The 576716-nt window shown below is 44.6% G+C and overlaps 1 protein-coding gene, 1 long non-coding RNA gene and 1 other non-coding gene across 3 annotated transcripts; 2 read left to right on the top strand and 1 right to left on the bottom strand.

The window, feature by feature from the left end:
- Nucleotides 1-148707: 148707 nt before the first annotated feature.
- Nucleotides 148708-155421, bottom strand: LOC143804641 (uncharacterized). Its single transcript, XR_013221072.1, has 3 exons — nucleotides 154944-155421; nucleotides 150767-150910; nucleotides 148708-150411 (listed from the first exon to the last, which is right to left on the bottom strand). It is a non-coding gene; the product is annotated as an uncharacterized LOC143804641 (long non-coding RNA).
- Nucleotides 155422-286961: 131540 nt separating this feature from the next.
- On the top strand, nucleotides 286962-287077 carry LOC143810434 (U5 spliceosomal RNA). Its single transcript, XR_013222889.1, has one exon. It is a non-coding gene; the product is annotated as a U5 spliceosomal RNA (small nuclear RNA).
- Nucleotides 287078-297319: 10242 nt separating this feature from the next.
- Nucleotides 297320-572140, top strand: TMEM178A (transmembrane protein 178A). Its single transcript, XM_077282917.1, has 4 exons — nucleotides 297320-298395; nucleotides 555297-555410; nucleotides 566478-566615; nucleotides 571197-572140. Exons 1-4 carry the CDS (start codon nucleotides 297975-297977, stop codon nucleotides 571436-571438), a joined length of 915 nt encoding a protein of 304 aa, XP_077139032.1. The 5' UTR covers nucleotides 297320-297974; the 3' UTR covers nucleotides 571439-572140.
- Nucleotides 572141-576716: the final 4576 nt, after the last annotated feature.

Here is a 576716-nt window from a genome sequence, read left to right as displayed (position 1 = left end):
GTCAATAACACCTTTAGAAATGTGTTTCCCTAGAAAATTGGTGATGTGTTTAATACTTATTTCACCTGCTGTATATCTTAAGGAAACATTTCAGGTTCCCTCCTACTTAAAGAATTATTCCTATCTGTTACATTTATAAAAGTAGTGGACAACCTCTATAATACTTCGTACAAAAGCCTTTGTTGGTGACACCTCCTGTATGAAGAAACTAGTCTCATACATTGCTCAGGTGTGTTTTTAACCCATTATTCCATACAAACACTCTTCAAATTCAGACGGTTCCTTGGGCTCCATATATGAACTCTGAGCTGTGGAATTCCAATGTAGTTTTTTTTTAACCATGTTAAACTGACATGCCATGAGCTGTGGAATTCCAATGTAGTTTTTTTTTTTAACCATGTTATAACTGACATGCCATTTTTATTCTCCAAGTCATTACCAGCTCACAGACACCAAACATGTATAAGTTTTTTTTTAGTGGTAAACAAAAAATCCAAAATTTGTTTTAAAAAAATGACGCCTTTTTCTGAGACCTGTAGCATCTCCATTTTTTGTGATCTGAGGCTAGGCGAGGTCTTATTTTCTGCATGTCGAGCTGATGTTTTTATTGATACAATTTTGTTGTAGGTGCAATGTTTTGATAGCCCGTTATTGCATTTTATTGCAATGTAGCAGCAACCAAAAAAACATAATTCTGGCATTTTTAATTTTTTTCTTGTTACACCTTTTAGAGATCGGGTTAATTCTTTTTTTATATTGATAGGTCAGGCAATTCTGAACATGGCGATACCAAATATGTGTTTATTTGATTTTTTTTTTTTTTATTTTGAATAGAGCGATTTGAAATTTTATATATATATATATATATATATATATATATATATATATATATATTTTAATATTTTTTAAAACTTTTTTAAACTTTTTGCATGCTTCACTAGTCTCCATGGGAGACTATAAGTTGCAGTACTCTGCCTGTGTGTTGATGCAGACCTCTAGTTGTCATGCCGACCCATTGGTGACCCACAATCATGTGACGTGGTCACCGATGGGAGGAGCCAGTGAAACGCTTCCTGTAAGCGCGAGTTAAATGCCGCTGTCAGAGATTGACAGTGGCATTTTACAAGTTGACATTCGCGGGTGGATCGCAATTCAAAATGCGGCTGTTGCGTGCACATGTCAGCTGTATAGATCAGCTGTCATGTGCCCGGAAAGGTGCAGGCTCATTGTCGCAGCCCATGCCAAACAGGGGGAATCTGACATGTGCGTATTATTATGGCACATGTTGGAAAGGGATTAATCTCATAAGCCTAATTTATGGATATCTATTGTTTGATTTCTTTGCCTGTGGCTTGGATCTGTTGTTAGCGACATCTGGTTAGAATTTCATATCAATAACATCTTTAGAAACATATTTATTTAGAAAATTGGTGACTTGTAATAATAACGATCTAGCCATTTAGACCTTTACAATTCTTCAATTATTGCAGGTTATCTTAATTCATTTTTATGTACCATTAAATGAATACAGCACTATAAGATGTCTAGTTGTGATAATTTACATAGTACAAAACTCAAGAGAAACACAAATTGAGCAAATACCCTGTAGTAAATAAACAGTAACAGTGCATGAAAGTAATATAGGGTACCTGGTTAACATATTTTTGACTAAAGAAAATGTGAAGGCCATCCCACCATGTCACGGGGACCCTATTCGAGATGGTCCTAAACTCTAGTATTAAAACCTTACAATATGTCTGATGACATTTGTGTAAAAAAGGGCTGAGAAGGACCAAAGCCTCGACTAATGGACACACAGCAGTGGGGAGCTTTTTAAATGTAATGTCCAGCTCAAAGAAAAGGGAGACCATGGTCTTTTTCAGCCCTTATTCACACAAATGTCATTAGAAACATGGTAAGGTTTTAATACTAGAGGTTAGGATGTTTCAAATAGGGTCACCGTCACATGGTGGGATGGCTTTTATATATTTTTTTTTATCAAAAATATGTTAACCAAGTACCCTATATTATTTTTTTGTACTGCTGCTATTTATTTGTTTACTGCAGGGTATGTGCTCATTTTGTTTTTCTCTCGGGTTTTGTCTGTTTAGTGGCCAGTGTGATCATGCACTTACATGCTACATGCACACCAACATACATTCCAGCTCATTGCTTTTGCTTTCCATTTACACAGTACAGTTAGATAATTGTAATTTTTGTGAACTTTTTGCATTGTTTTGTTTAGAATTTTTTTTTCTCTGCTGGACAGTTATTTATAAATTGCATGTATATATTTGTATACAAATGAACAGGCTTTTATTTTCTAGTATTTTAACCCATATAACTTTTTTGCTAGCCAGAACCAAAGTACGTCTAATTGGACCCTCTGCTTTCTTTAGTGATTTCCTGCTAGGAAATGTTAAGCTAAAAGAATCATTTGTGCCCTTAAGGAATTGAGTTCAGCTAGAAATGAGGAAATCGATCTGCTGTAAATTGATTTTCAAATCTAATTTCTTGAAATTTGCAGGTCTCTGTGAATTCAAATAATTTGTGAGTAGTGTTGAGCATTCCGATACCGCAAGTATCGGGTATCGGCTGATACTTGCGGTATCGGAATTCCGATACCGGGATTCCGATACTTGCCGCGTATCGGATACCGGAATCGGAAGTTCCCAGATTCAAAATTCCGAAATTCAGCCAATGAGAATGATTCCAAGTGTGGGCACATCCTGTTTAGCATGGAGGGCATGAAACTACGGGCAAGGCTGTGATTGGCTGCTGAAATGATGTCATGCTGCAGTTTAAAATTCGCTGGCGCCATTTTGCGATCACTCTGCTGTGAATTCAGTTAGTGACAGGACGCTGTTTGCTGACTGAGGGACAGTTTAGAGATAGCGATTTGCTTCTTTGTGCTTTCCAAAGGCTAATTTAGCAACCGCTGTGTTCACCTACTATTCACCTTGCTTTTGCCTTGTAGCGCTGTTTTCACAGCGATCTGCAAGGTCTGTGTGTGTGTGTGTGTGTGAGTGCAGCCCACTCTCTAGTCTGAGTGCAGCCACATAGGCCATCCATAGCTGGTTGTATTCAGTTCAGGGAGGGTCGTTCATTGCCTCATACTGTTCTTTTTTTTTTTTTTTTTTTTTCAAGTAGTGTAGTCTGCTGCTAATTTATTCAAAAAAATCCTATTAGTGTCTTTCCACCCGTCTCCAGCTAATTTGTGGAAAAACACTACATAGGATAAAGTAGAGGAGGGTTTTTGGGCCTTGCAGCGCCGTTTACGGCTGTCTGCACGGTCTCCGTGTGACTGCAGCTCGCCCTGTAGTCTGTGAGCAGCCGTAGCCTGGTTGTCTCCAGCTCAGGGTTGTTCACTGCGTCATACCGCCAAATCAATTTTAATTTTTTGTTCAAGTAGTGTAGTCTGCTGCTAATTAATTAAAAAAAATCCTATTAGTGTCTTTCCACCCGTCTCCAGCTAATTTGTGGAAAAACACTACATAGGATAAAGTAGAGGAGGGTTTTTGGGCCTTGCAGCGCCGTTTACGGCTGTCTGCACGGTCTCCGTGTGACTGCAGCTCGCCCTGTAGTCTGTGAGCAGCCATAGCCTGGTTGTCTCCAGCTCAGGGTTGTTCACTGCGTCATACCGCCAAATCAATTTTAATTTTTTTTCAAGTAGTGTAGTCTGCTGCTAATTAATTTAAAAAAATCCTATTAGTGTCTTTCCACCCGTCTCCAGCTAATTTGTGGAAAAACACTACATAGGATAAAGTAGAGGAGGGTTTTTGGGCCTTGCAGCGCCGTTTACGGCTGTCTGCACGGTCTCCGTGTGACTGCAGCTCGCCCTGTAGTCTGTGAGCAGCCGTAGCCTTGTTGTCTCCAGCTCAGGGTTGTTCACTGCGTCATACCGCCAAATCAATTTTAATTTTTTTTCAAGTAGTGTAGTCTGCTGCTAATTAATTTAAAAAAATCCTATTAGTGTCTTTCCACCCGTCTCCAGCTAATTTGTGGAAAAACACTACATAGGATAAAGTAGAGGAGGGTTTTTGGGCCTTGCAGCGCCGTTTACGTCTGTCTGCACGGTCTCTGTGTGACTGCAGCTCTATCTGTTGTCAGTTCAGCCCCCAAAAAAGAAATAAATAATAAAGTTCACCAAACACACCAGTTACACCACTTTACATTTGTGTAGGCCACATTAGCTCATATTAAAGTCTAGTCCACACTTTAGAAAATTAGTGTTTCTTATACCTGTTAGGAGGAGTTGCTCAGGAATAAGCACACAAATCCGTTAGTACTTTTCTGCTTATCTTTATCAGTCAACCAAGATGAAGAAGGCAGTGAGTAAGGCACGTGGGCGTGGGCGTGGGCGCGGAGCAGGGAGGGGACGTGGGGATTCTGTGCCTGCTGCGGGCACCGGTGACTCATCAGCACCCACTTTCACCAGGCAACAGTCGTTCATGCGCAGCTTTGTGTCAGAGCGCCGTACACCGCTGCTGCGTCAAGAACAAATTGAAGCTGTTGTCGGATGGATGGCAGCTAATGCATCAACTTCCATTAGTGCCACATCCTCTCAGACACAGAGCACTGGAGAGCAGCCATCTGTCTCTTCACCACCTGCCAAATTGCCCAGGCAGACAGAGAGCCCAGGACAGGAGCCGTCTCTACTTCTGTTCTCTGAATCTCTTGGCTTGGAAACAGGGGGCCAGCCAAGCAGCATTGGAGAAATGGAAGAAGAGGCAGGGTGCAGTGATGCCCAACAGCTTTTTCTGTCTTCCTCTGAAGAGGCGGGTGGGCCAGTGGCTCCGGTCACCACATCGCAGGCCGCATCAGCTGATGATGACACTCAGGTGCCACTTACTGGTGCGTGCTCTGCTGCTGAGACTACCCAGGAGGAGCAGTTGGGGGCAGAGGGTAGTGTAGATGATGAGGTCCTCGACCCATCTTGGCGTGAGGGACAGGAAGGTGGTGGGAGCAGCTCTGAGGAAGAGATTCCCCGTACGGCCCAAAGAGGGAGAGGGAGGGGGAAGACTGCGGATCCTGCAGCCTCCGCTTTGGCACCCGTTAGGAGCATGTCTCTTCCAAAAGCCAAAAAGGGCGCTCCCAAGACTTGCAGTGCCTGGTCCTTTTTTGACACAGTTGCAGATGACATTTGCTATGTCAGATGCAACGTGTGTCATCAAAAAGTCAAAAGAGGGAAAAATGTCAGCAACCTCAATACCTCCAACATGTGGAAACATGTGCGCAACAGGCACCCGGCGGAGTTAGAAAAACACACTGAAGAGGTAGGCCAACCAACAGCGGCAGCTACCACCTCTTCAGCTCGTGTTGCCTCTTCCTCTAGCTCACACGCAGCTGGTTCGGCTTCCTCCCAGGATCGCCGTGGACGAACCTCTGGCCCTGTTGTCCAGAGACCCGCTGTAATTCCACCCGCAGCACCACTTTCCCAGTCATCCACACACTCCCAGCCCAGTCTACAGCCATCGGTAGTACAGGCATGGGAGAAAAGGCGGCCTTTCTCGTCAAACCACCCACGAGCACAGGCTCTGACTGCAGGCATTGCCAAACTTCTGTCACTGGAAATGCTGTCATTCAGGCTGGTGGAGACTGACAGCTTCCGTGACTTGATGTCATTGGCAGTCCCACAGTACAATGTGCCCAGCCGCTTTTACTTCAGCAGACAAGCCGTCCCTGCCCTGCACAAGCATGTGGAGGGACACATAAAACACGCGCTACTGAACGCCGTCAGTAGCAAGGTCCACCTCACCACCGATGCGTGGACCAGTCAACATGGACAGGGGCGATACCTTTCCCTCACTGCCCATTGGGTTAATGTCGTTGAGCCGGGTACAGACCGTGCGAGTGGCGCAGGACGTGTCCTGCCCACTCCAAGGATTGCAGGAATCCATTCTGAACGCATTGACTCCTCCTCTTACACCAGTTCCTCAGAATCATCGCTGCAGGAGCCGTCACAGTCCACCTCCACATGGACCCGTGATGAACGTGTACCTGTTACGACCGACATGAGCACAGCCGTGGCCAAACGTCAACAGGCCGTCTTGAAATTAATTTTTTTGGGGAATCGTAGCCACACAGCGCAGGAGCTCTGGAATGCCATCAAGCAGGAGAGCGATGTGTGGTTTGTGCCAGCGAATCTCCAGCCAGGCATGGTAGTGTGTGATAATGGCCGAAATCTGGTGGCAGCTCTGGGCCTCGGCAACCTCACTCACATCCCATGTCTGGCACATGTGCTCAATTTGGTCGTGCAGAGCTTTTTGAGGGACTATCCGGATCTTGATGCACTGCTGCACAAGGTCCGCCTAGAGTGTGCTCACTTGCGGCGTTCCAGCACGGCAAAAGCGCGCATTGCGGCTCTGCAGCGCCGACACCGCCTGCCGGAACATCGCATCATATGTGACCTACCTACCAGGTGGAATTCCACGTTACATATGTTGGAGCGGTTGTGTGAGCAGCAGCAAGCTGTAATGGAGTACCAGCTGCTTCAGGCGCAAAAAAGTCGCAGTCAGCGCCGTACAGACTTCACAACCACAGAGTGGGCCACTATGAATGACGTCTGCCAGGTTTTGCGTCCCTTTGATTATTCCACGCGGATGGCGAGTGCAGATGATGCACTAGTCAGCATGACTGTCCCCCTTATCTGCCTGCTTGAAAAATCACTGCAAGCGCTAAGGGATGATGTTGTGGAAGAGGTGGAGGATGAGGATTCACCATTTCCATCATCTTCTGGACAGTCAGCGCCACGTGGTTCCTCACAAACGCGTAGGCAGGGGACAGTTTGTGAGGAGGATGAGGAGGAGTCAATGGAGGAGGAAGACATCCGTCCAGAGGAGGGAGTTACCGAATTGTCCAGTACTCAGTGTGTACAGCGAGGGTGGGGTGATGACGAGCAGGCAGAGATCACGCCTCCAGCAGGGGACAGCGTTTCTTGGGCAGTTGGCAGTCTGCAGCACATGGTGGATTACATGCTGCAGTGCCTGAGAAACGACCGCCGCATCGCCCACATTCTCAACATGTCTGATTATTGGGTGTTCACCCTCCTCGATCCTCGCTACCGGGACAACGTAGAAAGCCTCATCACACTGTTGAACCGGGAGCGAAAAATGCGGGAGTACCAAGACACACTGGTCAATTCCATCATCTTCTCCATTCCAACTGAGAGAAGTGCTGCTAGTGCATTCCAAAGCAGCTCAGTGCGTCCAGGCAGTGGTGGAGGCTCTGCACAAAGAGGGAGCAGAAGCAGTGCCTCTGCCCAAGGCAAGACCAGTATGGCCCAACTGTGGCACAGTTTTCTGTGCCCCCGACAAAAGTCTACACCATCACAGACGGCTCCAGTCAGCAGGAGGCAACGGTTCCGTCAGATGGTGACAGACTACATGTCTTGCCCTCTTGCTGTACTCCCAGACGGCTCTTCCCCTTTCAAGTTTTGGGTCTCAAAGCTGGATACATGGCCAGAGCTAAGCCAGTATGCATTGGAGGTGCTGTCTTGCCCTGCGGCCAGTGTATTATCGGAACGTGTCTTTAGTGCTGCAGGTGGTGTACTAACTGACCGTCGCATGCGACTATCCTCCGATAACGTTGACCGGCTTACTTTCCTGAAAATGAACAAGGCCTGGATCTCGCAGGAATTTTCCACTCCTCCTCCTGATTAAATAATTAGGTCACTGTATACGTTATCCAGGTCTCCTGTTGTGTTCATCTTTCTACCACCTGAACTTAAATTCCTGGGCTCCAACACCGCCAGTTGAGGCTCAGAAGTGCCGTCTGCACAGTCAAAACATACGACCCAGTGTTATTGGGTTTCAGTAACGTCAGCTGATCCCCAGCTGTGTAGCCGGCAATGTGTCATGCGACCGCCACGCTGACACAACAACTGAAATGTAAGGGAATCTGTCCCCCCCCCCAAGGCGTTTGTTACTGAAAGAGCCACCTTGTGCAGCAGTAATGCTGCACAAGGAAAAGGTAGCTATTTTTGTTTAGCTCCTTGCACACGCAGAACTTAACACTTATAAAATGTGTCCACTGATACCGTAAAACCGTCCCGGAGGTGGGACTTTCCTTCGTAATGTGACGCAGCACAGCCGTCATTCCTACCCCCCCGGCGCCGCGCACCGGCTCCTCAGCGTTGTTTTATTCCGTCCCGGAGCCTGCGCTGTTATGTTATCCCGTGGCCAGGCACACTTAGCGCTGCCCGTCTTCTGGCATCATTTGGTGTCAGGATGGCTGCGCCTGTGCGGCCGCGCTGGCCGAGAGCCCGCCTCGCAGTGTCTTCTGATTTAATCCCACTGGGGGCCTGGGATCCATGGACATGCGCAGTGCTTATCTGAACCTCCACCTCTCACTCATCTCCCTATGGCTTCTTCAGACTGTTCGGTGTCAGCTGGTCCCTAATAGCATGCCACGGCCGTGACACCGCACAGTCTTAAGAAGCCGTAGGGAGGGGAGTGAGAGGCGAGGATATGCACTGCGCATGTCCATGGATCCCAGGCCCCCAGTGGGATTAAATCAGAAGACACTGCGAGGCGGGCTCTCGGCCAGCGCGGCCGCACAGGCGCAGCCATCCTGACACCAAATGATGCCAGAAGACGGGCAGCGCTAAGTGTGCCTGGCCACGGGATAACATAACAGCGCAGGCTCCGGGACGGAATAAAACAACGCTGAGGAGCCGGTGCGCGGCGCCGGGGGGGTAGGAATGACGGCTGTGCTGCGTCACATTACGAAGGAAAGTCCCACCTCCGGGACGGTTTTACGGTTGCAGGGGACACATTTTATAAGTGTTTAGTTCTGTGTTTGCAAGGAGCATGATGAAAAGAGCCACCTTTTCCTTTTGCATCTTTTGTGCTGCACAAGCTGGCTCTTTCAGCTACAAACGCCTTGGGGGGGGGGGTTAAAGGTTCCCTTTCGACTTTCTCAGGCTTCGGCCTACATTGTGTTCCTCTGCTTTTCCACCTGTCCCTGGGCTCCAACACCGCCAGTTGCCGTCCAGAAGTGCTGTACGCACAGTCAACAGTCGCTCCTCTGTTATTGGGGTTCAGTAACGTCAGCTGTTCCCCTGCTGTGTGTGTGGCAATCCCTCCTACCTCCTCCAACCTCCTCCTCCTCCACCTGTCCCTGGGCTCAAACACCGCCAGTTGCCGTCCAGAAGTGCTGTACGCACAGTCAACAGTCCCTCCTCTGTTATTGGGGTTCAGTAACGTCAGCTGTTCCCCTGCTGTGTGTGTGGCAATCCCTCCTACCTCCTCCAACCTCCTCCTCCTCCACCTGTCCCTGGGCTCCAACACCGCCAGTTGCCGTCCAGAAGTGCTGTACGCACAGTCAACAGTCGCTCCTCTGTTATTGGGGTTCAGTAACGTCAGCTGTTCCCCTGCTGTGTGTGTGGCAATCCCTCCTACCTCCTCCAACCTCCTCCTCCTCCACCTGTCCCTGGGCTCCAACACCGCCAGTTGCCGTCCAGAAGTGCTGTACGCACAGTCAACAGTCCCTCCTCTGTTATTGGGGTTCAGTAACGTCAGCTGTTCCCCTGCTGTGTGTGTGGCAATCCCTCCTACCTCCTCCAACCTCCTCCTCCTCCACCTGTCCCTGGGCTCCAACACCGCCAGTTGCCGTCCAGAAGTGCTGTACGCACAGTCAACAGTCGCTCCTCTGTTATTGGGGTTCAGTAACGTCAGCTGTTCCCCTGCTGTGTGTGTGGCAATCCCTCCTACCTCCTCCAACCTCCTCCTCCTCCACCTGTCCCTGGGCTCCAACAACGCCAGTTGCTGTCCAGAAGTGCTGTACGCACAGTCAACAGTCCCTCCTCTGTTATTGGGGTTCAGTAACGTCAGCTGTTCCCCTGCTGTGTGTGTGGCAATCCCTCCTACCTCCTCCAACCTCCTCCTCCTCCACCTGTCCCTGGGCTCCAACACCGCCAGTTGCCGTCCAGAAGTGCTGTACGCACAGTCAACAGTCGCTCCTCTGTTATTGGGGTTCAGTAACGTCAGCTGTTCCCCTGCTGTGTCTGTGGCAATCCCTCCTACCTCCTCCAACCTCCTCCTCCTCCACCTGTCCCTGGGCTCCAACAACGCCAGTTGCCGTCCAGAAGTGCTGTACGCACAGAGCCAAACACCTCGCCAATGTGTTAGTGGGGTTCAGTAACGTCAGCTGTTCCCCTGCTGTGTGTGTGGCAATCCCTCCTACCTCCTCCAACCTCCTCCTCCTCCACCTGTCCCTGGGCTCCAACAACGCCAGTTGCCGTCCAGAAGTGCTGTACGCACAGTCAACAGTCCCTCCTCTGTTATTGGGGTTCAGTAACGTCAGCTGTTCCCCTGCTGTGTGTGTGGCAATCCCTCCTACCTCCTCCAACCTCCTCCTCCTCCACCTGTCCCTGGGCTCCAACACCGCCAGTTGCCGTCCAGAAGTGCTGTACGCACAGTCAACAGTCGCTCCTCTGTTATTGGGGTTCAGTAACGTCAGCTGTTCCCCTGCTGTGTGTGTGGCAATCCCTCCTACCTCCTCCAACCTCCTCCTCCTCCACCTGTCCCTGGGCTCCAACACCGCCAGTTGCCGTCCAGAAGTGCTGTACGCACAGTCAACAGTCCCTCCTCTGTTATTGGGGTTCAGTAACGTCAGCTGTTCCCCTGCTGTGTGTGTGGCAATCCCTCCTACCTCCTCCAACCTCCTCCTCCACCTGTCCCTGGGCTCCAACACCGCCAGTTGCCGTCCAGAAGTGCTGTACGCACAGTCAACAGTCGCTCCTCTGTTATTGGGGTTCAGTAACGTCAGCTGTTCCCCTGCTGTGTGTGTGGCAATCCCTCCTACCTCCTCCAACCTCCTCCTCCTCCACCTGTCCCTGGGCTCCAACAACGCCAGTTGCCGTCCAGAAGTGCTGTACGCACAGTCAACAGTCCCTCCTCTGTTATTGGGGTTCAGTAACGTCAGCTGTTCCCCTGCTGTGTGTGTGGCAATCCCTCCTACCTCCTCCAACCTTCTCCTCCTCCACCTGTCCCTGGGCTCCAACACCGCCAGTTGCCGTCCAGAAGTGCTGTACGCACAGTCAACAGTCGCTCCTCTGTTATTGGGGTTCAGTAACGTCAGCTGTTCCCCTGCTGTGTGTGTGGCAATCCCTCCTACCTCCTCCAACCTCCTCCTCCTCCACCTGTCCCTGGGCTCCAACAACGCCAGTTGCCGTCCAGAAGTGCTGTACGCACAGAGCCAAACACCTCGCCAATGTGTTAGTGGGGTTCAGTAACGTCAGCTGTTCCCCTGCTGTGTGTGTGGCAATCCCTCCTACCTCCTCCAACCTCCTCCTCCTCCACCTGTCCCTGGGCTCCAACAACGCCAGTTGCCGTCCAGAAGTGCTGTACGCACAGTCAACAGTCCCTCCTCTGTTATTGGGGTTCAGTAACGTCAGCTGTTCCCCTGCTGTGTGTGTGGCAATCCCTCCTACCTCCTCCAACCTCCTCCTCCTCCACCTGTCCCTGGGCTTCAACACCGCCAGTTGCCGTCCAGAAGTGCTGTACGCACAGTCAACAGTCGCTCCTCTGTTATTGGGGTTCAGTAACGTCAGCTGTTCCCCTGCTGTGTGTGTGGCAATCCCTCCTACCTCCTCCAACCTCCTCCTCCTCCACCTGTCCCTGGGCTCCAACAACGCCAGTTGCCGTCCAGAAGTGCTGTACGCACAGAGCCAAACACCTCGCCAATGTGTTAGTGGGGTTCAGTAACGTCAGCTGTTCCCCTGCTGTGTGTGTGGCAATCCCTCCTACCTCCTCCAACCTCCTCCTCCTCCACCTGTCCCTGGGCTCCAACACCGCCAGTTGCCGTCCAGAAGTGCTGTACGCACAGTCAACAGTCCCTCCTCTGTTATTGGGGTTCAGTAACGTCAGCTGTTCCCCTGCTGTGTGTGTGGCAATCCCTCCTACCTCCTCCAACCTCCTCCTCCTCCACCTGTCCCTGGGCTCCAACACCGCCAGTTGCCGTCCAGAAGTGCTGTACGCACAGAGCCAAACACCTCGCCAATGTGTTAGTGGGGTTCAGCACCGCCAGCTGTTCCCCTGCTGTGTATACGGCAACGTGTACTGCGACCGCCACGCAGGCACAACAAGTTAAATTTAAGGGAACCTGTCCCCCCCCCCCAGGCGTTTGTTACTGAAGGAGCCACCTTGTGCAGCAGTAATGATGCAAAGGGAAAAAAGTGCCTCTTTTCATGGTGCTCCTTGCAGATGCTGAACCTAACACTTATGAAATGTGTCCCCTCACAGCGTTCCACCGTCTGGTAGGTGGAACTTTCCTTTGTCATGTGACGCAGCACAGCCGTCATTTTTACCCCCTTGGCGCCGTACGCTGCCTCCTCAGCGTTGTTTGAATCTGTCCCGGAGCCTGCGCTGTTAGGTTACCCCTTGGCCATGCACACATTTTGCGCTGCCCGTCTTCTGACATCATTTGCTGTCAGGCTGGCTGCGCCTGTGTGGGTGCGCTGTCCGAGATTCAGCCTCGCGGTGTCGTGTAATGTAATCCCACCGCGGGCCTGTGATCCGTGGACATGCGCAGTGCATATCCTCGCCTCTCACTCCCCTCCCTACGGCTTCTAAAGACTGTTCGTTGTCAGCTGGTCCCTAATAGCATGCCACGGCCGTGACACCGCACAGTCTTAAGAAGCCGTAGGGAGGGGAGTGAGAGGCGAGGATATGCACTGCGCATGTCCACGGATCACAGGCCCGCGGTGGGATTACATTACACGACACCGCGAGGCTGAATCTCGGACAGCGCACCCACACAGGCGCAGCCAGCCTGACAGCAAATGATGTCAGAAGACGGGCAGCGCAAAATGTGTGCATGGCCAAGGGGTAACCTAACAGCGCAGGCTCCGGGACAGATTCAAACAACGCTGAGGAGGCGGCGTACGGCGCCAAGGGGGTAAAAATGACGGCTGTGCTGCGTCACATGACAAAGGAAAGTTCCACCTACCGGACGGTTGAATGCTGTGAGGGGACACATTTCATAAGTGTTAGGTTCAGCATCTGCAAGGACCATAATTAAAAGAGCTAAGTTTACCTTTTCCAGCATTAGTGCTGTACACGATGGCTCTTCCAGCTACAAACGCCTGGGGGGGGGGGGTTAAAGGTTTCCTTTCAACTTGCTCCAGTGCAGGCTTCGGCCTACACTCCGCTCCCCCTGCTCCTCCTGCTGACCCTGGGCTCTAACACCGCCAGTTGGGGCCCGGTACTGCTAGCTGCACAGAGAAAAACACCAGCCAATGTGTCAGTGGGGTTCAGCACCGCCAGCTGTTCCCCTGCTGTGCAGCCGGCAACGTGTCCTGCAACTGCCACGCAGGCACAACAGACCCAAAAGCTGCCGCCAGTGCAGGCTTCGGCCTACACTCTGCTCCATCTCCTCCTCCTGCTGACCCCGGGCTCCAACACCGCCAGTTGGGGCCCGGTACTGCTAGCTGCACAGAGAAAAACACCAGCCAATGTGTCAGTGGGGTTCAGCACCGCCAGCTGTTCCCCTGCTGTGCAGCCGGCAACGTGTCCTGCAACTGCCACGCAGGCACAACAGACCCAAAAGCTGCCGCCAGTGCAGGCTTCGGCCTACACTCTGCTCCATCTCCTCCTCCTGCTGACCCCGGGCTCCAACACCACCAGTTGGGGCCCGGTACTGCTAGCTGCACAGAGAAAAACACCAGCCAATGTGTCAGTGGGGTTCAGCACCGCCAGCTGTTCCCCTGCTGTGCAGCCGGCATCGTGTCCTGCAAAAGCCACGCAGACACAAGAACTGAAATTGAAGGGAACCTGTCCCCCCTCCCCCAGGCGTTTGTACGTTTTAAAGGCCACATTGTACAGCGGTAATGCTGCATGTGTGCAAGGTGGCTCATAAACGTATTCTCCTCGCACATGTGGAACTGAAAACACGTCTAAAATGTGTCCTCTGTGTGACCATTTAACCGTCCCGGTGGTGTGACTTTCCTTTGTAATGACACGCTGCAACCCCCTTGGTAGCGCTGCCCATCTTCTGGCATCATGGTTTGGCTGCCTGCGCCTCTGCGGCCGCCCTGACCCACACAACGCCCCTCGTTGTCTTAGTTATTGGGACTGCGAGGGTGTGATTGATGGCATGATCAGTGCATCAGTTCGCCTGTCCCTCATCTCCTTCCGCCTTCTGCGGACTGTGCGGCTTCATGGCCGTGGCATGCGATAAGGGATCAGATGACGCCGCACAGTCTGAAGCGGGTGTAAGGACCCGAGTGTGAGAGGCGAACATATGTGCTGTGCCAGGCCCTGAATCCCAGCCCCGCAGTGTTTTAACAATGTTAAGACACTGCGGGGCTGGGATTCATGGTCATCGCGAAACGCACCGGTCGACATTAAATGATGCCAGAACATGGGCAGCGCTAACAGCGCTAGGCCAGGGGATAACACGACAGCGCAGACTCCTGTACAGCAAATAACAACGCTCAGGAGGCTGCACCCAGCACCAAGGTGGGATTCTTGACATCTGTGCTGCTTCTCATTACAAAGGGAACTCGCGCCTCCAACACAGTTTGACTGTATAAAGGGCTAAATGTTATACGTGTTTCACTCAGCGTGTGCAAGGAGCGAAATTAAAAGAGCAACCTTTGACTTGTGCAGCACTACTGCTGCATAAGCTGTGGCTCTTCTACTTTGTAACCCCTGAGGGGGGGTTAAAGGTTACCTTTGAAATTGGTTCAATTAGGCTTCGGCCTACACTCTGCTCCCCCTGCAGAGCCCTGGGCTCCAACACCGCCAGTTGGGGCCCGGTACTGCTAGCTGCACAGAGAAAAACACCAGCCAATGTGTCAGTGGGGTTCAGCACCGCCAGCTGTTCCCCTGCTGTGCAGCCGGCAACGTGTCCTGCAACTGCCACGCAGGCACAACAGACCCAAAAGCTGCCGCCAGTGCAGGCTTCGGCCTACACTCTGCTCCATCTCCTCCTCCTGCTGACCCCGGGCTCCAACACCGCCAGTTGGGGCCCGGTACTGCTAGCTGCACAGAGAAAAACACCAGCCAATGTGTCAGTGGGGTTCAGCACCGCCAGCTGTTCCCCTGCTGTGCAGCCGGCAACGTGTCCTGCAACTGCCACGCAGGCACAACAGACCCAAAAGCTGCCGCCAGTGCAGGCTTCGGCCTACACTCTGCTCCATCTCCTCCTCCTGCTGACCCCGGGCTCCAACACCGCCAGTTGGGGCCCGGTACTGCTAGCTGCACAGAGAAAAACACCAGCCAATGTGTCAGTGGGGTTCAGCACCGCCAGCTGTTCCCCTGCTGTGCAGCCGGCATCGTGTCCTGCAAAAGCCACGCAGACACTTGCTCTTGTACCTTCTGCTCCCCATCCTGGTTCCAGTACCGTCAGCTGGTTCCGGGCAGAGCCTTTGGCTTAGGTGCCTCCCTCTGGGTATCCGAGTTCCACCAACGTCAGGTGGTCCTTGGTAGTGCTTTCAGGCACGGGTACCTCCTGCTTAGTAACCGGGTTCCAGTAACGTCAGCTGGTCCTCGGTAGTTCCATTGGCTCTTGGACCTTCGGCTACCCATCCGGGTTCCAGCACCGTCAGCTGGTTCTCGGCACTGTCTTTTGCTCTTGTACCTTCTGCTCCCCATCCTGGTTCCAGTACCGTCAGCTGGTTCCGGGCAGAGCCTTTGGCTTAGGTGCCTCCCTCTGGGTATCCGAGTTCCACCAACGTCAGGTGGTCCTTGGTAGTGCTTTCAGGCATGGGTACCTCCTGCTTAGTAACCGGGTTCCAGTAACGTCAGCTGGTCCTCGGTAGTTCCATTGGCTCTTGGACCTTCGGGTAGCCATCCGAGTTCCAGTTCCATCAGCTGGTTCTCGGCATTTTCTCAGCCTTCTTGTACCTTCTGCTACATTTCCAAGTTCAAGAGACTAAACACGATGACCCGGAAGAACACCCCTAAGATGACGACGACACCAGAAACGACAACCACCGTGATGACGACGACCCTGGAGACGATGACCCTGAAGACCACCGTGATGACGACGACCCCGGAGACGACGACCCTGAAGACCACCCCGATGACGACGACCCCGGAGACGACGACCCTGGAGACGACGACGACCTGGAAGACCGAGAAGCAGAAGAACAAGAGGCTGCAGAACAAAGAGCAGAAGAACATTAAGCATAACACTAAATATCAGAGCAAAAAATATTATCTAAATTATAAGCAGAAGAAGACTAAGCAGTGTATGGGGGTGAGTCCGTTCCTCCTCGTGGTGCCCCTGGATAAAGCCTGATGCTGCAGGCCAAACTGAACGCGGACAAATGTAACTCTTTTGTGACAGGCAGAACGGAAGGTGTAATCTTCAAACTTTTATAGATAACAACTACGGGAATGCCTGTCACAAATAAGAATATGATGAAGAAGTAGAATATGATGAAGATAATAGTAAAATAAAAAGAATATGAACAATGTAACCCAAAAAATAATAGGTAGAAGATGAAGAAGAAGATGAATAAGGTGAAGAAGTTGATGTCAAAGAAGCTGATGATGAGGATAATGAAGAAGAAAGCGTGGGAGAAGTAAAAAAGAAGGTGAAGGGCGTTGAAGTAGTGAAACATCAATATGTGACATAAAAAAAAAAATAAATAACAGTCAAAATCTTTCTAACGCCGAACGTCATAAAAAAAAATAAAAATCCTGCTATTCTATTTGATTGGGCTAAACCTCTGTGCCTTTAATGTCTCCGCCACCTCCGCCAATACATCCTACATTATTCTTAGTTGTTTTCCTTCATGTAGAATGAACCTACAAGTGTATAAAGGGTTTATTTTAATTCCGATATTTTCGTCCCATTGACTTGCATTGGGATCGGGTATCGGTATCGGATTGGATCCGATATTTTGACGGTATCGGCCGATACTTTCCGATACCGATACTTTCCGATATCGGAAAGTATCGCTCAACACTATTTGTGAGTCAATTCTTGAAGATGGGAAAGAAAAAGGGATAATTTTTTGACCGTTTTAACAATTTAAGTAGCCTAAAAAGTATGATACTGCACTTTGTTTTTAATTAGACTGTTGTTTACCACTGGTTACCATCCGTTTATAGCCAGATAGGTTGAGGTCACTTGGACACTGTGCTTGGAAGCTGTGTTTGAGTAAAAGAGCTCAAAAGGGGTTCAATACTGTCCTTGGAGATGTCAGAGTGCTAAACATGCATTTTACAGGCAGTTAGAGTCTTTGCAGTTTTGATATTTGTGGGGAATTGATTTGCTGCAAATCAAATTTTGAAGGAAAAGTTGGCAAAGCTGGTGAATTCAATATTCAAAAGATCCGCTTATCTCTAGGTTCAATAGTACTTAAATGTTTATTTGTTGATAATCGACTATATGCCTAATTGGTCATTTTAATTATGAGTTCTTTCTTACTTTATTAGATGTGCAATATATTTATTATTTCCTCCAAAAAGATACTGATACTTTGAATTAAACATATCATAAAACATTTTTAAGTAAAATTATTTGTGTTTTGTGATTTCAGGAACAGTAGTATTGAAATCATAAAAGCAATTTAGACTGCTGTTGAATCTAAAAAAAGAATAAAATAGATGTTGACCTCAAAGATAAGTAAGGTAGACAACTGAGTTCACCGTGAAAGCCATTAAGGTTGAAAGCAGAAGTGAACAACTTACTTCCTCTAGTATTTTACTTATTTTATTTGTAGGATCTTTCACAATGAAATCCTGGCTGCAAACTGTGTCAGTAGCATGAAGCAGTCACACTGCTCAGCAGGGACTAGATGATCTGTAAATAATAAGAATTTTCTGCCAAAGAGACATGCAGAGCGTTGTGGTTAAATTGGTCAGGGAGCTTTTCAAAAAGTGGTTTACTAAGCTAATAGAAACTTATTTTATATATATTTATATATTTCACTAGATATTTTCTGAATTTCTCTGAATACAGCATGGAAGTTAGATCAACTTGGTTCTCATAGTACTGTTTTAGGAAAATTAATGTATTATACCTAATGGATATGTGAAATAAAGCCTGTCTCTAATATAATCACCATTTCTGTTTGTAGTGAAATATGTATATGTATGGATATATGACCAGCAGTAACTTAGCATCTGTTGTTGCAGGTCTTCACAAAGGTCATCCTGAGAAAAAGACAATCTTCCTAGTCTCACCCCAGGGGGGATATCCTGAGAACACACACAGAATTGGAAACATTTCACACCTCCTAGTGCCTTTGATGGGAAGATGCCAAATTGCACCTTGAGGGTATGTTATTATTATTATTATTTATTGTTATAGCGCCATTTATTCCATGGCGCTTTACATGTGAGGAGGGGTATGCATAATAAAAACAAGTACAATATTCTTAAACAATACAAGTCATTACTGGTACAGGAGGAGAGAGGACCCTGCCCGCGAAGGCTCACAATCTACAAGGGATGGGTGAGAATACAGTAGGTGAGGATAGAGCTGGTCATGCAGCGGTTTGGTTGATTGGTGGTTACTGCAGGTTGTAGGCTTTTCGGAAGAGGTGGGTCTTCAGGCTCTTTTTGAAGGTTTCGATGGTAGGCGAGAGTCTGATGTGTTGTGGTAGAGGGTTCCAGAGTAGGGGTTATACGCGAGAGAAATCTTGTATACGATTGTGGGAAGAGGAGATAAGAGGGGAGTAGAGAAGGAGATCTTGTGAGGATCGGAGGTTGCGTGTAGGTAAGTACCGGGAGACGAGGTCACAGATGTATGGAGGAGGCAGGTTGTGGATGGCTTTGCATGTCATGGTTAGGGTTTTGTACTGGAGTCTCTGGGCAATGGGGAGCAAGTGAAGGGATTGACAGAGGGGAGAGGCCGGGGAATAGCGGGGGGACAGGTGGATTAGTCGGGCAGCAGAGTTTAGAATAGATTGGAGGGGTGCGAGAGTGTTAGAGGGGAGGCCACAGAGCAGGAGGTTGCAGTAGTCAAGGCGAGAGATGATGAGGGCATGGACTAGGGTTTTTGCAGATTCTTGTTTGAGGAATGTACGGATTCGTGAAATATTTTTGAGTTGAAGTCGGCAGGAAGTGGAAAGGGCTTGGATATGTGGTTTGAAGGAGAGATCAGCGTCAAGGATTACCCCGAGGCAGCGAGCTTGTGGGACTGGGGAGAGTGGGCAGCCATGCACTGTAATGGATAGGTTCGTTGGGGGGGTCGCGTGAGATGGGGGAAAGATGATGAATTCTGTTTTGTCCATGTTAAGTTTCAGAAATCTAGCGGAGAAGAAGGATAAAATAGTGGACAGACATTGAGGGATTCTGGTTAGTAGGGAGGTGATATCTGGTCCAGAGATGTAGATCTGTGTGTCATCAGCATAGAGGTGATACTGGAAGCCATGAGATTCTATGAGCTGTCCCAGGCCAAAGGTGTAAATGGAGAAGAGCAGGGGCCCAAGGACTGAACCTTGTGGGACTCCGACAGATAAGGGGCGAAGTGAGGAGGTGGTGTGTGAGTGGGAGACGCTGAATGTCCGGTCTGTTAGGTATGATGAGATCTAGGATAGGGACAAGTCTGTGATGCCAAGGGATGAGAGGGTCTTTAATAATAGGGAATAGTCCACTGTGTCAAAGGCAGCCGACAGGTCGAGTAGGAGGAGGACAGAGTAGTGTCGCTTGCTCTTGGCGGTTAAGAGTTGGTATGTGCACACGTTCAGGTTTTTTCGCTTTTTTTCAAGATAAAAACGCTATAAAAACGTATTAAAAATGCATACATTATGCATCCTAGCATTTAGAATGCATTCTGCATGTTTTGTGCACATGATGTGTTTTTTTTCCGCGAAAAAAACGCATTGCGGTAAAAGAAAGCAGCATGTTCATTAATTTTGCGGATTTTCTGCATTTTTCCCGCTATTCTATGCATTTGGGAAAAAACGCACAAAAAATGAACAAAAAAACGAGTCAAAAACGCATGTAAAACCGCAAAAAAAAACGCATGCGGATTTCTGGCAGAAATGTCTGGTTTTTGTCAGGAAAATTTCTGCCAGAAATCCTGACGTGTGCACATACCCTGACACTGTATATTTACTCTGAGAAAGAAAGTGTTCAAAGAAAAATAATGTATTCATTGGTAAAATAGCCAGAATCCAGTCACAAACCAAGGATTAGAATATTAACCTGAGAGGCTTGTCTAGAAATCTGACCCCTGGGTTGACACTATAAATTAGGCCTTTACAAATAGAAACACATCACAGCCTGAGGGACAGCCAAGCTGGTGTGAACCATTCCATATTCATCCTCCCCTCAGGGAGCAGGAAACCAGACTGCAAAGTTCGATATGTCCATAAGTTTTCTCCCTTTTATTTTATCACTGTTTTTGCATATTTGTATGACTGTTTATTTCCATTTTTATATCCTTTTTTATTGTAAGCACTGTACCTTTTCTATTAAAGATTAAAACTTTAATAAGTCTGAACCTTGTATGCTCTAAAGAATCCATAGCCTTAAAGTGTGTAATCCTGGTGATTGGCAGACAGTAGTAGTACTTCCAGGACACATCACTAGTGTTGAGCATTCCGATACCGCAAGTATCGGGTATCGGCCGATACTTGCGGGTATCGGAATTCCGATACCGAGATCCGATACTTTTGTGGTATCGGGTATCGGTATCGAAACAACATTAATGTAAAAATGTGTAAAAGAGAGAATTAAAATAAAAAAATATTGCTATACTCACCTCTCCGACGCAGCCTGGACCTCAGCGAGGGAACCGGCAGCGTTGTTTGCTTAAAATTCGCGCTTTTCCTTCCTTACGTGAAGTCCCGGCTTGTGATTGGTCGCGTGCCGCCCATGTGGCCGCGACGCGACCAATCACAGCAAGCCGTGACGTAATTTTAGGTCCTTAAGGATTTTAAAATTACGTTCTGGCTTGTGATTGGTCGCGTCGCGGTCACATGAGCGATGCGACCAATCACAAGCCGTGACGTCACGGGAGGCTGGACACGCGCGCATTTTAAAATGCGCGCGTGTCCTGCCTCCCGTGATGTCCCGGCTTGTGATTGGTCGCGTCGCCCATGTGGCCGCGACGCGACCAATCACAGCAAGCCGTGACGTAATTTTAGGTCCTTCAGGATTTTAAAATTACGTTCTGGCTTGTGATTGGTCGCGTCGCGGTCACATGGGCGACGCGACCAATCACAAGCCGTGACGTCACGGGAGGCAGGACACGCGCGCATTTTAAGCAAACAACGCTGCCGGTTCCCTCGGAGAGGTGAGTATAGCAATATTTTTTATTTTAATTCTTTCTTTTACACATTAATATGGATCCCAGGGCCTGAAGGAGAGTTTCCTCTCCTTCAGACCCTGGGAACCATCAGGAATACCGTCCGATACTTGAGTCCCATTGACTTGTATTGGTATCGGGTATCGGTATCGGATTGGATCCGATACTTTGCCAGTATCGGCTGATACTTTCCGATACCGATACTTTCAAGTATCGGACGGTATCGCTCAACACTACACATCACCATTGTGTTCGGTGAGTGGTGGCAGCGCGTGTGAAATCGAGTGTGTGGTCCGTGATGGGGTGTGATTTATACTCCCATTGCAGAATAGGACAGAGGTTGAATGCTGGACTGAGTGAGAGGAGATAGATTAACCCTTGCAGGCGCAAACCCCAAGTCACGTGCTGAGAAATAGGTATGTGACACTGTTCTTTGTCTTTCTGACATTAGACATAATAATTCGTCCATGTGCCCTGGACCTATTTGACCAGGAATGGGGTGTGCGCGTGATCACCGCCGGATGACAGCTGATTATGACAGCTGACACCTGGCACTTTAACCCCCAAAATGCTATGATCAAACAAGATTGCAGTGTTCCGGGAGCCAGCAGAGGGCTGATAGCCCCTCTGCCTGTGGATCGGAGACCCCGTGTCGTGACAGGGGGTCCCGATCGTTGCCATGGTGACCCGATGTTGTCATGATGACAACTGGGTCACCAGACCTGCAAAACTTGCTGATCATGCCCAGCACATGATGAGCAAATTTGATTGTCAGTGCAGAGCTGACAGTTTCTACAGCATAGGGATTCTGTTGTATCCCAATAGCTGTAGAAATGATCATCCTTGCAAAAAATGATTGTCTCATAGTGGAAGAAAGTAAAAAAAAATAGAAAAAAGTAAAAAAAAATTTTTAAATAATTGTTTATAGAAATATATATATATATATATATATATATATATATATATATATATATATATATAAAATCAAAAATAATAATAAAAAAATCAAAAGGTATTGTATCTCTAAATAAGTATTTGAATGAAAAAAATATAAACAATAGAAGTACACATATTTGGTATTGCCGCGTACGCAATGACCTGACCTGTAAAACTGTCCCACTAGTTAACCCCTTTACTGAATGCTATAAAAAATAAAGATCAAAGCCATATACAATGCCTTATCATCATACTGTCGAACAAAAAGTGGAATAAAATGCGATCAGAAAGATGGATTTAAGTAAACATGGTACGGTTGAAAATGTCATCTTGTCCCGCAAAAACAAGCTGCGATACAGCTCCATCATCGGGAAAAATAAAAAAGTTATAGCTCTCAGAATAAAGCGATGCAAAAATAATAATTTTTTCTGTAAAATAGCTTTTACTGTATAAAAGCGTCAAAACATTAAAAAAATAAATAAATGAGGTATCGCTGCAATCGTACTGAAAAAAAAAGAATAAAATTGCCTTATCAATTTTAGCACACACAGAACAGCATACCCCCCAAAGAAATTTCTGAATTGCTGTTTTTTTTCATTCTGCCTCCTAAAAATGGGAATACTTGTAGTAAGCGATCAAAAAATGCCATGTGCCCAAAAATGGTACCAATAAAAATGTCAACTCGTCCCCAAAAAAAGAAGACCTCGCAAGACTCTGTGGGCCAAAATATGGAAAAATTATAGCTCTCAAAATGTGGTGAGGCAAAAACTGCTTTTTGCAATAAGAAGCATTTTTTAGTGTGTGACAGCTGCCAAACATAAAAACCAGATATAAATCTGGTATCGCTGTAATCGCACCGGCCCGAATAACAAAGACTAGGGTTGAGCGACTTTTACTTTTTTATTATCGAGTCGGGTTTTGTGAAACCCGACTTTGTCATAAGTCGAGTCGAGTGAAATTGGACGATTATCCCACAAAGTCGGGGATCGACCAAAACACAAAACCCAATGGGGATCCTCCTCCTCCTCCTCCCCACAGAAAGCAAGCTGGAACCTATGTCATAACGCTGCCCACACTCCTTCATTGGCTGAAAAAATGGGGGGGAAAGCATCATATGAAACACGACTTTGGCGCGAAGATCACCGACTGCATGGCCGGATCCCACAGTGGGATCGGGTCGGGTTTCATGAAACCCGACTTTGCTGAAAGTCGGCGATTTTTGAAAATGTCCGATCCGTTTCGCTCAACCCTAACAAAGACATCTAATTACTTATACCACATGAGGAACAAGGTAAAAAAATGAATAAAACCAATTTTTCACATGCTGTTGACTTTTTAATTCTGCCTCCTAAAGATTGCAGTAATGCTTGGTGCATATTTATCCTGCGCTCTGTGCTGACTGCTTACACTGGGGTTTCTGTGTAAATCTCTGAAATACATGAATCAGGTGGAACCCCCTGCAGAAGATTCCCTATAATGAGGCAGATGGAGGCACTGTGGATGCCATCTGACCTGTGATCCAGTGGTGTCTGTCTTTTAAGGATTGTATAAAAGTGCTGTTGGCCACAGTTTTGTGCACTTCTGAAAAGAAGGACACTGCTTAACAGAGGCCAGACGGAGTCCAGAGTAACTCTGCTGCCACATTATAGTGAATGGATCTTTCAGAGGTTTTATCTGAATGATGTGACTCAGAGATTTAGATGGAAACCCTAAAGTAAGTGCTCAGCATAGAGCGCCGGAAAATGTGATCCCAAACGTTATGTAAAATGTTCCCAATAAAAGCTTCAACTCAATCCACAAAAAAAGGAAGCCCTCACTCAGGTCTGTCATCTGTTAATAGAAATATAGGGGGCTTCCACGTTACTGGTAGAAAAATGGCTCTGGAAAAGCGAAATGGCTATGCCAAAAAAATCCAAATGCCCCCCCCCTGAGCCCCACAGTGTACTTAAACCACATATTGCAACCACATTTGGCATTTCTGAACCGATGGGAGCCCGCCTAACTTTCAGGTACATGCCTCCAGAAGCACGCGTTGGGCATAACGTACTGGTGACTGCAATTTACTGGTGACTGCAACGTACTGGTCACTAAAGCATACTGTTCACTACAGAATACTGGTCATGACAACGGTAGTTTGCAATCTTCACTCAACAAAATTCAGTGCTGCTTGTTTCTGGAAAATACCCATGGAGTCAAAATCGTCACTACAGCTGTAGATAAATTCCCCAAGGGGTATAATTTCCAAAATGTGATCACTTGAGAGGGGATTCTGCTCTTCTAGCAATTGGGGGATCTGTGGTGTCAATATGATCACTACACAACTAGATGAATTCATTGGGGAGTGTAGTTTGAAAAATGAGTTCATATATAGGGTTTCTCTTGTACTGGCACCTCAGGGGCTCTGCTAATGTGACATGGCACCATCAAACCTTTCCAGCAAAAACTGAACTCCAATATGGCGCCTCTTCCCTTCTGAGCTTTGCACTGTGCCTCAAATGTAGTATTTCCCCACATATTGGGTATCGGCATACTCAGGAGAAATTGAACAACAAATTGTATGGTGCAATTTCTCGTGTTACCCTTATGAAAATGTAAAATATGAGGCTAAAATAACATTTTTGTGAGGAAAATGTGATTTTATTATTTTCACGACTCAACGTTATAAATTTCTGTGAAGCACCTGGGGGTTAAAGGTGCTCACTATGCATCTAAATACATTCCTTGAGGAGTATAGTTTCCAATATGGGGTCACTTGTGGGGGTTTCCACTGTTTAGGCACATCAAGGGCTCTCTAAATGCGACATGACATCTACTAATGATTCCAGGAAATTTTACATTCAAAAAGTCAAATGACGCTCCTTCCCTTGCAAGCCCTACAGTGCACCCAGACAGTAGTTTTTTTTCCCTCATATGGGGTATCGGCATACTCAGGAGAAATTGTACAACAAACTGTATTGTGCAATTTCTCCTGTTACCCTTATGAAAATGCAATATTTTGTGCTAAGAACTTGGGGGAAAATTGTTATTTTTTTTTATTTTTACTGCTCAACGTCATAAACTTCTGTGAAGCACCTGAGATTCAATGTGCTCATCACACATCTAGATCAGTTCCCTGAGGGGTCTATTTTCCAAAAGGGTGTCTTTTGTTGGAGAATTTTTTACTGTTTAGGCACATCAGAGCTTCTCCAAATGCAACATGGCGTCCTCCAATTATTCCAGAAAATGTTGCATTCAAAAAGCCAAATGGTATTCCTTCCCTTCCGAGCTCTGCCGTGCGCCCAAACAGTGGTTTTTGTCCCTCATTTGGTGTATCTACATGCTCAAGAGAAATTACATAACAAATTTTGGGGTCCATTTTTTCCTATTACTCTTGTGAAAATGCAAAAAATTGGATCTGAAGTAAATTTTTTGTGAAAAAAGTTAAATGTTCATTTTTGTTCCCACATTCTAAAAATTCATGTGAAACACCTGAAGGATTAATAAACTACTTGAAAGTGATTTTGAGCACCATGAGGGATGCAGATTTTAGAATGGTGTAACTTTTGGGTATCTTCTATTATATAGACCAGTCAAAGTGACTTCAAATGTCATGTGGTCCGTAAAAAAAATGGTGTTGTAAAAATTAGAAATCGTTGGTCAACTTTTAACCCTTATAACTTCTTAACAAAAAAAAAAATGTGGTTCCTAAATTGTGCTGATGTAAAGTAGACATGTGGGAAATTAAGTATTTTCTGAGACATATCTCTGTGATTTAAGGGCATGAAAATTCAAAGTTGGAAAATTGTGAAATTTTCTAAATATTCGCAAAATTTCATTTTTTTTTTCACAAATAGACGCATGTTATATCAAAGAAATTTTACCACTATCATAAAGTACAATATGTCATGAAAAAGCAGAATCTCAGAATCACAGGGATCTGTTGAAGCGTTCCAGAGTTATTACCTCATAAAGGGACAGTGGCCAGAATTGTAATAATTGGTCTGCTGATTAATGTGCAAACTACCCTTGGGGGAAAAGGGGATGAAAGAGTTGTTTGGTCTTGAGCAACAAGTCTGCTGTCACTCTATGTGTCTGCAGACTTGTAAATCCTCAGATTGTGTGCACTACATGCTGCAAGAATTTTTCAATGCCAGGAACGTGTCCACAAATATGTGATTTGCATACATTAAAGGTTAAAGTTAGATCCGGTCAGCCACACTCAGGGGTTTGTCTATCAGGGTACTACGTTAAACCATCATCTATATTAAGAGCTGCCACCTACCGGTATACCAAATATACCAAAAAGTCAATACACCAGGGTCAGACGTAATTGTTCCAACATCGTGGACAACAACAGAGAAGCCAAACACCTAACACAACAATTTATGGATAAAGGCTACCCAAGACCCCCTATTGGAGAAGGCACAGTGCAATGTAGCCCTTCTACCAAGAGAATCTCTGCTGAAGAAAAATAGCACCAAAATTAGCAAGGGGATCACCAGTAATAAAAGTGACACTAATAATGGGAATCTGCAGGAACAGATTTCAAACTTACCATTTATTACACAATTCCATGTAAATCACAAAAAATGTGTTAATATTATACATAAACACTGGTCAGTTTTGAAAAAAGACAAAATAATAGGGGACTTCCTGCCCACCAACCCTAGGTTCATATAAAGAAAGTCCCAGTCACTGGGCCATCTTATAGCCCACACAACCAAAATGACCTGTACAAAAAAGCTGCATGACTCAAAAACATTGGCCAAACCAAAAACTGGGTTTGCACCCTGTGGGGTGTGTTTTGCTTGTATACACACTACTTTTAAGAAAGAAATGCAATTAACATTTTCAAACGCGGATGAAACGAAGGAGTTCACTATTAGAGAATACATATCTTGCAATTCAAAGAGTGTTATTTATATCATACAATGTCCGTGTAAAAATCTCTATGTGGGCCGTACAAAATGGCATCTCAGTATACGCTTAAAGGAGCATTTTAAGAACATTTTAAAAGGTTTTATGGGACACCCCCTCTCACGCCATTTCAAAGAAAAACATAGTATTTGAAAGATGTCTATTTTTGTGGTATTCAGATGGTACACCAAGTCGGAGGGGGGGGAGATTTTATTAAACAAATGTCCAGGAGGGAGTCCGAATGGATCTTTATGCTGGATAGTTTGGCCCCTAACAGCCTTAACCATGAGTTGGAGCTATACACTTTTTAATGCTATCCAGTATAGACGAAGATGTGCATTTAAATATATGTATACGAATGTGTGCATATAAATATATATATATAAACAGATATAGTCTCCCTTTTATTCCTTTTTTATTCTTCTTTTTTATTCCATTGTGCTAATGGTGCACCCCGTTTGCAGCTGGTTCCTAAAAGAACAATCGGTTTAAATTTTATTGAAAACAAGTTCTATTTTAACTTAATTTAATTTTCTCTCTTAACCTCACTTTTATTGTTATTTAATAAAATTATGTTTTTAAATACTATGAACATATAACTAACCTAATGTCCGATTCAATTATGGGCAGCATATTCAATATCTCTGGTCATTGCAGAGCTAAAAGGACAATTTGGTATGCGAAGGGTTAATGTGAAGAGGCAGAGATAGTGACCGATGGCAATATAAGCGGAATCGCACGCAGGGGCCCGTAAACCTGATGAAGAGGTGCGATCCACTTCAAAACGCGTTGGTTAATTCTGATTCTCCCGTGATTCCGTAGACCAGTGACATCACTCTTTGGTCGAGCGGCCGAGCAGCATCGGCCATCTTTCTTTCCTCCTCGTATAACCAGGGACGCCATCAGCCGGGGCACCTCTGGCTCTGCACTTTACGGCACTTCCTCTGTGCCTCACGCTCAATCCTACAAGCGGTACAGGAACCACGCATACTGTTATGACCTGGTGGTTAAGAGGCCACACTGATATGACCTGGTGGCTAAAACACAACATGGGACGAGCTCTGAGGAGGTGGTATCTCTACTGACTGCAGTTCCTAATCCTAACAACAACACTACTAATAGCCGTGGGATGTTCCTGACTCTCCCTAGACACCTCATCACAGCCTAAGAGCTAACTACCCCTAAAGTAGGAAATAGAAAGCTATCTTGCCTCAGAGAAAACCCCCAAAGGAAAGTCAGCCCCCCACAAATATTGACTGTGAGTGGAGAGGGAAATGACGTACACAGAAATGAAATCAGATTTCAGCAAAGGAGGCCAATACTAAACTTGATAGACAGAGAGAAAAGGATACTGTGCGGTGGGTATTAAAAACTACAAAATCCACGCAGAGCTTACAAAAATGAACTCCACACCGACTCACGGTGTGGAGGGGCAAATCTGCTTCCCAAGAGCTTCCAGCTAGCCTGAATATGACATAGTGACAAGCTGGACAAAAAGAGACATATTTGCAGAGCAATAGAGTCCAAACAAATGGACAAACAAGAACTAGCAAAAACTTATCTTTTGCTGACAAGGACAGGCCATATGAGAAATCCAAGGAGAGAACCAAATCCAACCAAGAACATTGACAGCTGGCATGAACTAAAGCCCAGAGCAGGTTTAAATAACAAACCCAGGCAAGGCGATCAGTGGAGGCAGCTGCTACAGCTACCTAAAGAAGCAGCAGTTCCACTCGAAACCACCAGAGGGAGCCCAAGGGCAGAACTCGCAAAAATACCATTAGCAACGACAGGAGGGAGCTCCAGAACGGAATTCACAACAGCATACCCGTCCAGCTCTATACAGAGTCTCAAGCACCAGCTGTCCACCCTGTGAACGACGGGGCATCTTCACGCAGCACCTTATCCTCTTCCCCACAGAATCTCCTCTAAAGGTATGTGAGATGTACAAATACTAGGTTGCGATCCTTAAATTGAATCACCAATTAAACCCTTATAAGGATGGTTTAACGTAGTACGCTGATAGACAAATCCCTGAGTGTGGCTGACCGGATCTAACGGATCCAAACCACCAGTCCTGATTAAATCCTCTTTAGCGCGGTATTTTTAACGATCACCCTTCATGTAAATATATCCGACAGAGGTCAGCACAGCTTCTGTCTAAATACCAGCAGCTTTTTCTTTACCCTTTTTCTCTTTTAGACACAAACACATGCAGCACCAGTGTGGTTTATTGGTGAATTATGATTTACATACATGCCGTAATGTACTGCTTAGATGGGTATGGCCTCTCTTAATTCAAGTGTGTATTGAGTGACGCCGGATACAGTCTATTTGGAATGTATAGGGAAATATGTAAATGTTAAGGTAGAATCTTGATAGTTCACAGAGCATGTGATGTGAGGATTCACAAGTCTGCAGTCACATAGAGTGAAATATGCTATGTTACGGATATAAGGGGCCTGTCTGGGACAATGAGCTCAAAACGGATTACTCGGACAGGCTTTGCAGCAGCCAATCTGTCTATCAGCTACTAGAGAAACCCCCGGCCTTCAACCTCTACAAAAGGATCCATATGTACAACAGGCTCCCAGGCTTGTGTTCACAGGGTAGTTGCAGATGAGTGATCCTTAGACAACAATAGTTAAACTAGCTGGGTCAGTAACTGAAGTGACAGAACCATGAACGTAATCAGATGGCAGTACCTATCTGAGGATTAGCCGGTGTCAGAAACTAAAACTATAGCGTGTGTTGGATACTAAAACCAAGGTCAGACAACTAAAGGTTATATCAACGGGGATTACCAATATAGATATAGTCAGGGTCAAAAGCTGGGTGAAAAAAAGGATCAGTACAACATATGAACCGGAACCAAAGTCCTGGGAGTGAATAACTGGGGACTCCAAGCAGTATGCTGAAGGTTAAATAGGGTTTGACACTGTCACATTGGCTAAAGCAGGCAACTGATTATGCTAGCTGAGCTGCTGGAGAGCACAAACACATAGTCTATGTATCTGGATGGCACTGCAGGTATCAGCCATACAAGTGAAGATACAGGTGCATCTCACAAAATTAGAATATCATCAATAAGTTAATTTGTTTCAGTTCTTCAATACAAAAGTGAAGCTCATATATTAGTCATAACAAATAGGGTGATGTATTTCAAGTGTTTATTTCTGTTAATGTTGATGATTATGGCTTACAGTCAATGAAAACCCAAAAGTCATTATCTTAGTAAATTAGAATACTTTATAACACTAGCTTGAAAAAATTATTTTAACATCCGAAATGTTGGCCTACTGAAACGTATGTTCGGTAAATGTACTCAATACTTGGTCGGGGCTCCTTTTGCATCAATTACTACATCAATGCAGCGTGGCATGGAGGCTATCAGCCTGTGGCATTGCTGAGGTGTTATGGAAGCCCAGGTTGCTTTGATAGCAGCCTTCAGCTCACCTGCATTGATGAGTTTGGTGTCTCTCATCTTCCTTTTGACAATACTCCATTGATTCTCTATGGGGTTAAGGTCAGATGAGTTTGCTGGCCAATCAAGTGCTGTGATTCTATTGTTTTTAGCCAAGGTATTGGTACTTTTGGCAGTGTGGACAGGTGCCAAGTTCTGCTAGAGAATTAAATTTCCATCTCCAAAAAGCTTGTCGGCAGAGGGAAACATGAAGTGGTCTAAAATTTCTTGATAGATGGCTGCACTGGCTTTGGTCTTGATAAAACACAGTGGACCTACACCAGCAGATGACATGGCTCCCCAAACCATCATTGATTGTGGAAACTCCAAACTAGACTTTGGAAATCAAGGTCCCAGAGTCTGGAGGAAGAGTGGAGAGACAGACAATCCAAGCTGCTTGATGTCTAGTGTGAAGTTTCCACAATCAGTGATGGTTTGGGAAGCTATGTCATCTGTTGGTATAGGTACACTGTGTTTTATCAAGACCAAAGTCAGTGCAGCCGTCTACCAGGAAATTTTAGAGCATTTCATGTTTTTCTCTACCGACTAGCTTTTTGGAGATGGAAATTTCATTCTCCAGCAGGCCTTGGCACCTGTCCACACTGCAAAAAGTACCAATACCTTGGTTAAAAACAACAGTATCACTGCGCTTGATTGGCCAGCAAACTTGTCTGACCTTAACCCAATAGAGAATCTATGGAGTATTGTCAAGAGGAAGATGAGACACCAGACCCAACAATGCAGATGAGCTGAAGTCTGCTATCAATGCAACATGGGTTTCCATAACACCTCAGCAGTGCCACAGACTGATCGCCTCCATGCCATGCCGCATTGATGCAGTAATTGTTGCAAAATACAGTTGTTGGAATGAGATGACATATGTCAGCAGAAGAAGTGTTTGATTAAACCCCCTATACACTTTAGATAGTTGTCCGATAATTTATCTGGCAGCTAACCCTCCGACTCTCACATACAGTAGAGCAGTTTCTGTGTCAAGTGCTTATGTATTTTCTATGAGAGAGCTGGCTCTTGCCATCTCTGGTAGTGACTTATCTATTAGAAAGCAAAAGGATTTGCAGTCCAAAATTGGGCATGCTAGATCCTTACCACCAGCAATAACCATCAGTCAGGGCACTCTTACATTAGACTGTCTGTGTAACCCAACAGTCATATCACACAATTTTAGTCTAATGTATATGGGGGCAAACCTAGCGTGACATTCAGAGAAAAAATGCTTCTTTTCAGGCAAAAGAAGCTGGTGTCTTTTGCCCTGAAGCATTTTTTGTGTGTTTTTCCAGTAGTTTTTTTTTATGATATCTTTTCGCTTACAGCTTTTTGTTAAACTGTATTGAATAATCTAGTGATTGCCTGCAAAAAGGTCAAGCTGCTTCTTTTAACTCCTTTGTGTCTTTGGAAACAGGAATTGGTTTAAAGAAGCTCAAAAGACTGACCGTATGCACATCAAGTCGTTTTTACATTGCAATGCATATGTTCAATCTTTTAGTGTTTGTTTAGCTCTTTTTCAGGTGGGTTAAGCATACTCACCATAAAAATACATCAAGTGCATGTACCCTTGGTATAAATTACTAGTCAGGAGGCATAACTATTTAGAGTGCCTAGGGCCAAATGAATGCCAAATACAGCCCTGTTTAAAGTCTCCGAATCTTTCCTTTCAGTAAAAGAATTAAATAATCTTGAATATAAAAAACAAAGTATATTGGAAGGATGGATAACTTTTATTTTAATAGAAGGAATTTGCTTCATTTAAATGATACCAGAAAACATTAACTGAATCCCTATGCAGTACTTGTTAAGATTTTGTTTTGAACCCATCATGATATCTTCAGTTGTCAAGTAAGAATGTTTTACGATACACCTGTATCTGCTTAAAATTGAAAAGGAAATTGTTAATCAAAGCTGATATGCTGATTCTGTAGTACAATGCAATTTTCTTTCTCTCTGAATACTATGTATAATAATTCTTCCCTAATTAAAATGCACTGATGTTGCAAACTGAATTCAGTCTGTCATGGACAGCATTGTAAATTAGAGTTTGCAATGCTGAAAAGACATCTAGTTTACTTGAAACTTTTATTTTTAAAGGGAATCTGTGAGCACGTTTTTGCCACCTAATCTGAGAGCAGCATAATGTAGCAGCATATTGTTAGGGCTGGTGGAATGCACCGAGTAAATATGGAGATAATATTGGTGCATTCGCAGCCCGGGGTCCACCGTGCAGGAGTGGAACCTGCTGCTAGTAAATGGTGGCACTATACGGCGGTATTACACCTGAACAGACATGGGTTCCGTCACCTGGTCTGTATAGGAGCAAACTCCTCTCCGGAGGTGCCAGAATTCTAGTGGCTATATGCCAGACCTGAATTCATACACACAAACTCCTCTCCGGAGGTGCCGGAATTCTAGTGGCTATACACCAGCCCTGAATTCATATACACAAACTCCTCTCTAGAGGTACTGGAATTCTAATGGCTTACAGCCGACCCTGAGCACATGCTGACACAGGCCACAAAGTAGCTAAGCTCATACACACATGAACTTAAGTTGATACCAGCGCATGGCAGTGTGGCCATGCGAACCTTTTATAAAGGAAACTCTCCAGGACCTTCCTAGTGGTCCAATAAGAACTAATTCAGGACCTGAGCATGTGACCACCGACCTCCAATGAGAGGTTGTCCCTTGAGCATGCCCAGTAGAGGAAAAGCAGGACTTAGTCCCAGGAGCACCTGCTCGCCGCAGAACAGTGCTGATTACAATGGCTGAGCCTGGAAGATCAGCACTAACCAAGTGCACAGTATCTGCCTGAGCGAGATGCTGGGACCGACGTCTCCGCTGAGCAGGCTCCACTGCAGCCGGAGAAGAATGGGAGACTGCAGTGGAGATGGTTCGAGATTTCCCCTGTGCAGCGGTGGGAACTCGACACCTAACACATATACATTAATTCCATGGATGTTTCACTTACTGGGCTGCTTAGTGTAGTTTTGATAAAATCACTGTTTTATCAGCCAGAGATTATCTAATAAACTAGCTGCCATACAGTCCTCCATATTCGTTGTCTCTGTATAACCCCGCCCACACCATTGATCGACAGCCTTCTGCCTATGCACAGTGTACACAGGAAGCTGTCAATAATTAGTGTGGGCGGGGTTATACAGAGCTCAGCTATCAGCGAACTGGTTGATCTACAGGAGATAACACAATAATTTTATAATAAACAACATGTAGGTCACAAATGCTGTTGATAATGGCTGTCCAAAGAATAGAAAAGACACTTAAGGTTCGGATACAGAGAACACATTCAGGTCACACATTTCAATACCAAATTTTGCCCTGCTGAAGAAGACACCATTTGGATATTGCTAAGTGTAGCTTTAATGTGTTACCAGTAAAGGAATCTTAACTACATTTTTCTTATGTTATCTCCAAAAAGGCATTCAAACAAATACCTATAACACTTCAAAATAACATACAACCAAATACGGACTTACGTACAGCACAGTTGAAGAAGAGAACCATATACTATAAAAACATTGCATAAAGCTTTATTTTAGTAACATTTAAAATACCGTATATACTTGAGTATAAGCCGAGATTTTCAGCCCACTTTTTTGGCTGAAAGTGACCCTCTCGGCTTATACTCGAGTCAGTGTTGGCGGGGGGGTCGGCGGGTGAGGGGGAATGGCGTTGTGACATACTTACCTGCTCCTGGCGCTGTCCCTGCATGTCCCATGGTCTCCGGGCAGCTCTTCCTGTGTTCAGCGGTCACGTGGTACCGCTCATTACAGTAATGAATATGCACGCATATCTTAGCTCAACCAAGGAGACCTGGTTAATAGTCTCAGGTTATTGCAAAGCAGAAACAGCTTGCATGTCCAGCAAATGCAGATGGAAGTAAACACGAACAGCAGATGAAGGAGGATTACTGGAAACTTGTGTATGCAGCAGGAACTCAGAGCAGAGTAGCAGTATCACCACACAGGTTCACAGGAGCAGGTGTATAGCCGGAGAGTAATCAGAGGTCAGGAGCTGGATGCAAGGCAAAATACTCTAGCACAGACTGAAGGCTGGGTTGGAGTTTTATAGCAGGAAGACACACTACACATGAGACCAAAGATGCCATCTTGGAAAAGGGCAGTAATGCACAAAAGGTAAAAAATGTTCAGAGTCCTGACAGCGTTTAAACAATTCTGGACTGCCCATATGATGATGTCATGTGCTTGGAAGCTGTTTCTGATAGGTTATTTAGCAACATTTGAGTTAATTAGAGACACCTATGGGTGTATTTTAATGAACACATGAAACACACCGCTTCTCTGTGTAGCATCATGGGAAAGACTCAAGAAATCAGCCAAGATATCAGGAAGAGAATTGTGGACTTGCACAAGTCTGGCACATCCTTGGGTGCAATTTCAAAATACCTGAAGGTGCCTCGTTCATCTGTACAAACAATTGTATGCAAATACAAACAAGGTGGGAATGTCCAGTCATCATACCACTCAGGAAGGAGAGGTGAACGTACTTTGGTCCAACATGTGCATTTCAATACAAGTACAAAATTAAAAGACTTTGTGAAGATGATGACGGAAGCTGGTAAGATTGTGTCAATAACCACAGTGAAACAAATACTGTATAAACATGGGCTGAAAGGCCACTTTGCCAGGAAGAAGCCATTACTACAAAAAGCCAGATTGATGTTTGCAAATACACACAGGAACAAAGACCTTAACTTTTGGACACATGTCCTGTAGTCTGATGAATCTAAAATTTAACTTTTTGGGCATAATGATCATTGTTACATTAGGAGGAAGAAGGGAGAAGATTGGAAGCCTAAGAACACCAACCAACTGTGAAACATAGGGGTGGCAGCATCATGTTGTGGGGTTGCTTTGCTGCTGGAGGAACTGGTGCACTTAACAAAATAGATGGCATCATGAGAAAAGAAGATTATGTGACAATACTGAAGCAACATCTCAAGACATCAGAATATAATTAAATAGATCAGAGCAACAGTTTATCCAAAATAAACCATGACAGAAACTCCCAGCATCATATATAATTAGAAAAATGGAGTAAAAAAAAACTGTCTTTTTTTGGTACTAAAATATAACATTTATTCAGTAGCAAAATAGAATCAAAGTATTAAAGTCACCATATACAAAATTGTAAAAAGCACATAGTCATTTAGAGGTCACTACAAAAGCGAAGGATACAGGTAACACCTCCACAATTCCACACTAGTAGCAAACAATCCGACCCGAGGTATCAGGTTCATAAAGTATATAGGCCGTAAAATAACAAGCACTATATGTCCCAACAGATGTCTAGTAGCATACACATGTATAAGACTGATCCTCAACCGTCAAGGTCATAGTGTGAAAGTGGAATGCCAGCCCCTACGTGCGTCTCGCGTAGGCTTCTTCGGGGGGCCGAGACATCTCAAGACATAAGCCAGGAAGTTAAAGCTTGGGCGGAAATGGGTCTTCCAAATGGACAATGACCCGAAGCATACTGCTAAAATGGTAACAAAGTGGCTGAAGGATAACATAGTCAATGCTTTGGAGTAGCTATCACAAAGCCCTCATCTCAATCCTATTTGTGGGCAAAGCTGAAAAAGCAGATGCGAGCAAGGCGACCTACAAACCTAGATCAATTACACCAGTTTTGTCTGGAGCAATGGGTCCAAATTTTGACCAACTATTGTGAGAAACTCTTGGAAGGATATACCAAACGTTTGAAACAAGTCATACACTTTAAGGGCAATGGTACCAAATATTAATGAAATGTACAGTGGGGAAAAAAGTATTTAGTCAGCCACCAATTGAGCAAGTTCTCCCACTTAAGAAGATGAGAGAGGTCTGTAATTAACATCATAGGTAAACCACAACTATGAGAGACAAAATGAGAAAAGAAATCCAGAAAATCACCTTGTCTGATTTGGCAAGATTTATTTTGAAAATTGTGGTGGAAAATAAGTATTTGTTAACCTAAAAACATGCAATATTTCTGGCTCTCACAGACCTGTAACTACTTCTTTAAGAGGCTCCTCTGTCCTCCACTCATTCCCTGTAGTAATGGCACCTGTTTGAATTTGTTATCAGTATAGAAGACACCTGTCCACAACCTCAAACGGACACACTCCAAACTCCACTATGGTGAAGACTAAAGAGCTGTCGAAGGATACCAGAAACAAAATTGTAGCCCTGCACCAGACTTGTCTACCTATGATGTCAATTACAGGCCTCTCTCATCTTTATAAGTGGGAGAACTTGCACAATTGGTGGCTGACTAAATACTTTTTTCCCCACTGTATGTAAACATTTGACTTTGCAGTAAGTAAGAAAAATGCCTTAAAATATTCTCTCTCTCTCATTATTCTGGCATTTGGCAAAAAATAATAATTATGGTAATCCTAATTGACCTAAAAAACGGGAAAGGCTTATTCTGATTTCATGACAGATATTGAGAAAAGTGTGCATATATGTCATTATGTATACAGTATTGTATGTGTGTGTATATATCTATATACATAATTGTCTAAGGGTTTTTCTGTCTGTCTGTCTGTCTGTCCTGGAAATCCCGCATCTCTAATTCTGTCTCTGGAAATCAGCGACGGGCACAGCATGGCGACGATGATGTCATAAAGGTTGCCTCGACCAATCAGCGCCGGGCACAGTCTGCCGCAAATTCACCTCGACCAATCAGCGACGGCCACAGTATCGACGTAGATGTCATAATGGTTGCCATGGCGACGATGATGTCATAAAGGTTGCCTCGACCAATCAGCGACTGGCACAGTCTGCCGCGAATTATGGAATCATCATTGTCCATATACTATGGGGACATGCATATTCTAGAATACCCGATGCGTTAGAATCGGGCTACAGTCTAGTATATATATATACTGTATATATATATATATATACAGGGTGGGCCATGTATATGGATACACCTAAATAAAATGGGAATGGTAGGTGATATCAACTTCCTGTTTGTGGCACATTAGTATATGGGAGGGGGGAATCTTTTCCGGATGGGTGGTGACCATGGCAGCCATTTTGAAGTTGGCTATTTTGTATACAACTTTATTTTTTCCAAAGGGAAGAGGGTCATGTGATACATCAAACTTATTGAGAATTTCACAAGAAAAACAATGGTGTGCTTGGTTTTAACTCGGGTTCAGCAAAACGGATCGGTCATTTTCATAAATCGATGACTTTTAGCAAAGTCGGGTTTCATGAAACCCGACCCGATCCCAGTGTGGGATCGGCCATGCGCTCGGCGATCTTCGCGCCAAAGTTGTGTTTCATATGACGCGTTCAGCGCCATTTCTCAGCCAATGAAGGTGGACGCAGAGTGTGGGCAGCGTGATGACATAGGTCCTGGTCCCCACCATCTTAGAGAAGGGCATGGCAGTGATTGCTTGCTTTCTGCGGCATCACAGGGGCTATAATTGGGCGTGCAAGCCGACCGCCATCTTACTGCTGCCGAGCTGAGCATAGGGAGAGGTTGCTGCCGCTTCGTCAGAAGCAAGGATAGCGTTAGGCAGGGTACATTAACCCCCAAACAGCTTGTGCTGTAGCGATTTCCACTGTCCAACACCACCTTTTCTTTGCAGGGACAGTGGAGGCTAGATTTTTCTTCATCAGCTCTGTAGCTTATTGGGCTGCCCTAGAAGGCTCCCTGATAGCTGCATTGCTGTTTGTACACCGCTGTGCAAACCAACTGCTTTTTTAAAAGCACAAATCCTGTTGCACCTTCCTTTCTGCACAGCTATCTTGTTTGTTTGTCCACACTTTTGTGTGCAGCAGTCCTTTTTATTGCTGCCTGCCATACTTTTCTGAGATTATTGTAGGGAGATAGTAATTGTAGTACAGTCCCTTTTTTTTTTTTATATATATATCTTCAAGCCACTTTCTGCCCCTGAAACTGTGTAGTGTAAAACAGTGGGCCTGTAATATTGGCAAATCTGTGCATCTGCGCCAGTCCTGTCTGTGGTATCTGTCAGTCATTTTCTGCCACAGAAACTATACTGTAATACAGTGGGCCTGATTTATTGACTAGTCTCCAATATAAAAAAAAAAGGGAGATTAATATTGGCAAATCTGTGCATCTGCGCCAGTCCTGTCTGTGGTATCTGTTAGTCATTTTCTGCCACAGAAACTATACTGTCATACAGTGGGCCTGATTTATTCACTAGTCTCCCATATAAAAAAAGGGAGATTAATATTGGCAAATCTGTGCATCTGTGCCAGTCCTGTCTGTGGTATCTCTGTCAGTCATTTTCTGCCACAGAAACTATACTGTAAAACAGTGGGCCTGATTTATTCACTAGTCTCCCATATTAAAAAAAAGGGAGAATAACATTGCCAAATCTGTGCATCTGTGCCAGTCCTGTCTGTGGTATCTCTGTCAGTCATTTTCTGCCACAGAAACGATACTGTCATACAGTGGGCCTGATTTATTCAGCACTCACCCACACATAAAAAGGGAGATTTATATTCACAACAAGTTAACATACACCTTCTACCTTGTTTTTCAGTACCATATAACGGTTGTTAGTTTGGTTACATTTTCCCAAGAATGAGGAAGGCTGGTGGAAGAGGTCGTTGCCGTGGGCGGTCATTGCCATCTGGTAATGCTGATGGTGGTGGTGGTGGTGCTGGTGGAGCATCGGGTGGTAGAGGGAAAATCAAAATAGCACCTAAGTCTCGAGTTGTTGAGCCAGCGTCATCGTTTGGATACACAAGGCCTCGAACGCTAACTTTTCTGGGAGTAGGAAAACCGCTGTTAAAGCTGGAGCAGAAGGAAAAAGTTTTGGCTTTCCTTGCCTCTATCTCTTTCGCCTCCTCTTCGGATAGTTCAAAATTGAGAAGTAGCCAGTCGTCGGTGGATGCTCCCGGTAAGGAACTAGTTGATTCCTTGTGTCCTTCCCCCAAAACAACAGTGAAGGATGCGTCAGGCGACACAACAGGTTACTCCATGGAGCTCTTTACACATACCGTGCCTGGGTTAGAAAGGGAAATTGTTAACAGGCCATGCCCATTACAAGATGAATCGGACATGGAGTGCACAGATGCACAGCCACAGCTAGATTATTATGCTGTTCCATTGACTCAGATCACAACATTGCCCTCGCAGTGTACCGAGCCAGAATTTGACCCTGATGAGATTATGGTGCCCAGTCCCGAACGCTATAGCACCAGCTCACACGGTGACACAGAGGGAGGTGCACAGGACATAGAAGAGGAGGTGATAGATGACCCAGTTGTTGACCCCGATTGGCAGCCATTGGGGGAACAGAGTGCCACTGGCAGTAGCTCTGAAGCGGAGGAGGAGGAGCCGCAGCAGGCATCAACATCATAACAGCTTTCATCTGGCAGGCCCGTATCTGGCCAAAAACGTGTGTCAAAACCAAAAACAGTTGTAGGACAGCGTGGCAATCTGGTTAAAGTAGCACAGTGTGCAATGCCTGAAAAGGTATTCGATAGTAGGAAGAGTGCAGTCTGGCACTTTTTTAACCAAGATCCGAATGATCAGTGCAAAGTGATCTGTAAGAAATGCTCAAGGACCTTTAGCAGAGGTCAGAATTTAAATACAACTTGCATGCGTAGACATTTAACCGCCATGCACTTGCAAGCCTGGACTAACTACCAAACGTCCCGTAACGTTGTTGCACCCGCTCACAATGAAGCTAGTCAGCAACGCAACATTCCTTCCCTCACTGTAAGCCCACCGTTTACGACACCACCTGCAGCAAATGTGGAGGTATTGTCGCAAGGCCAAAGCAGTCAGGGAATCACCAGGTTCTTGGTAGGAAACACTGTATGTAGGTCAACAGCAAGAATACCATCACCAACCCTCTCTCAGTCTGCCATGTCCACCACCACCCCCGCTAGTTCCACCATATGCAGCTCTCCAGTCCAGCTCACCCCACAAGAGACTCTCGTTAGGAAAAGGAAGTACTCAGCCTCTCATCCGCATACACAGGGTTTGAACGCCCACATTGCTAGAATAATCTCGTTAGAGATGATGCCCTACCGGTTGGTTGAAAGCAAAGCTTTCAAAGCCCTGATGGCCTACGCAGTATCACGCTATGACCTACCCAGTCGACACTTCTTTGCGAGGAAAGCCATCCCAGCCCTCCACCAGCATGTGAAAGACCGCATTGTCCATGCACTCAGGCAATCTGTCAGTAGAAAGGTGCACCTCACAACAGATGCATGGACCAGTAGGCATGGCCAGGGACTTTACGTGTCCATCACGGCACACTGGGTTAATGTGGTGGATGCAGGGTCCACAGGGGACAGCCCCAGTGGGACAGTTCTGCCTAGCCCACAGTCTAGGAAACAGTTGGCTGTAGGCGTTCGCCAACCCTCCTCCTCCTCGTCCTTCAGCAAAAGCGAGAGCTCGTCCACAGACCGCAGTCGCACGACCACTCCATCCGCAGCTGCCAGTGTTGCACACGAGGTGTCCCATTATGGAACAGCTTGTGGTAAGCGTGAGCAGGCTGTGTTGGAAATGAAGTGTTTTGGCGACAACAGACACACTGCGGAAGTTCTGGCCGAGTTCTTGCGGCAAGAAACTCAGTCATGGCTGGGCACTGTACATCTTGAGGCAGGCAAGGTAGACAGTGATAACGGAAGGAATTTTATGGCTGCTATAGCCCTTTCACAACTGAAACACATTGCTTGCCTGGCTCACACCTTGAACCTGGTGGTGCAGTGCTTCCTGAAAAGTTATCCGTGGTTACCCACCTTGCTTCTGAAGGTGCGAAGACTTTGTTCGCACATCCGCCGTTCGCCTGTACACTCCAGACGTATGCAGAACCATCAGCCATCTTTGAAGCTTCCCCAGCACCGCCTCATAATCGACATTGCAACAAGGTGGAACTCCACACTGCACATGCTTCAAAGGCTGTGCGAACAGAGGCGTGCTGTTATGTATTTGTGGGAGGATACACATACACGGGCAGGCAGTTGGATGGCAGACATGGAGTTGTCAGGTGTGCAGTGATCAAAGCTACAAGACCTGTGTCAAGTCCTTCAGTGTTTTGAGGAATGCACATGCCTGGTTAGTGCAGACGACGCCATCATACGCATGAGCATCCCCCTAATGCGTCTGCTGATGCAAAGTTTGACGCACATAAAGGAGCAGGCATCTGCAGCCGAGGAGGAGGGAAGCCTTGATGACAGTCAGCCATTGTCTGCTCAGAGAAGTCTCCTGGACGAGGTGGCGGACGAAGAGGAGGAGGACGAGGACGAGGAGGATGATGGGGATGGATATTTATGGGAGGAGGAAGCTTCTCAGGGGGCAATTGAAAGTGGTGGCGTTGCAAGGTCAGGTACAGGGTTTTTGAGGGAGACAAGTGATGTTGATTTGCCAGAAAGTGCTCCATAACCCAGCACAGCAGTGACTTGTTACCTGGAACATTGGCCCACATGGCGGATTATGCCTTGCGTTTCCTAAAAAGGGACCCACGCATTATCAAAATGATGACCGATGACGATTACTGGTTGGCCTGCCTCCTGGATCCACGCTATAAAGGGAAATTGCAAAATATCATGCCACATGAGAACCTTGAGCAAATAATGGCTACCAAACAAGCAACTCTTGTAGTCCGCTGGGTTCAGGCATTCCCAGCACACAGCGGCGGCGATGGTTCTCACACGAGCTGCAGGGGGCAACATGGCAGAGGTGTTAGAGGTGCACAAATCAGAAGTGGCGTTGGACAGAGGGGTTTTATGACCAGGTTGTGGAGTGATTTCGCAATGACCGCAGACCACACTAATGCTGCCTGTGTACCCCTGTAGCCTATTTAAAACTGCATAGAGCCTGCATTTTTATTTTAGGCCTAGGAAGTCTGTCTGCGGTCCCTCCTTGCAATTGTCCTCCGCTGACCACACCAATGCTGCCTGCGCACCCCTGCAGCCTATTTAAAACTGCATAGAGCCTGCTTTTTTATTTTAGGCCTAGGAAGTCTGTCTGCGGTCCCTCCTTGCAATCGTCCTCCGTTGACCACACCAATGCTGCCTGTGTACCCCTGTAGCCTATTTAAAACTGCATATAGCCTGCTTTTTTATTTTAGGCCTAGGAAGTCTGTCTGCGGTCCCTCCTTGCAATCGTCCTCCGCTGACCACACCAATGCTGCCTGTGTACCCCTGTAGCCTATTTAAAACTGCATAGAGCCTGTTTTTTTATTTTAGGCCTAGGAAGTCTGTCTGCAGTCCCTCCTTGCAATCGTCCTCCGCTGACCACACCAATGCTGCCTGTGTACCCCTGAAGCCTATTTAAAACTGCATAGAGCCTGCTTTTTTATTTTAGGCCTAAGAAGTCTGTCTGTGGTCCCTCCTTGCAATCGTCCTCCACTGACCACACCAATGCTGCCTGTGTACCCCTGTACTCTATTTAAAACTGCATAGAGCCTGCTTTTTTATTTTAGTGCTAGGAAGTCTGTCTGCGGTGCCTCCTTGCAATCGTCCTCCACTGACCACAACAATGCTGCCTGTGTACCCCTGTAGCCTATTTAAAACTGCATAGAGCCTGCTTTTTTATTTTAAGCCTAGGCAGTCTGTCTGTGGTCCCTCCTTGCAATCGTCCTCTGCTGACCACACCAATGCTGCCTGTGTACCGCTGTAGCCTATTTAAAACTGCATAGAGCCTGCATTTTTATTTCAGGCCTAGGAAGTCTGTCTGCGGTCCCTCCTTGCAATCGTCCTCCGCTGACCACACCAATGCTGCCTGCGCACCCCTGCAGCCTATTTAAAACTGCATAGAGCCTGCTTTTTTATTTTAGGCCTAGGAAGTCTGTCTGTGGTCCCTCCTTGCAATCGTCCTCCGCTGACCACACCAATGCTGCCTGTGTACCCCTGTAGTTTATTTAAAACTGCATAGAGCCTGCTTTTTTATTTTAGGGCTAGGAAGTCTGTCTGCGGTCCCTCCTTGCAATCGTCCTCCACTGACCACACCAATGCTGCCTGTGTACCCCTGCAGCCTATTTAAAACTGCATAGAGCCTGCTTTTTTATTTTAGGCCTAGGAAGTCTGTCTGCGGTCCCTCCTTGCAATCGTCCTACGCTGACCACACCAATGCTGCCTGTGTACCCCTGTAGCCTATTTAAAACTGCATAGAGCCTGCAATTTTATTTTAGGCCTAGGAAGTCTGTCTGCGGTCCCTCGTTTCAATTGTCCTCCGCTCACCACACCAATGCTGCCTGTGTACCCCTGTAGCCTATTTAAAACTGCATAGAGCCTGCTTTTTTATTTTAGGCCTAGGAAGTCTGTCTGCGGTCCCTCCTTGCAATCGTCCTCCGTTGACCACACCAATGCTGCCTGTGTACCCCTGTAGCCTATTTAAAACTGCATATAGCCTGCTTTTTTATTTTAGGCCTAGGAAGTCTGTCTGCGGTCCCTCCTTTCAATCGTCCTCCGCTGACCACACCAATGCTGCCTGTGTACCCCTGTAGCCTATTTAAAACTGCATAGAGCCTGTTTTTTTATTTTAGGCCTAGGAAGTCTGTCTGCAGTCCCTCCTTGCAATCGTCCTCCGCTGACCACACCAATGCTGCCTGTGTACCCCTGAAGCCTATTTAAAACTGCATAGAGCCTGCTTTTTTATTTTAGGCCTAAGAAGTCTGTCTGTGGTCCCTCCTTTCAATCGTCCTCCGCTGACCACACCAATGCTGCCTGTGTACCCCTGTAGCCTATTTAAAACTGCATAGAGCCTGCTTTTTATTTTAGGCCTAGGAAGTCTGTCTGCGGTCCCTCCTTGCAATCGTCCTCCGCTGACCACACCAATGCTGCCTGTGTTCCCCTGTAGCCTATTTAAAACTGCATAGAGCCTGCTTTTTTATTTTAGGCCTAGGAAGTCTGTCTGCGGTCCCTCCTTGCAATCGTCCTCTGCTGACCACACCAATGCTGCCTGTGTACCCCTGTAGCCTATTTAAAACTGCATAGAGCCTGCTTTTTTATTTTAGGCCTAGGAAGTCTGTCTGCGGTCCCTCCTTGCAATCGTCCTCCGCTGACCACACCAATGCTGCCTGTGTACCCCTGTAGCCTATTTAAAACTGCATAGAGCCTGCTTTTTTATTTTAGGCCTAGGAAGTCTGTCTGCGGTCCCTCCTTGCAATCGTCCTCCGCTGACCACACCAATGCTGCCTGTGTACCCCTGTAGCCTATTTAAAACTGCATAGAGCCTGCTTTTTTATTTTAGGCCTAGGAAGTCTATCTGCAGTCCCTCCTTGCAATCGTCCTCCGCTGACCACACCAATACTGCCTGTGTACCCCTGTAGCCTATTTAAAACTGCATAGAGCCTGTTTTTTTATTTTAGGCCTAGGAAGCCTGTCTGCGGTCCCTCCTTGCAATCGTCCTCCGCTGACCACACCAATGCTGCCTGTGTACCCCTGTAGCCTATTTAAAACTGCATATAGCCTGCTTTTTTATTTTAGGCCTAGGAAGTCTGTCTGCGGTCCCTCCTTGCAATCGTCCTCCGCTGACCACACCAATGCTGCCTGTGTACCCCTGTAGCCTATTTAAAACTGCATAGAGCCTGCTTTTTTATTTTAGGCCTAGGAAGTCTGTCTGCAGTCCCTCCTTGCAATCGTCGTCCGCTGACCACACCAATGCTGCCTGTGTACCCCTGAAGCCTATTTAAAACTGCATAGAGCCTGCTTTTTTTATTTTAGGCCTAAGAAGTCTGTCTGTGGTCCCTCCTTTCAATCGTCCTCCACTGACCACACCAATGCTGCCTGTTTCCCCCTGTAGCCTATTTAAAACTGCATAGAGCCTGCTTTTTATTTTAGGCCAAGGAAGTCTGTCTGCGGTCCCTCCTTTCAATCGTCCTCCGCTGACCACAACAATACTGCATGTGTTCCCCTGTAGCCTATTTAAAACTGCATAGAGCCTGCTTTTTTATTTTAGGCCTAGGAAGTCTGTCTGCGGTCCCTCCTTGCAATCGTCCTCTGCTGACCACACCAATGCTGCCTGTGTACCCCTGTAGCCTATTTAAAACTGCATAGAGCCTGCATTTTTATTTTAGGCCTAGGAAGTCTGTCTGCGGTCCCTCCTTGCAATTGTCCTCCGCTGACCACACCAATGCTGCCTGCGCACCCCTGCAGCCTATTTAAAACTGCATAGAGCCTGCTTTTTTATTTTAGGCCTAGGAAGTCTGTCTGCGGTCCCTCCTTGCAATCGTCCTCCGTTGACCACACCAATGCTGCCTGTGTACCCCTGTAGCCTATTTAAAACTGCATATAGCCTGCTTTTTTATTTTAGGCCTAGGAAGTCTGTCTGCGGTCCCTCCTTGCAATTGTCCTCCGCTGACCACACCAATGCTGCCTGCGCACCCCTGCAGCCTATTTAAAACTGCATAGAGCCTGCTTTTTTATTTTAGGCCTAGGAAGTCTGTCTGCGGTCCCTCCTTGCAATCGTCCTCCGTTGACCACACCAATGCTGCCTGTGTACCCCTGTAGCCTATTTAAAACTGCATATAGCCTGCTTTTTTATTTTAGGCCTAGGAAGTCTGTCTGCGGTCCCTCCTTGCAATCGTCCTCCGCTGACCACACCAATGCTGCCTGTGTACCCCTGTAGCCTATTTAAAACTGCATAGAGCCTGTTTTTTTATTTTAGGCCTAGGAAGTCTGTCTGCAGTCCCTCCTTGCAATCGTCCTCCGCTGACCACACCAATGCTGCCTGTGTACCCCTGAAGCCTATTTAAAACTGCATAGAGCCTGCTTTTTTATTTTAGGCCTAAGAAGTCTGTCTGTGGTCCCTCCTTGCAATCGTCCTCCGCTGACCACACCAATGCTGCCTGTGTACCCCTGTACTCTATTTAAAACTGCATAGAGCCTGCTTTTTTATTTTAGTGCTAGGAAGTCTGTCTGCGGTGCCTCCTTGCAATCGTCCTCCACTGACCACAACAATGCTGCCTGTGTACCCCTGTAGCCTATTTAAAACTGCATAGAGCCTGCTTTTTTATTTTAAGCCTAGGCAGTCTGTCTGTGGTCCCTCCTTGCAATCGTCCTCTGCTGACCACACCAATGCTGCCTGTGTACCGCTGTAGCCTATTTAAAACTGCATAGAGCCTGCATTTTTATTTCAGGCCTAGGAAGTCTGTCTGCGGTCCCTCCTTGCAATCGTCCTCCGCTGACCACACCAATGCTGCCTGCGCACCCCTGCAGCCTATTTAAAACTGCATAGAGCCTGCTTTTTTATTTTAGGCCTAGGAAGTCTGTCTGTGGTCCCTCCTTGCAATCGTCCTCCGCTGACCACACCAATGCTGCCTGTGTACCCCTGTAGTTTATTTAAAACTGCATAGAGCCTGCTTTTTTATTTTAGGGCTAGGAAGTCTGTCTGCGGTCCCTCCTTGCAATCGTCCTCCACTGACCACACCAATGCTGCCTGTGTACCCCTGCAGCCTATTTAAAACTGCATAGAGCCTGCTTTTTTATTTTAGGCCTAGGAAGTCTGTCTGCGGTCCCTCCTTGCAATCGTCCTACGCTGACCACACCAATGCTGCCTGTGTACCCCTGTAGCCTATTTAAAACTGCATAGAGCCTGCAATTTTATTTTAGGCCTAGGAAGTCTGTCTGCGGTCCCTCGTTTCAATTGTCCTCCGCTCACCACACCAATGCTGCCTGTGTACCCCTGTAGCCTATTTAAAACTGCATAGAGCCTGCTTTTTTATTTTAGGCCTAGGAAGTCTGTCTGCGGTCCCTCCTTGCAATCGTCCTCCGTTGACCACACCAATGCTGCCTGTGTACCCCTGTAGCCTATTTAAAACTGCATATAGCCTGCTTTTTTATTTTAGGCCTAGGAAGTCTGTCTGCGGTCCCTCCTTTCAATCGTCCTCCGCTGACCACACCAATGCTGCCTGTGTACCCCTGTAGCCTATTTAAAACTGCATAGAGCCTGTTTTTTTATTTTAGGCCTAGGAAGTCTGTCTGCAGTCCCTCCTTGCAATCGTCCTCCGCTGACCACACCAATGCTGCCTGTGTACCCCTGAAGCCTATTTAAAACTGCATAGAGCCTGCTTTTTTATTTTAGGCCTAAGAAGTCTGTCTGTGGTCCCTCCTTTCAATCGTCCTCCGCTGACCACACCAATGCTGCCTGTGTACCCCTGTAGCCTATTTAAAACTGCATAGAGCCTGCTTTTTATTTTAGGCCTAGGAAGTCTGTCTGCGGTCCCTCCTTGCAATCGTCCTCCGCTGACCACACCAATGCTGCCTGTGTTCCCCTGTAGCCTATTTAAAACTGCATAGAGCCTGCTTTTTTATTTTAGGCCTAGGAAGTCTGTCTGCGGTCCCTCCTTGCAATCGTCCTCTGCTGACCACACCAATGCTGCCTGTGTACCCCTGTAGCCTATTTAAAACTGCATAGAGCCTGCTTTTTTATTTTAGGCCTAGGAAGTCTGTCTGCGGTCCCTCCTTGCAATCGTCCTCCGCTGACCACACCAATGCTGCCTGTGTACCCCTGTAGCCTATTTAAAACTGCATATAGCCTGCTTTTTTATTTTAGGCCTAGGAAGTCTGTCTGCGGTCCCTCCTTGCAATCGTCCTCCGCTGACCACACCAATGCTGCCTGTGTACCCCTGTAGCCTATTTAAAACTGCATAGAGCCTGCTTTTTTATTTTAGGCCTAGGAAGTCTATCTGCAGTCCCTCCTTGCAATCGTCCTCCGCTGACCACACCAATACTGCCTGTGTACCCCGGTAGCCTATTTAAAACTGCATAGAGCCTGTTTTTTTATTTTAGGCCTAGGAAGCCTGTCTGCGGTCCCTCCTTGCAATCGTCCTCCGCTGACCACACCAATGCTGCCTGTGTACCCCTGTAGCCTATTTAAAACTGCATATAGCCTGCTTTTTTATTTTAGGCCTAGGAAGTCTGTCTGCGGTCCCTCCTTGCAATCGTCCTCTGCTGACCACACCAATGCTGCCTGTGTACCCCTGTAGCCTATTTAAAACTGCATAGAGCCTGCTTTTTTATTTTAGGCCTAGGAAGTCTGTCTGCAGTCCCTCCTTGCAATCGTCGTCCGCTGACCACACCAATGCTGCCTGTGTACCCCTGAAGCCTATTTAAAACTGCATAGAGCCTGCTTTTTTTATTTTAGGCCTAAGAAGTCTGTCTGTGGTCCCTCCTTTCAATCGTCCTCCGCTGACCACACCAATGCTGCCTGTTTCCCCCTGTAGCCTATTTAAAACTGCATAGAGCCTGCTTTTTATTTTAGGCCAAGGAAGTCTGTCTGCGGTCCCTCCTTTCAATCGTCCTCCGCTGACCACAACAATACTGCATGTGTTCCCCTGTAGCCTATTTAAAACTGCATAGAGCCTGCTTTTTTATTTTAGGCCTAGGAAGTCTGTCTGCGGTCCCTCCTTGCAATCGTCCTCTGCTGACCACACCAATGCTGCCTGTGTACCCCTGTAGCCTATTTAAAACTGCATAGAGCCTGCTTTTTTATTTTAGGCCTAGGAAGTCTGTCTGCGGTCCCTCCTTGCAATCGTCCTCCGCTGACCACACCAATGCTGCCTGTGTACCCCTGTAGCCTATTTAAAACTGCATAGAGCCTGCTTTTTTATTTTAGGCCTAGGAAGTCTGTCTGCGGTCCCTCCTTGCAATCGTCCTCCGCTGACCACACCAATGCTGCCTGTGTACCCCTGTAGCCTATTTAAAACTGCATAGAGCCTGCTTTTTTATTTTAGGCCTAGGAAGTCTATCTGCAGTCCCTCCTTGCAATCGTCCTCCGCTGACCACACCAATACTGCCTGTGTACCCCGGTAGCCTATTTAAAACTGCATAGAGCCTGTTTTTTTATTTTAGGCCTAGGAAGCCTGTCTGCGGTCCCTCCTTGCAATCGTCCTCCGCTGACCACACCAATGCTGCCTGTGTACCCCTGTAGCCTATTTAAAACTGCATATAGCCTGCTTTTTTATTTTAGGCCTAGGAAGTCTGTCTGCGGTCCCTCCTTGCAATCGTCCTCCGCTGACCACACCAATGCTGCCTGTGTACCCCTGTAGCCTATTTAAAACTGCATAGAGCCTGCTTTTTTATTTTAGGCCTAGGAAGTCTGTCTGCAGTCCCTCCTTGCAATCGTCGTCCGCTGACCACACCAATGCTGCCTGTGTACCCCTGAAGCCTATTTAAAACTGCATAGAGCCTGCTTTTTTTATTTTAGGCCTAAGAAGTCTGTCTGTGGTCCCTCCTTTCAATCGTCCTCCGCTGACCACACCAATGCTGCCTGTTTCCCCCTGTAGCCTATTTAAAACTGCATAGAGCCTGCTTTTTATTTTAGGCCAAGGAAGTCTGTCTGCGGTCCCTCCTTTCAATCGTCCTCCGCTGACCACAACAATACTGCATGTGTTCCCCTGTAGCCTATTTAAAACTGCATAGAGCCTGCTTTTTTATTTTAGGCCTAGGAAGTCTGTCTGCGGTCCCTCCTTGCAATCGTCCTCTGCTGACCACACCAATGCTGCCTGTGTACCCCTGTAGCCTATTTAAAACTGCATAGAGCCTGCATTTTTATTTTAGGCCTAGGAAGTCTGTCTGCGGTCCCTCCTTGCAATTGTCCTCCGCTGACCACACCAATGCTGCCTGTGTACCCCTGTAGCCTATTTAAAACTGCATAGAGCCTGCTTTTTTATTTTAGGCCTAGGAAGTCTGTCTGCGGTCCCTCTTTGCAATCGTCCTCCGCTGACCACACCAATGCTGCCTGTGTACCCCTGTAGCCTATTTAAAACTGCATAGAGCCTGCTTTTTTATTTTAGGCCTAGGAAGTCTATCTGCAGTCCCTCCTTGCAATCGTCCTCCGCTGACCACACCAATACTGCCTGTGTACCCCTGTAGCCTATTTAAAACTGCATAGAGCCTGCTTTTTTATTTTAGGCCTAGGAAGTCTGTCTTCGGTCCCCCCTTGCAATCATCCTCCGCTGACCACTCCAATGCTGCCTGTGTACCCCTGTAGCCTATTTAAAACTGCATAGAGCCTGCTTTTATATTTTAGGCCTAGGAAGTCTGTCTGCGGTCCCTCCTTGCAATCGTCCTCCGCTGACCACACCAATGCTGCCTGTGTACCCCTGTAGCCTATTTAAAACTGCATAAAGCCTGCTTTTTTATTTTAGGCCAAGGAAGTCTGTCTGCGGTCCCTCCTTTCAATCGTCCTCCGCTGACCACACCAATGCTGCCCGTGTACCCCTGTAGCCTATTTAAAACTGCATAGAGCCTGCTTTTTTATTTTAGGCCTAGGAAGTCTGTCTGCGGTCCCTCCTTGCCATCGTCCTCCGCTGACCACACCAATGCTGCCTGTGTACCCCTGTAGCCTATTTAACACTGCATAGAGCCTGCTTTTTTATTTTAGGCCTAATATGTCTGTCTGTGGTCCCTCCTTGCAATCGTCCTCCGCTGACCACACCAATGCTGCCTGCGCACCCCTGTAGCCTATTTAAAACTGCATAGAGCCTGCTTTTTTATTTTTGGCCTAGGAAGTCTGTCTGCGGTCCCTCCTTGCAATCGTCCTCCGCTGACCACACCAATACTGCCTGTGTACCCCTGTAGCCTATTTAAAACTGCATAGAGCCTGCTTTTTTATTTTTGGCCTAGGAAGTCTGTCTGCGGTCCCTCCTTGCAATCGTCCTCCGCTGACCACACCAATGCTGCCTGCGCACCCCTGTAGCCTATTTAAAACTGCATAGAGCCTGCTTTTTTATTTTTGGCCTAGGAAGTCTGTCTGCGGTCCCTCCTTGCAATCGTCCTCCGCTGACCACACCAATACTGCCTGTGTACCCCTGTAGCCTATTTAAAACTGCATAGAGCCTGCTTTTTTATTTTTGGCCTAGGAAGTCTGTCTGCGGTCCCTCCTTGCAATCGTCCTCCGCTGACCACTCCAATGCTGCCTGTGTACACCTGTAGCCTATTTAAAACTGCATAGAGCCTGCCTTTATATTTTAGGCCTAGGAAGTCTGTCTGCGGTCCCTCCTTGCAATCGTCCTCCGCTGACCACACCAATGCTGCCTGCGCACCCCTGCAGCCTATTTAAAACTGCATAGAGCCTGCTTTTTTATGTTAGGCCTAGGAAGTCTGTCTGCGGTCCCTCCTTGCAATCGTCCTCCGCTGACCACACCAATGCTGCCTGTGTACCCCTGTAGTCTATTTAAAACTGCATAGAGCCTGCTTTTTTATTTTAGGGCTAGGAAGTCTGTCTGCGGTCCCTCCTTGCAATCGTCCTCCACTGACCACACCAATGCTGCCTGTGTACCCCTGCAGCCTATTTAAAACTGCATAGAGCCTGCTTTTATATTTTAGGCCTAGGAAGTCTGTCTGCGGTCCCTCCTTGCAATCGTCCTCCGCTGACCACACCAATGCTGCCTGCGCACCCCTGCAGCCTATTTAAAACTGCATAGAGCCTGCTTTTTTATGTTAGGCCTAGGAAGTCTGTCTGCGGTCCCTCCTTGCAATCGTCCTCCGCTGACCACACCAATGCTGCCTGTGTACCCCTGTAGTCTATTTAAAACTGCATAGAGCCTGCTTTTTTATTTTAGGGCTAGGAAGTCTGTCTGCGGTCCCTCCTTGCAATCGTCCTCCACTGACCACACCAATGCTGCCTGTGTACCCCTGCAGCCTATTTAAAACTGCATAGAGCCTGCTTTTTTATTTTAGGCCTAGGAAGTCTGTCTGCGGTCCCTCCTTGCAATCGTCCTACGCTGACCACACCAATACTGCCTGTGTACCCCTGAAGCCTATTTAAAACTGCATAGAGCCTGCATTTTTATTTCAGGCCTAGGAAGTCTGTCTGCGGTCCCTCCTTGCAATCGTCCTCCGCTGACCACACCAATGCTGCCTGCGCACCCCTGCAGCCTATTTAAAACTGCATAGAGCCTGCTTTTTTATTTTAGGCCTAGGAAGTCTGTCTGTGGTCCCTCCTTGCAATCGTCCTCCGCTGACCACACCAATGCTGCCTGTGTACCCCTGTAGTTTATTTAAAACTGCATAGAGCCTGCTTTTTTATTTTAGGGCTAGGAAGTCTGTCTGCGGTCCCTCCTTGCAATCGTCCTCCACTGACCACACCAATGCTGCCTGTGTACCCCTGCAGCCTATTTAAAACTGCATAGAGCCTGCTTTTTTATTTTAGGCCTAGGAAGTCTGTCTGCGGTCCCTCCTTGCAATCGTCCTACGCTGACCACACCAATGCTGCCTGTGTACCCCTGTAGCCTATTTAAAACTGCATAGAGCCTGCAATTTTATTTTAGGCCTAGGAAGTCTGTCTGCGGTCCCTCGTTTCAATTGTCCTCCGCTCACCACACCAATGCTGCCTGTGTACCCCTGTAGCCTATTTAAAACTGCATAGAGCCTGCTTTTTTATTTTAGGCCTAGGAAGTCTGTCTGCGGTCCCTCCTTGCAATCGTCCTCCGTTGACCACACCAATGCTGCCTGTGTACCCCTGTAGCCTATTTAAAACTGCATATAGCCTGCTTTTTTATTTTAGGCCTAGGAAGTCTGTCTGCGGTCCCTCCTTTCAATCGTCCTCCGCTGACCACACCAATGCTGCCTGTGTACCCCTGTAGCCTATTTAAAACTGCATAGAGCCTGTTTTTTTATTTTAGGCCTAGGAAGTCTGTCTGCAGTCCCTCCTTGCAATCGTCCTCCGCTGACCACACCAATGCTGCCTGTGTACCCCTGAAGCCTATTTAAAACTGCATAGAGCCTGCTTTTTTATTTTAGGCCTAAGAAGTCTGTCTGTGGTCCCTCCTTTCAATCGTCCTCCGCTGACCACACCAATGCTGCCTGTGTACCCCTGTAGCCTATTTAAAACTGCATAGAGCCTGCTTTTTATTTTAGGCCTAGGAAGTCTGTCTGCGGTCCCTCCTTGCAATCGTCCTCCGCTGACCACACCAATGCTGCCTGTGTTCCCCTGTAGCCTATTTAAAACTGCATAGAGCCTGCTTTTTTATTTTAGGCCTAGGAAGTCTGTCTGCGGTCCCTCCTTGCAATCGTCCTCTGCTGACCACACCAATGCTGCCTGTGTACCCCTGTAGCCTATTTAAAACTGCATAGAGCCTGCTTTTTTATTTTAGGCCTAGGAAGTCTGTCTGCGGTCCCTCCTTGCAATCGTCCTCCGCTGACCACACCAATGCTGCCTGTGTACCCCTGTAGCCTATTTAAAACTGCATAGAGCCTGCTTTTTTATTTTAGGCCTAGGAAGTCTGTCTGCGGTCCCTCCTTGCAATCGTCCTCCGCTGACCACACCAATGCTGCCTGTGTACCCCTGTAGCCTATTTAAAACTGCATAGAGCCTGCTTTTTTATTTTAGGCCTAGGAAGTCTATCTGCAGTCCCTCCTTGCAATCGTCCTCCGCTGACCACACCAATACTGCCTGTGTACCCCGGTAGCCTATTTAAAACTGCATAGAGCCTGTTTTTTTATTTTAGGCCTAGGAAGCCTGTCTGCGGTCCCTCCTTGCAATCGTCCTCCGCTGACCACACCAATGCTGCCTGTGTACCCCTGTAGCCTATTTAAAACTGCATATAGCCTGCTTTTTTATTTTAGGCCTAGGAAGTCTGTCTGCGGTCCCTCCTTGCAATCGTCCTCCGCTGACCACACCAATGCTGCCTGTGTACCCCTGTAGCCTATTTAAAACTGCATAGAGCCTGCTTTTTTATTTTAGGCCTAGGAAGTCTGTCTGCAGTCCCTCCTTGCAATCGTCGTCCGCTGACCACACCAATGCTGCCTGTGTACCCCTGAAGCCTATTTAAAACTGCATAGAGCCTGCTTTTTTTATTTTAGGCCTAAGAAGTCTGTCTGTGGTCCCTCCTTTCAATCGTCCTCCGCTGACCACACCAATGCTGCCTGTTTCCCCCTGTAGCCTATTTAAAACTGCATAGAGCCTGCTTTTTATTTTAGGCCAAGGAAGTCTGTCTGCGGTCCCTCCTTTCAATCGTCCTCCGCTGACCACAACAATACTGCATGTGTTCCCCTGTAGCCTATTTAAAACTGCATAGAGCCTGCTTTTTTATTTTAGGCCTAGGAAGTCTGTCTGCGGTCCCTCCTTGCAATCGTCCTCTGCTGACCACACCAATGCTGCCTGTGTACCCCTGTAGCCTATTTAAAACTGCATAGAGCCTGCTTTTTTATTTTAGGCCTAGGAAGTCTGTCTGCGGTCCCTCCTTGCAATCGTCCTCCGCTGACCACACCAATGCTGCCTGTGTACCCCTGTAGCCTATTTAAAACTGCATAGAGCCTGCTTTTTTATTTTAGGCCTAGGAAGTCTGTCTGCGGTCCCTCCTTGCAATCGTCCTCCGCTGACCACACCAATGCTGCCTGTGTACCCCTGTAGCCTATTTAAAACTGCATAGAGCCTGCTTTTTTATTTTAGGCCTAGGAAGTCTATCTGCAGTCCCTCCTTGCAATCGTCCTCCGCTGACCACACCAATACTGCCTGTGTACCCCGGTAGCCTATTTAAAACTGCATAGAGCCTGTTTTTTTATTTTAGGCCTAGGAAGCCTGTCTGCGGTCCCTCCTTGCAATCGTCCTCCGCTGACCACACCAATGCTGCCTGTGTACCCCTGTAGCCTATTTAAAACTGCATATAGCCTGCTTTTTTATTTTAGGCCTAGGAAGTCTGTCTGCGGTCCCTCCTTGCAATCGTCCTCCGCTGACCACACCAATGCTGCCTGTGTACCCCTGTAGCCTATTTAAAACTGCATAGAGCCTGCTTTTTTATTTTAGGCCTAGGAAGTCTGTCTGCAGTCCCTCCTTGCAATCGTCGTCCGCTGACCACACCAATGCTGCCTGTGTACCCCTGAAGCCTATTTAAAACTGCATAGAGCCTGCTTTTTTTATTTTAGGCCTAAGAAGTCTGTCTGTGGTCCCTCCTTTCAATCGTCCTCCGCTGACCACACCAATGCTGCCTGTTTCCCCCTGTAGCCTATTTAAAACTGCATAGAGCCTGCTTTTTATTTTAGGCCAAGGAAGTCTGTCTGCGGTCCCTCCTTTCAATCGTCCTCCGCTGACCACAACAATACTGCATGTGTTCCCCTGTAGCCTATTTAAAACTGCATAGAGCCTGCTTTTTTATTTTAGGCCTAGGAAGTCTGTCTGCGGTCCCTCCTTGCAATCGTCCTCTGCTGACCACACCAATGCTGCCTGTGTACCCCTGTAGCCTATTTAAAACTGCATAGAGCCTGCATTTTTATTTTAGGCCTAGGAAGTCTGTCTGCGGTCCCTCCTTGCAATTGTCCTCCGCTGACCACACCAATGCTGCCTGTGTACCCCTGTAGCCTATTTAAAACTGCATAGAGCCTGCTTTTTTATTTTAGGCCTAGGAAGTCTGTCTGCGGTCCCTCTTTGCAATCGTCCTCCGCTGACCACACCAATGCTGCCTGTGTACCCCTGTAGCCTATTTAAAACTGCATAGAGCCTGCTTTTTTATTTTAGGCCTAGGAAGTCTATCTGCAGTCCCTCCTTGCAATCGTCCTCCGCTGACCACACCAATACTGCCTGTGTACCCCTGTAGCCTATTTAAAACTGCATAGAGCCTGCTTTTTTATTTTAGGCCTAGGAAGTCTGTCTTCGGTCCCCCCTTGCAATCATCCTCCGCTGACCACTCCAATGCTGCCTGTGTACCCCTGTAGCCTATTTAAAACTGCATAGAGCCTGCTTTTATATTTTAGGCCTAGGAAGTCTGTCTGCGGTCCCTCTTTGCAATCGTCCTCCGCTGACCACACCAATGCTGCCTGTGTACCCCTGTAGCCTATTTAAAACTGCATAAAGCCTGCTTTTTTATTTTAGGCCAAGGAAGTCTGTCTGCGGTCCCTCCTTTCAATCGTCCTCCGCTGACCACACCAATGCTGCCCGTGTACCCCTGTAGCCTATTTAAAACTGCATAGAGCCTGCTTTTTTATTTTAGGCCTAGGAAGTCTGTCTGCGGTCCCTCCTTGCCATCGTCCTCCGCTGACCACACCAATGCTGCCTGTGTACCCCTGTAGCCTATTTAACACTGCATAGAGCCTGCTTTTTTATTTTAGGCCTAATATGTCTGTCTGTGGTCCCTCCTTGCAATCGTCCTCCGCTGACCACACCAATGCTGCCTGCGCACCCCTGTAGCCTATTTAAAACTGCATAGAGCCTGCTTTTTTATTTTTGGCCTAGGAAGTCTGTCTGCGGTCCCTCCTTGCAATCGTCCTCCGCTGACCACACCAATACTGCCTGTGTACCCCTGTAGCCTATTTAAAACTGCATAGAGCCTGCTTTTTTATTTTTGGCCTAGGAAGTCTGTCTGCGGTCCCTCCTTGCAATCGTCCTCCGCTGACCACACCAATGCTGCCTGCGCACCCCTGTAGCCTATTTAAAACTGCATAGAGCCTGCTTTTTTATTTTTGGCCTAGGAAGTCTGTCTGCGGTCCCTCCTTGCAATCGTCCTCCGCTGACCACACCAATACTGCCTGTGTACCCCTGTAGCCTATTTAAAACTGCATAGAGCCTGCTTTTTTTATTTTAGGCCTAAGAAGTCTGTCTGTGGTCCCTCCTTTCAATCGTCCTCCGCTGACCACACCAATGCTGCCTGTTTCCCCCTGTAGCCTATTTAAAACTGCATAGAGCCTGCTTTTTATTTTAGGCCAAGGAAGTCTGTCTGCGGTCCCTCCTTTCAATCGTCCTCCGCTGACCACAACAATACTGCATGTGTTCCCCTGTAGCCTATTTAAAACTGCATAGAGCCTGCTTTTTTATTTTAGGCCTAGGAAGTCTGTCTGCGGTCCCTCCTTGCAATCGTCCTCTGCTGACCACACCAATGCTGCCTGTGTACCCCTGTAGCCTATTTAAAACTGCATAGAGCCTGCATTTTTATTTTAGGCCTAGGAAGTCTGTCTGCGGTCCCTCCTTGCAATTGTCCTCCGCTGACCACACCAATGCTGCCTGTGTACCCCTGTAGCCTATTTAAAACTGCATAGAGCCTGCTTTTTTATTTTAGGCCTAGGAAGTCTGTCTGCGGTCCCTCTTTGCAATCGTCCTCCGCTGACCACACCAATGCTGCCTGTGTACCCCTGTAGCCTATTTAAAACTGCATAGAGCCTGCTTTTTTATTTTAGGCCTAGGAAGTCTATCTGCAGTCCCTCCTTGCAATCGTCCTCCGCTGACCACACCAATACTGCCTGTGTACCCCTGTAGCCTATTTAAAACTGCATAGAGCCTGCTTTTTTATTTTAGGCCTAGGAAGTCTGTCTTCGGTCCCCCCTTGCAATCATCCTCCGCTGACCACTCCAATGCTGCCTGTGTACCCCTGTAGCCTATTTAAAACTGCATAGAGCCTGCTTTTATATTTTAGGCCTAGGAAGTCTGTCTGCGGTCCCTCTTTGCAATCGTCCTCCGCTGACCACACCAATGCTGCCTGTGTACCCCTGTAGCCTATTTAAAACTGCATAAAGCCTGCTTTTTTATTTTAGGCCAAGGAAGTCTGTCTGCGGTCCCTCCTTTCAATCGTCCTCCGCTGACCACACCAATGCTGCCCGTGTACCCCTGTAGCCTATTTAAAACTGCATAGAGCCTGCTTTTTTATTTTAGGCCTAGGAAGTCTGTCTGCGGTCCCTCCTTGCCATCGTCCTCCGCTGACCACACCAATGCTGCCTGTGTACCCCTGTAGCCTATTTAACACTGCATAGAGCCTGCTTTTTTATTTTAGGCCTAATATGTCTGTCTGTGGTCCCTCCTTGCAATCGTCCTCCGCTGACCACACCAATGCTGCCTGCGCACCCCTGTAGCCTATTTAAAACTGCATAGAGCCTGCTTTTTTATTTTTGGCCTAGGAAGTCTGTCTGCGGTCCCTCTTTGCAATCGTCCTCCGCTGACCACACCAATGCTGCCTGTGTACCCCTGTAGCCTATTTAAAACTGCATAGAGCCTGCTTTTTTATTTTAGGCCTAGGAAGTCTATCTGCAGTCCCTCCTTGCAATCGTCCTCCGCTGACCACACCAATACTGCCTGTGTACCCCTGTAGCCTATTTAAAACTGCATAGAGCCTGCTTTTTTATTTTAGGCCTAGGAAGTCTGTCTTCGGTCCCCCCTTGCAATCATCCTCCGCTGACCACTCCAATGCTGCCTGTGTACCCCTGTAGCCTATTTAAAACTGCATAGAGCCTGCTTTTATATTTTAGGCCTAGGAAGTCTGTCTGCGGTCCCTCTTTGCAATCGTCCTCCGCTGACCACACCAATGCTGCCTGTGTACCCCTGTAGCCTATTTAAAACTGCATAAAGCCTGCTTTTTTATTTTAGGCCAAGGAAGTCTGTCTGCGGTCCCTCCTTTCAATCGTCCTCCGCTGACCACACCAATGCTGCCCGTGTACCCCTGTAGCCTATTTAAAACTGCATAGAGCCTGCTTTTTTATTTTAGGCCTAGGAAGTCTGTCTGCGGTCCCTCCTTGCCATCGTCCTCCGCTGACCACACCAATGCTGCCTGTGTACCCCTGTAGCCTATTTAACACTGCATAGAGCCTGCTTTTTTATTTTAGGCCTAATATGTCTGTCTGTGGTCCCTCCTTGCAATCGTCCTCCGCTGACCACACCAATGCTGCCTGCGCACCCCTGTAGCCTATTTAAAACTGCATAGAGCCTGCTTTTTTATTTTTGGCCTAGGAAGTCTGTCTGCGGTCCCTCCTTGCAATCGTCCTCCGCTGACCACACCAATACTGCCTGTGTACCCCTGTAGCCTATTTAAAACTGCATAGAGCCTGCTTTTTTATTTTTGGCCTAGGAAGTCTGTCTGCGGTCCCTCCTTGCAATCGTCCTCCGCTGACCACACCAATGCTGCCTGCGCACCCCTGTAGCCTATTTAAAACTGCATAGAGCCTGCTTTTTTATTTTTGGCCTAGGAAGTCTGTCTGCGGTCCCTCCTTGCAATCGTCCTCCGCTGACCACACCAATACTGCCTGTGTACCCCTGTAGCCTATTTAAAACTGCATAGAGCCTGCTTTTTTATTTTTGGCCTAGGAAGTCTGTCTGCGGTCCCTCCTTGCAATCGTCCTCCGCTGACCACTCCAATGCTGCCTGTGTACACCTGTAGCCTATTTAAAACTGCATAGAGCCTGCCTTTATATTTTAGGCCTAGGAAGTCTGTCTGCGGTCCCTCCTTGCAATCGTCCTCCGCTGACCACACCAATGCTGCCTGCGCACCCCTGCAGCCTATTTAAAACTGCATAGAGCCTGCTTTTTTATGTTAGGCCTAGGAAGTCTGTCTGCGGTCCCTCCTTGCAATCGTCCTCCGCTGACCACACCAATGCTGCCTGTGTACCCCTGTAGTCTATTTAAAACTGCATAGAGCCTGCTTTTTTATTTTAGGGCTAGGAAGTCTGTCTGCGGTCCCTCCTTGCAATCGTCCTCCACTGACCACACCAATGCTGCCTGTGTACCCCTGCAGCCTATTTAAAACTGCATAGAGCCTGCTTTTATATTTTAGGCCTAGGAAGTCTGTCTGCGGTCCCTCCTTGCAATCGTCCTCCGCTGACCACACCAATGCTGCCTGCGCACCCCTGCAGCCTATTTAAAACTGCATAGAGCCTGCTTTTTTATGTTAGGCCTAGGAAGTCTGTCTGCGGTCCCTCCTTGCAATCGTCCTCCGCTGACCACACCAATGCTGCCTGTGTACCCCTGTAGTCTATTTAAAACTGCATAGAGCCTGCTTTTTTATTTTAGGGCTAGGAAGTCTGTCTGCGGTCCCTCCTTGCAATCGTCCTCCACTGACCACACCAATGCTGCCTGTGTACCCCTGCAGCCTATTTAAAACTGCATAGAGCCTGCTTTTTTATTTTAGGCCTAGGAAGTCTGTCTGCGGTCCCTCCTTGCAATCGTCCTACGCTGACCACACCAATGCTGCCTGTGTACCCCTGTAGCCTATTTAAACCTGCATAGAGCCTGCATTTTTATTTTAGGCCTAGGAAGTCTGTCTGCGGTCCCTCGTTTCAATTGTCCTCCGCTCACCACACCAATGCTGCCTGTGTACCCCTGTAGCCTATTTAAAACTGCATAGAGCCTGCTTTTTTATTTTAGGCCTAGGAAGTCTGTCTGCGGTCCCTCCTTGCAATCGTCCTCCGTTGACCACACCAATGCTGCCTGTGTACCCCTGTAGCCTATTTAAAACTGCATATAGCCTGCTTTTTTATTTTAGGCCTAGGAAGTCTGTCTGCGGTCCCTCCTTGCAATCGTCTTCCGCTGACCACACCAATGCTGCCTGTGTACCCCTGTAGCCTATTTAAAACTGCATAGAGCCTGCTTTTTTATTTTAGGCCTAGGAAGTCTGTCTGCAGTCCCTCCTTGCAATCGTCCTCCGCTGACCACACCAATGCTGCCTGTGTACCCCTGAAGCCTATTTAAAACTGCATAGAGCCTGCTTTTTTATTTTAGGCCTAAGAAGTCTGTCTGTGGTCCCTCCTTTCAATCGTCCTCCGCTGACCACACCAATGCTGCCTGTTTCCCCCTGTAGCCTATTTAAAACTGCATAGAGCCTGCTTTTTATTTTAGGCCTAGGAAGTCTGTCTGCGGTCCCTCCTTGCAATCGTCCTCTGCTGACCACACCAATGCTGCCTGTGTACCCCTGTAGCCTATTTAAAACTGCATAGAGCCTGCTTTTTTATTTTAGGCCTAGGAAGTCTGTCTGCGGTCCCTCCTTGCAATCGTCCTCCGCTGACCACACTAATGCTGCCTGTGTACCCCTGTAGCCTATTTAACACTGCATAGAGCCTGCTTTTTTATTTTAGGCCTAGGAAGTCTGTCTGTGGTCCCTCCTTGCAATCGTCCTCCGCTGACCACACCAATGCTGCCTGCGCACCCCTGTAGCCTATTTAAAACTGCATAGAGCCTGCTTTTTTATTTTAGGCCTAGGAAGTCTATCTGCAGTCCCTCCTTGCAATCGTCCTCCGCTGACCACACCAATGCTGCCTGTGTACCCCTGTAGCCTATTTAAAACTGCATAGAGCCTGCTTTTTTATTTTAGGCCTAGGAAGTCTGTCTTCGGTCCCCCCTTGCAATCGTCCTCCGCTGACCACTCCAATGCTGCCTGTGTACCCCTGTAGCCTATTTAAAACTGCATAGAGCCTGCTTTTATATTTTAGGCCTAGGAAGTCTGTCTGCGGTCCCTCCTTGCAATTGTCCTCCGCTGACCACACCAATGCTGCCTGTGTACCCCTGTAGCCTATTTAAAACTGCATAAAGCCTGCTTTTTTATTTTAGGCCAAGGAAGTCTGTCTGCGGTCCCTCCTTTCAATCGTCCTCCGCTGACCACACCAATGCTGCCTGTGTACCCCTGTAGCCTATTTAAAACTGCATAGAGCCTGCTTTTTTATTTTAGGCCTAGGAAGTCTGTCTGCGGTCCCTCCTTGCCATCGTCCTCCGCTGACCACACCAATGCTGGCTGTGTACCCCTGTAGCCTATTTAAAACTATTTGAACCTGCTTTTATCTGTGAAGAGCACAGGGCGCCAGTGGCAAATTTGCCAATCCTGGTGTTCTGGGCCAAGCGTCCAATGCCAAGCGTCCTGCATGGTGTTGGGCCATGAACACAACCCCCATCTGTGGACATCGGGCACTCAGACCATCCTCTTGGAATTCGGTTTCTAACCATTCGTGCAGACACATGCACATTTGTGGGCTGCTGGAGGTCATTTTGCAGGTCTCTGGCAGTGTTCCTCCTGTTCCTCATTGCACAAAGGCTGAGGTAGCGGTCCTGCTGCTCAGTTGTTGCCCTCTTACGGTCCCCTCCACATCTCCTGGTTTTCTGGCCTGTCTCCTGGTAGCTCCACACAGCTAACCATCTTGCCACAGCTTGCATTGCTGTGCCATCCTGGATGAGCTGCACTATCTGAGCCACTTGTGTGGTTTGTAGAGACCTTCTCATGCTACCACGAGTGTGAAAGCACAACAAACATTCAAAAGTGACCAAAACATCAGCCAGATGTTACTGAGATGTGGTCTGTGGTCTCCACCTGCAGAACCACTCCTTTATTGAGTGTGTCTTGATAATTGCCAATAATTTCCATCTGTTGTCTATAACATTTGCACAACAGCATGTGAAATTGATTGTCAAACAGTGTTGCTTGGAGGTACCAGTAGCTTCAAATAACTGTTTGCTGCTTTGTTACGGTATTTAGGCAGCTGCTCTCTTAATGCAATGAATTTGTCTGGCAGAAACCTTCCTCATTATGCCTTTATCTGCATTAACTCTGTCTGTGCTCTGTTTCAGTCACAAATCTCTTCACAGTATGATGATCACTCTTAATTTTTCGTGAAATATCTAATGTTTTCATACCTTGTGCAAGGCGTTGAACTATTTAACGCTTTTCAGCAGCAGAGAGATCCTTTTAATTTTCCATATTGCTTGAAACCTGTGGCCTGCTTAATAATGTGGAACATCATTTTTAAGTAGTTTTCCATTAATTAGAATCACCTGGAAAACTAATTATCACATGTTTAAGATTGATGTCAGTGATCCATTGAGCCCTGAGACACAATACCATCCACGAGTTTATTTGAAAAACAAAACAATTAAATCTTTATGACACTTAAATCCAATTTGCATAATAATTTGGAACATGGTGTATTGTCATCCATACAGTTTAAAGTGCTTTGTGTTAATTAATCAAAGAAACTTGGTTTCCAAACCCCTAGCAATTACAAAATGCGTAAGGAGTACGGTAAGGGACGTGGAAGTGCTGAAGATGGTGCACTCAGATGGCAAGGATGTGCAGCAGGTACAACTTGGCCTGTTGCTGGAGCACAAGAAACATGCCTATCCACGAAAAATAGCTTCTTGTCCCACTTTGCAGGGAGGCACGGGACAGTACTTCTGAAGCCACACCAATGTGAACAGGTGGTCGTTAGATAGCAGATAGTGTTTCCAGCATGCTTGCCAGCACCACACAGTCTTCCACACGGTCCAGTCTCGCCTCCCAAAAATCTGAATCGCTTAATCCTCACCCTGATCCACCCTGAGATCTCTACATCATCATTTCTTGATTGTGGCCTCTCACCCTTCATGTTCCAAGAGGGACAAGAGGACATGCTGTTTAGTGATGAACAAAACTTAGAGCAGCCACTGTCACAAGAAGGTAATGGTGGGGAATGGCAAGTTTTGTCTAAGGAGGTATATTATGATGAGACACAGTTGCCTATAACTCAGGTTGTCGTTAAGTCATTAATTCAGGAGGACCAGGGTGTGGTGGAAGATGGGATGGTGGACGATGAAGTCACTGACCCATCCTGGGAAGCTGGCATGCAGAGGGAGGCCAGCAGTACTGAGGGGGAGAGATCTGCAGCACCAAGACAGGCAGGAAGAGAAAGTGGGGTGACCAGAGGAAGAAAGTGGGCAACTGTTCCCTAGAGCACTAACACTAGTAAATTTATTTGTCAAAGAGTTAGGTGTTCCTCAGTGTAGGACTTTTTTAAAGAGAGTTTGGAGACAAAAAAAATGTTTATTTGCAACCTGTGTCATGCCAAGATTAGCAGGGGCCTGACCAGTAAAAGCTAAACTACCACTGGCTTGATCAGGCACATATCATCTAAGCACCCGACTCTGTGCTCTGAACAACTGCGTCTACAATTGATGCCAATGGGTGATACCACTCCCTCTTTCCCTGTGCCATGACAATGGCGCAGATGCCTTCCACCCTGCACCTGTTCTTGCACATTCTGAGGCACCATCTGAAGGCACTTCTAAATCCTTGTTTCAGCACTGTGTTCAGCTGTCCCTATCCCAGTCCTTGGAAGGAAAAAGAACGTTCCCAACCACCCACCCACAGGCCCAAACGCTAAACCTGCACGTTTCCAGGCTGCTTGCTGTGGAAATGTTGTTGTTTAAACATGTGTACCCCGAGGATTTCTGCAGACTCACCTTGATCCCCAGGATTTTTGCCATGGTACTCGGTCCCCAGCCACCACTATTTCTATTCCTCTTGGTGTGGAGTCCCTGCCTCGCACCAGCATGTGTCCAGGAACATCTCCTATGCACTTACCAACACACTTACTGGGATCATCCACTTAACAAACAACACATGGACAAGCACTTTTGGCAAGGGAAGCTACATTTTCTAGATGACACAATGTGTAAATGCTGGCACGGCACATGTGCTACCAACACTAAGAATTGCATGTCCTACTTTTAACAGGGATTCCTCCACCTCCTACACCAATTCCTGCACCACATCCTGCTCCTCCTCCATACTCCTCAACCATCTCTGATGTGTTATCTCAGAGCATGTCATCCAGATGAGCTGAACCTGGAAACTCTGCAACATTGGCTCAGCAAAGCAGCAACAGGCTCTGCTGAAGCTAATTTGTCTCTGGGACAAACTGCACATGGCTGCAGAGTTATTTAAAGGAATAACAAACTAGACAGATCTCTGCCTCTCGCAGCTGAACCTACAACCTGACATGGACATATGTGATAATGGCCGTAACCTGATGGCTGCTGTGAAGCTTGGCAAACTTACTCACGTACCACGCTTGATCCACTTGCTCAGCTTGGTAGTTCAGCAGTTTCTGAAAACCTACCCAGATTTGCCAGAGCTTCAGGTCAAGGTACTCACTTGAATGCCCATTCCTGTAAGTCAGTTACTACTGCTGCTGCTCTGGCAGTGCTGATGCAAGTGCCAACTCATAAACTGGAGTGCGACATTACCAAGTGCTGTAACTCTACACTGCACATGCTGGCAAAACTTTATGATCAGCAGTGGCTAGTTGTGTAACACCAACACGCCCTCAGTATTCTGGTCAGCCTCCCACATAACAACTGAAGAGTGGGCATGGATGTCTGACATTTATGCAGTTCCCCAAGAGTTTGAGAACTCCACAAATATGTTGAGAGGCTATGACGCTATAATCAGCACAATGATCCCACTTCAATGCCTACTTAAACAGTTGCTGCTGACAATTAAACATGAATGTGTCCATGCGGACCAAGTGGAGATGTAGGAAGACATGCATCGGGGAGATACTACCAAGCCTGGCCCCATCTCATACCTTGGAGGTGTTGTGCTGTCCTGCCGCTAGCGTTTTGTCTGAGAGGATTTTTAGTGCTGTCAGGGGGCGGAGGGCATAACAGACTGGTGCTTTCACTTATCAACAGAAATTGCTGACAGGCTCACTCTGATAAAAATAAACAAAGACTGGATAAACCCAGCTTTTCCACAAAACCAGATGATGCCAACATATAAAGTGTTTTTACTGTTCAATATTTGAATAAGGCCCTCCAGTTGTTTCCTTCAAGGGTATAGATGTAGAAGGGAGGACCGGGCTGCTGCCACTGCTGAAGCGTCTGGTCTGGAACTTCTGGGGGGGACGAGATTGAAGCTGGAGTGACCCAGTAACCAGGGTGAAGGAGCGTGGCCAGTCAGTGTGAGGTAAAATGCGTTGTGCGGCAACTGGGCTGTCATTCATGCCAGAACACCGATGAGGGGCAGACCACAACCGCTGTGAGGGGATAGACTGTTATGACCCCATGGCAGAGGGTCTCAGAAGTAAATACCAAGTCTGCAAACACAAAAAACCAGCTCATAGGGCAGTGGTAACTGGGCTGACCATATATCTAATCCTAGCACCACAAATAGCAGCAGCCGGGGAACGTGCCTACGTTGGTTCTAGACGTCTCGCGCCAGCCGGAGAACTAACTAACCCTAGAAGGGAAAAGATAGACCTTTCTTGCCTCCAGAGAAAAGACCCCAAAAGTTGGATACAAGCCCCCAACAAATAATAACGGTGAGGTAAGAAGAAAAGACAAACGTAAGAATGAACTAGGTATTTAGCAAAGAGAAGCCCACTGACTAATAGCAGAATATAGTAAGATGACTTATACGGTCAGCAAAAACCCTATCAAAATTTCCACGCTGGATATTCAAGAACCCCCGATCCGTCTAACGGCCCGTGGGGAGAATACCAGCCCCCTAGAGCTTCCAGCAAAATCAGGAATCACATTTAGTACAAGCTGGACAAAAAATAAGAGCAATGCAAATAACCAAAAAACAAGGAAGCAGGACTTAGCTTAATTTTGCAAGAACCAGGACCAGCAGACAGGAGCAAACAGAAAGGACTGATTACAACGATGCCAGGCACCAGACTGAGGATTCAGGAAGTTCATATAGCAACACCCCTGGACTAACGACCCAGGTGGGTGCCAAACTGAGAAAAGACAATCCCAGATTCATATCACTAGTGACCACAAGAGGGAGCCAAAAAAGTCTAATTCACAACAGTACCCCCCCTTTAAGGAGGGGTCACCGAACCCTCACCAAGACCACCAGGGCGATCAGGATGAGCAGCGTGAAAGGCACGAATTAAATCGGCCGCATGCACATCAGAGGCAACCACCCAGGAATTATCCTCCTGACCATAGCCCTTCCACTTGACCAGATACTGAAGCCTCCGTCTGGAGAGACGAGAATCCAAGATCTTCTCCACCACGTACTCCAACTCGCCCTCAACCAACACCGGAGCAGGAGGCTCAACAGAAGGAACCACAGGTACAACGTACCGCCGCAACAAAGACCTATGGAACACGTTGTGAATGGCAAACGAGGCCGGAAGATCCAAGCGAAAGGACACAGGATTAAGGATTTCCAATATCTTGTAAGGACCGATAAAGCGAGGCTTAAATTTAGGAGAGGAGACCTTCATAGGAACAAATCGAGAAGACAGCCATACCAAATCCCCAACACGAAGTCTGGGACCCACACCGCGGCGGCGGTTGGCAAAACGCTGAGCCTTCTCCTGTGACAACTTTAAGTTGTCCACCACATGATTCCAAATCTGCTGCAACCTATCCACCACAGAATCCACCCCAGGACAGTCAGAAGGTTCCACATGTCCCGAGGAAAAACGAGGATGGAAACCAGAGTTGCAGAAAAATGGCGAAACCAAAGTAGCGGAACTAGCCCGATTATTAAGGGCAAACTCAGCCAACGGCAAGAAGGTCACCCAATCATCCTGATCTGCAGAAACAAAACACCTCAAATAAGCCTCCAGAGTCTGATTAGTTCGCTCCGTTTGTCCATTAGTCTGAGGATGAAAGGCAGACGAAAATGACAAATCAATGCCCATCTTAGCACAAAAGGATCGCCAGAACCTGGAAACAAACTGGGATCCTCTGTCAGACACGATATTCTCAGGAATGCCGTGCAAGCGAACCACATTCTGAAAGAACAAAGGAACCAGATCGGAAGAGGAAGGCAGCTTAGGCAAAGATACCAAATGGACCATCTTGGTAAAGCGATCACATACCACCCAGATGACAGACATGCCCTCAGACACCGGAAGATCTGAAATGAAATCCATGGAAATGTGTGTCCAAGGCCTCTTCGGGACAGGCAAGGGCAAGAGCAACCCGCTGGCACGAGAACAGCAAGGCTTAGCTCGAGCACAAGTCCCACAGGACTGCACAAATGACCGCACATCCCGTGACAAGGAAGGCCACCAGAAGGACCTAGCCACCAAATCTCTGGTGCCAAAAATTCCCGGATGCCCTGCCAACACCGAGGAATGAACCTCGGAAATGACTCTGCTGGTCCACTTATCAGGAACAAACAGTCTGTCAGGTGGACAAGAGTCAGGTCTACCAGCCTGAAATCTCTGCAACACACGTCGCAAATCCGGAGAAATGGCTGACAAGATTACTCCCTCTTTAAGAATACCAACTGGTTCTGCGACTCCAGGAGAGTCAGGCACAAAGCTCCTTGAAAGAGCATCAGCCTTCACATTCTTTGAACCTGGTAAATACGAGACCACAAAGTCAAAACGGGAGAAAAACAATGACCAATGGGCCTGTCTAGGATTCAGGCGTTTAGCAGACTCGAGATACATCAGATTTTTGTGATCTGTCAAGACCACCACACGATGCTTAGCACCCTCGAGCCAATGACGCCACTCCTCAAATGCCCACTTCATGGCCAACAACTCCCGATTGCCAACATCATAATTCCGCTCAGCAGGCGAAAACTTCCTAGAGAAAAAAGCACATGGTCTCATTACAGAGCAACCAGGGCCTCTCTGCGACAAAACGGCCCCTGCCCCAATCTCAGAAGCATCCACTTCAACCTGAAAGGGAAGTGAGACATCAGGCTGGCACAAAACAGGCGCCGAAGTAAACCGGCGCTTCAACTCTTGGAAAGCTTCCACGGCTGCAGGAGCCCAGTTCGCAACATCAGAACCTTTCTTGGTCATATCCGTCAAAGGTTTAACAACGCTAGAAAAATTAGCGATAAAACGACGGTAGAAGTTAGCAAACCCCAAGAACTTCTGAAGACTCTTAACTGACGTGGGTTGAGTCCAATCATGAATAGCTCGGACCTTGACTGGGTCCATCTCCACCGCAGAAGGGGAAAAAATAAAACCCAAAAAGGGAACCTTCTGTACTCCAAAGAGACACTTTGAGCCCTTAATAAACAAAGCATTCTCACGCAAAACCTGAAACACCATCCTGACCTGCTCCACATGCGAGTCCCAATCATCAGAAAAAACCAGAATATCATCCAGATAAACAATCATAAATTTATCCAGATACTTCCGGAAAATATCATGCATAAAGGACTGAAACACTGAAGGAGCATTAGAGAGCCCAAAAGGCATCACCAAGTACTCAAAATGACCTTTGGGCGTATTAAATGCAGTTTTCCATTCATCTCCTTGCTTAATGCGCACAAGGTTGTACGCACCACGAAGATCTATCTTGGTGAACCACTTGGCACCTTTAATCCGGGCAAACAAGTCCGACAACAGAGGCAAAGGATACTGAAATTTAACAGTGATTTTATTCAGAAGCCGATATTCAATACAAGGTCTCAAAGATCCATCCTTCTTGGCCACAAAAAAGAATCCCGCACCAAGAGGGGAAGAGGATGGATGGATATGCCCCTTCTCCAGAGATTCCTTGATATACGAACGCATTGCGGTATGCTCAAGTACAGACAGATTAAATAATCTTCCCTTAGGAAATTTACTTCCTGGAATCAAATCTATAGCGCAGTCACAGTCCCTATGAGGAGGAAGAGCACTGGACCTGGACTCGCTGAATACATCCTGATAATCAGACAAATACTCAGGAACTTCCGAAGGAGTAGAGGAAGCAATAGACACCGGCGGGGAATCACCATGAATTCCCTGACAGCCCCAACTTGACACAGACATTGCCTTCCAATCCAAGACTGGATTATGGGTCTGTAACCATGGCAGACCCAAAACGACCAAATCATGCATTTTATGCAGAACAAGAAAACGAATCACCTCCCGATGTTCAGGAGTCATGCACATGGTTACCTGCGTCCAAAACTGCGGTTTATTTTCCGCCAATGGCGTAGCATCAATACCTCTAAGAGGGATAGGATTTACCAACGGCTCAAGAACAAAACCACAGCGCTTGGCAAATGACAGATCCATAAGACTCGGGGCAGCACCTGAATCCACAAACGCCATAACAGGGTAGGAAGACAATGAGCAAATTAAAGTCACAGACAAAATAAATTTAGGTTGCAAATTACCAATGGCGACAGGACTAACAACCCTTGTTAGGCGTTTAGAGCATGCTGATATAACATGTGTAGAATCACCACAGTAAAAACACAACCCATTCTGACGTCTATGATTTTTCCGTTCATTTCTAGTCTGAATTCTACCACATTGCATTAAATCAGGTGTTTGTTCAGACAACACCACCAGAGGATTAGCAGTTTTGCGCTCCCGCAAACGCCGGTCAATTTGAATAGCCAGTGCCATGGAATCATTCAGACTTGTAGGAATGGAGAAACCCACCATCACATTCTTAATGGCTTCAGAAAGGCCATTTCTGAAATTTGCGGCCAGAGCACACTCATTCCACTGAGTAAGCACAGACCATTTCCGAAATTTTTGGCAATACACTTCAGCTTCATCCTGGCCCTGAGAAATAGCCAGCAAGGCTTTTTCTGCCTGAATTTCAAGATTGGGTTCCTCGTAAAGCAATCCGAGCGCCAGAAAAAACGCATCAATATTCGCCAATGCCGGATCTCCTGGCGCTAGCGAGAAAGCCCAATCCTGAGGGTCGCCCCGCAAGAAAGAGATAACAATTTTAACTTGCTGAGCTGAGTCTCCAGATGAACGGGGTCTCAGAGATAGAAACAATTTACAATTATTCCTGAAATTCCTAAACTTAAATCGGTCTCCAGAGAACAGTTCAGGAATAGGTATTTTAGGTTCAGACATTGGACTACTGGTAACACAATCTTGTATGCCCTGCACACGAGCAGCAAGCTGATCCACACTTGTAATCAAGGTCTGGACATTCATGTCTGCAGCAAGCTCAAGCCACTCAGAGGTAAAGGGGAGGAAGAAAGAGAGGAAAAAAAAAAAAAAAACCTCAGAATTTCCTTTCTTATTATCCCACTTCTGCAATGCATTAAACATTCAACTTTGGCCTTGCATACTGTTATGACCCCAATGGCAGAGGGTCTCAGAAGTAAATACCAAGTCTGCAAACACAAAAAACCAGCTCATAGGGCAGTGGTAACTGGGCTGACCATATATCTAATCCTAGCACCACAAATAGCAGCAGCCGGGGAACGTGCCTACGTTGGTTCTAGACGTCTCGCGCCAGCCGGAGAACTAACTAACCCTAGAAGGGAAAAGATAGACCTTTCTTGCCTCCAGAGAAAAGACCCCACAAGTTGGATACAAGCCCCCAACAAATAATAACGGTGAGGTAAGAAGAAAAGACAAACGTAAGAATGAACTAGGTATTTAGCAAAGAGAGGCCCACTGACTAATAGCAGAATATAGTAAGATGACTTATACGGTCAGCAAAAACCCTATCAAAATTTCCACGCTGGATATTCAAGAACCCCCGAACCGTCTAACGGCCCGGGGGGAGAATACCAGCCCCCTAGAGCTTCCAGCAAAATCAGGAATCACATTTAGTACAAGCTGGACAAAAAATAAGAGCAATGCAAATAACCAAAAAACAAGGAAGCAGGACTTAGCTTAATTTTGCAAGAACCAGGACCAGCAGACAGGAGCAAACAGAAAGGACTGATTACAACGATGCCAGGCACCAGACTGAGGATTCAGGAAGTTCATATAGCAACACCCCTGGACTAACGACCCAGGTGGGTGCCAAACTGAGAAAAGACAATCCCAGATTCATATCACTAGTGACCACAAGAGGGAGCCAAAAAAGTCTAATTCACAACAATAGACAGGCCATGGCATGAAGAGAAAGGGCTGCTTAGTGAGGGACTCACCGAAACCGGCGGGTGCGCAGGAGAGCGTGCGAATGACAGAGCATCGCAGTACGAACGCCCAGGTAAAGCATTGCAGCACAGCCCTTCAAGTCATGGTGGCTGCTCAAGGAGACCTGTGCTGATAGGAATCTTGTGGGGAGCTCTACTCTCTTACTCCACAAATATATGGAATTGTAGCTCAGCAGGCAAAACCAGAAATTGCCTGCTGCTGCCAGAAGAAGGACCGTGTGCTAGGTGAGGACGCCAGCAGACATTACACAGAGCACTGCCGGCATTCTGCTACCCACGGAGTCTTCAGAGAGTGACAGGCTGTGGAGTCATGATAAGTGAAACCATTAGCAAGAGACTGTTGAGTTATCCAACTTTTATTTAGTTTAACTCTTTGTATCCCCTGCTAACTCCCTGCGAGGAGTACTCCCACTGTTAAATAATTAAGTATAGTTGATCTCTGCTCTGCAGCATTTGTGGTACTGCATCCTTAGAATTTTTTAAGGCTTTGCACTGTGTGCAGAGCCTTTATGAATGCAGAAGTACCACAACTACACTTTCTTAATTTTTTTTATAAGGCCCTCCAGTTTTTTCCTTCAAGGATGTATGGGTGACCCTCCTTAGAATTTTTTTCTGTCTGTGCACTTTGTGCAGAGCCTTTATGAGTGTAGAAGTACCACAACTACACTTTCTTAACTTTTTGAGTCTAGGAGTAACTAGACAATTTGAACAAAATGTATACAAGGCCCTCCTTTATGTCTAATACAGGGTGTATCTGAGTCCCTCTTCCATCAAATTTTTGGCAGTACTTGCTTCCTGCATAATTTACACTGAAATTTACAATTTTTTACTAAAAAATAAAATTTTGCTTTACTTCCATTATTTGTTTTGAATCCTTTTTAAATTTTGCATTATATGCAAGTCATTACACAGTAAAGAATGTTTCTTGACATTTTTTCATGTAAACTCCAATTTCTCTTTGATTTTGAATGTTTTATTGTCAGTCTATAAATTGGAGTAAAAATGTGACACCATTTTTATCAGCTTTTCAACATTTTCACTGTTCCCTGACCTGCTTGTAGGGTCTGCTTGTAAAATTCACGGATTTCCCATTGACTCTCATTATACTTGTCACTCAAAATGAGCATCTGAGCATTAAGAATTGCTCGGTTTGAGTAAGGAGCATCTGAGCATTTTAGTGCTCGCTCTACCCTAGTCCCAAGTTCACTGGTCCTGAAGATGTTATTGAATTGGTCCATCCAGTAGCCTTCCATTTGAAACATTTCAACTCATTCCAAAGTTCCAATGTTTTTCATATATCCTTGCTAAAAATAAATCATTTGCCGATGCACTCTGTTTATAACCTACCTCCTCCTGTGTTGGTTTGCGGTAGCTTCAAATGTGAAGTGTAAAAAATCCTTGACTACAGCACAGGAAAATGATCCTTGAGTGCCTTGTGCATTGGAAAGGCTATGGACAAGAGAAAAGATTGTGGGTGTCCGCTAATAACATCAATGCTGACAATATTATCAGAGAGTTCCCTCAGTTTCTCCCAAGTAAGACTGATTCTAAGTGTACAAAGGTCACTTATAACAGAGGCGAAGGGGTATTGTAACATCTCTAACAACCTCTTCATTGTCAAAAGTGTTGGGACCCTTGAAATTGTTCCAGAAAATTAAGTATTTCTCCCAGGAACTTATTGGAATTACACATGTTTTGTTATACACATGTTTATTTCCTTTGTGTGTATTGAAATAAAACAAAAATATAGCAAAAAAGGCATACTGAACACCATTTCACACAAAACCCCCAAAATGGACTGGACAAAATTGTTGGCACCTTTACATCTGAGCAAGAAATAGAAAAATTACAATCGTATAGAATCTTCAGGGGATATTGACATCTTGAGAGGTATGAGCATAGCTATGGTTCCCTTCCATCTACTCGCCTTATATATGCTTTGCTTTACTCCTTGTGGCCGCATGTTTCCGGACGCCTGCAATAGCGCTTCTGGTATTTTGGACCTCGTGCGTCATAGACTTGGGCCGCTCGTGTCACATCCAGATGCTGGAACTCAAGCAGTAAACTTTGAACCGCCAGCATCAGGGAACCATAGCTATGCTCATACCTCTCAAGATGGCAATATCCCCTGAAGATTCAATACGATGAAATGCGTTGGGAGACACAATATGATGAAGGGACCACATGGCGGCACTATATGAAAAAATTATCGCCGTAGATGGTACTTCTGTAACTTAGTGGTGAATTCCATCGGATACTCCTGGTTGCCCAGATGAGTATAATAATATATATATGATACAATGAACCCAGCTTTATAACAATAAGAACGTATGCCAAAAAGTATAATTCAATAAGAAGGCATAGATGCATTCAGGTTATAATCTGGGATAAGTAGTATGATAAAATAACTTGGAGAACGAAATAGCTCCTTCCAACATTTATTAATGAGCGTACTGTTACATACTGTCATTTGTTCAGACAGAACAACAGCGCACATAAGCGGAGGATACTAGGGGCAAATGATAAGTAATGACTTTTTATTATGCCAGTTTCGCTGTTGTTCACTGTATTGAAATATTATGAGATATAATGATATAACACTGCTTTAAGGGAAAGTATACCCTATCAGAGTATCTCTTTAAATGTGAGGAAATCAATAAGAGGACTTGATGGGATATAAGTCCAAAAGTTGGAAAAAGAAAATCCATCTGTGAAAAAAATCCGAATACCTGGAGTACGGGGGTAAAGGAAAATATATAGGGGATCACACTGGTTGTGAAACAATTTCCCTATTCGCCCCATTGGTACTACATGCTTTTATTGGTACTTTTTCATTTCTTGCACTGAGCACTTTATTTCTCACAGTTTGTTATGCACTTTAGATGATATGTGGTTGTTTTTAAAGTAGTAGGAGTAAAAGTTATGTTTTATTGAAATCCAAACCTGCTTATTTCCTATATGTCATATTACATTCTTGTTCCTCAGGAATCGAGGCACACATGGTGGGGATAATAATTCCTCTCCTTCAGGGTGACCCCAAGGGCATTCTCTCTCCTGCCTGACTCCCAGTCGCTCCTGATGGTGGAGGAATTTTTTCTGGAGCTGGGTCATATACATGACGATAACGACCACGTCTCCCTGGCTGAGTCTACACTACATCAGCTTCAGCAGGGAGACTGGCTTGGGGGAGGAATGACTCCATGTTCCGTAGTCAGAATGGGTGAAGGGTGCCTTAGCCCTGTAAAGACTCCAGTTTCCACTGAGGCGGCCATGTGTGTCTATATGGGTGCATCGCCGTCTTCACCAGAGACAAAAAGAGACACCCCAATGTGCAGGAGGTCCGGGGCCAAAGGAAACCTGGTCTGAGGCATCTGCGGAATCCATTGAAGAACCCATGCAATTGGGTGGGACGATATGTTCTGTTACTCAAATTGCAGTTCAGCACAAAATGGGAGTGTGTTTTTACTCTAGGAAAATTGGCCATTTCGTGGGTGCAAATCCTTCCCTTTCTCACTGTAAACAGCAGGGTTGTGGGAAGGTTAGCAACCTGGGTGAACATACTGTACCTCTTCCATGGGTAGGACACGATTTTTTCTACCTGCTGAAATCCATCTGGGCAAAAAAAAGTGGTTATTTTTGTCTTTCTGGACAGTGGGACGGGGTTTAATTTGATCGTCGCTAGGATTGTCCAGGTCCACGGGCTCACACCACGAACACTGTCCAGACCAATACCCAAAATAGCCATCGACTTGAGACAGGGGTATTTTACTCAAGTCTTCCGAGGGTTACATCTACAGGTAGGGACCATGAAATCAGAAGGTATTGACTGTTATGTGCTAAAGGGTCTGCCCTCTCCTGTGGTTCTTGGACTAACCTTGGCTCTCACTGTACAACCCTGTGGTAGGTTGGCAGACTTGGGAGGTGGTAAAGTGGAGTGAATTTTGTCAAGGACACTGCTTGGGCACCCAGATTGCAAGGGTGAATACTCATTTTGGGTGCCTAAATACCTGTCTTACTTTGGGGACGTGTTTTTGAAGCCGAGGTGCCAAGAGCTTCCTCCCCATTGTCCCTGGGGCCAAGCTGCCAAAGAGCACACTATATAATATATCTGTTTCAGAGACGTAGGCCATGAAGGATTATATTGCGGAAAGTTTGGCAAAGGGTCATATTAGACCATCGTCATCCCCATTGCTGCAGGGTTTTTCTTTGTAAAGAAGAAAGACAGGGGGTTATGACTCTGTCTAGATTTCCTGCGAACTCAATCAGATCACAGTTCGGGATCCATATCTCATATGGGCTCCCTCTCATCCCGGACCTCTTTAATTAGATTGTAAAAGCAAAATGGTTTTCTAAACTGGATCTCAGAGGGTAGTATAATCTCATTCATATTAAAGAGGGGGATAAGTGGGAACAGCTTTTAATAAGCCTGAGAGATGCTATGAGAATCATGAAATGCCATGTGGGTTGAATAAAGTTCCCGCCGTCTTTCAGCATTTTGTAAATGACATCTTTAGTCACTTAGTAAGTAGATTTGTTGTAAACTATCTTGATGACATATTAATTTATTCACCTGACCTTGAGTCACATCCGGTACATGTCAGTCAGGTCTTACAGAAATTCAGAGACAAATTATTTGTCAAACCAGGGAAATGTATGTTCTCAGTTTAAGAGATCTCTTTTCTAGGATATGTTTTATCGTCCACCGGTTTTTACATGGAAAGTCTGGGCAGTAATGGATTGGGATTGTCTTGAGGATTTGATGGCATTACAAAGGTTTTTGGATTTCACCAGTTACTATCGTAAGTTCATTAAAAACTTTTCAGTAGTGGCCAAACCTCTGACGGATGTGGAAAGGTGCCGGTTTTTCCAAATGGTCCAGTCTCACGAGGGAGGCATTTGATACCTTGAAGTAGTGTTTTGCATCTGTGCCAAATCTCATACAGCATGATGTCACTCGTGCTTTTATAGTAGAAGTTGATGCATCTGAAGTGGGGTTAGGCGCTGTATTGTCACAGGATACATCTCCAGGTAAATGGTGTTCATGTGCATACTTTTCAAAAAAGCTGTCATCTGCGGAGGAAAATTACGACATTGGTAACAGGGAACTCTTGACAATGAAGTGGGCCTTTAAAGAGTGGCATTATTTTCTGGAGGGGGTAGTTCATCCAGTTTTGGTAATCAGAGATCACAAAAATCTAATATATCTTGAGTCTGCGAAATGTCTAATGCCTAGACAGGTAAGATGGGCCTTGTTCCTCACTCATTGTTACATATAAGCCGGGGAAATGAACATTAAGGCGGATGATTTATCTCATTGGTTTCCTGGGGATGGAGATAATTGTGAACAGGTTCTGAAACTACAAAAAGGTGGTTATTGCTTCCATATGCTCTGATCTTGAGAAAGAGGTTGCTGAGGCTCAAAGCGATGGCCTCTGTTGCCTGTCCGTTAGGCAACCTGTTTGAACCTGTGAATCTTTTTTGGGGCATACTAGTTTCATCCTCAGTTCAGCTCATTTAATATTAATCATTCTTCTGGAATACCTGAAGAACGGTTTTCATAATCAATTACGTCTGTATGGCAAGGGGTTCTTGATAATTTGAGGAAGACGGGGTCCAAATATAAGAGTGTGGCTGATTGTGGCTGATTTGGTGGGTCCGGACCTGTGAGTTGGTGACTTGGTATGGTTGTCTTCAAGGAACATTAAGTTGAAGGTTCTCTCTTGGAACAGGGTCCCAAGTTCATCGTTCCTTAAAAGATTGTGACCGGTATCAATCCTGAAGCACTCCGCTTTGCTTTGCCACCTACCTTTAGGGTTCATAATGTGTTTCATTGATCTCTACTCAAAAAAAATTGCGTCCTCTGTACCGACACTGTTACCGCCATCTCTGGTCATTGTGAATGGACATTTTGAATTTCAAATTGATTCTCGCTTAGTTCATCAGTCGCTTCAGTATCTGGTACACTGGAAGGGATACAGTTCTGAACAGAGGATGTGGGTACCAGCATCTGATGTACATGTGGCCAGGTTGATACGGTCTTTTCATGTGGAACACCCTGATAGACCAGTTTCTGAGGTTCTATAGTTCCCTCGTATAAGGGGGTACTGTCATGGATTTACCGCGACAGAGAGGAGCCAGAAGACTGCAGAGTATGATTTATCCAACTCCTTCACTGTTTAGAAGCACTTCACCTTCATAGTAAATGGTGTAGGTTTTTTGTAGCAGTGCAGGGGTTAATCTGCTCAGTTAAGAGCTCTTGGAAGCTTTGCTGCATTAGGGCTTTCAACCATTCACTGTTAGTCACTCCCATCTCCTACATAATCTGGCCCTGGTTTGCTTATGTTGTATGAATAAGATTGTTGTTGTTGGAGAATGTGTTTGGTGGATTTTTTTAAAACTGTTGCTAGGTTTTGGGTGTGTGCTAATTCCCCTCCTTCTCTTACTTTGCTTTTACACCATCTTCCACTACCCAGTGTTTACCTCTGTTGTTTCTGTGAATATGTCTGTATGATTGGTATTTTTCTTTATCCCTGTTTGTATTACCTTGTTAATCTGGTTGGTGTATTTCGGTACACTACTACTTCCCTCTTCCCTGGGTGGGGGAAGGGTACAGACTGAGGGTGGATTCAGGAGCTAAGGCAAGGTACGTGGCCCTGGTTTCTTCACCATCATTAATAATCTGGTGAACAGAGAGAGCTACTGTGCCCCTAGCATTTGGACAGAGAAGGAGCCCCTGGTCCAGGGACACCCAACAACAGAATCGTGACAAACACAGTTTGTATTAAGAGAAGCATAGAGTCTAGATCACGTGAAGTAATTATTCCCCTCTAGTCCTCCTTAGTCAGACCTCATCTGGAATACTGTGTTCAGTTCTGGGCACTACATTTAAAAAAAACACATTGAAAAACTAGAGCAAGTTCAGAGAAGAGCTACCTGGATGGTGAGCAAACTGCAAATTATGACCTACAAGTTTCACAACTCAGCTGTTAGGTGACCCAGGACCAGGGGCTTCTTCCCTGTCCCTACCACTAGGGGGAACCCTAGCTCGCCATATTCCCTGTTATGACCCCAATGGCGAGGGTCTCAGAGATATCAGCCAGTCTGCGAAGTACGAAAATCCAGCTCATAGGGCAGTGGTAACTGGGTTGACCATATATCTACTCCTAACGCCAACACTAGAAGTAGCCGGGGAACATGCCTACGTTGGTCGCTAGATGTCTCGCGCCAGCCGGAGAGCTAACTACCCCTAGAAGATGAAAACAAAGACCTCTCTTGCCTCCAGAGAAAGGACCCCAAAAGTAGGATACAAGCCCCCCACAAATAATAACGGTGAGGTAAGAGGAAATGACAAACACAGAGATGAACTAGGTTTAGCAAAGAGAGGCCCACTTACTAATAGCAGAATGTAGTAAGATAACTTATATGGTCAACAAAAACCCTATCAAAAATCCACGCTGGAGATTCAAGAACCCCCGAACCGTCTAACGGCCCGGGGGGAGAACACCAGCCACCCTAGAGCTTCCAGCAAGGTCAGGATACAGATTATATACAAGCTGGACAAAAATGCAAACAAAAACAAATAGCAAAAAGCAAGAAAGCAGACTTAGCTTAATACAAACAGGAACCAGGATCAGAAGACAAGAGCACTACAGATTAGCTCTGATATCAACGTTGCCAGGCATTGAACTGAAGGTCCAGGGAGCTTATATAGCAACACCCCTGACCTAACGACCCAGGTGAGCATACAAGGGATGAATGACATACCCAGAGTCAAATCACTAGTAGCCACTAGAGGGAGCCAAAAGGTAAATTCACAACAATTCCCCATGATACTTTTTAAGGTGAAGCCTTTGGGGCTGACACCATTGCCTTATCTCTTAAGTTAGCCATCTGTCTGTCCCCCACCCAGGGAACAGTGGGGCTATGCACCGCAGTACACCAACCCAAGAAACAAGGCTAAACAAAAAAGGGGGTAACTAAAAATACCAGGCACACAAATATTCACTGACATACAGCTCTGGCAAAAATTAAGAGACCACCACATTAAACCCTGTCATGAGCAGCCCAATCTCCAGACCTGAACCCCATTGAAAACCTCTGGAATGCAATCAAGAGGATGATGGATAGTCACAACCATCAAACAAAGAAGAACTGCTTAAATTTTTGCGCCAGAAGAATTTTTGCCAGAGCTGTACAAAAGAGGATGGCACTGAGGAGTGGAGGATAGGGAAAAACCAAAGCAAGAGGAGGGAAAGGAATTACCACACTTACAAACACTTACAGTCACAGATAACTCCTCCAAAATTCCTTCTCATATGAGCACCTCTCCTCCTAATCCATGCAGCAAATGCTAGCTCTGACAATTGATTTAAATCAGAACTCAGATTATGAAGGGGAAGGGAGTGGCTAGCTAAGCTCATCTGAGAGTTCAGAGCTTCCAACATGGCCTATTAACCCCTTTTCTGCCAAAAGAATTAAACACCATTAAAATGAAGGAGAAGTGCTTCTTAGCGCAGGAGAAGGAGCAATCAGATGCTGCAGTCTTCTGGCTCCTCTCTGTTATGGTAACGTGACAACGAGAAACCATTAAACGACATAGGAATTTATAGCTTGCAAAAAAGTAGGCAAAGAGGAGACTTAAAGGGCCACTGTCACCCCCCTCCAGCCGTTATAGACTAAAAGAGCCACCTTGTGCAGCAGTAATGCTGCATTCTAACAAGGTAGCTCTTTTAGTTTTTGGTTCAAGTATTCCCAAAATAAAGCGCTTTGAAACTTAGCCAAAATACCTGTCTTTAGCCAGGGAGGCGGGTCCTCACTCCCCAGCTTGAACCACTACTCCTTGCAGCATCTGTATACTGTATTCAGCTGATCGTGCCTCCTCATACAGTATACAGTACAGTATACAGTTCAGTACAGTACAGTATACAGACGCTGTAAGGCGGGGGACCTGGGTGACAGGCTGACACACACAGTGCGCATGCCCAGGAATCCTAGCCCCGCACTGTGCATAATGCATAACACACTGCGGGGCTGGGATTCCCAAGGTGGGTGGCCGCAATGCCCGCACAGACACAGTCTGCAAGCCTGGCTGGGACGTCACACGGCCAGTGCTTGCACACAGCGCAGGCGCCGGTTTTGAAGAGAAAAAAGCGCAGAGGGGGTGGCGCCGAAAGCCACTGAAGATTGGAGTGACGGCAGAGTAGCGGTTCAAGCTGGGGAGTGAGGACCCGCCTCCCTGGCTAAAGACAGGTATTTTGGCTAAGTTTCAAAACACTTTATTTTGGGAATACTTGAACCAAAAACTAAAAGAGCCACCTTGTTAGAATGCAGCATTACTGCTGCACAAGGTGGCTCTTTTAGTTTATAACGGCTGCAGGGGGGTGACAGTGGCCCTTTAATAACTGTTTACAAATATCTAAAAGGATGTCACAGTACAGAGGGATCATCCTTATTCTCATTTGAACATGGAAGCACAAGAAGCAATGGAATGAAACTGAAAGAGAGAAGATACAGATTTAGATATTAAAAAAACTTTTTCACAGTGAAGGTGATCAATGAGTGGAACAGTCTGCCACGAGAGGTGATGAGTTCTCCTTCAATGAAAATCTTCAAACAAAGGCTGGACAGAAATCTGTCTGAGATAGTTTAGGGAATCCTGCATTGAGCAGAGGGTTGGACACGATGATTCTAGATGTCGCTTCAAACTATAACATTCTATATATTCTATATTCTATGAAAAATGGGAGAAGTTGACTCAATCTTTACATTTTGTGTATGTGTGTGCCACACTAAGCATGGAGAACAGAAAGAGGAGATGAGAACTATCTGAAGGCTCAAGAACTAAATTTTTTTTTAAATATCAACAATCTCAAGGTCACAAGTCCATCTCCAGAGACCTTGATGTTCATGTCTTTGTCCATGGTGCTAAACATAATTTTCATGTTCCACCAAGGAGCTAGACGGCGCACAAAGAGATGGATGGGAAGGGAAGCACTGCCACTAACTAGGGAAAGATTTGTTTGGCAACTCATGAAACATGCACTGCACACCCCAGAGCTGTCTGACATCCCTAGACGGATTCTTTCACACCCTGTGGCAATCACGTACCTATCTGTATCTTGTCCTTAGCACAGCCTTGGCTAGTGCATGGGGCAGCAGCAACGCTAGTCCTTCTCTATAATAAAGACACAAAGGGGAACAAACAAGGGTAACAGAAAGCAGCAATCACTCAACGTGCACTCAAAATATAGAATGGGAAATAAAAACAGAGGGAAGGGAGAGGAAAACCAAAAGGGAAATAATGAAAAAGAAGATGCCAGACAAATTTCCAAACGGCAATCTACGGAGACGACTCCTAAATGAGTTCTCTTTCCATGAGTCACATTTCCAAACGAATCTCAAGGTTCCAAAATATAGCAAGCTATCACTGCCAACTACTTAGGCTAAAAGGTGAGTACTTATACCAAAGGTTAGTGGAGAAAATAAGAACAGCTGAGATAACTCAGGACCGAAAGGTTTAGGAGTGCATCAGTGTCAGTGTGGACTTTCAGTAAACATTTGAATATAATTAAACTCTATGGCAGAAGACACAGGAGGTCCTCACTGTTGACAGAAACATAAAAAAGCTACACTGCAGTTTGCCAAATGTACATGAGTAAGACAATATCCTTCTGGGAAAGTGTCTTTTTACAAATGAGACCATGATAAAGTTTTTTGGTAAAGCACATCATTCTACTGTTTACCAAAAATGGTATGAGGCCTACAAAGAAAAGAATACAGTCCCTACTATCAAATATGGTGAAGGTTCAAAGATGTTTTGGGGTTGTTTTGCTGCCTCTGACACTGGTTGCCTTGAGTGTGTGCAAGGCATCATGAAATCTCAAGATTACCAACAGATTTGGGGTCACTATGTAGTGACCAGTGTCAGAAAGCTGGGTTTGCTTGTTAGGTCATGGGTCTTCCAGCAAGACAATGACCCCCAAACATACTTCAAGAAGCACCCAGAAATGGATGGAAGCAAAGTGCTGGAGAGTTCGAAAGTGGTCAGCAACGAGTACAGATGTAATTCCCATTGAATAACTTTGGAGAGATTGTAAAATGGCTGTTTGGAGAAGGCTTGGTGACCGGGTCACTGGCAATATACGTGAGGGGAGACATGTATCTCGAAGATTACTATCTTCCGTGATATGAAATTCAGATATTTCTCTACAGCATGTTTTGTGCTGAGGGCTAATCAGCTATGATAGGGTTTTTTTTTGTAAGAGAAGGGTGTAACGGCTACTCACTATGTCTCCACCTTAAAGGTGGGGTTTGGCAGGTTAAATGTCCAGCCAATGAGTTTTTTTTCCTGTCTGTGAGTCTGGACGCAAGAGATGAGTAGTGTTTATGTTAGACTGTGCTGAACTGTGTTATTGTACTCTGAGAGGGCAGATCCTGGCAGACATATGGACTCTGCTATACGTTATAGTTTGATTTCCCATTTTTTGCCAGAAAGGACCATGCTTATTTTGCTGAACCCCACGCTGGTTTATGCTGTGTTTAACCCCTTCCCGACCTGTGATGCCATGTAGGCGTCATGAAAGTCGGTGCCAATCTGACCTGTGATGCCTATGTGGCGTCATGGAGGGATCACGTCCCTGCAGATCGGGTGAATGGGTTAAATCCAATTTCACCCAATCTGCAGGGACAGGGGGAGTGGTACTTCAGCCCAGGGGGGGTGGCTTCACCCCCCGTGGCTACGATCGCTCTGATTGGCTGTTAAAAGTGAAACAGCCAATCGGAGCAATTTGTAATATTTCACCTATGAAAAGTGGTGAAATATTACAATCCCGCCATGGCCGATGCTGCAATATCATCGGCCATGGCTGGAAACCCTGATCTGCCCCCCCGCCACCACCACCAATCTCCTCCCCAGTCTTTCTTTCTGCCCCGTACTGTGGTCCGCTCCCTTCCATCCTCCTGTCCGCTCCCCCGTCCTCCTGTCCGCTCCCCCGTGCTCCGATCCACCCCCCGGTGCTCGTTTCCCCCCCCGTGCTCCGATCTCCCCCTCATACTTACCTAGCCTCCCGGTGTCCATCCGTCTTCTTCATGGGCACCGCCATCTTCCAAAATGGCGGGCGCATGCGCAGTGTGCCCGCCAAATCTGCCGGCCGGCAGATTCGTTCCAGGTACATTTTGATCACTGTGATAAAACCTATCACAGTGATCAAAATAATAAAAATAGTAAATGAACCCCCCCTTTATCACCCCCATAGGTAGGGACAATAATAAAATAAAGACATTTTTTTTTCTTCCCCCACTAGGGTTAGGATTAGGGTTAGGGCAAGGGTTAGGGCTAGGGTTAGGGTTAGGATTAGGGTTAGGGCTAGGGTTAGGGCTAGGGTTAGGGCTAGAGTTAGAATTAGGGTTAGAACTAGAGTTAGGGTTAGAATTAGGCTATGTGCACATGGTGTGGATTTGGCTGCGGATCCTGTTGTGAATTCTGCTTTTGGGTTCCCTCTGGTGGTGGTAGGTGGTAATGCAGTTGTCCCTGAGTTGCAGTCCTGGTCAGGTGTTTCTGCTGATTGCAGTTCTGACTGGGGTATTTAGGTGTGCAGGATCCATTAGTCCTTGCCAGTTGTCAATTGTTGTTGGGAGGTGTTGGACCTCTGCCTGGTTCCTCCTGCCTTTCTGCCAAATCAGCAAAGATAAGTGTCTGGTTTTTTTTCTGTGGCACACATGCTGTGTGCTTCATGATTCAGTGCTATTCTTTTGTGTTTTCTTGTCCAGCTTAGATTGTGTCAGTATTTTCTCAGTCTTGTTGGATTCTCTGGGGTTGCAGATATTCATTCCACGTCTTTAGTTAGATTGTGGAATTTTTTGTATTATCTGCTGTGGATATTTTTTGAAGTGTTTTAATACTGACCGCCTAGTATTCTGTCCTATCCTTTCCTATTTAGCTAGAGTGGCCTCTTTTGCTAAATCTTGTTTTCTGCCTGCGTGTGTCTTTTCTTCTCCTACTCACAGTCAATATTCGTGGGAGCTGCCTATCCTTTGGGGTTCTGCTCTGAGGCAAGGTAGTAATCCTATTTCCATCTATAGGGGTATTTAGTCCTCCGGCTGTGTCGAGGTGTCTAGGGTTTGTTAGGCACACCCCACGGCTACTTCTAGTTGCGGTGTTAGTTCAGGATCTGCGGTCAGTATAGTTTCCACCTACTCCAGAGAAAGCTCCATGCGGCTCCAAGGTCACCGGATCATAACAGGATCCGCAGGGGATTGGCCGCTGCGGTTTCGTAGCAGTTTTCCACCAGGTTTACAGTACCATGTAAACCTATGGAAAACCAAATCTGCTGTGCCCATGGTGTGGAAAATACCACGCGGAAACGCTGTCTTGTATTTTCCACAGCATGTCAATTCTTTGTGCGGATTCCGTTTTACACCTGTTCCTCTATAGGAATCCGCAGGTGAAATCCGCACAAAAAACACTGGAAATCAGCTGTAAATTTGCAGATAAAACGCAGTGCTTTTTACCTGCAGATTTTTCAAAAATGGTGCGAAAAAATCTCACACGAATCCGCAATGTGGGCACATAGCTTTAGGGTTAGGGTTGGAATTAGAGTTAGGGTTGGAATTAGGGCTAGAGTTGGAAATAGGGTTAAGATTAGGCTTGTGGTTAGGGTTAGGGGTGTGTTGGGGTTAGGGTTGAGGTTAGGGTTGGGATTAGGGTTAGGCGTGTGTTGGGGTTAGGGTTGTGATTAGGGTTATATCTAGAGTTGGGATTAGGGTTTGGGGTGTGTTGGGGTTAGTGTTGGAGTTATAATAGAGGGGTTTCCACTGTTTAGGCACATCAGGGGTCTCCAAACGCAACATGGCGCCACCATTGATTCCAGCTAATCAGCCATGACTGTCTGGGCTTAAAGGGAACATGTCACCCCCAAAATCGAAGGTGAGCTAAGTCCACCGGCATCAGGGGCTTATGTACAACATTCTGGAATGCTGTAGATAAGCTCCCAATGTATCCTGAAAGATGAGAAAAAGAGGTTAGATTATACTCACCCAAGGGCGGTCCCGCTGCGATCCGATCCAGCACATCCCATCTTCTTACGATGATGTCCTCTTCTTGTCTTCATGCTGCGGCTCCGGCTCAGGTGTACTTTGTCTGCCCTGTTGAGGGCAGAGCAAAGTACTGCAGTGCGCAGGCAATGGAAAAGGTCAGAGAGGCCTGGAGCCTGCGCACTGCAGTACTTTGCTCTGCCCTCAACAGGGCAGACAAAAGTACCCCTGCGCCAGAGCCACAGCATGAAGACAAGAAGAGGACGTCATCGTAAGAAGATGGGAGGCCCTGGACCGGACCGTGACGCCCATCGGATCGGACTGCTCGCCCAGGTGAGTATAATCTAACCTCTTCTTCTCATCTTTCAGGTTACATCGGGGGCTTATCTACAGCATTCCAGAATGCTGTAGATAAGCCCCTGAAGCCGGTGGGCTTAGCTCACCTTCTATTTTGGGGGTGACAGGTTCCCTGTAACCCCATCATAACCTAGCCTATTTTGACCTTAATGACCAGGCCATTTTTTCAATTCTGACCAGTGTCCCTTTATGATGTAATAACTCAGGAACACTTCAAAGGATCCTAGCGGTTCTGAGACTGTTTTTTCATGACATATTGGGTTTCATGTTAGTGGTATATTTAGGTTGATAATTTTTGCGTTATTTGTGAAAAAAATGGAAATTTGGCAAACATTTTGAAAAATTCGCAATATTCAAATTTTGAATTTTTATTCTGTTAAACCAGAGAGTTACGTGACACATAATAAATCACATTACCTACATGTCTACTTTACATCAGCACAATTTTGGAAACAAATTTTTTTTTTGCTAGGAAGTTATAAGGGTTAAAATTTGACCAGCGATTTCTCATTTTTACAACAAAATTTACAAAACCATTTTTTTAGGGACCACCTCACAATTGAAATCAGTTTGAGGGGTCTACATGAATGAAAATACCCAAAAGTGACACCATTCTAAAACCTGCACCCCTCATGGTGCTCAAAACCACATTCAAGAAGTTTATTAACCCTTCAGGTGCTTCACAGCAGCAGAAGCAACATGGAAGGAAAAAATGAACATTTCACTTTTTAGTCACAAAAATGATCTTTTAGCAACAATTTTTTAATTTTTCCAAGGGTAAAAGGAGAAACTGGACCCCGAAAGTTATTGTAGAATTTGTTGTGAGTACGCCGATGACCCATATGTGGGGGGGAACCACTGTTTGGGCACACAACAAGGCTCGGAAGGGAAGGAGCGCCATTTGACTTTTTGAATGAAAAATTGGCTCCAATCTTTAGCGGACACCATGTCGCATTTGGAGAGCCCCTGTGTGCCTAAACATTGGAGCTTCCCCACAAATGACCCCATTTTGGAAACTAGATCCCCAAAGGCACTTATCTGGATGCATAGTGAGCACTTTGAACCCCCAGGTGTTTCACAAGTTGATCCGTAAAAATGAAAAAGTACTTTTTTTTCCCCAAAAAATTTTTAAGCCTCAATTTTTTCATTTTCATATGGGCAACAGGATAAAATGGATCCTAACATTTGTTGGGCAATTTCTCCTGAGTACACCGATACCTCACATGTGGGGGTAAACCACTGTTTGGGCACACGGCACAGCTCGGAAGCGAAGGAGCGCCATTTGACTTTTTGAATGAAAACTTAGCTTCAATCGTTAGCGGACACCATGCCGCGTTTGGAGAGCCCCTGTGTGCATAAACATTGGAGCTCCCCCACAAGTGACCCCATTTTGGGAACTGGAGCTCCCATTGAACTAATCTAGATGTGCGGCGACCACTTTAAACCCCCAAATGCTTCACAGAAGTTTATAACGCAGAGCCATAAAAATAAAAAATCATTTTTCTTTCCTCAAAAATTATTTTTTAGCAAGCAATTTTTTATTTTCACGAGGGTATCAGGAGAAATTGGACCTAAAACATTGTTGTCCAGTTTGTCCTGAGTAAGCTGATACCCCATATGTGGGGGGAACAACTGTTTGGGCACACGTCGGGGCTCGGAAGGGAACTAGTGACATTTTGAAATGCAGACTTAGATGGATTGATCTGCGGAAGTCATGTTACGTTTGCAGAGCCCCTGATGTGCCTAAACAGTAGAAACCCCCCACAAGTGACCCCATTTTGGAAATTAGACCCCCCAATGAACTTATGTAGATGTGTAGTGAGCACTTTGAACCCCAAGGTGCTTCACAGAAGTTTATAACGCAGAGCCATGAAAATAAAAAATCATTTTTCTGTCCTCAAAAATTATTTTTTATCAAGCAATTTTTTTATTTTCACAAGGGTAGCAGGAGAAATTGGACCCCAAAAATTGTTGTCCAGTTTGTCCTGAGTACGCTGATACCCCACATATGAGGAGGAACCACTGTTTCGGCACACGTCGGGGCTCGGAAGGGAAGTAGTGACGTTTTGAAATGCAGACTTAGATGGATTGGTCTGCCTGCGTCACATTGCCTTTGCAGAGCCCCTGATGTGCCCAAACAGTAGAAACCCCCCACAAGTGACCCCATTTTGGAAACTAGACCCCCCATGGAACTTATCTAGATGTTTGGTGAGCTGTTGTGAAATTGGATTTTGGGCTCCCCCGGTGGCCACTGGTGGAATTGAACTGGTGTGCATCATCCCCTCTGTTCACCTGTTCCCATCAGGATGTGGGAGTCGCTATTTAACCTTGCTCCTCTGTCACTTCCATGCCGGTCAACATTGTAATCAGAAGCCTTTCTGTGCTTGTTCCTGCTGCTAGACAACTCCCAGCTAAGTTGGACTTTAGTCCTCGTTTGTTTTTGCATTTTGTTCCAGTTCACAGCTGTAGTTTCGTTTCTGTGTCTGGAAAGCTCTTGTGATCTGAAATTGCCACTCTGATGTTATGAGTTAATACTAGAGTCTTAAAGTAATTTCAGGATGGTATTTTGATAGGGTTTTCAGCTGACCATGAAAGTGCCCTTTCTGTCTTCTTGCTATCTAGTAAGCGGACCTCAATTTTGCTAAACCTATTTTCATACTACGTTTGTCATTTCATCTAAAATCACCGCCAATATATGTGGGGGCCTCTGTCTGCCTATCGGGGAAATTTCTCTAGAGGTGAGCCAGGACTATATTTTCCTCTGCCAGGATTAGTTAGTCCTCCAGCCGGCGCTGGGCGTCTAGGGATAAAAAACGTAGGCAACGCTACCTGGCTACTGTTAGTTGTGCGGCAGGTTTAGTTCATGGTCAGTTTAGTTTCCATCTTTCCAAGAGCTAGTACTTATGTTTGCTGGGCTATGTTCTCTTGCCATTGAGAACCATAACAGTTTGACCGGCCCTAAAGGGTTAAATTAATTGACAGAGAAAGGAGAGAAAAGAGAAGTCTGCTGAAGATTTTTTTTTTTTTTTTTTTCTCCCCTTCCCTTCAGTTCTGAGTGTGCTTGTAATTGAATCTCTTGCAAGTCTGCCTATATTGCAGCCTTTCTCTCTCTCTCTCTCCTTCTAATCTTGGAATGGCTCTGTGTTCACCTGTTTAAAATGGATATTCAGAGTTTAGCTGCAGGTTTGAATAATCTCACCACGAAAGTTCAAAATTTACAAGATTTTGTTGTTCATGTTCCTATATCTGAACCTAGAATTCCTTTGCCTGAATTTTTCTCGGGGAATAGATCTTGCTTTCAAAATTTCAAAAATAATTGCAAGTTGTTTTTGTCCCTGAAAGCTCGCTCTGCTGGAGATCCTGCTCAGCAGGTCAGGATTGTGATTTCCTTGCTCCGGGGTGACCCTCAGGATTGGGCTTTTGCATTGGCTCCAGGGGATCCTGCGTTGCTCAGTGTGGATGCGTTTTTTCTGGCCTTGGGGTTGCTTTATGAGGAACCTCAGTTAGAGCTTCAGGCGGAAAAGGCCTTGATGTCCCTATCTCAGGGGCAAGACGAAGCTGAAATATACTGCCAGAAATTCCGTAAATGGGCTGTGCTTACTCAGTGGAATGAGTGCGCCCTGGCGGCGAATTTCAGAGAGGGTCTCTCTGATGCCATTAAGGATGTTATGGTGGGGTTTCCTGTGCCTGCGGGTCTGAATGAGTCCATGACAATGGCTATCCAGATCGATAGGCATCTGCGGGAGCGCAAACCTGTGCACCATTTGGCGGTGTCTACTGAGAAGACGCCAGAGAATATGCAATGTGATAGAATTCTGTCCAGAAGTGAACGGCAGAATTTAAGACGAAAAAATGGGTTGTGCTTCTATTGCGGTGATTCAACTCATGTTATATCAGCATGCTCTAAGCGTACTAAGAAGCTTGATAAGTCTGTTTCAATTGGCACTTTACAGTCTAAGTTTATTCTTTCTGTGACCCTGATTTGTTCTTTATCATCTATTACCGCGGATGCCTATGTCGACTCTGGCGCCGCTTTGAGTCTTATGGATTGGTCCTTTGCCAAACGCTGTGGGTATGATTTGGAGCCTCTTGAAACCCCTATACCCCTGAAGGGGATTGACTCCACCCCATTGGCTAGTAATAAACCACAATACTGGACACAAGTAACTATGCGGATTAATCCGGATCATCAGGAGATTATTCGCTTTCTTGTGCTGTATAACCTACATGATGTGTTGGTGCTTGGATTGCCATGGCTGCAATCTCATAACCCAGTCCTTGACTGGAAAGCTATGTCTGTGTTAAGCTGGGGATGTAAGGGGACGCATGGGGACGTACCTGTGGTTTCCATTTCATCATCTATTCCCTCTGAGATTCCTGAATTCTTGACTGAATATCGTGACGTTTTTGAAGAACCTAAGCTTGGTTCATTACCTCCGCACCGGGAGTGCGATTGTGCCATAGATTTGATTCCGGGTAGTAAATACCCTAAGGGTCGTTTATTTAATCTGTCTGTGCCTGAACATGCTGCTATGCGAGAATATATAAAGGAGTCCTTGGAAAAGGGACATATTCGTCCCTCGTCATCTCCCTTAGGAGCCGGTTTTTTCTTTGTGGCTAAGAAAGATGGCTCTTTGAGACCGTGTATTGATTATCGGCTTTTGAATAAAATCACGGTTAAATATCAATATCCGTTGCCACTGCTGACTGATTTGTTTGCTCGCATAAAGGGGGCCAAGTGGTTCTCTAAGATAGATCTCCGTGGGGCGTATAATTTGGTGCGAATTAAGCAGGGGGATGAGTGGAAGACCGCATTTAATACGCCCGAGGGCCACTTTGAGTATTTGGTGATGCCTTTTCGTCTTTCAAATGCCCCTTCAGTCTTTCAGTCCTTTATGCATGACATTTTCCGTGATTATTTGGATAAATTTATGATTGTGTATCTGGATGATATTTTGATTTTTTCGGATGACTGGGACTCTCATTTCCAGCAGGTCAGGAGGGTTTTTCAGGTTTTGCGGTCTAATTCCTTGTGTGTGAAGGGTTCTAAGTGCGTTTTTGGGGTTCAAAAGATTTCCTTTTTGGGATATATTTTTTCCCCCTCTTCCATCGAGATGGATCCTGTCAAGGTTCAGGCTATTTGTGATTGGACGCAACCCTCTTCTCTTAAGAGTCTTCAGAAATTTTTGGGCTTTGCTAACTTTTATCGTCGATTTATTGCTGGTTTTTCTGATGTTGTTAAACCATTGACTGATTTGACTAAGAAGGGTGCTGATGTTGCTGATTGGTCCCCTGCTGCTGTGGAGGCCTTTCGGGAGCTTAAGCGCCGCTTTTCTTCCGCCCCTGTGTTGCGTCAGCCTGATGTTGCTCTTCCTTTTCAGGTTGAGGTCGACGCTTCTGAAATCGGAGCTGGGGCAGTTTTGTCGCAGAGAAGTTCCGATTGTTCCGTGATGAGACCTTGTGCCTTTTTCTCGCGTAAATTTTCGCCCGCCGAGCGGAATTATGATGTTGGGAATCGGGAGCTTTTGGCCATGAAGTGGGCTTTTGAGAAGTGGCGTCATTGGCTTGAGGGGGCTAGACATCAGGTGGTGGTATTGACTGACCACAAAAATCTAATTTATCTTGAGTCCGCCAGACGCCTGAATCCTAGACAGGCGCGCTGGTCGTTGTTTTTCTCTCGGTTTAATTTTGTGGTGTCCTACTTGCCGGGTTCTAAGAATGTTAAGGCGGATGCCCTTTCTAGGAGTTTTGAGCCTGACTCCCCTGGTAACTCTGAACCTACAGGTATCCTTAAGGATGGAGTGATATTGTCTGCCGTTTCTCCAGACCTGCGGCGGGCCTTGCAGGAGTTTCAGGCGGATAGACCTGATCGTTGCCCACCTGGTAGACTGTTTGTTCCTGATGATTGGACCAGTAAAGTCATCTCTGAGGTTCATTCTTCTGCGTTGACAGGTCATCCTGGAATCTTTGGTACCAGGGATTTGGTGGCAAGGTCCTTCTGGTGGCCTTCCCTGTCTCGAGATGTGCGAGGCTTTGTGCAGTCTTGTGACGTTTGTGCTCGGGCCAAGCCTTGTTGTTCTCGGGCTAGTGGATTGTTGTTGCCCTTGCCTATCCCGAAGGGGCCCTGGACGCACATCTCGATGGATTTTATTTCGGATCTTCCTGTTTCTCAGAAGATGTCTGTCATCTGGGTGGTGTGTGACCGTTTCTCTAAGATGGTCCATTTGGTTCCCCTGCCTAAGTTGCCTTCTTCTTCCGAGTTGGTTCCTCTGTTTTTTCAAAATGTGGTCCGTTTGCATGGTATTCCGGAGAATATCGTTTCTGACAGAGGAACCCAATTCGTGTCTAGATTTTGGCGAGCATTCTGTGCTAGGATGGGCATAGATTTGTCTTTCTCGTCTGCTTTCCATCCTCAGACTAATGGCCAGACCGAGCGGACGAATCAGACCTTGGAGACATATTTGAGGTGTTTTGTGTCTGCAGATCAGGATGATTGGGTTGCTTTTTTGCCTTTAGCGGAGTTTGCCCTCAATAATCGGGCCAGCTCTGCCACCTTGGTGTCTCCTTTTTTCTGTAATTCGGGGTTTCATCCTCGATTTTCTTCTGGTCAGGTGGAATCTTCGGATTGTCCTGGAGTGGATGCTGTGGTGGAGAGGTTGCATCAGATTTGGGGGCAGGTAGTGGACAATTTGAAGTTGTCCCAGGAGAAGACTCAGCTTTTTGCCAACCGCCGGCGTCGGGTTGGTCCTCGGCTTTGTGTTGGGGACTTGGTGTGGTTGTCTTCTCGTTTTGTCCCTATGAGGGTTTCTTCTCCTAAGTTTAAGCCTCGGTTCATCGGCCCGTACAAGATATTGGAGATTCTTAACCCTGTGTCCTTCCGTTTGGACCTCCCTGCATCTTTTTCTATTCATAATGTTTTTCATCGGTCATTGTTGCGCAGGTATGAGGTACCGGTTGTGCCTTCCGTTGAGCCTCCTGCTCCGGTGTTGGTTGAGGGCGAGTTGGAGTACGTTGTGGAAAAAATCTTGGACTCCCGTGTTTCCAGACGGAAACTCCAGTATCTGGTCAAATGGAAGGGATACGGTCAGGAGGATAATTCTTGGGTGACTGCCTCTGATGTTCATGCCTCCGATCTGGTCCGTGCCTTTCATAGGGCTCATCCTGATCGCCCTGGTGGTTCTGGTGAGGGTTCGGTGCCCCCTCCTTGAGGGGGGGGTACTGTTGTGAAATTGGATTTTGGGCTCCCCCGGTGGCCACTGGTGGAATTGAACTGGTGTGCATCATCCCCTCTGTTCACCTGTTCCCATCAGGATGTGGGAGTCGCTATTTAACCTTGCTCCTCTGTCACTTCCATGCCGGTCAACATTGTAATCAGAAGCCTTTCTGTGCTTGTTCCTGCTGCTAGACAACTCCCAGCTAAGTTGGACTTTAGTCCTCGTTTGTTTTTGCATTTTGTTCCAGTTCACAGCTGTAGTTTCGTTTCTGTGTCTGGAAAGCTCTTGTGATCTGAAATTGCCACTCTGATGTTATGAGTTAATACTAGAGTCTTAAAGTAATTTCAGGATGGTATTTTGATAGGGTTTTCAGCTGACCATGAAAGTGCCCTTTCTGTCTTCTTGCTATCTAGTAAGCGGACCTCAATTTTGCTAAACCTATTTTCATACTACGTTTGTCATTTCATCTAAAATCACCGCCAATATATGTGGGGGCCTCTGTCTGCCTATCGGGGAAATTTCTCTAGAGGTGAGCCAGGACTATATTTTCCTCTGCCAGGATTAGTTAGTCCTCCGGCCGGCGCTGGGCGTCTAGGGATAAAAAACGTAGGCAACGCTACCTGGCTACTGTTAGTTGTGCGGCAGGTTTAGTTCATGGTCAGTTTAGTTTCCATCTTTCCAAGAGCTAGTACTTATGTTTGCTGGGCTATGTTCTCTTGCCATTGAGAACCATAACAGTGAGCACTTTGAACCCCCAAGTACTTTACAGAATTTTATAACGCAGAGCCGTGAAAATAAAAAATCTACTTTTTTTCCCACAAAAATAATTTTTTAGCCCCATTTTTTTATTTTCTCAAAGGTAACAGGAAAAATTAGACCCCCAAAGTTGTTGTGCAATTTTTCCTGAGTACGCTTATGCCCCATATGTTTGGGTAAACTACTGTTTGGGTGCACATCAGGGCTCGGAAGGAAGGGAGCACCATTTGAGTTTTTGAACGCAACATTGGCTGGAATCAATGGTGGCTCCATGTCGTGTTTGGAGACCCCGATGTGCCTAAACAGTGGAAACCCCTCAATTCTTTCTCCACCACTAACCCCAACACACGCCTAACTCTAATCCCAACTCTAGCCATAACCCTAATCACAACCCTAAACCCAACACACCCCTAACCATAACCCTAACCCCAATGCACCCCTAACCCTAATCCCAACCCTAACCCTAACCACAACCCTAACCCCAACACACCTCTAACCCTAATCCCAACCCTAACCACAACCCTAACACACCCCTAACCCTAATCTTAACCCTATTTCCAACGCTAACCCTAATTCCAACCCTAACTCTAATTCCAACCCTAACCATAATTGCAACCCTATCCCTAACCCTAATTGAACCCTAACCCTAGTTCTAACCCTAACCCTAGTTCTAAGCCTAACCCTAGTGGAAAAATAAAAGTAAATATATTTTCTTTATTTTATTATTGTCCCTACCTATGGGGATGATAAAGGGGGGGTTTATTTACTATTTTTTTATTTTGATCACTGTGATAGGTTCTATCACAGTGATCAAAGTGTACTTGGAATGAATCTGCAGGCCGGCAGATTTGGCGAGCGCACTGTGCATGCGCTCGCCATTTTGTAAGATGGCGGCACCCGTGCAGAAGACAGACGGACACTGGGAGGGGCACCAGAGGTCGGTAAGTATGGGGGTGGGATCAGAGCATGGGGGGTGGGATCGGATCGGAGCATGGGGGAGCGGACAGGAGGATGAAGGGGAGCAGAGGACAGTATATGACAGGATGGAGGGGAGGAAATCAGTGGCGGTGGCGGGGGCAGATCGTGGTCTCCAGCCATGGCCGATGATATTGCAGCATCGGCCATGGCTGGATTGTAATATTTCACCAATTTTCATTGGTGAAATATTACGACTGCTCTGATTGAAAGTGAAACAGTCAGTTTTAACAGCCAATCAGAGCGATTGTAGCCATGGGGGGTGAAGCCACCCTCCCTGGGCTGAAGTACCACTCCCTCAGTCCCTGCAGGTTGGGTGGAATTACAGTTAACCCTTTCACCCAACCTGCAGGAACACGATCATTCTGTGACGCAGCATATGCACCACAGGTCGGATTGGCAGCGACTTTCATGATGCATACGTACGTCACAGGTCGGGAAGGGGTTAATTCTACTTGTTTCTTCCTATTGACAGCACTGGGAGGGGCTGTGCACTACATAAACCCCTGACAGCTAGTTTACGCTGCCAGGCAATGTTTGTGCTACATGGATTTACCTGTGTTACCAGTGCATCTAGTGTTTTATCTTGGTTTATTCTGTTCCCTGACCTCTGCTAGTTTAATGATGTTTTTCCTGCTTGATAATTTTGTGCTTGTTTATGCTAATAGTGTGGTGAAGGCAGGAGGCCACATTTCCTATTCTAAATCATTTGTGCTAATATTGTGGTGCAGGCAGGAGGCCATATTTTCTAGTCCAGCTTGCTTGTGCTTATAGTGTGGGGGCAGACAGGAGTCCACATTTTCTAATCGAAATCTTTTGTGCTAATATTGTGTTGCGGGCAGGAGGCCACACTTCCTAATCTAACTAGTTTGTGCTAATATTGTGGCACAGTCAGGGGGCCACACTTCCTAATTTAAATTGTTTGTACTAATACTGTGGTGCAGAAAGGAGGCCACATTTACTAATCTAACTAATTTGTGCTAATATTGTGGTGTAGGCAGGAGGCCACATTTCCTGATCTATATCATTTGTATTAATGTTGTAGTGCAGGCAGGAGGTCATATTTCCTAATCTAACTCATTTTTGCCAATAGTGTGGAGAACGTAAGAGGCCACATTTCCTAATCAAAATTGTTTGTGCTAATATTGTGTTGCAGGAAGGAGGCTACATTTCCTAATCTAACTAGTGTGTGCTAAAATCATGACGCAGACAGGAGGCCACATTTCATATTCTAAATTATTTGTGCTAATACTGTGGTGCAGGCAGGAGGCCACATTTCCTAATCTCCTCATTTGTGCAAATATTTTGGTGTAGGCAGGAGGCCACATTTCCTAATTTAAATCATTTGTGCTAGTACTGTGGTGCAGGCAGGAGACCACATTTCCTAATCTAAATCGTTTTGGCTAATACTGTAGTGCAGGCACCATGCCGCATTTCTTAATCTAAATTGTTTGTGCTAATACCGTGGTGCATGCATCAGGTCACATTTTATAACCTAAATCATTTGTGCTAGTACTGCGGTGCAATTGAGAGATAATTGACATGCACTCTAGCTTAACGTATAGGTGCAGGCTGAACTTGGACTTAGTCCAGCAACAGTAATCAGAAAAGGAAGCAGCCACACTCAAAAATCCTATGTGAGTGCAAAGGAAAAGTTATGTACTGCGCAGCTATGTGACGCACTACAAGCCTCACTCCCGTCACACCTGAGACCACTGCACATGCCCCGACAACACTTTTACTCTAAGCCTCATTTCCTTTACTTACCTGCTTCTGGTCGCCACATGCCGCATCATTATACTCCCAAGGGTATTTATACCCACACTGCCACCAATGAGTGACCGATTCACCACAAAGTCCTGACCCCACACTACATATGGATTAAGGTCTGTATATATATTGATATACTTCTTTCTTGAAACCTATGATGCCACTAGAACTGTTATGACCCCAATGGCGAGGGTCTCAGAGGAACATGGAAGTCTGCAGAATACAAAAATCCAGCTCATAGGGCAGTGGTAACTGGGTTGACCATATATCTACTCCTAACGCCAACAGTAGAAGTAGCCGGGGATCATTCCTACGTTGATTCTAGATGACACGCGCCAGCCGGAGAATCTAGCTACCCCTAGTAGAGGAAAACAAAGACCTTTCTTGCCTCCAGAGAAGGGGACCCCAAAGCTGGATAGAAGCCCCCCACAAATAATAACGGTGAGGTAAGAGGAAATGACAAACACAGAAATGAACCAGGTTTAGCACAGAGAGGCCCGCTTACTGATAGCAGAATAAAGAAAGGTAACTTATATGGTCAACAAAAACCCTATCAAAATCCACACTGGAAATTCAAGAACCCCCGAACCGTCTAACGGTCCGGGGGGAGAACACCAGCCCCCTAGAGCTTCCAGCAAAGGTCAGGATATAGATTTGGAACAAGCTGGACAAAAATACAAAACCAAAACAAATAGCAAAAAGCAAAAGGCAGACTTAGCTGATATAACTGGAACCAGGATCAGTAGACAAGAGCACAGCAGACTAGCTCTGATAACTACGTTGCCAGGCATTGAACTGAAGGTCCAGGGAGCTTATATAGCAACACCCCTAACTAACGACCCAGGTGCGGATAAAAGGAATGACAGAAAAACCAGAGTCAAAAAACTAGTAACCACTAGAGGGAGCAAAAAGCAAATTCACAACAGTACCCCCCCCTTAGTGAGGGGTCACCGAACCCTCACCACGACCACCAGGGCGATCAGGATGAGCGGCATGAAAGGCACGAACTAAATCGGCCGCATGAACATCAGAGGCGACCACCCAGGAATTATCCTCCTGACCATAGCCCTTCCACTTGACCAGGTACTGAAGCCTCCGCCTGGAGAGGCGAGAATCCAAGATCTTCTCCACCACGTACTCCAACTCGCCCTCAACCAACACCGGAGCAGGAGGCTCAGCAGAAGGAACTACAGGCACAATGTACCGCCGCAACAAGGACCTATGAAATACATTGTGAATAGCAAACGACACAGGAAGATCCAGACGAAAAGATACAGGATTAAGGATTTCCAATATCTTGTAAGGCCCAATAAAACGAGGTTTAAATTTGGGAGAGGAGACCTTCATAGGAACAAAGCGGGAAGAAAGCCATACCAAATCCCCAACGCGTAGTCGGGGACCCACACCGCGGCGGCGGTTGGCAAAGAGCTGAGCCCTCTCCTGTGACAACTTCAAGTTGTCCACCACATGATTCCAGATCCGCTGCAACCTATCCACCACAGAATCCACCCCAGGACAGTCAGAAGGCTCCACATGACCCGAAGAAAAGCGAGGATGGAAACCAGAGTTGCAGAAAAAAGGCGAAACCAAGGTGGCGGAACTAGCCCGATTGTTAAGGGCAAACTCAGCCAACGGCAAGAATGTCACCCAATCGTCCTGATCAGCAGAGACAAAACACCTCAAATAAGCCTCCAAAGTCTGATTGGTTCGCTCCGTCTGTCCATTAGTCTGAGGATGGAAAGCAGACGAAAACGACAAATCAATGCCCATCCTACTACAAAAGGATCGCCAGAACCTGGAAACGAACTGGGATCCTCTGTCTGACACAATATTCTCAGGGATGCCGTGCAAACGAACCACGTTCTGGAAAAACACAGGAACCAGATCGGAAGAGGAAGGCAGCTTAGCCAAAGGAACCAAATGGACCATCTTGGAGAAGCGATCACATATCACCCAGATAACGGACATGCCCTGAGATAGCGGAAGATCAGAAATGAAATCCATGGAGATATGTGTCCAAGGTCTCTTCGGGACAGGCAAGGGCAAGAGCAAACCGCTGGCACGAGAACAGCAAGGCTTAGCTCGAGCACAAGTCCCACAGGACTGCACAAATGACCGCACATCCCTTGACAAGGAAGGCCACCAAAAGGACCTGGCCACCAGATCTCTGGTGCCAAAAATTCCCGGGTGACCTGCCAACACCGAGGAATGAACCTCGGAAATGACTCTGCTGGTCCACTTATCCGGGACAAACAGTCTGTCAGGTGGACAAGACTCAGGCCTATCAGCCTGAAATCTCTGCAACACACGTCGCAGATCCGGAGAAATAGCTGACAAGATAACTCCATCTTTAAGAATACCAACAGGATCAGCGACTTCAGGAGCATCAGGCACAAAGCTCCTAGAAAGAGCATCGGCCTTCACATTCTTTGAACCTGGTAAATACGAGACAACAAAATCAAAGCGGGAGAAAAACAATGACCAGCGGGCCTGTCTCGGATTAAGGCGTTTAGCAGACTCGAGATACATCAGATTTTTGTGATCAGTCAAGACCACCACACGATGCTTAGCACCCTCGAGCCAATGACGCCACTCCTCAAATGCCCATTTCATGGCCAACAACTCCCGATTGCCCACATCATAATTTCGCTCGGCAGGCGAAAACTTCCTAGAGAAAAAGGCACAAGGTTTCATAACAGAGCAACCAGGGCCTCTCTGCGACAAAATGGCCCCTGCTCCAATCTCCGAAGCATCCACCTCAACCTGAAAGGGAAGTGAGACATCGGGCTGGCACAAAACAGGCGCCGAAGTAAACCGGCGTTTCAACTCCTGGAAAGCCTCCACGGCAGCAGGAGCCCAGTTAGCTACATCGGAGCCCTTCTTGGTCATATCCGTCAAAGGTTTCACAATGCTAGAAAAATTAGCGATAAAACGACGGTAGAAGTTAGCGAAACCCAAGAACTTCTGAAGACTCTTAACTGACGAGGGCTGAGTCCAATCAAGAATAGCTCGGACCTTGACTGGGTCCATCTCCACAGCAGAAGGGGAAAAAATGAACCCCAAAAAGGGAACCTTCTGTACACCAAAGAGACACTTTGAGCCCTTGACAAACAAAGAATTTTCACGCAAAATTTTAAAGACCAACCTGACCTGCTCCACATGCGAATCCCAATTATCAGAAAAAACCAAAATATCATCCAGATAAACAATCAAAAATTTATCCAGATACTTCCGGAAAATGTCATGCATAAAGGATTGAAAAACTGAAGGCGCATTGGAGAGCCCAAAAGGCATCACCAAGTACTCAAAATGACCTTCGGGCGTATTGAATGCGGTTTTCCATTCATCACCTTGCTTAATGCGCACAAGGTTGTACGCACCACGAAGGTCTATCTTGGTGAACCACTTGGCACCTTTAATCCGGGCAAACAAGTCAGACAACAGCGGTAAAGGATACTGAAATTTGACAGTGATCTTATTTAAAAGCCGATAATCAATACAAGGCCTCAAAGATCCGTCCTTTTTTGCCACAAAAAAGAATCCCGCACCAAGAGGGGAAGAAGACGGACGAATATGTCCTTTCTCCAGAGACTCCTTGATATATGAACGCATAGCGGTATGTTCAGGTACCGACAGATTAAACAGTCTTCCCTTAGGAAATTTACTGCCTGGGATCAAATCTATAGCACAGTCACAGTCCCTATGAGGAGGCAGTGCACTGGACTCAGACTCACTGAAGACATCCTGATAATCAGACAAATACTCAGGAACTTCCGAAGGCGTAGAAGAAGCAATAGACACAGGCAGAGAATCCCCATGAATACCACGACAGCCCCAACTAGAGATTGACATAGCCTTCCAGTCCAGGACTGGATTATGGGTCTGTAACCATGGCAGCCCTAAAACAACCAAATCATGCATTTTATGTAAAACCAGGAAACGTATCACCTCGCGGTGTTCAGGAGTCATGCACATGGTAACCTGTGTCCAATACTGCGGTTTATTTGCTGCCAATGGCGTAGCATCAATACCCCTAAGAGGAATAGGATTTTCTAATGGTTCAAGAGTAAAACCACAGCGCTTAGCAAATGACAGATCCATAAGACTCAGGGCAGCACCTGAATCAACAAACGCCATGACAGGATAAGACGACAGTGAGCAAATCAAAGTTACAGACAGAATAAATTTAGGTTGCAAATTACCAACGGTGACAGGACTAACAACCTTAGCTATACGTTTAGAGCATGCTGAGATAACATGTGTAGAATCACCACAGTAGTAGCACAAGCCATTCCGGCGTCTATGAATTTTCCGCTCATTTCTAGTCAGGATTCTATCACATTGCATTAAATCAGGTGTCTGTTCAGACAACACCATGAGGGAATTTGCGGTTTTTCTATCACATTGCACCGAATTAGGTGTCTGTTCAGACAACACCATGAGGGAATTTGCGGTTTTGCGCTCCCGCAACCGCCGGTCAATTTGAATTGCCAGGGCCATAGTATCATTCAGACCTGTGGGAATGGGAAAACCCACCATAACATTCTTAATGGCTTCAGAAAGGCCATTTCTAAAATTAGCGGCCAGTGCACACTCGTTCCAATGTGTCAGCACGGACCATTTCCGAAATTTTTGGCAATACACTTCAGCCTCGTCCTGCCCCTGAGACATAGCCAGCAAGGCCTTTTCTGCCTGAATCTCAAGATTGGGTTCCTCATAAAGTAAACCGAGCGCCAGAAAAAACGCATCAATATCAGCCAATGCCGGATCTCCTGGCGCCAGCGAAAAAGCCCAATCCTGAGGGTCGCCCCGTAAGAACGAAATAACAATTTTTACTTGCTGAGCAGAGTCTCCAGATGAACAGGGTCTCAGGGACAAAAACAATTTACAATTATTCCTGAAATTCCTAAACTTAAACCTGTCTCCGGAAAACAGTTCAGGAATCGGTATTTTAGGTTCTGACCTAGGATTTCTGATAACATAGTCTTGTATGCCCTGCACACGAGTAGCCAGCTGGTCCACACTTGTAATCAAGGTCTGGACATTCATGTCTGCAGCAAGCATAGCCACTCTGAGGTAAAGGGGAAGAAGAAAAAAAAAAAAAAAACTCAGAATCTTCTTTCTTATAATCCCTCTTCTGCAATGCATTAAACATTTAATACCGGCCTGGCAAACTGTTATGACCCCAATGGCGAGGGTCTCAGAGGAACGTGGAAGTCTGCAGAATACAAAAATCCAGCTCATAGGGCAGTGGTAACTGGGTTGACCATATATCTACTCCTAACGCCAACACTAGAAGTAGCCGGGGATCATTCCTACGTTGATTCTAGATGACACGCGCCAGCCGGAGAATCTAGCTACCCCTAGTAGAGGAAAACAAAGACCTTTCTTGCCTCCAGAGAAGGGGACCCCAAAGCTGGATAGAAGCCCCCCACAAATAATAACGGTGAGGTAAGAGGAAATGACAAACACAGAAATGAACCAGGTTTAGCACAGAGAGGCCCGCTTACTGATAGCAGAATAAAGAAAGGTAACTTATATGGTCAACAAAAACCCTATCAAAATCCACACTGGAAATTCAAGAACCCCCGAACCGTCTAACGGTCCGGGGGGAGAACACCAGCCCCCTAGAGCTTCCAGCAAAGGTCAGGATATAGATTTGGAACAAGCTGGACAAAAATACAAAACCAAAACAAATAGCAAAAAGCAAAAGGCAGACTTAGCTGATATAACTGGAACCAGGATCAGTAGACAAGAGCACAGCAGACTAGCTCTGATAACTACGTTGCCAGGCATTGAACTGAAGGTCCAGGGAGCTTATATAGCAACACCCCTAACTAACGACCCAGGTGCGGATAAAAGGAATGACAGAAAAACCAGAGTCAAAAAACTAGTAACCACTAGAGGGAGCAAAAAGCAAATTCACAACATAGAACCTTACAAGTACATTGCCGCATATTATTAACTTACTGATCTGATCTCCTCCACAGCCCCAAATGGGACTTCTGTGTTCTACTCTTACCTATCTACTATTTATCTTCTTCTCAAGGTTAGTAATACCCCTGTACTTGTCAGCTTTTTTTCAGCATGCTCCCACCACCCACTAAGATCTGAATAAGTTCCATACTTCTCACCTTAGTATTTTCGTATTATTTTTTAGGTAACCTGGATAGTCTTTGAATGATCTATTGACATACACATATGCAAGATGTCCTAATTATAAGGGATTACTGTTTATTGTTTTTATGTTCGATTCTCGTGTATATACTTGTACAGCACATAACTTTTGTATGTTTGCTTTACAGTGAGGTTTGAAAAAGACCCAGGATAGGGTCGAAACATCACCTTCTTTCCTTTGGCAACATTATTGTGGTGGTCATTTTGTTAATGAAATAAACACAAACTTTTCCTTTGCAACCACATGAGATTTTTGAGTGCAGCTGCTTCCTTTCCCAAATACTGTGGTGCAGGCAGGAGGCCACATTTCTGAATCTGAATCTTCTCTGATAATAGTGTGGTATCACACTTTATCAGCAAATAAGTACTGATTGTTAATTCAATGAAAGGTGAATGACAGGTCTGAGCCTAGGGTTGTGAAACAGCTGGCTAAAAGAGGGGAAAGGTACATCCAATATGTGGGGAAAAAGCAATGTCGAGGTGGAAGGGGGAATAGACTTGGTGTTCGCTGTGCACGTGGGTTAGGTGGTAATGTTATTGAAAGGTCTACAGAACAAACACCATCTTGTCCTATCCAAAGACAATTGACAACATCTGTTACTTGACGGGCTACTCTACTCCCTTTCTTTGGCAGCTGCACAGCAGTCCGCCTTGTAGATGAGCCTTAGAAAGACCATGTGCTCCAGTGGATGGCAAGCGCTGCATCAAGTGGCCTCTCCTCCTCTTCTTCCACCTTAACATCACACACAGTACAATCCTGAGCGGTGGCACCTCAGTTACCCTTGTTGCCTCCCATGTCACAATTCTTCAACCGTCCAACAAACTGTGGGTAACCACAGATGTACAAGTCGGCAGAGCTGTTCACACACTCTAGTTCATGGGATCAGATGTCTGCTCCAAAGATTCACAGAATAAAGAGGAGAAAGGCATCTGCACTGGGGCTGGACGAAGTATGGCCCGAGCAGAGTCCAGACTCTCATTAACAGACATTAACCCCTGGGGGTGGAGGTGATCCTGATGAGACTCAGATACTTGAGGCGCACATGTACTGTGCTGTCAGGTCAGGAAGAGGAGGAGGGTGACTCTCAGGGCGAGGACTGGGAGAGCAGAGATGATGATAATGAGGTTGCAGATCCCACTTGATGTGAACTCAGAGGCATGCAGCTGAGTAGCTAAGCAGAGGAGGTTGAGGAGGAGGAAGATGAGGAGGTTACGTTGTAGCTTGCTGCACAGACATGGAGTGCAACCACGACAAGCACTACATCCTGAGCCAAAACTGTCACCAGCAGCGTTTGTGGGTCTGCAGTTCACAGGTGCTGCAAGGTTTGCCTAGCCTGGGCCATTTTTGAGACTAAAAAGAATGACCCAACTCACGATATCTGCCAACTTTGCAAAAAACAACTCAATAGAGGCACAAAATCTGTGAATCTCACTGAGCTAAAATTCAGACTAGCGGGCCTCACCAACCACCGGCTGTCCCATCAATTGCATTTGCTGGTTCATGCTCCTCTGTCACGTGACAAGAATTCTTATACAGGTCTCCAGCCGCAGAACCTCCACTTGTTTACCCCTTACAGTCAGGGTGAGTGAGAGCCCGTTAGATGTTACAGAAGTGGAGATGCCTGCCATGTTTGTTTCACAGAGCACACCACATCTTTCTCAATCCATCATAACATCTCCACCTGCACCTCACTCACAGTCCAGCAGCTTGTCGTGTTCACCCTACTCCACCCTCTCTTAGTACAGCAGCCAGCACTCCGTTCTGCAGTAGTCATCGCATAAAAGAATGTTTCCTCCTACACATGCCAATGCTAAGAGCTTGAACTCCACCATTTCCTATCTGTTGGCCATGGAAATGCTGCCTTTCCACCTGGTGGATACAGAAGGTTTACGAAAGCTGATTGCTGTCGCATTCCCCCAGTACCAGTTGCCGACTTGACATTACTCCTCCAAGAAAGCTGTGCCTGCACCACACCAGCGTGTCGCTGTTCCTTGAAAAAAATCTATGTTTGCCAGGTTGCATTTCACCACTGACAACTGGATGAGCAAATATAGGCAGAGGCGTTACATCTCGCTGACTGGGCACTGGGTGACTCTGGTGGCTGTGGGGACAGGCGGTCAAGGGTCTTCTCCACAAGTATTAGAATCCCCAAAGCTTGCGGGATAAACCTCTGTATCTAACACTTTCTCCACTGCCTCTGTCTCCTTATTCTCTATGGCCTCCACCTGCACCCTCAACTTCTTCCTCAATGTAACACACATTCCAATAGTGCAGAAAGAATCCTCCCCACCTCTGTACTGCACAGCCAGGGCACACCGCAATCATGCAGTATTTAAATTAATATGCCTTGGAGATCGTAGTCATGGAGGGATCACGTCCCTGCAGATCGGGTGAATGGGTTAACTCCAATTTCACCCATTCTGCAGGGACAGGGGGAGTGGTACTTCAGCCCAAGGGGGGTGGCTTCACCCTCGTGGCTACGATCGCTCTGATTGGCTGTTGAAAGTGAAACAGCCAATCGGAGCAATTTGTAATATTTCACCTATGAAAAGTGGTGAAATATTACAATCCAGCCATGGCCGATGCTGCAATATCATCGGCCATGGCTGGAAACCCTGATCTGCTCCCCCGCCACCACCACCGATCTCCTCCCCAGTCTTTCTTTCTGCCCCGTACTGTGGTCCGCTCCCTTCCATCCTCCTGTCCGCTCCCCCATCCTCCTGTCCGCTCCCCCATGCTCCAATCCACCCCCCGGTGCTCGTTTCCCCCCCATGCTCTGATCTCCCCCCCCATACTTACCTAGCCTCCCGGTGTCCATCTGTCTTCTTCATGGGCGCCGCCATCTTCCAAAATGGCAGGCGCATGCGCAGTGCGCCCGCCAAATCTGCCGGACGGCAGATTCGTTCCAGGTACATTTTGATCACTGTGATAAAACCTATCACAGTGATCAAAATAATAAAAATAGTAAATGAACCCCCCCCCTTTATCGCCCCCATAGGTAGGGACAATAATAAAATAAAGAATTTTTTTTTTCCTTCCCCCACTAGGGTTAGGGTTAGGATTAGGGTTAGGGCTAGGGTTAGGGCTAGGGTTAGGGCTAGAGTTAGAATTAGGGTTAGAACTAGAGTTAGGGTTAGAATTAGGCTATGTGCGCTGTTGTGTATCCGCTTTTTGGGCTCCCCTGGTGGTTGCTGGTGGTACTGGTGACTTGTTTGCACTTTGCTGCTTCTGTTCACCTGCTTCCATCAGTGTTTGGGAGTTTCCTATTTAGCCTTGCTCTCCAGTCATTTCCTTGCCGGTCATCATTGTAACCAGAGCCTTCGGTTGCATGTTCCTGCTAGTAGTCTGCTGATCAGCTAAGTGGACTTTGTCCTTTTGTTTTGTACCTTTTGTCCAGTTTGCAGTTTTTGTAATTCTCTGTAGCTGGAAGCTCTTGCGGGCTGAAATTGCCACTCCTGTGTCATGAGTTGACACAGGAGTCTTAAAGTAATTTCAGGATGGTTTTTGAAAGGGTTTTCAGTTGACCGTGAAGTCCTCTTTTGTATCCTTCTGCTATCTAGTAAGTGGACCTCTCTTTGCTAAATCTACTTTCATAGTGTGTATGTCTTTTCCTCTTAATTCACCGTTATTACATGTGGGGGGCTGCTATCATCTTTTGGGGTATTTCCCTAGAGGTAAGCCAGGTCTGTTTCTTCCTCTACCAGGCGTAGTTAGTCCTCCGGCTGGCGCGTGGCATATAGGAAGCCGTAGGTATGCTCCCTGGCTACTGTTAGTTGTGTGGTAGATTTAGCTCACGGTCAACTCGAGTTTCCATCACCCGAGAGCTCGTTCCTTACTTATATGTTTCTTACGTTCCCTTGCCATTGGGAACCATGACAGTATGACCGGCCTGTGTTAAACTTATTGGCAGAAGAAAGGAGAGAAAAAAGAAGTCTGTAAAAAATTTTTTTTTTTCTTTTCTCCCTTTTTCCCCTATGCTTGCTCCATAGTTGGATCAGTTGTATTTCAGCTTTAATTACAGCCTTTGCCTTTCTCTCCTTATAATCCTTGAATGGCTCTGAGCTCACCTGTTTAAAGATGGATCCTCAGAGTTTGGCTGCACGTTTAAATAATCTTGCTACGAAGGTTCAAAATTTACAAGATTTTGTTATACATGCTCCTATTTCTGAACCTAAAATCCCTACACCAGAGGTGTTTTCCGGAGATAGATCTCGGTTTTTGAATTTCAAATATAATTGTAAATTATTCCTTTCTCTCAGACCTCACTCCTCAGGAGATCCTGTCCAGCAGGTTAAGATTGTAATCTCTTTGCTGCGAGGTGACCCTCAAAATTGGGCATTTTCATTGGCACCAGGGGATCCTGCGTTGCTCAATGTGGATGCGTTTTTCCTGGCTTTAGGGTTGCTTTATGAGGAACCTAATTTGGAGATTCAAGCTGAAAAAGCTTTGATAGCCCTATCTCAAGGGCAAGATGAAGCGGAGATATACTGCCAAAAATTTCGTAGGTGGTCTGTGCTTACTCAGTGGAATGAGTGCGCCTTAGCGGCAAATTTCAGAGAGGGCCTTTCTGATGCCGTTAAAGATGTTATGGTTGGGTTCCCTGCGCCTACAGGTCTGAATGAGTCCATGACAATGGCAATTCAGATTGATCGGCGTTTGCGGGAGCGCAAACCCGTGCACCATTTGGCGGTATCTTCTGAAGAGACGCCAGAGAAAATGCAATGTGACAGAGTTATGTCCAGAAGCGAGCGGCAGAATTATAGGCGTAAAAATGGGTTATGCTTCTATTGTGGTGATTCTGCTCATGTTATATCGGCATGCTCTAAGCGTACTAGGAAGGTTGACAAGTCCATTTCAATTGGCACTTTACAGTCCAAATTTATTTTGTCTGTAACCTTGATTTGTTCATTATCAGTTATTACCGTGGATGCCTATGTGGACTCTGGCGCCGCTCTGAGTCTTATGGACTGGTCCTTTGCCAGGCGCTGTGGGTTTGATTTAGAGCCTCTGGAAGTCCCTATACCTCTGAAGGGTATTGATTCTACACCTTTGGCTTGTAATAAACCACAGTTCTGGACGCAAGTGACTATGCGTATGACTCCAGACCATCAGGAGGTGATTCGCTTCCTTGTGTTGTACAATTTACATGATGTTTTGGTGCTTGGATTACCATGGTTACAGTCTCATAACCCAGTCCTTGACTGGAAGGCTATGTCTGTGTTAAGCTGGGGATGTCGGGGGGCTCATGGGGACACTCCTATGGTGTCCATTTCGTCATCTATTCCATCTGAGATTCCGGCATTTTTGTCTGATTATCGTGATATTTTTGAAGAGCCTAAGATTGGTTCACTCCCTCCTCACAGGGATTGTGATTGCGCCACAGATCTGATTCCTGGCAGTAAATTTCCAAAGGGTCGTTTGTTTAACCTATCTGTACCTGAACATGCTGCTATGCGCGAGTATATTAAGGAGTCCCTGGAAAAGGGACATATTCGTCCTTCTTCATCACCTTTAGGAGCCGGTTTTTTCTTTGTCTCTAAAGAGGATGGCTCTCTGAGGCCTTGTATTGATTATCGTCTCCTGAATAAAATTACAGTCAAATATCAGTATCCGTTGCCTTTGCTGACTGATTTGTTTGCTCGCATAAGGGGGGCTAAGTGGTTCTCTAAGATTGATCTTCGTGGGGCGTATAATTTGGTGCGAATTAAGCAGGGGGATGAGTGGAAGACCGCATTTAATACGCCTGAGGGCCATTTTGAGTATTTGGTAATGCCTTTCGGCCTTTCTAATGCACCTTCTGTCTTTCAGTCCTTAATGCATGATATTTTCCGTGAATATTTGGATAAATTTATGATTGTGTACTTGGATGATATTTTGATTTTTTCTGATGACTGGGAGTCTCATGTTCAGCAGGTCAGGAGGGTTTTTCAGGTTTTGCGGGAGAATTCTTTGTGTGTAAAGGGTTCAAAGTGTGTTTTTGGGGTTCAAAAAATTTCATTTTTGGGGTATATTTTTTCCCCTTCTTCTATTGAGATGGACCCTGTCAAGGTTCGGGCTATTTACGACTGGACGCAGCCTACTTCTCTGAAGAGTCTCCAGAAATTCTTGGGCTTTGCTAATTTTTATCGTCGATTTATAGCTGGTTTTTCTGGCGTTGCTAAACCTCTGACGGATTTGACTAAAAAGGGTGCTGATGTTGCCAATTGGTCCCCTGCTGCCGTGGAGGCCTTTCGGGAGCTTAAGCGCCGCTTTTTGTCTGCCCCTGTGTTGCGCCAGCCTGATGTTTCTCTTCCCTTTCAGGTTGAGGTCGATGCTTCCGAGATCGGAGCGGGGGCGGTTTTGTCGCAGAAAAGTTCCGACTGCTCAGTGATGAGACCTTGTGCGTTCTTTTCGCGAAAATTTTCGGCCGCCGAGCGAAACTATGATGTTGGTAATCGGGAGCTTTTGGCCATGAAGTGGGCATTTGAGGAGTGGCGTCATTGGCTTGAGGGTGCCAGACATCAGGTGGTAGTTTTGACTGATCACAAGAATTTAATTTATTTGGAGTCTGCCAGGCGCCTGAATCCTAGACAGGCACGTTGGTCGTTGTTCTTTTCCCGGTTTAATTTTGTGGTCTCGTACTTACCGGGTTCTAGGAATGTGAAAGCAGATGCTCTTTCTAGGAGTTTTGAGCCTGACTCTCCTGGGAATTCTGAACCTGCTGGTGTCCTTAAGGATGGAGTGATTTTGTCTGCTGTCTCTCCAGATTTGCGACGTGCTTTGCAAGAATTTCAGGCGGATAGACCTGATCGTTGTCCGTCTGGTAGACTGTTTGTTCCTGACGAGTGGACCACTAGAGTCATCTCGGAAGTTCATTCTTCTACTCTGGCAGGTCATCCGGGAATTTTTGGCACCAGAGATTTGGTGGCTAGATCCTTCTGGTGGCCTTCCCTGTCTCGAGATGTGCGTGCTTTTGTGCAGTCTTGCGATGTGTGTGCTCGGGCCAAGCCTTGTTGTTCTAGGGCTAGTGGGTTGTTGTTGCCCTTGCCTATTCCGAAGAGGCCTTGGACGCACATCTCTATGGACTTTATCTCGGATCTCCCTGTTTCTCAGAAGATGTCTGTCATCTGGGTGGTGTGTGACCATTTTTCTAAAATGGTTCATTTGGTGCCATTGCCTAAGTTGCCTTCCTCATCTGAGTTGGTCCCTCTGTTTTTTCAAAATGTGGTTCGCTTGCATGGTATTCCGGAAAACATCGTTTCTGACAGGGGTACCCAGTTCGTGTCTAGATTTTGGCGGGCAGTCTGTGCCAGGTTGGGCATTGATTTGTCCTTTTCGTCTGCATTCCATCCTCAGACCAATGGCCAGATGGAGCGAACTAATCAAACTTTGGAGACTTATTTGAGGTGTTTTGTGTCTGCGGATCAGGATGATTGGGTTGCCTTTCTGCCATTGGCGGAGTTTGCTCTTAATAATCGGGCTAGTTCTGCCACTTTGGTTTCTCCTTTCTTTTGCAATTCAGGGTTTCATCCGCGTTTTTCATCTGGTCAGGTTGAATCTTCGGATTGTCCTGGAGTGGATGCGGTGGTGGATCGGTTGCATCGGATTTGGGGACAGGTGGTGGATAATTTGGAATTGTCCCAGGAGAGGACTCAGCAGTTTGCTAACCGTCGTCGTCGTGTTGGTCCCCACCTTTGCGTTGGGGACTTGGTGTGGTTGTCTTCCCGTTTTGTCCCTATGAGGGTTTCTTCTCCCAAATTTAAGCCTCGGTTCATCGGTCCTTATAGGATTTTGGAGATTCTTAACCCTGTTTCCTTTCGTTTGGACCTCCCGGCATCTTTCGCTATCCATAATGTGTCCAATCGGTCGTTGTTGCGGAGATATGAGGTACCGGTGGTTCCTTCTACTGAACCTCATGCTCCTGTACTGGTGGAGGGTGAATTGGAGTATGTCGTAGAGAAGATCTTGGACTCCCGTATTTCCAGACGGAGACTTCAATATCTGGTTAAATGGAAAGGCTATGGTCAGGAAGATAATTCTTGGGTAACTGCCTCTGATGTTCATGCCTCGGATTTGGTTCGTGCCTTTCATAGGGCTCATCCAGATCGCCCTGGCGGTTCTTGTGAGGGTTCGGTGCCCCCTCCTTAAGGGGAGGGTACTGTTGTGTATCCGCTTTTTGGGCTCCCCTGGTGGTTGCTGGTGGTACTGGTGACTTGTTTGCACTTTGCTGCTTCTGTTCACCTGCTTCCATCAGTGTTTGGGAGTTTCCTATTTAGCCTTGCTCTCCAGTCATTTCCTTGCCGGTCATCATTGTAACCAGAGCCTTCGGTTGCATGCTCCTGCTACTAGTCTGCTGATCAGCTAAGTGGACTTTGTCCTTTTGTTTTGTACCTTTTGTCCAGTTTGCAGTTTTTGTAATTCTCTGTAGCTGGAAGCTCTTGCGGGCTGAAATTGCCACTCCTGTGTCATGAGTTGACACAGGAGTCTTAAAGTAATTTCAGGATGGTTTTTGAAAGGGTTTTCAGTTGACCGTGAAGTCCTCTTTTGTATCCTTCTGCTATCTAGTAAGTGGACCTCTCTTTGCTAAATCTACTTTCATACTGTGTATGTCTTTTCCTCTTAATTCACCGTTATTACATGTGGGGGGCTGCTATCATCTTTTGGGGTATTTCCCTAGAGGTAAGCCAGGTCTGTTTCTTCCTCTACCAGGCGTAGTTAGTCCTCCGGCTGGCGCGTGGCATATAGGAAGCCGTAGGTATGCTCCCTGGCTACTGTTAGTTGTGTGGTAGATTTAGCTCACGGTCAACTCGAGTTTCCATCACCCGAGAGCTCGTTCGTTACTTATATGTTTCTTACGTTCCCTTGCCATTGGGAACCATGACAGTGCACATGGTGCAGATTTGGCTGCGGATCCGCAGGGGATTGGCCGCTGCGGTTTCGTAGCAGTTTTCCACCAGGTTTACAGTACCATGTAAACCTATGGAAAACCAAATCTGCTGTGCCCATGGTGTGGAAAATACTACGCGGAAACGCTGTGTTGTATTTTCCACAGCATGTCAATTCTTTGTGCGGATTACGTTTTACACCTGTTCCTCTATAGGAATCCGCAGGTGAAATCCGCACAAAAAACACTGGAAATCAGCTGTAAATTTGCAGGTAAAACGCAGTGCCTTTTACCTGCAGATTTTTCAAAAATGGTGCGAAAAAATCTCACACGAATCTGCAATGTGGGCACATAGCTTTAGGGTTAGGGTTGGAATTAGAGTTAGGGTTGGAATTAGGGCTAGGGTTGGAAATAGGGTTAAGATTAGACTTGTGGTTAGGGTTATGGGTGTGTTGGGGTTAGGGTTGAGGTTAGGGTTGGGATTAGGGTTAGGAGTAGGGTTAGGGTTGGGATTAGTGTTAGGGGTGTGTTGGGGTTAGGGTTGTGATTAGGGTTATATCTAGAGTTGGGATTAGGGTTTGGGGTGTGTTGGGGTTAGTGTTGGAGTTATAATTGAGGGGTTTCCACTGTTTAGGCACATCAGGGGTCTCCAAACGCAACATGGCGCCACCATTGATTCCAGCCAATCTTGAGTTCAAAAAGTCAAATTGTGCTCCCTCCTTTCCGAGCCCCGACATGTGCCCAAACAGTGGTTTGTGACCACATATGAGGTATCGGTGTACTCAGGAGAAATTGCCCAACACATTTTAGGATCCATTTTATCCTGTTGCCCATGTGAAAATGAAAAAATTGAGGCTAAAAGAATTTTTTTGTGAAAAAAAAGTCTCAGAACCGCAAGGATCCTTTGAAGCGTTCTTGAGTTATTACCTCATAAAGGGACACTGATCAGAATTGCAAAAAACGGCCAGGTCAATAAGGTCAAAATAGGCTGGGTCATGAAAATAAACCAGCAGAAGAAACATTTCTGTGTCTATCTCTGTGAGCAGCCGAGTAAGTAGCATTACAACAGCACTAGTGTTGAGCATTCCGATACCGCAAGTATCGGGTATCGGCCGATATTTGCTGTATCGGAATTCCGATACCGAGATCCGATACTTTTGTGGTATCGGGAATCAGAATCGGAAGTTCCCAGTGTATGGTTCCCAGGGTCTGAAGGAGAGAAAACTCTCCTTCAGGCCCTGGCATCCATATCCATGTAAAAAATAAAGAATTAAAATAAAAAATAGGGATATCACCCGATCACCCTCGGACGCGCCCTGGTAGTAACCGGCAGCCTTCTTTGCTTAAAATGAGCGCGTTCAGCACCTTCCATGACATCACGGATTCTGATTGGTCGCGTGCCGCTCATGTGACCGCCACGCGACCAATCACAAGCCGCGACATCATCCCTCAGGTCCTAAATTCCCTTCTAGGAATTTAGGACCTGAGGGATGACGTCACGGCTTGTGATTGGTCGCGTGGCGGTCACATGAGCGGCACGCGACCAATCAGAAGCTGTGATGTCATGGAAGGTACTGAACGCGCTCATTTTAAGCAAAGAAGGCTGCCGGTTCACAGCGGCAAGGTCCAGGCTGCGTCGGAGAGGTGAGTATATCAATACTTTTTATTTTAATTCTTTATTTTACACATTAATATGGATCCCAGGGCCTGAAGGAGAGTTTCCTCTCCTTCAGACCCTGGGAACCATCAGGGATACCTTCCGATACTTGAGTCCCATTCACTTGTATTGGTATCGGGTATCGGTATCGGATCAGATCCGATACTTTGCCGGTATCGGCCGATACTTTCCGATACCGATACTTTCAAGTATCGGACGGTATCGCTCAACACTAAACAGCACCCTTCAAATATGAGAGACCTGGAGCAGGTAGCAAAAGAAGAGAAGTCAAACATAATATTTGAGAGTTGTAAGAAGCTTGTTGATCACTATAGAAAGCAATTGATTGCAGTTATTTGTTCAAAAGGATGAGCAACAAAATATTAAGGTGAGGGTGCCAACAATTATGTCCAGTCTGTTTTGTGGGTTTTGTGTGAAATTATGTCCAATTTGCCTTTTTTCTCTGTTTTGTTGTATTGTTCCAATACACACAAATAAAATATAGATGTGTATAAGAAAACATGTGTAACTGCAATAATTTTCTGGGAGAAATACTTCATTTTCTGGAACAATTTCAAGCTGCCAACACTTTCAGCCATGACTGTCTGGGCTTAAAGGGAACATGTCACACCCAAAATCGAAGGTGAGCTAAGTCCACTGGCATCAGGGGCTTATGTACAGCATTCTGGAATGCTGTAGATAAGCCCCCAATGTATCCTGAAAGATGAGAAAAAGAGGTTAGATTATACTCACCCAAGGGCGGTCCTGCTGCGATCTGGTCCAGCACCTCCCATCTTCTTACGATGACGTCCTCTTCTTGGCTTCAGGCTCCGGCTCAGGTGTACTTTGTCTGCCCTGTTGAGGGCAGCGCAAAGTACTGCAGTGCGCAGGCAACGGGAAAGGTCAGAGAGGCCCGGAGCCTGCGCACTGCAGTACTTTGCTCTGCCCTCAACAGGGCAGACAAAAGTACCCCTGCGCCAGAGCCACAGCACAAAGACAAGAAGAGGACGTCATCGTAAGAAGATGGGAGGCCCTGGACCGGACCGCGACGCCCATCGGATCGGACTGCTCGCCCAGGTGAGTATAATCTAACCTCTTCTTCTCATCTTTCAGGTTACATCGGGAGCTTATCTACAGCATTCCAGAATGCTGTAGATAAGCCCCTGATGCCGGTGGGCTTAGCTCACCTTCTATTTTGGGGGTGACAGGTTCCCTGTAACCCCATCATAACCTAGCCTATTTTGACCTTAATGACCTGGCCATTTTTTCAATTCTGACCAGTGTCCTTTTATGAGGTAATAACTCAGGAACACTTCAAAGGATCCTAGCGGTTCTGAGACTGTTTTTTCATGACATATTGGGTTTCATGTTAGTGGTAAATTTAGGTTGATAATTTTTGCGTTATTTGTGAAAAAAATGGAAATTTGGCAAACATTTTGAAAAATTCGCAATATTCAAATTTTGAATTTTTATTCTGTTAAACCAGAGAGTTACGTGACACATAATAAATAACATTACCCACATGTCTACTTTACATCAGCACAATTTTGGAAACAACATTTTTTTTTGCTAGGAAGTTTTAAGGGTTAAAATTTGACCAGCGATTTCTCATTTTTACAACAAAATTTACAAAACCATTTTTTTAGGGACCACCTCACAATTGAAATCAGTTTGAGGGGTCTACATGAATGAAAATACCCAAAAGTGACACCATTCTAAAACCTGCACCCCTCATGGTGCTCAAAACCACATTCAAGAAGTTTATTAACCCTTCAGGTGCTTCACAGCAGCAGAAGCAACATGGAAGGAAAAAATGAACATTTCACTTTTTAGTCACAAAAATGATCTTTTAGCAACAATTTTTTAATTTTTCCAAGGGTAAAAGGAGAAACTGGACCCCGAAAGTTATTGTAGAATTTGTTGTGAGCACGCCGATGACCCATATGTGGGGGGGGAACCACTGTTTGGGCACACAACAAGGCTCGGAAGGGAAGGAGCGCCATTTGACTTTTTGAATGAAAAATTGGCTCCAATCTTTAGCGGACACCATGTCGCATTTGGAGAGCCCCTGTGTGCCTAAACATTGGAGCTTCCCCACAAATGACCCCATTTTGGAAACTAGATCCCCAAAGGCACTTATCTGGATGCATAGTGAGCACTTTGAACCCCCAGGTGTTTCACAAGTTGATCCGTAAAAATGAAAAAGTACTTTTTTTTCACAAAAATTTTTTTAAGCCTCAATTTTTTCATTTTCATATGGGCAACAGGATAAAATGGATCCTAACATTTGTTGGGCAATTTCTCCTGAGTACACTGATACCTCACATGTGGGGGTAAACCACTGTTTGGGCACACGGCACAGCTCGGAAGCGAAGGAGCGCCATTTGACTTTTTGAATGAAAACTTAGCTCCAATCGTTAGCGGACACCATGTCGCGTTTGGAGAGCCCCTGTGTGCATAAACATTGGAGCTCCCCCACAAGTGACCCCATTTTGGAAACTAGACCTCCCATTGAACTAGATGTGCGGCGACCACTTTAAACCCCCAAATGCTTCACAGAAGTTTATAACGCAGAGCCATGAAAATAAAAAATCATTTTTCTTTCCTCAAAAATTATTTTTTAGCAAGCAATTTTTTATTTTCACGAGGGTATCAGGAGAAATTGGACCTAAAACATTGTTGTCCAGTTTGTCCTGAGTAAGCTGATACCCCATATGTGGGGGGGAACAACTATTTGGGCACACGTCGGGGCTCGGAAGGGAACTAGTGACATTTTGAAATGCAGACTTAGATGGATTGATCTGCGGAAGTCATGTTACGTTTGCAGAGCCCCTGATGTGCCTAAACAGGAGAAACCCCCCACAAGTGACCCCATTTTGGAAATTAGACCACCCAAGGAACTTATGTAGATGTGTAGTGAGCACTTTGAACCCCAAGGTGCTTCACAGAAGTTTATAACGCAGAGCCATGAAAATAAAAAATCATTTTTCTTTCCTCAAAAATTATTTTTTATCAAGCAATTTTTTTATTTTCACAAGGGTAACAGGAGAAATTGGACCCCAAAAGTTGTTGTCCAGTTTGTCCTGAGCACGCTGATACCCCACATGTGAGGGGGGAACCACTGTTTGGGCACACGTCGGGGCTTGGAAGGGAAGTAGTGACGTTTTGAAATGCAGACTTAGATGGATTGGTCTGACGGCATCACATTGCCTTTGCAGAGCCCCTGATGTGCCCAAACAGTAGAAACCCCCACAAGTGACCCCATTTTGGAAACTAGACCCCCCATGGAACTTATCTAGATGTTTGGTGAGCACTTTGAACCCCCAAGTACTTTACAGAATTTTATAACGCAGAGCCGTGAAAATAATAAATCTACTTTTTTTTCCCACAAAAATAATTTTTTAGCCCCCATTTTTTTATTTTCTCAAAGGTAACAGGAAAAATTAGACCCCCAAAGTTGTTGTGCAATTTTTCCTGAGTATGCTTATGCCCCATATGTTTGGGTAAACTACTGTTTGGGCGCACATCAGGGCTCGGAAGGAAGGGAGCACCATTTGAGTTTTTGAACGCAACATTGGCTGGAATCAATGGTGGCTCCATGTCGTGTTTGGAGACCCCTGATGTGCCTAAACAGTGGAAACCCCTCAATTCTTTCTCCACCACTAACCCCAACACACGCCTAACTCTAATCCCAACTCTAGCCATAACCCTAATCACAACCCTAAACCCAACACACCCCTAACCACAACCCTAACCCCAATGCAGCCCTAACCCTAATCCCAACCCTAACCCTAACCACAACCCTAACCCCAACACACCTCTAACCCTAATCCCAACCCTAACCACAACCCTAACACACCCCTAACCCTAATCTTAACCCTATTTCCAACGCTAACCCTAATTCCAACCCTAACTCTAATTCCAACCCTAACCATAATTGCAACCCTATCCCTAACCCTAATTGCAACTCTAACCATAGTTCTAACCCTAACCCTAGTTCTAAGCCTAACCCTAGTGGAAAAATAAAAGTAAATATATTTCCTTTATTTTATTATTGTCCCTACCTATGGGGATGATAAAGGGGGGGTTTATTTACTATTTTTTTATTTTGATCACTGTGATAGTTTCTATCACAGTGATCAAAGTGTACTTGGAATGAATCTGCAGGCTGGCAGATTTTGCGGGCGCACTGTGCATGCGTTCGCCATTTTGTAAGATGGCGGCGCCCATGCAGAAGACAGACGGACACTGGGAGGGGCACCAGAGGTCGGTAAGTATGGGGGTGGGATCAGAGCATGGGGGTGGGATCGGAGCATGGGGGGAGCGGACAGGAGGATGGAGGTGAGCAGAGGACAGTATATGACAGGATGGAGGGGAGGAAATCAGTGGTGGTGGCGGGGGCAGATCGTGGTCTCCAGCCATGGCCGATGATATTGCAGCATCGGCCATGGCTGGATTGTAATATTTCACCAATTTTCATTGGTGAAATATTACGATTGCTCTGATTGAAAGTGAAACAGTCAGTTTTAACAGCCAATCAGAGCGATTGTAGCCATGGGGGGTGAAGCCACCCTCCCTGGGCTGAAGTACCACTCCCCCTGTCCATGCAGGTCGGGTGAAATTACAGTTAACCCTTTCACCCAACCTGCAGGAACACGATCATTCTGTGATGCAGCATATGCACCACAGGTCGGACTGGCAGTGACTTTCATGATGCATACGGTACGTCACAGGTCGGGAAGGGGTTAATTCTACTTGTTTCTTCCTATTGACAGCACTGGGAAGGGCTGTGCACTACATAAACCCCTGACAGCTAGTTTACGCTGCCAGGCAATGTTTGTGCTACATGGATTTACCTGTGTTACCAGTGCATCTAGTGTTTTATCTTGGTTTATTCTGTTCCCTGACCTCTGCTAGTTTAATGATGTTTTTCCTGCTTGATAATTTTGTGCTTGTTTATGCTAATAGTGTGGTGAAGGCAGGAGGCCACATTTCCTATTCTAAATCATTTGTGCTAATATTGTGGTGCAGGCAGGAGGCCATATTTTCTAGTCTAGCTTGCTTGTGCTTATAGTGTGGGGGCAGACAGGAGTCCACATTTTCTAATCGAAATCTTTTGTGCTAATATTGTGTTGCGGGCAGGAGGCCACACTTCCTAATCTAACTAGTTTGTGCTAATATTGTGGCACAGTCAGGGGGCCACACTTCCTAATTTAAATTGTTTGTACTAATACTGTGGTGCAGAAAGGAGGCCACATTTACTAATCTAACTAATTTGTGCTAATATTGTGGTGTAGGCAGGAGGCCACATTTCCTGATCTATATCATTTGTATTAATGTTGTAGTGCAGGCAGGAGGTCACATTTCCTAATCTAACTCATTTTTGCCAATAGTGTGGAGAACGTAAGAGGCCACATTTCCTAATCAAAATTGTTTGTGCTAATATTGTGTTGCAGGAAGGAGGCTACATTTCCTAATCTAACTAGTTTGTGCTAAAATCATGATGCAGACAGGAGGCCACATTTCATATTCTAAATTATTTGTGCTAATACTGTGGTGCAGGCAGGAGGCCACATTTCCTAATCTCCTCATTTGTGCAAATATTTTGGTGTAGGCAGGAGGCCACATTTCCTAATGTAAATCATTTGTGCTAATACTGTGGTGCAGGCAGGAGACCACATTTCCTAATCTAAATCGTTTTGGCTAATACTGTAGTGCAGGCACCATGCCGCATTTCTTAATCTAAATTGTTTGTGCTAATACCGTGGTGCATGCATCAGGTCACATTTTATAACCTAAATCATTTGTGCTAGTACTGCGGTGCAATTGAGAGATAATTGACATGCACTCTAGCCTAACGTATAGGTGCAGGCTGAACTTGGACTTAGTCCAGTAACAGTAATCAGAAAAGGAAGCAGCCACACTCAAAAATCCTATGTGAGTGCAAAGGAAAAGTTATGTACTGCGCAGCTATGTGACGCACTACAAGCCTAACTCCCGTCACACCTGAGACCACTGCACATGCCCCAACAACACTTTTACTCTAAGCCTCATTTCCTTTACTTACCTGCTTCTGGTCGCCACATGCCGCATCATTATACTCCCAAGGGTATTTATACCCACACTGCCACCAATGAGTGACCGATTCACCACAAAGTCCTGACCCCACACTACATATGGATTAAGGTCTGTATATATATTGATATACTTCTTTCTTGAAACCTATGATGCCACTAGAACCTTACAAGTACATTGCCGCATATTATTAACTTCCTGATCTGATCTCCTCCACAGCCCCAAATGGGACTCATGTGTTCTACTCTTACCTATCTACTATTTATCTTCTTCTCAAGGTTAGTAATACCCCTGTACTTGTCAGCTTTTTTTCAGCATGCTCCCACCACCCTCTAAAATCTGAATAAGTTCCATACTTCTCACCTTAGTATTTTCGTATTATTTTTTTAAGGTAACCTGGATATGCTTTGAATGATCTATTGTCATACACATATGCAAGATGTCCTAATTATAAGGGATTACTGTTTATTGTTTTTATGTTCGATTCTCGTGTATATACTTGTACAGCACATAACTTTTGTATGTTTGCTTTACAGTGAGGTTTGAAAAAGACCCAGGATAGGGTCGAAACATCACCTTCTTTCCTTTGGCAACTTTATTGTGGTGGTCATTTTGTTAATGAAATAAACACAAACTTTTCCTTTGCAACCACATGAGATTTTTGAGTGCAGCTGCTTCCTTTCCCGAATACTGTGGTGCAGGCAGGAGGCCACATTTCTGAATTTGAATCTTCTCTGATAATAGTGTGGTATCACACTTTATCAGCAAATAAGTACTGATTGTTAATTCAATGAAAGGTGAATGACAGGTCTGAGCCTAGGGTTGTGAAACAGCTGGCTAAAAGAGGGGAAAGGTACATCCAATATGTGGGGAAAAAGCAATGTCGAGGTGGAAGGGGGAATAGACTTGGTGTTCGCCGTGCACGTGGGTTAGGTGGTAATGTTATTGAAAGGTCTACTGAACAAACACCATCTTGTCCTATCCAAAGACAATTGACAACATCTATTACTGGACGGGCTACTCTACTCCCTTTCTTTGGCAGCTGCACAGCAGTCCGCCTTGTAGATGAGCCTTAGAAAGACCATGTGCTCCAGTGGATGGCAAGCGCTGCATCAAGTGGCCTCTCCTCCTCTTCTTCCACCTTAACATCACACACAGTACAATCCTCAGTGGTGGCACCTCAGTTACCCTTGTTGCCTCCCATGTCACAATTCTTCAACCGTCCAACAAACTGTGGGTAACCACAGATGTACAAGTCGGCAGAGCTGTTCACACACTCTAGTTCATAGGATCAGATGTCTGCTCCAAAGATTCACAGAATAAAGAGAAGGAAGTCGTCTGCACTGGGGCTGGACGAAGTATGGTCCGAGCAGAGTCCAGACTTTCATTAACAGACGTTAACCCCTGGGGGTGGAGGTGATCCTGATGAGACTCAGATACTTGAGGCACACATGTACTGTGCTGTCAGGTCAGGAAGAGGAGGAGGGTGACTCTCAGGGCGAGGACTGGGAGAACAGAGATGATGATAATGAGGTTGCAGATCCCACTTGATGTGAACTCAGAGGCATGCAGCTGAGTAGCTCAGCAGAGGAGGTTGAGGAGGAGGAAGATGAGGAGGTTATGTTGTAGCTTGCTGCACAGACATGGAGTGCAACCACGACAAGCACTGCATCCTGAGCCAAAACTGTCACCAGCAGCGTTCGTGAGTCTGCAGTTCACAGGTGCTGCAAGGTTTGCCTAGCCTGGGCCATTTTTGAGACTAAAAAGTATGACCCGACTCATGATATCTGCCAACTTTGCAAAAAACAACTCAATAGAGGCACAAAATCTGTGAATCTCACTGAGCTAAAATTCAGACTAGCGGGCCTCACCAACCACCGGCTGTCCCATCAATCGCATCTGCTGGTTCATGCTCCTCCGTCACGTGACAAAAATTCTTATACAGGTCTCCAGCCGCAGAACCTCCACTTGTTTACCCCTTACAGTCAGGGTGAGTGAGAGCCCGTTAGATGTTACAGAAGTGGAGATGTCTGCCATGTTTGTTTCACAGAGCACACCACATCTTTCTCAATCCACCATAACATCTCTGCCTGCACCTCACTCACAGTCCAGCAGCTTGTCGTGTTCACCCTACTCCACCCTCTCTTAGTACAGCAGCCAGCACTCCGTTCTGCAGTAGTCATCGCATAAAAGAATGTTTCCTCCTACACATGCCAATGCTAAGAGCTTGAACTCCACCATTTCCTATCTGTTGGCCATGGAAATGCTGCCTTTCCACCTGGTGGATACAGAAGGTTTACGAAAGCTGATTGCTGTTGCATTCCCCCAGTACCAGTTGCCGACTTGACATTACTCCTCCAAGAAAGCTGTGCCTGCACCACACCAGCATGTCGCATACAACGTCACTAATTCCTTGAAAAAAATCTATGTTTGCCAGGTTGCATTTCACCACTGACAACTGGATGAGCAAATATGGGCAGAGGCGTTACATCTCGCTGACTGGGCACTGGGTGACTCTGGTGGCTGTGGGGACAGGCGGTCAAGGGTCTTCTCCACAAGTATTAGAATCCCCAAAGCTTGCGGGATAAACCTCTGTATCTAACACTTTCTCCACTGCCTCTGTCTCCTTATTCTCTATGGCCTCCACCTGCACCCTCAACTTCTTCCTCAATGTGACACACATTCCAATAGTGCAGAAAGAATCCTCCCCACCTCTGTACTGCACAGCCAGGGCACACCGCAATCATGCAGTATTTAAATTAATATGCCTTGGAGATCGTAGTCACACAGCTCAAGAATTGTGGACAGCTATCCAGGCTGAGATTGAGCAATTGCTGTCTCCACTGAACCTGGAGCCAGGGAAGGCTGTGTGTTATAACGGTGCAAACCTGGTGGTGGCCCTACGCCTGGGAAGCATAACACACATGCCTTGCATGGCTCACATCCTCAACCTGGTGGTACAGCAATTTCTCCACCACTATCCCAGCCTGGATGCACTGCTGCAGAAAGAACGGTCGCTAAATGCTCACTTCTGCCATTCATACCATGCAGGTCATCGACTTGCATCACTACAGAGGTCTTTGGCCTACTCGTTAACCTTAAGATATGTGATGTGCCAACATGGTTGAATTCCATTCTACACATAATAATATTAAGGAGAACCGAGAGTCAAATCTAGCCAATATGGGTTCACAAAAGGTTAAATTTTATTTCAAAAAATCACATACATAAAAATGTACCATGAAGTAATAAATAGTTAATTTAAGACAACTAGCAACTATATCCTAAGTACATCAAAACAGCGATCCAGGAAAAAACAGGACACAGGTAAATGCAATGAGCACTACTTCCCAGTCATGTGCATATCGGTAAGTACTATCACACACATGGGACCTGCTATCAGTAGCAAGCGGTGATTAGGCCAACTAGTATGCTTCTAAGAGCGTTATCCAAAAAGTTCACCACACATCATGAAGCAATCAATAATAATGTGACAAACAAGCGTAATTAGATAGATTTACCCATATGTGTGCAGGAGTCCTGTGTAGATCCTGGGTCGCAAACCCCATGTTGCATCAACTGTGGCAGCAGCAACAAGCCCTGATGCAGTATATCCTTTTGCATAGCCTGGGCCAGCGCAGTACATACGTGGTGCAAATCACGTTTGTGTAGTGGGCAAAGTTGAAGGACCTCTGCACCCTTCTGCACAGTTTTGAAATGGCTACTAAGATGGTTAGTGCTGAAGATGCCATCATCAGCATCACTATTCCGGTCGCCTAAATGCTGGAGTAAACTGTGAATAGTCTGCCGGAGGAGATAGTGGTCCCAGGTGGAAGCAGATGAGGATGAGGAAGGGATAACAATATCTAAAAGTTCTTGAATGTTGTCGCACAGCCGGGTGCCATGGGAGGGTGGATTACAGTGATCAAGGGGTGCTCATGGTACCAGACAAACTGTTAGTGAAGGTGCAGGAGCCAAGGAAAAATTGAAGGAGGATGAGGAGGAAGAGATGATAGGTGCATAACAGTCAGGAGATGAAGAGGATAATGATCCTCTCTCTGTTGTCCGCAATTGGACCTCATGGAAGTGCCTGACACGTGAGCACCTTCTTGCTGCAACATGATGTCCGTATTGTTAGGATTAGAAATAGTGCTGACTATGGTCAAAACCATGGTACAAGAGAAAGAGTACAGGTACAACAGTAAATTTTGCCAGATGCTCCCCCCGGAAAGGGACGTGCGGATGCTGGAGTATCGAAACACGCTTGTAGATAATCTTAACAATGGTTTTCCCCAAGACAGCAATGAGGCACACCGTGTGCATTGCAGTTATAGACTTCCAACCCTGGGAGCATCAAGTCATCAATCCCGGGAACGACTTCCAACCCTGAGAACATCAAGTAGCAGCACTGTAAGTAGCATAAGCAATTTCCATGAGAGGTTTCACACATTTTTCAGACCAGTCCATGCACCAACAAAACAGAGTACATGTTTGACATGTTGTAGATGACTGAAAAGGATGGTGCAGGAGTATCTCAAGCTCAATTTAAATGACATCAGGGGGAATTTAGACCCTTTTGCATGTTGGTCTTAAAAAATAGATTAGTGGAGTGAGCTCTCCTGTCATGGCTTGGAGGTTTAGTCATGCCCGGCAGCCAGTGTTCTCTCAGAATGTGTTTTCAGCATTGCTGATGATGTCCTGATGGAGAAGCTCATCCAGCTGTCCCCTGACTGTGTAAACCACCTAACATTCATCAAGATGAACAAGTCATGGATCTCCAATGACTTTTTCACTCTAAGTTGGGTCTCCATCTGTTGGGTTGCCTGTAGTGCAAGGGGTGTCATAGCCCCATTATACTATTTCTACTCTGGTGAAATTGATGCCACTTTAGTGGTGTGCGACAATAATTTTTGGAAATGTGGAGACCAAACATAGGGTCTTCATGTGGCAGGTTAAATTCTGTGGAAGGGGTAAATTCAGGTTTTGAAGAGAGGTATTCACATCTGTCCAGAAATTAAGACTCTTTAATCTAAGACAGGTATTCACACTAAACACGAAGGTTCTCAGCAGTTCTGAAACCGCCTTGTTGTTGGCTGCTGGGCATGCATGAACTGGCCAAATTATGTGCTTAGCATCTCAGTTTTTACCTATTATCTAGAAGCAATATTGCTATTCATATTTCATACTCACATGCTTTAGCACTACAGAGTGCAACTTTTTGTCAGGACTCTGAACATTTTTTATTACCTTTTGTGCATTACTGCCCTTTTCCAAGATGGCGTCTTTGGTCTCATGTGCACTGTCTTCCTGCTATAAAACTCCACCCCAGCCTTCAGTCTGTGCTAGAGTATTCTGCCTTGCAACCAGCTCCAGACTCTGGTGACTCCCTGGCTATATACCTGCTTCTGTGAACCTGTGTGGTGATCCTGCTACTCTGCTCTGAGTTCCTGCTGCATACACCAGTTTCCAGTAATCCTCCTTCATCTGCTGCTCGTGTTTACTTCCATCTGCATTTGCTGGACATGTAAGCTGTTGCTGCTCTGCAAAAACCTGAGACTATTACCCAGGCCTCCCTGGTTGTGCTAAGATATTATTTGAACTGCCTTATAAGCATATCTATCTGTGTTTGGACTAAAGCAAGGACTTATTCGTGTCAAGTATTCTCAAGAATAACTGTGCTTCATAAACTTTCTGCGTGATTGCATTTTCCTCTGAAGTTTCCTATAGACTGCTACGCTGCGTTTAATATTTACACCAAGCGTTGTGGACTTGAGTTTCTCTTTGCACCTGTTTGAATCACCGTGTGATAATATAGACTTTACCACTTATAAAACTGTGTCCTGTAGTTGTCTTGTTCCACGCAAAGAGTCTCCTGAGTTATCCTCTATAATTATTACAGGATACTCTAACCTCAAAAGAGGAGACTGCTGGAACAATGACTGCAGAGAGCAGATTAGAGCAGGTGTTTTCCATAATTAGATCACTGCAGAAAGATGTGGAAGGTCTGCAAAAGAAGTTTGGAAGCTTTGAACACAATCAAAAAGTGTTTGGACAGACTTTGCAGGACTGAAGCACCCGCATGTGTTGTGAATTTGCTTTTTGCTCCCTCTAGTGGTTACTAGTTTTTTGACTCTGGTTTTTCTGTCATTCCTTTTATCCGCACCTGGGTCGTTAGTTAGGGGTGTTGCTATATAAGCTCCCTGGACCTTCAGTTCAATGCCTGGCAACGTAGTTATCAGAGCTAGTCTGCTGTGCTCTTGTCTACTGATCCTGGTTCCAGTTATATCAGCTAAGTCTGCCTTTTGCTTTTTGCTATTTGTTTTGGTTTTGTATTTTTGTCCAGCTTGTTCCAAATCTATATCCTGACCTTTGCTGGAAGCTCTAGGGGGCTGGTGTTCTCCCCCCGGACCGTTAGACGGTTCGGGGGTTCTTGAATTTCCAGTGTGGATTTTGATAGGGTTTTTGTTGACCATATAAGTTACCTTTCTTTATTCTGCTATCAGTAAGCGGGCCTCTCTGTGCTAAACCTGGTTCATTTCTGTGTTTGTCATTTCCTCTTACCTCACCGTTATTATTTGTGGGGGGCTTCTATCCAGCTTTGGGGTCCCCTTCTCTGGAGGCAAGAAAGGTCTTTGTTTTCCTCTACTAGGGGTAGCTAGATTCTCCGGCTGGCGCGTGTCATCTAGAATCAAAGTAGGAATGATCCCCGGCTACTTCTAGTGTTGGCGTTAGGAGTAGATATATGGTCAACCCAGTTACCACTGCCCTATGAGCTGGATTTTTGTATTCTGCAGACTTCCACGTTCCTCTGAGACCCTCGCCATTGGGGTCATAATAGTTTGCCAGGCCAGTATTAAATGTTTAATGCATTGCAGAAGAGGGATTATAAGAAAGAAGATTCTGAGTTTTTTTTTTTTCTTCTTCCCCTTTACCTCAGAGTGGCTATGCTTGCTGCAGACATGAATGTCCAGACCTTGATTACAAGTGTGGACCAGCTGGCTACTCGTGTGCAGGGCATACAAGACTATGTTATCAGAAATCCTAGGTCAGAACCTAAAATACCGATTCCTGAACTGTTTTCCGGAGACAGGTTTAAGTTTAGGAATTTCAGGAATAATTCTAAATTGTTTTTGTCCCTGAGACCCTGTTCATCTGGAGACTCTGCTCAGCAAGTAAAAATTGTTATTTCGTTCTTACGGGGCGACCCTCAGGATTGGGCTTTTTCGCTGGAGCCAGGAGATCCGGCATTGGCTGATATTGATGCGTTTTTTCTGGCGCTCGGTTTACTTTATGAGGAACCCAATCTTGAGATTCAGGCAGAAAAGGCCTTGCTGGCTATGTCTCAGGGGCAGGACGAGGCTGAAGTGTATTGCCAAAAATTTCGGAAATGGTCCGTGCTGACACATTGGAACGAGTGTGCACTGGCCGCTAATTTTAGAAATGGCCTTTCTGAAGCCATTAAGAATGTTATGGTGGGTTTTCCCATTCCCACAGGTCTGAATGATACTATGGCACTGGCTATTCAAATTGACCGGCGGTTGCGGGAGCGCAAAACCGCAAATTCCCTCATGGTGTTGTCTGAACAGACACCTAATTCGGTACAATGTGATAGAAAAACCGCAAATTCCCTCATGGTGTTGTCTGAACAGACACCTGATTTTATGCAATGTGATAGAATCCTGACTAGAAATGAGCGGAAAATTCATAGACGCCGGAATGGCTTGTGCTACTACTGTGGTGATTCTACACATGTTATCTCAGCATGCTCTAAACGTATAGCTAAGGTTGTTAGTCCTGTCACCGTTGGTAATTTGCAACCTAAATTTATTCTGTCTGTAACTTTGATTTGCTCACTGTCGTCTTATCCTGTCATGGCGTTTGTTGATTCAGGTGCTGCCCTTAGTCTTATGGATCTGTCATTTGCTAAGCGCTGTGGTTTTACTCTTGAACCATTAGAAAATCCTATTCCTCTTAGGGGTATTGATGCTACGCCATTGGCAGCAAATAAACCGCAGTATTGGACACAGGTTACCATGTGCATGACTCCTGAACACCGCGAGGTGATACGTTTCCTGGTTTTACATAAAATGCATGATTTGGTTGTTTTAGGGCTGCCATGGTTACAGACCCATAATCCAGTCCTGGACTGGAAGGCTATGTCAACCTCTAGTTGGGGCTGTCGTGGTATTCATGGGGATTCCCTGCCTGTGTCTATTGCTTCTTCTACGCCTTCGGAAGTTCCTGAGTATTTGTCTGATCATCAGGATGTCTTCAGTGAGTCTGAGTCCAGTGCACTGCCTCCTCATAGGGACTGTGACTGTGCTATAGATTTGATCCCAGGCAGTAAATTTCCTAAGGGAAGACTGTTTAATCTGTCGGTACCTGAACATACCGCTATGCGTTCATATATCAAGGAGTCTCTGGAGAAAGGACATATTCGTCCGTCTTCTTCCCCTCTTGGTGCGGGATTCTTTTTTGTGGCAAAAAAGGACGGATCTTTGAGGCCTTGTATTGATTATCGGCTTTTAAATAAGATCACTGTCAAATTTCAGTATCCTTTACCGCTGTTGTCTGACTTGTTTGCCCGGATTAAAGGTGCCAAGTGGTTCACCAAGATAGACCTTCGTGGTGCGTACAACCTTGTGCGCATTAAGCAAGGTGATGAATGGAAAACCGCATTCAATACGCCCGAAGGTCATTTTGAGTACTTGGTGATGCCTTTTGGGCTCTCCAATGCGCCTTCAGTTTTTCAGTCCTTTATGCATGACATTTTCCGGAAGTATCTGGATAAATTTTTGATTGTTTATCTGGATGATATTTTGGTTTTTTCTGATAATTGGGATTCGCATGTGGAGCAGGTCAGGTTGGTCTTTAAAATTTTGCATGAAAATTCTTTGTTTGTCAAGGGCTCAAAGTGTCTCTTTGGTGTACAGAAGGTTCCCTTTTTGGGGTTCATTTTTTCCCCTTCTGCTGTGGAGATGGACCCAGTCAAGGTCCGAGCTATTCTTGATTGGACTCAGCCCTCGTCAGTTAAGAGTCTTCAGAAGTTCTTGGGTTTCGCTAACTTCTACCGTCGTTTTATCGCTAATTTTTCTAGCATTGTGAAACCTTTGACGGATATGACCAAGAAGGGCTCCGATGTAGCTAACTGGGCTCCTGCTGCCGTGGAGGCTTTCCAGGAGTTGAAACGCCGGTTTACTTCGGCGCCTGTTTTGTGCCAGCCCGATGTCTCACTTCCCTTTCAGGTTGAGGTGGATGCTTCAGAGATTGGAGCAGGGGCCGTTTTGTCGCAGAGAGGCCCTGGTTGCTCTGTTATGAAACCTTGTGCCTTTTTCTCTAGGAAGTTTTCGCCTGCCGAGCGAAATTATGATGTGGGCAATCGGGAGTTGTTGGCCATGAAATGGGCATTTGAGGAGTGGCGTCATTGGCTCGAGGGTGCTAAGCATCGTGTGGTGGTCTTGACTGATCACAAAAATCTGATGTATCTCGAGTCTGCTAAACGCCTTAATCCGAGACAGGCCCGCTGGTCATTGTTTTTCTCCCGCTTTGATTTTGTTGTCTCGTATTTACCAGGTTCAAAGAATGTGAAGGCCGATGCTCTTTCTAGGAGCTTTGTGCCTGATGCTCCTGAAGTCGCTGATCCTGTTGGTATTCTTAAAGATGGAGTTATCTTGTCAGCTATTTCTCCGGATCTGCGACGTGTGTTGCAGAGATTTCAGGCTGATAGGCCTGAGTTTTGTCCACCTGACAGACTGTTTGTCCCGGATAAGTGGACCAGCAGAGTCATTTCCGAGGTTCATTCCTCGGTGTTGGCAGGTCACCCGGGAATTTTTGGCACCAGAGATCTGGTGGCCAGGTCCTTTTGGTGGCCTTCCTTGTCAAGGGATGTGCGGTCATTTGTGCAGTCCTGTGGGACTTGTGCTCGAGCTAAGCCTTGCTGTTCTCATGCCAGCGGTTTGCTCTTGCCCTTGCCTGTCCCGAAGAGACCTTGGACACACATCTCCATGGATTTCATTTCTGATCTTCCGCTATCTCAGGGCATGTCCGTTATCTGGGTGATATGTGATCGCTTCTCCAAGATGGTCCATTTGGTTCCTTTGCCTAAGCTGCCTTCCTCTTCCGATCTGGTTCCTGTGTTTTTCCAGAACGTGGTTCGTTTGCACGGCATCCCTGAGAATATTGTGTCAGACAGAGGATCCCAGTTCGTTTCCAGGTTCTGGCGATCCTTTTGTAGTAGGATGGGCATTGATTTGTCGTTTTCGTCGGCTTTCCATCCTCAGACTAATGGACAGACGGAGCGAACCAATCAGACTTTGGAGGCTTATTTGAGGTGTTTTGTCTCTGCTGATCAGGACGATTGGGTGACATTCTTGCCGTTGGCTGAGTTTGCCCTTAACAATCGGGCTAGTTCCGCCACCTTGGTTTCGCCTTTTTTCTGCAACTCTGGTTTCCATCCTCGCTTTTCTTCGGGTCATGTGGAGCCTTCTGACTGTCCTGGGGTGGATTCTGTGGTGGATAGGTTGCAGCGGATCTGGAATCATGTGGTGGACAACTTGAAGTTGTCACAGGAGAGGGCTCAGCGCTTTGCCAACCGCCGCCGCGGTGTGGGTCCCCGACTACGCGTTGGGGATTTGGTATGGCTTTCTTCCCGCTTTGTTCCTATGAAGGTCTCCTCTCCCAAATTTAAACCTCATTTTATTGGGCCTTACAAGATATTGGAAATCCTTAATCCTGTATCTTTTCGTCTGGATCTTCCTGTGTCGTTTGCTATTCACAATGTATTTCATAGGTCCTTGTTGCGGCGGTACATTGTGCCTGTAGTTCCTTCTGCTGAGCCTCCTGCTCCGGTGTTGGTTGAGGGCGAGTTGGAGTACGTGGTGGAGAAGATCTTGGATTCTCGCCTCTCCAGGCGGAGGCTTCAGTACCTGGTCAAGTGGAAGGGCTATGGTCAGGAGGATAATTCCTGGGTGGTCGCCTCTGATGTTCATGCGGCCGATTTAGTTCGTGCCTTTCATGCCGCTCATCCTGATCGCCCTGGTGGTCGTGGTGAGGGTTCGGTGACCCCTCACTAAGGGGGGGGTACTGTTGTGAATTTGCTTTTTGCTCCCTCTAGTGGTTACTAGTTTTTTGACTCTGGTTTTTCTGTCATTCCTTTTATCCGCACCTGGGTCGTTAGTTAGGGGTGTTGCTATATAAGCTCCCTGGACCTTCAGTTCAATGCCTGGCAACGTAGTTATCAGAGCTAGTCTGCTGTGCTCTTGTCTACTGATCCTGGTTCCAGTTATATCAGCTAAGTCTGCCTTTTGCTTTTTGCTATTTGTTTTGGTTTTGTATTTTTGTCCAGCTTGTTCCAAATCTATATCCTGACCTTTGCTGGAAGCTCTAGGGGGCTGGTGTTCTCCCCCCGGACCGTTAGACGGTTCGGGGGTTCTTGAATTTCCAGTGTGGATTTTGATAGGGTTTTTGTTGACCATATAAGTTACCTTTCTTTATTCTGCTATCAGTAAGCGGGCCTCTCTGTGCTAAACCTGGTTCATTTCTGTGTTTGTCATTTCCTCTTACCTCACCGTTATTATTTGTGGGGGCTTCTATCCAGCTTTGGGGTCCCCTTCTCTGGAGGCAAGAAAGGTCTTTGTTTTCCTCTACTAGGGGTAGCTAGATTCTCCGGCTGGCGCGTGTCATCTAGAATCAACGTAGGAATGATCCCCGGCTACTTCTAGTGTTGGCGTTAGGAGTAGATATATGGTCAACCCAGTTACCACTGCCCTATGAGCTGGATTTTTGTATTCTGCAGACTTCCACGTTCCTCTGAGACCCTCGCCATTGGGGTCATAACACGCATGGCAGCCCAGGAAAACAAACTTGCTGGCATAGAGTCCCAGTATGGATGGGCTTTTCAGGACATAAGCATGCAAATAGCTGCACAAGTGACTTTACCCTCTGGGCAACCACCACCAGCTAGCCCACCTAAGTTGCCCCATTCAGATTTAATGGTGATCGTGACAAATTTCGTGGCTTTGTGAATCAATGTATGCTATATTTTGATGTGCATGCTGACCGTTTTCCTACTGATAGATCCAAAGTATTGTGTGTAATAATGCTGCTGACCGCACAAGCGCTCGCCTGGGCGAATCCAATGATTGAGTCTCGTGACCCACGGTTAAATAACTTGGATGATTTCTTGGCTGCTATGGCATTAATGTGTGATGACCCTAATCGCCGTGCAACCGCTGAATCTGCTTTATTGTCTTTACGCCAGGCTAAACGTTCTGTTATTGAGTATGCTACTGAATTCAGGAGATTAGCGGTAGATACCAATTGGGACAGTTATGCACAATTGCCTGTTTTTAACAGGGGTCTGTCTAGTGTTGTAAAAGATGAACTAGCTCGCTCTGAGTCACCACAAGAGCTAGAGACATTTATACAGCATTGTGTGCGCGGAGACATTCGCCTGACTGAGCGTAGGCAGGAGAAGTTTGCTGCATATAACCGTATTTCTAACTTTTCCCTTCCTTCCAAAGAGCCTGCAGGTAAAACATCTCGGGAGGAGGAGGCGGTGCCCATGCAAATTGATTCCGTTAAGAGGCGTGAGATCAATGAGTGCCGGGAGCATCGCCTTCGTGAAAGTCTATGTTTCTACTGCGGCCAGTCTGACCATTTCTTGATCAATTGTCCTAAGTGTCCTAGACGGCCTAACAAGGTGATAGCAGCAGTAGGGGAGTATGACAACTGTGATGATGAATCTGACATCTCTGAATGTAGCCTGCCTTTAAACGCTGTATTCCATTCAGTTTCTATGACTTCACCCCCCAAGGAGCTTAAGGAAAAGAACTCTCACTGTTCTCTCCCTATTAAGATCCTGTGTTCAGGACAGTGGATTTCCAGTGCAGCTATGATTGACTCTGGTGCAGGTGGCAATTTCATGGATATCGCATTTGCCAAGGAACATGGTATTGAAATTCCGCAAAGAGCCTCTCCAATTACCATGGAAACAGTGGATGGGTCACCTTTAATCTCTGGGCCTGTGGATAAGGAGACTGTACCCCTTGAAATTTTGTTGATGCCTAATCATCAGGAGCAAATTTCTTTCTTGCTAATTTCTTCTCCTCATTTTCCTGTGATTTTAGGCATTCCTTGGTTGCGTTCTCAGAACCCAATTATCAACTGGGAGACCAAGGAGATTATCTTTCCAACAAGGAGCAACTCAGCGTTAACAAAAGCTGTACCTGAGTCCACGGCTACGGAACCACATGTACAGGTATTTTCTTTACCTCCAGCATATAAAGAGTTCTCTGACATCTGTGACAGGAAGAATGCAGATCAGCTTCCTCCACACAGGCATTATGACTGTCCCATTGAGCTGCTTCCTGGGGCAGCTATTCCTTTTGGTAACGTATACCCTATGGCGGCACCTGAGCTTCAAGCCTTAAAGGAGTATATTGATGAAAATCTGGCCAAAGGCTTCTTACGTCCTTCTTCCTCACCAGCAGGGGCACCTATATTTTTTGTAAAAAAGAAGGATGGGACCCTGAGACCCTGTGTTGACTATCGGGAACTCAATAAGGTAACCATACAAAACCATTACCCTTTGCCTCTGATTCCTGAATTACTGGAAAGAGTCCGCCATGCTAAGGTGTTCTCTAAACTGGATCTTCGTGGGGTTTATAATTTGGTGCGTATACGTCCAGGGGATGAGTGGAAGACAGCATTCAGATGCCGGTATGGACACTTTGAATATCTTAGAAAAAAAGGGAAAGGCTTACAGCACTCACTTACTGGGGCACCCGTTCCAAGTCCAGGAAACCTTCCAGGACAGTCAGAGATTCAAATAGTAAAGTGACAACGCTCCATCCAGGTGTAATAGTTAAAAAAAGGTTTATTTTGCCATATCACAGCGACGTTTCCACCACATAGGTCTTTATCAAGCATGCAATAAAGTGCACAGGGTCAGCTTTAAATAGTGTAAGTGCCACGCAGGGCACCAATCACCATCAAGCCCCCACCCACCAAACAATTATAACACATCAATACAAAAAACAGACATCAAACATATGTAATTAAAAAATCCCCAACCGCCAATATATCCACTACATATCCATTACAGATAATCTACAAACTTTAATAATTAACATGCTGTATATCGTAATGTTGATCAATCAGCTTCATGTATCCGGGTCGTCATGGAAACATCCACCAATCCGTGCAGATCCTTGTAAATTATGCAAACATATCAGAGCCAATAGGTTTCCGTCCTGAAGAAGCGCCAAATTTCTTCCCAGCGCCAATCCATAATTCCAGGACAATGGAACGCCCCCGTTCCCACCAATAAGATAAATCGTAACATCACCTGAAAATCCCATATATCTGCATCATAACCCGACGTCATCACCCAGGGTCCGTCATCAGTCTCTGGATCACAATACGGCAACAACACAGGCATGCAGGCGTACAGCAAACCGGAAGTGTCCACATCACATGAGCGCGATGCGGACCAAACAGCAACACTGCCCACCCACCACCTGTCAGCTGCATCACGTGACCCAGGCCGAGACCGATCACCTAGGTGACCGGGATATACAGGAGAAAGCCACAACCGTGGCTAATTCTATTACAGGGAATTCCTTCCTAAACAAGGGGAGAGAGGAGGGAACTTGGGAGAAAACCACTAACTCTAACACCTCTATCACATCTAATCTATATTACAAAAGTAAACAAAAAAAAATTTCATTGAATTTAAGCGACAGTCGGGGGGCACAAGGAGGGGAGCCAGAACTATATATAACTCTATTAGTATACTCATACTTCATTTAATTATTGCTCCAGGACATCCCATTCCTCCTGACAACCGACTGTAGCAGTAATAGCCTAAAGCACTAAAAAGAAAAAGAAAAGAAAGAGAAAAAAAGAGAAAAAATGAAACAATAAGTGAATATATATAACAAGCGGCAGGGAAAATAAAAACAAATACTGACAATCATACCCCAGAGAATTCCACTAATTAAAAAGCACTGGTATGTAAATTAAAATCAATATTAAGACCCTTAGGTTGTAGGGACCCCAGCGTATAAATCCACTGTAGTTCCTTCTTTTTAAGTATTTGTAACCTATCCCCACCCCTTCTAAGTACTGGGACGCTATCGATGACTCTGAATCTTAGTTGGTTTACTGAGTGTCTATTCTCAACAAAATGTTTAGGGACCGGTAGCTCAGTAAGCCCCGTCCTCACTGTGCTCTTATGTTTACTAATGAGGGCCCTCCCCTCCATAGTAGTCTCACCTACATAGGTGGGCCCACACGAGCACACAATCATGTATACTACAAAGCTTGAAGCACAGGTATACCTTTCCTTCAAAAAAATCTTTTTTCCAGTATGAAGGTGGTAAAAAATTCCCCTTTTAACATATTGTTGCAACACGCACAGCCCAAGCACGGAAAATTCCTGTGTCTGGCTGCGCTTAAGGTCCTCTGAACCAAGGTCCTCGAGGCCCCAATATCAGATTTCACCAACCTGTCTCTAAGATTGCGTCCCTGTCTAAACGACATCATAGAGTACATCCCAAAACCAGGGACGGACGGTAACCCACGTTGTAACAGGGTCCAATGTCTCCTGAGGATATTGCCAATCTGATTACTCGCTGAGTTGTACGTCATTACAAATGGGATGCGATCACATGTCAATCTATCCCAGGTTTTACTACGAATACTCTCACGGGAGCATTTTATAGCCTTCTCTTTATATCTGGCCACCTCTCTACAGGGGTACCCTCTCGCAATAAATTTTGAGCACATCTCATCTAGCCATAGGTCCACCCTCTCTTCATTAGAAACTATCCTCCTAACCCTCAGTACCTGACTCCAAGGAAGAGAACTCACCATTCTCCTCGGATGGTTACTATCAAACAACAGACCATTCCTATCGGTTTCTTTCACAAAAATATCGGTACACAACTTATTCCCATTTTTATAAACCAAGGTATCAAGGAATTGTAACTGTGTTGTTGAATATGTCAGGGAGAACTGTAATTCCGGATATATCCGATTCAAGTCCATATGGAAGTTATCCAACTCCTCAGGACTGCCTTCCCATACCAAAAAAATATCATCTATATACCGCCACCAGGCTCTGATGTGGCGCCAGAGGCTGGAATTGTACACAAACCTGTCCTCTAGTACCGCCATGTAGATGTTAGCATAAGTGGGGGCCACATTGGACCCCATGGCGGTACCCCTCAATTGCAAGAAAAACTCATCCCAAAAAGAAAAAAATTCTGAGGATGAATTCAAGCAATGTGAGGACAAGTCGTGCACACTCTGGGGCCACGTCAGAGCCCGATAGCATACAAGAAACGGCCTCAAGTCCTTTGTCATGCTCAATTGACATGTACAATGACACAACGTCAAAAGATGCCAAGATGGTTGTCTCAGAAATTGTCAGGTCATCAATTTTGTTCAGGAAGTCATTCGTATCTCCAATATAGGAATGCGCTGAGATAGCATAGGGTCTCAGCACTCGATCCAGAAAAATGGCAGTTTTATTAAAGAGGGAGCCTCTCGCCGAGACGATCAGTCGCCCCGGGGAAATATTCAAATCCTTGTGTATTTTAGGTAATACATACAGTACAGGTGTCACAGGAGCTTCAACAATCAAATATTCAGACAGCTTGTGGTCAATGAGTCCCATGGTTAGGGAGTCACTGACCACAAGCTGCAATTCTTTCTGAAAACGAAGAGTCGGGTTACATGACAAACTTTCATATACTGCACCATCGTCCAACTGACGCAAAATTTCCGCCCTGTATTTAGAACTGTCCATTACCACCACCGCCCCACCCTTATCGGCTGGTTTGATCGTAATTAAAGTATTCTCAGCCAAGGCATTAAGAGTCTTCCTTTCAACAGATGTCAAATTTTGAACTGTAGCAGATCTAAAGTTATTTTTCATTTTTTCAATGTCTCTTTGTACAAGTTCAATATAGGACTCTACAAAATGATTCCTATTTGGTGGTTGGAAATTACTCCTACCATACAACCCAACTTCTTTTAAGGTAAAGCCGTTTGTCATAGTATCCGCAACAGTTTTCAGATTATCAGATTTTTCTGAAAAATAGGATGATAACCTCAATCTTCTAAAAAACGCCTGTAAATCACCCTCCACACCAAACCAATCTGGGCTGTTCGATGGACAGAATGACAGTCCTTTGGATAAAACCTTAATTTCAATATCAGACAGAACAACAGATGAAATATTTACCACCAACTCCTTGTTGTTTCTTAATTGTCCTTCATATTCCTCATCTTCATTGCGGTGCTCCGTCCTGCTTGTTGTTCCCGGGACGTCCCTCCATTTCTTATGCTTGCGGCCCCCTCGCTGACCACGCCTCCTGGGGTGGTTTTGTCCACTTTCTCCTTCCCCCAAAAAATGATGACTTTTCTTGGTTCCCCCCACATTGGAGTCGTCCGTAGATTCCAAATCGGCAGTAGTGAAGCCAATGTTCGACTGTTTCCTGTCTTGTGGTCTTCTCCGTCTCTTAGAGGTATTAAATCTCTTATTCCCATTGCTGGGATATTGGTTGGAGCCCATCTGCCAGGAAAAAATTCGGCCCACCTTATAATCCTCTGCATCCCGGAACCATTTCGTCCTTTTAGTAATCTCAATGTCACTCCTGAATTTCATCAGATTCTCCTCCATCTTGGTTTTCAAGGGGCCCCAGTCCTGTGCTGTCAGCTGGACCTTTAACTGGTCCTCCAAATCTGCAATATTCTTCCTTATGATTACCATTTCTTCCTTCAAAAATTTGATATTCAGTAACAATATCAAATGCATATTTGTTAGAAATGGAGTCAAATTTCATGCAAAATTGTACATTATCTGGTGATAAGGTAGGTCTAAGATGAGGCCGCAACCCACGTGGGATCCTCCGGGCCCTGAAATATTCCGTCAGGGTCATGACATGTAATTCAAAGGAGACTAATCTCCTCCTCTCATTTTCCAACTTTCTCCTAAGCATCTCAGTAGTTGGCTTACTCAGAAAAGCAATGTCCATACCAGTACCAGATAAAATCCGAGCAGCATCATCGTCAGTATATGAAAAAATTATGGCATTCTCCAGGTCACCCACCTCTGGATTCATCACTGCTTCCGTCATTACGGCTGATTGCACGTCAAGCCAGGTTCAAACAATCCAAGAAAAAAAGGGAAAGGCTGACAGCACTCACTTACTGGGGCCCCCGTTCCAAGTCCAGGGAACCTTCCAGAACAGTCAGAGATTCAAATAGTAAAGTGACAGCGCTCCATCCAGGTGTAATAGTTAAAAAAAAGGTTTATTTTGCCATATCACAGCGACGTTTCGACCACATAGGTCTTTATCAAGCATGCAATAAAGTGCACAGGGTCAGCTTTAACCCCTTTACCCCCAAGGGTGGTTTGCACGTTATGGACCGGGCCAATTTTTACAATTCTGACCACTGTCCCTTTATGAGGTTATAACTCTGGAACGCTTCAACGGATCCCGGTGATTCTGACACTGTTTTCTCGTGACATATTGTACTTTATGATAGTTGTAAAATTTCTTTGATATTACCTGCGTTTATTTGTGAAAAAAATGGAAATTTGGCAAAAATTTTGAAAATTTAGCAATTTTCCAAATTTTAATTTTTATGCAATTAAATCACAGAGATATGTCACACAAAGTACTTAATAAGTAACATTTCCCACATGTCTACTTTACATCAGCCCAATTTTGGAACCAAAATTTTTTTTTGTTAGGGAGTTATAAGGGTTAAAAGTTGACCAGCAATTTCTCATTTTTACAACACCATTTTTTTTTAGGGACCACATCTCATTTGAAGTCATTTTGAGGGGTCTATATGATAGAAAATACCCAAGTGTGACACCATTCTAAAAACTGCACCCCTCAAGGTGCTCAAAACCACATTCAAAAAGTTTATTAACCCTTCAGGTGTTTCACAGGAATTTTTGGAATGTTTAAATAAAAATGAACATTTAACTTTTTTTCACAAAAAATTTACTTCAGCTCCAATTTGTTTTATTTTACCAAGGGTAACAGGAGAAAGTGGACCCAAAACATTGTTGTACAATTTGTCCTGAGTACGCTGATACCCCATATGTGGGGGTAAACCACTGTTTGGGCGCATGGCAGAGCTCGGAAGGGAAGGAGCGCCGTTTGACTTTTCAATGCAAAATTGACAGGAATTGAGATGGGACGCCATGTTGCGTTTGGAGAGCCACTGATGTGCCTAAACATTGAAACCCCCCACAAGTGACACCATTTTGGAAAGTAGACCCCCTAAGGAACTTATCTAGAGGTGTGGTGAGCACTTTGACCTACCAAGTGCTTCACAGAAGTTTATAATGCAGAACCGTAAAAATAAAAAATCATTTTTTTTCACAAAAATTATTTTTTCGCCCCCAATTTTTTATTTTCCCAAGGGTAAGAGAAGAAATTGGACCCCAAACGTTGTTGTACAATTTGTCCTGAGTACGCTGATACCCCAAATGTGGGGGTAAACCACTGTTTGGGCGCATGCGAGAGCTCGGAAGGGAAGGAGCGCCGTTTGACTTTTCAATGCAAAATTGACAGGAATTGAGATGGGACGCCATGTTGCGTTTGGAGAGCCACTGATGTGCCTAAACATTGAAACCCCCCACAAGTGACACCATTTTGGAAAGTAGACCCCCTAAGGAACTTATCTAGATGTGTGGTGAGCACTTTGACCCACCAAGGGCTTCACAGAAGTTTATAATGCAGAGCCGTAAAAATAAAACAAAAATTTTTTCCCACAAAAATTATTTTTTAGCCCCCAGTTTTATATTTTTCCGAGGGTAACAGGAGAAATTGGACCCCCAAAGTTGTTGTCCAATTTGTCCTGAGTGCGCTGATACCACATATGTGGGGGGGAACCACCGTTTGGGTGCATGGGAGGGCTCGGAAGGGAAGGAGCGCCATTTGGAATGCAGACTTAGATGGAATGGTCTGCAGGCGTCACATTGCGTTTGCAGAGCCCCTAATGTACCTAAACAGTAGAAACCCCCCACAAGTGACCCCATATTGGAATCTAGACACCCCAAGGAACTTATCTAGTTGTGTTGTGAGAAGTTTGAACCCCCAAGTGTTTCACTACAGTTTATAATGCAGAGCTGTGAAAATAATAAAAAGAATTTTCCCCCAAAAATAATTTTTTAGCCCTCAGTTTTGTATTTTCCCAAGGGTAACAGGAGAAATTGGACCCCAAAAGTTGTTGTCCAATTTGTCTTGAGTACGCTGATACCCCATATGTTGGGGGGAACCACCGTTTGGGCGCATGGGAGGGCTCGGAAGGGAAGGAGCGCCATTTGGAATGCAGACTTAGATGGAATGGTCTGCAGGCATCACATTGCGTTTGCAGAGCCCCTAATGTACCTAAACAGTAGAAACCCCCCACAAGTGACACCATTTTGGAAAGTAGACCCCCTAAGGAACTCATCTAGATGTGTTGTGAGAGCTTTCAACCCCCAAGTGTTTCACTACAGTTTACAACGCAGAGCCGTGCAAATAAAAAAAAAAAAATTTTCCACAAAAATTATTTTTTAGCCCCCAGTTTTGTATTTTTCCAAGGGTAACAGGAGAAATTGGACCCTAAATATTGTTGTCCAATTTGTCCTGAGTATGCTGATACCTGATATGTGGGGGGAACCACCGTTTGAGTGCATGGCAGAGCTCGGAAGGGAAGGAGCATCATTTGGAATGCAGACTTAGATGGATTGGTCTGCAGGCGTCACATTGCGTTTGCAGAGCCCCTAATGTACCTAAACAGTAGAAACCCCCACACGTGACCCCATATTGGAAACTAGACCCCCCAAGGAACATATCTAGATGTGTTGTGAGAACTTTGAGCCCCCAAGTGTTTCACTACAGTTTATAACGCAGAGCCGTGAAAATAAAAAATCCTTTTTTTTACCACAAAAATAATTTTTTAGCCCCCAGTTTTGTATTTTCCCAAGGGTAACAGGAGAAATTGGACCCAAAAGTTTTTGTCCTGAGTATGCTGATACCCCATATGTTGGGTAAACCCCTCTGTGGGCACACGGGAGAGCTCGGAAGGGAAGGAGCACTGTTTTACTTTTTCAACGCAGAATTGGCTGGAATTGAGATCGGATGCCATGTCGCGTTTGGAGAGCCCCTGATGTGCCTAAACAGTGGAAACCCCCCAATTATAACTGAAACCCTAATGCAAACACACCCCTAACCCTAATCCCAACAGTAACTCTAACCACACCTCTAACCCAGACACACCCCTAACCCTAATCCCAACCCTATTCCCAACCGTAAATGTAATCCAAACCCTAACTTTAGCCCCAACCCTAACTGTAGCCTTAACCCTAGCCCCAACCTGTTGTGAATTTACCTTTTGGCTCCCTCTAGTGGCTACTAGTGATTTGACTCTGGGTATGTCATTCATCCCTTGTATGCTCACCTGGGTCGTTAGGTCAGGGGTGTTGCTATATAAGCTCCCTGGACCTTCAGTTCAATGCCTGGCAACGTTGATATCAGAGCTCATCTGTAGTGCTCTTGTCTACTGATCCTGGTTCCTGTTTGATTAAGCTAAGTCTGTTTTCTTGCTTTTTGCTATTTGTTTTTGTTTGCATTTTGTCCAGCTTGTTTATAATCTGTATCCTGACCTTGCTGGAAGCTCTAGGGTGGCTGGTGTTCTCCCCCCGGGCCGTTAGACGGTTCGGAGGTTCTTGAATCTCCAGCGTGGATTTTTGATAGGGTTTTTGTTGACCATATAAGTTATCTTACTACATTCTGCTATTAGTAAGTGGGCCTCTCTTTGCTAAACCTAGTTCATCTCTGTGTTTGTCATTTCCTCTTACCTCACCGTTATTATTTGTGGGGGGCTTGTATCCTACTTTTGGGGTCCTTTCTCTGGAGGCAAGAGAGGTCTTTGTTTTCCTCTTCTAGGGGTAGTTAGCTCTCCGGCTGGCGCGAGACATCTAGCGACCAATGTAGGCATGTTCCCCGGCTACTTCTAGTGTTGGCGTTAGGAGTAGATATATGGTCAACCCAGTTACCACTGCCCTATGAGCTGGATTTTTGTACTTCGCAGACTGGCTGATATCTCTGAGACCCTCGCCATTGGGGTCATAACAGTTTGCCAGGCCTATATTAAATGTTAAATGCATTGCAGAAGCGGGATTATAAGAAAGAAAGTTCTGAGTTTTTTTTTCTCTCTCTCATTTTTTTTTTTTCTTTTCCCCTTTACCTCTGAGTGGCTTGTGATTGCTGCAGACATGAATGTCCAGACCTTGATTACAAGTGTGGACCAGCTTGCTGCTCGTGTGCAGGGCATACAAGATTATGTTACCAGAAATCCTATGTCAGAACCTAAGATACCGATTCCTGAACTGTTTTCCGGAGACCGATTTAAGTTTAGAAATTTCAGGAATAATTGTAAATTGTTTTTGTCCCTGAGACCCTGTTCCTCTGGAGACTCCGCTCAGCAAGTGAAAATTGTTATTTCTTTTTTACGGGGTGACCCTCAGGATTGGGCTTTCTCGCTGGCGCCAGGAGATCCGGCATTGGCTGATATTGATGCGTTTTTTCTGGCGCTCGGTTTGCTTTATGAGGAACCCAATCTTGAGATTCAGGCAGATAAAGCCTTGCTGGCTATGTCTCAGGGCCAGGACGAGGCTGAAGTGTATTGCCAAAAATTTCGGAAATGGTCCGTGCTGACCCAGTGGAACGAGTGTGCATTGGCTGCAAATTTTAGAAATGGCCTTTCTGAAGCCATTAAGAAGGTGATGGTGGGTTTTCCCATTCCCACAGGTCTGAATGATTCCATGGCCCTGGCAATTCAAATTGACCGGCGGTTGCGGGAGCGCAAAACCGCAAATTCCCTCATGGTGTTATCTGAACAGGCACCTGATTTAATGCAATGTGATAGGATCCTGACTAGAAATGAGCGGAAAATTCATAGACGCCAGAATGGCTTGTGTTACTACTGTGGTGATTCTACACATGTTATCTCAGCATGCTCTAAGCGTCCTACTAAGGTTGTTAGTCCTGTCGCCATTGGTAATTTGCAACCTAAGTTTATTCTATCTGTAACTTTGATTTGCTCACTGTCATCGTATCCTGTCATGGCGTTTGTGGATTCAGGTGCTGCCCTGAGTCTTATGGATCTGTCATTTGCCAAGCGCTGCGGTTTTGTTCTTGAGCCATTAGAAAATCCTATCCCTCTTAGGGGTATTGATGCTACGCCATTGGCAGAAAATAAACCGCAGTTTTGGACACAGGTTACCATGTGCATGACTCCTGAACATCGGGAGGTGATACGTTTTCTTGTTCTGCATGAGATGCATGATTTGGTTGTTTTGGGTTTGCCATGGTTACAGACCCATAATCCAGTCTTGGACTGGAAGGCAATGTCAGTGTCAAGTTGGGGCTGTCATGGAATTCATGGAGATTCCCTGCCCGTGTCTATTGCTACTTCTACGCCTTCGGAAGTTCCGGCGTATTTGTCTGATTATCAGGATGTCTTCAGCAAGTCTAGGTCAAGTGCATTGCCTCCTCATAGGGAATGTGACTGTGCTATAGATTTGATTCCAGGCAGTAAGTTTCCTAAGGGAAGACTGTTTAATCTGTCGGTACCTGAACATACCGCTATGCGTTCATATATCAAGGAGTCTCTGGAGAAGGGGCATATCCGTCCTTCTTCTTCCCCTCTTGGTGCGGGATTCTTTTTTGTGGCCAAAAAAGACGGATCTTTGAGGCCTTGTATTGACTATCGGCTTTTAAATAAGATCACTGTCAAATTTCAGTATCCTTTGCCGCTGTTGTCAGACTTGTTTGCCCGGATTAAAGGTGCCAAGTGGTTCACCAAGATAGACCTTCGTGGTGCGTACAACCTTGTGCGCATTAAGCAAGGAGATGAATGGAAAACCGCATTCAATACGCCCGAAGGTCATTTTGAGTACTTGGTGATGCCATTTGGGCTCTCTAATGCACCTTCAGTTTTTCAGTCCTTTATGCATGACATCTTCCGGAAGTATCTGGATAAATTTTTGATCGTTTATCTGGTTCCTGTGTTCTTCCAGAACGTGGTTCGTTTGCACGGCATTCCTGAGAATATTGTGTCGGACAGAGGATCCCAGTTTGTTTCCAGGTTCTGGCGATCCTTTTGTGGTAGGATGGGCATTGAATTGTCGTTTTCGTCCGCTTTTCATCCACAGACTAACGGACAAACGGAACGAACTAATCAGACTCTGGAGGCGTATTTGAGGTATTTTGTCTCTTCTGATCAGGATGATTGGGTGACCTTCTTGCCGTTGGCTGAATTTGCCCTTAATAATCGGGCTAGTTCTGCCACCTTGGTTTCGCCATTTTTCTGCAACTCCGGTTTCCATCCTCGTTTTTCCTCGGGACATGTGGAGCCTTCTGACTGTCCTGGAGTGGATTCTGTGGTGGCTAGGTTGCAGCGGATCTGGAATCATGTGGTGGACAACTTGAAGTTGTCACAGGAGAAGGCTCAGCGTTTTGCCAACCGCCGCCGCGGTGTGGGTCCCCGACTTCGTGTTGGGGATTTGGTATGGCTGTCTTCTCGATTTGTTCCTATGAAGGTCTCCTCTCCCAAATTTAAGCCTCGATTCATTGGTCCTTACAAGATATTGGAGATCCTTAATCCTGTATCCTTTCGCCTGGATCTTCCGGTGTCGTTTGCCATTCACAACGTATTTCATAGGTCCTTGTTGCGGCGGTACGTTGTGCCTGTGGTTCCTTCTGCTGAGCCTCCTGCTCCGGTGTTGGTTGAGGGCGAGTTGGAGTATGTGGTGGAGAAGATCTTAGATTCTCGTCTCTCCAGGCGGAGGCTTCAGTACCTGGTTAAGTGGAAGGGCTATGGTCAGGAGGATAATTCCTGGGTGGTCGCCTCTGATGTGCATGCGGCCGATTTAGTTCGTGCCTTTCACGCCGCTCATCCTGATCGCCCTGGTGGTCTTGGTGAGGGTTCGGTGACCCCTCACTAAGGGGGGGGGTACTGTTGTGAATTTACCTTTTGGCTCCCTCTAGTGGCTACTAGTGATTTGACTCTGGGTATGTCATTCATCCCTTGTATGCTCACCTGGGTCGTTAGGTCAGGGGTGTTGCTATATAAGCTCCCTGGACCTTCAGTTCAATGCCTGGCAACGTTGATATCAGAGCTCATCTGTAGTGCTCTTGTCTACTGATCCTGGTTCCTGTTTGATTAAGCTAAGTCTGCTTTCTTGCTTTTTGCTATTTGTTTTTGTTTGCATTTTGTCCAGCTTGTTTATAATCTGTATCCTGACCTTGCTGGAAGCTCTAGGGTGGCTGGTGTTCTCCCCCCGGGCCGTTAGACGGTTCGGGGGTTCTTGAATCTCCAGCGTGGATTTTTGATAGGGTTTTTGTTGACCATATAAGTTATCTTACTACATTCTGCTATTAGTAAGTGGGCCTCTCTTTGCTAAACCTAGTTCATCTCTGTGTTTGTCATTTCCTCTTACCTCACCGTTATTATTTGTGGGGGGCTTGTATCCTACTTTTGGGGTCCTTTCTCTGGAGGCAAGAGAGGTCTTTGTTTTCCTCTTCTAGGGGTAGTTAGCTCTCCGGCTGGCGCGAGACATCTAGCGACCAACGTAGGCATGTTCCCCGGCTACTTCTAGTGTTGGCGTTAGGAGTAGATATATGGTCAACCCAGTTACCGCTGCCCTATGAGCTGGATTTTTGTACTTCGCAGACTGGCTGATATCTCTGAGACCCTCGCCATTGGGGTCATAACACCAACCCTACCCTAGCCCTAACCCTAGCCCTAACCCTGGCCCTAACCCTAGACCTAATCCTAACTCTAATCCTAACCCTAGCCCTAACCCTAACCCTAACCCTAGCCCTAACCCTAACCCTAGCCCTAACCCTAGCCCTAACCCTAGCCCTAACCCTAATCCTAACCCTAGCCCTAACCCTAGCCCTAATGGGAAAATGGAAATAAATACGTTTTTTTAATTTTTTTATTTTTCCCTAACTAAAGGGGTGATGAAGGGGGGTTTGATTTACTTTTATAGCGGTTTTTTTAGCAGATTTTTATGATTGGCAGCTGTCACACACTGAAAGACGCTTTTTATTGCAAAAAATATTTTTTACCACATTTTGAGAGCTATAATTTTTCCGTATTTGAGACCACAGAGTCATGTGAGGTCTTGTTTTTTGCGGGACGAGTTGACGTTTTTATTGGTAACATTTTCGGGCACGTGACCTTTTTTGATCGCTTTTTACTCCGATTTTTGTGAGGCAGTATGACCAAAAACCAGCTATTCATGAATTTCTTTTGGGGGAAGCGTTTATACCATTCCGCGTTCGGTAAAATTGATAAAGCAGTTTTATTCTTCGGGTCAGTATGATTACAGCGATATCTCATTTATATCATTTTTTTATGTTTGGCGCTTTTATACGATACAAACTATTTTATAGAAAAAATAATTATTTTGGCATTGCTTTATTCTGAGGACTATAACTTTTTTATTTTTTTGCTGATGATGCTGTATGGCAGCTCTTTTTTTGCGGGACAAAATGACGCTTTCAGCGGTACCATGGTTATTTATATCTGTCTTTTTGATCGCGTTTTATTCCACTTTTTATTCGGCGGTATGATAATAAAGCGTTGCTTTTTGCCTCATTTTTTTTTTTTTCTTACTTTGTTTACTGAAGGGGTTAACTAGTGGGACAGTTTTATAGGTTGGGTCGTTATGGACACGGCGATACTTAATATGTGTACTTTTATTGTTTGTTTTTTTTAATTTAGATAAAGAAATGTATTTATGGGAATAATATATATTTTTTTTCTTTATTTAGGATTTTTTTTATTATTTCTTTTTTTTACACATGTGGAAATTTTTTTTAAAACTTTTTTACTTTGTCCCAGGGGGGGACATCACAGATCGGTGATCTGACAGTTTGCACAGCACTCTGTCAGATCACCGATCTGACTTAGAGCACTGCAGGCTTACCAGCGCCTGCTCTGAGCAGGCACTCGGTAAGCCACCTCCCTCCCTGCAGGACCCGGATGCCGCGGCCATCTTGGATCCGGGACCTGCAGCGAGGAAGGAGGTAGGAGACCCTCGGAGCAACGCGATCACATCACGTTGCTGCGGGGGTCTCAGGGAAGCCCGCAGGGAGCCCTCTCCCTGCGCGATGCTTCCCTGTACCGCCGGCACACCACGATCATGTTTGATCGCGGTGTGCCGGGGGTTAATGTGCCGGGGCGGTCCGTGACCGCTCCTGGCACATAGCGCCGGATGTCAGCTGCGATAGGCAGCTGACACCCGGCCGCGATCGGCCGCGCTCCCCCCGTGAGCGCGGCCGATCGAGCTGGACGTACTATTCCGTCCTTGGGAAGTAGGGCCCACCCCACATGGACGGAATAGTACGTCCAATGATAGAAAGGGGTTAAATAGTGTAAGTGCCACGCAGGGCACCAATCACCATCAAGCCCCCACCCACCAAACAATTATAACACATCAATACAAAAAACAGACATCAAACATATGTATATTAAAAATCCCCAACCGCCAATGTATCCACTTCATATCCATTACAGATAATCTACAAACTTTAATAATTAACATGCTGTATATCGTAATGTTGATCAATCAGCTTCATGTATCCGGATCGTCATGGAAACATCCACCAATCTGTGCAGATCCTTGTAAATTATGCAAACATATCAGAGCCAATAGGTTTCCGTCCTGAAGAAGCGCCAAATTTCTTCCAAGCGCCAATCCATAATTCCAGGACAATGGAACGCCCCCGGGAATTTTCCGTGTTTGGGCTGTGTAATAGCCTCAGTCAGGGCTTGTGTGCCACTGCTGTGTGTGCTATCTCTCATTCAGTGGGCTATAGAAAGGCTATTCATTTTTTTTATTTTTTTTAATATTATTTGGTTTCTAAAGTCTCCCTGAAAATAAAACAAAAAAAATACTTAAAAAAACAGTGGGAGAGTAATATTGCCCTTTCAGCTTGTGTGCCAGTCTTGACTCCTGGGTGTGCCACCTCTGTCCCTCTCATTCAGTGGGCCATAGAAAGCCTTGGTTTTTTTTTTTTTTTTTTAATATTATTTGGTTTCTAAAGTCTCCCTGAAAAAAAAAAAAAAAAATACCTAAAAAAACAGTGGGAGAGTAATATTGCCCTTTCAGCTTGTGTGCCAGTCTTGACTCCTGGGTGTGCCACCTCTCTCTCTCTAATTGTGGGCCATAGAAAGCCTTTTAATTTTTTTCCTTCATTTGTGTTTTAAAATCTACCTCAACACAAAAACACTACATCAATCAGTGGGAGAAAAATATTGGCCTCAGTCAGGGCTTGTGTGCCACTCCTGTGCGTGCCATCTCTCATTCAGTGGGCCATAGAAAGCCTTGTTTTTTTTGTTTTTTTTTTAATATTATTTGGTTTCTAAAGTCTCCCTGAAAATAAAACAAAAAAAAATACATAAAAAAACAGTGGGAGAGTAATATTGCCCTTTCAGCTTGTGTGCCAGTCTTGACTCCTGGGTGTGCCACCTCTGTCCCTCTCATTCAGTGGGCCATAGAAAGCCTTGTTTTTTTGGTTTTTTTTTTAATATTATTTGGTTTCTAAAGTCTCCCTGAAAATAAAAAAAAAAAAATACCTAAAAAAACAGTGGGAGAGTAATATTGCCCTTTCAGCTTGTGTGCCAGTCTTGACTCCTGGGTGTGCCACCTCTCTCTCTCTAATTGTGGGCCATAGAAAGCCTTTTAATTTTTTTCCTTCATTTGTGTTTTAAAATCTACCTCAACACAAAAACACTACATCAATCAGTGGGAGAAAAATATTGGCCTCAGTCAGGGCTTGTGTGCCACTCCTGTGCGTGCCATCTCTCATTCAGTGGGCCATAGAAAGCCTTGTTTTTTTGTTTTTTTTTTTAATATTATTTGGTTTCTAAAGTCTCCCTGAAAATAAAACCAAAAAAAAACATAAAAAAACAGTGGGAGAGTAATATTGCCCTTTCAGCTTGTGTGCCAGTCTTGACTCCTGGGTGTGCCACCTCTCTATCTCATTCAGTGGGCCATAGAAAGCCTTGTTTTTTTTTTTTTTTTTTAATATTATTTGGTTTCTAAAGTCTCCCTGAAAATAAAAAAAAAAAAAAACCTAAAAAAACAGTGGGAGAGTAATATTGCCCTTTCAGCTTGTGTGCCAGTCTTGACTCCTGGGTGTGCCACCTCTGTCCCTCTCATTCAGTGGGCCATAGAAAGCCTTGTTTTTTTTTTTTTTTTTTTAATATTATTTGGTTTCTAAAGTCTCCCTGAAAATAAAAAAAAAAGAAAACCTAAAAAAACAGTGGGAGAGTAATATTGCCCTTTCAGCTTGTGTGCCAGTCTTGACTCCTGGGTGTGCCACCTCTGTCCCTCTCATTCAGTGGGCCATAGAAAGCCTTGTTTTTTTGTTTTTTTTTTAATATTATTTGGTTTCTAAAGTCTCCCTGAAAATAAAAAAAAAAAAATACCTAAAAAAACAGTGGGAGAGTAATATTGCCCTTTCAGCTTGTGTGCCAGTCTTGACTCCTGGGTGTGCCACCTCTCTCTCTCTAATTGTGGGCCATAGAAAGCCTTTTAATTTTTTTCCTTCATTTGTGTTTTAAAATCTACCTCAACACAAAAACACTACATCAATCAGTGGGAGAAAAATATTGGCCTCAGTCAGGGCTTGTGTGCCACTCCTGTGCGTGCCATCTCTCATTCAGTGGGCCATAGAAAGCCTTGTTTTTTTGTTTTTTTTTTTAATATTATTTGGTTTCTAAAGTCTCCCTGAAAATAAAACCAAAAAAAATACATAAAAAAACAGTGGGAGAGTAATATTGCCCTTTCAGCTTGTGTGCCAGTCTTGACTCCTGGGTGTGCCACCTCTGTCCCTCTCATTCAGTGGGCCATAGAAAGCCTTGTTTTTTTGTTTTTTTTTTAATATTATTTGGTTTCTAAAGTCTCCCTGAAAAAAAAAAAAAAATACCTAAAAAAACAGTGGGAGAGTAATATTGCCCTTTCAGCTTGTGTGCCAGTCTTGACTCCTGGGTGTGCCACCTCTCTCTCTCTAATTGTGGGCCATAGAAAGCCTTTTAATTTTTTTCCTTCATTTGTGTTTTAAAATCTACCTCAACACAAAAACACTACATCAATCAGTGGGAGAAAAATATTGGCCTCAGTCAGGGCTTGTGTGCCACTCCTGTGCGTGCCATCTCTCATTCAGTGGGCCATAGAAAGCCTTGTTTTTTTGTTTTTTTTTTTAATATTATTTGGTTTCTAAAGTCTCCCTGAAAATAAAACCAAAAAAAATACATAAAAAAACAGTGGGAGAGTAATATTGCCCTTTCAGCTTGTGTGCCAGTCTTGACTCCTGGGTGTGCCACCTCTGTCCCTCTCATTCAGTGGGCCATAGAAAGCCTTGTTTTTTTGTTTTTTTTTTTAATATTATTTGGTTTCTAAAGTCTCCCTGAAAATAAAAAAAAAAAAATACCTAAAAAAACAGTGGGAGAGTAATATTGCCCTTTCAGCTTGTGTGCCAGCCTTGACTCCTGGGTGTGCCACCTCTCTCTCTCTAATTGTGGGCCATAGAAAGCCTTTTAATTTTTTTCCTTCATTTGTGTTTTAAAATCTACCTCAACACAAAAACACTACATCAATCAGTGGGAGAAAAATATTGGCCTCAGTCAGGGCTTGTGTGCCACTCCTGTGCGTGCCATCTCTCATTCAGTGGGCCATAGAAAGCCTTGTTTTTTGTTTTTTTTTTTAATATTATTTGGTTTCTAAAGTCTCCCTGAAAATAAAACCAAAAAAAAACATAAAAAAACAGTGGGAGAGTAATATTGCCCTTTCAGCTTGTGTGCCAGTCTTGATTCCTGGGTTTGCCACCTCTCTATCTCATTCAGTGGGCCATAGAAAGCCTTGTTTTTTTTTTTTTTTTTTTAATATTATTTGGTTTCTAAAGTCTCCCTGAAAATAAAAAAAATAAAAAAAACCTAAAAAAACAGTGGGAGAGTAATATTGCCCTTTCAGCTTGTGTGCCAGTCTTGAATCCTGGGTGTGCCACCTCTGTCCCTCTCATTCAGTGGGCCATAGAAAGCCTTGTTTTTTTTTTGTTTTTTTTTAATATTATTTGGTTTCTAAAGTCTCCCTGAAAATAAAAAAAAACAAAACCTAAAAAAACAGTGGGAGAGTAATATTGCCCTTTCAGCTTGTGTGCCAGTCTTGACTCCTGGGTGTGCCACCTCTGTCCCTCTCATTCAGTGGGCCATAGAAAGCCTTGTTTTTTTTTTTTTTTTTTTAATATTATTTGGTTTCTAAAGTCTCCCTGAAAATAAAAAAAAAAAAATACCTAAAAAAACAGTGGGAGAGTAATATTGCCCTTTCAGCTTGTGTGCCAGTCTTGACTCCTGGGTGTGCCACCTCTCTCTCTCTAATTGTGGGCCATAGAAAGCCTTTTAATTTTTTTCCTTCATTTGTGTTTTAAAATCTACCTCAACACAAAAACACTACATCAATCAGTGGGAGAAAAATATTGGCCTCAGTCAGGGCTTGTGTGCCACTCCTGTGCGTGCCATCTCTCATTCAGTGGGCCATGGAAGTGCATCTGAACAGCAAGGTGGATTGCTGTTGAGGGGAGATAGAGAGAAAAAAAAAAAATCTATAAATCTTCAGCACAGCGAGTGTGAGCGAGCTGAGTGTGACCTGAGTGTAAGTGTGAACGGCGGTAAGTGTGTGACTTGTGATTCAGTGACTTTGGAATCAGGGAGTTTCCAAGGGAGGAATTGCTTCTGGTTTTTTTTTTTTAATTAATACTTTGTATTTATTTTTAATTAAAGTTTCTGTGTGGTGCAATCCCCATTAGGAAATGTGCTCCACAATTGTTAATGCCATCCAGTGCACATCTTGCCACATGTATGCAGTCCTTGACCAGCTGGTCGAGGGTGCATACTGCTGTGCGAGATGTGAGCACGTTGTGCATTTGGAAGCCCAGATTTTGGATCTAAATGTGCAGCTGGCAACACTGAGATCCATAGACAATATGGAGAGGAGTCTTCTGCTCACAGAGCAGACGCTCAATGGGATAGATGAGGAGGGGGATGGTAGGATGGAGCTGCAGGACAGTGTGGCAGTTAGCTGGGTGACAGATAGAAGGCGGGGTAGAGGGAAGAGTGCCAGGGAGGCTAGTCCTGATCTGGCACACCCCAATAAGTTTGCTAAGTTGGCAGATGAGGGGGGTGCCAGTACAGGGGTAGCACTGCTGCAGCCAGGCATGTCCTCTGAAAGCCGGAGGAGTGACTGCTCCAGTAAGGAGGGAAATAGGAGAGCAGGGCAGGCCAGACAGGTGCTGGTAGTGGGGGACTCAATTATTAGGGGAACAGATAGGGCAATCTGTCACAAAGACAGGGATCGTCGGACGGTGTGCTGCCTACCTGGCGCTCGAGTCCGACACATCGCTGATCGGGTGGACAGATTACTGGGAGGGGCTGGTGAGGACCCAGCAGTCATGGTGCACATTGGCACAAATGACAAAGTTAGAGGTAGGTGGAAGGTCCTTAAAGATGATTTCAGGGAATTAGGCTGCAAGCTGAAAGCAAGGACCTCCAACGTGGTATTTTCCGAAATACTGCCTGTACCACGTGCCACGCCAGAGAGGCAACGGGAGATTAGGGAGGTTAATAAGTGGCTCAAGAATTGGTGTAGGAAGGAGGGGTTTGGGTTCCTGCAGAACTGGGCCGACTTCTCAGTGGGCTACAGGCTCTACGCTAGGGACGGGCTGCACCTCAATGGGGAAGGGGCAGCTGTGCTGGGGGAGAAAATGGTTAGAAGGTTGGAGGAGTGTTTAAACTAGGGATTGGGGGGGAGGGTATTCATTTTATAGGAGGGGAAGATAGTGCAGATAGAGAGCTGGGCACAAATAAGGAAGTTGGGGGTGGCGGTGACATGGGGGGTGGGGTTAGAACAGTTAATAATTTAAGAAAGAATAGAGGTACAGAGAGGAACATCAAGTGCATGTATACTAATGCCAGAAGCCTCGCCAACAAAATGGACGAATTAGAACTAATGTTGTTGGAGCATAATTATGACATGGTGGGGATATCTGAGACGTGGCTGGATGAGAGCCATGACTGGGCTGTTAACTTGCAGGGCTATAGCCTGTTCAGAAATGACCGTACAGATAAGCGAGGGGGAGGGGTGTGTCTATATGTAAAATCTTCCTTAAAACCCATCCTGCGTGATAATATAGGTGAATTTAATGAAAATGTGGAGTCCCTGTGGGTGGAGATAAGGGGAGGGGGAAAAAATAATAAATTACTGATAGGGGTTTGTTATAAATCTCCAAAAATAATGGAAGCAATGGAGAATATCCTCGTAAAGCAAATAGATGAAGCTGCGACTCAAGGAGAAGTCATTATTATGGGGGACTTCAACTACCCTGAAATAGATTGGGGAACAGAAACCTGCAGTTCCAGCAAAGGTAATCGGTTTTTGACAACTATGAGAGACAATTACCTTTCACAGCTGGTTCAGGACCCAACAAGGAGGGGGGCACTGCTAGATCTAATATTAACCAACAGGCCAGACCGCATATCAAATATAAGGGTTGGGGGTCACTTGGGGAATAGTGATCATAAAATAATAAGTTTTCATGTAACCTTTAATAAGATGGGTAGTAGGGGGGTGACAAGGACACTAAACTTCAGGAGGGCAAATTTCCAACGGATGAGAGAGGATCTTGGTGCAATTAACTGGGACGATATCCTGAGACACAAAAATACACAAAGAAAATGGGAGACGTTTATTAGCATCCTGGATAGGACCTGTGCACAGTATATACCGTATGGGAATAAACATACTAGAAATAGGAGGAAACCAATATGGCTAAATAGAGCTGTTAGGGGCGCAATAAGGAACAAAAAGAAAGCATTTAGAGAATTAAAGGAAGTAGGTAGTGATGAGGCATTAAATAAATACAGAAAATTAAATAAATTCTGTAAAAAGCAAATCAAGGCAGCAAAGATTGAGACAGAGAGACTCATTGCTAGAGAGAGCAAAAATAACCCCAAAATATTCTTTAACTACATAAATAGTAAGAAACTAAAAAATGACAGTGTTGGCCCCCTTAAAAATAGTCTGGGTGAAATGGTGGATGAGGATGAGGAAAAAGCCAATCTGCTAAATGACTTTTTTTCATCAGTATTTACAAAAGAAAATCCCATGGCAGCCAATATGACTAGTGATAAAAATTCCCCATTAAATGTCACCTGCTTAACCCAGCAGGAAGTACAGCGGCGTCTAAAAATCACTAAAATTGACAAATCTCCGGGCCCGGATGGGATACACCCCCGAGTACTGCAGGAACTAAGTACAGTCATTGATAGACCATTATTTTTAATCTTTAAAGAGTCCATAATAACAGGGTCTGTACCACAGGACTGGCGTATAGCAAATGTGGTGCCAATATTCAAAAAAGGGGCAAAAACTGAACTCGGTAATTATAGGCCAGTAAGTTTAACCTCTACTGTGGGTAAAATCCTGGAGGGCATTCTAAGGGATGCTATACTGGAGTATCTGAAGAGGAATAACCTCATGACCCAGTATCAGCACGGGTTTACTAGGGACCGCTCATGTCAGACTAATTTGATCAGCTTCTATGAAGAGGTAAGTTCCGGACTGGACCAAGGGAACCCAGTGGACATAGTGTATATGGACTTTTCCAAAGCTTTTGATACGGTGCCACACAAAAGGTTGATACATAAAATGAGAGTAATGGGGATAGGGGAAAATATGTGTAAGTGGGTTGAGAGCTGGCTCAGGGATAGGAAACAAAGGGTGGTTATTAATGGAGCACACTCGGACTGGGTCGCGGTTAGCAGTGGGGTACCACAGGGGTCAGTATTGGGCCCTCTTCTTTTTAACATATTTATTAATGACCTTGTAGGGGGCATTCAGAGTAGAATTTCAATATTTGCAGATGACACTAAACTCTGTAGGGTAATCAATACAGGGGAGGACAATTTTATATTACAGGATGATTTATGTAAACTAGAAGCTTGGGCTGATAAATGGCAAATGAGCTTTAATGGGGATAAATGTAAGGTCATGCACTTGGGTAGAAGTAATAAGATGTATAACTATGTGCTTAATTCTAAAACTCTGGGCAAAACCATCAATGAAAAAGACCTGGGTGTATGGGTGGATGACAGACTCATATTCAGTGGCCAGTGTCAGGCAGCTGCTACAAAGGCAAATAAAATACACTCCTGGGTGTGCCACCTCTGTCCCTCTCATTCAGTGGGCCATAGAAAGCCTTGTTTTTTTGTTTTGTTTTTAATATTATTTGGTTTCTAAAGTCTCCCAGAGAAAAAAAAAAAAAAAATTAGGTGGGAGATTAATATTGACATTAGTGCTTGAGTGACAGTCCTGCGTGTGTGTCATCTCTGTGATTTGGTGCCACAGAAAACAGAGTGTGTAACATTGTGCCTGATTTTCCTTGTGGTCTCACCAACCTGTTAAGGGATATTGAAATCATACTGAAGTTATAGCTCACCGTGTAAGTTGTTTGACAGCAACAAATAAAGTTACTTTGGTTACGATTTTTAAACAATGAGGAAGTCTGGTGCAAGAGGTCGTCGTGGGCGTTCATTGTCAGCTGGTAATGATGGTAGTGGTAGTGGAGCATCAGGTGGTCGTGGGGATAAAAATATTCCACCTAAGTCTGGAGCTGTGGAGCCAGTTTCGTCGTCAGGCTACACAAGGCCTAGAACACTCTCTTTTCTGGGAGTAGGAAAACCGCTTTTAAAGGCGGAGCAGCAACAGCAAGTTTTGGCTTACATTGCAGACTCAGCCTCTAGCTCTTTTGCCTCCTCTTCAGAAACTGGTAAATGTACAAGCAGCGCGTCGCTTGTGGATGTTCACGGTCAGGGACAAGTCGCTTCCTTGTCCTCCTCAGCAAAAACTACAACAAGAGAGCAGGATGCAGCAGGCGACACAACGGGTCACTCCATGGAGCTCTTTACACATACCGTCCCTGGCTTAGAAAGTGAAACATTTAACAGGCCATGCCCATTACAAGTAGATTCTGACATGGAGTGCACTGATGCACAGCCACAGCCAGAGTACTATGCTGCTCCTTTGACTCAGACCACCACATTGCCCTCTCAGGGTACAGATCCACAATCAGACCCTGATGAGACTATGTTGCCCCGCCACGAACGCTATACCACCGACCGACACAGTGACACAGACGAAGTTGCACACGAGCTTGAAGAGGAGGTAATAGATGACCCAGTTGTTGACCCCGATTGGCAGCCATTGGGGGAACAGGGTGCAGGCGGCAGTAGCTCAGAAGCGGAGGTGGAGGAGGGGCCGCAGCAGGCATCAACATCGCAACAGGTTCCATCTGCCGGGCCCGTATCTGGCCCAAAACGCGTGTCAAAGCCAAAACCTGTTGGAGGACAGCGTGGCCATCCGGTTAAAGCTCAGTCTGCAATCCCTGAAAAGGGATCCGAGTCTAGGAAGAGTGCAGTCTGGCATTTTTTTAAACAACATCCAACTGATCAGCGCAAAGTCATCTGTCAAAAATGTTCAACTAGCTTAAGCAGAGGTCAGAATCTGAAAAGTCTAAATACTAGTTGCATGCATAGACACTTAACCACCATGCATTTTCAAGCCTGGACTAACTACCAAACGTCCCTTAAGGTTGTAGCACCCTCGGCCAATGAAGCTAGTCAGCAACGCAACATCCCTTCCGTCACTGTAAGGCCACCATTTTCCGCACCACCGGCAGTATCTGTGCAGGTTTCTTTGCCAGCCAAAAGCAGTCAGGGTCAGGGAATCACCAGTTTTGTAGGAGGAAATATTGCATCTAGGGCACCGGCGGAAACAATACCGTCTCCAACCATCTCTCAGTCTGCCATGTACACCGGCACACCCGAAAGTTCCACGATCTCCAGCTCTCCAGTCCAGCTCACCCTACATGAGACTCTGGTTAGAAAAAGGAAGTACTTATCCTCGCATCCGCGTACACAGGGTTTTAACGCCCACATAGCTAGACTAATCTCGTTAGAGATGATGCCCTACCGGTTAGTTGAAAGCGAAGCTTTTAAAGCCCTGATGGAGTACGCTGAACCACGATACGAGCTACCCAGTCGACACTTTTTTTCCAGAAAAGCCATCCCAGCCCTGCACCAGCATGTTAAACAGCGCATCGTCCATGCACTTAGGCAATCTGTGAGTACAAAGGTGCACCTGACTACAGATGCATGGACCAGTAGGCATGGCCAGGGACGTTATGTGTCCATCACGGCACACTGGGTGAATGTGGTGGATGCAGGGTCCACAGGCGACATCAATTTAGGGACAGTTGTGCCTAGCCCACGGTCTAGGAAACAGTTGGCTGTAGGCGTTCGCACCCCCTCCTCCTCGTCCTCCTGCAGAAGCTACAGCTCTTCCACAGAACGCAGTCGGCCAACCACTCCATCGGCAGATGACACTGTTGCACACCAGTTGTCCCATTATGGGCCAGCTACTGCCAAGCGTCAGCAGGCTGTATTGGCTATGAAGTGTTTGGGCGACAACAGACACACCGCGGAAGTTCTGTCCGAGTTCTTGCAACAAGAAACGCAGTCGTGGCTGGGCACAGTAGATCTTGAGGCAGGCAAGGTAGTGAGTGATAACGGAAGGAATTTCATGGCTGCCATCTCCCTTTCCCAACTGAAACACATTCCTTGCCTGGCTCACACCTTAAACCTGGTGGTGCAGTGCTTATTGAAAACTTATCCTGGGTTCTCCGACCTGCTCCTCAAAGTGCGTGCACTTTGCTCACATCTCCGACGTTCGCCTGTACACGCCAGCCGTATGCAGACCTATCAGCGGTCTTTGAACCTTCCCCAGCATCGCCTAATCATAGACGTTGCAACAAGGTGGAACTCAACACTGCACATGCTTCAGAGACTGTGCGAACAGAGGCGTGCTGTTATTTATTTGTGGGAGGATACACGGGCAGGCAGTAGGATGGCAGACATGGAGTTGTCAGGTGTGCAGTGGTCTAAGATACAAGACATGTGTCAAGTCCTTCAGTGTTTTGAGGAATGCACACGGCTGGTTAGTGCAGACAACGCCGTAATAAGCATGAGCCTCCCCCTAATGCGTCTGCTGATGCAAAGTTTGACGCACATAAAGGAGCAGGCGTCTGCACCAGAGGAAGAGGGAAGCCTTGATGACAGTCAGCCATTGTCTGGTCAGGGCAGTGTACAGGACGAGGTAGCGGGCGAAGAGGAGGTGGAGGACGAGGAGGATGATGGGGATGAGTATATTTTTAATGCGGAAACTTTCCCGGGGGCACAGGAAATTGGTTGCGTGTCACGGCCGGGTTCTGGTTTTTTGAGGGACACAAGTGACGTAGATTTGCCTGCAACTGCCCCTCAACCAATCACAACTGGAGATTTGACAACTGGAACTTTGGCCCACATGGCGGATTATGCCTTACGTATCCTACAAAGGGACACACGCATTTCGAAAATTATGAACGATGACGATTACTGGTTGGCCTGCCTCCTTGATCCACGCTATAAAGGCAAATTGCAAAATGTTATGCCACATGAGAACTTGGAACTAATATTAGCAACCAAACAATCAACTCTTGTTGACCGTTTGCTTCAGGCATTCCCAGCACACAGCGCACGTGATCGTTCTCACACGAGCTCCAGGGGGCAGCAGACTAGGAGTGTTAGGGGTGCACACATCAGAAGTGGCGTTGGACAGAGGGGTTTTCTGACCAGGTTGTGGAGTGATTTTGCTATGACCGCAGACAGGACAGGTACTGCTGCATCAATTGAAAGTGACAGGAGACAACATTTGTCCAGTATGGTTACTAACTATTTTTCAGCCATTATCGATGTTCTCCCTCAACCGTCATTCCCATTTGATTACTGGGCCTCCAAATTAGACACCTGGCCAGAATTGGCAGAATATGCATTGCAGGAGCTTGCTTGCCCGGCAGCACGTGTCCTATCAGAAACAGTATTCAGTGCTGCAGGGTCAATATTAACCAAAAAAAGGACTCGTCTGGCTACCCAAAATGTTGACGATCTAACATTCATTAAAATGAACCAAAACTGGATTTCAAAATCTTTTGCCCCACCTTGCCCGGCCGACACCTAGCTTTCCTATGAAAAGCTCTTGCCTGTGAATTACTTTTCTAATGTCTAATTTGCTGCAGCAGATTGTACAGCATACGACATGTTTACACCTCCCTAAATGGCCAAACTCCCCACACGGGGCCGTGGTATCGCGACTTGGCGCAAGCACCCGTGAGACTGCTGTTTGTCTGAAGAGGTGGGTGTGCTCGCTTTTGGTTGACGGCATTGCTACTGGGTCCCTCATAGTACAATGTAGTGTCTCTGGCGGTGGTGGTGCGCACCCAACGTCAGACACACCGTTGTAACATGAGTGGCGCTGGGGCGGTCCCGCCGGCCTCAAGAGAGTTCCCCCCTACCCCAGCTCAAAATGGGCTCTACCACGTGCAAAATTATGTCGCACAGCTCCACCAATCTTTAGTCTATTCGCTGACATCATTCAATGTCTGGCACTGACAATACAAATTTGTAGACATCTGTGATGCAACTTAAAGTAGTCTGTGTCTGTGTCCTATATTGGCACCATTAAATAGTTACTGCCAAATTACTATGTCAGAAACTCAGCAGATGAGCCCACCCCTGTACCTAAGTATGCCACCTTTTTTTTTGTTTTGGTTGTTTTGCGAGACATTAACATCTATTTATATTTTGGGAGTACTGGGACAGACACTCCTTGCACTACTCCTCCACTCACCACCAAGCTGCCTGTGTATCCATGTAACCGCTGTAAAACTGCCATGAGCCTATTGTTTGTTATTTTAGGCCTTTGATAGCCTGTCTGCGGTCCCTACTTTAAATACTCCTCCACTCACCACCAAGCTGCCTGCCTGTGTATCCATGTAACCGCTGTAAAACTGCCACGAGCCTATTGTTTGTTATTTTAGGCCTTTGTGAGCCTGTCTGCGGTCCCTACTCCTCCACTGACCACCAAGCTGCCTGCCTGTGTATCCATGTACCCGCTGTAAAACTGCCACGAGCCTATTGTTTGTTATTTTAGGCCTTTGTGAGCCTGTCTGCGGTCCCTACTCCTCCACTGACCACCAAGCTGCCTGCCTGTGTATCCATGTAACCGCTGTAAAACTGCCACGAGCCTATTGTTTGTTATTTTAGGCCTTTGTGAGCCTGTCTGCGGTCCCTACTCCTCCACTGACCACCAAGCTGCCTGCCCGTGTATCCATGTAACCGCTGTCAAACTGCCATGACTGCCTACTGTTTGTTATTTTAGGCCTTTGTGAGCCTGTCTGCGGCCCCTACTTGCAATACTCCTCCACTGACCACACCAATGCTGCCCGTGTACCCCTGGAACCTATTTAAAAGTTCATAGAGCCTAGTTATATATTTTATTTACTATTAATAAGGCCATGATGGACTACGCTGTACCACGCTACAAGCTAACCAGTCGACACTTCTTTTGCGAGAAAAGCCATCCCAACCCTCCACCAGCTTGTAGAAGACCGCATTGTCCATGCACTCTGGCAATCTGTGAGTACAAAGGTGCACCTGACAACAGACGCATGGACCTGTAGGCATGGCCACGGAAGATTACGTGTCCATTACGGCGCAATGGGTTAATGTGTTGGATGCATGGTCCACAGGGGACAGCCTACTAAGTATGTCTGCAGTCCCTAATTCAAATTGTCCTCCACTGTCTAAATCGGAGCTTCCACCTTCTGGCTTTCGGCCTATAGTATCAGAAATTAAACAGCATTTGGCCTTCAACTTTGGTTACGGCCTACTAACGGCTTCTGCCCCTCCCTGGTGTTGCCCTCAACTAAATAAAGCTGAGCTTCAACCTTCCGGCTCTCATTAAGTGGTTTTGAAAAAACAAAATGGTGGATAGGGCCTACTAACGGCTTCTGCCCCTCCCTGGTGTTGCCCTCAACTAAATAAAGCTGAGCTTCAACCTTCCGGCTCTCATTAAGTGGTTTTGAAAAAACAAAATGGTGGATAGGGCCTACTAACGGCTTCTGCCCCTCCCTGGTGTTGCCCTCAACTAAATAAAGCTGAGCTTCAACCTTCCGGCTCTCATTAAGTGGTTTTGAAAAAACAAAATGGTGGATAGGGCCTACTAACGGCTTCTGCCCCTCCCTGGTGTTGCCCTCAACTAAATAAAGCTGAGCTTCAACCTTCCGGCTCTCATTAAGTGGTTTTGAAAAAACAAAATGGTGGATAGGGCCTACTAACGGCTTCTGCCCCTCCCTGGTGTTGCCCTCAACTAAATAAAGCTGAGCTTCAACCTTCCGGCTCTCATTAAGTGGTTTTGAAAAAACAAAATGGTGGATAGGGCCTACTAACGGCTTCTGCCCCTCCCTGGTGTTGCCCTCAACTAAATAAAGCTGAGCTTCAACCTTCCGGCTCTCATTAAGTGGTTTTGAAAAAACAAAATGGTGGATAGGGCCTACTAACGGCTTCTGCCCCTCCCTGGTGTTGCCCTCAACTAAATAAAGCTGAGCTTCAACCTTCCGGCTCTCATTAAGTGGTTTTGAAAAAACAAAATGGTGGATAGGGCCTACTAACGGCTTCTGCCCCTCCCTGGTGTTGCCCTCAACTAAATAAAGCTGAGCTTCAACCTTCCGGCTCTCATTAAGTGGTTTTGAAAAAACAAAATGGTGGATAGGGCCTACTAACGGCTTCTGCCCCTCCCTGGTGTTGCCCTCAACTAAATAAAGCTGAGCTTCAACCTTCCGGCTCTCATTAAGTGGTTTTGAAAAAACAAAATGGTGGATAGGGCCTACTAACGGCTTCTGCCCCTCCCTGGTGTTGCCCTCAACTAAATAAAGCTGAGCTTCAACCTTCCGGCTCTCATTAAGTGGTTTTGAAAAAACAAAATGGTGGATAGGGCCTACTAACGGCTTCTGCCCCTCCCTGGTGTTGCCCTCAACTAAATAAAGCTGAGCTTCAACCTTCCGGCTCTCATTAAGTGGTTTTGAAAAAACAAAATGGTGGATAGGGCCTACTAACGGCTTCTGCCCCTCCCTGGTGTTGTCCTCAACTGAACAAAGCTGAGCTTCCACATTCTGCCTTTCGCCCTATACTATCAGATATTAAACTGCATTTGGCCTACTAGTGTGGTTAGGCCCTTGAAACAGTGTCTGCTGCTCTTGGGTTTGCTACTCCACTGAACAAAGCAATGCCACCTGTTTAGTCCTGTTACCAATTTTGAACTGCATTTAGCCTACTTTATTCTTTGGCCCTATATCTGTTTCCTCCTCATCCTGCCCATTGCCCAGCCACTGCTAAATGAGTCTGCTGGTACATTGACCTAGACCACTACATTCCCCTTGTACTCTACACAGCCAGAATCTGACCCTGCTGAAAGTAAGGTTCCCCTTCCCGCATGTTATACCACCTTACACAGGGACAAAGAGGAAGGTGCAGATGAAAGTGCAGGTTCCTTCATCAGGTGGGGGGGCATACTCGTTGGCGACGTCACTGGCACAGGGCCCCTCAGAGTACGCAAAAGTGTCGCTGCTGGTGGGAGGCGCCCCCGCCATGCAAACACACCGCCGTACTTTGAGGGGCCCTGTGCCAGTGCCAATGCGAACGAGTGGGCCCCCCCCTGCTTGCTCAGGATCACAGCACTTGCAACGTTTAAATACTTACCTTTCCCTGCAACACCGCCGTGACGTAGTCCGCATTTCCTGGGCCCACGAAAAACTTGAGCCAGCCCTACTCCCCCCACAACTTTTGCCAAATGACCCCCAATTCCCTATGCCCAACTATTATTATACAGTTAATTAAGATTGGCAAGCTTCAGAAACAAGAATGGATGTTTTTGGCATTAAAATGGGCACTGTAGGTGTTTTCCTGGCCTCCACTCACTGCCGACTATGCTTCCCCATTGACTTGCATTGGGTTTCGTGTTTCGGTCGATCCCCGACTTTTAGCGAAAATCGGCCGACTGCACTCGACTCGACTCTGGACAAAATCGGGTTTCCCAAAACCCTACTCGATCTGAAAAAAATGAAAGTCGCTCAACCCTACTCTGAACATTTTTTATTACCTTTTGTGCATTACTGCCCTTTTCCAAGATGGCGTCTTTGGTCTCATGTGCACTGTCTTCCTGCTATAAAACTCCACCCCAGCCTTCAGTCTGTGCTAGAGTATTCTGCCTTGCATCCAGCTCCAGACTCTGGTGACTCCCTTTAAACAATCACTGTCCTCATTATTTAACTGGCACTTCCAAACATATGCTCAAAACTATCGGTCTGACACATTAGGCAGCCGAAAAACATGAAGAGATCCAGAGTACTATTAAAACAAGGCTTTATTAGTGGAAAATATATCCAATGCCATAGTGCACAAGCACCTAAACAAGAAGTGGGGAGCTACCACATGTATCATGCTAAAAAGCACATTTTGCAGTGTAAGACAGAAGGCAACGCTAAATATAGATCAAGTACACACCACTTTACGTTGCCTAAGCATACATATAGTGACATCAATATATTAAATGTACAAAAGCAATCGCCATATCTACCTGTGACTGGCCCAGCGTCCCACCTCACCCCAACGCGCGTTTCGCAATTGGCTTCTTCCGGGGGCGTCCGGCAAAATGTGCTTTTTAGCATGATACATGTGGTAGCTCCCCACTTCTTGTTTAGGTGCTTGTGCACTATGGCATTGGATATATTTTCCACTAATAAAGCCTTGTTTTAATAGTACTCTGGATCTCTTTATGTTTTTTGGCTGCCTAATGTGTCAGACTGATAGTTTTGAGCATCTGGTGACTCCCTGGCTATATACCTGCTCCTGTAAACCTGTGTGGTGATCCTGCTACTCTGCTCTGAGTTCCTGCTGCCTACACCAGTTTCCAGTAATCCTCCTTCATCTGCTGCTCGTGTTTACTTCCATCTGCATTTGCTGGACATGTAAGCTGTTGCTACTCTGCAAAAACCTGAGACTATTACCCAGGCCTCCCTAGTTGTGCTAAGATATTATTTGAACTGCCTTATAAGCATATCTATCTGTGTTTGGACTAAAGCAAGGACTTATTCGTGTCAAGTAGCCTCAAGAATAACTGTGCTTCATAGACTTTCTGCGTGATTGCATTTTCCTCTGAAGTTTCCTATAGACTGCTAAGCTGTGTTTAATATTTACACCAAGTGTTGTGGACTTGAGTTTCTCTCTGCACCTGTTTGAATCACCGTGTGATAATATAGACTTTACCACTTATAAAACTGTGTCCTGTAGTTGTCTTGTTCCACGCAAAGAGTCTCCTGAGTTATCCCCTATAATTATTACACTTTTTTTGTTTATTGTATATGTGTCATGTCTCTGCTGTCAGGTGATCCGGGACCAAGGGCTCCTTCCTTGCCCCTAACACTAGGGGGCACCCTAGCTCCCTCTATTCCCCGGGATACTTCTGAAGGTGAAGATTGCTTATCTCCTGAATCAGCCCTCAGTCTGTCAGCTGTCATGCATCGCAGTACACCAACCGGACAAACAAGGCAACACGAATAAAGGGTAACTGAAAATACCAGGCATACAAATATACACTCACATATAGCACAGGAATGCACCGGGGAGCGGAGGACTGGGCAAAACCAAAGTAAGAAAAAGGAAGGGAATTATCACACTTACAAACTCACACAACAGACACAGATAGTTCCTCCAAACTTTTCTCATATAAACATCTCTCATCCAAGCCATGCAGCATAAGTTAGCTCTGACATGAGTTTCAATTAGGTCCCAGATTATAAAGGGGATGGGATTGGCTAATCGAGTTCAGATGATAGCTCAGGCTCACAGAGCTCCCAATATGGTCGATTAACACTTCTTCTGCCAAAACAAATCACCATTTAAAAAGAAGGTAAAGTGCTTCTTTTCAGCACTTGAGGAGGAGCAATTAGACGCTGAGGTCTTCTGGCTCCTTTCTGTTGCGGTAACTCCCTGACAATATGGAGGTGGCTGCTCCTTGTATGCTCCTGCTCACACTAGCTTGGATGTGCCAGTCAGTCTTTTGTCATTTGTATATTAGCTCTCTGACCGAGAACTCTGCCCTCCAGCATTTGGTGCTTTTTAATTTCAACACGATCCTACCTACCCATAAATCCAGGCTTTGAAGAGAGTTATTCACATCTACCCAAACATTCAGACTTCAGTCTAAGAGAGGTATTCACACTTGACACATAGGTTCCCAGCAGTTCTGAGAATGCCCTGTTGTTGGCTGCTGGGCATGCATGAATTGCCAAATTATGTGCTAAGCATCTCATTTTTTTCCGGTTATCCAGAGGCAGTATTGCCATTTATATTTCATATATATCATATTGACATGCGTTAGCACTACAGAGTGCAACTGTTTTGTTTATTGTATATGGAGGAGGCTGCTCGTAGTATGCACCCGTTCACACTAGCTTGTAGTGCCTGTCAGTCTTATGTCATTTGTAGTGGAAGGGGTGTCAGAGCCTCATTATACTATTTTAATTTGGGGAAATTGATGCCACTTTAGTGGTGTGTGACAATAATTTTTTGAAATGTGGAGACTCTATGTTGGGTCTCCTTCATGTGCATTGCCTGTAGCAGTAAATTTTTGTGAAAATTGTGATCTACCAAGCTGATATTTGTGCCACCTGAGGGTGGCCAAAGAAAAAACAGTTTGAGCTGTTGCATAAGTTTTTAGGGCTTCCAGCACAGCAGTCTTACACTGGTCCCTCACCCACCTTATCTTAATTTAAACTTAAATTCAAAGCTCTGTATGCTGGCCCAGACCCTGATAACTCATGCATGGCCCATGGCTCACAACTGCTGTGCCATTATCAAATTTCTACTATGAGTCAATTGATGGCAATTTTCCGGGTTCTGCCTCTAATTTTTGGAAATGTTTGGACTCCAAGTTGGGTCTCCTTCAAGTGTGTTGCGTGAATTTGGCAGGGATCTCAGAGCACCAGGCATACACCTGTCACTTATCCACCTGTTGCTGATCATTGTTTAAGCTAGAAATGCTGGTCCAAGCCCTGACCAGGTCCTGCACCATGTATCCCTACTTCACAATTATGCTATTCGTACCCTGGGGCAATTGCTGCCACTTTTTCAGGTGTCTGCCCCTAATTTAAGCTGTTTTGGAAGCTTTTTGCCCCCCCCCCCCCCGAAGGTGTTGTCTATGCATTTGGTTTTGCCTCCCATTGAATTTTATGAGGTTTGGCTATGTTTGACAAACCATGTTCGGTGAACATCAGGTCGTTGGCCGAACCGAACCTTGAAAGGTTTGCTCACCTCTAATTCTGTTAACTGCCATTTCTTAATTACATTTCGAACAGAGGAAAGGGCAACTTGACAAAAGCTTTGCTACCTTCCTATAGCGTTCACCTGCTCTGTGGGCCTCCACCATTTTCATTTTGAGAGTGCTAGGCAGCTGCTCAGAAGAACCCAAGGCTGCTGTTTTTTTGGCACAAGGTTAGAGGTGGCTCGGTTTTTATCAAGCTGGGAAATTTGCATCACCTGGCCTTTCCTAACCATGATGATGAACAAGCCATAACCCTAACAGGCTAATTAAGGTCTGAAACTTTGATCAAAGTTATCTGAGCAAACAAATCTTTTGCACCTACCCATTTTCTTCTTTATAATTTTTCAAATGTAAAAAATGACAACATATATTTTTTTTGCCTAAAATGCAAAGAAAATGTGCTATCTTTAACTTTAGCTCTTTTAGGATCATTTAATCTACAACTTGCTTAATTGTTAACATTAACAGTAATTTTTATGAAGGGTACCCAAGCTTTTACATGCAACTGTATCTATCTAAATATACATATATAAGTTTATTTTTTTATTAATTGATAAAAGGCAAAGGGAAAAACAAAAGTTAATTTCACATCAAATCAATACGTGATGTGATTACCCTTTGGCTGCCGTCACACTAGCAGTATTTGGTCAGTATTTTACATCAGTATTTGTCAGCCAAAACCAGGAGTGGGTGATAAATACAGAAGTGGTGTATAAGTTTCTATTATACTTTTCCTCTAATTGTTCCACTCCTGGTTTTGGCTACAAATACTGAGGTAAAATACTGACCAAATACTGCTAGTGTGACGGCAGCCTTTGCCTTCAAAACAACAAAACAGCACAGATTCTTCTAGGTACACTTGCACATAGTTTTCAAGGATCTCAGCAAGGAAGCTACTCCAAAATTCTTGAAGAACTAACTGTAAATCTTCTGTGGATTTAGCCTTGCAGAAATCCTCACTTCCAGGACTCTGTGGTCTCCTTTATGTTGAATTTTGTTCTTAACCTCTTGGCCATTTTCCCTTTTTTATATTCGTTTTTCCTCCCCTTCTTTCAAAAGTCATAACCTTTTTTATATTTCTTTCAATATAGCCACATGAAGGCTTATTTTGTGTGAGACGAGTTGTACTTTTGAACTACACCATTGATTTTACCATATAGTGTACCGGAAAATGGGGGAAAAAATTTCAAGTGCGGTGAAATTGCAAAAAAAAGTGCAATTCCACAATTGTTTTTTTTTTTTTTTTTCATTTACTATGTTCACTATATGGTAAAAATGACCTGGCAATCTGATTACCCAGGTCAGTACAAGCATACAAGATGCCAAACATGTATACGGTAGTTTATTTTTTTACTTGAGAGGAGTAAAAAAAATTTGTAAGAAAAAACGTTTTTGCATTTGTTGCCATATTCCAAGACATGTAGAGTTTCCATTTTTGGGATCAGGTGCTCTGTGATGGCTTATTAACTGCACCCTGAGCTAATATTTTTATTGATACCATTTTAGGGTAGATACAATGTTTTGATCGCCTTTTATTGCAGTGTTGCGGTGTCCAAAAAAACCATTATTCTGATGTTTGTATTTTTTTCTCATTACACTGTTTACTGAATCATTTATTTTATTTTTGATAGCCTGGACATTTCTGAATGCAGTAATACCAAATTTGTGAATTTATTTGTTGTTTTATTTTTAATGGGGCAAAATGGGGATTAATTGAACTTTTGTGTTTTTTTATTTTTTTATCATTTTTAAACACTTTTTTCACTTTTTAGTTTATTTAGTAATCCCCTTAGGAGACGTGAATCTGCGGTTGTCTGGTTGCCTGATTGCCTGTGCTATGTCCTATCCTATGTATTGCAGAAATCACGAACTCTTATGAACACTAGGCACGAGCCGGTGTTCACATGTGTATCATAACGTCAGGCATGGGGATCTTCTGCAGATGACAATCCAACGGCACCCCGCTATCACGTGACAGGAGCGCCAATGAGTGGCTGGAATGACACAGTTCCAGCCTGCACATGTGAAATCGTGCTGTCAGAGATTGACAGTGTAATTTAACTGGATAACAGCCGCAGGTCAAGCACCAACCCACTCACGACAGATAAAGGCACATGACAGCTAATTAAATCCATTGTCATATGGGGTGAAAGATGCGATCTCAGGATCAGAGCCGCATCAAAGTCAGGGACACGACAAATGACGTAAATATAAGTCATATATCGTGAAGGGGTTAATTACATTTGCAGTATGATTGGCATTGTTTTGATTATTTGCATGTCCAAGTGCATTCACCTTGGCAGAACATTCCTCAGACAACCATTAATAACCTCATTAATATCATGGAAAAAACATTCAAGTGCGTACATTTCTGCATTTGCTGATCATAATCCTGAACAAATCAATGTATTCAAAAAATTTGTTTCCAATTTTTCCATCATTGGCATATCATTATCATGTCTATTAATCTTGATATTTTCTTAATTCAACAACTTTTCTTTGATGACATAATATCAATGCTGAGGAATGTATATTACTATTATTATTAATAATAATTAATTATTATTATTATTATTATTATTATTATCATCATTTTTAGAGTACCATGGATTTATTGATGCAGCACATGAGGAGGGGTGTCATACAGGATACAAATATAATATAGGATGAACCAATAACAATGACAGTAGTTTTTACAGTCTACAGGTAAAATTAGAATACCATTAAAAAAATTCATTTATTTCAGCTGTTCAATACAAATAGTAAAACTCATATATTATATAGAGTCATTACAAACAGTGTGATCTATTTCAAGTGTTTATATCTGTTTATGTTGATGATTATGGCTTGCAGCCAATAATAACCCAAAAGTCATTATCTCAGTAAATTAGAATAATTAACAAAAAACACCTGCAAAGGCTTCCTAAGCATTTAAAGGGACGCTGTCACCTAAATTTGGAGGGAACAATCTTTAGCCATAGGGGCGGGGTTTTCGGGTGTTTGATTCACCCTTTCCTTACCCGCCGGCTGCATGCTGGCTGCAATATGGGATTGAAGTTCATTCTCTGTCCTCCGTAGTACACGCCTGCGCAAGGCAAGATAGCCTTGTGCCGGCATGTACTACGGAGGACAGAGAATGAACTTCAATCCGATATTGCAGCCAGCATGCAGCCAGCGGGTAAGGAAAGGGTGAATCAAACACCCAAAAACCCCGCCCCTATGGCTAAAGATTGTTCCCTCCAAATTCAGGTGACAGTGTCCCTTTAAAAAGGTCTCTTAGTCTGTTTCATTAGGCTCCACAATCATGGGAAAGACTGCTGACTAGACAGATGTCCAGAAGGCATTCATTGACACACTCCACGAGGAGGGCAAGCCACAAAAGGTAATTGCTAAAGAAGCTGGCTGTTAACAGAGTGCTGCATCCAAGCATATTAATGGAGAGGAGTGTTAAGAAAAAGCCATTCAATAATTTGAGGAAAATTCACAAGGAGTGGACTGCTGTTGGAGTCGTTGCTTCAAGAGCCAAGAGGGTGCCAACCTCCACTGCCAGGAAGGGTTCAGTGAGGGTTTACTAGGGATAATTAGGTTGTATATTAGCCCATGTTGTTATAAGTGACACGGATCAGCAGCATTTTCTTTATGTTTGTTTTTTTTCACATGGTGTACTATGGGGGTTATTTCTATCCCCTTTTTTAGATTTGATAAATAAAAGATATTTTTTAGAGGTATTAGTTTTTTTGTTTATGAGCCGTAATTATAACTAATCCTATTTGCATCAATTACATTATAACAATCAACCCCTTATATGCCAATTTTTGTGACCTACTCCCTCTTCCTCAGTTGCCAGTAGGCATTTTAATTTTATTGTTAGCTAAACTTGCTGCAAACTAAAAACTGCATACATTGAATATGACAATTTTTTAATCGAAACTTTTTAAAGTAAACATTAGAAAGTATTAACATAGAACATTTGTAAAAGTGCAAAATGTGTAGCATATAGCACAGCCACATAGTATATAGCACAGCCATGAAGTATATAGCACAGCCACGTAGTATATAACTCAGCCCATGTAGTATATAACACAGCCCATGTAGTATATAACACAGCCATGTAGTATATAGCAGAGCCACGTAGTATATAACACAGCCCACGTAGTATATAACATAGTCATGTAGTATATAGCACAGCCACATAGCATATAACACAGCCTATGCAGTATATAACACAGCCCACATAGCATATAGCACAGCTACGTAGTATACAGCACAGCCATGTAACATATAACACAGCCAAGGAAGTATATAACACAGCCCACGTACAATATAGCACAGCCATGTAGTATATAACACAGCCATGTAGCATATAACACAGCCCACATAGTATATAACACAGCCCACATAGTATATAGCACAGCCACGTAGCATATAACAGCCCACGCAGCATATATCACAGCCCATGTAGTATATAGCACAGCCACGTAGCATAAAGCATGCCATGTAGCATATAGTACAGCCCACGTAGCATATAGCAGTCACGTAGTATATAGCAGAGCCACATAGCATATAACACAGCCCATGTAGTATATAACACAGCATAAGCAGTATATAGCACAGCCACGTAGCATATAACAGCCCACGTAGCATATAGCACAGCCACGTAGCATATAATACAGCCCACATAGTATATAACACAGCCCACATAGCATACAGCAAAGCCACATAGTATATAGCACAGCCATGTAGTATATAACACAGCTCACATAGCATATAAAACAGCCCACATAGTATATAGCACAGCCCACTTATCATATAGCACAGGCCACATAGTATATAGCACAGCCACGTAGTATATAGCAGCCACGTAGTATATAGCACAGCCACATAGTATATAGCACAGCCCACCTAGTATATAGCACAGCCATGAAGTATATAACACAGCCCATGTAGTATATAACACAGCTCATGTAGCACAGCAAAGCCGCATAGTATATAGCATAGCCATGTAGTATATAACACAGCCCACATAGCATATAACACAGCCCATGTAGTATATAGCACAGCTGAGCCCACGTAGTATATAGCACAGCCATGTAGTATATAGCACAGCCCACCTAGTATATAGCACAGCCATGAAGTATATAACACAGCCCAAGTAGCATATAGCACAGCCATGTAGTATAGCACAGCCACCTTCTGGCGGCCCCCGGATCCAGCCCAGGCCTTAGCGATGCTCCCAGCAGCTCCCGTTCCCAGTAATGCCTTGTGAGACAATGACCTGTGATGACGTAGTGGTCTCGCGTGATCCTACGTCATCTGGGGTCATTTCACACATAGCATATAGCACAGCTACGTAGTATACAGCACAGCCATGTAGCATATAACACAGCCCATGTAGTATATAACACAGCCCAAATAGCATATAGCACAGCCACGTAGTATATAACACAGCCACGTAGCATACAGTATAACACAGCCCACGTAGTATATAACACAGCCCACGTAGCATATAACACAGCCCACTTAGTATATAACACAGCCCACGTAGCATATAACACAGCCCACATAGTATATAGCACAGCCACGTAGCATAAAGCATGCCATGTAGTATATAACGCAGCCCACATAGCATATAGCACAGCTACGGAGTATATAGCACAGCCACGTAGCATATAACACAGCCCACGTAGTATATAACACAGCACACGCAGTATATAGCACAGCCACATAGCATATAACAGCCCACGTAGCATATAGCACAGCCACGTAGTATATAGCACAGCCACATAGTATATAGCAGCCATGTAGTATATAAAACAGCCACATAGCATATAGCACAGCCACCTAGTATATAGCACAGCCACGAAGTATATAACACAGCCACGCAGTATATAGCAATGTGGGCACCATATCTCTGTTAAAAAACGAATTAAAATAAAAAATAGTTATATACTCACCTTCTGGCGGCCCCTGGATCCAGCAGCCCAGGCCTTAGCGATGCTCTCAGCAGCTCCCTTTCCCAGTAATGCCTTGTGAGACAATGACCTGTGATGACGTAGTGGTCTCGCGTGATCCTACGTCATCTGGGGTCATTTCACACATAGCATATAGCACAGCTACGTAGTATACAGCACAGCCATGTAGCATATAACACAGCCCATGTAGTATATAACACAGCTCAAATAGCATATAGCACAGCCACGTAGTATATAACACAGCCACGTAGCATACAGTATAACACAGCCCACGTAGTATATAACACAGCCCACGTAGCATATAACACAGCCCACTTAGTATATAACACAGCCCATGTAGCATATAACACAGCCCACATAGTATATAGCACAGCCACGTAGCAAAAAGCATGCCATGTAGTATATAACACAGCCCACATAGCACATAGCACAGCCACGGAGTATATAGCACAGCCACGTAGCATATAACACAGCCCATGTAGTATATAACACAGCACACGCAGTATATAGCACAGCCACATAGCATATAACAGCCCACGTAGCATATAGCACAGCCACGTAGTATATAGCACAGCCACATAGTATATAGCAGCCACGTAGTATATAAAACAGCCACATAGCATATAGCACAGCCACCTAGCATATAGCACAGCCACGAAGTATATAACACAGCCACACAGTACATAGCAATGTGGGCACCATATCTCTGTTAAAAAACGAATTAAAATAAAAAATAGTTATATACTCACCTTCTGGCGGCCCCTGGATCCAGCAGCCCAGGCCTTAGCGATGCTCTCAGCAGCTCCTGTTCCCAGTAATGCCTTGCGAGACAATGACCTGTGATGACGTAGCGGTCTCGCGTGATCCTACATCATCTGGGGTCATTTCGCAAGGCATCACTGGGAACGGGAGCTGATGGGACAATCGCGAGGACTGGGAAGGCTGCGGGGGACACCGGAAGGTGAGAATAGCCCGATTTTTTTTTTTTTACTATTTTTAACATTATATCTTTTTACTATTGATGCTACTGTCAAAATGGGCCCCCCCATCTTGCTAGGGTCCGGCACTTGCCCAGGTGCGCCGGGTGCTGACGCCGGCCCTGCACAGATGTATCCAGGACATGGGCTACAAGTGTCGCATTCCTTATGTCAAGCCACTCATAACAATACCAGAAGCGTCTTACCTGGGCCAAGGAGAAAAAGAACTAAACTGTTGCTCTGTGGTCCAAGATGTTGTTTTCAGATTAAAGTAAATTTTGCATTTCATTTGGAAATCAAGGTCTGTTATGACCCCAATGGCGAGGGTCTCAGAGATATCAGCAAGTCTGCGAAGCACAAAAATCCAGCTCATAGGGCAGTGGTAACTGGGTTGACCATATATCTACTCCTAACGCCAACACTAGAAGTAGCCGGGGAACATGCCTACGTTGGTCGCTAGATGTCTCGCGCCAGCCGGAGAGCTAACTACCCCTAGAAGAGGAACACAAATACCTCTCTTGCCTCCAGAGAAAAGACCCCAAAAGTAGGATACAAGCCCCCCACAAATAATAACGGTGAGGTAAGAGGAAATGACAAACACAGAGATGAACTAGGTTTAGCAAAGAGAGGCCCACTTACTAATAGCAGAATGTAGTAAGATAACTTATATGGTCAACAAAAACCCTATCAAAAATCCACACTGGAGATTCAAGAACCCCCGAACCGTCTAACGGCCGGGGGGAGAACACCAGCCACCCTAGAGCTTCCAGCAAGGTCAGGAAACAGATTATATACAAGCTGGACAAAAATGCAAACAAAAACAAATAGCAAAAAGCAAGAAAGCAGACTTAGCTTAATCAAGCAGGAACCAGGATCAGTAGACAAGAGCACTACAGATTAGCTCTGATATCAACGTTGCCAGGCATTGAACTGAAGGTCCAGGGAGCTTATATAGCAACACCTCTGACCTAACGACCCAGGTGAGCATACAAGGGATGAATGACATACCCAGAGTCAAATCACTAGTAGCCACTAGAGGGAGCCAAAAGATAAATTCACAACAGTACCCCCCTCCTTAGTGAGGGGTCACCGAACCCTCACCAAGACCACCAGGGCGATCAGGATGAGCGGCGTGAAAGGCACGAACTAAATCGGCCGCATGCACATCAGAGGCGACCACCCAGGAATTATCCTCCTGACCATAGCCCTTCCACTTGACCAGGTACTGAAGCCTCCGCCTGGAGAGACGAGAATCTAAGATCTTCTCCACCACATACTCCAACTCGCCCTCAACCAACACCGGAGCAGGAGGCTCAGCAGAAGGAACCACAGGCACAACTGTTGTGAATTTGCTTTTTGCTCCCTCTAGTGGTTACTAGTTTTTTGACTCTGGTTTTTCTGTCATTCCTTTTATCCGCACCTGGGTCGTTAGTTAGGGGTGTTGCTATATAAGCTCCCTGGACCTTCAGTTCAATGCCTGGCAACGTAGTTATCAGAGCTAGTCTGCTGTGCTCTTGTCTACTGATCCTGGTTCCAGTTATATCAGCTAAGTCTGCCTTTTGCTTTTTGCTATTTGTTTTGGTTTTGTATTTTTGTCCAGCTTGTTCCAAATCTATATCCTGACCTTTGCTGGAAGCTCTAGGGGGGCTGGTGTTCTCCCCCCGGACCGTTAGACGGTTCGGGGGTTCTTGAATTTCCAGTGTGGATTTTGATAGGGTTTTTGTTGACCATATAAGTTACCTTTCTTTATTCTGCTATCAGTAAGCGGGCCTCTCTGTGCTAAACCTGGTTCATTTCTGTGTTTGTCATTTCCTCTTACCTCACCGTCATTATTTGTGGGGGGCTTCTATCCAGCTTTGGGGTCCCCTTCTCTGGAGGCAAGAAAGGTCTTTGTTTTCCTCTACTAGGGGTAGCTAGATTCTCCGGCTGGCGCGTGTCATCTAGAATCAACGTAGGAATGATCCCCAGCTACTTCTAGTGTTGGCGTTAGGAGTAGATATATGGTCAACCCAGTTACCACTGCCCTATGAGCTGGATTTTTGTATTCTGCAGACTTCCACGTTCCTCTGAGACCCTCGCCATTGGGGTCATAACACACAACGTACCGCCGCAACAAGGACCTATGAAATACGTTGTGAATGGCAAACGACACCGGAAGATCCAGGCGAAAGGATACAGGATTAATGATTTCCAATATCTTGTAAGGACCAATGAAGCGAGGCTTAAACTTGGGAGAGGAGACCTTCATAGGAACAAATCGAGAAGACAGCCACACCAAATCCCCAACGCGAAGTCGGGGACCCTGTTATGACCCCAATGGCGAGGGTCTCAGAGGAACGTGGAAGTCTGCAGAATACAAAAATCCAGCTCATAGGGCAGTGGTAACTGGGTTGACCATATATCTACTCCTAACGCCAACACTAGAAGTAGCCGGGGATCATTCCTACGTTGATTCTAGATGACACGCGCCAGCCGGAGAATCTAGCTACCCCTAGTAGAGGAAAACAAAGACCTTTCTTGCCTCCAGAGAAGGGGACCCCAAAGCTGGATAGAAGCCCCCCACAAATAATGACGGTGAGGTAAGAGGAAATGACAAACACAGAAATGAACCAGGTTTAGCACAGAGAGGCCCGCTTACTGATAGCAGAATAAAGAAAGGTAACTTATATGGTCAACAAAAACCCTATCAAAATCCACACTGGAAATTCAAGAACCCCCGAACCGTCTAACGGTCCGGGGGGAGAACACCAGCCCCCTCGAGCTTCCAGCAAAGGTCAGGATATAGATTTGGAACAAGCTGGACAAAAATACAAAACCCAAAACAAATAGCAAAAAGCAAAAGGCAGACTTAGCTGAAATAACTGGAACCAGGATCAGTAGACAAGAGCACAGCAGACTAGCTCTGATAACTACGTTGCCAGGCATTGAACTGAAGGTCCAGGGAGCTTATATAGCAACACCCCTAACTAACGACCCAGGTGCGGATAAAAGGAATGACAGAAAAACCAGAGTCAAAAAACTAGTAACCACTAGAGGGAGCAAAAAGCAAATTCACAACAGTACCCCCCCCTTAGTGAGGGGTCACCGAACCCTCACCACGACCACCAGGGCGATCAGGATGAGCGGCATGAAAGGCACGAACTAAATCGGCCGCATGAACATCAGAGGCGACCACCCAGGAATTATCCTCCTGACCATAGCCCTTCCACTTGACCAGGTACTGAAGCCTCCGCCTGGAGAGGCGAGAATCCAAGATCTTCTCCACCACGTACTCCAACTCGCCCTCAACCAACACCGGAGCAGGAGGCTCAGCAGAAGGAACTACAGGCACAATGTACCGCCGCAACAAGGACCTATGAAATACATTGTGAATAGCAAACGACACAGGAAGATCCAGACGAAAAGATACAGGATTAAGGATTTCCAATATCTTGTAAGGCCCAATAAAACGAGGTTTAAATTTGGGAGAGGAGACCTTCATAGGAACAAAGCGGGAAGAAAGCCATACCAAATCCCCAACGCGTAGTCGGGGACCCACACCGCGACGGCGGTTGGCAAAGCGCTGAGCCTTCTCCTGTGACAACTTCAAGTTGTCCACCACATGATTCCAGATCTGCTGCAACCTATCCACCACAGAATCCACCCCAGGACAGTCAGAAGGCTCCACATGACCCGAAGAAAAGCGAGGATGGAAACCAGAGTTGCAGAAAAAAGGCGAAACCAAGGTGGCGGAACTAGCCCGATTATTAAGGGCAAACTCAGCCAACGGCAAGAATGTCACCCAATCGTCCTGATCAGCAGAGACAAAACACCTCAAATAAGCCTCCAAAGTCTGATTGGTTCGCTCCGTCTGTCCATTAGTCTGAGGATGGAAAGCAGACGAAAACGACAAATCAATGCCCATCCTACTACAAAAGGATCGCCAGAACCTGGAAACGAACTGGGATCCTCTGTCTGACACAATATTCTCAGGGATGCCGTGCAAACGAACCACGTTCTGGAAAAACACAGGAACCAGATCGGAAGAGGAAGGCAGCTTAGGCAAAGGAACCAAATGGACCATCTTGGAGAAGCGATCACATATCACCCAGATAACGGACATGCCCTGAGATAGCGGAAGATCAGAAATGAAATCCATGGAGATATGTGTCCAAGGTCTCTTCGGGACAGGCAAGGGCAAGAGCAAACCGCTGGCACGAGAACAGCAAGGCTTAGCTCGAGCACAAGTCCCACAGGACTGCACAAATGACCGCACATCCCTTGACAAGGAAGGCCACCAAAAGGACCTGGCCACCAGATCTCTGGTGCCAAAAATTCCCGGGTGACCTGCCAACACCGAGGAATGAACCTCGGAAATGACTCTGCTGGTCCACTTATCCGGGACAAACAGTCTGTCTGGTGGACAAGACTCAGGCCTATCTGCCTGAAATCTCTGCAACACACGTCGCAGATCCGGAGAAATAGCTGACAAGATAACTCCATCTTTAAGAATACCAACAGGATCAGTGACTCCAGGAGCATCAGGCACAAAGCTCCTAGAAAGAGCATCGGCCTTCACATTCTTTGAACCTGGTAAATACGAGACAACAAAATCAAAGCGGGAGAAAAACAATGACCAGCGGGCCTGTCTCGGATTAAGGCGTTTAGCAGACTCGAGATACATCAGATTTTTGTGATCAGTCAAGACCACCACACGATGCTTAGCACCCTCGAGCCAATGACGCCACTCCTCAAATGCCCATTTCATGGCCAACAACTCCCGATTGCCCACATCATAATTTCGCTCGGCAGGCGAAAACTTCCTAGAGAAAAAGGCACAAGGTTTCATAACAGAGCAACCAGGGCCTCTCTGCGACAAAACGGCCCCTGCCCCAATCTCCGAAGCATCCACCTCAACCTGAAAGGGAAGTGAGACGTCAGGCTGGCACAAAACAGGCGCCAAAGTAAACCGGCGTTTCAACTCCTGGAAAGCCTCCACGGCAGCAGGAGCCCAGTTAGCTACATCGGAGCCCTTCTTGGTCATATCCGTCAAAGGTTTCACAATGCTAGAAAAATTAGCGATAAAACGACGGTAGAAGTTAGCGAAGCCCAAGAACTTCTGAAGACTCTTAACTGACGAGGGCTGAGTCCAATCAAGAATAGCTCGGACCTTGACTGGGTCCATCTCCACAGCAGAAGGGGAAAAAATGAACCCCAAAAAGGGAACCTTCTGTACACCAAAGAGACACTTTGAGCCCTTGACAAACAAAGAATTTTCACGCAAAATTTTAAAGACCAACCTGACCTGCTCCACATGCGAATCCCAATTATCAGAAAAAACCAAAATATCATCCAGATAAACAATCAAAAATTTATCCAGATACTTCCGGAAAATGTCATGCATAAAGGACTGAAAAACTGAAGGCGCATTGGAGAGCCCAAAAGGCATCACTAAGTACTCAAAATGACCTTCGGGCGTATTGAATGCGGTTTTCCATTCATCACCTTGCTTAATGCGCACAAGGTTGTACGCACCACGAAGGTCTATCTTGGTGAACCACTTGGCACCCTTAATCCGGGCAAACAAGTCAGACAACAGCGGTAAAGGATACTGAAATTTGACAGTGATCTTATTCAAAAGCCGATAATCAATACAAGGTCTCAAAGATCCGTCCTTTTTTGCCACAAAAAAGAATCCCGCACCAAGAGGGGAAGAAGACGGACGAATATGTCCTTTCTCCAGAGACTCCTTGATATATGAACGCATAGCGGTATGTTCAGGTACCGACAGATTAAACAGTCTTCCCTTAGGAAATTTACTGCCCGGGATCAAATCTATAGCACAGTCACAGTCCCTATGAGGAGGCAGTGCACTGGACTCAGACTCACTGAAGACATCCTGATAATCAGACAAATACTCCGGAACTTCCGAAGGCGTAGAAGAAGCAATAGACACAGGCAGGGACTCCCCATGAATACCACGACAGCCCCAACTTGAGACTGACATAGCCTTCCAGTCCAGGACTGGATTATGGGTCTGTAACCATGGCAGCCCTAAAACAACCAAATCATGCATTTTATGTAAAACCAGGAAACGTATCACCTCGCGGTGTTCAGGAGTCATGCACATGGTAACCTGTGTCCAATACTGCGGTTTATTTGCTGCCAATGGTGTAGCATCAATACCCCTAAGAGGAATAGGATTTTCTAATGGTTCCAGAGTAAAACCACAGCGCTTAGCAAATGAGAGATCCATGAGACTCAGGGCAGCACCTGAATCTACAAACGCCATGACAGGATAAGATGACAGTGAGCAAATCAAAGTTACAGACAGAATACATTTAGGTTGCAAATTACCAACGGTGACAGGACTAACAACCTTAGCTATACGTTTAGAGCATGCTGAGATAACATGTGTAGAATCACCACAGTAGTAGCACAAGCCATTCTGGCGTCTATGAATTTTCCGCTCATTTCTAGTCAGGATTCTATCACATTGCATTAAATCAGGTGTCTGTTCAGACAACACCATGAGGGAATTTGCGGTTTTTCTATCACATTGCACCGAATTAGGTGTCTGTTCAGACAACACCATGAGGGAATTTGCGGTTTTGCGCTCCCGCAACCGCCGGTCAATTTGAATAGCCAGTGCCATAGTATCATTCAGACCTGTGGGAATGGGAAAACCCACCATAACATTCTTAATGGCTTCAGAAAGGCCATTTCTAAAATTAGCGGCCAGTGCACACTCGTTCCAATGTGTCAGCACGGACCATTTCCGAAATTTTTGGCAATACACTTCAGCCTCGTCCTGCCCCTGAGACATAGCCAGCAAGGCTTTTTCAGCCTGAATCTCAAGATTGGGTTCCTCATAAAGTAAACCGAGCGCCAGAAAAAACGCATCAAGATCAGCCAATGCCGGATCTCCTGGCGCCAGCGAAAAAGCCCAATCCTGAGGGTCGCCCCGTAAGAACGAAATAACAATTTTTACTTGCTGAGCAGAATCTCCAGATGAACAGGGTCTCAGGGACAAAAACAATTTACAATTATTCACGAAATTCCTAAACTTAAACCTGTCTCCGGAAAACAGTTCAGGAATCGGTATTTTAGGTTCTGACCTAGGATGTCTGATAACATAGTCTTGTATGCCCTGCACACGAGTAGCCAGCTGGTCCACACTTGTAATCAAGGTCTGGACATTCATGTCTGCAGCAAGCATAGCCACTCTGAGGTAAAGGGGAAGAAGAAAAAAAAAAAAAACTCAGAATCTTCTTTCTTATAATCCTTCTTCTGCAATGCATTAAACATTTAATACTGGCCTGGCAAACTGTTATGACCCCAATGGCGAGGGTCTCAGAGGAACGTGGAAGTCTGCAGAATACAAAAATCCAGCTCATAGGGCAGTGGTAACTGGGTTGACCATATATCTACTCCTAACGCCAACACTAGAAGTAGCCGGGGATCATTCCTACGTTGATTCTAGATGACACGCGCCAGCCGGAGAATCTAGCTACCCCTAGTAGAGGAAAACAAAGACCTTTCTTGCCTCCAGAGAAGGGGACCCCAAAGCTGGATAGAAGCCCCCCACAAATAATGACGGTGAGGTAAGAGGAAATGACAAACACAGAAATGAACCAGGTTTAGCACAGAGAGGCCCGCTTACTGATAGCAGAATAAAGAAAGGTAACTTATATGGTCAACAAAAACCCTATCAAAATCCACACTGGAAATTCAAGAACCCCCGAACCGTCTAACGGTCCGGGGGGAGAACACCAGCCCCCTCGAGCTTCCAGCAAAGGTCAGGATATAGATTTGGAACAAGCTGGACAAAAATACAAAACCCAAAACAAATAGCAAAAAGCAAAAGGCAGACTTAGCTGAAATAACTGGAACCAGGATCAGTAGACAAGAGCACAGCAGACTAGCTCTGATAACTACGTTGCCAGGCATTGAACTGAAGGTCCAGGGAGCTTATATAGCAACACCCCTAACTAACGACCCAGGTGCGGATAAAAGGAATGACAGAAAAACCAGAGTCAAAAAACTAGTAACCACTAGAGGGAGCAAAAAGCAAATTCACAACAGGACCCACACCGCGGCGGCGGTTGGCAAAACGCTGAGCCTTCTCCTGTGACAACTTCAAGTTCACCACCACATGACTCCAGATCCGCTGCAACCTATCCACCACGGAATCCACCCCAGGACAGTCAGAAGGCTCCACATGTCCCGAGGAAAAACGAGGATGGAAACCAGAGTTGCAGAAAAATGGCGAAACCAAGGTGGCGGAACTAGCCCGATTATTAAGGGCAAATTCAGCCAACGGCAAGAAGGTCACCCAATCATCCTGATCAGAAGAGACAAAACACCTCAAATAAGCCTCCAGAGTCTGATTAGTTCGCTCCGTTTGTCCGTTAGTCTGGGGATGGAAAGCGGACGAAAACGACAAATCAATGCCCATCCTACCACAAAAGGATCGCCAGAACCTGGAAACAAACTGGGATCCTCTGTCCGACACAATATTCTCAGGAATGCCGTGCAAACGAACCACGTTCTGGAAGAACACGGGAACCAGATCAGAAGAGGAAGGCAGCTTAGGCAAAGGAACCAGATGGACCATCTTGGAGAAACGATCACATATCACCCAGATGACAGACATGCCCTGAGACACCGGAAGATCCGAAATGAAATCCATAGAGATGTGTGTCCAAGGTCTCTTCGGGACAGGCAAGGGCAAGAGCAACCCACTGGCACGAGAACAGCAAGGCTTAGCTCGAGCACAAGTACCACAGGACTGCACAAATGACCGCACGTCCCTTGACAAGGAAGGCCACCAAAAGGACCTGGCCACCAGATCTCTGGTGCCAAAAATTCCCGGGTGCCCTGCCAACACTGAGGAATGAACCTCAGAAATGACTCTGCTGGTCCATCTAGCAGGCACAAACAATCTGTCAGGTGGACAAGAGTCAGGCCTACCAGCCTGAAATCTCTGCAACACACGTCGCAGATCTGGAGAAATAGCTGACAAGATAACTCCTTCCTTAAGAATACCCACAGGTTCAGCGACTCCAGGAGCCTCAGGCACAAAGCTCCTAGACAGAGCATCGGCCTTCACATTCTTAGAACCTGGTAAATACGAGACCACAAAGTCAAAACGGGAGAAAAACAATGACCAGCGGGCCTGTCTAGGATTCAGGCGTTTAGCAGAATTGAGATACATCAGATTTTTGTGATCAGTCAAGACCACCACACGATGCTTAGCACCCTCGAGCCAATGACGCCACTCCTCAAATGCCCACTTCATGGCCAACAACTCCCGATTGCCCACATCATAATTTCGCTCTGCCGGCGAAAACTTCCTAGAGAAAAAGGCACAAGGTCTCATAGTAGAGCAACCAGGGCCTCTCTGCGACAAAACGGCCCCTGCCCCAATCTCCGAAGCATCCACCTCAACCTGAAAGGGAAGTGAGATGTTAGGCTGGCACAAAACAGGCGCCGAAGTAAACCGGCGTTTCAACTCCTGGAAAGCCTCCACGGCAGCAGGAGCCCAGTTAGCCACATCAGAGCCTTTCTTGGTCATATCCGTCAACGGTTTAACAACGCTAGAAAAATTAGCGATAAAACGACGGTAGAAGTTAGCAAAACCCAAGAACTTCTGAAGACTCTTAACTGACGAGGGTTGAGTCCAATCATGAATAGCTCGGACCTTGACTGGGTCCATCTCCACAGCAGAAGGGCAAAAAATGAACCCTAAAAAGGGAACCTTCTGTACACCAAAGAGACACTTTGAGCCTTTAACAAACAAAGAATTTTCACGCAAAATCTTAAAAACCATCCTGACCTGCTCCACATGCGAGTCCCAATCATCAGAAAAAACCAGAATATCATCCAGATAAACGATCAAAAATTTATCCAGATACTTCCGGAAAATGTCATGCATAAAGGACTGAAAAACTGAAGGTGCATTAGAGAGCCCAAATGGCATCACCAAGTACTCAAAATGACCTTCGGGCGTATTGAATGCGGTTTTCCATTCATCTCCTTGCTTAATGCGCACAAGGTTGTACGCACCACGAAGGTCTATCTTGGTGAACCACTTGGCACCTTTAATCCGGGCAAACAAGTCTGACAACAGCGGCAAAGGATACTGAAATTTGACAGTGATCTTATTTAAAAGCCGATAATCAATACAAGGCCTCAAAGATCCGTCCTTTTTGGCCACAAAAAAGAATCCCGCACCAAGAGGGGAAGAAGAAGGACGGATATGCCCCTTCTCCAGAGACTCCTTGATATATGAACGCATCGCGGTATGTTCAGGTACCGACAGATTAAACAGTCTTCCCTTAGGAAACTTACTGCCTGGAATCAAATCTATTGCACAGTCACATTCCCTATGAGGAGGCAATGCACTAGACCTAGACTCGCTGAAGACATCCTGATAATCAGACAAATACGCCGGAACTTCCGAAGGCGTAGAAGTAGCAATAGACACGGGCAGGGAATCTCCATGAATTCCATGACAGCCCCAACTTGACACAGACATTGCCTTCCAGTCCAAGACTGGATTATGGGTCTGTAACCATGGCAAACCCAAAACAACCAAATCATGCATTTTATGCAGAACAAGAAAACGTATCACCTCCCGATGTTCAGGAGTCATGCACATGGTAACCTGTGTCCAAAACTGCGGTTTATTTTCTGCCAATGGCGTAGCATCAATACCCCTAAGAGGGATAGGATTTTCTAATGGCTCAAGAACAAAACCGCAGCGCTTGGCAAATGACAGATCCATAAGACTCAGGGCAGCACCTGAATCCACAAACGCCATGACAGGATACGATGACAGTGAGCAAATCAAAGTCACAGATAGAATAAACTTAGGTTGCAAATTACCAATGGCGACAGGACTAACAACCTTAGTAAGACGCTTAGAGCATGCTGAGATAACATGTGTAGAATCACCACAGTAGTAACACAAGCCCTTCTGGCGTCTATGAATTTTCCGCTCATTTCTAGTCAGGATTCTATCACATTGCATTAAATCAGGTGCCTGTTCAGATAACACCATGAGGGAATTTGCGGTTTTGCGCTCCCGCAACCGCCGGTCAATTTGAATTGCCAGGGCCATGGAATCATTCAGACCTGTGGGAATGGGAAAACCCACCATCACATTCTTAATGGCTTCAGAAAGGCCATTTCTAAAATTTGCAGCCAATGCACACTTGTTCCACTGGGTCAGCACGGACCATTTCCGAAATTTTTGGCAATACACTTCAGCCTCGTCCTGGCCCTGAGACATAGCCAGCAAGGCTTTTTCTGCCTGAATCTCAAGATTGGGTTCCTCATAAAGCAAACCGAGCGCCAGAAAAAACGCATCAATATCAGCCAATGCCGGATCTCCTGGCGCCAGCGAGAAAGCCCAATCCTGAGGGTCGCCCCGTAAAAAAGAAATAACAATTTTCACTTGCTGAGCGGAGTCTCCAGAGGAACAGGGTCTCAGGGACAAAAACAATTTACAATTATTCCTGAAATTTCTAAACTTAAATTGGTCTCCGGAAAATAGTTCAGGAATCGGTATCTTAGGTTCTGACATAGGATTTCTGGTAGCATAATCTTGTATGCCCTGCACACGAGCAGCAAGCTGGTCCACACTTGTAATCAAGGTCTGGACATTCATGTCTGCAGCAATCACAAGCCACTCAGAGGTAAAGGGGAAAAGAAAAAAAAAAAAGAGAGAGAGAAAAAAAACCTCAGAACTTTCTTTCTTATAATCCCGCTTCTGCAATGCATTTAACATTTAATACTGGCCTGGCAAACTGTTATGACCCCAATGGCGAGGGTCTCAGAGATATCAGCAAGTCTGCGAAGCACAAAAATCCAGCTCATAGGGCAGTGGTAACTGGGTTGACCATATATCTACTCCTAACGCCAACACTAGAAGTAGCCGGGGAACATGCCTACGTTGGTCGCTAGATGTCTCGCGCCAGCCGGAGAGCTAACTACCCCTAGAAGAGGAACACAAAGACCTCTCTTGCCTCCAGAGAAAAGACCCCAAAAGTAGGATACAAGCCCCCCACAAATAATAACGGTGAGGTAAGAGGAAATGACAAACACAGAGATGAACTAGGTTTAGCAAAGAGAGGCCCACTTACTAATAGCAGAATGTAGTAAGATAACTTATATGGTCAACAAAAACCCTATCAAAAATCCACGCTGGAGATTCAAGAACCCCCGAACCGTCTAACGGCCGGGGGAGAACACCAGCCACCCTAGAGCTTCCAGCAAGGTCAGGAAACAGATTATATACAAGCTGGACAAAAATGCAAACAAAAACAAATAGCAAAAAGCAAGAAAGCAGACTTAGCTTAATCAAGCAGGAACCAGGATCAGTAGACAAGAGCACTACAGATTAGCTCTGATATCAACGTTGCCAGGCATTGAACTGAAGGTCCAGGGAGCTTATATAGCAACACCCCTGACCTAACGACCCAGGTGAGCATACAAGGGATGAATGACATACCCAGAGTCAAATCACTAGTAGCCACTAGAGGGAGCCAAAAGATAAATTCACAACAAAGGTCCCAGAGTCTGGAAGAAGACTGGAGAGTGACACAATCAAAGCTGCTTGAGGTTTAGCATGAAGTTTCCACAATCAGTGATGGTTTGGAGAGCCATGTCATCTGCTGGTGTTAGTCCACTGTATTTTATCAAAACCAAAGTCAGTGCAGCCATCTATCAGGAAATTTTATACCACTTCATGCTTCCCTCTGCTGACAAGCTTTTTGGAGATGGAAATTTCATTCTCCAGCAGGACTTGGCACCTGTCTACACTACCAAAAGTACCAATACTTGGTTTAAAAACAACAGTATCACTGTGCTTGATTGGCCAGCAAACTCGCCTGACTTTAACCCCATAGAGATTCTGTGAGGTATTGTCAAGAGGAAGATGAGAAACACCAGATCCAACAATGCAGACAAGCTGAAAGCTGCTATCAAAGCAACCTGGGCTTCCATAACACCTCAGCAGTGCCACAGGCTGATCGCCTCCATGCCACACCGCACTGATGCAGTATTTGATGCAAAAGGAGCCCCGACCGAGTATTGAGTGCCTTTACTGAACATACATTTCAATAGACCAACATTTTGAATTTAAAAATGATTTTTCAATTTTTTATAAAGTATTCTAATTTACTGAGCTAATGACTTTTGGGTTTTCATTGGCTATAAGCCATAATCATAAACATTAACAGAAATAAACACTTGAAATAGATCACTCAGTTTATTATGACTCTATATAATATATGAGTTTCACTGTTTGCATTGAAGAACTGGTATAAATTAGCTTTTTGATGATATTCCAATTTAGTGAGAAGCATTTGTATATTTAAATATATTCATATGTAAAACTAGGGAAAAGAGAAAAAAAAATTACATCCTCTTAGACCTTTTTGATTCATTAGTTCTTGAGCCTGCTCGAGCAAATAAGACATTTAATGCAATCATTGCTAAGCAAGAGTTATTTTTAATTATTTTAGTAAGCTGTCAAGCTGGGCTGTCAATGTCAGAAATATGATTAGATCAAATATAACCTTGATTTTATTACAGTGTGTAATCTGAGCTGCGTAATACTAGATCTAAAAAAGCTAAGCAAAGATGCAGACCTTAACAATTGTTTCAAAAGCAAATATTCCTAGAATAATTCTACAAAAATAATAATAAAAGACTGAGTAGAGTAAAATTGTAAGTTGATACTAAAGGGCAAAATGGAAAAATGAGTGTCACATTTTCATTTCTCCTTCTCCTCCTTTTAGAATTCACTTCTGGCTTTGCCATAAGTGCCATTACAAACTTGCATGAAACTGAGATGCATGGCTTGAAGTTGGAAAAATAAGTAGAGATAAATGAACCCGTGGATGTTTAGGTTCACCGGGTTCGCTGAACATACAGAAAAAAGTTTGGTTCGGATCCGAACTTTACCTGCTTTAAAATGGTCATAGTGAGGGCTAGGAGACTGCAAAAGGAAGCTAAATGGGTATAAGAGCAGAACAATTGCCATGCAAACAAATATGAATTGGGAAATGACTTAAAGGGGTGTTGTCATCATGGCAATCAAGGTAAAATTGGAAGTAAATGAACGACATAAGCATTTTAACAGTGCCCTCATAGAGACTGAGGCTAGCTACTTATAGTTCAGTTAAACATTGTACCCACAGAGCAAGAGGCAGTGTACCCCTACATTATCAGCTTAGTAATTTCAACCACAGAGCATGGGACACAGAACCCCTACAAAAGCAACTTACACATTTCACCCACAAAGCATGGGTCACTACATTAGCAGCTTACAAATTTAACCCACAGAACATGGGGCAGAGTACCCCTACATTAGCAGCTAAGAATTTTCACCCACAGAGCATGGACCAGATTATCCCTACATTAACAGTTTACAAATTTCACCCACAGAGCCAAACTTTTATCTTCAGCAGCATACAGTAAAGCAGCCACAGATAAAAAGCTTGTAGTTTGATTCCGTATGTAGATAGCTGTCCATCGCAACACTTGCTACCGCCAGTCCCAGCCACTTTGCCTTGAGAAACCTCTCTAATGCTTTTGTTTTAGGGTCCTGTGGGCCCGAAGTGTTTCCTTTGAAAAACTTATTTTTCAAAGCAGGTAACCTCGCATGAATACTTCACCTAGGGATAATGGAATTGTATTCCGCTTTTACTTTTTTGTTTGTTCTAACTAGGGCCATGGTTAAGAGGGTACATTGTGGAACACAAAGTGAAGGAACTGGAGGCACTCTCTGCCATCCAATCTCAAACCACCCACAGATGTTGTTGCAGAGTACACACGTGTAACAAAGAATAAGATTTCTATTCCGGAGAGGCAACTTGATATACATGTACCACATCCAAGGAAGGCAGCAATCAAGCAAATTAACTACTTATCAACTATGTCAGTAGCTGATACTGCGAGAAAGAATGCCCATCCGGCACAATTTAGAGGCTCTGTAATTGGAATGAGTAGTTAAATCTTTTAATGAGCTTTAAGCCTGGTCACAAAAGGTAGAGTAAAATTAGTTTTTAGGCACAATACTCATACAGACATAGTAAACCTACAAGAAACAAAATGAACAAATACCCTGTTGTAACTAAATAAGTAAAAAGCAAAAGTGCATTTAAATAACACAAGGTTTTTAGTAATACTGTTTTTGATCAAAAATAACATAAAAGCCATCCCACCGTGGTCAAGGTGACCATGATCGACACAGTCCTACACTGCCTAATATTGAAAACTTTACCATGTATCAGAGTTGACATCAGTGTGTGAATTAGGGCAGACAAAAGGACCAGGTCCTGACCTATGGATACCAGTCTGGGGAAGCCTTTAAATGTTATTTCTTTCTCAGGAGTGGGAGGCCACACCCGGCTTGCACAGAATGCAAAAATACAAAAAAACAAAACACAAAAATTGAGTTTGACTTAATAAACGCATGTTCACATTGGCCATAAAGCATACAAAAAAAAAGCTTTTTTAGTGTGTGACAATAGCCAAACAAAAAACCCTATACAAATCTGGTATCGCTGTAATTGCACCGACCTGAAGAATAAAGTTGTTTAATCACTTATACTTCACAAGGAATGGCGTAAAAATATATAAAACCAATCCTTCACTTGCTCTTTTCTTCAATCTGCCTCCCAAAGATGGCAGTAAGACTCAGTGCACATTCATCCTGCACTCTGTGCTGAGCTCTTACACCTGGGTTTCCATGTAAATCTCTGAACTACGTGATTGAGATGGAACCCTCTTCAGAAGATTCCCTAATTCCCTATAATGAGGCAGATGGAGACACTGTGGACGCCATAGAACCTGTGATCCGGCGGTGTTGTCTTTTTAGAAGTGCTTAAAAGTGACATCAGTTTTGTGCACTTCTCAAAAGAAGAACAATGCTGAACAAAGGCCAGATAGAGTCCAGAGTAGTTTCATTGCCTGATTAAAGTGAATGGATCCCTCAGGGGTTTCATTTGAATCATGTTACTCGGAGATTTTGTTAAAAATGTGATCCCAAAAGTTATGCAAAATGTTCCCAATAAAAGCTTCAACTCAATCCACTAGAAAAGCAAGCCCCCTGTCATCTGTAAATGGATATATAGGGGCTTACACGTTACTGGTAGCACAAAGGCTCTAGAAAAGCAAAATGGCTCCTCACTAGTGTTGAGCATTCCGATACTGCAAGTATCGGGTATCGGCCGATACTTGCTGTATCGGAATTCCGATACCGAGATCCGATATTTTTGTGATATCGGGTATCGGTATCGAAACAACATTAATGTAAAAATGTGTAAAAGAGAGAATTAAAATAAAAAATATTGCTATACTCACCTCTCCGACGCAGCCTGCACCTTACCGAGGGAAGCGGCAGCGTTCTTTGTTTAAAATTCGCGCTTTTCTTTCCTTTACGTGAGTCCCGGCTTGTGATTGGTTGCGTGCCGCCCATGTGACCGGGACGCAACCAATCACAGCAAGCCGTGACGTAATTTCAGGTCCTTCAGGATTTTAAAATTACGTTCCGGCGTTGTGATTGGTTGCGTCGCAGTCACATGGGCGACGCAACCAATCACAGCAAGCCGTGACGTAATTTCAGGTCCTTAAGGATTTTAAAATTACGTCCCGGCTTTGTGATTGGTTGCGTCGCAGTCACATGGGAGACGCAACCAATCACAAGCCGTGACGTCACGGGAGGCTGGACACGCGCGCATTTTAAAATGGGCGCGTGTCCAGCCTCCCGTGACGTCCCGGCTTGTGATTGGTTGCGCCGCGATCAACCAATCACAAGCCGGGAGGCTGGACACGCGCGCATTTTAAAATTTTAAAATGCGCGCGTGTCCAGCCTCCCGGCTTGTGATTGGTTGACCGCGGCGCAACCAATCACAAGCCGGGACGTCACGGGAGGCTGGACATGCGCCCATTTTAAAAAGCGCGCGTGTCCAGTCTCCCGTGACGTCACGGCTTGTGATTGGTTAATGGCGGCCATGTTGCCGGGACGCGGACCAATCACAGCAAGCCGTGACGTAATTTCGTCACGGCTTGCTGTGATTGGTCCGCGTCCCGGCAACATGGCGCCGTGACCAATCATAAGCCGGGACGTCACTGGAGGCTGGACACGCGCGCTTTTTAAAAAGCGCGCGTGTCCAGCCTCCCGTGACGTCACGGCTTGTGATTGGTTAATGGCGGCCATGTTGCCGGGACGCGGACCAATCACAGCAAGCCGTGACGTAATTTCGTCACGGCTTGCTGTGATTGGTCCGCGTCCCGGCAACATGGCCGCCCTGACCAATCACAAGCCGGGACTTCACGTAACCAAGTAAAAGCGCGAATTTTAAACAAACAACGCTGCCGGTTCCCTCGCTGAGGTCCAGGCTGCGTCGGACAGGTGAGTATAGCGATATTTTTTATTTTAATTCTTTCTTTTACACATTTATATGGATCCCAGGGCCTGAAGGAGAGTTTCCTCTCCTTCAGACCCTGGGAACCATCAGGAATACCGTCCGATACTTGAGTCCCATTGACTTGTATTGGTATCGGGTATCGGTATCGGATTGGATCCGATACTTTGCCGGTATCGGCCGATACTTTCCGATACCGATACTTTCAAGTATCGGACGGTATCGCTCAACACTACTCCTCACCACTCAAAAGAAATTCAGCAAATTTTGCGCTCCCAAATCCAAATGCCCCCCTCTCTTCTGAGCCCCACAGTGTACCTAAACCACATGTAGCATCCACATGTTTGCCATTTCTGAAGTGATGAGATCCTGCCTAATTTAAGGGTGTATGTCTCCAGAAGCATGAGCTGGGCATAACGCACTGGTGACTACAACGTACTGGTCACTACAGCGTTCTGGTCACTACTACTGCAGTTTGCAATTTTCACTCGGCAACATTCATTGCTGCTTGTTTCTGGAAAACACCGTGAAGTAAAAATTGTCACTAAACCTGTAGATAAATTGTCAAAGGTGTATAATTTCCAAAATAGGGTCACTTGAAGGCTCTTCTAACACTTATGGGCTCTGTGTATGCGTCCACAAACTATTCTAAGAAAATATGTGCTCCAGAAGGCAAATAATGCTCTGTCCCTCACTAGTCACTTCAGGGGGGATTCTGCTCTTCTAGTAATTGGGGACCCTGTATATGGAGACTGCAAACTGTTCAAGGAAAATCTGCGGTTGAGGAGGCAAATAGCAATCCATTCCTCCTGAATCTCTCCTTATGGCTAAATCTAAATAGCACTGTACAGTCACATATGGGGTATTGCCACATTCAGTAGAAATTGTGTTACAAATTTTGGAGCCATTTTTACACATGTCTTGTGTAAAAATGCATATCGTGAGGAGTCTAGTTTCTATAATGGGGTCACTTGGGGATTACTACTGTTTAGGAACATCAAGGGCTCTTCAAATGGGACATGGCATCTGCTAATGATTAAAGCAAATTTTACATTAAAAAAGTCAAATGATCTCCCTTCCCTTCCAAGCCCTGCCGTACGCCCAAACAGTATAGCTGGACACCCAAGGCAGTTAAAGGACTTTTCAGTGGACCGGGAGAGTCCTGTGGAGAACTGTCTGTCTGTGTCCCTTAAGGATAGGGACCTGGGTTAAGTGGACCCGTAACTTTGCCCGGAGAACCCGAGGATTGAGCTGGGTACTCAGGAGAATTTTCACAACACATTATATGGAGAAATTTATCCTGCTACCCTTGCGAAAATAAAAAATAGGGGCTAAAATATCATTTTGTGGGGAAAATATGATTTTTTTAATTTTCATGGCTCAACGTCATAAACCTCTGTGAAGCACCTAGGGATTCAAGGTGCTCACCACACATCAAAATATATTCCTTGAGGGGTCTAGTTTCCAAAAAGGGGTCACTTGTGAGAGGTTTGCATTGTTTAGGAACATCAAGGCTCTCCAAACAGGACATGGCATCCTCTAATGATTCCAGCAAATTTTATATTCAAAAAGTCAAATGGCACTCCTTCCCTTCTGCAGTGCACTCAAACAGTAGTTTTCTCCCATATATGAGGTACCACTGTACTCAGGAGAATTTACACAACAAATTGTACAGTGCAATTTCTCATCTTACCCTTATAAAAATACTAAATTTGGGGCTAAAATAACATTTTTGTGGGGAAAAATGTATTTTTTTTTATTTTCACAGCTCTAAGTTATAAAGTTCTATGAAGGACCTGGGGGTTCAAGGTGATCAGCACACATCTAGATAAGTTAATTGAAGGGTCAAGTTTCCAAAATGGGATCCGTTATTTGGGTTTTGACTGCTTGGGCACATCAGGGGCTCTCCAAACGCAACTCCTGATTCCAGACAATTTTGTGTTCAGAAAGTCAAGCGATGTTCCTTTCCTTCCGAGTTCTACTGCCCCCCGAAGAAGCCCGAGACTAAACAAAACACGCATCAGGGTAACGGCTGCACACGGCTAGACACGTCACTCTCTCACATGAGTAAGACAGAGAAAGTTCACTAGTATTTTCTTCTGAACGATTATTGGCACTTTAGAGATTTTATATGGATAATGAAGAGACTTGACCGAATCCACATAGAATGGTATCCGTTTGTTCTGGTCACACAGATAAGCAGCAGTCTCTGGACCTAATTAGGCTCAGGCTCAGATATAACTAATGCCATTTTCTGGTGCATGTTTTTGAGTGACATGTCAATCCTGTAGTGCACCCTTTTTCTTGTTTCCCTCCCATGTATACTCGTTCTCTGTACTAAATTCAGGGTAATTGTTACCCGAAATTTTATTCTTGTGTGAGCTAATAAAATAAATTTTTGATAATTTATAAAACGTTGTCTCACTATGTTGAATTTTTGAGTAATTAAGCTCCATTTTTTAGGTTTATAAGATAAGAGCTATATGTCTCATTTAATTAATTTTTTTTTAATCATACCTAATAATTGGATCTTTTTTAAAGGACAACAAACCCCTTTTACTAACAATAATGTAAGTACTGTTTAGCATCTGACTGCATGAATTAATAATTTAGTCTTGTTACTTCATTATGGTACATTATATTTACAACACAAACAAAACTTGTGAAGAAAATTGATTTAGTATTTGCTTTATTTATTCATTAAGGTTATTGCAGTAATTTTACTTGTCAGCAATATAATAAATATTAAACATTTGACACAGTGGAAAGCATTCAGTATATCAATGAAAGGTTTATATCCTGCAATGACAGATTATTAATATACACACATGTTCTGCAATGTGACTCTGAAAATACTAACACAGATAATGCATAGTCCATTCCACCGAACAAACTAAATAATGCAGGACCTAAATGGACAGCATAGCTGCAGAGAAATTTATGTTCTGTAGGATTTCAAGATTATTTTTTCAATTAAAGTAACCAATACAATCATGAAAATAAATTATCTGTCGTATAATATATTAAGTAATGAAGGAAGAATTAACTACATCACCAGTCATTATCGGCAAGATTCAAATAAAGCTAAAATGTAAAAGAAACAAATTACCAACGGAATTTTATACAACAGACTTAAAATATAGTGATGAGCGAAAGTGCTCGCCACTACTCGGTAGTCGCCCGAGTATCACTGTGCTCGGTGTACCCGGCGAGCACCGAGTATTTCCGGGATTATTCGGAGGGAGCTCGGGTCTCCGCCCTGCAATTCTGGTGCTCTTTAGAGCGCCAATGACAATGCAGGGATTGTCTGCCATGCACTGTAATGCCGTAGCCATCTTTGTTGTGGTATTACAGTGATTGTCTGGCGGCACAGCGTCATCAGCTCTATAAGAGACCTGGCGCCGCCTTGCTCGCCACATTTTGCTCCGGACTTAGCGAGTGTAGCGAGAGCTGCTGCTGAGATAGGGTCAGAATCGCCCTTTTAATAGTTAGTGGAGGTCTGCAGCTGTTCAGTCCACAACTCCTGAGAAACAGTCCTTTTTAGGGCTAATTCGGGAGTCCCGACATTTCACCGCTAGGTAGGCAGGGGAGTCTATGTGCACATATCCATATCAGTGCAAGGCCTGCAGGCACTGTATGTGTGTGCATAGCGCTCACTGCATCCCTCCCAAAGCTCCATAACTGTCTGCTGCTGCTGCTTATTTACTATATACCTAGCTGCAATTTTCAGTGTTTTTTTTTTTAAATTCACCAAAAAACAAAAAATAATTTTTACAGTCTGTTATGTCAGGCTGCGTCCTGGTGTATCTGTGTTTGTAAAATTGTATTTTCGCAGGCATACATAGCATAGTTTTGTGTGCTAGCCCTGTTCAGGTTTTTTTTCTTAAATTCACCAAAATACAAAAAATTATTTATACAGTCTATGTCAAGCTGAGTCCTTGTGTATCTGTGTTTGAAAAATCGTAATTTCGCAGACATGCGTAGCATAATTCGGTGTGCTAGCCTTGTTCTAATCTTTATTTTTTCTTTTTTTTTTTAAATTCACCAAAAAGCCCCCCAAAATTTAGTACAGTCTGTTATGTCAGGCTGAGGCCTGGTGTTTCTGTGTTTGAAAAATCGTATTTTCGCAGGCATACATAGCATAATTCTGTGTACTAGCCTTGTTCAATTTTTTTTTCTTAAATTCACCAAAAAACAAAAAAATAATTTATACAGTCTATGTCAGGCTGAGTCCTGGTGTATCTTTGTTTGAAAAATCATATTTTTGCAGGCATACAGTTAGGTCCATATATATTTGGACAGAGACAACATTTTTCTAATTTTGGTTATAGACATTACCACAATGAATTTTAAACAAAACAATTCAGATGCAGTTGAAGTTCAGACTTTCAGCTTTCATTTGAGGGTATCCACATTAAAATTGGATGAAGGGTTTAGGAGTTTCAGCTCCTTAACGTGTGCCACCCTGGGACCAAAAGTAATTGGACAGATTCAACAATTTTAAATAAAATGTTCATTTTTAGTACTTGGTTGAAAACCCTTTGTTGGCAATGACTGCCTGAAGTCTTGAACTCATGGACATCACCAGACGCTGTGTTCCCTCCTTTTTGCTGCTCTGCCAGGCCTTCACTGTGGTGGTTTTCAGTTGCTGTTTGTTTGTGGGCCTTTCTGTCTGAAGTTTAGTCTTTAACAAGTGAAATGCATAATCAATTGGGTTGAGATCAGGTGACTGACTTGGCCATTCAAGAATATTCCACTTCTTTGCTTTAATAAACTCCTGGGTTGCTTTGGCTTTATGTTTTGGATCATTGTCCATCTGTAGTATGAAACGACGACCAATCAGTTTGGCTGCATGTGGCTGGATCTGAGCACACAGTATGGCTCTGAATACCTCAGAATTCATTTAGCTGCTTCTGTCCTGTGTCACATCATCAATAAACACTAGTGACGCAGTGCCACTGGCAGCCATGCATGCCCAAGCCATCACACTGCCTCCGCCGTGTTTTACACATGATGTGGTATGCTTTAGATCATGAGCTGTACCACGCCTTCGCCATACTTTTCTCTTTCCATCATTCTGGTAGAGGTTGATCTTGGTTTCATCTGTCCAAAGAATGTTCTTCCAGAACTGTGCTGGCTTTTTTAGATGTTTTTTAGCAAATTTCAGACTAGCCTTTTTATTCTTGATGCTTATGAGTGGCTTGCACCATGCAGTGAACCCTCTGTATTTACTTTCATGCAGTCTTCTCTTTATGGTAGATTTGGATATTGATACGCCTACCTCCTCGAGAGTGTTGTTCACTTGGCTGGCTGTTGTGAAGGGGTTTCTCTTTACCATGGAGATTGTTCTGCGATCATCCACCACTGTTGTCTTCCGTGGGCGCCCAGGTCTTTTTGCATTGATGAGTTCACCAGTGCTTTCTTTCTTTCTCAGGATGTACCAAACTATAGATTTTGCCACTCCTAATATTGTAGCAATTTCTCGCATGGGTTTTTTCTGTTTTTGCAGCTTAAGGATGGCTTGTTTCACCTGCATGGAGAGCTCCTTTGACCACATGTTTACTTCACAGCAAAACCTTCCAAATGCAAGCACCACACCTCAAATCAACTCCAGGTCTTTTATCTGCTTAAGGCTGGAGTCACACTCAGCGTAAGACAATACGGTCCGTCTTTTACGGCCGTAATACGGCCGTAATACGGAGAAATGTTCCCAAAATAGTGATCCGTATGTCCACTGTAGGCAGGGTGTGTCAGCGTATTTTGCGCATGGCATCCTCCGTATGTAATCCGTATGGCATCCGTACTGCGATATTTTCTCGCAGGCTTACAAAACCGACATCTAATGGATTTATGTGCTCAAATGTTTGGTAAAACATATATACAGTATATATATATATATTCCATACAAGATAAAAAAGAAGCGCACTTACCCCGGTGAACAGGTCACAACTTTATTCGGACATGAAAACAAAAGCAGGGAGGAATGTGAAAAGTGAACGGACAACGGCCGTTTCGCGCTGTGTAGCACTTCAACGGGTCCTTTTTGACGAAAGGAAGTGAGGAGTATTCTTTTACCTCTGCAGATCATGCTGCTCCTCCCCCTTCACAATACGTCAGGTGAGTAAAACACCTATCTTCGAAATATAAGTGTGAGTGAAAAACAATAAAAAATTAAAAACAATTTAAAATACTAAGCCAAATCTGAAGATAACAGATAAATACAATATTTTACAAAAACTACAATATTTTACAAAAAGACAGACATGTCTATCCTTTCATTTAAGCCCAAAGGACCTAAGGCTCCTGCACCTCCCTTCTCTCTGTAATAGGAGGCGGTTCAAATCCCCTCCCTGTTGTGGCGGGGAGACCTTTTCCAACCCTGCAAAACGCAACATCTGCACATTGCTTTCATGGTAAGTCCTCACATGGTTAATCAATTTAGGGACACCTTTTCCCGTCCGAACTGAGTTAAAGTGCTCTCTTATCCTGACAAAAAGGGGCCGAATTGTTTTACCAATGTAAAAAAAGCCACAAGGGCAAAAAATTATATAAACAATATATGTGGACCTGCATGTTATAAAATCGCGTACCTCATGCTGGATAGGGCAAATTCTGATTCTATTACCTGTCATATGATATGTGCAAAAGTTGCACTGACCGCACTTGAAATTTCCTTTTGGCACATTACTACCCAACCAATTATCCCATTTAGACACAAATCTATTTCGTACTAGGAGGTCCCTGACATTATTACTACGACGACACGCAAAAAGGGGTCCTCTTTCAATCATCTCCTTGAGATCGCTATCTTGCCCCAAAATCTGCCAGTTTTTCCTGATGGCAGACCTAATGGCAGAGTCCATGGGCCCGAACTTGAAACAAAACACAAATTTCTTCTCATCTTTTTTTGTCTTCCTAGAAGATGCGTTACAAAGGTCCGTATTAGTAGCCCTACTAAGTGCCCTATCCAAAATTGGTTGCAGATAACCTTGCTCCATAAACCTATTATACATTTCCTTTGATTGTCGATCAAACCCTCTGATCTCACTATTAATCCTCTTAACCCGTAATAACTGACTGAATGGCAAAGCCTGTTTGGTGTAAAATGGATGGGCACTATTGAAATGCAATAGGGAATTCGAAGAAGAAGGTTTGCGATAAACCTCCGTATGGATGATGCCTTCATTTACCTTCAACCTGACATCCAAGAAAACCAATTCATCTCCCCCAAATTGGGAAGTGAACTTCATGTTCATGGTGTTGGTCTCCCCCAGGTGCTCCACAAGATCCGTGAAGACCTCCTGGGGGCCATCCCACACCACGAACATGTCATCCACATATCTTGCATAAAATTTTATATGCTTAAGAAAGGGATTCCTGGAAGAATAAATATAATTCTCCTCAAATTTGGCCAAAAATAAATTTGCTAGGGTGCATGCGACGGGGGTACCCATGGCAGTACCCTCCGTCTGCATGTACCACGCACTATCAAACTAAAATCCGTTATGTTCTTCTAATACAAACGATAGACCATCACGGATGAAGGAAATGGTGTTAGCATCAGTTGGTGTACTTTCCAAAATCTCTTTTATAGTATCCACACCCAATTTTTGGGGGATTCTGGTGTATAGACTTTCGATGTCTATAGAGGCAAGACAAAAATTATCCTGCCACGTAAAACCCTTTAAAGTCTTTAAGAAATCCCCGGTGTCTTTCACATAAGAAGGGACATCTAGTAAGAGGGGGCGTAATAGCCAATCTAGGTAAGCAGATAAGGGTTCCGTCAAGGACCCCACGCCCGACACAATCGGACGGCCTGTTTTTTTTTTTAGAGATTTGTGTATTTTAGGTATGTGATACCAATGTGCGTTTCTCGGATATTCTGGCAAAAGTTTGGACGCTTGTTTTTCAGATAGGACCTTCTTTTCTACTTGTTGTCTTTAAAATGAACGGAGACCATTTTTAAATTTAGCCGTGGAATCACCCTTTAATTTTACGTAAGTGTCATTATCTGACAGTTGTCTCAGAGCTTCATTTTTATAATATTCGCTCGACAGGAGGACCGTATTCCCTCCCTTGTCAGCGGCCCGCACGATGGTATCTGTCCACCCCTGTATATCTTTTAAAGCCCGCAACTCCTCTGATTGTAAATTATTAGGGAGTTTTTTATAAAGTATAGCTTCAATATCTTTTAAAACCTGGGCTTCAAAGATATCAATGAAATTACCGGGGGAGACAGGGGGCATATATGTGGATTTTACTCCTCCAGTAAATGGTAAAATAGGAGTATGTTGCCTAGTTATGGTAATGGGGATAGGATCAGTAAGACTAAGGAGCAACTGTGTATCCTCTCTTGTGTCTCCTACTGGATCTTCCGTAATCATAAAACCTAAAGGGCCCACCCGGCAAGGTATTTCACCAGGAAACGCCTCAGATGGAACTGTTTTAGAAATTGCTGAATTATTAGTAGATTTATATGATTTAAACAAATGCATTTTTCTTACTGATTTATACAGATCGATCTTAAAGTCCACTAAATTAAATTCTTCAGGTAAACAATAATTCAGTCCTTTTGATAATACCGACAGATGTGATTCATTCAGGACATGGTCTGTTAAATTAACTACCGTTCTTGGATGATTGTCTATTATGTTGGTCTCCAAGAGACTTGTTTTCTCTTGCCATAATTTTTGTCTACCATTTCGCCTACCCCCACGGCGCGTCCTGCGTCTAAACGGGATGCAGTTTTATCTATGGCACAAGATGAACGAGAAAGACCAGCTGCACCACTTATTTCGTCGGTAGCACTAGAATCAGAGTCAGTAGTAAGGTAATCCTTTTTGATATTATTCTTTCTCCATGCAGGTCATTTATTCTGATTGTATCTCCTCGGGGGTTTGCGGAAACTTCGTGACTGACCACCTTTGTTCCATGAAAATATTTTACCTGTATCGAAATCACATTTATCACGGATAAACTTATCCCGTTTCTTTTGTTTAATTTCGTTTTGCAGGATCACCAATCTGGTGTCTAATTGTTTGTCCATGGTAGACCATTGGGCATCAGATAGTCTAGCTTTTAATTCATCTTTTGTTTTGATCAATTCCAATTTGGTCGTTTCATAGTTGGCAATATTCTGTTTTAATACAAGTTGCAACAAATCTTGCGAGCAACGTAAAAGGATTTTCTCCCATTCCTTGGCAAACACCTCGTTATCCTTAAATTGGGCCATTTCTTTCATGACTCTAAGGCCCCACGGAACACGCCCGCAATCGACGTAGCAGCAGTGCGGTGGTATTTCTTTTTTCTCTGGACTGTATATATATATATATATATATATATATGTCATTGAGACACATATATATATATTCTGTATTTATATTTAATTCAGCGCGATATCTGTGAAAAGCCGGTAATTCAATTGCCGGCTTTTCATTTCTCCTTCACAAACCCGACAGGATATGAGACATGGTTTACATACAGTAAACCATCTCATATCCCCTTTTTTTTGCATATTCCACACTACTAATGTTAGTAGTGTGTATGTGCAAAATTTGGGCGCTGTAGCTGCTAAAATAAAGGGTTAAATGGCGGAAAAAATTGGCGTGGGCTCCCGCGCAATTTTCTCCGCCAGAGTGGTAAAGCCAGTGACTGAGGGCAGATATTAATAGCCAGGAGAGGGTCCATGGTTATTGGCCCCCCCATTAGGGTTGAGCGAAACGGGTCGATCATTTTCAAAAGTCGCCGACTTTTGGCTAAGTCGGCGTCTCATGAAACCCGATCCGACCCCTGTGCTTGTCGGCCATGCGGTACGCGACTTTCGCGCCAAAGTCGCGTTTCAATGACGCGAAAAGCGCCATTTCTCAGCCAATGAAGGTGAACGCAGAGTGTGGGCAGCGTGATGACATAGATCCTGGTCCCCACCATCTTAGAGAAGGGCATTGCAGTGATTGGCTTGCTGTCTGCGGCGTCACAGGGGCTATAAAGGGGCGTTCCCGCCGACCGCCATCTTACTGCTGCTGATCTGAGCTTAGGGACAGGTTGCTGCCGCTTCGTCAGAAGCAGGGAGAGCGTTAGGCAGGGTCCACTAACCACCAAACCGCTTGTGCTGCAGCGATTTCCACTGTCCAACACCACCTTCGGTGTGCAGGAACAGTGGAAGCTATTTTTTTTTTTCCCCTCAGCGCTGTAGCTCATTGGGCTGCCCTAGAAGGCTCCGTGATAGCTGTATTGCTGTGTGTACGCCACTGTGGAAACCAACTGCTTTTTTCAAAGCACATATCCTCTTGTTCCTTCCTTTCTGCACAGCTATCTTTTTTGTTTGTCCACACTTTTTATTTAATTTGTGCATCAGTCCACTCCTATTGCTGCCTGCCATACCTGGCTTACATTACTGCAGGGAGATAGTAATTGTAGGACAGTTTTTTTTTTTTTTTTTTTTTTTTTGTGGGAGATTAAGATTGGCATTTCTGCTACAGTGCCATCCCTGTGTGTGCCATCTCTCACTGAGTGGGCCATAGAAAGCCTATTTATTTTTTCCGTGATTTGTGTTCTAAATTCTACCTCAACACAAAAACACTACATCAATCAGTGGGAGAAAAATATTGGCCTCAGTCAGGGCTTGTGTGCCACTGCTGTGTGTGCTATCTCTCATTCAGTGGGCTATAGCAAGCCTATTTTTTTTTTTTTTTAAATATTATTTGGTTTCTAAAGTCTCCCTGAAAAAAAAAAAAAAACCTAAAAAAACAGTGGGAGAGTAATATTGCCCTTTCAGCTTGTGTGCCAGTCTTGACTCCTGGGTGTGCCACCTCTCTCCCTCTCATTCAGTGGGCCATAGAAAGCCTATTTTTTTTTTTTTTAAAATATTATTGGGTTTCTAAAGTCTCCCTTAAAAAACAAAAAATACATAAAAAAACAGTGGGAGAGTAATATTGCCCTTTCAGCTTGTGTGCCAGGCTTGACTCCTGGGTGTGCCACCTCTCTCCCTCTCATTCAGTGGGCCATAGAAAGCCTATTTATTTTTTTTTTAATATTATTGGGTTTCTAAAGTCTCCCTTAAAAAACAAAAAATACATAAAAAAACAGTGGGAGAGTAATATTGCCCTTTCAGCTTGTGTGCCAGTCTTGACTCCTGGGTGTGCCACCTCTCTCCCTCTCATTCAGTGGGCCATAGAAAGCCTATTTATTTATTTTTTTAAATATTATTGGGTTTCTAAAGTCTCCCTTAAAAAACAAAAAATACATAAAAAAACAGTGGGAGAGTAATATTGCCCTTTCAGCTTGTGTGCCAGTCTTGACTCCTGGGTGTGCCACCTCTCTCTCTCATTCAGTGGGCCATAGAAAGGCTATTTTTTTTTTTTTTTTTTTTTAATATTATTTGGTTTCTAAAGTCTCCCTGAAAAACAAAAAAAAACATACAAAAAACAGTGGGAGAGTAATATTGCCCTTTCAGCTTGTGTGCCAGTCTTGACTCCTGGGTGTGCCACCTCTCTCCCTTTCATTCAGTGGGCCATAGAAAGCCTATTTATTTTTTTTTTTAAATATTATTGGGTTTCTAAAGTCTCCCTTAAAAAACAAAAAATACATAAAAAAACAGTGGGAGAGTAATATTGCCCTTTCAGCTTGTGTGCCAGTCTTGACTCCTGGGTGTGCCACCTCTCTCCCTCTCATTCAGTGGGCCATAGAAAGCCTATTTATTTATTTTTTTAAATATTATTGGGTTTCTAAAGTCTCCCTTAAAAAACAAAAAATACATAAAAAAACAGTGGGAGAGTAATATTGCCCTTTCAGCTTGTGTGCCAGGCTTGACTCCTGGGTGTGCCACCTCTCTCCCTCTCATTCAGTGGGCCATAGAAAGCCTATTTATTTTTTTTTTTAAATATTATTGGGTTTCTAAAGTCTCCCTTAAAAAAACAAAAAATACATAAAAAAACAGTGGGAGAGTAATATTGCCCTTTCAGCTTGTGTGCCAGTCTTGACTCCTGGGTGTGCCACCTCTCTCTCTCATTCAGTGGGCCATAGAAAGGCTATTTTTTTTTTGGTTTTTTTAATATTATTTGGTTTCTAAAGTCTCCCTGAAAAAAAAAAAAAAAACATACAAAAACCAGTGGGAGAGTAATATTGCCCTTTCAGCTTGTGTGCCAGTCTTGACTCCTGGGTGTGCCACCTCTCTCCCTTTCATTCAGTGGGCCATAGAAAGCCTATTTATTTTTTTTTTAAATATTATTGGGTTTCTAAAGTCTCCCTTAAAAAAAAAAAAAAACATAAAAAAACAGTGGGAGAGTAATATTGTCCTTTCAGCTTGTGTGCCAGTCTTGACTCCTGGGTGTGCCACCTCTCTCCCTCTCATTCAGTGGGCCATAGAAAGCCTATTTATTTTTTTTTTAAATATTATTGGGTTTCTAAAGTCTCCCTTAAAAAAAAAAAAAAACATAAAAAAACAGTGGGAGAGTAATATTGCCCTTTCAGCTTGTGTGCCAGTCTTGACTCCTGGGTGTGCCACCTCTCTCTCTCATTCAGTGGGCCATAGAAAGCATTTTTTTTTTTTTCCTTGATTTGTGTTCTAAAATCTACCTCAACACAAAAACACTACATCAATCAGTGGGAGAAAAATATTGGCCTCAGTCAGGGCTTGTGTGCCACTGCTGTGTGTGCTATCTCTCATTCAGTGGGCTATAGAAAGCCTATTTTTTTTTTTTTTTTTTTAATATTATTTGGTTTCTAAAGTCTCCCTGAAAAAAAAAAAAAAAACCTAAAAAAACAGTGGGAGAGTAATATTGCCCTTTCAGCTTGTGTGCCAGGCTTGACTCCTGGGTGTGCCACCTCTCTCTCTCATTCAGTGGGCCATAGAAAGGCTATTTTTTTTTTTTTTTTTTAATATTATTTGGTTTCTAAAGTCTCCCTGAGAAAAAAATAAAATAAATTAGGTGGGAGATTAATATTGACATTAGTGCTTGAGTGACAGTCCTGCGTGTGTGTCATCTCTGTGATTTTGTGCCACAGAAAACAGAGTGTGTAACATTGTGCCTGATTTTCCTTGTGGTCTCACCAACCTGTTAAGGGATATTGAAATCATACTGAAGTTATAGCTCACCGTGTAAGTTGTTTGACAGCAACAAATAAAGTTACTTTGGTTAAGATTTTAAAACAATGAGGAAGTCTGGTGCAAGAGGTCGTCGTGGGCGTTCATTGTCAGCTGGTAATGATGGTAGTGGTAGTGGAGCATCAGGTGGTCGTGGGGATAAAAATATTCCACCTAAGTCTGGAGCTGTGGAGCCAGTTTCGTCGTCAGGCTACACAAGGCCTCGAACGCTCTCTTTTCTGGGAGTAGGAAAACCGCTTTTAAAGGCGGAGCAGCAACAGCAAGTTTTGGCTTACATTGCAGACTCAGCCTCTAGCTCTTTTGCCTCCTCTTCCGAAACTGGTAAATGTAAAAGCAGCGCGTCGCTTGTGGATGTTCACGGTCAGGGACAAGTCGCTTCCTTGTCCTCCTCAGCAAAAACTACAACAAGAGAGAAGGATGCAGCAGGCGACACAACGGGTCACTCCATGGAGCTCTTTACACATACCGTCCCTGGCTTAGAAAGTGAAACATTTAACAGGCCATGCCCATTACAAGTATATTCTGACATGGAGTGCACTGATGCACAGCCACAGCCAGAGTACTATGCTGCTCCTTTGACTCAGACCACCACATTGCCCTCTCAGGGTACAGATCCACAATCAGACCCTGATGAGACTATGTTGCCCCGCCACGAACGCTATACCACCGACCGACACAGTGACACAGACGAAGTTGCACACGAGCTCGAAGAGGAGGTAATAGATGACCCAGTTATTGACCCCGATTGGCAGCCATTGGGGGAACAGGGTGCAGGCGGCAGTAGTTCAGAAGCGGAGGTGGAGGAGGGGCCGCAGCAGGCATCAACATCGCAACAGGTTCCATCTGCCGGGCCCGTATCTGGCCCAAAACGCGTGTCAAAGCCAAAACCTGTTGGAGCACAGCGTTGCCATCCGGTTAAAGCTCAGTCTGCAATCCCTGAAAAGGGATCCGAGTCTAGGAAGAGTGCAGTCTGGCATTTTTTTAAACAACATCCAACTGATCAGCGCAAAGTCATCTGTCAAAAATGTTCAACTAGCTTAAGCAGAGGTCAGAATCTGAAAAGTCTAAATACTAGTTGCATGCATAGACACTTAACCACCATGCATTTTCAAGCCTGGACTAACTACCAAACGTCCCTCAAGGTTGTAGCACCCTCGGCCAATGAAGCTAGTCAGCAACGCAACATCCCTTCCGTCACTGTAAGGCCACCATTTTCCGCACCACCGGCAGTATCTGTGCAGGTTTCTTTGCCAGCCAAAAGCAGTCAGGGTCAGGGAATCACCAGTTTTGTAGGAGGAAATATTGCATCTAGGGCACCGGCGGAAACAATACCGTCTCCAACCGTCTCTCAGTCTGCCATGTACACCGGCACACCCGAAAGTTCCACGATCTCCAGCTCTCCAGTCCAGCTCACCCTACATGAGACTCTGGTTAGAAAAAGGAAGTACTTATCCTCGCATCCGCGTACACAGTGTTTTAACGCCCACATAGCTAGACTAATCTCGTTAGAGATGATGCCCTACCGGTTAGTTGAAAGCGAAGCTTTCAAAGCCCTGATGGAGTACGCTGAACCACGATACGAGCTACCCAGTCGACACTTTTTTTCCAGAAAAGCCATCCCAGCCCTGCACCAGCATGTTAAACAGCGCATCGTCCATGCACTCAGGCAATCTGTGAGTACAAAGGTGCACCTGACTACAGATGCATGGACCAGTAGGCATGGCCAGGGACGTTATGTGTCCATCACGGCACACTGGGTGAATGTGGTGGATGCAGGGTCCACAGGCGACATCAATTTAGGGACAGTTGTGCCTAGCCCACGGTCTAGGAAACAGTTGGCTGTAGGCGTTCGCACCCCCTCCTCCTCCTCCTCCTCATCCTCCTGCAGAAGCTACAGCTCTTCCACAGAACGCAGTCTGCCAACCACTCCATCGGCAGATGACACTGTTGCACACCAGTTGTCCCATTATGGGCCAGCTACTGCCAAGCGTCAGCAGGCTGTATTGGCTATGAAGTGCTTGGGCGACAACAGACACACCGCGGAAGTTCTGTCCGAGTTCTTGCAACAAGAAACACAGTCGTGGCTGGGCACAGTAGATCTTGAGGCAGGCAAGGTAGTGAGTGATAACGGAAGGAATTTCATGGCTGCCATCTCCCTTTCCCAACTGAAACACATTCCTTGCCTGGCTCACACCTTAAACCTGGTGGTGCAGTGCTTATTGAAAACTTATCCTGGGTTCTCCGACCTGCTCCTCAAAGTGCGTGCACTTTGCTCACATATCCGACGTTCGCCTGTACACGCCAGCCGTATGCAGACCTATCAGCGGTCTTTGAACCTTCCCCAGCATCGCCTAATCATAGACGTTGCAACAAGGTGGAACTCAACACTGCACATGCTTCAGAGACTGTGCGAACAGAGGCGTGCTGTTATTTATTTGTGGGAGGATACACGGGCAGGCAGTAGGATGGCAGACATGGAGTTGTCAGGTGTGCAGTGGTCTAAGATACAAGACATGTGTCAAGTCCTTCAGTGTTTTGAGGAATGCACACGGCTGGTTAGTGCAGACAACGCCGTAATAAGCATGAGCATCCCCCTAATGCGTCTGCTGATGCAAAGTTTGACGCACATAAAGGAGCAGGCGTCTGCACCAGAGGAAGAGGAAAGCCTTGATGACAGTCAGCCATTGTCTGGTCAGGGCAGTGTACAGGACGAGGTAGCGGGCGAAGAGGAGGTGGAGGACGAGGAGGATGATGGGGATGAGTATATTTTTAATGCCGAACCTTTCCCGGGGGCACAGGAAATTGGTTGCGTGTCACGGCCGGGTTCTGGTTTTTTGAGGGACACAAGTGACGTAGATTTGCCTGCAACTGCCCCTCAAGCAATCACAACCGGAGATTTGACAACTGGAACTTTGGCCCACATGGCGGATTATGCCTTACGTATCCTAAAAAGGGACACACGCATTACGAAAATGATGAACGATGACGATTACTGGTTGGCCTGCCTCCTTGATCCACGCTATAAAGGCAAATTGCAAAATATTATGCCACATGAGAACTTGGAACTAATATTAGCAACCAAACAATCAACTCTTGTTGACCGTTTGCTTCAGGCATTCCCAGCACACAGCGCACGTGATCGTTCTCACACGAGCTCCAGGGGGCAGCAGACTAGGAGTGTTAGGGGTGCACACATCAGAAGTGGCGTTGGACAGAGGGGTTTTCTGACCAGGTTGTGGAGTGATTTTGCTATGACCGCAGACAGGACAGGTACTGCTGCATCAATTGAAAGTGACAGGAGACAACATTTGTCCAGTATGGTTACTAACTATTTTTCATCCCTTATCGATGTTCTCCCTCCACCGTCATTCCCATTTGATTACTGGGCCTCCAAATTAGACACCTGGCCAGAATTGGCAGAATATGCATTGCAGGAGCTTGCTTGCCCGGCAGCAAGTGTCCTATCAGAAAGAGTATTCAGTGCTGCAGGTTCAATATTAACCGAAAAAAGGACTCGTCTGGCTACCCAAAATGTTGACGATCTAACATTCATTAAAATGAACCACAACTGGATTTCGAAATCTTTTGCCCCACCTTGCCCGGCCGACACCTAGCTTTCCTATGAAAAGCTCTTGCCTGTGAATTACTTTTCTAATGTCTAATTTGCTGCAGCTGATTGTACAGCATACGACATGTTTACACCTCCCTAAATGGCAAAACTCCCCACACGGGGCCGTGGTATCGCGACTTGGCGCAAGCACCCGTGAGACTGCTGTTTGTCTGAAGAGGTGGGTGTGCTCGCTTTTGGTTGACGGCATTGCTACTGGGTCCCTCATAGTACAATGTAGTGTCTCTGGCGGTGGTGGTGCGCACCCAACGTCAGACACACCGTTGTAACATGAGGGGCCCTGGGGCGGTCCCGCCGGCCTCAAGAGAGTTCCCCCCTACCCCAGCTCAAAATGTGCTCTACCACGTCCAAAATTATGTCGCACAGCTCCACCAATCTTTAGTCTATTCGCTGACATCATTCAATGTCTGGCACTGACAATACAAATTTGTAGACATCTATGATGCAACTTAAAGTAGTCTGTGTCTGTGTCCTATATTGGCACCATTAAATAGTTACTGCCAAATTACTATGTCAGAAACTCAGTAGATGAGCCCACCCCTGTACCTAAGTATGCCACCTTTTTTTTTGTTTTGGTTGTTTTGCGAGACATTAACATCTATTTATATTTTGGGAGTACTGGGACAGACACTCCTTGCACTAATCCTCCACTCACCACCAAGCTGCCTGTGTATCCATGTAACCGCTGTAAAACTGCCATAAGCCTATTGTTTGTTATTTTAGGCCTTTGATAGCCTGTCTGCGGTCCCTACTTTAAATACTCCTCCACTGACCACCAAGCTGCCTGCCCGTGTATCCATGTAACCGCTGTAAAACTGCCATGAGCCTATTGTTTGTTATTTTAGGCCTTTGAAGCCTGTCTGAGGTCCCTCCTTCCACTAGTCCTCCACTGACCAGACCACTGCTGCCCGTGTACCCCTGGAACCAATTATAAAGTGCCTACAGCCAGCCCATTTTCTTATGTTAGGCCTTTGAAGCCTGTCTGCGGTCCCTACTTTAAATACTCCTCCACTGACCACCAAGCTGCCTGCCCGTGTATCCATGTAACCGCTGTAAAACTGCCATGAGCCTATTGTTTGTTATGTTAGGCCTTTGATAGCCTGTCTGCGGTCCCTACTTTAAATACTCCTCCACTGACCACCAAGCTGCCTGCCCGTCTATCCATGTAACCGCTGTAAAACTGCCATGAGCCTATTGTTTGTTATTTTAGGCCTTTGAAGCCTGTCTGCGGTCCCTCCTTCCACTAGTCCTCCACTGACCAGACCACTGCTGCCCGTGTACCCCTGGAACCAATTATAAAGTGCCTACAGCCAGCACATTTTTTTATGTTAGGCCTTTGAAGCCTGTCTGCGGTCCCTCCTTCCACTAGTCCTCCACTGGCCAGACCACTGCTGCCCGTGTACCCCTGGAACCAATTATAAAGTGCCTACAGCCAGCCCATTTTCTTATGTTAGGCCTTTGAAGCCTGTCTGCGGTCCCTACTTTAAATACTCCTCCACTGACCACCAAGCTGCCTGCCCGTGTATCCATGTAACCGCTGTAAAACTGCCATGAGCCTATTGTTTGTTATTTTAGGCCTTTGAAGCCTGTCTGCGGTCCCTCCTTCCACTAGTCCTCCACTGACCAGACCACTGCTGCCCGTGTACCCCTGGAACCAATTATAAAGTGCCTACAGCCAGCCCATTTTCTTATGTTAGGCCTTTGAAGCCTGTCTGCGGTCCCTACTTTAAATACTCCTCCACTGACCACCAAGCTGCCTGCCCGTGTATCCATGTAACCGCTGTAAAACTGCCATGAGCCTATTGTTTGTTATGTTAGGCCTTTGATAGCCTGTCTGCGGTCCCTACTTTAAATACTCCTCCACTGACCACCAAGCTGCCTGCCCGTCTATCCATGTAACCGCTGTAAAACTGCCATGAGCCTATTGTTTGTTATTTTAGGCCTTTGAAGCCTGTCTGCGGTCCCTCCTTCCACTAGTCCTCCACTGACCAGACCACTGCTGCCCGTGTACCCCTGGAACCAATTATAAAGTGCCTACAGCCAGCACATTTTTTTGTTAGGCCTTTGAAGCCTGTCTGCGGTCCCTCCTTCCACTAGTCCTCCACTGGCCAGACCACTGCTGCCCGTGTACCCCTGGAACCAATTATAAAGTGCCTACAGCCAGCCCATTTTCTTATGTTAGGCCTTTGAAGCCTGTCTGCGGTCCCTACTTTAAATACTCCTCCACTGACCACCAAGCTGCCTGCCCGTGTATCCATGTAACCGCTGTAAAACTGCCATGAGCCTATTGTTTGTTATTTTAGGCCTTTGAAGCCTGTCTGCGGTCCCTCCTTCAACTAGTCCTCCACTGACCAGACCACTGCTGCCCGTGTACCCCTGGAACCAATTATAAAGTGCCTACAGCCAGCCCATTTTCTTATGTTAGGCCTTTGAAGCCTGTCTGCGGTCCCTACTTTAAATACTCCTCCACTGACCACCAAGCTGCCTGCCCGTGTATCCATGTAACCGCTGTAAAACTGCCATGAGCCTATTGTTTGTTATGTTAGGCCTTTGATAGCCTGTCTGCGGTCCCTACTTTAAATACTCCTCCACTCACCACCAAGCTGCCTGCCCGTCTATCCATGTAACCGCTGTAAAACTGCAATGAGCCTATTGTTTGTTATTTTAGGCCTTTGATAGCCTGTCTGCGGCCCCTACTTGCAATACTCCTCCACTGACCACAATGCTGCCTGGAGTGCCTGCCTGTGTATCCATGTAACCGATGTAAAACTGCCATGACTGCCTACTGTTTGTTATTTTAGGCCTTTGATAGCCTGTCTGCAGCCCCTACTTGCAATACTCCTCCACTGACCACACCAATGCTGCCCGTGTACCCCTGGAACCTATTTAAAAGTTCATAGAGCCTAGTTATATATTTTATTTACTATTAATAAGGCCATGATGGACTACGCTTTACCACGCTACAAGCTAACCAGTCGACACTTCTTTTGCGAGAAAAGCCATTCCAACCCTCCACCAGCATGTAGAAGACCGCATTGTCCATGCACTCTGGCAATCTGTGAGTACAAAGGTGCACCTGACAACAGACGCATGGACCTGTAGGCATGGCCACGGAAGATTACGTGTCCATTACGGCGCAATGGGTTAATGTGGTGGATGCATGGTCCACAGGGGACAGCCTACTAAGTCTGTCTGCAGTCCCTAATTCAAATTGTCCTCCACTGTCTAAATCGGAGCTTCCACCTTCTGGCTTTCGGCCTATAGTATCAGAAATTAAACTGCATTTGGCCTTCAACTTTGGTTAGGGCCTACTAACGGCTTCTGCCCCTGCCTGGTGTTGCCCTCAACTAAATAAAGCTGAGCTTCAACCTTCCGGCTCTCATTAAGTGGTTTTAAAAAAAAAAAATGGTGGTTAGGGCCTACTAACGGCTTCTGCCCCTGCCTGGTGTTGCCCTCAACTAAATAAAGCTGAGCTTCAACCTTCTGCTCCAAATTACCATTTTATAAAAAAACCAATAGGCTTTTCCGGCCTACTAAAGGTGTCTGTCTGTGTGCCCCTGCCTGGTGTTGTCCTCAGCTAAATAAAGCTGAGCTTCAACCTTCTGCTCCAAATTACCATTTTAAAAAATGCAATAGGCTTTTCCGGCCTACTAAACGTGTCTGTCTGTGTGCCCCTGCCTGGTGTTGCCCTCAACTAAATAAAGCTGAGCTTCAACCTTCCGGCTCTCATTAAGTGGTTTTAAAAAAAAAAATGGTGGTTAGGGCCTACTAACGGCTTCTGCCCCTGCCTGGTGTTGTCCTCAACTAAATAAAGCTGAGCTTCAACCTTCTGCTCCAAATTACCATTTTAAAAAATGCAATAGGCTTTTCCGGCCTACTAAAGGTGTCTGTCTGTGTGCCCCTGCCTGGTGTTGCCCTCAACTAAATAAAGCTGAGCTTCAACCTTCCGGCTCTCATTAAGTGGTTTTAAAAAAAAAAATGGTGGTTAGGGCCTACTAACGGCTTCTGCCCCTGCCTGGTGTTGCCCTCAACTAAATAAAGCTGAGCTTCAACCTTCTGCTCCAAATTACCATTTAAAAAAATGCAATAGGCTTTTCCGGCCTACTAAAGGTGTCTGTCTGTGTGCCCCTGCCTGGTGTTGCCCTCAACTAAATAAAGCTGAGCTTCAACCTTCTGCTCCAAATTACCATTTTGAAAAATGCAATAGGCTTTTCCGGCCTACTAAAGGTGTCTGTCTGTGTGCCCCTGCCTGGTGTTGCCCTCAACTAAATAAAGCTGAGCTTCAACCTTCTGCTCCAAATTACCATTTTATAAAAAAACCAATAGGCTTTTCCGGCCTACTAAAGGTGTCTGTCTGTGTGCCCCTGCCTGGTGTTGTCCTCAACTAAATAAAGCTGAGCTTCAACCTTCTGCTCCAAATTACCATTTTAAAAAATGCAATAGGCTTTTCCGGCCTACTAAAGGTGTCTGTCTGTGTGCCCCTGCCTGGTGTTGCCCTCAACTAAATAAAGCTGAGCTTCAACCTTCCGGCTCTCATTAAGTGGTTTTAAAAAAAAAAATGGTGGTTAGGGCCTACTAACGGCTTCTGCCCCTGCCTGGTGTTGCCCTCAACTAAATAAAGCTGAGCTTCAACCTTCTGCTCCAAATTACCATTTTAAAAAATGCAATAGGCTTTTCCGGCCTACTAAAGGTGTCTGTCTGTGTGCCCCTGCCTGGTGTTGCCCTCAACTAAATAAAGCTGAGCTTCAACCTTCTGCTCCAAATTACCATTTTGAAAAATGCAATGGGCTTTTCCGGCCTACTAAAGGTGTCTGTCTGTGTGCCCCTGCCTGGTGTTGTCCTCAACTAAATAAAGCTGAGCTTCAACCTTCTGCTCCAAATTACCATTTTAAAAAATGCAATAGGCTTTTCCGGCCTACTAAAGGTGTCTGTCTGTGTGCCCCTGCCTGGTGTTGTCCTCAACTAAATAAAGCTGAGCTTCAACCTTCCGGCTCTCATTAAGTGGTTTAAAAAAAAAAAAATGGTGGTTAGGGCCTACTAACGGCTTCTGCCCCTCCCTGGTGTTGTCCTCAACTAAATAAAGCTGAGCTTCAACCTTCTGCTCCAAATTACCATTTTAAAAAATGCAATAGGCTTTTCCGGCCTACTAAAGGTGTCTGTCTGTGTGCCCCTGCCTGGTGTTGTCCTCAACTAAATAAAGCTGAGCTTCAACCTTCTGCTCCAAATTACCATTTTAAAAAATGCAATAGGCTTTTCCGGCCTACTAAAGGTGTCTGTCTGTGTGCCCCTGCCTGGTGTTGTCCTCAACTAAATAAAGCTGAGCTTCAACCTTCCAGCTCTCATTAAGTGGTTTTAAAAAAAAAAATGGTAGTTAGGGCCTACTAACGGCTTCTGCCCCTCCCTGGTGTTGTCCTCAACTAAATAAAGCTGAGCTTCAACCTTCTGCTCCAAATTACCATTTTATAAAAAAACCAATAGGCTTTTCCGGCCTACTAAAGGTGTCTGTCTGTGTGCCCCTGCCTGGTGTTGTCCTCAACTAAATAAAGCTGAGCTTCAACCTTCTGCTCCAAATTACCATTTTAAAAAATGCAATAGGCTTTTCCGGCCTACTAAAGGTGTCTGTCTGTGTGCCCCTGCCTGGTGTTGTCCTCAACTAAATAAAGCTGAGCTTCAACCTTCTGCTCCAAATTACCATTTTAAAAAATGCAATAGGCTTTTCCGGCCTACTAAAGGTGTCTGTCTGTGTGCCCCTGCCTGGTGTTGTCCTCAACTAAATAAAGCTGAGCTTCAACCTTCCGGCTCTCATTAAGTGGTTTTAAAAAAAAAAAATGGTGGTTAGGGCCTACTAACGGCTTCTGCCCCTCCCTGGTGTTGTCCTCAACTAAATAAAGCTGAGCTTCAACCTTCTGCTCCAAATTACCATTTTATAAAAAAACCAATAGGCTTTTCCGGCCTACTAAAGGTGTCTGTCTGTGTGCCCCTGCCTGGTGTTGTCCTCAACTAAATAAAGCTGAGCTTCAACCTTCTGCTCCAAATTACCATTTTAAAAAATGCAATAGGCTTTTCCGGCCTACTAAAGGTGTCTGTCTGTGTGCCCCTGCCTGGTGTTGCCCTCAACTAAATAAAGCTGAGCTTCAACCTTCCGGCTCTCATTAAGTGGTTTTAAAAAAAAAAATGGTGGTTAGGGCCTACTAACGGCTTCTGCCCCTCCCTGGTGTTGTCCTCAACTAAATAAAGCTGAGCTTCAACCTTCTGCTCCAAATTACCATTTTAAAAAATGCAATAGGCTTTTCCGGCCTACTAAAGGTGTCTGTCTGTGTGCCCCTGCCTGGTGTTGTCCTCAACTAAATAAAGCTGAGCTTCAACCTTCTGCTCCAAATTACCATTTTAAAAAATGCAATAGGCTTTTCCGGCCTACTAAAGGTGTCTGTCTGTGTGCCCCTGCCTGGTGTTGTCCTCAACTAAATAACGCTGAGCTTCAACCTTCTGCTCCAAATTACCATTTTAAAAAATGCAATAGGCTTTTCCGGCCTACTAAAGGTGTCTGTCTGTGTGCCCCTGCCTGGTGTTGCCCTCAACTAAATAAAGCTGAGCTTCAACCTTCTGCTCCAAATTACCATTTTAAAAAATGCAATAGGCTTTTCCGGCCTACTAAAGGTGTCTGTCTGTGTGCCCCTGCCTGGTGTTGCCCTCAACTAAATAAAGCTGAGCTTCAACCTTCCGGCTCTCATTAAGTGGTTTTAAAAAAAAAAATGGTGGTTAGGGCCTACTAACGGCTTCTGCCCCTGCCTGGTGTTGCCCTCAACTAAATAAAGCTGAGCTTCAACCTTCTGCTCCAAATTACCATTTTGAAAAATGCAATAGGCTTTTCCGGCCTACTAAAGGTGTCTGTCTGTGTGCCCCTGCCTGGTGTTGTCCTCAACTAAATAAAGCTGAGCTTCAACCTTCTGCTCCAAATTACCATTTTAAAAAATGCAATAGGCTTTTCCGGCCTACTAAAGGTGTCTGTCTGTGTGCCCCTGCCTGGTGTTGCCCTCAACTAAATAAAGCTGAGCTTCAACCTTCCGGCTCTCATTAAGTGGTTTTAAAAAAAAAAATGGTGGTTAGGGCCTACTAACGGCTTCTGCCCCTCCCTGGTGTTGTCCTCAACTAAATAAAGCTGAGCTTCAACCTTCTGCTCCAAATTACCATTTTAAAAAATGCAATAGGCTTTTCCGGCCTACTAAAGGTGTCTGTCTGTGTGCCCCTGCCTGGTGTTGTCCTCAACTAAATAAAGCTGAGCTTCAACCTTCTGCTCCAAATTACCATTTTAAAAAATGCAATAGGCTTTTCCGGCCTACTAAAGGTGTCTGTCTGTGTGCCCCTGCCTGGTGTTGTCCTCAACTAAATAAAGCTGAGCTTCAACCTTCTGCTCCAAATTACCATTTTAAAAAATGCAATAGGCTTTTCCGGCCTACTAAAGGTGTCTGTCTGTGTGCCCCTGCCTGGTGTTGCCCTCAACTAAATAAAGCTGAGCTTCAACCTTCTGCTCCAAATTACCATTTTAAAAAATGCAATAGGCTTTTCCGGCCTACTAAAGGTGTCTGTCTGTGTGCCCCTGCCTGGTGTTGCCCTCAACTAAATAAAGCTGAGCTTCAACCTTCCGGCTCTCATTAAGTGGTTTTAAAAAAAAAAATGGTGGTTAGGGCCTACTAACGGCTTCTGCCCCTGCCTGGTGTTGCCCTCAACTAAATAAAGCTGAGCTTCAACCTTCTGCTCCAAATTACCATTTTGAAAAATGCAATAGGCTTTTCCGGCCTACTAAAGGTGTCTGTCTGTGTGCCCCTGCCTGGTGTTGTCCTCAACTAAATAAAGCTGAGCTTCAACCTTCTGCTCCAAATTACCATTTTAAAAAATGCAATAGGCTTTTCCGGCCTACTAAAGGTGTCTGTCTGTGTGCCCCTGCCTGGTGTTGCCCTCAACTAAATAAAGCTGAGCTTCAACCTTCTGCTCCAAATTACCATTTTAAAAAATGCAATAGGCTTTTCCGGCCTACTAAAGGTGTCTGCCCCTCCCTGGTGTTGTCCTCAACTGAACAAAGCTGAGCTTCCACATTCTGGCTTTCGCCCTATACTATCAGATATTAAACTGCATTTGGCCTACTAGTGTGGTTAGGCCCTTGAAACAGTGTCTGCTGCTCTTGGGTTTGCTACTCCACTGAACAAAGCAATGCCGCCTGTTTAGTCCTGTTACCAATTTTGAACTGCATGTAGCCTACTTTATTCTTTGGCCCTATATCTGTTTCCTCCTCATCCTGCCCATTGCCCAGCCACTGCTAAATGAGTCTGCTGGTACATTGACCTAGACCACTACATTCCCCTTGTACTCTACACAGCCAGAATCTGTCCCTGCTGAAAGTAAGGTTCCCCTTCCCGCATGTTATACCACCTTACACAGGGACAAAGAGGAAGGTGCAGATGAAAGTGCAGGTTCCTTCATCAGGTGGGGGGGCATACTCGTTGGCGATGTCACTGGCACAGGGCCCCTCAGAGTACGCAAAAGTGTCGCTGCTGGTGGGAGGCGCCCCCGCCATGCAAACACACCGCCGTACTTTGAGGGGCCCTGTGCCAGTGGCAATGCGAACGAGTGGGCCCCCCCCTGCTTGCTCAGGATCACAGCACTTGCAACTTTTAAATACTTACCTTTCCCTGCAACACCGCCGTGACGTAGTCCGCATTTCCTGGGCCCACGAAAAACTTGAGCCAGCCCTACTCCCCCCACAACTTTCCCCCAATTCCCTATGCCCAACTATTATTATACAGTTAATTAAGATTGGCAAGCTTCAGAAACAAGAATGGATGTTTTTGGCATTAAAATGGGCACTGTAGGTGTTTTCCTGGCCTCCACTCACTGCCGACTATGCTTCCCCATTGACTTGCATTGGGTTTCGTGTTTCGGTCGATCCCCGACTTTTAGCGATAATCGGCCGACTGCACTCGACTCGACTCTGGACAAAATCGGGTTTCCCAAAACCCTACTCGATCTTAAAAAAATGAAAGTCGCTCAACCCTACCCCCCATGGCTAAAAACATCTGCCCCCAGCCACCCCAGAAAAGGCACATCTGGAAGATGCGCCTATTCTGGCACTTGGCCACTCTCTTCCCACTCCCGTGTAGCTGTGGGATATGGGGTAATGAAGGGTTAATGCCACCTTGCTATTGCAAGGTGACATTAAGCCAGATTAAAAATGGAGAGGCGTCAAATATGACACCTATCCATTATTAATCCAATTGTTTGAAAGGGTTAAAAAACACACACACGATTAAAAAGTATTTTAATGAAATAAACAAACAGGTTGTTTTAGTATTTTATTGCTCTCCAATCCATTTGAAGACCCTCGCTTGGCAAAATAATAAACCCACAATATACATACCCTCTGATGAACTGTAAGATCCCATGAGGTAATCCATCGGAAAGGGGTTAAAATATTTTACAGGCAGGAGCCCTGCTAATGCAGCTGTGCTCGTGCCTGTAAGCCCCGGCGAATGAAGGAAATGTACGTCAATGTAGTTACCTTCAGTCGCGGTGATGCGCCCCCTGGTGGATGTCCTCATATGACCTGGAGCATGGGAAAAAGTTCCCAGGCTGCAGTTCATGAGGACATCCAGCAGGGGGCGCATCACCGCAACTCAATGTAAGTACAGATCACCCAGTTTTCCTTTCAGCACCTGGGGTTTTTACAACCACGAGCGAGTGCTTTAGCGCAGCTCCTGGCTGTAAAATGATTTAACCCCTTCAGATGGATTTACTTCGTGGGACCTGACAGTTCATCCGAAGGTATGTATATTGTGGGTTTATTATTTTGCCAAGCGAGGGTCTTCAGCTGGATTGAGAGAGCAATAAAATACTAAAACAACCTGTTTGTTTATTTCATTAAAATACTTTTTAATCATGTGTGTGTGTGTTTTTTAACCCTTTCAAACAATTGGATTAATAATGGATAGGTGTCATAATTGACGCCTCTCCATTATTAATCTGGCTTAATGTCACCTTACAATAGCAAGGTGGCATTAACCCTTCATTACCCCATATCCCACCGCTACACAGGAGTGGGAAGAGAGTGGCCAAGTGCTAGAATAGGTGCATCTTCCAGATGTGCCTTTTCTGGGGTGGCTGGGGGCAGATGTTTGTAGCCAGGGGGGGCCAATAAACATGGACCCTCTCCTGGCTATTAATATCTGCCCTCAGTCACTGGCTTTACCACTCTGGCGGAGAAAATTGCGCGGGAGCCCACGCCAATTTTTTCCGCCATTTAACCCTTTATTTTAGCAGCTACAGCGCCCAAATTTTGCACATACACACTACTAACATTAGTAGTGTGGAATATGCAAAAAAAAGGGGATATGACATGGTTTACTGTATGTAAACCATGTCTCATATCCTGTCGGGTTTGTGAAGGAGAAATGAAAAGCCGGCAATTGAATTACCGGCTTGTCACTAACACCGCTGCGTATTTCTCGCAAGTCACACTGCTGGTCCGTGTGGAATCCGTATTTTTCTCGCCCCCATAGACTTTCATTGGAGTATTATTTGCGCAATACGCTGACATGCTGCGATTTACTACAGCCGTAGAAAGCCGTATAATACGTCGCCGTAATATACGGCTGATAGGACCAGACCCATTGAGAATAATTGTGCCGTTTGTTTGGCGAGTTTTACGGACGTATTTTCTGCGCTCATACGTCCGTAAAACTCGCTAGTTTGACTCCAGCCTTATTGAGAATGACATAATGAAGGGATTGCCTACACCTGTCCATGAAATAGCCTTGGAGTCAATTGTTCAATTACTTTTGGTCCCTTTAAAATAGGGTGGCACGTGTTAAGGAGCTGAAACCCCTAAACCCTTCATCCAATTTTAATGTGGATACCCTCAAATGAAAGCTGAAAGTCTGAACTTCAACTGCATCTGAACTGTTTTGTTTAAAATTCATTGTGGTAATGTCTATAACCAAAATTAGAAAAATGTTGTCTCTGTCCAAATATATATGGACCTAACTGTATGTATCATAATTCTGTGTACTAGCCTTGTTCTATTCTTTTTTTAATTTTTTTAAATTCACCAAAAAGCAAAGCAAAATTTAATATAGTCTGTTATGTCAGGCTGAAGCCTGGTGTTTCTGTGTTTAAAAATACGTATTTCCGCAGGCATACGTAGCATAGTTCTGTGTGCTAGCCTTGTTCAATTTTTTTTCTTAGGCAGCTGTCACACTAGCAGTATTTGGTCAGTATTTTACATCAATATTTGTAAGCCAAAACCAGGAGTGGAACAATCAGAGGAAAAGTATAATAGAAACATATACACCACTTCTGCATTTATCACCCACTCCTGGCTTTGGCTTACAAATACTGATGTAAAATACTGACCAAATACTGCTAGTGTGACGGCAGCCTTAAATTCACCAAAAAAACCAAAAATAATTTATACAGTCTATGTCAGGCTGAGTCCTGGTGTATCTGTGTTTGAAAAATTGTATTTTTGCAGGCATACGTAGCATAATTCTGTGTGCTAGCCTTGTTCTACTCTTTTTTTATTTTTTTAAATTCACTAAAAATAAAAAAAAAATTGAATACAGTCTGTTATATCAGGCTAAGGCCTGGTGTATCTGTGGTTGAAAAATCATAGTTTCGCAGGCATACGTGGCATAGTTCTGTGTGCTAGCCATGTTCTAGTCTTTCTTTTTTTTATTTTTTTTTTTAAATTCACCAAAAACCCAAAACATATTTCATACAGTCTGTTATGTCAGGCTGAGGCCTGGTATCTGTGGTGGAAAAATCGTAGCTTTGCAGGCATACGTGGCATAGTTCTGTGTGCTAGCCTTGTTCTACGCTTTCTTTTTTGATTTGTTCTTTTAAATTAATCAAAAACTAAAAACATATTTAACCCCTTCATGATCTTGGGATTTTCCATTTTTCCGTGTTCATTTTTCGCTCCTCTCTTTCCCAGAGCCATAACTTTTTATTTTTCCGTTAATATGGCCATGTGAGGGCTTTTTTTTGTGAAACAAGTTGTACGTTTGAACGACATCATTGGTTTTAGCATGTTGTGTACTAGAAAACGGGAAAGAAATTCCAAGTGCGGTGAAATTGCAAAAAAAGTGCAATCCCACACTTGTTTTTTGTTTGGCTTTATTGCTAGGTTCACTAAATGCTAAAACTGACCTGACATTATGATTTTCCAGGTCATTACGAGTTCATAAACACCTAATATGACTAGGTTATTTTTTATCTAAGTGGTGAAAAAAAATTCCAAACTTTGCTAATAAAAAAAAAATTGTGCCATTTTCTGATACCCGTAGCGTCTCTATTTTTCGTGATCTGGGGTCGGTTGAGGGCTTATTTTTTGCGTGCCGAGCTGGCATTTTTAATGATACCATTTTGTTGCAGATACGCTCTTTTGATCGCCCGTTATTGCATTTTAATTCAATGTCGCGGCGACCAAAAAAACGTAATTCTGGCATTTTGAATATTTTTCTCATTACGCTGTTTAGCGATCAGGTTAATGCTTTTTTTATTGCTAGATTGGGCGATTCTGAAGGCGGCGATACCAATTATGTGTAGGTTTGATTTTTTTAAAATTGATTTATTTTGAATGGGGCGAAAGGGGGGTGATTTATATTTTTTTTTATTTTTTTCACATTTTTTTAACTTTTTTTTTTTACGTTTGCCATGCTTCAATAGCCTCCATGGGAGGCTAGAAGCTGGCACAACGCGATCGGCTCTGCTACATAGCAGCGATCATCATATCGCTGCTATGCAGCAGAAATGCAGGAATGCTATGAGCGCCAACCACAGGGTGGCGCTCACAGCTATCTGGGATCAGTAACCATAGAGGTCTCAAGGACCTATATGGTTACTCTGCAGAAGCATCGCTGACCCCCGATCATGTGACGGGGGTCAGCGATGCGCTCATTTCCGTCCGCCCGGCCAGAAGCGCCGGTTAAATGCCGCTGTCAGCACTTGACAGTGGCATTTACCTAGTTAATAGCAATGGGTGAATTGCGATTTCACCCGCCGCTATTGCGGGCACATGTCAACTGTTCAAAACAGCTGACATGTCCCGGCTTTGATGCGAGCTCACCGCCGGAGCCCTGCATCAAAGCGCGGGATCTGACCTCAGATGTACTATCCCGTCCGAGGTCAGAAAGGGGTTAATACAGTCTGTTATGTCAGGCTGAGGCCTGGTGTTTCTGTCTTTGAAAAATTGTATTTCCGCAGGCATACGTAGCATAGTTCTATGTGCTAGCCTTGTTCAATTTTTTTTTTCTTAAATTCACCAAAAAACAAAAAATAATTTATACAGTCTATGTCAGGCTGAGTCCTGGTGTATCTGTGTTTGAAAAATCGTATTTTCGCAGGCATACATATCTTAATTCTGTGTGCTAGCCTTCTTCTCTTTTTTTATTTATTTTTTTAAATTCACCAAAAAGCAAAAAAAAATGTAATACAGTCTGTTATATCAGGCTAAGGCCTGGTGTATCTGTGATAGAAAAATCGTAGTTTCGCAGGCATACATGGCATAGTTCTGTTTGCCAGCCTTGTTCTACTCTTTCTTTTTTTATTTGTTTATTTAAATTCACCAAAAACCAAAAACATATTTAATACAGTCTGTTATGTCAGGCTGAGGTCTGGTGTTTCTGTGTTTGAAAAATTGAATTTCTGCAGGCATACATAGCATAGTTCTGTGTGCTAACCTTGTGCTAATCTTTTTTTTTTTTAATTCACCAAAATGCAAAAAAAAAATTAATACAGTCTCTTATGTCAGGCTGAGGCCTGGTATTTCTGTGTTTGAAAAATCGTAGCTTTGCAGGCATACTGATCAGATATAATTTAGCTCCAAATAAATACATTTGTTTTGAGCTTTTGAAATAGTACAGTAGTGCATTTAAAATGGGCAAGGCTAGGGGCAAGGGACGGGAAGTGGACGTGATGCTGATGGTGCATGCAGAGGACGAGGACGTGGCCAAGCTGAAAGTGGGCCACAACAAATACCCACATCTTCTCACTCAACCTTCCCATCCCAGTTTCTAGGGGACCGCAGCACACCACTATTGAAGCCAGAGCAGTGTGAAATGGTTGTTGGTTGAATAGCGGATAATGCTTCCAGTCACTTAGCCACCACCACCACCACCACCATGTCTTCCACATGGTTAAGTTGCTGTGAGTGTGCACCGGATATTCCTCACCCTGATCCTCCTTCCTCCCACCATGCCGAGTGCCCTGAGACAACTGGTCCCACACTTGGACACGCCAAAGAGCTGTTCAGTTTTCCCTTTCAAGATTCCTTACTCTCGGCCGGTCAACTTGAAGTGGGGCCAGATGAGATTGCATGTAGCAATGCCCAAAGCTTTGAACAGCCATGATTAACTGAAGGCGATGGTGGGAAAGTGTCACAAGAGGTGGACGATGATGAGACACAATTGCCAGAAAATCAGGAGGAGGAGCAGGATGCGGATGTGGAAGATGAGGTGGTGGATGACATAGTGACTGACCCAACCTGGCAAGAGGACATGCAGAGCGAGGACAGCAGCACACATGGGGAAGGAGGCATATCACCCCATCAGGCAGGAAGAAGCAGTGTGGTGGCCACAGACAGAAGGCGTGCATCCGCTCCCATAACACCAACATGAGGAAAGTTGCCATTCAAACTGTTAGATCTTCCCAAGTCTGGTTATTTTTGAAAGACTCTGCCGATAACTCCAAACAGGCCATTGGCAGCACCTGCCATGCCTGCTTCAGCAGGGGTAGCAAAACTACCAGTTTGACCACCACCAGCATGATCAGGTACATGGAAGCAAAGCACTCGACTTTGTGGGCCGAACCCCAGGCTCCAGGAACACTGTCTGCAGGTGACACCACTGCTTCTTCCACTGTTTTGCATAGAAGCCAATCCCCAGTCCACCATGCATGTGAAGATGCATCTAGCCCTGCACCTCCATTTCATTGGAATGCAAGGGAAATACCCAGCCAACGCCCCACAGGCCACAGTCCTAAATACTAACATTTCTCTTCTGCTTGCGCTAGAAATATTGCCTTTTAGGCTCGTTGAAAAGGAAGATGATGGAGGAACATTTTGGTCTGGGGTAAATTATTTAATTAATAATGCAATTATGTTAATTAATTATTGTACCGGTGTGTTCACCGGATCTCAGTATAAAAATGCAAGACAAGCTACACATTGGATATCATTTTTTTTTTTTTTTTTAAATCCCAGAATTCGTCACAAATGACAATGTGACGAAATCTCAGCGAAGAGCGCTGCAGGAACTTGGTAATTTAGATGATGTTGTTATCAAAGCGGCGGACAAGGGAGGGAATGTTGTTATTTGGCCTACTATTAAATATGAGAAGGAGGCACTGAGACAGTTGAATTGTAAAGATACATACATTCGACTGTCTCACTGCCCTGTAGAGACACACAAAATCATATTGGATAGAATCTTACGGAACGCCTTGGATCGGGGCACCATCAACAAGAAAGTATTTGATGGTCTGACAGTGGAATTTCCAAAAACTCCCACACTGTACCTACTACCAAAGGTACATAAAGACATGATAGATCCTCCAGGGAGGCCAATAGTCTCCGGGATTGATGGCCTATGTGACCCGATTTGCAAGTATATTGATTTTTATTTAAAATCTATGGTGGAGACATTACCTTCATATGTTCGGGATACTACAGACATGCTAACTAAGATAGAAGGGATAATTTTGGAGCAGGACATGTGGCTAGTAACAGCTGATGTCGAATCTTTATATACATGCATTGCACACGACAACGGTATTGAGGCGGTCCGCTTCTTCCTGGAGAATGGCAACTGGGATGGTGAGACCTGTGATTTTGTTGTGACCTTGTTGCAGTTTGTTCTGACCCATAATGTGTTTACCTTCAAGGATAGGTACTACCTCCAAACACGTGGCACTGCCATGGGGGCAGCTTGTGCTCCAGCCTATGCCAACCTGTTCCTCGGTCTATGGGAGAGATCCATATTCCATCAGGATGGAGCTTCTGCTGTAGACCGAGTGCAGTGTTGGCATAGGTATATTGATGACATCTTCTTTATATGGCAGGGTAGTGAGGAAGGCATCACTGAATTTATGGGTCAGCTCAACTGCAACTCTCGCAACATAAAATTAACATATAAGACACATAAACAGAGGATTGATTTCCTCGACATTTGTCTTGAGGTGGATGAGATGGGGACGCTGCATACAGATGTGTTTAGAAAAGCCACTTCAGTTAATTTCTTATTGCATGCGTCCTCATCCCACACCACACATACCATTAAAGCCATCCCAGTTGGCCAGTTTCTCAGGATGAAGCGGATCTGCTCTACCGAACAGAAATTTGAGGCCCAATTGGATGATCTAAAAAATAGATTTAAAGTCCGTGGTTACAGCAATCGCTGCATTAAGCAAGGGTACATTAGAGCCAAGAAAACGGATAGACACCAGCTACTGTATAAAAAGGAGAAGAAAATTATATTGGATAACAACGTTAGATTTATCTCCACATACAACTGCTATTGCAAGCGTATGCAGGAGATAATCAACAGGCATTGGACAGTACTCCTTACTGATTCCGTATTGGCATCAAGCATCCCTCAAAGACCTAGCTTTACAGCAAAACGAGGGAGAAGTATTAGGGATCTATTAGTTAAAAGCCACTACGTGGCAAAAGTTACTAATCCCCTAAATCCAACCAACAGAGGCCCAACTTGGGGTTGCTATCCCTGCGGTGATTGCTTGGCATGTGGGGAAAAAAATCTCATTAGGGGCGCTCATTTTTCGTCGTCGTGTGCTGCAAAGAGGTTTCAGATTCGTCATCACATCCGCTGTAGTAGTACTTTTGTTGTGTACCTGGCCACATGCCCTTGCTCCAAAATATATGTTGGGCTTACGTCACGTCAGCTCCGTGTACGCGTGAGAGAACACGTAAGGGACATCGTAAATGCACGTAAGGCTGAGGACATAAAAACCCTAAAGACTATCCCAAAGCATTTCTATTTGTTCCATGGATGCGATCCCACGGGTCTGCGGATCATTGGGATCGATTAGGTTCACTGTGGCAATAGAGGAGGTAACATCAAACGACTACTTGCACAGGTAGAATGTAAATGGATAGTTACTTTGGATGCTATGTCTCCGGCGGGACTTAATGAGACTATTAGCTTTGTCCCCTTTCTATGAAGACCCTGTTCCACTATGCACTCTTCGTGCGTGGTTAGGAGATTAATAAATCTGTCATTACATTTTAAAAATTATGTTTTTTTGTTTTTTCTGTTATTCATTTATTTTTATCTCATCCCTTACATCCTTAGATCTAATTGGTTCTCAATATCCGGTGTTTTGCTATATGCTATCTGAATGAGGACACAAGCATCAGTGAATCTGTAGCAGCGGGCACTACGTGAAGATGGCTCACTTTGTTGCATCAGTACTAATAATGTTTTTTTTTATATCTAGATATATCACACATATGTATTTATCAAATATGTAATTGTTGCACCGTTTCTACACTGATACTCACATTCTTATCATGCAAGAGTATTATATATTTTATATATTGTATATTTATTACTAGGATCATATATTTATTATTATTTCACATTTTCACCCATATTAGCATCACTTTTATGCCCCACTAAATGTAGTGTCCCGTTTAGCTTGTTTGTGTCTCTCATAATCATTAATGCTACAATTGCCCAGTATTCTATTTAGCCGTGGCCCTGTTTTGGGCGCCTTTTCTATTATGTCCGGGACCGATCTCTGGCGCATGCGCCCTACGCCTGCAGGGGAATTCTCTCTGCTTTGGCTTCAGTTCCCCTAGGTGCGCATGTCTGTGATGTCAGATGGGGATTTCCCCATGACGTGCGCTCCTAGTGAATGCCGGGGAGTGAGTACAACTTCCTGCGGTGATCGTGGCGCGCATGCGCATTTCAGAGAATTCGGCAAACAGGCAGCAGTATAAAACGCCGTATTTGAGAAGCTTTTCCTCACTCCCTCTTTGAAAAAGCTACGCGAAACGCGCGTCAGGGGGATATCCAGGGTCCCAGGCACCATTTACTTCTCCATGGGTAAGAAACCGTATATCTGATACATATGACCGCCTTTCTTGATGTTCGGTTACTCTGTATAGGGGGGACACTTGTCCACAATGAAACCGGCACCATTTACCATACCATTGTAAATGCGGTAGATATATATATATAACCCTTGGTGTTATCACACATAGTTTGGTGTACGTGATCCGGATGTATGTCCACTAGGGTCTCCTTGCTTCTCTTATATTTTATATTGTACATTGTACATTGGTTTTTAACTTATTTTTGTTACAATAAAGACTGTTTCTATGTAATTTTTGTATAGAACTCCATTTTTCCTTAAAAATCAGTATCTGGAGTATACATTACTGTCCTTATATACACATGGGTGGAGACTTAAATGTGTCCCCAAGCATACATTTTGCTAATGTGATCCATGTTATTTCTGTGGGTTTGTTCTCTGTTCACATTGGATATCATGACTAAGGGTGCTTGATCACCAGAAAAGCGTTGACATCACATTTTATTCTCTGTAATTGCTGATGTTTTTATCCTCCACTGAACACATTTTCCAAGTGAATAAAGAAAAGGTTTTTTTCACTATCTCGTTGAGCTGGATTCCTCATTATTTCGTAAATTATTTTGCCTTATATACAAGTCATTAGCCTGGAAAGGATGTACCTTAACATATTTCCCAGCAAAATCCAGTTTGGTTTAGTTTTTGTATGTTTTTGGGTGCACCTGTAAAAATGGCATGAAACTCTGACAACATTGCTTTCAGCTGTGACCTAGGAGTCAGAAATGCTTCCGGGGTGATCGCCATGATGTTCCTGTGTCATTTCAGCAGTGTTTCCCTCATTTTCTGACGTTTTTATACCTTAAAAGGACCCCTGGGGGGATCGCGGTAAAAATACTCGGGTTTCCCATAGACTTACATTGAGCTCATTGCTCGAGTCTAGTACCCAAGTATTCCAATTTGCTTGACCCGAGCAACGAGCACCCGAGTACTTTAGTGCTCGCTCATCACTAGGGTTGAGCAACTTTTATTTTTATTGGATCGGGTCGGGTTTCACGAAACCCGACTTTCTCAAAAGTCGGGTCGAGTGAAATCGGCTGATCCTATAAAAAAGTCGGGGTCGGGGTCGGCCGAAACACGAAACCCAATGCAGTGCAATGGGATACTATGGTTCCCAGGGTCTGAAGGAGAGGAAACTCTTCTTCAGGCCCTGGGATCCATATTAATGTGTAAAATAAAGAATCAAAATAAAAAATATTGATATACTCACCCTCGGACGCGCCTTGGTACTAACCGGCAGGCTTCCTTCCTAAGAATGAGCGCGTGAATGACCTGCGGTGACGTCGCGGCTTGTGATTGGTCGCGAGCGGTCACATGGACAAGCCGCGACGTCATCTAAGGTCCTTCACGCGCTCGTTCTTAGGAAGGAAGGCTGCCGGAAAGAAGCAGGGCGCGTCCGAGGGTGAGTATATTCCTATTAGGTATATACTCACCCTCGGATGCGCCCTGCTTCTTTCCGGCAGCCTTCCTTCCTAAGAATGAGCGCGTGAAGGACCTTAGATGACGTCGCGGCTTGTCCATGTGACCGCTCGCGACCAATCACAAGCCGTGACGTCACCGCAGGTCATTCACGCGCTCATTCTTAGGAAGGAAGCCTGCCTTTTAGTACCAGGGCACGTCCGAGGGTGAGTATATCAATATTTTTTATTTTGATTCTTTATTTAACACTGAAATATGGACTCCGATACCGATTCCCGATATCGCAAACATATCGGAACTCGGTATCGGAATTCCAATACCAGATTCAGAAGATCGCCGACCTCATGGCCGACCCCACACAGGGGTCGGGTTTCATGAAACCCGACTTTGCCAAAAGTCGGCGACTTCTGAAAATGGCCGACCCGTTTCGCTCAACCCTACTCATCACTATTAAAATACCAACAGAACTCTTTTTTTACTGAAATCTGATGGTTTATTTCTATAATTTGTAAACCGCTGCGGAATATGTTGGCGCTATATAAATAAAAATTATTATTATTATTATTTTAATAAATCAAGATATTAAAAATATATATTTTGAAAATATTATGATTCGTCATCCTATATTATAGGAGTGTGAATTTCAAAACTATGATATTCTATAATATATTTTATGGGATTAGTAAAGCACATTACAAAAAATTCAGCTGTTAGATGCAAATGAGACAAAGGTAGTTTCTTTCACTGAATTAACCTAAGAACTGAGAAAAATTTACTATAAACATTCAGCATATCATTTAATTCCATCTTTTTAGAATACAGTGTGATATAATATTGATTTTAGCTCAAAAATAGTATATGATGTTCTCAGGTCAGGTGGTTACAGTAAAGGTAATTGTTACAGAATATATATATATACTGTATATGGATTGATACATTGATACATTATATATCTACACTCACCGGCCACTTTATTAGGTACACCATGCTAGTAACGGGTTGGACCCCCTTTTGCCTTCAGAACTGCCTCAATTCTTCGTGGCATAGATTCAACAAGGTGCTGGAAGCATTCCTCAGAGATTTTGGTCCATATTGACATGATGGCATCACACAGTTGCCGCAGATTTGTCAGCTGCACATCCCAAAGATGCTCCATACAAGGCAGGATGGATCCATGCTTTCATGTTGTTTACGCCAAATTCTGACCCTACCATCCGAATGTCGCAGCAGAAATCGAGACTCATCAGACCAAGCAACGTTTTTCCAATCTTCTACTGTCCAATTTCAATGAGCTTGTACAAATTGTAGCCTCAGTTTCCTGTTCTTAGCTGAAAGGAGTGGTACCCGGTGTGGTCTTCTGCTGCTGTAGCCCATCTGCCTCAAAGTTCGACGCACTGTGCATTCATAGATGCTCTTAGGCCTACCTTGGTTGTAACGGGTGGCGATTTGAGTCACTGTTGCCTTTCTATCAGCTCGAACCAGTCTGCCCATTCTCCTCTGACCTCTGGCATCAACAAGGCATTTCCGCCCACAGAACTGCCGCTCACTGGATTTTTTTTCTTTTTCGGACCATTCTCTGTAAACCCTAGAGATGGTTGTGCGTGAAAATCCCAGTAGATCAGCAGTTTCTGAAATACTCAGACCAGCCCTTCTGGCACCAACAACCATGCCACGTTCAAAGGCACTCAAATCACCTTTCTTCCCCATACTGATGCTCGGTTTGAACTACAGGAGATTGTCTTGACCATGTCTACATGCCTAAATGCACTGAGTTGCCGCCATGTGATTGGCTGATTAGAAATTAAGTGTTAACAAGAAGTTGGACAGGTGTACCTAATAAAGTGGCCGGTGAGTGTATATACTATATATTCTATTTATGTTCAAACCGAAGCGTGCAGCAGCGCACTGCATGCACCAAGATGTGTGCAAACCCACAATTCACAACATGGCATATCTGTCTCTGATGGGAAACACAGTAGTTTGACAATAAATGGCTTCACCCATCCACTAACCATGAGTGGAGAAAATGTTTTGGTGTTATGATTCATATTCTCTGAAAAAAGGCCAAGAAAGCAAAAATTCTGCTGGGGGATGTAAACTTTTGAGCACAATTGTATGTGTTGCACCCATATGGCTCATCATTATGACAAGCACCATCATCTGGGAAAAATCAGTACAGTTCACGCTGTTTCCAGTGCTGTTGCTCTCATCTTTGTTGCCTAGTCTCCAGAAGATCAGCGCGACCAAGTGTCGCTGATGGGAGTTGTATTCAGCACCCGCCATGTGCATCGTGTGTAAATAAATAAATAAAAAAAACCCCTGGAAACTGGCTTGCTGTCAACAGTATTTTTCATAACCATATACAGATATAGACGTCAGTTAATTATATACACATGGCGACTCAATTAACAAATAGCTAATATTGGAGAGGCAAGAGTCAAAAACTAGCCATACAAGTAACATTAGAACATATTTATTGAAAATTTCAATTTCCACCTAAAAATTCATCATATATAGTACAAAATCATGTTATAAACAGTAACTAATGACTATATCCAACAGTGCACCTAGTACTACAGGTTCACAAGACAGGACAGCAGTAAATAGTATAAAGCAGCCGTGAATGTTACCAGTCTCTGCACATGTGCAATAAAGATTGATGCATGCCAGCTAGAATAAGTGTTGCGATAATATAATCGCACTAACCATATAGCGCATCATAAGCAAACACCCCGCAACATGTAAAAGATTGGTACAAAAGTAAAAGGGTTAATTACCCAAAGATATCCATGAAGACCCGTCTGGACCCTGGATTACTACCCTACTTTGGTATGCATCAATCTTTATTGCACATGTGCAGAGACTGGTAACATTCACGGCCGCAATATACTATTTACTGCTGTCCCGTCTTGTGAACCTGTAGTACTAGGTGCACTGTTGGATATAGTCATTAGTTACTGTTTATAACATGATTTTGTACTATATATGATGAATTTTTAGGTGGAAATTGAAATTTTCAATAAATATGTTCTAATGTTACTTGTATGGCTAGTTTTTGACTCTTGCCTCTCCAATATTAGCTATTTTTCATAACCAGCAGAGGGAAAGCTGACCGCTAGGGGCTGATATTTATATTCTGGGAAAGGGGTCAACAGCCCTAAAGGATGCAAAGCTATTAATAACTGCTCACAGCCGCTTGTTTAGCCTTTACTGGTTAATTTACAGGGGGGCTCCAGAAAAAACATGATGTATGGTCACCCTATAATTACTAAGCAGCAAAAGCTAAACAGACATCTGTGCGCTGATATTAATAGTCTGGCAAGGGGCCAGGGATATTGTCCCCTCATCCAGACTAAGCGCATCATCTCTCAGCCACCCCAGAAATTGCACATCAATAAGATGTGTCAAATCTGTTAATTAGGCAGCGCTTTTCTCACTTGTCCTGGTGTGGTGCAAAGTGGGCTAATAGTTGTGGGGTTGATGTCAACTCTTTAATGCCATTAACATCAAGCCCAGGGGTTCGTAATGAAGAGGCGTCTATAAGACACACCCATTACTAACCTCCCATAGCCAAATGTAATAAAGACACAGAGTAAAGTGCTTTATTTGAAATAGAGATACAGACTTCTTTATTTAAAATGAACACTCCCCACCCTCTTTTACCCATTTATTACTGTAAAGTAAAAAAATTATAAAACACCATATTCCTCACCTGTCCGCTAATAATCCATTTATCCCACAAAGATCAAACTCAGCTACATCTAGATGTATAGCTGAGCGGTGGCATGATGCGACAGCTCAGCCATGCATCCAGGAGACACTGAGCTGAACGTGAGAGTGCAGCTTCAGTGACTTGTGGTGACGTCATTGAGATTACCGCAGGTTATAGACTGAGGTTCCCATGGTCAGTTCAGTTTGAACCAGAGGATGAACTGCGGAAACCTTAATTACACTCATCACTGCTCACATTGTGCGCAGAAACAGTCATAGACACATATGGCCTCTCACATTTCCACTATTCCAAACCTGCACAAACTACTTATCCTGCTTTCAATCCAACAATGAGCTGCTGCTGCCTTATGTGTCCCTATTATTGATCTTCTTAGTACCGCACATATTAATGCCCACCACTGTGCCTTTTACAAAGTAAAATGCCTCCTTTGTGCCCTTTATCTGGTGAAATAGTAACCTAGAAGATATTAATGCCTTTTGCAAATGCCCTAGAAAACAGTGGCTATATTTTGCTCCTAGAAAGTAATAATGCCATCACTGTGCCCATTTGACAGTCAAAATATCATTAGTGCCCCTATAGTAGTTCCAGTCTACACATTATGATGGCCTCCACGGCTCTCCATACACAGCATGATGGGCCCCATAGAAGCCTACTCCCACTGTATGACAGCCTCCAATAGCCCTCAAGTGCATGATGGCCCCAATAGTCCCCCCCACTGAATGATGGCCCTCAGTAGCCTCCAACACTGTATGATGGCCCTCAGAAATCTTACCACTGTATGATTGCCCTTAGTAGCCCCCCACACTGTATGATGGCTCCCAGTAGTCTTCCCACAGTGCATGATGGCCCCAGAATACCCTTAACATGGTGCGATGGTCCCCAGTAGCCCATAGTAGTCCCCCACATTGTATGGAGGGCCCCTAGTAGTCTCCCCCACACTGAATGGATGGCCACCAGTAGTCCTCCCATTGTATGATGGCCCTCAATAGCCCCCTACCACACTGTATGATAACCCTCAGTAGTCTGCCACACTGTAAAATGATCCCTGGTATACCCGCAACATTATATCAATGGCCTCAAGTAGTCCCCCTGCACTGTATGATGGCCCCCAGTATTCCCCCCACACTGTATGATGGCCCCCAATATTCCCCCACACTGTATGGATAACCCCCAGTAGTCTCCCTACACTGCATGATGGCCCCCAATTTACCCCTACATTTTATGATGACCCACAGTATTACCCTTACACTGTATGAATGACCCCCAGCAGTCCCTCCATACTATATGGATGGCCCCCAATAGTTATCCACACAGTATGGATGGTCTCCAATAGTCCCTGCATGAACACTATTATATTAAAATATGAAAAAAATCTTATACTCACCTAACTATGGATCCTGAGGAGTCCGCTGGCAGACAGGACAAAGGAGTGAGTGAACCAACGACATGACAGAGTCCTGGCGTGCTGACACCTACATGCCACCCTGCCAACCCACCTCATCCATGTGTTTCCTTGCTTTTCTGTAAATTGCATTCTTAAATCAACCAGCAGTCTAAAGGATGTGGAGCGGTAGTGCAGGGATGGTCTCTCTCCTTCCCCACAGAGTTTAATTGTGTTGGTGTGCTGAGAATGGTGATACAGTTGAGAGTAGTGGTAGCTCGTTGTGGGCTTCTCTGGGGGAGCAGGGCCCGGGGCGGCTGTACCTTCTCCTCTCCAGTAGCTACACTAATGCATCTGTCAATCCACTTTGTTAGGGTGTGTGTCCACGGTCAGTAAACGCTGCTTGTTTGACGCTGCGCAGAGCTGCAGCGTCAAACATGCAGCGTCCAGATGTTCCAGCATAGTGGAGGGGATTTTTTGAAATCCCGTGTCCACTATGCGTGGAAACCCGCACGCGGCGGCCCTGCGACTCCGGACATGCTGCGCGTCTTTTCAGATCGCAGCATGTCTGTACACCTTGCGGGGACGCAGCGTCCCCGCAAGGCATAACACAGGGCCCTATGGGAGGGGGGCGATGATCCCGGATGTGTACAGTTAACACATCCGGCATCATCGCGTCCAAAAAGGGGGCGGGGCTTAGCGCCAAGCGGCTTCGCCGCTTCGGCGATACCGCCGGCCATCCTGAACGTGGACACGCAGCCTTAGATCTCTAGTTGCTTGTCATGTCCCATGATTTAGGAGTTGTCGTTAAGCTGCCTTGAAATAAGGTTTGCCCCTTTTAGAAATTTCCCTCCTCCTCTCCATGTGACTCTGATGTAGCTCTGACGTCAGTAACCCCTCCCTTCTTCCTCATTCAAAGTTTGTCAGCCATCTGAGAATCTCATGTGCTTGCATCTCTGGATCAGAAAAGTATTTTTTAACTACTGTAATTGTGCATAACTACTTAATTTAGCTGAAAAAAAAAAACCTTCTGTCATGGTCTGCTGAGTTTCTGGGATTAGGTGGTTTTAGGGTTAACTTGGATGGCCTCACTCTGGGATTCTGAGAGGCTTTTTATAGCCTTATTGTGGAGCCATCCTCTGTCGCTTATACTCAGACCCTTGGCCGAGTGTGTGTGACCCTGTTGTGCCTGTGCTTTATGCCTGTGCTACTTTATGCTTGTCTGTTTCTGATCTGTCTCTATCCCCGTTTAGAGTTCTGTCTGTCCCTTTTGTACTGCGCTGTTATCTCGGTGTATGACTACTTGCTTACGTTCTGACTATTCTCTGCTCGCCCCTTCTGTACCGCACCGCCCTCTCCGTGTATGTACGACTTGAGTTTTCCTTTCCTCTATTTCAGGGTGCCTGTAAAATCCTGCACTTATCTCCAGTAGCAGGATGCTAAGCCCCGCCCCCTGTGGTCACATGATCGTAGGTTCTTCTGTTTTCTGCTACCTTCAGCACGCTGCGTAGGTCCCGTCTGCCTGAGCTTTCCCCGTGTCATCTGACCCCGGGCTCTCCTGCAGTGTGGGTGAGTCACCCTGCTCAGCCATGGCAGCGCGCTGCTGCTGACAGGGTCCTGATACCTTCTTCAGAAATTTTAATATATGCCTCTTCAGTCAAGTCAAGCTAACTGATAATATCACTTTGGGAGTAATGGTTACATAGAGACAGCTATGGAAACTGTGTCTCAAGTGCTCTACACTCTGAGCTTAGTTATGGAGTCAGAATATTGCTTTTTTCAATAAGCCAAACAGATGGCAATGCTCTCCTAACTGTAGACCCCATATTGTTGTTGTAGAATTTCTTATTCTTCTGATAAGGTCATGTACTATTTTTAAGTTTAATCTCATAGTAATATTTATTCTATTATTAAGTCTAACAAACACACACAGATATAATTATGCTAATTAATATACTTTCAGGTCAGGTTAATGTAAAGCTATAATTGGGTGTTCATGTTTCAAATAGTTCTTCATTTTCTAAGGGTATTAATCCATGTAGCGTCTTCAGATTCAGGGCCGCCATGAGGGCATTACTGCCCTGACTGGTGTATGGGGCCCAGTGGGCAGAGGGGCCCACATCAGGCCCCGTTGCATCTGCCCATCGAGCCCGGGCCCCAGCAGCAGGCTTCTGATGGTACACTGAACCTGCGTCTGAGACGTAGGTTCAGTGTCCTCTATTACTGTTTTTTTTTTTTTTAACTGAATGAGGCAAGCCTGGGGCATGATGAAGACACGGGGCAGGAATGAAAACACAGGGGGCAGGAAAGAAAACACGGGGGGCAGGAATGAAAACATGGGGTAAGTATGAAAATACAGGGGGCAGGAATGAAAACAGGGGGAAAGAATGAAAACATGGGGGCAGGAATATAAACACTGGGGGTAGGACTGAAAACATGGGGCAGGAATGAAAATACAGGAAAAGAATGAAAACACAGGGGCAGGAATTAAAGCAGGGGGTAAGAATGAAAATGCAGGGGGCAGGAATGAAAACACAGGGCAGGAATGAAAACACGGGCAGGAATGGAAACACGGGGGGCAGGAATGGAAACACGGGGGGCAGGAATGGAAACACAGGGGACAGGAATGAAAACACGGGGGGGCAGGAATGAAAACATTGGGGGCAGGAATGGAAAGACGGGGCACGAATGGAAACACAGGGGGCAGGAATAAAAGCAACTCGGGGCAGGAATGAAAACTACACAGGGGGCAGAATTTGAGACGATGGGGCAGGATGTATGACACAGGGCAGAATGTGAGACACGGGGGCAGAATATGAGACACGGGGGCAGGATGTGAGACGCAGGGGCAGGATGTGAGACACGGGGGCAGGATGTGAGACACAGGATGGAGACAGATGGGGCAGGATGGAGACAGATGGGGCAGGATCATGGTGCAGGATGGAGACACATGGTGCAGGATCACGGGGCAGGATGGATACAATGGAGACAGATACGGCAGGATTGTGGGACAGATGGGGCAGAATGGATATTCATGAGGGCAGGATGTGAGAACATATGGCTGGAGCCAGGAATGAGATACACGGATCCAGGATGGGGGATATTTTTACCATAGGGGCTAATTAAGGGATATTATTACTGCAGTGATGTATTCATTCATGTTACTGTGCAGAGTGACACTAGATCGCTTTTTTTTCTTTATCTGGTGTAGTGTAGACGTCGGGAAAAAATTAAGCAATGTGTTCTGCAAGCGGAGCTCTAGATAACTATGTTATTTCCTGCAGAAATGAGTCCTGGCTAGAAGACGTGATGGTGGTCTCTGCTGGATGAAGATGGAAAGCGAGGCTGAAGGACTTCACCTAGAGACGTCACTGGTGAGTTAGTATGAAGTGTCTGTGTACCGGTAACCCACTAAGTACAGATCTCCTGTGTATAATGGCACTTATGGTGATAGTATTGTGTTTTTTCATTAATGATCAGTATTGCAGTATTCAGTCACTATTTGGTGGTAACATGTGGTCTGGTCATGATGTGGCTGTATTTGTTCCCTGTATGTGGTATTATTGGTCACCATGTGGTGGTGGTAATATGTGATCTGGGCATGGTGCGGTGGTATTTGTTCCTTGTATGTGCTATTATTCGGTCATTGTGGTGGTAATATGTGATCTGGACATGGTGTGGTGGTATTTGTTTCTCGTATGTGGTATTATAGGTCACTATGTGGTAGTAATATGGTGTCTGATCATGGTGTGGTGGTATTTTTCCTTGTTTATGATATTATTGGTCATTTTAAAAATTGGAAAATCATTTAAAATATACCTAAATTGTACTGGATATTTTAACAAATGTTTAGTAACTTACAGTAGAGTCCGGCCAGAAGAGTCTACCTTATCTTGATGGTGGATTAAAAAATCTTTTGGCGAAAACAAAAGCTGCTGGCTATGCATGTGGTGATGGGAACTGTAAGGTTATGTGCACAAGTTGCGGATTGTATGCGTTTTTGCCGTGTTTTTTCACTGCGAAAACGCATACACAAAACAATGGGATTCCGCAATGCTGTGCTAATGCTGCATATTTTTCCGTGGCAGAATCGCATTGCGAAAAAATATGCAGCATGCTCATTCTTTGTGCGGAATCGCAGCAATTCTGCACACATAGGAATGCATTGATCCGCTTACTTTCTGCATGGGGCTATGCCCACCATGCGCAAAGTAAGTGGATCATGTGCGGATGGTACCCAGTGTCTGGAGGAGAGGAGACTCTCCTCCAGGGACTGGGCACCATATCCGTTCTCAGGGATGCATTGCGTGAAGGACCTGGGATGATGTTGCGGTCACGTGACTGTGACATCACAAAGGTCCTTTGCACAAAGCATCCCTGGGAACGGAAGCCGCCGGGAGCGCTGCTGAGGAGATCGGGGGCCATCGGAAGTCGAGAATAACCATTTTTTAAATTATTTTTAACATTCTATCTTTTACTATTGATGCTGCATAGGCAGCATCAATAGTAAAAAGTTGGTCACACTTGTCAAACACTATGTAACTATGTAACTAAGAATAGCAGGATTTTGTTTTTTTTTTTATGACATTCGGCGTTAGAAAGATTTTGACTATGTTAATTTTTTTTTATTTTGTCAGATATTGAAGTTTCACTACTTCCACGCCCTTCACCTTCTTTTTCTTCATCAGCTTCTTTGACATCAACTTCTTCACCTTATTCATCTTCTTCTTCATCTTCTACCTATTATTTTTTTTGTTACATTGTTCATATTCTTTTTATTTTACTATTATCTTCTTCATATTCAACTTCTTCATCATATTCTTATTTGTGACAGGCATTCCCGTAGTTGTTATCTATAAAAGTTTGAAGATTACACCTTCCGTTCTGCCTGTCACAAAACAGTTACATTTGGCCTGCAGCATCAGGCTTTATCCAGGGGCACCACGAGGAGGAACGGACTCACCCCCATACACTGCTTAGTCTTCTTCTGCTTATAATTTAGATAATATCTTTTGCTCTGATATTTAGTGTTATGCTTAATGTTCTTCTGCTCTTTGTTCTGCAGCCTCTTGTTCTTCTGCTTCTCGGTCTTCCAGGTCGTTGTCGTCTCCAGGGTCGTCGTCATCTCAGTGGTTGTCGTCTCTGGTGTCGTCATCATCTTAGGGGTGGTCTTCCGGGTCGTCGTCTTTAGGGTCTTGAACTTGGAAATGTAGCAGAAGATACAAAAAGGCTGAGAAAATGCTGAGAAACAGCTGATGGAACTGGAACTCGGATGGCTACCCGAAGGTCCAAGAGCCAATGGAACTACCGAGGACCAGCTGACGTTACTGGAACCCGGTTACTAAGCAGGAGGTACCCGTGCCTGAAAGCACTACCAAGGACCACCTGACGTTGGTGGAACTCGGATACCCAGAGGGAGGCACGTAAGCCAAAGGCTCTGCCCGGAACCAGCTGACGGTACTGGAACCAGGATGGGGAGCAGAAGGTACAAGAGCAAAAGACACTGCCGAGAACCAGCTGACGGTACTGGAACCCGGATGGGTAGCCGAAGGTCCAAGAGCCAATGGAACTACCGAGGACCAACTGACGTTACTGGAACCCGGTTACTAAGCAGGAGGTACCCGTGCTGAAAGCACTACCAAGGACCACCTGACGTTGGTGGAACTCGGATACCCAGAGGGAGGCACGTAAGCCAAAGGTTCTGCCCGGAACCAGCTGACGGTACTGGAACCAGGATGGGGAGCAGAAGGTACAAGAGCAAAAGACATTGCCGAGAACCAGCTGACGGTACTGGAACCCGGATGGGTAGCCGAAGGTCCAGGAGCCAATGGAACTACCGAGGACCAGCTGACGTTACTGGTACCCGGTTACTAAGCAGGAGGTACCCGTGCCTGAAAGCACTACCAAGGACCACCTGACGTTGGTGGAACTCGGATACCCAGAGGGAGGCACCTAAGCCAAAGGCTCTGCCCGGAACCAGCTGACGGTGCTGGAACCAGGATGGGGACCTATTCAAGCTTGTCTTCCTAGAGCCCCAACTAGCGGTGTTGGAGCAAAGGGTCAGCAGGGGGAGCAGAGTGTAGGCCGAAGCCTGCACTGGAGGCATTTGTAGGTCTGTTGTGTCTGCGTGGCTGTTGCAGGACACGTTGCCGGCTACACAGCAGGGGAACAGCTGGCGGTGCTGAACCCCACTGACACATTGGCTGGTGTTTTTCTCTGTGCAGCTAGCAGTACCGGGCCCCAACTGGCGGTGTTAGAGCCCAGGGTCAGCAGGAGGAGAGGGAGTAGAGTGTAGGCCGAAGCCTAATTGAACCAATTTTAAAGGTAACCTTTAACCCCCCCTCAGGTGTTACAAACTACAAGAGCCACGCCTTATGCAGCAGTAGTGCTGCACAAGTCAAAGGTTGCTCTTTTAATTTTGTTCCTTGCACAAGCTGAATGAAACACGCACAACATTTTGGCCCTTATACAGTCAATCTGTCTTGGAGGCGGGAGTTCCCTTTGTAATGAGACGCAGCACAGCTGGCAAAAATACCACCTTGGTGCTTGGCGCGGCCTCCTGAGCATCGCATTTTGCTGTACAGGAGTCTGCGTTGTTGCGTTATCCCTTGGCCATGCGCTGCCCGTCTTCTGACATCATTTCATGTCGGCTGGTGCGGTTCGTGATGCCCATGAATCCCAGCCCCGCAGTGTCTTTACAGTGTTTCACACTGCGGGGCTGGGATTCATGGCCTGGCGCAGTACATATGTTCGCCTCTCGCTCGTGTCCTTACACCTGCTACAGACTGTGCGGCGTCAGCTGATCCCTTATCGCATGCCACAGCCATGAAGCCGCATAGTCTGAAGAAGTCGGAAGGAGCTGAGTGACAGCCTGGCGAAGATATGCACTGCTCATGCCCGTCAATCACACCCTCGCAGTCAAAATAAATAAGACACCGAGGGGCGTTGTGTCGGGCAGGGCGGCCGCAGAGGTGCAGCCAGCCAAACAATGATGTCAGAAGAAGGGCTGTGCTACCAAGGGGGTTGTTGCGTGTCATTACAAAGGAAAGTCACACCTCAGGGACGTTTTAATGGTCTCAGGGGACACATTGTAGACGTGTTCTGTTCCACGTGTGCAAGGAGAATAAGTTTCTGAGCCACCATGCACACATGCAGCATTACTGCTGTACAAGGTGGCTGTAAAACATACAAACACCTGGGGGAGGGGGGACAGGTTCCCTTCAATTTCAGTTCTTGTGTCTGCGTGGCTGTTGCAGGACACGTTGCCGGCTACACAGCAGGGGAACAGCTGGCGGTGCTGAACCCCACTGACACATTGGCTGGTGTTTTTCTCTGTGCAGCTAGCAGTACCGGGCCCCAACTGGCGGTGTTAGAGCCCAGGTTCAGCAGGAGGAGAGGGAGCAGAGTGTAGGCCGAAGCCTGCACTGGCGGCAGCTTTGTGTCTGCGTGGCTGTTGCAGGACACGTTGCCGGCTACACAGCAGGGGAACAGCTGGCGGTGCTGAACCCCACTGACACATTGGCTGGTGTTTTGCTCTGTGCATCCAGCACTTCCGGACAGCAACTAGCGGTGTTGGAGCCCGGGCTCTGCAGGTGGAGCAGAGTGTAGGCCGAAGCCTAATTGAATCGATTTTAAAGGTAACCTTTAACCCCCCCTCAGGGGTTACAAACTACAAGAGCCACAGCTTGGGCAGCAGTAATGCTGCACAAGTCAAAGGTTGCTATTTTAATTTTGCTCCTTGCACACGCAGAAAGAAACACGTATAACATTTAGGCCCTTAAGCAGTCAAACTGTTTTGGAGGCGTGAGTTCCCTTTGTAATGAGACGCAGCACAGCTGTCAAAAATCCCACCTTGGTGCTGGGCGTGGCCTCCTGAGCGTCGTTATTTGCTGCACAGGAGTCTGCGCTGTTGTGTTATCCCTTGGCCTTGCGCTGTTAGCGCTGCCCATCTTCTGACATCATTTAATGTTGGCCGGTGCGGTTCACGATGACCATGAATCCCAGCCCCGCAGTGTCTTTACATTGTTAAAACACTGCGGGGCTGGGATTCATGGCCTGGCACAGTACATATGTTCACCTCTCACACTCGGGTCCTTACACCTGCTTCAGACTGTGCGACGTCAGCTGATCCCTTGTCGCATGCCACGGCCATGAAGCCGCACAGTCTGAAGAAGGCCGAAGGAGATGAGGGACAGGCGAACATATGCACTGCTCATGCCCATCAATCACACCCTCGCAGTCAAAATAAATAAGACACCGAGGGGTGTTGTGTGGGCCAGGGCGGCCGCAGAGGCGCAGCCAGCCAAACAATGATGGCAGAAGACGGGCAGCGCTACCAAGGGGGTTGCAGCGTGTAATTACAAAGGAAAGTCACACCTCAGGGACGGTTTAATGGTCACAGAGGACACATTTTAGACGTGTTCAGTTCCACGTGTGCAAGGGGAATAAGTTTCTGAGCCACCTTGCACACATGCAGCATTACTGCTGTACAAGGTGACTGTGAAACATACAAACGCCTGGGGGAGGGGGGACAAGTTCCCTTCAATTTCAGTTCTTGTGTCTGCGTGGCTGTTGCAGGACACGATGCCGGCTACACAGCAGGGGAACAGCTGGCGGTGCTGAACCCCACTGACACATTGGCGAGGTGTTTGGCTCTGTGCAGCCAGCACTTCTGGGCCCCAACTGGCGTTGTTAGAGCCCAGGGTCAGCAGGAGGAGGAGAGGGAGCGGAGTGTAGGCCGAAGCCTGCACTGGCAGCAGCTTTGTGTCTGCGTGGCTGTTGCAGGACACGATGCCGGCTACACAGCAGGGGTACAGCTGGCGTTGCTGAACCCCACTGACACATTGGCTGGTGTTTTTCTCTGTGCAGCTAGTACATCTGGGCGCCAACTGGCGGTGTTAGAGCCCAGGGTCCGCAGGAGGAGCATAGTGTAGGCCGAAGCCTGCACTGGAGCAAGCTGAAAGGGAACCATTAACCCCCCCCCAGGGGTTTGTAGCTGAAAGAGCCATATTGTACAGCACTAATGCTGGAAAAGGTTAACTTAGCTCTTTTAATTATGGTCCTTGCAAACGCTGAACTTGACACTTATGAAATGTGTCCCCTCACACCGTTAAACCGTCCGGTCGGAGGGACTTTCCTTTGTCATGTGACGCAGCACAGCTGTCATTCTTACCCCCTTGGCGCCGTGCGCCGCCTCCTCAGCGTTGTTTGAATCTGTCCCGGAGCCTGCGCTGTTATGTTAGCCCTTGTCCATGCACACATTTTGCGCTGCCCATCTTCTGACATCATTTGGTGTCAGGCTGGCTGCGCTTGTGCGGCTGCGCTGGCCAAGATCCCGCCTCGCTGTGTCATCTAATGTAATCACTCTGCGGACCTGTGATCTATGGGCATGCGCAGTGCATATCCTTGCCTCTCACTCCCCTCCTTCCAGCTTCTTCAGACTGTGCGGCGTCATGGCCGTGGCATGCTATTAGGGATCAGCTGACGGCGCACGGTCTGAAGAAGGCTGAGGGAGATGAGAGAGAGGCGGAGGTTAAGATATGCACTGCGCATGTCCATGGATCACAGGCCCGCAGTGGGATTAAATCAGAAGACACTACGAGGCGGGATCTCGTCCAGCGCGGCCGCACTCCTTCTTTTCTGAGATATGTTGTGTGTCCAAACAGTAGTTTACCCCTATATATGGGGCATCTGCATACTCAGGAGAAATTGCATAACAAATGTTGGGGTCCATTTTCTCATGCTACTTTGTAAAATGTGATTTTTTTTATTTTCACAACTCTACATTATAAATAGTGTTGAGCATTCCGATACTGCAAATATCGTTTATCGGCCAATATTCGCGGTATCGGAATTCTGATACTGAGTTCCGATACTTTCAGTATATCGAATACTGGAATCGGAAGTAGGGTTGAGCGACTTTCATTTTTTTAAGATCGAGTAGGGTTTTGGGAAACCCGATTTTGTCCAGAGTCGAGTCGAGTGCAGTCGGCCGATTATCGCTAAAAGTCGGGGATCGACCGAAACACGAAACCCAATGCAAGTCAATGGGGAAGCATAGTCGGCAGTGAGTGGAGGCCAGGAAAACACCTACAGTGCCCATTTTAATGCCAAAAACATCCATTCTTGTTTCTGAAGCTTGCCAATCTTAATTAACTGTATAATAATAGTTGGGCATAGGGAATTGGGGGAAAGTTGTGGGGGGAGTAGGGCTGGCTCAAGTTTTTCGTGGGCCCAGGAAATGCGGACTACGTCACGGCGGTGTTGCAGGGAAAGGTAAGTATTTAAAAGTTGCAAGTGCTGTGATCCTGAGCAAGCAGGGGGGGGCCCACTCGTTCGCATTGCCACTGGCACAGGGCCCCTCAAAGTACGGCGGTGTGTTTGCATGGCGGGGGCGCCTCCCACCAGCAGCGACACTTTTGCGTACTCTGAGGGGCCCTGTGCCAGTGACGTCGCCAACGAGTATGCCCCCCCACCTGATGAAGGAACCTGCACTTTCATCTGCACCTTCCTCTTTGTCCCTGTGTAAGGTGGTATAACATGCGGGAAGGGGAACCTTACTTTCAGCAGGGACAGATTCTGGCTGTGTAGAGTACAAGGGGAATGTAGTGGTCTAGGTCAATGTACCAGCAGACTCATTTAGCAGTGGCTGGGCAATGGGCAGGATGAGGAGGAAACAGATATAGGGCCAAAGAATAAAGTAGGCTACATGCAGTTCAAAATTGGTAACAGGACTAAACAGGCGGCATTGCTTTGTTCAGTGGAGTAGCAAACCCAAGAGCAGCAGACACTGTTTCAAGGGCCTAACCACACTAGTAGGCCAAATGCAGTTTAATATCTGATAGTATAGGGCGAAAGCCAGAATGTGGAAGCTCAGCTTTGTTCAGTTGAGGACAACACCAGGGAGGGGCAGACACCTTTAGTAGGCCGGAAAAGCCTATTGCATTTTTTAAAATGGTAATTTGGAGCAGAAGGTTGAAGCTCAGCTTTATTTAGTTGAGGGCAACACCAGGCAGGGGCACACAGACAGACACCTTTAGTAGGCCGGAAAAGCCTATTGCATTTTTCAAAATGGTAATTTGGAGCAGAAGGTTGAAGCTCAGCTTTATTTAGTTGAGGGCAACACCAGGCAGGGGCAGAAGCCGTTAGTAGGCCCTAACCACCATTTTTTTTTTTAAAACCACTTAATGAGAGCCGGAAGGTTGAAGCTCAGCTTTATTTAGTTGAGGGCAACACCAGGCAGGGGCACACAGACAGACACCTTTAGTAGGCCGGAAAAGCCTATTGCATTTTTTAAAATGGTAATTTGGAGCAGAAGGTTGAAGCTCAGCTTTATTTAGTTGAGGGCAACACCAGGCAGGGGCACACAGACAGACACCTTTAGTAGGCCGGAAAAGCCTATTGCATTTTTTAAAATGGTAATTTGGAGCAGAAGGTTGAAGCTCAGCTTTATTTAGTTGAGGACAACACCAGGCAGGGGCACACAGACAGACACCTTTAGTAGGCCGGAAAAGCCTATTGCATTTTTTAAAATGGTAATTTGGAGCAGAAGGTTGAAGCTCAGCTTTATTTAGTTGAGGACAACACCAGGCAGGGGCACACAGACAGACACCTTTAGTAGGCCGGAAAAGCCTATTGCATTTTTTAAAATGGTAATTTGGAGCAGAAGGTTGAAGCTCAGCTTTATTTAGTTGAGGACAACACCAGGGAGGGGCAGAAGCCGTTAGTAGGCCCTAACCACCATTTTTTTTTTTTAAAACCACTTAATGAGAGCCGGAAGGTTGAAGCTCAGCTTTATTTAGTTGAGGGCAACACCAGGCAGGGGCACACAGACAGACACCTTTAGTAGGCCGGAAAAGCCTATTGCATTTTTTAAAATGGTAATTTGGAGCAGAAGGTTGAAGCTCAGCTTTATTTAGTTGAGGACAACACCAGGCAGGGGCACACAGACAGACACCTTTAGTAGGCCGGAAAAGCCTATTGCATTTTTTAAAATGGTAATTTGGAGCAGAAGGTTGAAGCTCAGCTTTATTTAGTTGAGGACAACACCAGGCAGGGGCACACAGACAGACACCTTTAGTAGGCCGGAAAAGCCTATTGCATTTTTCAAAATGGTAATTTGGAGCAGAAGGTTGAAGCTCAGCTTTATTTAGTTGAGGGCAACACCAGGCAGGGGCACACAGACAGACACCTTTAGTAGGCCGGAAAAGCCTATTGCATTTTTTAAAATGGTAATTTGGAGCAGAAGGTTGAAGCTCAGCTTTATTTAGTTGAGGACAACACCAGGCAGGGGCACACAGACAGACACCTTTAGTAGGCCGGAAAAGCCTATTGCATTTTTTAAAATGGTAATTTGGAGCAGAAGGTTGAAGCTCAGCTTTATTTAGTTGAGGACAACACCAGGCAGGGGCACACAGACAGACACCTTTAGTAGGCCGGAAAAGCCTATTGCATTTTTCAAAATGGTAATTTGGAGCAGAAGGTTGAAGCTCAGCTTTATTTAGTTGAGGGCAACACCAGGCAGGGGCAGAAGCCGTTAGTAGGCCCTAACCACCATTTTTTTTTTTAAAACCACTTAATGAGAGCCGGAAGGTTGAAGCTCAGCTTTATTTAGTTGAGGGCAACACCAGGCAGGGGCACACAGACAGACACCTTTAGTAGGCCGGAAAAGCCTATTGCATTTTTTAAAATGGTAATTTGGAGCAGAAGGTTGAAGCTCAGCTTTATTTAGTTGAGGACAACACCAGGCAGGGGCACACAGACAGACACCTTTAGTAGGCCGGAAAAGCCTATTGGTTTTTTTTATAAAATGGTAATTTGGAGCAGAAGGTTGAAGCTCAGCTTTATTTAGTTGAGGGCAACACCAGGCAGGGGCAGAAGCCGTTAGTAGGCCCTAACCACCATTTTTTTTTTTTAAAACCACTTAATGAGAGCCGGAAGGCTGAAGCTCAGCTTTATTTAGTTGAGGGCAACACCAGGCAGGGGCAGAAGCCGTTAGTAGGCCCTAACCAAAGTTGAAGGCCAAATGCAGTTTAATTTCTGATACTATAGGCCGAAAGCCAGAAGGTGGAAGCTCCGATTTAGACAGTGGAGGACAATTTGAATTAGGGACTGCAGACAGACTTAGTAGGCTGTCCCCTGTGGACCATGCATCCACCACATTAACCCATTGCGCCGTAATGGACACGTAATCTTCCGTGGCCATGCCTACAGGTCCATGCGTCTGTTGTCAGGTGCACCTTTGTACTCACAGATTGCCAGAGTGCATGGACAATGCGGTCTTCTACATGCTGGTGGAGGGTTGGAATGGCTTTTCTCGCAAAAGAAGTGTCGACTGGTTAGCTTGTAGCGTGGTACAGCGTAGTCCATCATGGCCTTATTAATAGTAAATAAAATATATAACTAGGCTCTATGAACTTTTAAATAGGTTCCAGGGGTACACGGGCAGCATTGGTGTGGTCAGTGGAGGAGTATTGCAAGTAGGGGCTGCAGACAGGCTATCAAAGGCCTAAAATAACAAACAGTAGGCAGTCATGGCAGTTTTACATCGGTTACATGGATACACAGGCAGGCACTCCAGGCAGCATTGTGGTCAGTGGAGGAGTATTGCAAGTAGGGGCCGCAGACAGGCTATCAAAGGCCTAAAATAACAAACAATAGGCTCATTGCAGTTTTACAGCGGTTACATGGATAGACGGGCAGGCAGCTTGGTGGTGAGTGGAGGAGTATTTAAAGTAGGGACCGCAGACAGGCTATCAAAGGCCTAACATAACAAACAATAGGCTCATGGCAGTTTTACAGCGGTTACATGGATAGACGGGCAGGCAGCTTGGTGGTCAGTGGAGGAGTATTTAAAGTAGGGACCGCAGACAGGCTATCAAAGGCCTAACATAACAAACAATAGGCTCATGGCAGTTTTACAGCGGTTACATGGATACACGGGCAGGCAGCTTGGTGGTCAGTGGAGGAGTATTTAAAGTAGGGACCGCAGACAGGCTTCAAAGGCCTAACATAAGAAAATGGGCTGGCTGTAGGCACTTTATAATTGGTTCCAGGGGTACACGGGCAGCAGTGGTCTGGTCAGTGGAGGACTAGTGGAAGGAGGGACCGCAGACAGGCTTCAAAGGCCTAAAATAACAAACAATAGGCTCATGGCAGTTTTACAGCGGTTACATGGATACACGGGCAGGCAGCTTGGTGGTCAGTGGAGGAGTATTTAAAGTAGGGACCGCAGACAGGCTTCAAAGGCCTAACATAAGAAAATGGGCTGGCTGTAGGCACTTTATAATTGGTTCCAGGGGTACACGGGCAGCAGTGGTCTGGCCAGTGGAGGACTAGTGGAAGGAGGGACCGCAGACAGGCTTCAAAGGCCTAACATAAAAAAATGTGCTGGCTGTAGGCACTTTATAATTGGTTCCAGGGGTACACGGGCAGCAGTGGTCTGGTCAGTGGAGGACTAGTGGAAGGAGGGACCGCAGACAGGCTTCAAAGGCCTAAAATAACAAACAATAGGCTCATGGCAGTTTTACAGCGGTTACATGGATAGACGGGCAAGCAGCTTGGTGGTCAGTGGAGGAGTATTTAAAGTAGGGACCGCAGACAGGCTATCAAAGGCCTAACATAACAAACAATAGGCTCATGGCAGTTTTACAGCGGTTACATGGATACACGGGCAGGCAGCTTGGTGGTCAGTGGAGGAGTATTTAAAGTAGGGACCGCAGACAGGCTTCAAAGGCCTAACATAAGAAAATGGGCTGGCTGTAGGCACTTTATAATTGGTTCCAGGGGTACACGGGCAGCAGTGGTCTGGTCAGTGGAGGACTAGTGGAAGGAGGGACCGCAGACAGGCTTCAAAGGCCTAAAATAACAAACAATAGGCTCATGGCAGTTTTACAGCGGTTACATGGATACACGGGCAGGCAGCTTGGTGGTCAGTGGAGGAGTATTTAAAGTAGGGACCGCAGACAGGCTTCAAAGGCCTAACATAAGAAAATGGGCTGGCTGTAGGCACTTTATAATTGGTTCCAGGGGTACACGGGCAGCAGTGGTCTGGCCAGTGGAGGACTAGTGGAAGGAAGGACCGCAGACAGGCTTCAAAGGCCTAACATAAAAAAATGTGCTGGCTGTAGGCACTTTATAATTGGTTCCAGGGGTACACGGGCAGCAGTGGTCTGGTCAGTGGAGGACTAGTGGAAGGAGGGACCGCAGACAGGCTTCAAAGGCCTAAAATAACAAACAATAGGCTCATGGCAGTTTTACAGCGGTTACATGGATAGACGGGCAGGCAGCTTGGTGGTCAGTGGAGGAGTATTTAAAGTAGGGACCGCAGACAGGCTATCAAAGGCCTAACATAACAAACAATAGGCTCATGGCAGTTTTACAGCGGTTACATGGATACACGGGCAGGCAGCTTGGTGGTCAGTGGAGGAGTATTTAAAGTAGGGACCGCAGACAGGCTTCAAAGGCCTAACATAAGAAAATGGGCTGGCTGTAGGCACTTTATAATTGGTTCCAGGGGTACACGGGCAGCAGTGGTCTGGTCAGTGGAGGACTAGTGGAAGGAGGGACCGCAGACAGGCTTCAAAGGCCTAAAATAACAAACAATAGGCTCATGGCAGTTTTACAGCGGTTACATGGATACACGGGCAGGCAGCTTGGTGGTCAGTGGAGGAGTATTTAAAGTAGGGACCGCAGACAGGCTATCAAAGGCCTAAAATAACAAACAATAGGCTTATGGCAGTTTTACAGCGGTTACATGGATACACGGGCAGGCAGCTTGGTGGTGAGTGGAGGAGTATTTAAAGTAGGGACCGCAGACAGGCTATCAAAGGCCTAAAATAACAAACAATAGGCTCATGGCAGCTTTACAGCGGTTACATGGATACACAGGCAGCTTGGTGGTGAGTGGAGGATTAGTGCAAGGAGTGTCTGTCCCAGTACTCCCAAAATATAAATAGATGTTAATGTCTCGCAAAACAACCAAAACAAAAAAAAAGGTGGCATACTTAGGTACAGGGGTGGGCTCATCTACTGAGTTTCTGACATAGTAATTTGGCAGTAACTATTTAATGGTGCCAATATAGGACACAGACACAGACTACTTTAAGTTGCATCATAGATGTCTACAAATTTGTATTGTCAGTGCCAGACATTGAATGATGTCAGCGAATAGACTAAAGATTGGTGGAGCTGTGCGACATAATTTTGGACGTGGTAAAGCACATTTTGAGCTGGGGTAGGGGGGAACTCTCTTGAGGCCGGCGGGACCGCCCCAGGGCCCCTCATGTTACAACGGTGTGTCTGACGTTGGGTGCGCACCACCACCGCCAGAGACACTACATTGTACTATGAGGGACCCAGTAGCAATGCCGTCAACCAAAAGCGAGCACACCCACCTCTTCAGACAAACAGCAGTCTCACGGGTGCTTGCGCCAAGTCGCGATACCACGGCCCCGTGTGGGGAGTTTTGCCATTTAGGGAGGTGTAAACATGTCGTATGCTGTACAATCAGCTGCAGCAAATTAGACATTAGAAAAGTAATTCACAGGCAAGAGCTTTTCATAGGAAAGCTAGGTGTCGGCCGGGCAAGGTGGGGCAAAAGATTTCGAAATCCAGTTGTGGTTCATTTTAATGAATGTTAGATCGTCAACATTTTGGGTAGCCAGACGAGTCCTTTTTTCGGTTAATATTGAACCTGCAGCACTGAATACTCTTTCTGATAGGACACTTGCTGCCGGGCAAGCAAGCTCCTGCAATGCATATTCTGCCAATTCTGGCCAGGTGTCTAATTTGGAGGCCCAGTAATCAAATGGGAATGACGGTTGAGGGAGAACATCGATAAGGGATGAAAAATAGTTAGTAACCATACTGGACAAATGTTGTCTCCTGTCACTTTCAATTGATGCAGCAGTACCTGTCCTGTCTGCGGTTATAGCAAAATCACTCCACAACCTGGTCAGAAAACCCCTCTGTCCAACGCCACTTCTGATGTGTGCACCCCTAACACTCCTAGTCTGCTGCCCCCTGGAGCTCGTGTGAGAACGATCACGTGCGCTGTGTGCTGGGAATGCCTGAAGCAAACGGTCAACAAGAGTTGATTGTTTGGTTGCTAATATTAGTTCCAAGTTCTCATGTGGCATAATATTTTGCAATTTGCCTTTATAGCGTGGATCAAGGAGGCAGGCCAACCAGTAATCGTCATCGTTCATCATTTTCGTAATGCGTGTGTCCCTTTTTAGGATACGTAAGGCATAATCCGCCATGTGGGCCAAAGTTCCAGTTGTCAAATCTCCGGTTGTGATTGCTTGAGGGGCAGTTGCAGGCAAATCTACGTCACTTGTGTCCCTCAAAAAACCAGAACCCGGCCGTGACACGCAACCAATTTCCTGTGCCCCCGGGAAAGGTTCGGCATTAAAAATATACTCATCCCCATCATCCTCCTCGTCCTCCACCTCCTCTTCGCCCGCTACCTCGTCCTGTACACTGCCCTGACCAGACAATGGCTGACTGTCATCAAGGCTTTCCTCTTCCTCTGGTGCAGACGCCTGCTCCTTTATGTGCGTCAAACTTTGCATCAGCAGACGCATTAGGGGGATGCTCATGCTTATTACGGCGTTGTCTGCACTAACCAGCCGTGTGCATTCCTCAAAACACTGAAGGACTTGACACATGTCTTGTATCTTAGACCACTGCACACCTGACAACTCCATGTCTGCCATCCTACTGCCTGCCCGTGTATCCTCCCACAAATAAATAACAGCACGCCTCTGTTCGCACAGTCTCTGAAGCATGTGCAGTGTTGAGTTCCACCTTGTTGCAACGTCTATGATTAGGCGATGCTGGGGAAGGTTCAAAGACCGCTGATAGGTCTGCATACGGCTGGCGTGTACAGGCGAACGTCGGATATGTGAGCAAAGTGCACGCACTTTGAGGAGCAGGTCGGAGAACCCAGGATAAGTTTTCAATAAGCACTGCACCACCAGGTTTAAGGTGTGAGCCAGGCAAGGAATGTGTTTCAGTTGGGAAAGGGAGATGGCAGCCATGAAATTCCTTCCGTTATCACTCACTACCTTGCCTGCCTCAAGATCTACTGTGCCCAGCCACGACTGTGTTTCTTGTTGCAAGAACTCGGACAGAACTTCCGCGGTGTGTCTGTTGTCGCCCAAGCACTTCATAGCCAATACAGCCTGCTGACGCTTGGCAGTAGCTGGCCCATAATGGGACAACTGGTGTGCAACAGTGTCATCTGCCGATGGAGTGGTTGGCAGACTGCGTTCTGTGGAAGAGCTGTAGCTTCTGCAGGAGGACGAGGAGGAGGAGGAGGAGGGGGTGCGAACGCCTACAGCCAACTGTTTCCTAGACCGTGGGCTAGGCACAACTGTCCCTAAATTGATGTCGCCTGTGGACCCTGCATCCACCACATTCACCCAGTGTGCCGTGATGGACACATAACGTCCCTGGCCCTGCCTACTGGTCCATGCATCTGTAGTCAGGTGCACCTTTGTACTCACAGATTGCCTGAGTGCATGGACGATGCGCTGTTTAACATGCTGGTGCAGGGCTGGGATGGCTTTTCTGGAAAAAAAGTGTCGACTGGGTAGCTCGTATCGTGGTTCAGCGTACTCCATCAGGGCTTTGAAAGCTTCGCTTTCAACTAACCGGTAGGGCATCATCTCTAACGAGATTAGTCTAGCTATGTGGGCGTTAAAACACTGTGTACGCGGATGCGAGGATAAGTACTTCCTTTTTCTAACCAGAGTCTCATGTAGGGTGAGCTGGACTGGAGAGCTGGAGATCGTGGAACTTTCGGGTGTGCCGGTGTACATGGCAGACTGAGAGACGGTTGGAGACGGTATTGTTTCCGCCGGTGCCCTAGATGCAATATTTCCTCCTACAAAACTGGTGATTCCCTGACCCTGACTGCTTTTGGCTGGCAAAGAAACCTGCACAGATACTGCCGGTGGTGCGGAAAATGGTGGCCTTACAGTGACGGAAGGGATGTTGCGTTGCTGACTAGCTTCATTGGCCGAGGGTGCTACAACCTTGAGGGACGTTTGGTAGTTAGTCCAGGCTTGAAAATGCATGGTGGTTAAGTGTCTATGCATGCAACTAGTATTTAGACTTTTCAGATTCTGACCTCTGCTTAAGCTAGTTGAACATTTTTGACAGATGACTTTGCGCTGATCAGTTGGATGTTGTTTAAAAAAATGCCAGACTGCACTCTTCCTAGACTCGGATCCCTTTTCAGGGATTGCAGACTGAGCTTTAACCGGATGGCAACGCTGTGCTCCAACAGGTTTTGGCTTTGACACGCGTTTTGGGCCAGATACGGGCCCGGCAGATGGAACCTGTTGCGATGTTGATGCCTGCTGCGGCCCCTCCTCCACCTCCGCTTCTGAACTACTGCCGCCTGCACCCTGTTCCCCCAATGGCTGCCAATCGGGGTCAATAACTGGGTCATCTATTACCTCCTCTTCGAGCTCGTGTGCAACTTCGTCTGTGTCACTGTGTCGGTCGGTGGTATAGCGTTCGTGGCGGGGCAACATAGTCTCATCAGGGTCTGATTGTGGATCTGTACCCTGAGAGGGCAATGTGGTGGTCTGAGTCAAAGGAGCAGCATAGTACTCTGGCTGTGGCTGTGCATCAGTGCACTCCATGTCAGAATATACTTGTAATGGGCATGGCCTGTTAAATGTTTCACTTTCTAAGCCAGGGACGGTATGTGTAAAGAGCTCCATGGAGTGACCCGTTGTGTCGCCTGCTGCATCCTTCTCTCTTGTTGTAGTTTTTGCTGAGGAGGACAAGGAAGCGACTTGTCCCTGACCGTGAACATCCACAAGCGACGCGCTGCTTTTACATTTACCAGTTTCGGAAGAGGAGGCAAAAGAGCTAGAGGCTGAGTCTGCAATGTAAGCCAAAACTTGCTGTTGCTGCTCCGCCTTTAAAAGCGGTTTTCCTACTCCCAGAAAAGAGAGCGTTCGAGGCCTTGTGTAGCCTGACGACGAAACTGGCTCCACAGCTCCAGACTTAGGTGGAATATTTTTATCCCCACGACCACCTGATGCTCCACTACCACTACCATCATTACCAGCTGACAATGAACGCCCACGACGACCTCTTGCACCAGACTTCCTCATTGTTTTAAAATCTTAACCAAAGTAACTTTATTTGTTGCTGTCAAACAACTTACACGGTGAGCTATAACTTCAGTATGATTTCAATATCCCTTAACAGGTTGGTGAGACCACAAGGAAAATCAGGCACAATGTTACACACTCTGTTTTCTGTGGCACAAAATCACAGAGATGACACACACGCAGGACTGTCACTCAAGCACTAATGTCAATATTAATCTCCCACCTAATTTATTTTATTTTTTTCTCAGGGAGACTTTAGAAACCAAATAATATTAAAAAAAAAAAAAAAAAAATAGCCTTTCTATGGCCCACTGAATGAGAGAGAGAGGTGGCACACCCAGGAGTCAAGCCTGGCACACAAGCTGAAAGGGCAATATTACTCTCCCACTGTTTTTTTAGGTTTTTTTTTTTTTTTTCAGGGAGACTTTAGAAACCAAATAATATTAAAAAAAAAAAAAAAAAATAGGCTTTCTATAGCCCACTGAATGAGAGATAGCACACACAGCAGTGGCACACAAGCCCTGACTGAGGCCAATATTTTTCTCCCACTGATTGATGTAGTGTTTTTGTGTTGAGGTAGAATTTAGAACACAAATCACGGAAAAAATAAATAGGCTTTCTATGGCCCACTCAGTGAGAGATGGCACACACAGGGATGGCACTGTAGCAGAAATGCCAATCTTAATCTCCCACAAAAAAAAAACAAAAAAAAAAAAAACTGTCCTACAATTACTATCTCCCTGCAGTAATGTAAGCCAGGTATGGCAGGCAGCAATAGGAGTGGACTGATGCACAAATTAAATAAAAAGTGTGGACAAACAAAAAAGATAGCTGTGCAGAAAGGAAGGAACAAGAGGATATGTGCTTTGAAAAAAGCAGTTGGTTTCCACAGTGGCGTACACACAGCAATACAGCTATCACGGAGCCTTCTAGGGCAGCCCAATGAGCTACAGCGCTGAGGGGAAAAAAAAAATAGCTTCCACTGTTCCTGCACACCGAAGGTGGTGTTGGACAGTGGAAATCGCTGCAGCACAAGCGGTTTGGTGGTTAGTGGACCCTGCCTAACGCTCTCCCTGCTTCTGACGAAGCGGCAGCAACCTGTCCCTAAGCTCAGATCAGCAGCAGTAAGATGGCGGTCGGCGGGAACGCCCCTTTATAGCCCCTGTGACGCCGCAGACAGCAAGCCAATCACTGCAATGCCCTTCTCTAAGATGGTGGGGACCAGGATCTATGTCATCACGCTGCCCACACTCTGCGTTCACCTTCATTGGCTGAGAAATGGCGCTTTTCGCGTCATTGAAACGCGACTTTGGCGCGAAAGTCGCGTACCGCATGGCCGACAAGCACAGGGGTCGGATCGGGTTTCATGAGACGCCGACTTAGCCAAAAGTCGGCGACTTTTGAAAATGATCGACCCGTTTCGCTCAACCCTAATCGGAAGTTCTCATAGTGCAATGAGCCAGTTTGATTTAATTCAGCCAATGAGGAATCCTAAGAAGTGTGGGCATATCCTGTTATGCATGTTAGGCAAGTAAGTAAGGGCATGGTTGTGATTGGCTGCTGACATGATGTCATGATGCACTATAAAAGACGCCGCCGCCATTTTAGGTTCACTCTGCTGTGAATTCAGTTAGGGACAGGACATTGCTGTTCTGACTGAGGGATAGTTTGAGATAGCGATTTGCTTCATTGTGCTTTACCCAGGCTAATTTAGCAACCGCTGTGTGAGAACCTTGTTTTTGCCTTGCAGCGCTGTTCATGGCTGTCTGCAAGATCTCTGTGTGAGTGCAGCTCACACTGTCGCCTGTTCTGCAGCCACAACTGGTTGTAGTCAGCTCAGTGTGCTTCATTGCCTCATACTGTTCCACTGTCTTTTTTTCAATTAGTGCTGCCTGCTGCACATTTTTCCTGATTTATCCTATTAGTGAGTTTCCATCCGTATCCTGCTAGATTGCAGAAAAACACTATATAGGAGTACATAGAGGAACCTTTCTGCAGCCTTGTGCCCTGCAGCCCCAGCCAGATTAGTATTAGCCTATTTTTTGGAGCCTCATCTACTGCATTGTAGGCTACCTTCCTGCATTGTAATCGCTGCAAAAAGTTTGTGATACTATCGGTTTTACATCTTTGGGCACATCCAGTGTCTTTTTGTGACAAAAACAAAAAGTTAATAAATTTCACCCAACACTCAACTTTACAGTTGTGTAGGCCACATTAGCTTATATTAAAGTCTAGTCCACACTTTTTAAAATTAGTGTTTCTTATACCTGTTAGCAGCTGTTCAGGAATAAGCACACTAAGCCCTTAGTACTTTTCTGCCTATCTTTATCAGTCTACCAAGATGAAGAAGGCAGGGAGTAAGGCACGTGGTCGTGGATGTGGAGTTTCTGCAGGGAGAGGAAGTGGGGATTCTGTGCCTGCTGCGGGCACCGGTTACTCATCATCCCCCAGTTTTAGCAGGGAACAGTCCTTCATGCACAGCTTTGTAGGAGCTCGCCGTACCTCACTGCTGCGGGACGAACAAATTGAAGCCGTTGTCGGATGGATGGCAGCTAACGCATCGACTTCAATTAGTGCCACATTCTCTTAGGCACAGAGCACTGAAGAGCAGCCATCTGTTTCTTCACCACCTGCCAAAATGCCCAGGCAGTCAAAGAGCCCAGGACAGGAGCCATCTCTACTTCTGTTCTCTGAATCTCTTGGCTTGGAAAGAGGGGGCCAGCCAAGCAGCATTCGAGAAACTGAAGAAGAGGCAGTATGCAGTGATGCGCAACTGCTTTGTCTCTCTGAATCCGAAGAGGTGGGTGTGCCAGTGCCTACAGTCAGCACACCTCAGTATGCATCTGATGATGAGACTCAGGTGCCACTTTCTGGTGCATACTGTGCTGCCGAGACTACCCTGGAGAAGCAATTGTTGGAAGAGAGTAGTGTAGATGATGAGGTCCTTGACCCATCATGGCGTGAGGTACAGGAATGTGGTGGGAGCAGCTCTGAGGAAGAAATTCCCCAAATGGCCTAAAAAGGAGGGAGTGGGTGGGGGAAGACTGCGTTGCCTGTAGCCTCCACTTCACCCATTAGGAGCATGCCTCTTCCAAAACGGGCGCTCACAAGACTTGCAGTGCCTGTTCCTTTTTTGACACAGTTGCAGATGACATTTGCTTTGTCAAATGCAAGCTGTGTAATCAGAAAGTCAAAAGAAGGAAAAGTGTCAGCAACCTCAATACCACAAATATGTGGAAACATGTGAGGACCAAGCACGTGGTGGAGTTACAAAAACACACTGAAGACCTAGGCCAACCTACAGCAGCACCTACCACCTCTTCAGCTTGTGTTGTACCCACTTCCTCCAGCTCACACACAGCTGGTTCGGCTTCCTCACAGCTGTGTATCCGGCAATTTCTCCTGCTCCGTCCACACTCACACTACAACAGATATTAAACTAGCTCCAATTAGGCCTCAGCCTACACTCTGCTTCTCCTGGATTCCCTGGACTCCAACACCGGCAGTTGCTGCACATAAGTGCCGTCTGCACAATCAACAGTTGCTCCTCTGTTATTGGGGTTCAGTAACGTCAGCTGATCCCCAGCTGTGTATCTGGCAATTTGTCCTGCTCCGTCCACACTCACACTACTACAGATATTAAAGGGAACCTGTCCTCCCCAGGCGTTTGTAAATAAAAGAGCCACCTTGTGCAGCACTAATGCTGCATTTGAACAAGGTGGTCTTTTTGTTATGCTCCTTAAACACGCTGAACTAAACACTTATAAAATGTGCCCCCTCATACCGTGAAAGTCACGGAGGCGGCACTTTCCTTCCTGATCAGACATGGCACAGCCGTCATTCATACCCCCTTGGCGCCGTGCGCCGACTTCCTGAGCGTTGATTGAATCTGTCCCGGAGCCTGCGCTGTTTTGTTATCCCTTGGCCATGCACAGTTAGCGCTGCCCGTCTTCTGACATCATTTGATGTCAGGCTGACTGTGCCTGTGTGGACGCGTTGCCCAAGATCCCGCCCCGCAGTGTCTTCTGATTTATTCACACTGCGGGGCTGGGATTCATGGGCATGCGCAGTGCATATCTTTACCTCTCACTCATTGCACAAATTTTGGGGTAAATTTTTTTCTTGTTACCCGTGTGAAAATAGTAAAAAAAATTGGGTCTAAAGTACAATTTTTGTGAAATAAAAAGATACATTTTCATTTTTTACTTCCATATTGTAAAAATTCATGTGAAACACCTGAAAGATTAATAAACTTCTTGAATGTGGTTTTGAGCACTTTGAGGGCTGCAGTTTTTAGAATGGTGCCACCTTTGGGTATTTTCTGTCATTATGGCTCCTCAAAGTTACTACAAATGTAATGTGGTCCAACAAAAATGGTTTTGCAAATTTGGTTGAAAAAATTAGAAATCGCTGGTCAACTTTTAACCCTTATAACTTACTGACAAAAAAATTATATTTTGTGCTGATGAAAAGTACACATGTAGGAAATGTTATCTATGGACTATTTTGTGTCATAACTCTCTGATTTACAGGCATAAAAATTAAAAGTCTGAAAAAAAACTAAATTGCCAATTTTTTTTTCAGAAATAAATGCAAGTCATATTGAAGAGATTTTACCACTATCATGAAGTACAGTATGTCTTGAAAAACATTCTCAGAATCAATGGGATAAATTGAAGAGTTATTCAGAGTTATCAGAGTTATTACCACATAAATTGACACTAGTCAGAATTGTAAAATTTGGCCTGGTCATGAAGGTGCAAACAGCCTTGGGGGTGAAGGGGTTAAATAATTTTACTTCTTTTCTGTTTGATTCCTTTTTTTTATAGGCACCGTCACTTTAACAAGCTAAAATAGCACACAGCATGGTGCTTTATTTGGGCAAAGCCTCAGCTCAAGGTCAAAGTCACTCAGTTGAGGTTTTTTTTTCAATTCTTTTACTTTTTTTTCTTTTAAGCTAAACCTCTAGTGATAATAATGTTCAGAAGAAAAGTTACTGTAGTTTGGAATTACTAGGATTTTTTAATTTCATTTTTTTTTTAATAAAAGTATCGAGCTGCAATTAGGATAAATTCCCAATTTGTAGATTTTATTACAAAAATTTCTGCAACCGAAAATTAGGATGTTTTTTTCAGATGGATGTTGCAGTTGTAGAACTTTTTGCAACACTTTCTGCAAGGCCCCTTTCACACGTCCGTGTATCTGGTACGTGTGGTGACAGTTTTCACACGTACTGGAGACACATACACACTTAAGGTACCGTCACATTTAGCGACGCTGCAGCAATCTAGACAACGATCTAGATTGCTGCAGCATCGCTGTGTGGTCGCTGGAGAGCTGTCACACAGACAGCTCTCCAGCGACCAACGATGCCGGTCCCCGGGTAACCAGGGTAAACATCAGGTTACTAAGCGCAGGGCCGCGCTTAGTAACCCGATGTTTACCCTGGTTACCAGTGCTAATGTAAAAAAAACCAAACACTACATACTTACATTCCGGTGTCTGTCCCCCGGCGCTGTGCTTTCCTGCACTGACTGTGAGTGCCGGCCGGAAAGCACAGCGGTGACGTCACCACTGTAATCTGCTTTACGGCTGGCCGGCGCTGACAGTGCAGGAAAGCACAGCACCGGGGGACAGACACCGTAATGTAAGTATGTAGTGTTTGGTTTTTTTTTACATTTACACTGGTAACCAGGGTAAACATCGGGTTACTAAGCGCGGCCCTGCGCTTAGTAACCCGATGTTTACCCTGGTTACCAGTGAAGACATGTCTGCGGGAGTCCAGTGACAAAATAAAGTTCTGGACTTTCTGCTCCGACCAACGATGGCACAGCAGGATCCTGATTGCTGCTGCGTGTCAAACTCAACGATATCGCTAGCCAGGACGCTGCAACTTCACAGATCGCTAGCGATATCGTTCAGTGTGAAGGTACCTATAGACCCATTCAAATGAATGGGTCTGTGCATGTCAGTGTGTTTCCACGGACGGTGTGTTCGTGGGCAAAACACGCTGACATGTCCATTTTATAGCGTCAGCACGGATGGCAAAAAGTCCCACACACATGCACATGGAGAACACACATTGATGTCCTCCATGTGACACAGACAACCAGACAGTAAGGGCTGTTCCCCGGTGGCTGGTGCTGAAGTCGGCTTTCATCATTCTTTTCTGCTCTGCTAGCGAGCAGAGAAGAATGATGAGTGTAATATTAAAGTCCAAACAACAGCAGGTGGGGGCTTTTGGGACTGTTACCCCATCATCCCACACCTGCTGCCACTAATAACAGTGACAGTAGGTGTGGATGATTGGGGTATTCCACAGCCGTGGGTGCGATGGTTCGGAAATAAATTAATGAAAAACCTGAAGTGGGTTCCCCCCTATTTTATTGCACCAACCAGACAAAACTCACAGCTGGGGGCTGCAACCCCCAGCTGTCAGCTTCTGCATGGTTGGTTATCAAGAATACAGGGGTCCCCACAATTTTTTTAATTATTTAAATAATTAAAAAAAAAACGGTTTGGAGTCCCCCCATTTTTGACAACCAGCCTTGCTAAAGCTCAAAACTGGGGGCTACTATTCTCAGGCTGGTAAGGGGCCATTGATATAGGCTCCCCTCAGCCTAAAAACTGCATCCCGCAGCTGCCCCAAAAAAGCCACATTGTTTAGATGCGCCTTTTCTGGTGCTTTGCCCAGCTCTTCCCACTTGCCCTGTAGCGGTGGCAAGTAGGGTAATATTTGTGGAGTTGATGTCACCTTTCATGTGACATCCAGCCCATGGCTTAGGCTGGTTTCACACTTGCCTTTTGATCTGCAGCGTTTTTACCGAAAAAAACGCATGCATTTTTTTCCCTATGTTTAACATTAAAAACGCATGCGTTTTTTTTGTACGCATTTGGCCGCGTTTAACGACGCATGCGTTTTTTTGCTGCATGCGTTCTTTTGCAGAAATGCAACATGTAGTAATTTTCAGAGGCGTTTTTTTGCCGCAAAAAGGCGCATGCATTCATTTGCGTTTGATTTGCATCAAAAAATACATTGATGTCTATGGAAACGCATGCGTTTTTGCGTACATGCGTTTGCTTGCATTTTAAACGCATGCATTTTTATAGAAAAAAACAAGAATACACCCTGATAAGCCACCCCCCACCATCAGGGTGATAAAGGGATCCTAACCCTAACGCTACCCCTAACCCTAACCCTAACCCTAGGGATCCAAACCCTAACCCTAACCTTAACCCTACCCCTAACCCTAACCCTAACCCTAACAATATGACAGTGAATACTCTCCAAGTTTATATTTTTAGTACTCTATAGCAATACTGTATATCTTGGGGTGTGCACATTGAACAAAGCTTTTTATTAGAAGAATGTCCTGGTCTCCAGGTCAACATAATAGCCAATCCCTATGGATCCCTAGGATCCCTAGGGTTAGGGTTAGGGTTAGGGGTAGGGTTAGGGGTAGGGTTAGGGGTAGGGTTAGGGGTAGGGTTAGGGTTTGGATCCCTAGAGTTAGGGTTAGGGTTAGGGGTTGGATCCCTAGGGTTAGGGTTAGGGGTAGGGTTAGGGTTAGGGCTTGGATCCCTTTATCACCTTGATGGTGGGGGGTGGCTTATCAGTGACCTGGTGACCAGGACATTCTTCTAATAAAAAGCTACCCCTAACCCTAACCCTAGGGATCCAAACCCTAACCCTACCCCTACCCCTACCCCTAACCCTACCCCTACCCCTAACCCTAACCCTAACCCTAGGGATCCTAACCCTAACCCTATCCCTAACCCTAGCTAATTCTATTAATAGTGGGTTTTCTAGTTGATTTTGATGATTGGCAGCTGTCACACACTTCACAGCATGCGTTTCAAAAACGCAAACGCAGGAAAAAACGCATGTAAACGCGTCAAAACGCCGCGTTTTTTTACTGCATGCAAAAACGCATGCGTCTAAAAAACGCAGCGTTTGCACGCGTTTACATGTGTTTTTTCACCACCTGCGTTTTTTTTACAAACGCTGCAGATCAAAACGCAAGTGTGAAACCAGCCTTAGTAATGGAAAGGCATCTATAAGACACCTATCCATTACTAATCCTATAGTTGTAATGTTAAATAAACACACAGCCAGAATAAAGTCCTTTATTTGAAAAATTACACAGACACCTTTAATATTCTAAATTAAACCATACTTACCGCCACACATAATTCCCCGATGACCTTGATCTCCTGTAATAAAAGTAAAATAATAAACCAACAGTATACCCATACCTGTCTGTTGTTGTGTCCCACGCCGTAATCCATATCTAGGAGATAAACAGTTCGTGGCTGGGCTGAACTGAGTTGACCTCTGGACCATGGGAAAAAAACGGTGATGATGTCACCGCTGGTGAATGATGCTGTGCTCTCAGCGGACTCATTCACCAGTGGTTTTCAACCAGGACGGTTGCATCTTAAATAAATAATTAAAAAAACAGTCTAAGGACCCCTCTATTCTTGATAACCAACCTTGCAGAAGCTGACAGCTGGGGGTTGCAGCCCTCAGCGGTGAGTTTTGTTTGGTTGGTTCAATAAATTAGGGGGGAAGCCACGTCAGGTCTTTCATTAATTTATTTCCGAACGATTGCATCCGACGGCTGTGGAATAACCCAATCATCCACACCTATTGTCACTGTTATTAGCGGCAGCAGGTGTGGGATGATGGGGTAACAGTCCCAAATGCCCCCACCTGCTGTCGTTCGGACTTTAATATAACGCTCAACATTCACCTTTGTTCGCCGGCAGAGCCGGAGAATATGATGAAAGCCAGCTTCAGCACCAGCCGCCGGGGAACAGCGCTTACTGTAGCGCTTCTTCCCCAGCAGCTGTCCGTGTGGTACTAATGCGGCACATGGTTGCCACACGTGTGCAACACATAGTACACACATGGACACACGGATATCTCCGGTACCGTTTTTTTCCGGTACCGGAAATAAATGGACGTGTGAAAGGGGCTTAAATCAGAAACAAATGAGCAATATGTGAACATACTCACAGACACATGACAGAGTTGTGTATGGGAAATTGTAACCAACACACAGAGTTACTAGGGTTTCTCCTTGCCAACCCTAGTTTGCTGTTTGGTGCTGTCTTAGGCTTCTTTCACATTTCCATCTTCCAAATCTGCACAGGATCCGTCAAGATGTTGAAATGACGGATTCTGTGCAGATTGGGGAAAACGTGTGCACTGGGCCTGTCTTTCTGATCGACCCGTTGAGGCTATGTGCACCTGTTGTGTATGCATCTTCGCAGCGGTTTTCGGCTGCGAAAATGCATACACAATACAAAACAGGTTAAAATAAATTTAAAAATCACAGTATTCTCACCTACCGGCGTTCCCGCGCAGTGATGCTCCAGGCAGCTAGCGTTCCTAGTAAGGCTGCCATCACACTAGCAGTATTTGGTCAGTATTTTACATCAGTATTTGTAAGCCAAAACCAGGAGTGGAACAATTAGAGGAAAAGTATAATAGAAACATATGCACCACTTCTGCATTTATCACCCACTCCTGGTTTTGGTTTGCAAATACTGATGTAAAATACTGACCAAATACTGCTAGTGTGACGGCAGCCTAATACATTGCGAAATCTCGTGAGAAGTCGCGGTCTCGAGAGACAGTGACTTCTCGCGAGATTTCGCAATGTATTACTAGGAAGTAACGCTAGCTGCCGGGAGCATCGGTGACGCTGCGCGGGAATGCCGGTAGGTGAGAATATTGCGATTTTTTATTTTTTAAATTATTTTTAACATTATATCTTGTTACTATTGATGCCTCATAGGCAGCATCGATAGTAAAAAAGAAAAAGAGAGTGAGCAACGGGAAATTCTTCCACGCATGCTCAGTTTGAAAAGACGGGACCCGTCGCTGGATTCCTGCTTTTCACAGGCAGCGACGCTTCCTGCACCCATAGGCTTCCATTACCGATTTTCCGACGTGCAGAAAAAACGTTCCTCTGAACGTTTACTCTGCCTGACGGACCTTTTTTTATGCAGGATCCAGTGCACGACGGATGAAACGGATGGCCATCCGTCACAATCCGTCGCTAATACAAGCCTATATCCTGCATTCTCAAAAATCGACGGTTTGTGACTAGGGTTGAGCGAAATGGGTCAGCCATTTTCAGAAGTCGCCGACTTTTGGCAAAGTCGGGTCTCATGAAACCCGACCCGACCCCTGTGTGGGGTCGGCCATGAGGTCGGCGATCTTCTGAATCTGGTATCGGAATTCCGATACCGAGTTCCGATATGTTTGCGATATCGGGAATCGGTATCGGAATCCATATTTAAGTGTAAAATAAAGAATCAAAATAAAAAATATTGATATACTCACCTGTTGTGAATTTGCTTTTTGCTCCCTCTAGTGGTTACTAGTTTTTTGACTCTGGTTTTTCTGTCATTCCTTTTATCCGCACCTGGGTCGTTAGTTAGGGGTGTTGCTATATAAGCTCCCTGGACCTTCAGTTCAATGCCTGGCAACGTAGTTATCAGAGCTTTTCTGCTGTGCTCTTGTCTACTGATCCTGGTTCCAGTTATATCAGCTAAGTCTGCCTTTTGCTTTTTGCTATTTGTTTTGGTTTTGTATTTTTGTCCAGCTTGTTCCAAAGCTACATCCTGACCTTTGCTGGAAGCTCTAGGGGGCTGGTGTTCTCCCCCCGGACCGTTAGACGGTTCGGGGGTTCTTGAATTTCCAGTGTGGATTTTGATAGGGTTTTTGTTGACCATATAAGTTACCTTTCTTTATTCTGCTATCAGTAAGCGGGCCTCTCTGTGCTAAACCTGGTTCATTTCTGTGTTTGTCATTTCCTCTTACCTCACCGTCATTATTTGTGGGGGGCTTCTATCCAGCTTTGGGGTCCCCTTCTCTGGAGGCAAGAAAGGTCTTTGTTTTCCTCTACTAGGGGTAGCTAGATTCTCCGGCTGGCGCGTGTCATCTAGAATCAACGTAGGAATGATCCCCGGCTACTTCTAGTGTTGGCGTTAGGAGTAGATATATGGTCAACCCAGTTACCACTGCCCTATGAGCTGGATTTTTGTATTCTGCAGACTTCCACGTTCCTCTGAGACCCTCGCCATTGGGGTCATAACAGTTTGCCAGGCCAAGTATTAAATGTTTAATGCATTGCAGAAGAGGGATTATAAGAAAGAAGATTCTGAGTTTTTTTTTTTTTCTTCTTCCCCTTTACCTCAGAGTGGCTATGCTTGCTGCAGACATGAATGTCCAGACCTTGATTACAAGTGTGGACCAGCTGGCTACTCGTGTGCAGGGCATACAAGACTATGTTATCAGAAATCCTATGTCAGAACCTAAAATACCGATTCCTGAACTGTTTTCCGGAGACAGGTTTAAGTTTAGGAATTTCGTGAATAATTGTAAATTGTTTTTGTCCCTGAGACCCTGTTCATCTGGAGATTCTGCTCAGTAAGTAAAAATTGTTATTTCGTTCTTACGGGGCGACCCTCAGGATTGGGCTTTTTCGCTGGCACCAGGAGATCCGGCATTGGCTGATCTTGATGCATTTTTTCTGGCGCTCGGTTTACTTTATGAGGAACCCAATCTTGAGATTCAGGCAGAAAAGGCCTTGCTGGCTATGTCTCAGGGGCAGGACGAGGCTGAAGTGTATTGCCAAAAATTTCGGAAATGGTCCGTGCTGACACATTGGAACGAGTGTGCACTGGCCGCTAATTTTAGAAATGGCCTTTCTGAAGCCATTAAGAATGTTATGGTGGGTTTTCCCATTCCCACAGGTCTGAATGATACTATGGCACTGGCTATTCAAATTGACCGGCGTTTGCGGGAGCGCAAAACCGCAAATTCCCTCATGGTGTTGTCTGAACAGACACCTGATTTAATGCAATGTGATAGAATCCTGACTAGAAATGAGCGGAAAATTCATAGACGCCGGAATGGCTTGTGCTACTACTGTGGTGATTCTACACATGTTATCTCAGCATGCTCTAAACGTATAGCTAAGGTTGTTAGTCCTGTCACCGTTGGTAATTTGCAACCTAAATTTATTCTGTCTGTAACTTTGATTTGCTCACTGTCATCTTATCCTGTCATGGCGTTTGTAGATTCAGGTGCTGCCCTGAGTCTCATGGATCTCTCATTTGCTAAGCGCTGTGGTTTTACTCTTGAACCATTAGAAAATCCTATTCCTCTTAGGGGTATTGATGCTACACCATTGGCAGCAAATAAACCGCAGTATTGGACACAGGTTACCATGTGCATGACTCCTGAACACCGCGAGGTGATACGTTTCCTGGTTTTACATAAAATGCATGATTTGGTTGTTTTAGGGCTGCCATGGTTACAGACCCATAATCCAGTCCTGGACTGGAAGGCTATGTCAGTCTCAAGTTGGGGCTGTCGTGGTATTCATGGGGATTCCCTGCCTGTGTCTATTGCTTCTTCTACGCCTTCGGAAGTTCCGGAGTATTTGTCTGATTATCAGGATGTCTTCAGTGAGTCTGAGTCCAGTGCACTGCCTCCTCATAGGGACTGTGACTGTGCTATAGATTTGATCCCAGGCAGTAAATTTCCTAAGGGAAGACTGTTTAATCTGTCGGTACCTGAACATACCGCTATGCGTTCATATATCAAGGAGTCTCTGGAGAAAGGACATATTCGTCCGTCTTCTTCCCCTCTTTGTGCGGGATTCTTTTTTGTGGCAAAAAAGGACGGATCTTTGAGACCTTGTATTGATTATCGGCTTTTAAATAAGATCACTGTCAAATTTCAGTATCCTTTACCGCTGTTGTCTGACTTGTTTGCCCGGATTAAGGGTGCCAAGTGGTTCACCAAGATAGACCTTCGTGGTGCGTACAACCTTGTGCGCATTAAGCAAGGTGATGAATGGAAAACCGCATTCAATACGCCCGAAGGTCATTTTGAGTACTTGGTGATGCCTTTTGGGCTCTCCAATGCGCCTTCAGTTTTTCAGTCCTTTATGCATGACATTTTCCGGAAGTATCTGGATAAATTTTTGATTGTTTATCTGGATGATATTTTGGTTTTTTCTGATAATTGGGATTCGCATGTGGAGCAGGTCAGGTTGGTCTTTAAAATTTTGCGTGAAAATTCTTTGTTTGTCAAGGGCTCAAAGTGTCTCTTTGGTGTACAGAAGGTTCCCTTTTTGGGGTTCATTTTTTCCCCTTCTGCTGTGGAGATGGACCCAGTCAAGGTCCGAGCTATTCTTGATTGGACTCAGCCCTCGTCAGTTAAGAGTCTTCAGAAGTTCTTGGGCTTCGCTAACTTCTACCGTCGTTTTATCGCTAATTTTTCTAGCATTGTGAAACCTTTGACGGATATGACCAAGAAGGGCTCCGATGTAGCTAACTGGGCTCCTGCTGCCGTGGAGGCTTTCCAGGAGTTGAAACGCCGGTTTACTTCGGCGCCTGTTTTGTGCCAGCCTGACGTCTCACTTCCCTTTCAGGTTGAGGTGGATGCTTCGGAGATTGGGGCAGGGGCCGTTTTGTCGCAGAGAGGCCCTGGTTGCTCTGTTTTGAAACCTTGTGCCTTTTTCTCTAGGAAGTTTTCGCCTGCCGAGCGAAATTATGATGTGGGCAATCGGGAGTTGTTGGCCATGAAATGGGCATTTGAGGAGTGGCGTCATTGGCTCGAGGGTGCTAAGCATCGTGTGGTGGTCTTGACTGATCACAAAAATCTGATGTATCTCGAGTCTGCTAAACGCCTTAATCCGAGACAGGCCCGCTGGTCATTGTTTTTCTCCCGCTTTGATTTTGTTGTCTCGTATTTACCAGGTTCAAAGAATGTGAAGGCCGATGCTCTTTCTAGGAGCTTTGTGCCTGATGCTCCTGGAGTCAATGATCCTGTTGGTATTCTTAAAGATGGAGTTATCTTGTCAGCTATTTCTCCGGATCTGCGACGTGTGTTGCAGAGATTTCAGGCTGATAGGCCTGAGTCTTGTCCACCTGACAGACTGTTTGTCCCGGATAAGTGGACCAGCAGAGTCATTTCCGAGGTTCATTCCTCGGTGTTGGCAGGTCACCCGGGAATTTTTGGCACCAGAGATCTGGTGGCCAGGTCCTTTTGGTGGCCTTCCTTGTCAAGGGATGTGCGGTCATTTGTGCAGTCCTGTGGGACTTGTGCTCGAGCTAAGCCTTGCTGTTCTCGTGCCAGCGGTTTGCTCTTGCCCTTGCCTGTCCCGAAGAGACCTTGGACACATATCTCCATGGATTTCATTTCTGATCTTCCGCTATCTCAGGGCATGTCCGTTATCTGGGTGATATGTGATCGCTTCTCCAAGATGGTCCATTTGGTTCCTTTGCCTAAGCTGCCTTCCTCTTCCGATCTGGTTCCTGTGTTTTTCCAGAACGTGGTTCGTTTGCACGGCATCCCTGAGAATATTGTGTCAGACAGAGGATCCCAGTTCGTTTCCAGGTTTTGGCGATCCTTTTGTAGTAGGATGGGCATTGATTTGTCGTTTTCGTCTGCTTTCCATCCTCAGACTAATGGACAGACGGAGCGAACCAATCAGACTTTGGAGGCTTATTTGAGGTGTTTTGTCTCTGCTGATCAGGACGATTGGGTGACATTCTTGCCGTTGGCTGAGTTTGCCCTTAATAATCGGGCTAGTTCCGCCACCTTGGTTTCGCCTTTTTTCTGCAACTCTGGTTTCCATCCTCGCTTTTCTTCGGGTCATGTGGAGCCTTCTGACTGTCCTGGGGTGGATTCTGTGGTGGATAGGTTGCAGCAGATCTGGAATCATGTGGTGGACAACTTGAAGTTGTCACAGGAGAAGGCTCAGCGCTTTGCCAACCGCCGCCGCGGTGTGGGTCCCCGACTACGCGTTGGGGATTTGGTATGGCTTTCTTCCCGCTTTGTTCCTATGAAGGTCTCCTCTCCCAAATTTAAACCTCGTTTTATTGGGCCTTACAAGATATTGGAAATCCTTAATCCTGTATCTTTTCGTCTGGATCTTCCTGTGTCGTTTGCTATTCACAATGTATTTCATAGGTCCTTGTTGCGGCGGTACATTGTGCCTGTAGTTCCTTCTGCTGAGCCTCCTGCTCCGGTGTTGGTTGAGGGCGAGTTGGAGTACGTGGTGGAGAAGATCTTGGATTCTCGCCTCTCCAGGCGGAGGCTTCAGTACCTGGTCAAGTGGAAGGGCTATGGTCAGGAGGATAATTCCTGGGTGGTCGCCTCTGATGTTCATGCGGCCGATTTAGTTCGTGCCTTTCATGCCGCTCATCCTGATCGCCCTGGTGGTCGTGGTGAGGGTTTGGTGACCCCTCACTAAGGGGGGGGTACTGTTGTGAATTTGCTTTTTGCTCCCTCTAGTGGTTACTAGTTTTTTGACTCTGGTTTTTCTGTCATTCCTTTTATCCGCACCTGGGTCGTTAGTTAGGGGTGTTGCTATATAAGCTCCCTGGACCTTCAGTTCAATGCCTGGCAACGTAGTTATCAGAGCTAGTCTGCTGTGCTCTTGTCTACTGATCCTGGTTCCAGTTATATCAGCTAAGTCTGCCTTTTGCTTTTTGCTATTTGTTTTGGTTTTGTATTTTTGTCCAGCTTGTTCCAAAGCTACATCCTGACCTTTGCTGGAAGCTCTAGGGGGCTGGTGTTCTCCCCCCGGACCGTTAGACGGTTCGGGGGTTCTTGAATTTCCAGTGTGGATTTTGATAGGGTTTTTGTTGACCATATAAGTTACCTTTCTTTATTCTGCTATCAGTAAGCGGGCCTCTCTGTGCTAAACCTGGTTCATTTCTGTGTTTGTCATTTCCTCTTACCTCACCGTCATTATTTGTGGGGGGCTTCTATCCAGCTTTGGGGTCCCCTTCTCTGGAGGCAAGAAAGGTCTTTGTTTTCCTCTACTAGGGGTAGCTAGATTCTCCGGCTGGCGCGTGTCATCTAGAATCAACGTAGGAATGATCCCCGGCTACTTCTAGTGTTGGCGTTAGGAGTAGATATATGGTCAACCCAGTTACCACTGCCCTATGAGCTGGATTTTTGTATTCTGCAGACTTCCACGTTCCTCTGAGACCCTCGCCATTGGGGTCATAACACTCACCTCTCCGACGCAGCCTGGACCTTACCGATGTAACCGGCAGCTTCCGTTCCTAAGAATGAGCGCTTGAAAGACCTTAGATGACGTCGCGGCCTGTGATTGGTCACGTGAGCGGTCACGTGACCGCCACGCGACCAATCACAGGCCGCAACGTCATCTAAGGTATTTCAAGCGCTTGAAAGACCTTAGATGATGTCACGGCTTGTGATTGGTCGCGTTGCGGTCACGTGACTGCTCCGCGACCAATCACAGGCCGCGACGTCATCTAAGGACTTTCAAGCGCTCATTCTTATGAACGGAGGCTGGCAGTTACAACCAGGACGCGTCAGAGGGTGAGTATATCAATATTTTTTATTTTGATTCTTTATTTTACACATTAATATCAGCTGCTGTTGATTTGTTCATTCTGACTCCCAAAGATCTCAGTAAAGTTCAGCTCACATTTGTCCTGTGCTTTATGCTGAGCACTTACACAGTGGGTTTGCATGTAAATGTCTGAAATATGTGATTGAGATGTAATCCCCAGAGGAACACTCTCTATAATTAGGCAGATGGAGGCACTGTGGACACCATCTGGCCTATAATCAGGCAGGGTCCATCTTTTTAGGATTGCATAAAAGCGTGGTTGACCACAGTTTGTGCACTTCTGAACAAAACAACAACATTGAACAGAGGCCATACAGGGTCCAGAGTAACTCTGCTCACTCAATATAGTGATTGAATTTCTCAGGGGTTTCATCTTAATCACATCACTCAGAGATTTTGATGGAAACCTTAAATAAGTGCTCAGCATAGAGCTCAGGATAAATGTGATCTACAATGTTATGCAAAATATTCCTAACAAAAGCTTCAAATCAATCCACAAAAAAAGTCCCTACTAGAGATGGGCGAACCCGAACAGTTAAGTTCGGCATCCGTACCGAACACTGAACACGGACTTCAGCAAGAAGTCTGTGTTAGGCTAGGTTCACATTGCGTTAGGGCAATCCGTTTAGCGCTAGCGGATTGCGCTAACGCAATGTTTATTTAGGGGCCGCGTTAGGGGTCACGTTAACGTCCCCGCTCTTGCAGATCTCCGATCTGCGAGAGCGGGGAACGGACCTCGGGCGTGCCGCGGACGCTGCAAGCAGCGTCCAAGGCGCACCACAGAAGAACGGCACATCGCTAGCGCGTGCCGAAAAAGGCACTCGCTAGCGATGCGCTACAGGGAAACTTCACATTGCTGTCAATGGGTGCGCTAACGGACCCGTTGCATGGCGTTAATTGCGACATTTTCACCGTGCAACTCTGTCCGCTAGCGTGCACACATTAACGCAATGTGAACCTAGCCTTACTGTTCAGGTTCGGCTTTTCCTGTTAGGCGGTAAAATTATCACCACCGGTCAGACAGCATAAAAAACTCAATGATAAAAACAATTCCTGAATATATTTTTATTCTGCCTCCCAAAAATTAGAATCGAAAGTGATCAAAAGAAGTTATGTGCCCAAAAATAGTACCAACAAAAACAAGCCCTAACATGACTCAGTGAGGCACATGTGTCAACATGCTCACTGCAACCCTGGATAAATTCAATGGGGCATGTAATTTGTAAAATTAGGTCACTTATGGGGGGTTCTTCTGTACCTCAGGGGCTCTGCCAGTGTAAAGTGGCACCCTCAAACGGTTCCAACAAAACTGAACACCAACATGGCGCATCATCCCTTCTGAGCTTTGCACTGTGCCTCAAAAGTAGTTTTCAACCACATATGGGGAATCGGTGTTCTCAGGAGAAATTGCTAAACAAATTTTGGGGTCCATTTTCTTCTACTATCCTTGTGAAAATGAAAAATTGTGAGAAATAATTTTCTCTCATTTTCACAGTTCAACGTTGCAAAATTCTGTGAAGCACCTGAGAGTTCACGGTGCTCACCACAGGTCTAGATAAACTCCTTGAGGGTTCTGTTTTCCAAAATAGGGTCACTTATTATTATACATTTTTTATAGCGCATTTATTCCATGGCGCTTTACATGTGAAAGATGGGCAAATATAGACAAAACATTAAACATGAGCAGAAAACAAGGCACTGACAGATAGAGAAGGAGGGAGGACCCTGCCCGCGAGGGCTCACAGTCTGCAGGGGATGGGTGAGGATACACTAGGAGAAGGTAGAGCTGGTTGTGTGGTGGTTCAGTAGGTTGAGGATCACTGCAGGCTTGTCAGAAGAGGTGAGTCTTCAGGTTCTTTTTGAAGGTTTCTATGGTAGGCGAGAGTCTGATGTGTTGGGGTAGAGAGTTCCAAAGTATGGGGGAAGCACGGGAGAAGTCTTGGATGCGGTTGTGGGAAGAAGAGATAAGAGGGGAGTAGAGAAGGAGATCTTGTGAGGATCGAAGGTTGCGTGTAGGTAAGTACTGGGAGACCATGTCACAGATGTATGGAAGAGACAGGTTGTGGATGGCTTTGTATGTCATAGTAAGGGTTTTGAACTGGAGTCTCTGGACAATAGGAAGCCAGTGAAGGGCTTGGCATAGGGGAGAGGATGGGGAATAGCAGGGAGACAGGTAGATTAGTCAGGTAGCAGAGTGTAGGATTGGTTGGAGTGATGCCAGTATACTAGAGGAGAGGCCATAGAGTAGGAGTTTGCAATAGTCAAGGTAGGAGATGATAAGGGTGTGCTTGGATATGTGGCTTGAAAGAGAAGGCAGAGTCGAGGATCACCCCGAGGCACCGAGCATGTAGGACTGGGGAAAGTGAGCAGCCATTGACATTGATGGATAGGTCTGGTGGAGGGGGATGTGGAAAGATGATGAATTCTGTTTTGTCCATGTTCTGTTTTAGAAAGCGAACAAAAAAGAAGGCCGAGATGGCAGACAGACAGTGTGGGATTTTGGTCAGTAAGGAGGTGAGGTCAAGTCCGGATAGGTAGATCTGTGTGTCATCGGCGTAGAGATGATAATGCATACCGTGGGATTCTAAGAGCTGTCCCAGACTGAAGGTGTAGATGGAGAAGTGTAGGGGTCCTAGAACAGAGCCTTGAGGAACACCGACAGACAAGGGATGAAGTGAGGAGGTGCTGTGGGAGAGGGAGACACTGAATTTTCGGTCTGTTGATATGACGAGATCCAGGATAGGGCCAAGTCTTTGATACCAAGAGATGAGAGGATCTGTAGGAGGGAGTGGTCCACAGTGTCAAAGGCAGAAGACAGGTCCAGGAGAAGAAGGACAGAGTAGTGTCGCTTGCTCTTGGCAGTTAGTAGGTCATTGGTGACTTTAGTTAGGGCAGGTTCAGTTGAGTGATGGGGTCGGAAGCCAGATTGTAACCGGTCAAAGAGGGAGCAGGAGGAAAGGTGGGAGGACAGTTCAAGATGGAAACGTTGTTCCAGTAGTTTTGAGGCATAAGGGAGACGAGATATCGGGTGATAGCTAGACACAGAGGATGGGTCGAGGGAGGGCTTTTTGAGGATTGGTGTGATCTTGTCATGTTTGAAGGATGAGGGGAAGACACCTTTTGTGAGTGAGAGGTTGAAAAGGTGTGTTAGGATTGGGATGAAGACCGTGGAAACGTTAGGGATGAGGTGGGACGGGAGCGGGTCAAGCGTGCAAGTGGTGAGGTGTGATCTTGACAGGAGGGTGGAGAGCTGATCTTCTGTCATGGTGGAGAAGCTGGTTTTGGAGGAACAGGGTTGAGCATCTCGAGGGGCATTGGGCGCTGCGGGCCAAAGCTTTCTCTGATCGTATCGATCTTCTGTTTAAAGAAAGAGGCAAAGTCTTCAGCAGAAATGAGAGGGGAGGGAGGAGGTGCAGGGGGATGGAGTAGAGAATTGAAAGTGTTGAAAAGCTGTTTAGGGTTGTGAGACAGGGAGGATATGAGAGATGAGAAGTAAGTTTATTTTGCGGCAGTGAGTGTGGACTTGAAGCTGGTGAGGGACTGCTTGTATGAGATGAAATGCTCTGCAGAGTGGGATCTCTTCCATCTCCGCTCAGTGACCCTGGAAGCCCGTCTCAGTTCTTTGGTCAGGCTGTTTAGCCAGGGCTGCCTGTTGATTGTACGAGTTTTGCTATGCATGAGCGGGGTGGCCGAATCAAGTGTTGCTGTTATTGTGGTGTTGTAAAAAGTGGCAGCAGCATCTGTGTCATGAAGGGAGGCTATGTCAGTAAGAGGGAGAAGGGACTCAGAGAGTGATAGTAAATTGTGTTTGAGATTTCTGCGATGGTGAGTGAGTTTGTGGAGTGGGTGTTGCACACTAGGAGAGGAGAGGGAAGAGAATGTTAGTAGGTTGTGGTCAGACAGGGGGAGGGGTGAGTTAGTGAGATTAGTAAGGGAGCAGAGGCGGGTGAAGATGAGGTCCAGTGTGTGGCCATCTTTGTGAGTGGCCTCAGATGACCATTGAGTGAGGCCGAAGGAGGCAGTGAGCGATAAAAGTTTAGATGCAGCTGAGGTGGAAGTATCAATGGGGATATTGAAGTCACCCATGATGATAGTGGGGATATCAGCAGAGAAGAAATGAAGTATCTGGTGGTAAAGTGGTCGAGAAAGGTGGAGATGGCTAGTTCTGGGGGCGATAGATGATAGCCAGCTGGAGGTTGGAGAGGGAATGGATGCGGACGGAGTGCACCTCAAACGAGGGAAGAATAGCAGAAGATGGTAGCGGGATTGGAGTAAAGGAGCAGGTGTCGGACAGGAGCAAGCCAACTCCTCCACCACGTTTGTTGCTGGGGCAAGGGGTGAGAGAGGTGGAATCCGCCATTGGAAAGCGCAGCTGGAGAGGCTGAGTCAGAGGGGTGAGTCAGGTTTCAGTGAAGCCAAGGAAGGAGAGTTTGTTGGTGATGAAGAGGTCATAGATAAATGGCAGTTTGTTGCAGACAGGGCGTGCATTCCATAGTGCTCCAGGTAGGGGGACCGGGGGAGTGGGGGCTGGATGAATGGGTATGAGGTTATCATGGTTGGGAAAATGTGTAGAGGATCGTAGCAGGGGGTTTGAAATGAGTGTGGGGCTGTGTTGAGGAGGGCCAGGATTTGGGGATACATCACCAGTGATGAGGAGTAGCAGACAGAGCATCATTAGAAGGTGAAAGCAGGATAGGACATGATGCGGCCATGTGTGTCTGGAGAAAAAGGATTGTATGTGTAGGAACAGTTCTGAGGAGAAAGTGAGATGGCTGGGGAGTATGGAGAAAGAAATGAGTAGTTCTTTACTAGGTTGAGGGATTGCAGGAGATTGTAAGAAGGAAAGTAGTATGGGGTGAAAGAGAAAAGAAACCGAAACATTGTAGTGGTTTGATATTCTGTTACGTTCCAGTCAATTCCAGTCCAATTCATTCTAATTCAAAGTAATTAGAAATATTTAATTTGAAAGATGGAATTTGAAAGATACATGGATCAGACTAGAGTCTGGGTCAGACTCCTGGATCTGAATATATCTGCTACTAAGAGGACTCAGCTGTAAGTGGATGTGGGGGTGTGTAGCCAGAACACATGTTCAGAGTCAAACAAAAGGTCATAAAAGGGGGGGTTAGACTGACTGCTCAGAGGTATGCATGGAAAACACCAGAGAAGTGAAATACATTATAGATCCAAAGTGAAGGGTGAGCAGTGCATACCAGAGAAAACTAAATGCTGTTCACACAGACATTCAGGAGCCAGGGAAAGCAGGAACATTCATTGCATACCAGAGAAAGCTAAATGCAGATCACATAGACATTCAGGAGTCGGGGAAAGCAGGAACATTCATTGCATACCAGAGAAAACTAAATGCAGTTCACATAGACATTCAGGAGCCGGGGAAAGCAGGAACATTCAGTGCATAACAGAGAAAACTAAATGCAGTTCACATAGACATTTAGAAGCCAGGGAAAGCAGGAACATTCAGTACATAACAGAGAAAACTAAATGCAGTTCACATAGACATTCAGGAGCTGGGGAAAGCAGGAACATTCAGTGCATACCTGTGGGAAGAGGAAAACAGCTTGATTAGATGGTACAGAAGGTGACGATGATGATGATAATGACGATAAAACTGTAGGAGTGATAAATGGGGGGGTGTTGTGATTCGGTTCGTGGGCTCCCCCGGTGGTCTCTTGTGGTACTGGTGTCCTGCAAGCTTTGCCTTCTCAGTTCACCTGTTCCTATCAGGATGTGGGAGTATCCTATTTAACCTTGCTCCTCAGTCATTCTAATGCTGGCCATCAATGTATCCAGAGTGATTCTGTTGCATGTTCCTGCTCCCAGTTTTCTGCTCAGCTAAGTTGGACACTTTAGTCCTTAAGTCTATTTTTGTATGTTTTGTCCAGTTTGCACTTATGTGAATCTCTGCAGCTGGAAGCTCTTGTTGGGCTGAAATTACCACTCCAGTGGCATGAGTTGTCACATGAGTTAAGGTAATTTCAGGATGGTGTTTTGAAGGGTTTTGCAGCTGACCGCGAAGTCCTCTGTTGTATCTTTCTGCTATTTAGTTAGCGGGCCTCTCTGTGCTAAATCTGCTTTCATACTACGTGTGTCTTTTCATCTGCTCTCACCGTTATTATATGTGGGGGGCTGCTATCTCCTGTGGGGACATTCTCTGGAGGCAAGCCAGGACTGTGTTTTCTTCTACCAGGGGTAGTTAGTTCTCCGGCTGGCGCGCGGCATCTAGAGACAACGCAGGAATGCCCCCTGGCTACTTCTAGTGTGGTGTGTAGGTTTAGCATCGCAGTCAGCTCTAGTTTCCATCACCCGAGAGCTTTTCCGTTTATTCTATGCTTCTGATGTTTCCTTGCCATTGGAAACCATAACAGGGGGGGTTCTGCTGTTTAGGTACATCAGGGGCTCTCCAAACACGACATGGTATCTGTTCTCAATTCTAGCCATTTATGCATTCAAAAAGTCAAACGGTGCTCCTTGCCTTCCAAGCCCTGCCACATGCCCAAATAGTAATTTTCCCCCAAATATGGGCCTTTGGCGTACTCAGCAGAAATTGCACAACAAATTTTAGAGTCCTGAATTTTAGAGTTTATTCTGATAGCCTTGTGAATTTAAAAAATTGAGGCTAAAATGACATGTAGCCATACAGTAGTTTCTCCCTCATGTGGGGTATCTGCGTATTCAGGAGAAATTGCACAAGAAATTTTGGGTACTATTTTCTCCTGTTACCCTTATGAAAATAAAAAAAAATGTCTAAAATAACTCTTTTTGTGGGAATAATGTGATTTTTTATTTTCACAGTCGATGTTATAAACTTCTGTGAAGCACCTGGGCGTTCAAGGCGCTCACCACATATCTAGATACATTCCTTAAGGGGGCTAGTTTCCAAAATGGGGTCACTTGTTTCAGAACTTTCGCTGATTAGGCACATCAGGGGCTGTCCAAATACAACATGGTGTCAGCTTCCGGTTCCAGCCATTTTTGGTGTTAAAAAGTCAAGCAATGCTCTTTCCCTTCCAAGCCCTGCCTTGCACCCAAACAGTAGATTTTCCTTACATATGGGGTATTGGTACTCAGGAGAAAGTGCACAACTAATTTGGGGTAAAATTTATTTTGTTACCCTTGTGAAAATAAATTTAAGTTAAATTAAGTTTGTGTGAAAAAATGTAAAATGCTCATTTTTTTCTTCCACATTGCATTAATTCCTGTGAAGCAAATTAAGGGTTAATCAACTTCATGAATCTGTTTTTGAGGACTTTGAGGGGTGCAATTTTGAGAATGTGTCACTTTTGGGTATTTTCTGTAATATAGACCTTGCAAAGTCACTTCAAATATAATGTGGTCCCTAAAAAAATGGTTTTGTAAATTTTGCTGTAAAAATTAGAAATTTGCTGATTAACTTTAAACCCTTCTAACTTCCTAACAAAAAATAAGTTTAAAAAATTATGCAGATGTAAATGAAACGTGGTAAATGATATCACAATTTTGTGTGATATAACTGTCGGATTTAAGTGCATTAGAAGGAAAATGAGAAAATTGTAACAGTTTTCACATTTTCTCAAAATTTCCGATATTATCCCAAATAAATGCATGTCATATCAAACTAATTTTCATCAATATCATGAAGTACAGTATGTCTTGATAAAACATTCACAAAATCACTGGAATCCTTTGAAGTGTTCCAGAGTCATCACTCCATAAATTGACACATGTCAGAATTGTAAAAGTTGGCCTGGTCATGAAGGTGAGAACAAGCTTGGGTGGTAAAGGGGATGATAAAAAAGCATAGTAGCCTAACTGATCTCCCATGGTTGCTTTTCCAGCACTGCCTGGGCCGCGTTCCAGTGTCAATGCTTCCGCTGGTCGTGCAAACATGTGAACAGCGCAGCAGTCACGGTCCATACTACTGGGATCACTGCTCGGGAATTATAGTCATGATGCATCACTAGGGAAGAAAACAGGTGAGTATAGCTGCTTTTAGTTACTTTACAATATTGGCAGCCAGTTAAAAAAAATAGAAATTCTTAATGCTATTTAACCTCTGTAATAAAAACATATGTTATAATATGTATTAATTATATTGTTTAGAGCCAAAGTTTAGTTACCACTCTATGATTATAGGCTAACCAATGGGGAATCAAATAGAAGAAAAAATTCCAAGTGCTGGCAACTTAAATAAAATCTTCTAATCTGTACTTCTATTTTAAATTATTAAAATTCATGATAACAGGTAGAAGAGATTCTGGCATTTGCTGCCCTTGATCACTGAGCATGTTACACAGTACAAAGATATATATTATTCCTGAATCATTTATAATGGAATTAAAGTTTTGAAGATTTTATTTAAGTTGCCGGCAATTGCAAATTTTTTTTAATCTATTTATATTAATTATAGTAATTAGTCAACTCAGAACGAAATACTAATATTTACGCATTTTCATCTGGTCCTGTTACGATCCTACCATGGACAACATCTTCAAGGAGTTTGTATGTTATCCCCTTGTGTGTATGGGTTTCCTTTGGGTTCTCTTGTTTCTTCCCACACTCCAAAGACATACTGACAGGGAATTTAGATTGTGAAACCCAATGGGGACAGTGATGACAATGTCTGTAAAGTGCTATGGGATTTGATAGCGTTATATATGTCACTTTGTCCAGCTAAAACAAGAAACACATCAATCTATTGTTGCACTATAAAGGTATTCCATGTGTTACATGAGCCTACAAATGCAGTCCAAATCTAAATTCCTGTCAGACTAACTTAATATCCTTCACAGAATCATTGATTGAGTGGATCAGGGAAACACAGTAGATACAGTATATTATGTCTTGACTTCAGCAATTGAGCATTTGACAAAATATCTCATACCATCCTTATTGAAAAAAGTGATTACCGTATTTTACAGATAATAAAACTCACCGGATTATAAGACGCACCCCAAATTTTGAGGAGAAAAATAGGAAAAAACTTTTTGAAATAAAATGATGGTGCTTCTTATAATCCATGCATCTTATTGCTTACCAGGGGTGGTGGCTGTGGTAAAGTGGGGTCCTCGGGTAGCTTCTGGAGGAGGCAAGAGTGGAGTGCTGCTGCATGCCGCAGGCTGGGATGAGGGGGTGTTCAGATGTGCGCCGCTGCGGATGTTCGGTGGTGCGGGGGCTCTGCTGACATTTTGTGAAAGCCCAGATCCCCCACACTTACATGGTTTACTATGCGGTGGACTCCGGGAAAATGGCTGTCGGGGCGGCATACGCGCAGATGGAGATCTCGGCACCAAGATCTCGGGAGATGAGATCCCGGGGTCGCTGCTGGAGGAGGCACCCTGCTCCACCGCAGCCAGTAAGGTATATCCACATTATAAGACGCACCCCCATTTCCCCCCCAAATTTTTTGGGAAAAAGGTGCGTCTTATAATTCGAAAAATATGGTAAGTATGGATTGGACAAAGCAACTGTTCAGTGGATTCATAACTTGCTGATGATCGGACCCAAAGAGTGGTCATAAATGGCTGCACATTCAGTTGGAAGAATGTTTCAAGTGGAGTACCACAAGGCTCTGACCTGGACCCTGTGTTGTTCAACATCTTTATCAATGATTTAGATGAAGGAATTGAGGACAAACTGATTTAATTTTCTGATGACACAAAGCTAAGAGGGTTAGCTAATACTAGAGAAGAGAGAGAGAGATGATTCAAAACGGTCTAAACAAACTGGAGCAGTGGGCAGCAACTAACAGAATGGTTTATAAGAGGGAGAAATGCAAAGTCATACATCTGGGAAAGAAAAATGAAAAAAACTATATAGAATGGGAGGAATAGGGCTAAGGAACAGCACATGTGTAAAAGACTTGGGTATACTAATAGATCACAGACTGAACATGAATCTACAGTTTGTGCAGCAGCAAAAAAAGGCAAACAGAATAATGGGTTGCATTAACAGAAGCATACAGTCTAGATCACATGAAGTAATTATCCACCTTTGGTCAGACCTCATCTGGAATACTATGTCCAGGTCTGGGCACCACATTTTAAAAAAGACATGAACAAACTGGAGCAAGTTCAGAGAACAGAGACCAGAATGGTGACCGGTGTTCAAGCAATGTCCTATGAGGAACGGTTAGAGGTTTTGGGAATCATAAGAAATTAAAAAAATTGGAGCACTCACCCAGATACTTCTTGATGTGCAATTTTATTCCGTGGTAAAATGTGGCATCAAACCATAATAAAGTGCAAAGTGCAGGTAGCAGGGGTTTTATGCAGATGAGAGAGCCTGATGGACTACAAGAGCCTGCCGTTTCAAGCTTGCTTAGCGCTTCTACGGGTCCATGATGTCATGTTTTACCATAGAATAAAATTGCACGTCAAGAAGGATTTGGGTGAGTGCTCCAATTCTTTCAATTTCTTATGATTTACCTAGATGTTATCTATGCGAATGCACCACCCTACAGAGATCCTAAGGAGGCATATTGAGGTGTGAACCAGTGAACATTGCTTATTTTCAGCAACTGGTGCCTAATTCTCTTTTTACAAACAGAGGTTTTGGGAATGTTTAGCTTGCAAAAAAGAAGAATAATAGGACACTTAATAGCTGTCTACAAATATCTGAAGGGCTGTCGCACTGTAGAGGGATCAGCTTTATTCTTATTTGCACAAGGAAAGAAGCAACCTATGTCCTCCAAACATCTGTGACCTCGTCTCCTGTGTTGTGAATTCCGCTCTTGGGCTCCCTCCGGTGGTTGTATGTAGCACTTTTGTGAATTCTGCTCTTGGGCTCCCTCCTGTGGTTTTGAGTGGTATAGCTGCTTCTTGGATTTAGCATTAGCAGCTGCTTCCACTGATCGTCTTTCTGGCTCGGCTATTTTAGTCTGGCCTTATCCCTCAATCAATGCCAGTTGTCAATTGTTCCTGCTTGGAGCCACTGCTCTTTTGGATTTCCCTGACACTCTGTCCAGTTCAGCAAAGATAAGTCCTTGCTTGTCCTTTTGCAGTCCACTTGTTGTGGACTTTATTGTTCAGCACATTCTATGTTTTGCTCATTTGTCCAGGTTATCAGTATGGATCTATTCAGCTAAGCTGGAAGCTCTGGGCTGCAGATTTTGCCCTCCACACCTTTAGTCAGGTGTGGAGATTTTTGCATATCTCTGCGGTGGACTTTTTCTAGTTTTTATTACTGACTCCACAGTGTTCTTTCCTTACTATCTATTTAGCTAGAAGTGGCCTCCTTTGCTAAATCTTGTTTCATACTACGTATGTCATTTCCTTCTCCTCTCACAGTCAATATTTGTGGGGGGCTGTCCTATCCTTTGGGGATTTTCTCTGAGGCAAGATAGCTTTCCTGTTTCTACCTTTAGGGGTAGCTAGTTCTCCGGCTGTGAAGAGGTGTCCAGGGAGTGACAGGAACATCCCACGGCTACTGCTAGTGTTGTGTTAAGATCAGGAACTGCGGTCTGTATAGCTACCACCTGCTCAGAGCTAGTCGCATGTCGCTCCTAAATTACCAGTCCATAACAGTACAACTGGCCAAAAATGAGTTGAATGCATCTCAAAAGAAGGAAAAGAAAAAGAGTTCTGAGCCATTTTTTTTTCTTTAGTCTGTTTTGTCTTTTTCCTTCCTCTTGATCTATGGGTGGATTTAGGCGCGGACATGGTGTTCAGGGTTTGTTTTCTCATGTGGATCAGCTTGCTGTAAGAGTTCAGAGTATCCAATATTATGTTGTTCAGACTCCAGCCTTAGAGCCTAGAATTCCTACTCCAGATTTGTTTTACGGGGATAGATCTAAGTTTTTGAACTTTAAAAATAACTGCAAATTGTTTTTTTGCTCTGAAACCCCGTTCCTCTGGTGACCCCACTCAGCAAGTTAAAATAGTTATTTCTCTGCTGCGTGGTGACCCTCAGGACTGGGCATTCTCCCTTGAGTCAGGGGATCCGGCATTGCTTAATGCAGATGCATTTTTTCAATCGCTCGGATTATTGTATGACAAACCTAACTCTGTGGATCATGCGGAAAAAACCTTGTTGGCTCTGTGCCAGGGTCAGGAAGCGGCAGAATTATACTGCCAGAAATTTAGAAAATGATCTGTGCTCACTAAATGGAATGAGGACGCTCTGGCAGCAATTTTCAGAAAGGGTCTTTCTGAAGCCCCTAAAGATGTTATGGTGGGGTTCCCCACGCCTGTTGGTCTGAGCGAATCTATGTCTCTAGCCATTCAGATCGATCGGCGCCTGCGCGAGCGCAAAGTAGTGCACCATATGGCAGCATCTTCTGAACAGAGTCCTGAGCCTATGCAATCTGATAGGATTCTGACTAGAGCGGAACAGAGGGGATACAGACGTCAGAATGGGCTGTGTTTTTACTGTGGTGATTCAGCTCATACTATCTCTGATTGCCCTAAGCGTATTAAGAGGGTCGCTAGATCTGTTACCATTAGTACTGTACAGCCTAAGTTTCTCCTGTCTGTGACCCTGATTTGCTCATTGTCATCTTTCTCTGTCATGGCATTTGTGGATTCAGGCACTGCCCTGAACTTAATGGACTTAGAATTTGCCAGGCGCTGTGGTTTTTCTTTGCAGCCTTTGCAGAGCCCTATTCCTTTGAGGGGTATTGATGCTACACCGTTGGCCAAGAATAAACCTCAGTATTGGACTCAGCTGACTATGTGCATGGCTCCAGCACATCAGGAAGATTGTCGTTTTCTGGTGTTGCATAATTTACATGATGTTGTTGTACTGGGTTTTCCATGGTTACAAGTACACAACCCAGTGTTGGATTGGAAATCGATGTCTGTGACTAGTTGGGGTTGTCAAGGGGTACATAGTGACGTTCCTTTAATGTCAATTTCCTCTTCCCCCTCTTCTGATGTTCCTGAATTTTTGTCAGATTTCCAGGATGTATTCGATGAGCCCAAGTCCAGTTCTCTTCCTCCACATAGGGACTGTGATTGTGCTATTGACTTGATTCCAGGCTCTAAGTTCCCTAAGGGCCGACTTTTCAACCTGTCTGTGCCAGAACATACCGCTATGCGGAGCTATGTTAAGGAGTCCTTGGAGAAGGGGCATATTCGGCCGTCTTCGTCACCATTGGGAGCGGGATTCTTTTTTGTTGCCAAGAAGTATGGCTCCTTGAGACCCTGTATTGATTATCGCCTTCTTAATAAGATCACAGTCAAATTCCAATACCCTTTACCTTTGCTCTCTGATTTGTTTGCTCGGATTAAGGGGGCTAGTTGGTTTACCAAGATTGACTTTCGAGGGGCATATAATCTTGTTCGTATTAAACAGGGTGACGAATGGAAAACTGCATTTAATACGCCCAAAGGCCATTTTGAATACCTGGTGATGCCTTTCGGGCTTTCTAATGCTCCTTCTATATTTCAGTCCTTCATGCATGACATTTTCCGCAATTATCTTGATAAATTCTTGATTGTGTATTTGGATGATATTTTGATTTTTTCCAATGATTGGGAGTCTCATATGAAGTAGGTCAGGATGGTATTCCAGATCCTTCGTGATAATGCTCTATTTGTGAAGGGGTCTAAGTGCCTATTTGGAGTTCAGAAGGTCTCTTGTTTGGGGTTTATTTTTTCTCCTTCGTCTATAGAAATGGATCCTGTTAAGGTCCAAGCCATTCATGACTGGATTCAACCCACATCTGTGAAGAGCCTTCAGAAATTTTTGGGCTTTGCTAATTTTTATCGCCGTTTCATTGACAACTTCTCTAGTGTGGTTAAGCCCCTGACCGATTTGACGAAGAAAGGCGCTGATGTGACAAATTGGTCCTCTGAGGCTGTTGAGGCCTTTCAGGAGATTAAGCGCCTGTCTTGCGTCAGCCGGATGTGTCCCTTCCTTTTCAGGTTGAGCTTGACGCTTCTGAGATTGGGGCAGGGGCCATTTTGTCACAGAGGAATTCTGATGGTTCCTTGATGAAACCATGTGCCTTCTTTTCCCGAAAGTTTTCGCCTGCGGAACGCAATTATGATGTCGGCAATCGGGAGTTGTTGGCTATGAAGTGGGCATTTGAGGAGTGGCGACATTGGCTTGAGGGAGCCAAGCACCGCGTTGTGGTCTTGACAGATCATAAGAATTGATTTACCTCGAGTCGGCCAAGCGGCTGAACCCTAGACAGGCTCGATGGTCCCTGTTTTTCTCCCGTTTCGATTTTGTGGTTTCATATCTTCCGGGATCTAAGAATGTTAAAGCGGATGCCCTCTAGGAGTTTTTTGCTTGATTCTCCTGGAGTTCTTGAGCCGGTTGGCATTCTTAGGGAAGGGGTGATTCTTTCTGCCATCTCCCCTGATTTACGGCGTGTGCTTCAGGAATTTCAGGCCGATAAACCTGACCGCTGTCGTGTGGGGAAGCTGTTTGTTCCTGATAGATGGACAAGTAAGGTAATTTCTGAGGTCCATTGTTTGGTGTTGGCCGGTCATCCTGGGATTTTTGGTACCAGAGATTTGGTGGCTATGTCCTTCTGGTGGCCTTCCTTGTCACGGGATGTGCGTTCTTTTGTGCAGTCCTGTGGGACTTGTGCCCGGGCTAAGCCTTGCTGTTCCCGCGCTAGTGGGTTGCTTTTGCCTTTGCCTGTCCCTGAGAGGCCCTTGACGCATATTTCCATGGATTTTATTTCGGATCTTCCTGTGTCCCAGAGGATGTCTGTTATCTGGGTGGTTTGTGACCGGTTCTCTAAAATGGTCCATTTGGTACCTTTGCCTAAATTGCCTTCCTCCTCTGATTTGGTTCCATTGTTTTTTCAGCATGTGGTTCGTTTGCATGGCATTCTGGAAAATATTGTGTCTGACAGAGGTTCCCAGTTTGTTTCCAGGTTTTGGCGGGCCTTTTGTGCTAGGATGGGCATTAATTTGTCTTTTTCTTTGGCGTTCCATCCTCAGACAAATGGCCAAACTGAGCGAACTAATCAAACCTTGGAAACCTATTTGAGATGCTTTGTGTCTGCTGATCAGGATGATTGGGTGGCTTTCTTGCCGTTGGCCGAGTTTGCCCTTAATAATCGGGCCAGCTCGGCTACTTTGGTTTCGCCTTTTTTTGTAATTTTGGTTTCCATCCTCGTTTTTCTTCAGGGCAGGTTGAGCCTTCTGATTGTCCTGGTGTAGATTCTGTGATGGACAGGTTACAGCAGATTTGGACTCATGTGGTAGACAATTTGACGTTGTCTCAGGAAAAGGCTCAGCGTTTTGCTAACCGCCGTCGGTGTGTTGGTCCTCGGCTTCGTGTGGGGGATTTAGTCTGGTTATCTTCTCGTCATGTTCCTATGAAGGTTTCTTCCCCTAAGTTCAAGCCTCGGTTTATTGGTCCTTATAAGATCTCTGAGATTATCAATCCAGTGTCTTTTCGTTTGGCCCTTCCAGCCTCTTTTGCCATCCACAATGTTTTCCATAGATCTTTGTTGCGGAGATATGTGGTACCCGTTGTTCCCTCTGTTGATCCTCCTGCCCCGGTGTTGGTTGAAGGGGAGTTGGAATATGTGGTTGAGAAAATTTTGGATTCTCGTTTTTCGAGGCGGAGGCTTCAGTATCTTGTTAAGTGGAAGGGTTATGGCCAGGAGGATAATTCTTGGGTGGTTGCCTCCGATGTCCATGCTGCCAATTTGGTTCGTGCTTTTCACTTGGCTCGTCCTGATCAGCCTGGGGGCTCTGGTCGGGGTTCGGTGACCCCTCCTCAAGGGGGGGGTACTTTTGTGAATTCCGCTCTTGGGCTCCCTCCGGTGGTTGTAAGTAGCACTTTTGTGAATTCTGCTCTTGGGCTCCCTCCTGTGTTTTTAAGTGGTATAGCTGCTTCTTGGATTTAGCATTAGCAGCTGCTTCCACTGATCGTCTTTCTGGCTCAGCTATTTTAGTCTGGCCTTATCCCTCAATCAATGCCAGTTGTCAATTGTTCCTGCTTGGAGCCACTGCTCTTTTGGATTTCCCTGACACTCTGTCCAGTTCAGCAAAGATAAGTCCTTGCTTGTCCTTTTGCAGTCCACTTGTTGTGGACTTTATTGTTCAGCACATTCTATGTTTTGCTCATTTGTCCAGCTTATCAGTATGGATCGATTCAGCTAAGCTGGAAGCTCTGGGCTGCAGATTTTGCCCTCCACACCTTTAGTCAGGTGTGGAGATTTTTGCATATCTCTGCGGTGGACTTTTTCTAGTTTTTATTACTGACCGGACAGTGTTCTTTCCTTACTATCTATTTAGCTAGAAGTGGCCTCCTTTGCTAAATCTTGTTTCATACTACGTATGTCATTTCCTTCTCCTCTCACAGTCAATATTTGTGGGGGGCTGTCCTATCCTTTGGGGATTTTCTCTGAGGCAAGATAGCTTTCCTGTTTCTACCTTTAGGGGTAGCTAGTTCTCCGGCTGTGACGAGGTGTCCAGGGAGTGACAGGAACATCCCACGGCTACTGCTAGTGTTGTGTTAAGATCAGGAACTGCGGTCTGTATAGTTACCACCTGCTCAGAGCTAGTCACATGTCGCTCCTAAATTACCAGTCCATAACACTCCTGCACGCAACCTCCGATCCTCACAAGATCTCCTTCTAAACTCTCCTCTTATTTCCTCTTCCCACAATTGCACACAAGATCTTTCCCGTTCATCCCCCCTATTCTGGAACTCTCTACCACAACATATCACACTCTCGCCTACCATGGAAACCTTAAAAAAGAACCTGAAGACCTACCTCTTTTGTCAAGCCTACAAGCTGCAGTAACCACCGATCGACCAAACCGCTGCATGACCAGCTCTACCCTCACCTACTGTATTCTCACCCATCCCTTGTAAATTGTGAGCCCTCGTGGACAGGGTTCTCTCTCCTCATGTACCAGTCGTGACTTGTATTGATTAGGATTATTGTACTTGTTTTTATTATGTATACCCCCTCCTCACATGTAAAGCGCCATGGAATAAATGGCGCTATAATAATAAATAATAATAATGTGATGAAACTGAATGGGAGGAGACACAGATTAGATATTAGAAAAAACTTTTTGACAGTGAGGGTGATTGACATGTGGAACAGGCTGCCATGGGAGGTGTTGAGCTTTCCTTCAATGTAAGTCTTAAAACAGAGACTGGATAGACATATGTCAGGGATGATTTAATGAATAATTCATTGAGCAGGGGGTTGGACCAGATGACCCAGGAGGTCACTTCCAACTCTACCATTCTATGATTCTATGATTTAAAAGAAGCACAATATGCATTAAGATACTTACAATACACACAGCCAAATAATATCCAGATTACTAGTGTGTCTCTTAGAACACAATTAACATAGTTGGACATCAACAAATATTGGCTACACCACGATCTTGGCGATGTTAGCATTTTCTGCTGTGCCATTGCATTGCATTGAATAAGCCCACAAGACCCCTTCCTGTGAATGAAAACCTGATATGGATGTAGATAGACAGTGACCACTGAATTTTTCTCCCTAGCAAAAAAGTGGCAGGCTGAAAATCAATGGTTGACTTTTTAGTCCTGTAAAGCTGTTCCTATGACAGTAAAATAAATTCAGATGGCTTTATTTTTTAGATCACAGAAAAGCATAACGTTAGCTAAAGTTCTTTTCAGAATAATGTTTTTCTCTGTTATTCGGTATCATTGTTTTTACAGAAAACAGAGAAACATTTCTTTTAACAACCCTATTGATTTTAATGCCACAAGCAGACTATGCTCATTTAGAAAATTCTTCAGTGTATAATAGTAAAGCCTGATGTGTTTTTTTATCAGAATGGAAAGTCACTGTGAACAGCAGCCCTTGATTGGGAGAATTAAGTGCCAGAACTAGATTAGGGTACTTTCACACTGGCGTTTTTTTGTCCTCCGTCGCAATGCGTCGTTTTGGTCAAAAAACGCATCCTGTAAAAGGGCTTGCAGGATGCGTTTTTTCTCCATAGACTAACATTGGCGATGCATTGCGACGCATTGACACACGTCGCAACCGTCGTGCGACGGTTGCATCGTGTTGTGGCGGACTGTCGGCAGCAAAAAACGTTGCTTGCAACATTTTTTGGAACGTCGGGAACGTCTTTTCTGACCCGCATGCGCAGCCGGAACTCCACCCCCTACTTCCCGCACCTCACAATGGGGTAGTGGATGCGTTGAAAAACAGCATCCGCTTCCCCCGTTGTGCAGCGCTAACAACGCTAGCGTCGGTACGTCGGCCCGACGCTAGTGTGAAAGTAGCCTTAGGGTTGATGGGAACACTGACTCCACCTAAGACTCTGTCACGGCCACACATAGGAGAGAAATCTTAACATGTAGAAAGTTCTGTTCTTTAAAAGTCTACGGGAGTTATGGGAATGGGTAAGTTACTTCCTTATGCTTTAAAAAAGAGTCATATGCATGTGTGTCCATTAGTAGACCTAACAACTGGAAGACAGGGAGGGCTTTAACCCCTTTACCCCCCAAGGTGGTTTGCATGTTAATGACCAGACCAATTTTTACAATTCTGAACACTGTCACTATAAGAGGTAATAACTCTGGAATGTTTCAACGCCTCCCACTGATTCTGAGACTGTTCTTTCGTGACATATTGTACTTCATGATAGTGGTAAAATTTCTTCGATATAACTTGCCCAGTATACTCTGGTTTCTCTTCAGAACGTAAAAATCTTTCGCCTTTTACTAAAGATTTCCGTGGAGAGGAGCAAAACTGAGCTTTGTGGCAATTTTTGCATGCTCCAGCTTGCTGGGGCTTCCTTAATTGGGTTCAACAACAGAATAAAGGAATGGGTGGGTGGGGTTACGGTGGGAGACTGAAACTTGCACTTATTTGTGTAAAAAAATTACATTTGGAGAACATTTGGAAAATTTTGCAATTTTAAAACTTTGAATTCTTTTGCCCTTAAATCAGAAAGATACAGCTCTGGCAAAAGAGACCACTGCAAAATGTTCAGTTTATCTGATTTTTCTCTTTATAGGTATATTTTTGAGTAAAAATGTAAATTGGTCTTTTAGTCTATAAACTTATGACAACATGTCTCCGAATTTCCAAGCAATAAGTTTTGTATTTTTTTTCTGACAAAGAAAAATGGTCAGAATTAAAAAAGAAAACCAGTGCTTTCAGACCTCAAATAATGCAAAAGAAAACAAGTTCATAATCATTTCTGGAACTCTCTACCACAACATATCAGACTCTCGCCTACCATCGAAACCTTCAAAAAGAACCTGAAGACCCACCTCTTCCGACAAGCCTACAACCTGCAGTAACCACCAATCGACCAAACTGCTGCACGACCAGCTCTATCCTCACCTACTGTATCCTCACCCATCCCTTGTAGATTGTGAGCCCTCGCGGGCAGGGTCCTCTCTCCTCCTGTTCCAGTTGTGACTTGTATCGGTCAAGATTATTGTACTTGTTTTTATTATGTATACCCCTCCTCACATGTAAAGCGCCATGGAATAAATGGCGCTATAATAATAAATAATAATAATAATAATAATAATAATAATAATAATCATTTAGAAACAAAAATATTAATATTAAGAGTTCAGAAAGCAAAATTTTGTGGAATAACCATGATTTTTAACCCCTTTCTGCCATCGGATGGAATAGTACGTTCGATGGCAGAACCCCCGCTTTGATGTGGTCTCCGGCGGTGAGCCCGCATCAAAGCCGGGACATGTCAGTTGTTTTGAACAGCTGACATGTGCCCACAATAGGAGCAGGTGGAATCGCGATCCGACCCTGCCTATTAACTAGATAAATGCCACTGTCAAACTCTGATAGCGGCATTTAACAAGTGCTTCCGGCCATCCGGCCGGAAATGCGCACACCGATGACCCTGTCACATGATCAGGGTTCATCAGTGCGTCAGCTGTCATGATCTCTGCAGGCAGAGATCCTAGCAAGCCTATAGAGGGACAAGCTCTCGGAAGATGGAACTATACTGACCATGAACTAAGCCTGCCGCGCAACTAGAAATAGCCAGGTAGCATTTCCTATTTATCGCTAGATGCCCAGCTCTGGCCTAAGACCTAAATAGCTAGCAGAGGGAAATATAAGACCTGGCTCACCTCTAGAGAAATATTTCAAAGAAGACAGTAGCCCCCCACATATAATGACGGTGAGTTCAGATGAAACAACAAACGCAGCAGGAAAATAGTCTTAGCAAATTTGAGGTCCGCTTACTAGATAGCAGAAGACAGATAGTATACTTTCATGGTCAGCAGAAAAACACTAACAAAACACCATCCAGAGATTACCTTAAACTCTGGCATTAACTCATAACGCCAGAGTAGCAATCCCTGATCAACGAGAGCTTTCCAGACACAGTAACAAAACTTCAGCTGTGAACTGGAACAAATAGGCAAAACAAAACATGGACAAAAGTCCAACTTATCTAGTAGTAGTCTAGAAGCAGGAACAAGCACTGAGAGGCATCAGATAACATTGTTGACCGGCAAGAAACCACCAGAGAAATGAGCTTAAATAGCGACACCCACTACTGATGGAATCAGGTGAAACAGGAAAGAGGATGACAAGTCCAATTCCACAAGCGGCCACCGGGGGAGCCCAGAATCCAAATTCACAACAGTACCCCCCCCTCAAGGAGGGGGCACCGAACCCTCACCAGATCCACCAGGGCGACCAGGATGAGCCCTATGGAAGGCACGAACAAGATCAGAAGCATGAACATCAGATGCATTGACCCAAGAATTATCCTCCTGGCCGTAACCCTTCCAGTTGACCAGATACTGGAGTTTCCGTCTGGAAACACGAGAGTCCAAAATTTTCTCCACAACGTACTCCAACTCACCCTCAACCAACACCGGAGCAGGAGGCTCAACTGAAGGTACAACAGGTACCTCATACCTGCGCAATAACGACCGATGAAAAACGTTATGAATGGAAAAGGACGCAGGGAGGTCCAAACGGAAAGAAACAGGATTAAGAATCTCCAATATTCTATAAGGGCCGATGAACCGAGGTTTAAACTTAGGAGAAGAGACCCTCATAGGGACAAAACGAGAAGACAACCACACTAAATCTCCAACACAAAGCCGAGAACCAACACGACGATGACGGTTGGCAAAACGCTGAGTCTTCTCCTGGGACAACTTCAAATTGTCCATAACCTGCCCCCAAATGTGATGCAATCTCTCTACCACCGCATCCACTCCAGGACAATCCGAGGATTCCACCTGACCGGAGGAAAATCGAGGGTGAAACCCCGAATTACAGAAAAACGGGGACACCAAGGTGGAAGAACTGGCCCGATTATTGAGGGCGAACTCTGCCAATGGCAAAAAAGCAACCCAATCATCCTGGTCAGCAGAGACAAAACACCTCAGATATGTCTCAAGGGTCTGATTAGTCCGCTCGGTCTGGCCATTAGTCTGAGGGTGAAAAGCAGACGAAAAAGACAAATCTATGCCCATCCTAGCACAGAATGCCCGCCAAAATCTAGACACAAATTGGGTACCTCTGTCAGAAACAATATTCTCAGGAATACCGTGCAATCGGACAACATTCTGAAAAAACAGAGGAACCAACTCAGAAGAAGAAGGCAACTTGGGCAGAGGAACCAAATGGACCATTTTAGAGAAACGGTCACAGACCACCCAGATGACAGACATCTTCTGGGAAACAGGCAGATCTGAAATAAAATCCATCGAGATGTGTGTCCAAGGCCTCTTAGGAATAGGCAAGGGCAACAGCAGTCCGCTAGCCCGAGAACTACAAGACTTGGCCCGAGCACAAACGTCACATGACTGCACAAAGACTCGCACATCTCGTGACAGAGAAGGCCACCAGAAGGATCTTGCCACCAAATCCCTGGTACCAAAAATTCCGGGATGACCTGCCAATGCAGAAGAATGTACCTCAGAGATGACTCTGCTGGTCCAATCATCCGGAACAAACAGTCTATCAGGCGGACAACGATCCGGTCTATCCGCCTGAAACTCTTGCAAGGACCGCCGCAGATCAGGAGAAACGGCCGACAAAATTACTCCCTCCCTAAGGATACCTGTGGGTTCAGAATTACCAGGAGAGTCCGGGTCAAAACTCCTAGAAAGGGCATCTGCCTTAACATTCTTAGAACCCGGTAGGTATGACACCACAAAATTAAAGCGAGAAAAAAATAAAGACCAGCGCGCCTGTCTAGGATTCAGGCGTCTGGCAGTCTCAAGATAAATCAAATTTTTGTGGTCAGTCAATACCACCACCTGATGTCTAGCCCCCTCGAGCCAATGGCGCCACTCCTCAAACGCCCACTTCATGGCCAAAAGCTCCCGATTCCCAACATCATAATTCCGCTCTGCGGGCGAAAATTTGCGAGAAAAGAAGGCACAAGGCCTAATGACGGAGCAGTCGGAACCTTTCTGCGACAACACTGCCCCAGCTCCGATCTCCGAAGCGTCAACCTCAACCTGAAAAGGCAGATTCACATCAGGCTGACGCAACACAGGGGCAGAAGCAAAACGGCGCTTAAGCTCCTGAAAGGCCTCTACAGCATGAGGGGACCAATTAGCAACATCAGCGCCTTGTCTGGTCAAATCAGTCAGTGGTTTAACGACATCCGAAAAACCAGCAATAAATCGGCGGTAAAAGTTGGCAAAGCCCAAAAATCTCTGAAGACCCTTAAGAGAGGAGGGCTGAGTCCAGTTACAAATAGCTTGCACCTTGACGGGATCCATCTCAATGGAAGAGGGAGAAAAAATATACCCCAAAAAGGAAATTTTCTGGACCCCAAAAACGCACTTAGACCCCTTCACACATAAAGAATTAGACCGCAGAACCTGAAAAACTCTCCTGACCTGCTGGACATGAGAGTCCCAGTCATCAGAAAAAATCAGAATATCATCCAGATATATTATCATAAATTTATCCAGAAAATCGCGGAAAATATCATGCATAAAAGACTGGAAAACTGAAGGGGCATTAGAAAGACCAAAAGGCATGACCAAATACTCAAAGTGGCCCTCGGGCGTATTAAATGCGGTCTTCCACTCATCCCCCTGCCTGATCCGCACCAAATTATACGCCCCACGAAGATCAATTTTAGAGAACCACTTAGCACCCTCTATACGAGCAAACAAATCAGTAAGCAATGGCAATGGGTATTGATACTTAACAGTGATCTTATTCAGAAGCCGATAATCAATACATGGTCTCAAAGAGCCGTCTTTTTTTGAGACAAAGAAAAACCCAGCTCCCAAGGGAGAAGAAGATGGACGAATATGTCCCTTTTCCAAAGACTCCTTTATATATTCCCGCATAGCAGCATGTTCCGGCACAGACAAATTAAACAAACGACCCTTTGGATATTTACAACCCGGTATCAAATCTATGGCACAATCGCACTCACGGTGCGGAGGTAACGACCCAAGCTTGGGTTCGTCAAAGACGTCTTGATAATCAGAGAGGAACTCAGGGACTTCAGAGGGAATGGACGACGAAATAGAAACCAAAGGTACGTCCCCATGAATACCCTTACATCCCCAGCTCAACACAGACATTGCTCTCCAGTCCAAGACTGGGTTGTGAGACTGCAACCATGGCAATCCCAGTACCAAATCGTCATGTAAATTATACAGCACCAGGAAACGAATAATCTCCTGGTGATCCGGATTGATACGCATGGTTACTTGTGTCCAGTATTGTGGTTTATTATTAGCCAATGGGGTGGAGTCAATCCCCTTCAGAGGAATAAGAGTCTCCAAAGGCTCTAAATCAAAACCACAACGATTGGCAAAGGACCAATCCATAAGACTCAGAGCGGCGCCAGAGTCAACATAGGCGTCCGTGGCAATGGATGACAAAGAGCAAATCAGGGTTACAGACAAAATAAACTTAGACTGAATGGTGCTAATGGAAACAGACTTATCAAGCTTCTTTGTACGCCTAGAGCATGCCGATATAACATGAGTAGAATCCCCACAATAGAAACACAATCCATTCTTCCGTCTAAAATTCTGTCGCTCGCTCCTGGACAGAATTCTATCACACTGCATACTTTCTGGCGTCTTTTCCATAGACACCGCCAGATGGTGCACCGGTTTGCGCTCCCGCAGACGCCTATCAATCTGAATAGCCATTGTCATGGACTCATTCAGACCTGCAGGCAAAGGGAACCCCACCATAACATCCTTAACGGCATCAGAGAGACCTTCTCTGAAAGTTGCCGCCAAGGCGCACTCATTCCACTGAGTAAGCACAGACCATTTACGGAATTTTTGGCAGAAAACTTCAGCTTCGTCTTGCCCCTGAGATAGTGCCATCAAAGTTTTTTCTGCCTGAAGTTCCAAATGAGGTTCCTCATAAAGCAAGCCCAAGGCCAGAAAAAACGCATCCACATCGCGTAACGCAGGATCCCCTGCTGGCAATGAGAAGGCCCAATCTTGAGGGTCACCCCTGAGCAAGGAAATCACAATCCTAACCTGCTGAGCAGGGTCTCCAGCTGAACGAGACTTCAGGGACAAATAAAGCTTACAATTATTTCGGAAATTCTGGAAGCTAGCTCTATTCCCTGTGAAGAACTCCGGCAAAGGAATTCTCGGCTCAGATACCGGAGCATGTACCACAAAATCTTGTAAATTTTGTACTTTCGTGATGAGATTATTCAAACCCGCAGTTACACTCTGGAGATCCATTATTGTCAGGTGCACACAGAGCATACAGAGATTAGGAGGAGAGAGAGAGAAAAGACTGCAGCAAGGCAGACTGGAGGGAAAAAAAAAAAAAAAAAATTTCAGCAGACTTCTTATAACTCTCCTTTCTCAACCTGGGTCTTTAACACTTTATTGTCCGGTCAAACTGTCATGATCTCTGCAGGCAGAGATCCTAGCAAGCCTATAGAGGGACAAGCTCTCGGAAGATGGAACTATACTGACCATGAACTAAGCCTGCCGCGCAACTAGAAATAGCCAGGTAGCATTTCCTATTTATCGCTAGATGCCCAGCTCTGGCCTAAGACCTAAATAGCTAGCAGAGGGAAATATAAGACCTGGCTCACCTCTAGAGAAATATTTCAAAGAAGACAGTAGCCCCCCACATATAATGACGGTGAGTTCAGATGAAACAACAAACGCAGCAGGAAAATAGTCTTAGCAAATTTGAGGTCCGCTTACTAGATAGCAGAAGACAGATAGTATACTTTCATGGTCAGCAGAAAAACACTAACAAAACACCATCCAGAGATTACCTTAAACTCTGGCATTAACTCATAACGCCAGAGTAGCAATCCCTGATCAACGAGAGCTTTCCAGACACAGTAACAAAACTTCAGCTGTGAACTGGAACAAATAGGCAAAACAAAACATGGACAAAAGTCCAACTTATCTAGTAGTAGTCTAGAAGCAGGAACAAGCACTGAGAGGCATCAGATAACATTGTTGACCGGCAAGAAACCACCAGAGAAATGAGCTTAAATAGCGACACCCACTACTGATGGAATCAGGTGAAACAGGAAAGAGGATGACAAGTCCAATTCCACAAGCGGCCACCGGGGGAGCCCAGAATCCAAATTCACAACAGTCAGCATAACAACCAGAGGTCTCCTGCAGACCTCTATGGTTGTTGATGCTGGATTGCTATGAGCGCCACCCCGTGGTCGGCGCTCATAGCAATGCTGCAATCCTACAACATAGGAGCAATCTGAGCATCGCCTCTATGTAGCAGAGGTGATCGAGTTGTGGCAGCTTCTAGCCTTCCATGGAGGCTATTGAAGCATGCCAAAATTAAAAAAAGTGTTTTTAAAAATATGAAAAAAAATAAAAAAATATAAAAGTTTAAATCACTCCCCTTTTGCCCCATTTAAAATAAAACAATTAAATAAAATGAAACCTGATCTAGCATTAAAAAAAGGATGAACCTGATCGCTAAACGACGTAGCGGGAATAAAAGTAAAAATGCCAGAACTACCTTTTTTTGGTTGCCGCAACATTGCACTAAAATGCAATAATGGGCAATCAAAAGAATGTATCTACACCAAAATGGTATCAATAAAAATGTCAGTTCGGCATGCAAAAAATAAGCTCTCACCCAACCACAGATCACCAAAAATGGAGACGCTATGGGTAACGGAAAATTGCCCAATTTTTCTTTTTTTCAGCAAAGTTTGGAATTTTTTTTCACCACTTAGATAAAAAAGAATCTAGACATGTTTGGTGTCTATGAACTTGTAATAACCTAAGGATTCATAATACGAGGTCAGTTTTAGCATATAGTGAACCTAGCAAAGAAGCCAAACAAAAAACAAGTTTGGGATTGCACATATTTTTGCAATGTCACCGCACTTGGAATTTTTCTCCCCTTTACTAATACACGACATGGTAAAACCAATGGTGTTGTTCAAAAGTACAACTTGTCCCGCAAAAAATAAGCCCTCACATGACGATATTGACAGAAAAATAAAAAAGTTATGGCTCTGGGAAGGAGGGGAGTGAAAAACAAAAACGCAAAACCAAAAAAAGATCCCGTCATTAAGGGGTTAATCACTGCTTTCATGCGTCCTGGCATGCTTTTCCACCAGTCTTTCACACTGCTTCTGGCACAAAAATGTAAGCAGTTGTTCTTTGTTTGGTGGCTTGTGACTATCCATCATCCTCTTGATTACATTCCAGAGGTTTTCAATGGGGTTCAGGTCTGGAGATTGGGCTGCCCATGACAGGGTTTTCATGTGGTGGTCTCTTATTTTTTGCCAGAGCTGTGTATATTTATATATATATATATATATATATATATATATATATATATATATATATATAGAGAGAGAGAGAGAGAGAGAGAGAGAGAGAGAGAGAGAGAGAGAGAGAGAGAGAGAGAGAGAGAGAGAGAGTATTGACTACCTCTTCATCCAATAATTTCCACAATTGGATGTGTTTACGAAAATACTCATTGCTTAGATAATCTTATAAATGTGCTCATGCTGTGTACTGTGTAAAGGACGTGTCTAACCTGACAGGAAAATGGTCTGATCATACCACATCTGGGTGAGGATGTAATAAAGTATATAGACATTACAGCATGGAATGGCAAATAATTTTTGAGGTCAAACATTTTTAAAAAACAGTCAGAGAAATACTTTATCTCACAAAAAGAATCAGCTGTGATCCTGTGCTGTCCTGTCTATACACTTTCTTTTGCCTCCTCCCCTGCCCAGGAGCTGTGGTATGATCAGACCATGTCCCGTTATGGTCAGACTCAGCCATTACACAGTACACAGCAGGGGAATGTTTAAACGATTATCTCAGCATAGGAACATTTTCTTTAACACATCCAATTGTGGAAATTATTAATATTCCAAGTTTTGCCTTTCTCCTCCTCTGCTTCTTTCACCTACACAGCCATATCCACCATCTCCTCATTCTCCTCCTCCACTTGGACCTCCACATCCTGGTTCAAGATTATTAAGTTATATTTTTTTTTATAATTTATTATTTTAAGTCATTTCACTATCCACATTTGTTTGCACTGAAATTGTCCTGCTCTTACCCCCATTTATCTTTGTTTTGCAGCCCCCTGGCCCCTACTGTGACCATTTTACAGTTATTTTAAAGCACCAAAGTTCTGGTCCACATTGACTTCTACTGGGTTGGTTGGAGTCAAGTTTGGATGCCGAACCAAACTTTGAACTACAGTTCGGCAGAACCTGAACATTCATGGGCCTGCTCATCCCTAATCATGAGACCAAAGTGTTACTCATTTTCCTTTGCTTCTTCATTGATCTGCAATTCTTACTACCTGCAAAAATGCCAAGTCATTTTGCCTTAAAGGGTACTTGTTTATGCTGCCCAAATTGCAGGAAACATAAATCAGAGCCTAACTGCAGGATTGCAGCCAAGTATATTTTAATCTGAAATGCTCTGATGTTTCAGAGAAAATACAGTGTGAAAGTCTGGCCAGACACTATAGCTAGAGACAAGACTAGTCCAGCACTGTCCCTGTAAGACATTCCCACTTCCCGTGCCACTCCAGGTGATTGACAGGGCTCTCCTTATAGAGAGAGATATCACATAATCAACAAGTGATAATATGTACATAATTTCAAACAAAATCTGAAATTCACTCAACTGCCTAAAACTTTTAATTTTTAAAACCACATAATAAACCACATTGTCAATTATTATTATTATTATTACTATTATTTATTGTTATAGCGCCATTTATTCCATGGCGCTTTACATGTAAGGAGGGGTGTACATAATAAAAACAGGTCCAATAATCTTAAACAATACAAGTCATAACTGGTACAGGAGGAGAGAGGACCCTGCCCGCGAAGGCTCACAATCTACAAGGGATGGGTGAGAATACAGTCAATATTCATTTGTATATACACATCATATAAAAGAGGTAATATATCTTAAATGTGTTTTTATTATGACACAATTTTCCTTGCTCTTTATATTTTTTTAACTTAATATAACACCTCTAAGATAGAGACGTTGGTGTTGGAGAGGAAATGACTTAGCATTCTAGAAAATATGGCACATACTGTATTTGGAGATGAGGGAAAGCACATAATTTGCTCTAGGTAGTTCGATAGGCAAACTCCGTAGAGTGTATCATTTTCCTTAAGACAATATTATCACAGGATGATTGAATAAGTACTAAATCATAATCACAGTTCTTACTAGATTCCAGAATAATTCATTCTTATACAATAATATTGATTGCCAGATTGAATAATGACGTTGACAAGTAATTACAAAATATTTCTTCTGTATACGAAAGATTACTATGTTGGGTTTTTTGTTTCACAACATCCATATCACCATATTTACAGTCTAAACCAGAATTCTGTCACTATGTTGCCGCTTGCTTGTATTTCCTCTATACTGCATTGTTACTGATTTGTCTTTGTGACCTTGTCATACCCTGCCTAGATCTGGGAAGGGCACATGCTGTGGGGAGTAGATCATTATTGTGATTGATTAGACTGTACATTATTCATTCACTTAGCAGGTATAAATATCCTTCTACCTCTTGATTTAGAGATTTGTAACCATGCTGCATTGAAGAGAAAGATAGGGAGAGAGCAAAGAGCCAGAGATAAAGAGCTGAGGGACAGTTAGGAAATGTAAGGGAGATTAAAGCAAGAGAGAGATATAGAGAGAAGAATCAGAGGAAGATAAGTAAGAGAACACAGGAGAGAGCAAGGAATGAGAGAGGAAAGGGCAGCAAGGAGAGAGGGAGAGAGAAATAATAGGACAGTGAGAGAAGAAGTATAGTATGGGCAGAGAGGAAGGTGGGGCAATGTAGGAAGAAATAATGTTCTGGGAAAGGAGGGAGAGAGGAGGGAAGATACACTGCTTGGCTGGGTAAGAAAGCGGCTGCCTGCATTCTGTTCCCGGGCAGGCTGAGACTGCAAGACACATAATAGGCTGAGTTGAATCCAGGTTCTGCACAACTCACTAGATTTTGATTGCTCAGTTGGAGACTGAAGACAGCTAGAAGTAGGTGACATGATGGTCTAGGCTATGGAGAAGAGGCATCCTGAATGTTTTGGAGGATGCAGATTACAGAAGGGGTGGCTTAATGGTTGCAAAGGCACAACGAGGGGTGAGAGGAAAGGAGTGGGTTTCCTGAAACCAAGCATCATGCCAGCCAGTATTGCCTTGGTGTGATGCTGCTGCTTCACAAAGAGCCATGGAGACACGGGGCTTGGTCACTGCTGTTAGCCTGGCTCTGAGCCTTCTCTCCCTGATTCTGCTGGTCATAGCTATATTTACAGACCACTGGTATGAGACAGACACTCGCAAACATAAGGAGATATGTGAGAGCCAGGGTAACTCAGACCCTACAGACCAGAAGAACAGACTCATGCCCCTCTATCAACTGCCCTACCGTGGAGACTCCTCAAAGAACCGCAAGATGGGTCTTCTGTCACCAGCCCCAGCTGGTGGGGTAAGAGAACCAGAGGATCTACTGGAGAACTGGAGGTCTCTGCTAGGACTTGGGGTTCTGGAGTCAGACTGTGGACGCCCCCTATTCTCTACCTACTCTGGGCTGTGGAGGAAATGCTATATTATGGGAATTGACAAGGATATTGACCATCTGATCCTGAAAGGTGGGCATGGTTACACAAGGTGGAATTCTCTTGCTGGGGTCTGTTGTTGGTACCATGTGCACAATATTTGGCTTGGTGTGTAAGTTACATTTAGCTAGATATCTGACTATTGTTCTTGTGAAAAGTTTATCATCATTATAACTATGCCATTGTTTCTGAAAAATTTTTCTTGCAAATGTAAAACATAAGTAAAAAAAAGTATCCACACTTTTTGACATTTATAAAAAACAGTTGCGTTATTAAAAAATAATTTGTTTAGTCAGATCAATCATTTTAATATACTGATTTACAGCACTGAAGACTTGATTACAATGTATTCACACATAATCCAATAATACCCCGTGTTACTGGTAACCGTCCGTGTAAACCGGTAAAATGACAATATGATGGACTGATTCTAAGGATGACTGTTATTATTATGGCAGGAGGATGTAAATGATGAAATAGCACAAAACACATTATGGGTTGTAGCATTTATTTCTTATTGTGGTTCTAAAAAAATGTTCCTGTTGTAGAAGAGTCTAGATAAATGTCTTAATTATCAGAATGTCTGATTGGGTTAAAAATCAATATAACTGAGCTGTTCTCTTATTTAAGGCTGTGTGAATACCACGACATTGTCAAATTACTAACTATCATCAAAGAAATTGACTAGAGATATGGACAAGAATTAGCTTTCTGTATGATGATGTATGATGTGATCCCAATCTATCTTAGATATAAGTCCTAGCCATCCACAAACTCAGCCAGCTGAGATAGAGGAAATGACAGCTTAAATGCAAGCCACATTCTTGTAAAAATCTACTTTATCACATCTATTTAGTTGCATTTATTTTATTTTTTCAATTTCTAGCCCACATCCTATCAATAACAGGATCATTTACAATTTGAACAGCCAAGTCCTTCTGTCTTAATGTGGTATATCTAAACATATTTTACTTACTAAATATTTGCACGTGTAAATATTAATACATGTACATGAAGACTAAGATTAGTCTTAAAATGGACTGTTTTTACTGGGCTGTAGATTGAAATAATCATATGTATATATGTTTATGATTTAAATGTCCGCATTCTTCTGGCATGCTTTAACTAACTGAAGACACAGGATATAACAGCAATAGCCATGCAATCTGTTAGATTTCTAATTGAACCATTAATTAAAATAATAAGATAACTGGATTGGCCTTATTTTAATTAGCATAAATTGACGCAGCTCTCAAAAACAGCACAAAGTATAAAAAAATATGATTCATAGTGGTCATGACAGCTCAAATCCAGATGTCATTATTGTATTAATGTATAGAGCACTAACATATTCTGCAGATATCGTCATTCATCACTAATATCGGTCACTAGGGTTGAGCGACTTTCATTTTTTTAAGATCGAGTAGGGTTTTGGGAAACCCGATTTTGTCCAGAGTCGAGTCGAGTGCAGTCGGCCGATTATCGCTAAAAGTCGGGGATCGACCGAAACACGAAACCCAATGCAAGTCAATGGGGAAGCATAGTCGGCAGTGAGTGGAGGCCAGGAAAACACCTACAGTGCCCATTTTAATGCCAAAAACATCCATTCTTGTTTCTGAAGCTTGCCAATCTTAATTAACTGTATAATAATAGTTGGGCATAAGGAATTGGGGGAAAGTTGTGGGGGGAGTAGGGCTGGCTCAAGTTTTTCGTGGGCCCAGGAAATGCGGACTACGTCACGGCGGTGTTGCAGGGAAAGGTAAGTATTTAAAAGTTGCAAGTGCTGTGATCCTGAGCAAGCAGGGGGGGCCCACTCGTTCGCATTGCCACTGGCACAGGGCCCCTCAAAGTACGGCGGTGTGTTTGCATGGCGGGGGCGCCTCCCACCAGCAGCGACACTTTTGCGTACTCTGAGGGGCCCTGTGCCAGTGACGTCGCCAACGAGTATGCCCCCCCACCTGATGAAGGAACCTGCACTTTCATCTGCACCTTCCTCTTTGTCCCTGTGTAAGGTGGTATAACATGCGGGAAGGGGAACCTTACTTTCAGCAGGGTCAGATTCTGGCTGTGTAGAGTACAAGGGGAATGTAGTGGTCTAGGTCAATGTACCAGCAGACTCATTTAGCAGTGGCTGGGCAATGGGCAGGATGAGGAGGAAACAGATATAGGGCCAAAGAATAAAGTAGGCTACATGCAGTTCAAAATTGGTAACAGGACTAAACAGGCGGCATTGCTTTGTTCAGTGGAGTAGCAAACCCAAGAGCAGCAGACACTGTTTCAAGGGCCTAACCACACTAGTAGGCCAAATGCAGTTTAATATCTGATAGTATAGGGCGAAAGCCAGAATGTGGAAGCTCAGCTTTGTTCAGTTGAGGACAACACCAGGGAGGGGCAGACACCTTTAGTAGGCCGGAAAAGCCTATTGCATTTTTTAAAATGGTAATTTGGAGCAGAAGGTTGAAGCTCAGCTTTATTTAGTTGAGGGCAACACCAGGGAGGGGCAGAAGCCGTTAGTAGGCCCTAACCACCATTTTTTTTTTTTTTAAAACCACTTAATGAGAGCCGGAAGGTTGAAGCTCAGCTTTATTTAGTTGAGGACAACACCAGGGAGGGGCAGAAGCCGTTAGTAGGCCCTAACCACCATTTTTTTTTTAAAACCACATAATGAGAGCCGGAAGGTTGAAGCTCAGCTTTATTTAGTTGAGGACAACACCAGGGAGGGGCAGAAGCCGTTAGTAGGCCCTAACCACCATTTTTTTTTTAAAACCACTTAATGAGAGCCGGAAGGTTGAAGCTCAGCTTTATTTAGTTGAGGACAACACCAGGGAGGGGCAGAAGCCGTTAGTAGGCCCTAACCACCATTTTTTTTTTTTTTAAAACCACATAATGAGAGCCGGAAGGTTGAAGCTCAGCTTTATTTAGTTGAGGACAACACCAGGGAGGGGCAGAAGCCGTTAGTAGGCCCTAACCACCATTTTTTTTTTAAAACCACTTAATGAGAGCCGGAAGGTTGAAGCTCAGCTTTATTTAGTTGAGGACAACACCAGGGAGGGGCAGAAGCCGTTAGTAGGCCCTAACCACCATTTTTTTTTTTTAAACCACATAATGAGAGCCGGAAGGTTGAAGCTCAGCTTTATTTAGTTGAGGACAACACCAGGGAGGGGCAGAAGCCGTTAGTAGGCCCTAACCACCAATTTTTTTTTTTTTAAAACCACTTAATGAGAGCCGGAAGGTTGAAGCTCAGCTTTATTTAGTTGAGGACAACACCAGGGAGGGGCAGAAGCCGTTAGTAGGCCCTAACCACCATTTTTTTTTAAAAACCACTTAATGAGAGCCGGAAGGTTGAAGCTCAGCTTTATTTAGTTGAGGACAACACCAGGGAGGGGCAGAAGCCGTTAGTAGGCCCTAACCACCATTTTTTTTTTAAAACCACTTAATGAGAGCCGGAAGGTTGAAGCTCAGCTTTATTTAGTTGAGGACAACACCAGGGAGGGGCAGAAGCCGTTAGTAGGCCCTAACCACCATTTTTTTTTTTTAAACCACATAATGAGAGCCGGAAGGTTGAAGCTCAGCTTTATTTAGTTGAGGACAACACCAGGGAGGGGCAGAAGCCGTTAGTAGGCCCTAACCACCAATTTTTTTTTTTTAAAAACCACTTAATGAGAGCCGGAAGGTTGAAGCTCAGCTTTATTTAGTTGAGGACAACACCAGGGAGGGGCAGAAGCCGTTAGTAGGCCCTAACCAAAGTTGAAGGCCAAATGCAGTTTAATTTCTGATACTATAGGCCGAAAGCCAGAAGGTGGAAGTTCCGATTTAGACAGTGGAGGACAATTTGAATTAGGGACTGCAGACAGACTTAGTAGGCTGTCCCCTGTGGACCATGCATCCACCACATTAACCCATTGCGCCGTAATGGACACGTAATCTTCCGTGGCCATGCCTACAGGTCCATGCGTCTGTTGTCAGGTGCACCTTTGTACTCACAGATTGCCAGAGTGCATGGACAATGCGGTCTTCTACATGCTGGTGGAGGGTTGGGATGGCTTTTCTCGCAAAAGAAGTGTCGACTGGTTAGCTTGTAGCGTGGTACAGCGTAGTCCATCATGGCCTTATTAATAGTAAATAAAATATATAACTAGGCTCTATGAACTTTTAAATAGGTTCCAGGGGTACACGGGCAGCATTGGTGTGGTCAGTGGAGGAGTATTGCAAGTAGGGGCTGCAGACAGGCTATCAAAGGCCTAAAATAACAAACAGTAGGCAGTCATGGCAGTTTTACATCGGTTACATGGATACACAGGCAGGCACTCCAGGCAGCATTGTGCTCAGTGGAGGAGTATTGCAAGTAGGGGCCGCAGACAGGCTATCAAAGGCCTAAAATAACAAACAGTAGGCAGTCATGGCAGTTTTACATCGGTTACATGGATACACAGGCAGGCACTCCAGGCAGCATTGTGGTCAGTGGAGGAGTATTGCAAGTAGGGGCCGCAGACAGGCTATCAAAGGCCTAAAATAACAAACAGTAGGCAGTCATGGCAGTTTTACATCGGTTACATGGATACACAGGCAGCTAGGTGGTGAGTGGAGGAGTATTTAAAGTAAGGACCGCAGACAGGCTATCAAAGGCCTAACATAACAAACAATAGGCTCATGGCAGTTTTACAGCGGTTACATGGATACACGGGCAGGCAGCTTGGTGGTGAGTGGAGGAGTATTTAAAGTATGGACCGCAGACAGGCTTCGAAGGCCTAACACAATAAAATGGGCTGGCTGTAGGCACTTTAAAATTGGTTCCAGGGGTACACGGGCAGCAGTGGTCTGGTCAGTGGAGGACTAGTGGAAGTATGGACCGCAGACAGGCTTCGAAGGCCTAACACAATAAAATGGGCTGGCTGTAGGCACTTTAAAATTGGTTCCAGGGGTACACGGGCAGCAGTGGTCTGGTCAGTGGAGGCCTAGTGGAAGTATGGACCGCAGACAGGCTTCGAAGGCCTAACACAATAAAATGGGCTGGCTGTAGGCACTTTAAAATTGGTTCCAGGGGTACACGGGCAGCAGTGGTCTGGTCAGTGGAGGCCTAGTGGAAGTATGGACCGCAGACAGGCTTCGAAGGCCTAACACAATAAAATGGGCTGGCTGTAGGCACTTTAAAATTGGTTCCAGGGGTACACGGGCAGCAGTGGTCTGGTCAGTGGAGGCCTAGTGGAAGGAGGGACCGCAGACAGGCTTCGAAGGCCTAACACAATAAAATGGGCTGGCTGTAGGCACTTTAAAATTGGTTCCAGGGGTACACGGGCAGCAGTGGTCTGGTCAGTGGAGGCCTAGTGGAAGGAGGGACCGCAGACAGGCTTCGAAGGCCTAACACAATAAAATGGGCTGGCTGTAGGCACTTTAAAATTGGTTCCAGGGGTACACGGGCAGCAGTGGTCTGGTCAGTGGAGGCCTAGTGGAAGTATGGACCGCAGACAGGCTTCGAAGGCCTAACACAATAAAATGGGCTGGCTGTAGGCACTTTAAAATTGGTTCCAGGGGTACACGGGCAGCAGTGGTCTGGTCAGTGGAGGCCTAGTGGAAGGAGGGACCGCAGACAGGCTTCGAAGGCCTAACACAATAAAATGGGCTGGCTGTAGGCACTTTAAAATTGGTTCCAGGGGTACACGGGCAGCAGTGGTCTGGTCAGTGGAGGCCTAGTGGAAGGAGGGACCGCAGACAGGCTTCGAAGGCCTAACACAATAAAATGGGCTGGCTGTAGGCACTTTAAAATTGGTTCCAGGGGTACACGGGCAGCAGTGGTCTGGTCAGTGGAGGCCTAGTGGAAGTATGGACCGCAGACAGGCTTCGAAGGCCTAACACAATAAAATGGGCTGGCTGTAGGCACTTTAAAATTGGTTCCAGGGGTACACGGGCAGCAGTGGTCTGGTCAGTGGAGGCCTAGTGGAAGTATGGACCGCAGACAGGCTTCGAAGGCCTAACACAATAAAATGGGCTGGCTGTAGGCACTTTAAAATTGGTTCCAGGGGTACACGGGCAGCAGTGGTCTGGTCAGTGGAGGCCTAGTGGAAGGAGGGACCGCAGACAGGCTTCGAAGGCCTAACACAATAAAATGGGCTGGCTGTAGGCACTTTAAAATTGGTTCCAGGGGTACACGGGCAGCAGTGGTCTGGTCAGTGGAGGCCTAGTGGAAGGAGGGACCGCAGACAGGCTTCGAAGGCCTAACACAATAAAATGGGCTGGCTGTAGGCACTTTAAAATTGGTTCCAGGGGTACACGGGCAGCAGTGGTCTGGTCAGTGGAGGCCTAGTGGAAGGAGGGACCGCAGACAGGCTTCGAAGGCCTAACACAATAAAATGGGCTGGCTGTAGGCACTTTAAAATTGGTTCCAGGGGTACACGGGCAGCAGTGGTCTGGTCAGTGGAGGCCTAGTGGAAGTATGGACCGCAGACAGGCTTCGAAGGCCTAACACAATAAAATGGGCTGGCTGTAGGCACTTTAAAATTGGTTCCAGGGGTACACGGGCAGCAGTGGTCTGGTCAGTGGAGGACTAGTGGAAGGAGGGAGCGCAGAAAGGCTTCAAAGGCCTAAAATAACAAACAATAGGCTCATGGCAGTTTTACAGCGGTTACATGGATACACGGGCAGGCAGCTTGGTGGTCAGTGGAGGAGTAGGGACCGCAGACAGGCTATCAAAGGCCTAAAATAACAAACAATAGGCTCATGGCAGTTTTACAGCGGTTACATGGATACACGGGCAGGCAGCTTGGTGCTGAGTGGAGGAGTAGTGCAAGGAGTGTCTGTCCCAGTACTCCCAAAATATAAATAGATGTTAATGTCTCGCAAAACAACCAAAACAAAAAAAAAGATGGCATACTTAGGTACAGGGGTGGGCTCATCTGCTGTGTTTCTGACATAGTAATTTGGCAGTAACTATTTAATGGTGCCAATATAGGACACAGACACAGACTACTTTAAGTTGCATCATAGATGTCTACAAATTTGTATTGTCAGTGCCAGACATTGAATGATGTCAGCGAATAGACTAAAGATTGGTGGAGCTGTGCGACATAATTTTGCACGTAGTACAGCCCAGTTTGAGCTGGGGTAGGGGGGAACTCTCTTGAGGCCGGCGGGACCGCCCCAGGGCCACTCATGTTACAACGGTGTGTCTGACGTTGGGTGCGCACCACCACCGCCAGAGACACTACATTGTACTATGAGGGACCCAGTAGCAATGCCGTCAACCAAAAGCGAGCACACCCACCTCTTCAGACAAACAGCAGTCTCACGGGTGCTTGCGCCAAGTCGCGATACCACGGCCCCGTGTGGGGAGTTTGGCCATTTAGGGAGGTGTAAACATGTCGTATGCTGTACAATCTGCAGCAGCAAATTAGACATTAGAAAAGTAATTCACAGGCAAGAGCTTTTCATAGGAAAGCTAGGTGTCGGCCGGGCAAGGTGGGGCAAAAGATTTTGAAATCCAGTTGTGGTTCATTTTAATGAATGTTAGATCGTCAACATTTTGGGTAGCCAGACGAGTCCTTTTTTCGGTTAATATTGACCCTGCAGCACTGAATACTCTTTCTGATAGGACACTTGCTGCCGGGCAAGCAAGCTCCTGCAATGCATATTCTGCCAATTCTGGCCAGGTGTCTAATTTGGAGGCCCAGTAATCAAATGGGAATGACGGTTGAGGGAGAACATCGATAAGGGATGAAAAATAGTTAGTAACCATACTGGACAAATGTTGTCTCCTGTCACTTTCAATTGATGCAGCAGTACCTGTCCTGTCTGCGGTCATAGCAAAATCACTCCACAACCTGGTCAGAAAACCCCTCTGTCCAACGCCACTTCTGATGTGTGCACCCCTAACACTCCTAGTCTGCTGCCCCCTGGAGCTCGTGTGAGAACGATCACGTGCGCTGTGTGCTGGGAATGCCTGAAGCAAACGGTCAACAAGAGTTGATTGTTTGGTTGCTAATATTAGTTCCAAGTTCTCATGTGGCATAACATTTTGCAATTTGCCTTTATAGCGTGGATCAAGGAGGCAGGCCAACCAGTAATCGTCATCGTTCATCATTTTCGTAATGCGTGTGTCCCTTTGTAGGATACGTAAGGCATAATCCGCCATGTGGGCCAAAGTTCCACTTGTCAAATCTCCGGTTGTGATTGGTTGAGGGGCAGTTGCAGGCAAATCTACGTCACTTGTGTCCCTCAAAAAACCAGAACCCGGCCGTGACACGCAACCAATTTCCTGTGCCCCCGTGAAAGTTTCCGCATTAAAAATATACTCATCCCCATCATCCTCCTCGTCCTCCACCTCCTCTTCGCCCGCTACCTCGTCCTGTACACTGCCCTGACCAGACAATGGCTGACTGTCATCAAGGCTTCCCTCTTCCTCTGGTGCAGACGCCTGCTCCTTTATGTGCGTCAAACTTTGCATCAGCAGACGCATTAGGGGGATGCTCATGCTTATTACGGCGTTGTCTGCACTAACCAGCCGTGTGCATTCCTCAAAACACTGAAGGACTTGACACATGTCTTGTATCTTCGACCACTGCACACCTGACAACTCCATGTCTGCCATCCTACTGCCTGCCCGTGTATCCTCCCACAAATAAATAACAGCACGCCTCTGTTCGCACAGTCTCTGAAGCATGTGCAGTGTTGAGTTCCACCTTGTTGCAACGTCTATGATTAGGCGATGCTGGGGAAGGTTCAAAGACCGCTGATAGGTCTGCATACGGCTGGCGTGTACAGGCGAACGTCGGATATGTGAGCAAAGTGCACGCACTTTGAGGAGCAGGTCGGAGAACCCAGGATAAGTTTTCAATAAGCACTGCACCACCAGGTTTAAGGTGTGAGCCAGGCAAGGAATGTGTTTCAGTTGGGAAAGGGAGATGGCAGCCATGAAATTCCTTCCGTTATCACTCACTACCTTGCCTGCCTCAAGATCTACTGTGCCCAGCCACGACTGCGTTTCTTGTTGCAAGAACTCGGACAGAACTTCCGCGGTGTGTCTGTTGTCGCCCAAACACTTCATAGCCAATACAGCCTGCTGACGCTTGGCAGTAGCTGGCCCATAATGGGACAACTGGTGTGCAACAGTGTCATCTGCCGATGGAGTGGTTGGCCGACTGCGTTCTGTGGAAGAGCTGTAGCTTCTGCAGGAGGACGAGGAGGAGGAGGAGGGGGTGCGAACGCCTACAGCCAACTGTTTCCTAGACCGTGGGCTAGGCACAACTGTCCCTAAATTGATGTCGCCTGTGGACCCTGCATCCACCACATTCACCCAGTGTGCCGTGATGGACACATAACGTCCCTGGCCATGCCTACTGGTCCATGCATCTGTAGTCAGGTGCACCTTTGTACTCACAGATTGCCTGAGTGCATGGACGATGCGCTGTTTAACATGCTGGTGCAGGGCTGGGATGGCTTTTCTGGAAAAAAAGTGTCGACTGGGTAGCTCGTATCGTGGTTCAGCGTACTCCATCAGGGCTTTGAAAGCTTCGCTTTCAACTAACCGGTAGGGCATCATCTCTAACGAGATTAGTCTAGCTATGTGGGCGTTAAAACCCTGTGTACGCGGATGCGAGGATAAGTACTTCCTTTTTCTAACCAGAGTCTCATGTAGGGTGAGCTGGACTGGAGAGCTGTAGATCGTGGAACTTTCGGGTGTGCCGGTGGACATGGCAGACTGAGAGACGGTTGGAGACGGTATTGTTTCCGCCGGTGCCCTACATGCAATATTTCCTCCTACAAAACTGGTGATTCCCTGACCCTGACTGCTTTTGGCTGGCAAAGAAACCTGCACAGATACTGCCGGTGGTGCGGAAAATGGTGGCCTTACAGTGACGGAAGGGATGTTGCGTTGCTGACTAGCTTCATTGGCCGAGGGTGCTACAACCTTGAGGGACGTTTGGTAGTTAGTCCAGGCTTGAGAATGCATGGTGGTTAAGTGTCTATGCATGCAACTAGTATTTAGACTTTTCAGATTCTGACCTCTGCTTAAGCTAGTTGAACATTTTTGACAGATGACTTTGCGCTGATCAGTTGGATGTTGTTTAAAAAAATGCCAGACTGCACTCTTCCTAGACTCTGATCCCTTTTCAGGGATTGCAGACTGAGCTTTAACCGGATGGCAACGCTGTGCTCCAACAGGTTTTGGCTTTGACACGCGTTTTGGTCCAGATACGGGCCCGGCAGATGGAACCTGTTGCGATGTTGATGCCTGCTGCGGCCCCTCCTCCACCTCCGCTTCTGAACTACTGCCGCCTGCACCCTGTTCCCCCAATGGCTGCCAATCGGGGTCAATAACTGGGTCATCTATTACCTCCTCTTCGAGCTCGTGTGCAACTTCGTCTGTGTCACTGTGTCGGTCGGTGGTATAGCGTTCGTGGCGGGGCAACATAGTCTCATCAGGGTCTGATTGTGGATCTGTACCCTGAGAGGGCAATGTGGTGGTCTGAGTCAAAGGAGCAGCATAGTACTCTGGCTGTGGCTGTGCATCAGTGCACTCCATGTCAGAATATACTTGTAATGGGCATGGCCTGTTAAATGTTTCACTTTCTAAGCCAGGGACGGTATGTGTAAAGAGCTCCATGGAGTGACCCGTTGTGTCGCCTGCTGCATCCTTCTCTCTTGTTGTAGTTTTTGCTGAGGAGGACAAGGAAGCGACTTGTCCCTGACCGTGAACATCCACAAGCGACGCGCTGCTTTTACATTTACCAGTTTCGGAAGAGGAGGCAAAAGAGCTAGAGGCTGAGTCTGCAATGTAAGCCAAAACTTGCTGTTGCTGCTCCGCCTTTAAAAGCGGTTTTCCTACTCCCAGAAAAGAGAGCGTTCGAGGCCTTGTGTAGCCTGACGACGAAACTGGCTCCACAGCTCCAGACTTAGGTGGAATATTTTTATCCCCACGACCACCTGATGCTCCACTACCACTACCATCATTACCAGCTGACAATGAACGCCCACGACGACCTCTTGCACCAGACTTCCTCATTGTTTTAAAATCTTAACCAAAGTAACTTTATTTGTTGCTATCAAACAACTTACACGGTGAGCTATAACTTCAGTATGATTTCAATATCCCTTAACAGGTTGGTGAGACCACAAGGAAAATCAGGCACAATGTTACACACTCTGTTTTCTGTGGCACAAAATCACAGAGATGACACACACGCAGGACTGTCACTCAAGCACTAATGTCAATATTAATCTCCCACCTAATTTATTTATTTTTTTTTCTCAGGGAGACTTTAGAAACCAAATAATATTAAAAAAAAAAAAAAAAGGCTTTCTATGGCCCACAATTAGAGAGAGAGAGGTGGCACAACCAGGAGTCAAGACTGGCACACAAGCTGAAAGGGCAATATTACTCTCCCACTGTTTTTTTATGTATTTTTTGTTTTTTCAGGGAGACTTTAGAAACCCAATAATATTTAAAAAAAAAAAAAAATAGGCTTTCTATGGCCCACTGAATGAGAGGGAGAGAGGTGGCACACCCAGGAGTCAAGACTGGCACACAAGCTGAAAGGGCAATATTACTCTCCCACTGTTTTTTTAGGTTTTTTTTTTTTTTTCAGGGAGAATTAGAAACCAAATAATATTAAAAAAAAAAAAATAGGCTTTCTATGGCCCACTGAATGAAAGGGAGAGAGGTGGCACACCCAGGAGTCAAGACTGGCACACAAGCTGAAAGGGCAATATTACTCTCCCACTGTTTTTTTATGTATTTTTTGTTTTTTTCAGGGAGACTTTAGAAACCCAATAATATTTAAAAAAAAAAATAAATAGGCTTTCTATGGCCCACTGAATGAGAGGGAGAGAGGTGGCACACCCAGGAGTCAAGACTGGCACACAAGCTGAAAGGGCAATATTACTCTCCCACTGTTTTTTTATGTATTTTTTGTTTTTTTCAGGGAGACTTTAGAAACCCAATAATATTTAAAAAAAAAAATAAATAGGCTTTCTATGGCCCACTGAATGAGAGGGAGAGAGGTGGCACACCCAGGAGTCAAGACTGGCACACAAGCTGAAAGGGCAATATTACTCTCCCACTGTTTTTTTATGTATTTTTTGTTTTTTTCAGGGAGACTTTAGAAACCCAATAATATTTAAAAAAAAAAATAAATAGGCTTTCTATGGCCCACTGAATGAGAGGGAGAGAGGTGGCACACCCAGGAGTCAAGACTGGCACACAAGCTGAAAGGGCAATATTACTCTCCCACTGTTTTTTTAGGTTTTTTTTTTTTTTCAGGGAGACTTTAGAAACCAAATAATATTAAAAAAAAAAAAAAAAAAAAAAAAAATAGGCTTGCTATAGCCCACTGAATGAGAGATAGCACACACAGCAGTGGCACACAAGCCCTTACTGAGGCCAATATTTTTCTCCCACTGATTGATGTAGTGTTTTTGTGTTGAGGTAGAATTTAGAACACAAATCACGGAAAAAATAAATAGGCTTTCTATGGCCCACTGAATGAAAGGGAGAGAGGTGGCACACCCAGGAGTCAAGACTGGCACACAAGCTGAAAGGGCAATATTACTCTCCCACTGTTTTTTTATGTATTTTTTGTTTTTTCAGGGAGACTTTAGAAACCCAATAATATTTAAAAAAAAAAATAAATAGGCTTTCTATGGCCCACTGAATGAGAGGGAGAGAGGTGGCACACCCAGGAGTCAAGACTGGCACACAAGCTGAAAGGGCAATATTACTCTCCCACTGTTTTTTTAGGTTTTTTTTTTTTTTTCAGGGAGAATTAGAAACCAAATAATATTAAAAAAAAAAAAATAGGCTTTCTATGGCCCACTGAATGAAAGGGAGAGAGGTGGCACACCCAGGAGTCAAGACTGGCACACAAGCTGAAAGGGCAATATTACTCTCCCACTGTTTTTTTATGTATTTTTTGTTTTTTTCAGGGAGACTTTAGAAACCCAATAATATTTAAAAAAAAAAATAAATAGGCTTTCTATGGCCCACTGAATGAGAGGGAGAGAGGTGGCACACCCAGGAGTCAAGACTGGCACACAAGCTGAAAGGGCAATATTACTCTCCCACTGTTTTTTTAGGTTTTTTTTTTTTTTCAGGGAGACTTTTGAAACCAAATAATATTAAAAAAAAAAAAAAAAAAAAAATATAGGCTTGCTATAGCCCACTGAATGATAGCGCACACACAGCAGTGGCACACAAGCCCTGACTGAGGCCAATATTTTTCTCCCACTGATTGATGTAGTGTTTCTGTGTTGAGGTAGATTTTAGAACACAAATCACGGAAAAAATAAATAGGCTTTCTATGGCCCACTCAGTGAGAGATGGCACACACAGGGATGGCACTGTAGCAGAAATGCCAATCTTAATCTCCCACAAAAAAAAAACAAAACAAAAAAAAAACTGTCCTACAATTACTATCTCCCTGCAGTAATGTAAGCCAGGTATGGCAGGCAGCAATAGGAGTGGACTGATGCACAAATTAAATAAAAAGTGTGGACAAACAAAAAAGATAGCTGTGCAGAAAGGAAGGAACAAGAGGATATGTGCTTTGAAAAAAGCAGTTGGTTTCCACAGTGGCGTACACACAGCAATACAGCTATCACGGAGCCTTCTAGGGCAGCCCAATGAGCTACAGCGCTGAGGGGAAAAAAAAAAAAAAATAGCTTCCACTGTTCCTGCACACCGAAGGTGGTGTTGGACAGTGGAAATCGCTGCAGCACAAGCGGTTTGGTGGTTAGTGGACCCTGCCTAACGCTCTCCCTGCTTCTGACGAAGCGGCAGCAACCTGTCCCTAAGCTCAGATCAGCAGCAGTAAGATGGCGGTCGGCGGGAACGCCCCTTTATAGCCCCTGTGACGCCGCAGACAGCAAGCCAATCACTGCAATGCCCTTCTCTAAGATGGTGGGGACCAGGATCTATGTCATCACGCTGCCCACACTCTGCGTTCACCTTCATTGGCTGAGAAATGGCGCTTTTCGCGTCATTGAAACGCGACTTTGGCGCGAAAGTCGCGTACCGCATGGCCGACAAGCACAGGGGTCGGATCGGGTTTCATGAGACGCCGACTTAGCCAAAAGTCGGCGACTTTTGAAAATGATCGACCCGTTTCGCTCAACCCTACCTGTCACCATTGGCGCTCCCAATCTAAATTTTATTAGATTGGGAACCCAAATTATTAGCGTGTGGGACTAAACCCACACACACACAGATTGCATGCAGATGTTACCCTTGGTCACATTCAAACCCATGAAGCCAATGCTAACCACTGAGCCACCATAATGCCCACATGTAGAGCCAAAATCCCATACCTAAAGTTATAACACTTGACCATTGTGAATATGACTACTAGGGCTACAAGGCGACTTATGACCATATGACAAACTTAAAATGTCGCACTGTTATAATGCAACTTATAATAGTCAATGTGGTCCCTTGTGACCAGCAAGATTCCACCACTATGACACGGTAGTTGGTAAAAATCCTAACTTGGTGTATTCACTATTCCATTCCATTACTTGCAATTTGAGCAATGTGGCATTCTGATCTTATATCACACAGCCACAATTCACCGTGCAACTCTTTGCCTAACTCATAGGTTTATGTATTAGCATATGACTGTTTGATTGTTATAATTAGTATCATAAAACAGATTGTGATGTATAATGGTTGCCTAGCTACACATCATAGATTTATTTACCAGCCATCTGCGATTTATGTAATGCTAGTGCCTAGAAAGTGTTGATACCCATAAATACTCATTGTAAGTGTATTCACACAGAATGCATCTTTGACACTCTAGAACATGAGTTAATGGACTATGCCCTACACGCCACTGTAAACTGCAGCTGGCACCCTTAGGAAATAGAGCAGATCATTATGAGAATTGAAATAAACTAGAGGGAACCAAGGCATGTATTTATTTTGTTCCAAAAGGAAGATGAATGACACTTGTTTGTTAGTAAATGTGCTTGAATTCGAGCAATTATCCCTGGAATGATTCTTGTAGCGAGGTTACTAAAAATGGATGCTTTGCAATACAAGAATTGACCTATAAACCTCTTTACACAATTAAACCTCGATTGTGTCACATCAATCTAATTTACCCATCGTTAATGTATGTAATGAATAGTGTAAGTCACAATCATTATATCCATAGCTGTTTAACCCCTTTCCAGTGGTAACATTTGCTGAAACCTTTCAAATCTCGCATAAATTAATTTGTGCGCGGATCTGCATTTTTATTTTAGAAGCCCACAGCTATGTCCATATCTTGTATACAAGCACATAAGAAGACTCCTAAGGAATAAGTAGCATTCAGCAGTTCTAGAGGTTGGTACAATGTCAGTGTCCAACCTCATTTCCAATAGACAAATATAATATATAAAATATATCTTAAAAGATGTTTCATAATTATTATGATAGGAAAAGCAAGCACAAAGTTAAATTATGTTTTGCAAGTGCACATAGAGGACATTTTAATAACCTTTTCAAAGGCAGTTATGGTATAAAAAGCTGCACTATCTGAATATATAGTCTTATCTGATGGACTGTAATTCATAGACAGATTTTTGGCGCTCAGATTTGATGTGCTTGCTGAACAGATGTATATGGGATGTATCAACATAATTGTTTAATGCCCTCCAAAAAAATGCAGAAACTGCAGAAATATTGTCAGCAGTTTGCGACTTGGCATAGTTTTGTATTAATTTTTCTACGGAATGGTGGTAAACAGACTCTTTTTGGAAGCAGAGCGCATATTTATTTTATTAAGCATACAAAAGTCCCTTAGATTGCTGGATGTACACAGAGAAACACATTGCTCTCATTTTTAGTAGTATTGTCTTTTTTTTTGCAAACAACTTTCCTAAGCTTTATGTTTGAAATGAATTTTGCATGCCATTTGTAAAACAAAATTGAGATAGGCTATATTTGTGCAGATGCCAGTACTATATTTGCAACATCAGTGCTGCCCAAAATGTAGATGATACCACAATAGCAAGAGAATAGATTGCCTTTTTTTTTAAGTGTAATATTGAAAGCCAGAGAATTAGACAGATCCGGTTTATTTTGGGGGCAAAAATTCTGATTGGTAAAGCACTGTGGTTCTCCTCAAGGAGCATTTAATGGGCGATATACTCATTAATAGTAAATGGTTACCATTGTAGTCTTGGGGTACTGGGTTCAAATCCCACCAAGGAGAACATCTGCAAGGAGTTTGTATATTCTCCCCATGTTTTTGTTGGTTTCTGCTCTCACTATAAAGACATAGTGATAGGGAATTTAGATTTTGAGCCCCCATGGGGACTGTTATGACAATGTTTGTAAAGTGCTTTGGAATTATTGGCGCTATATAAGTGAATTAAATAAATATAACTAGACAGGGGATAATGGTGTTAGAGAAATGGCTAATTTCTGTTTTGTTCCCTAAACTGAATAAAATACAAACAAAATAGTTTATGCAAGAATTACCTATATTATCATCTGTGCCTACTCACACACATTCTTTTGACCTGATGTTTTTTTTCTACAATTCCCAGAAATTGTCAAGAACAAGTTGTTGTTTCCAAATTCTGTCTTTTATGGGATAACAACCCAAAATTCTGTGGATTCAGCCCAATTTTTTTGAGAACTTCAACTTTTGAACCAGGTCACTCTGACATATGGAAAGTTCCCCCACATTCCTTCATGTAATCAATCTTGTGTCCCAGGATGTATTTGACAAGCAATTGTATAACTCATATTTCTGTCAAACTATTATGTAATATCCCATTTCCCTTTGATCTTGCATTATAAAAGATTAGAGATGAGCGAATCTGCTCAGGTCCCTCCTTATTTGGCATGTTATAGCGCTTACCGAATAAGCTGCAGAGGGAACCCGGCTACCTGGATCGCTCCTGCTGATCAGCTGTCCGGCGCCAACACATGCATGGAGAGCCCAACAAACAGGCTGTCCATACATGTGTTATGACAGTGAAACAGCCGTGACACATGCAGCTGCGGCGTCATCAGCCAGGAGCGATCCAGGTAGCCAAGTTCCCTCTGCAGCTTATTCGGTAAGTGCTATAGCTTGCCAAATAAGGAGGGAGCCGAACAGATTCGCTCATTTCTATAAATGATCACCACATCCAATAATAAAACAGAGATATTCAGACAGACAACGGTATGTGTCTTGCTGGTTTATTCTTTATAGCTTGGGTACCTAAGACAGAGAAAGCCTGAGTAGGAATAGAAATCCCGTCTCTAAGAATGGGTACAACACTCAGCAGTACATTACTGGGGTCTAAGCAACTGGACCATAATCAATCACAGCTTTTGACAAGTCTGTAAAGCAAAATACCTTGTTTCACAATAATCTTTGTTCTCCTTTCGAGTTCTTCACTGTACATGATCCGATGCCTCCTTCTCTCCAGTTGTTAATGACATCCTCACTAAGTGACCACACTGTCTATACCTGTAGTAGACAATGTATCTGTGGTCACCAGTAGTAACAGGTGGATTATTGCCTACAAGAAATCTATGCTGGTTTTTATAGCACTGACCGGTTATCATCTTTTGGCATGCAGTTTATTGTTACCGTATAGCATTTCCAAGAGGCTTTTGACAGTGCTGCACCATTATCATGACCATATGAATAGTAGCTAGTAAGCCCGTGCAACTTTGAGACCTAATGTACTTGTCAAAACCCATGTGCTTATGTGAGAAGTACAAAAAGGAATAAGAGATGACAAGTTTGTTGTATCAGTTCTTATTTTTTATCATTATTTGACTTCAATCTATTTTTTGTACTGTATTTTTCAGACTATAAGACACACCGGACCATAAGACACACCCAAAACTTTCAGATGGAAAATTGGGAAAAAAATTAATGTGTCAAATGGGGGTCCGTCTTACAATCCGAATTCAGCTTACCGGGGGAAATTGGCAGTGCTGGTAGAGCGTGGTCACAGGGGGTGTTCGGTGGTCTGGCGATATGACTCCCATCCCAGACTGGTGCGGCAGGTTCGGCGTGCTCTGTGATATGGTAGCCTCTGGGAAATCCCACTCCAGGCTGGTGTGGCAGGCTCTGTGGTGCAAGGGGGCTCCGCCGGCATTTTGTGAAAGCCTGGAGCCCCCCGCACATCCATTACTGGTGCCGAGATTTCTATCTGATCATGCGCCGCCCCCGGCAGCCATGTTCCCAGAGTCCACCGCATTGTAGTAATGGATGTGCGGTGGGCTCCGGGCTTTCACAAAATGCCGGCAGAGCCCCTGCACCACCGAGCACCGCTGAACCTGCCGCACCAGCCTGAGAAGGGAGTGTGATCATCGCCCTGCAATGTTGGACCGCCGCAGAATCACCCGACTCCTGCTGCCGCCACACTACTTGTAAGTATATTCCGACTATAAGACGCACCCCCATTTTCCCCAAAACATTTTTGGGAAAAAAGAACGTCTTATAGTCCAAAAAATATGGCAATTCAAATATAATGAGACAAATCTAATGAAGCTTTGGAATTATTGGGCATTGGAAGTCAAAAGGTGGCAATGGTGGTTGTTTTAGTAATATTTCCTGTAAGACTCTTTCACCAGTTTTTTCTATGTTATCTGAAAGCACCATAATGTAGGAGCAGAAACCCTGAATACAGGACTCTGTCACTTACTAGTCTGTGTTTTGCAGTTTCAATACAGTCAGTGTTTTATCAGCAGGTGATTATCACTGCAGGACACTACACTGCCTGGTAGTCCAACCACACCTCTTCCATTGATTTGCAGTTTCTCTCAATATACAATGTGCACATAAGCTGTGGTGTGGGCAAGGTTATAAACAGCTCAACCAAGGAGCTCTGCAGCAGAGAAAATTGTGATTCCATCACAACTGCTGCACCCAGTAAATTAATTGATATATTGCTGGAATCAGGGTCTCTGTCACTACCTCATGCTGCTGTTAGATCACTGTACATAGCACAAACAGCACTGGTTACAGATTCCCTTTAAAAACATTAGTGTCAGATGAATCTCAATTCACATTACACAGAAATTCTAAGAAGTTAAAAGCATGAAACATGGATTTATTATTTTCTAATAATGAAACTATTTCAATCCGATAGTAGTGATAGATTTTTTTTGCAATTTGTTTATATTTCATGATTGTAATTTTTGTTTACTATTTACTGAATATGATTATAGGGGCTGGTATCTTCCATTTGCTTCTGTTGACAGCATTTAGAACTATGTTTTATAGCAGCCTTATTGTCTGTAGATAATAAAAAGCAAGATCTGACTCATTGACTTCTATAAGAGAGTATTGTAGACATACTCTGTGTCCTTATCAGGGGCCATTATGCAGAGAAAGAGAGGAGGTGAGCTGTAACATCACATATTGTACATGGTAGCTCCTGTGTAATATCAACATTAAGGTATTATCATTGTAGTCCAGCTATCGAAATATTGATGAGTGTACAGACAACTATAAAGAACCTCATCAATAGATCTCGTGCAAACAACTGTATTTTTTCGGACTGAGTCTGTCCGAGATTTTAAAAAAACACAGCATACTCTATTTGCATCCGATATTCAGATCACACTCTGAAAAAATCAAAATGCACTCGGATGACATCTGAGAGCAGTCCGAATTTCATATACTGACAGAACAGAGAAGATGGAGAAAGTTATTTTGTCCATCTTCTCCACATCCAAGAAAATTGGATCAAACTCCAATCAAATTCTGATCAGAGAGTGATTAGCATAATCAACTCAATTCTCTCACATGAGAGAAAATATGACCCTAGCCATAGTATGCTTAGGTGTGTTAGTGTGTGCATTTTTGCGTGTGGAGCTCATACTTGATGCTGAATAAATCGAGATGTTAAAAATTTTGTTTCCATTTTTCAGCATTTGGTTTTCATTAACATGTCTATCAATCTTAATATTTCAATAATTCCTGACTTTTTCTTCTAGGTGTATCAATATCAATGTTGAGGAGTTTATATGTTTCTGAAATGGATTTGGAGCTCTATATGATAAAAACAAAGCCTGGGACCGTTATTGGGGAGATTACAAAATTCTTCAGCATAGATTTTTGAACCTATTTCGATAAAATATAAATGTTACATGACACAATCAGCAGAGTTTGATAGTTATGTTTTCATCATATCATTTAAAGAACATCTTAAATTTATCCTGAATACCTCCTCCACTTCTGCACTGATTCTGGAACAATTTTTCTTTTTCTTCTAAGAAATGGTGGAAATTTTTCCTTCTCCAACTGGGTGTGTACTACAAAACCTCTCTATGGGAGCAGCCTTATTTTGATTGGTCAGCATCAGAAGAGAAAAAGCAAATGCTCACAAAACAAAGGCGTTCTGTCATCCAGTTGGTTGCAGGGAAAATTCGCATTCAGAGGGCATAACTTTGGAATGGATGGGCATAGAAGAAATTTAGATTGCATTTTTAGGTTTGTAAAAATATGCATATTAAATATTTACATGATAGATTGATTATGTACATAAATAATCAATTCTATTTGTATATCATGGTCTTGACATTTTGATTATACAATTTTAAAATGCCTTAAAAATATTCATTTTGCTCATTATTAAAATCAATAATACATTTTTAATGAGGAAGATATCTAAATACAGTTTACTCATCCCACATCATTCTTTCGATCAAATCTTTTTGAAGCCCAGTGGTTCCCTGTGTATGTGTGACTTGACTTCCAATACTTAGAAGCACATCCCCATGACATTCTGTAATTTATTCACACTAAGCAGGCTGTATATTCTGACTACTACATGCACAAGTTTCTGCTATTATGTTGCTGCATTTATAATGCTAACATCTGGATAGACATACCATGTTTGTCAAGGAGCACAGTCATTAGATTTTGATGGTATCACATCACTGGAAATGGAGACTTTCAGCACCAAATGGCATTTAAAACTGAACTCATAATCTGATATAATAATAATCTTTATTTATATAGCGCCAACATATTCCGCAGTGCTTTAGAGTTTAACAATTTCAAACACAACAGTCATAAGTAACAACGTTAACAATACAATAATTAAAGCAAAATAGGACGACCCTGCTCGTGAAAGCTTACAATCTACAATGAGGTGGGGGAGATACAAAGTACAGGAGCTTACAGTAATTGCAATGATGTATTTACAATGATGGTCCAGCCATCTTCATGGGGTGGGGGATAGATGGATGTAGTGAATGGGCTACACATAAAATGACTTTGATTAGGGAACGTGATAGGCCGCTCTGAACAAATGTGTTTTGAGGGAGCGCATAAAACTATGCAAATTGTGGATGGTCCTAATTTCTTGGGGTAGAGCAAGATACATAGCCCCTATCAAAATCATGAATGTTATTAATATTTTGCTTCCTACATAGTGAATAAAATGTTCTATTCCATGTGCTAGTCAGGGTGCTCAGTTCATCCTTGGTATGGTCAAGTGCTTCAATTGCACTGTTCCGACCATTGGTTTAGCATATGCCAGCACCTCCGTCATTGGTGAGGACTGCAGTGTAATCTTCGACATACCAATGTGAAGGTACACACAGCCATCTTTCCTGTCTTCAGTCACTTGCTACACCCCAGGTGTATATTGGAGTAACCTACATATATACACTGTGCACATCCCCTGTACATGTGCAATGGATGTCACCAAGATGTCACCATAAAAATGACCTATTGTTTAACTCCTTCCCCTTGTGTTTTTGCATTTTTCTTTTTTCCTCCTCCTCTTCTTCCCAGACCCATAACTTTTAATATTTTTTCTGTCCACATAGACATATGAGGGGTTATTATTAGGGATGAGCGAATTTGATTGTTTCAGGGCTTATTCGACAAGCTATAGTGCTTACCGAATAAGCTGCAGAGGGCATGGTGCGCTCCGATAACCAGGTGTCCTGCGATGCAGCCGCATGTGTTACGGCTGCGTAACAGTCACAGCACATGAATGGAGAGCCCCACACACAGGCTCTCCATGCATGGGTCATGACTGTCACACAGCGGCAACACATGCAGCTACGAATTGCTCATGCTACTGTGAGCTTCCATGGCCTGCAGCATGTCTGGACATCAAGCACATCTGGTTTGTCCTTGGTTGTTAATTATAAAGGGAGCTGCCAGCAGCGGATCTTGGTGATTTGCTTGCCCAAGTGACCTTAACTTGACAGAACAATCCTCAGACAACCATTAATAACTTGAATGATAGCTGCCAATGTATGCATATAGCACTCATACTTGATACTAAGTCATTTGAGATGTTTTTTCACCATTTGCATATCATTAACACGTCTATCAATCCCGTGATTTCTATAGTTCAATGACTTTTCATTCTTGGTGTTGCAATTTCTTTATTAAGGACTTTAGTTAAAGGAAAACATTCCTACTGTTGCAAATGCACTTTTGTGGTTAGGAGCTGACTGCATAATGTTTATACATTGAAGTCATATTCAAATTCCAAGGCGAGCATAGCGTGGCCTATATGTTTCTCTGTGCCAATTTGTCAATCGCCATAAGGCACTACAATTTTTTCACCACTCAGCCAAATTTGTATTTATGCTTTGCACTAATGTGGAACAAACAACCCAAAACACGTCTGCATTTCGATTCTCTAGTTTTGCATTTTATCCTAGATCATGTGGCAAAAAGGGTTGAAATTGACAAATAGGATTTCTGTTTCCAATATTAGGTACTAGAGTTCCTGTCTCCTTACTCTCTGAAGGGGCTACATGCACATATATTGAAGTCAATAATATATCTGTATGCAATAAAATCTTTCCAAATTAATCAATTAATCAGCATACCATTTAACTTTTTTTCAATGTCGTGAATTTGGAGTTTTTCATAAGAGAAAAAGAGAAATTCAGCAGCCTGGAAATTTGAACCTAAAAATGGCATGATGTTTAAAAGGTGACATATCTTTTGAAAATATAACTGTTATGATCCCAGTGGTAGAGGATCTCTGATATTCCGGCAAGATAGCAAAAACATAAATACTGCTCTAGGGAGGTGGAAACTGGGCTAACCGCATACCTGATCCTAACAAACACAACTAGAAGCAGCCGGTGAACGTGCCTACGTTGGTTCTAGACGTCTCGAGCCAGCCGGAGAACTGACTACCCCTAGAGGGAAAATAAGACCTCACTTGCCTCCAGAGAAATTGAACCCCAAAGATATAGAAAGCCCCCAACAAATAATAACGGTGAGGCAAGAGGAAAACACAAACGTAGAGATGAACTAGATTCAGCAAAGTGAGGCCCACTAGTCTAGATAGACAGAAAATAGATAGTGGACTATGCGGTCAGCAGAAAACCCTACAAAAACATCCACGCTGAACATTCAAGAACCCCCACACCGACTGACGGTGCGGAGAGAGAATATCAGCCCCCCTAGAGCTTCCAGCGAGCCAGAAAATCAAATATTAAGCAAGCTGGACAAAGACACTGAAAAAATGCAAACGATCCAAATTATACAAAACAGACTTAGCTTTTCTTGCATGAGACAGACTGAAAGGAATCCGGAGGAGACCATATAGGTCTGGATACAACGATGCCAGGCAAGAGACTGAGTCCGGAGGAGACTTAAATAGGGAACACCCGCTGCTTAACGACACAGCTGGAGCTCAGGCCTGCAACAAGACATGCCTAACACAATACCGTTAGTGACCACCAGAGGGAGCCCAGAAACACAGTTCACAACAGTACCCCCCCCTTGAGGAGGGGTCACCGAACCCTCACCAAGACCCCCAGGGCGATCAGGATGAGCAGCGTGAAAGGCATGAACCAAATCAGCCGCATGAACATCAGAGGCGACAACCCAGGAATTATCCTCCTGACCATAGCCTTTCCACTTAACTAAATACTGGAGTTTCCGTCTAGAGATACGAGAATCCAGAATCTTCACCACGTACTCCAACTCGCCCTCAACCAAAACTGGGGCAGGAGGCTCAACAGCAGGAACCATAGGCACCACGTACCGCCGCAACAAGGACCTATGGAACACATTATGAATAGCAAATGACGCTGGAAGGTCCAAGCGAAAAGACACCGGGTTAAGGATTTCCAAAATCTTATAAGGACTGATAAAGCGAGGCTTGAACTTAGGAGAGGAGACTTTCAAAGGAACATGCCGAGAAGACAACCAAACCAAATCCCCAACACGAAGTCGGGGACCCACACCGCGGCGGCGGTTGGCAAAACGCTGGGCCTTGTCTTGTGACAATTTCAAATTGTCCACCACATGGTTCCAAATCCGCTGCAACCTATCCACCACAGAATCAACCCCAGGACAGTCAGAAGGTTCAACCTGGCCCGAGGAGAAACGAGGATGAAAACCAGAGTTGCAGAAAAAGGGTGAAACCAAAGTGGCAGAACTAGCCCGATTATTAAGGGCAAACTCGGCCAGTGGCAAAAAGGTAACCCAGTCGTCCTGATCAGCAGAAACAAAACATCTCAAATAAGTCTCCAACGTCTGATTAGTTTGCTCGGTCTGGCCATTAGCCTGAGGATGAAAAGCCGACGAAAAAGACAAATCAATACCCATCTTAGCACAAAAGGATCGCCAGAATCTGGACACAAACTGGGATCCTCTGTCAGACACAATATTCTCAGGGATGCCGTGCAAACGAACCACATTCTGAAAGAACAAAGGGACCAAATCAGAGGAGGAAGGCAACTTAGGCAAGGGCACCAAATGGACCATTTTAGAAAAACGATCGCACACCACCCAGATGACAGACATCTTACGAGATACCGGAAGATCCGAAATGAAATCCATGGAAATGTGTGTCCAAGGCCTCTTTGGGATAGGCAAGGGCAAAAGCAACCCGCTGGCATGAGAACAGCAAGGCTTAGCCCGAGCACAAATCCCACAGGACTGCACAAAAGAACGCACATCCCGCGACAAGGAAGGCCACCAAAAGGACCTAGCCACCAAATCTCTGGTACCGAAAATCCCAGGATGTCCCGCCAACACTGAAGAATGAACCTCAGAAATAACTCTGCTGGTCCATCTGTCAGGGACAAACAGTCTCTCTGGTGGGCAACGATCAGGCCTATCAGCCTGAAATTTCTGCAGCACTCGTCGCAAATCTGGGGAAATGGCAGACAAAATCACTCCCTCTCTGAGAATACCAGCCGGCTCCGAGACTCCCGGAGAGTCAGGCACAAAACTCCTAGAAAGTGCATCAGCCTTCACGTTCTTCGAACCAGGCAGGTACGAGACCACAAAGTCAAAACGGGAGAAAAACAACGACCAACGAGCCTGTCTAGGATTCAGGCGCTTGGCAGACTCGAGGTAAATCAGATTTTTATGATCAGTCAAGACCACCTCACGATGTCTAGCTCCCTCGAGCCAATGTCGCCACTCCTCAAATGCCCACTTCATAGCCAACAACTCCCGATTACCAACATCATAGTTCCGCTCAGCAGGCAAAAATTTTCTTGAAAAGAAGGCGCATGGCTTCATCACGGAGCCATCAGAACTTTTTTGCGACAAAACAGCCCCTGCACCAATCTCAGAAGCATCAACTTCAACCTGGAAGGGAAGAGAGACATCCGGCTGGCACAAGACTGGCGCTGAAGTAAACCGACGCTTCAGCTCCCGAAAGGCCTCCACGGCCGCAGGAGACCAATTAGCAACATCAGAACCCTTCTTGGTCATATCCGTCAAAGGTTTAACCATGCTGGAAAAATTAGCGATAAAACGACGGTAAAAATTAGCAAAGCCCAAGAACTTCTGCAGGCTCTTAACAGACGTGGGCTGAGTCCAGTCATGAATGGCACGGACCTTGACTGGGTCCATCTCCACAGTAGAAGGGGAAAAAATAAAACCCAAAAAAGAAACCTTCTGTACCCCAAAGATACATTTTGAGCCCTTCACAAATAGAGCATTCTCTCGCAGAACCTGAAACACCATCCTGACCTGGTTCACATGGGACTCCCAATCATCAGAAAAAACCAAAATATCATCCAGATAAATAATCATAAATTTATCCAGATATTTCCGGAAGATGTCATGCATGAAGGACTGAAACACAGAAGGGGCATTCGATAATCCAAAAGGCATCACCAGGTACTCAAAATGACCCTCGGGCGTATTAAATGCCGTTTTCCATTCATCTCCCTGCTTTATGCGCACAAGGTTATACGCACCACGAAGATCTATCTTGGTGAACCAACTGGATCCCTTAATCCGAGCAAACAAATCAGACAACAATGGCAAAGGATACTGAAATTTAACCGTGATCTTATTCAGAAGACGATAATCTATACAAGGTCTCAAAGACCCGTCTTTCTTGCCCACAAAAAAGAATCCTGCACCAAGAGGAGAAGAGGATGGGCGAATATGTCCCTTCTCCAAAGACTCCTTTATATAACTCCGCATCGCGGCATGCTCTGGCACAGATAAATTAAAGAGTCGTCCCTTAGGAAACTTACTACCAGGAATCAAATCTATAGCACAATCACAGTCCCTATGAGGAGGAAGGGCACTGGACCTGGCCTCATTAAATACATCCTGAAAGTCTGACAAAAACTCAGGGATCTCAGAAGGAGTAGAAGAAGCAATAGACACCAATGGAGAATTGCCATGAATCCCCTGACACCCCCAACTAGACACAGTCATAGCTTTCCAATCTAAAACTGGATTATGGGCCTGTAACCATGGCAGACCCAAAACGACAACATCATGCATTTTATGCAGTACCAGAAAACGAATCACCTCCTGATGTACAGGAGTCATGCACATGGTCACTTGCGTCCAATACTGAGGTTTATTCTCTGCCAATGGCGTAGAATCAATTCCTCTAAGAGGAATAGGATTTTCCAAAGGCTTCAGGACAAAACTGCAGCGCTTAGCAAACGACAAATCCATCAGACTTAAAGCAGCACCAGAATCCACAAAAGCCATAACTGAGTAAGAAGATAATGAACAAATTAAAGTCACAGACAAAATAAACTTAGGCTGAAAAGTACCAATGGCGACAGGATTAACAATTTTTTTTAAGCGTTTAGAGCATGCTGAGATAACATGTGTTGAATCACCACAGTAGAAACACAACCCATTTTGACGTCTATGATTTTGTCGCTCGACTCTGGTCAGAATTCTGTCACATTGCATAGAATCAGGTTACCGTTCAGACAGCACCGCCGAAGGATTAACAGATTTGCGCTCCCGCAAACGTCGATCAATTTGAATGGCCAGAGCCATTGAATCATTCAGACCTGTAGGGATAGGAAACCCCACCATCACATCTTTAATGGCTTCAGAAAGACCATTTCCGAAATTTGCGGCCAGTGCACACTCATTCCATTGAGTAAGCACGGACCATTTCCGAAATTTTTGACAATATACCTCAGCTTCGTCCTGACCCTGAGAGATAGCCAGCAACATCTTTTCAGCCTGATTTTCAAGATTAGGCTCCTCATAAAGCAAACCAAGTGCCAGGAAAAACGCATCAACATTCACCAATGCAGGATCTCCTGGTGCCAGAGAGAAGGCCCAATCTTGAGGGTCGCCGCGCAAGAAGGAAATAACAATCTTAACTTGCTGAGCGGAATCACCAGAGGAACGAGGTTTCAGAGACAGAAACAATTTGCAATTATTCCTAAAATTCAGGAATTTAGATCTATCTCCAAAAAATGGCTCAGGAATAGGTATTTTTGGTTCAGACATAGGGCTATGGATAACAAAATCCTGAATGCTTTGCACCCTAGCAGCAAGCTGATCCACACTAGAAGTCAGAGTCTGGACATTCATATCTGCAGCAGAGTTCCAGCCACTCAGAGAAAAAGGGGATGGAAGAAGCTAGGCAAACTGCAGCAACAACAACAAAAAAAACCAACTCAGAACTTCTTTTTAATCCCGCTTCTGCGATGCAATAAACATTTTCTTTCGGCCTGGCATACTGTTATGATCCCAGTGGTAGAGGATCTCTGATATTCCGGCAAGATAGCAAAAACATAAATACTGCTCTAGGGAGGTGGAAACTGGGCTAACCGCATACCTGATCCTAACAAACACAACTAGAAGCAGCCGGTGAACGTGCCTACGTTGGTTCTAGACGTCTCGAGCCAGCCGGAGAACTGACTACCCCTAGAGGGAAAATAAGACCTCACTTGCCTCCAGAGAAATTGAACCCCAAAGATATAGAAAGCCCCCAACAAATAATAACGGTGAGGCAAGAGGAAAACACAAACGTAGAGATGAACTAGATTCAGCAAAGTGAGGCCCACTAGTCTAGATAGACAGAAAATAGATAGTGGACTATGCGGTCAGCAGAAAACCCTACAAAAACATCCACGCTGAACATTCAAGAACCCCCACACCGACTGACGGTGCGGAGGGAGAATATCAGCCCCCTAGAGCTTCCAGCGAGCCAGAAAATCAAATATTAAGCAAGCTGGACAAAGACACTGAAAAAATGCAAACGATCCAAATTATACAAAACAGACTTAGCTTTTCTTGCATGAGACAGACTGAAAGGAATCCGGAGGAGACCATATAGGTCTGGATACAACGATGCCAGGCAAGAGACTGAGTCCGGAGGAGACTTAAATAGGGAACACCCGCTGCTTAACGACACAGCTGGAGCTCAGGCCTGCAACAAGACATGCCTAACACAATACCGTTAGTGACCACCAGAGGGAGCCCAGAAACACAGTTCACAACAATAACATACTAGATGGTGGCCCGATTCTAACGCATCTGGTATTCTAGAATATGTATGTAGTTTATTTATGAAGATTTTAGAATAATACAATGAATACACAGAATTTGGCTGGCCGGGCGCGACCAATTAGCAAAGCGTGGTTCAAATCCTGCGCCAATTCGTGGCCGGAGTGCGCCTGTCGCTGATTGTTCGCGGCCGGCCACATAGTATATAGCACAGCCACGTAGTATATAGCACAACCACGTAGTATATAGCATAGCCATGTAGTATATAGCAGCGCACATAGCATATAACACAGCCACGTAGTATAAAACAGCCCATGCAGTATTGTTGTGAATTTGGATTCTGGGCTCCCCCGGTGGCCGCTTGTGGAATTGGACTTGTCATCCTCTTTCCTGTTTCACCTGGTTCCATCAGTAGTGGGTGTCGCTATTTAAGCTCATTTCTCTGGTGGTTTCTTGCCGGTCAACAATGTTATCTGATGCCTCTCAGTGCTTGTTCCTGCTTCTAGACAACTACTAGATAAGTTGGACTTTTGTCCATGTTTTGTTTTGCCTATTTGTTCCAGTTCACAGCTGAAGTTTTGTTACTGTGTCTGGAAAGCTCTCGTTGATCAGGGATTGCTACTCTGGCGTTATGAGTTAATGCCAGAGTTTAAGGTAATCTCTGGATGGTGTTTTGTTAGTGTTTTTCTGCTGACCATGAAAGTATACTATCTGTCTTCTGCTATCTAGTAAGCGGACCTCAAATTTGCTAAGACTATTTTCCTGCTGCGTTTGTTGTTTCATCTGAACTCACCGTCATTATATGTGGGGGGCTACTGTCTTCTTTGGAATATTTCTCTAGAGGTGAGCCAGGTCTTATATTTCCCTCTGCTAGCTATTTAGGTCTTAGGCCAGAGCTGGGCATCTAGCGATAAATAGGAAATGCTACCTGGCTATTTCTAGTTGCGCGGCAGGCTTAGTTCATGGTCAGTATAGTTCCATCTTCCGAGAGCTTGTCCCTCTATAGGCTTGCTATGATCTCTGCCTGCAGAGATCATGACAGTTTGACCGGCCAGTAAAGTGTTAAAGACCCAGGTTGAGAAAGGAGAGTTATAAGAAGTCTGCTGGAATTTTTTTTTTTTTTTTTTCCTCCAGTCTGCCTTGCTGCAGTCTTTTTTCTCTCTCTCCTCCTAATCTCTGTATGCTCTGTGTGCACCTGACAATAATGGATCTCCAGAGTGTAACTGCGGGTTTGAATAATCTCATCACGAAAGTACAAGATTTACAAGATTTTGTGGTACATGCTCCGGTATCTGAGCCGAGAATTCCTTTGCCGGAGTTCTTCACAGGGAATAGAGCTAGCTTCCAGAATTTCCGAAATAATTGTAAGCTTTATTTGTCCCTGAAGTCTCGTTCAGCTGGAGACCCTGCTCAGCAGGTTAGGATTGTGATTTCCTTGCTCAGGGGTGACCCTCAAGATTGGGCCTTCTCATTGCCAGCAGGGGATCCTGCGTTACGCGATGTGGATGCGTTTTTTCTGGCCTTGGGCTTGCTTTATGAGGAACCTCATTTGGAACTTCAGGCAGAAAAAACTTTGATGGCACTATCTCAGGGGCAAGACGAAGCTGAAGTTTTCTGCCAGAGATTCCGTAAATGGTCTGTGCTTACTCAGTGGAATGAGTGCGCCTTGGCGGCAACTTTCAGAGAAGGTCTCTCTGATGCCGTTAAGGATGTTATGGTGGGGTTTCCTTTGCCTGCAGGTCTGAATGAGTCCATGACAATGGCTATTCAGATTGATAGGCGTCTGCGGGAGCGCAAACCGGTGCACCATCTGGCGGTGTCTATGGAAAAGACGCCAGAAAGTATGCAGTGTGATAGAATTCTGTCCAGGAGCGAGCGACAGAATTTTAGACGGAAGAATGGATTGTGTTTCTATTGTGGGGATTCTACTCATGTTATATCAGCATGCTCTAGGCGTACAAAGAAGCTTGATAAGTCTGTTTCCATTGGCACCATTCAGTCTAAGTTTATTTTGTCTGTAACCCTGATTTGCTCTTTGTCATCCATTGCCACGGACGCCTATGTTGACTCTGGCGCCGCTCTGAGTCTTATGGATTGGTCCTTTGCCAATCGTTGTGGTTTTGATTTAGAGCCTTTGGAGACTCTTATTCCTCTGAAGGGGATTGACTCCACCCCATTGGCTAATAATAAACCACAATACTGGACACAAGTAACCATGCGTATCAATCCGGATCACCAGGAGATTATTCGTTTCCTGGTGCTGTATAATTTACATGACGATTTGGTACTGGGATTGCCATGGTTGCAGTCTCACAACCCAGTCTTGGACTGGAGAGCAATGTCTGTGTTGAGCTGGGGATGTAAGGGTATTCATGGGGACTTACCTTTGGTTTCTATTTCGTCGTCCATTCCCTCTGAAGTCCCTGAGTTCCTCTCTGATTATCAAGACGTCTTTGACGAACCCAAGCTTGGGTCGTTACCTCCGCACCGTGAGTGCGATTGTGCCATAGATTTGATACCGGGTTGTAAATATCCAAAGGGTCGTTTGTTTAATTTGTCTGTGCCGGAACATGCTGCTATGCGGGAATATATAAAGGAGTCTTTGGAAAAGGGACATATTCGTCCATCTTCTTCTCCCTTGGGAGCTGGGTTTTTCTTTGTCTCAAAAAAAGACGGCTCTTTGAGACCATGTATTGATTATCGGCTTCTGAATAAGATCACTGTTAAGTATCAATACCCATTGCCATTGCTTACTGATTTGTTTGCTCGTATAGAGGGTGCTAAGTGGTTCTCTAAAATTGATCTTCGTGGGGCGTATAATTTGGTGCGGATCAGGCAGGGGGATGAGTGGAAGACCGCATTTAATACGCCCGAGGGCCACTTTGAGTATTTGGTCATGCCTTTTGGTCTTTCTAATGCCCCTTCAGTTTTCCAGTCTTTTATGCATGATATTTTCCGCGATTTTCTGGATAAATTTATGATAATATATCTGGATGATATTCTGATTTTTTCTGATGACTGGGACTCTCATGTCCAGCAGGTCAGGAGAGTTTTTCAGGTTCTGCGGTCTAATTCTTTATGTGTGAAGGGGTCTAAGTGCGTTTTTGGGGTCCAGAAAATTTCCTTTTTGGGGTATATTTTTTCTCCCTCTTCCATTGAGATGGATCCCGTCAAGGTGCAAGCTATTTGTGACTGGACTCAGCCCTCCTCTCTTAAGGGTCTTCAGAGATTTTTGGGCTTTGCCAACTTTTACCGCCGATTTATTGCTGGTTTTTCGGATGTCGTTAAACCACTGACTGATTTGACCAGACAAGGCGCTGATGTTGCTAATTGGTCCCCTCATGCTGTAGAGGCCTTTCAGGAGCTTAAGCGCCGTTTTGCCTCTGCCCCTGTGTTGCGTCAGCCTGATGTGAATCTGCCTTTTCAGGTTGAGGTTGACGCTTCGGAGATCGGAGCTGGGGCAGTGTTGTCGCAGAAAGGTTCCGACTGCTCCGTCATTAGGCCTTGTGCCTTCTTTTCTCGCAAATTTTCGCCCGCAGAGCGGAATTATGATGTTGGGAATCGGGAGCTTTTGGCTATGAAGTGGGCGTTTGAGGAGTGGCGCCATTGGCTCGAGGGGGCTAGGCATCAGGTGGTGGTATTGACTGACCACAAAAATTTGATTTATCTTGAGACTGCCAGACGCCTGAATCCTAGACAGGCGCGCTGGTCTTTATTTTTTTCTCGCTTTAATTTTGTGGTGTCATACCTACCGGGTTCTAAGAATGTTAAGGCAGATGCCCTTTCTAGGAGTTTTGACCCGGACTCTCCTGGTAATTCTGAACCCACAGGTATCCTTAGGGAGGGAGTAATTTTGTCGGCCGTTTCTCCTGATCTGCGGCGGTCCTTGCAAGAGTTTCAGGCGGATAGACCGGATCGTTGTCCGCCTGATAGACTGTTTGTTCCGGATGATTGGACCAGCAGAGTCATCTCTGAGGTACATTCTTCTGCATTGGCAGGTCATCCCGGAATTTTTGGTACCAGGGATTTGGTGGCAAGATCCTTCTGGTGGCCTTCCCTGTCACGAGATGTGCGAGTCTTTGTGCAGTCATGTGACGTTTGTGCTCGGGCCAAGTCTTGTAGTTCTCGGGCTAGCGGACTGCTGTTGCCCTTGCCTATTCCTAAGAGGCCTTGGACACACATCTCGATGGATTTTATTTCAGATCTGCCTGTTTCCCAGAAGATGTCTGTCATCTGGGTGGTCTGTGACCGTTTCTCTAAAATGGTCCATTTGGTTCCTCTGCCCAAGTTGCCTTCTTCTTCTGAGTTGGTTCCTCTGTTTTTTCAGAATGTTGTCCGATTGCACGGTATTCCTGAGAATATTGTTTCTGACAGAGGTACCCAATTTGTGTCTAGATTTTGGCGGGCATTCTGTGCTAGGATGGGCATAGATTTGTCTTTTTCATCTGCTTTTCACCCTCAGACTAATGGCCAGACCGAGCGGACTAATCAGACCCTTGAGACATATCTGAGGTGTTTTGTCTCTGCTGACCAGGATGATTGGGTTGCTTTTTTGCCATTGGCAGAGTTTGCCCTCAATAATCGGGCCAGTTCTTCCACCTTGGTGTCCCCGTTTTTCTGTAATTCGGGGTTTCACCCTCGATTTTCCTCCGGTCAGGTGGAATCCTCGGATTGTCCTGGAGTGGATGCGGTGGTGGAGAGATTGCATCACATCTGGGGGCAGGTTATGGACAATTTGAAGTTGTCCCAGGAGAAGACTCAGCGTTTTGCCAACCGTCATCGTCGTGTTGGTTCTCGGCTTTGTGTTGGAGATTTAGTGTGGTTGTCTTCTCGTTTTGTCCCTATGAGGGTCTCTTCTCCTAAGTTTAAACCTCGGTTCATCGGCCCTTATAGAATATTGGAGATTCTTAATCCTGTTTCTTTCCGTTTGGACCTCCCTGCGTCCTTTTCCATTCATAACGTTTTTCATCGGTCGTTATTGCGCAGGTATGAGGTACCTGTTGTACCTTCGGTTGAGCCTCCTGCTCCGGTGTTGGTTGAGGGTGAGTTGGAGTACGTTGTGGAGAAAATTTTGGACTCTCGTGTTTCCAGACGGAAACTCCAGTATCTGGTCAACTGGAAGGGTTACGGCCAGGAGGATAATTCTTGGGTCAATGCATCTGATGTTCATGCTTCTGATCTTGTTCGTGCCTTCCATAGGGCTCATCCTGGTCGCCCTGGTGGATCTGGTGAGGGTTCGGTGCCCCCTCCTTGAGGGGGGGGTACTGTTGTGAATTTGGATTCTGGGCTCCCCCGGTGGCCGCTTGTGGAATTGGACTTGTCATCCTCTTTCCTGTTTCACCTGGTTCCATCAGTAGTGGGTGTCGCTATTTAAGCTCATTTCTCTGGTGGTTTCTTGCTGGTCAACAATGTTATCTGATGCCTCTCAGTGCTTGTTCCTGCTTCTAGACAACTACTAGATAAGTTGGACTTTTGTCCATGTTTTGTTTTGCCTATTTGTTCCAGTTCACAGCTGAAGTTTTGTTACTGTGTCTGGAAAGCTCTCGTTGATCAGGGATTGCTACTCTGGCGTTATGAGTTAATGCCAGAGTTTAAGGTAATCTCTGGATGGTGTTTTGTTAGTGTTTTTCTGCTGACCATGAAAGTATACTATCTGTCTTCTGCTATCTAGTAAGCGGACCTCAAATTTGCTAAGACTATTTTCCTGCTGCGTTTGTTGTTTCATCTGAACTCACCGTCATTATATGTGGGGGGCTACTGTCTTCTTTGGAATATTTCTCTAGAGGTGAGCCAGGTCTTATATTTCCCTCTGCTAGCTATTTAGGTCTTAGGCCAGAGCTGGGCATCTAGCGATAAATAGGAAATGCTACCTGGCTATTTCTAGTTGCGCGGCAGGCTTAGTTCATGGTCAGTATAGTTCCATCTTCCGAGAGCTTGTCCCTCTATAGGCTTGCTATGATCTCTGCCTGCAGAGATCATGACACAGTATATAACACAGCCCACGTAGTGTATAATACAGCCATGTAGTATGTAGCACAGCCCAAGTAGTATATTGCACAGCCCACGTAGTATATTGCACAGCGCACATAGTATATTGCACAGCCACGTAGTATATTGCACAGCCCACGTAGTATATAGCACAGCCACGTAGTATATAGCACAATCACATAGTATATAGCACAGTCCACATAGTATATAGCACAGCCACGTAGTATATAGTACAGTCACATACTATATTGCACAGTCCACATAGTATATAGCACAGCCCACGTAGTATATAACACAGCCACATCATATATTACACAGCCCACGTAGTATATTACACAGCCCACATAGTATATTGCATAGCCAACGCAGTATATAGCACAGCCCATGCAGTATATTACAGCCACATAATATATTACACAGCCCAAGTAGTATATTGCACAGCCACGAAGTATATTGCACAGCCACGTAGTATATTGCACAGCCACGTAGTATATTTCACAGCCACATAGTATATTGCACAGTCCACATAGTATATTGCACAGCCGATGCAGTATATAGCACAGCTCACACAGTATATAGCACAGCCCATGTAGTATATTACACAGCCGACACAGTATATAACACAGCCCATGCAGTATGTAGCACAGCCCACGTAGTATATTACACTGCCGACGCAGTATATAACACAGCCCACGCAGTATATAGCACAGCCCATGTAGTATATTACACAGCCCAAGTAGTATATAGCACAGCCACGTATTACATTGCACAGCCGATGTAGTATATAACACAGCCCATATAGTATATAACACAGCCCACGCAGTACATAGCAATGTGGGCACCATATCCCTGTTAAAAAAAGAATTTAAATAAAAAATAGTTATGTACTCACCCTCCGACGGCCCCCGGATCCAGCCCAGGCCTTTCCCGCTCCTCTCGCACCGCTCCGGTCCCAAGCGGCAATAACACGTGATGATGTAGCGGTCTCGCGAGACCGCTACGTCATCTCCGGTCATTGCCGCATTGCATTCTGGGGACCGAAGCGGCACGCAAGGAGTGGGAAACGCCTGGGCTGGATCTGGGGGCCGTTGGAGGGTGAGTATATAATGATTTTTTTATTAAATTATTTTTAACATTATATGTTTTTACTATTGATGCTGCATAGGCAGCATCAATAGTAAAAAGTTGGTCACACAGAGGGTTAATGGCAGTGTTAACAGACTGCCTTACACCGCATTATGCCGAGGTGTAAGGCAGTCCTTTTAACGCTATGTGGGCGCTGACTGGGGGGAGTATGGAGGGGGCACTGACTGCAGTGGAGTAGGGAGGGGCCAATTCATGGCCGGACTGTGCCCGTCGCTGATTAATTGCAGCCTGTTGTTTGCGACCAATCAGCGACGCGGGATTTCCGTGACAGACAGACAGAAAGAAAGACAGACAGACAAGCACATGGAAGTGGACCACAGATGATTATATAGATAGATGTTCTGCACAAGGCAAATAATAATAATAATAATAAATGTCGATAACAACCTATCCAATCCACATAGGCAAAGAAATCAAACCACAGATGTCCATTAATTAAGTTGTGTAAAAATGAGAAATGGCACATGGAAAAAGTATTGAATGCTCTTACTGAAAAGTATTGAATACATTTTACACAAGCACAAAAGATTCAAGACGCCTTCTTTATGGAGAAATTAGACGCATGCATTGCTCAGGTATGATTTTGACCCACTGTTGAAAACAAACACTCATCAAATCCTGAAAGTTTTGTGGGCGGCTTGTATGAACTTCCATAAATTTTGTATTGGATTCAGGTCAGGTGATTGGCTTGGCCATTCTAGCAGCTTTATTTCTTTCTCTGAAATCAATTGAGTTTCTTTGGCTGTGTGTTTGGGATCTTTGTCTTGCTGAAACGTCCACCCTTGTTTCATCTTCCTGGTAGATAGCAGCAGATTTTTTTTTATCAATGATGTCTCAGTAGATTTGTCCATATAGCCTTCCTTCAATTGCATGAAATGCCATATGCAGAAAAACAGTCCAACATTAACCCCTTCATGACCGGAGCTTTTTTCGTGTTTGCGTGTTCGTTTTTCACTCCCCTTCTTTCCAGAGCCATAACTTTTTTATTTGTCCGTCAATATGGCCATATGAGGGCTTATTTTTTGTGGCATGAGTTGTACTTTTGTACAACATTATTAGTTTTAGCATGTCATGTACTCGAAAATGGGAAAAAAAATTCCAAGAGCGGTAAAATTGCAAAAAAAAGTGCAATCCCACACTCGTTTTTTGTTTGTCTTTTTTTGATGAGTTCACTAAATGCTAAAACTGACCTGCCATTATGATTCTACAGGTCATTACGAATTCATAGACACCAAATATGTTTAGGTTCCTTTTTATCTAAGTGGCGAAAAAAATTCAAATTTGCTAAAATCATTAAAAAAAATTGTGCAGTTTTCCGATACCGTAGCATCTCCATTTTTTGTGATATCTGGTTGGGTGAAGGCTTATTTTTTGCTCGCTGAGCTGACATTTTTAATGATCCCACTTTTGTGCAGAAACGTTCTTTTGATCGCCCATTACTGAATTTTAATGCAATGTCGCGGGGACCAAAAAAATGTAATCAGGGTAATCCTTTTTTTTTTATTGATAGATCGGGCGATTCTGAATGCGGCGATACCAAATATGTGTATGTTTGATTTTTTTTTTATTGTTTTATTTTGAATAGGGTGAAAGGGGGGTGATTTAAACTTTTATATATATATATATATATATATATATATATATACAGTGGGGCAAAAAAGTATTTAGTCAGTCAGCAATAGTGCAAGTTCCACCACTTAAAAAGATGAGAGGCGTCTGTAATTTACATCATAGGTAGACCTCAACTATGGGAGACAAACTGAGAAAAAAAAATCCAGAAAATCACATTGTCTGTTTTTTTATCATTTTATTTGTATATTATGGTGGAAAATAAGTATTTGGTCAGAAACAAAATTTCATCTCAATACTTTGTAATATATCCTTTGTTGGCAATGACAGAGGTCAAACGTTTTCTGTAAGTCTTCACAAGGTTGCCACACACTGTTGTTGGTATGTTGGCCCATTCCTCCATGCAGATCTCCTCTAGAGCAGTGATGTTTTTGGCTTTTCGCTTGGCAACACGGACTTTCAACTCCCTCCAAAGGTTTTCTATAGGGTTGAGATCTGGAGACTGGCTAGGCCACTCCAGGACCTTGAAATGCTTCCTACGAAGCCACTCCTTTGTTGCCCTGGCGGTGTGCTTTGGATCATTGTCATGTTGAAAGACCCAGCCACGTTTCATCTTCAATGCCCTTGCTGATGGAAGGAGGTTTGCACTCAAAATCTCACGATACATGGCCCCATTCATTCTTTCATGTACCCGGATCAGTCGTCCTGGCCCCTTTGCAGAGAAACAGCCCCAAAGCATGATGTTTCCACCACCATGCTTTACAGTAGGTATGGTGTTTGATGGATGCAACTCAGTATTCTTTTTCCTCCAAACACGACAAGTTGTGTTTCTACCAAACAGTTCCAGTTTGGTTTCATCAGACCATAGGACATTCTCCCAAAACTCCTCTGGATCATCCAAATGCTCTCTAGCAAACTTCAGACGGGCCCGGACATGTACTGGCTTAAGCAGTGGGACACGTCTGGCACTGCAGGATCTGAGTCCATGGTGGCGTAGTGTGTTACTTATGGTAGGCCTTTTTACATTGGTCCCAGCTCTCTGCAGTTCATTCACTAGGTCCCCCCGCGTGGTTCTCGGATTTTTGCTCACCGTTCTTGTGATCATTCTGACCCCACGGGGTGGGATTTTGCGTGGAGCCCCAGATCGAGGGAGATTATCAGTGGTCTTGAATGTCTTCCATTTTCTAATTATTGCTCCCACTGTTGATTTCTTCACTCCAAGCTGGTTGGCTATTGCAGATTCAGTCTTCCCAGCCTGGTGCAGGGCTACAATTTTGTTTCTGGTGTCCTTTGACAGCTCTTTGGTCTTCACCATAGTGGAGTTTGGAGTCAGACTGTTTGAGGGTGTGCACAGGTGTCTTTTTATACTGATAACAAGTTTAAACAGGTGCCATTACTACAGGTAATGAGTGGAGGAAAGAGGAGACTCTTAAAGAAGAAGTTACAGGTCTGTGAGAGCCAGAAATCTTGATTGTTTGTTTCTGACCAAATACTTATTTTCCACCATAATATGCAAATAAAATGATAAAAAAACAGACAATGTGATTTGCTGGATTTTTTTTTCTCAGTTTGTCTCCCATAGATGAGGTCTACCAATGATGTAAATTACAGACGCCTCTCATCTTTTTAAGTGGTGGAACTTGCACTATTGCTGACTGACTAAATACCTTTTTGCCCCACTGTATATATATTATATATATATATATATATATATATATATATATATATATATATATATATATATATATATATTTTATATTTTTAAAACTATTTTTCTTTAAGTTTTGGAATGCTTCAGTAGCCTGGGAGGCTAGAAACTGCTACAACTTGACCGGCTCTGCTACATAGAGGCGATGCTCAGATGGCCTCTATGCAGCAGAATTACTGCATTGCTATGAGCGCTGACCACAGGGTGGCGCTCATCCAGCATCAACAACCATAGAGGTCTCAAGGAGGCCCTCTGGTTGTCATGCCGATGTGCCAATGACCCCTGATCACGTGATGTGGGTCAGCGGTGCGTGGATTTGCGGCCCGATGGCTGGAAGCGCATGTTAAATGCCGCTGTCAGAGTTTGACAGCGGCATTTAACTAGTTAATAGGCGTGGATGGATTGCGATTCAATTTGTGCCTATTGCCTATTGTTCAAAACAGCTGACATGTCTCGGCTTTGATGCGGGCTCACCGCCGGCGTCCACATCAAAGCAGGGGTACAGCAATTGGACGTACTAACCCATCCAGTGGCAGTAAGGGGTTAAGATGTTCCCACCTCTAAACTTCACTGTTGGTATGGTGTTTTTGGGGTGGTATGCAGTGCCTTTTTTGCCTCCAAACATGGTGTGCATCATGGCATCCAAAGAGTTCAATTTTGGTTTTATCTGACCAGACTAAATTCTCTCAGTATTTCACAGGCTTGTCTAAATGTTGTTTAGCAAACCTTAACCCCTTTCTGCCAGCTGACGGAATAGTACGTCAGCTGGCAGATCCCCTGCTTTAAGGTGGGCTCCGGCGGTGAGCCCACCTTAAAGCCGCGACATGTCAGCTGTTTTGTACAGCTGACATGTGCGCGCAATGAGCGCGAGCGGAATCGCGATCTGCCCGCGCCAATTAAGTAGTTAAATTCCGCCAAGCACTGACAGCGGCATTTAACTAGCGCTCTCGACCGCGCGGCTGGAAGTGCTCGCACTGCTGACCCCCGTCACATGATAGGGGGTCAGCGGTGCATTGCCATAACAACCAGAGGTCTTCTTGAGACCTCTATGGTTGTTGATGGCTGATTGCTTTGAGCGCCACCCTGTGGTCGGCGCTCAAAGTACACCTGCCTTTCTGCTACATAGAGGTGATCTGTATTTCACCTCTATGTAGCAGGGCCGATCGTGTAGTGCATGCTTCTAACCTCCTATGGAGGCTATTGAAGCATGCCAAAATTTAAAAAAAAAGTGTTTAAAAATATATAAAAAAATAAAAAAAGAATAAAAGTTCAAATCACCCCCCTTTCGCCCCAATCAAAATAAAACAATTAAAAAAAAATTAAACATACACATATTTGGTATCGCCGCGTTCAGAATCGCCCGATCTATCAATAAAAACAAAGGATTAACCTGACCGCTAAATGGTGTAGCGTGAAAAAAAATCAAAACGCCAAAATTATGTTTTTTTGGTCACCGCGACATTGCATTGCGTCAAAAGAATGTATCTACACCAAATATGTATCATTAAAAACGCCAGCTTGGCATGCAAAAAATAAGCCCTCAACCGACCCCAGATCATGAAAATTGGAGACGCTACGGGTATCGGAAAATCAAGCAATTTTTTTTTGCAAACTTTGGAATTTTTTTTCACCACTTAGATAAAAAATAACCTAGACATGTTAGGTGTCTATGAACTTGTAATGACCTGGAGAATCATAATGGCAGGTTAGTTTTAGCATTTGGTGAACCTAGCAAAAAAGCCAAACAAAAAACCAGTGTGAGATTGCACTTTTTTTGCAATTTCATCACACTTGGAATTTTTTTCCTGTTTTCTGTTACATGTCATGGTAAAACCAATGGTGTTGTTCAAAATACATCTCGTCCCGCAAAAAATAAGCCCTCACATGGCCATATTAACGGAAAAATAAAAACGTTATGGCTCTGGGAAGGAGGGGAGCGGAAAACGAAAAAACGGAAAAAGCTCCGGGGGTGAAGGGGTTAAATGCACTTGAATATGCTTTTTGTTCAGCAATAGATTCTTGCTTGGTGAGCATGCATATAGGCCATCATGGAGCTTGAGTTCATTACTTATTGTTTTCTTTTAAACAATTCTACCTGCTGATTCTTGTTTTTTCTGTAGCTGTCCACAGGCAGTCCTTGGCTCTTGGACAACTCTTCAGATAATTCTTTAATCTGCTGTACATGGATAAATTGGCCGTTAGGGGTGTATATGGATACAATGGCTCTAAAGGTACCTTCACACGAAGCGACGCTGCAGCGATAGCGACAACGATGCCGATCGCTGCAGCGTCGCTGTTTGATCGCTGAGTCAGCACCCGCTGTGTATTAAGTAAATATAAAAAAAGTGTGTGGACTCCCCCTTAATTTTCAGAACCAGCTGAGGGAAAGCCGACATCTGGGGTCTGATGTTAATATTCTGGGAAGGGGCCAATAGCTATAAACATTTCTAGGCTATTAATATCAGCTCTCAGCTGTTTGCTTAGTTTTTTGGTTATTATAGGGAAGACCCCCTCCAAAAAATGATGTAGTGTCTGAACTATATTTACTAACCAGCAAAGGCTAAATAGACAGCTGTGGGCTGATATAAATAGCCTAGGAAGGGGTCATGGATATTGGCCCCTTCCCAGACAAAAAACATCAGCTTTCAACTGCCCCACAAATGGCATATCCATCAATTCCGGCGCTTTGCCTCCGCTCTTCCCAATTGCCTTAGTGTAGTGGCAAGTGGGATAATGGTTGTGGGGTTGATATCAGCTGTTTTATGGCTGCTGATATTAAGCCTAGGGGTTAGCATTGGAGAGGCGACTATAAGACATCCCCATTACTAACCCCATAGTTAAATTTAGTAAAGACAGGGACAGAGTAAAGTCCTTTAATTGAAATAAACACACAAAGTCATTTATTTGAAATTATAACTCCCCGACCCTCTTTTACCAATTTATTCAACAAAAATAAAAAGCAAAAAATTATCCATTGTCCCTTCCTATGCTATTAATATCAGCCTGAATCTGTTTAGCCTTTGCTGGTTAGTAAATAAAGAGGGGATCAACGCCACATTTTGGGGTGGTCTCCTCTATAATAACCAGTAAAAGCTTAGCAAACAGCTGTGAGCTGATATTAATAGCCTGGGAACCTTTATGGCTATTGGCCCTTTCTCAGAATATTTACATGCTATGAAAATTAAGGGGGACCCCATGCCATATTATTTATTTATTTAAAAAATAAATAGATTGATTAGAAATCACACTGAAATATTTCTATCTATCTATCTAGCTCCTCACTGCTATCTATCTCTGTCTTTGAACATTTTTAATACATAAAACTCTTTAATTTCTATGCTGCATTTCATCTCATACATGACACACTGACAGCACATGGACAACACACGGATGTCACCCAGATGTGACACTGTTGTCACATATCTACACACGGCTGGCACACGGACCACAGATCTCACCAGTACTGTTTTTTTTTCAGTACTGAAATTACCAGGACATGTAGTATAAAAGGGGACTAACAAGAGCCTAAGTCAAGATCCCAAGAGCACCCGATTCATCAAGTGTTTTCTGTTGTAAAGCTGTTTGAAATTTTGCAACATATTTGTACAACTTGCAACTGACTTTTGGAGTGATTACACCTGTCCCTGTCAACTCTGCCAAAATTTTGAAAAGTGGGTAGACCATAGAGAAGAAGGGATATGGCCTGGTGGACGTGACAATTTCCACCAGAACATGGTGTAGATCAGTGTTCCCCAAGTTCGGTACTGAAGAGCCACCAACAGGTAATGTTTTCAGGATTTCCTTAGTATTACTCAGGTGAGAATTCCATCATCTAGACAAGCAACAATTCCATCACCTGGACCATACTAAGGAAATCCTGAAAACACGACCTGTTGGTGGCTCTTGAGGACTGGAGTTGGTGAACACTGGTGTAGATAATAACAGAAATATACTCTAGTCCAGTGTTCTTCAACTCCAGTCCTCAAGACCCACCATCAGGTCGTGTTTTTAGTATTTCCTTAATATTGCGCAGGTCCCTAGTATTGCACACGATAATTCTATCACCTGTGCAATTCTAAGGGAATCCTAAAAACATAAACTACTAATGGGCCTTAAAGGGACACTGTCACCTGAATTTGAAGGGAACAATTTTCAGCCATAGGGGCGGGGTTTTCGGGTGTTTGATTCACCCTTTCCTTACCCGCTGGCTGCATGCTGGCTGCAATATTGGATTGAAGTTCATTCTCTGTCCTCCGTAGTACATGCCGGCACAAGGCAATCTTGCCTTACGCAGGCGTGTACTATGGAGGACAGAGAATGAAATTCAATCCAATATTGCAACCAGCATGCAGCCAGCGGGTAAGGAAAGGGTGAATCAAACACCCGAAAACCCCGCCCCTATGGCTGATAATTGTTCCCTCCAAATTCAGGTGACAGTGTCCCTTTAAGGACTGAAGTTGAGGAACACTGCCTTAATGAACACAACTGGATTACATTTCTCGTGGAGATTCACAGGGGCTGAAAGATAGCACCACATTTTTTAAGAGGCGCATACATTTGCATGTACTATATATATATAAACTGTATATTGCAAGAGAATGTGCTGTATATACAAGTTTACGGGTATTACATGGTTTTACGAGGTTTTCATCCTGGAACTCTGCCATGCAGGGCATTTTTGCCCAGTCTCTTTCTGTGGTAGAGTCATGAACACTGACTTTAACTGAGGCAAGTGAGGCCTGCAGTTCTTTGGATGTTGTTGTGGGATCTTTTGTGAACTTGTATATCGTTGCTGCACTCTTAGGGTAATTTTGGTTGGTCAGCCACTCCTGGGAAGGTTCACGACATTTGTAGATCTGGTAGTGTAACAGGGCCTAGATCCTGTAGTGCAACCAGCGCTACTTGTTCCTTGAAGTCCATTTGGGAGAATTCATTATCCAATCTCTCCCCTGTAATAGATTCTTCTTGGTTGTTGTCCTCATCCTGATTATTCTTATGAAGGAAATGTTTTTTGTAAATAAATCAAAGTCCTGATCAGGAACAAAATTCAGGTCCAGCGATAAAACTTGGACTTGATCTGAGGACAAAGTTCTGGAAGAAAGGTTTAGCACATTAGTGTATTCATTCATTTGCTGTGAAACTTCTTGTTGCGCGTCGTCATTCCCCCTCCGCCTGCAGTGCTTTCTTCCCCCCCGCCTTTTACGTTTTTTGTCAGGCGGTAATCACTGTGTGGGGCACATGCCCCATTTTCATTAAGGGAAACATCAGAGGCAGTGAGCTGGTTATCCGACGAATCCGGATCATGAAAGGACTAATTTTTCCCAGAGTTTTGTTACTAAGAATCCATATTTTTATCCCATCGAGTCCAGGTTAGAGTGTATGGACCGTTTTCAAGAAAGTGTGGAAAGGGAATTAAGACAGCTCTATAATGGTGTGAAATTAAATAAAAAAAAGAGTCACAGAAATTTATCTATACAACATCAGAGGGCAATAAATGAACTCAAAGAAATGTCAGATTTAACAATTAAAATGTCGGACAAAGGGGGTGTTGTAGTGGTACTAAATACAGTAGATTATCATGAAAAAATGTTAGAACTATTATCTGATCAGAGGACATATAAAAAATTAAAGCAAAATCCCTCTCAAGATATTATAAAGGAAAGAGACCAGATCATAAGGGAGGGGCAAAATTTGGCGGTTCTAACTAAAAAACAAATAGAATATCTTTCAGTAGAAAATCCAATTCTCCCCATTATATATGGAGTACCTAAAATCCACAAAAAAGATGGTATTCCTCCAATGCGACCCATAGTGTCTGGAATTGGGTCATGTAATGAAAGGTTATGTCAATGGGTAGATTCATTACTTCAACCCCTTGTAAAACGAACCCCAGGCTATATCAGAAACTCTAAGGAAATTATGCAGATTCTTGGTGACAGAACCTGGCAAGCCAATTACTCTTGGCTATGCTGTGATGTCATATCTTTGTACACATGCATACCCCATGATCTGGCAATGCGAGCTATACATTTCCATATAATTAAATTTAGTAATTACTCTGTGGATCTGATACAGTATCTATTATCGGTAATACATTTTTTTGCTGACAAATAATTTCTTTTTATTTAATAAAGAATATTATTTACAAAGGGCGGGGGTGGCCATGGGTGCCAAATTCTCACCCTCCCTAGCTAATTTGGTAATGGCCTATTGGGAAATGGAATTTGTTTTTTCTGTGACTAATCCGTTTTTGGAATTTGTGGTGTGGTATGGTAGATACATAGATGATACCCTCATTATTTGGGGGGTGATGTGTCTGCCATACCACACTTCATCAATTATCTCAATTCTAATGAGTATAATATCAGATTTACTCACAAACATAATCTGACTAGTATTTCTTTTCTGGACTTGGAACTCATGGGACGTGTAGATGAGAACATTATAACTAAGACATATCACAAGCCCTTGATAGGTAACACCATCTTACATGCTCAAAGTAGCCACTGCAAACATACTATTAAGTCCATTCCAGTAGGGGAGTTTACCAGGATAAAACAAAACTGTAGCCTAGAAGCAGATCTAATGGGCGAATTCGGACGAGTGTCAAACAAACTAAAAGATCGCAAATATCCTCAATGGACAATTAATCGGGCAAGGGGAATTGTGGACAGGAAAAATAGAAAAGAACTTGTAATGTCCAAAAATAATAGTAATTTAGAAAGGGAGAAAAAAACCATATATATGTTTTCAGTATAGTCCACAATTCACTAAAATCAAAAGTATTATTCATAAATACCTGCCCATTTTATATGAGGACCAACAATGTAATATACTGAATTCAGGCATAAATGTGGTGTCGAGGAGAGCACCAACAATTGGAAACAAAATAGCCCCCAGTATGTTTTGCACTGATAAGAGAAAATGCACAAGAACCTGGCTTAATTATTTAGGGTTTTTTTAGATGTGGAACAAATAATTGCATGACTTGCAAGCATGCTGTTGTCTCAAGAATTTTTCACAATGGGGATGAAACAGTAAAATTTGACATCAAGCAGTACATTAATTGTAATTCCACCAATATAGTGTACAAAATTGACTGCAAAAAATGTGACCTATCGTATGTGGGAAGTACATCCAGAAAGCTAAAAACACGAATTAGGGAACACTTATATGATATAAATAATACTCACAATATGAATAGAAATGTATCAGCGGCGTCCAGGCACTTTATCATGCACCATGCTCGCAGTACAATATACTTCGAAGTCCAGGGAATAGAACATGTTAATGCATCATCTCGCGGTGGAGACATCAGACGGTGTCTCCTTACGAGAGAAGCATTTTGGATTTTTCATTTAAATACTCGATTCCCGGCAGGACTAAATAAGCGCAATGAAGTAATGCTGCATTATTGTTAACTATGAGATTAATTTTTATGTATTGTCTATATGTTTGCATTGGTTTTATTGCAGGACCTTTCAATATGTCATGTGACAAATAGATGTGATCTGATTGGATGATTTTCCCTATATCAAAGGTGAACAATCAGATCATGGTATGGCTTTGACAAAGATCGTTTGATCGAAACGCGTCGCCTTGTCTCTGTTGTCTATCGGCATATACCAGAGGGAGCGTGTACACCTTGTACAGTATGGTTTTAATGGCATCAATAAATGATTTATTTTAAGGAGCTGGAACTCAACCCCCTTTTTTTTTTCTCTGTAATACTACGTCTGTCTGCAGCGGAGTTCCGAGCGCCTGCGTTGAATACTGGTGAGCTGGCTTATGTTTCGTTTTTGTAAGTAGTTATATCGCCCTCGCTGCAGTGTGCCCAATAGCCAGTACATAGCAAGGCAGCCTTTCTGGTGACTAGCAGTTCCCTGTCTGACCTGAGGATAAGGGGATTTGCCATAGAACTGCGAGTTCTAAACCGGAACTGGGAAGTGGGATGTAAATAAATCCCCTAAAGAAAGGGACTGGGGGCAACCAAGCAACTCCTGATTCATAACACCCAGGTAAGACGCTTCTGGTGTTGTCTATAGGTCATGTGTGGCTTGACTCAAGGAATGCGACACTTCTAGCTCATGTCCTTGATACGTCTGTGTGTGGTGGCTTTTGAAGCAATGACTACAGCAGCAGTCCACTTCTTGTGAATCTCCCCCAAATTTTTGAATGGCCTTTTATGAACAATTCTTTCAAGACTGCGGTTATCCTGGTTGCTTGTGCACCCTTTTCTGCTACACTTTTTCCTTCCACTCAACATTCCATTAACCCCTTCATGACCTTGCCGTTTTTTGCAATTCTGACCAGTGTCCCTTTATGAGGTAATAACTCAGGAACGCTTCAACGGATCCTAGCGATTCTGAGATTGTTTTTTCGTGACATATTGGGCTTCATGGTAGTGGTAAATTTAGGTCGATAATTTCTGAGTTTATTTGTGAAAAAAACGGAAATTTGGCAAAAATTTTGAAAATTTCGCAATTTTCACATTTTGAATTTTTATTCTGTTAAACCAGAGAGTTATGTGACACAAAATAGTTAATAAATAACATTTCCCACATGTCTACTTTACATCAGCACAATTTTGGAAATAAATTTTTTTTTTGCTAGGAAGTTATAAGGGTTAAAATTTGACCAGTGATTTCTCATTTTTACAACAAAATTTACAAAACCATTTTTTTTAGGGACCACCTCACATTTGAAGTCAGTTTGAGGGTTCTATATGGCTGAAAATACCCAAAAGTGACACCATTCTAAAAACTGCACCCCTCAAGGTGCTCAAAACCACATTCAAGAAGTTTATTAACCCTTCAGGTGTTACACAGCAGCAGAAGCAACATGGAAGTAAAAAATGAACATTTAACTTTTTAGTCACAAAAATGATCTTTTAGCAACAATTTTTTATTTTCCCAAGGGTAACAGGAGAAACTGGACCACGAACGTTGTTGTCCAATTTGTCCTGAGTACGCTGATACCTCATATGTGGGGGTAAACCACTGTTTGGGCGCACGGCAGGGCTCGGAAGGGAAGGAGCGCCATTTGACTTTTTGAATGAAAAATTGGCTCCAATCTTTAGCGGACACCATGTCGCGTTTGGAGAGCCCCCGTGTGCCTAAACATTGGAGCTCCCCCACAAGTGACCACATTTTGGTAACTAGACCCCCCAAGGAACTTATCTAGAAGCATAGTGAGCACTTTAAACCCCCAGGTGCTTCACAAATTGATCCGTAAAAATGAAAAAGTACTTTTTTTTCACAAAGAAATTATTTTAGCCTCAATTTTTTCATTTTCACATGGGCAACAGGATAAAATGGATCCTAAATTTTGTTGGGCAATTTCTCCTGAGTACACCAATACCTCACATGTGGGGGTAAACCACTGTTTGGGCACATGGTAAGGGTCAGAAGGGAAGGAGCGCCATTTGACTTTTTGAATGAAAAATTATCTCCATCGTTAGCGGACACCATGTCGCGTTTGGAAAGCCCCTGTGTGCCTAAACATTGGAGCTCCTCCACAAGTGACCCCATTTTGGAAACTAGACCCCCCAAGGAACTCATCTAGAGGCATAGTGAGCACTTTAAACCCCCAGGTGCTTCACAAATTGATCCGCAAAAATGAAAAAGTACTTTTTTTTCACACAAAATTTCTTTTAGCCTCAATTCTTTCATTTTCACATGGGCAACAGGATAAAATGGATCCTAAAATTTGTTGGGCAATTTCTCCTGAGTATGCCGATACCTCATATGTGGGGGTAAACCACTGTTTGGGTGCACGGCAAGGCTCGGAAGGGGAGGCGTGCCATTTGACTTTTTGAATGGAAAATTAGCTCCAATCGTTAGCGGACACCATGTCGCGTTTGGAGAGCCCCTGTGTGCCTAAACATTGGAGCTCCCCTACACGTGACCCCATTTTGGAAACTAGACCTCCCAAGGAACTAATCTAGATGTGTGGTGAGCACTTTGAACCCCCAAGTGCTTCACAGAAGTTTATAACGCAGAGCCATGAAAATAAAAAATAATTTTTATTTTCTCAAAAATGATTTTTTAGCCCACAATTTTTTATTTTCCCAAGGGTAACAGGAGAAATTGGACCCCAAAAGTTGTTGTCCAGTTTCTCCTGAGTACGCTGGTACCCCAAATGGGGGGGTAAACCACTGTTTGGGCGCACGTCGGGGCTTGGAAGGGCGGGAGCACCATTTGACTTTTTGAACGCAAGATTGGCTGGAATCAATGGTGGCACCATGTTGCGTTTGGAGACCCCTGATGTGCCTAAACAGTGGAAACCCCTCAATTCTAACTTCAACACTAACCCCAACACACCCCTAATCCTAATCCCAACTGTAGCCATAACCCTAATCACAACCCTAACCCCAACACACCCCTAACCGCAACACAACCGTAACCCTAATTCCAACCCTAATCCTAACCCTAATCCCAACCCTAACCACAACTGTAACCCCAACACACCCCTAACCCTATCCGTAACCCTAACCACAAGCCTAATCTTAACCCTATTTCAAACCCTAGCCCTAATTCCAACCCTAACTCTAATTCCAACCCTAACCCTAAGGCTATGTGCCCACGTTGCGGATTCGTGTGAGATTTTTCCGCACGATTTTTGAAAAATCTGCAGGTAAAAGGCACTGCGTTTTACCTGCAGATTTACAGCAGATTTCCAGTGTTTTTTTGTGCGGATTTCACCTGCGGATTCCTATTGAGGAACAGGTGTAAAACGCTGCGGAATCCGCACAAAGAATTGACATGCTGCGGAAAATACAATGCAGCGTTTCTGCACGGAATTTTCCGCACCATGGGCACAGCGGATTTGGTTTTCCTTAGGTGTACATGGTACTGTAAACCTGATGGAAAACTGCTTTGAATTCGCAGCGGCCAATCCTCTGCGGATCCGCGGCCAATCCGCTGCGGATCCGCGGCCAATCCGCTGCGGATCCGTGGCCGATCCGCTGCGGATCCGCGGCTGATCCGCGGCCGATCCGCGGCCGATCCGCTGCGGATCTGCGGCCGATCCGCTCTGTGTGCACATGCCATAACCCTACCCCTAACCCTAACCCTACCCGTAACCCTAACCCTACCCCTAACCCTACCCCTAGTTCTAACCCTAGTTCTAACCCTAACCCTAGTGGAAAAAGAAAAAAAAATATTTTCTTTATTTTATTATTGTCCCTACCTATGGGGGTGATAAAGGGGGGGGGGTTATTTATTATTTTTTTATTTTGATCGCTGTGGTAGAACCTACCACAGCGATCAAAATGTACTTGTAACGAATCTGCCAGCCGGCAGATTCTTTGGGCGCACTGAGCATGCGCCCGCCATCTTGGAAGATGGCGGCGCCCAGGGAGAAGACGGACCGACTTCGGGAGGATCGGTAAGTATGAGGGGGTGGTGGGGGGGTGGATCGGAGCACAGGGGGGGGGGATCGGAGGACGGGGGGAGCGGACAGGAGCACGGGGGAGCGGACAGGAGCACGGGGGAGCGAACAGGGGGACGGAGGGGGGTACCGGACAGAACGGAGGACTGGGGAGGAGATCGGGGGCGGTGGGGGGGGCCAGAACATGATTTCCAGCCATGGCAGATGCTATTGCAGCATCGGCCATGGCTGGATTGCAATATTTCACCATTTTCATAGGTGAAATATTGCAAATTGCTCTGATTGGCTGTTGCACTTTCAACAGCCAATCAGAGCGATCGTAGCCACGTGGGGGCAAAGCCACTCCCCCTAGGCTGAAGTACAACTCCCCCTCTCCCTGCAGATCGGGTAAAATAGGAATTAACCCTTTCACCCGATCTGCAGGGATGCGATCATTCCATGACGCCACATAGGCGTCATGGGTCGGGAAGGGGTTAATATGCTTGGATATAGCATTCTTTAGCAATGACTTTTTGTGGCTTACCCTCCTTGCCATCTGGACATCTGTTAAGTCTTCCCTATGATTGTCGAGCTTACAGAAACAGACTAAGGGACCTTTTTAAATGCTAAGGAAGCATTTGCAGGTGTTTTTGTTAATTATTCTTATTTACTGAGATAATGACTTTTGCGTTTTCATTGGCTGTAAGTCACAATCATCAACATTAACAGAAATAAACACTTGAAATACTGTTTGTAATGACTCTATATAACATATGAGTTTCACTTTTTGTATTGAAGAACTGAAATGAATTAACTTTTTGATGATATTCTAATTTTGTGAGAAACACCTGTAGGTTTTCTCAATGACACAGAGTTTTAAGAGAATAGGAATCCTCTGTTGTTTCTGTTTAAGAATCTGTATCTGTTTACCTCGCTTTTCTCCTTTTGCTGAGACTGTAAAGAGTTTGTGAAGCAAAAAAACAAACAAAAAACTATTTCCTTTTGGTTTGAAATATAAGGGAAACCCTTTTTCCTCTCTCCAGCTTTGGCTAAGATCATTGAGCCCAGATCCAAATAGGAAACCTCGCTCACATGGAATATTACATAAGCAATTCTTAGAGTCTGAGTTTTCAGACCAGTTTTTCAACCATAATGCCAAACTAGCTGAGTTAGATAGATCTGCTGACATAGCAGAACATCTTAATGCATCTATGGATGTAACTGCCAGAAATCATCTTCTTTTTTAAGCCCTTAATGACCGAGTCAGTTTTAACCTTAATGATCAGGATTAGTGTTGAGCATTCCGATACCGCAAGTATCGGGTATCGGCCGATATTTGCTGTATCGGAATTCCGATACCGAGATCCAATACTTTTGTGGTATCGGGTATCGGTATCGAAACAACATTAATGTGTAAAATAAAGAATTAAAATAAAAAATATTGCTATACTCACCTCTCCGACGCAGCCTGCACCTTACCGAGGGAACCGGCAGCGTTGTTTGCTTAAAATTCGCGCTTTAACTTCCTTACGTGAAGTCCCGGCTTGTGATTGGTCGCGCGCCGCCCATGTGACCGCGACGCAACCAATCACAGCAAGCCGTGACGTAATTTCAGGTCCTTCAGGATTTTAAAATTACGTTCCGGCGTTGTGATTGGTTGCGTCGCGGTCACATGGGCGACGCAACCAATCACAAGCCGTGACGTCACGGGAGGCTGGACACGCGCGCATTTTAAAATGCGCGCGTCTCCTGCCTCCCGTGACGTCACGGCTTGAGATTGGTTGCGTTGCCCATGTGACCGCGACGCAACCAATCACAACGCCGGAACGTAATTTTAAAATCCTGAAGGACCTGAAATTACGTCACGGCTTGCTGTGATTGGCTGCGTCCCGGCCACATGGGCGGCGCACGACCAATCACAAGCCGGGACTTCGCGTAAGGAAGTTAAAGCGCGAATTTTAAGCAAACAACGCTGCCGGTTCCCTCGGTAAGGTGCAGGCTGCGTCGGAAAGGTGAGTATAGCAATATTTTTTATTTTAATTCTTTATTTTACACATTAATATGGTTCCCAGGGCCTGAAGGAGAGTTTCCTCTCCTTCAGACCCTGGGAACCATCAGGGATACCGTCCGATACATGAGTCCCATTGACTTGTATTGGTATCGGGTATCGGTATCGGATTAGATCTGATACTTTGCCGGTATCGGCCGATACTTTCCGATACCGATACTTTCAAGTATCGGACGGTATCGCTCAACACTATTCAGGATACATTTTTTAAATCTATCCTAAGCGTTGTGCTGACGGGGAGGGGGGCTCAGACACATTTCTTGCACAGTTGCCCTAATCTGTCAGTGTACACCCCTACTTTATTTTATATCCTTAAACCAGTTAGTCGTGCTGTAGAAAATAATTGATCAGAAACATTTCCCAAATGTCTACTTTATGTGTCCATCATTTTTCAAGCGTCATTTTATTTTGTTAGGATGTTTGAAGATAAAAGTTTAGTAGCAATTTCTATTTTTTTCAAGACATTTATAAAACCTGTTTCTATTCAGATTTAAATGGACTTTCAGGGACCTACAGTACAGACCAAAAGTTTGGACACACCTTCTCATTTAAAGATTTTTCTGTATTTTCATGACTATGAAAATTGTACATTCACACTGAAGGCATCAAAACTATGAATTAACACATGTGGAATTATATACTTAACAAAAAAGTGTGAAACAACTGAAATTATGTCTTAAATTCTAGGTTCTTCAAAGTAGCCACCTTTTGCTTTGATGACTGCTTTGCACACTCTTGGCATTCTCTTGATGAGCTTCAAGAGGTAGTCACCGGGAATGGTTTTCACTTCACAGGTGTGCCCTGTCAGGTTTAATAAGTGGGAATTCTTGCCTTATAAATGATGTTCAGACCATCAGTTGTGTTGTGCAGAAATCTGGTGGATACACAGCTGATAGTCCTACTGAATAGACTGTTAGAATTTGTATTATGGCAAAAAAAAGCAGCTAAGTAAAGAAAAACTAGTGGCCATCATTACTTTAAGAAATGAAGGTCAGTCAGCCCGAAAAATTGGGAAAACTTTGAAAGTGCCCCCAAGTGCAGTGGCAAAAACCATCAAGTGCTACAAAGAAACTGGCTCACATGAGGACCGCCCCAGGAAAGGAAGACCAAGAGTCACCTCTGCTTCTGAGGAGAAGTTTATCCGAGTCACCAGCCTCAGAAATCGCAGGTTAACAGCAGCTCAGATTAGAGACCAGGTCAATGCCACACAGAGTTTTAGCAGCAGACACATCTCAGCAACAACTGTTAAGAGAAGACTTTGTGCAGCAGGCCTTCATGGTAAAATAGCTGCTAGGAAACCACTGCTAAGGACAGGCAACAAGCATAAGAGACTTGTTTGGGCTAAAGAACACAAGGAATGGACATTAGGCCAGTGGAAATCTGTGCTTTGGTCTGATGAGTCCAAATCTGAGATCTTTGGTTCCAACCACCATGTCTTTGTGTGACGCAGAAAAGGTGAATGTATGGACTCTACATGCCTAGTTCCCACCGTGAAGCATTGGAGGAGGTGGTGTGATGGTGTTGGGTGCTTTGCTGGTGACACTGTTGGGGATTTATTCAAAATTGAAGGCATACTGAAGCAGCATGGCTACCACAGCATCTTGCAGCGGCATGCTATTCCATCTTGTTTTCGTTTAGCTGTACCATCATTTATTTTTCAACCGGACAATGACCCCAAACACACTTCCAGGCTGTTTAAGGGCTATTTGACCACGAGGGAGAGTGATGGGGTGCTATGCCAGATGACCTGGCCTCCACAGTCACCAGACCTGATCCCAATCGAGATGGTTTGGGGTGAGCTGGACCGCAGAGTGAAGGCAAAAGGGTTAACAAGTGCTAAGCATCTCTGGGAACTCCTTCAAGATTGTTGGAAGACCATTCCCGGTGACTACCTCTTGAAGCTCATCAAGAGAATGCCAAGAGTGTGCAAACAGTCATCAAAGCAAAAGGTCGCTACTTTGAAGAACCTAGAATATAAGACATAATTCCAGTTGTTTCACACCTTTTTGTTAAGTATATAATTCCACATGTGTTAATTCATAGTTTTTATGCCTTCAGTGTGAATGTCCAATTTTCATAGTCATGAAAATACGGAAAAATCCTTAAATGAGCAGGTGTGTCCAAACTTTTGGTCTGTACTGTGTATATATATATATATATATATATATATATATATATATATATATATATATATATATACAGTAGATAGATATTGATATATATATAGATAAATAGATAAAAGAAAGCACAGCAGCAATACGGTATGTATAAGTTTAGGCCGTGTCAAAACACAGAACAGCATTAAAAACATATCATCTAGATTTCACTACTTAAATTTTTTTTTAAAGTTACGAAAATGAATGAAAATGAAGGTTCTTAGTGCATAAATTGGCCAATTCATGTATGACCATCCACCACGACACGGCGACAGAGTGATTCTGTGCTTTCTTTTTTCAATATAATGCAGTCTAGCAGCTTGCACATGTTCACACTTAGGAAATGCTGGTCAGTTTTTTGTATATTTATATTTATATACTGTATATATATTTATTTGTTTCTTTCTTTGCCTATGTTCCTCCAGAAGTACACCCAATAACTTGATTTTCTTATTTCTGTTCAGCAGTTTCCCTCAAAGTCAAGCACCAAAATTTGATTCACGTTGCCGTCTATTCAGACTACAAAGCATATTAAACTTAGGCTAAAAACATATACTTTTTATATTTAAAATATATTTTAGAGTAAAATGTATATCTATACAGTGGGGAAAATAAGTATTTGATCCCTTGCTGATTTTGTAAGTTTGCCCACTGAGAAAGACATGAACAGTCTATGATTTTAAGCGTATGTTAATTTTAACATTGAGAGATAGAATATCAAAAATAAAATCCAGAAAATCACATTGCATAAATTATATAAATTTATTTGCATTTTGCAGTGCGAAATAAGTATTTGATCCTCAACCAACCATTAAGAGTTCTGGCTCCTATCGACCAGTTAGATGTTCCTAATCAACTCGTTACCTGCATTAAAAACAGCTGTCTTACATAATTGCCTTTACAAAAGACTCCTGTCCACAGACTCAATTAATCAGTCAGACTCTAACCTCTACAACATGGGCAAGACCAACAAGCTTTATAAGGATGTCATAGACCTGCACAAAGCTGGAATGGGCTACAAAACAATATGTAAGGCACTGGGTGAGAAGGAGAGAGCTGTTGGTACAATAGTAAGAAAATAGAACAAATACAAACTGACTGTCAATCGACATCGATCTGGGGCACCATGCAAAATCTCACCTCATGGACTATCCTTAATCATGAGGAAGCTGAGAGATCAGCATAAAACTACACAAGGGGAACTTGTTAATGATCTCAAGGCAGCTGGGACGGCAGTCACTAAGAAAACCATTGGTAACAGATTACGCCATAAAGGTTTAAATTCCTGCAGTGTCCGCAAGGTCCCCCTGCTCAAGAAGGCACATGTGCAGGCCCGTCTGAAGTTTGCCAATGAACACCTGGTTTATTCTGTGAGTCATTGGAAGAAGTTACTGTGGTCAGATGAGACAAAAATGAGGTCTTTGGCATTTACTCAATTCGCCGTGTTTGGAGTTAGAGAAATGCTGCCTATGACCCAAAGAACACCGTTCCCACTGTCAAGCATGGTGGTGGAAATGTTATGTTTTGGGGGTGTTTCTCTGCTAAGGGCACAGGAGTGCTTCACCGCATCAATGGGAGAACGGATGGAGCCATGTGCCATAAAATCGTGAGTGACAACCTCCTTCCCTCCGCCAGGACATTAAAAATGGGTCGTGGCTGGGTCTTCCAGCAGACAATGACCCAAAACATACAGCCAAGGCAAAAAAGGAGTGGCTCAAAAAGAGCATATTAAGGTCATGGAGTGGCCTAGCCAGTCTCCAGACCTTAATCCCATAGAAAAAGTATGGAGGAAGTTGAAGCTCCGAGCTGCCAAGCGACAGCCTCAAAATCTTAATGATTTAGAGATGATCTGCAAAGAGGAGTGGACCAAAATTCCTCCTGATATGTGCGAAAACCTCACCATCAACTACAAAAAATGTCTGACTGCTGCGCTTGCCAACAAGGGATTTTCCGCCAAGTATTAAGTCTTGTTTGCCAGAGGGATCAAATACCATATATGCTGAAAACACCTGCCTCAGCTTATACACGCATTATTGTTCCAGAAGCTGGTGAGGGAGTGGGTCATAGGAGGCAAAAGCCAGCAGCTGAGGCTGTAACTGTGCCCGCTGCTAAAGAGAAATGAATATTCACTGCACTGGCAATGAATATTCATTTCTCTTATAGAGTGCACAGTTACCCCTCCTACTTACCTTCCCTGCACGCCCTCGCAGCATCTTGTGCCAGATTCCAGCATCTCCTGCATCCGTGTGATCACGTGTCCCCAGTGCATGGAGAAAGTTGAATATCCATTACCTTAATGAGCTGGGACACGTGATCACTCAGCCGCAGGAACTGCTGGAAACCGGAACAAGATGCTGCGAGGGCACGCAGGAAAGGTAAGTAGGAGTTTGGGTTTTTTATGCTTTTCTCATGGGGGGCCATGCTTTCAAGGATAGGGATGAGGAACCATGCAGACAAGGACGGGGATAAGGAGCCATGCATACCAAGAAAGGGATGAGGAGCCATGCAGACAAGGACGGGGATAAGGAGCCATGCATAAAAGGATAGGGATGAGGAGCCAAGCATACCAGGACAGGGATAAGGAGGCACGCATACAAGGATAGTGATGAGGAGCCATGAATACAAGGACAGGGACCAGAAGCCATGCATACAAGGATAGGGATGAGGGTACAATGCATACCCGGCTTATACTCAAGTCAATACATTTTCCCAGTTTTTTTTGGCAAAATTAGGTGCCCCGGCTAAAACTCTGATCGATTTATACATGATTATATACGGCACTTATTTCTCACTGCAAAATGCAAATAAATTTATATAATTTATACTCAATATTAAAACTATACTACCCTTAAATTATAGACTGTTCATGTTTTTGTCAGTGGTCAAACTTACAAAATAAGCAGGGGATCAAATACTTATTTGCCTCACCGTATATTGATATATGTTTTCAATTCTATATTAGTTTGTGAATTACAGTTTAACCGAAAAAATAACTATCTTTCTGAATATAGATGAACCCTTAAAATAGTTTCAGTGAAGCAAATACATGTTAAAAAGATGACATCAAATTCTTTATTACCCTACAATCACAATCAGTGCAGTCATTGTTTGCCATGCTTTAGAAATAAAAGAACAAACTTATTCAGCTGCAACTAAGAATAACAATATTCTAATTTATGTACCCCATCCAGTAGAATTTCTTTTGTCCTGGAAGGTCAGTCTGACTGTTAGCAATCAAGTAGTCATTGTACACTAAAAAGTAAATACCAACAGTGGGCCGCTCAGTCTCCCTAGAGAAGCAGTCCACAAGTCCCTCCAGTGATTTAATATTTAGATCCTTGCACTGTTACTGACAGGAATCAGCTGCAGCACTGTGCCCTGTACTTTTTTTCTGTCTATGAGGATACATTACATTTGTGAACTGAGACAAAATAAAGTGTGTTATGTCCTCTGCTTTGAAGATGTTCTGCTTTCTTGTCACGAAGAGAAAAGCAAGAAACAAATCAGACCATAAAGTCCAAAGTAAAGAGGATGGTGAAAGTATATATATATTTTTATTAACATACAGGTGATAATAGGAAAAAACAGAACAATGCAAGATACCGTATATACTCATGTATAAGCAGAGTTTGTCAGCACATTTTTTGTGCTGAAAACGCCCCCCCTCAGCTTATACATGAGTCATTGTCCCAGAAAGATGGCAGGGTTGGGGAGTGGTGGAGCAGCGGGTCATAGAGGGAGGAGCCAGCGGCTGCGACTGTAACTGTGCCCGCTGCTAAAGGGATATGAATATTCACTGCGCTGGCGGTGAATATTCATTTCTCTTATAGTGTGGACAGTTACAACCTCAGCTGCTGGCTTCCAGCACATATCCTGCTTACCTTTCCTGCGCGCCCTTGCTGCATCTGTTTCCGGTGCCAGTCTTCTGGCTGAGCGATCACGTGTCCCCGCTCATTAAGGTAATGAATATTCACCCCTCTCCACTCCCATAGGTGGAGTGAATATTCATTACATTATTGAGCGGGGACACATGATCGCTCGGCCGGAAGAGTTGCTGGCACCGGAACGAGATGCAGCGAGGGTGCGCAGGGAAGGTAAGTAGGATGTTTTTTTACAGGAACCATGCACACAAGGATCTGTGATAAGGAGCCATGTGTACAAGGATGAGGATAAGGAGCTATGCATACAGGGACAGGGATAAGGAGCCATGCATACAAGGACAGGAACGGGGAGCCATGCATACAATGATGGGGATGGAGAGCCATGCATACAAGGATGGGGATGGAGAGCCATGCATACAAGGATGGGGATGGGGAGCCATGCATACAAGGACAGGGATGGGGAACCATGCATACAAGGACAGGGATGAATGGACAATGCATACCCGGCTTATACTCGAGTCAATATGTTTTCCCATTTTTTCATGGTAAAATTAGGTGCCTTGGCTTATACTCGGGTCGACTTATACTCTAGTATATATGGTAATTATAAAATAATGATAAAAACAAGGGTCGCACACCCAAGAGTAATATACAGTTTCAATTGAGAACAAATCATATATAGTCCATATGGAAAAGAAATTATCATGCACTGGCATACAAAATATGTAAATATCAATGTATTTGAGGTCAAAGTGTTTGGCCAGAAAGGGATACAAAAGGTGCAAATGCTAGTGCAGGTAGGGTTTGCAAGTGTATATAGAAAGCCAGTAGCATTTTTTCTTCTTTGTCATTATTTCCTTTAAGTTTAGCTTGATTATATCCTTTTTGAAAAAATTAAATTTATAATTTTTTGTAATTCTTCGCAGTAGTCTACCTTTTTTGTACAATGTCTCCTAATTTGCATGAACTGGCCTCTCCAGATATTTTCAAGCCATACTGGCAAGTGGCAACTATTGAATTTGAATATAACTATTTTTACCTGTTGGTATGTCTCGGTGGCTATATTATTTCCATCTACAAATACAATAATGTCCAATAAGTTAATAGATGTTGTACTAGTGGTTGAACTAAAATGTAAATTTAAATCATTTTTATTTATATCATTTAAAACATTTCCAGAGGACAAAACTGCAACAAGTTCCCCATGTGGTGGGAGTGTTAGACCCACCTCCCCACATAGCGAATAGCAAAACTTGGTGCAAATCTGGTCCCCATCGCAGTGCCTCATGTCTGCAAGTAAAATTGGTTATTAGGGTTGAGCGACTTTCATTTTTTTAAGATCGAGTCGGGTTTTGTGAAACCCGACTTTGTCCAGAGTCGAGTCGAGTGCAGTCGGCCGATTATCGCTAAAAGTCGGGGATCGACCGAAACACGAAACCCAATGCAAGTCAATGGGGAAGCATAGTCGGCAGTGAGTGGAGGCCAGGAAAACACCTACAGTGCCCATTTTAATGCCAAAAACATCCATTCTTGTTTCTGAAGCTTGTCAATCTTAATTAACTTTATAATAATAGTTGGGCATTGGAACTTGGGGGTCATTTGGCAAAAGTTGTGGGGGGTAGGGCTGGTTCAAGGTTTTAGTGGGCCCAGGAAACGTGGACTACGTCACGGCGGTGGAGCAGGGAGAGGTAAGTATTTCACAGTTGCAAATGCTGTGATCCTGAGCAAGCAGGGGGGGCCCACTCGTTCGCATTGGCACTGGCACAGGGCCCCTCAAAGTACAGCGGTGTGTTTGCACGGCGGGGGCACCTCCCACCAGCAGCGACACTTTTGCGTACTCTAAAGGGGCCCTGTGCCAGTGACGTCGCCAACGAGTATGCCCCCTCCACCTGATGAAGGAACCTGCACTTTCATCTGCACCTTCCTCTTTGTCCCTGTGTAAGGTGGTATAACATGCGGGAAGGGGAACCTTACTTTCAGCAGGGTCAGATTCTGGCTGTGTAGAGTGCAAGGGGAATGTAGTGGTCTAGGTCAATGTACCAGCAGACTCATCTAGCAGTGGCTGGGCAATGGGCAGGATGAGGAGGAAAGAGATATAGGGCCAAAGAATAAAGTAGGCTAAATGCAGTTCAAAATTGGTAACAGGACTAAACAGGCGGCATTGCTTTGTTCAGTGGAGTAGTAAACCCAGGAGCAGCAGACACTGTTTTAAGGGCCCAACCACACTAGTAGGCCAAATGCAGTTTAATATCTGCTACTGTCGGCCAAAAGCCAGAAGGTTGAAGCTCAGCTTTATTCAGTTGAGGAAAAACACCAGGGAGGGGCAGACACCGTTAGTAGGCCCTGACCACCAATTTTTTAAAAAACAGCACTTAATGAGAGCCAGAAGGTTGAAGCTCAGCTTTTTTCAGTTGAGGGAAAACACCAGGGAGGGGCAGACACCGTTAGTAGGCCCTAACCACCAATTTTTTAAAAAACAGCACTTAATGAGAGCCAGAAGGTTGAAGCTCAGCTTTATTCAGTTGAGGAAAAACACCAGGGAGGGGCAGACACCGTTAGTAGGCCGTAACCAAAGGTTGAAGGCCAAATGCAGTTTAGTATCTGATACTATAGGCCGAAAGCCAGAAGGTTGAAGCTCAGCTTTATTCAGTTGAGGAAAAACACCAGGGAGGAGCAGACACCGTTAGTAGGCCCTAACCACCAATTTTTTAAAAAACAGCACTTAATGAGAGCCAGAAGGTTGAAGCTCAGCTTTATTCAGTTGAGGGAAAACACCAGGGAGGGGCAGACACCGTTAGTAGGCCGTAACCAAAGTTGAAGGCCAAATGCAGTTTAATATCTGATACTATAGGCCGAAAGCCAGAAGGTTGAAGCTCAGCTTTATTCAGTTGAGGAAAAACACCAGGGAGGGGCAGACACCGTTAGTAGGCCCCAACCACCAATTTTTGGTTAAAACAGCAGTTAATGAGAGCCAGAAGGTTGAAGCTCAGCTTTATTCAGTTGAGGAAAAACACCACGGAGGGGCAGACACCGTTAGTAGGCCGTAACCTAAGTTGAAGGCCAAATGCAGTTTAATATCTGATACTATAGGCTGAAAGCCAGAAGGTTGAAGCTCAGCTTTATTCAGTTGAGGAAAAACACCAGGGAGGGGCAGACACCATTAGTAGGCCCTAACCACCAATTTTTTAAAAAACAGCACTTAATGAGAGCCAGAAGGTTGAAGCTCAGCTTTATTCAGTTGAGGAAAAACACCAGGGAGGGGCAGACACCGTTAGTAGGCCGTAACCAAAGTTGAAGGCCAAATGCAGTTTAATATCTGATACTATAGGCCGAAAGCCAGAAGGTTGAAGCTCAGCTTTATTCAGTTGAGGAAAAACACCAGGGAGGGGCAGACACCGTTAGTAGGCCCCAACCACCAATTTTTTGTTAAAACAGCACTTAATGAGAGCCAGAAGGTTGAAGCTCAGCTTTATTCAGTTGAGGAAAAACACCAGGGAGGGGCAGACACCGTTAGTAGGCCCCAACCACCAATTTTTGGTTAAAAAAGCACTTAATGAGAGCCTGAAGGTTGAAGCTCAGATTTAGACAGTGGAGGACAATTTGAATTAGGGACTGCAGACAGACTCAGTAGGCTGTCCCCTGTGGACCATGCATCCACCACATTAACCCATTGCACCGTAATGGACACGTATAATACCGTGGCCATGCCTACAGGTCCATGCGTCTGTTGTCAGGTGCACCTTTGTACTCACAGATTGCCAGAGTGCATGGACAATGCGGTCTTTTACATGCTGGTGGAGGGTTGGGATGGCTTTTCTAGAAAAGAAGTGCCGACTGGGTAGCTCGTAGCGTGGTACAGCGTAGTCCATCATGGCTTTATTAATATTAAATAAAATATATAAATAGGCTCTATGAACTTTTAAATAGGTTCCAGGGGTACACGGGCAGCATTGTGGTCAGTGGAAGAGTATTGCAAGGAGTGACCGCAGACAGGCTAACGAAGGCCTAAAATAACAAAAAATAGGATCATGGCATTTTTAAATAGGTTACATGGATACACAGGCAGCATTGTGGTCAGTGGAGGAGTACTGCAAGGAGTGACCGCAGACAGGCTAACGAAGGCCTAAAATAACAAAAAATAGGATCATGGATTCACGGCATTTTTAAATAGGTTACATGGATACACAGGCAGCATTGTGGTCAGCGGAGGAGTATTGCAAGGAGTGACCGCAGACAGGCTAACGAAGGCCTAACATAACAAAAAATAGGCTCAAGGCACTTAGAGTTATCTCGCTGGGGTACACAGGCAGCATTGGTGTGGTCAGCGGAGGACGATTGCAAGGAGTGTCTGACACAGTTAGTACTCACAAAAAATAAATAGATGTTAATGTCTCGCAAAACAACAACAACAAAAAAAAAGGTGGCATACTTAGGTACAGGGGTGGGCTCATCTGCTGAGTTTCTGACAAAGTAATTTGGCAGTAACTTAGTATTTACTGGTGTCAATATAGGACACTGACCCAGACTACATTAACTAGCATCATAGATGTCAACAAATTGGTATTGTCAGTGCCAGGCATTGAATGATGTCAGCGCATAGACTAAACATTGGTGGAGCTGTGCGAGATAATTTTGCACATGGTAGAGCACAGTTTGAGCTGGGGGGGTGGGGGAACTCTCTTGTGGCCGGCGGTACCGTCCCAGGGCCACTCATGTTACAACGGTGTGTCTGACGTTGGGTGCGCACCACCACCGCCAGAGACACTACATTGTACTATGAGGGACCCAGTGGCAGTGCCGTCGACCAAAAGCGGGCACACCCACCTCTTCAGACAAACAGCACTGTAATGGGAGCTTGCGACAAGTGGCGGGACCACGGCCCCGTGGGGGGAGTTTTCCCATTGGGGGAGGTGTAAACATGTCGTATGCTGGACAAACAGCTGCTGCAAATTAAGAGATTGGAACACTCAGTAAGACCAGTCCACAAGCAAGACCTTTTTATAGGAAAGCTAGGTGTCAGCCGGGAAAGGTGGGGCAAAATAATTTGAAATCCAGGAGTGGTTCATTTTAATGAAGGTGAGATCATCCACATTTTGGGTAGCCAGACGAGTCCTTTTTTCGGTTAATATTGAACCAGCAGCACTGAATACTCTTTCTGATAGCACACTAGCTGCTGGGCAAGCAAGCTCCTGCAATGCATATTCTGCCAATTCAGGCCAGGTGTCTAATTTGGATGCCCAGTAATCAAATGGGAATGACGCTTGAGGGAGAACATCGATAAGGGATGAAAAATAGTTAGTAACCATACTGGACAAATGTTGTCTCCTGTCACTTTGAATAGATGCTGCAGTACCTGTCCTGTCTGCGGTCATTGCGAAATCACTCCACAACCTGGTCAGAAAACCCCTCTGTCCAACGCCACTTCTGATCTGTGCACCTCTAACACCTCTGCCCTGTAGCCCCCTGCAGCTTGTGTGAGAACCATCACCGGCGCTGTGTGCTGGGAATGCCTGAATCAAACGGTCTACAAGAGTAGCTTGTTTGGTTGCTAATATTTGTTTGAGGTTCTCATGTGGCATAATATTTTGCAATTTGCCTTTATAGCGAGGGTCAAGGATGCAGGCCAACCAGTAATCGTCATCGCTCATCATTTTAATAATGCGTGTGTCCTTTTTGAGGATACGTAAGGCATAATCCGCCATGTGGGCCAAAGTTCCAGTTGTCAAATCTGTGGTTGTGCTGGTTTGAGGGGCAGTTACAGGCAAATCTACGTCACTTGTCTCCCTTAAAAAAACAGAACCCGGCCTTGCAATGCCACTAATTTCTGTTGGCCCAGGAGAAGCTTCCTCATTAAAAAAGTACTCATCCCCATCATCCTCCTCATCCTCCTCCTCCTCTTCGCCCGCTACCGCGTCCTCTACACGGCCCTGACCAGACAATGGCTGACTGTCATCAAGGCTTTCCTCTTCCTCGGCTGCAGACGCCTGCTCCTTTATGTGCGTCAAACTTTGCATCAGCAGACGCATTAGGGGGATGCTCATGCTTATTATGGCGTTGTCTGCACTAACCAGCCGTGTGCATTCCTCAAAACACTGAAGGACTTGACACAGGTCTTGTAGCTTCGACCACTGCACACTTGACAACTCCATGTCTGCCATCCAACTGCCTGCCCGTGTATCCTCCCACAAATACATAACAGCACGCCTCTGTTCGCACACTCTCTGAAGCATGTGCAGTGTGGAGTTCCACCTTGTTGCAACGTCGATGATTAGGCGATGCTGAGGAAGGTTCAAAGAACGCTGATTGTTCTGCATACGGCTGGAGTGTACGGGCGAACGGCGGATATGCGAGCAAAGTCTGCGCACTTTGAGGAGCAGGTCGGGTAACCCCGGATAACTTTTCAGGAAGCACTGCACCACCAGGTTTAAGGTGTGAGCCAGGCAAGGAATGTGTTTCAGTTGGGAAAGGGCTACGGCAGCCATGAAATTCCTTCCGTTATCACTCACTACCTTGCCTGCCTCAAGATGTACAGTGCCCAGCCATGACTGAGTTTCTTGGTGCAAGAACTCGGACAGAACTTCCGCGATGTGTCTGTTGTCGCCCAAAGACTTCATTGCCAATACAGCCTGCAGACGCTTGCCACTAGCTGTCCCATAATGGCACACCTGGTGCAACAGTGGCAGCTGCGGATGGAGTGGATGTGCGACTGCGGTCTGTGGACGAGCTCTCGCTTCTGCAGGAGGAGGAGGAAGAGGAGGAGGGGGGGCGAACGCCTACAGCCAACTCTTTCCTTGACCGTGGGCTAGGCAGAACTGTCCCAATATTGCTGTCCCCTGTGGACCCTGCATCCACCACATTCACCCATTGTGCCGTGATGGACACGTAACGTCCCTGGCCATGCCTACTGGTCCATGCATCTGTTGTCAGGTGCACCTTTGCAGTTACAGACTGCCTGAGTGCATGGACGATGCGGTCTTTAACATGCTGTTGGAGGGCTGGATTGGCTTTTCTAGGAAAGAAGTGCCGACTGGGTAGCTCGTAGCGTGGTACAGCGTAGTCCATCAGCGCTTTGAAAGCTTCGCTTTCAACCAACCGGTAGGGCATCATCTCTAATGAGATTAGTCTAGCAATGTGGGCGTTCAAACCCTGTGTACGCGGATGCGCGGATGAGTACTTCCTTTTCCTAACAAGAGTCTCATGTAGGGTGAGCTGGACTGGAGAGCTGGAGATCGTGGAACTAGCGGTGGTGCCGGTGGACATGGGTGAGTGAGAGAGGGTTGGAGATGGTATTCTTGCCGGTGCCCTACATGCAGTGTTTCCTACTGCAAACCTGGTGATTCCCTGACTGCTTTGGCCTGGCGACGAAAGCTGCACACATACTGCAGGTGGTGCGGTAAATGGTGGGTTTACAGTGAGGGAAGGGATGTAGCGTTGCTGACTAGCTTCATTGGCCGAGGGTGCTGCAACCTTTAGGGATGTTTGGAAGTTAGTCCAGGCTTGCAAATGCATGGTGGATAAATGTCTATGCATGCAACTTTTATTTAGACTTTTAAGATTCTGACCTCTGCTTAAGGTAGTTGAACATTTTTGACAGATGACTTTGCGCTGATCATTTGGATGTTGTTTAAAAAACTGCCAGACTGCACTCTTTCTACTATCGGATACCTTTTCAGGCATTGCAGACTGAGCTTCTTTAACCGGATGGCCACGCTGTCCTCCAACAGGTTTTGGTTTTGCCACGCGTTTTTGGCCAGATACAGGCCCGGTAGATGGAACCTGTTGTGATGTTGATGCCTGCTGCGGCTCCTCCTCCGCTTCAGAACTACTGCCGCCTGAACCCTGTTCCCCAATGGCTGCCAATCGGGGTCAACAACTGGGTCATCTATGACCTCCTCTTCTATGTTGTGTGCAACTTCGTCTGTGTCACCGTGTAAGCCGGTGGTATAGCGTTCGTGACGGGGCACCATAGTCTCCGCTGGGTTTGATTCTGCCTCAGTACACTGCGAGGGCAATGTTCTGGTCTGAGTCAAAGGAACAGCATAGTAATCTGGCTATGGCTGTGCATCTGTGCACTCCATGTCCAATTCAACTTCTAATGGGCATGGCCTGTTAACTGTTTCACTGTCTAACCCAGGAACGGTATGTGTAAAGAGCTCCATGGAGCAACCTGTTGTGTCGACTGACGCATCCTTCACTGTTGTTCTGGGTGAAGGACACAAGGAAGCGACTTGTTCCTGACCGTGAGCATCCACTGACGATGCACTGCTCTGACATTTGGCACTTTCCGAGGAGGAGGCGAAAGAGCTAGAGGCAGAGTCAGCAATGAAAGCCAAGACTTGTTCCTCCTGCTCCGGCTTCAAAAGTGGTTTTCCTACTCCCAGAAAAGAGAGCATTCGAGGCCTTGTGTAGCCAGACGACGAACCTGGCTCAACAACTCGAGACTTAGGTGCTGTACTGCTTTTTCCACGACCACCTGATGCTCCACCACCACTACCATCATTACCAGCTGACAATGACCGCCCATGGCCACGACCTCTTTCACTAGACTTCCTCATTGTTTGCAAAACGTAACCAAAGTAACGGTATTTGTTACTGTAAAACAACTTATAAGGTGAACTCAAACTTCTGTTGGATTTATATATACCTTTATAGGTGCCTGGCACTGAAAGGAAAATCAGGCCCAATGTTACACACTAGGTTTTCTGTACCCCAATAATTTGAGACAGATGGCACACACAGGACCGGCACTCAAGCAGAAATGCCAATATTTATCTCCCACTATTAATTTTGTTTTTTTACAGGGAGAATTTACCAAAAATTAAAAAATGGCCAAGTATTACACAGTGGTTTTCGGTGGCACACAATGAGAGACAGATGCCACACACAGCAATGGCACAGAGGCAGACTTGCCAATATTTATCTCCCACTAATTATTTTTTTTTGAAAAGGGAGAATTTACCCCAAAAAAACAAAAATGGCCAAGTATTACACAGTGGTTTTTGGTGGCACACAATGAGAGACAGATGCCACACACAGCAATGGCACAGAGGCAGACTTGCCAATATTTATCTCCCACTAATTATTTTTTTTTGAAAAGGGAGAATTTACCCCCCCCCCAAAAAATTGGCCAAGTATTACACAGTGGTTTTCGGTGGCACACAATGAGAGACAGATGCCACACACAGCAATGGCACAGAGGCAGACTTGCCAATATTTATCTCCCACTAATTATTTTTTTTTTGAAAAGGGAGAATTTGTAAAAAAAAATAAAAAATGGCCAAGTATTACACAGTGGTTTTCGGTGGCACACAATGAGAGACAGATGCCACACACAGCAATGGCACAGAGGCAGACTTGCCAATATTTATCTCCCACTAATTATTTTTTTTTTGAAAAGGGAGAATTTACCCCCCCCAAAAAAAAATGGCCAAGTATTACACAGTGGTTTTCGGTGGCACACAATGAGAGACAGATGCCACACACAGCAATGGCACAGAGGCAGACTTGCCGATATTTATCTCCCACTAATTTTTTTTTTTTGAAAAGGGAGAATTTACCCCCCCAAAAAAAAATTGGCCAAGTATTACACAGTGGTTTTCGGTGGCACACAATGAGAGACAGATGCCACACACAGCAATGGCACAGAGGCAGACTTGCCAATATTTATCTCCCACTAATTATTTTTTTTGGAAAAGGGAGAATTTGTAAAAAAAAAAAAAATGGCCAAGTATTACACAGTGGTTTTCGGTGGCACACAATGAGAGACAGATGCCACACACAGCAATGGCACAGAGGCAGACTTGCCAATATTTATCTCCCACTAATTATTTTTTTTTGAAAAGGGAGAATTTACCCCCCCCCCAAAAAAAAGGCCAAGTATTACACAGTGGTTTTTGGTGGCACACAATGAGAGACAGATGCCACACACAGCAATGGCACAGAGGCAGACTTGCCAATATTTATCTCCCACTAATTATTTTTTTTTTTGAAAAGGGAGAATTTACCCCCCCAAAAAAAATTGGCCAAGTATTACACAGTGGTTTTTGGTGGCACACAATGAGAGACAGATGCCACACACAGCAATGGCACAGAGGCAGACTTGCCAATATTTATCTCCCACTAATTATTTTTTTTTGAAAAGGGAGAATTTACCCCAAAAAAACAAAAATGGCCAAGTATTACACAGTGGTTTTTGGTGGCACACAATGAGAGACAGATGCCACACACAGCAATGGCACAGAGGCAGACTTGCCAATATTTATCTCCCACTAATTATTTTTTTTTGAAAAGGGAGAATTTACCCCCCCCAAAAAAAATTGGCCAAGTATTACACAGTGGTTTTCGGTGGCACACAATGAGAGACAGATGCCACACACAGCAATGGCACAGAGGCAGACTTGCCAATATTTATCTCCCACTAATTATTTTTTTTTTGAAAAGGGAGAATTTGTAAAAAAAAATAAAAAATGGCCAAGTATTACACAGTGGTTTTCGGTGGCACACAATGAGAAACAGATGCCACACACAGCAATGGCACAGAGGCAGACTTGCCAATATTTATCTCCCACTAATTATTTTTTTTTTGAAAAGGGAGAATTTACCCCCCCCCCCAAAAAAAATGGCCAAGTATTACACAGTGGTTTTCGGTGGCACACAATGAGAGACAGATGCCACACACAGCAATGGCACAGAGGCAGACTTGCCAATATTTATCTCCCACTAATTATTTTTTTTGGAAAAGGGAGAATTTGTAAAAAAAAAAAAAATGGCCAAGTATTACACAGTGGTTTTCGGTGGCACACAATGAGAGACAGATGCCACACACAGCAATGGCACAGAGGCAGACTTGCCAATATTTATCTCCCACTAATTATTTTTTTTTGAAAAGGGAGAATTTACCCCCCCCCCAAAAAAAAGGCCAAGTATTACACAGTGGTTTTTGGTGGCACACAATGAGAGACAGATGCCACACACAGCAATGGCACAGAGGCAGACTTGCCAATATTTATCTCCCACTAATTTTTTTTTTTTTTGAAAAGGGAGAATTTACCCCCCCCAAAAAAATTGGCCAAGTATTACACAGTGGTTTTTGGTGGCACACAATGAGAGACAGATGCCACACACAGCAATGGCACAGAGGCAGACTTGCCAATATTTATATCCCACTAATTATTTTTTTTTGAAAAGGGAGAATTTACCCCCCCCCAAAAAAAATGGCCAAGTATTACACAGTGGTTTTCGGTGGCACACAATGAGAGACAGATGCCACACACAGCAATGGCACAGAGGCAGACTTGCCAATATTTATCTCCCACTAATTATGTTTTTGGGAAAAGGGAGAATTTACCCCCCCCAAAAAATGGCCAAGTATTACACAGTGGTTTTCGGTGGCACACAATGAAAGACAGATGCCACACACAGCAATGGCACAGAGGCAGACTTGCCAATATTTATATCCCACTAATTATTTTTTTGGGAAAAGGGAGAATGTGTAAAAAAAAAAAAATGGCCAAGTATTACCCAGTGGTTTTCGGTGGCACACAATGAGAGACAGATGCCACACACAGCAATGGCACAGAGGCAGATTTGCCAATATTTATCTCCCACTAATTATTTTTTTGGGAAAAGGGAGAATTTGTAAAAAAAAAAAAAAATGGCCAAGTATTACACAGTGGTTTTCGGTGGCACACAATGAGAGACAGATGCCACACACAGCAATGGCACAGAGGCAGACTTGCCAATATTTATCTCCCACTAATTATTTTTTTTTGAAAAGGGAGAATTTACCCCCCCCAAAAAAGGCCAAGTATTACACAGTGGTTTTCGGTGGCACACAATGAGAGACAGATGCCACACACAGCAATGGCACAGAGGCAGACTTGCCAATATTTATCTCCCACTAATTATTTTTTTTGGAAAAGGGAGAATTTGTAAAAAAAAAAAAAATGGCCAAGTATTACACAGTGGTTTTCGGTGGCACACAATGAGAGACAGATGCCACACACAGCAATGGCACAGAGGCAGACTTGCCAATATTTATCTCCCACTAATTATTTTTTTTGAAAAGGGAGAATTTACCCCCCCCAAAAAAAAGGCCAAGTATTACACAGTGGTTTTCGGTGGCACACAATGAGAGACAGATGCCACACACAGCAATGGCACAGAGGCAGACTTGCCAATATTTATCTCCCACTAATTATTTTTTTTGGAAAAGGGAGAATTTAAAAAAAAAAAAAAATGGCCAAGTATTACACAGTGGTTTTCGGTGGCACACAATGAGAGGCAGATGCCACACACAGCAATGGCACAGAGGCAGACTTGCCAATATTTATCTCCCACTAATTATTTTTTTGGGAAAAGGGAGAATTTGTAAAAAAAAAAAAAATGGCCAAGTATTACACAGTGGTTTTCGGTGGCACACAATAAGAGACAGATGCCACACACAGCAATGGCACAGAGGCAGACTTGCCAATATTTATCTCCCACTAATTATTTTTTTTTGAAAAGGGAGAATTTACCCCCCCCAAAAAAAATTGGCCAAGTATTACACAGTGGTTTTCGGTGGCAGACAATGAGAGACAGATGCCACACACAGCAATGGCACAGAGGCAGACTTGCCAATATTTATCTCCCACTAATTATTTTTTTTTGAAAAGGGAGAATTTACCCCCCCCCCAAAAAAATGGCCAAGTATTACACAGTGGTTTTCGGTGGCACACAATGAGAGACAGATGCCACACACAGCAATGGCACAGAGGCAGACTTGCCAATATTTATCTCCCACTAATTATTTTTTTTTGAAAAGGGAGAATTTACCCCCCCCCCAAAAATGGCCAAGTATTACACAGTGGTTTTCGGTGGCACACAATGAGAGACAGATGCCACACACAGCAATGGCACAGAGGCAGACTTGCCAATATTTATCTCCCACTAATTATTTTTTTTTGAAAAGGGAGAATTTACCCCCCCCAAAAAAAATTGGCCAAGTATTACACAGTGGTTTTCGGTGGCACACAATGAGAGACAGATGCCACACACAGCAATGGCACAGAGGCAGACTTGCCAATATTTATCTCCCTGCAGTAATGTCAGAAAAGTATGGCAGGCAGCTATAAAAAGGACTGCTGCGCACAAAAGTGTGGACAAACACACAAGATAGCTGTTCAGAAAGGAAAAACAGGATTTGTGCTTTGAAAAAAGCAGTTGGTTTGCACAGCGGTGTACACACAAAGCAACGCAGCTATCAGGGAGCCTTCTAGGGCAGCCCAATGAGCTACAGCGCTGAGGAAAAAAAAATGTAGCTTCCACTGTCCCTGCAAACAAAAGGTGGTGTTGGACAGTGGAAATCGCTACAGCACAAGCAGTTTGTGGCTTTATGTACCCTGCCTAACGCTCTCCCTGCTTCTCATGAAGCGGCAGCAACCTCTCCCTACGCTCAGATCAACAGCAGTAAGATGGCGGTCGGCAGGAACGCCCCTTTTTAGCCCCTGTGACGCGGCAGAAAGCAAGCCAATCACTGCAATGCCCTTCTCTAAGATGGTGGGGACTGAGATCTATGTCATCACGCTGCCCACACTCTGCGTCCACCTTCTTTGGCTGAGAAATGGCGCTTTTAGCGTCATTGAAACGCGACTTTGGCGCAAAAGTCGCGTACCGCATGGCAGACCCCACACAGGGATCGGCTCGGTTTCATGAGACGCCGACTTTGCCAAAAGTCGGCGACTTATGAAAATGAACGATCCGTTTCGCTCAACCCTATTGGTTATCATATTTAAAAAATGTATGAGTTAAAATTAACCTTGTGGCTTTTTCTTACAAAGCCTATTTGTTCAGATGGTATTTCCAAATCACCCCAAATTCCACCGCTTCTCTAGTATGGCATGAAAATATCCCGAGAGGTCAGTTCATGCGAATTAGGAGAAATTATATGAAAATTTGGACTATCGCGAAGAATCACAAAAAAATATAAATACATTTGTTTAAAAAGGATACAATCAGGCTAAGCTAAAAGAAATTAACGACAAAGTAGTATGTAAGTCCGCAAGGACAGGGTCCTCTCCCCTCTGTACCAGTCTGTCATCGTAAATTTGATACTACTTATTACTTTAAACAATATCTATAACTTTGTATGTAACCCCTTCTCATGTACAACACCAAGGAATTAATGGTGCTATATAAATAAATAATAATAATTCTTCAAATGACCTAAGACTAACATCCCCTGTAATCCGAACCTCACACCTCCGTCTCCAAGACTTCTCTCGTGCTGTGCCAGCTCTCTGGAATGCACTTCCCCAGACGATCAGACTGATACCTAGCCCCGACCTATTCAAGTGCGCTTTGAAAACCCATCTCTTCAAACAAGCCTACCACATCAACTACTCAGTAAACTAACTTTGCCCTGTTCCCTCCTTCCAAATATTACTCTGAATCTGCACCCTACTATTCATCTGTCTTCACACCCTCCATGCACACGATAACTGCACTTGATACTTTACTATTGCACTTAAACACACGGGCTGATGACCGGATCATGCAGCTTTATATGAAAATCCCTATTTATTATAATCGCCAGACTTGAAATAACAAGCACTTTTCACCTATTGTGTCCCCCCATTTCCTTGTAGATTGTAAGCTTGCGAGCAGGAACCTCACTCCTAATGTCACTGTTTAAATTGTCTTAACTTGTACCGAATTTATTGTTTGTACATGTCCCCTCTTAATTGTAAAGTGCTGCAGAATATGTTGGTGCTATATAAATAAAAAATATTATTATTTATTATTATTAATAATGATAAAGTAGAAAAAATGCAGAAGGAATCTGTTAGGAGTCGAATTCCCGCCGCTGCACAGGGGGAATCTCGAACCATGTCTGCTGCAGTCTCCCATTCTTCTCCAGCTGCGGTGGAGTCTGCTCAGTGGAGATGTTGGTCCCAGCGTCTTGCTCAGTCTCACTCTGTGCATAGGGTTACTGCTGCTTTTCCAGCTTCTGCCATTGAAGCCAGTGCTGGGCAGCCGCGAGCAGATGCTTTTGGGACTAAGTCCTGCTTTTCCCCTTCTGAGCATGCCCAGGGCAAGATCTCCCATTGGAGATCGAGGGTCACATGCTCAGATACTGCAGCAGATCCCATTGGTCCTCCAGGAAGGTCCTGAAGGTGCTCAACTTCTGTGGCAGCCTCCCATTGGTCCTTCTGGGAAGGTCCTGCACATGCTGCAGCTATAAAATGTTCGCATGACCGCACGGCCATGCGCTAGTGTAAACTTGTAAACGTGTGTGTGTTGATGTGTGAAAGTCGTTCATTAATTATCCCCTCCCTTGTGTATGACTGCTCGCGTAAGGTGGATGATTGCTATCTAGCGCCCGACTTACCATCAGCACGTAACACACAAAACAGCATCTAATTGCTGTGACCGCCAGTGCGGCGCCGTGCGCTTTCACAGCGCTTTCCTGACCCAAGCCTGGGTGGTTAGTGGCATCTCGTGCATCTTTATTATTATTTCTATCACTCTCACACCACAGTTGCGGTGTCGAGCGCAAGAGGTCTATATGAACTCAAATCCTGTGTCTTGGGATTGAGTTCTGAGACTCCTTGCTTGCGCTCTTGGTGCGGTACCGCGGCCCTGTGACGCAACAGGGTTCGCTTCCTTCACACAGGGTGCAGTTAACCCGTGTGTGTATCCATATTGTACCGCCATATAGTCCGTCATTACTTGGCAGCAGGTTCCATCTCTGCACGGTGGACCCCGGGCTGCGAACACACCTTACTCTATCTTTTTTATTATTTGGTGCGTTCCGCTTGCCCTTACATTACACTAGCACCAGGGTCTGGCTAGTAGTGACGGTCAAACAGCAATCCTTGCGGTACATCCAGCAGCTGGAGGGTAGGTTGGCGGCTCTCGAGCGCACAACCTCAGCTGTGGATGTAACCGCAGTTGCTGTTCAGGCTGCTAGCGTGGCTGCAGCCACCTTGTCCACTGCCACCCCTGTACCGACTCTATCTCGCCTCCCGCTGCCAGAAAAATTTTCTGGTGATAGTAAGTCTTGTAGGGGTTTCGTGAGTCAGTGCTCTATACATCTCGAGCTTCTGGCCTCTCGTTTCCCTACAGAGCAGCCTAAGGTGGGGTTTATTGTGTCTCTCCTGTCAGAAAGGGCGTTGGAGTGGTCTATGCCGCTATGGGAGCGTGGCGATCATGTGGTGCAGAGTGCTTTTTTGTTCCTGAGCACTCTGAAACAGATCTTTTTAGGACCTCGTGTCACCCATGATACGGCGCTTCAACTGTTGGCATTGACTCAGGGCTCGTCCTTGGTCAGCCATTTTTCCGTCCACTTAGCATCTGAGCTGGAGTGGTCGGATAAAGCCCTTATTCCGATATTTTGGAGGGGGCTGGCTGACCACATGAAGGACACCCTGGCCACTAGGGAGATTCCCGCCACACTGGAGGAGTTAATAGCAGTGTCCACTCGTATTGACCTCCGTTTTCACGAGCGGAGGTTAGAGCGAGCCCAGTGTAGGCAGAGGTTTCAGCTGGCTCCCACCTTCGCCAAACCTTTGGAATCTCCAGTTCAGGCTCCTGAGTCACATGAGGCCATGGAAGTGTCACGAGCGGCATCTAAGTCCCGGTCCGCTCGTGCACTCCAGGTTTGTCATGTTTGCCAGCAGTCAGGACATCTTGCCACCAGATGTCCCCAGAGGTCGAGGAAATGTCAGCGTCTAGTGGTAGTAGGTGGAGGTACACTAGACACAGCGACGTTTGCCTCCAAATTGTCCATTAAGGGGACAATTACAATAGGCTTATTCACTCACTCGGTAGAGCTCTGCGTGGATTCTGGGGCAGAGGGCAATTTTATGTCTTCTGCCTTCGCCCAACGTCACGCAATATCCCTGGTAATGCTAGCTCAACCAGTAACTGTACGAGTGGTGAATGGGTCAACACTGCCCTCACAGATAACATGCCAGACCATCCCTTTCACTCTGTCCTTGTCGCCATCTCATCAGGAGATTATATCTCTGCTCGTCATTCCTGAGGGAATTGATGAGATCCTGTTAGGGATGCCTTGGCTACGGTATCACTCTCCTCATATCAAGTGGTCCACAGGCAGAATTTTAGGATGGGGTGAATCTTGTGGGGGTAGATGTCAGAGGGAGAGCATTCAGGTTGCTACTACTGAGGTACCCGCAGATTTATCCTCTCTTCCCAAGAAATATTGGCCTTATGCGGACGTGTTCTCCAAAAGGGCTGCGGAGACCCTTCCGCCTCACTGCCCCTATGACTGTCCTATTGACCTCTTGCCTGGTGCTGAGCCTCCCCGGGGTCGAGTCTATCCTTTGTCTCTCCCGGAGATGGAGGCAATGTCACAGTATATCTTGAGAGAATCTGGCAAGAGGATTCATTACGAAGTCAGTGTCACCTGCAGGGGCTGGGTTCTTCTTCGTACAGAAGAGCAGCGGAGAACTGCGTCCATGCATAGACTACAGGGGTCTTAACACCATCACCGTTAAAAATAAGTACCCACTACCCCTGATATCTGAGCTTTTTGATAGGCTACGGGGAGCAAGGGTATTTACTAAATTAGATCTGCGGGGTGCTTACGACCTGATTCGCATCCGTGAGGGGGACGAATGGAAGATGGCTTTTAACACTAGGGATGGGCACTATGAATATCTGGTGATGCCCTTCAGGCTCTGTAATGCCCCAGCCGTTTTCCAAGACTTTGTAAATGACATCTTCCGGGATATGCTTTCCACCTCGGTCGTAGTTTATCTGGATGATATTCTCATCTACTCTCCAGATATAGACTCCCACAGGAGAGATGTTTGCAAGGTCTTCGACCTCCTACGGGCTAACTCCCTCTATGCCAAGTTGGAGAAGTGTGTATTTGAGCAGGAGTCCTTGCCTTTCCTTGGCTATATCATCTCTGCCCTGGGATTGGCTATGGATCCTGCCAAACTACAGGCTGTGATGGACTGGCAGGAACCCCATTCTCTCAAAGCGGTGCAGCGCTTTATGGGGTTCATTAATTACTATCGCCAGTTCATTCCCCACTTCTTAACTTTGGTAGCTCCCTTGGTTGCCCTCACCAAGAAGGGAGCAAATCCCAAGTTGTGGTCAGGGGAGGTCTCCAAGGCCTTTCTCTTGATTAAGTCACACTTCGCTAGCGCTCCCATCCTACATAGCCCCGATGTAGATAAGCCATTTATTATGGAGGTGGATGCCTCATCCGTTGGTGCTGGAGCAGTCCTTTTCCAAAAGGATGCTCAAGGTCGGAAGCATCCTTGCTTCTTCTTCTCTAAGACCTTTTCACCAGCAGAGAGGAATTATTCCATCGGGACAGGGAGTTGCTAGCCATGAATTTGGCTTTCTCAGAGTGGAGACACCTCTTGGAGGGAGCTCGCTTTCCCTTCCAAGTGTTCACAGACCACAAGAACTTGTTGTACTTACAGATGGCCCAGCGGCTGAATTCTTACCAGGCTAGATGGTCCCTGTTCTTCTCCCGGTTCCATTTTACTCTTCATTTTCTCTCCGGGGAGAAGAACATTCATGCCGATGCTCTCTCTCACTCCGTAGTGTCATCTGAGGAGGAGGAGGAGCCTCGACTTATTGTCCCTTCTGAGAGCCTGAGAACTGTGGCTCCGGTTTCGCTAGAGTCTGTGCTCCCAGGCAAGACTTTCATTCCATCTAATTTGTGACCGGAGGTTCTCTATTGGGCTCACTCGTCCAGGGTGGGTGGACATTTTGGGACCAAGAGAACATCTGAGCTTTTGGTGAGGATGTACTGGTGGCCGCATATGGCCCGTGACGTCAGGGACTATATTCGGGCGTGTCTCTCCTGCGCCAAGAATTGGTCTCCTCGGCAACGGCCTGCTGGGCAACTTTACCCCCTGCCGGTGGCAGACAGGCCCTGGGAGATGGTCGGGATGGACTTCATGGTGGGTTTACCCAAGTCTCGTAACTGCACCATTATCTGGGTTGTCACAGATCATTTCTCTAAGATGGTGCACTTGGTGCCACTTCCACGGTTACCTTCTGCACGGGCCTTGGCGGCGTTGTTCTTTAAACATATTTTCCGTTTACATGGCATGCCTGATAAAATTGTCAGTGACCGGGGTCCCCAGTTCACGTCTCGGTTTTGGAGAGAGCTCTGTAGTTTACTCAGCATATAACTAAATCTCTCCTCTGCATATCATCCCGAGACGAATGGGTTGGTAGAGAGGGCAAACCAGACTCTGGTGACATATTTGTGACATTTTGTCTCTGCTAGGCAGGATGACTGGGCATCTTTGCTACCTTGGGCAGAATTTGCTCTGAACAACGCCGTAGCCGATTCCACTGGGCAGACTCCTTTTCTTCTTAATTACAGCCAGCATCCGCGTGTCCCTGTGCCCATGCCCGTGTCATCCACTGATTCCAGGGTGGCAGACTGGGCAGTGGATGCACGTGACATTTGGGACCGCACACGGGATGCCATTCGGGCTTCCAAGGAGAGAATGAGGGTTTCTGCCAATGCTCACCAGTGCCCCGCTCCGACCTTCGCTCCTGGCGACTTAGTGTGGCTCTCCGCCCGTAACATCAGTAACATCAGGCTACGAGTTGAGTCCACTAAGTTTGCGCCTCGCTACATTGGTCCTTTCAAGGTTCTGGAACAGGTTAACCCTGTAGTCTACCGTTTGGCTATTCCTCTGCGCCTTGGTATCACCGACACCTTCCACGTTTCCCTCTTAAAGCCCATCTATATGTCCCGGTTTTCTGAGTCATCTGCCGGGACATCGGGTTCATCCATGGATGAGTACGAGGTGAATGCTATCGTGGGGTGCAAGGTAGTACTTGGCAAAAAAACTATCTGGTGGACTGGAAGGGCCACGGCCCTGAGGACAGAACCTGGGAACCTGTAGAGCACATTCGGGCTCCGCTGCTCATTGCAGCCTTTGAGCATAGTGAGGCCCAAGGAGGGGGAGCCATGTTAGGAGTCGAGTTCCCACCGCTGCACAGGGGGAATCTCGAACCATGTCTGCTGCGGTCTCCCATTCTTCTCCAGCCGGAGTAGAGTCTGCTCATCGGAGACGTCGGTCCCAGCGTCTTGCTCAGTCTCACTCTGTGCATAGGGTTACTGCTGCTTTTCCAGCTTCTGCCATTGAAGCCAGTGCTGGGCAGCGGCGAGCAGACGCTTTTGGGACTAAGTCCTGCTTTTCCCCTTCTGAGCATGCCCAGGGCAAGATCTCCCGTTGGAGATCGAGGGTCACATGCTCAGATACTGCAGCAGATCCCATTGGTCCTCCAGGAAGGTCCTGAAGGTGCTCAACTTCTGTGGCAGCCTCCCATTGGTCCTTCTGGGAAGGTCCTGTACATGCTGCAGCTATAAAATGTTCGCATGACCGCACGGCCATGCGCTAATGTAAACTTGTAAACGTGTGTGTGTTGATGTGTGAAAGTCGTTCATTAATTATCCCCTCCCTTGTGTATGACTGCTCGCGTAAGGTGGATGATTGCTATCTAGCGCCCGACTTACCATCAGCATGTAACACACAAAACAGCATCTAATTGCTGTGACCGCCAGTGCGGCGCCATGCGCTTTCACAGCGCTTTCCTGACCTAAGCCTGGGTGGTTAGTGGCATCTCGTGCATCTTTATTATTATTTCTATCACTCTCACACCCCAGTTGCAGTGTCGAGTGCAAGAGGTCTATATGAACTCAAATCATGTGTCTTGGGATTGAGTTCTAAGACTCCTTGCTTGCGCTCTTGGTGCGGTACCGCGGCCCTGTGACGCAACAGGGTTCGCTTCCTTCACACAGGGTGAAGTTAACCCGTGTGTGTATCCACATTGTACCGCCATATAGTCCGTCATTACTTGGCAGCAGGTTCCATCTCTGCACGGTGGACCCCGGGCTGCAAACGCACCTTACTGTATCTTTCTTATTATTTGGTGCGTTCCGCTAGCCCTAACAGAATCCTTTTTAATTATCAAGTAGAAAAATGCAGAAGGAATCCTTTCTAATTAACAAGTAGAAAAAATGCAGAAGGAATCCTTTCTAATTAACAACATAGTAAATAAGGTAGAAAAAGAGAATAATCCAATTAATATACCCATAATAACCCAATATAACCAAGAGTGTAAGTTGTTAAAACTAATTGTAAAAAAATTGGTTGCTATTGCAAGGGGATAAAATGATGGGAGAAATTATCCCACCTCAGCCATGTTTTTTATTTAGTAAAGCAAGCAATTTAGATAGTAAAATAACTCCTACAGCTCTTAAAAATGTATGTACTGCAAAAAAATAACAATCAAATACTTTTCCCTTACCAAAAACTGCACAATGTGCAAAGCAATAATAAAAAAAAATCACAATCCAACATATACATTTGAAACCCCAGAGGGAACATTTATAATTAAACCCTATATAACGTGTTGTACTAAAGGGGTCGTCGTTATAAGATGGCAAACAACAGCAAACTAGTGGGAAGTTCATTCTGGGGCATAGAAAGTGTAAAAAAAATACGAGAAGAGGTGATAATATACATCAAATGTCAAGGGCAGAAAGTAAATGGATGTTCACGCTAAACACATTGAGACTAGCAGGTCTCAATAGTGAAACAAAATTGTTTGCTTTCTAAAAATAATTGATTAACATTTGGACCAATGTGCTGTGACACACTCCTATATAAGAACTGTCATTGATCATAGAATGTAACCCCTGATGACGGAGGACGGTTTCTCAGAAACGCGTTGGATAATCAGCACTCTTCCTTTTTGCCATTGAAGAGAGCCTGTAGCTTAGTGAAGTCACGCACACACAGGCTTGCAGTTTTTTATTCCTTTCAAACAGGCACCTGGCAAGCATGACCGGCCAACACTGTTTGTCCACAGCATGGATCAAAGGTGCAGCTGGGTCTAATCGCACCTTCATCGATCATGCCAGCAATCACCACCGAGCACGGAGCATTGCAAATTTACTCCATACTGAGTCTACTCAACATCATTTATAGGCATCCAGCTATTTATATCTATCATTATTGCTACAAATAGGTGTCTTTAGTGCATATCATTATTATCTATTTCCTAGTTTTATAGTTAATTATGGAAGAGGGCAATAAGTTGTGTTAACATATCCAGCTTTAAACACCAACACTTAGTGGCAGCGCTAGTGCACACTTACTATTGACGGTAAGTTTTCCCTTTATGCCTCCATACAATAATTAGGTCTCACTTTATGCTCCCATGCTATAAATAGGTCTCCCTTTGTAAACACATACATTAATTAGGATACCTTTGTGTCCCTATACAATAATTAATTTTCCTTTTGTGCCCATACAATAAATAGGTGCACCTTTGTGCCCCATAAAATAATACGTTCCCCTTTGTTTCCCCATAGAATAATTACACAGTCATTTGTGCTCCCGTACAATCAATAGGCCCTCCTTTTGGCTCTCATACAATAATCAGGTCTCCTTTTGTACCCCCAAATAATTAGATTCTCCTTTATGCCCATATCTAATTATTAGGTGGTGGCTTTTTGCCCATATACAATAATTCCACCCTCCTCTTTGGCCCCATACAATAAATAGGTCCCTTTCTATGCCATTGTTTACTTATGATGACCTCCTTTGAGTCCCTTATTCTCAGTTTAAAAAAAAAACAAAAAAAACTAAAGTCAAGCTCACCTCATCCCACGCTCAAGAATAGCAATGAGATTCTCATTTTTCTCCTTGCAGTCATTGTGCCATTATTCCCACACTTGTTATTGTCAAAATTAATTTTACAATCCACTGTATTTCATAATTTCACTGAATTTATCCTCTGGCATGTCATACACAAGAGAATCAAGCCGAATTCAGTGACAGGGTCATTATTTTCATTGGTCTATTTACCTATTAAGACATACTAATGAATATTATATCTTCAAGCTCTAGTGAGACATCTTACAAATGTTGCATTATAAGACATCTTCCAGTGCCAGAAGGTTTCTAGTAGAATAACATGACTTGAAAAGTGTGATATTGATGTTTCCATACTAATTAAATGCTTTGGCTCAAAATACTATGCACATCAAATGTGCTTTGTTACTTGTTCACTCACAATTGTTTCTTTTTTTCTCAGTTCTGTAAGGCGACCATAGATGTGACATGTTTAAGAGCACAGAATGATATAGTAAAGTGATAATCTGTTTACCTATTCTCATTTCTACTGAATTTTAAATTAATAATCAGTGACAAAGTGACAAGTTATTTATACATCTGAAGCTGTGGTATCAACTTGCAGTGTATATACTCATAATTTGTGAAGTATTTGCCAATTACTATCTACACCATATGCAGCACCAACTTGTTCTATAGAACTGTTTATGGCACAATTTTTTTTACTCCATAGAGGAATTCTGTTACTGCCAAAATGCCTTATAAACTAATTAAACAGTTATATAATGGGACTTAGCCCTATAGAAATCATATAAGCCCTATATATTTCATTGCTGTAATTAAATTTAAGACTTGTCTTAATCCACATGCACCCCTGGGGTGTTCAATAGCTCCTTGCTCCTTTATGACCCCCCTCAATTTGCTTACACAGCAGTTGCCCTGACTTTGATTGACAGTGCTTGCCTGGCCAGAATAAGCATGGCTTGAACCCTAGCCGTGGTCCTATGCTTGCACAGTGACACTGAAGGAGACAGCGCTGCTTGTTATCAGTGGCTGTTGCTAGCTACACCCAGAAGTCTATATAATAGTTTCAGAGAGGAGGAGATGATAAGTTTTGTGCTTCATGGCATCCCAGTATAGGACAACATAACGGCTCTACATAAGTCAAAAATGGAAATCATTGTGTAGATGCTCATATTGAATGCATTTTTGTAATGCTGTGGTGATTACGTGCTAGGAGGTCAAGAAAAGTGTGGTATGAATACTTCTTGGCCTATTTTGCCATCGTTCTGTGTAAGTGCTGCCATTATCTGAAGATTTCAGTATTATTAGATAGAGTAGTACTTACGTTTTGGCTTCGATTATGTCTGACAGGTGAGAAGGGAGGATTTTTTTTTATCTGAACCAGCACTGTGTCAAGTAGACAATGTTTTTGACTTCTTCTCCAAATAACCGTTGTGGTGCCATTTTACATCAGTTGAGTGTAAAGGCCATCCACTTACAAATGATCTCCAGACCTTCACCAGAGATGTAGACAGTGATGCTACTCTGGAGTATTCAAAGGAAATGTGTTACCTCGTAAAGAAGAAGTTGTGAGAGTCCCTGCTGTTTTGACTGTATACTCACTTTTCATACTTGACTTATGCTCTCCTTGACAAAGCATCTTAAACACAGCATCTCAGCACAGGAACAATTTTTGTAACACATTCATTTGTTGAACTTAATATTATTCCAAGATCTGTTGATAAAAAAAGTAGTCTGTTTGTGGAACAAGACCTTTACAATATTTATCTCTCATTGCAATTGTTTTTTGCAGTATTTTCACTGCTAACAACACTTCAGTTTCTTAATATTTACAGTGATACTGTGAATAATAGTTCTGTGGTATAATGTACAAGACAATGTTCCAAAAAAGGCACATATATTGGCCCTATTTCAGTAAGTAAGTCAACTAGGAGGTGGTATAAACTGGACTAAACAGTCTAAAATGGTCTAAGAATTAGAGAATATCAATAAATATACACCACCGAGTCTTAGACCTACTTCTGTTACACCATGAAAAGTCATACCTTATTAATTGGTTACAAATTAGGACACCCTGGGATGTTTTGTTTTTGAGTTAATTCATAGAATACTTACTAAGATCCTACTCTTAAAAGATCCATAACACTGGAGAATAATTAAAGGACTCTGTCACCACCTGAGAGCAGCATGACATAGTGTCAAAGACCCTGATTTTAAGGCCTCTTTCACATGTCAGTGTCTCCGGTACGTGTACTGACAGTTTTCTCACGTACAAGAGACACTGACACACGTAGACCCATTCAAATGAATGGGTCTATTCACATGTCTCCGTGTTTTCACGGACCGTGTGTCCTTGTTGAAAACACGGAGACATGTTCTTTTTTCTCCAGCAGCACGTACAGCAATACGTCCTGCACACGTGCCCACGGAGAACAGTGTGCACTCTCCTCCATGTGCACATACCGCCCGCAGGAGAGACAGCGCTACAGTAAGCACTGTCCCCCCCGCGTGTGGTGCTGAAGCCGGCATTCATCTCTGCTCCCCCGCAGGAGAGAAGAGATGAAAGATCAAGTTTTGTTTCTTTTTTGTTAAACATAAAGTTTGCTGGTGACCTCCTGCCTCCCATCCCCAGTGTGCTGCCCGGCCCCTTGCAGAGAAATACTCACCCAGCTCCCGCAATGTCTCCTCTCTCCTCTCAGCACTGGCAGCTTGTCCTGTGTGAGCGGTCACGTGAGACTGCTCATTACAGTGATGAATATGCGCATATTCACCAAACAAAACAACAAAAAAGAAAAAAAACTTGATCTTTCATCTCTTCTCTCCTGCTTCTCTCGCTGTCTCTCCTGCATGGTCCGTGTGGTCCTCAGGTGGCACACGGGCGGCACACGGCTGCCGCACGTGTGCCACACGGATGTGCCATGTGAGCACACGGACACACGGACATGGATAACTCCGGTACTGATTTCTCCGGTACCGGAATTACCTGGACGTGTGAAACCTTGACGTGCCTAACAAGGTGTCTCCTCCTGGGCTGCTTGATACCCTTTGATGACATCACAGTTGTATCTGCTGCAATTTTACCAGTTCTGTGTATGCCGAGCATTGTTTTACCACAAACACACCTTTGAGTGGCAGCTTACTGAGTACACTGGGAATAGGCAGAAAGCAGTCAATTAGTGGTGTAGGCAGGGTTATTCAGAGCTAATGAATACTAACCCCTTTCTGCCAGCTGACAGAATATTACGTCAGCTGGCAGTATCCCCCCACGTTGAGGTGGGCTCCGGTGGTGAGCCCACCTCAAAGCCGTGACATGTTAACTATTTTCAACAGCTGACATGTGCCCGCAATGGGAGAGAGCGGAATTGCGATCCGCCCGTGCCCATTACCTAGTTAAATGCCACTGTCAAACTTTGACAGCGGCATTTAACAAGCGCTGCCTGCCGCACGGCCAGAAGTATGCACACCGCTGAACCCCATCACGTGATCGGTGCATTGCCATCACAACCAGAGGTCTCCTTGAGACCTCTATGGTTGTTTATGGCAGATTGCTAGGATCGCCACCCTGTGGTCGGCGGTCATAGCAAGCCTGTAATTCTGCTGCATAGAGGTGATCTGATCTGTACATCATCTCTATGTAGCAGAGGCGATCGAGTAGTGGATGCTTCTAGCCTCCCATGGAGACTATTGAAGCATGCCAAAATTTAAAAAAAAATGTGTTTAAAAATATGAAAAAAATTTAAAATGTAAAAGTTCAAGTCACCCCCCTTTCGCTGTAATCAAAATAAAACAATAATAAAAAAAAATAATCAAACCTACATATATTTGGTATCGCCGCATTCAGAATTGCCCGATCTATAAAAAAAAGGATTAACCTGATCGCTAAATGGCGTAGCGAGAAAAAAAAATCAAAATACCAAAGTTACGTTTTTTTGGTCACCGTGACATTGCATTAAAATGCAGTAACAGGCGATCAAAAGAACGTATTTGCACAAAAGTGGTATAATTAAAAATGACAGATCGGCACACTAAATATAAGCCCTCAGCCAACCCGAGCTCATGAAAAATGGAAACGCTACAGGTATCGGAAAATTGCACAATTTTTTTTTTTAACCACTTAGATAAAAGAGAACCTAGACATGTTTGGTGTCTATGAACTCGTAATGACCTGGAGAATCATATGGCAGGTCAGTGTTAGCATTTAGTGAACCTATCACTTAAGTTTTGACAGTCCTCTTCTGATGGCACTGGAGCCTTGGAATAAGCCAGGCTGATTTTGGTGGCTTCCTGAGAAGTAGCTTTAAATGCTTGTTCCAAGGTATTCCAGAAGAATTGAGAATTAAAGTTATTGATACTTTCATTGGGTTCCCCATCTCGCAGCTTCTCCTGGATAGCATGGAGGTTCTCCAGTAGTTTCCGCAGTGGCTCCATGTTTTCCCGGAACCATAAGACAAAAGCCTCTGGGACCAGCTGGCTTTTGTCTTATGGTTCCTGGAAAACATGGAGCTGCTGCGGAAACTACTGGAGAACCTCCGTGCTATCCAGGAGAAGCTGCGAGATGGGGAACCCAATGAAAGTATCAATAACTTTAATTCTCATTTAGTGAACCTAGCAAAGAAAGTCAAACAAAAAACAAGTGTGGAATTGCACTTTTTTTGCAATTTCATCGCACTTGGAATTTTTTCCCATTTTCTGTTACACAACATGGTAAAACCAATGGTGTCTTTTAAAAGTATAACTCATCCCAGAAAAAATAAACCCTCACAAGGCCATATTGACGGAAAAATAAAAAAGTTATGGCTCTGGAAAGAAAGGGAGCGAAAAAAAAAAAAAACACAAAAAAGCTCCGGGGGTTAAGGGGTTAAGGACTGTTGGCAATATGATTACAAGAATGTCTCCTGATAAAACAGTGGTTTTATCACAACTACAGCAAGAAGCCCAGAAAGTGATACTGGAGAAATCACAGTCTGTCTCTATGCTGCTCAGAGTAGGTGGCAAAAACTTGGTGGTCTTCTAACTTTCTCCAATACCTCATGTCCTCGTGTTTCTGCCGTTGGAAAATATGTATGAATGGTGGCCTGTACTGTCATATTCTTATCCCTGAAGACACTAATTTCATCATGTGAATGATGTCATGCATTTTTTTTATATATTTAGTGTCATGTGAGTTGTAAACTATATCCTGTGGTTTAAAAAATGTATTAGGTAGTCATGTTATATACTGTGAATTGTTATGTAAAGGTTATGCATAATGTAAGTAGTGTGTAGCATGAAATAAGTATAGGGTAAGATAAACTTTAGTATGTATTATATATGTAATACGTTTAATGTATGTAAAAGTAAAGCATAGTGTTTGTGAGGGACATCTGCCCAGCTACATACTGTAGGGGCAGTCATAGTTTAAGTTTGGGACTAGCCCATAGTGAGAGGGTAACTTCACGGTAAAAAAGGGACAGCTACCTGATAGACAGTCAGATAGGGAAGTTTGTTAACCAAGGTTAAGTTCAATTTGCGGTGGGCTGCTAATGACAGTAAGAATCTATTGTTCGGGGCAGTGGAAGGCCTTACTGAAATCCCTTGCAGACATTCCTGCAAGGTCCAGAGCTCAAGGCTTGATACAGGTACTATGAAGAGTGCCTTATAATCTGGCGTAAAGAGGAAGATGGACGTGGACTCTAGTGAAAGGAAGGTGAAAGATCCCGCGTATACTGCGGAAATCCCTGGGACTAACAGAGCAAGTAAATGTAGAGCTATTCCAGGAGGGATGGCTAGTAGTGCTGAAAAATTGCTGAAGTGTTGTGCAGGATACTAAGTGCTGCAATCTGATGAACTTGAACTGTCTAGTAAACTTCTGTGTGCTAGAACCATCTGGGTGTCCACTGAGTTATTTGTGGAAAGTTTAATCACGAGCACTATTAGAGAAGGGGTGCTAAGGACAGGTTCCCAAACCATATAGACAAATAGTAAGAGACCTAGCACTCAACTTAAAGGGAAACTGTCACCCCCAAAATCGATGATGAGTTAAGCCCACCGTCATCAGGGGCTTATCTACAGCATTCTGCAATGCTGTAGATAAGCCCCCGATGTAACCTAAAAGAGGAGAAAAAGAGGTTAGATTATACTCACCCAGGGGTGGTCTCGCTGCGGTCTGGTCCGATGGGTGTCTCAGGTCCGCTCCGGCGCCTCCTATCTTCATTCCATGATGTCCTCTTCTGGTCTTCATGCCACAGCTCCGGTGCAGGTGTACTTTGTCTGCCCTGTTGAGGGCAGAGCAAAGTACTGTAGTGCGCAGGCGCCGGGCCTCTCTGACCTTTCCGGCACCTGCGCACTGCAGTACTTTGCTCAACAGGGCAGATAAAGTATGCCTGCGCTGGAGCCGCGGCATGAAGACCAGAAGAGGACGTCATGGAATGAAGATGGGAGGCGCCGGAGTGGACCTGAGACGCCCATCGGAGCGGGACCGCCCCTGGGTGAGTATAATCTAATGTCTTTTTCTCCTCTTTCAGGTAACATCGGCGGCTTATCTACAGCATTACAGAATGCTGTAGATAAGCCCCTAATGATGGTGAGCTTACCTCACCATCGATTTTGGGGGTGACAGGTTCCCTTTAAGGAAGGATGCAGCAGGAAAAAATTATTGTAGTAAATACATGTATTTACTACAATAAATTTTTCCTGCTGCATCCTACCGTAAGTTGAGTGCTAGGTCTCTTACACTGAGTTATTTGTGGCTGCTCTGTAGTATGGAGGCCTTGAGACAGCAGAGGCCTTTGGCCTACAAGTGAGTGTGATACACCTCGCACTCAACAGCCCATATGAACAGGGATTTGATTTTGCTGTAAAGTGCCAGGGTGTTATAAAGCAGCACCTCGTCCATGGCTATCGGCCTCTGTCACATTGCAAACCCTCTTGTTCCTGTTGCCTCTAGTTGGAGAGAAAGGTAGAATATCAGAAATATTAGGGTATGTTTCCACGTTCAGTATTTGCTGCAGATTTGACTCTGTGTACAGCCGCAGCGTCCAATCCGCAGCGGCCAGATGTTACAGCATAGTAGATGGGATTTTATGAAATCCCATCTCCACTATGCGTTCAAAGACACAGGTGGCAGACCTGTGTAACCGGACATGTGGTGCGTCTTTATAGACCGCGGCATGTCCATTTATCTTGCGGACACGCTCGGTCTCTGCAAGATAAATAGCACCGTTCAATGTATAGGATGCGGTGATTCTGCATGTGTTCAATGAACACATGCGGAATCACTGAGCGTGCAAAAGCCGGCAGTGCTTTGGACGGAGTGGGTATCTGCTGCGTCCAAAGCAGTGCCTTTACGGAACGTGGAAACATACCCTTAAACCTGAAAACTCTACAGCTATCACCTGCTAGACTTGTGCTTAGATTAAAAACTCCTTTGAAATGGCTGGAGTTGTTTGGAAATCTATTATTATTAACTGCACTGTCAGGTTTCACTCACCTGTTAAAAGCAGAAGATAAAAGTAGCTGTGAGACTTTATGATGATCCCTAATTCAGATTTTAGCATTAAAAAAATAACCCCCCTTTAAAATACTTTAATATCCACTACTATCCACTATATCCACTACTACTTTATCCACTACTTTTATATTGATGACTCATCCTTAGGATATATCATCAATGTAATATTGTGGAGATCCAACAACCACCACCCCTAGCAATCAGCTGTTCTCACCTCAAGCTTCTTGAGGAGTTGACCACAATCTGCTCTTTTACTCTGTTTAGTGACTGTTGTAGGGATCTGAAGATCAAATCTTATTGAAGAGAATAAGAGCTCATCTTCATTACTTGGCTGCGGCCGCTAAACATTCGCATGGAGCAGTTGTATTCCATTCCATCCACAGTTTGCCACTCAGAGGTCATGACAACTGATTAGTGGGATTGCTGGGTGACAGACCCTCATCAATCAAACAGAGGCTTGCAAAAGTATTCACCCCCTTGACTTTTTACCTATTTTGTTGCATTACAATCTGTATTTAAATATTTTTGTAATCCAATTGGGGTGTGATGCATCAGCACTAGGGATGAGCGCGCACTAATGTGCTTGAATGCTCGTTACTCAAACCAAGCAATTCTTAATGCTCGGATGCTCGTTTCCAGTGATGAGTATAATGGGAGTCAATGGGAAATCTGATAATTTTTCCTGTAGATCCTACAAGGAGGACTGGCAGGCAGTGAAAATGTTGAAATGGATAAAAATAGTGCTGAATGGAAGGAGAAAAACATGATGAAGAGGCATCTCTACCTCTCAGATCGCTGATGAGAACAATGCTGTCACACATTTAGTCCACTTTAAGGACTGACAATAAAACATTCAAAATCAAAGAGAAATTGTAGTTTACAGGTAAAAAAGTTAAGAAACATTGTTTCCTGTATAATGACTTGTATACAAGGGAACATTTAAAAAGAATTTAAACAAAAATAATCATTTAAGTAAACCAAAATTGAAAATTTGATAAAAAATTTGGAAATTTTTGTGTCATTTATGAAGGAAGCAAGAACTGCCAGAAAAACATGGAAGAGGGCCTCAGGTATGCCCTATATTAGACATAAAGGAGGGCCTCATATACATCATGTTGTGTTCAAATTGTCATGTTGTGGTACTTGTAGACTCATGAAGGCTATGCATTAAGTGCAACACCTACCAAAACAGTACAAAAAGGGTCATCGATACACCTTTGAAGTGTAGTTCCTCAATCAAATATTGTGAACAAAGTGTAGATGTGGTTCTTGTACACTCATAACAGCTCTGCACACAGTGCAAACCCTGACTGTGTCATCTATACACCTTTCAAGGCACCATCTGTATTATCTCATTCAAATATTGTGTACAAAGTGTAGTTATGGTGCTCCTACACTCATAAAATCTCTTCACACAGTGCAAAGCCTGCCAAAAATTACAAGCAGGGTCTTCCATGCACCATTAAAGGCACCAACTGTAGTACCTCATTCAAATATTGTGAACAAAGAGTAGTTGTGGTCCTCCCGCACTCATCAAAGCTCTACACACAGTGAAAAAACATGCCAAAAATTACAAGCAGGGCCATCCATACACCCTTGAAGGGTATACGCTGGTTTTGTCAGCTAGGTATTGCTTGACCATCTTTAAAAACCTTTTTCATCCTTATCAAAAGTACCCCATCATAAGGGCCTGGATGTTGGGAGAGTGTCTTGAAATTGGCCCAGGCCATTGACATTGTACCCCTGCCTCTGCTGTACCTGGTGTGTATCTCCCTCGCTTTTCCTCCTTAGTTGGGTGAGGAAGCTTTACCCCTGCAAATAGCATTGCCAGATGGGATTTTTTTTCAACATATTTTCCACAATGGCCTTCTGGTATAGCACCATTTTAGCAGGCCTCTCTTCCTCAGAAGGAGAAATACAAGGTTCTCTTTGTAGAATGGGTCTGGCAGGGTGCCCAACCAATACTCTTTTTTGTCCAAGATGAATATAATGTGAGGGTCACGGGAAAGGCATCAGTACATAAAGTCGGACAAATGTGACAAGATCCCTACAGCCAACACTTCCCTCTCTCCAACATAATGAAGACTCTCCTCTTCCTTCTAATTTCCCTCCTCAGTACATTCATGTAGGAGAGACGGGACAAAGCTTGTGTGGGGACTAGCTCCAGCACTTGTCCCAAGGCTGAATACAGAATGAATACTGTGCACAGTTCTGGTCTCCGGCGTATAAGAAAGACATAGCTGAACTGGAGCGGGTGCAGAGAAGAGCGACCAAGGTTATTAGAGGACTGAGGGGTCTGCAATACCAAGATAGGTTATTACACTTGGGGCTATTTAGTTTGGAAAAACGAAGACTAAGGGGTGATCTTATGTTAATGTATAAATATATGAGGGGACAGTACAAAGACCTTTCTGATGATCTTTTTAATCATAGACCTGAGACAGGGACAAGGGGGCATCCTCTACGTCTGGAGGAAAGAAGGTTTAAGCATAATAACAGACGTGGATTCTTTACTGTAAGAGCAGTGAGACTATGGAACTTTCTGCCGTATGATGTTGTAATGAGTGATTCATTAATTAAATTTAAGAGGGGACTGGATACCTTTCTGGAAAAGTATAATGTTACAGGGTATATACACTAGATTCCTTGATAAGGCGTTGATCCAGGGAACTAGTCTGATTGCCGTATGTGGAGTCGGGAAGGAATTTTTTTCCCCATGGTGGAGTTACTCTTTGCCACATGGGTTTTTTTTGCCTTCCCCTGGATCAACATGTTAGGGCATGTTAGGTTAGGCTATGGGTTGAACTAGATGGACTTACAGTCTTCCTTCAACCTTAATAACTATGTAACTATGTAAAACAGAAAAAGAAAAAGATTAGCCATTGGAAGGACTTTAAATATGATGATTCAGCATCGGCATAAGTTAAAACCACTACAGGATTCTGATTAATGAAATTGTGCACACACAGGCGTGGACAACTACTCTCTTCCTCCAATCACAACTGTCCCTGAACTATGCATTGGCATCAGTGAGCCAAGCATGGTGGCTTCAGTCCTTTTATAACCTCTGATGAGGTAATGCAGCCAGCCAATCACAGTAATGCCACTGCCAAGATGGCTACGACACTACAGTGACTGGCAGGCAATCCCCGCATGTTTAACAGGTGCCAAACATTCAGGGAGGAAATTCGAGCATTCAAACCGAGCACCAGCCAATGCTTGATGAGTGCGGAGCATATCTAAGCATCCAGATATCTGAGAATTACCACGCATGTTCGCTCATCACTAATCAGCACTAAATAGCCTAAGTTAGGAGGTGAAAAAAATATAGGCATACATTAAATTTATGGGATCAAATAACAAAAAATTGGCATGTGCATATGTATTTACCTCTTTTGCTATGGAGCCCCTAAACATTTCTGGTGCAAGCAATTACTTTCATAAGTCACATTCTTAATGAAATGAAGTCCTCCTGTGTGCAATGTAAGTATCACTTGGTCTGTCATTATATACACACTTATTCTGGAAGGCCACCAAGGCTTCAACACCATTAAGCAAGAGGCATCACTAACCAAACAATTCCATAAAGAACAAGGAGATCTCCAAACATGTCAGGGACAAAGTTGTTGAGAAGTACAAGTCAGTGTTGGGTTATAAAAAAAAATCTCAATCTGCTATGATCCATTATCATCAAATGGAAAGAACATGATACCACAACAAACCTGCCATGAGAGGGCCTCCCACCAAAACTATCAACTTTGGCAAAGAGGGCATTAATCAGAGAGGCAGCACAGAAGCCAAAGGTAATGCTGAAGGAGCTGTAGAGTTCCCAAGCAGAGACTGGATTATCTGTCCATACAACCACAATAAACCATACACTCCATAGAGGTGGCCGTTATGGAAGAGTGGGCAGATAAAAGCCTTTACTTACATACACAAATTGTAAATCTCATTTTGAGTTTGCTAAAAGACATGTGGGAGACTCCCAGATGTATGGAGGAAGGTGTAGTGTAAATAAAAATTGACCTTTTTGGCCTCCAATATAAACACCAGGTCTAGAGCCAAACCAACACAGCTCATAACCCCAAGAACACCATCCCCACCGTAAAACATGGTGGGGGCAGCATCATGTTGTAGGATGTTTTTCGTCAGCAGGGACATGACAAATTGGTCCGAGTCGAGTAGAAGATCAATGGTGATACTGGTGGTACAGGGATATTCTTGAGCAAAACCTGTTTAGGTCTGCCAGTGATTTAAGACTCTGACGGAGGTTCACCTGCCAACAAGACAATGACCTCAAGCATACTGCTAAAGCAACACTCTAGTAGTTTAAGGGGAAGTGTGTAAATGTTTAGGAGTAGTCTAGTCAAATCCCAGATCTTAATCCAATTGAAAATCTGTGGGGAGACTTGAAGATTTCAGTTCACCAGAGGAAACCATCTAACTTGAAGGAGCTGCATCAGTTTTGCCTTTTGGAATGGGCAAAATTTCCAGTGGCAAGATGTTGAAAGCTCAGAGAGACTTATCCAAAGTGACTTGCAGCTGTAGTTGTCACAAAAAGGAGGCTCTACAATTTTGTTCTATTTGTCATTTGCTTCACAAAAAAAAGTTCACAGTTATTGGCATGTTCTTTACATGAACTGATGCTAACCCTCAAAAAAACTAGTGAAATTCCAGGTTTTGAGGAAGCAAAACTTAAAAAATGCCAAGGGGGTGAATACTTTTACAAGCCACTGTATAATCATGATCTTTCCTAAAGATAGATTAATTATTAATATGACAGTTTAGAACAAACCATTTAACTCTGATCTGGCACTTTTTAATGGTAACATTTTTTCAAAATACTAGTATATAGAGCATGTGAAACACCACTTTTGGTAGGACCATAAATATAGCAGCATAAATTAAAGTATAAATTTAATTTATATTTTTTCAGTTCCAGTTAAGTTATTAAAGATGTGATGAATTTGATGAGACTATTATCATAAGGTTTCATAGTTTTAGGCTACGTTGTCACGATGAGCTTTTGGTGAGTTTTTGATGCTGCAGAATTTCTGCACATATTATTTAAAATTAGTTTACTTGTGGTTCTGCAAGAAAACTTGTAGTTTACTTGCGGTTGCACTGCAGAAATGCATCTACTGCAAGTCTATGTGGAATATCCACACAGAAAACTTAGCGTATCTGCAAGAGACATTAACATCCTGTAGACTTGAAATATGCACCGCAGGTCAGTGTATGCTTAAAAAAAGGATGGTGGAAATAAAATTTCTATAAATCCCATCCCCTTTGCTGGAATGGTAAAATACTGAATTTTTGATGCAGAAAAAATATGCAGCATCAAAAATGCCCCTAAAGCTCATCATGGGAACATAGCCTTAACATTGACAGAGGACCCAAGACTGCTGAGTTCAACCTATAGTCTAACATATTGATCCAATCTAAAGAAAGCAAACCCAATAAGGCCAATCCTAATTGCACTATACTAAGGGGAAAATTCCTTCCCAATTCCACATTTGGCAATCAGAAAGAGGGTGAGACCCCAATGGCAATAGAGTCTTATCCAGTGGAGAAATTGGTCAAGGTGAGAGGTATAGGAATTGTTCACCTTTTGGGGTTGTTTAACCTACAACTGAGGAATCAAGGTATGACAGCTGTTGCAGAGTAGCAGTCTGTGCTTCTGTGCTAGATTCAAGAAATTCAGAGGACGTAGTGAGGAATTAGATTATGCGATATATTCTCAATGATTTTCGAAGTTGGTTCTCCTGATGAAGTTGGTTCAACTTCAAAATGTGCTGAGAATAAATCACATGATCTAATTCCTCACTATGTCCTCTGGATTTCTTGAATCTAGCACAGCAGTGCAGACTACTACTCCTATCCCAACATATGGCTATCAGAAAAGTTCCCTGGAGCAATGTTCTTTACAGAATTCTTAGACCCCCAACAGGTAATAAGTTACTTCCAAGCTGTAGTCCTTCATATCATCCACTCTGTCTAATTTTAATATAATTCTGGTAATTATTTTGTAATGGAATCCCAAGTTAACTTATTCTTAAAGTATTCTCCAGCACATGTCTAATATTGCATGCAACTGATTTTGTATAATTGTATCTAGTCTGTTCCATTTGGTTTATACAACTTGCTCAATATAAATTCACAAAGAAAGAACTTTAAAATCCTAAAGGGTCTTTCTGAGATTTTATATTGACGAAAAATAAATCATTATCCGTGGGAATCCCATTTTCTTCACCCCTTCCCCTACCTTCACGTTGATCAGCAGAATGATAATCGAGCAGTGCTTAATTGAATGCAACAGCCTTTTACTAAATTGCATGACATGGCGACATCCATGCTTGTCTCATTGTGGCTGTCACTAAAAATCAAGCAAATGAGCTGTACCCCAGTACACATGTGTATGGTTATAGCGGTGTCAGGTACTGCAATAAATGGGCTGTGGTTCTAAATAAAGTGCCCCTTTGCTTTCCATTTCAAAAAAGGATGCCACTGATGATACATTTATGGCCTGTTCTTGGAAAACCCAATAGTCCAACTCTTTAGGACATTTGCTATGATAATACATAGTAAACTCAGCTTACTTTTTTCTGCTGTGCAGAGGATTTTTTTTAAAGAAACTACAGACTATATTCTCTCATTATTATTTTTTTCTTTGAGATAAAAAATGGCTCACATTTATAATATTTATTCAAGAAAAAGCCTTTGTCTTTAAAGCACAAAGACTTGCAAGCATTTTATGCCTAATAATTAATGTGAGGAGAGCCAGAAACAAGAAAGATGTCAAGTTGATTGCCCAAAGAAATGCACGCATGTGATAAAATTTCAATATAAAAGTAATAAATTTTCATAGTTACACGGTCCATAACACATTTGCAGCAGGCAAGGCAAGCCATGTACACACAGGGTGCAGAATGCTGTGAATGTTAATAGAATGAAGCCTGAAGCGCTGCGTCATAAATTAATACAAACGGGCTACTAACATTTATGGGTTAAAATTCACCTTTTTTTATATAATTTTAGATTAGTTTATTTCAGAGATTAGTTATATACCAAAATAAGCAACTATTGGTTATTTTTGGACAATCAAGTGACAAATATTTAATTGGCTTGTCATCTTTTTGGGTTAGGATTGCTAGTTCTATTCTGTTAGTTATAATATTTAATGACAATATGTTAGAAACTTTGTTCAGAATGTTTGGAAATACAATTTCTTTCCATTATGATTTAATAGTTGTCTATGTAATGCCTTACTTTGGATTGAATATACAGCATTCTTAGCTGATGCAACCATCCACTGAGAATGGCATGGGAACTGCTTGAGAATTTTGTCATAATCTATGTAAATACTATTATGTAAGAAAAGACAAAAGTATTCTAAGAGGGATACCTTTATTGACTAACTCCTACAATATATAATTTCAAGCTTTTGGGGTACAGAGATTCCTTCATCAGGCTAGTTTAAAAACCAGTGAAGGAATCTCTGTGCTTCAAAAGCCTACAAATATAATTTTTCGGGGTTAGCCAATGAATGTATCACTTCTAGAATGTCTTTTTTTACATGAAATACTTGTAAACAGTTTTTGGGCTAACACTGTACCACAATATAATATTTTTGTACATTGCCAAAATGTACAATATAATACAGTTGTAGCACAATTACTAAGTAGAGATATACTTCGTGCATGAAACCTATGGTTTCGGTCACTGTCCCATAATTAACATTGAGATTTGAGTCATTTACCTTGCTGTCGTGTGTGCTCATGAGAAAGAATTATCTTGAACAAAAGAGAATGGACAGCACCTCCAAAAATCATACAATGATCTAATGCCATTCCAAGCGAAGCCCTTGATCTCCTGGAAACAAGTCAAAATAAAAACCAACAATATACCCATACCTGTCCGCTGTACAGTCAAGTCCCATGGAGTAATCCATATCTGGGGGAATTTACATTTTACAACCGGGAGCGCTGCTAATGCGGCCGCTCCCAGCTGTAAACTACCGGGAAATTAATAAGATGCAGGGAGTGAAGCTTCGGTGACTAGTGGTGTTGTCACCGAAGCTGCGCCCCCTGACGGCATGAACTCAAATGAACTCTTCAGCCTGGGAAAATGCCAACTGATTTTCCCACACTGAAGAGTTAATTTGAGTTCATGCAGCCAGGGGGCGCAGCATCGTTGACATAACTGCTAGTAACCAAAGCTCCGCTCTCTGCATATCATTCATTCCCCAGTCGTTTACAGCCGGGAGTGGCTGCATTAGCAGCGCTCCCGGTTGTAAAATGTAAATGCCCCCAGATATGGATTACTGCTTGGGACTTGACTGTATGGCAGACAGGTATGGGTATATTGTTGTTTTTTTATATTGACTTTTTTTCCAGGAGATCAAGGGCTTCGCTTGGAATGGCAGAAGAATAAAGATGGAAAATTGTGTGTATTGTTTTATTTCATTAAAAAATTTTCTTACTGTTTGTGTTTTATTAACCCTTTAACAACTGTGTGATTAGTAATGGATAGGTGTCTTATTGACACCTCTCCATTACTAAGCTGGCTTAATGTCACCTTACAATAGGAAGGTGACATTAACCCCTCATTACCCCATATGCCAATGCTACAGGGCAGTGGGAAGAACAGAGCAAAGCTCCAGAATTGGCGCATCTAATACATGCACCTTTTCTGGGAAGCTGCGGGCTGCTGTTTTCAGGCTGGGGGCCCATATCCATGGCCCCTTACCAGCCTGAGAATAGCAGCCCACACCTGTGAGTTTTGCTGGGTTGGTTGTAAAATATAGGGGGACCCCATGTCGTTTTGTTCTTTCATTCATTGTCCCCTGCTCGCGCTGCTTACCGGCAGAGCAGGGGACAATGGATGAGAGCCGGCTTCAGCACTACATGCAGGGGACAGCGGCTTACAGTAGCGCTGCTTCTCCCATGGCCATCTGTGCGCATGGAGGACAGTGTATACTGTTCTCCGTGCGCACGTGTGCGGGCCGCTTGGCGGGCCGTGTGTCCGGGTAATAACGGACATGTGTGCGTGTTTTGTACACGGACACACGGTCCATGAAAACACGCTGACGTGTGCATAGACGTATTCATTTGAATGGGTCTATGTGTGTCAGTGTCTCCGGTATGTGAGAAAACTGTCACTACATGTACCAGAGGCACTGACGTGTGAAACCGGCCTTAAAGGAAATTGAAAGAAAAATTAAAGAAAAAAAGAAAAGTAATGGACGTATATTGCAAAGATTATAGATTTGCCCTGTACTGACAGTAAAATAAAGTCAAGGGGAATTTTACTATACTTCTCTCACTTTGAATCTAATTTGAGCAATATAAATTATTTGGAAGTAGCAAGCCAATTTTGAACCAGAAATTGCTATCTGTGAAAAATTACCACCTGTTTCCAGTGAGAATTAAAGTACTTTCATCTAATCAATATACTGAGCAATAATACTGGCCTGTGAGCTCAGCTTCCTTTGTTCTTCTGCGGTACAATACTTCCTGCACAGTATTGGCAGTTTTTATAGATGAATGCAAGTGTTTCCTTCACAATGTCAGCACAGAACATTCTGGAACATTGACATGCCTGAATAAAGCAGTTGCAAGTGGCAACCATCTTATCTAAGATTTGCAGACAGTTAGGTCCATATGTATTTGGACAGAGACAACATTTTTCTAATTTTGGTTACAGACATTACCACAATGAATTTTAAACAAAACAATTCAGATGCAGTTGAAGTTCAGACTTTCAGCTTTCATTTGAGGGTATCCACATTAAAATTGGATGAAGGGTTTAGGAGTTTCAGCTCCTTAACATGTGCCACCCTGTTTTTAAAGGGACCAAAAGTAATTGGACAGATTCAATAATTTTAAATAAAATGTTCATTTTTAGTACTTGGTTGAAAACCCTTTGTTGGCAATGACTTCCTGAAGTCTTGAACTCATGGACATCACCAGACTCTGTGCTTCATCCTTTTTGATGCTCTGCCAGGCCTTCACTACGGTGGTTTTCAGTTGCTGTTTGTTTGTGGGCCATTCTGTCTGAAGTTTAGCCTTTAACAAGTGAAATGCATGCTCAATTGGGCTGAGATCAGGTGACTGACTTGGCCATTCAAGAATATTCCACTTCTTTGCTTTAATAAACTCCTGGGTTGCTTTGGCTTTATGTTTTGGGTCATTGTCCATCTGTAGTATGAAACGACGACCAATCAGTTTGGCGGCATTTGGCTGGATCTGAGCACACAGTATGGCTCTGAATACCTCAGAATTCATTCGGCTGCTTCTGTCCTGTGTCATATCATCAATAAACACTAGTGACCCAGTGCCACTGGCAGCCATGCATGCCCAAGCCATCACACTGCCTCCGCCATATTTTACAGATGATGTGGTATGCTTTGGTTCATGAGCTGTACCACGCCTTCGCCATACTTTTCTCTTTCCATCATTCTGGTAGAGGTTGATCTTGGTTTCATCTGTCCAAAGAATGTTCTTCCAGAACTGTGCTGGGTTTTTTAGATGTTTTTTAGCAAAGTCCAGTCTAGCCTTTTTATTCTTGATGCTTATGATTGGCTTGCACCGTGCAGTGAACCTTCTGTATTTACTTTCATGCAGTCTTCTCTTTCTGGTAGATTTGGATATTGATATGCCTACCTCCTGGAGAGTGTTGTTCACTTGGTTGGCTGTTATGAAGGAGTTTCTCTTCACCATGGAGATTATTCTGCGATCATCCACCACTGTTGTCTTCCGTGGGCGCCCAGGTCTTTTTGCATTGATGAGTTCACCAGTGCTTTCTTTCTTTCTCAGGATTTACCAAACTGTAGATTTTGCCACTCCTAATATTGTAGCAATTTCTCGGATGGGTTTTTTCTGTTTTCGCAGCTTAAGGATGGCTTGTTTCACCTACATGGAGAGCTCCTTTGACCGCATGTTTACTTCATAGCAAAACCTTCCAAATGCAAGCACCACACCTCAAATCAACTCCAGGCCTTTTATCTGCTTAATTGAGAATGACATAACGAAGGGATTGCCCACACCTATCCATGAAATAGCCTTGGAGTCAATTGTCCAATTACTTTTGGTCCCTTTAAAAACAGGGTGGCACATGTTAAGGAGCTGAAACTCCTAAACCCTTCATCCAATTTTAATGTGGATACCCTCAAATGAAAGCTGAAAGTCTAAACTTCAACTGCATCTGAATTGTTTTGTTTAAAATTCATTGTGGTAATGTCTATAACTAAAATTATAAAAATGTTGTCTCTGTCCAAATATATATGGACCTAACTGTATATTGCAAATCTCCAAGTTGTTGTAGTGATCTCTGCAAAACAAGTAGTGTCAGCTTATTATTTGGAATCAGTGACCAGAGTAAAAAAAAAAAAAGTATGTTTTACCATTCTTTTTTAAATATAGTTTTTTTAACTATGTGAAAAATGAAAACACAATACTGTTAACATTTTCTTAGGAACTGTATATTTTACATAAAACTTAGAGAAATGTATAATCACATCTATTACTTATAATAAGCGATGTATTGTTCTTTTGACATTCAAATTTGCCAGCTTTGCCAAATTTGCCCAAAAATGTGAATCATGGTTAATATATTTGCCATGAATGTCAATACTCCGAAAGCTCTTATTGCCCAGAAGACTTGTATAACACTCTGAGATCTCCTACTGAATCCTCTTTGAGGTCTTGTACAGTTATATGAAAAAGTTTGGGCACCCCAATTAATCTTAAGCTTAATGTTTTATAAAAATTGTTTTTTTTGCAACAGCAATTTCAGTTTCATATATCTAATAACTGTTGGACACAGTAATGTTTCTGCCTTGAAATGAGGTTTATTTTACTAACAGAAAATGTGCAATCTGCATTCAAACAAAATTTGACAGTGCATAAGCATGGGCACCCTTATCATTTTCTTGTTTTAAATACTCCTACCTACTTTTTACTGACTTACTAAAGCACTTTTTTTGTTTTGTAACCTCATTGAGCTTTGAACTTCATAGCCAGGTGTATGCAATCATGAGAAAAGCTACTTAAAGTGGCCACTTGCAAGTTGTTCCTGTTTGAATCTCCTCTGAAGAGTGGCATCATAGGCTCCTCAAAACAACTGTCAAATGATCTAAAAACAAAGATTATTCAACATAGTTGTTCAGGGGAAGGATACAAAAAGCTGTCTCAGAGATTTAACCTGTCAATTTCCACTGTGAGGAACATAGTAAGGAAATGGAAGAACACAGGTACAGTTCTTGTTAAGGCCAGAAGTGGCAGGCCAAGAAAAACATCAGAAAGGCAGAGAAGAAGAATGGTGAGATCAGTCAAGGACAATACTCAGACCACCTCCAGAGAGCTGCAGCAACAACTTGCTGCAGATGGTGTCACTGTGCATCGGTCAACTATACAACGCACTTTGCACAAGGAAAAGCTGTATGGGAGAGTGATGCGAAAGAAGCCATTTCTGCAAGCACGCCACAAACAGAGTCGGCTGAGGTATGCAAAAGCACATTTGGAGAAGTGTCATGGTTCCCAATGGCAAGGGAACGTAAGAAACATATAAGTAACGAACGAGCTCTCGGGTGATGGAAACTCGAGTTGACCGTGAGCTAAATCTACCACACAACTAACAGTAGCCAGGGAGCATACCTACGGCTTCCTATATGCCACGCGCCAGCCGGAGGACTAACTACGCCTGGTAGAGGAAGAAACAGACCTGACTTACCTCTAGGGAAATACCCCAAAAGATGATAGCAGCCCCCCACATGTAATAACGGTGAATTAAGAGGAAAAGACATACACAGTATGAAAGTAGATTTAGCAAAGAGAGGTCCACTTACTAGATAGCAGAAGGATACAAAAGAGGACTTCACGGTCAACTGAAAACCCTTTCAAAAACCATCCTGAAATTACTTTAAGACTCCTGTGTCAACTCATGACACAGGAGTGGCAATTTCAGCCCGCAAGAGCTTCCAGCTACAGAGAATAACAAAACTGCAAACTGGACAAAAGGTACAAAACAAAAGGACAAAGTCCACTTAGCTGATCAGCAGACTAGTAGCAGGAACATGCAACCGAAGGCTCTGGTTACAATGATGACCGGCAAGGAAAAGACTGGAGAGCAAGGCTAAATAGGAAACTCCCAAACACTGATGGAAGCAGGTGAACAGAAGCAGCAAAGTGCAAACAAGTCACCAGTACCACCAGCAACCACCAGGGGAGCCCAAAAAGCGGATACACAACAGTACCCTCCCCTTAAGGAGGGGGCACCGAACCCTCACAAGAACCGCCAGGGCGATCTGGATGAGCCCTATGAAAGGCACGAACCAAATCCGAGGCATGAACATCAGAGGCAGTTACCCAAGAATTATCTTCCTGACCATAGCCCTTCCATTTAACCAGATATTGAAGTCTCCGTCTGGAAATACGGGAGTCCAAGATCTTCTCTATGACGTACTCCAATTCACCCTCCACCAGCACAGGAGCAGGAGGTTCAGTAGAAGGAACCACCGGTACCTCATATCTCCGCAACAACGACCGATGGAACACATTATGGATAGCGAAAGATGCCGGGAGGTCCAAACGAAAGGAAACAGGGTTAAGAATCTCCAAAATCCTATAAGGACCGATGAACCGAGGCTTAAATTTGGGAGAAGAAACCCTCATAGGGACAAAACGGGAAGACAACCACACCAAGTCCCCAACGCGAAGGTGGGGACCAACACGACGACGACGGTTAGCAAACTGCTGAGTCCTCTCCTGGGACAATTCCAAATTATCCACCACTTGTCCCCAAATCCGATGCAACCGATCCACCACCGCATCCACTCCAGGACAATCCGAAGATTCAACCTGACCAGATGAAAAACGCGGATGAAACCCTGAATTGCAAAAGAAAGGAGAAACCAAAGTGGCAGAACTAGCCCGATTATTAAGAGCAAACTCCGCCAACGGCAGAAAGGCAACCCAATCATCCTGATCCGCAGACACAAAACACCTCAAATAAGTCTCCAAAGTTTGATTAGTTCGCTCCGTCTGGCCATTGGTCTGAGGATAGAATGCAGACGAAAAGGACAAATCAATGCCCAACCTGGCACAGACTGCCCGCCAAAATCTAGACACGAACTGGGTACCCCTGTCAGAAACGATGTTTTCCGGAATACCATGCAAGCGAACCACATTTTGAAAAAACAGAGGGACCAACTCAGATGAGGAAGGCAACTTAGGCAATGGCACCAAATGAACCATTTTAGAAAAACGGTCACACACCACCCAGATGACAGACATCTTCTAAGAAACAGGGAGATCCAAGATAAAGTCCATAGAGATGTGCGTCCAAGGCCTCTTCAGAATAGGCAAGGGCAACAACAACCCACTAGCCCTAGAACAACAAGGCTTGGCCCGAGCACACACATCGCAAGACTGCACAAAAACACGCACATCTCGAGACAGGGAAGGCCACCAGAAGGATCTAGCCACCAAATCTCTGGTGCCAAAAATTCCCGGATGACCTGCCAGAGTAGAAGAATGAACTTCCGAGATGACTCTAGTGGTCCACTCGTCAGGAACAAACAGTCTACCAGACGGACAACGATCAGGTCTATCCGCCTGAAATTCTTGCAAAGCACGTCGCAAATCTGGAGAGACAGCAGACAAAACCACTCCATCCTTAAGGACACCAGCAGGTTCAGAATTCCCAGGAGAGTCAGGCTCAAAACTCCTAGAAAGAGCATCTGCTTTCACATTCCTAGAACCCGGTAAGTACGAGACCACAAAATTAAACCGGGAAAAGAACAACGACCAACGTGCCTGTCTAGGATTCAGGCGCCTGGCAGACTCCAAATAAATTAAATTCTTGTGATCAGTCAAAACTACCACCTGATGTCTGGCACCCTCAAGCCAATGACGCCACTCCTCAAATGCCCACTTCATGGCCAAAAGCTCCCGATTACCAACATCATAGTTTCGCTCGGCGGCTGAAAATTTTCGCGAAAAGAACGCACAAGGTCTCATCACTGAGCAGTCGGAACTTTTCTGCGACAAAACCGCCCCCGCTCCGATCTCGGAAGCATCAACCTCAACCTGAAAGGGAAGAGAAACATCAGGCTGGCGCAACACAGGGGCAGACAAAAAGCGGCGCTTAAGCTCCCGAAAGGCCTCCACGGCAGCAGGGGACCAATTGGCAACATCAGCACCCTTTTTAGTCAAATCCGTCAGAGGTTTAGCAACGCCAGAAAAACCAGCTATAAATCGACGATAAAAATTAGCAAAGCCCAAGAATTTCTGGAGACTCTTCAGAGAAGTAGGCTGCGTCCAGTCGTAAATAGCCCGAACCTTGACAGGGTCCATCTCAATAGAAGAAGGGGAAAAAATATACCCCAAAAATGAAATTTTTTGAACCCCAAAAACACACTTTGAACCCTTTACTCACAAAGAATTCTCCCGCAAAACCTGAAAAACCCTCCTGACCTGCTGAACATGAGACTCCCAGTCATCAGAAAAAAATCAAAATATCATCCAAGTACACAATCATAAATTTATCCAAATATTCACGGAAAATATCATGCATTAAGGACTGAAAAACAGAAGGTGCATTAGAAAGGCTGAAAGGCATTACCAAATACTCAAAATGGCCCTCAGGCGTATTAAATGCGGTCTTCCACTCATCCCCCTTCTTAATTCGCACCAAATTATACGCCCCACGAAGATCAATCTTAGAGAACCACTTAGCCCCCCTTATGCGAGCAAACAAATCAGTCAGCAAAGGCAACGGATACTGATATTTGACTGTAATTTTATTCAGGAGACGATAATCAATACAAGGCCTCAGAGAGCCATCCTTTTTAGAGACAAAGAAAAAACCAGCTCCTAAAGGAGATGAAGAAGGACGAATGTGTCCCTTTTCCAGGGACTCCTTAATATACTCGCGCATAGCAGCATGTTCAGGTACAGATAGGTTAAACAAACGACCCTTTGGAAATTTACTGCCAGGAATCAGATCTATGGCGCAATCACAATCCCTGTGAGGAGGGAGTGAACCAATCTTAGGCTCTTCAAAAATATCACGATAATCAGACAAAAATGCCGGAATCTCAGATGGAATAGATGACGAAATGGACACCATAGGAGTGTCCCCATGAGCCCCCCGACATCCCCAGCTTAACACAGACATAGTCTTCCAGTCAAGGACTGGGTTATGAGACTGTAACCATGGTAATCCAAGCACCAAAACATCATGTAAATTGTACAACACAAGGAAGCGAATCACCTCCTGATGGTCTGGAGTCATACGCATAGTCACTTGCGTCCAGAACTGTGGTTTATTACAAGCCAAAGGTGTAGAATCAATACCCTTCAGAGGTATAGGGACTTCCAGAGGCTCTAAATCAAACCCACAGCGCCTGGCAAAGGACCAGTCCATAAGACTCAGAGCGGCGCCAGAGTCCACATAGGCATCCATGGTAATAACTGATAATGAACAAATCAAGGTTACAGACAAAATAAATTTGGACTGTAAAGTGCCAATTGAAATGGACTTGTCAACCTTCCTAGTACGCTTAGAGCATGCTGATATAACATGAGCAGAATCACCACAATAGAAGCATAACCCATTTTTACGCCTATAATTCTGCCGCTCGCTTCTGGACATAACTCTGTCACATTGCATTTTCTCTGGCGTCTCTTCAGAAGATACCGCCAAATGGTGCACGGGTTTGCGCTCCCGCAAACGCCGATCAATCTGAATTGCCATTGTCATGGACTCATTCAGACCTGTAGGCGCAGGGAACCCGACCATAACATCTTTAACGGCATCAGAAAGGCCCTCTCTGAAATTTGCCGCTAAGGCGCACTCATTCCACTGAGTAAGCACAGACCACCTACGAAATTTTTGGCAGTATATCTCCGCTTCATCTTGCCCTTGAGATAGGGCTATCAAAGCTTTTTCAGCTTGAATCTCCAAATTAGGTTCCTCATAAAGCAACCCTAAAGCCAGGAAAAACGCATCCACATTGAGCAACGTAGGATCCCCTGGTGCCAATGAAAATGCCCAATTTTGAGGGTCACCTCGCAGCAAAGAGATTACAATCTTAACCTGCTGGACAGGATCTCCTGAGGAGTGAGGTCTGAGAGAAAGGAATAATTTACAATTATATTTGAAATTCAAAAACCGAGATCTATCTCCGGAAAACACCTCTGGTGTAGGAATTTTAGGTTCAGAAATAGGAGTATGCATAACAAAATCTTGTAAATTTTGAACCTTCGTAGCAAGATTATTTAAACCTGCAGCCAAACTCTGAGGATCCATCTTTAAACAGGTGAGCTCAGAGCCATTCAAGGATTAGAAGGAGAGAAAGGCAAAGGCTGTAATTAGAGCTGAAATACAACTGATCCAACTATGGAGCAAACATAGGGAAAAAAAAAAAAAATCTACAGACTTCTTTTTTCTCTCCTTTCTTCTGCCAATAAGTTTAACACTGGCCGGTCATACTGTCATGGTTCCCAATGGCAAGGGAACGTAAGAAACATATAAGTAACGAACGAGCTCTCGGGTGATGGAAACTCGAGTTGACCGTGAGCTAAATCTACCACACAACTAACAGTAGCCAGGGAGCATACCTACGGCTTCCTATATGCCACGCGCCAGCCGGAGGACTAACTACGCCTGGTAGAGGAAGAAACAGACCTGGCTTACCTCTAGGGAAATACCCCAAAAGATGATAGCAGCCCCCCACATGTAATAACGGTGAATTAAGAGGAAAAGACATACACAGTATGAAAGTAGATTTAGCAAAGAGAGGTCCACTTACTAGATAGCAGAAGGATACAAAAGAGGACTTCACGGTCAACTGAAAACCCTTTCAAAAACCATCCTGAAATTACTTTAAGACTCCTGTGTCAACTCATGACACAGGAGTGGCAATTTCAGCCCGCAAGAGCTTCCAGCTACAGAGAATAACAAAACTGCAAACTGGACAAAAGGTACAAAACAAAAGGACAAAGTCCACTTAGCTGATCAGCAGACTAGTAGCAGGAACATGCAACCGAAGGCTCTGGTTACAATGATGACCGGCAAGGAAAAGACTGGAGAGCAAGGCTAAATAGGAAACTCCCAAACACTGATGGAAGCAGGTGAACAGAAGCAGCAAAGTGCAAACAAGTCACCAGTACCACCAGCAACCACCAGGGGAGCCCAAAAAGCGGATACACAACAGAGAAGCCAATTTCTTTTTGGAAGAAGGTCCTGTGGACTGATGAAACCAAGATTGAGTTGTTTGGTCATACAAAAAGGCATTATGCATGGCGGCAAAAAAACACAGCATTCCAAGAAAAACACTTGCTACCCACAGTAAAATTTGGTGGAGGTTCCATCATGCTTTGGGGCAGTTTGGCCAATGCCGGCACCGGGAATATTGTTAAAGTTGAGGGACGCATGGATTCCTCTCAGTATCAGCAGATTCTTGACAATAATGTTTATGAATCAGTGACAAAGTTGAAGTTACGCAGGGGATGGATCTTTCAGCAAGACAATGATCCAAAACACTGCTCCAAATCTACTCAGGCATTCATGCAGAGGAACAATTAAACTGTTCTGGAATGGCCATCCCAGTCCCCAGACCTGAATATCATTGAACATCTGTGGGATCATTTGAAGAGGGCTGTCCATGCTCGGCAACCATCAAACTTAACTGAACTGGAATTGTTTTGTAAAGAGGAATGGTCAAAAATACCTTCATCCAGGATCCAGGAACTCATTAAAAGCTACAGGAAGCGACTAGAGGCTGTTATTTTTGCAAAAGGAGGATCTACTAAATATTAATGTCAATTTTCTGGTGAGGTGCCCATACTTATGCACCTGTCAAATTTTGTTTGAATGCAGATTGCACATTTTCTGTTAGTACAATAAACCTCATTTCAAGGCAGAAACATTACTGTGTCCAACAGTTATTAGATATATGAAACTGAAATAGCTGTTGCAAAAAAAACAATTTTTATAAAACATTAAGCTTAAGATTAATAGGGGTGCCCAAACTTTTTCATATAACTGTATATGAACACAGCCTTTGTAATGTCCAAGTGATCTCTGTATATCTGGCTAAAAGTAAATAGTTGGTAACTGGTGGTAAGACCAACAGCCTATTTAACAACACTGAAGTACCAGTGCAATACAGTTGCAGAAATTATTCTTTGGTAAACTTGGAAACTATGGATTTTTACAAGGTGTCCAAAAATTATCTCTTTATCTGGGAAGGAAAAGTAGGTATACTGTTTAGAAAATAAATAGATTATCAATGAGGAGTAAAAAAATAATCCCTTTTTTAATCAGCAACAGGTTTCTTATTCTCAAAGTCAATAACCAATTACAAAGGCTTTTTTTAAATATTTTTTTAGCCGTACGAAAATTATCCTTTTATTTGGAGAACAGGAACAAGTTAGTTGGCTTGTAAAAAATATATTCCTATTTTGGGAGTAGTTTCATGTTTTTGCACAATGACCAGATTAAACTTGCCAGCAGCAGTAAAGTATACATCACACTGGACAAGCTCAGAAAATTTTTGTGGGCATCTAGCGGCAGTAGCAGCAGAAGTCGGACAGTAAAAAAAATATTCAGGCAATGTCTGGCAATGTAGCCCCAGCAACAGTAGTCCCTGCAGCAGTAGTACAGTATAGCACTTTTAAGCACAGCGGGCAGCCACCCAGAAGCTGGCATGGCAGAAGCTGCACAGTATAAATTTATGTCAGGTCAGGCAAGGAGATGCTGTCACTGTAGTGTCTGTGTGAGCAGGGTTGGGATGCAGTGACAGACAAGAGGCAGAGCAAGGGTTATCAATTTTTTTACTGTTTTAATTTAACAGGGGGTTAACTCCTCAATGGGAGATGAAGGGAAGGATTAAACAAGGCAATAAACTGTCAAATTGCAAAGGATATGCAGAGTTAATGAACAAAGTAACGGCAGTTCTTTTTGTACACTTATCATGTCAGAAGTTCCTCAGCCTGCAGATATTACTTGGGGGTTAGCAGCGCCAACAACGGCTGGCACAGTGCTTGTTCAAACAGGTTCTGTTAGTAACAGCTGTCAGTCTTCTGGCGGCAACAGTCGGTCTCCGGCACCTTCTGCTGAGCCCCTAATCCATAAGCATATGCGGCCGGAACAAGCAAGGCCGCAGCACTATCAGGGTCCAATGTGAGCGGGCAGGTATATACTGGTAAGGTGTGCCGCAAACGTCTGTCCAGTACCCAGTTTTCTCTATGTGGCACGTGCGCTGTACTCATGGTCACAAAGCACGGGGCACCTCACTCTCTGCCAGCTACCGGGCACACTTCACATCTCTGTCTGGAATCCCTGCTGGTGACGGAGGGAGTACACGGACGCTGGCTGGTGCAGTCTCGGTGCTCCAGGGATGGAGCACTTCTTTCCCTGTGCTGCACGCTGCCTGTTCCCACCAAGACTGGCAGGTTCTGCGTGTGCTGTGGCTGCTGCCGCTTAGCCACACCCTCAGCTTCCGAGTGAAAAGGTCTGTCCGGTCTCCTACTTTTTTCCACGGACCTGGCACAGGACAGGTACCCACGGCCCGGTTCTCCTCCGTACACATGCATTGCAGCAGGACAATATTGCACTATAAAACACAATGTGCAGCCAGGAGTGGCTGGCATGGCTGTGCAGTAGCAGCAGCAGAAACTGAATTGTAGAGAAGTATGACAGTTCAGGAAAGAAGATGTCTAACAATGTATGGACAGCAATGACAGCCCAGATAGCAGCAGTACAGTATAGGTGACATGATGGACAGGGAGTAGATGCCTGGATGAGCTCTGATAATTGGCACTGGCAGTTTAGAAGACTAGACAACAGACAGGCAGGTAGACATATGTAATGTGCAGGTCTTCCAATACTTCACACTATCCATATAGTGTACTATTTAGCTAGAGGATATTGAGCAGTCTAAAGGGTACTCCAGTAAAAACTGAATACTGTAATGTGCATATTGCGGGGTCTGAGAATCTTTTCATGACACTGATTAAAAAAAAACAAAGATAAAATCATGTATTACCCTATCAAATCCTGCATAGGCAGGGCTGGACTGGCCATTCTGGAGTGGGCCGCTGCAGCTATCAGTGGCATCAGCGCTGACTCCTCCCACCAGCGCCGACTCACCCCCCCGATCACCTGCCCCGCATTCAACTATACTGGCGTCTATGATGCCAGTACAGTTGAATGCAATGATGGAGGAGAGAGCGTCCGCTGTTGCTCCCATCATTCCCCGCCCTGCCTCGTGCTGACACTGTGGGTGCGAAATGACGTCATATCATCACGCACTTGCTGTGTAGCCGGGCAGACTGCAGCTGCTGAGACCGGAGCCAGGAGCAGCACGAGGCATGAGGAGAGGTGAGGAGAGTGTTTTTTTTTTAATATATCAGTGAGTGATAACTGGATTGTGGGGCAACTGGGGGGGCTGTATTACATTCTATGGGGGCTGTGCTGTATTACATTCTATGGGGGCTGGCTGCATTACATTCTATGAGGGCTGGCTGCATTACATTCTATGGGGCTGGCTTCATTACATTCTATGGGGGCAGGCTGCATTACATTCTATGGGGGCTGGCTGCATTACATTCTATGGGGCTGGCTGCATTACATTGCTGTATTACATTCTATGGGGGGGCTTTATTACATTATATGGGGGCTGGCTGCATTACATTCTATGGGTCTGGCTGCATTAAATTCTATGGGGCTGGCTGCATTACATTCTATGGGGGCTGGCTGCATTACATTGCTGTATTACATTCTATTGGGGGACTTTACATTCTATGGGGGCTGTGCTGTATTACATTCTATGGGGGCTGGCTGCATTACATTCTATGAGGGCTGGCTGCATTACATTCTATGGGGCTGGCTTCATTACATTCTATGGGGGCAGGCTGCATTACATTCTATGGGGGCTGGCTGCATTACATTGCTGTATTACATTCTATTGGGGGACTTTACATTCTATGGGGGCTGTGCTGTATTACATTCTATGGGGAAGGGCTGTATTACATTCTATGGGGGCTGTGCTGCATTACATTCTATGGGGGGCTTTATTACATTCTGTGGGGGCTGGCTGTATTACATTCTATGGGGCTGGCTGCATTACATTGCTGTATTACATTCTATTGGGGGGCTGTATTACATTCTATGGGGGCTGTGCTGCATTACATTCTATGGGGAAGGGCTGTATTACATTCTATGGGGGTGTGCTGTATTACATTCTATGGGGGCTGTGCTGTATTACATTCTATGGGGGCTGGCTGCATTACATTTCATTTTTTGGGGGCTGGCTGCACTACATTTTATGGGGGCTGGCTGCATTACATGTTATGGGGCTGTGCTGTATTACATTCTTTTGGGGGACTTTATTACATTCTATGGGGGCTGGCTGCATTCCATTCCATTGGGGGGCTTTATTACATTCTATGGGGGCTGGCTGCATTACAATCTATGGGGGCTGTGCTGTATTACATTCTATGAGGGCTGTGCTGTATTACATTCTTTGGGAGCTGGGCTGTGTTACATTCTATGGGGGCTGTGCTGTATTACATTCTATGGGGGGCTGTATTACATTCTATGGGGGGCTGTATTACATTCTATTGGGCTACATTATATTCCTTGGGGGTTGCATTATATTCTGTGGGGAGGTGGGCTGTATTACATTCTATGGGGTGTTGTATTATATTCTATGGGGGGGCTGTATTATATTCTATGAGGGGTGATTGCATCATACTCTATGAGGTGGATACATTATATTCTATGGGGAGCTGCATTATACTATATGAGGAGGGCTGCATTGTATTCTATGGAGGGGCTACATTATATTCTATGGCGGGCTGCATTATGCTCTATGAGGGGGCAACCATATATATGCAGGGGCTGCATTATACTATATGAGGGGGCTGCATTATATTCTCTGGGGGGTTACATTATACTCAGGGGGCTACAATATATTCTGTGGGGTGACTGCATTATACTCTGGAGTGGCATCATTATACTATATGTGCACTGCATTATACTGTATCGAGGACTATGGGGAATACATTATACTATATGAAGAACTATGGGGTGCATTTTACTATGGGAAGTAAATTGTACTACATGGATGACAATGGCGGTGCATTATACTATATGTAGCACTATGAGGAGTGTATTATACTATTTGGAGGACTGTGGCAGTACATTATACTACATGGAGGACTGAGGAGTGTATTTTAATATATGGAGGACTATGAGGAGTATATTATACTATATGGAGGACTGAGCAGTGTATTATACTATATGGAGGACTGAGGAGTGTATTATACTATATGGAGGACTGAGGTGCACATTATAATGTATGGAGGACTATGGGGTGTATTATACTAAACAAGCAAAATGCTGCCTTTTCATTGAGTGATTGGATTGTTTATGTGGGAACAGAAATCCTTGTTCTCAGCAGCACATCGCCGGTGTAAACTGTAGATGTGCTGCTGATAACATGATACTGTATGGGGACAGATTGATCTAATTGTGATTGTTCTGTCCCTATCATTCTTTCTCAGTTGGTGTAAAGAGACCGGGAAACAAGCGAACGACTTCAGTATTGTCGATCACACTCGTTTAGCGGCCTGAGATCAGTGCATGTACATACAGCAGAAATGCTTCGCAGGGAGATGAGGCAAGGATGATGACAGTTGTAGTTAGCACCCGGCGCCTGGGAATAGCGCTAACTCTACTGCTTTTCCCAGCCACCAAAGCATTTAATTCTGGTATGTGTAATGATTTTTAGGGTTGATGTCAGCTGCGTAATGTCAGCTGCTATCAATCACTGGTGTAAGTAATGGAGAGGTGTCTATCAGACACCCCCAGTACTAGCCCAGACCGAGCAAGACCCAGCGACTCTGAAGAGCGGTGACGGTAGTAACAGTATTGCTCTTCACAGTCGCCGAGCTCAGCGCAAGACCCGGAATATATGAAGAGCGGTGACGTTACTGATGTCACCACTCTTCAGAGTCACCAGGTTTCATGCTGCGCAGCGGAACCAAAAGTGGCTGTAGGCAAACTTTATGGAGCATCAGAATGAGGTTCCATAGCCTTTGGTTGTCTCATCCTTTCATTATCTACGAGATTCACTTATGTAGGTAAAGTAGCGGCTTTTCTTGGTACTGCAACTAAAAGCCATAAATAGGACTGAGCTGTAATGCTGGATACAGCTGTGATTATATAGTCATCTTACACTCCCCTCACTTCTTGTAACCTACAAGTGTACAAAGATATTATACAGTCACCATGTGACAAGTGGGCCTGTGTAACTTCAAATGCCAGGGCTGAACTTTAGTCCCAGTCCGGCCCTGTGCATAGGTATAACATAGTGGGGAACATTATAACTCAAAATTCATCAGAATTCGGACTGTAATTGAGCCAAAATTCTGGCGCACATGCCATCCTCAACATTAATTGTTTTTGATGCCAAATTTATCATCTAGCCTGAGCCACTGTGATAAATTTGTCACATCTAGTCTAATTCTAAACTGTCTAATCGTTTTTGTAATTCTGATGTGCATTTATTTTTTTTCAAGCATGTTACATTAAAAAACTAAAATACGGACACATGAATAACAAATATGGGAATTATAACATCAGAAATCAGCTTGGAAAAGTTACTGTCCTTTGTTCTCTGTTTACCAGGGTGAAAAACTCTGGAAAAATGCTGAAAGAAGTTACATGCTCTAATTCCACAAAACACAGCAAAGCGCAAAATACTAATGACAAAAAAAACCAAGATATGTGCATGAGATTTCTGAAGTCTCAAAGGCTTTGCTGGTACTGTAAAAAGCAGCTTAAAATTAGCATAAAAAATGCAGCAAAACAAAATGCTGCAAAAACGCCCAGTGTGAAAATAGCCTAATACACTTCCCCCTACTTTACTTTCACATTGTCCAGTCAAGATGCAGAGATGGACTGGGAATAGGAGGTCACCAGTTATATTAACTATGCACTATGTCATATTTTACTGTTAGTCCGGGATTACACATACGCGAGATACGGCCGAGTCTCGCAGGTGAAAACCCAGTTCCGGCACCGGCACTCCGGAGCGGAGCGTGCAGCTCCATGTATTGCTGTGTGGCTGCACGCTCCTCTCCGGAGTGTCGGCACCAGAGCTGGGTTTTCACCTGCGAGACTCGGTCGTATCTTCTCGTATGTGTGATCCCGGCCTTAGTCTTTACAACTTAATGCAAATAGATGTAACTGCACATCGGCTCTGGGGTCTGTAAGTTTTGGAGGGTTTCGATTCTAGGAGCTGTACCTGCTCCACACTTGTCAAATGCTGACTGTGTTACACAGCTGGCATGTGTTTCTGAAAACAGCAAGCTGTTTATCCATTTAGATGCTGTTGTAAATCTCTGAAAAGCCACATTTAAATGGAGCAGTCATCCCACATAGTGAATGCACAGTACTGTTGGGATACCATAGGAGCCTGTGGTTTGCTGAAGACCCTATGCCTACCATCTAGGGACTCCTGCGTAGTCAAGCAAAAAGTTAAAAAGTTGGGCTTCATAATTTCTACTATATAACTCTAATAATATTGCATTATATAGAACAAGCAATTAAAGGATTGCAGGTTCAAGTCCCTTAAGGGAACTTAAAAATACAGTAAAATATAACATTATTTTGTTTTACTTTAAAGATACACTCCCATTAATATTTTTCTTTCAAATGTGTGTATAAATGTATGTAGTGTAGTGTTCTCACTTGCTATGGTCAGCACTCATAGCAAGTGAGCATTTCTGCTACACACAGGCGTTCTGATCATCATCACCTGTGTGTAGCATGTGTAGCAGAGACAATCGGACAACTGCAGCTGTTAGGCTATGTGCACACGTTGCGGATTTTGCTGCGGATCCGCAGCGGATTGGTCGCTGCGGATTCGCAGCTGTTTTCCATGCGTTTTACAGTACTATGTAAACCTATTGGAAAACCAAATCCGCTGCAGAATATACCGCGCAGAAATGCTGCTTTGTATTTTCTGCAGCATATCAATTCTTTGTGCGGATTCCACAGCGGTTTACACCTGCTCCACAATAGGAATCCGCAGGTGTCAAGCCGCAGGTGGAATCTGCACAAAACCTGCAGTAATTCCACGGTAAATCCGCAGGTAAAATGCCGTGCGTTTGATCCCTCTGGCAAACAAGACTTAATACTTTTTGTAGTTGATGATGAAGTTTGTGCACATGTCAGGAAACCACATGCCTCAAGAATTTTATCCAGTGGTATAGTGAGCATTTTGAACCCACATGTATGACACAATATTTCATAACTTCAGTTTGCATCGGGTAAAACTTGAATAGGGAGTACTTGTGCTGAAAGCTAGCCTTCATATTGTCATTTTTTTTTTACTTTTGAAAATTACCCAATTCTAACTCCAACCCTAACACAACCTTAACCCCAACCCTGGCACAAACCTAACACTAATCCCAACCCTAACCTCAACTGCAAAGAATGGAGAAAATAAAAAAACATTATTTTATATTTTTTTAACTGTCTAAGGAGGTGGCAAAAGGGGATTTGATTTACTTTTTTATCACTGTGATAGGGTGACACTGATCAAAAGGAACTGTGGAGACACGGGGGGGGGGGGGGGGGGGCAGTGGGCGCTCATGTCCGCTAGCCAAAACAGCATGGACCAGGGATTGTCCCGATGAATGACCTCTCTCCTTTTAATGTGGGCATAGTTCTACTCACACAACACTGAGTGAGGGTAAAACAGTGTGGCAATGCTTTAGTGAGCCACAAAACAGGCAGATAACATGTAGAACAGTCCCAGCAAAATACCTCAATACAGTGCATATTACAAAGTCTCTCCCTTCCGCTGACTCACGGGGATAATGACAGCTGTTACTTGAGAGCTTCCAGGGTTGACTACTCCACTTGTGACATGCACACAAAGAGCATAGGAAGATGACAGTCCATTCAGGAACAGGGTCAGTTGACTGGAGGATCACAACCTGCTTTCATCTTCCTGGGTCGACTACCCCACCTGTGGCATACACACAGAGAGGAGGTAATGACAAGCTTAGTAAGATGACAGTCCATTGAGGTACAAGGCTAGTTGACCTGAGGGTCACAACCTAGCTTCTCTGAACATCTCCATAGAGTCAGGCAACCATTGGGTCCCAATCCTGGCTTACTCCAAATGTATCCATGGTTCAGCAATAGTCAGTGAAACAGATCTGTATTCTTCCAACTGGGACCGAGGTCCCCTAGGTTGTTTCCTGTAGAACAATAGATTTGCATCCCTCGTGATGGAGCCATGATGTATTGGCAGCAGTCCTGTAGGGTCCCCTGGATGTTTGGATGACTTGGCATAATCTCTGGCTGTCCCTTTCTCTGTCTTTCTCTATAGAGGCGTGTAACCTGTTTTTATACTTAACAAGTGTCCTTAATTCAATATTGACAAAAAGGTTAAGAATGGAGATGAGATCAAGTAGCATTACTTGATTATTTAATCTATTTGCATAATTTTTCTTCCTCTGTTTTTGGAGTCACCAAACTATCTGGCCTACACAAAACATAATTAGCATATCAGTAAACATTACTAGTCATCAAGGATAAGATCACAATATGTTATATGAAATGTCAATATTACAGGCTTTCACAAGCAAAAGTCTGTTTTCTTGACTAACACATACATTCAAAAGTCAGCATACAAATAACAGTCTATTCTTCTTGGTTTGCTAAAAATAGTTGTCTTGTAAATTAAGATACAATGCTGTGTCTCCACAGGAATCAAGAGAAAAAAATCCCTATTGTTGCTGGGTACCGTCTGGCAGATCTCGGTGGGCGCACTTAGCATGCGACTAACATTTTTTTTCAGGAAGGTTACACAGAGGAATGGGGGATGGATCAGGAGGAGTATGGTGAAGGTATAGGAGGAGCTCGGGGGGGGGGGACAACAGTTCTCTCTCCTCTGACATATATAATTGAAATCATTGTAACAGCTGGCACACTTTTTTTTCTTTATGATTGCCGTTATTCACTTGATTGAGGACCGGAAAATCCCTGATTTTGGTCTCAACTACCCCTGGAGATTTTCCAACTCTATGGGGTGCTACAGCCACATTCCCGATCGCCATTTTAAAATGTCAGTGAGGGAATAAAGCCCCTTAGAGGCTGCGGTTTTAATGTGTGTTGGCGGTCATTAAGGGGTTAAACATAAACATTTGAATCGCTCTCCTCTTTACTTTTAAATGTAACATATTTGGTTTGGTAGATAGTATAACTTATAAACAGTAGATATCTGTTGACAGATGTACTTTTAACACTGGTTCTAATAGTGCAGAAGACTTTGTAGAACATTTTTGAGACCAGTCCTTAAATTGTTAGTCAAAAACTTAAAAGTAAAATTCAATTAACCTCCTAACACTCCCCTTGCCTCGTGTGCAATTCTGAAATGAAGCATCATTAGTGAAGCTCATTTCAGGGGCTGGTCCCTGCTCTGTCTCCCTTGTGCAGTGTCTCCCACAGTGTCCAGTCTGTTGTCTGTTTAGCTGAATAGTAATAAGCCAGCAGCAGAGCTGTTTCACTATACCCCGTATGTGCAGGAGTACTAGTGCCACACCAGCAGGTGTCGCCATTGGTCTCTGTCAGGCATAGTGACACCGCTCTGCTGCCAGCTTATTACTATTCATCTAAGTAGACAGCAGACTGGACCTGGAGCTCATTGCATAGGGCACTGGAGGAGACTGCGCATGCAGGAGACGCTACACAAGGAAGACACTGCAGGGACAGAGCAGGGACCAGCCCCTGAAATGAGAATCACTGATTATGCTTAATTTCAGGGAGGCAAACAAAGTAATGGGAGTGTCGGGATGTCCCAGCTCCAGACCGATGATGCTTCGTTTGAGGGCAGAAAGTGGGGTGAAAGCAGATTCTGACAGGAGATGATGATTAGTTTGAGTATCCCATCATGCACTGGGAATTCTCAAACGAATCGTCACTGAAAGTGGGTAATATAGACAGAACCCTAAATTGCAGTACAGAGTGATTGGTAGAGAATTTTACCCTGACTTAAATTAGAAAAGTTATTAGATTTTAAAGATTTATTAATTAAAATGTACCTTTGGGTTTCAGACTAACCCTTTACCCCTTAATCCCATATGACGTACTATCGCGTCGAGTTGACCTTTCACTTAATTCCCAGTGACGGGATAGCACGTCATAGTCGATCGAGCGCGCTTACAGGGGGAGCACGGCCGATCGCCGCCAGGTGTCAGCTGATTATTACAGCTGACATCCGGCACTATGTGACAGGAGTGGTCAGTCACTATACAGTGATGCCTCCAGTGGGGCAATGTAAAAAGTAAAAAAAAAAAAATTACTTGTGTGAAAAAAAAAAAAAAATTACTAAATAAAGGAAAATAAAAATATTGTTCCAATAAATACATTTCTTTATCTAAATAAAAAAACCTAACAATAAAAGTACACATATTTAGTATCGCCGCATCCGTAACGACGACCCGACCTATAAAACTGTCCCACTAGTTAACCCCTTCAGTGAACACGGTAAAAAAAAAAAACGAGGCAAAAAACAACTCTTTATTATCATTCCGCCGAACAAAAAGTGGAATAACATGCAATCAAAAAGACAGATATAAATAACCATGGTACCGCTGAAAACATCATCTTGTCCCTCAAAAAACGAGCCACCATACAAGCATCATCAGCGAAAAAATAAAAAAGTTATAGTCCTCAGAATAAAATGATGCAAAAATAATTATTTTTTATATAAAATTGTTTTTATTGTATAAAAGCGCCAAAACATAAAAATAAATAAATGAGGTATCGCTGTAATCGTACTGACTAGGGTTGAGCGACTTTTATTTTTATAGGATCGGGTCGGGTTTCACGAAACCCGACTTTCTCAAAATCGGCCGATCCTATAAAAAAGTCGGGGTCGGGGTCGGCCGAAACACGAAACCCAATGCAGTGCAATGGGATACTATGGTTCCCAGGGTCTGAAGGAGAGGAAACTCTCCTTCAGGCCCTGGGATCCATATTAATGTGTAAAATAAAGAATCAAAATAAAAAATATTGATATACTCACCCTCGGACGCGCCCTGGTACTAACCGGCAGGCTTCCTTCCTAAGAATGAGCGCGTGAATGACCTGCGGTGACGTCACGGCTTGTGATTGGTCGCGAGCGGTCACATGGACAAGCCGCGACATCATCTAAGGTCCTTCACGCGCTCATTCTTAGGAAGTAAGGCTGCCGGAAAGAAGCAGGGCGCGTCCGAGGGGGAGTATATTCCTATTAGGTATATACTCACCCTCGGACGTGCCCTGCTTCTTTCCGGCAGCCTTCCTTCCTAAGAATGAGCGTGTGAAGGACCTTAGATGATGTCGCGGCTTGTCCATGTGACCGCTCACGACCAATCACAAGCCGCGACGTCACCGCAGGTCATTCACGCGCTCATTCTTAGGAAGGAAGCCTGCCGGTTAGTACCAGGGCGCGTCCGAGGGTGAGTATATCAATATTTTTTATTTTGATACTTTATTTAACACTTAAATATGGATTCCGATACCGATTCCCGATATCGCAAACATATCGGAACTCGGTATCGGAATTCCGATACCAGATTCAGAAGATCGCCGACCTCATGGCCGACCCCACACAGGGGTCGGGTCAGGTTTCATGAAACCCGACTTTGCCAAAAGTCGGCGACTTCTGAAAATGGCCGACCCATTTCGCTCAACCCTAGTACTGACCTGAAGAATAAAATTGCTTTATCAATTTACCAAACGTGGAACAGTATAAATGCACCCCCCCAAAAGAAATTCATGAATAGCTGGTTTTTGGTCATTCTGCCTCACAAAAATCAGAATAAAAAGCGATCAAAAAATGTCACATGCCAGAAAATGTTACCAGTAAAAACGACAATTCGTCCAGCAAAAAACAAGACCTCACATGACTCTGTGGACCAAAATTTGGACAAATTATAGCTCTCAAAATGTGGAGATGCAAAAACTATTTTTTGCAATAAAAAGGCGTCTTTTAGTGTGTGACGGCTGACAATCATAAAAATCCGCTAAAAAACAAGCTATAAAAGTAAATCAAACCACCCTTCATCACCCCCTTAGTTAGGGAAAAATAATAAAATTAATAATAAAATTAAAACATTTTTTTTTTCCATTTTCCCATTAGGGTTAGTGTTGGGGCTAAAGTTAGGGTTAGGGTTGGGGCTAAAGTTAGGGATGGGGCTAAAGTTAGGGTTGGGGCTAAAGTTAGGGTTGGGGCTAAAGTTAGGGTTAGGGTTGGGCTAAAGTTAGGGTTAGGGTTGGGGCTAAAGCTAGGGTTAGGGTTGGGGCTAAAGTTAGGATTAGTGTTGGGGCTAAAGTTAGGGTTTGGATTACATTTACGGTTGGAATTATGGTTGGGATTAGGGTTAGGTGTGTGTTGGAGTTAGGGGTGTGGTTAGGGTTGGGATTAGGGGTATGTTCGGGTTAGGGGTGTGGTTAGGGTTATGGTTAGGGTTGGGATTAGGGTTAGGGGTGTGTTTGGGTTAGTATTTCAGTTAGAATTCGGGGGGTTCCACTGTTTAGGCACATCAGGGGCTCTCCAAATGTGACATGGCGTCCGATCTCAATTCCAGCCAATTCTGCGTTGAAAAAGTAAAACAGTGCTCCTTCCCTTCCGAGCTCTCCCGTGCACCCCAACAGGGGTTTACCCCAACATATAGGGTATCAGCTTACTCAGTAAAAATTGGACAACTTTTGGGGTCCAATTTCTCCTGTTACCCTTGGGAAAATACAAAACCAGGGGCAAAAAAAATTTTTTTGTGGGAAAATAGAATATTTTTTTATTTTCACGGCTCTGCGTTATAAACTGTAGTGAAACACTTGGGGGTTCTAAGTTCTCAGAACACATCTAGATATGTTCCTTGGGTGGTCTAGTTTCCAATATGGGGTCACTTGTGGGGGGTTTCTACTGTTTAGATACATCAGGGGCTTTGCAAATGCAACGTGCAGACCAATCTGCATTCTAAATGGTGCTCCTTCCCTTCCGAGCTCTGCCATGCGTCCAAATGGTGGTTCCCCCATATATGGGGTATCAGCGTATTCAGGACAAATTGGACAACAACTTTTTGGGGTCCAATTTCTCCTGTTACCCTTGGGAAAACACAAAACTGGGCGCTAAAAAATAATTTTTGTGGGAAAATAGAATATTTTTTTATTTTCACGGCTCTGCGTTATAAACTGTAGTGAAACACTTGGGGGTTCTAAGTTCTCAGAACACATCTAGATATGTTCCTTGGGTGGTCTAGTTTCCAATATGGGGTCACTTGTGGGGGGTTTCTACTGTTTAGATACATCAGGGGCTTTGCAAATGCAACGTGCAGACCAATCTGCATTCTAAATGGTGCTCCTTCCCTTCTGAGCTCTGCCATGCGTCCAAATGGTGGTTCCCCCATATATGGGGTATCAGCGTATTCAGGACAAATTGGACAACAACTTTTTGGGGTCCAATTTCTCCTGTTACCCTTGGGAAAACACAAAACTGGGGGCTAAAAAATAATTTTTGTGGAAAAAAACCCATTTTTTATTTTCACGGCTCTGCGTTATAAACTGTAGTGAAACACTTGGGGGTTCACAGTTCTCACAACACATCTAGAAAAGTTCCTTAGGGGTCTATTTTCCAAAATGGGGTCACTTGTGGGGAGTTTCAATGTTTAGGCACATCAGGGGCTCTCCAAACGCGACATGGCGTCCCATCTCAATTCCAGTCAATTTTGCATTGAAAAGTCAAATGGCGCTCCTTCCCTTCCGAGCTCTGCCATGCACCCAAACAGTGGTTTACCCCTACATATTGGGTATCAGCATACTCAAGACAAATTGCACAACAACTTTTGTGGTCCAATTTCTTCTGGTACCCTTGGGAAAATAAAAAATTGGGGGCTAAAATGTATTTTTGAGAAAAAATATGATTTTTTATTTTTATGGCTCTACATTATAAACTTCTCTGAAGAACTTGGTGGGTCAAAGTGCTCACCACACATCTAGATAAGTTCCTTAGGGGGTCTACTTTCCAAAATGGTGTCACTTGTGGGGAGTTTCAATGTTTAGGCATATCAGAGGCTCTCCAAACACAACATGGCGTCCCATCTCAATTCCAGTCAATTTTGCATTGAAAAGTCAAACAGCGCTCCTTCCCTTCCGAGCTCTGCCATGCACCCAAACAGTAGTTTACCCCCACATATGGGGTATCAGTGTACTCAGGACAAATTGCACAAAAACATTTGGGGTCCAATTTATTCTGGTATCCTTGGGAAAATAAAAAATTGGGGGCGAAATATTCATTTTTGTGAAAAAATATGATTTTTCATTTTTACGGCTCTACATTATAAACGTCTGTGAAGCACTTGGTGGGTCAAAGTGCTCACCACACATCTAGGTAAGTTTCTTAGGGGGTCTACTTTCCAAAATGGTGTCACTTGTTGGGGGTTTCAATGTTTAGGCATATCAGGGGCTCTCCAAACGCAACATGGCGTCCCATCTCAATTCCAGTCAATTTTGCATTGAAAAGTCAAACGACGCTCCTTCCCTTCCACGCTCTGCCATGCGCCCAAACAGTGGTTTACCCCCACATATGGGGTATCGGCATACTCAGGACAAATTGCACAAAAACTTTTCCAATTTCTCCTGTTACCCTTGGTAAAATAAAACAAATTGGAGCTGAAGTATTATTTTTGAGAAAAAAAGTTAAATGTTCATTTTTTTTAAATATTCCAAAAATTCCTGAGAAACACCTGAAGGGTTAATAAACTTCTTGAATGTGGTTTTGAGCACCTTGAGGGGTGCAGTTTTAAGAATGGTGCCTCACTTGGTTATTTTCTATCATATAGACCCCTAAAATTGACTTCAAATGCGATGTGGTCCCTAAAACAATTGGTGTTGTAAAAATGACAAATTGTTGGTCAACTTTTAACCCTTATAACTCCCTAACAAAAAAAATTTGGGTTCCTAAATTGTGCTGATGTAAAGAAGACATCTGGAAAATGTTATTTATTAAGTATTTTGTGTGACATATCTCTATGATTTAAGGGCATAAAAATTCAAAGTTGGAAAATTGCAAAATTTTCAAAATTTTCTCCAAATTTCTGTTTTTTTCACAAATAAACGCAAGTAATATCAAAGAAATTTTACCACTATCACGAAGTACAATATGTCTCGAGAAAACTTTGTCAGAATCATTAGGATCCTTTGAAGTGTTCCAGAGTTATAACCTCATAAATGGACAGTGGTCAGAATTGTAAAAATTGGCCCGGACATTAACGTGTAAACCACCCTTGGGGGTTAAGGGGTTAAAAGACACATCTCAAAGAAAACATCAGAGTAAAGCAGTAACAAGCTTAGGTTTTTCAGAGAACTGTTTGTTTGTTGTTCATGATGAAGCACAGTCAGAAATTAAAATACAAACGTAGTTATGATAGCTGAGTGCTTACTTCATGATTCAATAGCTGCTCATCTGTTCCAAAACATATCTTTCAGTCATAAAACTGACGTCATGCCAAGTTTGAGCAAGGTCTACTACTTCTTGAATGGCTCTTCTGCACAGTACAAAAACAGGAAAAACTTTATAAATGTATGCCATCACAAGAAAGATTTTAGAGTGGGCGCTGAATGGCACTTTAGGTTTAGGAGGCATTGTGATACACCTTGCAGCTCGAGCTCGCCTCCAGAAGCCTTATTCACACCAAATGTTAACATCCATGCAACTTTTAAACTGGAGTAAGAGAAATAATCCTAACATCCAGGGCAGGACTACGAAGAAGAGGAGAGTCTGTTAAAACATTGGTTACAGGAAGCAGAACCCATCAAAGGGACTCTGCAATACCACACTTTCATTCCATATAGTGAAACAGAAATAAAAACATGGATTTTTTTCATTCAGTGACACTGAAGTCCATGAAGTGATTGAAGGTGGCACAAGATTGGCAATGGATGATATAACTGGATGATATAACTGGTTATGTGACCTTTTGAATATGATCGGCTCTGCTGGCTGGCTAATGTACTCTCCAAAGATTATTCCTCAGGGAAACCATGTACACATTAAGATAAATAAAGTATTACCTTGAGACATTGTAGATATCTTATGCAGGGGTGCTAATGAGGAGCCTCGACACACATTTCACAGCCTTCGGCTTTGTACATGGTTTCCTTGGTTTCCATGGTCCGCAATTGCTTAAACTTTAAGATTGTTATTAAACGGGGATAGCAGTTTCAATCCCTAAAACCCTGTCCAATATACTTACAGGCTAATCTGCTTGCAGCTTGCATTTTCTGGGCAGTGCTATTCAGTCTCATCGGTCCGATAGTCTGTTTTTGCGGTCAACGTTTACTTATTTACTTATGCGGACATGCTATGTGAGACACATTTTTCTCTTCCCGGTGCATCATTGGTCACCTATTATAATCTAGCACCGGCTTCTTTAGCTGTCATGATATCTCATCTGAATATTTTTATGTCTTTGTCTGTTACTGAATGTGTGCAATAAAATTATACTTATTTACAAAAATCCTCTTTTCTACTCCTTAGCATGGTATAAGGATTCTATCAGGATTTTTTACATTAGAGATCCTTTCTTTTTTGGTTTATGTTATTGTCATTTAGGCTTAGGGGTGTAGTTCCTGCTTCTGCACAGGAGGAATCTCAGGCCGTCTCTGCTGCGGTCTCCCATTCTTCTCCTGCCGTGGTCTCCCATTCTTCTCCTGCCGCAGTGGAGTCTACTCAACGGAGACGTCGGTCCCAGCGTCTTGCTCAGTCCCACTCTGTACAAAGAGTTACTGCTGCTTCTCCGGCTTCTGCCATTGAAGTCAGTGCTGGGCAGCGGCGAACAGACGCTTCTGGGACTAAGTCCTGCTTTTCTCATTCTGAGCATGCCCTGAGTGAGATCTCTCAGTGGAGATCAAGGGTCACATGGTCAGACACTGCAGCTAAGGCTACGTTCACATTAGCGTTAAGCTAATGTGCGTCGGGTTTGCGTCGGCGACGCAGCGGCGACGCATGCGTCATGCGCCCCCTATACTTAACATGGGGGACGCATGCGTTTTTTTTTGTTGCGTTGTGCCACACATGCGTCTTTTTTGCCGCAAGCGTCGGACCAAGAAAACGCAACAAGTTGCATTTTTCTTGCGTCCGATTTTCGGCAAGAACCGACGCATGCGTCGCAAAACGCAGCGTTTTTGCGTGCGTTTTGCCGCGTTTTTGCGTGCGTTGTGCGTTGCGTCGCCGACGCAGCAGCGCACAACGCTAGTGTGAACTTAGCCTAAGTCCATTGGTCCTTTCAGGAAGGTCCTTTAAGTGCAAAGGCTAAGTCTTGCTTTGCACACACTGAGCATGCCCAGGGCAAGATCTCTCAGTGGAGATTTAGGGTCACATGGTCTGGTATAACAGTCTCTCATTGGTCCTTTTAGGAAGGTCTTTTACTTGCTGCAGCTATATAAGGCTCGCATGGCCGCACGGCCATGCGCTAGTGTACATTTGTATACGTGTGTTTGTTGTGAGTGCAAGTCATTCATTAAATACCCCTACCCTATTGTATGAAAGATCGCGTAAGGTGTATGGCTGCTACCTAGCGCCCGACTAAACACTCCACGTGTTACACACGAGTCAGCGTCTATCGCTGTGACCGTCAGTGCGGCGCCACGTGCCAGTAATGCACTTCTTAACCTACGTCCGGGTACTAGTGGTGTCTGCCAGCACGGCACAGTTCGCACTTCGGTGCTCTTACTATACCTACACACCCAGTTGCGGTGTGGTGAGCAAGTTGTCTGTACGGACTTCTACCCTGAGTCTTGGGATTGAGTTCGCCGACTCCTTGCTTGCACTCATTTGTGCGGTATTGCGGACCTGTGGTTTAGCAGGGTTCGCTTCCACCGCCATATAGCGCCGCCATTTGCTAGCAGCGGGTTTTCACCTGCACGGTGGACCCCGGACTGCGAACGCACCAATATTATTACATCTTTTACTTGGTGCGTTCCGCCAGTCCTAACAAGGGGTGTGTCCCATTTGGCCACGTGGACATTTTTTATAGGTTTATATACGTGGGTATAATAAAGCTGATGATGGTGTCCTTATTGCTGGCCATATTGGTGGAAATTTGAAGCAGCAGGGTGAGAATGCCAAAAGTGCACACAGACTGTCCACAGCAGTAGCTCTGACATGTGTAGGTAGTTTTTCAGTAAGCTCTTCACCAAGTTCAGCACATGCAACAGGCAAGGGATGTAAGTCCAACTGGCTAGGTCCAGAACTGCTATGAGATTTTGCCCATTATCGCACACCCTAATACTCTGTGGACTGACAAGACAAAAGTTGAACTTTTTGGAAGGTGTATGTCCCAGAAGTAACACAGTAACTTAGAGGGGGCACCACGGATCGTGGGATCACACTAAGACCTAAAGAAAAACCAATAATGCAAAAAAGAGAAAGACAGACCAGGTCTATATGTACAGAGATCACCACACTTAGACTATAAACACAAATTTAAGACACAACTTTATTTAGGAAACAACGATATAAATAGCAAACCACATACATTTTAAAAACATTTAAAAAGGCATATTATTGCCATGTATTCAAGCCCACAATATGGCTAGTAGCCCGCACAGAACTCACAACATGAACTCAGTGGTTACCTCTGTATCACCAAGATTGCATAGAGAGCATAGCCTTACACTAAGAGCAGCCAAGCTAAATAGACGGTTTATAAATGCAGAAATATATATATATATAAGCAGGCTATATTAGGAGTCAGTAGAGAGCTTAGTATATAAACCCCACAACTGCCTCAGTATGTCCTAACCCCCTAGATAGAAGCAATTGTGTGAAAGCATGGCTTAGAGACATAAATAAAGAGGCCAGATGAAGCTGCTCTACACCCAAATATGGTGAACAACCTATAATGCCTCTTAGGCAATAATAGCCCGGTAACAGTCAAATGTAGTAGCCACTTTTTGGCAAAACAGCATACAATTACCAATAGTATAATAGCCCCTGGTATACATATAGGATATGCCACTAAGCAGAGTCCAAATGCAGGCTACACAACAGCCCAAAGCATATCGCCACCCGCCGGTGGCTTCGTCAGGGGTATATATTTTTTTCTGCATTTATAAACCGTCCATTTAGCATGGCTGCTCTTAGTGTAAGGCTATGCTCTCTATGCAATCATGGTGATACAGAGGTAACCACTGAGTTCATGTTGTGAGTTCTGTGCGGGCTACTAGCCATATTGTGGGCTTGAATACATGGCAATAATATGCCATTTTAAATGTTTTTAAAATGTATTTGGTTTGCTATTTATATTGTTGTTTCCTAAATAAAGTTGTGTCTTAAATTTGCGTTTATAGTCTAAGTGTGGTGATCCCTGTACATATAGACCTAGTCTGTCTTTCTCTTTTTTGCATCCCAGAAGTAACACAGCATTACAGAAAAGAAACATCATACCAACAGTAAAATATGGTGGTGATAGTGTGATGATCTGGGGCTGATTTGCTGCTTCAGACCCCGGAAGACTTGCTGTGGCAAATGGAACCATGATTTCTGCTGTCTACCTAAATATCCTAAAGGAGAATGTCTGGCCATCAATTTGTGACCTCAAGCTGAAGCGCACTTGGGTTAGGCAGCAAGACAATGGTCCAAAACACACCAGCTTGTGAACCTGAATGGCTTAAGAAAAATAAAATTAAAACTTTGGAGTGGGCTAGTTAAAGTGCTGACCTTAATCCAGTTGAGATGCTGTGGCATAACCTTTAAAGATGGTTCATGCTTGGAAACCCTCCAATGTGTCTGAATTACAAGAGTTTTGCAAAGATGAGTGGGCCAAAATTCCTCCACAGTGTTTTAAAAGACTCATTGCCAGTTATCACAAATGCTTGATTAAAGTTGTTGCTGCTAAGGGTGACCTAACCAGTTATTAGGTTTAGAGAGCAATTATTCTTTCACACAAAGCCCTGTATGTTTGGATTTCTTTTTCCCTTTATAGTAAAGACCTTCATTTAAAAACTGCATTTTGTGTTTACTTGTGTTACCAATTGGATGGGAGTGCTTCTTTAAGATGTGTTGCTGGAGATGTGTTACTAGTGTGTGTGTCACGGGGATACTGCAACAAAGACGGCCAGAAGATCACGGTGTCTGGTTTCATGAACTCTTGCACTGGCTAGAAGTAGGGTTGAGCGAAACGGATCGGTCATTTTCAGAAATCGGCGACTTTTAGGCAAAGTCGGGTTTCATGAAACCCGAACCGATTCTAGTGTGGGATTGGCCATGCGGTACACGATCAGAGCGCCAAAGTTGCGTTTCATATGACGCTGTTACCGCCGTTTTTCAGCCAATGAATGAGGACGCAGAGTGTGGGCAGCGTGATGACATAGGTCTTGGTCCCCACCATCTTAGAGAAGGGCATGGCAGTGATTGGCTTGCTGTCTGCAGCGTCACAGGGGCTATAAAGGGGCGTGCACGCCGACCGCCATCTTACTTCTGCCGATCTGAGCATAGGGAGAGTTTGCTGCAGTTAGTCAGAAGCAGGGACAGAGTTAGGGAGGAAATAAAAAAAGCCAAACCGCTTGTGCTGGAGCGATTTTCACTGTCCCATACCACCTTTTTGTGCAGGGACAGTGGAGGTCGTATTTTAGTGCAGCAGCTGCATAGCTGTGTGCACGGTGCTGTGCAAACCAACTGCTTTTTTCAAAGCAAAAATCCTGTTGCTCCTTTCTGCACAGTTACCTGTCTTGTTTATTTGTCTACCAATTTTTTTGTTCAGCTGTCCTTTTTATTGCTGCCGTACTTGCCCTGAGATCATTGTAGGAAGCTTGTTATTGCAGTATTTATTTATTTTTTTTTTTAATAATAATTACAGCCACTTTCTGCCACGTTTTATAGTGTTGTGTTATACCACTGGGCCAGAGTTGTGGTTCAGTGCCTCCCCCCAAAAGTGAGATTGTAATTCTCACACAGCTTATATTCTGCTGTACTGCTAGTGTGTCGTATATCAGGCAGCCACTTTTTGCCACGTTCATAGTGTTGTGTTATACCACTGGGCCAGAGTTGTGGTTCAGTGTCTCCCCCCAAAAGTGAGATAGTAATTCTCACACAGTTTATATTCTGCAGTACTGCTAGTGCGTCGTATATCAGGCAGCCACTTTCTGCCACGTTCATAGTGTTGTGTTATACCACTGGGCCAGAGTTGTGGTTCAGTGTCTCCCCCCAAAAGTGAGATAGTAATTCTCACACAGTTTATATTCTGCTGTACTGCTAGTGTGTCATATATCAGGCAGCTACTTTCTGCCACGTTCATAGTGTTGTGTTATCCCACAGGGCCAGAGTTAGGGTTCAGTGTCTCCCCCCAAAAATGGAGATTCAAATTCTCACACAGTGTATATTCAGCTGTACTGCTAGTGCATCGTATATCAGGCAGACACTTTCTTCCACATTCATAGTGTTGTGTTATCCCACAGGGCCAGAGTTGTGGTTCAGTGTCTCCCCCCAAAAGTGAGATAGTAATTCTCACACAGTTTATATTCTGCAGTACTGCTAGTGCGTCGTATATCAGGCAGCCACTTTCTGCCACGTTCATAGTGTTGTGTTATACCACTGGGCCAGAGTTGTGGTTCAGTGTCTCCCCCCAAAAGTGAGATAGTAATTCTCACACAGTTTATATTCTGCTGTACTGCTAGTGTGTCATATATCAGGCAGCCACTTTCTGCCACGTTCATAGTGTTGTGTTATCCCACAGGGCCAGAGTTAGGGTTCAGTGTCTCCCCCCCCAAAAATGGAGATTCAAATTCTCACACAGTGTATATTCAGCTGTACTGCTAGTGCGTCGTATATCAGGCAGACACTTTCTTCCACGTTCATAGTGTTGTGTTATCCCACAGGGCCAGAGTTAGGGTTCAGTGTCTCCCCCCCAAAAATGGAGATTCAAATTCTCACACAGTGTATATTCAGCTGTACTGCTAGTGCGTCGTATATCAGGCAGACATTTTCTTCCACGTTCATAGTGTTGTGTTATACTACAGGGCCAGAGTTGGGGTTCTGTGTCTCCCCCCAAAAGCAAGTCATCTTTCAGGCAAGCTGCGTGTCAGCAGGGGAAGGTGGGGCAAAAGAATGTGAAATCCATGATTGGTTAATTTAAATGAAGGTTAGCTAATCAACATTTTTGGTAGGCAGACGTGTCCTTTTTTCGGTTAGTATTGAACCAGCAGCACTGAACACTCTTTCTGAAAGCACACTGACAGCAGGGCAATCGAGGTTCTGTAATCCATATTCTGGCAATTCAGGAAAGGTGTCTAGTTTAGATGCCCAGTAATCAAAGGGGAATGACCTGAGAGGAAGAACATCGATAAGGGCGGAAAAGTAGTTTGTAACCATACTGGACAAATGCTGTCTCCTGTCACTTTGAATCGATGCAGCTGTCCCTGTCGTGTCAGCAGTCATTGCAAAATCATTCCACAACCTTGTCGTAAAACCCCTCTGTCCAACGCCACTTCGGATTTCTGCACCTCTAGCACCTCTGCCATGTTGCCCCCTGCAGCTCGTGTGAGAACCATCACCGTCGCTGTGTGCTGGGAATGCCTGAACCAAACGGTCTACAAGAGTTGCTTGTTTGGTAGCCAATATTTGACCTAGGTTCTCATGTGGCATGATATTTTGCAGTTTTCCTTTATATCTTGTATCCAGGAGGCAGGCCAACTGGTTGTCGTCATCGGTCATCATTTTAAAAATGCGGGGGTCCCTTTTTAGGATACGCAAGGCATACTCAGCCATGTGGGCCAATGTTCCAGTGTAATTAACTGTTTCTGCTGGGTTGAGGCCCACTTTCTTGCAAATCAACATCACAAGTGTCCCGCAATAAACCTGCACCAGACCTTGCAATGCCACCAGTTTCTGTTGCCACCTGAGAATCATCCTCCTCCCATACATATTCATCCCCATCATCCTCCTCCTCATCCTCTTCGTCTGCCAATTTGTCCTGGACAGTTCCCTGAGCAGACAATGGCTGACTGTCATCAAGGCTTCCCTCCTCCTCGGCTGCAGACGCCTGCTCCTTAATGTGCATCAAACTTTGCATCAGCAGACGCATAAGTGGGATGTTAATGCTTATGATGGCGTCGACCACTTCACACCAGACAACTCCATGTCTGCCATCCAATTGCCTTCCCGTGTATCCTCCCACAAATTTATAACAGCACGCCTCTGTTCGCACAGCCTCTGAATCATGTGCAGTGTGGAGTTCCACCTTGTTGCAACGTCGATTATTAGGCGGTGCTGGGGAAGATTCGCTGATGGTTCAGCATATGGCTGGAGTGTATGGGCATCCAGCGGATGTGCGAGCAAAGTTTTCGCACCTTCAGGAGCAGGGCTGGTAACTTTGGATAATTTTTGAGGAAGCCCTGCACCACCAGGTTAAAGGTGTGAGCCAGGCAAGGTATGTGTTTCAGTTCTGAAAGGGCTATGGCAGCCATAAAATTCCTTCCATTATCACTGAATACCTTGCCTGCCTCAAGATGTACACTGCCCAGCCATGACTGAGTTTGTTGCTGCAAGTACTCCACCAGCGGTGTGTCTGTTGTCGCCCAAACACTTCATTTGAAACACAGCCTGCTGATGCTTACCACTAGCTGTTCGATAATGGGACACCCCGTGTGCAACACTGGCAGCTGCGGATGGAGTGGTACGGCGACTGCCCTCTGTGCACGAGCTTTCGCTTCTGGAGGAGGAGGAGGAGTGGCGAATAGGGTTGAGCGAAACGGGTCGGCAATTTTCAGAAGTCGCCGACTTTTGGCAAAGTCGGGTTTCATGAAACCCGACCCCTGTGTGGGGTCGGCCATGAGGTCGGCGATCTTCTGAATCTGGAATCGGAATTCCGATACCGATTCCCGATATGTTTAAGATATCGGGAATTGGTATCGGAATTCAGATTTAAGTGTAAAATAAAGAATTAAAATAAAAAATATCGCCATACTTACCCTCTGACGGGCCCTGGTACTAACCGGGAACCTTCCTTCCTTAGAATCAGCCTTCCAGGACCTTGCGGTGACGTTGCGGTGATGTCGCGGCTTGTGATTGGTAGCGCGGCCCCCATGTGTCCGCTCGTGCGACCAATCACAAGCCGCGACGTCACCGTGACGTCACCGAAGGCCCTGGAAGGGCTGATTCTTAGGAAGGAAGGCTGTCGAAAAGAAGCAGGGCGTGTCCGAGGGTGAGTATATACCTAATAGGAATATACTCACCCTCGGCTTCGTTCCGGCAGCCTTCCTTCCTAAGAATCAGCCCTTCCAGGGCCTTCGGTGACGTCACGGTGACGTCGCGGCTTGTAATTGGTCGCGCGAGCGGTCACATGGGGGCCGCGCGACCAATCACAAGCCGCGACGTCACCGCGATGTCACCGCAAGGTCTTGGAAGGCTGATTCTAAGGAAGGAAGGTTCCCGGTTAGTACCAGGGCCCGTCAGAGTGTAAGTATAGCGATATTTTTTATTTTAATTCTTTATTTTACACTTAAATATGGATCCCAGGGCCTGAAGGAGAGTTTCCGCTCCTTCAGACCCTGGGAACCATTGGAAACCCAATGCACTGCATTGGGTTTCGAGTTTCGGCCGACCCCGACCCCAACTTTTTTATAGGATCGGCCGATTTCACTCGACCCGATTTTTGAAAAAGTCGGGTTTCGTGAAACCCGACCCGATCCTATAAAAGTAAAGGTCGCTCAACCCTAGTGGCGAACACCGTATGCCAACTTTTTCCTGAGACTGTGGGATAGGCTGAACTGTCGCACTATGGCTGCCCCCTGTGGACCCTGCATCCTACACATTAACCCAGTGCGCCGTGATGGACACGTAACGTCCCCGGCCATGCCTACTGGTCCATGCATCTGTTGTGAGGTGCACCTTTCCACTGACTGATTGCCTCAAGGCATGGACAATGCGGTCTTTGACATGCTGGTGGAGGGCTGGGATGGATTTTCTCGCAAAGAAGTGTCGACTGGGTAGGTCATAGCGTGGTACTGCGTGGGCCATCAGGTCTTTGAAAGCTTCGCTTTCAACCAAACGGTAGAGCATCATCTGTAATGAGATTAGTATAGCAATGTGGGCATTCAAATCCTGTGTATACGGATGAGAGGATGAGTACTTTCTTTTCCTAAGGAGAGTCTCTTGTAGGGTGAGCTGGACTGGAGAGCTGCATATGGTGGAACTAGAGGTGGTGGTGGTGGTGAACATGGTGGATTGAGAGAGATTTTGTTATGGTATTCTTGTTGTTGGCCTACATACAGTCTTTCCTACCAATAACCTCGTGATTCCCTGACTGCTTTGGCCTTACGACGATACCTCCACATTTGCTGCTGGTGGTGTCCTAACCGGTGGGCTTACAGTGAGGGAAGCAATGTAGCATTGCTAACTACCTTCACTCCGAGCAGGTGCACCAAAGGTACGGGACATTTCGTAGTTAGTCCAGACTTGCAAGTGCATGGTGGTTAAATGTCTAAGCATGCACGTTGTATTTAAATTTTGAAGATTCTTCTCTCTTGGAGCTTGGAGCATTTCTTACAGATAACTTTTGACTGATCATTCTGATCTTGGTTAAAAAATTGCTACACTACACTCTTCCTACTATCGAAAACCTTTTCAGGCATTGTGCGCTGTGCTACTTTCACCGAATGGCCACGCTCTCCTAAAACTGTTTTTGTTGTTCGCAAACATTTTTGGCCTGATACGGGCCTGCCAGATGACAGCTGTTGCAATGTAGATGGCTGATGGCAGCGGCACCCTCTTCCCCCAATGGCTGCCAATCTGGGTCAACAACTGGGTCATCTATCACCTCCTCCTCAATGTCATGTGCATCCTCCTCAGTGTCACCGTGTAAGGTGCTATAGCGTTCGGGACAGGGCACCATAGTCTAATCAGGGTCACATTCTGGCTCAGTAAACTGCAAGGACAATGTAGTGATCAGAGTCAATGGAACAGCATCACAATCTAGCTGTGGCTGTGCATCAGTGCACTCCATGTTCTATTCTTCTTGTAATTGGCAGTGTACAATTTCCCTTTCGAACCCAGGCACGGTATGTGTAAAGAGCTCCATGGAGTAACCTGTAGTGTCGCCTGGTGCATCCTTCACTTTTGGTTTGGGAGAAGGACACAAGGAAACGTCTTTTTCCTGACCGGGAGCATCCACTGACGACTGGCTGCTCTTACATTTATAACTTTGGGAAGAGGAGGCGAAAGAGCTAGAGGGTGAGTCAGCAAGGAAAGACAACACTTTTTCCTGCTCCTCCGGCTTTAAAAGCTGTTTTCCTACTCCCTGGTAAGGGAGCCTTCGAGGCCTTGTGTAGCCAGACGATGATGCAGGCTGAACACCTCCAGCCTTAGGTGCTACTGTGCTTTTGCCACTACCACGAGATGCAGCACCACCAGCACCATCAGTACCAGCTGGCAACCCCTGCCCACGGCCTCTTCCACCAGACTTCCTCATTTTTTGGGGGGAGACACTGAACCACAACTCATATTACACCGTCGTAATATGAGGGGCCCTGTGCCAGTACCGCCGCCCACGAGAGAGTGTTCCCCCCTCAGATTGAACTGTGCTCTACCACTTGCAATACTACCTCTCCCAACTCCACCACTGTGTAGTCTGTGCGGGTAAAACCTGAAATGGCACTGCCAATACGAATTATTTGAAATGATAGATGATAGTTAAAATATACAGGGGCCCTGGACTCCATTTAATACTTTGCGCCTACTACCACTGTCTTTATTATTTGGGCGTAATAACGGTGTCTGCCGCTGCATCTTTTTTTTCCTTCACTGAACAAAGCTGAACTTCAACTGTTGTCCCGTTTCAAATATTAAACTGCATTTGGCCTAGTTGTTGGGTTGGGGCCTACTAACGGTGTCTGCCGCTCCTTGGTGTTCTCCTGGTTTATTTTTCTTGCGCTTCAATCTTCAGGCTTTCGTTTAAATATTTTTTATATTAAACTGCATTTGGCCTACTTGTTGGGTTGGGCCTAGTAACATTGTCTGCTGCTGCCTCTTGTTTTCCTCTACTAAACAAAGCTGAGCTTGAAGCTTCAGGCTTTCGGCCTGTAACAACAATATGATACTACATTTGGCCTAGTTCTTGGTTTGGGCCTAGTAACGTTGTCTGCTGCTGCCTCTTGTTTTCCTCTACTACACAAAGCTGAGCTTCAATCTTCAGGCTTTTGGCCTATATTTAGAATATGAAACTGCATTTGGCCTACTTGTTTGGTTGGGCCTACTAATGGTGTCTGCCGCTGATTGTTGTTCTCCTCCACTGAACAAACCAATGCCACCTGTTTACTCCTGTTACCAATTTTTAACAGCTTTTAGCCTACTTTTTTTTATTTTGGGCCTATATCTGTGTTTCCTCCTCATTCCTGCCCATTGCCCAGCCACTGCTAGATGAGTCTGCTGGTACATTGACACAGACCACTACATTCCCCTTGCACTCTACACAGCCTGAATCTGACCCTGCTGAAACTCAGGTTCCTCTTCCCGCATACTATACCACCTTACATGGGGACAAAGAGGAAGGTGCAGATGAAAGTGCAGGTTCCTTCAACAGGTGGGGGGCATACTCATTGGCGACGTCACTGGCACAGGGCCCCTCATAGTACGCAAAAGTGTCTCTGCTGGTGGGGGCCGCCCCGTCGTCAATCACAACGCCGTACTTTGAGGGGCCCTGTGCCAGTGGCAATGCGAATGAGTGTGCCCCCCCTGCTTGCTCAGGATCACAGCACTTGCAAAGTTGAAATACTTACCTCTCCCTGCTCCACCGCCGTGACGTATTCCACCTTTCCTGGGCCCAAGAAAAAATTGAGCCAGCCCTCCCCCCCCCATAACTGTAACCAAATGACCCCCAATTTTCAATACCTAACTATTATTATAAGGTTAATTAAGATTGACAAGCTTAAGTAACAATAATTGATGTTTTTGACATTAAAATGGGCTCTGTAGGTGTTTTCCTGTCCTCCACTCACTGACGACTTTTATTCCCCATTGACTTACATTGGGTTTCGTGTTTCAGTCGGCCCCCGACTTTTCGCAATGATCGGCCAATTTCACCCGACCCGACTTTTGACAAAGTCGGGTTTCGCGAACCCCGACTCGATCCTGAAAAAGTAAAAGTCGCTCAACCCTAGCTAGAAGTACTTCAACATCTTATTAAACAGTGCAGATTTTTTACTTGCTGGCGTTGCAAGGGTGAATCTGTTCAGTTGAAGCTCCTGTAAATTTCCTATCTGGTTTGTTTCCGCTGTTCAGTGTAGGACACTCCCCCCTGCAATATATGCTCGCCTCTGACACTACGGAATTGCCAGTGTTAGTTCTTACTGCCTGGTTTGTAGTTGGAGGTATAATTTGTGGTTGAAGTAGGTATTTTGAGATTTGTTCAGGAGAGTGTTGCTTGGAGATTTGTTTTTGTGCACATCCTCATCCACTTGTATTTTGTTTCTCCTTCCTTAAACTCCCCTGTGTTCCACTCTGTTGTTTGGTGAGTGTATTTTGTATGATTGTTACTTTCACTTATCCCCGTCTGTCCTACCTTGTTTGTCTAGTTAGTTGTATCCTATATATTTCAGCTTCCTACCTTCCTGGGTGGGGAAGGGGACAGATTAAGGTAATATAGGAGAATAGCAATGACCGTGAACCTGATGTCTCCAGGAGTAATTCATGTGACAGGGATAGACTAGAGCACCTCTAGTTCTATGGACCTGGCTAGCATCCATAGTGCCAAGGCACTGCGTGAAAGTGTGTCATGTTAATAAAAGACTTGTTGATATCTCAGGAGTACTGTTTGTGTGTGCACAATAAGTGTGGTCAGCCACATCTATAACATTGTCCTGGTGGGTGCAGAATAGGTGAATGAGTCTGGTTGGCATCTGGTATACAGGAATTCTTGACAACTGTATGAAGGTAGACTACAAGATAGTAGATTAAACTGAGTGTTATCTGCCACATTTATGTTTTAAAATATGGAGGACTTTAGCCCTGCAATCGGCTCAAGTCAAATACCGATGGGGCTTTCCTTTCTCTCTATCTTTCACCCATGGCAATGAACTGCACATATGTCGTTCGCTGGAAGAAGGCAAAAAGGCCCTTGAGCAACCTGGAATATCCTTCCTTGATACCCTCCCCCCACAACCTCAAAGAAAACCTCGTCCGATCAAAGAATGGCAGACTGCTCCTAGAACCAGGAGCCAACGTTCGCAAATTACCTGACTGTCTCTTTCAAGCCATTTGGCGCTATGTTATAGCTTTAATGCCATTTTGTAGCCTAGTGCTGCCCTTACTAAACTGAGATAGTCTTATTGTTCCACTGTTTTTGAGCATCCTTTCGGTTCCATGTTTATTATGATGAGCCCGAATTATTATTTACTCTACCACCCACCTCCCCCCTCCACCCCCCCTTCCCCCCACCTCCCTCCTCCACCCCCACCTCCCCCCCACCCCCCTCTCCCCACCCCCTTCTCCCCACCCCCCTCTCCCCCCACCTCTCCCCCCACCTCTCCCCTCCACCCCCCTCTCCCCCCCCAATGCCTAGAATTAGGCATTGAGGACCTGAAAATTACGTCACGGCTTGCTGTGATTGGTCGCGTCGCGGCCACATGGGTGGCACGCGACCAATCACAAGCCGTGACGTCACGGAAGGAAGTAAACGCGCGCATTTTAAGCAAAGAACGCTGCCGGTTCCCTCGGTGAGGTCCAGGCTGCGTCGGAGAGGTGAGTATAGCAATATTTTTTATTTTAATTCTTTCTTTTACACATTAATATGGATCCCAGGGCCTGAAGGAGAGTTTCCTCTCCTTCAGACCCTGGGAACCATCAGGGATACCGTCCGATACTTGAGTCCCATTGACTTGTATTGGTATCGGGTATCGGTATCGGATTAGATCCGATACTTTGCCGGTATCGGCCGATACTTTCCGATACCGATACTTTCAAGTATCGGACGGTATCGCTCAACACTAATGGAGAGAGGTAAACGGGTCTACAAGGGGCTACACATTCTTCTCACCAGTCCATAAATCATACTCACGTATCGACCTACATATCACAAATGCGAGCTCGCTCGCAACAGTTTTATATTCACGTCACATCCCTTCGATATGGTCAGATCATGACCTCGTCATGTCGGTTTTTAAATTTGACATTACCACGTCTAATCTGTTCAAATGGCGACTGTTATGATCCCAATGGCAGGGGATCTCAGAGATTACAGCAAAGTCTGCAAACATAAATACCAGCTCATAGGGAAGTGGTAACTAGGCTGACCATATACCTGATCCTAGCACAAACACTAACAGTAGCCGGGGAACGTGCCTACGTTGATCCTAGACGTCTCGCGCCAGCCGGAGAACTAACTAACCCTATCAGGGAAAATAAGACCTATCTTGCCTCCAGAGAAAAGACCCCAAAGTAATACAAGCCCCCAACAAATAATAACGGTGAGGTAAGAAGAAAAGACAAACGTAGGAATGAACTAGATTTTAGCAAAGAGAGGCCCACTGACTAATAGCAGAATATAGTAAGATGACTTATATGGTCAGCAAAAAACCCTGCAAAATATCCACGCTGAATATCCAAGAACCCCCAAACCGCCCAACGGTGTGGGGGGAGAATATCAGCCCCCTAGAGCTTCCAGCGATATCAGGAATCACATTTTGTACAAGCTGGACAAAAATATAAACAATGCAAATGATCAAAAATAAGAAAGCAGGACTTAGCTTATCTTGCAAAGAACCAGGACCTGAAGACAGGAGCAAACAGAAATGAACTGATTACAACGATGCCAGGCACTGGACTGAGAATCCAGGAGGTTTAAATAGCAACACCCCAGGCCTAATGAAGCAGGTGAGTACCAACCTGGGAAAGGACAATCCAAGTGCCAAACCACTAGTGACCACAAGAGGGAGCCAAGAAGTATAGTTCACAACAGGCGACTAAATGAGTCTCTAATTATAGATCCCTCAATCAAATCCCAAATAGCTGAGGAATTAAAATTTTTCCTCCAAACTAACGAGACTGGGGACTCTACCCCTGGAAATATTTGGGTGGCCCATAAAAAGTTCATTACAGGCTCACTAATTAAAATAGCTTCGTCTCGTAAAAAAAGCAGAACCGATCTCCAGAACAGTTTGGAGACCAAACTCTTCAAGCTAGAACAGGCGAATCAACTATCCACATCTCGTTATTTAACTAAACAAATACACGACGTTAAAAAACAACTGGAGGCCATCCTCACTAATAGAACGGAGAAGGCTCTGGCCTGGACCAGAGCCACTTTTTATAAGCAGGCAAACAAACCTTCCAGAATGCTAGCACGCCAACTGCGAGCTAGAGAATTTATAAATACCATCCCTTCCATTAAAGATAACAAGGGACATTTATCCGCCCACCCGGAGACCATTTATAGAGTTTTCCAAGAATACTATCAGAAATTATACTCTTCCCCTCCAGAGCCCCCTGCTAATCTTCTGAATTCATTCCTTCAGGGCATAATACTCCCTAAAATTGCAGATCCTATAGCACAGCAGCTTCAGTCAGAAGTTTCGCCCGAGGAGATTAATTTGATAATTAAAAAATTAAAGGCAGGTCGGGCACCAGGACCTGACGGTCTCTCCGCTTTATATTATAAAAAATTTGGTAACCTTCTTTTACCTCGCATTAAAAACTTCTGTAATGCACTCCTTATGGGCGCCCAGATGCCACCTGAGTTCTATGTTGCTCATGTGACGGTTATCCCCAAACCAAAACGAGACAATTTATTTGTTAAAAATTATAGACCCATCTCATTATTAAACGTCGACTTAAAAATATTTACATCACTCATTACCGATAGATTTAATAAAATTCTCCCTATGCTAATTCACCAAGACCAGGTAGGCTTCATTCCCAAGAGGCAGGGCTCTGATAATATACGAAGAAATCTTAATAATATCCACTCAGCAAATCATTCCCAAAAACCTCTCATGGTATTAGCCTTGGATATAGAAAAGGCGTTTGATACGGTTTCTTGGCCCTACCTCTTTACAGTATTAGCTAAATATGGCCTTCCACAAAAGCTAATTTCATGCCTACAGCTCATATATGATAAACCGACTGCCTATCTTAAACTTCCCTCGACTAAACCCACTCCTATAACTATACAACGCGGCACTCGACAGGGATGCCCACTATCCCCTGCATTATTTGCACTAGCTATGGAGCCGTTAGCAGAGGCTATAAGAAATAATCCAGATATACTAGGTCCCTCTGGACTAGGCGAACAATATAAAGTTAGTCTTTTCGCCGATGACCTTCTCCTGACACTGTCTAACCCCTACTCTACGCTCCCTAACCTGTTTTCTCTCCTCCGTACGTTTGAAAAAATATCTGGCCTCAAAATCAATGTAGATAAGTCGGAGGCTTTGTTTGTCAATACCCCCCGGGAGGAGCAGGATAACTTAGTCTCACAATTCAGATTCACAAGGAAAGAACACTCCCTAACTTATCTGGGAATTAATCTTACGACTCACAAATCATCCCTTTTTAAATGGAACTATTCTCCCCTAATTAGAAATTTTCATGCAGATATTGCCAAGTGGTCGCGCATGACATTATCTTGGCTGGGTCGTCTACATACAATTAAGATGATCTGCCTCCCGAGATTTCTCTATCTATTTAGGTCCCTTCCCATAATGGTACCTACAAAATGCCTTCGGGATATCCAGTCAACTATCTCTAAGTTTATCTGGAACGGTAAGAGACCCCGTATTAAACAAAACGTCATGTTCTTGCATAGGAAGATAGGTGGCCTATCTCTACCAAATTTTAAGCTCTACTTTAAGTCTGCCCAAATAGCCAAACTTAATTCTAATTATCATAGTCCCAGGTGGGTCCATCTAGAATCTTTTTTTCTACGGCCATACTCGCTTCGAGGCCTTTTGTGGTCTACTGAAAAGCTCCCGCAAAATATCTTAACTATAGCCCCTTTTTCAGCTCTCTCCCTCATCCTATGGAGAAAGGTGAGATTCAAATGCGGCCTACAGTCCAAATTATCCCCCCTCACTCCCCTATTTCATAACCCTATGTTCACTCCGGGATTGGAGACAGCACATTTCACCTGGTGGATCCTAAAAGGAATCTCCACGTTGAAACATCTTTGTTCTCCATTCAATATATTACTCACCAGACAAGAATTTGTCCAGCGATACGAACCACCACCCAGAGAAGCCCTACGTATAAACCAGGTCCTCCATTTCGCCAGACGGAATTCACCTTCTGGGATCCCGCTCAGCCCAACTGATTTTGAACAGAGGTGTATTGATGATCCTTTGGGTACTGGAATAATATCCCTCCTATACTCTATGTTTAACAAACCACAAGTAGAAGGAAAGTTAAAATATATGCTACAGTGGGAGAGGGATCTGGGACTCACTATGCCCATAGAGACTTGGCACACTTGTTGTGACACGTTATCAAAAGGTAGTCATCAGACATCACTTAAAGTTCTACATCGAACATATCATGTTCCAACAAAACTTCACGCCATATTCCCTCATATTTCTGAGGGTTGCTTCAGGGGTTGTGCGGTCCCGGGTGATTTTCTACACATTTGGTGGAGGTGTCCAGTAGTCGAGGCTCTATGGAGGGAGGTTAAGTTAATTATTGAACAAATCTATGGTAAGATCATCCCCATGGATCCCGCCGTTTTCTTGTTGGGCAAGAAACACCCTGGGTTTCCAAAATGCCTACAGAAATTGGTGACTACTATATGTATGGCGACCAAAATTCATATTGCCGCCAAGTGGAGAACCCCATCATTGTCTGTCTCTTTGGTCAGAGATAGAGTTGATGAGATCCTATTATGTGAGCGAATCCAGGCCACCAGAAATGACGAATGGGATGTCTTTTTCAAGACCTGGAGCCCTTGGATGAGCCTTGGCTCGGGCGCTCTTCTAGCTCGGGCCCTCTCGCTTTCCCCGTAAATAATTATTAGCGTGGGGTAAGAGATTAATCCTGTTAGTCCGTACATTTTGACCTTCTGGACCTGGAGGCGCTCTTCAATGTGTATTATTCATACAGCTCCTAATACTCTCGCCCGCCTGATACCTGAATGTGTTTGGGTTTAGGTCTATATCACTGTATTCCTCTCTATACCTTATGCAGTGATGTTTACAGTAATGAAGTTCATGGTCCCCTTGTTATTTCCCCTTGTCTGTTTTGTCCTGTACCTTGTTCATTTGGTATTGTTCTTATAAGTCTTTATGTATGTTTTATCTAATGTTAAATTGACTCCTCTTCTCTACATATTTTGTACTTTACGAATATTAGCTCTCTCTTATGTTTAGAGGAGCATCTGCATTTAGTTATGTTGTGTTGAAAAATTTCAAATAAACATATTGAAACTAAAATATGGAGGACTTTGTAGTTGTTATACCTAATGCATCTAATAAACTGATCTGCAAAATAAAACTTTTTTCTTTAGTAGTGAGGTTTTTAGTTTCAGACTCTAGATAGTCAAGGGATTTTTTGTGCTCAATTTCAGCTTTATTAAAAATGTTCATTTTTTAAAAAACTAGGTAGTCTACATTCATTTGTTTTATGTCTGTGTTACAGTTGCATTGTTGTCAGTATACTCTATTTCAGGGGCAAACATATTAATGGCACAACCTGTTTAGCTGCACAGGGGTCCAAGAGGTGAGGGGGTCCTCTTCCACCACTAAAGCAGTAAGCAGCTCTTGTCACAGACACATAAAGAGGTTCATTATGATAAGCTACTGGACCGTGAAGGGCCCATGCACTGTTCTTCCATAGGGGCACACTTTTGTCTGTGGCAGCCCTTTCTTTTTTGGTAGTTATGCACTTGACAGCGTTTTATCTTCTTAAAATCTATAGTAGTTTGACCTACATAATTGCAATAGTTGAAATTATTGTTAACAAAATTATTGAAAATTGTGTGTTCTTTTCTATCCTCTTTAAGTAGCAAGTAGTGATGAGCGAGTATACTAATTGCTTGGGTTTTACGGAGCATGTTCTGGTGGTTTAGTTTTCGTTGCCGCAGCTACATGATTTACGGCTGCTAGACAGGCTGAATACATGTGAGGAATGCCTGTTTGTTAGGGAATTTTCACATGTATTCAGGCTGTCCAGCAGCCGTAAATCATGCAGCTGCGGCAACTAAAACTAAATCTCCGAGCACTAACAAATACTTGGAGATCACCCGAGCGTGCTCAGGGAAAACCCGAGCAACGAGTATACTTGCTCATCACTAGTAGCAAGTAGTATGAGCTATGTAAGATGGTTTCTATAAGTTATGCCAGAAAAAAAAGTAATCAGATTTATATTGTAAGACTGGATTTCAATTTCTAAAACATTTTTGCATTCTTATATGCATTTTACATCTCTTACTGCTGAATATTATTGACATCCCTATTGATTCCAGTTGAATAATGTTACATTCAGCATTTTCACAGATACACTGTGCATATAAACAAGGATAATAACATGATGTATTGCTAAACATTAAAGCCCGTCATTTGACTGTTAATTAAATAAACTTTCAGAAAACTTCATACATGTTTATATTGCTTGCAACTTTTTTTTCTAAATCTATGTTGCATTTGTGCTGACTTTTGCGCAGATGATGGAAATTACAATTATAAACTTCCTGTTTCAATCCAGAAGAAATATGTCAATTTGGCTAGAGAAAGCTTTTAAATTATTTAATAAGACAAGCAAGGATTGCAGCCAGATCCTTTATCAAAGGACATTCCTGTCCTTGCAAGTGACATTTTTCCCCAGTGATTGAGACATTGCCAAAAAAATCCGTGTGCATAACAGCCTCTGCAGTGACTATGAACTTCATTTCCTTTGCTAACTATAGCAACAACTGTAAAATATTATTAGATTTGATTTTATGAGTTTGATAATGAATGGTAAACTGTGTAACGTTCATATTCTCTTTAGTTAAGGTTACATGTGTTTTTTCGATTTCTTGGTGTAATATAATTGCAGTATAGAAATGTAAATAATGTTTTATTAATTTAATATAATTCACAATGGCCAATTATGGTAATATGTAAAGGATTTTAGAATCAGATTTGACACCCTCTCTTAATGATGTGCGTTCGAGCAATTAAACATTCTCATACATTCTCTAACCATAAACTTAAAGGGGTTTTCCAATGAACATAAGTTAATTTAAATCAATAGATTTTGGAATAATAATAATTTCCACAATTGGGTGCGTTTAAATAAAATGTTCCTGTGCTGAGATAATCTTATGAATGTGCCCCTGCTGTATACTGTGTAATGGTTGTGTCTGACCATACAGGAACATGGTCTGATCATACCACTTCTCCTGGGCAGGGGAGAAGCAGAAGAGTATGCTGACATTACAGTACGGGATTTTAGCTGATTTTTGTTTTTGTTTTTTAGTTTGTTTGATTTTTAGTTTTTGTGAGGTAAAACATTTCCCTGCCTGTTTTTAAGCTATGTTTTAGAAAAGAAATTTGTGATCCCCTGCTGTAATGTCTGTATACTCTTTTTCTCTCCCCTGCCCAGGAGCTGTGGTATGATCAGCCCATGTTCCTGCATGGTCAAACACAGCCATTACACAGTACACAGCAGGGGCACATTTATAAGATTATCTCAGCACCGGAACATTTAATCCACATCCAATTATGGAACTTATTGTTATTCCACGATATTTTGATTAAAATAAACTTTTGTTTGTGGGAAATCCCCTGTAATTTTGTTAGGATTTTTTTCCTTTAGTGGGGGTGACTGATGATCCTCCCTATAATTTATTTTTGCCTTTAACATATTTTGTATATGCTGTCATATAACATACTTCTTGGTTGGATGTGGATCACCCCCCAAGGGCAGTGGGGTACTCGGTACCAGGTCCTGCAGTTCACAGGGGGATGTCACAGTGGCTGACCCGGTCTGTGGCCCTGGGACGTCCGTGTGTTAGGAGTCGAGTTTCCTCTGCTGCACGGGGGGAATCTCGATCCGTCTCTGCTGCGGTCTCCCATTCTCCTTCGGCCGCAGTGGAGCCTGCTCAGCGGAGACGTCGGTTCCAGCGTCTCACTGAGTCTGATTCAGTGCAAAGGGTTTTTGCTGCCTCTCCAGACTCTGCTATTGTACCCTGCACTGATCTACGGCGAACAGGATTTTCTGGGACTAAGTCCTGCTTTGCACACACTGAGCATGCCCAGGGTAAGATCTCTCAGTGGAGATCAAGGGTCACATGTTCAGGTACTGCAGCCAAGTCTATTGGTCTTTCTAGGAAAATCCTGTAGGTACGCAGACTCAGTAGCAGTCTCTCATTGGTCCTCTTCTTTAAGGTCCTGTACGTGCTGCAGCTATTTAAGGCTCGCATGGCCGCACGGCCATGCGCTAGTATCTTCTAAAGTTACATGCTTTGCGCCACTGTGGTCATATGTGTGAATGTGTTGAGGGACCCGGCTGAAATAAGCCCCTAGAATGCTGGCACCTCCGGCGAGGAGATTGTGTATGAGAGTATTCAGGGACCTGGCTGAAATATGCCCCTAGAATGCTAGCACCTTCGGCGAGGAGTGTTGTGTGCATGCATGACCACTGACTGCTCTCTTCTGGGTAGTTAGCCTGTGTCTCTGTGAGAGTTAATAGGGCACAGAGCTTTGCTTTCTCGGCCGCTCTGTGAAGCTAACAGAGCTGGTTAATACCGCCATATAGTGCCACCATTTACGTAGCGGCAGGATATTTCCTGCACGGTGGATCCCGGGTTGCGAATGCACCAATCACATCAATAAATATATTCGGTGCATTCGGCAAACCCTAACACCGTGTAAAAGGGAAAGGTCTTTAAGGGGAATGTTCGTGACACCACCTGTGATATTCGGTAAGGGTGACCGACGCTGCTTTAAGGAGTCCGCTGGGGTGATGTTATGGCAGCTAGATGGTATACCTTCCCACAGGTGAAGTATGTCCCCAGGGCTTCCCGGTGTGTAGATGGTGGTATGGTGAGAGGCGCAGAGAAGAATGAGGACACAAGGTTGCAGTCTCTTTACCTTTACTGAAGACTTCAGCATCCACAGTCTAGGGCACCCGATCACAGGGCAGGCAGATTCCGGCCGGTTTGGAGGCAAGTCCAGAGTTCACTTATCCAGGTGGAAATCAGTAGCCTTCCTTTACGCTGCGGAGGTGTAGTCCCTTACTACCTATGGTTTCACATAAGGGTCTCACAGAAGCGATGTTTCGCTCTCTCTGTCCCCCATATAGGATAGGCACAATACCCATATGACTGGTGACTTGAGCCTGTTTATAGGGTCTCTTAGATAACCCGGCTCTGTAGGTGTCACCGTGCCTCCTTGGTTTAGGTGCGGAGAGGTAACCTGCAATTTGCTGTCCTGCCAGTCTCTGAAATAAGGTGTAGAGGTCCTTACTCCCTCGATGTTCCGGTTACTGGGATTTGTGCCTCAGAAGGAGACAGCTTGAGCGGGGCTGGTCCCCTTCTGGTATCCTCTCCTTTGCTTCGACTTCCTTCATGCTCACTGCAATACAATTCTGCCTTTCAATGTCTTTTTCCAGGAGCTGCAGCTCTGAGGGCATGCACAGCTCCTTTTAACCTTCCATCCTCCTCAGACCCTGGTCTGGAATGTTCTAACTTTCCCTACAGACTACCAGTTGTATATATATGGGGAGTGACCTAATAAATAGGAGCAGAAGCTCCCCCTGGTGGTCTGGAGTGTGAAATGTGTTGCATGTTTGTGATACCTGGATGCAGTTATCCTTCTTTGCCTCCAAACATAGCATCTGTCATGAATCCCCAATGGCGAGGGATAGCACAGGACAAGCAAAGTATAACAAATATCGGACGAGCTCTAGGGTGATGGAACCTGGGCTGACCGCTGCCCTACGCCTGACAAACGCAACTAGAGATAGCCAGGGAGCATGCCTACGTTGGTTCTAGACGCCACGCACCAGCCTAAGAGCTAACTAGTACTGCAGAGAAAACAAAGACCTCACTTGCCTCCAGAGGAATTAACCCCAAAGGTATAGTTGCCCCCCACATGTATTGACGGTGAAATGAGAGGAAGGCACACACATAGAGATGATGTATATAGCTTTAGCAAATAGAGGCCCGCTGAAAACTAGAAAGCAGAATGATACAAAAGGGGACTGAGCGGTCAGCAAAAAACCCTAATCAAAAAAACCATCCTGAGATTACAAGAACCCATGTGCCAACTCATGGCACATGGGGAGAACCTCAGTCCACTAGAGCAACCAGCTAGCATAGAGACATTCTAAGCAAGCTGGACCAAAAACCAAACAACTGAAAATCAGCACTTAGCTTATCCTGAAAGATCTGGGAGCAGGTAGGCAGGAACCAAACAGAGCACATCTGAACACATTGATAGCCGGCAAGGGAAATGACAGAAAGGCCAGGTAAAATAGGAAACACCCAGCCTCTGATGGACAGGTGGAAACCAAAGGCCGCAACCCACCAAAGTCACCCAGTACCAGCAGTAACCACCAGAGGGAGCCCACAAACAGAATCCACAACAAGCATCACTCTCCCCGAGAGGAAAGCAATACCACTGCGACAGCCAGGACCCTGGGGTGTCACAGATGCATGAGACATTTCCCTATGTATATGTTAGGCTAGGTGAACACTGCATCTGGTCACTTAGCCTGCATTATTCATAGAGCTCTTCCCCATGTATAATGCAACATTGCTTTAGATGACCATGTATTAGAGCCAAGAGTTAGTTATTTCAGCATTTGTCTGGCAGGTATACTCATGCTTACCATTTGTTTAACTGTGTAGGAAAGCACTGCAGTTTGTGATTTCTTACACAGAGGACTACTGCAAGAAACATATACCATGCAGTATAAATTTATTTGCCATTGGTTCCTATTGTCGACTTATGCCTTGGCATCCATCCTAGCAGTGGCCATAGTCAGGTGCATATCTCCTGGCCACAAATGTAATGTATTTCTATTCTTAGAATGTTTAATAGGGGCAATAAATACTATTGTAATATTGCATTTTTTTAAAACAATTAATTTGAATACATTGAGCATAGAATTTTAAGTCACCTCCAAATTTTGCAGTAGCTGTCAATTAAGCAACACAGTCGTCACCTACAGTACAAGAGCCTGCTCTATACAACTCCAACCAACTGTTTCTATATATCTACTGTATATTGGATGTTGCAAGCATCTTGTGGGATGGCCCACAATTTTGTGGCAATAATCAAATGGTGCCTGTAAGTTAAAGGGAATCTGTCAGCCCCGGGACTCATATGACCTATTAATATGGGCATACAAGTAATAGAAATGTTAAACTAGTCCTACCTGTATGTCTCATATTAATGGTCTTGTTGTGGAGAAATCTTATATTCTGTCTTTATGTTAATGATATCTTCCAGGCTCCGAGGCGTGCGGTGCTTTGAAGAAATCCCTGCGCCCTGTCCTCATTACAGTACTACCCCCCTCCCATGCATGACAGTTATGTCTATAGAATCTTGTGCCTGCGCCCTGCACTCCCTCAGAAATACATACCTCATCCTCCCTTCTATGGGCACCGCATTTAGGGATCATCTGTGCAGGCGTCGGAGAGTCACCGTGATCTCCGCTGTGTGTGCCTCTAAGATGCTCTCCCCACTTCCTCCCTGCATAGTCATCACTAGAAACCATGTATACATAGTGATGAATATTCAGGGAGGAAGTGGGGGGAGCATCTTATTTGCGCGCACAACAGAGGTCACTGAAGTTGAAGTCAAAGAAGCGGAAGTCACCGGTGCCTGCACAGTGCCCATAGAAGGGAGGATGAGATATGTATTTCTGAGGGAGTGCAAGGTTCAGGTGCGGGATTCCGGGGCCATAACTGACATGCATGGGAGGGGGGTAGTATTGTAATGAGGACAGGAGGCAGGGATTTCTTCCAGGCACCGCACTCCCTGGAGCCTGCTTGAAAGATACGTAGAAGTCCAAATGGAAATTCAGATGAAAAAGTGGCTTTATTCAACGCGTTTCGAAGTACTATGACTCCTTCATCAGGACACCACAAAAGTATATACTTTTGTGGTTTTCTGATGAAGAAGTCATAGTACTTCGAAATGCATTGAATAAAGCCACTTTTTAATCTGAATATCCATTTGGACTTCTATCTTTCAAGCAGCGTGGAGTTAATCCACCTTTTTATCCCATTTTTTTTATTCTTTTTATATTGTTTGTATATCTGGAATTTTAAAACTAAAAAATTGTCAAAAGAAAAAAATTATGAAAAGTTAATTCTTGGTGGTCCATTGAAGCTGAGTCACCCTACTATTTAATTGTGTAAAAGGGTCCCCCAATTCTACGCCTATATTACATATGGAAAAAATACCAGGTATGTTGAATTTTTTAATTCTGGAATAGTTAATTCAGGGATTGACCCACCATTAAATATGTCTAATGGCGCTATCAACCACATTTACTAAAATGTCTGATAAATTGTTTATCATCTACTTTCACTATTCAAAGCAGCATGTAAAAGCCAAATGTGCATAAGATATTTGAGAACATGGCACCCATATATTGTTCTTTATCGGGGGCACTCTGTTGTTTTATCGCTGCATGTACTGTACCTATCATTATTTGTAGAAGCCATATAAAAGAAGTAAAAAGTGAAAGAAAAAATATGTATCTATATTATTTACTACTATGGTACATTGTAAACTGGAAAATGTGATTAATATTTAATTGAACTACAAGGTTGTTTAAGGGTAATTCCTCTTTTGCTTACTGACCATAGCATATATGATTTATATAGTTTACATTATGATAACATAAGGAATAAATAAAGTGCTGTTACAATAGATTCCTCTTGCATTCTACCACATGGTAAAATAATTATGGGCTGTTTAATCAACAGTATTTTTAAACTAAACATATGCCATTTACATACTGTTATTAAAAGCACTTGAAATATCCAACACTAAATATATTTATTATACTACACATGATAACAGTTTACATGCTGTTAAAAAAATGATCCAATGATAAGTTATGATGATTGTCCGTGACAAAACATGTTCACTAACAGTAATAACATTCTGTCATGAATTTAAAGACCAGGTCTCTGCACCAGCCTGGCATTATAGCTGAGAATACTCATTCTTTCTAGCTTGCTAGCATTGTTAGGGTATGTTTCCACGGTAAGTAAACGCTGCTTGTTTGACGCTGCAGCGTCAAACAAGCAGCGTCCAGATGTTCCAGCATAGTGGAGGGGATTTTATGAAATCCCGTCTCCACTATGCGTGGAAACCCGCACGCGGCGGCCCTGCGACTCCGGACATGCTGCGCGTCTTTTCAGATCGCAGCATGTCCGTACACCTTGCGGGGACGCAGCGTCCCCGCAAGGCATATCACAGGGCCCTATGGCGAGGGATGCGATGATCCCGGATGTGTACTGTACACATCCGGCACCATCGCGTCCCAGAAAGGGGGTGGGGCTTAGCGCCGAGCGGCTTCGCCGCCCCTCCGGACCGTGGAGCCATACCCTTAGTGTAAGTTGTTGATTTGTGTGCAGAAACTCAAGATCACAAGCAGATACAACATTTCTCAATGAAATATTATTGAAAACTTCTGCAATGAAATTGGAAAGAGATGCAGATTTTTAAATCTGCAATAGGTCATTTTTTTGGCCCTGATAAAACTTTTTGCCAGTCAGGGAGACATCTGATTGGTTCCAATTTATTCCACAGAAGGACAACAAACATACAGCTAATGTCATTAAAAACTATCTTCAGCATAAAGATGAAAAAGGAGTCCTGAAAGTGATGATATGGCCCTCAGAAAGCCCAGATGTCAATTTCATTGAGTTTGTGTTGGATTGCATGAAGAAAAAACACAAAAAAATTGAGCCTGGTTTAAGTTGGTATACATGCAGAACATAAACGTGTGTTCACTTTGGCCATGAAGCATAAAAAACCTACAAGACGCAAAATAAACATAAACCCTGCTGTAACTAAATAAGTAAAAAGCAAAAGTGCATCTAAATAACACAGAGTTCTTAGTAAGACTGAAGAGACAGAAAGATTTGCACAAGCCTACATCCACAGAAGATCTGTGATTTGTGCTTCAAGATGTTTTGAAAACCTCCCTGTTGTTCCTTCAAAATCTGTGTTCCAGTACTTAGAAAGATTGATGCTGTTTTAAAGACAAATGGTGGTCACACCAAATATTGATTTGATTTTTATTTCTCTTTTCTTAATTCACTGTTATGGCTGGGTTTGGGGATTTGAGTTGGTGACCTATTGCTGCATGATCAATTCATCTGTCTGCTGAGATATCGCCCTTTCATCTTATCCAAATGCTGATGGTTTCTATTGTCTTTGTTTTAATTTCTTGGTTTGCTCCTCTCCAGATGTTTCTCATTTTCCCATTTTAGTTTGCCCTATCACATTGTGGTTGGGATTTTTTTATGCTCACCCTTCACTGCATTTTATTGCTGGTTATACCTCTTGGTGGATGTGTGCTCAGGAGTTCCGCTATTCAGATAAGGGGTTTACCTTGTTTGGTAAACTCCAGTTATATTCCTGCAGTGAGTCTGTTTTGTTTCCTTTCCAGCCCCTTTTTCTTTTTCCACTGTTGAGTTTCTGGGAGGTTACTTGATCCTTTTATTATTGGTTCACCTTAGTTAACTTAGTTAACATTCACTTTGCATTTTATTAATTGCTAAAAATAAACTTTTATCGCTTAGATTTTTTCTTAATTTTCAAAACTTTTTCCACACCTGCCAAAGACTTTGGACAGTATTGCATATATATAAATTAAAGGTAGTGTTTTTAAACAAGGTCTGTAAATCAACATAGAGATATTTTTATTTAAAGCTGGATAATCCTTTTCAAAATATGTTTGGGATTAAAAACAAAAAGAAAAGATCACAGGTGGCAGCTTTTTATTGTTAGTCAGTGTCTGGCTTTTGAAAATGCTTCATGCTGAGTGAGCTGAGAGGTGTGCAGATTTAATCCCTGGAGCTTTTCAACCTTATTAATAGTCTGGCAAGTCCATGTCATGTTTTCAGTGTGCTGATAACTCTGTGTGAGGTTGGTTTATAAATTCTTACATACTTTTATTTGCAGCTATTTACAGAGTCCTTTGTGCAAAAAGTGCTAGACATAAGCAAATTAGTTTATTGTTATTTTCAATAACAAATGGCAGTTTTAAAAAATGTATACTGGTTTGATACCAAAAAGTTCAATAAAAGTGGAATATGTTATTTCTTGGACTAAAGACAAAGTTGAATAGTAAGCTACTCTTCATACAATAAATGTGAGTGTAATTTTGGAAGGAATTTTGAAAAAAAAATTGAATGCAAGATCTTTTGGTCTATTAGTATCTGCTAAACTTTGTAGGGAATAGTGCATAACCCTTTAATGTTATATTTTCTTCATCCATGCTAATTTCCACTTGATAGCTTAAAAAACCTTAACCAGTTAAACTTAAAATGTTTGTCACAACATAGATCCCAGAGTGTTTGCATCCAGCTTGCTTAGGGGTGGTGTTCTTATGATAAAATTGAAAACATGATTGCGCTGTTGGCCTGAACTGTGCATTTTATGATGCTGCAAGCAAACACAGCTTTGCCTCTGCAGCACTGGAGAAACACACTGAAGCTGGCCAGATCTAGGCAGCACTTACATGCTCTGCAGCAAAGAACTTCAAAGTGTTGTACTCCTTTAAAAGGAAACTGGCCATCACTGATAGATTGTAGCAGTGGCACAAGCAATAAACCTAGCCAGAGATCAGTAAACAATAAAATAAAAAATACTTTGGTCCTTGAGAACAGAGGCAATTTTCAAAAGACATAGAATGCAAAGTTGTTTGTTTGACAAGCCCTTTTCAAGTTTAACCATTTATGATATTGAGAAGGGCTCATTATGGACAGTATCTCGCAAGAATATTATGGCCATATGTTCTTGCTTAAGCATAGACTAACAAAGCTCAAATACTTATGTAGCGCCCCCACTGCCGCAGGGCCGAGGGGTACCCGGTACCGGGCCTCTGAGTCTCTGCTCTGGGGTTGTCACGGTGGCTAGGCCCGGTCCGTGACCCTGCTGAGGGGCGTACAATGAAGGTGGTGGTATGAGATGTCGTTATGGTGTGGTGAAGTGCAAGTCGCGGTGAATAACGAGGACACCAGGTTGCAGTCTCTTTACCTCTTTACTGAAGGCTTCAGGATCCTCAGTCCGGAATACGGTTAACCATGCTGCGCAAGTCCGGCCGGTCCGATGGCACCTCCAGAGTTCCCTTTGCAGGTGGAAATCTGTGCCTACCTTCTAGCGCTTGTGTGTTGCGGTCCTCCCCTGCTGTGCTCACGGGATAGTCCCCACAACTGTTGTGTCTGTTTCTTGTGTTCCCTCACAACTCGATTCTAATGTTCTTCCACGTCCCCCAGATCTTATGGTAGGACGCACCCGTATGACGGGGAGGCTCGGAGCTCTTCCTGGACTCTAGCGTCGCCCCACTCCTGTTGTTACCCCCCTTGTGTCTTCCTAGGTCAATTGGATGAGACAGCCCGCCTATAACTGACTGTCCTGCCGTAGGTTTGAAGTTTAGCCTGGAGCTCTATACTTCCTCGGCGTTCCGGCTACCGGTTATGCGCCTCAGTAGGATGTTGCCTCGTCTTACAGCACGACTCCTACTGGTATTCTCCTTGTTGCGTTGATCTCGTTTCTCACTCAGCACAATAAACCTCGCTTCTTGTCCTTTCTTGGGGTACCGCCGCTATATCGTGCAGGCGTGGTCCCGTAACGTTCTCTCTGGTTGCTAGGCCTCTGTCAGGATCCCACCCCTGACAGGGACCCCTCTGAGTCTCTCCCCACAACACCCCCTGCCACAGGGTGTTGCCTGTTCGATTCCCAGTCAGCTTTCTCAACTAACTTCCTGCCTAACCCCCAGTTTTACCAGATTGTGAGGAGTGGCCTAATACATAGAACCCTTAGCTCCCCCTGGAGGCCAGACTGTGAAGTTTATTGGTGTCTGTGATACCTGGTCAGATGAACTCCTTCGGTGCCATCAGACGTACCATAGCCCCCCTTAGCGGCGGAGCAACAGTACTGCAATGACCAGGACTCTGGGGCGCTGCACTTATACTTGCAATCAGGTTGGGATTTACAATTTGTTTTAAAGTTAATTTATTTTACTACCACTACTGCTAATGATATATAACAATATAATTATGAGTTTTTTTCGGTAGTTTTTTGCCATGTCTAGTGATGAGCGAGCATACTTGGTAATGCTTGTTACTTGCCCGAGCATTGATGTACTTGTGGTACTCGGCAAGCATCAAGCATTTCTTGGTTTGCTTGGTGAGAGCTCGGGTCTCCGCCCTGCATGACTGGCGCTCTTTACAGAGCCAATCAACATGCAGGGATTGTCTTCCATGCACTGAAATGCCGCAGCCATCTTTGTTGTGGTATTACAGTGATTGGCTGGCCGCACAGCATCATCAGGTCTATAAGAGACCTGGCGCCGCCCGGCTCGGGAATTAGAGAGTGTAGGGAGAGCTGCAGCTGAGATAGGGTCAGATTTGTGCTTTTATTAGTTAGTGTGAGTATACCATTGTTGAATCCACATATCCAGCTAAACCAGTAGTCCTTCTAAGGCCACGTTCTCACCTTCATTATTTGGTCAGTATTTTACATCAGTATTGGTAAGCCAAAACCAGGAGTGGGTGATAAATACAGAAGTGGTGACGTGTTTCTATTATACTTTTCCTCTGATGTGCCACTCCTGGTTTTGGCTTACAAATACTGAGGTAAAATATTGGGAATGTGGCCTAAGGACTAATAACGGTGTATATAGATTGCAGTGCTAGTTAGGCAGGGGAGTGTATGTGTGTATATACACATCAGTGCAAGGCATGCAAGCACTGTATGTGGCTATATAGATATTGCATATGAGTCGCCTGCCAGGGCCGTGGAGTACCAGTACCAGGTCCGGTGTTCACAGAGGGATGTCATGGTGGCGACCTGGTCCGTGGCCTTGGGCGCCCATGTAAAAGGGGAAAGTCTTTTAAAGGGATTTAATGAATAAAGTCTATTTTCGTGACGCCATCTGTGGTTTTCGGTCAGTGGGGACCAACACTGCTTTAAGGGGTCCTCTGGGGTGATGTTATGGCAGCTAGATGGTATAACTTCCCACAGGTGAAGTGTATCCCCAGCGCTCCCGGTGTGTATATGGAAGATGGTGAATGGAGCAGTAAAGAACCAGGACACAGGTTTGCACTCTCTTTACCTGGTTTACTGAAGACTTCAGGCAGCCACAGTCCAGGGTACCAGATCACAGGGCAGGCAGGGTCCGGCTGGTTTGGAAGCAAATCCAAAGTCCCCTTTACCAGGTGAAGTTAAAAACCTTCCTCTGGCGTGGTGGTGTTGTAGTCCCTTACTGCCTATGGCTTCAGATAAGGTCCTCACAGTTCTTCTCTCTGGCTCCCATATAGGATAGGACATAACCCGTATGACTGGTGACTTGAGCCTTTTTACAGGGACTCTAGCACGCCCCGGGCTCTATAGGTGTCACCGTGTCTTCTGGGTATTAAGACGGACAGGTAACTTCCAGTTCAGCTGTCCTGCCAGTCTCTGATCTAAGTCGTAGGTCCTTACAACCTCGGTGGTCCGGCTACCGGTTATCTGCACCTAATGTGGGAGGCAGCCTTCTCTTAGCTGGTCTTCCCTGATGTTACTCTCCTGTGCTTCGCTTTCCTGCATGCTCACTGAACAATGTTTGGCTTTCTGTATGTCTTTTTCCAGGAGCTGTAGTGCTTCAGACTACATGGCCCCTTCAGACCTTCTCTGACCCTCTAGGTCAGTCTGCTCCCTTCTTTCTCTCTGACAATCTGCTCTCCCTTTCCCTCCAAACCACAATATATATATATTGGGGAGTCACCTAGTAAATAGGATCAAAAGCTCCCCCTTGAGGCCTGGAGTGTGAACATTTTGTGTGTATGGTAGATACCTGATAAAAGACATCCTTCATCGCTTCCAAACGTAACATCACTCTCCCCGTGAGGAAAGTAATGCTACTGTGATGACCAGGACCCTGGGGTGCCACACATACCTCAAGTGGGTCCATTATTGTCTGCTGCTGCCTATTACATATATACCTAGCTCCGGGTATCAGTGGCTAGCAATAATTTTGTTTTGCACCTCAAGACAGATTATTTTGTTCCAAAGCAATCCAGACCCCCTTTTTTTCTTCATTTGCTTGTGGACAATGCAGACTACAGCCAGATCACTTTAATACTACAGCGTGAAAATCCAGCAATTTTAAATGGCTTTGGCCGTCCCAGGCATCACATCTGAGTAGGCAGAAAATTCTGGCATTTTTTATGGTACTGTAGTATTTTTTGGAGCGTCTTATAAAAATTTTTGACACCATTTTGCTGACCAAAAAATATTTATCTGCCCAAAAAGTATTTAGCTGCTCAAAAAATATTTAGCTGCCCAAAAAAGATTTAGCTGCCCCCCCAAAATGTAGCTGCCCCAAAAATATTTAGCTTGCAAAAAAAATATTTAGCTGCCAAAATAAAATCTGCCAAAAAAATAGTTAGCTGCTCAAAAAATATTTAGCTGCCCAAAAAATATTTAGCTTGCAAAAAAATATTTAGCTGCCCCCCAAAAATATAGCTGCCCAAAAAATATTTAGCTACAGTTCATATATTTAACACTGTGTTTTGTCTACCACACACATCGCATATCATTGCGCTAAATATTTTACAATTTTAGTCCTCAAAATAATTTTTTGTAGTGTCATAGCTTAGTTATTGACTAGTGTTGAGCATTCCGATACCGCAAGTATCGGGTATCGGCCGATATTTGCTGTATCGGAATTCCGATACCGAGATCCGATATTTTTGTGGTATCGGGTATCGGTATCGAAACAACATTAATGTGTAAAATAAAGAATTAAAATAAAAAATATTGCTATACTCACCTCTCCGACGCAGCCTGGACCTCAGCGAGGGAACCAGCAGCGTTGTTTGCTTAAAATTCGCGGGTTTACTTCCTTACGTGAAGTCCCGGCTTGTGATTGGTCGCGTGCCGCCCATGTGGCCGCGACGCGACCTATCACAGCAAGCCGTTACGTAATTTCAGGTCCTTCAGGATTTTAAAATTACGTTCCGGCTTTGTGATTGGTTGCGTCGCGGTCACATGGGCGACGCGACCAATCACAAGCCGTGACGTCACGGGAGGCAGGACAAGCGCGCATTTTAAAATGCGCGCGTGTCCAGCCTGGTGGGAAAGTGTCACAAGAGGTGGACAATGATGAGACACAATTGCCAGAAAGTCAGGAGGAGGACCAGAGTGCAGATGTGGAAGACGAGGTGATGGATGATATAGTAACTGACCCAACCTGGCATTAGGACATGCAGAGCGAGGACAGCAGCACACAAGGGGAAGGACTCATAGCACGCCAACAGGCAAGAAGAAGCAGTGTGGTGGCCGCAGACAGAAGGTGAGCATCTGTTCCCCGTAACACCAACATGATGGAAGTTGCCATTCCAACTTTTAGGTCTTCCTGATTCTGGTTGTTTTTAAAGACTCTGCCGATAACCCCAAACAGGCCATTTGCACTATCTGCCATGCCAACATCAGCAGGGGTAGCAAAACTACCAGCCTGGCCACCAGCATGATCAGGCACATGGCAGCAAAGCACCCGACTTTGTGGGCTGAACCCTAGGCTCCAGGAACAGTGTCTGCGGGTGACACCACTGCTTCTTCCACTGTTTTGCGTGCAAGCCAATCCCCTGTCCACGGTGCATGTGAAGATGCCTCATGCCCTGCACCTGTACCGGCATTACACAGCACGTGTTCCCCAACATTACCCGTGCCCTCAACAATGCTGTTACTGGGAAAGTCCACCTAACCATGGCATATGGACAAGTACTTGTGGGCAGGGACGCTACATCTCACTAACAGCACACTGGGTGTCAGGACTCTGAACATTTTTTACCTTTTGTGCATTACTGCCCTTTTCCAAGATGGCATCTTAGGTCTCATGTGCACTGTGTCTTCCTGCTATAAACTCCACCCCAGCCTTCAGTCTGTGCTAGAGTATTCTGCCTTGCATCCAGCTCCTGACCTCTGATTACTCCCTGGCTATACACCTGCTCCTGTGAACCTGTGTGGTGATCCTGCTACTCAGCTTTGAGTTCCTGCTGCATACACAAGTTTCCATTAATCCTCCTTCATTTGCTGTTCGTGTTTACTTCCATCTGCATTTGCTGGACATGTAAGCTGTTTCTGCTTTGCAATAACCTGAGACTATTAACCAGGCCTCCCTGGTTGAGCTAAGATATGATTTGAACTGCCTAATAAGCATATGTGTCTGTGCCTGGTCTAAGACAAGGATTTATTCGTGTCAAGTATCCTCAAGAATAACTGTGCTTCATAGACTTTCTGCTTGATTGCATTTTCCTCTGATGTTTCCTATAGACTGCTAAGCTGCGTTTATTATTTGCACCAAGTGTTGTGGACTTGAGTTTCTCTCTGCACCTGTTTGAATCACCGTGTGATAATATAGACTTCTCCACTTATAAAACTGTGTCCTGTAGTTGTCTTGTTCCACGCAAAGAGTCTCCTGAGTTATCCCCTATAATTATTACACTGGGATAACATAGTGTAAGCCGGGACCCAGGCAGACCTTGGGATGAAATACGTTCTCCCGACGCTGAGGATTGCGGGCCCTACATCAATCAGGGTTGCCCCCACAGTCTACAGCTCCTGCACCTCCTCCTCTTCAGCCTCCATCTCAGAAATGAGCACATCAGGCTGTGCTGAAGCTAATCTGCTTAGGTGACAAACTGTACAATGCTGAAGAGTTGTGGACAGCTCTGAAACAGCAGTCAGATTTGAGGCTGACACCGCTGAACCTACAGCCAGGCATGGTTGTGTGTGCAAAAGAAGAAAATGTCCAGCTTCACCGAATCCGTGGAAAAAAGGTTTCTTTATTCACAAACTTGTAGCATAGAGGATACAAACTTCAGCACAAACCATATGTGTGTGAATCTCAATGCGTTTCTGGAGACTAAGCTTCCTTAATCATCCCTTGGTCATGATTAAGGGAGCTTAGTCTCCAGAAACACAGGCGGAGCATAAGGACATGGAGCCAGGAACCATACAGGGTGATTACACACAGCCCAGCCTCATGTCATCCCATCGTGGATTGGTAGACAATGAGGAGATCAACCAGAAATTATAGGAGTAATATGTCCAAAATTTCAATAAAAAATGTAAATTTTATTGTCCATCACATGATAACATAATAAATAAATCACATTGGAAAAGACATAACAATAGAGAGGGATCGGATAATTAAATTAATTATAATTAAAATAATAAGTTGGCCACAGGTATCCAAGCATAAAACTGTAGATAACAAATAAAGTGCCAAGTGCTAGTATTAACAAGGGAAGCAATACGGAGTAGAGCAACAGAGCTAATTCGATCAGTTGTGTATTTGCTAAGTAGCAAGCTCTAGGTATATCAATGCCTAATTATGCTTACAAATTGTGCATATAAAGCTGGACCCGTGCCACACCGCCACCGACGCATGTTTCGCTTCTTTTTCAAGGTGCGGTGGTGTAGTGTGTGTGGGCCAATGTTTAAATATCTTTTATCCCAGGTGCCCGTATCACCGGCGCATGTTTCTGGAAGTACGCACCGGAACTTGCATCACTTCCGGCAGGGCAGGGCGATGCTGCGTGCCACCGCGATCGTCGCACTGATGTCATTGACACGCTAGCATCATCCACCGGTGCCATCGGCAATGCTCTGGATCACAGTAACAGGAGACATGCGCACAACAGGACCTGACCATTAATGATAAAAAAGGTAAAAACCTCATACCATAGCACAAGACCACAATCATTGAAGCGGGAGGATGTATGGATAAAATAATATTAATAAAATTAGATTAATTAATCGTGAACAATATGAATATATACAGCATGGTGACTAAATATAACTAATGCTTTAAACAGCATATATGAAAATATAATATAAAGGACACCCTATATAGTCCACAGTCATATCAAAAAGTCGTATCCGCTGAATATAGAAGACCCGCTCCTTTAAATTGGGAATAGATTCTTAGGAGGACATCCTCCGCGTCTCTTAAGACACTATCACTAGAACACGAGGATGAACGTATTCCGTGATGCAACAGTCATTCTATTTTTTGGCAAGGGTGTTTATGATGCCCGTAAATAATTAAAAAAAAGTGTAGCCCCCAGGAGGAAATGTTTGTCAGCCCATACACTTAGTGTATGGACATTTCAAATATAGAAGACCCGCTCCTTTAAATTGGGAATAGATTCTTGGGAGGACATCCTCCACATCTCTTCAGACACCACCACTAGAACACCAGGGTGAACATATTCCGTGATGCAACCGTCACTCTATTTTTGGCAAGGGTGTTTATGATGCCTGTAACTAATTAAATTAAAAATTGTTTACCCCCCAGGGGGAAATGTTTGTCAGCCCATACACTTAGTGTATGGGCATTACAAGTAAAGGACACCCGCTCCTTTATAATAGAAACATTTTTTTATTAGGCCCTCCTCCACATCTTTTTTACGGGGCATTGGAGTGCCTCCTAATTTTTTGCAGGCCTTGCATTCACTGCATAGGCAAACACTATGGGAGACCCACTTCCTAATAATGGGAACATTGTTTTCAGGAGGCCCACCTCTACGGCTCTTCCAAGGCTTATTGAGGTGCGTGTTACTTTGGTGCAGTCAATGAAAAAGAAGCAACACGGCACTAATACTAATAATCAGTATAGGTGCTCAAGTAGGGTATCCAACCCAGGAATCCAAAATAAGAAAAAAACTTGGCACACAAGAAACATTTTTGTGTAAAGAAGAAGATCCTTTAATGTGCATCCACAAAGATATAAGTTTGAACTGATATGTGCATAGTTGTTATGATATTTTATTTTCCTGTTTTTGTGTGATGATTCACTTATGTATCTTTTCAATTTTTTCCATACCTGTAAAATTGTTCTGATGAAGGTCCGGATGTGGACCGAAAATGTTCAAACTTATATCTTTGTAGACGCACATTAAAAGATCTTCTTCTTTACACCAAAATTCTTCTTGAGTGCCAAGTTTTTTTCTTATTTTACTTTGGTGCAGGGCAGGCCTTGCATGCAATGCATAAGCTAACAGTATGGCAGTACCGAATGAAAATAATGGGAACTTTGGTTTCATGTGGTCATCCAGTACGTGGGCTCAAAGGCTTATTGGGGTGCATGTTACTTTGGTGCAGGTCAGACCTTGCATTCAATGCATAGGCAAACACTATGGCTTTGTGAATTTAAGAGTCTCTCCTTCATAAATGAAACAAGATGTGTCTGATGATGTGTCACACACCACATGGCCAGCTAAGGTTGTTCAATGTTGCAATGACATTTCCCAGTGAATGCATTTGTATTGGTTGAAAGCAATGCTAAAGTTGAAAAACGCATCAAAAACGCTACATGTGAACATAGCCAAAGTGGTGGAGGAGAATTTGTTTTTGGTTAATTATTTTGCCTTATATATAATTCATTACCCTGGAAAGGTTGTTCATTAACGTATTTCCTGGGAAAATCTATTTTGGTTTAGTTTTTGTATGTTTTTGGGTGCGCCTGTAAAAATGGCATAAGACTCTGACAACATTGATCAAAGCTGTAACCTGGAAGTCAGAAATGCTTCTAGGGGCATTCCTCATGATGTTCCCATGTCATTTGAGCACTGTTTCCATCATTATCAGATGCTTTTAGACCTTAAAAGGACCCCCGGGGGGATCACGGTATAAATGCTCGGGTTTCCCATAGACTTACATTGGGCTCGTTGTTCTGGCCAAGTACCCGAGTATTACAAATTGCTCGACCCGAGCAACCAGCACCCGAGCATTTTAGTGCTCGCCCATCACTAGCTATGTCTTTTGGTTGCCGATGTCTTTATTGTATCTTTTATGGAATTAACTAATGATCGTCTTCCCTGCGGAAGCCATCTGAAGAATGACCAGGTCATTTATTTTAGCTGCTTTCCATCTTTGGAGACCTGAAGCAATTAACAGAAGCTCAAAAAACAGAACATTTTCACAGTAAGTTGTTTTTACATTGCAGTGCATATATTCATTCTTTTTCAAGTGTATACGCCTCAAAAATATATTGTGTGTGCATACCCTAATGCTGTTTTAAACTATAATTTAGGCCGGTTTCACACTTCAGTGTCTCTGGTACGTGAATTGACAGTTTTCTCACGTACCGGATACACTGACACACGTAGACCCATTCAAATGAATGGGTCTATGCACATGTTAACGTGTTTTGACGGACCGTGTGTCCGTGTGCAAAACACGCAGACATGTCCATTTTTACCCAGACACACAGGCCGCAAAACGTGCCACACACGTGCACACGAAGAAGAGTGTACACTGTCCTTCGTGTGCACGGACGGCCGCTGTAAATGCTATTCCCCTGCGTGTGGTCCTGAAGCCGGCTGTCACCTATTCTCCCCTGCTCTGCCGGCGAGCAGTCTGATCAGGGGAGAATAAATGAAAGAAAAACCCGATGTGGGGTCCCCGCTATGTTTTTCAACCAACCTGGCAAAACTGACAGGTGCGGGCTGCTATTCTCAGGCTGGTAAGGGGCCATGGATATGGTCTAGGAGTGGTGCTAATGCGACTACCCCCGACTGTAAACAGGGGAATGAATGAGACGCTGCGGGCGCAGGCTTAGTAACTAGCGGTGATGTCACTGAGTCTGTGCTCGCTGCTTCTCATTCATTCCCCAGCAGTTTACAGTCTGGGGACGGTCGCATTAGCACCACTCCCGGTTGTAAACGGTACATTCCCCAGATATGGATTACACCGTGGGACTGACTGTACGCCGGACAGGTATGGGTATATTGTGGGTTTATTATTTTGACTTTTTGTACAGGAGATCTAGGGCTTCGCTTGGATTGGCAGACTAATAAAGATGGGAAACTTTGTGGTGTATGATTTCATTAAAAGACTTTATTCTTACTGTGTGGTGTTTTATTAACCCTTTAACAACTATATAGGATTAGTAATGGAGAAGTGTCTTATTGACACCTCTCCACTACTATGCCGGCTTAATGTCACCGTGCAATGGGAAGGAGACATTATCCCCTCATTACCCCACTTGCCATCGCTACAGGGCAAGTGGGAAGAACCGGGCAAAGCTCCAGAATTGGTGCATCTAATAGATACACCTTTTCTGGGCAGCTGCAGGCTGCTGTTTTAAGGCTGGGGGGGCCAATATCCATGGCCCCTTACCAATCTGAGAATAGCAGCCCGCACCTGTGAGTTTTGCCAGGTTGGTTGAAAAACATAGGGGGGACCTCACGAAGGGTTTTTCTTTTATTCATTCTACTCTGCTTGCGCTGCTGCCAACAGAGCAGGAGAGAAGGGATGACAGGCGGCTTCAGCACCACACGCAGGGGAACAGCACTTACTGTAGTGCTGCTTCCCAGGTAGCCATCCGTGTGGTACTGATGCGGCACAAAGGCGGCACACAGTTGCCACACGTTTGCCGCACATAATACACAGATGGACACAAGGACACATGGACACTGATATCTCCGGTACCGGAAATATCAGGATGTGTGACACCGGCCTAAAGGTACCGTCACATTAAGCGACGCTGCAGCGATATCGACAACGATGCCGATCGCTGCAGCGTCACTGTGTGGTCGCTGGAGAGCTGTCACACAGACAGCTCTCCAGCGACCAACGATGCCGAAGTCCCCGGGTAACCAGGTAAACATCGGGTTACTAAGCCCAGGGCCGCGCTTAGTAACCCGATGTTTACCCTGGTTACCAGTGTAAATGTAAAAAAACCCAAACACTACATACTTACATTCCGGTGTCTGTCGTGTTCCCCGGTGTCCGCTTCCCTGCACTGTGTAAGCGCCGGCCGTAAAGCAGAGCGGTGACGTCACTGCTGTGCTCTGCGTTACGGCCGGCCGGCGCTGACACAGTGCAGGGAAGCGGACGCCGGGGGACGCGACAGACACCGGAATGTAAGTATGTAGTGTTTGTTTTTTTTACATTTACAATGGTAACCAGGGTAAATATCGGGTTACTAAGCGCGGCCCTGCACTTAGTAACCCGATGTTTACCCTGGTTACCAGTGAAGACATCGCTGAATCAGCGTCACACACGCCGACTCAGCGATGTCAGCGGGTGATCCAGTGATGAAATAAGGTGCTGGCCTTCTAGCTCCGACCAACGATGTCACAGCAGGATCCTGATCGCTGCTGCGTGTCAAACACAACGATATCGCTATCCAGGACGCTGCAACGTCACGGATCGCTATCGTTATCGTTGTTAAGTTGTTCAGTGTGAAGGTACCTTTACACTTGAACATTTTGCCCTTTTACTCAGTAAATACTTCTGTTTTCCATTAGTTCTTTGACATCATGTGATTAAAAACTGATTAGCTGAATCCTTTTAAGCTCTATGTAAAAACATGAGGTCAATTTTCCCATGAATGAGTATAAAAATCCCTGGTAGGGGCAGGATGAGAAACTGGGTACGGAGTTTAAGAGGGGAATATTTTTTTGCAGGAAAAAAGACTTGCAGAGAAAGAAGAATTATCTGGGTAGAAAGGCAAAATGAGAAATCATAAGTATGCAGTGCAATATAATATGATGACTGCAATATATTGAGAGGATAAAAATTGTGATGGGAGGAGTGCTTCTTTAATTTAGGTTTTGCTCAGGAATGTCTTCAATTCAAGTCTAATATTTAAGGCATTTACTTTACAAACTGTGGGAAATAGCAGATGTTCAGCAGGCAAGAGTGAGAGGTGGATCAGAATTGTCATTCCTTAAAAAGTTTATCAAAACTTAGGACCTTTCACCAAATTTTTAATTTTAAACTTGAGAAAGGCTCACACTTGGAGCCGAAACGTTGCCTTTATGGGCTATTAAATAGCACTTTTTTTTATCTTTACAGGATGGTGTGCTGCCTCCATTTTTTTCTACTAAGTTTAACCCCTTAAGGACCAGGGGTATTTATGTTTTTGCTTTTCCATTTTTTGCTCTCCTTCTTCCCAGAGCCATAACTTTTTTATTTTTCTGGCATTAAGGCCATGTAAGGGCTTGGTTTTTGCGGGACGCATTGTACTTTTGAATGTCAGCATTAATTTTACCATATTGTGTACTGAAAAACTAGAAAAAAATTCAAAGTGCGGTGAAATTGCAAAAAAGTGCAATTCCACAATTGTTTTTTGGATTTTTTTTTTAACAAGTTGACTAAATGCTAAAGCTGCCATTATGATTATCCAGGTCATTATGAGTTCATATACACTAAACATGTCTAGGTTCTTTTTTATTTAAGTAGTGAAAAAAAAATCCCAAATTTGTAAAAGAAAAAAAAAAAAGTTGCCATTTTCTGAGACAGATCTGCTGTTGTGTGCCGGAAAACGTGCAGGCTCATTGCTGGAGACCGCACCAAACAGGAGGAGGCGTCCAATGTCGGATATATCCATCATTGGATGTTAAGGGGTTAAACTGGACACACAATGTAAAAATGGTTTCAAGAACAGACTAAAACATTTTTGTTAGTTTTTAATTTCACCTCTGTTGCAGAGATATTAGCAATCAAAGTATTTAGCATCCAATAAGTTATCTTTTGTTAAATCTAAGTGGGTGTTTTAACTGGGGGCATTTACCTCTCCTCCCTGTATGAGCTGCTATCTGATAACTTAACTAAAGTTAATTCATAAGTGTCCAATAATATAATTGCAAATATCTACAAAATGGAGAGTCAAAATAACAAAATATGTTTTATTCTACTCTGCAGTCAATGTTACATTGCGTGCCCAGTTCAGCATTAAAAATTTGGTGACAGGCCCTCTTTAAAAATATAACTTTTACTCTTGGCTCAGTAAATTATGGCCAGAGTAAGCTGTTTGCAGAACACTTATGTATATTGATTACCATTCTGTTTTGAAATTAGAAATTAGCTGTCATGCTCACATTACTAATTGAAAATACATATTCCTATATGAGCAATTGTCTTTGGTAAATTAGTTTTATACTTATCAGAGGCTTGTCTGGAATGATGAAGCAAATTTGTTACTTCTGTATTGCAACATTCTTCATAATCTAGTAATGTAATATATCAGCAATGTATCCTTACAAATATTCCATTATCTCTTACGAAAGCTTTAAAGAATCCAGACACACATAACAAATAATTCTTTTTTTTTCATGGAGTATAATATTTGGTTGCAGTCTTTATTAGTGACATTTGTAATGCAACGTGCAAGTAATGTGACAGAACAGTCTTAATATTTTTTCACTTTCACTCAAATGAAAATGAAGACCCTGATTCCTCAAGACAAGTGTTATTCACGCTAACCTTGATGGGGGTGTGTGCTGGAGCCATGGGGACTGATTTTTTTTAGAGTCAGTGCTTCTTAATGAATTAGGCTTGGCTTAAAAGTGTCATAGACATCCGTGCATCTCACCATAAATCTTACTCCAGTCGGAGGCTGAAGAAATATTTTTGATGTAAAGTCAGTTTGTGACACTTTGGTGCTTTGATTGACATGTCACTCTATTCAGATGCACTGCAAAGTTGACTGTCAAAGTGCCTGGGCGTGCTTCCAAAATAGTGAATGGTGCTGTGAGCAATGACTAATAACTCCCTGCATCACTCCTATGAATTAATGCTGTAGGTTTCCTGGAGGAAAACTGTTAATTTTTTCCAGTTTGAGGCATTTAATAATAATAATGCAGCCAGGTAGCATTTGAACTCTATTTTTCTGCAGATTACCCTTATATGTGTAGAGGTAAATAGTATGTTTAAAGTTGAAGGTTGATTGTAGGGATGCTATCAATATAGATGGAGGGACAATGTGTTTTGCTACAATATATAACAACATTTTGGAGGAAAATGGGGGTGCGTCATAGTTCAGTTGTACCTGCTGTGGCTGTGAATGGGAGAGGGAGAGGCAGACGAGATGGCTGCTGTGGAAAACATTGGTGTCTGGTGTTTACCCCTTCACTCTGAAGCCTGTTTTCACCTTCCTGGCTATGCCAATTTTTTAAATTCTGACCATTGTCAATTTATAAGGTAATAACTCTGGAACTCGTCAACTGATCCCACTGATTCTGAGATTGTTTTTTGTAGGTCAGACATTTTGTGAGAGGAGTGAGAAGAGGAAGCCATTTGGTAGGAAGAGGAGTTTCCTCCCCGACTGCTGGGTCTAAAGGGGACTAATAAAATGACAGCCTTTGTTTTAGAAAAATTCCTATTGCACCTCTAGCAGGAAAGCTATGTCAGGGCAGAATCAGAGCTCAGCTCCAAAGAAGAAATATTCTTATTTGATGAAACAAGAGATATGCCTGTCTGCAGGTATAAGTCAATCTTCAACAGTGAGTATAAACCTGAACACTAATTCCCTGCTGTTTGTATACAATTACTTGCCCCATTATGATTAGTAAAGAGACTGTTCTGGTTAAGTTCATACTGCTTCTTCATGATTGGGACTTCATTGCACAAACTATTATCACCACCATAATCCTTTACTTAAAGAGGCAGCTACTGTGCAAACCTTATATTTTGGAACTTTGTGTGCATGTAATTTGAGAGGTAAAGAGGCTCATCATGACAGAAAGCTTGGCCATCGTGAAGCATATTATAAACTTCCAGGGATAAAACCCTCTGCCGTACACCACATGTGGTTACTGTTGCATAGTTAACTCGCTGAAGAAACTTGTGAGAGTAGATTATGTGGGGTAATTCAACTATTATCTACACAGAACATGAGGTACATGCATCAGCTTCTTAATACGGTATATGCATTACATTCAACTAAGCATATAACAGTAACAACATAGTCATCTACTGTCAGAAAAGTGTAAAGTCCTCCTGCACACAAATAAGTCTGTATCTGTTGCATATCTGCCAACAGTAAGGACTTATTCGGTTAAGCCTAATTTCTTCATCAGTCTCTGATGTCTTTCAGCATTCAATGCCTTTGTGAAAATATCTGCTGTCATATCTTTAGTTGGGCAGTACTCTAAATTTAGGATTCATTGTTCCTGGTGATCTCTCAAGAAGTGAAATTTTACATCAATTTGTTCTTGGATTAACCCTTTCCATCTGAGCAAGAACTAGACACCCTTGATTGCCCTCATACATCTTTGCAGGTCCCAATTGTTGTTGTCCTAAGTCTGTTAGCAGTTGTCTTAACCATAGAACTTCTTGACTAACATGTGCTGCAGTGACATATTCTGCTTCTGTCGACAACAGTCCAACTTACTAGTCCAACTTATTGGTCCAGATAATTGGTCTGCCTGAGAGCATGAAAAGATAGCCACTGGTAGATTTTCTGTCAATTGGATCTCCAGCCAAGTTTGCATCAACGTATCCGGTTAAAATGCATTTCTCACTTGCAGTTATTTTCAGCTTAACACTGTGTTAGGGTTGGCGAAACGCACCGAATATATTTATTAATGAGATAGGTGCGTTCGCAACCCGGGATCCACCGTGCAGGAAAGAACCTGCTGCTAAGTAAGGCAGTGAAGTAAATTAGAATAAACGAACTCTGTTACTTCACAGAGCCTGTAGTAAAGAGAACACTGTGCCCTGTTTAGCTCACAGGGAACACAGCTACTGAGTAGAGCCGACAGTGGTCATGCAGTCCCAACCAAACACGCTGCTCCTCTCCGTTGGAGTCGGAATTCTAATGGCTATTAGCCAGCCCTGAATTCACTCATGAGAATCTCCTCGCCGGAGGTGCCAGCATTCTAGGGGCTTATTTCAGCCGGGTCCCTGACTGCATACACATAAAAACATTCCTGCTGGTGGTGCCAGCATTCTAGGGGCTTATTTCAGCCGGGTTTGACCACACACATGACCACACTGGTGCTGAGCTCGTACATATTTGATACTAGCACATGGCAGTGCGGTCAAGAGAACCTTTTATAATTGTAGCACCTACAGGACCTTCCAAAAAGGACCAATGGAAGTTGCTGCAGTACCTGAGCATGTGACCCTAGATCTCCACTGAGAGATCTTGCCCTGGGCATGCTCAGTGTGTGCAAAGCAGGACTTAGTCCTAGCACCTACAGGACCTTCCAAGAAGGACCAATGGAAGTTGCTGCAGTACCTGAGCATGTGACCCTAGATCTCCACTGAGAGATCTTGCCCTGGGCATACTCAGTGTGTGCAAAGCAGGACTTAGTCCCAGAAAAGCCTGCTCACCGCAGAACAGTGCAGGGTACAATAGTATAGCCTGGAGAGGCAGCAGTAACCCTTTGCACAGTATCCGATTCAGTGAGACGCTGGGACCGACGTCTCCGCTGAGCAGGCTCCACTGCGGCTGATGCAGAATGGGAGACCGCAGCAGACATGGTTCGAGATTCCCCCTGTGCAGCAGCGGGAACTCGACTCCTAACACACTGCTAGTCCCTTTCAAATAACAGATTACTCTCTTCACTGCATTCCAATCCATTTTGTTTGGCTTTGACACCTTCCTGCTCAAAATTCCCACTGCTGCTGCAATGTCTCGCCTTGTCGCAAGATATAATAATTTTCCCATTGACTTTCTGTATTGTTCATTATTCGGTAACAGATAGTGTTGAGCATTCCGATACCGCAAGTATCGGGTATCGGCCGATACTTGCTGTATCAGAATTCCGATACCGAGATCCGATACTTTTGTGGTATCGGGAATCGGTATCGGGATTAATATCAATGTGTAAAAGAAAGAATTAAAATAAAAAATAGGGATATACTCACCTCTCCGGCGGCCCCTGGACTTTATCGCCGTAACCGGGAGCCGTTGTACCTAAGAATGCGCGCTTGAAGGGCCTTAGATGACGTCACGGCGCTCTGATTGGTCAAGCGCTTGAAAGACCTTAGGTGATGTCACGGCTTTGTGATTGGTCGCGTAGCGGTCACGCGACCGCTACGCGACCAATCAGAAGCTGCAGACGTCTTCTAAGGTATTTCAAGCGCTTGAAAGACCTTAGGTGACGTCACGGCTTTGTGATTGGTCACGTAGCGGTCACGCGACCGCTACGGACCAATCAGAGTGCCGTGACATCATCTAAGGCCCTTCAAGCGTGCATTCTTAGGTACAACGGCTCCCGGTTACGGCGGTAAAGTCCAGGGCGCGTCAGAGGGTGAGTATATCCCTATTTTTTATTTTAATTCTTTCTTTTACACATTGATATGGATCCCAGGGTCTGAAGGAGAGTTTCCTCTCCTTCAGACCCTGGGAACCATACAGGATACCGTCCGATACTTGGTGTCCCATTGACTTGTATTGGTATCGGGTATCGGTATCGGATTAGATCCGATACTTTGCCAGTATCGGCCGATACTTTCCGATACCGATACTTTCAAGTATCGGATGGTATCGCTCAACACTAGTAACAGATGCTGTTCACTATTTATTTCCTTCAGATAGTTGGTTTCTATTGGAGACTTTACTGATTTTGCATCTTTCAATCCAAATGTTTCGACTGTCTTGAATCATGTGATTTTGATTAAGAAGGAGACTCCCATCTTCTTCTCTTTCTATCTGTATTCCTAGGTACTGTTTCACATTTCCCAGATCTTTGATCTCGAAGTGTTGATCCCACGTTTTCACTATCTACGCTTCATCCCTTTTTTTTTCAAAACAAACTAAAATATCGTCCACATATATCAGCATATAGATCCATCTGTCTGTCAGTCTCTTTGTATAAAGACAAGGATCCGCTTTGCTTCTTTGAAAATGTTCATTTATGAGTACTTCTATGATTTTATCATTCCATGGCTTGTTTTAAACCATATATACTTTTCCATAGCTTACAAACCATGTTTGGTTTCCTTTTCTCCTTGAATCCTGGGGGTTGTTCCATGTAAATGTCTTCTGTTAAGTCTCCATTCAGAAATGCGGCCTTTACATTCAGATGTTTCAACTGCATTTGTTTTGTTGCTGGAACTGCAAACAAAGTCCTGATTGTGGTGTCTTTGACAACTGGAGCAAATGTCTCATCATAGTCTTCTCCATATTTCTGAGACTAGCCTTTAGCTATGAGTCTTGCTTGGTATCGATCAGTTACATAGTTACATAGTTATTAAGGTTGAAGGAAGACTTTAAGTCCATCTAGTTCAACCCATAGCCTAACCTAACATGCCCTAACATGTTGATCCAGAGGAAGGCAAAAAAAACCATGTGGTAAAGAGTTAGCTCCACATTGGGGAAAAAAATTCCTTCCCGACTCCACATACGGCAGTCAGACTAGTTCCCTGGATCAACGCCCTATCAAGGAATCTAGTGTATATAACCTGTAACATTATACTTTTCAAGAAAGGCATCCAGTCCCCTCTTAAATTTAAGTAATGAATCACTCATTACAACATCATACGGCAGAGAGTTCCATAGTTTCACTGCTCTTACAGTAAAGAATCCGCGTCTGTTATTATGCTTAAACCTTCTTTCCTTCAGACGTAGAGGATGCCCCCTTGTCCCTGTCTCAGGTCTATGATTAAAAAGATCATCAGAATGGTCTTTGTACTGTCCCCTCATATATTTATACATTAAAATAAGATCACCCCTTAGTCTTCGTTTTTCCAAACTAAACAGCCCCAAGTGTAATAACCTATCTTGGTATTGCAGATCCCCCAGTCCTCTAATAACCTTGGTCGCTCTTCTCTGCACCCGCTCCAGTTCAGCTATGTCTTTCTTATACACCGGAGACCAGAACTGTGCACAGTATTCTAAGTGTGGTCGAACTAGTGACTTGTATAGAGGTAAAATTATGTTCTCCTCATGAGCATCTATGCCTCTTTTAATACATCCCATTATTTTATTTGCCTTTGTAGCAGTTGCCTGACACTGGCCACTGAATATGAGTTTGTCATCCACCCATACACCCAGGTCTTTTTCATTGACGGTTTTGCCCAGAGTTTCAGAATTAAGCACATAGTTATACATCTTATTACTTCTACCCAAGTGCATGACCTTACATTTATCCCCATTAAAGCTCATTTGCCATTTATCAGCCCAAGCTTCTAGTTTACATAAATCATCCTGTAATATAAAATTGTCCTCCCCTGTATTGATTACCCTGCAGAGTTTAGTGTCATCTGCAAATATTGAAATTCTACTCTGAATGCCCCATTCAAGGTCATTAATAAATATGTTAAAAAGAAGAGGGCCCAATACTGACCCCTGTGGTACCCCACTGCTAACCACGACCCAGTCCGAGTGTTCTCCATTAATAACCACCCTTTGTTTCCTATCCCTGAGCCAGCTCTCAACCCACTTACACATATTTTCCCCTATCCCCATTATTTTCATTTTATGTATCAACCTTTTGTGTGGCACCGTATTAAAAGCTTTTGAAAAGTCCATATACGCTACATCTACTGGGTTCCCTTGGTCCAGTCCGGAACTTACCTCTTCATAGAAGCTGATCAAATTAGTCTGACATGAACGGTCCCTAGTAAACCCGTGCTGATACTGGGTCATGAAGTTATTCCTCTTCAGATACTCCAGTATTGCATCCCTTAGAATGCCCTCCAGGATTTTACCCACAGTAGAGGTTAAGCTTACTGGCCTATAATCTCCGAGTTCAGTTTTTGTCCCCTTTTTGAATAGTTGTGCCGTCTGCATCGTATTTTACTTTAAAAACCCATTTACATCCTATAGCCTCTCTTGTCAGTGTTCATGTCTTTGAATCATGTATGGAGTTTATATCTGTTTCTGCAGCCTTTATCCATTTGTTGGCCTCTTCTTCTGAAAGTTGGGATATGTCCTCCCAAGATATAGGTTCATAAATTTTATTTGTACTTGCCTTGTATGAAAGACGTTGAGGTGGTCTTCCCTTGTTTTCTCTTATTGAGCATTTTGGTTCTGTGTCTGTATGGAACTGTATCTCTTGACTTTCAGTTTTTTTATTTTCATCAACTTCCACTCCTTTCTCATCAGATGTTCCTGTAGTTATATCACTTTCATTTCTCTCATTTTTCATTTCCAGTGATGTCATTATATCATTATTTAGATATTCAATGAATGTTACCCTGTTACTCAATGTGATTCTGTCTGTCTTGGGATCTAGGATTCTGTATCCTCTGCAATTGTCACTATATCTGACAAATATTCCTTCAATGGCTCTGCTTTGAAGTTTGGAGCGTTTTTCTTCTGGAACAAACACAAAAACTTTGCAACCAAAACTCTTAAATGATTCACACTTGGTTTCTTACCTTGCCACAGTTCATATGTTTTTTCAGTTTTCTTGAAAAAAGTCTGTTTTGCAGATAAGTAGCTGTCATTGCTGCTTCACCCCAGTATTTCTCTGGTAGTTTGGAGTCTGTTAGCAAACATCATATCATTTCAGTCAGAGGTTTGTTTTTCCTTTCTGCTATCCCGTTCTGTTCAGGTGTGTATGGAAGTATTTTGATGCTCTATGCCATTCTGCCTTAGTTTTCTATTTGGTGTTCTGTAAATTCACCTTCGTTATCACTTCTGATGATGATTGGCTTCCTCTGAAACTTGTTATTTGACTTTGTCACATTGTCTTCTAATTTTTCAAAAACTTCACTTTTGTTCTTCATCAAGTACGTGACTGTTTATCTTGAGTAGTCATCTATGAAGGTCATCATATATCTATTACCTCCTGATGTGGTCACTTTCATTGGTCCACATACATCAGTGTCTACCAAGTCTAGTGGTCTTGTGCTTTTTGTCTCACTCTCTTTAGGTATAGATACTCTTGTAGCTTTAGATTTTATACAACATTCACATTTTACGGTAATTGAACAATCAGATATCAATAGGTCTTTTGTCAAATTCTTCTTTTGTAATGCCATTATACTCTAAGGATGTCTGTGTCCTAGACGTCTATGCCACATGTGTTAGGAGTCGAGTTCCCGACTCTGCACAGGGGGAATCTAGGACCATCTCCACTGCGGTCTTCCATTCTTCCCCAACCGCAGTGGAGTCTGCTCAGCGGAGACGTCGGTCCCAGCATCTCACTCAGTCTGACTCTGTGCAAAGGGTTATTGCTGCCTTTCCAGCTTCTGCCATTGTAGCCAGTACTGGGCAGTGGCGAGCAGACGTTTTTGGGACTAAGTCCTGCTTTTCCCCTTCTAAGCATGCCCAGGGTAAGATCTCTCATTGGAGATCAAGGGTCACATGCTTAGACACTGCAGCTAGTCCCATTGGTCCTCTAGGAAGGTCCTGTGGCAGCCTTCCATTGGTCCTTCTGGGAAGGTCCTGTACTTGCTGCAGCTATAAAAGGTTCGCATGACCGCATGGCCATGCGCTAGTATCAAATCTAAGTTATGTGCTTTGCACCAGTGTGGTTACGTGTATATGTGTTCAGGGACCCGGCTGAAATAAGCCCCTAGAATACCGGCACCTCCGGTGAGGAGATTATATGATTGCCTTTTTGATTGCGTAACCACAAACAGCTATCTACTCGGCAGTTGCTGTGTACTCCTGTGAGTTAAACAGGACACAGTGCTTTCTTTAGGCGACTATAGGGCAGCCATTTGCCAGCAGCAGGTTCTCTCCTGCACGATGGACCCCGGGCTGCGAACGCACCAAATAACATCTCACTATTTACTCGGTGCGTTTCGCCAGCCCTAACAGAATACTAGCGCCAGGGTCTGGCTAGTAAATGGCGGATGATCAGCATCTACAGTGGTACATCCAGCAGCTGGAGGGTAGGTTGGTGACTCTTGAGTGCACAACCTCAGCTGTGGATGTTACCACAGTCGCTGTTCAGGCTGCAAGTGTAGCTGCACCTCTGCCACCTCTGGTCCGACTTTATCCCATCTCCCGCTTCTAGACAAGTTTGCTGGTGACAGTAAGCTATGTCGGGGATTCGTGAGTCAGTGCTCCATACATCTTGAGCTTCTGGATGCACATTTTTCTACGGAACAGGCGAAAGTGGGATTTATCTTATCCCTTTTGTCGGGCAGGGCATTGGAGTGGGCAACGCCACTGTGGGAACGTGATGATCGTGTGGTGCAGAGTGCTCCTCTCTTCCTGGACGCTCTGAAACAGGTCTTTTTAGGACCTCGTGTCACCCACGATACCGTGCTCCAATTGTTGGCAATTACACAGGGTTCGTCCATGGTCAGCCAGTTCGCAGTCCAATTCCGGACTCTTGGCTCTGAGCTGGGGTGGCCGGATAAAGTCCTTATTCCGGTGTTCTGGAAAGGACTGGCAGACCATGTGAAGGACACCTTGGCCACCAGGGAGATTCCCGCCACACTAGAGGAGCTCATTTCAATATCTACCCCCATCGACCTCTGTTTTAACGGGCGGAGGTTAGAGCGGACCCAGTGTAGGCAGAGGTTTCGACTGGCTCCCACTTTTGCCAGACCTTTAGAATCTTCCGTTCAGGCTTCCGACTCCCATGAGGCCATGGAGGTTTCTCAAGCGGGACCAAAGTCTCGGACCGCTCGTGTAACCCGTGGTTTGTAAAAATTGCCAACAGCTAGGACATTACGCCAATAAATGTCCTCAGCGATTGGGAAAATGATCGCGTCTAGTAACCATTGGAAGAGGTTCACTAGACACAGCGGCATTTTCCTCCAAGCTGTCCTTTAAAGGAACAATCACGTTAGGCTCATCCACTCTAACAGTCGAGCTTTGTATGGACTCTGGAGCAGAGGGGAATTTCATGTCCTTTGCTTTTGCTCTGCACCATGCAATACCTCTGGTGATGCTCGCCAAACCGGTGACTGTTAGAGTAGTGAATGGGTCGACACTTCCCTCACAAATCACACATCAGACTATCCCTTTCACGTTATCCATGCCCCCTTCCCAACAGGAGATTATTTCCCTTCTTGTCCTTCCCGAGGGAATGGATGAGATTCTGCTGGGAATATCCTGGGTTTGTTTCCACTCCCCACATATTGAGTGGACCTCTGGGAGGATATTGGGTTGGAGTGAATTATGCAAGGGCAGATGTGTGAGGGAGTGCATTCAGGTTTCCTCTACCGAGATACCCGCAGATCTTTCTTCCCTTCCCAAGTGCTATTGGTCCTATGCAGATGTGTTCTCCAAAAAGGCTGCGGAGACCCTTCCACCTCACCGCCCCTATGACTGTCCTATTGATCTCATGCCTGGAGCAGAACCTCCTCGGGGACGGGTCTATCCCCTCTCTCTTCCGGAAATGGAGGCTATGTCCCAATATATCCAGGAGAATTTGGCAAGAGGGTTCATTAGGAAGTCAGAGTCATTAGGAAGCGGGGTTCTTCTTCGTGCAGAAGAAGAACGGAGAATTACGTCCATTCATAGATTACAGGGGTCTTAACGCCATCACCGTTAAGAATAAGTACCCGTTGCCCCTGATTTCTGAGCTATTTGATAGGCTATGGGGAGCAAGGGTATTTACCAAATTAGATCTGTGGGGTGCTTATAACCTGATTCGCATCCGTGAGGGGGACGAATGGAAGATGGCTTTTGATACCAGGGATGGGCACTATGAGTATCTGGTGATGCCCTTCGGGCTCTGTAATGCCCCAGCCATATTCCAAGACTTTGTTAACGATATCTTCCAGGATATGCTCTACACCTCAGTAGTAGTCTATCTGGATGATATTCTCATCTTCTCTCCAGATATTGACTACCACCGGAGAGATGTTGGCAGAGTTTTTGACCTCTTACGGGCAAATTCCTTCTATGCAAAGTTGGAGAAGTGTATGTTTGAGCAGCAGTCTTTACCTTTCCAAAATTGTAGTCTGAGGTGGTCTCCAAGGCTTTCTCTTCTATTAAGTCTCATTTTGCTATCGCTCCCATCCTACATCGTCCCGATGTTGATAAGCCGTTTATAATGGAGGTGGATGCCTCATCCGTTGGTGCTAGAGCAGTCCTCTTCCGAAAGGATGCTCAAGGTCGGAAGCATCCTTGCTTCTTCTTCTCCAAGACCTTCACACCAGCGTAGAGGAATTATTCCATGGGGGACAGGGAGTTACTAGCAATGAAGTTGGCATTCTTGGAGTGGAGACATCTTTTGGAGGGGGCTCGCTTTCCTTTTCAAGTCTTCATGGACCACAAAAATTTGGTTTATTTACAAACAGCCCAGCGGCTAAATTCTCGCCAGGCCAGATGATCCTTGTTCTTCTCCCGGTTCCACTTCACCCTCCATTATCTCGCTGGGGAGAAGAACATTCGTACTGATGCCTAGGGTTGAGCGAAACGGGTCGATCATTTTCAAAAGTCGCCGACTTTTGGCTAAGTCGGCGTCTCATGAAACCCGATCCGACCCCTGTGCTTGTCGGCCATGCGGTACGCGACTTTCGCGCCAAAGTCGCGTTTCAATGACGCGAAAAGCGCCATTTCTCAGCCAATGAAGGTGAACGCAGAGTGTGGGCAGCGTGATGACATAGATCCTGGTCCCCACCATCTTAGAGAAGGGCATTGCAGTGATTGGCTTGCTGTCTGCGGCGTCACAGGGGCTATAAAGGGGCGTTCCCGCCGACCGCCATCTTACTGCTGCTGATCTGAGCTTAGGGACAGGTTGCTGCCGCTTCATCAGAAGCAGGGAGAGCGTTAGGCAGGGTCCACTAACCACCAAACCGCTTGTGCTGCAGCGATTTCCACTGTCCAACACCACCTTCGGTGTGCAGGAACAGTGGAAGCTATTTTTTTTTTTTTTTCCCCTCAGCGCTGTAGCTCATTGGGCTGCCCTAGAAGGCTCCGTGATAGCTGTATTGCTGTGTGTACGCCACTGTGGAAACCAACTGCTTTTTTCAAAGCACATATCCTCTTGTTCCTTCCTTTCTGCACAGCTATCTTTTTTGTTTGTCCACACTTTTTATTTAATTTGTGCATCAGTCCACTCCTATTGCTGCCTGCCATACCTGGCTTACATTACTGCAGGGAGATAGTAATTGTAGGACAGTTTTTTTTTTTTTTTTGTTTTTTTTTTGTGGGAGATTAAGATTGGCATTTCTGCTACAGTGCCATCCCTGTGTGTGCCATCTCTCACTGAGTGGGCCATAGAAAGCCTATTTATTTTTTCCGTGATTTGTGTTCTAAAATCTACCTCAACACAGAAACACTACATCAATCAGTGGGAGAAAAATATTGGCCTCAGTCAGGGCTTGTGTGCCACTGCTGTGTGTGCGCTATCTCTCATTCAGTGGGCTATAGCAAGCCTATATTTTTTTTTTTTTTTTTTTTTTTTTTAATATTATTTGGTTTCAAAAGTCTCCCTGAAAAAAAAAAAAAACCTAAAAAAACAGTGGGAGAGTAATATTGCCCTTTCAGCTTGTGTGCCAGTCTTGACTCCTGGGTGTGCCACCTCTCTCCCTCTCATTCAGTGGGCCATAGAAAGCCTATTTATTTTTTTTTTTAAATATTATTGGGTTTCTAAAGTCTCCCTGAAAAAAACAAAAAATACATAAAAAAACAGTGGGAGAGTAATATTGCCCTTTCAGCTTGTGTGCCAGTCTTGACTCCTGGGTGTGCCACCTCTCTCCCTTTCATTCAGTGGGCCATAGAAAGCCTATTTATTTTTTTTTTTAAATATTATTGGGTTTCTAAAGTCTCCCTGAAAAAACAAAAAAAACCTAAAAAAACAGTGGGAGAGTAATATTGCCCTTTCAGCTTGTGTGCCAGTCTTGACTCCTGGGTGTGCCACCTCTCTCCCTCTCATTCAGTGGGCCATAGAAAGCCTATTTATTTTTTTTTTTAAATATTATTGGGTTTCTAAAGTCTCCCTGAAAAAAACAAAAAATACATAAAAAAACAGTGGGAGAGTAATATTGCCCTTTCAGCTTGTGTGCCAGTCTTGACTCCTGGGTGTGCCACCTCTCTCCCTCTCATTCAGTGGGCCATAGAAAGCCTTTTTTTTTTTTGGTTTTTTTAATATTATTTGGTTTCTAAAGTCTCCCTGAAAAAAACAAAAAAAAACATAAAAAACAGTGGGAGAGTAATATTGCCCTTTCAGCTTGTGCGCCAGTCTTGACTCCTGGTTGTGCCACCTCTCTCTCTCTAATTGTGGGCCATAGAAAGCCTTTTTTTTTTTTTAAAATATTATTGGGTTTCTAAAGTCTCCCTGAAAAAACAAAAAATACATAAAAAAACAGTGGGAGAGTAATATTGCCCTTTCAGCTTGTGTGCCAGTCTTGACTCCTGGGTGTGCCACCTCTCTCCCTTTCATTCAGTGGGCCATAGAAAGCCTATTTATTTTTTCCGTGATTTGTGTTCTAAATTCTACCTCAACACAAAAACACTACATCAATCAGTGGGAGAAAAATATTGGCCTCAGTAAGGGCTTGTGTGCCACTGCTGTGTGTGCTATCTCTCATTCAGTGGGCTATAGCAAGCCTATTTTTTTTTTTTTTTTTTTTTTTTTTTAATATTATTTGGTTTCTAAAGTCTCCCTGAAAAAAAAAAAAAACCTAAAAAAACAGTGGGAGAGTAATATTGCCCTTTCAGCTTGTGTGCCAGTCTTGACTCCTGGGTGTGCCACCTCTCTCCCTCTCATTCAGTGGGCCATAGAAAGCCTATTTATTTTTTTTTTTAAATATTATTGGGTTTCTAAAGTCTCCCTGAAAAAACAAAAAATACATAAAAAAACAGTGGGAGAGTAATATTGCCCTTTCAGCTTGTGTGCCAGTCTTGACTCCTGGGTGTGCCACCTCTCTCCCTCTCATTCAGTGGGCCATAGAAAGCCTTTTTTTTTTTTGGTTTTTTTAATATTATTTGGTTTCTAAAGTCTCCCTGAAAAAAACAAAAAAAACATAAAAAACAGTGGGAGAGTAATATTGCCCTTTCAGCTTGTGCGCCAGTCTTGACTCCTGGTTGTGCCACCTCTCTCTCTCTAATTGTGGGCCATAGAAAGCCTTTTTTTTTTTTTTTTTTAATATTATTTGGTTTCTAAAGTCTCCCTGAGAAAAAAAAAAAAATAAATTAGGTGGGAGATTAATATTGACATTAGTGCTTGAGTGACAGTCCTGCGTGTGTGTCATCTCTGTGATTTTGTGCCACAGAAAACAGAGTGTGTAACATTGTGCCTGATTTTCCTTGTGGTCTCACCAACCTGTTAAGGGATATTGAAATCATACTGAAGTTATAGCTCACCGTGTAAGTTGTTTGATAGCAACAAATAAAGTTACTTTGGTTAAGATTTTAAAACAATGAGGAAGTCTGGTGCAAGAGGTCGTCGTGGGCGTTCATTGTCAGCTGGTAATGATGGTAGTGGTAGTGGAGCATCAGGTGGTCGTGGGGATAAAAATATTCCACCTAAGTCTGGAGCTGTGGAGCCAGTTTCGTCGTCAGGCTACACAAGGCCTCGAACGCTCTCTTTTCTGGGAGTAGGAAAACCGCTTTTAAAGGCGGAGCAGCAACAGCAAGTTTTGGCTTACATTGCAGACTCAGCCTCTAGCTCTTTTGCCTCCTCTTCCGAAACTGGTAAATGTAAAAGCAGCGCGTCGCTTGTGGATGTTCACGGTCAGGGACAAGTCGCTTCCTTGTCCTCCTCAGCAAAAACTACAACAAGAGAGAAGGATGCAGCAGGCGACACAACGGGTCACTCCATGGAGCTCTTTACACATACCGTCCCTGGCTTAGAAAGTGAAACATTTAACAGGCCATGCCCATTACAAGTATATTCTGACATGGAGTGCACTGATGCACAGCCACAGCCAGAGTACTATGCTGCTCCTTTGACTCAGACCACCACATTGCCCTCTCAGGGTACAGATCCACAATCAGACCCTGATGAGACTATGTTGCCCCGCCACGAACGCTATACCACCGACCGACACAGTGACACAGACGAAGTTGCACACGAGCTCGAAGAGGAGGTAATAGATGACCCAGTTATTGACCCCGATTGGCAGCCATTGGGGGAACAGGGTGCAGGCGGCAGTAGTTCAGAAGCGGAGGTGGAGGAGGGGCCGCAGCAGGCATCAACATCGCAACAGGTTCCATCTGCCGGGCCCGTATCTGGACCAAAACGCGTGTCAAAGCCAAAACCTGTTGGAGCACAGCGTTGCCATCCGGTTAAAGCTCAGTCTGCAATCCCTGAAAAGGGATCAGAGTCTAGGAAGAGTGCAGTCTGGCATTTTTTTAAACAACATCCAACTGATCAGCGCAAAGTCATCTGTCAAAAATGTTCAACTAGCTTAAGCAGAGGTCAGAATCTGAAAAGTCTAAATACTAGTTGCATGCATAGACACTTAACCACCATGCATTCTCAAGCCTGGACTAACTACCAAACGTCCCTCAAGGTTGTAGCACCCTCGGCCAATGAAGCTAGTCAGCAACGCAACATCCCTTCCGTCACTGTAAGGCCACCATTTTCCGCACCACCGGCAGTATCTGTGCAGGTTTCTTTGCCAGCCAAAAGCAGTCAGGGTCAGGGAATCACCAGTTTTGTAGGAGGAAATATTGCATGTAGGGCACCGGCGGAAACAATACCGTCTCCAACCGTCTCTCAGTCTGCCATGTCCACCGGCACACCCGAAAGTTCCACGATCTACAGCTCTCCAGTCCAGCTCACCCTACATGAGACTCTGGTTAGAAAAAGGAAGTACTTATCCTCGCATCCGCGTACACAGGGTTTTAACGCCCACATAGCTAGACTAATCTCGTTAGAGATGATGCCCTACCGGTTAGTTGAAAGCGAAGCTTTCAAAGCCCTGATGGAGTACGCTGAACCACGATACGAGCTACCCAGTCGACACTTTTTTTCCAGAAAAGCCATCCCAGCCCTGCACCAGCATGTTAAACAGCGCATCGTCCATGCACTCAGGCAATCTGTGAGTACAAAGGTGCACCTGACTACAGATGCATGGACCAGTAGGCATGGCCAGGGACGTTATGTGTCCATCACGGCACACTGGGTGAATGTGGTGGATGCAGGGTCCACAGGCGACATCAATTTAGGGACAGTTGTGCCTAGCCCACGGTCTAGGAAACAGTTGGCTGTAGGCGTTCGCACCCCCTCCTCCTCCTCCTCGTCCTCCTGCAGAAGCTACAGCTCTTCCACAGAACGCAGTCGGCCAACCACTCCATCGGCAGATGACACTGTTGCACACCAGTTGTCCCATTATGGGCCAGCTACTGCCAAGCGTCAGCAGGCTGTATTGGCTATGAAGTGTTTGGGCGACAACAGACACACCGCGGAAGTTCTGTCCGAGTTCTTGCAACAAGAAACGCAGTCGTGGCTGGGCACAGTAGATCTTGAGGCAGGCAAGGTAGTGAGTGATAACGGAAGGAATTTCATGGCTGCCATCTCCCTTTCCCAACTGAAACACATTCCTTGCCTGGCTCACACCTTAAACCTGGTGGTGCAGTGCTTATTGAAAACTTATCCTGGGTTCTCCGACCTGCTCCTCAAAGTGCGTGCACTTTGCTCACATATCCGACGTTCGCCTGTACACGCCAGCCGTATGCAGACCTATCAGCGGTCTTTGAACCTTCCCCAGCATCGCCTAATCATAGACGTTGCAACAAGGTGGAACTCAACACTGCACATGCTTCAGAGACTGTGCGAACAGAGGCGTGCTGTTATTTATTTGTGGGAGGATACACGGGCAGGCAGTAGGATGGCAGACATGGAGTTGTCAGGTGTGCAGTGGTCGAAGATACAAGACATGTGTCAAGTCCTTCAGTGTTTTGAGGAATGCACACGGCTGGTTAGTGCAGACAACGCCGTAATAAGCATGAGCATCCCCCTAATGCGTCTGCTGATGCAAAGTTTGACGCACATAAAGGAGCAGGCGTCTGCACCAGAGGAAGAGGGAAGCCTTGATGACAGTCAGCCATTGTCTGGTCAGGGCAGTGTACAGGACGAGGTAGCGGGCGAAGAGGAGGTGGAGGACGAGGAGGATGATGGGGATGAGTATATTTTTAATGCGGAAACTTTCACGGGGGCACAGGAAATTGGTTGCGTGTCACGGCCGGGTTCTGGTTTTTTGAGGGACACAAGTGACGTAGATTTGCCTGCAACTGCCCCTCAACCAATCACAACCGGAGATTTGACAAGTGGAACTTTGGCCCACATGGCGGATTATGCCTTACGTATCCTACAAAGGGACACACGCATTACGAAAATGATGAACGATGACGATTACTGGTTGGCCTGCCTCCTTGATCCACGCTATAAAGGCAAATTGCAAAATATTATGCCACATGAGAACTTGGAACTAATATTAGCAACCAAACAATCAACTCTTGTTGACCGTTTGCTTCAGGCATTCCCAGCACACAGCGCACGTGATCGTTCTCACACGAGCTCCAGGGGGCAGCAGACTAGGAGTGTTAGGGGTGCACACATCAGAAGTGGCGTTGGACAGAGGGGTTTTCTGACCAGGTTGTGGAGTGATTTTGCTATGACCGCAGACAGGACAGGTACTGCTGCATCAATTGAAAGTGACAGGAGACAACATTTGTCCAGTATGGTTACTAACTATTTTTCATCCCTTATCGATGTTCTCCCTCAACCGTCATTCCCATTTGATTACTGGGCCTCCAAATTAGACACCTGGCCAGAATTGGCAGAATATGCATTGCAGGAGCTTGCTTGCCCGGCAGCAAGTGTCCTATCAGAAAGAGTATTCAGTGCTGCAGGGTCAATATTAACCGAAAAAAGGACTCGTCTGGCTACCCAAAATGTTGACGATCTAACATTCATTAAAATGAACCACAACTGGATTTCAAAATCTTTTGCCCCACCTTGCCCGGCCGACACCTAGCTTTCCTATGAAAAGCTCTTGCCTGTGAATTACTTTTCTAATGTCTAATTTGCTGCTGCAGATTGTACAGCATACGACATGTTTACACCTCCCTAAATGGCCAAACTCCCCACACGGGGCCGTGGTATCGCGACTTGGCGCAAGCACCCGTGAGACTGCTGTTTGTCTGAAGAGGTGGGTGTGCTCGCTTTTGGTTGACGGCATTGCTACTGGGTCCCTCATAGTACAATGTAGTGTCTCTGGCGGTGGTGGTGCGCACCCAACGTCAGACACACCGTTGTAACATGAGTGGCCCTGGGGCGGTCCCGCCGGCCTCAAGAGAGTTCCCCCCTACCCCAGCTCAAACTGGGCTCTACTACGTGCAAAATTATGTCGCACAGCTCCACCAATCTTTAGTCTATTCGCTGACATCATTCAATGTCTGGCACTGACAATACAAATTTGTAGACATCTATGATGCAACTTAAAGTAGTCTGTGTCTGTGTCCTATATTGGCACCATTAAATAGTTACTGCCAAATTACTATGTCAGAAACACAGCAGATGAGCCCACCCCTGTACCTAAGTATGCCATCTTTTTTTTTGTTTTGGTTGTTTTGCGAGACATTAACATCTATTTATATTTTGGGAGTACTGGGACAGACACTCCTTGCACTACTCCTCCACTCAGCACCAAGCTGCCTGCCCGTGTATCCATGTAACCGCTGTAAAACTGCCATGAGCCTATTGTTTGTTATTTTAGGCCTTTGATAGCCTGTCTGCGGTCCCTACTCCTCCACTGACCACCAAGCTGCCTGCCCGTGTATCCATGTAACCGCTGTAAAACTGCCATGAGCCTATTGTTTGTTATTTTAGGCCTTTGAAGCCTTTCTGCGCTCCCTCCTTCCACTAGTCCTCCACTGACCAGACCACTGCTGCCCGTGTACCCCTGGAACCAATTTTAAAGTGCCTACAGCCAGCCCATTTTATTGTGTTAGGCCTTCGAAGCCTGTCTGCGGTCCCTCCTTCCACTAGGCCTCCACTGACCAGACCACTGCTGCCCGTGTACCCCTGGAACCAATTTTAAAGTGCCTACAGCCAGCCCATTTTATTGTGTTAGGCCTTCGAAGCCTGTCTGCGGTCCATACTTCCACTAGTCCTCCACTGACCAGACCACTGCTGCCCGTGTACCCCTGGAACCAATTTTAAAGTGCCTACAGCCAGCCCATTTTATTGTGTTAGGCCTTCGAAGCCTGTCTGCGGTCCATACTTCCACTAGGCCTCCACTGACCAGACCACTGCTGCCCGTGTACCCCTGGAACCAATTTTAAAGTGCCTACAGCCAGCCCATTTTATTGTGTTAGGCCTTCGAAGCCTGTCTGCGGTCCATACTTCCACTAGTCCTCCACTGACCAGACCACTGCTGCCCGTGTACCCCTGGAACCAATTTTAAAGTGCCTACAGCCAGCCCATTTTATTGTGTTAGGCCTTCGAAGCCTGTCTGCGGTCCATACTTTAAATACTCCTCCACTCAGCACCAAGCTGCCTGCCCGTGTATCCATGTAACCGCTGTAAAACTGCCATGAGCCTATTGTTTGTTATTTTAGGCCTTTGATAGCCTGTCTGCGGTCCCTACTCCTCCACTGACCACCAAGCTGCCTGCCCGTGTATCCATGTAACCGCTGTAAAACTGCCATGAGCCTATTGTTTGTTATTTTAGGCCTTTGAAGCCTTTCTGCGCTCCCTCCTTCCACTAGTCCTCCACTGACCAGACCACTGCTGCCCGTGTACCCCTGGAACCAATTTTAAAGTGCCTACAGCCAGCCCATTTTATTGTGTTAGGCCTTCGAAGCCTGTCTGCGGTCCATACTTCCACTAGGCCTCCACTGACCAGACCACTGCTGCCCGTGTACCCCTGGAACCAATTTTAAAGTGCCTACAGCCAGCCCATTTTATTGTGTTAGGCCTTCGAAGCCTGTCTGCGGTCCATACTTTAAATACTCCTCCACTCACCACCAAGCTGCCTGCCCGTGTATCCATGTAACCGCTGTAAAACTGCCATGAGCCTATTGTTTGTTATGTTAGGCCTTTGATAGCCTGTCTGCGGTCCTTACTTTAAATACTCCTCCACTCACCACCTAGCTGCCTGTGTATCCATGTAACCGATGTAAAACTGCCATGACTGCCTACTGTTTGTTATTTTAGGCCTTTGATAGCCTGTCTGCGGCCCCTACTTGCAATACTCCTCCACTGACCACAATGCTGCCTGGAGTGCCTGCCTGTGTATCCATGTAACCGATGTAAAACTGCCATGACTGCCTACTGTTTGTTATTTTAGGCCTTTGATAGCCTGTCTGCGGCCCCTACTTGCAATACTCCTCCACTGAGCACAATGCTGCCTGGAGTGCCTGCCTGTGTATCCATGTAACCGATGTAAAACTGCCATGACTGCCTACTGTTTGTTATTTTAGGCCTTTGATAGCCTGTCTGCAGCCCCTACTTGCAATACTCCTCCACTGACCACACCAATGCTGCCCGTGTACCCCTGGAACCTATTTAAAAGTTCATAGAGCCTAGTTATATATTTTATTTACTATTAATAAGGCCATGATGGACTACGCTGTACCACGCTACAAGCTAACCAGTCGACACTTCTTTTGCGAGAAAAGCCATCCCAACCCTCCACCAGCATGTAGAAGACCGCATTGTCCATGCACTCTGGCAATCTGTGAGTACAAAGGTGCACCTGACAACAGACGCATGGACCTGTAGGCATGGCCACGGAAGATTACGTGTCCATTACGGCGCAATGGGTTAATGTGGTGGATGCATGGTCCACAGGGGACAGCCTACTAAGTCTGTCTGCAGTCCCTAATTCAAATTGTCCTCCACTGTCTAAATCGGAACTTCCACCTTCTGGCTTTCGGCCTATAGTATCAGAAATTAAACTGCATTTGGCCTTCAACTTTGGTTAGGGCCTACTAACGGCTTCTGCCCCTCCCTGGTGTTGCCCTCAACTAAATAAAGCTGAGCTTCAACCTTCCGGCTCTCATTATGTGGTTTTAAAAAAAAAAATGGTGGTTAGGGCCTACTAACGGCTTCTGCCCCTCCCTGGTGTTGTCCTCAACTAAATAAAGCTGAGCTTCAACCTTCCGGCTCTCATTATGTGGTTTAAAAAAAAAAAATGGTGGTTAGGGCCTACTAACGGCTTCTGCCCCTCCCTGGTGTTGTCCTCAACTAAATAAAGCTGAGCTTCAACCTTCCGGCTCTCATTAAGTGGTTTTAAAAAAAAAATGGTGGTTAGGGCCTACTAACGGCTTCTGCCCCTCCCTGGTGTTGTCCTCAACTAAATAAAGCTGAGCTTCAACCTTCCGGCTCTCATTAAGTGGTTTTAAAAAAAAAAAAAATGGTGGTTAGGGCCTACTAACGGCTTCTGCCCCTCCCTGGTGTTGTCCTCAACTAAATAAAGCTGAGCTTCAACCTTCCGGCTCTCATTATGTGGTTTTAAAAAAAAAAATGGTGGTTAGGGCCTACTAACGGCTTCTGCCCCTCCCTGGTGTTGTCCTCAACTAAATAAAGCTGAGCTTCAACCTTCCGGCTCTCATTAAGTGGTTTTTAAAAAAAAATGGTGGTTAGGGCCTACTAACGGCTTCTGCCCCTCCCTGGTGTTGTCCTCAACTAAATAAAGCTGAGCTTCAACCTTCCGGCTCTCATTAAGTGGTTTTAAAAAAAAAAAAATTGGTGGTTAGGGCCTACTAACGGCTTCTGCCCCTCCCTGGTGTTGTCCTCAACTAAATAAAGCTGAGCTTCAACCTTCCGGCTCTCATTATGTGGTTTAAAAAAAAAAAATGGTGGTTAGGGCCTACTAACGGCTTCTGCCCCTCCCTGGTGTTGTCCTCAACTAAATAAAGCTGAGCTTCAACCTTCCGGCTCTCATTAAGTGGTTTTAAAAAAAAAATGGTGGTTAGGGCCTACTAACGGCTTCTGCCCCTCCCTGGTGTTGTCCTCAACTAAATAAAGCTGAGCTTCAACCTTCCGGCTCTCATTAAGTGGTTTTAAAAAAAAAATGGTGGTTAGGGCCTACTAACGGCTTCTGCCCCTCCCTGGTGTTGTCCTCAACTAAATAAAGCTGAGCTTCAACCTTCCGGCTCTCATTATGTGGTTTAAAAAAAAAAAAAAATGGTGGTTAGGGCCTACTAACGGCTTCTGCCCCTCCCTGGTGTTGTCCTCAACTAAATAAAGCTGAGCTTCAACCTTCCGGCTCTCATTAAGTGGTTTTAAAAAAAAAATGGTGGTTAGGGCCTACTAACGGCTTCTGCCCCTCCCTGGTGTTGTCCTCAACTAAATAAAGCTGAGCTTCAACCTTCCGGCTCTCATTATGTGGTTTTAAAAAAAAAATGGTGGTTAGGGCCTACTAACGGCTTCTGCCCCTCCCTGGTGTTGTCCTCAACTAAATAAAGCTGAGCTTCAACCTTCCGGCTCTCATTAAGTGGTTTTAAAAAAAAAAAAAATGGTGGTTAGGGCCTACTAACGGCTTCTGCCCCTCCCTGGTGTTGCCCTCAACTAAATAAAGCTGAGCTTCAACCTTCTGCTCCAAATTACCATTTTAAAAAATGCAATAGGCTTTTCCGGCCTACTAAAGGTGTCTGCCCCTCCCTGGTGTTGTCCTCAACTGAACAAAGCTGAGCTTCCACATTCTGGCTTTCGCCCTATACTATCAGATATTAAACTGCATTTGGCCTACTAGTGTGGTTAGGCCCTTGAAACAGTGTCTGCTGCTCTTGGGTTTGCTACTCCACTGAACAAAGCAATGCCGCCTGTTTAGTCCTGTTACCAATTTTGAACTGCATGTAGCCTACTTTATTCTTTGGCCCTATATCTGTTTCCTCCTCATCCTGCCCATTGCCCAGCCACTGCTAAATGAGTCTGCTGGTACATTGACCTAGACCACTACATTCCCCTTGTACTCTACACAGCCAGAATCTGTCCCTGCTGAAAGTAAGGTTCCCCTTCCCGCATGTTATACCACCTTACACAGGGACAAAGAGGAAGGTGCAGATGAAAGTGCAGGTTCCTTCATCAGGTGGGGGGGCATACTCGTTGGCGACGTCACTGGCACAGGGCCCCTCAGAGTACGCAAAAGTGTCGCTGCTGGTGGGAGGCGCCCCCGCCATGCAAACACACCGCCGTACTTTGAGGGGCCCTGTGCCAGTGGCAATGCGAACGAGTGGGCCCCCCCTGCTTGCTCAGGATCACAGCACTTGCAACTTTTAAATACTTACCTTTCCCTGCAACACCGCCGTGACGTAGTCCGCATTTCCTGGGCCCACGAAAAACTTGAGCCAGCCCTACTCCCCCCACAACTTTCCCCCAATTCCCTATGCCCAACTATTATTATACAGTTAATTAAGATTGGCAAGCTTCAGAAACAAGAATGGATGTTTTTGGCATTAAAATGGGCACTGTAGGTGTTTTCCTGGCCTCCACTCACTGCCGACTATGCTTCCCCATTGACTTGCATTGGGTTTCGTGTTTCGGTCGATCCCCGACTTTTAGCGATAATCGGCCGACTGCACTCGACTCGACTCTGGACAAAATCGGGTTTCCCAAAACCCTACTCGATCTTAAAAAAATGAAAGTCGCTCAACCCTACTGATGCCGTTTCTCGCTCCATTGTGTCTTCTTAGGAGGAGGAAGGGGAGCTTCGGCTTATTGTCCCTTCTGAGAGCCTGAGAACCGTAGCTCCGGTTTCGCTAGAGTCAGTGCCTCCGGGCAAGACTTTTGTACCTATTAACTTGTGACCGGAGGTTCTCTCTTGGGCTCATTCGTCCAGGGTGGGTGGACATTTTGGGACAAAGAGGACATCTGAGCTGCTGGCGAGGACTTACTGGTGGCCACATATGGTCCGTGACGTCATAGATTATATTCGGGTGTGTGTCTCCTGCGCCAAAAATAAGTCTCCTCGACAACAGCCAGCTGGGTTACTTTATCCCTTGCCGGTAGCAGACAGGCCCTGGGAAATTGTTCGGGATGGACTTTGTGGTGGCCTTGCCCAAGTCTCGTGGCTGTACCATCATTTGGGTTATCACCGATCATTTTTCTAAAATGGTGCACTTGGTGCCACTTCCACGGCTAACTTCTGCATGGGCCTTGGCAGCGTTGTTTATAAAACACATCTTCCGCCTACACGGTATGCCGGACAAAATTGTCAGTGACCGGGTCCCCAGTTTGTGTCTCGGTTCTGGAGAGAGCTTTGTCGTCTTCTCAGCATTCAGTTGAATCTCTCTTCTGCATATCATCCCGAGACGAATGGGTTGGTAGAGAGGGCCAACCAGACTTTGGTGACATAACTGCGTCATTTTGTCTCAGCCAGGCAGGATGACTGGGCTTCCTTGCTATCGTGGGTGGAGTTTGTGCTGAACAACGTCGCAGCCGACTTCACGGAAAAGACCCCTTTCCTCCTTAACTATGGTCAACAACCGTGGGTACCTGTGCCTATGCCCGTGTCTTCTGCTGATCCCAGGGTGGCAGACTGGGCTGTGGAGGCACGGGACTTTTGGGACCGCACTCAGGATCCAATTCGAGCCTCCAAGGAGAGAATGAGGTCCTTCACTGATGCACATCGGCGCCCCGCTCCGACCTTTGCTCCTGGCGACTTAGTGTGGCTCTCCGCCCGTAACATCGGGCTGCAAGTTGAGTCCACTAAGTTTGCACCTCACTACTTGGGCCCTTTCAAGGTCCTCGTACAGGTAAACCCTGTGGTCTACCATTTAGCCCTTCCGCCACGCCTGGGTATCACTGACACCTTTCATGTGTCCCTCTTGAAACCCATATACATGTCCCGGTTTTCCGAGTCATCTGCCGGGACATCGGGTTCGTCTTTGGATGATTACGAGGTGAACGCTATTTTGGGGTGCAAGGTGGCTCGTGGCAAAAAATATTATTTGGTGGACTGGAAGGGTTATGGTCCTGAGGACAGGTCCTGGGAGCCTGCTGAGCACATTCAGGCTCTGCAGCTCATTGCTGCCTTCAGGCGTAGCGAGATCCAAGGAAGGGGGCCCATGTTAGGGGTCAAGTTCCCGCCTCTGCACAGGGGGAATCTCAGGCCATCTCCACTGCGGTCTCCCATTCTTCTCCACACGCAGTGGAGTCTGCTCAGTGGAGACGTCGGTCCCAGTGTCTCGCTCAGTCTGACTCTGTGCAAAGGGTTACTGCTGCCTTTCCAGCTTCTGCCATTGTAGCCAGTACTGGGCAGTGGTGAGCAGACGTTTTTGGGACTAAGTCCTGCTTTTCCCCTTCTGAGCATGCCCAGGGTAAGATCTCTCATTGGATTTCAAGGTTCACATGCTTAGACACTGCAGCTAATCCCATTGGTCCTCTAGGAAGGTCCTGTGGCAGCCTCCCATTGGTCCTTCTAGGAAGGTCCTGTACTTGCTGCAGCTATAAAAGGTTCGCATGACCGCAAGGCCATGCGCTGGTATCAAATCTAAGTTATGTGCTTTGTGCAAATGTGGTTACGTGTATATGTATTCAGGGACCCGGCTGAAATAAGCCCCTAGAATACCGGCACCTCCGGTGAGGAGATTGTGTGTATGGATTCAGGGCCCCAGCTGAAATAAGCCCCTAGAATAATGGCTCCTCCAGTGAGGAGATTGTATGATTGCCTCTTTGATTGCGTAACCACAAACTGCTATCTGCTCTGCAGTTGCTGTGCACTCCTGTGAGTTAAACAGGACACAGTGCTTTCTTTAGGCGACTCTGTGAAGTAACAGAGTTCGCTTCTACCACCATATAGGGCCGCCATTTGCCAGCAGCAGGTTATCTCCTGCACGGTTGACCCTGGGCTGCGAACGCACCAAATAACATCTCACTATTTACTCGGTGCGTTCTGCCAGCCCTAACAACATGTGAATACAATTCTTGTGATCATGTGTACATAACTTCATCTGTTCCTTTAATGTGTCTAGATAATATAATTGCTCACCTGCTTCGACATTAATTATTACCTTATCTCCCGCTAGGATTGTACAATTATCATCTATGAATTTTACAGTAAGTCCTTTGGCTGTCAGACGATTTATGGATAACAATCCTCCTTCTAGTCCTGGAACATATAACACATCCTTTACTAGTAATTTTGAATTATGCCCAAATCTATCAGGACAGATTAGCATTCCTTGTCCAATACCTTCTATGGTTATTTCACTCCCAACTGCAAGATAAATTGCTTCCTTCTTATTTTCATCAAGTTCAGTAAAAAAGCTTTATTCAGTAGTCATGCGACTTGTTGCTCCTGAGTCAATAAACCAGCCTGAAGATGACTGTTTATCAGTTACTTTAAATGTACCATTCCAGTGATCTGCATGTGGGTTAGAAATTGTGCTTTTTACTTTCTATGTATTCTCCTTTTGGTGTAACTTCTGTTGTTCTCCTTTCCATATACTGTAGTACAGTCTTTAAATGTCCCTTTTTCTTACATCTGAAACATTCTCTTGTCTCTGTATTATGGGGCTTATTGTCTGTTGCTTTAAGAACATTTTTACTATCCTTTCAGTGGAATCATTTGTTTGCTGTTTCCTTCTATGGTAATTATCTATAAGTCTGGTCTTTACAAACTCTAGTGTAAAGTCTGCTTCAGGTCTTGTCTCTAGTGCATTTATCAGAGCAGTGTATGAATATGGAAAGCGCACAATAATATTGCTGCTATATGCCTTTTCTTAATGTCTTCACTGACTGATCTCAGCTGTGTTACCACCTCCATCATGGAGTTTATATGCTCCTGCACTTAATCTCATCTCGTAAAGTTTTCTTAGCATGAATAGTTTGTCATTTAAGCTGGATCTTTCATGTAGCTTTCTCAATGCTTCCCACACTCCCTTTGATGTATTCTCATTCCTTATGTGGATTTACTGATCATCCTCTACTATGCAAATTTCCTCTTCAGAGAAAGAGGGCTAAAACTCTATAGCGCCACCTGTTGGAAGTAGCGATTCTACAAGTCACAATTAACCCTTTAACGAGTCGTGCAATATGGCTTAGGATAAAATCCAAATCAGTATCTCAATTCGCAGACACGGTGTTTCGGGCTGTTAGCCCTCGTCAGTGCGAAGCATGACAACTAATTTGGCTAGATGAGAGGCTCTGGACTGGGGTCTAAGGGGTAACGATTCTCCTTATGTAGAGTGACATACCAGCTCTGGCTTGTGAAGGTAAGGAGGCTTTTATTCGCCATGCAATGCTCCTCTGGGAAATATAATATGCAAATTGCCTCTTCAGTGAAAAAGAGGACTTAAACTCTATAGCGCCACCTGTTGGAAGTAGTGATCCTACAAGTCACAATCAACCCTTTAACGAGCCGTGCAATATGACTTAGAATAAAAGCCATATCAGTATCTCAATTCGCAGACATGGTGTTTCTGACTGTTGGCCCTAGTCAGTGCTAAGTATGAGAACTAATTTGGCTAGATGAGAGGCTCTGGACTGGGGTCTAAGGGGCAAAGTTTCTCCTTATAGAGAGTGACATACCTGCTCTGGCTTGGCAATTTGCATATTATATTTCCCAGAGGAGCATTTCATGGCGAATAAGCCTCCTTACCTTGACAAAACAGAGCTGGTATGTCATTTAAAGTTTAAAACGTAAAATTGGCTGGAATCAAGAGCGGATGCCATGTCGCATTTGGAGAGCTCCTGATGTGTCTAAACAGTGGAAACCCCCCACAAGTGACTCCATTTTGGAAACTAGACCCCTCAAGTGACTTATGTAGATGTTTGGTGAGTGCCTTGTACCCCCAGGTATTTAACATAAGTTTATAACGTAGAGCCATGAAAATTAAAAATCAATTTTGTTCCAAAAAAATCATCTTTTAGAACCAAATTTTTTATTTTAACAAAAGTAGTAGGAGAAAATTGACCCCAAAAATGATTGTACAATTTCTTCTGAGTACGTTGATTGACCATTTGTGGAGGAAGACCACTGTTTGGGTGCACAGCATGGCTTGGAAGGGAAGGGGCACAGTCTCATGTTTTGAACCCAAAATTAGCTGGAATCAAGAGCAGACGCCATGTCACATTTGGAGGGCCACTGATGTGCCTAAACAGTGGAATCCCCCACAAGTGATACCATTTTGGAAACTAGACTCCTCAAGGAACTCATTTGGATGTGAGGTGAGCATCTTTAACCACCATTTGCCTTACAAAAGTTTATAACAGAGCTAAGAAAATTAAAAAAACACATTTGTCTCTCAATTTTTCTTCTAGCCCCAAATTTTTTAGTTTCTCAAGGGTAACAGGAGAAAATGGACCGCAGAATTTGTTGTGCAATTTCCCATGAGTGTGCCAGTACCTCATGTGTGGGTGAAAACTACTTTTGAGGCATAGTGCAAAGCTCAAAAGAGCAGTAGCGCCATATTTTAGTGCAGATTTTACTATTATGTTTTGAGGTTGCCATGACCCACTGGGAGAGCCCCTGAGGTGCCAGAACAGTAGAACGCCCCATAAGTGACTCCATTTTACTACCTACACCTGTCAATGAATTAATCTAGGGGTGTAATGATCAAATTGATACCAAAGGTGTGTTATAGAATTTTATACCATTGGGCAGTGAAGAAAAAATAATTACATTTTTACCACAAATTTTTTTTAGCCCCATATTTAACATTTTCACACAAGAAGTGGGTAAAATTGGCACAAGAATTTGTCCCACAATTTCTGTTGAATATAGAAATACACCATATGTGGCTGTACAGTACAGCTATTTGTCTCCTGGAGTGCAGATTTTTCAAGAATAGTTTGCGGACTCCATATTCAGAGCCCCTTACGTGCTAGAGAGCAGAACCCCCCAAGTGACCCAATTTTGGAAATTATACCCCTGCCAAATGTGAACGCTAAAGGTGGTTTATGCATATTGGGGTTCAGAAGGGAGGGGGGCATTTGGATTTGGGAGCACAGAATTTGCTGAATTTCTTTTTGGGGGCAATGACCCATTTTGCTTTTCCAGAGCCTTTGTGCTACCAGTAACACGGAAGCCCCTTATATTCCTGTAAACAAATGATGGACCTGAGTAGGGACTTGATTTTTTTGTGGACTGAGTTGAAGCTTTTATTGTGAACATTTTTCATACTGTTTGCGATCACATTTATCCGGCACTCTATGCTGAGCATATACTTTGGGGTTTCCATCTAAATCGCCAAGCTACGTGACAGATGTAACCCCCGATGGATCTATTCACTGTAATGAGGCAGCAGAGTTACTCTGGACTCCGTCTGGCCTCTGTTCAATGTCCTTCCATTCAGAGGTGAACAAAATTATGGTGGACCACGTTTTTATGCACGCTTAAAAAGACGGACATCGCCAAATCACAGGTCCTGTGGCGTTCACAGCGCCTCCATCTTCCTCATTATAGGTAGTCTTCTGCTGGTGGTTCTGTCTGAATCACGTATTTCAGAGATTTACACTGAAACTCCAATATAAGCGCTTAGTGTAGAGCGCAGGATAAATGTGCTCCTAGCCTTACTGCGATCTTTGGTAGGCAGAATGAACATTCTTTCAATTAAAGGACTTTATTCTCATTGTCTATGTTTTCATACAATGTGACTATGGGGTTAGTAATGGGGGCGTCTTATTGACTCCTCTCCAGTACTAACCTCGGGGCTTGATGTCACCTGACAATACAAAAGTGACATCAACCGCCCCAACTATCACCCCACTTGCTACAGCTACGGGGCAAGTGGGAAAAGTGATGCGCCTTTTCTGGGGCAGCTGAGAGCTGATGTTTTAAGCCTGGGTTGGCCAGTAGCCACGGCCCCTTCCTAGGCTATTAATATCAGCCCACAGCTGTCTGCATAGCCTATGCTGGTTATTAATTATAGGCAGACCCCACGTCATTTTTTTTGGGGGGTCCCCCATTTTAATAGCCAGTAAAGGCCAATTATGCAGCAGTTAGCTGAAATTAATAGACTGGGAAGCTCTTCAAGTATTACTCCCTTCCCAGGCTAAAAACATCTGCCCCCAGCCATTGGCTTTCCCTCTGCTGGTTAACAAAATTACACAGGAGCCCACTCCATTTTTTACAGAAAAATAATCTTTTATTGATTAAAAACATAAAGTAAGCTGCACACACACTGTACTAATTGTATTTGTCACAGACATCTATATATCTACCTATTCTATTTGTATTTACTGTATGTAATCCATCTATTCTATCCTGTCAGCTCCTATAACACCCGTGCAAAAAGATGATACTTTGGTCCAAATTAATCAAAACGTAGATAAACTTTATTGTTAAAATTCACAGACACTAGTGAAGGGAAGTGAGGATACAGAACTATGAACTATATATGTGCTGCACAAAAGAAGCACGTCACCCTGAGCACCTAGCAATGGACATGCAATGATCCATAGCCTCTATAGAGTATCAAAATATAGAAACGTTTATACATAGTACAGAGAGGCAGGAATACATATAAAAGTGTACTGCTAATTCATAAACGGTAAAATCCACCATTGTCTCTCATCAGGGTCCAGTATACCCTGAGATACTTATAGAAGAGTATAAGCATAAAGCCGATGGTAATTACCAGTAAGATAAATGCAGTCTAGATGTCCAGGGGGCGCGCCTCCACCCCAACCTGTGTTTCGGATTGGGGTGGAGGGTGCCCCCTGATGAAGGTGCTTCTCCTTTTGACAGGTTGCCTAAAATGCCTTTTGAGGACAACTTTGTTAGGGGTCGAGTTCCCGCCTCTGCACAGGGGTAGTCTTGAACCATCTTCGCTGTGGTCTCCCATTCTTCTCCAGCTGCAGTAGAGCCTGCTCAGCGAAGACGTCGGTCTCAGCGTCTGGCTCAGCCTGATACTTTGCGGATGGTTACAGCTTCCTTTCCAGGCTCAGCCATTGTAGCCAGTACTGTTCAGCAACGAGCAGATGTCTCTGGGACTAAGTCCTGCTTTTCCCTTTCTGAGCATGCCCAAGTTAAGACCTCTCATTGGAGGTCAGGGGTCACATGCTCAGGTACTGCAGCAGCTCCCATTGGTCCCCTAGGAAGGTCCTGAATTTGCTCAGGTACTGTGGTAGCTCCCATTGGTCCTGTAGGAAGGTCCTGAAGTTGCTGCAGCTATAAAAGGTTTGCATGGCCGCACGGCCATGTGCTAGGATCAGCTTATGTCATGAGCTTTTGCTATTCAGTGGTCTTGTCTGCTTGTGGTCAGGGTCCGGCTGAAATAAGCCACTAGAATACCAGCACCTCCGGTGAAGAGTTTTGTATGGTGAATTCAGGGCTGGCGTAAAGCCATTAGAATTTCCGGCACCACCGGAGAGGAGGTGTTTGTGTGCTTGGTACTCCCTGACCACTAATTGCATTTGCTCTGTTAGGCAGCTGTGCTCACCTGTGACACTAACAGGGCACAGCGTTTTCCCTTCTGTGCGACTCTGTGAAATAACAGAATATTGTGCCACCATTTGCTAGCAGCAGGTTCGTCTCCTGCACGGTGGACCCCGGGCTGCGAACGCACCAATAATTATATCTAAATATATTCAGTGCATTCCGCCAGCCCTAACAAACTTGTATTCATTTTTAAAATAATTGTTTTCCTCTGTTCCTGGAGCTGACAGTCAAAGTCTAGACATTTTACATTACATTTTATCTATTCCCTTTGGAAATAACCGCATATCATAAAACATATTTTGCATTGTTCTTGCATTTAAGCTAAGGAAGTAAGTAAAATTTGAATTTTATTTGACAACCTAAAGATCAATTTTTAATTTTCTTGTATCAGTTGATCAAGTTGCCATCGTTCCTCAGCCTCAAGGTTCCATGATACATTATGTAACAATCATATTTATTTTAAATATTGCTTTTTTGTGCTCTAAATTTGAACTGTGCTTACTTTAGACCATGGCCTAAATCAAATGTTAAGAAATAACTTTAATTAAGAAATGGTTGTCATGGACATACACAGTTTTATTAACACAGGCAAGTGTCATTTTTCTCACCATGATATCAAGACTTAATAAAGCAAAAAGGAAAATGACTGATTTCAGTAATTTGAAGCATACAGCAAAAAATAGCAGCACTCCAAACTTGAGACTGTAGAAAAAAACTGATGTCTTAATCATCCATGTTTGTGCAATGTTCTATTATTCTATTTTTTCGTCCTCTTAGGGAACTTGAACCTGCGATTATTTGATCTCTTGTTCTATATACTGCAATAAGATTGTAATGCAATATACAGTATATAGAAAATGATGTTCTCCAATAAAGACAAGCCAAAGGTTCTTGAGTCTGCTCTATAAATGGTGGCACGACATAATAGTATGTCCTACATTAGAAATGAGTTAAGAGGACCCTTTATCAAATGTTGTATGTTGAACAGGACACAAAATGTAATAGTGGCTGCTCATTTTTGGTTGTTTTTAATTTTACCTCTTCATTGAGAAGATATTAGCAATCAAAGTATTTGGCACCTAATGATTTAACTTTAGGAAAGTCCAAATGCGTGTTTTCATTGGGGACATCATGCACTTCTGATTTGTTATGTAATACCACCCACATGGACTTAACAAAAGTTAACTCATGTGGAAAATACTTTGAATGCTAAAACCTCTGCAACAGAGAGGCAAAATTGATAAAGCACAAAAAACAACAACTATATAATGCTTTTTTTTTTTTTTTTTTTTAAATGTTTGGACTGGCAGTATTAAGATGTGTATGTGATACATAATTGTGCCCCCGTATGGACTTTGGTTAATTATTTGAGGGGACTGTGGCTACTGCTTTTTTCTCCTATTTCTCCTGTGTCTCTTCTTTTTGTGTTTGTTAATTGATGGTGTATATGCTATGTGCCTCAAAACAAGAGGAATTGCACTAGCAACTGGCGGTTTTGTTTGGTTCAATTATCTGTAACATATGGTGTGAACCTTGTCTCATTAGTATGAGGAAGTGCAATCACAAATAGTGATGCACTCTTTTCAGCAGACCCGTCAGGCACTTAGCATAATTAATGTTACTGAGCCCTTATTATTTATCTAAATAATCCTAGTCTGGTACACTCCATCCTGTGTCACATGTAACACTTTGGTGTGATTCACATAATTTTTAATATAAGACCTATGTATTATTTTGATGGAAATATGTCAATAAATAAAAATTATTGGTAAATTTGAATTATTTTTTTTATGGTATATTATTTACTCATTGTCCTCCTGATATAAGATATAGTTATGAGTTGTTGTACCTACATGGGTCCGCAGTAATTTCTGGTGCCGTATAGAATAAACTATATAATGCTGTTATATGCAAATTACATATATATACAGTACAGACCAAAAGTTTGGACACACCTTCTCATTTAAAGATTTTTCTGTATTTTCATGACTATGAAAATTGTACATTCACACTGAAGGCGTCTAAACTATGAATTAGCACATGTGGAATTATATACTTAACAAAAAAGTGTGAAACAACTGAAATTATGTGTTATATTCTAGGTTCTTCAAAGTAGCCACCTTTTGCTTTGTTGACTGCTTTGCACACTCTTGGCATTCTCTTGATGAGCTTCAAGAGGTAGTCACCGGGAATGCTTTTCACTTCACAGGTGTGCCCTTACAGGTTTAATAAGTGGGATTTCTTGCCTTATAAATGAGGTTGGGACCATCAATTGTGTTGTGCAGAAGTCTGGTGGATACACTGCTGATAGTCCTACTGAATACACTGTTAGAATTTGTATTATGGCAAGAAAAAAGCAGCTAAGTAAAGAAAAATGAGTGACCATCATTACTTTAAGAAATGAAGGTCAGTCAGTCTGAAAAATTGGGAAAACTTTGAAAGTATCCCCAAGTACAGTGGCAAAAGCCATCAAGCGCTACAAAGAAACTGGCTCACAGGTGGACTGCTCCAGGAAAGGAAGACCAAGAGTCCCTAATCGCAGATTAACAGCAGCTCAGATTAGAGACCACATCAATGCCACACAGAATTCTAGCAGCAGACGCATCTCTACAACAACTGTGAAGAGGAGACTTTGTGCAGCAGGCCTTCATGGTAAAATAGCTGCTAGGAAACCACTGCTAAGGACAGGCAACAAGCAGAAGAGACTTGTTTGGGCTAAAGAACACAAGGAATGGACATTAGACCAGTGGAAATCTGTGCTTTGGTCTGATGAGTCAAAATTTGAGATAGCAGAAAAGGTGAACGGATGGACTCTACATGCCTGGTTCCCACCGTGAAGCATGGAGGAGGAGGTGTGATGGTGTGGGGGTGCTTTGATGGTGACACTGTTGGGGATTTATTCAAAATTGAAGGCATACTGAATCAGCATAGCTACCACAGCATCTTGCAGCAGCATGCTATTCCATCCGGTTTGCATTTAGTTAAACCATCATTTATTTTTCAACAGGACAATGACCCCAAACACACCTCCAGGCTGTGTAAGGGCTATTTGACCAAGAAGGAGAGTGGCCTCCACAGTCACCAGACCTGAACCCAATCGAGATGGTTTGGGATGAGCTGGACTGCAGAGTGAAGGCAAAAGGGCCAACAAGTGCTAAGCATCTCTGGGAACTCCTTCAAGATTGTTGGAAGACCATTCCCGGTGACTACCTCTTGAAGCTCATCAAGAGAATGCCAAGAGTGTGCAAAGCAGTCATCAAAGCAAAAGGTGGCTACTTTGAAGAACCTAGAATATAAGACATAATTTCAGATGTTTCACTCTTTTTTGTTAAGTATATAATTCCACATGTGTTAATTCATAGTTTTGATGCCTTCAGTGTGAATGTACAATTTTCATAGTCATTAAAATACAGAAAAATCTTTAAATGAGATGGTGTGTCCAAACTTTTGGTCTGTACTGTATATATATATATATATATATATATATATATATATATATATATATATATATATTACATCATTTGTCCAGTTCAATATAAAAAAATGGTGAAAGATCCTCTTGAAGCTCTTCTTGATGTTTATTAAAATACATAAATCTATCTCCTCTTAGTTTACATAGCAGGACTTGGCATAAATACCATAAGGTTTTTAAATATCGGAATTAAATCATTCATATACAGTACCTATTTCTGATAAGTAGATCAACATAATTTAAGGAAAAAAAGCATTATAATTTCTCTATTTGTATTAAAGCCTTTTCAACTTGTGCACTCGTACTCGCATTAGCCACAGGTGATTTTAAGCAGATTAGCTGGTCCGTTCCTGCCCCATAAATTGTAGGTTTTTTTATATTGGCCAGTCTATGTGCGAAGTACCTTCCTTTTTTCATAACAATTTTTGCAGATGAATATTTCATATATACATTATATAGCGCTTCTTCCATTTTTTTCCCATTTTCTATGGCTTTAATGCAGTTTTAATGTTCTAGAGTAATCATTTTTGGTAAATTATGGTGCAACCTTACTATTTTTTACTTACATGCTTTCTTTGGTTGGCACCTATTAACACTAGCTTAGATTCTTTTTTCTCTAGTTATAATTTCTCTAACTGCTAGAATTTTTTAAATTCTATATTGATTTTTGATTTTCCGTTGAGGCACCCCAGGAGTCTGGTTGCCACAATGGCATTGCCTTCTTCACGGGGGGAGGGGGGTGATGTCATGCCTGGATGCTAGAAGGGATTCCCTAATCAGGTAATACAAACATACAACACCTTCCTAACTACAGACCAGAAGAGGGAGCTCTAAACCAGGTTTCAGGGTAGCTTACCTATAAGTTCTGGTCTGGAGGCTGGGTTAGTGAGTTGAGTGTGAGACACTGAAGGGAAAGGAAGCAAGAGAGAGGAACCTGTGGTCTGGAGCTGCGATTGGGCTCACCCCAAGATAAAGCACAAAGAGACCAGACACCATAGTCCGTGGTGGTAAGAGGATTGCATACTCAGCCACCGAATCCGGAGGGCAGGAGATTCCAAGTCTCCTGGCCCCAACTGACATCTGGAGGCAACACAGCAAGTAAGGAGCCTGGGGCTTCCAGTGAAAAGGCAATGCCCAAGACAGGTTCAGGCTGTCAGTCATACGGGTAGGAGTACAGACACTAAAAGGACTTGTGCATAGCTTCTCAGCATTTAGCAGGCAAGCAGAGGGAAGCAGCCCCCTCTGTTCTCTGATCGGCACCCCTGCAACGTCATTGTGAGGGGCTGATTGTTGCCATGGTGACCCATCATGACAACATTCAGGTCACCAGAGCTAGCAAACTTGGTTCAACATGCTCAAAGCATGATGTAGCAAGTTTATCTGTCAGTGCTGTGCTGACAGTTTGCAAATCAGAGCAAAGATCAGAGGTTCTTCAAAGTAGCCACCTTTTGCTTTGATGACTGCTTTGCACACTCTTGGTATTCTCTTGATTCTCTTGTAGCCATGCCATTTGCGCAATAAACATCACCTTTTTTTCTGGAGATCTGCTGTGCTGTTTCCCCCTTTTCTCTCTCTCTCTCTCTCTCTCTCTGTATATATATATATATATTATACACAGTGCTCAAAAAATAAGGGGAACACTTAAACAACAGAATATAACTCCAAGTAAATCAAACTTCTGTGAAATCAAACTGTCCACTTAGGAAGCAACACTGATTGACAATTAATTTCACATGCTGTTGTGCAAATGGAATAGCCAACAGATGGAAATTATTGGCAATTATCAAGACACTCTGAATAAAGGAGTGGTTCTGCAGGTGGGGACCACAGACCACATCTCAGTACCAATATTTTTTGGCTGATGTTTTGGTCACTTTTGAATGTTGGTTGTGTTTTCACACTCGTGGTAGCATGAGACGGACTCTACAACCCACACAAGTGGCTCAGGTAGTGCAGCTCATCCAGGATGGAACATCAATGCGAGCTGTGGCAAGAAGGTTTGCTGTGTCTGTCAGCGTAGTGTCCAGATGCTGGAGGCGCTACCAGGAGACAGGCCAGTACACCAGGAGACATGAAGGGGGTCGTAGGAGGGCAATAACCCAGCAGCAGGACCGCTACCTCAGCCTTTGTGCAAGGAGGAACAGGAGGAGCACTGCCAGAGCCCTGCAAAATGACCTCCAGTAGACCACAAATGTGCATGTGTCTGCACAAACAGTTAGAAACTGACTCCATGAGGATGGTCTGAGTGCCCGACCTCCACAGATGGGGGTTGTGCTCACAGCCCAGCACCATGAAGGACACTTGGCATTTGCCACAGAACACCAGGATTGGCAAATTTACCACTGGCACCATATGCTCTTCACAGATGAAATCAGGTTCACACTGAGCACGTGTCACAGACGTGACAGAGTCTGGAGATGCCATGGGGAGCGATCTGTTGCCTTCAACATCCTTCAAGATGACCGGTTTGGCAGTGAGTCAGTAATGGTGTGGGGTGGCATTTCTTTGGAGGGACGCACAGCCCTCCATGTGCTCGCCAGAGGTAGCCTGACTGCCATTAGGTACCAAGATGAGATCCCCAGACCCCTTGTGAGACCATATGCTGGTGCAGTTGGCCCTGGGTTCCTCCTAATGGACGACAATGCCAGACTTCATGTGGCTGGAGTGTGTCAGCAGTTCCTGCAAGATGAAGGCATTGAAGCTATGGACTGGCCTGCCCATTCCCCAGACCTGAATCCGATAGAGTACATCTGGGACATCATGTCTTGCTCCATCCACCAACGTCACGTTGCATCACAGTCCAGGAGTTGGCGAATGCTTTTGACCAGGTCTGGGAGGAGACCCCTCAGGAGACCATCCGCCGCCTCATCAGGAGCATGCCCAGGCATTGTACAGTAGGGAGGTCATACAGGCAAGTGGAGGCCACACACAATACTGAGCATCTTTTCCTTGTCATGAGGCATTTCCACTGAAGTTGAATCAGCCTGTAATTTGATTTTCCACTTTGATTCTTGAGAATCATTCCAAATCCAGAAATCCATGGGATATTCATTTTGATTTACATTGATAATTGTTATGTTTTATTGTTCTGAACACATCCCACTATGAAATGAAAAAAATTTGCAACTGGAATATTTCATTCAGAGATGTCTAGGATGTGGTATTTTAGTGTTCCCTTTATTTTGTTTGAGCAGTGTGTGTGTGTGTGTGTGTGTGTGTGTGTATATATATATATATATATATATATATATATATATATCTTTAAATTTCATAGAGAGATAGATGGCAGAATAGCCGATAATTCATTTGTTGGTCTCATTGCAGAAGCTGACAGGATAGGAGACATGATTTACACACAGTAAACCATTGCAGAACAGTTAGACTTATATATGTCCGTGACTAATACTGTTAGTAGTATGTGTATGTAAAATTTGGGACCTGTATGTATTTAATAAAATAATATTTTCACTGAAAAAACTGACTTGGGCTCCCATGCAATTTTCTATGCCAGAGAGGGAAAGTAAGTGACTGAGGACAGATATTAATAGCCTAGAAAGGGACCATGGTTACAAACATCAATCCCCAGCTACCCCAGAAAAGGTGCATCTGTAAGATGCGCCAATTCTGGCACTTATCCTCTCTCTTCCCACTGCCCTGTAGTGGTGGCATATGAGGTTATAAGGGGTTAATGTCACCTCTGTATTGTAAGGTGACATTAAGCCTGGCTTAGTAATGGAGAGGTGTCAATAAGACACCTCTCCATTACTAATCCTAAAGTTTGTAAAGGGTTAAACACACACACACATAAACACACATGCAGAATAAAGTATTTTATTGAAATGAAAGAACAGTTTTGTCATTTATATTCTTCTGCCAATCCAAACAATGCCCTCTATCTCCTGTAATAAATTAAAAATAAGAAACAACAATATACCCATACCTGTCTGGCATAAAGTCAGTCCAACAGCGTAATCCATATCTGGGGGATGTATAGTTTACAACCGGGAGCGGTGCTAATGCTACCGGCCCAGCTATAAACCACTGAGGAATGAATAAGAAGCTGCCGGCGTTATCATCAGTGATGTCAGCTGTGTGAAAAATATATAGGAGTGAGCCAAGTGAATGAGTCAGTTTCTAGTTATATATTACCATTTGTGTTAAGCTTTACTCCTTTAACAATAGTCAAATAATATACAAGTTCATAATGTTGTTAAAGAGAACCTGTCAGCAGGATTGTGCATAGTAACCTACACATAGTATCAGGTCGGCTCCATTATACTGAATAAAATGATACCTTGTTTGATGAAATCTGTCTTGCTGTTGTTTCTTAATCTCTATTTTCAGTTTTTAGTTAATGATATGCTCCTGTCCTAAGGCGGGGTTGGGGTATTTGGTGCTCTGATTAGGTTTTCATAATGCAGACTGCTGACAGGTCACTGCTCCCTCAGTGACCCGCCCCCTAGTTTGCATAATGAATATACTAATGTGTGTATTTGAAAAAAAAGCATGTCACTTAATCAAAATGTCGGTATCTGCGTACCCTGTTTTTCAAAGAAAAAAAATCACCATCAATATGATGCCGTCGGGTACGCATTAGCATCTATCGCGTTCCGATAGATGCAACTGAGATAGCGCCGCCACCGTCTCCTTGTTGCTGCAGTAAAAAAAAAATTACACTACAACAAAATGGTGCCATAGGTGGCGCATGCACAGTAGCATCTATCTCGTCCCGAGAGATGCTACTGCGCAAGCGACGCCACCATTTTCTTGTAGAGTACATTTTTTTTGTCTGCAGCAACAAGGAGTCGGTGGCAGCGCTTGCGCAGAAGCAAGACGGATTTCATCAACCAAGGTATTATTTTATTCAGTATAACGATGCCGACCTGACACTGAGTAGGTTACTATGCACAGTCCTGCTGACAGGTTCCCTATAACTGTATTAAAAGATATTAACCCCTTTCTGACATTGGACGTACTATCCCATCGAGGTGGGATGGGCCCGTATGACCACCGACGGGATAGTACGTCCAGCGCGATCGGCGGCGCTCACGGGGGGAGCGCGGCCGGGTGTCAGCTGATTATCACAGCAGACATCCTGCACTATGTGCCAGGAGCGGTCACGGACCGCCCCCGGCACATTAACCCCCGGCACACCGCGATCAAACATGATCGCGGTGTGCCGGCGGTACAAGGAAGCATCGTACAGGGAGGGGGCTCCCTGCGTGCTTCCCTGAGACCCCCGGAGCAACGCGATGTGATCGCGTTGCTGCGAGGGTCTCTTACCTCCTCCTCGCTGCAGGTGCCCAGATCCAAGATGGCCGTGGCATCCGGGTCCTGCAGGGAGGGAGGTGGCTTACCGAGTGCCTGCTCAGAGCAGGCGCTTGGTAAGCCTGCAGTGCTGTAAGTCAGATCGGTGATCTGACAGAGTGCTGTGCAAACTGTCAGATCACCGATCTGTGATGTCCCCCCCGGGACAAAGTAAAAAACTAAAAAAAAAAATTTCCACATAAGTAAAAAAAAATAAAAAAATAAAAAATTCCTAAATAAAGAAAAAATATATATATATTATTCCCATAAATACATTTCTTTATCTAAATAAAAAAAAATAAAACAATAAAAGTACACATATTTAGTATCAACACGTCCGTAACGACCCCACCTATAAAACTATATCACTAGTTAACCCCTTCAGTGAACACCGTAGGAAAAAAAAAAAAAGGGAGGCAAAAAACAACGCTTTATTATCATACCGCTGAACAAAAAGTGGAATAACACGCGATCAAAAAGACGGATATAAATAACCATGGTACCACTGAAAACGTCATCTTGTCCCGCAAAAAATGAGCTGCCAAACAGCATAATCAAAGAAAAAATAAAAAAGTTATAGTCCTCAGAATAAAGTGATGCCAAAATAATTATTTATTCTATAAAATAGTTTTTATCGTATAAAAGTGCCAAAACATAAAAAAAGATATAAATGAGGTATCGCTGTAATCGTACTGACCCGAAGAATAAAACTGCTTTATCAATTTTACCAAACGTGGAACGGTATAAATGCCTCCCCCAAAAGAAATTCATGAATAGCTGGTTTTTGGTCATTCTGCCTCACAAAAATCAGAATAAAAAGCGATCAAAAACTGTCACGTGTCCAAAAATGTTACCAATAAAAACATCAAATCGTCCCGCAAAAAACAAGACCTCACATGACTCTGTGGACCAAAATATGGAAAAATTAAAGGTCTCAAACTGTGGAGACGCAAAAACTTTTTTGCTATAAAAAGCGTCTTTTAGTGTGTGACGGCTGCCAATCATAAAAATCCGCTATAAAAAATGCTATAAAAGTAAATCAAACCCCCTTCATCACCCCCTTAGTTAGAGAAAAATAATAAAACTAAAAAAATGTATTTATTTCCATTTTCCCATTAGGGTTAGGGTTAGGGCTAGGGTTAGGGCTAGGGTTAGGGTTAGGGCTAGGGTTAGGGTTAGGGTTAGGGCTAGGGTTAGGGCTAGGGCTAGGGTTAGGGTTATGGCTAGGGTTAGGGTTAAGGCTAGGGTTAGGGTTACGGCTAGGGTTAGGGCTATGGATAGGGCTGGGGTTAGGGTTGGGGCTAGGGTTGGAGTTAAAGTTAGGGTTAGGTTTGGGGCTAAAATTAGGGTTAGGGTTGGGGCTAAAGTTAGGGTTTGGATTACAGTTACGGTTGGGATTAGGGTTGGGATTAGAGTTAGGGGTGTGTCAGGGTTAGGGGTGTGGTTAGGGTTACCATTGGGATTAGGGTTAGGGGTGCATTTGGATTAGGGTTTCAGTTAAGGCCCCGTCACACACAGCGACGCTGCAGCGATACAGACAACGATGCTGATCGCTGCAGTGTCGCTGTTTAGTCGCTGTGTGGTCGCTGGAGAGCTGTCACACAGACCGCTCTCCAGCGACCAACGATGCCGAGGTCCCCGGGTAACCAGGGTAAACATCGGGTTACTAAGCGCAGGGCCGCGCTTAGTAACCCGATGTTTACCCTGGTTACCAGTGTAAAATGTAAAATAACAAACAGTACATACTTACATTCGCGTCCCCCGGCGTCCGCTTCCTGCACTGACTGAGCGCCGGCCCTAACAGCAGAGCGGTGATGTCACCGCTGTGCTGTGCTTTCACTTTCACTTTACGGCGCTCAGTCAGTGTGGGAAGCGGACGCCGGGGGATGCGAAGGTGAGTATGTACTGTTTGGTTTTTTTTACATTTTACACTGGTAACCAGGGTAAACATCAGGTTACTAAGCGCGGCCCTGCGCTTAGTAACCCGATGTTTACCCTGGTTACCAGTGAAGACATCGCTGAATCCGTGTCACACACACCGATTCAGCGATGTCAGCGGGACCTCAACGACCAAAAAAAGGCCCAGGCCATTCCGACACGACCAGCGATCTCGCAGCAGGGGCCTGGTCGCTGGTACGTGTCAAACATAGCGAGATCGCTACTGATGTCGCTGTTGCATCACAAAACTTGTGACTCAGCAGCGATCTCGCTATGTGAGACGGGGCCTTTAGAATTGGGGAGTTTCCACTGTTTAGGCACATCAGGGGCTCTCCAAACGCGACATGGCGTCCGATCTCAATTCCAGCCAATTCTGCATTGAAAAAGTAAAACAGTGCTCCTTCCCTTCCGAGCTTTACCGTGCGCCCAAACAGGGGTTTACCCCAAAATATGGGGCATCAGCGTACTCGGGACAAATTGGACAACAACTTTTGGGGTCCAAGTTCTCTTGTTACCCTTGGGAAAATATAAATTTGAGGGGCTAAAAATCATTTTTGTGGGAAAAAAAAAGATTGTTTATTTTCACGGCTCTGCGTTGTAAACTGTCGTGAAACACTTGGGGGTTCAAAGTTCTCACAACACATCTAGATAAGTTCCTTGGGAGGTCTAGTTTCCAATATGGGGTCACTTTTCGGGGTTTCTACTGCTTGGGTACATCAGGGGCTCTGCAAATGCAACGTGATGCCTGCAGACCAATCCATCTAAGTCTGCATTCCAAATGGCGTTCCTTCCCTTCCGAGCTCTGCCATGTGCCCAAACAGTGGTTCCCTCCCACATATGGGGTATCAGCATACTCAGGACAAATTGGACAACAACTTTTGGGGTCCAATTTCTCCTGTTACCCTTGGGAAAATACAAAACTGGGGGCTAAAAAATCATTTTTGTGGAAAAAAAAGATTTTTTATTTTCATGGCTCTGCGTTATAAACTGTAGTGAAACACTTGGGGGTTCAAAGTTCTCACAACACATCTAGATAAGTTCCTTGGGAGGTCTAGTTTCCAATATGGGGTCACTTGTGGGGGTTTCTACTGTTTGGGTACATCAGGGGCTCTGCAAATGCAACGTGATGCCTGCAAACCAATCCACCTAAGTCTGCATTCCAAATGGCACTCCTTCCCTCCCGAGCTCTGCCATGCGCCCAAACAGTGGTTCCCCCCACATATGGGTTATCAGTGCACTCAGGACAAATTGTACAACAACTTTTGGGGTCCAATTTATCCTGTTACCCTTGTGAAAATACAAAACTGGGGGCTAAAAAAATCATTTTTGTGAAAAAAAAAGGAATTTTTATTTTCACGGCTCTGCGTTATAACCTGTAGTGAAACACTTGAGGGATCAAAGCTCTCAAAACACATCTAGATAAGTTCCTTAGGGGGTCTACTTTCCAAAATGGTGTCACTTGTGGGGGGTTTAATGTTTAGGCACATCAGGGGCTCTCCAAACGCGACATGGCGTCCCATCTTAATTCCAGTCAATTTTGCATTGAAAAGTCAAATGGCACTCCTTCCCTTCCGAGCTCTGCCATGCGCCCAAACAGTCGTTTACCCCCACATATGGGGTATCAGCGTACTCAGGACAAATTGCTCAACAGCTTTTGTGGTCTAATTTCTTCCCTTACCCTTGGGAAAATAAAAAATTGGGGGCGAAAAGATAATTTTTGTGAAAAAATATGATTTTTTATTTTTACGGCTCTGCATTATAAACTTCTGTGAAGCACTTGGTGGGTCAAAGTGCTCACCACACATCTAGATAAGTTCCTTAGGGGGTATACTTTCCAAAATGGTGTCACTTTTGGGGGGTTTCAATGTTTAGGCACATCAGGGGTTCTCCAAACGCAACATGACGTTCCATCTCAATTCCAGTCAATTTTGCATTGAAAAGTCAAATGGCGCTCCTTCCCTTCCGAGCTCTGCGGTGCACCCAAACAGTGGTTTACCCCCACATATGGGGTATCGGCGTACTCAGGACAAATTGTTCAACAACTTTGGGGTCCATTTTCTCCTGTTACCCTTGGTAAAACAAAAACAAATTGGAGCTGAAATAAATTTTGTGTAAAAAAAATTGAAATGTTAATTTTTATTTAAACATTCCAAAAACTCCTGTGAAACACCTGAAGGGTTAATAAATTTCTTGAATGTGGTTTTGAACACCTTGAGGGGTGCAGTTTTTAGAATGGTGTTACACTTGGGTATTTTCTATCATATAGACCCCTCAAAATGACTGAAAAGTTGCTGGTCAACTTTTAACCCTTATAACTCCCTAACAAAAAAAAATTTTGGTTCCTAAATTGTGCTGATGTAAAGTAGACATGTGGGAAATGTTACTTATTAAGTATTTTGTGTGACATATCTCTGTGATTTAAGGGCATAAAAATTCAAAGTTGGAAAATTGCATAATTTTCAAAATTTTTGCCAAATGTCCGTTTTTTTCACAAATAAACGCAAGTTATGTCGAAGAAATTTTACCACTATCATGAAGTACAATATGTCACGAGAATACATTGTCAGATTCGCCAAGATCCGTTGAAGCGTTCCAGAGTTATAAACTCATAAAGGGACAGTGGTCAGAATTGTAAAAATTGGCCCGGTCATTAACGTGCAAACCACCCTTGGTTAATTGGTAAGGGTGTTACAGGGGTGGTAAAGGGGTTAATTGGCTATAAAGTAAGTTTTTTGACTGCTGACAAAGGTATTTTGAAAAAGTTAGTCTAAATTTCCACTTCATATTCATTGGTAAATGAGACAGGGATAAGTGGTCTGACATTTGTAATTATGAAATGAGAAATAAAACTGCCGTTGCATATGCCTTGTACAGTTATTTAACTCTTTCAAATTCATAGCAGCACAGAATTGATTCTAAATAACACCCCATACTGTACATGATAGTGAAGCCTAGAAGACAGACCAGCACGATCTGACTCCTACTGCACAGAAATGTTCAGCTCACAGCATGGATTACAGATGGTCTGTGCTGCTATTTCAAACCAGAATATGTTGTGCAATGTATTAAAATAAATAAATATATATATATATATATATATATATATATATATATATATATATATATATATATAGTGCATTGATTTATTGGAAGTAGTCATTAAAGAGAATCTGTCACCGGTGTTTTGTTACCCCATCTGAGAGCAGCATGATGTAGGGGAAGAGACCCTGAATCTAGCAGTCTCAGTTTGTTTAGTGGGTTGATTGCTCTCAGTGAAAGAAGCAAATTAATGATCTACTAGTTATTATACCTTTTAATGGCTATAAATAATGTTACAAAGCAAGCTTTCATGGCTACTAAGGTCTCTTCCTCAGACATGGTATAACAAAGTATCTGGATAAACATATATACACATAAAGAGCAGATATATGGCATAGGGACATTTAAAAAACAAACAAACGAGATCAGTAAGTGAATCCTTAAGAGAAGCACTCCCATCAGCATTTTTATCTTATTAATATATTGCAATCATCATATAGCACTGTGTACTTATAGTTGGTAATATTGCCTTTCTTCCCAGCTAAGGCTGCCGTCACACTAGCAGTATTTGGTCAGTTTTTTACATCAGTATTTGTAAGCCAAAACCAGGAGTGGAACAAATAGAGGAAAAGTATAGCATAGAAACATATGCACCACTTCTGAATTTATCACCCACTCCTGGTTTTGGCTTACAAATACTGATTTATAACACTGACCAAATACTGCTAGTGTGATGGCAGCCTAAGACTTCTCTTTTCCATTAGGTCTGTGACATCACCCCTTCATGACATATGACTTCCTGGGGAAGCTGACAGGTTCCCTTTAAGGGGAAAGGCTTGCACGTTTTGCAAGGCATGTTGGCATTGTATTTTAGGGCATAAAGTTGTTATATGCATAGCATTTTTTCCATGATTTGTATTCTCAAAAGTAATCTAACATAATGTGCTAAACTGTTTTACTTGGATATTAAATTAATTTGCTTCTATTGAATGAAGCAGAAGATGTGTGAGCCTGTGTAGGGAGTTCTGCATTACTTGCTGGTAAAAATCTGTGAATTTTTTAATTAAATGGCGTACACTAAGAAATATAATGGTTTTGCTGCCCTCTAGTGGTTGAAGTACAGGTAGCGAAATTATCTCTAAATCAACATACTGTCAAAAAAATGATGTGGCGTTTCAATAATAGCATTATCTTTTATGAAGTTTTTTTTATTTGGTAACACACAGGTATGGTTGACTAGCTTTTTCAATATAGGTGGTTGCAATGTATGGAAACAAATTTTATTTATCGACCGGCAATATTAGCAGATCAGTGATGGTCTCACTCTTGTCTTCAATATTGGCTGCAATATTTTAACATTCTTATCTTGAATCTTCTGATTAACTTTTGATTTTAGTACATAAGACTTTTGGGTAAATTTATTTAGATATTTTAATCATATCAATCATAAAACTATATCTCTACATAAGTTTGCCATTTTTACATTGCACATTACGGTTATTGTGTGCATAAATGGATCTTTTACCAGGTTTTTGCTATGTAATAAAGTAAAGTAAAAAGAGAATATGAAAAGCCTCACCGTGTCTTGTCGCTGCTTCATCCAAAGTGCTACGGTCCATACTGCATGGATATCCTTCTTTTTTAATCCAATTAAATAAAATAAAGTTTTATTTCATCCTGTACCAGTCCTAATTTTTATCTTTGGGGGTGTTTGTTAAGTAATCTAAGAGTACCAAAATGTAGGAGCAGAGTCCCTCGTTACAGTGATGTGTCACTTACTGGGCTTTGCTTTGCTGTTTCAACACAATCAGTGTTTTATCAGCATGAGATTATCCTTACAGGACAACTTGGCACGTGCATCTTACTCCAACCTCGCCCCCAGCACTGATTAGCTGCTCTGTCACTTTACAATGTATACCGAAAGCTGTGGTATGGATGGCATTATCACAGCTCAACAACTGAGCTCTGCTAGATCTGCAGCAGAGAAAACTGACTATCAAAACTGCTATATGTGGCACCCCAGGAGTCCGGTTGCCACAATGGCATTGCTTTCCTCACAGGGGGTGATGTGATGCTTGGAGGTAATGAGGGATCCCCTTGGCAGGTAACACAAACATGCAACACCTTCCTGACTCCAGACCAGAAGGGGGAGCTCTAAACCCGGTTCGAGGGGAACTTCCCTATAAGTTCTGGTCTAGAGGCGGAGTGAGTTAGTCTGTGTGTAGGGACAGTGAATGAGGGTCGAGGAGGCGAGAGGAAAGCCTGGGGTGTGGAGCTGCGACTGAGCTCCCCCAAGATTAAGCATCAGAGACCGTACACTGGAGTCCGTGGTTGCAAGGGTACTAAAGGCCCAGCAACTAAAGCCAGAGGGCAGGAGATTGCAGGTCTCCTGGTCCCATCTGATACCTGGAGGCACCACAGCAGGTCAGGGGCCTGGGGCTGCCAGTGAGAAGACAGTGCCAATAAAGGGCTCATGCTGTCAGCCATACGGGTTAGGAGAAACAGACACTGAGAAGAACTTGTGCAGAGATTCAGGAAGCAAGGGGCAGAAAATACAGTTCAGAAGGGAGGCATCCAAACCCACCTGGCTAGGTGGATCCCAAGTTACTTTCAGGCTGCCTGGACCCCATCAACACCTGTTACTTGTGCCCCGGACTGCACCTGCAATTCACCAGTAAAAGCTAAAGGAAACTGCACCCCTTATGTCCCCCAATCACTTCCTGTACCCTACCGTCTATCATCCCTTACCTGCTTCACCTGTGGGGAGCAGAACCATCACTGCTGCATTACCATCGGACCCAGCAGTCACTTTAAGCAGCTTCGGCTATCCTGGCCGAACACCACAGGTGGTGTCACGAACTATCCCTCATAGACTTTATTTTCCACTTCCCTCCCTCATTTTTGTTGGACGCCCAGGACCACGGACAGGGTCACTGCTATCGTGACCAACCCTTTAAGTTCCAAGTACCCCACGGTCCTAGCATGCACTCCATATACCTATTAAATCAAGTTATACATCACTGGAATCAGAGTCTTTGTCCCTATTTCATGCTGGTGTCAAATTACATAGCAAAAACTTGCTGACAGATTCCCTTTAAAGGGAACATGCATCTTCATTCCTGCTACCCAAACCTCAAGCTGCATCTTTTACCGGTTTACTAGCCTAGACCACTGTGGATATTATCATCAGCAATAATCAACTATTATCTGCTGGGTAGTGTTGAGCATTCCGATACCGCAAGTATCGGGTATCGGACGATATTTGCGATATTGGAATTCCGATACCGAGTTCCGATACTTTCAGTATATTGGATACCGGAATCGGAAGTTCCCATAATTCAAAGTGCCCGAATTCAGCCAATGAGGAATGATTAGAAGTGTGGGCACATCCTGTTCTGCATGGTGGGCATGTAACTACTGGCATGGCTGTGATTGGCTGCTGAAATGATGTCATATGCACTATAAAAGTCACCGCCGCCATTTTGGGCTCACTCTGCTGTGAATTCAGTTAGCGACAGGACGCTTTGTTCTGACTGAGGGCCAGTTTAGAGATAGCGATTTGCTTCATTGTGCTTTACCCAGGCTAATTTAGCAACCGCTGTGTGAGAACCTTGCTTTTGCCTTGCAGCGCTGTTCACAGCTGTCTGCAAGGTCTCTGTGTGTGTGAGTGCACATCGCTCTGTAGTCTGTCCGCAGCCACAGCCGGTTGTAGTCAGCTCAGGGTGCGTCACTGCCTCATACTGTTCAATCCATTGTCCTTTTTTGCAATTAGTGCAGCCTGCTGTACATTTTTTCAAATATTTCCTATTAGTGGCTTTCCATCCGTATCCAGCTAAATTGTGGAAAAACACTACATAGGATTACATAGAGGAGCTTTTTTGGCCTTGCAGCGCCATTTACGGCTGTCTGCACGTTCTCTGTGTGAATGCACATCGCTCTGTAGTCTGTCCGCAGCCACAGCCGGTTGTAGTCAGCTCAGGGTGCATCACTGCCTCATACCATTCAATCCTTTGTCTTTTTTTGCAATTAGTGCAGCCTGCTGAAAATTTTTTCAAATATTTCCTATTAGTGGCTTTCCATCCGTATCCAGCTAAATTGTGGAAAAACACTACATAGGATTACATAGAGGAGCTTTTTTGGCCTTGCAGCGCCATTTACGGCTGACTGCACGTTCTCTGTGTGAATGCACATCGCTCTGTAGTCTGTCCGCAGCCACAGCCGGTTGTAGTCAGCTCAGGGTGTGTCACTGCCTCATACCGTTCCATTGTCTGTTTCTCAATTAGTCCAGCCTGCTGCACATTTTTTAAAAATTTTCCTATTAGTGGCTTTCCCTCCGTATCCTGCTAGATTGTGGAAAAACGCTATATAGGATTACATAGAGGAGCTTGTTTTGGCCTTGCAGTGCCGTTCACGGCTGTCTGCATGGTCTGTGTGTGAGTGCAGCTCACTCTGTAGTCTTTTCTGCCAAAAAAATTAATAATAATAAAGTTCACCAAACACACCACTTTACAGTTGTGTTGGCCACATTTGCTCATATTAAAATCTAGTCCAGACTTTAGAAAATTAGTGTTTCTTATACCTGTTAGGAGCTGTTCAGGAATAAGCACACTAAGCCCTTAGTACTTTTCTGCTTATCTTTATCAGTCAACCAAGATGAAGAAGGCAGGGAGTAAGGCACGTGGGCGTGGGCGTGGAGCAGGGAGAGGACATGGGGATTCTGTGCCTGCTGCGGCCACCGGTGACTCATCATCACCCAGTTTCAGCAGGGAACAGTGCTTCTTGCGCAGCTTTGTAGGAGATCGCCGTACACTGCTGCTGCGTGAAGAACAAATTGAAGCCGTTGTCGGATGGCACAGAGCACTGGAGAGCACCCATCTGTCTCTTCACCACTTGCCAAATTGCCCAGGCAGTCAGAGAGCCCAGGACAGGAGCCATCTGTTCTCTGAATCTCTTGGCTTGGAAAGAGGGGGCCAGCCAAGCAGCATTGGAGAAATGAAAGAAGAGGCAGTATGCAGTGATGCCCAACAGCTTTGTTTCTCTGACTCTAAAGAGACGGGTGGGCCAGTGCCTCCGGTCAGCACACCTCAGTAAGCATCTGATGATGAGTCTCAGGTACCACTTTCAGGTGCGTACTGTGCTGCTGAGACTACCCAGGAGAAGCAGTTGGTGGAAGAGGGTAGTGTAGATGATAAGGTCCTTGACCCATCATGGCGTGAGGTACAGGAAGGTGGTGGGAGCAGCTCTAAGGAAGAGATTCCCCGAACGGCCCATAGAGGGAGGGGGAAGACTGCGGAGCCTGTAGCCTCCACTTCGGCACCCGTTAGGAGCATGCCTCTTCCAAAAGCCAAAACGGGCGCTCCCAAGACTTGCAGTGCCTGGTCCTTTTTTGACACAGTTGCAGATGACATTTGCTTTGTGAAATGCAAGGTGTGTCATCACAAAGTCAAAAGAGGGAGAAATGTCAGCAACCTCAATACCACAAATATGTGGAAACATGTGCGTACCAAGCACGCGGTGGAGTTACAAAAACACACTGAAGACCTAGGCCAACCTAGAGCGGCACCTACCACCTCTTCAGCTCGTGTTGTTGCCTATTCCTCCAGCTCGCACACAGCTGGTTCGGCTTCCTCACAGGATCGCCATGGAAGAACCTCTGGCACTGTTGTCCACAGACCCAGTGTAATTCCACCCACAGCACCACGTTCCCAGTCATCCTCACACTCCCAGCCCAGTCTACAGCCATCGGTAGCACAGGCATGGGAGAAAAGGCGGTCATTCTTGGCAAACCACCCCCGAGCACAGGCTCTGAATGCTGGCATTGTAAAACTACTGTCCCTTGAAATGCTGTAATTCAGGCTGGTGGAGACTGACAGCTTCCGTAACTTGATGGCATTGGCAGTCCCACAATACAATGTGTTGTGAATTCCGCTCTTGGGCTCCCTCCGGTGGTTGTAAGTGGCATTTTTGCGAGTTCTGCTCTTGGGCTCCCTCCGGTGGTTTTAAGTGGTACTGCTGCTCCTTGGATTTAGTAGTCAGCAGCTGCGTCCACTGATTATCTTTCTGGCTTGACTATTTAGCCTGGTTCTATCCTTCAGCCTGTGCCAGTTGTCAATGGTTCCTGGTTGGATTCACATCTCTGCTTGGATTTCCCTGATATTCTGACCAGTTCAGCAAAGATAAGTCCTTGCTTTGTTCTTTTGCAGTCCACTTGTTGTGGACTTAATCGTTCTGCACTTTCTATGTTTTTTCTTGTCCAGCTTGGTCAGTATGGATTTATTCAGTTAAGCTGGAAGCTCTGGGAAGCAGATTTACCCTCCACACCTTTAGTCAGGTGTGGAGATTTTTGTAAACTCTGTGGTGGATTTTTCTAGTTTTTAATACTGACCGCACAGTATTCCTTCCTGTTCTATTTATCTAGTTAGACTGGCCTCCTTTGCTACATCCTGGTTTTATTCTGCGTATGTCATTTCCCTCTCCACTCACAGTCAATATTTGTGGGGGGCTGTCCTATCCTTTGGGGATTTTCTCTGAGGCAAGATAGCTTTCCTGTTTCTATCTTTTGGGGTAGTTAGTCCTCCAGCTGTGACGAGGTGTCTAGGGAGTGACAGGAACATCCCACGGCTACTTCTAGTGTTGTGTTAAGCTCAGGAACTGCGGTCAGTACAGGTACCACCCCCTCCAGAGCACATCCCATGTTGCTCCTAAACCACCAGCTCATAACAGTACAACTGGCCCGAAATGAATTAAATGCATCTCAAAAGAAGGAAAAGGAAGTTCTGAGCCATTTTTTTTTCTGCAGTCTGTTTTGTCTTTTTTTTCCTCTTAATCTCTGGGTGGTTCAGGATTTTGGCGCTGGCATGGATGTTCAGGGTTTGTTTTCTCGTGTGGATCAACTTGCTGCAAGAGTACAGAGTATCCAAGATTATGTTGTCCAGACTCCAGCTTTAGAGCCTAGAATTCCAACCCCTGATTTGTTTTTTGGGGACAGATCCAAGTTTTTGAACTTTAAAAATAACTGCAAATTGCTTTTTGCCTTGAAACCCCGTTCCTCTGGTGATTCCATTCAGCAGGTTAAAATTGTCATCTCTCTGCTGCGTGGTGACCCTCAGGACTGGGCATTCTCCCTTGAATCAGGGGATCTGGCATTGCTTAATGTAGACGCATTTCTTCAAGCGCTCGGATTATTGTATGACAAACCTAATTCTGTGGATCATGCAGAAAAGACCTTGTTGGTCCTATGTCAGGGTCAGGAAGCGGCAGAAGTATACTGCCAGAAATTTAGAAAATGGTCTGTGCTCACTAAATGGAATGAGGAGGCTCTGGCAGCAATTTTCAGAAAGGGTCTTTCTGAAGCCCTTAAAGATGTTATGGTGGGGTTCCCCACGCCTGCTGGTTTGAGCGAATCTATGTCTCTAGCCATTCAGATTGATTGGCGCCTGCGCGAGCGCAAAGTTGTGCACCATATGGCAGTGTCCTCTGAGCAGAGTCCTGAGCCTATGCAATGTGATAGGATTTTGACTAGAGCAGAAAGGCAGGGATTCAGACGCCAGAATAGGCTGTGTTTTTACTGTGGTGATTCTGCTCATGTTATTTCTGATTGCCCTAAGCGTACTAAGAGGGTTGCTAGGTCTGTTACCATCAGTACTGTACAGCCTAAATTTCTCTTATCTGTGACCTTGATTTGCTCATTATCGTCCTTTTCTGTCATGGCATTTGTGGATTCAGGCGCTGCCCTGAACTTGATGGACTTGTGGTTTTTCCTTGCAGCCTTTGCAGAGCCCTATTCCTTTGAGGGGCATTGATGCTACGCTGTTGGCCAAGGATAAACCTCAGTATTGGACTCAGCTGACCATGTGCATGGCTCCAGCACATCAGGAAGATTGCCGTTTTCTGGTGTTGCATAATTTGCATGATGTTGTTGTACTGGGTTTTCCATGGTTACAGGGACATAATCCTGTGCTGGATTGGAAATCTATGTCTGTGACTAGTTGGGGTTGTCAAGGGGTACATAGTGACGTTCCTTTGATGTCAATTTCCTCTTCCCCCTCTTCTGAAGTTCCTGAGTTTTTGTCGGATTTCCAGGATGTATTTGATGAGCCCAAGTCCAGTTCCCTTCCTCCACATAGGGACTGTGATTGTGCTATTAACTTGATTCCTGGCTGTAAGTTCCCTAAGGGCCGACTTTTCAATCTGTCTGTGCCAGAGCATGCCGCTATGCGGAGTTATGTTAAGGAGTCGTTAGAGAAGGGGCATATTCGGCCGTCTTCGTCACCATTGGGAGCGGGATTCATTTTTGTTGCCAAGAAGGATGGCTCCTTGAGACCCTGTATTGATTATCGCCTTCTTAATAAGATCACGGTCAAATTCCAATACCCTTTACCTTTGCTTTCTGATTTGTTTGCTCGGATCAAGGGGGCTAGTTGGTTTACTAAGATTGACCTTCGAGGGGCATATAATCTTGTTCGTATTAAACAGGGTGACGAATGAAAAACTGCATTTAATACGCCTGAAGGCCATTTTGAATACCTTGTGATGCCTTTCGGGCTCTCTAATGCTCCTTCTGTATTTCAGTTCTTCATGCATGATATTTTCCGCAATTATCTTGATAAATTCATGTTTGTGTATTTGGATGATATTTTGATTTTTTCCGATGATTGGGAGTCTCATGTGAAGCAGGTCAGGATGGTATTCCAGATCCTTCGTGATAATGCTTTATTTGTGAAGGGGTCTAAGTGCCTATTTGGAGTTCAGAAGGTCTCTTTTTTGGGTTTTATTTTTTCTCCCTCGTCTATAGAAATGGATCCTGTTAAGGTCCAAGCCATTCATGACTGGATTCAACCCACATCTGTGAAGAGTCTTCAGAAATTTTTGGGCTTTGCTAATTTTTATCGCCATTTCATTGCCAACTTTTCCAGTGTGGTTAAGCCCTTGACCGATTTGACGAAGAAAGGCGCTGATGTGACGAATTGGTCCTCTGCGGCTGTTGAGGCCTTTCAGGAGCTTAAACGCCGATTTACTTCTGCCCCTGTGTTGCGTCAGCCGGATGTTTCTCTTCCTTTTCAGGTTGAGGTTGACGCTTCTGAGATTGGGACAGGGGCCGTTTTGTCTCAGAGGAGTTCTGATGGTTCTTTGATGAAACCGTGTGCCTTTTTTTCCAAAAAGTTTTCGCCTGCGGAGCGCAATTATGATGACGGCAATCGGGAGTTGTTGGCCATGAAGTGGGCATTTGAGGATTGGCGACATTGGCTTGAGGGAGCCAAGCACCGCGTTGTGGTCTTGACCGATCATAAGAATCTGATTTACCTCGAGTCGGCCAAGCGGCTGAACCATAGACAGGCTCGATGGTCCCTGTTTTTCTCCCATTTTGATTTTGTGGTCTCGTATCTTCCGGGATCTAAGAATGTTAAGGCTGATGCCCTCTCTAGGAGTTTTTTGCCTGATTCTCCTGGAGTCCTTGAGCCGGTTGGCATTCTTAAGGAAGGGGTGATTCCTTCTGCCATCTCCCCTGATTTACGGCGGGTGCTTCAGGAATTTCAGGCTGATAAACCTGACCGCTGTCCTGTGGGGAAGCTGTTTGTTCCTGATAGATGGACAAGTAAGGTAATTTCTGAGGTTCATTGTTCGGTGTTGGCTGGTCATCCTGGGATTTTTGGTACCAGAGATTTGGTTGCTAGGTCCTTTTGGTGGCCTTCCTTGTCGCGGGATGTGCGTTCTTTTGTGCAGGCCTGTGGGACTTGTGCCCGAGCCAAGCCTTGCTGTTCCCGCGCTAGTGGGTTGCTTTTGCCTTTGCTGGTCCCTGAGTGTTATGGTCTGGTGATTAAGGAGCGACATGTGACTAGCTCTGGGCAGGTGGTAACTATACAGACCGCAGTTCCTAATCTTAACACAGACACTAGCAGTAGCCGTGGGATGTTCCTGTCACTCCCTGGACACCTCGTCACAGCCGGAGAACTAGCTACCCCTAAAGGTAGAAACAGGAAAACTATCTTGCCTCAGAGAAAATCCCCAAAGGATAGGACAGCCTCCCACAAATAATGACTGTGAGAGGAGAAGGAAATGACATACGTAGTATGAAACAAGATTTAGCAAAGGAGGCCACTACTAGCTAGACAGAATTAGTACAGAACAGAAAACTGTGCGGTCAGTAATAAAAACTAGAAAAAGTCCACCGCAGAGAAATGCAAAAATCTCCACACCTGACTAAAGGTGTGGAGGGCAAACTCTGCTGCCCAGAGCTTCCAGCTTAGCTAAATAGGTTCATACTGATAAGCTGGACAAATGAGCAAACATAGAAAGTGCTGTACAACAAAGTCCACAACAAGTGAACTGCAAAAAGACAAGCAAGGACTTAGCTTTGCTAAAATGGTCAGAGTGGCAGGGAAATCCTCAGAGAGCCATGACTCCAAGCTCAACAATTGACAACTGGCATTGAATTAGGGATAAGGCCAGACTAATATTGCTGAGCCAGAAAGACGATCAGTGAGAACAGCTGCTGATGCTAAATCCAAGAAGCAGCCATACCACTCAAAACCACAGGAGGGAGCCCAAGAGCAGAATTCACAAAAATACTACTTATAACCACCGGAGGGAGCCCAAGAGCGGAATTCACAACAGTACCCCCCCCTTGAGGAGGGGTCACTGAACCCTCACCAGAGCCCCCAGGCCGATCAGGACGAGCCAAATGGAAAGCACGAACCAAATCGGCGGCATGGACATCGGAGGAAACCACCCAAGAATTATCCTCCTGGCCATAACCCTTCCACTTGACAAGATACTGAAGCCTCCACCTCGAAAAATGAGAATCCAAAATTTTCTCAACCACATATTCCAACTCCCCCCCCAACCAACACCGGGGCAGGAGGATCAACAGATGGAACAACGGGTACCACATATCTCCGCAACAAAGATCTATGGAAAACGTGGATGGCAAAAGAGGCTGGAAGGGCCAAACGAAAAGACACTGGATTGATAATCTCAGAAATCCTATAAGGACCAATAAACCGAGGCTTGAACTTAGGGGAAGAAACCTTCATAGGAACATGACGAGAGGATAACCAGACCAAATCCCCCACACGAAGCCGAGGACCAACACACCGACGGCGGTTAGCAAAACGCTGAGCCTTTTCCTGGGACAATGTCAAATTGTCTACCACATGAGTCCAAATCTGCTGCAACCTGTCCATCACAGAATCCACACCAGGACAATCAGAAGGCTCAACCTGCCCTGAAGAAAAACGAGGATGGAAACCAAAATTACAAAAGAAAGGCGAAACCAAAGTAGCCAAACTGGCCCGATTATTAAGGGCAAACTCGGCCAATGGCAAGAAAGCCACCCAATCATCCTGATCAGCAGACACAAAGCATCTCAAATAGGTTTCCAAGGTTTGATTAGTTCGCTCAGTTTGGCCATTTGTCTGAGGATGGAACGCCGAAGAAAAGGACAAATTAATGCCCATCTTAGCACAAAAGGCCCGCCAAAACCTGGAAACAAACTGGGAACCTCTGTCAGATACAATATTCTCTGGAATGCCATGCAAACGAACCACATGCTGAAAAAATAATGGAACCAAATCAGAGGAGGAATGCAATTTAGGCAAAGGTACCAAATGGACCATTTTAGAGAACCGGTCACAAACCACCCAGATAACAGACATCCTCTGGGACACAGGAAGATCCAAAATAAAATCCATGGAAATATGCGTCCAAGGCCTCTCCGGGACAGGCAAAGGCAAAAGCAACCCACTAGCGCGGGAACAGCAGGGCTTATCCCGGGCACAAGTCCCACAGGACTGCACAAAAGAACGCACATCCCGCGACAAGGAAGGCCACCAAAAGGACCTAGCAACCAAATCTCTGGTACCAAAAATCCCAGGATGACCAGCCAATACAGAACAATGGACCTCAAAAATTACCTTACTTGTCCATCTATCAGGAACAAACAGCTTCCCCACAGGACAGCAGTCAGGTTTATCAGCCTGAAATTCCTGAAGCGCCCGCCGCAAATCAGGTGAGATGGCAGACAGAATCACCCCATTCCCTAAGAATGCCAACCGGCTCAAGGACTCCAGGAGAATCAGGCAAAAAACTCCTAGAGAGGGCATCCGCCTTAACATTCTTAGATGCTGGAAGATATGAGATCACAAAATCAAAACGGGAGAAAAACAGGGACCACCGAGCCTGTCTAGGGTTCAGCCGCTTGGCCGACTCGAGGTAAATCAGATTCTTTTGATCGGTCAAGACCACAATGCGGTGCTTGGCTCCCTCAAGCCAATGTCACCATTCCTCAAATGCCCACTTCATAGCCAACAACTCCCGATTGCCGACATCATAATTGCGTTCCGCAGGCGAAAACTTTCGGGAAAAGAAGGCACATGGCTTCATCAAGGAACCATCAGAATTCCTCTGTGACAAAACGGCCCCTGCCCCAATCTCAGAAGCATCAACCTCAACCTGAAAAGGAAGAGAAACATCTGGCTGACGCAAGACAGGGGCAGAAGTAAATCGGCGTTTAAGCTCCTGAAAGGCCTCAACAGCCTCAGAGGACCAATTAGTCACATCATCGCCTTTCTTCGTCAAATCGGTCAGGGGTTTAACCACACTAGAGAAGTTGGCAATGAAACGGCGATAAAAATTAGCAAAGCCCAAAAATTTCTGAAGGCTCTTCACAGATGTGGGTTGAATCCAGTCATGAATGGCTTGGACCTTAACAGGATCCATTTCTATAGACGAAGGAGAAAAAATAAACCCCCAAAAAGAGACCTTCTGAACTCCAAATAGGCACTTAGACCCCTTCACAAATAGAGCATTATCACGAAGGATCTGGAATACCATCCTGACCTGCTTCACATGAGACTCCCAATCATTGGAAAAAATCAAAATATCATCCAAATACACAATCAAGAATTTGTCAAGATAATTGCGGAAAATATCATGCATAAAGGACTGAAATACAGAAGGAGCATTAAAAAGCCCGAAAGGCATCACCAGGTATTCAAAATGGCCTTCGGGCGTATTAAATGCAGTTTTCCATTCGTCACCCTGTTTAATACGAACAAGATTATATGCCCCTCGAAGGTCAATCTTGGTAAACCAACTAGCCCCCTTAATCCGAGCAAACAAATCAGAGAGCAAAGGTAAAGGGTATTGGAATTTGACCGTGATCTTATTAAGAAGACGATAATCAATACAGGGTCTCAAGGAGCCATCCTTCTTGGCAACAAAAAAGAATCCCGCTCCCAATGGTGACGAAGACGGCCGAATATGCCCCTTCTCTAAAGACTCCTTTACATAGCTCCGCATGGCTGCATGCTCTGGCACAGACAGATTGAAAAGTCGTCCCTTAGGGAACTTACAGCCAGGAATCAAGTCAATAGCACAATCACAGTCCCTATGTGGAGGAAGGGAACTGGACTTGGGCTCATCAAATACATCCTGGAAATCTGACAAAAATTCAGGAACATCAGAAGAGGGGGAAGAGGAAAATGACATTAAAGGAACGTCACTATGTACCCCTTGACAACCCCAACTAGTCACAGACATTGATTTCCAATCCAGCACTGGATTGTGTACTTGTAACCATGGAAAACCCAGTACAACAACATCATGTAAATTATGCAACACCAGAAAACGACAATTTTCCTGATGTGCTGGAGCCATGCACATAGTCAGCTGAGTCCAATACTGAGGTTTATTCTTGGCCAAAGGTGTAGCATCAATACCCCTTAAGGGTATGGGACTCTGCAAAGGCTGCAAAGAAAAACCACAGCGCCTAGCGAATTCTAAGTCCATTAAGTTCAGAGCAGCGCCCAAATCCACAAATGCCATGACAGAAAAAGATGACAATGAGCAAATCAGGGTCACAGACAGGAGAAAGTTAGGCTGCACAGTACTAATGGTAACAGATCTAGCGACCCTCTTAATACGCTTAGGGCAATCAGAAATAGCATGAGCAGAATCCCCACAGTAAAAACACAGCCCATTCTGACGTCTGTATCCCCTCTGTTCCGCTCTAGTCAAAATCCTATCACATTGCATAGGCTCAGGACTCTGCTCAGAGGACGCTGCCATATGGTGCACCACTTTGCGTTCGCGCAGGTGCCGATCAATCTGAATGGCCAGAGACATAGACTCGCTCAAACCAACAGGTGTGGGGAACTCCACCATAACATCCTTAAGGGCTTCAGAAAGACCCCTTCTGAAAATTGCTGCCAGAGCCTCCTCATTCCATTTAGTGAGCACAGACCATTTTCTAAATTTCTGGCAGTATAATTCTGCCGCTTCCTGACCCTGACACAGGGCCAACAGTGTTTTCTCAGCATGCTCTACAGAGTTAGGTTCGTCATACAATAATCCGAGCGATTGAAAAAATGCATCTACATTAAGCAATGCCGGATCCCCTGACTCAAGGGAGAATGCCCAGTCCTGAGGGTCACCACGCAGCAGAGAAATAACTATTTTTACTTGCTGAATGGGGTCACCAGAGGAACGGGGTTTCAGAGCAAAAAACAATTTGCAGTTATTTTTAAAGTTCAAAAACTTAGTTCTATCCCCGTAAAACAAATCCGGAGTAGGAATTCTAGGCTCTAAGGCCAGAGTCTGAACAACATAATCTTGAATACTCTGTACTCTTGCAGCAAGTTGATCCACACGAGAAAACAACCCCTGAACATCCATGCCCGCATCCAAATCCTGAATCACCCAGAGATTAAGAGGAAGGAAAAAGACAAAACAGACTAAAGAAAAAAAAATGGCTCAGAACTCTTTTTCTTTTCCTTCTTTTGAGATGCATTCAGCTCATTTTTGGCCAGTTGTACTGTTATGGTCTGGTGATTAAGGAGCGACATGCGACTAGCTCTGGGCAGGTGATAACTATACAGACCGCAGTTCCTAATCTTAACACAGACACTAGCAGTAGCCGTGGGATGTTCCTGTCACTCAATTGAGCAAACATAGAAAGTGCTGAACAACAAAGTCCACAACAAGTGAACTGCAAAAAGACAAGCACGGACTTAGCTTTGCTGAAATGGTCAGAGTGGCAGGGAAATCCTCAGAGAGCCATGACTCCAAGCTCAACAATTGACAACTGGCATTGAATTAGGGATAAGGCCAGACTAATATAGCCGAGCCAGAAAGACGATCAGTGAGAACAGCTGCTGATGCTAAATCCAAGAAGCAGCCATACCACTTAAAACCACAGGAGGGAGCCCAAGAGCAGAATTCACAAAAATGCTACTTATAACCACCGGAGGAAGCCCAAGAGCGGAATTCACAACACTGAGAGGCCCTGGACGCATATTTCCATGGATTTTATTTCGGATCTTCCTGTTTCCCAGAAGATGTCTGTTATCTGGGTGGTTTGTGACCGGTTCTCTAAAATGGTCCATTTGGTACCTTTGCATTAAATTGCCTTCCTCCTCTGACTTGGTTCCATTGTTTTTTCAGCATGTGGTTCGTTTGCATGGCATTCCGGAGAATATTGTATCTGACAGAGGTTCTAACCAGTTTGTTTCTAGGTTTTGGGGGGCCTTTTGTGCTAGGATGGGCATTGATTTGTCTTTTTCTTCGGCATTTCATCCTCAGACAAATGGCCAAACTGAGCAAACTAATCAGACCTTGGAAACCTATTTGAGATGCTTTGTGTCTGCTGACCAGGATGATTGGGTGGCTTTCTTGCCGTTGGCCGAGTTTGCCCTTAATAATCGGGCTAGTTCGGCTACCTTGGTTTCGCCTTTCTTTTGTAATTTTGGTTTTCATCCTCGTTTTTCTTTGGGGCAAGTTGAGCCGCCTGATTGTCCTGGTGTGGATTCTGTAATGGACAGGTTACAGCAGATTTGGACTCATGTGGTAGACAATTTGACGTTGTCTCCGGAAAAGGCTCAACGTTTTTGCTAACCGCCGTCGGTGTGTTGGTCCCCGGCTTCGGGTGGGGGTTTTAGTCTGGTTATTTTCTCGTCATGTTCTTATGAAGGTTTCTTCCCCTAAGTTCAAGCCTCGGTTTATTGGTCCTTATAAGATTTCTGAGATTATCAATCCGGTATCTTTTCTTTTGGCCCTTCCAGCCTCTTTTGCCATCCATAATGTTTTCCATAGATCTTTGTTGCGGAGATATGTGGTGCCGGTTGTTCCCTCTGTTGATCCTCCTGCCCCGGTGTTGGTTGATGGGGAGTTGGAATATGTGGTTGAGAAAATTTTGGATTCTCGTTTTTCGAGGCGGAGGCTTCAGTATCTTGTCAAGTGGAAGGGTTATGGCCAGGAGGATAATTCTTGGGTGGTTGCCTCCGATGTCCATGCCGCCGATTTGGTTCATGCTTTTCACTTTGCTCGTCCTGATCGGCCTGGGGGCTCTGATGAGGGTTCGGTGACCCCTCCTCAAGGGGGGTACTGTTGTGAATTCCGCTCTTGGGCTCCCTCCGGTGGTTGTTTCATTTTTGCGAGTTCTGCTCTTGGGCTCCCTCCGGTGGTTTTAAGTGGTACAGCTGCTCCTTGGATTTAGTAGTCAGCAGCTGCGTCCACTGATTGTCTTTCTGGCTCGACTATTTAGCCTGGTTCTATCCTTCAGCCTGTGCCAGTTGTCAATGGTTCCTGGTTGGATTCACATCTCTGCTTGGATTTCCCTGATATTCTGACCAGTTCAGCAAAGATAAGTCCTTGCTTTGTTCTTTTGCAGTCCACTTTTTGTGGACTTAATTGTTCTGAACTTTCTATGTTTTTTCTTGTCCAGCTTGATCAGTATGGATTTATTCAGTTAAGCTGGAAGCTCTGGGAAGCAGATTTACCCTCCACACCTTTAGTCAGGTGTGGAGATTTTTGTAAACTCTGTGGTGGATTTTTCTAGTTTTTAATACTGACCGCACAGTATTCCTTCCTGTTCTATTTATCTAGTTAGACTGGCCTCCTTTGCTACATCCTGGTTTCATTCTGCGTATTTCATTTCCCTCTCCACTCACAGTCAATATTTGTGGGGGGCTGTCCTATCCTTTGGGGATTTTCTCTGAGGCAAGATAGCTTTCCTGTTTCTATCTTTTGGGGTAGTTAGTCCTCCAGCTGTGACGAGGTGTCTAGGGAGTGACAGGAACATCCCACGGCTACTTCTAGTGTTGTGTTAAGCTCAGGAACTGCGGTCAGTACAGGTACCACCCCCTCCAGAGCACATCCCATGTTGCTCCTAAACCACCAGCTCATAACAACAATGTGCCCAGCCACTTTTATTTCAGCAGGCAAGCCGTCCCTGACCTGCACAAGCATGTGGATGGACACATAAAACACACGCTACTGAACGCCGTCTGTTGTGAATTCTGCTCTTGGGCTCCCTCTGGTGGTTTCGAGTGGAACTTAGCAGCTGCTTTCACTAATCGGTTCCCTGGCCTTGTTATTTAACTTGGCTTTTCGCTGTAGTTGATGCCAGCTGTCAATGTTTTTCCTGTGGATTCAGTTCTTTCCTGGAAGTTCTCTGTTGGCCAGTCCATTTCAGCTTAAGATAAGTTTTGCTAGTTTTTGGGTGTTTCCCTGCTTATGACCTTCTGTTCAGTTTAAGTTATGTCTCTTTGTCCAGCTTGTCATTATGAAATATTCCGGCTAGTTGGAAGCTCTGGGGTTGCAGATTTGCCCCTCCACACCGTGAGTCGGTGTGGAGGTTATTTTTGTAAACTCTGCGTGGACATTTAGTTTTTATACTGACCGCACAGTAGCCTTTTCTATCTCTGTCTATTTAGATAGTATTGGCCTCCTTTGCTAAAATCTAGTTTCATTTCTGAGTTTGTCATTTCCCTCTCCACTCACCGTCAATATTTGTGGGGGGCTATCTTCCTTTGGGGGTTTCTCTGAGGCGAGATAGTTTTCCGTTTCCATCTTCAGGGGTAGCTAGTTCTTAGGCTGTGAAGAGGCGTCTAGGCAGAGATAGGAACGCTCCATGGCTATTTCTAGTGTTGGTGTTAGGAGTAGGGATTGCGGTCAGTAAAGCTACCACCTCTTCAGAGCTTGTACATTATTTGTTTTACCCACCAGGTCATTTCAGTGCTGCTTCGTAATCACTAGGTCATATCAGTGATTTCTGTCTGTGGAGCTGCCACCTCCTCTGAGCTTGTCCATGATTGGTTTTACCCACCAGGTCATCTCAGTACCGCTCCATAACCACCAGGTCATAACAGCCGTCAGTAGCAAGGTCCACCTCACCACCGATGCGTGGACCAGTCACCATGGACAGGGGCAATGCCTTTCCCTCACTGCCCATTGGGTTAATGTTGTTGAGCCGGGTACAGATCGTGCGAGTGGTGCGGGACGTGTTCTGCCAACTCCAAGGATTGCAGGAATCCAGTCTGTATGCATTGACTCCTCCTCATACACAAGTTCCTCAGAATCATCGCTGCAGGAGCCGTCACAGTCCACCTCCACATGGACCCGTGATTGTTTACCTGTTATGACTGATATGAGCACAGCTGTGGCCAAACGTCAACAGGCCGTCTTGAAATTAATTTCTTTGGGGAATCGAAGCCACACAGCTCAGGAGCTCTGGAATGCCATCAAGCAGGAGAGCGACGTGTGGTTTGTGCCAGCGAATCTCCAGCCAGGCATGGTAGTGTGTGACAGTGGCCGAAATCTGGTGGCAGCTCTGGGCCTAGGCAACCTCACTCACATCCCATGTCTGGCACATGTGCTCAACTTGGTCGTGCAGAGTTTTTTGAGGGACTGTCCAGATCTTGATGCACTGCTGCACAAGGTCCGCCTTGAGTGTGCTCACTTGTGGCGTTCCAGCATGGCAAGATTGCGCATTGCAGCTCTGAAGCGCCGATTCCGCCTTCCGGAACATCGCATCATATGTGACCTACCCACCAGGTGGAATTCCACGTTACATATTTTGGAGCGGTTGTGTGAGCAGCAGCAAGCAGTAATGGAGTACCAGCTGCATCAGGCACAAAGAAGTCGCAGTTTTCGCCATTCAGACTTCACAACCACTGAGTGGGCCACTATGAAGGACGTCTGCCAGGTTTTGCATTCCTTCGATGATTCCACGCGGATGGTGAGTGCAGATGATGCACTAGTCAGCATGATTGTCCCCCTTATCTGCCTGCTTCAACAAACACTGCAAGCGCTAAGGGATGATGTTGTGGAAGAGGTGGAGGATGAGGAGTCACCAATTCCATCAGCTTCTAGACAGTCAGCGCTATGTGGTTCCTCACAAAGACCTAGGCAGGGGTCGCTTTGTGAGGAGGATGAGGAGGAGTCAATGGGGGAGGAAGACATCGGTCCAGAGGAGGGAGTTACACAATTCTCCAATAGTCAGTGTGTAGAGCGAGGGTGGGGTGATACAGAGCAGGCAGAGATCACACCTCAAGCAGGGGACAGTGTTTCTTGGCCAGTTGGCAGTCTGCAGCACATGGTTGATTACATGCTGCAGTGCCTGAGAAACGACCGCCGCATCGCCCACATTCTCAACATGGCTGATTATTGGGTGTACACCCTTCTAGATCCTCGCTACCAGAACAACTTACAAAGCCTCATAACAACGTTGAACCGGGAGCGTAAAATGCGGGAGTACCAAGACACACTGGTGAATTCCATCATCTTCTCCAGTCCAACTGAGAGCAGTGCTGCTAGTGCTTTACAAAGCAGCTCAGTGCATCGAGGCAGTGGAGGAAGCTCTGCACAAAGAGGGAGCAGAAGCAGTGCCTCAGCACAAAGCAATACCAGTATGGCCCAACTGTGGCACAGTTTTGTGTGCCCGCCACAAATGTCTACACCATCACAGGTGGCTCCAGTCAGCAGGAGGCAACGTTTCCATCAGATGGTGACAGACTACATGTCTTGCCCTCTTACTGTACTCCCAGACGGCTCTTCCCCCTTCAAGTTTTGGGTCTCTAAGCTGGATACATGGCCAGAGCTAAGCCAGTACGCATTGGAGGTGCTGGCTTGCCCTGCTGCTAGTGAATTATGGGAACGCGTCTTTAGTGCCGCAGGTGGTGTACTGTTGTGAACTGTGTTTCTGGGCTCCCTCTGGTGGTCACTAACGGTATTGTGTTAGGCATGTCTTGTTGCAGGCCTGAGCTCCAGCTGTGTCGTTAAGCAGCGGGTGTTCCCTATTTAAGTCTCCTCTGGACTCAGTCTCTTGCCTGGCATCGTTGTATCCAGACCTATATGGTCTCCTCCGGATTCCTTTCAGTCTGTCTCATGCAAGAAAAGCTAAGTCCGTTTTGAATAATTTGGATCGTTTGCATTTTCCTGTGTTTTTGTCCAGCTTGCTTAATATTGGATTTTCTGGCTCGCTGGAAGCTCTAGGGGGCTGATATTCTCCCTCCGCACCGTCAGTCGGTGTGGGGGTTCTTGAATGTTCAGCGTGGATGTTTTTGTAGGGTTTTCTGCTGACCGCATAGTCCACTATCTATTTTCTGCCTATCTAGACTAGTGGGCCTCACTTTGCTGAATCTAGTTCATCTCTACGTTTGTGTTTTCCTCTTGCCTCACCGTTATTATTTGTTGGGGGCTTTCTTTATCTTTGGGGTTCAATTTCTCTGGAGGCAAGGGAGGTCTTATTTTCCCTCTAGGGGTAGTCAGTTCTCTGGCTGGCTCGAGACGTCTAGAACCAACGTAGGCACGTTCACCGGCTGCTTCTAGTTATTTGTGTTAGGATCAGGTATGCGGTTAGCCCAGTTTCCACCTCCCTAGAGCAGTATTTATGTTTTTGCTATCTTGCCGGAATATCAGAGATCCTCTACCACTGGGATCATAACAGTATGCCAGGCCGAAAGAAAATGTTTATTGCATCGCAGAAGCGGGATTAAAAAGAAGTTCTGAGTTTTTTTGTTTTTTTTTTTGTTGCTGCAGTTTGCCTAGCTTCTTCCATCCCCTTTTTCTCTGAGTGGCTGGAACTCTGCTGCAGATATGAATGTCCAGACTCTGACTTCTAGTGTGGATCAGCTTGCTGCTAGGGTGAAAAGCATTCAGGATTTTGTTATCCATAGCCCTATGTCTGAACCAAAAATACCTATTCCTGAGCCGTTTTTTGGAGATAGATCTAAGTTCCTGAATTTTAGGAATAATTGCAAATTGTTTCTGTCTCTGAAACCTCGTTCCTCTGGTGATTCCGCTCAGCAAGTTAAGATTGTTATTTCCTTCTTGCGCGGCGACCCTCAAGATTGGGCCTTCTCTCTGGCGCCAGGAGATCCTGCATTGGTGAATGTTGATGCATTTTTCCTGGCACTTGGTTTGCTTTATGAGGAGCCTAATCTTGAAAATCAGGCTGAAAAGATGTTGCTGGCTATCTCTCAGGGTCAGGACGAAGCTGAGGTATATTGTCAAAAATTTCGGAAATGGTCCGTGCTTACTCAATGGAATGAGTGTGCACTGGCCGCAAATTTCAGAAATGGTCTTTCTGAAGCCATTAAAGATGTGATGGTGGGGTTTCCTATCCCTACAGGTCTGAATGATTCAATGGCTCTGGCCATTCAAATTGATCGACGTTTGCAGGAGCGCAAATCTGTTAATCCTTTGGCGGTGCTGTCTGAACGGTCACCTGATTCTATGCAATGTGACAGAATTCTGACCAGAGCCGAGCGACAAAATCATAGACGTCAAAATGGGTTGTGTTTCTACTGTGGTGATTCAACACATGTTATCTCAGCATGCTCTAAACGCTTAAAAAAAAATGTTACTCCTGTCGCCATTGGTACTTTTCAGCCTAAGTTTATTTTGTCTGTGACTTTAATTTGTTCATTATCTTCTTACTCAGTTATGGCTTTTGTGGATTCTGGTGCTGCTTTAAGTCTTATGGATTTGTCATTTGCCAAGCGCTGCGGTTTTGTCCTGGAGCCTTTGGAAAATCCTATTCCTCTTAGAGGAATTGATTCTACGCCATTGGCAGAGAATAAACCTCAGTATTGGACGCAAGTGACCATGTGCATGACTCCTGTACATCAGGAGGTGATTCGTTTTCTGGTACTGCATAAAATGCATGATGTTGTCGTTTTGGGTCTGCCATGGTTACAGGCCCATAATCCAGTTTTAGATTGGAAAGCTATGACTGTGTCTAGTTGGGGGTGTCAGGGGATTCATGGCGATTCTCCATTAGTGTCTATTGCTTCTTCTACTCCTTCTGAGATCCCTGAGTTTTTGTCAGACTTTCAGGATGTATTTGATGAGGCCAGGTCCGGTGCCCTTCCTCCTCATAGGGACTGTGATTGTGCTATAGATTTGATTCCTGGTAGTAAATTTCCTAAGGGACGACTCTTTAATTTATCTGTGCCAGAGCATGCCGCGATGCGGAGTTATATAAAGGAGTCTTTGGAGAAGGGACATATTCGCCCATCCTCTTCTCCTCTTGGTGCAGGATTCTTTTTTGTGGGCAAGAAAGACGGGTCTTTGAGACCTTGTATAGATTATCGTCTTCTGAATAAGATCACGGTTAAATTTCAGTATCCTTTGCCATTGTTGTCTGATTTGTTTGCTCAGATTAAGGGATCCAGTTAGTTCACCAAGATAGATCTTCGTGGTGCGTATAACCTTGTGCGCATAAAGCAGGGAGATGAATGGAAAACGGCATTTAATACGCCCGAGGGTCATTTTGAGTACCTGGTGATGCCTTTTGGATTATCTAATGCCCCTTCTGTGTTTCAGTCCTTCATGCATGACATCTTCCGGAAATATCTGGATAAATTTATGATTATTTATCTGGATGATATTTTGGTTTTTTCTGATGATTGGGAGTCCCATGTGAACCAGGTCAGGATGGTGTTTCAGGTTCTGCGGGAGAATGCTCTATTTGTGAAGGGCTCAAAATGTATCTTTGGGGTACAGAAGGTTTCTTTTTTGGGTTTTATTTTTTCCCCTTCTACTGTGGAGATGGACCCAGTCAAGGTCCGTGCCATTCATGACTGGACTCAGCCCACGTCTGTTAAGAGCCTGCAGAAGTTCCTGGGCTTTGCTAATTTTTACCGTCGGTTTATCGCTAATTTTTCCAGCATGGTTAAACCTTTGACGGATATGACCAAGAAGGGTTCTGATGTTGCTAATTGGTCTCCTGCGGCCGTGGAGGCCTTTCGGGAGCTGAAGCGTCGGTTTACTTCAGCGCCAGTCTTGTGCCAGGGGGATGTCTCTCTTCCCTTCCAGGTTGAAGTTGATGCTTCTGAGATTGGTGCAGGGGCCGTTTTGTCGCAAAAAAGTTCTGATGGCTCCGTGATGAAGCCATGTGCCTTCTTTTCTAGAAAATTTTCGCCTGCTGAGCGGAACTATGATGTTGGTAATCGGGAGTTGTTGGCTATGAAGTGGGCATTTGAGGAGTGGCGACATTGGCTCGAGGGAGCTAGACATCGTGTGGTGGTCTTGACTGATCATAAAAATCTGATTTACCTCGAGTCTGCCAAGCGCCTGAATCCTAGACAGGCTCGTTGGTCGTTGTTTTTCTCCCGTTTTGACTTTGTGGTCTCGTACCTGCCTGGTTCGAAGAACGTGAAGGCTGATGCACTTTCTAGGAGTTTTGTGCCTGACTCTCCGAGAGTCTCGGAGCCGGCTGGTATTCTCAGAGAGGGAGTGATTTTGTCTGCCATTTCCCCAGATTTGCGACGAGTGCTGCAAAAATTTCAGGCTGATAGGCCTGATCGTTGCCCACCAGAGAGACTGTTTGTCCCTGACAGATGGACCAGGAGAGTTATTTCTGAGGTTCATTCTTCGGTGTTGGCGGGACATCCTGGGATTTTCGGTACCAGAGATTTGGTGGCTAGGTCCTTTTGGTGGCCTTCCTTGTCGCGGGATGTGCGTTCTTTTGTGCAGTCCTGTGGGATTTGTGCTCGGGCTAAGCCTTGCTGTTCTCGTGCCAGCGGGTTGCTTTTGCCCTTGCCTATCCCGAAGAGGCCTTGGACGCACATTTCCATGGATTTCATTTAGGATCTTCCGGTATCTCGGAAGATGTCTGTCATCTGGGTGGTGTGCGATCGTTTTTCTAAAATGGTCCATTTGGTGCCCTTGCCTAAGTTGCCTTCCTCCTCTGATTTGGTTCCTTTGTTCTTTCAGAATGTGGTTCATTTGCACGGCATCCCTGAGAATATTGTGTCTGACAGAGGATCCCAGTTTGTGTCCAGATTCTGGCGATCCTTTTGTGCTAAGATGGGTATTGATTTGTCTTTTTCGTCGGCTTTTCATCCTCAGACTAATGGCCAGACCGAGCGAACTAATCAGACGTTGGAGACTTATTTGAGATGTTTTGTTTCTGCTGATCAGGACGACTGAGTTACCTTTTTGCCACTGGCCGAGTTTGCCCTTAATAATCGGGCTAGTTCTGCCACTTTGGTTTCACCCTTTTTCTGCAACTCTGGTTTTCATCCTCGTTTCTCCTCGGGCCAGATTGAACCTTCTGACTGTCCTGGGGTTGATTCTGTGGTGGATAGGTTGCAGCGGATTTGGAACCATGTGGTGGACAATTTGAAATTGTCACAAGACAAGGCCCAGCGTTTTGCCAACCGCCGCCGCGGTGTGGGTCCCCGACTTCGTGTTGGGGATTTGGTTTGGTTGTCTTCTCGGCATGTTCCTTTGAAAGTCTCCTCTCCTAAGTTCAAGCCTCGCTTTATCGGTCCTTATAAGATTTTGGAAATCCTTAACCCGGTGTCTTTTCGCTTGGACCTTCCAGCGTCATTTGCTATTCATAATGTGTTCCATAGGTCCTTGTTGCGGCGGTACGTGGTGCCTATGGTTCCTGCTGTTGAGCCTCCTGCCCCGGTTTTGGTTGAGGGCAAGTTGGAGTACGTGGTGGAGAAGATTCTGGATTCTCGTATCTCTAGACGGAGACTCCAGTATTTAGTTAAGTGGAAAGGCTATGGTCAGGAGGATAATTCCTGGGTTGTCGCCTCTGATGTTCATGCGGCTGATTTGGTTCATGCCTTTCACGCTGCTCATCCTGATCGCCCTGGGGGTCTTGGTGAGGGTTCGGTGACCCCTCCTCAAGGGGGGGGGTACTGTTGTGAACTGTGTTTCTGGGCTCCCTCTGGTGGTCACTAACGGTATTGTGTTAGGCATGTCTTGTTGCAGGCCTGAGCTCCAGCTGTGTCGTTAAGCAGCGGGTGTTCCCTATTTAAGTCTCCTCTGGACTCAGTCTCTTGCCTGGCATAGTTGTATCCAGACCTATATGGTCTCCTCCGGATTCCTTTCAGTCTGTCTCATGCAAGAAAAGCTAAGTCCGTTTTGAATAATTTGGATCGTTTGCATTTTTCTGTGTTTTTGTCCAGCTTGCTTAATATTGGATTTTCTGGCTCGCTGGAAGCTCTAGGGGGCTGATATTCTCCCTCCGCACCGTCAGTCGGTGTGGGGGTTCTTGAATGTTCAGCGTGGATGTTTTTGTAGGGTTTTCTGCTGACCGCATAGTCCACTATCTATTTTCTGCCTATCTAGACTAGTGGGCCTCACTTTGCTGAATCTAGTTCATCTCTACGTTTGTGTTTTCCTCTTGCCTTACCGTTATTATTTGTTGGGGGCTTTCTTTATCTTTGGGGTTCAATTTCTCTGGAGGCAAGGGAGGTCTTATTTTCCCTCTAGGGGTAGTCAGTTCTCTGGCTGGCTCGAGACGTCTAGAACCAACGTAGGCACGTTCACCGGCTGCTTCTAGTTGTTTGTGTTAGGATCAGGTATGCGGTTAGCCCAGTTTCCACCTCCCTAGAGCAGTATTTATGTTTTTGCTATCTTGCCGGAATATCAGAGATCCTCTACCACTGGGATCATAACAGTGTACTAACAGACCGTCGCATGCGACTATCCTCCTACGTTGACCAGCTTACTTTTCTGAAAATGAACAAAGCCTGGATCTCGCAGGAATTTGCCACTCCTCTTCCAGATTAAAAAATTGGTTGGCTACAGTATCCATGTCTCCTGTTGCGTTCATGTTTCTACCACCTGAACTGTAATCCCTGGGCTCCAACAATGCCAGTTGATGCTCAAAAGTGCTGTCTGCACAGTCAAAACACATGACCCAGTGTTATTGGGTTTCAGTAACGTCAGCTGATCCCCAGCTGTGTAACCAGCAATGTGTCCTGCGACCGCCAAGCTGACACAACAACTGAAATTTAAGGGAACCTGTCCCCCCCCAGGCGTTTGTTACTGAAAGAGCCACCTTGTGCAGCAGTAATGCTGCACAAGGAAAAGGTAGCTTTTTTAGTTTTGCTCCTTGCACACGCTGAACTTAACACTTATAAAATGTGTCCCCTGATACCATAAAACCGTCCCAGAGGTGGGACTTTCCTTCGTAATGGGACGCAGCACAGCTGTCATCCCTACCCCCTTGGCGCCGTGCGCCACCTCCTTAGCGTTGTTTGAATCTGTCCCGCAGCCTGCGCTGTTTTGTTCAACCTTGGCCACTGCCCATCTTCTGACATCATTTGGTGTCAGGCTGACTGGGCCTGTGCGGCCACGCTGCCTGAGATCCCACCTCGCAGTCTCTTCTGATTTAATCATACTGCGGGCCTGGAATCCATGGGCATGCGCAGTGTATATCTTCACCTCAGGCTCTCACTCATCTCCCTCCGCCTTCTTCAGACTGTGCGCTGTCAGCTGATCCCTACTAGCATGCCATGGCTGTGACACCGCACAGTCTGAAGAATCCAAAAGGAGATAAGTGAGAGGCAAAGATATGCACTGTGCATGCCCATGGATCCCACACCCGCAGTGTGATTACATTAGATGACACTGCGAGGCGGGATCTCGGGCAGCGCGGCCGCACAGGCGCAGCCAGCTTGACAACAAATGATGTCAGAAGACGGGCAGCGGTAACTGCGCATGGCCAAGGTTGAACATAACAGCGCAGGTTCCGGGACAGATTCAAACAACGCTGAGGAGGCGACGCACGGCGCCAAGGGGGTAGGAATAACGGCTGTGCTGCGTCCCATTACGAAGGAAAGTCCCACCTCCGGGATGGTTTCACTGTATCAGGGGACACATTTTCTAAGTGTTTAGTTCTGCGTTTGCAAGAAGCATAATTAAAAGAGCCACCTTTTCCTTTTGCAGCATTAGTGCTGCACAAGTTGACTCTTTCAGCTACAAACCCCTGGGGGGGTTAAAGGTTACCTTTCAACTTGCTCCAATTAGGCCTCAGCCTACACTCTGCTCCTCTTGCTTTCCCTGGGCTTCAACACCGCCAGTTGTTGCCCGGAAGTGCTGTTTCCACAGTCAACACTTGCTGCCGTGTTATTGGGGTTCAGTAACGCCAGCTGCTCCCCAGCTGTGTTGCGGCAATAACTCTAGCCTGCTCCTCCTGCTATCCCTGGGCTTCAACACCGCCAGTTGCTGCCCGGAAGTGCTGTCTGCACAGTCAACACTTGCTGCCGTGTTATTGGGGTTCAGTAACGCCAGCTGCTCCCCTGCTGTGTTGCGGCAATAACTCTAGCCTGCTCCTCCTGCTATCCCTGGGCTTCAACACCGCCAGTTGCTGCACGGAAGTGCTGTCTGCACAGTCAACACTTGCTCCCGTATTATTGGGGTTCAGTAATGTCAGCTGCTCCCCTGCTGTGTTGAGGCAAAAACTCTATCCTGCTCCTCCTGCTTTCCCTGGGCTTCAACACCGCCAGTTGTTGCCCGGAAGTGCTGTCTGCACAGTTAATAGTTGCTCCTCTTATTGGGGTTCAGTAACGCCAGCTGCTCCCCTGCTGTGATGCGGCAATAACTCTAGCCTGCTCCTCCTGCAATCCCTGGGCTCTAACACCGCCAGTTGGTGCTCGGAAGTGCTGTCTGCACAGTTAACAGTTGCTCCTCTGTTATTGGGGTTCAGTAATGCCAGCTGCTCCCCTGCTGTGTTGCGGCAATAAATCTAGCCTGCTCCTCCTGCTTTCCCTGGGTTTCAACACTGCCAGTTGCTGCCTGGAAGTGCTGTTTGCACAGTCAACAGTTGCTCCTCTGTTATTGGGTTTCAGTAACGTCAGCTGATCCCCAGCTGTGTATCTGGCAATGTGTCCTGTGACCGCCACGCTGACACTCCATCAGATATTAAACTGCCTCGAGTGCAGGCTTCGGCCTACACTCTGCTCCTCCTGCTGACCCTGGGCTCTAACACCGCCAGTTGGTGCTCAGAAGTGCTGGCTGCACAGAGAAAAACATTTGCCACTGTGTCAGTGGGGTTCAGTAACGCCAGCTGTTCCCCTGCTGTGTAGCCAGCAATGTGTCCTGCAAACACCACGCAGACACAACAGATATTAAACTGCCTCCAGTGCAGCCTTAGGCCTACACTCTGCTCCTCCTGCTGACCCTGGGCTCTAACACCGCCAGTTGGTGCTCGGAAGTGCTGGCTGCACAGAAAAAAACACTCGCCACTGTGTCAGTGGGGTTCAGTAACACCAGCTGTTCCCCTTGCTGTGTAGCCAGCAATGTGTCCTGCAAACACCACACAGACACAACAGATATTAAACTGCCTCCAGTGCAGGCTTCGGCCTACACTCTGCTCCTCCTGCTGACCCTGGGCTCTAACACCACCAGTTGGTGCTCGGAAGTGCTGGCTGCACAGAGAAAAACATTCACCACTGTGTCAGTGGGGTTCAGTAATGCCAGCTGTTCCCCTGCTGTGTAGCCGGCAATGTGTCCTGCAAACGCCACGCAGACACAACAGATATTAAACTGCCTCCAGTGCAGGCTTCGGCCTACACTCTGCTCTTCCTGCTGACCCTGGGCTTTAACACCGCCAGTTGGTGCTCAGAAGTGCTGGCTGCACAGAGAAAAACACTCACCTGCGCTGTTATGTTCAACCTTGGCCATGTGCAGTTACCGCTGCCCATCTTCTGACATCATTTGGTGTCAGGCTGGCTGCGCGTGTGCGGCTGCCCTGCCCGAGATAACGCCCCGCAGTGTCTTATTTATTCTCACTTCAGGGCTGTGATTCATGGGCATACGCGATGCATATCTTCGCCTCTCACTCATCTCCTTCTGCCTACTTCAGACTGTGCAGCTTCACGGCCGTGGCATGCTAGTTGGGATCAGCTGACGCCGCACAGTCTGAAGCAGGCGTAAGGACATGAGTGAGAGGCGAAGATATTTACTGCGCAAGGCCATGAATCCCAGCCCCGCAGTGTGAATAAATCAGAAGACACTTCGGGGCTGGGATTCATGGGCATGCGCGGTGTTATGATCCCTATGATGCCTATTTCTGCATTCAGGACCTGAAATTACGTCACGGCTTGCTGTGATTGGTCGCGTCGCGGTCACATGGGCGGCACGCAACCAATCACAAGCCGTGACGTAATTTAAAAAATGCGCGCGTCTCCTGCCTCCCGTGACATCACGGCTTGTGATTGGTCGCGTCGCTCATGTGACCGCGACGCAACCAATCACAAGCCGGAACGTAATTTTAAAATCATGAATGCCTAGAATTAGGCATTGAGGACCTGAAAATTACGTCACGGCTTGCTGTGATTGGTCGCGTCGCGGCCACATGGGCGGCACGCGACCAATCACAAGCCGTGACGTCACGGAAGGAAGTAAAAGCGCGCATTTTAAGCAAACAACGCTGCCGGTTCCCTCGGTGAGGTCCAGGCTGCATCGGAGAGGTGAGTATAGCAATATTTTTTATTTTAATTCTTTATTTTACACATTAATATGGATCTCAGGGCCTGAAGGAGAGTTTCCTCTCCTTCAGACCCTGGGAACCATCAGGAATACCGTCCGATACTTGAGTCCCATTGACTTGTATTGGTATCGGGTATCAGTATCGGATTAGATCCAATACTTTGCCGGTATCGGCCGATACTTTCCGATACTGATACTTTCAAGTATCGGACGGTATCGCTCAACACTAGTGATCAGTCAAGACCACCACACGATGCTTAGCTCCCTCGAGCCAATGACGCCACTCCTCAAATGCCCACTTCATGGCCAATAACTCCCGATTACCAACATCATAGTTCCGCTCAGCAGGCGAAAATTTCCTGGAGAAAAAAGCACATGGTCTCATCACAGAGCAACCAGGACCTTTCTGCGACAAAACAGCTCCGGCACCGATCTCAGAAGCATCCACTTCAACCTGAAAGGGAAGTGAGACATCAGGCTGGCACAAAACAGGCGCCGAAGTAAACCAGCGCTTCAGCTCCCGAAAAGCCTCCACGGCTGCAGGAGCCCAATTAGCAACATCAGAACCTTTCTTGGTCATATCCGTCAAAGGTTTAACAACGCTAGAAAAATTAGCAATAAAACGACGGTAGAAATTAGCAAAACCCAAGAACTTCTGAAGACTCTTAACAGACGTGGGTTGAGTCCAATCATGAATAGCTCGGACCTTGACTGGGTCCATCTCCACAGTAGAAGGGGAGAAAATAAAACCCAAGAAGGAAACCTTCTACACTCCAAAGAGACACTTTGAGCCCTTCACAAACAAAGCATTATCACGCAAAACCTGAAACACCATCCTGACCTGCTTTACATGAGAATCCCAATCATCAGAAAAAAACAGAATATCATCCAGATAAACAATCATAAATTTATCTAGATACTTCCGGAAGATGTCATGCATAAAGGACTGAAACACTGAAGGAGCATTAGAGAGCCCAAAAGGCATCACCAAGTACTCAAAATGACCTTCGGGCGTATTGAATGCAGTTTTCCATTCATCTCCCTGCTTAATGCGCACAAGGTTGTACGCACCACGAAGATCTATCTTGGTGAACCAACTGGCACCCTTAATCCGAGCAAACAAGTCTGACAATAGTGGCAAAGGATACTGAAATTTGACAGTGATATTATTCAGAAGCCGATAGTCAATACAAGGTCTCAAAGACCCGTCTTTCTTGGCCACAAAAAAGAATCCCGCACCAAGAGGGGAAGAAGATGGACGAATATGTCCCTTCTCCAAAGACTCCTTTATATAAGAAAGCATTGCGGCATGCTCAGGTACAGATAGATTAAATAATCGTCCCTTAGGAAATTTACTACCAGGAATCAAATCTATAGCGCAGTCACAGTCCCTATGAGGAGGAAGGGCACTGGACCTGGACTCACTGAATACATCCTGATAGTCCAATAAATACTCCGGAACTTCAGAAGGAGTAGAAGAGGCAATAGAGACCGGCGGGGAATCGCAATGAATTCCCTGACAACCCCAACTTCACACAGACATAGCCTTCCAATGCAAAACTGGATTATGGGTCTGTAACCATGGCAGACCCAAAACGACCAAATCATGCATTTTATGCAGAACAAGAAAACGAATCACCTCCCGATGTTCAGGAGTCATGCACATGGTCACTTGTGTCCAATACTGCGGTTTATTCTCCGCCAATGGTGTAGCATCAATTCCTCTAAGAGGAATAGGATTTTCCAAAGGCTCCAGGACAAAACCACAGAGCTTGGCAAACAACAAGTCCATAAGACTCAGGGCAGCACCAGAATCCACAAATGCCATAGCAGGGTAGGAAGACAATGAGCAAATTAAAGTCACAGACAAAATAAACTTAGGATGCAAATTACCAATGGCGACAGGACTAACAACCTTTGTTAGGCGTTTAGAGCATGCTGAGATAACATGTGTAGAGTCACCGCAGTAAAAACACAACCCATTCTGACGTCTATGATTTTGTCGTTCAGTTTTTGTCTGAATTCTATCACATTGCATTGAGTCAGGTGTCCGTTCAGACAATACTGCCAGAGAATTAGCAGATTTGTGCTCCCGCAAACGCCGATCAATCTGAATGGCAAGAGTCATAGAATCATTCAGACTTGTAGGGATGGGAAACCCCACCATCACATTCTTAATGGCCTCAGAAAGGCCATCTCTGAAATTTGCGGCCAGAGCACACTCATTCCATTGAGTAAGCACGGACCATTTCCGAAATTTTTGGCAATACACTTCAGCTTCATCCTGGCCCTGAGAGATAGCCAGCAACGCTTTTTCTGCCTGAATTTCAAGATTAGGCTCCTCATAAAGCAATCCGAGCGCCAGAAAAAACGCATCAATATTTGCCAATGCAGGATCTCCTGGCGCCAATGAGAAGGCCCAATCCTGAGGGTCGCCACGCAAGAAGGAGATAACAATTTTAACTTGCTGAGCTGAGTCTCCAGACGAACGAGGTCTCAAAGATAGAAACAATTTACAATTATTCCTAAAATTCCTAAATTTAAATCCATCTCCAGAGAACAGCTCAGGAATAGGTATCTTAGGCTCTGACAGAGGACTACAAGTAACAAAATCCTGAATGCCCTGCACTCGTGCAGCAAGCTGATCCACACTAGTAATCAGAGTCTGAACATTCATGTCTGCAGCAGGGCTTCAAGCCACTCAGAGAAAAAGGGGAAGGAGAAAAAAAAAAACTCAGAACTTTTTTTTTTTTTTTAATCCCGCTTCAGCAATGCATTAAATATTCTCTTTTTAGGCCTGGAATACTGTTATGATCCTAGTGGTAGAGGATCTCAGGAGTTCCAGCTAAGTCCGCAAACACAAAAACCAGCTCATAGGGAAGTGGTAACTTGGCTGACCGCATATCTGATCCTGGCACAACAACTAGAAGTAGCTGGGGAACGTAGCTGGGGAACGTACCTACGTTGATTCTAGACTTCTCGCACCAGCCGGAGAACTAACTAACCCTTTCAGAGAAAATAAGACCTCACTTGCCTCCAGAGAAAAGACCCCAAAGTTATTATACAAGCCCCCAACAAATAATAACGGTGAGGTAAGAAGAAAAGACAAACGTAAGAATGAACTAGATTTAGCAAAGAGAGGCCCACTAAATAATAGCAGAAAATAGGAAGAGGACTTATGCGGTCAGCAAAAAACCCTATAAAAATATCCACGCTGAAGATCCAAGAACCCCCGCATTACTGCTGCACAAGGTGGCTCTTCTAGTTACTATCACCTGGGGGAGTTAAAGGTTCTCTTTCAATTTGCTCCAATTAGGCCTCAGATTACACTCTGCTCCTCCTGCTGACCCTGGGTTCCAACACCGCCAGTTGCTTCCCAGAAGGGCTGTTTGCACAGAGAAAAACACTTGCTCCTGTGTTAGTGGGGTTCAGTAACGTCAGCTGCTCCCCTGCTGTGTATCCGGCAATGTGTCCTGCGACCACCATGCTGACACTCCATCAGATATTAAACTGCCTCCAGTGCAGGCTTCAGCCTACACTCTGCTCCTCCTGCTGACCCTGGGCTCCAACACCGCTAGTTGCTGCCTGGAAGTGCTGTTTGCACAGTCAACAGTTGCTCCTCTGTTATTGGGTTTCAGAAATGTCAGCTGATCCCCAGCTGTGTGTCCGGCAATGTGTCCTGCGACCGCCACGCTGACACTCCATCAGATATTAAACTGCCTCGAGTGCAGGCTTCGGCCTACACTCTGCTCCTCCTGCTGACCCTGGGTTCCAACACCGCCAGTTGCTTCCCAGAAGTGCTGTTTGCACAGAGAAAAACACTTGCTCCTGTGTTAGTGGGGTTCAGTAACGCCAGCTGCTCCCCTGCTGTGTATCCGGCAATGTGTCCTGCGACCACCACGCTGACACTCCATCAGGTATTAAACTGCCTCCAGTGCAGGCTTCAGCCTACACTCTGCTCCTCCTGCTGACCCTGGGCTCCAACACCGCTAGTTGCTGCCTGGAAGTGCTGTTTGCACAGTCAACAGTTGCTCCTCTGTTATTGGGTTTCAGAAATGTCAGCTGATCCCCAGCTGTGTGTCCGGCAATGTGTCCTGCAACCGCCACGCTGACACTCCATCAGATATTAAACTGCCTCGAGTGCAGGCTTCGGCCTACACTCTGCTCCTCCTACTGACCCTGGGTTCCAACACCGCCAGTTGCTTCCCAGAAGTGCTGTTTGCACAGAGAAAAACACTTGCTCCTGTGTTAGTGGGGTTCAGTAACGTCAGCTGCTCCCCTGCTGTGTATCCGGCAATGTGTCCTGCGACCGCCACGCTGACACTCCATCAGGTATTAAACTGCCTCCAGTGCAGGCTTCGGCCTACACTCTGCTCCTCCTGCTGACCCTGGGCTACAACACCGCTAGATGCTGCTCGGAAGTGCTGTTTGCACAGTCAACAGTTGCTCCTCTGTTATTGGGTTTCAGTAACGTCAGCTGATCTCCAGCTGTGTATCCGGCAATGTGTCCTGCAAACACCACGCAGACACAACAGATATTAAACTGCCTCGAGTGCAGGCTTCGGCCTACACTCTGCTCCTCCTGCTGACCCTGGGCTCCAACACCGCTAGTTGCTGCTCGGAAGTGCTGTTTGCACAGTCAACAGTTGCTCCCCTGTTATTGGGTTGCAGTAACGTCAGCTGATCCCCAGCTGTGTATCCGACAATGTGTCCTGCGACCACCACACTGACACTTCAACAGATGTTAAACTGCCTCAAGTGCAGGCTTCGGCCTACACTCTGCTCCCCCTGTTGACTCTGGGCTCCAACACCGCTAGTTGGGGCTGTAGGAAGACAATCTTGAATAGGTCTCCCTGGTTCCAGTACCATCAGCTTGTTCCGAGCAGAGCCTTTGGCTTAGGTGCCTCCCTCTGGGTATCCGAGTTCCACCAATGTCAGATGGCCCTTGGTAGTGCTTTCTGGCATGGGTACTTCCTGCTTAGTAACTGGGTTCCAGTACCGTCAGCTGGTCCTTGGTAGTTCCATTGGCTCTTGGACCTTCGGCTACCCATCCGGGTTCCAGTACCGTCAGCTGGTTCTCGGCAGTGTCTTTTGCTCTTGTACCTTCTGCTCCCCATCCTGGTTCCAGTACCCTCAGCCGGTTCTGGGCAGAGCCTTTGGCTTAGGTGCCTCCTTCTGGGTATCCAAGTTCCACCAATGTCAGGTGGTCCTTGGTAGTGCTTTCTGGCACGGGTACCTCCAGCTTAGTAACCGGGTTCCAGTAACGTCAGCTTATCCTCGGTAGTTCCATTGGCTCTTGGACCTTCGGGTAGCCATCCGGGTTCCAGTTCCATCAGCTGGTTCTTGGCATTTTCTCTGCCTTCTTGTACCTTCTGCTATTTTTCTAAGTTCAAGACCCTAAAGACGACGACCCTGAAGACCACCCCTAAGATGACGACGACACCAGAGACGACAACCCCTGAGACGACGACCCTGGAGACGACGACCCTGAAGACCACCCCGATGACGACGACGACCCCGGAGACGACGACCCTGGAGACGACGACCCGGAAGACCGAGAAGCAGAAGAACAAGAAGCTGCAGAACAAAGAGCAGAAGAACATGAAGCATAAGACTAAACATCAGAACAAAATGTATTATCTAAATTATAAGCAGAAGAAGACTAAGCAGTGTATGGGGGTGAGTCCCTTCCTCCTTGTGGTGCCCCTGGAAAAAGCCTGCTGCTGCAGGCCTAACTGAACGCGGACAAATCCTGTTGTAACTCTTTTGTGACAGGCAGAAAGGAAGGTGTAATCTTCAAACTTTTATAGATAACAACTACAGGAATGCCTGTCACAAATAAGAATATGATGAAGAAGTAGAATATGAAGAAGAATAATAGTTTAATAAAAAGAATATGAAGAATGTAACAAAAAAAATAATAGGTAGAAGATGAAGAAGAAGATGAATAAGGTGAAGAAGAAGTTGATGTCAAAGATGCTGCTGGTGAGGATGATGAAGAAGAAAGTGTCGGAGAAGTTAAAAAGAAGGTGAAGGGCATGGAAGTAGTGAAACATCAATATCTGACAAAATAAAAAAAAATCTTAACATAGTCAATATCTTTGTAACTCCGAACGTCTTAAAAAAAAAATTAAAATTCCTGCTATTCTATTTGATTGGGCTAAACCTCTATGCCTTTAGGCTATGTCCCCCGGAAGAAGGCTGACGCTGCCGAAACGCGCGTAGGGGATCTGGCACCATCAGATCTGAGGTAACGTAGCGTGTTACTGATACATGTATTTTATTGCCGCACTGGAGATATTTATTACATTGAACAGGCCATTGAGCTTAACGAGTGATTTAGTGTATGGATACTGATATATGTGGCAAGAGGGATATTGATATTTACACGTGCCTCAGGTCTATGGTGCCATTTTTATAATGGTATATGTCACCATCAATGTTGTCTTTTAGTAATGTTTTGTTTCTTAATAAAATCTGGTATTTTTTGGTACTTTGAGGTCTGATTCGTACTTTTTTTGTTTAGGTTGGTATATTTCTGTACGGGGCCGTTATGGGTGTAATATCCCCTGACGGACACAGGGGTTAATAGTTTTATTGAACCTGTGTTTTTGTTTGTCTGATTGGTTTATGTGCACACCATGCAGATTTAGTGCAGTTCTGCAGCGTTTTTTTCTGCACCAGAAACGCTGCAGAACTGCACTGTGATTTACAGTACAATGTAAATCAATGTGAAAAAAAAGCTGTGCACATGGTGCAGAAAAATCCGTGCAGAAACGCTGCAGATTTCAAAGAATTGCATGTCACTTCTTTTGTGCAGTTCTGCAGCGTTTCTGCACCCATTGACTCCCATTTTGTGGGTCAAATCCACATAAAAACTGCAGATGTAAATACCATCTGCAGATTTTATGCGGATTTGAATGTCAAAACCGCAGCAGAAGGAAGTGACATCGGTGATGTGGAGGAAGTGTGTGGGCGGAGTATAGCAAAAATGGAGTCGTATGGTAGAAATGGTATGTATAGTGTCTGTGTGTGTGTCTGTGTGTCTGTCTGTCTGTCTGTGTGTGTCTCTGTCTGTTAGTAGTGACTCATTGCAGTCATTCATCGGGTGGGACTACTTCTCCCATCGAAATGTGATGATGGGAGAGTTGTCCCATCGTCAGGCGACTGACTACAATGGGTTAAAAACACAAACACACATATAACATGTAGTACATATTCACCACATATGTCCCCGAAGGCCACCATCCACGATCATCCTTGTCCCAAAATAAATTAAAAAAAAAAAAAAAATCTTTTCCGTCGTAATCCATAGTATAGGTTGTCCCACGACGTCCTCCGGTGATACACTGCAGGAGTTAATCGCTCCTGCAGTGTATCGGAGCTGCCCGTTCATTTCCTGGAGTTACATGAACTCCGGGAGCTCACTTTACAGCAAATGAACTGCCGTGAAATCTCTCACGCAGCAGTGTCGTAAAGCGAGAGTCCCGGAGTTCATTGAACTCCGGTAAACTCGCGCGCATGCGCAGGCACACTGCAGGAGCTTTAGCTCCTGTCAGTGTGATTTGGCAGCCATGGAGAGCAGTCACATCTCCTGGTGTGGCTGTTCTCCATGGCAGATCGTCGTGGGACACTCGATATTAATGGACTACGTCGGAAAAGACTACAGATCATCAAGGGATTTGTAAGTATGGTAAAATTTAGAATATTAAAATACTTTTTCCTGTGTTTTTTTTTTGTGTTCAGTAATTTGGGGTTAATAATGGATAGGCGTCTTATAGACGCCTCTTCATTATTAACTGGGGTTAACGTCACCTTACAATGTCAAGGTGACATTAACCCCTTATTACCCCATATCCATACGGGAGTGGGAAGAGAGAGGCTAAGCGCCAGATTTGGCGCATCTTAGAGATGCGCCATTTCTGGAGCGGCTGCGGGCTGGTAGTTGTAGCCGGGGGGGGGGGGGCAATATCCATGGCCCCTCTCTAGGCTATGAATATCAGTCCGCAGCTGGCTGCGTAGCCTTTCTGGCTATAAAATATAGGGGGACCCTATGTCATTTTTTTCTGGGGTCCTCCTATTTTAATAGCCAGTAAGGCCACGCAGACAGCTGTGGGCTGATATTCATAGCCTGGGAAGATTAACCCCTTCCCTGGCTACAAATTAGCAGCCTGCAGTCGCTGGCTTTCCCTTTCTGGACATGACAATTGGGCGGGAGCCTACGCCAATTTTTTTTGAGGGGTTAATAATGGATAGGCGTCTTATAGACGCCTCTCCATTATTAACTGGGGTTAACATCTCCTTACAATGTAAAGGTGACGTTAACCCCTTATTACCCCATATCCCACCATTACACGGGAGTGGGAAGAGAGAGACTAAACGCCAGATTTGGCGCATCTTAGAGATGCGCCATTTCTGGGGTGGCTGCAGGCTGGTAGTTGTGTACTGGGGGGGGGCAATATCCATGGCCCCTCTCTAGGCTATGAATATCAGCCCGCAGCTGGCTGCGTAGCCTTTCTGGCTATAAAATATAGGGGGACCTCACATCATTTTTTTGGGGGGGTCCCCCTATTTTAATAGCCAGTAAAGGCTACGCAGACAGCTGCGGGCTGATATTCATAGCAGGCTACAAATATTGGCCCCCAACAGTCGGCTTTCCCCCTCTGGTGCAGAAAATTGCGCGGGAGCCCACGCCGTTTTTTTCCGTTTTTTTTTTTAAATTCAACGCTCATAAAGGCCTCTTTCACACTTGCGTCGGTAGGGGTCCGTCACTATGCATCGGGCCGACGTACCGGCGCATGTTGTGAAATTTGATTGAGATTGAGAAGAGGTTGGACTAGGAAATGACATCATGTAAATATATATATATTTTTTTAAACTTTACTTCTCTTTATTTAGCTTTAAAAAAAGCTGACAAATCAGCATAAAAAACGCACTAAAAACGCACTACAAAACTGCACCAAAACTGCACTGCAAAAACCGCACAAAAAAACTGCACGCATTAAAAACGCATAAAAAACGCTTAAAAAACGCAGGAATTGCCAGCTGCGTTTTCTACCAGAAGATGCAGATTTTGTGCAGATTTTGTGCAGAAAATTCTGCACAAATCTGCATCGTGTGCACATAGCCTTAATGTCTCCGCCACCTCCCCCAATACATCCTACATTATTCTTAGTTGTTTTCCTTCATATAGAATGAACCTACAAGGAAAAAAAAGGGTTTATTTTAATTTCAATATTTTGGTCCCATTGACTTGCATTGGTATCGGGTATCGGTATCGGCGATATCCGATATTTTTTGAATATCGGCCGATCCAATCCGATACCGATACTTTTTGATATCGGAAGGTATCGCTCAACACTACTGCTGGGTAAAGATTGTGCAGAAAAATATTGAAAAAGTGAATATTTCTTTTTTAACTCTTTGCTTAACCCCTTAATCCCGTATGACGTACTATCCCGTCAAGGTGACCTGGGACTTAATTCCCGGTGACGGGATAGTACGTCATACGCGATCGGCCGCGCTCACGGGGGGAGCGCGGCCGATCGCGGCCGGGTGTCAGCTGCATATCGCAGCTGACATCCGGCACTATGTGCCAGGAGCGGTCACGGACCGCCCCCGGCACATTAACCCCCGGCACACCGCGATCAAACATGATCGCGATGTGCCGGCGGTGCAGGGAAGCATCGCGCAGGGAGGGGGCTCTCTGCGGGCTTCCCTGAGCCCCCCGCAGCAACGCGATGTGATCGCGTTGCTGCGAGGGTCTTACCTCCCTCCCTGCCTGCTCCAGACCCGGATCCAAGATGGCCGCGGATCCGGGTCCTGCAGGGAGGGAGGTGGCTTCACAGACGCCTGCTCAGAGCAGGCACTGTGAAGCAGCCTGCACTTCTCTCAGATCGGTGATCTGTCAGAGTGCTATGCAAACTGACAGATCACCGATCTGTATTGTCCCCCCCTGGGGCAAAGTAAAAAAGTTAAAAAAAAAATTTCCAAATGTGTAAAAAAAAATAAAAAAAAATATTCCAAAATAATGAAAAAAAAAAAATAAATATTATTCCCATAAATACATTTCTTTATCTAAATATATATAAAAAAACAATAAAAGTACACATATTTAGTATCGCCGCGTCCGTAACGACCCGACCTATAAAACTGGCCCACTAGTTAACCCCTTCAGTAAACACCGTAAGAAAAAAAAAAAAAAAACGAGGCAAAAAACAACGGTTTATTATCATACCGCCGAACAAAAAGTGGAATAACACGCGATCAAAAAGACTGATATAAATGACCATGGTACCGCTGAAAGCGTCATCTTGTCCCGCAAATAACGAGCCGCCATACAGCATGATCAGCAAAAAAATAAAAAAGTTATAGTCCTGAGAATTAAGCGATGCAAAAATAATTATTTTTTCAATAAAATAGTTTTTATCGTATAAAAGCGCCAAAACATAAAAAAATGAGATAAATGCGGTATCGCTGTAAGCGTACTGACCCGAAGAATAAAACTGCTTTATCAATTTTACCAAACGCGGAACGGTATAAACGCCTCCCCCAAAAGAAATTCATGAATAGCTGGTTTTTGGTCATTCTGCCTCACAAAAATCGGAATAAAAAGCGATCAAAAAATGTGACGTGCCCAAAAATGTTACCAATAAAAACGTCAACTCGTCCCGCAAAAAACAAGATCTCACATGACTCTGTGGACTCAAATATGGAAAAATTATAGCTCTCAAAATATGGTAACGCAAAAAATATTTTTTGCAATAAAAAGCGTCTTTCAGTGTGTGACGGCTGCCAATCATAAAAATCCGCTAAAAAACTCGCTATAAAAGTAAATCAAACCCCCCTTCATCACCCCCTTAGTTAGGGAAAAATAAAAAAAAGTATTTATTTCCATTTTCCCATTAGGGCTAGGGTTGGGGCTAGGGTTAAGGCTACAGTTAGGGTTGGGGCTAAAGTTAGGGTTAGGGTTTGGATTACATTTACGGTTGGGAATAGGGTTGGGATTAGGGTTAGGGGTGTGTCAGGGTTAGAGGTGTGGTTAGGGTTACTGTTGGGATTAGGGTTAGGGGTGTGTTTGGATTAGGGTTTCAGTTATAATTGGGGGGTTTCCACTGTTTCGGCACATCAGGGGCTCTCCAAACGCAACATGGCGTCCGATCTCAATTCCAGCCAATTCTGCGTTGAAAAAGTAAAACAGTGCTCCTTCCCTTCCGAGCTCTCCCGTGTGCCCAAACAGGGGTTTACCCCAACATATGGGGTATCAGCGTACTCAGGACAAATAGGACAACAACCTTTGGGGTCCAATTTCTCCTGTTACCCCTGGGAAAATACAAAACTGGGGGCTAAAAAATAATTTTTGTGGGAAAAACAAAGATTTTTTATTTTCACGGCTCTGCGTTATAAACTGTAGTGAAACACTTGGGGGTTCAAAGTTCTTACAACACATCTAGATAAGTTCCTTGGGGGGTCTAGTTTCCAAAATGGGGTCACTTGTGTGGGGCTTCTACTGTTTAGGTACATTAGGGGCTCTGCAAACGCAATGTGACGCCTGCAGACCATTCCATCTAAGTCTGCATTCCAAATGGCGCTCCTTCCCTTCCGAGCCCTCCCATGCATCCAAACGGTGGTTCCCCCCACATATGTGGTATCAGCGCACTCAGGACAAATTGGACAACAACTTTTGGGGTCCAATTTCTCCTGTTACCCTCGGGAAAATACAAAACCGGGGGCTGAAAAATATTTTATGTGGGAAAAATTTTTAGTTTTATTTTTACGGCTCTGCATTATAAACCTCTGTGAAGCCCTTGGTGGGTCAAAGCGCTCACCAAACATCTAGATAAGTTCCTTAGGCGGTCTACTTTCCAACATGGTGTCACTTGTGGGGGGTTTCTACTGTTTAGATACATTAGGGGCTCTGCAAATGCAATGTGACGCCTGCAGACCATTCCATCTAAGTCTGCATTCCAAATGGCGCTCCTTCACTTCCGAGCCCTTCCATGCGTCCAAACGGTGGTTCCCCCCCACATATGGGGTATCAGCGCACTCAGGACAAATTGGACAACAACAATTGGGGTCCAATTTCTCCTGTTACCCTCGGGAAAATACAAAACTGGGGGCTAAAAAATAATTTTTGTGGGAAAAAATTTTTGTTTTATTTTTATGGCTCTGCATTATAAACTTCTGTGAAGCCCTTGGTGGGTCAAAGTGCTCACCACACATCTAGATAAGTTCCTTAGGGGGTCTACTTTCCAACATGGTGTCACTTGTGGGGGGTTTCTACTGTTTAGGTACATTAGGGGCTCTGCAAACGCAATGTGACGCCTGCAGACCATTCCATCTAAGTCTGCATTCCAAATGGCGCTCCTTCCTTTCCGAGCCCTCCCATGCGCCCAAACAGTGGTTCTCCCCACATATGGTGTATCATCGCACTCAGGACAACTTGGACAACAAATTTTGGGGTCCAATTTCTCCTGCTACCCTCGGGAAAATACAAAACTGGGGGCTAAAAAAATAATTTTTGTGGGAAAAAATTTTTGTTTTATTTTTACGGCTCTGCATTATTAACTTCTGTGAAGCCCTTGGTGGGTCAAAGCGCTCAAAACACATCTAGATAAGTTCCTTAGGGGGTCTACTTTCCAAAATGGTGTCACTTGTGGGGGGTTTCAATGTTTAGGCACATCAGTGGCTCTCCAAACGCAACATGGCGTCCCATCTCAATTCCTGTCAATTTTGCATTGAAAAGTCAAACGGTGCTACTTCCTTTCCGAGCTCTCCCATGCGCCCAAACAGTGGTTTACCCCCACATATGGGGTATCAGCGTACTCAGGACAAATTGTACAACAACTTTTGCGGTCCAATTTCTCCTGCTACCCTTGGAAAAATACAAAACTGGAGGCCAAAAAATAAGTTTTGTGGGAAAAAAAAGATTTTTTATTTTCACGGCTCTGCGTTGTAAACTGTAGTGAAACACTTGGGGGTTCAAAGTTCTCACAACACATCTAGATAAGTTCCTTGGGGGGTCTAGTTTCCGATATGGGGTCACTTGTGGGGGGTTTGTACTATTTGGGTACATCAGGGGCTCTGCAAATGCAACGTGACGCCTGCAGACCAATCCATTTAAGTCTGCATTCCAAATGGCGCTCCTTCCCTTCCGAGCTCTGTCATGCGCCCAAACAGTGGTTCCCCCCCACATATGGGGTATCAGCATACTCAGGACAAATTGGACAACAACTTTTGGGGTCCAATTTATCCTGATACCCTTGTAAAAATACAAAACTGGGGGCTAAAAAATCATTTTTGTGAAAAAAAAAAAGAATTTTTATTTTCACGGCTCTGCGTTATAAACTGTAGTGAAACACTTGGGGGTTCAAAGTTCTCACAACACATCTAGATAAGTTCCTTGGGGGGTCTAGTTTCCAATATGGGGTCACTTGTGGGGGGTTTGTACTGTTTGGGTACATCAGGGGCTCTGCAAATGCAACGTGACGCCTGCAGACCAATCCATTTAAGTCTGCATTCCAAATGGCGCTCCTTCCCTTCTGAGCTCTGTCATGCGCCCAAACAGTGGTTCCCCCCCACATATGGGGTATCAGCATACTCAGGACAAATTGGACAACAACTTTTGAGGTCCAATTTATCCTGATACCCTTGTGAAAATACAAAACTGGGGGCTAAAAATCATTTTTGTGAAAAAAAAAAGAATTTTTATTTTTACGGCTCTGCATTATAAACTTCTGTGAAGCACTTGTTGGGTCAAAGTGCTCACCACACATCTAGATAAGTTCCTTAGGGGGTCTACTTTCCAAAATGGTGTCACTTGTGGGGGGTTTCAATGTTTAGGCACATCAGGGGCTCTGCAAACGCAACATGGCATCCCATCTTAATTCCAGTCAATTTTGCATTGAAAAGTAAAATAGCGCTCCTTCCCTTCCGAGCTCTTCTATGCGCCCAAACAGTGGTTTACCCCCACATATGGGGTATCGTCGTACTCAGGACAAATTGCACAACAACTTTTGTGGTCTAATTTCTTCTCTTACCCTTGGGGAAATAAAAACATAGGGGCGAAAAGATCATTTTTGTGAAAAAATATGATTTTTTTATTTTTACGGCTCTGCATTATAAACTTCTGTGAAGCACTTGTTGGGTCAAAGTGCTCACCACACATCTAGATAAGTTCCTTAGGGGGTCTACTTTCCAAAATGGTGTCACTTGTGGGGGGTTTCAATGTTTAAGCACATCAGGGGCTCTCCAAATGCAACATGGCGTCCCATCTCAATTCCAGTCAATTTTGCATTGAAAAGTCAAATGGCGCTCCTTCCCTTCCGAGCTCTGCCCTGCGCCCAAACAATGGTTTACACCCACATATGGGGTATCAGCGTACTCAGGACAAATTGCACAACAATTTTTGAGGTCCAATTTCTTCTCTTACTCTTGGGAAAATAAAAAATTGGGGGCGAAAAGATCATTTTTGTGAAAAAATATGATTTTTTATTTTTACCGCTCTGCATTATAAACTTCTGTGAAGCACTTGTTGGGTCAAAGTGCTCACCACACATCTAGATAAGTTCCTTAGGGGGTCTACTTTCCAAAATGGTGTCACTTGTGGGGGGTTTCAATGTTTAGGCACATCAGGGGCTCTCCAAATGCAACTTGGCGTCCCATCTCAATTCCAGTCAATTTTGCATTGAAAAGTCAAATGGCGCTCCTTTCCTTCCGAGCTCTGCCATGCGCCCAAACAGTGGATTACCCCCACATATGGGGTATCAGCGTACTCAGGACAAATTGTACAACAAATTGGGGGGTCTATTTTCTCCTGTTACCCTTGGTAAAATAAAACAAATTGGATCTGAAATAAATTTTGTGTGAAAAAAAGTTAAATGTTCATTTTTATTTAAACATTCCAAAAATTCCTGTGAAACACCTGAAGGGTTAATAAACTTCTTGAAATTGGTTTTGAGTACCTTGAGGGGTGCAGTTTTTAGAATGGTGTCACACTTGGGTATTTTCAATCATATAGACCCGTCAAAATGACTTCAAATGAGATGTGGTCCCTAAAAAAAAATGGTGTTGTAAAAATGAGAAATTGCTGGTCAACTTTTAACCCTTATAACTCCGTCACAAAAAAAAATTTTGGTTCCAAAATTGTGCTGATGTAAAGTAGACATGTGGGAAATGTTACTTATTAAGTATTTTGCATGACATATGTCTGTGATTTAAGGGCATAAAAATTAAAAGTTGGAAAATTGCGAAATTTTCAAAATTTTTGCCAAATATTCATTTTTTTCACAAATAAACTCAAGTTATATCGAAGAAATTTTACCACTATCATGAAGTACAATATGTCACGAGAAAACAATGTCAGAATCGCCAAGATCCGTTGAAGCGTTCCAGAGTTATAACCTCATAAAGGGACAGTGGTCAGAATTGTAAAAATTGGCCCGGTCATTAACGTGCAAACCACCCTCGGGGCTTAAGGGGTTAAATGAATAGGTAGACAGCAAATTCACTTAGTTAAAAGGTTGTCTGTATTACCTTACCAATTTTAAAATACAGCATTAGGATATATACTGTATATGAATGAAACACTGTGGTTTGCTGCAGAAGATTAATATTTGTGTGTCTTTATGAGCATAACAAGGGGTAGGAGATTTGCATACTGTTCTTACACAGGGGCCTTCAGCTGTCCGCACCAGTTACCTGCAGCCATTAATAGTCAAAGGAACTTTGTAGTGATCTTAGTTTAACACAATAGAAGCACAGATGGTCCAATAATTGTAGACCAGCCTGGTGGCTCACTGGTTAGCCTTGCAGCACTGGGGTCCTGGGTTCAAATCTCACCAAGGACAACATCTGCAAGGAGTTTGTATGTTCTTCCTGTGATGCGTGTGTTTCCTCCCACACTCTAAAGACGTACTGATAGGGAATCTAGATTGTGAGCCTCAATGGGGACAGTGATGATAATGTGTGTAAATCACAGCTGAATTGATGTAGCTATGTGAGTAAAATAAATAAAAACTATTGCAGACCCTAATATGCATCCATTTTATGGTTGCCTAACACAAGACTTAGAGAAAATGTTCACATGGTGTTACATAGTTTCAAAATAAGTTTTTATACAAGCTAAAATGAGATTTTCCTGATATAGAGCTCGAAATTCCCTGTTTATATATAATAATAATGGACATAATAATACATGGTAGCAACCAGCAAGCACAGCTAGAGGAAGCCTGAAAGCATACTCTGAATTTATACATTGAAATAGCACAATATTCAGTAAGCTTCTGTGCTCCATGTTCTTTTTAGCATGGACATACGGACCGTGAAAAACATGTACATGTGAATTGCAGCATAGGTTATAATGGGTGTGTGTGTTCTATCTGTGATAAACATGGAGACAACATGTAAGTGCAACACAGTCTGAAAGAGGCCTCAGAAAAACAAAGCCCTGACAGCTAAATATATTGATAAATTAATTACCACAGAATTTTGTACATAAACCTGATAAAAGTTGGAAATGTATTTTAATATTTCAAGTTTGCAGAGCAAAATGCTTAGGGCTATTCATCTTCTTTTCCCGGGTTACTATGAAGCCAATTGTATAAAAAATTAATTTTGATCTATCCTGCCGTGTCATTTGCTTTACAAAAATCTTTGACATATTTATTAATAGTTGTCAATTGACCGTTTAAAACATCGACCGTGTTGAGAATGAGCAATGTCTGAGTGTGTAATTATGAAGATTGAGCTTCTTTAGATGAATGTGCTGTTTTTACACATACAATAGTATGCTAAATTACTTTACTTTTTCTTTGAAGGAATTGCTCAGAAATGCACAGCCATCAAGTATCACTTCTCTCATCCAATTCGCCTGAGGAATATTCCATTCAATCTGACCAGGACTATTCAGCAAGATGAGTGGCACCTTCTCCGTAAGTAGAATGAATGAGTAACACCAATCTGCAGTTACGATGGAGGAGAGAACAGAGAAACAGGTTTACAGATTCAAACAAAATGAGCTGTTAAAGAAGTTACTCTGCAAAAACTCTTACTGTGACTCTGCAAAAACTCTTACTGTCTCACTTATTCATTCTCGTCTGGACTATTGTAACTCTCTACTAATTGGCCTACCTTTTACCAGACTCTCCCCGCTCCAATCTGTCCTGAATGCTGCTGCCAGGATCATATTCCTCGCCAACCGTTACACCGATGCCTCTACCTTGTGCCAGTCATTACACTGGCTACCCATCCAATCCAGAATCCAGTACAAAACTACTACCCTCATCCACAAAGCACTCCATGGCTCAGCACCACCCTACATCTCCTCTCTGGTCTCAGTCTACCAACCTACCCGTGCCCTCCGCTCTGCTAATGACCTCAGGTTAGCATCCTCAATAATCAGAACCTCCCACTCCCGTCTCCAAGACTTTACACGTGCGGCGCCGATTCTTTGGAATGCACTACCTAGGTTAATACAATTAATCCCCAATCCCCACAGTTTTAAGCGTGCACTAAAAACTCATTTGTTCAGATTGGCCTACCGCCTCAACGCATTAACCTAATTATCCCTGTGTGGCCTATTAATAAAAAACAACAACATAATCACGTTCCTCCATCATGTTCTCATACACTTTATGCAGTTAATAGCCTCTGTGTCTGTACTGTTACATACTTAGGCAGTTAACTGGTTCATGCAGCTTTACATGAACACCCGAGCCTTACACTATGGCTGGTCCAAATAACTAAAGCAATTGTTACCATCCACCTCTTGTGTCTCCCCTTTTCCTCATAGATTGTAAGCTTGCGAGCAGCAGGGCCCTCATTCCTCCTGGTATCTGTTTTGAACTGTGATTTCTGTTATGCTGTAATGTCTGTTGTCTGTATAAGTCCCCTCTATAAGTTGTAAAGCGCTGCGGAATATGTTGGCGCTATATAAATAAAATTATTATTATTATTATTATTATAAGTTACCTTTTTTCTGCACTAGAGATATTTAACATCATTGTTAGGTGTCAAGTTCCAGCCATTGCACAGGGGGAATATCGAACCATGTCCACTGTGGTCTCCTATTCTCCTCCAGCTGCAGTGGAGCCTGCTGAACAGGGAACATTGAACCCAGCATCTGGCTCAAGCAGATACTGTGCGTTTGGTTACAGCTGCTTTTCCAGGCTCAGCCTTTGTAACCAGCATTGATCAGCTATGAGCAGAAGTTCCAGGGACTAAGTTCCGCTTTTCTTCTACTGAGCATGCCCATGGGACGACCTCTCATTGGAGGTTGGGGTCACATGCTCAGGTCCTGTAGCATCTCCGATTGGATCACTAGGAAGGGCCCGGAAGGCTACAGCTATAAAAGGTTCTCATGCCACCCGGCCATGCGCCAGTAAAAAATTGAAATTGTGTGTGTGTGGATGTATGACTGAATCTGGTGAAAGCTCCTTAATCATTCCCATCCCTAGTGTTGCTGAAAGTACTTGGGTGATTGAGCTACCTAGCGCCAGACAGCATCTATTAGCAGTGACCGCCAGTGCGGTGCCCTGTGCAATCAGTGCGCTTTCCTGACCCTAGTTAGAGTGGTTAGTGGTGTCCGCCAGAGCGGCACTGTACGCAGTCAGTGTGGTAAATGTTTTAGTTAGTCCTGTCCTGACAAACGGTGAAGGGTGGGAATTCCCACTTGGACTCAGCATCTGACTCGGGGCGTCCTCAGGCACGGGCTCAAAAGCAATCGAGGGTAACACCGAGTCCAATCACCAGTTTAGTGGGGGTGATTCATAGGAATCCCATTAGCGTCTTTCAGCTGCACCCTGTGACTGCTAACAGGGCGCAGCGTATATTTGGTGACTCTGTGATGCAACACTGGGTGAGGTCTAAACCCACGTGTGAGCAAGCATCCATCTGCCATTACTCAGCAGCAGGTTCCATCTCTGCCCAGTGGACCCCGGGCTGCGAACGCACCTCTTATCTCCCTTTATATTATTTTGTGCGTTCCGCTAGCCCTAACAGTTGTTACCCCCTTCAATGGATCCCATGGATTCTGAGAGATTTTTCATGACATACAGTATTTTACGTCATGGTAGTGGTAAAATTTGTTCGATGTGACTTGCATTTATTTGTGAAAAAAACCCAGACATTTTGTGAAAATTTTGCGAATTTCAAACTTTTAATTTTTATACCCTTAAACCAGAGAGCTATGTCACACAAAACAGTTAATGCATAATATTTCAAACATGTCTACTTTACATCAGCATAATATTTTAAACAATTTTTTTTGTTAGCAAGTTGGCAGGGTTAAAAGTTGATCAGTGATTTCTCATTTTTTCCAACAAAGTTTCCAAAACCATTTTTTAGGGATCACATCACATTTCAAGTAACTTTGAAATGCCTATATGACAGAAAATACCCAAAAGTGACATCTTGCTGAAAACTGCACCCTTCAAGGTGCTCAAAAACACATTCAAGAAGTTTATTAATGATTCAGGTGCTTCACAGGAATTGAAGAAATGTGGAAGGAAAAAATTAGCATGTAACTTTTTTCTCACAAAATTTTTACTTTAGCTCCAAATTGTTGTATGTTCAAAAGGAAAACAGGAGACAATGGATCCAAAGTTTGTTGGGGAAATTCTCCTGAGTATGTCAATGCCTCATATGTGAGGGAAAATTACTGTTTGGGCTCACAGCAGGGCTCGGAAGGGAAGGAGCACCATATCATGTTTTTGGATGCAGAAATGTATAATGTTGAGCTGCAAAAATAATAAAATCTGATTTTTTTTTCCACAAAAATGTTGTTTTAGCTCAAAATATTTTATTGCCACAAGGGTAAAAGGAGAAAATGGACCTCTAAAATTATTGAGCAACTTCTCCTGAATGTGCCAATACCTGATAAGTGGGGGCAAGATACTTTGGGGAGCACAGAAGGGCTCGGAAGGGAAGAAGCACCATTTCACTTTTTTAAATCAAAATTGGCTGGAATTGAAAGCAGACGCCATGTTGCATTTGGTGAGCCCCTGATGGACCTAAGCAATAGAATCTCCACACAAGTGACCCCATTTTGGAAACTAGACCCCTCAAGCAATCTACTAAGATGTGTGTTGCTCACCTTGAACCCTCAGATGCTTCACAGAATTATATAACGTTTAGCCGTGAAAATAAAAAATCTAATTTTTTCCACAAAAATATTCTTTTAGCATAATTTTTTAATTCATTTTAGCAATGGAAAAGGATAAAATGGTCTCGAAAAATTGTTGATAAATTTATCCTGAGTATGCCAATACCCCATATGTGGTGGAAAAACTACTGTTTAAGTGCACGGCAGGGCTCAGAAAGGAAGGAGCACCATTTGACTTTTTGAATGCAAAATTGGATTGAATCGTGAGTGGATGCCATGATGCGTTTGGAGAGCCCCTGCTATGCCTAAATAGTGGAAATCCCACACAAGTGACCCCATTTTGGAAACTAGACCCCTCAAGGAATTTATCTAGATGTGTGATGAGCATCTTGAACCACCAGGGACTTCACAGAAATTTATAACGTAGAGCCATGAAAATGTAAAATCACATTTTTACCACAAAAATGTTCTTTTAGCCCCCAATTTTTTATCTTAACAAGGGTACCAGGAGAAAATGGAACTCAAAATGTGGTGTTCAATTTCACATGAATATTCAGATATCCCATATGTGGGTGAAAACTACTGTTCGGGCGCATGGCAGAGCTCAGAAACGAAAAAGTGACTTCAGGAACGCTTTTTCTTAAGGAAATGGTCTGCAGGTGTGATGTCGTGTTTGGAGAACCCCTGATATGCCCAACAGTGGAAACCCTCCATAAGTGACCCCATTTTGGAAACTAGACCCCTCAAGGAATTTATCTAGATGTGTGGTGAGCACATTGAACCCACACAACATTTTACAACATTAATCTGTGAAAATAAAATAAAATAAAAATTCAAGCAAAAATGTCTTAGCCCCACATGTTTTCATTTTCACAAGGATAGGAGAAGAAAATGAGCCAGAAATTTGTTGTCAAATTTCTCCTGACTACACCAATACTCCATATCCCCATATGTGATCAAAAACTACTTTTTGAGGCACAGTGCAAACCTGAGAAGGGATGAAGGTGCTAAATTGGAGTTCAGATATTGCTGGAATAATTTGAGGGTGCCATGTTACATTGGCAGAGCCCCTGTACTGCCAGAACAGCAGAAATCTCCCAAAAGCAACCTCATTTTACAAACTACTCCCCTCAGTGAATTAATCTAGGCATACAGTAATCATATTGACACCACATGTGTCTCACAGAATTTTAGACCATTGGGCAGTAAAGAAAAAAAATTACATTTTTACCACTAAAATTTTGTTTTAGCCTCAGATTCTACATTTTCATAAGGGGAAATGGGTAAAAATGGCACCAAAATATGTACCAAAATTTCTTCTGAATGTAGTAATACCCCAAATGTGGCTGTACAGTACTGCTTACCATACGGTGAGACTCGAGAGGGACGGAGCGCTATTTGCCTCGCGGAGTGCAGATTTTCCAAGGATAATTTGCAGACTCCATATGCAGAGTTCCTAAGTCCTAGAAGAGCAGAATCTCCCCTCAAGTAACCCCATTTTGTAAATTATACCCCTTTTCAAATTTATTTACAGGTGTAGTGACTATTTTGACTGAGTGTTTTCTAGAAACAAGCTGCAGTGGATGTTGCTGAGTGAAAACTGCAAAGTGCCATTGTAGTGCCCAGTACATTGTAGTTTCCAGTACTTAGTAATGTCTACTACATTGTAGTGCCCAGCTCATGCTTCTTGATACAAGCATCCATAAATTAATCGGGCTCTCATCACAAGCACCGTGAGAGCAAGGGTTTCACCGAGGTCACCACAGTTCAGCCGGTTGGGAACGCAGCCTCAGTGTCATCACTGCTAGTCACTGACGCTGCGCTCACAGCAGTTCATTCCCCAGTGGTTCTCAGCCTTGACGGTCGCATCTTGGCACCGTCTAGGTTGAAAACTGTTTTTCCCCAGACATGGATTATGGCGTGGGATTGAATGACGGACAGGTATGGTATATTATTGTTTTATTATTTTTTGTTTATTACAGGAGAAAAAGGGCTTCGGAGGAATTAGGCAAGGTTGTAAGTATGGTTTAATTGAGATTATTAAAGGAGTCTGTCATTTTGTCAATTAAAGGACTTTATTCTTGGTGACTGTGTTTTCATACAATGTGACTATGGGGTTAGTAATGGGGACGTCTTATAGACGTCTCTCCATTACTAACCTCGGGGCTTGATATCACCGGACAATACAAAGGGGAAATCAACCCCCCCAACTATTACTCCACTTGACACCGCTACAGGGTAAGTAGGAAGAGCTGGGCAAAGCGTCAGAATTGGCGCATTTAATAGATGTGCCTCTTCTGGGCAGCTGCGGACTGCTATTTTTAGGCTGGGTTGGTTGTCAAAAATGGGGGGGACCCCACGCCGTTTTTTTTTAAATTATTTATTTAAATAATTAAAAAATACAGTGTGAGGACCCCTCTATTCTTGATAACTAGCCTTGCTGAAGCTGACAGCTGAGGGTTGGAGCTGTGTTTTGCCTGGTTGGTTAACAAAAATAAAGGGGAACCCATGGCGTTTTTTTTTATTATTATTTATTTACAGTACAGGAGCAGCTGAATACCCCCATTCACCGCTCCTGCTCTCACTGTTATTAGCGGCAGCAAGTTTCGGATAATGGGAGCAGTTGTCCCATCAGCTGAAACCAGTGACTGGAGGTAAACTTTATACCTCCGATTACAGCTGAGTGCTCATGCTGTCTTCTGACAGCGTGGGAACCGCGGCTCTCTGACCGACGGGGATGATTTCACCGCCGATCAGAAGCAGTGTTTGCCTTTACAGAGCAGCAAACACTGAATGTTCGGGCCCCCCATTCAAGTGAATAAGGTTCAGGTCCGGGTACTGTTCTTTTAGTAATTGTTCACCCGAACCCGCCTGACTCGAGCATCCAGGTGTCCACCCATATCTAATCAGAACAACTATGAGACCATGTTCACACTTTCAGTATTTTACATCTGCATTTGTAAGCCAAAACCGAGAGTGGGTGAAAAATGCAGTAGTGATGACATGTTTCTATTATACTTTTCCTCTGATTGTTCCACTCCTCATTTTGGCTTACAAATACTGAAGTAAAATACTGACCAAATACTGATTATGTGAATGTGACCTTAGACTACATTTGTCATTGCAGGTATTTGCTAATATTATCATTATTACACTTACTACATATTGGAGATGGGAATACCCCTTCAAGACAGGAGTCACACTAAACGTATGAAAAATCTGTCGGAGTCACCCGGCCGAGAGTCGCACGGCTGTAATGCAAGTGTCATGAGAGTATAATCCGATTTTTTTTTACACCTAGCATCCGATTTACATCCAAATGCAGTGTGATTGCTATCCGCTTGCAATGCGATTATAACATAAGCTTTTATGTAGAGCAATTATCTGTCATTTACACATCGTCTTCAAAGGAAATATTCGTCAAAACACACACACACACACACACACACACACACACACACACACACACACACACACACACACACACATATATATATATATACATACAGTGGAAAAAAAGTATTTAGTCAACCACCAATTGTCTCTTAAAAAGATGAGACAATTTGCAAAATAAATCTTGGCAAATCAGATAAGGTGATTTTCTGGATTTGCTTTCTCATTTTTACTCTCATAGTTGTTGTCTGCCTATGATGTCAATTACAGGTCTCACTCATCTTTTGTGGGAGAAATTACACAATTGGTGGCTGACTAAATACTTTTTTTTTCCCCACTGTATGATAGATAGATAGAATAAAAGCTGGCAATTCATGTGCTGCATGCAGAAAAATCACAGAATGACAGATTAGAATAGAATACACATAAACACATAGAATAGATAGATATATAGATGGCAGTGACATACAGTACAGACCAAAAGTTTGGACACACCTTCTCATTTAAAAATTTTTCTGTATTTTCATGACTATGAAAATTGTACATTCACATTGAAGGCATCAAAACTATGAATTAACACATGTGGAATTATATACTTATCAAAAACGTGTGAAACAACTGAAAATATGTCTTATATTCTAGGTTCTTCAAAGTAGCCACCTTTTGCTTTGATGACTGCTTTGCACACTCTTGGTGTTCTGTTGATGAGCTTCAAGAGGTAGTCACCTGGAATGGTTTTCACTTCACAGGTATGCCCTGTCAGGTTTAATAAGTGGGATTTCTTGCCTTATAAATGGCGTTGGGACCATCAGTTGTGTTGTACAGAAGTCTGGTGCATACACAGCTGATAGTCCTACTGATTAGACTGTTAGAGTTTGTATTATGGCAAGAAAAAAACAGATAAGTAAAGAAATACAAGTGGTTATCATTACTTTAAGAAATGAAGGTCAGTCAGTCCCAAAAATTGGGAAAACTTTGAAAGTGTCCCAAAGTGCAGTTGCAAAAACCATCAAGCGCTACAAAGAAACTGGCTCACATGAGGACCACCCCAGGAAAGGAAGACCAAGAGTCACCTCTGCTTCTGAGGATAAGTTTGTTCGAGCCACCAGCCTCAGAAATTGCAGGTTAACAGCAGCTCAGATTAGAGACCAGGTCAATGCCACACAGAGTTCTAACAGCAGACACAACTCTACAAGAACTGTTAAGAGGAGACTTTGTGCAGCAGGCCTTCATGGCAAAATAGCTGCTAGGAAACCACTGCTAAGGACAGGCAACAAGCAGAAGAAACTTGTTTGGGCTAAAGAACACAAGGAATGGACATTAGACCAGTGGAAATCTGTGCTTTGGTCTGATGAGTCCAAATTTGAGATCTTTGGTTCCAACCATTGTGTCTTTGTGCGATGCAGAAAAGGTGAACGGGTGGACTCTACATGCCTGGTTCCCACCGTGAAGCATGGAGGAGGTGTGATGCTGTGGGGGTGCTTTGCTGGTGACACTGTTGGGGATTTATTCAAAATTGAAGGCATATTGAACCAGCATGGCTACCACAGCATCTTGCAGCGGCATGCTATTCCATCCCGTTTACATTTAGTTGGACCGTCATTTATTTTTCAACAGGACAATGACCCCAAATACACCTCCAGGCTGTGTAATGGCTATTTGACCAAGAATGAGAGTGATGGGGTGCTACGCCAGATGACCTGGCCTTCACAGTCACCAGATCTGAACCCTTATCGAGATAGTTTGGGTGAGCTGGACCGCATAGTGAAGACAAATTGGCCAACAAGTGCTAAGCATCTCTGGGAACTCCTTCAAGATAGTTGGAAGACCATTTCCGGTGACTACCTCTTGAAGCTCATCAATAGAATGCCAAGAGTATGCAAAGCAGTCTTCAAAGCAAAAGGTGGCTACTTTGAAGAACCTAGAATATAAGACATATTTCCAGTTGTTTCACACTTTTTTGTTAAGTATATAATTCCACATGTGTTAATTCATAGTTTTGAATCCTTCAGTGTGAATTTACAATTTTTATAGTCATGAAAATACAGAAAAATCTTTAAATGAGAAGGTGTGTCGAAACTTTTGGTCTGTACTCTATATATATATATATATATATATATATATATATATATATATATATATATATATATATACTGTATATATATAAAGTTGGCAGTTCAGCAGCTGTGTAGAGTAATATCACAGCAGGAGCTGACAGGATAGAATAGATGGATTATACACAGTAGATATATAGATATCAGTGACATATACTATTAGTACAGTGTGTGTGCAGCTTACTGTACATGTATTTAACTAATAAAAGATTTTTCTGAAAAAAATGGTGTGTGCTCCCATGTAATTTTCATAACTATCAGAGGGAAAACCAATGGCTGGGTGCTGGTGTTTATAGCCTGGGAAGGGGGTAATTCCCAAGGAGCTTCCCAGGCTATTAATATCAGCTCACAACTGTGTACTTATCCTTTACTGGCTATTGAAATGGGAGACCCTAAAAAAAGTCCTAAGGTCCCCCTATAATTAATAACCAGCAAAGGCTATGCAGACAGCTGTGGGCTGATATTAATAACCCAGAAAGGGGCCATGGATACTGCCCCCCTAGGCTAAAAACATCAGCTCCCAGGCACCCCAGAAAAGGGTGCATCTCTAAGATGTGCCAATTCTGGCACTTAGCCTCACTCTTCACACTTGCACTGTAGCATTGGCAAGTGGGGTGATAGTTGGGGTGGTTGATGTCACCTTTGTATTGTCAGTGTTAGTGATGGAGAGGCATCAAAATTTGCCACCATGCTCGTGCTGACGTCAGAAAAGTAAAGTGAGTTCATTGGCTGTGAACTTGCATGACCTGTCTGATGGCACCACAAGCAGAAGAATTTTCTCACGCTCGCGGTGCATTCAGACAGGGAATAGGAGTTCCCAGGGAAACAATGAACACACACTGCTCAGTGTTTGTGCTGGATGAAATGCTGTAAGGTTACATCATTCAACCACGCAGCCTGCCATCTAGATGTAGCAGAGCTACACCTCTCGTGGTACAAATTGATTAGCAGCATCTCTGCGGAAGGGTGAGGAATATTGTTGTTTTTATTTTTAACTCTTTTGCAGATAACAAGGGCATTGGAGGAATGGACGAGGTCATAAGCATGGTTTAATTAAGATTTATTAAAGTAGTCTATGTCATTCTTTCAATTAAAGAACTTTAGTCTGGGTGTCTGTGTTTTCATACAATGTGACTATGGGGTTAGCAATAGGGGCATGTTATTGATGCCTCTCCATTACTAACCTCGGGACTTGATGTCACCTGACAATACAAACTCCCCAACTATCACCCCACTTGCCACGGCTACAGGACAAATGGGAAGAGCGAGGCTAAGTGCCCGAATTGGCGCATCTTAGAGATTGGCCTTTTCTGGGGCAGCTGAGAGCTGATGTTTTTAGCCTGGGGGGCAGTATCCATGGTCCCTTCCAAGGCTATTAATATCAGCCCGCAGCAGTCTGCATAGCCTTTGCTGGTTATTAATTAACTGCTCATAGCAGTTTGGAAATGACAACCACAGGGGTCTTCTGCAAACCACGAGTTGTCATGCCAACCCATCTGTGCCCTGCAGTCATGTGACAGGGGACTCCGATGGGAGGAGATAATGACGTGCAGCTGTCGGAGATAGACATTGGCATTTAACATGTTAACAGCCACTGGTGGATCGTAATTCCAACCCCGGCTGTTAGGGGCACATGATGGCTGATCAGATCAAAGAGGGGGAGGTGACCTATGATGTATCTATCGTAAAGGGGTTAAATAAAGCGGTCTTGTTTTTAAAACTTCCTGATATTTTCATTTCACTGAACTCTATATGTTTATGTGCAGATTATATGTGTCTTTGATATGTTTCCATCACAGAAACAAACTAACAATGCATGTGTGTTTTTACCTGCGAATTTTCTGCATCTAATGTAGGTCTGAGGGGAAAATATGCACATAAAACTCAGCGTACCCACAAGAGAAATGCTGTACATTTGAAACACGCACCACAGGTCATATTCCGTAGGGTAAATAGGAAGCACAGTGGGTAGCAGATTTCTAGGAATCCCATCATCTTTGCTAGAACTGTAAGATGCTGCATTTTTAACACAGGAAAAAACATGCAGCATCAAAAACATTATAAAAGCTCTTTGTGGGACCGTAGCTCAAGATATTCATGCTGAGTAATGCTGTATGGTTTAATTGATTTTATTGAAGTGAGAAATTATAATTGAAATAATTTAAAAGTTAATCAATCTTAGTGGAATAGTCGGTAAAATAAAAGGTATTCATAGTTTTCCTTAGGTGTTTGATGTTTTAATGTACAGAAGGGATTAAAGCACTTTGTTGGTATTTTTCATTTATGTTCTCAAATGAAATGTCTTAGGAATACTAAACTTTTGCCAACCTTTTACATTGCCGCTGAGGAAGAGAAGATAACTCACCTTTTTTATCTCTGTGCTTGGACAGATTTAAGAAGAATTACTGCTGGATTTTTGGGTATGGCCGCTGCTGTCCTCCTGTGTGGATGTATAGTAGCAGCAGTGAGTTTCTTTTGGGAAGAGAGCCTTACACAGCATGTGGCTGGACTACTTTTTCTCATGACAGGTAAAATATTCAGATAAAATTAAGTCAAATTCAATTGAATTCACTCTATGATGTAGCATTTCCCATATCTTATTTATTTTACTTACATAGCACAATTATATTGTACAGCACTTTGCAGACATGATGTTCACTGTCCCCAATGGGGATCACAATCTAAATGATCACTATCAATATGTCTTTGGCGTGTGGGAAGGAATCCAGTTTGCCAGTTTCTCCTGGATTTTCACTTAAAATGAGATGTTGAATTGTTTTTAATACGATACGATACAATACGATATGATACACTTTATTGATCCCGGGGGGAAATTACAGTATAGTATTACAGCAGCAATACAAACAGCAGTACATAAAATATTTGGACCCAAATCTTGCACAGGTATACCAACATTACATAACAAATAAATGTGGGTGGTTCAGGTATATAAATCACTGTTAACTGACATTAGTACACCAGCAATCAGTCATTATTGTCTACCACCCTTAGGAAATTATTATGCATCCCCATAGCAGTAGGTACAAACGATTCCCTGAATTTCTCATTCTTACACCTTAGTAGGATTAGATGGCTGCTGAATGTGCTCTTCTGCTTCAAGAACAGCTCGTATAGTGGGTGTGTATTATTGCTCATTATATCCCCACACTTCTTCTGAATTCTATCCTCCAATACCTCCTCAAAAGAGTCCAGATAGAGGCCAACAGCCACGCTTGCCTTCTTGATAAGTTTGTTGAGCTTATTATCATCAGCTACTCACACACTACTGCCCCAGCATATGATAGCAAAAGAGATGGCGCTTGCTACAGTGGACTGGTAGAACATTTCCAGCATTTTACTGCACACATTGAATGACCTGAGCTTCCAAAGAAAGTACAGTCTGCTCATTCCCTTCTTGTAAACCTTTTCTGTATGACACCTCCAATCGAGTTTACTGTGAAGGTGAGCACCCCAAATATTTGAAGCTCTCAACAATCTCAGCCTCCTGGCCAGCAATATTGATCGGTAAGTAATCCTCCTTTTTCTTTCTATAACTCACCACCAACTCCTTGGTTTTCTTTACATTTAGTTCTAGACAGTTAGTCCGGCACCAATCCACAAAGTCAGAAACCACCCTTCTATATTCCTCCTCCCCCCGGCCCCCCACAATGCCCCCTACAATCACTGATTCATCTGAGAATTTTTGGAGGTGACAAAAATCTGATTTATACTGAAAGTCAGCTGTATACAATGTGAAGAGGAAGGGTGACAGCACTGTACCCTGAGGGGCTCCAACACTGCTCCGTACACTGCCAGATACCACTTCCCCCATCCTTACAAACTGCGGCCTGTCCGTCAGTTAGTCGTTTATCCATTTCACCATCCCCTCATCTACCGCCATATCAGTCAACTTATTACGTAGTAAGGGCGGCTGTAAGGTATTAAAAGCACTTGAGAAGTCAAAAATTGTCAAAGAATGAATGTACTGTATGTAGCAGAGACACTACAGCATCATCCACCCCCAATCTCTGCTGGTACGCAAACTGCAGGGGGTCAGTAAAAGCCCTCACCCTCAGACCCAAGTAGGTGAGTATTATTCTCTCCAAGGACTTCATAGCATGTGATGTTAAGGCCACTGGACCATAGTCTTGTAGGGAAGTTGGAAAAGTGGTCTAGGAACCGGACCAGGCAGGTGGTCTTCCACAGTTCTGGTACACCCTGTGATTGAAGACTCCAGTTAAACAGGTGCTAGAAGACAGTACACAGTTGGTTTGCACACGCTCTGAGGACACATGGACTGAGGCCATCAGGCCCAGCTGCTTTGCCAATAACAAGTCTACTAAACTGTCTTCTCATGTCGCTTTGGGAGACAGTGAAAGCAGGCAGCTTATCCCCCAATGTCAATGCTGCCAATGTTTTCCCAGCTCCATCCCCCATTCCTGATGACGCTGTGCTTGTGTTGGTGAATCTGTTGAAAAAGTCATTCATTTCATCAGCCAAGGGCAAATCCACTTCCCCATGATCTGGCTTTGCCTTAAACCCAGTTAGCTGTTTCATGCCTGACAACACCTCCATGGAATTGTTGTGTGACAATTTATTTTCTAATTTAATTCAGAATGCCTCATGGTGTTAGAGCTAGCGGAACGCAATGAGTAAATAGATGAAGTTATTGATGCATTTGCAGCCCGGGGTCCACCGTGCAGGAGGAACCTGCTGCTAGTAAATGGCACTATATGGCGGTATACGCGAACTCTGTTACCTCACAGAGTCACTGAAATAGAAAAGAACTGTGTCCTGTTAAGCTCACAGGAGCACACAGATAACTGCTGAGCAGATAGCAGTCAGTGGTCTTGCAGACAGGAAAGCACACAACCAATTCCTCACCAGAGGAGCCGGTATTCTAGTGGCTTATTTCAGCCGGGCCCTGGATACATGCAACCAAACTCCTGACCGGAGGTGCTGGTATTCTAATGGTTTTTACAGCCGACCCTGAACACAGGCATACATGACCACACTGGCGCAAATCACATAACAAGGATTAACACTAGCGCATGGATGTGTGGTCATGCGAACCTTTAAGAGCTGCAGCAACTACAGGACCTTCCCAGAAGGACCAATGGGAGGCTGCCACAGAACTTGAGCAACTTCAGGACCTTCCTAGAGGACCAATGGGAGTTGCTGCAGTACCTGAGCATGTGACCCTTGATCTCCAATGAGAGATCTTACCCTGGGCATGCTCAGAAGGGGAAAAGTAGGACTTAAAAGATGTCTGCTCGTTGCTGACCAGTACTGGCTACAATGGCAGAAGCTGAAAAGGCAGCAGTAACCCTTTGCACAGTGTCAGACTGAGCGAGACACTGGGACCGACGCCTCCGCTGAACAGGCTCCACTGCAGCAGAAGAAGAATGGGAGACCGCAGCGGAGATGGCTCAAGATTCCCCATGTGCAGAGGTGGGAACTCGATCCCTAACACACTGGCATTCTTAATTTTCCCCTTTAAATCCCTTTGTAACAATTTCAGTTTCTTTGTATCCTTCATTTTAAATGCCAGTTTTTTCTTGTTTAGTAAGTGTTTCAATTCTTTTGTAATCCAAGGCATGTTATTTGCATAACATCGAATCTTTTTAGCTGATAAAACAGTGTCAGTACAAAAATTTATATAATCCGTTATTCGCCCGACAATATCATTTACATCATCATGCTCTCCCCTGTCGCATATCACCTCCCAGTCTGTGTGGTCAAAGCAGTCTTGTAGAGCCGCCTCCGCCGCTGGAGTCCACTTCCTAATTAGTTTTATTGTCACTGGTTGTTTACTGACAACAGGTTGGTATGATGGAGACAATAGTATGAGGTTGTGGTCTGATTTCCCCAGGGGGGGCAGTGCAGATGATGAATAGGCGTCTTTAACATTCGCATAGAGGAGATCTGGGATATAGTAAAAATGCACATACACACTAAAAAATACTCATCTTAACTCCCTGATGTAAGGTGGAACAGTCAAACTATCTAATGTCTTTGGGGGATTACTGACTCTTCTCCACTGCGCATGCACCGCCCTTCAAATGAAACAAACCTAAGCAATGACAGCAGAGGAGACAGGTCACTGAGAGAAGAGTGACCTGCTAATCAAAGGCCAACACTATAATGTTTTGTATTGACTCAAAGACTCGCAATGCCTAAGTCCTTTCCAATCTACCAGTCCCTTTGTATTACTACTTATATTGATGAAAAATATTTTACTACATGTTGTTGTTAAATGTAGCAATAAAAATCCTTTTATATTCATTATAGACAAACTTTCTGACTCCATCTTTTTCAGTTTTCATTAATAGTCATCGTGCCTGCGTGGTACACTGACGTCTCATAAACCGCCGTCCTTCGACGGTCTGCAGCCTATGAGATGGACAGCATAGCGTCAGCAGCTTTCGCTCCCACTTCTATCACGGGATAGAACTGTATGATTGTCATGTTCAATGTAGGGATCGCAGGAGAAACTGAGCACTTGGCAAGAAGTTTGGGAACAGAGACTCGGGTCTTTTAAGCTACCAACACCCCCTGATTCAAACCTAGAACTCTTAAAGTAGTGGTTCAGGGTCCAGGGGGTGCTTCACTGGACCTTGCTTGGATAATCAGTAAGGTGTATTGCCAAACCAAACTTTCCCTGCACTTCTGCCATAAAAAAACAACATTTTTTTTTCATTGCAGCATGCTTAAAACAGGCAGCAGTTTCAGACAATGAACAAGCATGATTAAACTTAATATTATATTTATGTTATTATAGGTATATGTATGAAATTCTAAATTATAATTATAATGTAATTTTAGTGACAGACTTTTTTTTATGTCTGTCCATCTGGTATCCAGATTGTTATCTTACATTATATTTTAATGCCATAGCATTATAACATATATGATAATATAATAAAATAACAGTTGTATTTGATCTCAAAGTTAGATTATATTTAAAATATTCATTTGTAATTTTAATAAGTTCTTCAAATTCAGTGTGTAAAAAATAAACGTTGGTTGAGTAAAGTTCTATATGAGCCTAAATAAACTTTTGAATTATTTTTTTACTAACTTCTTTTGTTTGTTTAATTTGTTTTTAGGAATCTTTTGTACAATTTCTTTGTGTACATATGCAGCAAGTGTCGCTTATGATCTAAACCGCCTGCCAAAATTTATTTATGGGCTTCCAACTGATGTGGAACATGGATACAGCTGGTCTTTGTTTTGTGCGTGGTGCAGCCTGGGCTTGATAGTAGCAGCTGGATGCCTCTGCACCGCCTACCCGTTTATCAGCAGGACCAAGATTTTGCATCTCAAGTTTGCCAGAGACACTTGCGTATGACTGTGAGATCTGCAATGTTTATGACTCTGTTTCAATCTACAAAACATTGTGTGCAATACCAGACTGGCTAAGCCTGATCTGCACGTATCTCTAGAATAACTGAATATCTTGTTTAAAGCACAAGTTCCAAATCCTTAAAAGATTACAAAAAAGGTAATGTCTTGTTATGTGAAATGCATATGTATGACGACCCAAGATACCTTCTATTGTTCTACTGTTGGATCTCGACCTTTGACCTGCTTGATCTCCTCTGCAGACCAAACACTGGAATGTCAAGCAATTAAGTTCATTTAAAATGTATTTAAAATACAGTTACATTTCTTGAAAAAAACACCAAAAGTTCAGAAATACATTGGAATCAAATCACATTCTTTAAGACTTAAATTAAGTTATGACATTGTATTAATTTTATGAATTGCTTAGGTTACAAATGTTTTATGTATGGTTCTGTTTTTTTTGTTTTGTTTTTCTTACTTTTTTCCTTGTCATTAATAAAAAGAGATGAAATCAGGCATATTGTTAAATCAAACCTCTAGCTCAAAATATATGCTGTTTATCACATTTGACAAATTTCACATTTGTTTTAGAACCATTTCAACGCATGTTCCAGTATTGTATTTCACCACAACATATTATTTTTTAAACTGTCAATCCTGTTGTGCCATAAAAAAAGTTAATTAGAAAATACCACGGGCTAAATTATTTAAGACTTGTGCATATTTTACATATTGCCTATTTTATCACTGTTTCCAACAGGGTAAGCTTAGAAGAAATAACAAACACATGACAAATATTAATTGTTGTGGTTCTGAGAATATGCAGTAAAGTTCCAAAACATGCAGCTTTTCTCTGCTGCATGTGATTAGATTTTTTTTTTTAAAGGGAATCAGTCTGCTGGTTTTTGCTATGGAATTGGAGAATAGAAAGATGTATGGGCAGAGAACCTGATTCCAGTGATGTATCACTTACTGGACTACTTGGTGCAGTTTTGATAGAATCCCTGTTTTATCTCTTGTAGACATAGCACAGCTCAGAATACTGAGCTGTGTATTAGCCCGCCAACACCTCTGACTGGCACCTTCCTGTGGCAGTTTGCTGACAATGCACAATATACAATCAGTGGTGGTGGCAGGATTACACAGATTACCTGGATTGGTTTGGAACACACACGTAGTCAGGCAGTAATAATCTTCTAATGATAAAACACTGAATGTATTGAAACTATAGCACACAGCCTAGTAAGTGACACATCCATGCAGTGAGTCTCTCTGCCCCTATATTATTATGCTCTCAGATTACATAGCAAAAACCTGTTGACAGATTCCCGTTAATCCCCATACACGTATATTGTACTGTAATTTGTTTATTTGTATGTAGTTTGCAACAAATCCACAATGTCTAAATATATTCTAATACTTCCAATTTGCAATTACCTGTCTAGACTAATCCAGTTTTTCCAGATAATGTGCCCATAGCAACATTTCTGCTAAAACACAAATCAATAGTTTAACTGCAAGACAGATGAATTTATCATATGGCAAGTGTGTGCTTTGTTTGAATACAATAAAGCACTACATGAAATAGGAACCTTTATGGATTTCAATCTATGAGACTGGCACAATGGACTTGCTGCATTATAAAAATGCACAGTAGTCTCACACAGTTAATACATTTCTTTATAAAAAAGACTTTTTAGTCACTTATTTTTGTCCAACTTAGTTGCATGTTCCTATTTTGCTTTCTTTTTCCATTCACATATAGATGTTCTTTTCTTCAGATTGGTAAGTTAAAAAAAAAATGTTTCTTGCTTTGGCCAAAAAACAAAACTAAAACCCAAAAGGTATGAACTGGGATATAAATTGGTGTGCATGCAGCATGTAAGCACATGTTCACACAAGCCATTAAACACAAAAACCAAGGACAGAAAAATAATGATAAAATATCCTGCAGTAAATAATTAGCATAGTGGATGAAAACAATATACGGTATTTAGTTAAGATGTTTTTTTTAAAAAAATGTGAAATTAGAGTTAGGACTGTCCCAATTACGGTTGCCGTGGCTTTCGCTTTTTTTTTTTTAAATAAAAACACATGTTAAATACCGTATATTATTTTCATGCACTATGCTATTTTTTATTTACTGCAGGGTATTTAATCATTGTTTCTGTCCTTGTTTTTTTTTCTTCAAAAAAACAAAATTGTAGCTACACCTTTTGCTCCTTTAATATCACTATGCCATGTAAAATACTTGTGTAAGGATGTGGACAAGAAGAGAGATTTCCAAAGTTTGAGGCCTAATGGAGTGTCTGCAAGCAAGCGCTGCCATTTAATAATTTAATATTGTAGGACGAGAGAAAGTAGCAAGAGCCACATAAGCAGGAACTTTAAGACAACATACACATGATTCCTGAGGGGAAGAGGTTGAAGGAGACACTAGGTCAGGTGGTAGGTGTGGCACAGTTAATAATTATAAAAGGCTTAGGAGGGCGGTGAAGAGAGAGTTGACACCTGGACCTACAGCATGACAGACATGCGAGGCTTCTGAATTGGCTTATGGCTGCCTTTATGAGAGACAAGACCCGAGTGAAGGAACCAAGAGTCCAGACCAGAGTGAAGGAACCGAGAGACCAGATCCGGGTGACCAAAACCGGAAATGAAAGACTGGAGCCTCGAAATTAGAAATGAGAGAATTTGATCGGAAAACAATCACCAAATATAAATTCGTCATGAACATGGCACATTTGGATTCGTGATCGGGAACCCGAGCAAAATGTTATAAAATCGGTAACATTTGGTAAAAGTATGGGAAAATATTTGCATTGCCACAAAAATATTTTCAGCACTTTAGCAACGATAATGGTGGTGTTTTCAGACTGTTTGGCATGTGTTTGAGGGGAGGTAGTTTGCAGAGCTTAGCAGCGTGGCGTTCTTGGAAGCACAGCACAGCAGTCATCAGGGCACAGGAAACACCCACAATGTCCTGACACCACGGTCTGTGTCATTGGCTGCTGAAATCACATGTTGTTTTAGCGCCATTTGGACACCGATACAGCGCAGAGAGGCTGCTCCTGATGCTGCCACTGTTACTAGCAAGATTTCAGCTATTTAGTTAGGTGGTTGTATATCAGTCAGATAGTGTAGCTAGATAGTGTCCAGTGTGGCTGTAAAATTTACCTTCTGGAATTTTTTTTTGTAGCATTATTGATGTTCTCAGACAAAGCCAGCAGGGCTCATGTCCTACAAGTCTGTTGTGCACAGCTTCTATAGTGCTGCATGCAGGAGTATAGCATTCTAAATGAGATTTCAGTAGCTAAATGTGGAAAAGCCTGCTGTATCCCGCATTTTAGCTAGTAAGATAGGTGTTTGTATATCATTCAGATACTGTAGGTACTGTCCAGTGCAGCTGTTAAATTTACCTTTACTTTACCTTTACTTTTAAATTTTTTTTCTTTTTTTGGCTATACTGAGGTGCACAAACAAATCCAGCAGGGCATGTGTTGTCCACTGCTTCTATTGTGATCGATGCATGAATATAGCATTCTAATTCACATGCAGCTAGTGAAAAAATATTAAATAGCCTGCGGTATCCCACCTTGTAATTTAGTGCTGTGGTGAAATAAAACTGTCTGCAGACCTAAGGCACATTAAAAAAAAAGTTATAATTTTTTCCGTTGCTACATGTGAAATAGCCTGCTGTATCTTACTTAGTCGTTTTGTGGCGGTGATATGAACCTGTCTGCAGACCTAAGGCACAATAAAAAAAAATAATAATTTTTCAGTTGCAAAAAGTTAGACAACCCGCTGTATCACACTTTGTCATTTGTTTGGGTTGAAATTAAGCTGTAGAGGCCTGATTTAGAGTTCACAAACAAATTCTTCTGTTATTAACATCATACGGTAAGGGACCTGACTTGAGAAATAGTTGGCGCATCTAGTGTGTTATAGTGGCCTGATCCTTAGTTAAAAAAATTTTTTAAGACTATCATGATACAGCACGCCTAGGGTTGAGCGAAACGGGTCGATCATTTTCAAAAGTCGCCGACTTTTGGCTAAGTCGGCGTCTCATGAAACCCGATCCGACCCCTGTGCTTGTCGGCCATGCGGTACGCGACTTTCGCGCCAAAGTCGCGTTTCAATGACGCGAAAAGCGCCATTTCTCAGCCAATGAAGGTGAACGCAGAGTGTGGGCAGCGTGATGACATAGATCCTGGTCCCCACCATCTTAGAGAAGGGCATTGCAGTGATTGGCTTGCTGTCTGCGGCGTCACAGGGGCTATAAAGGGGCGTTCCCGCCGACCGCCATCTTACTGCTGCTGATCTGAGCTTAGGGAGAGGTTGCTGCCGCTTCGTCAGAAGCAGGGAGAGCGTTAGGCAGGGTCCACTAACCACCAAACCGCTTGTGCTGCAGCGATTTCCACTGTCCAACACCACCTTCGGTGTGCAGGGACTGTGGAAGCTATTTTTTTTTTTTTTTCCCCTCAGCGCTGTAGCTCATTGGGCTGCCCTAGAAGGCTCCGTGATAGCTGTATTGCTGTGTGTACGCCACTGTGGAAACCAACTGCTTTTTTCAAAGCACATATCCTCTTGTTCCTTCCTTTCTGCACAGCTATCTTTTTTGTTTGTCCACACTTTTTATTTAATTTGTGCATCAGTCCACTCCTATTGCTGCCTGCCATACCTGGCTTACATTACTGCAGGGAGATAGTAATTGTAGGACAGTTTTTTTTTTTTTTTTTTTTTTTTTTTGTGGGAGATTAAGATTGGCATTTCTGCTACAGTGCCATCCCTGTGTGTGCCATCTCTCACTGAGTGGGCCATAGAAAGCCTATTTATTTTTTCCGTGATTTGTGTTCTAAAATCTACCTCAACACAAAAACACTACATCAATCAGTGGGAGAAAAATATTGGCCTCAGTCAGGGCTTGTGTGCCACTGCTGTGTGTGCTATCTCTCATTCAGTGGGCTATAGCAAGCCTATTTTTTTTTTTTTTTTTTAATATTATTTGGTTTCTAAAGTCTCCCTGAAAAAAAAAAAAAACCTAAAAAAACAGTGGGAGAGTAATATTGCCCTTTCAGCTTGTGTGCCAGTCTTGACTCCTGGGTGTGCCACCTCTCTCCCTCTCATTCAGTGGGCCATAGAAAGCCTATTTATTTTTTTTAAAAAATATTATTGGGTTTCTAAAGTCTCCCTGAAAAAACAAAAAATACATAAAAAAACAGTGGGAGAGTAATATTGCCCTTTCAGCTTGTGTGCCAGTCTTGACTCCTGGGTGTGCCACC

The sequence above is a fragment of the Ranitomeya variabilis genome, chromosome 2 (genome assembly GCF_051348905.1).
Source record: "Ranitomeya variabilis isolate aRanVar5 chromosome 2, aRanVar5.hap1, whole genome shotgun sequence".
NCBI classification, from domain to species: Eukaryota; Metazoa; Chordata; class Amphibia; order Anura; family Dendrobatidae; genus Ranitomeya; species Ranitomeya variabilis.
This window is presented reverse-complemented; position numbering and strand designations above follow the sequence as displayed.

Coding starts and splice junctions, on each gene's coding strand:
- TMEM178A (XM_077282917.1), top strand. CDS start 297,975: ATGGAGACACGGGGCTTGGTCACTGCTGTTAGCCTGGCTCTGAGCCTT. Junction 555,411..566,477: donor AGATGAGTGGCACCTTCTCC/GTAAGTAGAATG, acceptor GTGCTTGGACAG/ATTTAAGAAGAATTACTGCT. Junction 566,616..571,196: donor ACTACTTTTTCTCATGACAG/GTAAAATATTCA, acceptor ATTTGTTTTTAG/GAATCTTTTGTACAATTTCT.